General features: G+C 44.2%; 6 protein-coding genes and 4 long non-coding RNA genes across 24 annotated transcripts; 6 read left to right on the forward strand and 4 right to left on the reverse strand.

The window, feature by feature from the left end:
- Window positions 1–13,216: 13,216 nt before the first annotated feature.
- On the reverse strand, window positions 13,217–229,280 carry SCAPER (S-phase cyclin A associated protein in the ER). Its single transcript, XM_082238421.1, has 32 exons — window positions 229,129–229,280; window positions 223,998–224,073; window positions 220,330–220,447; window positions 219,160–219,230; window positions 214,663–214,857; window positions 198,203–198,303; window positions 192,670–192,786; window positions 191,678–191,838; window positions 185,544–185,806; window positions 184,381–184,611; window positions 183,127–183,297; window positions 181,133–181,208; window positions 180,122–180,239; window positions 178,588–178,699; window positions 175,880–176,020; window positions 170,509–170,664; window positions 170,119–170,261; window positions 167,081–167,162; window positions 165,544–165,696; window positions 164,507–164,614; window positions 145,997–146,133; window positions 138,791–138,856; window positions 130,193–130,304; window positions 104,009–104,124; window positions 89,023–89,146; window positions 77,429–77,658; window positions 71,338–71,493; window positions 54,651–54,888; window positions 50,948–51,097; window positions 18,795–18,986; window positions 15,307–15,358; window positions 13,217–14,075 (listed from the first exon to the last, which is right to left on the reverse strand). Exons 1-32 carry the CDS (start codon window positions 229,182–229,184, stop codon window positions 13,972–13,974), a joined length of 4,326 nt encoding a protein of 1,441 aa, XP_082094547.1. The 5' UTR covers window positions 229,185–229,280; the 3' UTR covers window positions 13,217–13,971.
- Window positions 229,281–233,888: 4,608 nt separating this feature from the next.
- On the forward strand, window positions 233,889–254,027 carry RCN2 (reticulocalbin 2). The gene is made up of 7 exons (XM_082238417.1): window positions 233,889–234,057; window positions 236,330–236,435; window positions 247,882–248,078; window positions 248,651–248,764; window positions 249,620–249,716; window positions 251,774–251,916; window positions 253,301–254,027. Exons 1-7 carry the CDS (start codon window positions 233,920–233,922, stop codon window positions 253,451–253,453), a joined length of 948 nt encoding a protein of 315 aa, XP_082094543.1. The 5' UTR covers window positions 233,889–233,919; the 3' UTR covers window positions 253,454–254,027.
- Window positions 254,028–263,025: 8,998 nt separating this feature from the next.
- On the forward strand, window positions 263,026–313,432 carry PSTPIP1 (proline-serine-threonine phosphatase interacting protein 1). Of its 2 annotated transcripts, none has more exons than XM_082238401.1 (15): window positions 263,026–263,272; window positions 277,518–277,618; window positions 280,957–281,031; window positions 287,892–287,926; window positions 289,395–289,501; window positions 296,804–296,866; window positions 298,219–298,317; window positions 299,715–299,760; window positions 299,975–300,054; window positions 300,381–300,479; window positions 301,085–301,181; window positions 306,045–306,132; window positions 307,375–307,445; window positions 309,190–309,290; window positions 311,800–313,432. In XM_082238401.1, exons 1-15 carry the CDS (start codon window positions 263,240–263,242, stop codon window positions 311,929–311,931), a joined length of 1,227 nt encoding a protein of 408 aa, XP_082094527.1. In that variant the 5' UTR covers window positions 263,026–263,239; the 3' UTR covers window positions 311,932–313,432. The 2 variants fall into 2 exon arrangements, with proteins under 2 accessions (XP_082094527.1, XP_082094528.1); XM_082238402.1 differs by lacking the exon at window positions 263,026–263,272 and adding an exon at window positions 272,663–272,777.
- Window positions 301,448–311,789, reverse strand: LOC309541016. Its single transcript, XR_014223615.1, has 3 exons — window positions 311,136–311,789; window positions 309,351–310,795; window positions 301,448–301,537 (listed from the first exon to the last, which is right to left on the reverse strand). It is a non-coding gene; the product is annotated as an uncharacterized lncRNA (long non-coding RNA).
- Window positions 313,433–316,174: 2,742 nt separating the features above from the next.
- On the reverse strand, window positions 316,175–345,816 carry TSPAN3 (tetraspanin 3). Of its 2 annotated transcripts, none has more exons than XM_082238418.1 (7): window positions 345,676–345,816; window positions 327,549–327,740; window positions 327,070–327,144; window positions 325,619–325,720; window positions 321,709–321,861; window positions 320,840–320,923; window positions 316,175–317,068 (listed from the first exon to the last, which is right to left on the reverse strand). In XM_082238418.1, exons 1-7 carry the CDS (start codon window positions 345,736–345,738, stop codon window positions 316,976–316,978), a joined length of 762 nt encoding a protein of 253 aa, XP_082094544.1. In that variant the 5' UTR covers window positions 345,739–345,816; the 3' UTR covers window positions 316,175–316,975. The 2 variants fall into 2 exon arrangements, with proteins under 2 accessions (XP_082094544.1, XP_082094545.1); XM_082238419.1 differs by lacking the exon at window positions 316,175–317,068 and adding an exon at window positions 317,099–317,568.
- Window positions 345,817–346,373: 557 nt separating this feature from the next.
- LOC309541012 lies at window positions 346,374–348,932 on the forward strand. Of its 2 annotated transcripts, none has more exons than XR_014223610.1 (2): window positions 346,374–346,738; window positions 347,972–348,932. It is a non-coding gene; the product is annotated as an uncharacterized lncRNA (long non-coding RNA). The 2 variants fall into 2 exon arrangements; XR_014223611.1 differs by having other exon boundaries at window positions 346,374–346,734.
- A 19,583-nt stretch (window positions 348,933–368,515) lies between these two features.
- On the reverse strand, window positions 368,516–445,643 carry PEAK1 (pseudopodium enriched atypical kinase 1; the record flags this gene model as incomplete). Of its 7 annotated transcripts, none has more annotated exons than XM_082238384.1 (6): window positions 368,516–375,243; window positions 381,039–381,128; window positions 382,005–382,753; window positions 383,519–383,715; window positions 399,218–402,439; window positions 445,339–445,446. In XM_082238384.1, the coding sequence occupies 5 exons, from the start codon at window positions 402,328–402,330 to the stop codon at window positions 374,113–374,115; spliced, it is 5,280 nt and encodes a 1,759-aa protein (XP_082094510.1). In that variant the 3' UTR covers window positions 368,516–374,112. The 7 variants fall into 7 exon arrangements, with proteins under 7 accessions (XP_082094510.1, XP_082094512.1, XP_082094511.1 ...); XM_082238386.1 differs by lacking the exon at window positions 445,339–445,446 and adding an exon at window positions 441,246–441,363; XM_082238385.1 differs by lacking the exon at window positions 445,339–445,446 and adding an exon at window positions 425,519–425,590.
- On the forward strand, window positions 445,528–522,198 carry HMG20A (high mobility group 20A). 6 transcript variants are annotated; one of them, XM_082238415.1, is made up of 11 exons: window positions 445,918–446,010; window positions 497,117–497,204; window positions 498,616–498,722; window positions 499,447–499,594; window positions 501,756–501,968; window positions 509,317–509,449; window positions 512,888–512,919; window positions 516,826–516,901; window positions 517,943–518,158; window positions 519,004–519,146; window positions 521,463–522,198. In XM_082238415.1, exons 3-10 carry the CDS (start codon window positions 498,634–498,636, stop codon window positions 519,138–519,140), a joined length of 1,044 nt encoding a protein of 347 aa, XP_082094541.1. In that variant the 5' UTR covers window positions 445,918–446,010; window positions 497,117–497,204; window positions 498,616–498,633; the 3' UTR covers window positions 519,141–519,146; window positions 521,463–522,198. The 6 variants fall into 6 exon arrangements, with proteins under 6 accessions (XP_082094537.1, XP_082094538.1, XP_082094540.1 ...); XM_082238411.1 differs by lacking the exons at window positions 445,918–446,010; window positions 497,117–497,204 and adding an exon at window positions 445,528–445,668; XM_082238412.1 differs by lacking the exons at window positions 445,918–446,010; window positions 497,117–497,204 and adding an exon at window positions 445,572–445,664.
- LOC309541015 lies at window positions 502,054–509,310 on the forward strand. Its single transcript, XR_014223614.1, has 3 exons — window positions 502,054–503,591; window positions 507,586–508,290; window positions 509,027–509,310. It is a non-coding gene; the product is annotated as an uncharacterized lncRNA (long non-coding RNA).
- Window positions 522,199–567,271: 45,073 nt separating the features above from the next.
- Window positions 567,272–572,597, forward strand: LOC309540577. Its single transcript, XR_014223358.1, has 2 exons — window positions 567,272–568,098; window positions 571,452–572,597. It is a non-coding gene; the product is annotated as an uncharacterized lncRNA (long non-coding RNA).
- The last annotated feature ends 4,119 nt before the right edge of the window (window positions 572,598–576,716 follow it).

Consider the following 576,716-nt stretch of genomic DNA (forward strand, 5'->3'; position numbering starts at 1 on the left):
ATATCCTGGCTGGCCCGTCACCAACTACATGCCTTCTTAAGCCACCCAGAAACAAAGGCAGCACATACTAGGCCACTAACTTTGAAAAACTGCTGTCAGAAGAGTGACACAGCAATATAAAAAACACAGCTCCAAGGCTTCAATACCACAAGCAAATACCAATGGGAACACAACATAGGGTACGAAATAAACTCAACCCAATGGTTGAAGCTGTGGACTAAACCACCCTTTAAAGCCCTCTCAGCCGACAGGTGGGAACTCACTTTGAAACTTATCTACAGATTGTACCTAACACCATGTAAGCTAGCAATGATGAACCCAGGAACCTCACCTAGGTGCTGGAGAGGCTGTACCGCCATGGGCACATACCTCCACAATATGGTGGGATTGCCCAAAAATTCAATCCTTTTGGATATCTGTCTTACAAGAAATCTGCAAAATAATAAAACAGGTAATAGAAAGAACTCCGGAATTGGTCCCACTAAATAACTTCCGAGACAATAACGCACACTCACATGACAAAAAACTTATAAGTCACTTACAGCAGCTAGGAGTGTCATAACTGGAGAGACCTTTTGGGAGCGTCCATGGACCACTGGTACCAAACTGTATGGGAAATTGCCATACTAGAAAAACTAGCCAACGAAACCACAGGGACAAGTGAAAGAGGATGCCTTCACCTCATGGGGCTTCCCTTTATCACATACAAAGCCCAACAAGACAATGACCAATCCCACCCGCCAGACAACATATGAATCAGTATGGCTAACTGAAGCCAGCAACGCCCCCCCCATCAAAACACACTGTAACTGATCAACTGCAACCAACCATTTCTTGGACCCTCTGACCTAGAATCATAGAATCATAGAATCATAGAATCATAGAGTTGGAAGAGACCACAAGGGCCATCGAGTCCAACCCCCTGCCAAGCAGGAAACACCATCAGAGCACTCCTGACATATGGTTGTCAAGCCTCTGCTTAAAGACCTCCAAAGTAGGAGACTCCACCACACTCCTTGGCAGCAAATTCCACTGTCGAACAGCTCTTACTGTCAGGAAGTTCTTCCTAATGTTTAGGTGGAATCTTCTTTCTTGTAGTTTGGATCCATTGCTCCGTGTCCGCTTCTCCGGAGCAGCAGAAAACAACCTTTCTCCCTCCTCTATGTGACATCCTTTTATATATTTGAACATGGCTATCATATCACCCCTTAACCTCCTCTTCTCCAGGCTAAACATGCCCAGCTCCCTTAGCCGTTCCTCATAAGGCATCGTTTCCAGGCCTTTGACCATTTTGGTTGCCCTCCTCTGGACACGTTCCAGTTTGTCAGTGTCCTTCTTGAATTGTGGTGCCCAGAACTGGACACAGTACTCCAGGTGTGGTCTGACCAGAGCAGAATACAGTGGCACTATTACTTCCCTTGATCTAGATGCTATACTCCTATTGATGCAGCCCAGAATTGCATTGGCTTTTTTAGCTGCCGCATCACACTGTTGGCTCATGTCAAGTTTGTGGTCAACCAAGACTCCTAGATCCTTTTCACATGTACTGCTCTCAAGCCAGGTGTCCCCCATCTTGTATTTGTGCCTCTCATTTTTTTTGCCCAAGTGCAATACTTTACATTTCTCTCTGTTAAAATTCATCTTGTTTGTTTTGGCCCAGTTCTCTAATCTGTCAAGGTCGTTTTGAAGTGTGATCCTGTCCTCTGGGGTGTTAGCCACCCCTCCCAGTTTGGTGTCATCTGCAAATTTGATCAGGATGCCCTTGAGTCCATCATCCAAGTCGTTGATAAAGATGTTGAATAATACCGGGCCCAAGACAGAACCCTGTGGCACCCCACTAGTCACTCTTCTCCAGGATGAAGAGGAACCATTGATGAGCACCCTTTGGGTTCGGTCAGTCAGCCAGTTACAAATCCACTGAGTGGTAGCATAGTCAAGACCGCATTTTACCAGCTTCTTTACAAGAATATCATGAGGCACCTTGTCAAATGCCTTGCTGAAATCAAGGTAGGCTACATCCACTGCGTTCCCTTCATCTACCAGGCTTGTAATTCTGTCAAAAAACGAGATCAGGTTAGTCTGACATGACTTATTTTTCAGAAATCCATGCTGACAATTGGTGATCACAGTATTCCTTTCTAGGTGCTCACAGACTGTTTGCTTAATGATCTGCTCCAGAATCTTCCCTGCTATTGATGTCAGACTGACTGGGCGGTAATTATTTGGGTCCTCTCTTTTCCCCTTTTTGAAAATAGGGACAACATTTGCCCTCCTCCAGTCTGCCGGGACTTCGCCTGTTCTCCAGGAATTCTCAAAGATGACTGCCAGTGGTTCTGAGATCACATCTGCCAGTTCTTTTAATACTCTTGGATGCAGTTCATCTGGCCCTGGAGACTTGAATACATCTAAACTAGCCAAATATTCTTGTACTATCTCCTTAGTTATTCTGGGCTGTGTTTCCTTTGCTGAATCATTTGCTCCAAATTCTTCAGGTCGGGCATTGTTTTCTTTATCGGAGAAGACTGAGGCAAAGAAGGCATTGAGTAGTTCAGCCCTTTCTTGCTCTGCCAACAAAAATATGACACCTATCCATGTGACGCTGTCAAAAAAGCGCCACTCGTATACCCTGTAAAGAATGAAAGTTTGCTGTCTTCCTTACCTCGCCCCCTTCCACCATTTTTTCTCTTTATTTTCTCCCCTCTCCCCACTTCTCATTCCCCCTCAACAAAAATGTCTCAAACTGACTGTAATTGACCTGTATGAAGAATTCTACGATTTGAAAACTGTGACACTGAATGTACTTTTGTTACTTATGGAAAATCTTTTAATAAACACACACACAAACACATACAACAATTTCAGAAGCTGCTTTGACCAAACTCCTTTTGTCTAATGGTAGGGCTGGCCGTGGAACTCCATGGACCTGTGTGGAAAGATTCTGACTTCAAGCTTTATTGTGCACAAAGATGGGAGCCCCCCTGAGCCCCAGGGGGAGGGACTGAGTAAACGTGCTGAAGATGGTTCTATAAACTACTAATCCTGAATCCACTTACTAAGGCGTTTACACCATTGGGCTCAGCTGTGCTTAATTCCAGATAAACACACCTATGAATGGGTTATTGCCCTGCCAGCATTTCCCAGCTTGGTGCTTCAATCTAGTAACTCCCCTCAGCCTGCCAGCATGCCTGTGATGGGGGTTATAGTCCCAAACTTCTGGAGGGCACGAGGCTGGCAAAGGGGGTACCCTCCTCTTCCAAGGGGCGCAGGGACCCCTCCCTGATGCTGCTCCCCCAAGTCAATAAAAATAAATAAAAATACATAGCAAACTGAGGTTCTGCCCCCCTAACAAAAGACCTGCCCCCCCCACCAAAAATCCTGGATACGCCTGTGTCCCCCTCATGTTTCCATCAAGCAATGAGACTTGAGGAAAATTGAGACTTGAGGAAAAATGAGACTTGAGGAAAAATTGCAATCCTGGTGTGGTTTCTTGGAAGGCTAATCACAGCTGTCTTACGGCTTTTTAGCAAACCTATCCTGATCAAAAGTATTTCTACAGTTTGTCTCAGGCTACATCTTGCAGGAAAATGCCACCAGCAGAGAATTCTTGCTGTTATCTGGGTGATCTCCTTTTAAACAAGCCAAATGGTGGAGGGAAACTTCTTTGCACAGCTCTGCCTTTTTTCAAAACCAAGCCCAACCTCATGGTGCTGTGCGCAATTAGATGGGCTTAATGAGCTATCTTTTCCTGGTACAGGATTAAGGAACACCTGTGAGCATCTCTGTCAAGGAGCTGAAAGGAATTGTCTAAATCCCACTTGTCAGTACTAACACAGGTGCCTCCAGTCCCTTCCTTTTTGGTCTATTCTTGCAGGAAACTGTATCATGGATTCTTGATTCTACCAGGACACTTAACTCCATTTTGTTGCTCATTGTGGCTTTCTGAAGTCATTTCCTGATAGTCAGAGCCCAAGCTGAAATTTATAGGCATTAAATCAGGCATCTTGGGATGGAAGGGCAACAATACAGTGGTACCTCGGGTTACAGACGCTTCAGGTTACAGACTCCGCTAACCCAGAAATAATGCTTCAGGTTAAGAACCTTGCTTCAGGATGAGAACAGAAATCGTTCTGCGGCGCAGCGGCAGCAGGAGGCCCCATTAGCTAAAGTGGTGCTTCAGGTTAAGAACAGTTTCAGGTTAAGAACAGACCTCCAGAACGAATTAAGTTCTTAACCCGAGGCACCACTGTATTAAAAGAGAATGAAAATAATAAAGCAAAGACTGAATACTACTTTCCTTTCCTTTGATGAGTTTTTAAAATTTCAGACCAGCACAGAGCTGGGAAACCTCTGGTCTATGAACCCAACTAGGTCTTGCGCAGGTCCCAGCTTGGCCCACAAAGTTTCCGTCAAACCACACCCACAGCCTTACAACTGACAAAAGTGACATCAGGTGTGGAGCAAGTAAGACCTGGCTGCAAAGGAAAAACCAGGAGCCTGAAAGTGCTCCTGGTTTCTTGGCAAGCAAAGCTTGCTGTCTGCTGAAGGGGGGAGACAGGATCACACTTCAAAACGACCTTGACAGATTAGAGAACTGGGCCAAAACAAACAAGATGAATTTTAACAGGGAGAAATGTAAAGTATTGCACTTGGGCAAAAAAAATGAGAGGCACAAATACAAGATGGGGGACACCTGGCTTGAGAGCAGTACATGTGAAAAGGATCTAGGAGTCTTGGTTGACCACAAACTTGACATGAGCCAACAGTGTGACGCGGCAGCTAAAAAGGCCAATGCAATTCTGGGCTGCATCAATAGGAGTATAGCATCTAGATCAAGGGAAGTAATAGTGCCACTGTATTATGCTCTCGTCAGACCTCACCTGGAGTACTGTGTCCAGTTCTGGGCACCACAGTTCAAGAAGGACACTGACAAACTGGAACGTGTCCAGAGGAGGGCAACCAAAATGGTCAAAGGCCTGGAAACGATGCCTTATGAGGAACGGCTAAGGGAGCTGGGCAGGTTTAGCCTGGAGAAGAGGAGGTTAAGGGGTGATATGATAGCCATGTTCAAATATATAAAAGGATGTCACATAGAGGAGGGAGAAAGGTTGTTTTCTGCTGCTCCGGAGAAGCGGACACGGAGCAATGGATCCAAACTACAAGAAAGAAGATTCCACCTAAACATTCGGAAGAACTTTCTGACAGTAAGAGCTGTTTGACAGTGGAATTTGCTGCCAAGGAGTGTGGTGGAGTCTCCTACTTTGGAGGTCTTTAAGCAGAGGCTTGACAACCATATGTCAGGAGTGCCCTGATGGTGTTTCCTGCTTGGTAGGGGGTTGGACTCGATGGCCCTTGTGGTCTCTTCCAACTCTATGATTCTATGATTCTTCTATGAGACAGCAAGCTCCGCTGTTATTGGCTGAGCACTGCGGAGTTTGCTGCAATAACTTGCTTGCAGCAAGTCTTGAGGGATGGCTCTCACTCCAAGTCCCAAAGAGTCATGCCCACAAATATTTTTCTAATGTTGATTCAACTGGCACTGTGATGTCAGGTGACTGACATGTGCGTGGGGGTAGGCTTGTCCAAAATGACCACAGGGCAAGGTAGTTTGTATTTCTAATTAAAAACCAAACATTGCATTTCAGAGGGTCCAAACTCATTTTTTGAAAGTTGACTGCATTTTACAATTTGAACCTACACAGTTAGATGTGCCACCAAATTCAATGGAGCTTCTCCCCAGGAAACTATAGCATAGGATCACTGCTTCTCTTTGATATCTCTGTGTGCCTGCAAATATGCAATGCATCGACGTGGCTGCATGGGGGTGGGGGTGGCTCTCTATGGTAGCTTCACTTCAGAATTTACCTCTGTGATACTGCTGCTTCCTGCAGTGCTATTTTGGAAAGATGCACTCTGGTTCTTGTCCCCTACATCTGTTCTGACACAGCTGTGATTTCCTGTGAGAACATTTGTGCCTTTAAAAAACAGTATGAGATGGACCCTTTCCCCAACCAGTCTGAAACATATGTGAATATGGAAGGAAGTGCTAGAGGGTTGCATAACTGAGATATTTTAATCCTTTTTTTTATAATTTTTATTAGAGTTTCAAAAAAAGAAAATATCATATACAAAAGAAAAAAGAAAAGAAAATAACAATAAAAATAAAACCATATGTACAACAAATCATTTTCCTTTTGGACTTCCATCAGCGTTGCTGACATCATTCATAGTTAACCTTTTAATACACATTCCATCTTTTTTGTTCCTATTGCCAGTTATTCCATCCTTCCTCATAATCTCTACTAAACAATATTTATTGATATTTTACAAAGCCTCTTTAAATCCCACTAGCGTTATTTTTGCCCCATAATTATTTTCCAAATAACACACAAATTTCTCCCAGTCCTTTATAAATTTCTGGTCCTTAGTATATCTGATTTTCCCTGTCAATTTATCCAATTCAGCATATTCTATCAGTTTTGTTCTCCACTCTTCCACCGTTGGAACTCCTTCCTGCTTCCACTTCTGGGCTAACACAATTCTGGCAGCTGTCACCGCGTACTGGAAAAGTCTACAGTCCTTTCTTTTGACATCCTTCCCTACAATACCTAATAGAAATGCTTCTGGTTTTTTCACGAAAGTATATTTTAGCATCTTTTTCATCTCGTTATATATCTCTTCCCAAAAGCTTTTAACTTTCTTACACTCCCACCACTGATGGAAGAAAGTCCCTTCTTTATATCTACATTTCCAGCACTTGTTGTCCACCTTATAGATCTTTGCCAATTTGGCAGGTGACAGGTACCATCTGTAGAGCATTTTCATCATGTTTTCCCTCAGTGAAATGCAAGCCGTAAATTTAATGTTCTCTTTCCACAACCTTTCCCAATCCTCTAGTTGAATGTTATAGCCTAGGTCCCTTGCCCATTGTACCATCACCGCTTTCACTTCCTCATCCTTCATATGCCACTCCAGTAGTATTTTATACATTTTTGACAGGATTTTATGTTCGTTATCTATTATCTCTTTTTGGTAAGTTGACACTTTTTCTACATAATTTCTTTCCTTCAACTCCTTTTTAAACATTTCGTTTATCTGAAAGTAATGCAGCCAATCGTGTGTTAACTCCTTAACTTGATCATAGGGTTTTAATTTCCACTTCCCTCCTTCCTTGGTAACCATTTCTCCATAGTTTCCCCATTTCCCTCTCATATTAACTTTTTTTACAGACATCATTTCTAACGGGGATAACCAGTGCGGGATTTTTGGTTCCAATATGTTTTTGTATCTGTTCCATACCTCTATTAGAGCGCCTCTAAAAATATGATTCGTAAATCCTTTATCTGCCTTCTTTTTGTCACTCCACAAATACATATGCCACCCGGCTTTGTTGTTGAACCCTTCAAGATCTAATAATTCCTTATTCTCCAACTTTACCCATTCTTTAATCCAGCACAGACATGCTGCCTCATAATAAAGTTTCATGTCTGGTAGGGCGAAGCCACCTCTTTCTTTTGTGTCTGTTAGTAATTTAAATTTAATCCTGGGCTTCTTCCCTTCCCATACATATCTTGAAATCGCCCTTTGCCACTCTTTAAATATTTTTGTGTCTTTAATTATGGGTATAGTTTGGAATAGGAATAGCAACTTAGGAAGAACCATCATTTTTACCATCGATATTCTTCCCCAGAATGATAATTTCATTCTGGTCCAACTCTCTAAATCTCTTTTTATGCCTTTCCATACTGGGATATAGTTAAGTTGATATAAATCTATGTTCCTATCGGAAAGCCATATTCCTAAGTATTTAATCTTTTTCACAACCTCAATTTCCGTTCTTTGTTGTAATAATTTGATCTTATCGCCATCCATATTTTTTACTATCATTTTAGTCTTTTTCTTATTCAGCCTAAATCCTGCCATTTTTCCGAATTGTTCCATCTCCTCTAATATCTCTTTTATACTTTCTATGGGTTCTTCCACCGTCAAAACCACGTCATCCGCGAAGGCCTTGATTTTGTATTCATTTACTCCTAATGTCACCCCTTTAATTTGGCTATTTTGTCTAATTGCATTTAGAAGGACTTCCAAAACTACAATGAATAGTAGAGGCGAAAGTGGGCAGCCCTGCCTTGTACCTTTACATATCTTTATTTCTTCTGTGATAGAGTTGTTTACTATCAATCTTGCTTTCTGGTCCGTATATATTGCTTCAATGCCATTAAAAAAGTCTTGACCCACCTCCATAAGCTCCAAGTTCTTCAACATAAATTCCCAAACCACATTATCGAAGGCTTTCTCCGCATCTACGAATATTAGGCTTGCTGGTTTATCGCATCTATCAGATAGATATTCAATAACGTTCACTATGCTTCTTATATTATTTCTTATTTGTCTGCCGGGTAGAAAGCCTTCTTGATCTTTATGTATGATCTTTACTAGTATCTTTTTTAATCTCTTAGCCAGAATTCCTGCGAAAATCTTATAGTCTATATTTAATAACGAGATGGGTCTATAGTTCTTGACTTGTGTGAGGTCCGAATCTTGTTTTGGTATTATTGTAATAAATGCGTCTTTCCATGTTCCAGGGATATCTTTTTCTTTTAAGATATTGTTCATTACTTTAATCAACGGAACCATTAATATGTCTTTCATTTCTTTGTAGTAGCTGCAAGTGAATCCGTCCGGTCCTGGTGCTTTCCCTCTTTTTAACTCTTTTATAACTTCTTCTACCTCTTCCTTGCATATTGGTGCATTCAGCTGTTCTTTTTGATCTACCGGGATCTTCCTTACCATTTTTTCTTTCAAGTATCTTTCTATTTTTCTTTTGTTATTTCTATCTTTATTTCTGTATAGTTGCTTATAAAAGTCCGTAAATGCTCTCCTAATTTCCTTCGGTTCTGATGTTTCTTCTCCATTCAACTCAATTTTATGAATTGTGTTTTGTTCTTTTTTTTTCTTAACCTGCCAGGCGAGCCATTTTCCTGATTTATTGGCGAACTCGAAGTTTAACTGTCTTAATCTTTTCACGTTCCATTCAACCTCTTTATTAACTAACATTGCAAATTGGGTTTGGAGAATCTTTATTTCCTGTTTTATCTTCACGTTGTTGGGTTTTTTAATCAACTTTTGTTCATTGTTCATAATCTGTCTCAGAATCTCTTTTGTCGCTCTTTCTTTGTTGTTCCTTTTCCATACATTCTGTTGGATGCAGAGGCCCCTCATCACTGCCTTACTCGCGTCCCACACCACACTCGTTTTTGTCCCTTTATCCATATTATTCATGAAGAATTCAGTTAGATTTCTTTGTACTTTTTCAACAAACTTTTGGTCGTTCCATAAATTGTCGTTTAGTCTCCACCTAAAAGATCGTTCTTCCAAACTTTTTAACTCCATTACTATTGGATTGTGATCGGAGATCACCCTCGCTTGTATTTCATTTCTTTGTATTCTTGGGGTTAACTTGTTCGAGACCCATATTTGATCTATTCTTGAGAAAGATTGGTTTGGTTCTGAGTGATGGGTAAACTGCTTCTCCAATGGGTGTCTGAGCCTCCACATATCTACCAGATTACAGTTCTTCGTCATCATAAAGAAAGTTTTGGGTAGTTTCCCTTCTTTATTCATCGTTTTTCTTAATCTATCCATTTCTATTGAAGTCACACCATTCATATCTCCCATTAGTATAATTTTTTGGTCCATATACTCAAATAACTTCTCTTCGAGCGATCTAAAAAATTCTGTCTTGTTCCCATTTGGTGCGTAGATCCCTACAATTATTAGTTTTTCCCTTTGCCAATTAATTTGGACCGCAATGATTCTCCCTTCTTCATCTTTAAATAATTGGTGTGATTCGATTTTGTTTTGAATATATAGAACAACGCCTCTTTTTTTCTCTTTATCCGAAGATATAAATTCGTTCCCTAATCTTTTATTGATCAGAATTTTCCTATGCTTTCTTGCCACGTGCGTTTCTTGCAAGCATATGATGTCCAACTTTTTCTTTTTCAAGATATGTTCAATTCCGTTTCGTTTCTTCTTATCGTTCATTCCATTGATGTTCCAGTTCCATAATTTTAGCGTCATTCTTTTAGCTGTTTGGATTTGAGTTTACTTTAAAGTTTTTCTGTCCTTTCTCCTTCTTCCTCTTCCTCCTCTTCTTCTAATTCTCTCCCGGTCAATTCTTCTTCTCCTTCTGATGTAGAGTCTTCCTTCCTTCTTGCTCCTCCTTCTGCTCCTTTTGCCTCTTCTTCTCCTTGTTGTAGTTCTTTATATCTTCTTGTAAATTTTCCTATTTCCTCCGGACTTACTAGTCTTCTTTTTACACCTTTATAGAAGAACGAAATTCCTTCAGGGAATTCCCATCTAAAGTCGATCTTGTTTTTCTTAAGTAATTGCACCAGCGGTTTGTAAGCTTCTCTTCGTTTCAACAGTCTTATTGGTATGTCTTTGAATAAAATTATGTAATTCCCGTCTATGTATAATCTTCTCTCTCTATTCCTTTGGAGTACCAAATTTCTCATTTCTCTATCTTTAAAGATTATTAAACAATCACCCGGGAATTTCTTTAACTTATTTGTTTTGATTTTCATTCTAAATGCATTTTGTATTCTCTTTGCAACTTCTTCCTCCGGTAAGTCCATCCACTGCGCAATTTCCTTTGTCAATCTTTCTTTTATATTTTCGTTTTGTATTTCCGGTATGTGTCTCAATCTTAAATTCACTTCTCTCTGTTTTAGTTCATTCATTGCAATAGAGTCTTTCATTTCTTCCTGTGTTTTAATTAAGTCTACAATCTCATTTTTCATCTTCTCTTCTTCCCGTTTCAACTCTTTCATTTCCTGCTTTGATTTCTTAAATCCTTCATCCACTCTCTTTGAAACCTCTCTGATCTGTCCCTTCAGTTCACTAACTGTCTCCTCAATCTTTTTATCCATCTTCCCGATTTTATTATCTACCTGTTCTAATTTCGTCTCTAAATTTTTCTCGCTTTGTTTTATTTCTGCAAACATCTTCAATATTTCTGTTCTAAATTCTGTTTCTTGCTTTGAGGGTCTCCTTTCTGTTGGAGTCCCCCCCTCGCCTCCTTTTTTTTGTGTATGTGACATTTTCTTAGGTATTGAGATATCAGGTATTCACACCACTTGCTTACTATACCGTTGCCACCCAATTCTAATTAATTATTAATGAAATACCAACCAGAAGCCAACAGTATAACAGATTCAGCCTAAAGAAGAAAAAGGAAAATCAATATAACAGATACAATTTCTGCTTCTTTGACTTATCACACCCGGAAGCTTTCCATTAAATATTTCTACCCCCCCCCCCCGGGGAAGGGGAGAAAGAGCAAAAAAGAAGTTAAAAAAAATTGTTAATTTATCGCCTCTGTCTGTATCTTTCTGTTTTCTTCTTGCCCCTAATTGTGCTAATCCATCCGTGGCATTGGTTGAACAGTACACTGATTTGTCAGACCAAAGTCTAATTTCTAAAGTCAGGTAAGATTCAGATGTAGTTCAATTATAATCCAGAGGAGGGCGTCGAAGTAGAAAAAGAAGTCAAACCAGATTCTAATTTATAGGCTCCAAAATCTAATCAATATACTTTATACTGAGCAGTTCATAAAGTGTGAGCTGTTAGGAGAAGGAGTTTCTCTGAAGCAGATTCTAATCAGCTGAGTTCACAAACTTTATACGGTTTCCATTAGAGGTTTCAGCATTGGAGTGTAGTAATTAGTTCAAGCCACAAGATGGAGCCAGAGAGCCAAGTTTAGAGGGAAAGTTTTAAATAGTTATTTCCCCTATTCTTCCAGCTTTACCCCTTAATTTTGATAGTCTTATTCAAAGGGGAGGAGTGAACCCTCAAAAGACGGCCAAAGGAAACATCTAAGTACTCTTATCTTCTCAGCCACACTGTCTTTTAAGTCTCTTAGTCTAGCGTCAGAGTCGGAGATTCTTCTTAGCCCCGGATTAATATAGCGCCGGAGCTTCCTCCTTGTGAAATAGTTAATTGCAGATGCAGCAACAGGTGGTCCCTCTATATTCAATTTACAGTAACTCAATGTTCACTGAGATTTCTGTTCTGTCCCAAAGTTTCGCTACTCCCCTTCTCAATCCTTTGGAAGGAAACTTAATGTCAAAGTTACAGGGGAGGCGGCAACTGTAACCACTAGCGGCAACTTACTTTCGCTTTCAGCTCTGCTGGTAACGCTGCGTCTTTCTTTTGTGATACCAGACAACCGCTGAGCTCGGATTCTTCTCTTTTGTTTCGGAGACTTCCTTGCTGTTTTAAAACCTCAGGTCTTACAAACTTATTGTTGGAATCCAAATTTCTTTGTGTTGAGAGCAGAGCGCTATTCCCTGCAGGCTCGGGGCTTCGCTATTTGGCCGCTGCAATGGCTGCCCGATTGCCCGCTGCGCGTTCCGTCACACTCTTCACCTAGGGCTACCTGGCGACCGAACGATCAGCTTTTGGCTCCGCCGGGAACTTGTACCTCCAGACACCCTCCGGAAGGTCAACGGGGGGTTTTCCGCCCTCAAACCCCCTTTTTTCGGCCAAAAATAGCTAGGGCTTTCTCTCCCGAAAAAACCCTCGCCTGCCTCGGGTCCGCGCTCTACCGGAAGTCTCTCGAGATATTTTAATCCTTGGAAATACTTATGGAAGGGAGGGGGCTATCAATTCATTCAACAAATGCAATGGAAGGGAAGATGGTGATTGTGGAAGTGGGAGAGAGGGTCAGAAATAAGGCCTCTCTGGTCACCTGCTCTTTTGTGTTTGCTGACGTGGTTGTTTCTTTTCCAACCCACCCTTCTTCACGGAGGCACACAATTCCCTCCCTGCTCCCATTTTATCCTCACAGCAACCCTGTGGGGGAGATGAGGCCAGGATGGGGTGACAGGTTCAAGGTCATCCAGTGAGCTTCACTGCTGAGCAGGCTATACAGTAGAAGTTAACATTTTTTCCAGGGGCCAGACATGTTGGAACAAAGGGGAAGAGCATCTGCTTTGCAGGCGGAAGGTTCCAGGTCCCACCCCTGACGTCTCCAGGCAGGGTTGGGAGTGACTCCTGTCTGAAAATCTGTAGAGCTGCTGCCGATAATATGGAGCTAGATGGAGCAGAGGTCAGACTCGGTATAAGGCAGCTCTCTATGGTCCCACGACAGTCAGATTTCTCATGCTGAGTTTCCTGCAAGGCAGAGAACGAAAACAACAACAACGACCTCAACAGTTGTGATATTGCTTTTAATAAGTTTAGTGAAAACTCTTGCCATATACAGACAATTCAGAGCAATTGCTGTGACTGTACACATTCTTCTGCAACGTTCCCACAAAATGTAAAGTAAACTGGACACAAAGCCCAGGAGTCTTAAATGGCTTTGCCAAGCATTTGGGTTAGATTTCCATAGCTTATTTATCTAAATTTAGGTTTTTGTGCTTTCTAAATAACTGAATATGCCAGAAATATTGTATAAAAAGTTATGCAAAACAGACAATGAAACAGAATAAATTATTTTATTACAAGTTATACAGAACGCAACCATGGATATATTCCACTAGGAAATTCTCCTGGCACAAAAGCCCACAGAAATGAAAGGGAGCAAGAGAGTGTTAGAACTCTCTAGCACAGCCCCCATTCAGTGCAATGGGACTTCTTGATCCATTGTGCCCATTGCCAATATTTAGACACAAAAATCAGCAGCTTTACAGACATGCTACACCAGAGTACAAGGTCCAAGGATCCTTGATGTGGCACATATTAGGGGGGGGATCTCTTTATTTTCAAAACAGCCATAAACAGGATTTTAAAGTATGTACAGTTCTTCTGACTGAAATAGTGCAAATTATATTTATATATATAACTACAGTATACGAATTTTTAGTATAAAAGGATCTTTAAAAAAACCTTCTTAAAGAGAACAACAAATTACTTAACGGGAAAAGGTAAGATGCTTTCAAAGTTTAAACACACGCACACCGCTTATTTTTTCTCTTTCTTCAAGAAGAACTGTCGTGCCTCTTCCCAAGTCTTGCGAGGGAACCGGTTAGAGAGCTCAAGGTAATCTTGAGAACTGAAGATCTTTTCTGTCAAGCAAGGAACAAAGAACGTCATCATAACTATTCTGTTGTAAAATGAAAAAACAGGAGGGTAAAAATGCTTGTGTATGTTTTGTTTCTGGATATTAAAATGGCTGGACATGACTCTTTTTCTGTCAGGAAATTAAATTTTCATCCCCATTATATGTTGGAGAAAAGGTCAACATTTCAGAAGAAGAAACTGAAGAGAAGAGAGGTGCACCTGGCCCCCTCCAATGCCCCTGCAGACCCCATGCAGGGGTGGGCAACATTCAAGGAAGTTCACAGTCCTGTAGTCAGTTGCCAGGTTTTATTAAGGAAACCGATTGCATTCTTTTGGCCTGCATGCATAGACCTTGCACACAGGAGAGACATAATCTCTAAAATTTTGAAAAACAGATGCATCATCCCTGTGGGTGGTACAAAAATCAATGGGAAGGAAGGAAGCTTCTAATAAACAAATTACGGATTGCATCCAGTGAAGTTGTCCCATTGAATCACAGAACTGTAGAGTTGGAAGGTACCAACCTTCTAGTCCAACCCCTTACAAAGCAAGAGTAAATTGGTGCAAGGACTTCTCCTTGTTGCTCCTTGTTGCAAGACTACAAGACCTAGCATCCATTACCTCAGCCATGCTGGCTGAGGCTGATGAGAGCTGGAGTCCATCGCCATCTGCAGGGCCACAGGTTTCCCCACAGCTGCTTTGAAAATGACAGCATAAGCACCATAGGCTGGCTCCGGGGTAGGTAGCCAACATTGTGCCCTCTAGATGTTGTGCCCTGCCCTAAGACCCAGACAACACAGCCAATGATCAGCGATGTTACGAGTTGGGAATCTGCAACATCTTGACTCTCGCTGGGCCATGCCTACTCCACAAGAAATTCTGTTAAGTCCATGAAAGATTATGCTAGTAACAAATCTGTTAGTCTTCAAAGCACCCCACAACTCTTTATCCCTTCTGCTGTGTGGGCCAATCATTTCCCACACAATGCCATCAACATTCAAATACCACCTGGTAACTCTCTGGCTGCACAGTGTTGCTATGTTTTATTTGGCTGACAATCCCTTTCTTTATGAAGAGTTCTCCCAGGTTCTTCCAGAAGGCAATGACTTCCCCTCAAGGACAGAGGCTACATGATCCATGAGGAGCAGGATGCAATCAACACTTTGGTCTGTTTGCCTCCTAAAAGCTACAAGGCACGATTGCTATGCAATTCCCAATGGGCCATATTATACTTACCCCTTTGTTGGGAAGACTGGTTATCTGTCTGGCTTGAACTTTGTGTGAAATCCTACAGAAACAAAACCCAACAATGTTCAGCACCACAGAGGGAAGATCAAACACCACCCCCTCACGCAATTTTACAAAAGAGTGATGTCCTCCCAGGGGCCAAGCAAATGCCCAAGGGAAGCCTGCAAGCAAGACCTGGGGGCAACAGCGCTCTCTCCCCCCACTGGTGATTCCCAGCAGCTGATGATCAGAGGAGTGAGGCCTCCAGCACTGAAGGCAGGACGCAAAGTCATCATGCTGGAGGACATCCAACTAAGTCCACTGATTTCAGTGGGTATGACAAACATTGTACACTGTACAAAAGTGATTTTCCTGGCTGGTGTACAATGCAGCGGGCCTGAATCACAAAGAGAAGTTCTACTGTAAGACTTCTCAGGCAATGCAATGCAGCTCTGTTGCTGAACACCATTTACCAAAACAACTGGAACTGTTTCCCTTGGGAGCTGGAGGTTTTTAAGCAGAGCTTGGATGGCCATCTGCCAGGGATGCTTCCATTAAGATTCCTGCACTGCAGGGGTTGGGCTAGAGGACCTTATCAGTCTATGTATTTGTGGAGTGACTGGAAAGGTCTCAGTGGCGCTGCAGGAAACAACAGCTTGGAAAGAGATAATCAACAACAAACTGCTTTAAAATGTTTGCAGTGGTAGTTGAGGTGGTTTTTTTGACTCAGGCATACGTTGCTGCTGTATACGCAGTCAGACCACTGGTCCACTTAGTGCAGGGTTGCCAACACTGACTGGCAGCCAGTCTCCAGAGTTTCTGATCAATTAATATCAGTAACAGCAGCAGCAGCAACTGATACCAGGTCACTTTCCTGCCTCATAGCCATTCTCCTCATATGGGGCGCTGCTGGTAATGCCACATGCCCCAGTGGTCGGGTCTGGCATGTGCGAGAGACCAGGTGCCTCGGTGTTGCAGCTCTAGTCATCTGGAATTAGTTACCAGCTTAAATTAGATGAGCTCCTACTGTCCTGATATTTAGGTGGATATTGAACACTTTTAAAAAGGCTTTACCTGTAGTGTGACCCAGTCCTATTAGGAAATATTAATTGTACAACTGTAGAAATACTAATATTGCTTTTAGTTTAATGTGTCTGTAATATTTTGTAATTTTTTTGTACACTACTTTGGTAGCTTTTGGTTGTGAATTCATTTATAAACCTGCAAACAAATAAACAGCAACAAAAATGATAAGAGAATTGCAAAGTGTCTTAGACAAAAAATGAGAGCAAATGGCAGTGCTTACTCTCCTGAGGGGTTTAAAGATAGAACTGTTGGCTTAAGGCTATTATGGACTGAAAAATGAATCATTTCTCTACATGGCACAAATCTTTAAATATATTATTGTGTTTTCACTGTTTGTGCACATGGATTTTTTAAAAAAATGGTTGATGTTCTTACTGTGAAATCTCTTTGAGAAATTTTATGGGAATAGATTCTTAAATGGAACCAGACCCAACAAATTAGCTCAGTGCAGGAACTCCTGACACAAAGAATGCTTCCTTGAGATTGGATGGTATAATTAAGGCACACTGTGCTTTTGCCCTATTTCAGTCCTGTTAAGGCATCTTTACTTCATGTTCTCAGGAGTCAACATGAGGACCATAATTCTGGGCTTTTGATGCTTGGATTATGTACCCTATGAAATGTAACTAAGAGAGAATGATTCCCTAGGCAGCAGGTGAAAGCTGAATTCAAATATTCTTGCTAAAGTAATACCATCTTCTATTTTAATATAAGTAGTTTTAGGAACAAAAAGGGAAAAAAAGCTGTTGTCCTAGACAATAAGAGGAAAGATGCCATACAGCAGCAAGGTTGTAAGGGTGATGTTTTACTAATAATAAGACATTTATACATTTTCTGTATTTTACTGCATGTTTACACAGCCCCAGATGCATGCAACCAGAACATCCCCCCCCCCCTCATTTCTTCCATATGGTAAACATTTATTTTCCAATCCTGGGGTCAGCTATCTCACATTCCCCCACAGAGGGAGGACTCTCCCTGCTGAAATAAATAGGATTATTTGCCTCAGGAAGGCGCACAGATTGTGTCTCCCCATGATAGCAAGTTGAAATTTAAGAACAAATGCATGCCTGTTTTTCATTCACAGTATCTGGGGTGGGGGAGTTTTTTTGCATTTTCTACAGCCTGTTTGTTTGTTTGTTTAATATTACTATATTAGAGTTTTGTTTCTGATAGCTAAACCATTCCCCCAAAGCTTGGGAGAAACAAACATATCTTCAGGCTGCTGAGCTGGATATGTTCATGCAGACCAGAAATCAAAATGCTGAAGTACCTAAATGAATTCTCAGTAAAATTAAGCTTGATCTTATTTTTGATATAATTTCCAAATCAAATAGTTGGCTGCCAGCTGCTTATCTGGGAAAGCAAACAACTCCTTATCCACATAAGGACCAGCACTCCTGGGGGGGGGGTCTTCTTGCAGCATCTGCTTCTGAACAGTACTATCAGAAGCATTAAAGAAAACCCAAACATTTTGGAAGCTGTTGCTGTTTTATGCACTAAAAAATTTTTCAGGAGCTAAAATGTTTCAGTTATGTATGCATATGTTACAACAATTTTCTATATTCCTAATATCTTGAGCAGTAAAACTATGAAGCTACCTAAAAGCTGACGATGCATTTAGCCTTCCGGCATTTACCCTGTTTGGATCAATTAACAACCAAGCTTAATTTTCTTCATTTGGCTGCAGTTGTCCAGGCACAACCCCTGAAGTTCAGCTTCCTTGCAAGCACCTCTGAGGTGGAGAGAAGGGGAAGGAGCAGAGGGCTGGGTGGGTGGCAGAGATATGCTATTAGCTATGAAGGAAAAAACACTCCACAGCTATGAATTCCAACAATTCTAAAACATGGCACATTCAGAAATCAGAAAAAATAGTAATTCCATAATATAAGTGTGTAGCACCTGATTTTTAAATAAAATTACAGGATGCAGAATGATATCACAAACATGCACAATTCAAGTAAGCAGAAATGGCTGCTTTCGAGTTTTAAAACTTTGCATATTTAGCATAGTTGGTATACACTTTTACCAACCCTATCAATAGTCAAAATCTGTGATAAAAAGCATTGTTTCTCTATGTATATATGTACTTCCATTTATCTTTACATTTGAGTCTGATTATATAAAAATGTACACTTACAGGATTGCAGGCTTTAAGGACTTGCCCATCCATTATTAAATATAAGTTTCTCAACATTTCACTAGTCCTGCTAATTTAAATAAGGATGGAACATAATATTAACATTACTCTGCATATGTCTGCTTCTTAAGGGGAAAAACTCTTGGACACATGTTAGATCTTTCATTTTGGAGAGAGAAGAAAAGAAACCCTGGTTTTATTGTAAGTTAATGCATATTTGTTTCACAGGCACAGAAATGGCTAAGCAGAGATACACAAACAAACCACGTACCTGGATGAATGTGGCGAGTAACACGCAACTCATCTCCTGCTCCAGGATCATCTTGTTCTGGGGGTTGTTGTAACAAGCAGCTATTAGCGTGGGAAAGAGCACTTTGATGAGGCGAGGGTCGCTGAAGTACTGGAAGGGCAGCTGACAGAGCTTTTGCAGGACAGTGGGATGGCGGCCCGACTGCACAATCACCTGGGAAATGGAGACAGCACAACATGAGAGGAACAGATCAGCTGGAAGGAGGAAGCTAGAGCAAAATAAGGCACAAGGGTGAGAGGAAAATGTTAACAGAGAGAAAACCAAGCTGAACATGTTGATTAAAAACAAAACAAAAACCTTTCAGCTCAAAATGTTGTCCTCACAGTTTCTTTTCATGTACAGTAACTGCACAGGAGAAACTAATTTTATTTTCCCCCTGATTATATTTTATTAAATTTTCATAAAGTTCACATATACCCCCTAATACATAATAATTTTTTGTTTTGTCAACTTCTCACCCCGTTTTCCATGGTTTTTTTTAATTTCTCCCTCTTGCTGCACCCTATCTTCTCTCCCTTATACCATAGTAACACAACCTTACACTTTTTCACTCAAGGTGTCATAAACGAGACAGAAGTATTGCAAAGAGGCGATGAATACCTGCAGGCAGGCAGAGCAAGCTGCTGGAGGGCAGGAGACAGGATTCAAAGATGGTCAGAAAATGGGAGCTGCTCCTATAAAATGCCTCTCCAGATGTGTGTTGGGGGGGGGGATGAGAGACGCCCGTGAGCGACACAGAACCAAAAAGGGAAGGAGACTGTACTGCAGTGTGACTCAGTATGCACAGAGTCAGAAAGATCCTTCCATTTGCTCTTTTATCTGAGTTTCTATCAGTGCCATAAACTTTAAAAGGGGAATTGTTTAGATAAATGGAACTGTTGTCATGTGAGTAGGGTTTATAACAGTACACATCTTGATCCACAGAGTGAAGCTGCTAATGGCATCTTCCAGAGAAACTCTTAAGTTACTAGCTTCTTCCATAATGTCTTAGCGAGAATCGTCAACATCAGAGCTAGACAAGGGAAACTTGGTAAGTTGACGATGATGACAATAATAATAATATAATAAAAATATTTTTATTATATATTATATAATAATATAAAAGAGCTGCTTGACCCAAATTTGGCTTTTCCGAATCTATTATAATTTTAGGACTGCTGTAAAACCCTATGGTTGCAACCATAAATTGTACTTTGAAAAACCAGCATTTTACAATTATGCACACTTGGACAGAACAGTACTCAGATTAAAAACAGAAGGGAAAAAAGAAGAGATGGAGACCAGAGGAACATAAATTACAGGGATTTACAAGTTTTCAAAGAACTTTTAACAATTCACTAAGAACACATTCTCAGTTTGTAATGCAGTTCAGGTCAAGAACAAGATCAACAAAGAGATGGTACCTGTCTAATACTCAGAGGAAGGGGATTCCGAGGGGCAGGCGGCACGGTGCCAAAGGTCCAGTTCCTACATTGTGTGAACGGACCTCGTCTGCAGAACACTGTCCGCCAGGGATCCTGGTCCCCAGCTGCATAGGGCTTTACACTCCAAACCCAGCCATCTTGAACTTAGCCCAGTAGCCACTTGGCAGCCAGTTCACTGGGGATCTGGAATCCTTTGTAGACCAGCATGATTTGAAATACCTCCACTTACTGTGAAGTATTAATGTTTGCCTTTTCCCTTCTAGAAGTTAAACCCATTGGTTTCAGTGGTGAGATTTAAAGCATGTGTGCAATCTCATGAGTTGGCTGAGTTATACCCAATGAGAAAAAGCAAAGTTCAATCACTTCCTCGTGGTAGGGGCAAATGCCTATGTTGCAACGGGTACTTTAAGGAGAGCCACAGGGTCCCAAGAAAGCTGAATTACTCTGACTGATTCCTCTTGCTTTTCAAGAATTGTGGATGCTTAATGAATTTGCATATTATTATTGAACAAGGACCTTGCTAGTTTCTGCTTCATTCCATTGTGAACATTTGTTAGCAATTAAAGCAGAAACTACTTAAAAGTTGAAAACGAATATTCAACTTTTTGCCTTTGTGGGGGTGGAGTGGGGACCTGTAAATATAAATACAAAGTGAGAACTGGTGTAACATGCGCAACCTGAATCCAGAAACTGACTCCGCAGTTAGTATCACAGTTTCAAACTTTGTTCTTACAAGCCCATGGGATCTAAGGGTATGCATGCCTACAAATTATCATTTCCTAAGAAAGGTTTGAGTAGTGTCCTGTGTCAGGGAGTGTCTTTAAAATTATAAATTAATGTTGCACCCATGTTCTAAAGCTCTCACTGGTGCATCTTGGATACTGATGTTACCAGAGGGATGGAATCATTCAGAGGCCTGCAGCAGAGTAAAGGGAGCAGCCAAACTGGAGATTCAGATATACTCTACAACATCAGTGTCAATGGGTCATGATGGATGTTTCTGCATAACTGCAAGTTATATTCTTTTCATGTCACTAGTTAAAGTACATTTATGCAGTCCTTTGGGAATGACAGGGTTAAAAGAAAAGCCTATATAACATCAATTTATCAATGACACACTTTGCAGTAGTTGCACCAGGGTTAGCAATCCCTCCTCTTCTTTGTTTTCTGGGATCACATACAACCCTCTTCTTAAACAATTATTGCACATGATCCATCCACACTCCACTAGATTACATGGTCCCATATGGCTTGCAGTTCCATTACCTAAAATTCTAAATCATAGAACTTAGAATCAACATCCTCCTCCCTTCATGTATTCTATGGTTTTCTTTGTTCCTCTGCCACAAATTTCTGTTCAAAGCACTGCATCTCCGTTTCCATTTTCCACCTCTGCCATTTCTCTTTGGCTGCTCCCTATCATAGGAATGCTCTCCCATGACATCCAGTGGGCTCCCGCAATGGTATTTAAGCCTTATCTTGCTTCCCAGACCTTTCCGGAATTATCTTTGCCCTTCATCCGTGTCCCTTCCCTTCCCCATTCCTATTGCTTCTTGTCCTTAGACTGGAAGCATGCAAGCAGGGATGGAAGAGAAATCCTTAGAATTAACCAGAGGCAGATGTGGGGCAGCACAAGAACTGTGGCTCCACTGGGCATGCAGTTGAGGAGGGTGCCTGCTTAAAGCGCTTGCCCGGTTTTGGGAAGGAGGCGTGACAGCGCTGACAGCCTCTTGACCGTCCTAAAGCTCTCTGGCCTCCTTTCCAGGCAAGTGCTTACCAGGGTTTGGAAAGGAGGTAGGAGGGCTCTAGGACCCTGCCAGAGTCTTGCACCTCCTTCCCTAAAACCAGGTTAATTCGGCAGAGCAAGGGGTGGGGGAAGGGTGTCAAAGTTTGGCCTCCCACAGGGTTGCATATTACACCAAGGTCCACCCCCGACGATGCAAATGCCTTTGACTGTGTCGACCACAACCAACTATGGCAAGTTCTTAAAGAAATGGGAGTGCCTGATCACCTCATCTGTCTCCTGAGAAATCTCTACGTGGGACAAGAAGCTACAGTTAGAACTGGATATGGAACAACTGATTGGTTCAAAATTGGGAAAGGAGTACGACAAGGCTGTATATTGTCTCCCTGCTTATTTAACTTATATGCAGAATTTATCATGCGAAAGGCTGGGCTGGATGAATCCCTAGCTGGAATTAAGATTGCTGGAAGAAATATCAACAACCTCAGATAGGCAGATGACACAACCTTGATGGCAGAAAGTGAGGAGGAATTAAAGAACCTTTTATTGAGGGTGAAAGAGGAGAGCGCAAAATATGGTCTGAAACTCAACATAAAAAAAACGAAGATCATGGCCACTGGTCCCATCACCTCCTGGCAAACAGAAGGGGAAGAAATGGAGGCAGTGAGAGATTTTACTTTCTTGGGCTCCATGATCACTGCAGATGGTGACAGCAGCCACAAAATTAAAAGACGCCTGCTTCTTGGGACAAAAGAAACCTAGACAGCATCTTAAAAAGCAGAGACATCACCTTGCCAACAAAGGTCCGTATAGTTAAAGCCATGGTATTCCCAGTAGTGATGTATGGAAGTGAGAGCTGGACCATAAAGAAGGCTGATCACTGAAGAATTGATGCTTTTGAATTATGGTGCTGGAGGAGACTCTTGAGAGTCCCATGGACTGCAAGAAGATCAAACCAATCCATTCTGAAGGAAATCAGCCCTGAGTGCTCACTGGAAGGACAGATCGTGAAGCTGAGGCTCCAAGACTTTGGCCACCTCATGAGAAGAGAAGACTCCCTGGAAAAGACCCTGAAGTTGGGAAAGATGGAGGGCCCAAGGAGAAGGGGACGACAGAGGAGGAGATGGTGGGACAGTGTTCTTGAAGCTACCAGCATGAGTCTGACCAAACTGCGGGAGGCAGTGGAAGACAGGAGTGCCTGGCGTGCTCTGGTTCAGGGGGTCACAAAGAGTCGACACAACTAAACGACTAAACAACAACAATAACAAGGTCCGCCCCTGAATAAACCAACTTAATTCACCAGTCCTAGACCTCTATGTGGGGCCAGAATGCAGCTTTCAATTGGATTACATATTTCTTTGAATTTTGCAATTCGATTTTGGTTCAAAATATGCTGACAAAAATGCATTTTACAGAAAAGCATACACAATGCATTGTCTAGAGAAAGAATGCATATAAAAATTCATAACATACAGTGGTGCCCCGCAAGACGAATGCCTCGTAAGACGAAAAACTTGCTAGACGAAAGGGTTTTGCGGTTTTTGAGCTGCTTCGCAAGACGAATTTCCCTATGGGCTTGCTTTGCAAGACGAAAACGTCTTGCGTTTTTTGCAAGTTTGTTTCCTTTTTCTTAACACCGTTAATACAGTTTCGACTTGACTTCGAGGAGCAACTCATAGAACGCAGTGTGGTAGCCTTTTTTGAGGTTTTTGGTGATTTTTGAAGCTTTTCCAAAACTTTTCCGACACCGTGCTTCGCAAGACGAAAAATTCGCTAGATGAAAAAACTTGCAGAACGAATTAATTTCGTCTTGCGAGGCACCACTGTATGTATAATTTAAATGCATTTTTTCCTTTTTTTAATGTGCCAAAATTGGGATGAAATGGACTCTTGGCTGAGTGCATTTGAAACTGACATGAGATATAAATAAGTTCATTTGCTCATCCTTATTCATAAACAAGGGCCCATCTACGATGTGTCTTTGGATAGCACTGAGCTGGTGTGCAGGTATTAAACTGATCAATAGAAAGCTGAACAAAGCTGCATAGTAAATTTTGAATAAATGTTTTAAATAAAAAACCATCAATACATAAATACATAGAGTTACATATTAGCCACAGTCACACACGCCTTGGTAATATCTAGTACACTTATGACAACACACTTTTGAAAAGCATTTGGAAACCCAGCCAGATGGGCGGGCTATTAATAATAATAATAATAATAATAATAATAATAATAATAATAATAATAATAATAAAATTTGAACATGTGCAAAACACTCCTCTTTCAGGCACTCCCACTCCATTGAAGTCTGAGCATTTTGTTCTGTTCTGCTGGACCTACGGCTTGCAGAACCTCTTATAAATGTCTTCCCTTCTTGGTTTTGCTACTGGCACATCATTATTACTTTGGGTTTATTATTATTCATAATGGTAAAAATAATTCTATTCTTGCAGCTATTGCTGTTTGGTGCAATTTGTTATAATCTCTGAGGCTTTCCTTTAATTTGTTTACTAATTTACAACTTACTGTGTTATGGATGTTTCATAGCCAATAATACAGAATGCACAAAACAAAACTATCCCTCCCTCAAAAAACCAAAAATAATTACTATTACGCCTCTGTGTGGCTCACTTTTATTTTGGTTCGGTAAAATTAAAACCCCCCACCAAATATGGCTTGTTAGCCACCCTGGTGGGACTGGGAAGCTGAGAATGCTTGATTCAATCTCTCTCTCTCTTTCCTCCATTTAGCCCTGAGTGTTTCATCTCAGTCCTGGAGATACCCGATAACCCGCCCTCGCTTCAGCCTTTAGTAGATAGCTATGCTACACCAACCAGCTGGTTCTATCAGAGTATCTTTTACTCGGCCCATTTGATAAAGACTAAAGTGAAGAAGGGGGGGACGCGGGTGGCGCTGTGGGCTAAAGCCTCAGCGCCTAGGGCTTGCCGATCGAAAGGTCGGCGGTTCGAATCCCCGCGGCGGGGTGCGCTCCCGCTGCTCGGTCCCAGCGCCTGCCAACCTAGCAGTTCGAAAGCACCCCCGGGGGCAAGTAGATAAATAGGTACCGCTTACCAGCGGGAAGGTAAACGGCGTTCCGTGTGCGGCTCTGGCTCGCCAGAGCAGCGTTGTCACGCTGGCCACGTGACCCGGAAGTGTCTCCGGACAGCGCTGGCCCCCGGCCAATAGATGTGAGATGGGCGCACAAACCCCAGAGTCTGTCAAGACTGGCCCGTTCGGGCAGGGGTACCTTTACCTTTACCTTTAAAGTGAAGAAGGGATAGGTAGCAGGAGAAGGTTCTCTCACTCACCAGATCTGAGCAGGTTGAAGTAGTGTGTGAGAATAATCTCTAGCTGTGCTCTTTCTAGAAAATCTACTTGCAAATTAAGGTCAGTGAAGTGACTATCTTCTTTGGGTGCAGTGATTAGTTACAGGGGAAAGGTCCTACTTGGTGGGAGCACTCTGATGGTGGAATACTCCTTCCAGGTCACCTGGATGTCGTTTTGGTACTAGGCAAAGGCCATTTTATTTTTCCAGGGTTTTTTTAGTCCTCTGTATTTTGTCTATATGGTGTTTTGAGTTCTATATGTTTTATGTTTTTATTCTAATGCATTTTACTGTAATTTTAAACATTTTGTAAGACGCCATGGGATAGTCTAAAGCACAAATAAACAAATCAAGCACCTGTTTATCCTATCTCTGCCTCCTTTCTCTTTTCCTGTTGCCTTTCCTGTATTGAAATTCTAATAATAATAATAATAATAATAATAATAATAATAATAATTTATTATTTATACCCCGCCCATCTGGCTGGATCCCCCCAGCCACTCTGGGCGGCTTCCAACAAAACACTAAAATACAATAAACTATTAAACATTAAAAGCTTCCCTAAACAGGGCTGCCTTTAGATGTCTTCTAAAAGTTTGGTATAAGCTGCTTGGGGCAGGAATCTGTCCTCTTGTACTTTGTGAAGTGCCTCACACATTAATGGCACATGTAAATCAACTATAAGGTAAGGTGCAATCCTATATACAATTTCTCAATTCACAGAATTATAGAATCAAAGAATTGTGGAGTTGGAAGGGACCCTGAGGATCATCCAGTCCACCCCCTGCAAGGCAGGAATATGCAGTTGTCCCATACAGGGATTGAACCTGCAACCTTGGCATTATCAGCACCACACTCTAACCAACTGACCTATCCAGGCTGACGTAGGTAAAGGTAAAAGGTGAAGGACCCCTGGACGGTGAAGTCCAGTTGAAGGCGACTATGGGATGTGGCGCTCATCTCACTTTTCAGGCCAAGGGAGCCGGCATTTGTCCACAGACAGCTTTCCGGGTCATGCAGCTAGCAGGACTAAACCACTTCTGGTGCAACGGGACACCGTGTCGGAAGCCGAAGAGTACAGAAACGCATTTACCTTCCTGCTGCAGCGCTACCTATTTATCTGCTTGCACTGGTGTGCTTTCAAACTGCTAGATTGGCAGCAGCTGGGACAGAGCAACAGGAGCTCACCACCACCATGGGAATTTGAACCGCTGACCTGATCGGCAAGCCCAAGTGGCTCAGTGGTTTAGACCACACCACCCGTGTCTCCACTGAACTTAAAGACATTTACTTCTGAGTAGGCATACTAAGGATTATGCTAATGAGCTGTACTTTATAAGAAGAAAGCCTGTTATTATGCTTAGGGATTGTAGCATGAATATTTTTAATGCCCCATCCTTCCAGAAAAAGTGGTGAAGACCACAAGATTATTTATCTTTATAACTCTTCTGCTAGCATTTTTGGGCACATGCATCAATGACATGAATGATGTGATGAAGGTGAAGAGCTGCAGACAAGGGCACACTTTTTTCAGTCACCTTTCTCTGAGGCTGGAGATTTTTAAGAGAGTCAAATGTGGCCTTATTTTCTTCAAATTTTGCAACACATTTTTCAGTTAAAAAAAAACTAATCAAAGTGCATAAAAATAGGGTATTTTAGGATAAAATGCAGTTCAAAAAGTGCACATTTAGATAAAAATATGGATTTAAATGCTACTTTGAGATAAATTTCCTCATTATGAATTTAGATACACATTTAAATGTGAACTTTCACACTGTTTTACCACACCCACACAAATGCTGAAATGGGATGGAATAGACTTATGAATGAACACATGCAGAACTGTTATGGACCGGAATCCATTCCGAGTATATCCGAGGTCTTCTGATTCCTCAAAAAGCACCTGCAGAGTTGCAATGTGTATATTAATTAAAATGTAATAATTAGACGTCTAAAGCGAGATGATCTATGAAAAAAAGTATTTCAACAGTTGGCAGCGGCAACAGTCTGGTGTCAGAAGAGGAAGCACAAAAACATTAATTTAATCTAATGTCAATACAGTATGAAATCACCAATAGCAATTCTATTGCCTCTGCTAGATCCAGCCAAAAAACCCCACCACACACACATTGGAAGATCTGTTGTGGTTGAGTCCAGCAATCTGTAATATGGACAGGGCTGAGAGTTAAGGTACAGGTAATTGTTGGAGCCGCACATCCTCAAACGCAGATGGCAGAGCATAGAGGTTGGTTCTGTCTGTGACTGTCATTTCTCTTTCAGTTCTTGGAATTTTATCCATGTCCAGCCATGATGGCACTGGGAGCTGTACAACAATGTAAGCTTGTATTTGTTGGGAGGAGGTTATCACTACAGATACAACGGGCTGAGTTCCGTTAGACTCAGGTTTGTATAAGATGTGGATTATAAATCTGATTCTCACTGCTGGGATGGAGATCTCTAGCAAAAAGAAATACAGACAGTGGACTAAAGATGAGAGTTGGACACTCTTTCTAACTAAACATACATACTTGGTAAGGTTCAAAGGGCATTTTGAGAATGAGAATTTGTTTTCTCTTCAGACAGATGACAGAAAAATGTTCCCACTGTTATTTCAGTGTTCTCATTATCTTCTGTAGTTATCAATTAAACAGCTACAGCAGAGTAATTCACAGAGGACATCACATGTTGTTAAAAGCATGAGTGAACTGGGTGGACTTTGCTGGATGCCTAAAAGTTATAAACGGTTGAATCTGCCGAAGGAAATAATTCTACTATGGGGTGATGGATGGGCAGCTTTGTATGGGAGAAAGTGGTCCTTCAGTAGATGCAACTGGTTCCGTCTGCTGTATGTTTTTCTAACTTTTATATTCAAAAAGGAAAGTCCCTGCTGGAGACACCGAATATTTCTATACCAGCATTTTCAGCTTATTTCATGTGCTATAGCTGTTGATTCTTGGGGGGATTGAACTAAATGCTGCCGAAACATATTCTTTGCACCGGAGTTGAATTCTATGTTGTGAGTAAAGTGCCAAAACACAATCTCTTCTACTCGACTGTGCTCTTCTGCAGCTATTTATTCCCTATCCAGATGCTAGTCTCTTAGGGATGCTCAAGCTAAAAAGCTAATGGATCTAAAAGGCCACTGGCTGCCACTCTCAAATCCTGCCATACAAATGGGAACACGACCATTAGGAACAGTTCAGCTGCTGAACTCTCAGTGAGGAGTTTGGGGATTCTGACTATTTCCTTTTCCACATACTGGCTAAATAAAGGAGTTAGAGGGAGAGAGAGAGAGAAAAATTGTAGCAATCACCAGCCACTGCAATTTGTGCAGAAAGCAAAGACACATAAACACAATTATGCGGATAAAACTGCCAAACTATTACTTTTTTAAAAAAATTAAAACTCATGATCATGGCCATTATTTTTATGGTGGTCACCAGAAATTACGTGGTCTTTGCTGTCACTAGCTTATTTTGACCCATAAGGGGAAAGTCACATCATAATCAGCTGAACACCCTGGATGAGATAGCAATAATGGGTGGATTAACTCAGCCTTGGCCCTCCAGATGTTTTGAGACTACAATTTCCATCATCCCTGACCACTGGTCCTGCTAGCTAGGGATCATGGGAGTTGTAGGCCAAAAACATGTGGAGGGCCGAGGTTGCGGAAGCCTGCCTTAGCCTGTGCCAAAAGCAAAGCGGCAGCGCTGGAACCAATGTTTTAGCGTGACCATCATGCCAACATATACCATTCTGAAGCACTAATGAAGAAAGATCTTCTATATTTTAAGATCCTGTAGACAAGATGCCATTGTATCAGGAGGAGTATTTCAAAGACAGTCATACCAGGGAGTGTAAGAGTTTCAAAGCAACAGGAACTGAACTTCAGCAGTATATGGTTTCTAATGGCACAAAACCCCATTTAACAATTAAAATGCTAGAGTCTACGGGAGACTATTTATAACGATAAAAGAAGTTGTTTTTTGAGTATGTCCCTTTCAAGTCAGATCTGCCTTATTTCTTTGCTACTCTATAAACAAATCCCAGACTGTAAGTGTTTAATCAGAAGGGCATGTCACTGCTTAGGTCAAGCTCCGTACCTTCCCATTTCTCGGGCTCCACCATTCGGAAAGCTCTGATTTTCCGGGCGGGGGGCAGGGGGAGTTCTTAGTTTTCATCTACTATTTATCTTGTGCCCCCACCCCAATGGTGAGTTTTACAGAACTGGCAATTGTACTATTTCAGGGGTTTAAAAGATTATTTAAAAAATTGAATGCTGGTTTAAATCCCCCCCCTCAGTATTTTGAAAAAGACAAGACTTCAAATTGAATGCCACTGAGAGAACATGCAGTTGAAAAGTCAAGCTTATCTTCATACTTAAATCCACCTTCCAAAATAAATTATATTACCATATTGGCCCAAATATAAGCCACACTTTCCCCCCAAAGTTAAGGTGCAGCTTATATTTGCGACCTCAGGGTATGCCGCCAGGAACACGGGGCAAACAGAACCAGGAGCGCGGCCAAGTGGTGCCTGCCCCGTGCGTAGTTCCCCGGGAAGCAGGAGAGTGAGGAAGGGGAAAGGACGCCGGCAACGCAGCACGGCTCCCCCCCCCCCAGTATGCTGCCAGGAGCAGCGAGGAAGGGAGCAGCTTGTTATATTCAGGTATTTTTTCTTTTCCCCTTCCAATTTTAAAGGTGTCTTATATTTGGGTGCGGCAGATATTCAGGCCAATATGGTAAGTCACAAAAAAGAAATAGCTGTCTATATATACACTGAAATACACATTATAAAGTCTTTTTGCTCATCTCTAAACCTGCAGGCTCTGTGCACTGAAAGCAGCACCCTAAGCACGTCTACAAGAAAAAACAAATATCAGTAATATTTTTTATAATAATTGACTAGCCCATAGCACCAGGAGGAAGAGGACGAATCCTTATTCCTGTCTCACTATTCGCATTAAATTTGCATACATTACCCCCAGTCACTGTTTGGCCCCTAGGAGGAAGGGTGGCATGTACATGGGCACCCAGACACCCCTCTTTAGGGCTAAATACAAGCACTAGGAAAGCAGCATGAGGGAAAAGGAACAAACCTCCCTTCCTTTGTGCTGCAATGCCAATCCAATTCAGCCCCACTCCATGACTGGTATTGTACTTTTTTCATTTAAAAATGAGGACTATCATAATAACAGATCTCCCCTGCCATAGGGAGTAATACTGATTTATTTACCACTTCCACATTTTTAAAATCCATTGTAAAACAAACAAACAAAGAAAGCCAGTATTGAAAGGACCAAATGAATTTCTGTAGAACTTGGCATTCCAAGTGAATGTGTTTGGGACTCCAGCTAAAGGTCACAATCCTGCATGCAACAGTATGTGCAGCCTGTTTTTGTGTACAAGTAGGTGTTCCTAAATTTCACTGACTTCAAACAGCCTTAACAGGGGTGGGATTGCAGCCTAAGCCTGCAAAACAAAGAAAACTGTGACACCTTTTAAACATTGTTTAAATAGCCAGCTTAATAAAATTAAAAGGATAAACAGCCCTGCATTTAAAACAGATAAACTAGTTCTAAGAGAAATGGTATATAGTTAAGTAACAGATGTAAGAAAATACACAGCCAAAGGGGGAAGGGAGGGAAGGAAAGAGAAAAAAGCTTGGAAATGGACACACACAAACAAAGAGAGAAATATTTCCCCCAGGTTCTCCGGTTATAAATATGGGCAAGTATCTGTGCCTTCACTGGCTGCTCTGCAGACGTCCAGCTCTTCTAGTTCTTGTGCGAATGTCATGGGAAAAAGCAGAAGGGCTACAGAGACTATTTGTTGTTGTTGTTTAGTCGTGCCCGACTCTTCGTGACCCCATGGACCAGAGCACGCCAGGCACTTCTGTCTTCCACTGCCTCCCACAATTTGGTCAAACTCATGTTAGTTGCTTTGAGAACACTGTCCCACCATCTCGTGCTCTGTCGTCCCCTTCTCCTTGTGCCCTCCATCTTTCCCAACATCAAGGTCTTTTCCAGGGAGTCTTCTCTTCTCATGAGGTGGCCAAAGTCTTGGAGCCTCAGCTTCACAATCTGTCCTTCCAGTGAGCACTCAGGGCTGATTTCCTTCAGAATGGAGAGGTTTGATCTTCTTGCAGTCCATGGGACTCTCAAGTCTCCTCCAGCACCAGAATTCAAAAGCATCAATTCTTCAGCGATCAGCCTTCTTTATGGTCCAGCTCTCACTTCCATACATCACTACTGGGAAAACCATGGCTTTAACTATACGGACCTTTGTTGGCAAGGTGATGTCTCTGCTTTTTAAGATGCTGTCTAGATTTGTCATTGCTTTTCTCCCAAGAAGCAGGCGTCTTTTAATTTCGTGGCTGCTGTCACCATCTGCAGTGATCATGGAGCCCAAGAAAGTAAAATCTCTCACTGCCTCCATTTCTTCCCCTTCTATTTGCCAGGAGGTGATGGGACCAGTGGCCATGATCTTCGTTTTTTGATGTTGAGTTTCAGACCATATTTTGCGCTCTCCTCTTTCACCCTCATTAAAAGGTTCTTTAATTCCTCCTCACTTTCTGCCACCAAGGTTGTGTCATCTGCCTATCTGAGGTTGTTGATATTTCTTCCAGCAATCTTAATTCCGGCTAGAGATTCATCCAGCCCAGCCTTTCACATGATGAATTCTGCATATAAGTTAAATAAGCAGGGAGACAATATACAGCCTTGACGTACTCCTTTCCCAATTTTGAACCAATCAGTTGTTCCATATCCAGTTCTAACTGTAGCTTCTTGTCCCACATAGAGATTTCTCAGGAGACAGATGAGGTGATCAGGCACTCCCATTTCTTTAAGAACTTGCCATAGTTTGCTGTGGTCGACACAGTCAAAGGCTTTTGCATCGTCAATGAAGCAGAAGTTCTTTCTGGAACTCTCTAGCTTTCTCCATAATCCAGCACATGTTTGCAATTTGGTCTCTGGTTCCTCTGCCCCTTCGAAATCCAGGTTGCACTTCTGGGAGTTGTCAGTCCACATACTGCTTAAGCCTGCCTTGCAGAATTTTAAGCATAACCTTGCTAGCATGTGAAATGAGTGCAATTGTGCGGTAGTTGGAGCATTCTTTGGCACTTCCCTTCTTTGGAATTGGGATATAGACTGATCTTCTCCAATCCTCTGGCCACTGCTGAGTTTTCCAAATTTGCTGGCATATTGAATGTAGCACCTTAACAGCATTGTCTTTTAAAATTTTAAATCCCTCAGCTGGAATATCATCACTTCCATTGGCCTTGATATTAGCAGTGCTTTCTAAGGCCCATTTGACTTCTCTCTCCAGGATGTCTAGCTCAAGGTCAGCAACCACACTACCTGGGGTGTACGAGCCATCCATATCTTTCTGGTATAATTCCTCTGTGTGTTCTTGCCACACAACAAGGCCTTACAAATAGCAGGGGAGAGAAGGCAAGCAAAATGTGATGGAGATAGTGAAAGATACAAGAAATTTAATGCAGATTTCCAAAAAATAGCAAGGAGAGACAAGAAGGCCTTCTTAAACGAGCAATGCAAAGAAATAGAGGAAAGCAATAGAATGGGAAAAAGCAGAGATCTGTTCAAGAAAATTGAAGATATGAAAGGAACATTTCGTACAAAGATTACCATAATAAAGGACAAAAGTGGTAAGGACCTAACAGAAGCAGAAGACAATACTAAATATCAATACTAAATATCAATACTAAAGCAGTCTTGATATTTGTGGATGCAGAGAAAGCCTTTGACAATATTTCTTGGAGTTTTATGAAGAAGAATTTACAGGGGATGGGGGTAGGACAAGGTTTTGAAAATGGTATAGGTGCAATTTATTCAGAACAAAAGGCAAAATTAATTGTGAATAATGTGATGACAGAAGAGTTTAAGACTGAAAAAGGGACACGACAAGGTTGCCCAATTTCTCCATTGCTTTTTATATCGGTCCTCGAGGTTTTGTTAAACATGATTAGAAAGGACCAAGAGGTTAAAGGTATACAAGTGGGAGCTAAACAGTACAAACTGAAAGCATTTGCTGATGATTTAGTATTGACTTTACAGGAGCCAGAACCTAGTACTAAAAGGGTATTGGAACTGATTCAAGAATTTGGACAGGTTGCAGGATTCAAGTTGAATAAGATGAAAACCAAGGTTTTAGAGAAAAATTTAACTATGAATGAGAGAGAGAAGTTCCAGGAGGAGACAGGACTAACATTGGTTAAAAAAGTGAAATACTTAGGGATTAACATGACTGCTAAAAATGTGAATTTATTTAAGGATAATTTTGAAAAATGTTGGACTGAAGTGAAAAAGGATTTAGAAGTATGGTCAAATTTTAAGTTATCACTGTTAGGCCGAATTGCTGTGATAAAAATGAATGTGCTGCCAAGGATGTTATTTTTGTTCCAAACATTGCAAATTTTGGATAAGATGGATTGTTTCAAGAAGTGGCAGAAAGATATTTCTAGATTTGCTTGGCAGGGCAAGAAACCTCGAATAAAATTTAAGATATTAACGGATGCCAAAGAAAGAGGCGGATTTGCCCTGCCAGACCTCAAACTTTATTATGCATCAGCTGCTTTTTGCTGGCTGAGAGAATGGCTGCTTCTTGAAAATACTGAAGTGTTGGATTTAGAAGGTTTTAACAATGTATTTGGTTGTCATGCATATTTGTGGTACGATAAGGTAAACGTACATAAATCGTTCAAAAATCATATTGTTAGAAAAGCATTGTTTAATGTTTGGATAAGATATAAGGATTTGTTAGAAAAGAAAACCCCAAGATGGTTGTCACCAATGGAAGTGAAGGCACAGAAAAAACTCAATATGGAGGCCAAATGGCCGAAATATTGGGAAATTCTGGTGCAAGATGGAGACAGAATAAAATTGCAGAGCTTTGAAAAATTGAAAAACAAAGTGCGAGATTGGCTCCATTATTATCAAATAATGGAGGCATACAAATTGGACAAAAAAGTTGGTTTCCAGGTGGAAAAATCAAAATTGGAAACAGAATTGTTAGATCCAAAAACCAAGAATTTGTCAAGAATGTATAACTTGCTGTTGAAATGGAACACGCAGGATGAAACGGTGAAATCAGCTATGATTAAATGGGCACAAGACGTTGGACATAACATAATGATGGCTGACTGGGAACGGTTATGGACCACAGGTATGAAATTTACGGCATGTAATGGCCTAAGAGAAAATTTAATGAAAATGATTTATAGGCGGTACATGACACCAGTCAAGCTTGAAAAAATCTACCATTTGCCCGATAATAAATGTTGGAAATGTAATGAGACTGAAGGTACATTCTTTACCTTTGGTGGACGTGCCCAAGGATTAAGACATTCTGGGAGATGATTTATAATGAAATGAAAAAGGTATTTAAATATACCTTCCTTAAGAAACCAGAAGCCTTTCTCCTGGGCATGGTCGGCCAATTGGTGTTAAAGAAGGATAGAACTTTCTTTATGTATGCAACAACAGCAGCAAGAATACTCATCGCGAAATATTGGAAGACACAAGATTTACCCACCAGGGAAGAATGGCAGATGAAGTTGATGAACTACATGGAATTGGTGGAAATGACTGGCAGAATCTGAGACCAGGGAGAAGAGTCGGTGGAAGAAGACTGGAAAAAGTTTAAAGACTATTTACAGAAATACTGTAAAATCAATGAATGTTAGAAAAATGTTGGAATGAAGTTATATGGCTTTAGTAGAAATGTTATAAGGAATTAAGTATAAATAGATTAAGAGTATTAAAGGGAAAAATAAGGTTAGAATGTGTTAAGATAATTACAGGATAGAAAACAGAGGAAGATGGAAAGGAATTGCTGAAACAATTAATAGAAGTGGAATACAAAAAGGGAGGCGTCAGGAGGTCGTGGAAATAAGTGAAAGAAAGATAAGATATTGAAATTGGACTGTGTTTTAAATGGTTTTTGTTTTGTTTTGTTAGTTGTATTTGTTAGTGTTTTGTAGTGTTTTTTGTATTGTATTGTATTGTTGGTTTTTTGTTGTGTTGTGTTTAATTTGTTGGAAAACTAATAAATATTATACATACACACACACACACACACACACACACACACACACACACACACATATATATATATGTATAAAAGGTCTGCCTTGGATTAGTATCGAGATCATTCTATCATTTTTGAGATTGCATCCCAGTACAGCTTTTGCCACTCTTTTACAGCTTTCGCCACTCTTTTCAGAGACAATTAGGATGAATTATTTTCTGGCATTAGCCTATCTGTAATTGCACCATGTAGTCACACAGCATATTCTTTCTGTGAGCTGCTTAAACATGAGTGAGCAGAGTTTTCAGTGCCCTAGTGATTTCACTAGTGAAATAGATTCGTTTTCTTTTTTGTTGGAATTGTCTGCATTTGGACCTTCAATATTTCAAAACTTCCATTCATCTTGGACTCCCTTCTCTTTGAGTATTTCTGACCACGGGATCTCACCTAGTAGCTCCTTAAGCTTTTTGAATTCAGACAGCAGGTGTAATAAAAATATACAATTTTTAAAAATACATGCCATGCAAACAAAGTGACTATTATTTAAAAGGAGAACAGAGTGTGGATAGGAAAATGAGTAATTCCAAGAACAGTTCTTTCACATGGTCACAAAAGGATCTGATGGAATGGACAATACAGGAGATAGGTTTGGGAGGGGAGGGTCAAAATGGCAACTGGCCCCAACCAGGTCAACAGAGAAGGCTTCAGTGTCTCATTTCTGCTTCTGATTCAGCCATGAAGAATGGCGGTGAATGGAGACAACCCTGGAAAGGGAGGAGCCAAATGGTTCTAACTAGGCTGTTGGAGAAGACCTCACTTAGCCTCTAACCACATAGGAATTAATGAGAGCTACAGTGAGGGGGGAAAGTATTTGATCCCCTGCTAAATTTGCCCGTTTGCCCTCTGACAAAGAAATGCCCAGTCCATAATTTTAATGGTAGGTTTATTGTAGCTGTGAGAGTCATAATAACAACAGGTAAACCCCCAGAAACCCAGAAGACAAAAGTCAGAGATTGATGTGCATTATAATGAGTGAAATAAGTATCTGATCCCTTTGCAAAAGATGACTTAGTATTTGGTGGCAAAACCCTTGTTGGCAGTTACAGAGGTCAGGTGTTTCTTGTAGGTGGCCACCAGGTTTGCACACATCTCAGGAGGTATTTTGTCCCACTCCTCTTTGCAGATCCTCTCCAAGTCAGTAAGATTTCGAGGCTGATGTGTAGCTACTCAAACCTTCAGCTCCCTCCACAGATTTTCGATGGGATTAAGGTATGAAGACTGGCTAGGCCGCTCCAGGACCTTAATGTGCTTCTTCTTGAGCCACTCCTTTAAGGGTGCCTTGGCTGTGTGTTTTGGGTCATTGTCATGCTGGAATACCCATCCTTGACCCATTTTCAATGCCCTGGCTGAGGGAAGGAGGTGCTCACCCAAGATTTGACGATACATGGTCCTGTCCATCATCCCTTCAATGTGGTGAAGGTGTCCTGTCCCCTTAGCAGAAAAACACCCCCAAAGCATAATATGTCCCCCTCCGTGTTTGACGGTAGGGATGGTGTTCTTTGGGTCGTAGGCAGTGATCCTCCTCTAAACACGGCGAGTTGAGTTGATGCCAAAGAGCTTGATTTTGGTCTCATCTGACCACAACACTTTCACCCAATTCTCCTCTGGGTCATTCAGATGTGCATTGGCAAACTGTAGACGGGCCTGTACGTGTGCTGTCTTGAGCAAGGGGACCTTGCGGGCTCTGCAAGATCTCAGTCCTTCACGGCGTAATGTGTTACCAACTGTTTTCATGGTAACTATGGTCCCAGCTGCCCTGAGATCATTGACATGTTCCCCCTGTGTTCTGGGCTGCTTCATCACCATTCTCCTGATCATTGCAACTCCACGAGATGAGATCTTGCATGGAGCCACAGACTGAGGGAGGCTGATAGTTATTTTGTGTTTATTCCATTTGCAAATTATTGCACCAGCTGTTGTTACCTTCTCACCAAGCTGCTTGGCAATAGTCTTGTAGCCCAGTCCAGCCTTGTGCAGGTCTACAATCTTGTCTCTGACGTCCTTGGACAGCTCTTTGGTTTTGGTCATGGTGGCTACTTTGGAATCTGCTGGATTGATTGCTTCTGTTGACAGGTGTCTTTTGTACAGGTACAGTAATGAGCTGGGATTATAGGTAAGACCTCTCCCTTACAGCAGGAGTTTCTAATCTTAGCTCATTACATACAGTGAAGATACCAGGTAGCCTGACATCTGGCTGGCTGACAGGGGATCAAATACTTATTTCACTCATTATAATGCACATCAATCTCTGACTTTTGTCTTCTGGGTTTCTGAGGGTTTTCCTGTTGTTATTCCGACTCTCACAGCTACAATAAACCTACCATTAAAATTATGGACTGGGCATTTCTTTGTCAGAGGGCAAACGGGAAAATTTAGCGTGGATCAAATACCTTTTCAAATCACTGTAGATAAATATACAAATTCAGTGAATGTGGACTGAAATCACTATCAGAAAAAAATCCCCAAATGGTGGATATGTCCATCCATTGTCTCTGAAAATTCATAATATAGCTTTCTGCAATGTTATTTTTCTAGAAAAAGAGGTGCTGGAACTCACAATGGACACCTCCCTTGTTCTCTTGAATGGCAATGGCGCCACCTGAGAGGGGCCGGAACTGAGGTCCAGTGAGTTCTGGCTGGAAAAAATCCCTGGCTTTCTGAGATCTGTTGGATTAGAATATCCTAAACACAGAGCAAGTCACGGTTTTTCTGCCTTGCTGAATCCACTATACTCAGAGAGAAAGCCGAAGATTTACAGCCTATAAAGCTGTCGCATGGGTCAGAACAGACGGCGGCTCTCATCATCATGTCAGAGCTGCCTTTTTTAAAAATTACTGTTTGATGTCAGGATTGCCTTGAAGGGAAAGGAATGACAGGCTTGGTTACAGGCCTAGCAAGTAAAGGCAGGATTATGGACTCCAAACTTTTGAAAATTCTGGTATCTCTATTGTAGTTTTTGTTACGTGAATGGTGCCACAGATCCCCTGGGTGGGCTGTGCAGATTCCCCGGGGTCCACAGACCACCGAATGGGATCCACTGCCTAAATTAAGCTATTTAGTTGTAAAAACTCTAGTGTTTAAGGCTTATCATCTTGCCTCACAAGAAATGACATATTCAATGGAATTACAGTGGTACCTCAGTTTAAGAACAGTCCGGTTTAAGAATGATTTTGTTTACAAACTCTGCAAAACCGGAAATAGCCTCTTGGTTTGAGAACTTTACCTCAGTCTAAGAACGGAATCCGAACAGTGGAAGGGCACTGGCGGCAGGAGGCCTCATTAGGGAAAGCGCACCTCGGTTTAAGAACAGTTTCAGTTTAAGAACAGACTTCCGGAATGGACTAAGTTCGTATACCGAGGTGCCACTGTATGCCTAAAAAAGATTGGTTTTTTTTACATTGCCTAACTGTCGCTATTGGCAATCGCCACTTTCTTCTGAAAGGCTACTAGTAGCCCAGAGTGATTATTATTTATATCCTGCAGAATAAGACTACAGGTAATGGAAGAAAATATGATCCAATGAAGGTATGAGTTTACATCACCACCTCCACCATTAAATATATAAAAAAATTGTCCAGTAGCACCTTAGAGACCAACTAAGTTTGCATGCACACGAAAGCTCATACCAGGAACAAACTTAGTTGGTCTCTAAGGTGCTACTGGACAATTAAAAAAAAAGTATATTTCTACTGCGTCAGACCAACACGGCTACCTACCTGAATCTATCTGCCATTGAAGTTATTTATGCACCAGCTGATTTTCACATAAAATTCAATTTTCAGTTACTTAGTACCTTGTAAATGTCTAAAACGTAACCAAAATGCATCCCGTTCTGTGAGCATCTTTTACAACAGTAGTGTAAACACGGGAGGTTGGATCCCAAGAAAGTAACTTTATGATCCCACCCAGTTTTGGGTATAAATGAGATATGAAGAGGTCTCTCTTAACGAAATGCTTCCATCAGATGTGCTGATGATGCCCAAAGTGTTCCATTGCAGTTCTGCACTGAACTGCTCATTAAATCTAACAGCAAATTATTCTGAAAATTTATTCACATTCCTTCCAAAAGATGATTGTTTTCCAATCAATATTTTAAATTTAGAGAAATGTAATTTATAATCTTTTCCCAAGCCACTAATTCTGAGTCAGTCTGTATCAAATACACAATTCAGAACAATAACATTTGTGCATTGCATTTCCAGAGTCTTGGAGCTGTAAGGCTGACAAAAAAGAGTAAAACACAAGGCGGATGTTTTATGTTGAAGGACTATGTTGTCAGATTTATGATTTGGGGCATTGTGGGACAAATGAACCGTGCCAACCACATTTGCATCCCGTCATGCAAGTTCATGTGTCCAAGTACTTCAATCTGCAAAGATTTACCCAATTACAAAATATTCCCAGTACAGTAATGTGGGGGAAACCAGCTCATCTGTCATTCATGTTAATTTAATTATCAGACCACATTCAATATAAAATGCAAATGAGTTCAACAGTTGATAGAACCTACTAATTGTGTTCATTAATTAGATCAGATAGCAAGGAGAAAACCAAAAGTGCCACAAGTTGCAAGAGGGTTGTTAATTAAAGACAACATTTTGAATTAGAAACTGTAATCCCACAGTAAGCCCCTGATTGGCTTACCCAAAGGCAGGAGCATTACTCTTATTACTCTGGTTTCACTTGTACACCCATCCATGGTATCGTGGGACCTGTTAAGCCAACAGAATTAATGTGGCTAATAAAGTGTGGGGATTGTGCCAGATTTGCAGGTGGCAGTGTGAAGAATGCAGAGGAAATCCTGGCCACCAAACAGCTGACTTGGGGGCAAACAGAGGCTGAACCTTCCCTTTCTCTCTGAAACAACTATGTGTGCATCAGTATGTGTGTGCGCGTACAAGCGTGCATAGTTCTGGGGCTCAGAATCTGCTATGAGCTGCCCTCCATAGTTGGAGCAGGGAGGGGGGATAGTACATATTTTGCATGCAGAAGGTCCCAGGGTAGTCTCTGGCATGCCCAGGCAGGGCTGAGAAAGGCCTCTGTCTGAAACTTTGGAGAGCTGTGGGCAATCAGGGTAGCTAACCCTGAGCCAGCTGGCCCAGTGGTCTGGCTCGCTATGAGGCAGCTTCCCATGTTCCATTTTGGAGGGGGAGGACTTGGTCTTCTGCAGTGGCGTAGCATGGGTTGTCAGCACCCAGGGCAAGGCAAGTAATTTGCGCCCCATAACCCGTGGATTTGCGCCCCCTAACCCCCAGATGTTGCGCCCGGTGCGGCCGGCCCGTCCTGCACCCCCCACGCTACGCCACTGGTCTTCTGACCCCTTTAAGGTGATGAGTAAGGAAGAAGGGAAGGAGGATGCTCAGAGTCCTTTTCAGAGCCTTGGCCAAAAAAGGGAGAAAGGACTGGCACTCTAAAAACAAAAGCGCTGCTAAAATCCCCCCTCCCAAATCTGCCTTCCCACTCTGAAATGTACTCAAGGCTACTGAGGAAACAATCAAATCCAGACCTCTATTAATAAATATATATGGAACTATACAATCTACCTGTAAACCGTGATCCTCTGATTAAGGGCTGTACATAAATAAATAAAATAATTAAAATACATAAAATAAAATAATTAAAATACCATTTCCAAAACATGACAGCATATGTCCATGCAGCTCTTATAACCAACCATAGATGGAGTCACCAAGGGATTGTTTTAAATCTGCACCTTGCTCTTATTGCCCCAATGCTGCTGAAACATCAGAGAAGAGAAGCTTCCCATCCAGACACTAGCAAGGCCCAGATCCGCTTAGCTTCTTAAATGGAGCTATGAAGCACCTAAGGATCTATTTTATTTTATTTACTATTACATTTATACCACAACTTTCCTTCGAGGTACTCAAGGTGGCGTCTGTGGTTCTCCCCCTCCTCATTCAAGCCCCCCATTGAGCCTGTGAGGTCAGTTACGCTGAGAGACTGCAAGTGGCCCAAGGTCATCCAGTGACCTTCGTGGCTAAGTGGGGATTTGAACTCTGTGCTCTCCCAGGTCTTTACATCACACTGGCTCATGGCCTCAGCCCCTCGCGCTGTACAGACTGCAAAGCCTTGCAGCAATACAGCCTCTAGCACTCTGAGACGAAACACCGCCTCAGACGCTGCCTCTTGGCTGCCCTCACAAAGGCCATCTGCCATGGTGGCACAGTGCCTACTCGCAAGGTGGTCAGACCTTTGCCTCGGGGCACAAGTGTCAGCAGTGATGGGCACAGAATGGACTTGTCTTGGGAATCTCTGTTGTCTGCTGTTCCTGGCACGCTCACACGGCCCAGCCCTTTCTAATGAGCCACATCTGTCGCTAAATTTCTGCCAAAAATAAAATAAAAAAGTTAACCTGTAAGAGGAATTTTGGCACTTCTGTATGCCAACCAGGCCACTTTTATTTTGCAATGGGAATTCAAAGAGTGCAGTCCTGCCTCTTGGGAATTCAGCATGAATGCATAACAAAAATACGGTCAGAAGGGCGTGTGGAAGGAGGGGCAGAGGCCTGTTTCTGGAGCCTGCTTCCCTGGAGTTAAATGATGCTCCATATTCCAAAATGCTGCTTTTAGCTCTGGAGTCAGCATTCCGAAGGACTGGTGCCAGAGAAGGCAAAGAGTCTCAACTTCTAGTGATTGTCATGCTAAAAGGATGGCGATGGGCTGGGTGATCTTGAGCTGGGTGAAAGAGAAGTTCCCAGGTACATTCCTCCACATTCCCAGGTATTATTTACTGATTGATTTATATACTGCCCTTCATCTGAAGGTCACAGGGTGGTTTACAACACAAAAGCGCAAAATGCATATAATAATAATGCCACCTCCCAATATACATTTAAAATGCCATTGATTAATTAACAGCCCAAGACTTGGTTGAAAAGGAATATTTTCACCTGGTGCCTAAAGATATGCAATGATGTGGTGCCCAGAGAGCCTCCCTGGGGAGATCACTCCACCAGTGGGGACCACTGCAGAAAAGGCCCCTTCTTGTGTTGCCACCTTCTAGACCTCTTGTGGAAGGGGCACGTGAAGGAGGGCCTCACATTATGATCACAGAATCTGGGTGGGTTCCTATGGGGAGAGGCGATCCTTGAAGCATTGCAGTCCTGGGCCATTTATTATTAATAATAATAATGATAATAATAATAATAATAATAATTTATTTATACCTCAACCATCTGGCTGGGTTTCCCCAGCTACTCTGGGCGGCTTCCAACTGAATATTAAAAACAGTACAGCATCAGACATTAAAAACTTCCCTAAAGAGGGCTGCCTTCAGTTGTCTTTTAAAAGTAAAATAGTTGTTTATTGCCTTGACATCTGCTGGGAGGGCGTTCCACAGGGAAGGCGCCACTACCGAGAAGGCCCTCTGCCTGGTTCCCTGTAACCTTACTTCTCGCAATGAGGGAACCGCCAGAAGACCCTCGGCACTGGATCTCACTGGCTGAACGATGGGGATGGAGATGCTCCTTCAGGTATACAGGATGGAGGCCATTTAGGGCTTTAAAGGTCAGCACCAACACTTTGAATTGTGCTCGGAAACGTAGTGGGAGCCAATGCAGATCTCTCAGAACTGGTGTTATGTGGTCCCGGCGGCCACTCCCAGTCACCAGTCTAGCTGCCGCATTCTGGATTAATTGCAGTTTCCAGGTCACCTTCAAAGGTAGCTCCACATAGAGCACATTGCAGCAGTCGAAGCAGGAGATAACTAGAGCATGCACCACTCTGGCAAGACAGTCCGCGGGCAGGTAGGGTCTTAGCCTGCGTACCAGGTGGAGCTGGTAGACGGCTGCCCTGGACACAGAATTAACCTGTGCCTCCATGGACAGCTGTGAGTCCAAAATGACTCCCAGGCTGCGCACCTGGTCCTTCAGGGGCACAGTTATCCCATTCAGGACCAGGGAATCCCCCACACCCACCCGCCCCCTGTCCCCCAAAAACAGTACTTCTGTCTTGTCAGGATTCAACCTCAATCTGTTAGCCGCCATCCATCCTCCAACCGCCTCCAGGCACTCACACAGGACCTTCACCGCCTTCACTGGTTCTGATTTAAAGGAGAGGTAGAGCTGGGTGTCATCTGCATACTGATGAACACCCAGCCCAAACCACCTGATGATCTCTCCCATCTGCTTCATATAGATATTAAAAAGCATGGGGGAGAGGACAGAACCCTGAGGCACCCCACAAGTGAGAGCCCAGGGTTCTGAACACTCATCCCCCAACACCACTTTTTGGACACGGCCCAGGAGGAAGGAGCGGAACCACCGTATAACAGTGCCCCCCAGCTCCCAGACCCTTAAGACGGTCCAGAAGGATGTTATGGTTGATGGTGTTAAAGGCCGCTGAGAGAACCAGCAGAACTAGGAAACAGCTCTCACCTTTGTCCCTAGCCCGCCGGAGATCATCAACCAGTGCGACCAAGGCAGTTTCAGTCCCATGGTGAGGCCTGAATCCCGATTGGAAGGGATCCAAATGGTCCGCATCCTCCAGGCGTGCTTGGAGTTGTTTGGCAACCACCCACTCAATCACCTTGCCCAAGAATGGTAAATTTGAGACTGTGCAATAGTTAGCCAAATTGGCTTGGTCTAAAGATGTTTTTTTAAGAAGCGGTTTAATGACTGCCTCTTTCAGCGGGTCTGGGAAGGCTCCCTCACAGAGGGAGGCATTCACCACCCCACGGAGCCCATCGCCCTGCCCTTCCCGGCTCGCTTTTATTAGCCAGGATGGGCAAGGATCAAGGAGACAGGTGGTCGGTTTCACTTGTCCAAGCAGCCTGTCCACCTCCTCGGAGGTAACAGATTGGAACTAGAGGAAACAGGACTAGATAGAACTCCAGCACTATCCTGCCCTGGCCCTGCTCCCACGGTGGAGTCTACCTCCTTCTGAATCTGAGCGACTTTATCTGCAAAAAACTTTGCAAAAGCATTGCAGGAGATCTTGAGGTCCTTACCAGGCCCCGGTGGTGCAGGTGGTTCCGATAGATTGATTGTGAACCACCTGAAAAAGTCTCCTGCTGCTCTTTTCTGCAGATGCAATAGAAGCGGCGAAGAAAGTCCTCTTCGCTGTCGCCATTGCCACTTGGTAGGCTCGACGTTGAGCTCTAGCTTTGGAGCCAGACAGTCAATAGCCCTGGTTAACTCCGCAGTCCAGCAGGCTACCAGGGAATCAGCTGAAAGGCCATCAACTTGGGATAAAGCATCCCCTACCACTCTCTGGAAGCCAATTGAATCCATTAAGTGGCGGGGCGGACCATCCGAATCGGTCCCACCTCCCTGCAAAGGGAAAGGGTCGCAGAGAAGTCCAGTTGCACCAGGAAGTGATCTGACCATGGCACTTCTTTTGTTTCGCTTTTAGTTAATGTCAGATCACCAACATCCGTAGAGGTAAACACCAAGTCTAAGGCATGTCCGCGGCTATGAGTTGGGCCAAGGCTTTATAAATTAAAAAACAGCACTTTGACTTGGGCCCAGAAACTAATTGGCAGCCAGTGCAGTCAGAGTGTAGGCAGGGCTGGTAGACCACTGCTTGAACCTATGTAGAGCTGCTGCCAGTCAGAGTAGTTGAGCTAGATGGGCCAATGGTCTTGACTCAGTCTATGGCAGTTTTCCATCTTCCCACACAAATTGCATGCACTGCTCCACGTTGGGCTAAAGGTATTGCAGCACCAAAGCAGTTCTCAGGAATCCTGTAGTAAGGTTCACAAGTGGAAAAATTCACTTGTTTCCATGTTTACAGGCAAACCATGCATTTAGTATAAAGCATTCAGGTGCTGAGGAACTAATGTAAATGAATGGGAGAGGAGAGGAGCACAGAAAAATATTGGCTAACAAAATGCCCAAATATTTCAACACCAAAACCAAAAACCATATTCTGCTCTGAGATAATAATAATAATAATTTGAAGAAGGAGCAGTTGAAGAAGGAGCAAAAAGGAGACACAATCTCAAGATGGAAGGGGAGGGAACAGCTGCAGTCGCCTGCGATTCCTGCGCAATGTTTGCCATCTTGCCAAAGGTTGCAGGCAGCTTTACCTGCAGCAATTGCATGTTGATTGCCCTTTTAAAAGACAAAGTCCAGCAACTGGAGGAACGTGTAGCTACGCTCCAAAGAATTAGAGAGCTGGAGCTCTTCTTGGAAGCAACAGAGCACACCGTCCCCACCAAGGAGGAGACAGGGGACTCCCCTGAGAAGGAGGCTAGTTCACCAACTCAGGAGCCAGATATATGGAGAAACGTGACTCAAAGAAGTAGGAGGCCCAGGGTTCACTCTGATTGTTTAGAAATACACAATCGCTTTGAGGTCCTTTCCCCTAGCATGGAAGACGAAGAGCAGACTCCATTTGAGGATCTCTCCCTCATTACAGTCGATCAGGTATATGAAGACGAGCAGCAAAGTCAGTCCTCAGGGAATGTGCAGGCGACCTTGGAACGGACAGCTCACGGAAGAACCCCGACCAAACCCAAGAGGAGGCGTGTAGTGGTGATAGGGGATTCCCTACTGAGGGGAACAGAAGCAGTGATCTGTGGGCCTGACAAGATGTCTCGGGAAGTGTGCTGTCTCCCTGGGGCTAAGATCCAAGATGTAACTGAACGACTGCAAGGAATCATAAAACCCACTGACAAATACCCCTTCCTCTTGGTTCATGTGGGAACCAATGACACTGCAAGCAATAGCCTCCAGAAGATCAAAAGAGACTACGAGGCTCTCGGCAGGAAATTGAAGCAACTAAATGCACAAATTGTCATCTCGTCTGTCCTCCCAGTTGAACGACGTGGCCCAGGGAGAGAGGGGAAAATAGTGGAAGTGAACAGCTGGCTTCGCAAATGGTGTAAACAGGAACGGTTTGGATTCTTAGATCACGGACTGCAGTTTCTTGAAGATGGACTTCTGGCAAGTGATGGGCTGCACCTCACAACGGTTGGGAGAAATGTTTTTGCCAAAAATCTCAGAAACCTCATCAGGAGGGCTTTAAACTGACTAATGTGGGGGAGGGAGACAGTGCTCCTGAAGGTAGGAGTCTATCAATTATTGAAGATGATCATCCAAATGTCATAGACCAAATGGAGCAAACAGCATGTGGACCTAGTGGTGGGAGGAAAAAATCCTTAAATAAGAGACACGGGGGAATGATTAATGGACTTCAATGTCTGTACACTAATGCGCAAAGCATGGGAAATAAACAAGATGAGCTTGAGCTCTTGGTACAGCAAACTAAATATGACATAATAGGCATCACTGAAACCTGGTGGGATAAGTCCCACGATTGGAATGTAAAAATGGGGGGATACAATCTATTTCAGAGAAACAGACCAGACAAGAAAGGAGGAGGAGTGGCGTTATATGTCAGGGATGTGTATACCTGTGAAGAGATCCAAGATTTAGAACCTCAAAGCCAAAGTGAGAGCATTTGGGTCAAAATTAAGGGAGAGAAGAATAACAGAGACCTCATTGTGGGAGTTTACTATAGATCCCCAAGCCAAACGGAGGACATAGATGATGGCTATTGATGACTTCATTGACCTTTGGTTGACCCAAGCCCTAGACTTAGTTGCTATGAGATGCCTTTCCCTTCCTGGAACAGATGGCCAAGCATGCAAAAGGAAGGGAGATAGTAGTAATGGGGGACTTCAATTACCCGGATATTTGTTGGACGTCAAACTCAGCCAAGAGCATAAGGTCAAACAGATTCCTCACTGGCCTTGCAGACAACTTCATTGTCCAGAAAGTGGGAGAAGCAACAAGAGGAACAGCCATTTTAGATCTGGTCCTAACCAATGTTGATGACCTGGTTAGTGGGGTAGATGTGGAAGGATCATTAGGCGCGAGTGATCATGCTCTTCTGAAGTTTACTATACAGCGGAAAGAAGCAGCCAAGCATACTAGGGCTCAATTTCTTGACTTTAAGAAAGCCGACTTCATAAAACTTAGGGAAGTGCTGGGTGAGATCCCATGGACAGCAATACTAAAAGGAAAGGGAGTTCATGATGGCTGGGAGTTTGTTAAGAGGGAGATAGTAAAAGCACAACGTCAGGCAATACCAATGAGACGGAAACATGGAAGGTGCCTAAAGACGCCAGGGTGGCTATCTAAAGAACTTTTAACTGAATTAAGATTAAAAAAGGATGTGTACAAAAAATGGAAAAGGGGGGAAACCACCAAAGAGGAATTCAAACAAATAGCCAGCACGTGTAGACACAAAGTCAGAAAAGCTAAAGCACAGAATGAACTCAGGCTTGCTAGAGAGGTTAAAAGCAACAAAAAAGGCTTTTATGGGTATGTTCGTAGCAAAAGGAAGAACAAAGAAACAGTGGGGTCACTCAGAGGAGAAGATGGTGAAATGCAAACAGGGGACACAGAAAGGGCTGAACTCCTCAATGCCTTCTTTGCCTCAGTCTTCTCCAATAAAGAAAACAATGCCCGACCTGAAGAATTTGGAGCAAATGATTCAGCAAAGGAAACACAGCCCAGAATAACTAAGGAGATAGTACAAGAATATTTGGCTAGTTTAGATGTATTCAAGTCTCCAGGGCCAGATGAACTGCATCCAAGAGTATTAAAAGAACTGGCAGATGTGATCTCAGAACCACTGGCAGTCATCCTTGAGAATTCCTGGAGAACAGGCGAAGTCCCGGCAGACTGGAGGAGGGCAAATGTTGTCCCTATTTTCAAAAAGGGGAAAAGAGAGGACCCAAATAATTACCGCCCAGTCAGTCTGACATCAATAGCAGGGAAGATTCTGGAGCAGATCATTAAGCAAACAGTCTGTGAGCACCTAGAAAGGAATGCTGTGATCACCAATAGTCAGCATGGATTTCTGAAAAATAAGTCATGTCAGACTAACCTGATCTCGTTTTTTGACAGAATTACAAGCCTGGTAGATGAAGGGAACGCAGTGGATGTAGCCTACCTTGATTTCAGCAAGGCATTTGACAAGGTGCCTCATGATATTCTTGTAAAGAAGCTGGTAAAATGCGGTCTTGACTATGCTACCACTCAGTGGATTTGTAACTGGCTGACTGACCGAACCCAAAGGGTGCTCATCAATGGTTCCTCTTCATCCTGGAGAAGAGTGACTAGTGGGGTGCCACAGGGTTCTGTCTTGGGCCCGGTCTTATTCAACATCTTTATCAACGACTTGGATGATGGACTCAAGGGCATCCTGATCAAATTTGCAGATGACACCAAACTGGGAGGGGTGGCTAACACCCCAGAGGACAGGATCACACTTCAAAACGACCTTGACAGATTAGAGAACTGGGCAAAAATAAACAAGATGAATTTTAACAGGGAGAAATGTAAAGTATTGCACTTGGGCAAAAAAAATGAGAGGCACAAATACAAGATGGGGGACACCTGGCTTGAGAGCAGTACATGTGAAAAGGATCTAGGAGTCTTGGTTGACCACAAATTTGACATGAGCCAACAGTGTGACGCGGCAGCTAAAAAAGCCAATGCAATTCTGGGCTGCATCAATAGGAGTATAGCATCTAGATCAAGGGAAGTAATAGTGCCACTGTATTCTGCTCTGGTCAGACCACACCTGGAGTACTGTGTCCAGTTCTGGGCACCACAATTCAAGAAGGACACTGACAAACTGGAACGTGTCCAAAGGAGGGCAACCAAAATGGTCAAAGGCCTGGAAACGATGCCTTATGAGGAACGGCTAAGGGAGCTGGGCATGTTTAGCCTGGAGAAGAGGAGGTTAAGGGGTGATATGATAGCCATGTTCAAATATATAAAAGGATGTCACATAGAGGAGGGAGAAAGGTTGTTTTCTGCTGCTCCAGAGAAGCGGACACGGAGCAATGGATCCAAACTACAAGAAAGAAGATTCCACCTAAACATTAGGAAGAACTTCCTGACAGTAAGGGCTGTTCGACAGTGGAATTTGCTGCCAAGGAGTGTGGTGGAGTCTCCTACTTTGGAGGTCTTTAAGCAGAGGCTTGACAACCATATGTCAGGAGTGCTCTGACGGTGTTTCCTGCTTGGCAGGGGGTTGGACTCGATGGCCCTTGTGGTCTCTTCCAACTCTATGATTCTATGAATAATAATAATAATAATAATAATAATAATAATAATAATAATAATTTATTATTTATACCCCACCCATCTGGCTGGGTTTCCCCAGCCACTCTGGGCGGCTTCCAAAAGAATATTAAAATACTATGATACATCAAACATTAAAAGCTTCCCTAAACAGGGCTGCCTTCAGATGTCTTCTAAAAGTCTGGTAGTTGTTGTTCTCTTTGACATCTGGTGGGAGGGCATTCCACAGGGAGGGAGCCACTACTAATAAAACACTAATAAACTTCTTTTTTAAAATGGGAACTATCTATTATATTCTTTGTCCCAGCAGCTCAAGTGAAGGTGCAACCAGAGATCTGCACAGCAGCTTGTAGAGTCTGATCCAATTAACAGGGCAGCACTACATGTGTCTACGAAGTCTGAAATCTCCTCTTACCCTTCATTTTAACATCAAGTGCCAACAATGTGGTTTCAACATCAAGTCAACTTTTCCTCACTTACCCTCCCTGTCTTGCTTACCTTTCTGCAGACTCATTGACACTTTGGTTTACATTACAGTATTTATTTATATACCATTATATACCATGTTTCAGTCCTCATAAAGATATTGCCCAATTTCAGGTCCCCTGACCACTCGAGAACCAAGAAGGCTTCCTCTTCTTTTAATGGTTTACAAAGTAGAACAGAATCTTTGGACTAATTCAAAAAATACATTAAATCTTGCAGTTTCCTTCCAATATTGCAAAAAGCATGAAATCCAGTATAGGCCACAGTTACAAGAAAGTGAAAGTGAATTCCTAGTCTGTCACACAAAGCGTTTAATTCAAGTGATATTTAGGTGCAGGTTTGGGGGCGACCTTCATAAGAAGAAGAAATCCCTCTAAGCGCCATTCTTTGATGTGAGAAAAATAACACGGCATCATTAGCAATGATATTGACAAAAAGTGGGATCAAATTTATGACTGAGAACCATCACTAAATTAAATTCCAAATGCCCCGTCCTACTGAATGCAATGTGCACCAATACCTGTATTGTTGGTACTAGTATCTTCTATCCTTTGGGAAACAGTTTAACAACTACCGTATTTTTTGCACCATAACACTCACTTTTTTCCTCCTAGAAAGTAAGGGGAAATGTCTGTGCGTGTTATGGTGGGAATGACTACGGGTGGCATGCCTACGGATTTTCCTTCTCTAAAAACTACGTGCGTGTTATGGTCGGGTGCGTGTTATAGAGCGAAAAATATGGTAAATTCTAACCAGGTTTACTTCTAATACATTCTGTTGATTTTTCTGGGGCTTACCAAGTAAGGGTGTTCTCACTAGCACCCTAAAGAAAAGGCGATGCTATGCTGTGGCTTCTCTAGGACAAGTCTTCTCTGTGCTCTTTTGCTCTAAGAAAGGCAAAAGGGCCTCCTCTGAGTGGGAACCTCAGTTGCTGTAATCTGCAAATGGATGGCCTTACCTGATTATCTGGGTGCTTTACAGTGAAGTAGCCAATGCACACAATGACTTCGTGCAAGAGGGCTTCACAGGTGTGCTGGGAACAGTGCCACAGCAAAGAGCTTATAATGTGTCGGAACGCAAGGGACAGTCCTTCAGCGCCCACGATAGACTGAAAAACAAAGAAAGAAAAATTACACCTTTTTGCAGATTCCCAATGAAACCAAAGAGAGGTGTTGCTACAAATCACATGACTTTGCAACCTGGCCATTGGCTTGCGCCTACTGACTTCAGGAAGAACCTTGCATCCCAAACCCTGCAGTGTAGGAGGTTGGACTAGATGACCCTTGGGGTTCCTTCCAACTCAAAATTCTATGAAAAAGCACATTTTGTTACCTCAGAATTTGTAATATGCTCAGGATGTAAAAATTTGATAAACCAGTCATACAGTGCTTTAGGATTTGTGTTTGTGTTTTGGTTAAACGAACCAAAGCGTATCCTCTCAATTCATATCTCACTCCCCCCCCCCCCACCGCATGATATTCCTAATATGCACTACTGTAAATAAAGAGTGAATTTTAATTTTAAAAGGGCAGAGATGACTTTACTGGCACTCTGTTAGCATTAAAAACCCAATTTAATCAGACCAATTTAACAATGTATCTTCCAAGAAAGCATAATTCTAATAAAAAAAATTCAGTAAAAAAGTAAAAGAAGAAATATTTTTTTATTTTACTAATGCTGTAAAATATATGCTTAATTACTAATTTGTGAGTGTGCTGAACAGCCACCCTCATATCACATATAAACATTATTACTATTTATTAAATAGCTATACTGCCCTTCATCCAAAGGTCAGAGTGGTTTACAATATAAAAACACAAAAATACATGAAACAATAACTCCCCAAATTCAGCTGAAATTGCAGCTTATACTGGCTTCTCCTGAACTGGCTAGGGGTTTGCTGAGTGTCAAATTTGGCTGCATGTTAAAAATATGGCTTAGTCAAGAGAATGGTCCAAGAAGGTAAGAGAAGAGATCATCACTCTTCACAAACAAGAAGCAGGATACCAAAGGATAGCGAAGGCACTGAATGCTCCAAGAGACACTGTTGGAAGCAAAAAGATAGTACTTTTAAATAATTGTTTGGTAAGGTATAATCAAAAGAATAAGATCCCTGTTAGCTTGGTGTGTGTGTGTGTGTGTGTGTGTGTGTGTGTGTGTGTGAAATGACGGTTGGCTGAGGGAGAAGAAAAGGGGCTCCCTGCTTATTCTGGAGAAGCCCACTTTATCTGCACAGCCCCCAGCCTCTATTTAATAAACATGTCAGCCAGAAAAAGCGACACAAGGTCAAAGGGGGAACGTGATGTATGAGGAAAGAACATCAAAGTCTACTAGCTTGAATGGAGCAACCTTATAGGCCTGTGGGAAAATATCTGCCATCTACAGTTCTTAGCTCCCTGTCTTGGAGTTTGAATAAAATAGATGTGTTTAACCTACATGGCAGAGTGGACACATGCCAGCCAAAATTCAGCAGAAAGCTGGGGTCTTTTCCACTGGCGGAGGAAGAGGAGTGTGGGGGGAGCGCCCCCCCTGGCAGCGTGCCATCGTGGCTGCCCACCCGCGCTGGGTGAGCATTGCCCCCACAGGCGGCCCCCCCTGCTCTCTGCCCCCCCAGTGCCAGAGCATGAAGCTCCGCCTCTGGTCTTCTCCCCTCCCTCCCCCAACAGCCATATTTGCTTCAAAAAGAAAGATACACCTTCCATCACCCAAATTAATATGCCATGATAAAACATTTCCTAGCACAATTTCATAAGAACTTAGGCTCTGCTGGATCAGACAACCATCTCACCTAAATCAATATTAAGCCAGATGTCCCCAACAAGCTCAAAAACTGGGCATGAAGGCAACAGCCCACAGCAACTGGGATTCAGAGAAACATTTCCTCAGAAATTGGCGGTCCCAATCAGGGCCATCTTTACCATTAGGCAAAATGAGGAACCCTGCACTGGGTATTATGAAAGAACAGCAAATGGCTAGGTATTTAATGTGGTATTACTGTTTTATTTTTTAGTAGCAAAACAGCTTGAGTGGCTCCGAGTGGGATGAGGCTTGACTCTGAAGTAAGGCCCATTGAGTTCAATAGCCATCAAAATGAGTTGGAGAAACAAGGTTGCATGTTGGACAATTTTATTAAGCCCTTCCCCTCAAATTACTGGGTCAGTTCACTAAATCTCTTCCAAATCCTAATACAAGACAGTTGGGAACCTTGCTTGCTTGACCACCATTGGGCCCTGAGAGGGCTACTGTACATGTACTTGCAAAAAGTGGCAGGTGTAGCTCTGAATTCGAGAGCCATGTCTGAGAGCATGGTTTCCATGACAAGGTTCCAGGCTGCAGGTATCCTTGTGCAGCAACTTGACCACTCACTGACTTTCTGGATTTGGCTTCAGGCAGAGGGATCTTTCTGGCTGTGCTCATCAACCCCTTAAACATCATGGCACTTGAGAGAATGGTAAGACATAAATGTTGACCACCTGGCAGCCAAAACAAGTTTGAGGGCCAACCCCCCTGTGACCCAGGACCAGGACACCATTAGTCACCAGTCTAAAGAGCACCTCACTTCAAAGTCAGAACCAAGCGAGCAGCTGCCTGCCTTCTGAGTAAGCAATGGGACTGTGAAAGATAGAAGTCGTCTTATGGTCTGTTTCTGCCCATCCTTCTGTAAGGGTAGGGTATTGCCGCTGGGTCCACGTCTAGCTAGAATGCAGCAGGAAAAGCTTTTCTGGCATTCATTTAACTGCTCCTTGCACTGGCGTCCCTGGGAGATTGCCTCAGAGTCATTTACTACAGTGTATTACGTGCTGACATCTTCTTGGGTTTAGTCCGTTTTCCCCAACACAGGTTCCCGTATGTTCTAGTGGTCCATGTTTAACCGTCGCTGATAACAACAGACCAGAGGGCACCAGAGTTTGTATATAAATGTTAAAAGTCATTTTTCAAGGAAACAATGTATTTCCTCTTTAACCAGTTTTAATAGCAGCTCAGAATCCTGCACTGCTTCTCCCTGACGCCTTCCAATTGTTTAGACTCTGAAGATAAATGGAAAACGTACCTATGAACTTGGGGATTATTTGTGCTTATCTGAATCTTCATGCTGCCCATAGTCCTGCACTTGGGCTCATCACCTTTTGAGAAAAAAGAGCTGCTTGCCCAAATTGCTTAGGCAGCACTCTCTTAAAAAAAGAGGGGGAACCACAGGACACATGACTCTGTCCTGCCCCCCCCCCCGCAACTTCCAGGAGCTTTTCAAGGATGCATATGTCTGGCAGCAAAGGGGAGGTGGGTGTCAGGAAGTCCTGCTTCCAGTTCTATGGATTTTGTATAAACACATATACGTAACAAGGGGAAGTCTAATAGTTCTCAAGCGTTTGGGTGGGGGGGTTCAGGCTGAATGCCAAGTGAGGGGTGGGCTGCATTATGTCAATGAGCAGTCTGGAGCCTTGGGCTCCTGTGCTCCCCCGCCATCCAACCCTAGTTTCCAATCCTGGATGGCAAGGCAAGTAGAAACCATAATTTGCCATCTTAGGTAGGACTGAAGGTACATAGTGTGCTTACTTAAGGTTCCTTGCTATTCATCCATGTAACGCCATGCCATGTCAGGGGTGGTGGTGTCTGAACCACCCCAGTGTGTGCGTACATTGAGGAGTGGTGGAGAATATTACCTGGAAAGCTGGTAGATCAAGAACTGCAAAACTGTTGAAGAAACGTAAACTCTTGAGAGCCACTTGAACAGTGTTCTCAGCGTAGCTCTCTTTTGGGCTAGTCGTGCTCAGGTCTGCAATTGTGCCGTGAAAAAGAATGCAGTATAACATGTGCAACACCCCAACCAGGTCTGTAGTCTCAAGAGCAGTTGTTAGCCCGGTGGGATCCTGATGAGCACCATCAAATATGCTCCAAGACCTGCTGAAGAAAGCAACAAAGGATCTTCTTGAAAACCAGCAACGTGAGCTAAGATTATTTATATCAAGCTTTTCTATAAAAAAATTGCAGTGCCTTCATAAGCTAGGCTTTAAGAACACAGAAATATATAAATAAAAATATGACATTTCATAGCGTTTGACAGGCAAAACCAAGGATATACTAACAAGCCCTCCCGTCATTTTTATTGCAAGAATGGCCTTGATAAGCCCCACCCCTTCCCATTATGCATTGCTAAAAGCTCAATCATTTGAATTACAACGTCCACTTGGTGGATGTTCTTTCTACTCAGGTGCTGATTTCTCTCTGCAAGCCTAAAGAATTAAAAGACAAAGTGGGAAGGAATGACAGTCCTCCCACCTCCTCTCTCAAATCTCTCTAGCGTTCCAGTCAAGAGATCATCCCTGCCTCACTTTCAAAGGTGAGAGAGGTGGAAAAGTGTTGAGGGGAATGAGGTCTTCATAGGTGCCATGTTGGGAATACCACCTGTTGGGGGTGAGATACCAAATTCAGTGCAGCCATCTTGGCAATCCATGGACCACACAGAAATCTTTGCTAGAAGAAGCTGTGTATTAGCATAGCTGATAGAGGTAGGAGGAAAGCGACAGCACTTGACATGCTTAAATCCCATGGATTCCAGTCCCACCTAGTCAAGTTGCATGGGATTAATTCCAATCTGTTGCCTCTGAGGATGTGGCTAGGCCGCTTGGAAGAGTGAAATCAACCACCTGTCTCCTTGATCCTTGCCCATCCTGGCTCATAAAAGTGAGCTGGGCAGGGCTGAACTCTGCAGGGAGATGAATGCTTCCCTCTGTGAGGGAGCCTTCCTAGTGGTTATTAAACCGCTTCTTAAAAAACCATCTTTGGACCCGGCCAATATGGCTAACTATTGCCCAGTCTCAAATTTTCCATTCTTGGGCAAGGTGATTGAGCAGGTGGTTGCTGAACAACTCCAGGCACGCCTGGAGGATGTGGACCATTTGGATCCCTTCCAATCGGGATTCAGGCCTCACCCTGGCACTGAAACTGCCTTGGTCACACTGGTCAAGGATCTCCAGTGGGCTAGGGACAAGGGTGAAATCTGGTTCCTAGTTCTGCTGGATCTCTCAGCGGCCTTTGATTCCATTGACCATGACACCCTTCTGGACTATCTAGAGAGACGGGGAGCTGGGTGCACTGTTATGCAGTGGTTCTTCTCCTTCCTCCTGGGCCGTGTCCAGAAATTGGTGTTTGGGGATGAGTGTCCAGACCCCTAGGCTCTCACTTGTGGGGTGCCTCAGGGCTCAGTCCTCTCCCCCACGCTTTTTAACATCTATCTATATGAAGCCGCTGGGAGAGATCATCAGGGGGTTTGGGCTGGGTGTTCATCAGTATGCAGAGGATACCCAGCTCTACTTCTCGCTTATATCAGAACCAGTGAAGGCAGTGAATGTCCTGTGTGAGTATCTGGAAGTGGTTGGAGGATGGATAATGGCTAAGAGATTGAGGTTGAATCCCAACAAGACAGAAGTACTCTTTCTGGGGGACGGGGGAAGCAGGTGTGCGGGACTCCCTGGTCCTGAATGGGGTAACTGTACCCCTGAAGAACCAGGTGCATGGCCCGGGAGTCATTTTGGACTCACAGCTGTCAATGGAGGCGCAAGTCAATTCTGTGTCCAGGGCAGCTGTCTCCCAGCTCCATTTGGTACATAGGTTGAGACCCTATCTGCCTGCAGACTGTCTCACCAGAGTGGTGCATACTCTGGTTATCTCCCGCTTGGACTACTGCAATGTGCTCTATGTGTGGCTACCTTTGAAGGTGACCCGGAAACTACAACTAATCCAGAATGCGGCAGCTAGACTGGTGACTGGGAGTGGCTGCCGAGACCATATAACACCAGTCCTGAAAGACCTTCATTGGCTCCCAGTACGTTTCTGAGCACAATTCAAAGTGTTGGTGCTTTGAAGCCCTGGCCAAGTATACCTGAAGGAGTGTCTCCACCCCCATTGTTCAGCCTGGATACTGAGGTCCTCCTCTGAGGGTCTTCTGGCGGTTCCCTAACTTCAAGAAGTGAAGTTACAGGGAACCAGGCAGAGGGCCTTCTCGGCAGTAGTACCCTCCCTGTGGAATGCCCTCCCATCAGATGTCAAGGAGATAAAGAACGACACTACTTTTAGAAGACGGCTGAAGGCAGTTCTGTGGGTAGATTTTAATGTCTGATGTTTTATTATGTTTTTATACATACTGGAAGCCACCCAGAGTAGCTGGGGAAACCCAGCTAGATGGGCAGGGTAATAATAATAATAACAACAACAACAACAACAACAACAATAAAGCCTCTCTCTGCATTGTGCCCAATACTAATAGTAGTTACTGTGCACTCCACTTATCTTCCTAATACAGATAGCTAATATCAGAAAGACCACTGAATATGTTCAAGATGCCTTTGGCCCCTTTTTATGAACCAGGGAGTATTTCTGACACAATGCTAAACTCGGATGGTGTGGCTTACATAAATAGGATGCTCCTCTGGGTCAGAGGAGCACATCCAAAAGGAAGCAAGAGTCCATGGGCATCATGGTTTTCCAGTTGCCTATTTTTCTTCTAAATAAGCTCACTTAATTCTTGCCTGTAGTCCTTAGCATTTGGTGAATATGCTGTCTGCCGGCAACGGAAGGCAGAACAACCAGTTGTCAAGAAAAACTGCATATATTTTATTTGTCACCCAGCAGCCAAAACAGACATTATCTTAATTACTGAAATAAAACACAAGACAAAGGCAGCTCATATTCCTTTGATCTTTTTGACCTGAACTTTGATTATTATTATTTTAAAAAAAACACAATGGGGACACATAGCTAACAATTCAACCTCTAGGTTAATGAGCTGCTAGCAAAGATTCCATGTGCTGACCTTTCATTACAAAATGCAGCACAGTAAGAACAAAAGAAGAATAACTGCTCACTCTTAAAGGGCAGGTGGATGTGCAGATATACTATTTGGAGATGTTTGGTACGCGTGTGATTAGTTGGGAGTTTTTATTCTGCACCACCAAGCTCTTGCAGTGAAATGCCTCTGAAATGTCCCTGTTTTATAGACATTGGCACACAGATCTTAGGAGGCTTCACGAGAAGCTTGCTAATGCCTCTGGAACAATTCCCACTAACTTCAGCGAACTTTGGAGTGGGCCCAAACAGTGCTACAGCCTTTAACACTTGTGTCTGTTACATAATTTAACATCTTCATCCAGGGCTCATAAGAAGCCAGTAACCTTTTACTTAAGAGGTTCTCACAGGTTTAAGAAAAGGACATTTTCCATGTCCATTCCTCCTAATATAAATATATACTTTTGCCTAATCTAGGCATTTTTATTTTTATTTTTATTCTTTTTATTCATTTTCTAATATCGAACATTAACAACAAACATCAACAATGACAAACACAAACATATAACAAAAAAGACAAACTAAACAAACATTACAATAATTATCAGTTGACTTCCCTCCATCTCAGTCTTGGGTTATGTTAATGCTAAATCCAATCTGCAGTTTTTTATTATACAGTATCATCGTGTCGCAAGAGTTATGTTACGCCTACTGTGATTTTTATGTCTCTAGAATTTGTTTCTATATATGTTATAAATTTAGACCATTTGTCAATAAACTTTCTACCTTTTTGCTGTCTGATGTTCTGCGTCATTCTTGCTAAATCCATATATTCAAATAATTTAATTTGCCAGTCTTTGATAGTCGGAATGTTTGGGGTTTTCCAATTTTGTGCTAATAAAATCCTGGCAGCTACAGTCGCATACTGAAACATTACGTAATCTTCTTTCTTAATCTCATCTCCTATCATTCCCAGGAGGAAGGCTTCAGGCTTTTTAACAAAGGTATATTTAAGTATTTTCTTTAGCTCGTTGTAGATGGAATCCCAATTTTTTTTAATTTCTTCACATTTCCACCACATGTGGTAGAAGGTACCCTCTTTGGATTTACATTTCCAACACCTTCTGTCCCCAGTCTTTTACATTTTTTGCAGTTTCACGGGGGTGATGTACCAACGGTACATCATCTTTTCCATATTTTCTCTGAGGGCAGTACAGGCAGTAAATTTCATTCCTTTAGACCACAGCTTCGTCCATTTTTCAAAATCCAAATTATATCCAATATCTGTGGCCCATTTTGACATTACTTCTTTAACCTCTACGTCTTTGGTATCCCAATCTAACAATTGATTGTACATTTTAGATAACAATTTAGTTGTACCTTCTATTATATCTACCTGAAATTTGGATTTTTTCTCGTTCATTCCGATTTTCCTATCCTCCTTCCATAGGGCATTAATCTGATGGTACTGCAGCCAACCTATCAATTTACTTTTCAACTCTTCATACGGTCTGATTTTCCATCTTTCTCCCTCTCTTTCAAGAAGATCTTCATATGTCAATCTTTCAGCTTCCATATTCGTTTTTTTAATAGTTAATATATCAATAGGCGATAGCCACCAGGGGGTATTTTTTTCCAATAGTTTTTTGTTCTTTTCCCACACTTCTAACACTGCACCTCTGATAATATGATTTGAGAAGCCTTTATGCACCTTCTCCTTATTCTGCCAAAGGTAAGCGTGCCACCCGAATCTTAAGTCAAAACCTTCCAAATCCAGCAGGTCTGTATTTTTTAAGGTGACCCATTCTCTAAGCCAACATAGGCACGCGGCTTCAAAGTACAGTCTTAGATTTGGGACCGAGAAACCTCCTCTGTCTTTTCTGTCTGTTAACAATTTAAATCTAATTCTCGGTCTTTTACCTTGCCATATGAATTTGGATAGAATCCTTTGCCAATTTTTAAATATTGCACTTCCTCTAATCACTGGGACATTTTGGAATAGAAATAGGAGTTTCGGTAGTATACACATCTTGATAGCAGCCATTCTGCCTGACCAGGAGAGTTTAATCCTGTTCCAAATATCTAATTCCTTTTGGATTTCCTTCCAAGTATTAGTATAATTATCGGCCATTAGGTTTATATTTTTCATCGTCAACCACACTCCTAAGTATTTTATTTTTTTTACCTCTTTAATTCCTGATTGTCGTTCCAGCTGCCTCTTTTGGTCTTCTCCCATATTCTTGACCATCATTTTAGTTTTGTTTTTGTTTAACTTGAAGCCCGCTACTTTTCCAAATTCCTCTAGAAGTACCAGAACTTTATCTATGCTCTGTATGGGGTCCTCCACTGATATTACCAGGTCATCTGCATAAGCTTTCAGTTTGAATTCTTTTACTCCAATTCTTATTCCTCTTATCTCCGATGTGTCCCTTATCTTATTTGCAATTACTTCTAGCACCATTATAAAGAGAAGCGGTGACAAGGGACAACCTTGTCTCGTGCTGTCAGGGGATGATTAGCTGCTTGTGCTTAAAATTGTGCCCCTTCAGAGTTTGTGCGGCCCCACAAACCTCTGTGTGTGACAGAGCTCCTCAGACATGTCTGCTCTAGTCACTAGTAGAGTCTGACAGTGGCTGCCTGCGGAAGCGCTTCCAGCAAAGAAGTTCCTTAACGGAAACGCGTCTCCTGGACTCACGACGTGGCAGCTTCCGGCGAAGCATGGGTCTCCCTGCAGTTGCTTCTGACACCTCCCCGCTATTTTCGCTGGATGTGTCTCTCACCCCTTTCTCTCCCCTGCTGTTTCCTGCCTGGGCTGCTGCGTCTCTCTCAGCATTACTGAGATCCTCCTCCAGAGACCCCTCGCTCCCCCTCCTTGTCCCTGCTTTAGCTGCTGACTCTCTCCCAGTCTCTGGGAGCCCTACCAACTCCCTTTCCTCTGATGTCAGTTCCCTGACATCCACCTCCCCTCCAGGGCCCCCTTCTCCCCCGCCCCTACTCTCTCCTCTGGGCGGTGAGGAGCTGAAACCCCGAAAAGAATCCTCTTCATCTTCAGACGTCTCGAACATTTCCCTCCATCGGTCTTCGTTCCGACTCGCTGAATCCTCCTCCTCCTCGGAATCAGGGAACCCCTCCAACTCTTCTTCTTCGTCGGTGGTGGCGAAGTATTCCCTCCGGAACCTCGCCACTGGCTGGGGTTTTTGAGGGAATCTCTGATGAAAAGTTTCAATCAAAACCTCGTCATCTACATCCTCTGCCCTGACCCAGGTGTTTTCCGACTCCGGCTCCCCTTCCCACATTACCAAATACTCTACTTGCTCTCCCTTCCACCTGGAATCGAGAATCTCCGCTACATGGTAGCTGTGTTCTTTTTCCTCCATAGCTGGTCCCCTATTGACCCTCCCCTCTCTGTCCCCTATATACGGTGACAGCAACGACCTGTGGAACACTGGGTGCAACTTCATGTGGTTCGGTAACCGGAGTCTGAAAGCCACTGGGTTGACCTGTTGCGTGACTTCAAATGGGCCCAGCCTTTTGGGTCTTAACTTCTTACAACCTCCTTTGAATGGTAACCCTTGGGTGGACAGCCACACCTGGTCCCCCACCCTAATGCTTTCCCCTTCCCTTCTGGTTTTGTCTGCCTGCCTCTTATATTCCTCCTTCGCCCTGTTTAAATTAAGTTGGAGCTGGCGATGGATCGCTTCCATTTCTTCAACGAACTGTTCTGCGGCTGGAACGCTCCAGTTCTCCCCTTCCCCCCCTGGGAAGGCTCGGGGATGACACCCGTGATTAGCCAAAAAAGGGCTCATCCCCGTGGACACGTTCTCTGCATTGTTGTAGGCAAATTCTGCCAACGCCAGCTTCTCCACCCAATCATTCTCTCTGTCATTCACATAACACCTCAAATATTGCTGGAGGACACCATTAGCTCTTTCCGCCTGCCCGTTGGTTTCTGGATGACGGGCAGTAGAGAAATTCACCTCTACATGCAATAAGCTCATGAGCTTCCTCCAGAACCTGGAAGTAAATTGTTTCCCTCGGTCAGAAACCACCCTCAAGGGGGCGCCATGCAGCCTAAACACATTTTCCACAAACAATTTAGCGGTTTCTTCCGCTGTGACCGCATGTGAGCAGGCTATAAAGTGGGCCATCTTGGTTAACAGGTCTACCACAACCATGATGGCTGTTTTCCCTTTGGACCTGGGCAGATCAGTCATGAAATCTATTGCCACTGCCTCCCATGGCCTTTCCGGCGTGGGTAGTGGTTCTAATAAACCTGCCGGTGCCCGCCTCTCCCCCTTGGCTCGTTAGCATTGGTCACACCCTCTCACATATTCCCGCACATCTTCCCTGACCTTGGGCCACCAGAATTCCCTGGTAACCAGCCACATGGTTTTGTGTTGCCCAAAATGCCCTGCTGTGGGGCTATCGTGCAGTTGCTTGAGTACCTTTTCCCTCAATTCCCCTTCAGGTATGTATAACGCTCCCTTGTAGTACAACGCCCCGTTTCTCTCCTCAAAACCCCCGGGTTTGTCTCCCTCCCTCCTGAGACCCCTGAGTTTGTCCTGGGCGTATTCATCCTGAACCGTTCCCTCTACCAGTTCCCTTTGCCCCACCAATGCCGCCCCACACACCCAGCGGTCCTCGGGAATGACATGGGTCTCTTCGGGTGCACCCTCTCCCTCCAAATATTCAGGTTTGCGTGAGAGAGCGTCCGCCCTAACGTTCTCCGGGCCTGGTACGTAACAAATCTCAAAGTTAAATTTGGAGAACTCCTGGGCCCATCTCAACTGCCGTTGGTTGAGCACTCGCGCAGTTCTCCAATACTCTAGATTCTTATGGTCCGTGCACACTTGCACCTTCTGTTGTGCACCAATTAGCAGGTGCCTCCATCTCCGGAAGGCCTCATGAATCGCAAGAAGTTCCCGGTCGTACACCGTGTAGTTCCTCTCAGATTTGTTCAGCTTTCGCGAAAAGAAGGCACACGGTCGCCACTCTGACCCCTCCTTCCCCGGCTGCAGAAGAAGCACCGCCCCTATGGCTCTGTCAGAAGCGTCTGTTTCGACCCTCAGCTTTTTTTGTAAATCCACATGTAGAAGTTGTTCATCAGAGGCGAAGGCCCTTTTCAGTTCCTCAAACGCTCGCTCCGCCTCCCCCGTCCAAACAAACTTCTTTTTACTGCTGAGACAGTCCGTGATGGGCGCCGTCAGGTGGGCGAAGTTTCGGATGAACTTACGATAAAAGTTTCCAAACCCTAGGAACCTCTGCACATCCTTCTTGGTCTTGGGTGTTTTCCATTCCAGCACCGCTTGAACCTTGCCGGGGTCCATGGCCAACCCCTTGTCTGACAAGCGGTACCCCAGGAATTCCACCTCCTTGGTATGAAACTGACACTTCTCCAGTTTCACCCACAGTCTGTTGGCTTGCAGCCTGCTCAACACTTCTCTGACGTCTCTCACATGTTGCTCCTCATTCTCCGAATACACCAACACGTCATCTAAGAAGGCCACGCAATTCTTGTAGAGCAAAGGCCCCAGTACGTGGTTCATGAAGGCTTGAAAACACGCGGAGCCTGTTTGTAATCCAAAAGGCATAACGAGGTATTCAAATGCCCCCAAAGGGGTGAACATGGTGGTCTTCCATTCATCCCCTTTCCTTATACGTATCAGGTTGTACGCCCCCCTTAGGTCCAGCTTTGTAAAAATCTTTCCTTTTCGCACCCTGGTCAAAATATCATCAATCCTGGGCATAGGAAAAGCCGCCGGCTCTGTCACTGCATTTAACCGCCGAAAGTCACATACCAGCCTCGGCTTGTCCGTGTTTTTTTTATCCACAAAAAACACTGGGCTACCCCCCGCTGCCTTGGACTCTCTGATGAAGCCTCTCTTCAGGTTCTTGTCAATGAACGCTCGCAACTCCTGCATTTCCCTGTCTGACATGGCATACAACTTGCCTACAGGAAGCTGTGCTCCAGGGAGTAAATTGATCTGGCAATCAAAGGGCCTATGCGGGGGTAGTTGGTCAGCTTCCTTCTCGCTGAACACGTCGCTGAGATCAGCATACTGTGGTGGCACCTTCCCCTTCCCCATTACTTCAGTCCCTGCCAGGGTGGCTTGGGCCCCTGCTGACCCCTTTTCCCCCCTGCAGTGTTCTAAGCAATGTGCTGAACCGAAGGAAACCACTCTTTGATGCCAGCCCACCAGCGGATCATGTAAGGCTAGCCAGCTCATTCCCAAAATAATGGGAGCGCCTCCCAAGGTGGCCACATTAAACGCTATCAGTTCTGTGTGCCTTGCCACCCTCATTATCATTGGGACGGTCTGCAAGCTAACTCCTCCTCCCAACAGTTCCCTGCCATCGATCGTGGTCACCTGCAGGGGGTTGCTTAAAGGGATAGTCTGTATCTGATGTTCAGCAGCAAACTCCTTGCTCATAAAATTGCAGGAGCTGCCTGAGTCCAACAGCGCCTTTATTTTTAGGGGGTGTCCATTTTGCAGCTCTAGCGACACTTCAATCACTAGAGCAGGTCGAGGAGCTTCTGGCACGGGCACTTTCACTGCTCTTTGGCCTGGCTGCAGTGCCCTGACGTTGGCAACCAGGCGTTGGCTTTTACCTGCTCCGTTTCTCCCTGCTCTCCCCCCTCAACTGCTCCCACCATCCCTTGCCATTCCTTCCTCTGGGGGCAGACTCTGGCAAAGTGGCCTGGCTGTTGGCAGAGATAGCATTTCCGGGCTCCCTTTCCCTCCTTCTTCGCCCCCTCACTGGGCTTTGAAACTGCGCGCGCGCGGGCTGTTCCGATTTCCATCGGCTCTGCCGGCGGGAAAGCTGGCTCAGGAATGTCTGGAATGCGTAACTCCTTCCAACGTTCCCCTCTCCCTTCCCGCCTCTCCAAGGCTCTTGCCTCCTGGCGCGCTCCAATGGTCAGCGCAGATTTGGTCAGCTGATCCATAGACACCGCCCTGGGGCTCCTGGACAGCTCGTCTTTCACAGCCGAAGAAAGACCTTCTTCAAATAGCATCTGAATGGGTGCTGCCGATAAATCCCACCCCAATCTGTGAATCAGCATGGTAAATTCAGTCCAGTACTCACGGACAGATCTGCTTCCCTGCTTGCAAGCCATTAGCTGTCTGCGCACCACCCCTTCCTCAATATCGCTGGAAAACATGATATCCATTGCACGAAAGAATTTCATAGTGTCCTTTAGGATATCATTGTGCGTTGCCATCAGGGGTCGAACCCAGTCCCGCGCCCCCTTCTCAAGATGCCCAATTACGAAAGCAACTCGCGATTCCTCATCAGGGAACTCATCAAACTGCACATTCAGGGCATATTGCATCTCGGTCCTAAAGGCATGGTAATCCTTGGGGTCCCCCCCAAACTTCTGCACCAATCCTGGTACCTTTCTGGGGAACTGAGTGGTTCTCCCCTTTTTGTCAGCATCCTGAGCCCTTCTCTCCTCGAGCCTCGCCGTCTGCAGCGCAAGTTGGACCTCCAGAGCTTGATACCTTTCTTCCAAGCTTGGACCAGCTCCAACCCCTGCCTCTCCGGTTCCGGCTGGGTTGCTCATGATGCTTTCTCCTGCACAGGCAGCGTACAAAGACTGTCAGACTGCTGTCAGGGGATGATTAGCTGCTTGTGCTTAAAATTGTGCCCCTTCAGAGTTTGTGCGGCCCCACAAACCTCTGTGTGTGACAGAGCTCCTCAGACATGTCTGCTCTAGTCACTAGTAGAGTCTGACAGTGGCTGCCTGCGGAAGCGCTTCCAGCAAAGAAGTTCCTTAACGGAAACGCGTCTCCTGGACTCACGACGTGGCAGCTTCCGGCGAAGCATGGGTCTCCCTGCAGTTGCTTCTGACACCTCCCCGCTATTTTCGCTGGATGTGTCTCTCACCCCTTTCTCTCCCCTGCTGTTTCCTGCCTGGGCTGCTGCGTCTCTCTCAGCATTACTGAGATCCTCCTCCAGAGACCCCTCGCTCCCCCTCCTTGTCCCTGCTTTAGCTGCTGACTCTCTCCCAGTCTCTGGGAGCCCTACCAACTCCCTTTCCTCTGATGTCAGTTCCCTGACACGTGCCCTTTGTAATTTCAAATGCATCAGATAAGTTGTTATTGATAATCAACTTTGCTCTCTGATTTGAGTAGATTGCCTTGATTCCTTCGATAAAAGCCCCTTCTATTCCTGCGGCCTCCATGCACTTTAAAAGAAATCTCCAAGATACATTGTCGAATGCTTTCTCTGCGTCGATGAAAATTAATGCTGCAGGAATTTCGTTCTTTTTATCCAAGTATTCGACAATGTTTATTATGTGCCTAACATTATTTTTTAGATGCCTATTAGGAAGGAATCCGGCTTGGTCCGAATGTATTGCATTTTCTAGATATCTCTTAAATCTGTTTGCCATAATTTCAGCAAAAATTTTATAATCATTATTGAGAAGTGATATCGGTCTGTAATTTTTAATATATAATTTATCTGAGTCCGCTTTAGGTATCAGTGTTATGTGGGCATCTTTCCAGGAGTCCGGTATCTTCCCTCCTTGTAGAACATTATTCATCACCTCACACAACACCGGGGCCAAGTATTCCTCGAGAGTTTTATAGTATTTGGCCGGCAATTCATCTGGGCCCGGCGCTTTCCCTACTTTCATTCTCTTTATTGCTTCTCGGACTTCATCTACTGTTATACACTTATTCAGCTGAGTTTTCTCATCTTCCGTTATAGGTGTTATTCTGCTATTTTCTAAATACTTTCCTATTTCTATTATATCTTCTTCTTCTTTCTGATATAGTTTTTCAAAAAAATTTAAAAAGTTTTTCTTTATTTCATTTGGGTCCTCTACAAACCTTTCTTCTACTTTTATCTTATTTATCACATTTTGCTTTTTCCTTTTTCGTAGTTGCCAGGCCAGAAATTTCCCTGTTTTATTTGCCGATTCGAAGAATTTTTGCCTCATTGATTTGATTCTCCATTCAACTTCTTGGTTAATTAGCATTGAGTATTGTGATTGTAACAATTTAGATGTTTGTGTGGTCTGTTCATCATCTGGATTTATTATTAATTTTTCCTCACAATCTCTTAGCTGGGTCAGGATTTCATCTTTCTTTTGTTCTCTTATTTTTTTCCTATAACTGTTTTGCTGGATTAAGAATCCTCTTAACACCGCCTTACTGGCGTCCCATACTATATCAATGTCCGTTTCTTTATTGAGATTAAAGTCGAGGAAGTCTTTCAGGTTTTTTTTAGCTTTCTCAATTACTTCCTCATTTCCGAATAGGTATTCGTTCATTCTCCATCTGTATCTACTCTGGACTCCACACTTAATTTCCACAAACATTGAGTTGTGGTCGGACAGGGTTCTGGGATGTATTTCACATTTTTCCACTCTTGTTACTAACTCCCTTGACACCCAGATCTGATCTATTCTACCCCAGCTCTGGTGCGGCTCCGAAAAGTATGTAAATTGTTTTATCAATGGGTTTCTATGTCTCCAAATGTCTGTCAAGTCTAGGTTTTCTTCAAGATTTTTGAATGTTTTTGGTAGTTTCCCTTGATTTGACTTTTTCTTTTTTGCACTTCTGTCTAGCTCTGGTATTGGAACTCCATTTAAGTCCCCTAGCAGGATCAATTTATGAGGCTCTAAGTCCAATAATACTTGTTCTAATTTTTTAAAGAAATCTGCCTTGTTCGTATTTGGGGCATAAACGTTTACTACATTTATTTTTTCTCCCTGGTGATTAATCTGTATCCCTACAATTCTGCCCTCCTCATCTTTACATATTAATTTAGGGTCCACTTTCCCTTTTGCATATGTCACCACTCCTCTTTTTTTATCTACATCTGAATTAATAAATTCAACCCCCAACCTCTTGTTTATCAAGAAATGTTTGTGTTTTTTGGCGACATGTGTTTCCTGGCAGCATATAACATCAACGTACTTTTTCATCAAAACCTTCAAAATTTTATTCCTTTTAGTTTTGTCATTTAAGCCGTTTACATTCCAAGATAAGACTTTAAGAGTCATGGTCATATAAGTTTATTTTCTGATTCGTACTGCATGTGTATACGGACTTATAGTCTGATTTTCCTATCCTTTGTAGTTTCCTCCTCGTATTCTTCCTCCTCTTCCCCTCCCACAGCCCCTTCCTCCTCTTCATCCTCCGCTTCTTCCTCCTCTCCTTTCCCCTTCTCTCCCCTTTCCATCCCCTTCTCTCTCTTTCCCTTCTTCTCTCTCTCCTCTAGAAATCTCTCTCCCTCTTCCAGCCTTTCTTCCATCCTCCCAAGTTCCTTCTCGTATCTTCTCAAAAAATTTTCAACTTCTTGTGTGTTTGTCAATCTAAATCTCTTATCCTTGTAACAGAAAGTGACCCCTTCTGGAAATTCCCACCTATAAGGTATGGCATTCCTTCTCAGGCTGTTTGCTATTTGTCTATATCCATCTCTTTTGTGTAAGAGCCTAATTGGAATTTCTTTATAAATAACAATAGGTCTTCCTTCAATTATTAATTTTTTTTTATAGCTCAGTCTTAAAATCCTGTTTTTCATCTCAATTGAATTGAAGACCACTAAGCAGTCGCCAATAGGTTTTTTTGATTTAGCTTGCTGCGTTTTTCCTCTAATTCTGAATGCCTTAACTATCGTACCTGCCACCTCCTCCTCTTTTACTTCTAACCATTTCGCGAGTTCTTTAATCATTTTTCCTCTCACATTTTCATTTGCTTCTTCACTGACTCCTCTAAATTTTAAGTTAAGCTGTTTCTGCCATGGCTAAATTGTCTGACAGTGTTCCTGCTTATTGTTCCATTCTCTCATTTCCTCCTTCATTTTCTCTGTCTCCTTCTTTTGTTCCTTCAGCTCCTTTTGAATTTTCCTATTTGTTTCTTCCATTGATTTTGACCTGACTGTCAGATCTTGAATTTTACTGGAGAGCTCTCCTACAGCCCCTTCTATTTTCTTATCTATCATCTCCTGCATCTCTCCTAATTTGTTTTCCATATGCACCTCATTCTGTTTAAATTCCTCTTTGATCTTTAACCATAAGATATCTAAGTCTTTGATCTCCTCCTGTCTGGAGGCTTTCCTTTCCCCAGGGGTTCCTACTACCTTTTTCCCGTTTTTCCCTGACATTTTACAATTATTTTCCTTGATTTCAGTTTTGTTTCCTGTTCTCTCCCTTAGAGGGCGCACAATCTCTCTCCCCTGCTCTTATTATCTCCTATACCTTCCAATCCAATGTAGACCCCCCCAGTATTTCCACCTCAGTAACTTTTTTATCTCCAGAGGTTAGATTAGGCCCAATCTCATCAATTCTCACAGGTAGATATCATATATCCATAGACTGTTCCGCCAAATTCTTCTTCGAGTCCACAGAGATCAGTTACCTTGTACCACCTTATAAAGGTTTAAAAGCAACCACGTGCCAATTGAGACACTAAAGAATACGTTAAGAGTCTTTTCCTAAGGAAACAGCAGAGCAAAAGAGCGACGATGGCAGAGAGAGAAAACCCAAACTGTAATCTCTAATAGGGCTTAATTTTAGAATTTTTGATTTTGTTTTTTACTTCTTAAGGGTAAGACCCTGTTTGCGTATTCCCACCACGTACAAAAGAGAGTAGAGACAAAGGAAAAGAAGAAGAAAAAAGAAAGGCAGGAGGAGATAATGTTCTTGTAATGAAGAAATGGTTTTCAAAAAAATTCTCCCGCAGCCAAGATGAATTCCCTGTTTTCAATCTTGAGCCATCCAAAAATCACTTGGTCGAAACTTCCAAATCTTGAAAAATAACTGTACCCCTTTCGCCAAGGATTTTATTCTTATCTTTCTGGAGGTCCGTTGCGCTTCTCAGGGGAAGCTGCAGGCATCGCAACACAGGGTCGGTGCTTTTCCCACTTGCGTTCGCAGTCTCGCCATCCTCGAGCTCTTCTGAGAGAAAATCCCGAAAAAACAGCGAAACCGCTCCTTCGCTGCCGGGAAGCCTATCCCTCAAGGGTCCCCCCCTTGAGATTTCTGGGGTGCGCTGTGCCTAGCGACCCCCCCCAAGCCCCCGTGTTGCAGGCAAACCCCTGACGAGGTTTCCAAGCTTCCTCGCTGTCCGCGGGTCAAACCGGAAGTCTAATCTAGGCATTTTAAAAAGCAATTTCCCTTGCTATTACACATTTTTGTCCGCACTGTCCCCTAGTGCATGCATCTTTTTGGTTGGAAAACTTCACTGCAAAATTATGAGATGCATGAATTTCAAAGAATAGTTGCATTTTGGTTTGTGTTATTGTGACCTGAGAGAGTGGGGATTGGAACCCTCGCCTTCTTGGTCCAAGTCCAAAACTCTACCCACTACACCATCCTCACTCTTTGGACAGAACATAGGCTACTACTCAGCCGCCCTGAGCCCGGCCTTGGCTGGGGAGGGTGGGGTATAAATAATAATAATATTATTTATTATTATTAGCATACCAAGCAACAAAAACCAAAGCATTAATATACCAATGAACAAATGGAGGCGCAGGCTTCATCAGAAGCATCAAAGGTTTATCAGCAAGTTACAGTTTAGGAGGAGGATCAGTTTTTTAAAAAAATAGTGCTGGATTCCAACTTGAATGAATAGACTCTTTTGAACTGTTCATTTTTAGTATCTGAAGTGTGCAGTAGATTAGGCCGATATTTTGCACCTTTGGTGGAATTCTAATTAGCTGCTAGAATATTGGCTAGAATTCTTGGGAATAACAGAAAAAATAGGCAGAATCTTAATTTGGACTCTTTTGTTGTAACGTTTTGAATGACAGAATTCAATCCTCTTTAAAACTGCTTGTTGGAAACCTTCTGAACACTGCAAAAGTTGTATTTGCTAGATATTAGAAAACTCTGGCAATGCCAACAGTTGAGAAATGGCAAACTGAGGTTCTTGAAATTGCCAAAGTGGATCAGCATGAAATGGGCTCTCCGTCAGCAGTGGCATTTGTGGTGAGGTGGACCTGCCCTCTCAACTGTGTGGGGGCCCCTTGACCCCATGCCTGCTCCCGTAAGAAGCATCACCCGTGTTTGTGGCTCCACTCCAGCCTCTGCTACTGATCTTAGCACTGCATCACAACATACTAGAATATACCTTTGTTTTTGATCAGACCTTCGTTTTTGTAAATAAGATGGGTGTGTATTACAAACCAATGAATAGATAAAAATCAACTCCATTTCATTTCATTTCGGGGGGGGGGGGCGCTTGGAAATTACATTTCCTGTCAGGCGCGCTTTGCAGGTGATGCAGCGCTAGCTTTCGCCATGCGTGGCTACTTCTATTAATATAATCTATGCAATCTAGTTCTTAAAAGGAGGGACAGAGGCTGGTGCTGTCCGTGATTCCCCCCCCCCCTGCATCATTCAAGGTGTGCCATGGTGCATTGCTTGAGAAAACCACTGCACTATGGGGATGGGAAAAGAAATGGACCCAAATTCAAATATTTCACCACGTTAAGTCTCCTAGATATAAATGGTGCTCCATCCAACACAAATGATTTGAGAATTATGCTGAAATGATTGAAAAATACCAGGGTAGGATAATGGCACACAAACAAACAGCAGCCACTTACCTGCCATTGACAGCAAAACACAGCTGGCACATCCCATGCAGTACTGCTGTAGCGTTCTGTAAGAAAGTGGCTATTTTGGGGTTTTCATCAATTGGGCCTTGGACGGAGAGGAAACAGCAACACAGCTTTTCAATTAATCCCATATTTACCGCATAGCTAGCAAAGGAAAGAGAAGGGGGTGGAAAGGCATTAAAGCAGGTCATGGTGCCCCAATTGTGATATTCCCAAGGTGTACGGCAATTTCCCCCCAGTGTGGAAGCACTATACAATGCAGTGCCTTCCCGGTGGCAGCACCATATCTATGGAACTCCCTCTTAGTATATATCTGATTGTCCTTCATGCAGTATTTATTCAGGCATTATCTTAAGACCAGCTTATTTTTGTTGTGAGTATAGTGAGAGAAGCCCTAGTTGTCTAATTTGTCTAAAACACATTTATTTTGACTTGAATACTACTGATTGTCATAGGTTACTGTAACTGGATTTTATTGTAACTTGTGGTTTTTATGCTGATTTTTAAATTAATGTTAATAGCTGTCCTGAGCTTTGTATGAGGGTGGGATAATAATAATAATTCTGTGTCGATCACATATATTTGGCCATTATCATGTTGTTTTATACTTGTAGACCCTAATGTATTACTTCAAGATTAATGGATGTCTTTGTTTTTATATATGAATAAATGATTCACAACGGCTTTTATATTTAAGCAATAGTTTAGAATGAGAAAAATCAACTAAAACACACAAGACACAATATGATCACAACACAGTCTTCCCCAAGTCTAGTTTCTATATCCTCTATCTTTTTAGCTGACAACAAATGATGAACTTATTTGTTGTTCAAAGAAATATCCTTTCCCCACAGATAAAAGCAGACATTTCAAATCAACCCTAAGGCATGGTCTCATCAGTTGGAACATAACCTTTACAAAAAACTGACTCCTGAACCTTTTCCTGCTATCTTTTTGCTGCTGTTGGGCAGTATTGTCCCTCTTCCTGACAATTCAAATTTGGGAGCATCCAGACTGTCACTATTTAAGGGCTGGCTTTAATTACATGCTGGCAAATTCAGGTTGCAGAAGTAAAGTTGATGGGGAGAACCTGTGCAACAAACCTGCTTCCTGAAAGACTGGAAAGTTTGTGATATGGAAAGTGACAGGAAGAGGCACTGGGAAGTGTAGGACAACCCACACTTAGCACAACATAGTCTAACTGCCACACAAATAAAAAACCTCCCTGCAAACAAATCAGAGTGAACGCTAAACAAACAGGTTGTCTGGAAGCAGCCACCACCTCCCTAAATTGTTCTGATCACTAGAAGACAGAACCAATGTGGGATCCGAGAGGTGGAGTCTTTTTGCAGGAAAGGACTGTGGAGAAATCAGGTAGATGCAAATGACCTTGCAATAAAGATGTAAGAGGAGCAAAAGTCAAGAGTAAACCGGGAGGAAGTGCCAGCTTAGAATCAATTTGGCCTTCAGAAACATGTGGAAACAGCTGGCAACATCAAAGGCCCCCAATGTGCTTTAGTGACCAAGTCACACTACTCAGAGATTATCTCAGGCTGGGGCAGCAGGATTTCAGAAAGGCAGATTTAGACAGTTCTCTGCATATGTTTCTTGTGACAAGTCTTGCTAGGTGTGGATGTATCATGGAATCTAATTTAATAAATCTGTAAAAGAGAACCACTTTCTAAAATGGAAATCTTCACGTTGTCAGTGACATATAAAAGCTGAATGCCTTTCAGTGCCCTAATCCTAAATGAGGAAAGTCACCCTCATAATTTTAATGGGGTAATTTAAAATTCAATATAACATTTTAGTGTTTTCTATTTAAGAGATGGTTAGAAACCTTGAGAAAGGGAAGAGTTAGAAATGTAACAAATAATGTGGAACAATGGGTAACACAGTACTTTAAAGTGTGGTTTTAAAATGCATTTAAAATTAATTAATTAATTAATTAATTAATTAATTAAGGAAGTAATAATACATGATCTAGCTGTGTATCATAAGGGCTACGATTCGACAAAATAGCCATGATCAAAACGATCACCCTCCCAAAACTAACCTACCTATTCCAAACCCTCCCAATCTGGATTCCCCCAACACAACTCCACAGATGGCAGAGAAAAATACACTCTTTTATCTTCTCACATAAAAAAACCAAGAATAAGCCCCAAATACCTGTACCTCCCCACCTCAGAAGGATGATGGGGAATCTCCAACACAGAAGCATATTACATTGTCAACCAAATACACCATATAATCCCATATATACTAGAAGATGAGACAAAACAATGGATACACCCAGAGAGGGACACAATTGAAAATACCTGCACCACAACATACCCACTCCTCCCAAACAAACTAAAGAAAATTCTCACAACACTTAACAGATACACACAGACCATGCTCAAAGCATGGAAAACAGAAATAGGCAAACTATTCCCAACCCCATCCCCACTAATCCCCCTGGCGTACCACCCATTATTCCACCATGCAGCACAAAACCTCCAGATAAAAACCTGGCAAACCAAAGGCTTATATCGCCTAATAGACTTCTATAAAAATAACAAAGCTTTGTCAACACAAGAAATACAAGACAAAGTAGAAGACACCCAAATGCCCTGGTTAACACATCACCAATTACATGCCCTCTTAAACAACCCAACAGTAAAATCAGCAGCAAATAGGCCCCTGACGACCTTTGAAAACCTCCTCCTAACAACAAAGGGAAACTGTAAAGGGATGGTATCCACAATATACAAAATACTACTCCAAAATCCCACAAACCCCCTAGACGCAATCAAAAAACAATGGGAGAATGACATAGGCTATGAGATTAACCCCACTCAATGGACCAGAATGTGGTCTAAACCCCCCTTTAAATCCATATCAACAAAAAGAAAAAAACTCACTCTGAAACTCACCTACAGGTGGTACCTAACACCAAGAAAACTAGCGCTAATATGCTCAGGAACCTCACCAAAATGCGGGAGAGGGTGCACCTCCACAGGCACATACCTCCACATGTGGTGGGAGTGCCCCAAAATCCAACTATTCTGGACAACAGCTATACGAGAAATATGTAAAATAACTAAGCAAGTATTAGACATCACCCCAGAACTGGCCCTACTAAACATCTTCTAAGACAACAATGCCCACTTACACCACAAAGAACTCATAACTCACCTACTTTCAGCAGCCAGAAACACCATAACCAGACACTGGAGAGACCTGTCAGGAGTAAGCATAGACCAATGGTACCAAATAGTATGGGAAACAGCCCTACTAGAAAGATTAACCAATAAACTGAAACTGACACGGGGACAAACAGAAGAAGACGCCTTTACCCTGGTATGGCTCCCCTTTATCACAAACACAGCCCCAAAAGACAATGACAATAATCCACCAACAGCATACAAACCAATATGGCTAACTTATCCAAAACACCCACCCACCCCACTCACACACGAAAACAAACATCACCACAGCCAATCACAAATGAACAACCACACCCTAGGCCAACCCCAATCTCTCTCACCACCAAAGGAACACAAGTGAACAACAGAGAACCGGCACGAGTAACTCTGACACCAAACCCTACATACATTAAGCAAAATAGAAACATCACCACCCGACCCCACCATCTCCCCCCCTTCCCCCCCAATGTCTCAACAAATGAAACTGATTTGTAAAAATGTTACACGGAAAAAATACGAGAAACATTACACATACTTCTGTAAAACAAGAAAATCTTCAATAACCCCTCCCCCCCAAAAACACAAAAAAACTAAGGGCTATGATTCCTGGTTTCTTTGCCTAATTGTTCATTTTATTTCTCTACTCAGTTCAGACCTTTCTCCAAGTCTTGTTTTGCATTAACTATTGTTTAGAATTGAAATCATGTTTTGAACTATGGTTTACAGCTGCTTGCTACTTTTGGCTTTTCACCTGCTTGGCACTTCCATCTCAAGAGGTACAGTGTATTCTGGCACCACAGTAAAGGCCATAACCATGGATTGTCACTTTAGACATCATGCTAAATCATGGTTAGCACAAACCATGGTTTGCAAACCCACTTCAAAGTACAATGTCTGAATCCTTGATTTACTGGCCAATACCATGAAAAATGGCTTATCATCAGACATCATACTGAACTACAGCTAATGGTTTTATAATAATTAAAGTGAGCTTCCAATTGCTTCTTGGCCAGCGGGGCTTGCTGCCAGGGCTGATCAACTAACTGACAGGGATCGTAAGCCCCGCTAGGATCAGCTGCACTAGGGAGCTGGCCACCAGGAACTCTCTAGTGCAGCTGAGAGGGCTTGCTATTAGGGCAACCTGTTGATCTGCACTGTCAGCGAACCCCTTTGAAGGCATGCTTCCATCGACAGTGCACCTTCACAGAGGTCTGCCATGAGTCTATTTTCTGGCACAGTTTGAATCCAAACCACACCTGCAAACAGACTTCAAAGGGACTCACTGTAATAACTGAACAGGTAACTTCATCATGTAAAGATTCGTGCAAAGGCAGGTGGGAGAAATAAGGTTTCAGGTTTAATATGATGTATGAATTATAATCTTCTCAAAGACTTCACAGATATTTTAATAGAGGATATGAAGGGGAAATTTCATAAGCAACAGCGACTACCGCTTAAGGAAATCTGCATTAGAAAAGGACTCCACATGCACCAAGGTAAAGAAGGAATATCCCTGCATCTATCTGGAAAAACAGCAAGAGGTGGCAAAAATGCCAATTTAAATGAAAATGGTACAGCACATAGGAAAGGATGTAGATAAAATACAGAAAGATAAAGAGCTGTGCATTCAAGTGCAGTTCCTGCCACCTAGAAATTAATGTATTGAGAAAGGAATTCCAAGTGCATCTAGTGCAAGAGGTCAGAGCAGAAGGAAGGCCAGGGTCAGTGCAAGGGGCAGAGTGGGGTTGAAGACATGGCAAAAGGTAATTTATTAAGAGAAGAGGGAGATCTCCTTGAAAAATTAAATGTATCCTTTACCGCATCTTCCAGAGAAGGTGGAAGACAGATGACAAAGACAAAAGAAAGACAAATATTTGGGTGGGGTTGGGAGCACTCCCCCAGAATCCTATTCAGAGAGGAAACAGACAAAAGATGATGTGCAGAGTGCTCCCCACATCACCCAACTCAGGCACCAGACAACTTATTTCCCTTCCCTTTTAGTCTCATGCCGAATATGTCATGTCTTTAGGGGCTGCCAACTGGACATATATGGAATTTTGAAAAAAAGGTTTGTGTAAAATTTGGATCCAGCAGAATTAAAATGGATCCTCGTGAATCGGCATAATTTCATATGGGTTCACAAAAAAATTACCATCAAATTAAAGCTTACAGGCTGCACAACAAAAATCAGCACAATAAAAATCACCACCACAAGAATACTGGCACGGATCCTCATGTTTCTGGAATGATCTCCTTTGAGATGTACCTAGCACCAACATTATGAACTTTAGTCAGTGGCCAAGTATGCACATCCTTAATCGTTATTGGCCCATAATGTTATACTGATTTTGTTTAGCATTATTGGCCCATAATGCTATACTGATTTTGTTTAACATGTATTTTGCTAACATGTATCTTGTTTATATTGTATTTTAAATGTTGGGTTTTAATAGATGATTTTGTTATGCATCTTTGGGATCTAAGGCCATATAGGGAAGGAAGGATATACATTTGATAAACAAATAGATGGCTTCAATATTTATTTACCGGTATTTACTATATCAGCCAATGTACTCAAGATGGTTCACCATTACATGATACGAAAGAGAGAAGAGGAAGGGAAGGAACAGGACAACAAACCTGCTCAGGCACCATGGCCACTGCAGGAGGGGAGGTGTCAAAGGACTCCTGCTTACAGCTCAGCCAAGAGAGGGGCCCTGCTGCCGTCACCTCTCCCCTGGATGCAGAATGGTGGGGAAGCTGTGGGTGGAGACTAATCTGGAAGAGGAGGAGCCAAATGACAGTTCACTCCAGCCAGGTTGATGGAGAGGACTTGATCTTTCATTTTCCCCTATGAGGAGGTTAAAGACATCCAGTTGTTTTCTCACCTAATGAGATCTTGAATCCTGCTGTTAAAGACTTCAGCTTGTGTGGCCTTGTTCTTTGGTTCCTGAATTAATTTTGGCACACAAATCTGTTTGTTCCCATGCGATGCACTGGAGATCAGGCACCCAAACACCACAGCTATGATTCTCAGAACTCCAGTGGTTACACCTTCAAACACTTGCTTGTTGGCAGTTCTTCCTAAGGTAGCATTATGGTCATCTGGAATGTAAACCTGCACACATATATCAAAACAAAATAAATTATTAAAAAACAAATCAACCCCGCTCCATTTTCCAAATTTTTTGTTTCAATTCTTTCAACAGTTCCTCACAGGACTTCATTCCCAGAGCCCTCACCACCCTGGTCGCCTGCCTCTGGATGCCCTCCAGCTGGTGAGGTGATGCCCTTCACCGAGTCACCCCAGAGTCTTTAAGGCGTGCATTAGTAATAATAAGGATGAAGATAAACAGAAGGAGATGTGTCTTAAGTGGCAGACTGTCAACACTGTCCAGAGCTGGGTATCATTCTAGGAAGAAAAAGGCTGGCTCCAGGGAATGAATACAAAAACAAATAAGGCTGCTTTCTAAACTCAGAAATTAATGATAACTCCAAATTGATTTCACTTTAAAAAAAGGTATTTACACTTTTATTGTACAATAGTGGAATCATAAAGTACAGTTGCCCCACAGTTGAGTGCTGTATCTCTCTCCATGGGAATATGGTAACACTTGGCAATGAAGAACATGCACATTTTTTTTATTATTCATCAGCTCTGTGCCTTAAGTTGGTACTTAAAATCCGTTGTAATAGTCTGTTCCTGGTAAGGAGCCAAGCTAGGAAGTGAGAAGTCTTCAGCTACTTATTCAAGTTCAGTTGAAGAAAGAATATTGTGTTGCATCAGTAATTTACATAGCCTGGAGTAATTCACGCCTGGTGATTTTGAGCCTCTACCTAAGTAGATGGATTGTATTTAAAACACGTGTGCCTATTTAATTAGCAAGTAAGATGCTACAATTTGGAAGTCATTAGCACAGCAAGCATTCTCTGTACAATGGTACCTTGGTTCTCAAACGCCTTGGTACTCAAATGCCCTGGTTCCCAAATGCTGAAAACCTGGAAGTAAGTGTTCCGGTTTGCAAATGTTTTTCGGAAGCTGAACATTCGATGCAGCTGTCGGCTATTGTTAACACCAATTGCCTACACCAATCAGAAGCTGTGTCTTGGTTTTAAAACATTTCGGAAGTCAAACCGACTTCCGGAATAGATTAAGTTTGGTGCTTTTGTTTTTGCTATTTATTTTGCGTTTTTGTTTTTGAGGCTTTTTTGGTTGATTTGTTTTTGTGACTGTGTGGAACCCAGTTCAGCTACTGATTGATTTATTGACTGTGGAAAAGGATAAAAGCCCCACATCCAAACACTGACTATCATCAGTGTAGATAAGAAAAAAAATTAATTTTAATTTTTATCATCTACAATACTGTTTTATTTATTTTATAGTACAGTACTTTGATTATTGCTTTCATTTTATGGATCAGTGGTCTTGTTAGATAGTAAAATTCATGTCAAATGGCTGTTTTAAGGGTTGTTTTTAAAAGTCTGGAACGGATGAATCCATTTTGCATGACTTTCTATGGGAAAGCACGCCTTGGTTTTGGAACACTTTAGTTTTGGAACAGACTTCCCAAACGGATTAAGTATGAGAACCAAGGTACCACTGTAGAACTTAAGGTATTCCATTCTTTCCCCTAAACATGTCTGGCTCAAACTACACACAACACTGGATGATCTGGAGCCTTTTGAAAATGCAGCCAGCCAGGCAGTGTTGTGTGTGCGTGAGGGTGGAAAGGGCTGCGAAGGACACAGCGGAGTACCTGCATTTACAGGTAGGAAACCAAAAAGTCACAGTGATCAGGGGACTTCCGGGTTAGCGCGATCGACTAATGGCGGATGCCCTCCGAGCTCCGGAGGGAATCCGCTCTACAGGAGTTGGGTCTAGCTGCTGCGGCAACGCGGGGACCCTTAAAAATCACAGGCGGTGAAGCCTGTGAACCTGGTGACTCGGCGGGCACCATTTGCACCCCCGACCCGCGAAGGAGCCTTCTTAAAGGCTTCGGAACAGGGGACGGGGTGAGTGGCGCGGTGCTGAGAGTCGACTGCTTCTCCTGCAGAGTGAAGCCGCATGCCATGGTCGGAGAGCGCTGACTTCTTCTTATGAGCAATTGGACTCTAAAGCAGCAACCCGTGAGTAGTACGGAAATTGGACTTGTAAAGAAAAAAATTTTTTTGAATTACGCACGATCGGGGAAGGCGCAAATAGGAAGTCCGTCTCCCCGTCTTATACATAATCTAAAGCAAGGACCAGCTAACTAAGGTCGAGAGGATTTTATCTTTTTTATTGGGTAAAGACATTAATTTCACGATTTGGCAGTTTAAGTAATCTTACTGGAGGATAAGAGCTAATTTTGGGAGCTGAAGTGCCACCCCCCCGGACCCGGGAGTGATCCGTGAGAGAGCCTGTTGAAGAGATATTGAAGAGCTTGAGAGCTGTCAAATTAGCTGTCAAGACGGGAAAAGAGAACTTTGTTTTATACTGTCTCTGCTGGTTATATTTGCTACAATTTGGCTATATTTTGTTGAAAATAAGGAAAAACTGATACAAACTAACTTGATTTTTGGATTCGAACTGGAAGGATACTAAGTAACCAAAATCCCTCTAGAGGGGTTTTTGGGACATTACAAGAATGGCTGAAGGAGGGAAAATTCAAGCTAAATTGGACAGTGTTTTTTCTCTTGGGAAAGTTACAAGGCCAAATTGATGTTTTGGCTACCAAAGTTGCAACTCTGGACTTAACAGTAAACAAATTCATTGAATTTGATAAGGACTTGATCCAGGAAGTTCATGCAGCTGGACAAGAGGAGAAATTTGAGAATCTTGAGAGTGCGGAGAAAGAGGCACATGTTGTTTCTGAGGAAAAGGAAGGAGGAGGTGTAATGATGCAGACGACAAAGGAGAGCCAGAGGCCTGACATGATGGATACAAAGGAAAATAAGAACTTGATGATGAAAATTTGGTCTGAGCTTGAGATTGAAGAATGGAGAGATCTCCTTATGTGGAGATCTGAAGACTCAAGGATTACAAATTTGATCAAGGTGAAAGTTGGAGCTTTGGGGACATTTGGACTTGAAAGGAATAAGAAACAAGATTTGGGCTCCACTTTTAAGTATGGAGGTCTGGCTGGAAGAAACATTGTCCCTATCGGGCCAGAGCATCTCCGAGATTTGGTGTTTAACACTAAGGACTATCAAAAAAACCGGCAGAGAGGAACTGAGAGAGAATTGAGAGCCTCGGACATGAGATCTCCAGGCTGATAGCAGATTAAGACTGATGGACTTTTGTTGGGGATTGAAACCGGGAAAGGGGACGGGATGTGGTTTGGGGATCCAAAGGGTGCATAATTATAATCCATTTTTTTTCTTTTTATGCGGTTTTGTCACTAGTATGAAATGTGGGGAATTCGTGGAAGGGAATTTGGGTCGACTTTAGAAAAAGGATTTAAGATTTAAGAATGAACATTGATGCATAAATTTTGATGTTGTGAAAATGGTTTTTTAAACTCAGCTAAATATAAAAAGGTTAAAAAATGGGGATAAGAACTTGTTGAATTAACAATTTGAACTGGAATATAAGAAGGGGAGGTGTGGGGAAGTCAGAGAAATATGTTATAGAAAAGAAGGGTTCTAAGCTGTACATGTTTTAAAATGGAAAATTCTTAATAAATATCTATTAAAAACAACAACAAAAAGTCACAGTGATTACAAAAAGCTGCCAATATGGAAAAGATAAATTATGCTGCTCTTCTAGCACATGAGCAGTCACTTCTGTGCCTTCATGACATCAGCAGCCATGAGGTCCTTTCACATCTATCTGCATGATTAAAACACCACAGATGTATGGCAGGCAGATATAACAGATCAGGGCCCTTTCAACCCAGGCATCCAAAATCTGAACTGGCTGGCCAAAAGAGGCCTGCCTGGTCCCACTGCTGTGTGCCTTTTGGCAGCAGCAAGGATGGCTTTATTTCAGCAGGTGTTTTTTTGGATAATGCTTTGAAATGAGATCTGAATGCTGCTGACTCTGACTTTTTTGTTTTTGTATTGTTGCTTTTGGACTATTAAAATATATATTTTGGCCTTTTAAAACATATATATATATATGTGTGTGTTTATTTGGTTTTGCCAAGTGCTTCTGTTATTTGTTATAGGAAGGTAGGGTACAAATACTGGGAATAATAAAGCAAAACACATGTTTTAAAATAAATTAATGAACAAACCTCTGTGTGGGTTGTACTCTCAAACTCGCGCTAGTAGGACTAGGACACGGGCTTTTAACAGAAGTGGATAATTTATGCACAGCGGTCCTTACTGATATCAGCAGATGCCTGCACAAGGTCAGTTATGGTGGCAAGTCCAGCAGGGGGCAAGGGCCACCAGAAACAGCAATCTTTCCTGCCCCCCCCCCTTACCAAGTGGGCTGCAGCCCTTAGGGAAAGAGCCCCCGCTTTGCAGGCAAGAGGTCCAGGTTCCATCCCCAGGTAGGACTGAGAGAAACTCCCTGCCTGAAACCCTGGGGAGCTGCTGCCAGTCAGAGCTAGACGGACTGGTGGTCTCACTAAGGAAGTTTCCTACCTTCCTGGTGCTGCTAATAGGAAAGTGGGCTGTCATCTTGTTTGTCTGTTACATTTTCAGGACCACAGACCTGCCCTTTTCTTTACTCCGCCTCCTCTGCCCCTACGCATGATGTGCAATAAACCTAACGCATCTCCTGTAAACAAAGCCGAAGCCCCGCAGGGGAAAGGAAAGATATACACTGGCTAACTGAACTGAGGGCTCTTCCCATTTGCTTTCAGCATGCTCTTCCTGACTGACCCACAGGACCAGGAGCTTTGCTCCATTCTAATGCACAGTCCTAAAGACACCCAAGAAGGTCCAGCAGGTAAATGCTAAAAAGGTGGGAGGCCTAATCCTCTGGTGGGCTTAGTGCTTCCAGTGTAAACTTCGCGGACCATTTTGAATCTGTCTTAGCATGTTCTACCCACAGCTGAGAATCACGGACAGCAGCCGCCATCCAGGCAGGATGACTCTGGGCAACAACTGTGCTCCTTGCACAAACAATTCTTCTCAGCAGTGGAAGGAACAGTTTTGCCTATACTATCTTATTGTGTTTGACATTTTTTCTTGCTGAATTTTGAAGTCGTAATACAGTATCTGCTTACAAATGATAATAATAATAATAATAATGAGAAACTGCAGCAGAATGAAGAGATAACCTGTCCTTTTGGCTTTTGTGTACCTGGCTGGTGGCAACTAGCCCCTGAGCATAACCAGTTTGCTTGAGCAGCGCTGAGGAGAAACAGTTTTGCAGTCCTTGAATGGAGCCCGCACTAAAGGCAGTCGCACAACTGCTATTGTAGGCTGGAAGGAGCAGCTCTGGGGAGGGCAGCTGTTTGCGCTTGGGGAACCAATCCTGCTTTAAAGGCTGGTATTCTTTAAAATGCTACTGGCTCCCACAGTTGTAAACAGGTAGTAGTATTAAAACACAGGAGCACACCAATACTCTTCGCCACTGTCCCACTGGATGCTGTTCTTTGAACGTCATCCTGCCCGGAAGTGGACTGTGCAAAACAATCTAAAGTGAAACCCAAGGGAATATAAAGTTGAGATACACATTCTTTTGGAATTAGCATGAGTCAACACTTTGTGAGGTAGCACTTTGCAAAACAAAAACAAAAAACAACCATTTTAATTTTTCTGTTGGAATTGTTGTCCCTGTTGCTGCTTTTTGATGAAGATGCAGCTTTACTGTTCATAGTTTCCCCTATGAAGCTGCAATCCTGCTGCAAAGCAGGGACAGGGCATTTGGTTCAGTCTGCATTTTTAATCAACCTGACCCAATTCACACCTCCTGAACTAATATGTGAATCAGAATTTAATTATCCTTATGATAATGTATTTCCTTCTTTATTTATTAATAAAATTTCTTTTAAAGAAAAAATATCTGAATCCTCTGATACAGTTCTTGGCCCAAAAAGCAAACTAAAATGTTCACAAACACCCTGACACAGTCATCAAAGTATCAAAATGGTACCCACTGACTCTTTTTTACATCTTAAAGCAATGGGGGGGGGGGAGAGAGAGAATGAGAGCGGTCCTAAGATGAAACATCTGACCTTACTTTTATTCTTAGCTTAAATCTAAGCATGTTATCACTGAATAGTTTAGAGAATAAGCATAAGCTCCCAGGGAAGCATACAGTTTAAAGAACAGAACAGTACAATAACGTTCTGTAGTCAGAATGAAAACACACAAAAACTGGAGTGTTCATTTATTAAACCATCAAACTCTCTGTGTGCTAGAATGCCTGGGGGCACAAAAATAACTTTTCACCTGACATTTAAAAGGCAGTAGAGTGGGAACCAGGTCTACAGAGGACATCTTAAATATGAGGTGCCATCACCGAGTAGGCTCTCTAATCGAAGATGACGGTGGGACTTGGAGGAAGAGACTCCAATTAGTTTGTAGTTAAATAAACAAAATTAAGGAAATTTTTCTTGGAGTGGGAGACTCAGGCCCAAGTCACAGTCCTCACTTACCTTCTAGCTTTTGCTGGGAAAACCTCTACAATTGACAAAATGCATGCCAGAAGAACTCCCCACCCCCTCCCGGCAACACGCAAACTCCCAACTGACTGCCTCCATAAATCCCTTCTCTATACTCTCCCAAGTTACAGCTTTCAGCTTCAAACAGCAAGTGAAGAAGCTACAACATCTAAAACTTAAAAAGATGAAACAAATACGGGACAAGTAGGCAACCTATACTGAAACAGTCAAATCATCTATCTATCAATCTCACCCACTATTAAGCCTTCCACGTACAATCTACTGCAGACCCACGGAAAGAGCAAAAATGTTGTTGGTTTTAATTTTTTACAAACATTCCTCAGGATGACCTTAAGGATCTCTTGGCTGACGCCACAGGATAATATTTTGTGACTGCCCTTCCTCTCCCAAGCAGATCCTGTCTTTCTGTGGGTGCCCTCGGGGGACACGCACCAAGGGGTGTTGTACACCTTGTGCTGCTATCTCTGATCATGGCATTCCTGGTGTGTCTGAACCCTGTTCTCAACATCAGCAGTGGTGCTGTGGTTTCTGCAGACTTTAAAACACCTCTGGGCTTGCCTGAACAGAAACGTTTTGAGAAAGAGGCACTTCTGGAAAGTATTTGCAGTAAATACTACTGACGTTCTCTCTCTTGTCCCTCACAAAACCGAACAATTAAGCTATGGAGCGACTGGCGCTGCTTCCTAAGGTGGGTGGTCTGCGAGGTCAGGGTGGAGGCCAATTGCAGGGCGGTGGAAGGGAAGATAAAGCTGACTGGTGTTACCTGGCTGGGGACTAAACAAAGCTTTTAGCTCCTGACAGCTCCAGTCCTTCAGCCTCCAGACAGACAACAAGAAGAAATAACCCAGAGGAGGACAAAAGCCTAGTAAGCCTCAATATTAAAGCAAGTCCCTCTGTTGCAGAGTCAAACATGCAAGTGCCATTACTTGGCTGATAAAAGCACCTTTCTTTAAGGGTGTACATTTTGCTCCATAATTTATTCAAATCTGAAACAAGCATCTCCGTTCAAGTAATTTAAGCTACAAAATGCAGTGGCAATAAGAGAATTCACCCTCCTTTAGCTGTAAGGCCACTCAAAAAAGGAAAAGCAAATAATAATAATTATCAGATGCTCCTTAGAGAGTTTACAAACAGAGAGATACTTAAAACAAGAAACAACTAGCAATCAATGCATTTTATTTACTATTGTTAATGTTTTATTCATATCTGATACTTTGAACTATAAAGGATTGCCAAGCTGACTCTCAAATTTGAAATTCAAATTATCCCAGACTGTGACTCTTTGTGGTATCATGACTACGAATGTCACGTTAGGACTGGTCCACTAACCGTGGGCTTGTCACTTTCAGGCTGACCTCCTTCGTAGGGTTGTTGTTAGGATAAAATGAAAGGAGGGGACAAAGGAGTGAAAACAGTGGATGCCGCCCTGAGCGTCTTTGAGGAATGGGGGGATACATTGGCACCCTGGGCTCCTTCGGGAGGAAGGGCGGATATAAAGTGAATCAAATCCATCAATAAATAATGGAATGCATTATTTCATAGTGAATAAAAAGAAGGAAAGTCCAATCTTGCAGGAACTGTTCTAAATAATTAAGATTCCTAGATTAATGCAATCCAAGGTAAAATGTATGCTAGTCATGCGTGGTTTTGTCCATAATTTGGATATAGTTCAGGAATAGGTACTGTACATAATAGGCAGTGGAAGCAAGAATCTGGTGCTTAGTAAATGTGGTGGGAACATTTAACCCACAGTGGCAGTGACACTTCTGAAAGGAAAGCAACTAACTGAATGAACAAAAAGCACCTAAGACCAGGTTCAAGGCAAGCTCAGATTGCTTGCTAACTTGCTCAGCTTGTTGTTTCCAAAGACATTTGGAAACACTCATTAGATCTATCTGAGAGCACTTGATTAATAAATTAATCCAACCTGCCCCACAGAGTCTATTTTTTAAAACACAAAAGAATTTGTACTGAAATACTTCACCACCACCTCTCCCCAACTTAAGACACTGCTAAAAATATTCAGTTTTTAGGTTTCATCATGCAATGCACACATGTCTTTCTAGGGAAAATGTCAAAAAGTAACCATAAATTTTATAGGATGCAACTGCTTGTTATAAATTAACAATTCAAGTTTACTGCTCAAACAGAACAAGTGAGCCTCTCTTACAATCTATTTGATTCTTTCGCTAGAGAAAAAAACACACCTTGACACCACACTCCCGCAATGTTAGTTTTCTATGCAATAATCCGTATTACAGAAATGTGGGACACTCAGTGGCTCAATTCATGCACACAATAGAACTTTCACTGATTTGTTTCACTAAACTTTCCCTTCAGCAATAAGTTCACAAAAACCCTACAGGCATTCATTCCAGTGGACGCTTTTGTCTTAGTGAATAAAGGTGCAATCCAATATACGGTACATTCACTGGGGCATAAGACCTACTGAACACAGAGGGGCTTGCTTCTGAGTAAATGTACTTGGGACTGCATTGTATGTCTCTGATATAGCAAATGTCAGCATTAAAGTGGTTAGACGAAAAGAGGACTGTTGAGTCAAGGAAAAGAACGAGCCAGCAGATAACTGGATGCTGCTCCAAGTGTCAGAAGTTGGAAATGGTCCACAGGATCTGCTGCTCTGATGTAAGCAAATCTGTGGAAGCTCCCTGGTCTAGGCCCATCTGGGGAAAAGGTTATGGCCACTGAGGCTGATTCTTGATGAAGGAACTGGCGGGAGTTCGTTTTTGAGTGGAAGAGTTTTGCCTCTTCATCTAAACAAAGGGTCTGAATGCCTATTCCAGGAAAGGACAGACTTCAGGCTTATGGGAACTATGTGCCTTTTACTGGGACCCCAGATTCACCAACCCAAGCCAGATGCAAAAGAGAAACAATTATAACAAATGAAATCTGAGCCCAGGAATAGGCCTTTGACATCAAACCATATTAACTGCTGGTGGACCTCTTTTATACTTTAATTGCTCAAACAAGTATCTTGTGCATTCAGCAGAGGACGTACAACCATACTGTGGCTTCCTACGTACAACAGAGAGCTAAGTGGAAGCAAGCTCAAATTGTATACCTCAGTTCTTTCAGGAAAGAGCTGGAAGAAGGCAAATGACCATGTGACGAATGAAAAACAGAATTTACAAGTTGCATTCAGGTTCCTTTTGTTGACAATGAAGGCTTCCTCTTAAGTGTTTGTCAACTGTCCTATGGCGTATTGGTTCTAACTGTGCAATGTAAATTATTCAAGGCACATACATAACTTTTCAATTAACAAACTGCTTGGCTCATGAAAACATATACACACCATTTATAAGTAGCAATCCTAGACTAAATATCTCATGATAAGGAGGTTACTATGAATTAAAAATGAGTTTCTAATAAAATATTTAATGACATCTGAAATTAAGTGAAAGTTAAAAGTTTCCCCATTAAAATGTATCTGTCTTTCTCTTCCACCCCCCCCTTGATTTACAAAACCTGTTAAGATGCAGAATGATGCATTTTCATGTATTAAAAACAGAATGCAGAATAGCCCATGTGAATTCCAAGACTTCAACTATGTGAGAGGGCAACAAACATAAGTCTACTCCCAACATGTACAAAGTGGACGTTAGCTTTCTTTCAGGCGAATGCGCCCCTGCCCCTCAACATTTGTCTCCTTACCGAGTGTCTCCTTTTGCCACTTATCCCCTAAGCTGGACCAAGTGGAAGCAGTTAGAGGGAGGTTATGCAGCAGCAAGCAGTGAATCATAGAATCATAGAGTTGGAAGAGACCACAAGGGCCATCGAGTCCAACCCCCTGCCAAGCAGGAAACACCATCAGAGCACTCCTGACATATGGTTGTCAAGCCTCTGCTTAAAGACCTCCAAAGTAGGAGACTCCACCACACTCCTTGGCAGCAAATTCCACTGTCGAACAGCTCTTACTGTCAGGAAGTTCTTCCTAATGTTTAGGTGGAATCTTCTTTCTTGTAGTTTGGATCCATTGCTTCGTGTCCGCTTTGCTGGAGCAGCACAAAACAACCTTTCTCCCTCCTCTATGTGACATCCTTTTATATATTTGAACATGGCTATCATATCACCCCTTAACCTCCTCTTCTCCAGGCTAAACATGCCCAGCTCCCTTAGCCGTTCCTCATAAGGCATCGTTTCCAGGCCTTGGACCATTTTGGTTGCCCTCCTCTGGACACGTTCCAGTTTGTCAGTGTCCTTCTTGAACTGTGGTGCCCAGAACTGGACACAGTACTCCAGGTGAGGTCTGACCAGAGCAATGAACGTGAGATGGCTTCAACCCCTGACCACAGTGGGGGCCCCTGTCAGTGGAATGCTCTCCCCAGGGAAACATGCCTAGTGCCATTCTTGTCAGCCTCTAGGCAACAGGCTAGGACTTTTATTGTATACCCAAGCTAATTTGTGTTGTCTCCTATGGTGGTGCTCATCTATTGTGGGGTGGGTAAGAATTATTCCTATTAATATGTTGTTGGGTGAGCATTTTACACATTTTGTATTGTTCATTGGTATAAACTGCTTTATATGCTGTATTTTACCTTGTCAAGTTGCTTTGAAAACTTTTACTGTATAAACCAACTGATAAATGTAATTAGTGTTATTATTAATAAGAATAAGTCCCTTCACGCAAATGTCCTTTTTTTCTAAAATGTTGCCTCTTACTTTACAGATGATGGGGCTGTGGTTTGAGCCCCTCCTTCCCTTTGCTGCCCTCCTCAAACTTGCAAGCTCCCGATTCTGCTCCTTTTTACGTGTCAGAGGAAGATACAAATGTCTGCACATCACATTGGTAAAATCAAGTAAACACAACATCCATAATGTAAGTGGTTCAGTTATATCAGATATTTCTAGTCACCACTATGGCACTAACACAGTTAATTCAAAGTTAAAGCATTACATACCATTAACTGGTGCATCAACAGGTCCATTAAAAATGTAATCTTGTTGCTGAACAAAACATAGGTGCAGTTTTCCACACAGTTACTGCAGGCCAGGTGATAAGCGTTTATTGTACTGCAGAGTGACCTAAGAGATAAAGTGAAATTTTAATCATCTTAAGGGAAAATTGCCAATCAAGGTGATATAAATCAATAGTTCTGTGGGACATCTTGAGCTTGACTTTTATGCCAACAGCAGACCAAAGCCAAAGAACAAAGCAAATTTTGAATATGGAACACAACAGGAGGAAAGAAAGAACCCATAAAATAAAAAAATTGAATTTCCAGATAAAAAGATCAAGTTAAATGTGGCCCTCAAAGGTCTAGCAAACTACTTAAAATACTTTGGTAAGATTCTTAGGTAAATATACAAAGGGAGAGAGATCCACGATTATTGGGCTGCTTCTCCACAGGTCCAGCCTGATGATGATGTGAATAATAAGAGCACTGTCACCACGGCCAGGAGTCGCTGCTCAGCAGCCGAAGGTGGTTGCTGTGGCTCATCTCTCCTGCAATGTGGCCCTGTGGAATGGCGGCAGACGGCAACTCTTCTGCAAGGGGAGGAGGCAAGCTGTACTTGCAGCTCTTGCTTTCTCACCTGTCCCTCAGATGCAGCCTATTTAAATGGGGTAATTGTTTGCAATGCACACAACATCCTAAAATTTGAGAGTGTAAACCTTTATTCTTTAAGACGATCACATGAAGCATTATCCCTATGTTCATAGAGCAATGTGGGCTCATTTTGGAACAGTGTGGTTCTTTCTATAAAAAGTTACCACTCAGAGGACAGTATTACCGTAGATTCCAGTGTATTAGGTGACTGGGCGCATTAGACGACCCCCCAAATTAGCAGCTGCAATTTGGGGATTTGTCTTATAAGCCCAGTCGCCTAATATGCTGGGCAGCTCTGTGCCGGGAGAAAGGCACCCGGTGCAGAGCTGAGCCTGCCGCTCGCTGCTGCTGCTTCCAAAGCAGCAACGGGGGGCGGGGGCGGGGGGGCTTCGCTCTGCGCCACCCATACCCAGCGTATAAGGCGACCCCCAACTTTTTAACCTCTTTTCCGGGGTTAAAAAGTCGCCATATGTGCCGGAATCTATGGTATTTGGGCAATATATACATTATGGGATGCGGGTGATGCTGTGGTCTATACCATAGAGCCTGGGGCTTGCCGATCAGAAGGTTGGTGGTTTGAATCCCCACAACGGGGTGAGCTCCTGTTGCTCGATCCCAGCTCCTGCCAACCTAGCAGTTCGGAAGCACGTCAAAGTGCGGGAAGGTAAACAGCGTTTCTGTGCGCTGCTCTGGTTTGCCAGAAGCAGCTTAGTCATGCTGGCCACATGACCTGGAAGCTGTACGCCGGCTCCCTCGGCCAGTAAAGTGAGATGAGCGCCGCAACCCCAGAGTTATCTACGACTGGACTTAGAGGTCAGGGGTCCCTTTACCTTTACCTATTATGCAAATAAATAAATAAATAAATAAATATACTGCCTGTCCATGGCAGTCTCAATAGCTGCCCTGTGGCCGAAATTTAAGCATAAAGCAAAAACTCTGAAAGCTAAGATTCATTAAAAGTGCAGCCTCTTTGTACAGGGCATAACAAGGTAAAGGGTGAAACGCACGTGGCTCCGTATGTATACAAAAGCCCTTAAAGTGATACATGTTTTACTAATCCTTAATAAAAGAGCATCTGCAAATGATCCTAGCAGACATTTCTAGCATTTTGCCATTGCCATGTAACCATCTTTTACAATAAATGTAGCATTAGGGAAGAGACGATCAATGGTCAATTTTGTTGAAAAATCATCAGCAACAAGGGTACATGAGCACCATCTTCCTGTCTAACTGACAGTGCTCAGCTGGGACCAGTTCATAAAGGCATCACCTGGGAAGTGGTGCAATGTGACAAAAGAGGAAACAGGGAAACAAAACAAAAGCCAACAAAAAAAAACAGAACCTTGCCAATGCACCTGAATGACTTTTGAGAATACAAAAGGTCATAACCAATCACCTTACAGACAACTGGGACTTATTCCATAGTTTAGGGAGCCATTTACACCTCTTAAGAGTGTGGAAAGAACACAAAGGCAGCTATTTTGTACTAAGCTGTGTACAGTTATAAATGACTACACTAGATGTCAGACAGCAGTCAAGCAGAACAAACTGCTATATGATTGTCAACCATTTAGGCCTTCTGAAAACTTTTCTTCTTTTTTGTGGCAACATATGCTTTCTGGCACTTTGGGAACAGCTGATGCAGTAATTTGCAAAGGTCGCAGCAGTTCCTTCAGTTAAAAGGCAAACGTGATGTACATGAAGGTAGAGGTTGGCAAATTGACTTTGGGGGGTATGTGCCCCTGGCTTTTGTGGCTCTGACCCCACCTGCCTCCTCCAAGTGGTTGACAAAGCTGGCCACAGTTTAAATTGAAGGTCTATGCTGATGATCTGGTTTTATCTTTAAAGGAACCACCAACAAGTGTCGGAAAAGCATTAGAGGAATTAGAGGAATTTGGTAAACTATCTGGATTTAAGTTAAATAAAACAAAGACTAAAATGATGGTTAAAAACCTGGATAAGAATGAGACAGAACAACTGGAACAAAAATTTGGAATTAATGCGGTGAAAAAAGTAAAATATTTAGGGATTTGGCTAACGATGAAAAATATTAATTTATTTAGTGATAATTTCCAGTGTGGAAAGGGATTAAAAAGGACCTGGGCATTTGGAACAGATTAAAGCTATCCTGGAGCGGAAGATTAGCTGCAATTAAAATGAATATCTTACCGAAGATGTTGTTTCTCTTTCAAATTATATCTGTGATCAAAGGGACATCCCAGTTTAAAGATTGGCAAAAAACTCTATCAAGATTCATTTGGCAAGGAAAGAGACCTAAAATTAAATTTCAACTATTGACTGATAAGAAGGAGAGAGGAGGGTTCTCTGTACCAAACTTGAGGTTATACTATGAAGCATCTTGTTTATGCTGGATAAAAGAATGGATAATTTAAAAAAATATTGATTTATTGGACCTTGAAGGATATAATAATAGATACGGATGGCATTCTTATCTATGGCATAACAAGGTGAAAATACACAAAGGTTTTACAAACCACATCTTCAGGGGCGCCTTATACGACGTATGGGACAAAAATAAAACTTGCTAGAGAGAACTACACCCTGCTGGTTATCCCCGACAGATGTGTTAATAACTAAAAAATTAAATATGGAGGGAAAGAGAATAACTTATGAAGATATATTAGTGAAAACAGAGTACGGGTGGAAAATTAAACCATATGAGGAAATAAAATATGGGCTTACAGGATGGTTACAATACCATCAGGTAAATGGTTTAGTAAAAGAGGATAAAAAATGGATTCAGTGAGAAAAAGTCAAAATATCAAATAGACATCTTGGAAAGCAGAACAAAACTCCTGTCTAAAATGTACGATTACCTGCTGGAATGGGATACTAAGGATGAGATGGTTAAAGAAGTTATGATAAAGTGGGCTGTTGATTTTGGCTATAATACTGAATACGATAAATGGACTAAACTATGGAACGAAGGGATGAAATTTACAGCATGCTCAACCTTAAGAGAGAATTTGGGGGAAATGATGTACTGGTGGTATATTACCCCGGTCAAATTGGCCAAAATGTATAAATTGAACAATAAAGCCTGTTGGAAATGTAAATTAAAAGATGGGGATCTCTACCACATGTGGTGTGATTGCGAAAAGATGAAAAAGTTTTGGGACCTAATATATAATGAATTGAAAAAACTTTTCAAGTACACATTAAAGCATTAAAAAAAAAAAAAAAGGAATTGAGGGAAGCATCACTGGGCATGTTTTTGCCCAGGTCTGCTCTCCTGTGTTTCTCCAAACCCAGAGGTTAAATGGTGTTATTAATCTGTTTTTGTACAGAGAGCTTTTGTTTTGAGTGTGTGATGTTAGTAAACAGAGAACAAACAAGGAATATATATATTGCAAAATTGCATTTTGGAACAACTGATGTAAGGTTGTGTTGTATACACACATTTCATTAATTTTTTTAATAAATTTTTTATTGGGTTTTCATAGTTTATATAGACATAACACAAACACACAAACACAAAGACAAACATGCATAATTTCAAAACCTTATTTTCTTAACCACTTTCCATGACTTCCCCGCACCTCCCCTTCTTGCATCCTGATTCCAATAGTTAACTCAGCAAGTTCTTATCTCCAACTTTTACCTTATTAATATTTTACTTAATTCTTCTTAAATAACCAGATTTTAGTTTTAAACCTCAATTAAACCACGATGCTCATCATTTAAATCCTTTTCTAAGGTCGACCCACATTCCCTTCCACAAATTTCCCAATTTTTAAACTAATTAAAGGAATGAAGAACATAATAACATAAAACAAGATATAATTATACACCCTTTGGATTCCAAGGCTCTCGCCCCCCCCCCTTCCCGGTTTCGATCCCCAAAGAATATCCATCAGTCTATCAGTTCTCAGCCTGGATTCCTCACGTCCGAGGCTCTCAAATCTCTCTCAGTCCCTCTCTGCCGGTTTTGTTGGTAGTCCTTTATGTTGGACAGCGAGTCTTGGAGAAGCTCTGTCCCAGTGGGATCTATGTTTCTTCCAACCAGACCTCCATATTCGAAATCGGAGCCCAAATCATATTTCTTGTTCCTTTTAAGTCCAAATGTCCCAAGTGTCCCAAGAGCTCCAATTTTTGTCTTAATCAAATTTGTAATCCGTAAGTCTTCCGATCTCCCCATAAGATCTCTCCAATCTCGATTCTCAAATTCAAACCACATTCTCATTATCCAGTTCTTGTTTTCTTTATAATGCATTCTTTCAGGCCTCTGGTTGTCCTTTTTCTCCTGCGGCATTTCAGCTCCTCCTTCCCACTCCTCCAATTCAACACGTGTCTCCTCCTGCTTAGCTGCAGAATTTTCTTGAGTCAAGTCCTTGGCACAATCCACAAATTTATTTACTTTAGAGTTCAAGGTCGTTAGGTCTGTAGCCAAAGCTTTACTCTGATCTTGCAACTTTCCCAGGAGAAAGAACGTCCTATCCAATTCAGCCTGTATTTTTCCATCTGCAGCCATTGTAATGTCTCAGAACCCCCTCTAGAGGGATTCTAGTTACTTTGTATTCTTTCTCCAACAGTCAGGTTTTAATTTTGTATCTTCTTTATTTTCAACAACAAAGTCAGGTAAATCAAAACTAACCAGCAGAAATAGCAAGAAACAAATTTTCCAAAATTTGACAGCTCGTTTGACAGCTGTCAAACTCTTTGTATCTCCTCAACAGGCTCTCTCGCGGATCGCTCCCGGATCCCAGGGGGTTGCACGTCAGCTCCTAAAAATCAATTCTCATCCTCCAGCACAAAACTTCAAATGCCAAATCGTGGAATTAATAACTTTTGTCTCACACAGAGAGAAGTGGTCTCTCGACCTTAGTTATCCAATTCTTGCTTTAAATTATCTGCAAGATGGGGGGGGGGCGGACTTCCTTTTAACGCTTCCCCCGATCGTACCGAATTCAAAGGAAAGGAGATTTTTAAGTCCAATTTCCGTACTACTCACGGGTTACTTTTTGCAGTCCGAATGTTAAAGGAAAAAAGTCAGCGCTCTCCGGCCATGGCTTCCTGCTTCACTCCGTAGAAGAAGCGGTTTACTCACAGCACCGCGCCACTCTCCGTCACCCGCTCCAAAGCCTTCAAAGAGGCTTCTTCGCGGGTCGGGGGGGCGCAAATGGTGCCCGCTGAGTCACCAAGTCCACAGGCATCCGCGCCTGTGGTTTCTAAGGGTCCCTGCGTCGCCGCGGCGGCAGGACCCGTCTTCCACGGAGCAGATTCCCTCCGGAGCTCGGAGGGAATCCGCCATTTGCCTTCCGCGCTAACCCGGAAGTCCTGTATACACACATTTCATGCTGTTTTCTCTGGAAAAACTCTTGGTGACGACAATTATTTTGGGTGGATCGGTAGCTGCTTATATAATGTTCTAGCACCAAAATAGGTTTTTACCTGAATAAAATTGTGGACATACTTTAAAAAAGAAGAAAAAAGAAGACAAAGCTGGGCAGGAAGAGGAGAGACCAAGGAGAGGACAGATCTTCTTATTATCACCCTCCAGTTTTATCTTTTCTCTCCTGTGAACAGGAATCCAAATCTTTCTGTCATCCTTCTGCCGTGCTATGTAGTGCCAGGAGGTCAGGTTGGGAGAAGATTGGCACCCCTGAACATGAGCACATTCTAGCAATTTTTCTTTAGGAAAGATAAGATAAAAGAGCAGACATACCCCTGTCAAACCGGAGTATCAGGAATCATTTGTGGACTTAAAAAGAAGAAGAAGAGGAGGAGGAAGAAGAAGAGGAAGAGGAAGAAGAACAAGAGGAACATTTAAAATCCATGGCCAAGTTTCTGTTTGTGCTATGGCTTCTTGTAGCCAAAAGGAAAGCAGTATCGGAATTGTTTTACTGTAACCATGTTGAGATTAGTAAACTTTTGCCTTGTTCATGGGTTTTAAAGATGTTGCAACCCATCCAGAGCCCTCAAGATAGGGATGGGTACATGGGCGAGGCCAGAATTTATGTTGGGGGCGGGGCAGAACCTTAGTTGGTTAAGTATTTTGTACTGATTTACTTGATTGGGGGGACAGCTGTCCCTCCTTGTCTACACCCATGGAAGGCTAGATAGTTAAAGCAAATCTTACATCTACAGTGACCACCAGACATTTGAGCAAATGCGAGGTATATACTTGCTTGTCAGTAGGGACTGTGATTGGATTATTTGTCAAGATTCCTATAGGAAAGGTTGTGTCCTTCCTTTTGCCCAGTTGCCTTTCTTCTGCCAGACCTGCCCAATTCCTGACAACTTCAGAGCAGGTCTCATTCTACGTGCCCCCACCTTCAGAGGTAAGCTGGTTGTCAACCAGAGATAATGTCTTGCAACTCAATCCGCTGATTTACCAGGCAGCTGTGCCATTTGGAAGAACAGCTGCCCTCAAAGTGCCCACGGAAGCCACCCGACCTTGGCCTCCCTTAACCCCCCCCTGCAAAATCTGGGGGCTCCAAGCAGTGCCAAACAGCTGGATCTAGCCACTCTTTTCATTTCCCATAATGGAGTCAACACTGTTCTGGAGCATTATGGGAAATAAAAAGGGTGTCTAGAGACTCAGCAAGTCCTTCATGGCCCACTGACAGGGAACACTGCCCAGACTGGGCCTGCGCAAACCTGGAGCCAGCTTTGACATTTGGATATTAGGTTAAACGAAAATTCCACAGATGTTTAAGGATATTTAATTATTCCCGCTTCTGTGTGGATTTTTGCCTACCATTTTTAAAGTAGCCAGCTTCCATTTTTTACAACATACTATTATGTTAGCATTTTATTTCTGCACAACCTTAGAAATCGCATGCTCAAAAGGCAGGAGAGAAATATTTCATAGAAATTAAATTTGTGAAACAAAAAACAAGGCATTGTTCCAATAGTAACTCGGCAGTGTGGTTATCCAACCGTTTATTTGAATCTGGGTGAGTCAGCTGCACATCAACATATCCTGTCTATAAAGGATAACTAAAATGGTTTGTTCTTAAAAATCATTCAAGGCCATCACTCAAGATTTGTCATTTATTAATAAAGAACCTCTTCTATTTTTTTGCTTAACACAAAAAATAAATTTAAAACACATACAGTTTGAAAAATAAATTTATTTGAAAATGTCTTTAATTGTTTATCTTGAATTAAAGTCCACACATTGGCTGTTTTACTGCAACATTTCTAAAGCCAACTCACACAAGCATCCATTCCCCAAGTGGTAAAACTTCAGGAACTTCAAAATCACTCTTATCATGTTGTGGGAGTTATGCTAGACTAACAACCCCCCATTTCATGGTTTCCCACAGAAATCCTTATGTGAAGGGTTGGGTGGGGGAACTGAAGCGCCAAAGAGGAAAAAAACAAAGTTCATTTGAACCAAGGCGGCAAAGGCAAATTCTGTCATTTATTCTATGCTACAACATGGAGGCAGAAAAACAGACAGCGATAATTACCGTATTTTTCGCTCTATTGGACGCAGTTTTTCCTCTCCGAAAATTGAGGGGAAATGTGTGTGTGTCCTATAGAGCGAATGCAGGCTTGTGCCATAGCCGCGCGCAACCCCTCCGGCAGGGAGAGGCTGCTCAGGGCTATGGCTTCTTTAGCCCTGCGCAGCGTCTCCCGGCAAGGAGAGGCTGCGCGGGGCTAAAGGGGAAGCCAAAACAGCGAGCGGGATCCATCCCGCTTGCTGCCTTGCCTGCTTCCATAGCTGCGCGCAACCTCTCCGGCAAGGAGAGGCTGCACGGGGCTATGGCTTCTTTAGCCCTGCGCAGCATCTCCCGGCAAGGAGAGGCTGCGCGGGGCTAAAGGGGAGGCCAAAACAGCGAGCGGGATCCATCCCACTCGCTGCCTTGCCTTCTTCCATAGCTGCGCACAACCCCTCTGGCAGGGAGAGGTTGTGTGCAGCCTGTACGCTGCTCTTTGGGGCTGGGGGGGGGGAAAATATTTTTTCCTTGATTTCCCCCCCCTAAAAACTGGGTGCGCCCTATGGTGCGAAAAATACGGTAGAATATATTCAGAAATGTTGTCGGCTCAGGTTCAGAGATACAATTTTTAAATTCAGAATGCAAAGTGTTGGCAGCAGAGCAGGTCCCAGGTGGTTTACAGGGTTAAATGGCAGATTAAAGTCAGCAAACTAATTTCTTAATTTTAATCTTATTAAGGAAACGACAGCTGTCTAGTGTTACCATTTCTGTACAAGGTCCCTGAGATGAGCATGAAATGGTTTATGAATTAAAACAAGACACCCCCACACCCCCACTTAAACACAAAGGTTTGCAAAATTCCACTTTCCATGTATGTTGTTCATAGAATCATAAAAATGTAGATTTGGAAGGGATCCCAACACCCTGCAATGCAGGAATCTCAACATGCAGGTCCCCATTTAATTTGAAACCATACCGGACCCGGCATAGGCTTGCAAATATGCTAGTAGTTTTACTGCTGCACCACTGGGATTATGATTTATTCAACTGATATACCACCCTTTATCAAAATGTCCCAGGGTGCAGTACAACATTAAAAACACATTACAGAACATCAATGATAAAAACACAGTAAAAAGCATACAGACAGACAGCCTAATAATAAAATAGTCATCATCATAATAGTCGCCCCCCCCCTTCACAGGCCATAGAATATTTAATAGCCATAGGCCTGGGTAAAAAAGAATGCAGACAACCCTGGGAAGGACAAATGAACAGTCTGACCTGGCTTGTGACAGTTTCCTACGTTCCTATGATATTTTAAAAGAAAGATTTATAATGAAATTATAACTTGATGTCTGGCAGAACAAGATGTTCTTCTCTACCTGCCAAGCCAGAGTAGCATTGCTGAAGCTTTGTTGTTTAGTCATTTAGTTGTGTCCAACTCTTCGTGACCCCATGAACCAGAGAACGCCAGGCTCTGAAGCTACATCAGTGCAAACTCCTCTACCTGCCACAGGTGGTGGCCCAGACACATGGATAAGCTACTGTTTTCCACATGCCTTGGATCAGCAACTTGTGTGAAGCCCAGCACCTTTATCATCTGCTTATTTTCTCAAGTCAAAGGAAAGGGGGGGGGGGAGAAAGTTAGAATTGGAAGCGTCATAGAATTTACTATGGTTTTTCAAATTTTAAGTCTGGCTATGGCCCAGTTTGCACATCATGGAAAACCATAGTTAATGGTTTGCTGTGAACATGGAGGTTTGCACTTTCCCTAGCATGAGCAACAAATCATGATCCTTGGCTTGGTGTTAGGCCAAACCCATGGATCATTGTTCGTTTTGCTCCAACTCCAACTACTAAGTCAAGAACAAGACTTGGAAACACATCATGATTTGGAGTGAATCAAGCAATTATCCTCCGTTTGGATATAATGCTAGGCAGTGATCATGGTTTGCCACTCCTGCTCATGCCAGGGGAGGAGGGAAGTGGATGCAACATGTGTTCATGGTAAACCATCAACTATGGCTTACTGTAACATGTGAATGCACCCAAAAGCTCCAAAATGCAAAATCGTGAAAATATTTTAGGGATTTGTAGCCGGCCTTCCTACAAAAATCTTATATTAGGTAATAAATGCAAGTATTCCATTTCTTAAAAGTGAATTTCCAAGCCATGCAGCTACAGAGGAAAGGTTTGAATCTTTAGTACTGTACCTTGAAAACAATAATAAAAAACAATAGAGTGCTTCTGTTTGCCCACACCTGCATGCATATGCACACTCATACACTCTCTCAAACCTCAGATTTAACTGCCTAACAAGAGATAGATAGATTATAGAAATCTGTATGATTTATATGAAGGTTGATTCTATTTCCCAACTTCCAATGAAAATGAAATATTTGGAGGTGATGAAGTGATTAAGCACTCTAGCAAGCTGAAATATTTCCATAGCTTAACTACTCTAATCTGTCATTTTATTAGCTAGAGACATAGGCCAGGATCCAAATAATTACTAGTTTGTGTGTCCAATTAGGATGTCCAATTAGGACGTCCAATTAGCATTGTTTCATACAGTCATAGCCACACATGGCAACCTCTTACTTGGGTTTTCAAAAGCAGTTGGGGATACAGCACATTGGCTTGCTGTTCAAAGGCGGAAAGAAGCCCTTTGGAGCATGTAAAGAAGCTGGCTCTCTGGGTGACAGCCATTTTTTCTACAGCAAACACTATCAATTATAAATCTGTGTATGAGTTAACTTAACTACCTGACTTTTGTGTTTTTAGCAGGAAGCACCACAAGTCTTTCTTGCAGCTGCTTCTCTCTCTCTCTCTCTCTCTCTCTCTCTCTCTCTGTGTGTGTGTGTGTGTGTGTGTGTGTGTGAGAGAGAGAGAGAGAGAGAGAGAGAGAGAGAGAAATATATGTTGCCTGGAACTATATGGCAGAAAGGTGGCCTATAAATGCAATAAGTAAATAAACTGCATCCACTTCTATTTGCTGTGTTGTTGAATTTTAGATTGTAAACTCCTTGGGGCAAGGACCTGTCTTTCTGCTTATATTAAATGGCTATAAGCCACCCTGAGTAGTGCATAGGCACTAGAAGCACAGGATAAAATGTCTATCTAAATATATTACTCCTAGCCAAATCACAATTCTGCACCAGATATCGCAACGTTTATCATACAGGTACACACAAACACGTGTCAAGCACACTCAGTAGCAAATCTGAGCAATTTATGAAGCAGCTATGTGAATCCTCTTCTTACATTCATTTGTAGGTTTTGATATGCAGCTCTTGTTGACTTTCTGCACATGCCTCTAATAAAACTGTTCATCTCTATGGCTCATAATATTAAATGTATCCTCTATTTTGTAAGATTGAATGTTTTATTAGAGGGCAGTAAGGGAACCAATCCTCATCTTTCATGCACAAATGCAACTTTTTCATAGCACTGTCTATCCTGCTGATCTAATAATACCAGCAAATCCAAAACAAAAGGCATACCGTTAAACCTTTGCTAAAATAAAGCTTTATCTTGTAGACATTGGATTAAGGTTCTGAGCTGCCCCATGCTGCCAGGATTTTGGGGAAAGAGATGAGGATAACAGTGCATATAATCTCCTCACATCCACCCCAAGGGAGACATAAACAGGTATGCTATTAAAATACCACTGGGGCCTTTTATTTTCTCTTTTTTAAAAGGATAATGTGTAACAACAGCAAAGAAACCTGACTGAAACCAAAAGAAACAACTAATATCAGGAAAGATTGTATGGGATACAGCCAAGGGGACAGACACTGCTGAGAAACACAGAGTTGTTTTGCTGACAACCTTCCCCAAAAGAGAGTTGGCCCTGAAGGCTATTTTTCTAGCACTGCAGAAGTGTTGCCCAGGCGGAAAGTTTGCTTCACTTTCCTCCCTACAGAGCAGATTTCGCTTGAGAAATCCACCTGCCTTCTTTCCTTCCTCTTGGCCCTCCAGCCACCACTGTCCGCAGGCCTGGCAGGGTTAGCAGTATAAAGACACCTTCAGATGTAAGAGCTGCTTAGAAGCAATAATTTCACAAGGAGCGGCACCAGGCTGAGGTGGGAGGAATACCTTTCAATGGGATAGATTTGGGAAGCGTCGGACCTCTGCCATACAATCCCACACTAGGCCAAGTTCCTCTGCCTGTTAACACCTCCCAGCCTCCCTGGTCCTAAGCCACGCCGGCAAGTTGTCCGGAGCTCTCGCTCTGTCTTGGTTCTTTCCTTTCTTCCGCTCCACCCCAGGGGCGCTGGGGGTTCACGTGTTACCACCAGCAGCATGAGAACCCCGCGGCGTCCCATGATGCTTACGGAACAATTTGTGGCAGGCTTCCATTACCTCCGAAGGGTTCCTCAGCACCCAAACGCTGCCCTCCTATAACCCGACACTTCTTTCTCCATGGCACGTCACAGTATCTCTAAACTGGTGTTTTTAAATCATTGCGTAAACTGCATAAGCATATCATCTCTATCATATTTTCTTGGAACGTCAATGTAATTTATGACTGAAAAGTTTCTCTGAAGGGCCTCATCTAAAGTTTTTATTCTAAGCTGTTTGCTTTGAAGGGGTTTATAAATCTGCCAGTTCTGTGTTAATACTTGGCAGACAAGAGCTTACCCTCAGTTATATAACAACGTGGACAAGATGTTTGGCATTTGCCTATTGCTCTTGGTAAGCATATTGGAAATGCCTCTGATGGTTTTTAGAAAGTTGTCTAATGGAAGCTCCTCTGTAGAACAGTCCATCTACAAAGCTACAGCAGAGAATGTGGAAGAGACTGGCCTGGTTCACCTGCAGTGCTAAGACAAACTATGGCTGAGAGAGCGAGAGCGTGCGCGCTTGTGGACACTATGCTGCTTCCCTCCTACTCCAGCCCCAGCTCCACGGCATTATCTGGAGCTCTGTCATGGTTTGGTTTAGTGTTACGTGTCAACTTGGGCTCATGTTTTGTCTCCCCAAAACAAACTGCAACCAGAAGATGAGCAACCAACCTCAGTTACAGCTTGCAAGACAAACGACAAGCCTGGGTTTTGTAAATAAGTCTAAGCCAAACCATGGCTTAGCTCCAGGCAGCACAGCTGGAGGAGGGAGCAGGGAGTGCAGCCACCACAATTTTTGCTCTGGGTACCCCCACACTAACATATGCTCATTGAGTCATAGTTTAGTTTCAGTTTGTGTGCAAGCTGAGCACTAGTCACAAAGGAGTTTTTCCATTCACGCTACCATTTGTCCCTCCTTAAGTATTAGGCTGTTTTCTCTTCCTGACACAAACACAACACACACCCAGAGCACTGCTCTGTTGCAATGGCAGGGAAAAGATAGGTAGGAAATTGCTGCCTGTACCTTTACAAACTATTTGAATTTTCAGGTACTTCTGAAATGACCTCTGGTGTCTCATGACTGCTGAAATCTAGAGGATCATCATATACAATAAACATGTCATAGTGACCCTAAAATCAGTAACTGCAATGACTGTGAGATATATAGCGTTCTGCACTTGTCTGGATACCATGTAGGCTTCTACTGGAATTACATAGGATCCTTCCTTTTGTGATTAGTTCTGTTGAAGCCCTGAAATTAGTATTTGCCAAGGTTTTTCTATGATTAACTGTATGCCTGTCCTGAACCTACAATTGGAATCACTGCCAAAGGTACCATAGAAATCCAGCAACTCTTACAAAAGGCTCTATTCACACAACTTGGAAAGCAGTTCAGCATTCATTAGGAACTTCCTTCTTTAAGTTCCACGTTTCTCTCATGTGCCCGCCCTCCCCTTTTTGCTGCTCATTTCCTACATACCCTCAGCCTACATGCCAGTTTCCCCCATCAGTAGAAATTGGAGGAAAACTTGCCTGCAAAGTTTGCATGTGTCCTCCCTCTTTTCTTCCTTCTTCAATGGAAGGGGCAGGAGGATGAGGTAGCACTAAAATGGGGTATGGCTGGGGAGTGCAGCGGGGTGAAATGAGACTTGAATATACACAACAATCTGGTAGACTGGAGGTAACCAAAAATAATTTGCAAAGGTATTCAAAACCTGTAGGGTTTCAAAACCATTGCCCAACACAAAATTATTTCAATGAGTCCTCTAGTTTCAAAGAGAATCATTTCAAAATTACAGATCACAAGTAGCACAAAGCTTTTGCAACAGATCCCACCAACATAAATAATCAAAGTCAAAAGCCTGGGCATGATGGCTTCTCAGTTCCAGGGGAGGGGGAACACATGATGCACTGGCAGAACACCGGTTTTTCAACCGGTGCTGAGGAAGTCACTTCAGCTGCCAAGTGGCTCCATGTGGGCACAAAATGGAACCTATGGCAAGCTGGCACCTACCATAGATTTGGGACAGCATCTTCCTATGCTCTTGACTGACAAGATAACTTTCTCTGTACAAATACGCAACAACTGCAAGTCCAAGCGTGTGAAAATATACTCAAAGCCATCTAAAATAATTTTAATATTTTAGTAATTTTAGAAGGGTTGCCTAGGTTATCATCTAGTCTCATCTAGTATTTTATCTATCAGCAGTTTCATTGTATTTCTGTGTTTTCATTGTAAGCTGCATTGAAAGAGTCTCAAAAGGTGACATATAAACATTTTAAATAAATACATAGCTTAAAAACTTGCTCTGGCGTCAGGCCCTGCCTTGCACAAAGGATTTCAAAAGCAGGACTCAGCCGTATAAAACCCTCTGCAAACCAACTATCATTTACAAATCAATAAACAGGAAGGCCAGATAGAACAAGAGCCAGAAAAATAGTTCTAGCCACCAATGATGCCATTAATTTACTGGCCGCGAAAAAAGGCAAAGGAACCCCCCTGCTTGGCAGGGGGTTGGACTCGATGGCCCCTGTGGTCTATTCCAACTCTATGATTCTATGAAAAAATATCTTACTCACTTCAGAGGGATTCGTGAAACTGCATTCACATTGGCCGAAGTTGTCACAACTTGAAGGACTTGTTCCAGGGCTGTAAATCCCCCTGCCACGTGAAATGCAACCTGATCTGCTGTATTCTGCGTTGAAAACATAAAAGGTAAGAGTAATTAGTCCATGTATTTTACTGATTTATCAGGCAATGTTTTGTCTGACTGCACAAGTTTACTATTCAGTGCTATATAGAACACCTGCACACATTCAAATGCAGCAAACCTTTGAGAAACTAGGCATGACATCCAGGAGGTAAGAAGAGCTAGCTGCTGGATCAGGCCAGAAGAGGCCTATCTAGACCAGCATCCTGTTCCCACTGGGACCACCCAGATGCCCCCGTGGAAAACCCACAAGCACAGGAGCAGCCCTCTCCCTCCTGGGGTTCCCAGAAGCCCTGCTGCCTCTCTCTGTGGAGGCAGAAGCACCGCCCTCCTTTCCAGGAGTGATCAACATCCCTCTCCTCCTCCTCCGTGAATCTGTCTGATCCTCTTTCTTGCTTGGTGGCCATCACTGCCTTCCGTGAGAGCGTGCTTCTTCAATGCCTGGTCATGATGCGTGTGTGCCTGATTAAAATGTTGGCTGCAAAGGGTTCAGCCAAGCACCAAGCTTTCCACTGAGCTAGTGGGGTTCTTTGACTTCCAGGTACTGGATCCTCCATGCCACTGAAGTCCTTTCAATTTCAAAAGAAGTTTGCCAAAAGACATAGGAGGCAGCTATTTGAGCCAGGTAAACCAATTCTTTTGGTGTGCAGAACCAGTCACACAGTTCTTTGGGTCTTAGCCAGATAACCGGGGGAAAGAAAAAGAAACACCTCTCGCTTTGACTATATTTTGGAGAAACCTTGGCAACCACTAGTGGGAACTACCTATAGTCAATTCTACTGTGAATGAGCAAACACTCGAACCAAGCCATGCAAAGCAAAAGGCCCTTATTACTGCCCCCCCCCACCCCACGCTGAGTCATGCTCCTCGCTTTAGGGATTGTTTGCTTTTGGCTATGCCAAGTCTGCGCACAGAATGTATGAACTTAGGTGACATTTGGGCAATTTGACCAGGACACAGAGAACTACACAGCTAGTTCCACATGCTCAAAGGGAGGAGGGACCACACAGGGGAGGTGCCTCAGTGCAGCGGAAGAGTACATGCTTTATGTGCGGAAGGTCACAAGTTCAATTCCTGACATCTCCAGCTAAAAAGAAAAGAGATCCATGTGGAAAAGACCTATGCATCCAACTATTGCCACAGCTGGAACATCCAGCAGCTGAATACCAACAGAAATTGGTATTCATGGAGACATAGGCTTGCAAGCAAGATGAGGAGAGCTGTTTAGCCAGGGGAAAAGACTAGAGCCCTGGAGCCTAAGACAGGATTACTGGCATAGAAGGAGAACTATCTGAAAGACTGACAAGGCAAGCAAGAGGAAGCTCGGCAGGAAAGCACGGTGCCAGCGCTAGCCTGACAGCAAGAGAGAGTTCTTAGAGTCGACCTTTCAACCCCAGCTTCCTTCTAAACCAGAAGAAGCCCTGATCCTGAAAGCACTTGGGATGGAGTCTCTGTCAGGAGCAGAGCTGGGGGGAGAAAGACTTCACCCTGCAATGAAAACACCTTTGAGTTCGCCACTGTCCAAGGTGTGACCACAGGCAGAAATGGCCATGTGTCACAAATCTAAACTTGGGGCGTATATCCAAATCTCTGGATTCAAGGGGGTCTCATTGTTTCTTCCTGCTCTGGAGGCTAGGACTTGAAACAATGGCTTCAAGTTACCAGAAAGGAGATTCCAACAAAACATCAGGAAGAACTTTCCGTCAGTAAGAGCTATTAGACGTGGGACTCTACTTCCTTGTACGTTTTTAAGCAGAGACTGGATGGGCATCTGTCATGGGTGCTTTAGCTGAGATTCCTTCATTTCAGGGGGTTGGACTAGATGACCCTTGGGGTCCCTTCCAACTACAATTATATTATTATTCTAATTGCCATTTTGTTCATCCCCTCTCAGATCTGGCCCCATCAATGTGCATCCCCATGATTAGTCTGACCAAAGGCCACGTGGCTCTTCCTCCCCCAGAACTGAGGCTGTAATATCTGAATTTGCTTATTTTCCTTTTCCCTACTTGTCCTCTTTCATATTTTTTTTAAATTTAATTACTACCTGTTATTTTAAACTGTGAAATGCTATGAGTGCTTTTGCAGATAGGAAATATATATATGGAAGGAAAGAAAATAGCATGCCCAAACAGACAAAGCTCTTTGTATTCATATATGTATACTGTATTTAAAACACCCTTTAAAAAACTATTTGGTTCAGATTTGATTAGACACAGAAGAAAGCCTGCACCTTGACCGCGTGGCTTCTTTATTTCTCTACCTGACACAACACATTAATGGATCTGAATTTGCTATGACTTTAGTGGCAGCTGATAGGATTACAGGCTCCCTTCCAATACTACAGCTCAGCTACATGCCAGCAAAAAATGACAGCCTAAACCTGAATTACACAGACTGGGAACCCATCCAATTATTAACTAAAGTAACTGTTATTACCTAACCTAATCAAAGGAGAAGCAGCTGTTAATCTTTGGTGGCCCATAGAGCAGTGGCGGTCAGGCTGGATGAACTGTCTTTGTACTTGACTCTCCCGCAGACAATAATTACGTCCTTTGTGATCAAGGCCCAGGTGGGGGTGGGGAGAAGCGCTTCCTTGGCTGTAGGCAAAGGCAGCAGATGGGGAATAGGCTCTGCGCATTCATTTACAAGGCAGAGGTGGGTGTCTGGGTCTGGAATCTGTAGGATTGGAAAAGCTGAAAATCAGCTGGCTAACTACTTCGTTATTTTAAAAATCCTTATGTTTCCTTTCAAAATGTCCCACAGACTCTTCTGCAGCCAAATTACAAACGTCAGGTGCCTTTACCAATCTGTTAAAGCTCATAAATGGTTTTAACTGCTTTATTATCATCACAACCACCACCACCACCAGGCTTTAAACTTTTATAATCATAGGATGTTGACCTATCTATTAAATATGTAGGCAGATTGAAATTAAGTACTTGCAAGCAAAAAAACAACACCTTTATTTTGTTTTAGAAGATGCACATGTATCTTCTAACAATCATCCTCTTAAATGAGGCATCTCCCTCATCTCCCTCATCTCTCCTACAGGACGGAAGACCTCTTCTAAGAGCCTACTTGCCGGGTTAGCCTTTGGACAAACGTACTGAAAATAGCCTAATAATAATAATAATAATAATAATAATAATAATATGTTAACAGATTAATTAGAATGCCTGTTTATTCATGTTGGGATTTTGCCTACGTGCTTTGATCCAGCTTTCTCACAGAAGCAATTAGTGAGTTGGCGGAAGGCCAGGAAGTCTGAGCAGAGGAGTTTTTCTGCCTGGTGATATGGGAACCTTGGATACAATTTTGCTCTTGGTCGAGGTCACCCATATAGGCATAATGACTCATGACTTCTCTGGTTGGTCTGTTGGTGTGTGTAGGAGAGGCTTGGAGTCAGCTGAAGTTGAGTTCAGTGTGAGAGAAAGTTAAGATCCATGTCTGTATCTTGCATATACAGTGGTACCTTGGGTTAAGTACTTAATTCGTTCCAGAGGTCCGTTCTTAACCTGAAACTGTTCTTAACCTGAAGCACCACTTTAGCTAATGGGGCCTCCTGCTGCTGCCGTGCCGCCGGAGCACGATTTCTGTTCTCATCCTGAAGCTAAGTTCTTAACCCGAGGTACTATTTCTTGGTTAGTGGAGTCTGTAACCTGAAGCGTCTGTCACCCGAGGTACCACTGTAGTAACTTGTGAGTCTACTGTAAATAATAAACCTCTAAGTAACCAAGTTACTAATGAGCAACATTTTGTTCCTGGTCATCCTGTCAGCTTCCAACAAGATACTTCCAGAAAGTCTGCGTATACTCTGCAATATTCAACAATTCAATCAAAAAGTTTTAAATTGTTACTCTAATTGATGAATACTGCAAATCTATTAAATGTCACAACCCTAATTTTTACTATATTGTTTTACCATCAGCCGCAGAGCAAGCTGATCGGGCGCCTGGGGTGGTGCGTGTGCCCACAGTTTAATTGTTTTAAAAGTTGCCCTTCTTGGTAAATGCCATTGGCCAACTACGACACTAAAGGTTATAGGGATGCATATTCCAAGCTGCACCTTAAGCCTGTTTCTACATCTGAGTCGGTTTGTGAGGACCTCGTTTTCACTGAAAAGGTAAAAAAGAAAAAAGGGGGGAAAAGTGTCTTGGCATAGGCCATGATATTAAAGGTCACACCATGAAAATAAATGCATAAAATGGCCCAAAATAACTTTTATTAACTACTTGGGTCTTATTAAGAGCCTAAAAGAAATGACTGAATAGTAAAGGTAAAGGGACCCCTGACGGATAAGTCCAGTCGTGGCCGACTCTGGGGTTGCGGCGCTCATCTCGCTTTACTGGCCAAGGGAGCTGGCATACAGCTTCCGGGTCATGTGGCCAGCAGGACTAAGCCGCTTCTGGAGAACCAGAGCAGCGCACGGAAACGCCCTTTACCTTCCTGCCGGAGCGGTACCTCTTTATCTACTTGCACTTTGATGTGTTTTCGAACTGCTAGGATTTGAAGAAGGTGGTTGCAGCACACAAATAATATTACTGAAGTGGAGGCCATTGCTCAGGAGGAAGGGGCTCAGATTCCTCAGGAACGCTGCCAGAAGCTGTTGTCTGGCTATGCCTCTCGTTTGCAGCAGGTCATAGCAGCATAAGGCTGCTCTACTAAGTACTAAAGATGCTTGCCATGAAGGGGTTGAATAATAGTGAGACACGAGAAGCCACTAGAAGTTGCAATTTCAGCTGAATTTGGGGGAACCACCTGAAGTATCAGTTGTGTTGAGCTATTTCAATTGCTTTTGATTTGCTCATTTCAAACAGTTGAAAGTCAGTAAATTTTGATAATAAACCTGATTTGCAATGGGGCATAGCTGTCAACTTTCCCCTTTTCTTGCGAGGAATCCTATTTGGAATAAGGGAATTTCCCTTTAAAAAAGGGAAACGTTGACTGCTATGCAATGGGGGCTGAATAATTTCGATTGCAACTCTATATATATTCCTATGGTGTGAAGGCTCTGGGATTATTCTTGGCAGGGGTCCGAGACTAGCAGCATCCCCATCCCCACAGGCACACCAGACAAATTATTCAGGTTCTGTGCCAAGAAAAAACTTAAATTCTCTGCAAAAAACAAATGACGTAAACTGGTGTATATTCAGAGATGCTTATTTTTTTAAAAAAATAGAGAAAGGTCAATTGGCAAACTTTTTTGCTGAAATTATTTGAATCTTGGCAGAATTTGCAATTCATTCCTACTGCCCACTCTCCAGAGTGTTATTTTTTATTCATTCAAAGCATTTATACCTTCCCCTTTAGCAAGAAAGGCTCTCAAAGTGGCTTAGAAGCAATGAAAGAAGCAACCCCCCCCAAAAAAAAATCAGGCTTACATTCTAAAAATACCTGACATGAAAGGGGAAAGGGAGGGGGAGGGGGAGGGGAGGGGAGGAAAGAGGGGAAGCAAACAAACCCAATTATCAATATTAATTACTGATTTCTTAACATGAATTACAGTGGTACCTCGGGTTACATACGCTTCAGGTTACAGACTCCGCTAACCCAGAAATAGTGCTTCAGGTTAAGAACTTTGCTTCAGGATGAGAACAGAAATCATGCTCCGGCGGCGCGACAGCAGAAGGAGGCCCCATTAGCTAAAGTGGTGCTTCAGGTTAAGAACAGTTTCAGGTTAAGAACGGACCTCCAGAACGAATTAAGTACTTAACCCGAGGTACCACTGTACTACAAATGACACAGGAGCCATTTCATCAGTGAAAGAGATGGGACACTAAGGCCTCTCCAGCTGTTCTCCCTAAAAACCTCTCTCTTCCAGCTGGTCATCACAAGAATGGAAAAAATAGTGCAATGAGAGGAATTTGAGCTTAGAAGCCTTTGAGGATGTTTGTCTCCTGTAAGGTAAAGGTAAAGGGACCCCTGACCGCTAAGTCCAGTCGTGGCTGACTCTGGGGTTGCGGCGCTCATCTCGCTTTCCTGGCCGAGGGAGCCGGCGTACAGCTTCCGGGTCATGTGACCAGCAGGACTAAGCCGCTTCTGGCGAACCAGAGCAGTGCACGGAAACGCCATTTACCTTCCCACCGGAGCGGTACCTATTTATCTACTTGCACTTTGACGTGCTTTCGAACTGCTAGGTTGGCAGGAGCAGGGACCGAGCAACAGGAGCTCACCCCGTCGCGGGGATTCGAACCGCCGACCTTCTGATTGGCAAGTCCTAGGCTCTGTGGTTTAACTCACAGCGCCACCCGCGTCCCTGTTTGTCTCCTGTACTGTTTGCCTATTTTTCAAATGCAAGCCTGCTTAATAACGTGGGCTTTACTTGTGAATAGATACGTAAGGGATTAATCTTCACTGAAGTAGCTGGAACTTGTTTTTTCAGTAGAAGTGTGCCTAGGAATAGATTAAAAAGTTTACTTTTTATTCATACGTTACACTGAATACTGAGCATACACTAGAAGACCCCCATTTTCAGCTGTTGTGATTTCAAGCCCAGTCAAAGACAGCACCGTATTCCTGCCAGCACTGCTCCCTCTAGTGGCCAGGTTGAGGCATCTGTACCCCCCCCTCTCTCTCTCTCTCTGTGTGTGTGTGTGTGTGTGTGTGTGTGTTTAAAGGAAAAAAACAAACAGCAGGACATTTATGCACCAATACAGTTTAACAACAAAGCTTCCTGGAGAAAAAGAGTTTCAACCTCCCCATAAATAAAAACCAAATTGGTGCTCAGATTAGGCAAGATCTATGATGCTACAAAATGCATGCTGGGTCAGTTTGCTGGGTCTTCTAATGTGGGGTGTGGGGGCTGTACAATGGAAGCTACTGGTTGACACAAGTAAGGCCACATTCCCGCCCCCCGAACATAGGCACTGAGTTGCACCCAACATTTTTTTTTGGGGGGGGTGATGTCATGCATGCAGTGTAAGTGACACCCCATGCATTGCGCGTTGCATGCGTGACATGTGCCTGTCAGGCTGACGCTGCAAAGTCTGGGGCGGCATCCCTTCAGGCCTCCTGGCCCCATCCTTTTGGACATGGGGGGTGCTGCCCCGTGGAGATGGTGCACCTGCCCTGAACTGTTGCAGAAGAGGAAGATTCTTCCTCCCAATAAACGTGGAAGGAGAGGAAATAAGAAGCGACAACACGAACCCACGAAATATTTGTGCAAAAAAACTCAGGAAAAAGTGATGTCCCCAAAGCAGTGTGAATGAATATTGGTGGCCCTCCAGATGCTAGGGATCATTAGGAAAGGAACTGAATATAAAACTGTCAATATCATCATGCCATTTTACAATTCTATGTTGCAACCACATTTGGACTACTGTGTAGTTTTGGTAGAGTTGGAAAAGGTTCAGAAAAGGACAACCAAAATGTTCAAGCAGATCAAGTGACTCCCTTATGAAGAAAGCTTTATACAGTTTAGAGAAGTGGCAAGTAGGAGGTGACATGATAGAAGTTTATAAAATTAATCATGTCATGGAGAGAGGGGGCAGAGACAGGCTTTTCCCCCTCTTTAGAACTTGGGAAATCCAATGAAGCTGAATGTTGGAAAGACAGATAAAAATACTTCTTCAAGAAGCATACAGTTGACCTATGGAACTCACCCCCACAGGAGACAGTGATGGCCACCAACTTGGGAGGTTTAAAAAGAGGACTGGACAAATTCACCTATCCATGATGACTTATCAAGGGCTACTAGCCATGATGGCTGTGCTCTGGCTCCACAGTCCAAGGCACAATGCTTCTGAATGCCAGTTGCTGGAGGCTACAGGGAGAGAGAGGCTTTTGTGTTTGAATCCTGCTTGCAGGTTTCCAGCAGGTCCCTGGCTGGTCCCTGGGAGAGCAGGATGCTGGGTGAGATGAGAAATGGGCCTCGTGTTCTTGCCTCAGAGGTCCCTCAAGTGGAGATGCTGCCGCTCCCAGAAGGCACCTCATCGCCCGCTGTCACTGCAAAGAGAAGGTGTAGTTCCACCCTTGTGCATCTTTTTGACCTCCATCCTGTACTCAGTTTTGAAACCGTTGCTAGCAGATGTTAATTTTTCATGTGTATATCGGGGTGGAAACTTCTGGACCCCCAACTGTTTGATGATAACTCCCATAATTCCTCCCCCCCCCCCGGGCATGCTTGCTTGGGCTCATAGGACTAGAGGTCCAAAAGCATCTGAAATGCCACTGGTTCCCCAGCCTTGATTTAAAGGACTTATGAACCTCCTACCATTCACTGCAGTGTACCAAAAATAAATAAATAAAAACAAATAAAAACAAAACACAATGTTTAAAAATCACAATCCATTAAAAAAATGCTAATTTCATCTGTAAAACCAACAGAAAGAATGCTACCCCTTTTCACACTTGGTATAAAAAAGAAAATACATCTCTAAAGAAATTGCAGGAACTCCTAACAGTTCCAGATACTATCAAAATCTACTGATATGGTGATTTTGCTTCAACTCTTAGATGTATATTTTTAAAAGAAACTTTCAGTGTATCCCCCTTCGCCTCAAAGCTTCAGATGGGACAGCCATGGCAGCAATGAGCCACTTGCTACGGTCCTGACAATGTGCAGATTCTAGAGTAAATAACCAAGCTGGACTCTGCACCGCTGAGGCCAACCATTCCCGACTGTCTCTCCACTGTGATAAACACTGTCTGCCCACAGTCCCTTGTATTTGAAAGTTACGACAAACATTGGACTGAAATGTAAATATCTGACATCATGACTGGTGAAGCAATGGACGGCAAATTTATCTAAAAAACAGAATGAAACCCCAAAATGTTGTTTGACGCCTTGTTTTCTTTAAAAAAGCCAACCTTAGTGGTCACTAAGGGAGCACTCGGAGGAGGTCAGGAGTGTTGTGCTTTGTTCTTAAAAAAATACACACAGCAAGTGAAGTTGCCTAATCATATAGACTAAAGACATTTTAAAGCTAAAGAAGCGAGGACTCCTACAGCAATGCTGAAGTCAAGATATGGTATTAAAAAGGCATCATGTTTCTCTGCCAAATGAGAAATGCCCTGGAAGTGGGAAAGGAAAACTTTCCACTTTTGATCCATGCTGCTTTCATATGGGTGCACCCGTAAATTGTAGCATCTTGTTTTTGCATCCATCTTCTTAAGAAAAGACATATTCACTGGAGAACTCCATATAAAATATTATTTCAATGTATTTTCTCTTAAAATATGCATTGAGTGAATGTGTTCTCCCTCAAATGTTGCACCTTTAAACATACTTTGATATTTATTTCTGTTTTTGGACTGAGAAAGGGGGTTGATATGTCTGGGAAAAGCGAAAGCCAGAGAATAAACAAGTTCCAATCTGCAAATCAGTCGAGGAGGCTCAGATCAGGTCAGTTTGCATTAAATTTTGCAAAGCTCAAATCCAACAAGCAGCCCCAGGTGGAAGAGGTAAGGACTCTAAACTATTTTTGCAGGGATTGAGAACTGTTGGACTCCAACTCCCATCATCCCTAACCCCCAGGCCATGTTGGCTGGGGCTGATGGGAGCTGAAGTCCAACAGGGTCAAGAGAGCCAAAGGTTCCTCATTCCTGGTCTACAGACAACAGTAGACACATACAAACCTGTCTTTTTATTAAGAGGATACTCAAAGCAGCTAACAAAACTAAAACCAAACAATCGAAAAAGCCATGTCATCAAAGCATAGCACATCAACACATTAAGCATAAGACAGCAGACAACTGAAAACTCTCAATCAGTAAGAGGGACAAGAAATAAAGAAATCAAGTAAGAGGGACACTGAAGGCCAAAATATTTCCTAAATATAAGACTTTGCTTGGCAGCAAAAGGACAAGAAAGAGGTGAGTGAGTCTCTTCAGGAAGAAAGCTCCACTGTTGGGTGCAGCCACTGAGAAGGCTCTCTCTCATGTGCCAGCCAAACAGGTACAACTGGGAGGAGGACTTCTTTGAAAGATCTCAAAACCTGGACAGCTCATACAGAGGAAGACAGCCCCAATATTTCCATGTTTTTTAAATCAAGGGGTGCAGCATGTCCCCAAAACAAGTTCTCTGCTTTTCAGGATTTGAATGCAGGCCTTACAGGCAGAAGTGCAGCATCTTGTCCATGTGGGAAGAGTGTTTCATTCATAAAGGCCATTTTTCACATTATGCAGAAACACAAACCAGGTTGTACTCCAGTCTCAGGCCCGTAGCCAGAAATGTTACAGTCGGGGAGATTAGGGGAGGGGAAATGTTGTGGCAGAGCCAGAACATAAATACGAGTGGTCTCATTTGTTTTAAGCTATTTTTAAGTCACTTTAATACTGCTTGTGCATTATCTCTTATAACTCCACAAGTAAAAGGGCCACAAGTTTGAAAGACTTTTAGTAAGTGCGAAGGAGCAACTGTGGTGAACTCTGTTCTCCCTTTGGGCAATGCTTCATCCAGGCCCAGCCATTAGCAATGTTAAATCAATGTAAGCAGTTCCCCCATGGTGACAGCTTGTGTTGTTTCCACCCCTCCTTCCTCCTGACGGCATGGTATTAGGGTCTCTTTCTTTCTTTCTTTTTATGTTCCCCTGGGAAATTCAATTAACAGTGTCAAGTCTCCTCCTCTCAGTCAATGAGTGACACTATCAAGATCTTTTTCACCACCCCTGACAAGCAAGATGTGTCCACTGATTTCTTGACTTGCAAGTTAACAAGAGAATTACTGCCCACTTCTATAAATGACTATATATGATCTGTGTCATAAACAGCGTGACAGCTGCCAAAATCAATCTTTCATGACCCTATTGATTAGGACACTCAGAAATAATGAGACTTCACTAGTGGCAGAATAATGCTTGGGTGGGGAAAGGAGGGAGGAATGTATCTGTGCCTTACAAATGCCGCCGTATTCACCTTTCCTTTGCCCTTTTCTCACTGTACAATCTACGAGCAACGGAACAAGATTGTAAAGGCAGCAGATGTTTCCCCTCTCTTTCATGATGAATGTGACTTTTTCAAAATCAGGAGAGTATAAGAATCATACAGTTGGAAGGGACCCCGAGTCATCTAGTTTAACCCCCTGAAATGAAGGAATGTCAACTAAAGCATTCATAATAGATGGCCATCCAACGTCTGCTTAAAAACCTCCAAGGAAGGACTGTCCCAGAGAGTTCATCCCACTGTCAAACAGCTCTTGCTGTCAGAAAGGTTTTCCTGATCTTCACTCAGAATCTCCTTTCTTGTAACTTGATGCCATTGGTCCAAGTCCTACCTTCTGGAGCAGAAGAAAACCACCTTGCTCCATCTTTCATGTGACAGCCTTTGAGATATTTGAAGATGGCTATCATATCTTGTCTCAGTCTCATTTTCCAGGCTAAACACACCCAGCTCCTTCAACCATTCCTCATAAGGCTTGGTTTCCAGATCCTTGATTATTTTGGTTGCCCTCCTTTGCACAAGTCCCAGTTTGTCAACATCCTTCTTAAATTGTGGTGTCCAGAACTGGACACAGTATTCTAGGTGTGGTCTGACCAAGGCAGAAGAGAGTGGTGTAAGTCAGTGTAGAAAACACTTGACTAGATGGATAAATGGTCTGACTCAGTATAAGTCAGCTTCTTCTCATATTTCTATGCTGACAGAAGGCCTCAGGAGGGCTTTATGCTAGGAACACATGGCAGTCCAATAACAGGTGATCAGCAGTTCAACCAATGCCTCTGCAGCTGCAGTTAGTAAAATGGCAGGCTGTGCAATGTACAGTACCTTAACGTTTATGCGCAAGCACTCGGTGATGTGTCTGCTCCCCACTCTGAATTTTAACCAGGCTCCTGGGGAGGGAGCTGAACCATGAAAAACAACAATCTTAACGGCTCACATTAAACTTTTTAACAAGGATCCTCTGGAAGGACAAGGTTAGAACAGTGATTTATCAGACGTAGGGATCAGAAAACACAGGCTATTCTGGCAAGCAGGGAAAGACAGAGCCAATGAGATCTCAAATTAACATGGGTTCAATCATGCTAACAATTATTGGCACCTCTTCAGTTTTTCAAGCACTTCCAATGCAACAGGGTTGCTTAAATTCTGCCCAAGAGCAGTGCTATTATGATTTTCCTACTCATATTGAAATTGTTGTTTAGTTGTTTAGTTGTGTCCGACTCTTCGTAACCCCATGGACCTCCCACAGTTTGGTTAAACTCATGTTGGTAGCTTCGAGAACACTGTCCAACCATCTCGTCCTTTGTCATCCCCTTCTCCTTGTGCCCTCCATGTTTCCCAATATCAGGGTCTTTTCCAGGGAGTCTTCTCTTCTCATGAGGTGGCCAAAGTATTAGAGCCTCAGCTTCAGGATCTGTCCTTCCAGTGAGCTCTCAGGGCAGATTTCCTTAAGAATGGAGAGGTTTGATCTTCTTGTAATCCATGGGACTCTCAAGAGTCTCCTCTAGCGCCATAATTCAAAAGCATCAATTCTTTGGTGATCAGCTTTCTTTATGGTCCAGCTCCCACTTCCATACATCACTACTGGGAAAACCATGGCTTTAACTATACGGACCTTTGTTGGCAAGGTGATGTCTCTGCTTTTTAAGATGCTGTCTAGGTTTGTCATTGCTTTTCTCCCAAGAAGCAGGCGTCTTTTAATTTTGTGGCTGCTGTCACCATCTGCAGTGATCATGGAGTCCAAGAAAGTAAAATCTCTCACTGTCTGCATTTCTTCCCCTTCTATTTGCCAGGAGGTGATAGGACCATATTGAAATACTCCCCCTCAATGAGGCCAAACTCAGATTCACAAAATGTTTAGGGGTATGTGTACCCCTACGGCCCCCCAGAAAAAAGTACTGCCCAGGAGTATGCAATAGCAACATGCACACTGGTACAATTCTTTTCACAAAAGTCAACTAAAATTCTTAGAAACTTAAAGCTCTTGGTAGCCTGCTGATTATGTAATGTTGAAGGAAGATGGATGTCATTTGGGGGGAACTGCATTTATATTACTGACAGTTTATTTCCTTTCTTGTTACACTAAAGTGGTCGGTTTTGGCAGTGTCACTAAATGCAAGAAAAATATCATTTTCACAAAATGTGAAGACCATCTTAACTTTATTCATAAGGAGAGGAAGTTCAGCCATCCATCACTAGTGTGTCCTTAAACTGTGTCGATTGTTAAGGGAGTTTGCAATACCAAGGAATACTAAAAGCGTCCTTTCTGTCTTTAGAAAACAGGCCAGAGTAGGCATTCTAACTTGCCAGATTATTCAATCCTGCTTATATCACATTTTGGTGAGCACTACTGCCCAAGCAGCAACTATGAACTAGCTATCCATCAGTATATTTTATTTTAAGAAGGCAATTTATTTTGGCTTTGATTTTTTAGCCATGGGACCAGCAACTATCAAGCAATTGATAAAGGTAAAGGTAAAGGACCCCTAGACGGTTCAATCCAGTCAAAGGTGACTATGAGGCTGTGGCGCTCATCTCGCTTTCAGGCTGAGGGATCCGGCATTTGTCCGCAGACAAATGGGTGACAGGTGGGCAGCAGGACTAAACCACTTCTGGCACAAAGGAACACCATGATGGAAACCAGAGCGCATGGAAACGCCGTTTACCTTCCCACCGCAGCAGTACCTATTTATCTACTTAAATAGCTGTTTTCCCTGTGTAAAGGTCAGAGGGGGCAGGGTTTCTGTTGAGGCAGGGGATTAGCTGTGGGAGGAGCTTATCAGAGTTTGCAGGGCATCAGTTGAAGAAGGAGCAAAAAGGGTTTTCTTGTGTGTGTGTGTTTCTTTGTGGCTCATTAGCTGTTTTCCCTGTGTAAAGGTCAGAGGGGGCAGGGTTTCTGTTGAGGCAGGGGATTAGCTGTGGGAGGAGCTTATCAGAGTTTGCAGGGCATCAGTTGAAGAAGGAGCAAAAAGGGTTTTCTTGTGTGTGTGTGTGTTTCTTTGTGGCTCATTAGCTGTTTTCCCTGTGTAAAGGTCAGAGGGGGCAGGGTTTCTGTTGAGGCAGGGGATTAGCTGTGGGAGGAGCTTATCAGAGTTTGCAGGGCATCAGTTGAAGAAGGAGCAAAAAGGGTTTTCTTGTGTCTGTGTGTTTCTTTGTGGCTCATTAGCTGTTTTCCCTGTGTAAAGGTCAGAGGGGGCAGGGTTTCTGTTGAGGCAGGGGATTAGCTGTGGGAGGAGCTTATCAGAGTTTGCAGGGCATCAGTTGAAGAAGGAGCAAAAAGGGTTTTCTTGTGTGTGTGTGTTTCTTTGTGGCTCATTAGCTGTTTTCCCTGTGTAAAGGTCAGAGGGGGCAGGGTTTCTGTTGAGGCAGGGGATTAGCTGTGGGAGGAGCTTATCAGAGTTTGCAGGGCATCAGTTGAAGAAGGAGCAAAAAGGGTTTTCTTGTGTGTGTGTGTGTGTTTCTTTGTGGCTCATTAGCTGTTTTCCCTGTGTAAAGGTCAGAGGGGGCAGGGTTTCTGTTGAGGCAGGGGATTAGCTGTGGGAGGAGCTTATCAGAGTTTGCAGGGCATCAGTTGAAGAAGGAGCAAAAAGGGTTTTCTTGTGTGTGTGTGTGTGTGTGTTTCTTTGTGGCTCATTAGCTGTTTTCCCTGTGTAAAGGTCAGAGGGGGCAGGGTTTCTGTTGAGGCAGGGGATTAGCTGTGGGAGGAGCTTATCAGAGTTTGCAGGGCATCAGTTGAAGAAGGAGCAAAAAGGGTTTTCTTGTGTGTGTGTGTGTTTCTTTGTGGCTGGTTAGCTGTTTTCCCTGTGTAAAGGTCAGAGGGGGCAGGGTTTCTGTTGAGGCAGGGGATTAGCTGTGGGAGGAGCTTATCAGAGTTTGCAGGGCATCAGTTGAAGAAGGAGCAAAAAGGGTTTTCTTGTGTGTGTGTGTGTGTGTTTCTTTGTGGCTCATTAGCTGTTTTCCCTGTGTAAAGGTCAGAGGGGGCAGGGTTTCTGTTGAGGCAGGGGATTAGCTGTGGGAGGAGCTTATCAGAGTTTGCAGGGCATCAGTTGAAGAAGGAGCAAAAAGGGTTTTCTTGTGTGTGTGTGTGTTTCTTTGTGGCTCATTAGCTGTTTTCCCTGTGTAAAGGTCAGAGGGGGCAGGGTTTCTGTTGAGGCAGGGGATTAGCTGTGGGAGGAGCTTATCAGAGTTTGCAGGGCATCAGTTGAAGAAGGAGCAAAAAGGGTTTTCTTGTGTGTGTGTGTGTGTGTGTGTTTCTTTGTGGCTCATTAGCTGTTTTCCCTGTGTAAAGGTCAGAGGGGGCAGGGTTTCTGTTGAGGCAGGGGATTAGCTGTGGGAGGAGCTTATCAGAGTTTGCAGGGCATCAGTTGAAGAAGGAGCAAAAAGGGTTTTCTTGTGTGTGTGTGTTTCTTTGTGGCTCATTAGCTGTTTTCCCTGTGTAAAGGTCAGAGGGGGCAGGGTTTCTGTTGCGGCAGGGGATTAGCTGTGGGAGGAGCTTATCAGAGTTTGCAGGGCATCAGTTGAAGAAGGAGCAAAAAGGGTTTTCTTGTGTGTGTGTGTGTTTCTTTGTGGCTCATTAGCTGTTTTCCCTGTGTAAAGGTCAGAGGGGGCAGGGTTTCTGTTGAGGCAGGGGATTAGCTGTGGGAGGAGCTTATCAGAGTTTGCAGGGCATCAGTTGAAGAAGGAGCAAAAAGGGTTTTCTTGTGTGTGTGTGTTTCTTTGTGGCTCATTAGCTGTTTTCCCTGTGTAAAGGTCAGAGGGGGCAGGGTTTCTGTTGAGGCAGGGGATTAGCTGTGGGAGGAGCTTATCAGAGTTTGCAGGGCATCAGTTGAAGAAGGAGCAAAAAGGGTTTTCTTGTGTGTGTGTGTGTGTTTCTTTGTGGCTCATTAGCTGTTTTCCCTGTGTAAAGGTCAGAGGGGGCAGGGTTTCTGTTGCGGCAGGGGATTAGCTGTGGGAGGAGCTTATCAGAGTTTGCAGGGCATCAGTTGAAGAAGGAGCAAAAAGGGTTTTCTTGTGTGTGTGTGTGTTTCTTTGTGGCTCATTAGCTGTTTTCCCTGTGTAAAGGTCAGAGGGGGCAGGGTTTCTGTTGAGGCAGGGGATTAGCTGTGGGAGGAGCTTATCAGAGTTTGCAGGGCATCAGTTGAAGAAGGAGCAAAAAGGGTTTTCTTGTGTCTGTGTGTTTCTTTGTGGCTCATTAGCTGTTTTCCCTGTGTAAAGGTCAGAGGGGGCAGGGTTTCTGTTGAGGCAGGGGATTAGCTGTGGGAGGAGCTTATCAGAGTTTGCAGGGCATCAGTTGAAGAAGGAGCAAAAAGGGTTTTCTTGTGTGTGTGTGTGTGTTTCTTTGTGGCTCATTAGCTGTTTTCCCTGTGTAAAGGTCAGAGGGGGCAGGGTTTCTGTTGAGGCAGGGGATTAGCTGTGGGAGGAGCTTATCAGAGTTTGCAGGGCATCAGTTGAAGAAGGAGCAAAAAGGGTTTTCTTGTGTGTGTGTGTGTGTTTCTTTGTGGCTCATTAGCTGTTTTCCCTGTGTAAAGGTCAGAGGGGGCAGGGTTTCTGTTGAGGCAGGGGATTAGCTGTGGGAGGAGCTTATCAGAGTTTGCAGGGTTAGATCCATCTTTTAGATTTAGGGGAGCTAGTCTCAAACGTTTGTGGGGGGAGATCTAGGTGTTTTTTTTGTGTGGGGGAAGTTATTTGTCCTGTCTTCAAGCTTTTTATGATGGAGGACCTCTGTAGCCAACCCCAACGACACGATCTCAAGATGGAAGGGGAGGGAACAGCTGCAGTCGCCTGCGATTCCTGCGCAATGTTTGCCATCTTGCCAAAGGTTGCAGGCAGCTTTACCTGCAGCAATTGCATGTTGATTGCCCTCTTAAAAGACAAAGTCCAGCAACTGGAGGAACGTGTAGCTACGCTCCAAAGAATTAGAGAGCTGGAGCTCTTCTTGGAAGCAACAGAGCACACCGTCTCCACCAAGGAGGAGACAGGGGACTCCCCTGAGAAGGAGTCTAGTTCACCAACACAGGAGCCAGATATATGGAGAAACGTGACTCAAAGAAGTAGGAGGCCCAGGGTTCACTCTGATTGCTTAGAAATACACAATCGCTTTGAGGTCCTCTCCCCTAGCATGGAAGACGAAGAGCAGACTCCATTTGAGGATCTCTCCCTCATTACAGTCGATCAGGTATATGAAGACGAGCAGCAAAGTCAGTCCTCAGGGAATGTGCAGGCAACCTTGGAACGGACAGCTCACGGAAGAACCCCGACCAAACCCAAGAGGAGGCGTGTAGTGGTGATAGGGGATTCCCTACTGAGGGGAACAGAAGCAGTGATCTGTGGGCCTGACAAGATGTCTCGGGAAGTGTGCTGTCTCCCCGGGGCTAAGATCCAAGATGTAACTGAACGACTGCAAGGAATCATAAAACCCACTGACAAATACCCCTTCCTCTTGGTTCATGTGGGAACCAATGACACTGCAAGCAATAGCCTCCAGAAGATCAAAAGAGACTACGAGGCTCTCGGCAGGAAATTGAAGCAACTAAATGCACAAATTGTCATCTCATCTGTCCTCCCAGTTGAACGACGTGGCCCAGGGAGAGAGGGAAAAATAGTGGAAGTGAACAGCTGGCTTCGCAAATGGTGTAAACAGGAACGGTTTGGATTCTTAGATCACGGACTGCAGTTTCTTGAAGATGGACTTCTGGCAAGTGATGGGCTGCACCTCACAACGGTTGAGAGAAATGTTTTTGCCAAAAATCTCAGAAACCTCATCAGGAGGGCTTTAAACTGACTAATGTGGGGGAGGGAGACAGTGCTCCTGAAGGTAGGAGTCTATCAATTAATGAAGATGATCATCCAAATGTCATAGACCAAATGGAGAAAACAGCACACGGACCTAGTGGTGGGAGGAAAAAATCCTTAAATAAGAGACACGGGGGAATGATTAATGGACTTCAATGTCTGTACACTAATGCGCAAAGCATGGGAAATAAACAAGATGAGCTTGAGCTCTTGGTACAGCAAACTAAATATGACATAATAGGCATCACTGAAACCTGGTGGGATAAGTCCCACGATTGGAATGTAATAATGGGGGGATACAATCTATTTCAGAGAAACAGACCAGACAAGAAAGGAGGAGGAGTGGCGTTATATGTCAGGGATGTGTATACCTGTGAAGAGATCCAAGATTTAGATCCTCAAAGCCAAAGTGAGAGCATTTGGGTCAAAATTAAGGGAGAGAAGAATAACAGAGACCTCATTGTGGGAGTTTACTATAGATCCCCAAGCCAAACGGAGGACATAGATGATGCCTTCCTGGAACAGATGGCCAAGCATGCAAAAGGAAGGGAGATAGTAGTAATGGGGGACTTCAATTACCCGGATATTTGTTGGACGTCAAACTCAGCCAAGAGCATAAGGTCAAACAGATTCCTCACTGGCCTTGCAGACAACTTCATTGTCCAGAAAGTGGGAGAAGCAACAAGAGGAACAGCCATTTTAGATCTGGTCCTAACCAATGTTGATGACCTGGTTAGTGGGGTAGAAGTGGAAGGATCATTAGGCGCGAGTGATCATGCTCTACTGAAGTTTACTATACAGCGGAAAGGAGCAGCCAAGCATACTAGGACTCAATTTCTTGACTTTAAGAAAGCCGACTTCATAAAACTTAGGGAAGTGCTGGGTGAGATCCCATGGACAACAATCCTAAAAGGAAAGGGAGTTCATGATGGCTGGGAGTTTGTTAAGAGGGAGATAGTAAAAGCACAACGTCAGGCAATACCAATGAGACGGAAACATGGAAGGTGCCTAAAGAAGCCAGGGTGGCTATCTAAAGAACTTTTAACTGAATTAAGATTAAAAAAGGATGTGTACAAAAAATGGAAAAGGGGGGAAACCACCAAAGAGGAATTCAAATAGCCAGCACGTGTAGACACAAAGTCAGAAAAGCTAAAGCACAGAATGAACTCAGGCTTGCTAGAGAGGTTAAAAGCAACAAAAAAGGCTTTTATGGGTATGTTCGTAGCAAAAGGAAGAACAAAGAAACTGTGGGGTCACTCAGAGGAGAAGATGGTGAAATGCAAACAGGGGACACAGAAAGGGCTGAACTCCTCAATGCCTTCTTTGCCTCAGTCTTCTCCGATAAAGAAAACAATGCCCGACCTGAAGAATTTGGAGCAAATGATTCAGCAAAGGAAACACAGCCCAGAATAACTAAGGAGATAGTACAAGAATATTTGGCTAGTTTAGATGTATTCAAGTCTCCAGGGCCAGATGAACTGCATCCAAGAGTATTAAAAGAACTGGCAGATGTGATCTCAGAACCACTGGCAGTCATCTTTGAGAATTCCTGGAGAACAGGCGAAGTCCCGGCAGACTGGAGGAGGGCAAATGTTGTCCCTATTTTCAAAAAGGGGAAAAGAGAGGACCCAAATAATTACCGCCCAGTCAGTCTGACATCAATAGCAGGGAAGATTCTGGAGCAGATCATTAAGCAAACAGTCTGTGAGCACCTAGAAAGGAATGCTGTGATCACCAATAGTCAGCATGGATTTCTGAAAAATAAGTCATGTCAGACTAACCTGATCTCGTTTTTTGACAGAATTACAAGCCTGGTAGATGAAGGGAACGCAGTGGATGTAGCCTACCTTGATTTCAGCAAGGCATTTGACAAGGTGCCCCATGATATTCTTGTAAAGAAGCTGGTAAAATGCGGTCTTGACTATGCTACCACTCAGTGGATTTGTAACTGGCTGACTGACCGAACCCAAAGGGTGCTCATCAATGGTTCCTCTTCATCCTGGAGAAGAGTGACCAGTGGGGTGCCACAGGGTTCTGTCTTGGGCCCGGTCTTATTCAACATCTTTATCAACGACTTGGATGATGGACTCAAGGGCATCCTGATCAAATTTGCAGATGACACCAAACTGGGAGGGGTGGCTAACACCCCAGAGGACAGGATCACACTTCAAAACGACCTTGACAGATTAGAGAACTGGGCAAAAATAAACAAGATGAATTTTAACAGGGAGAAATGTAAAGTATTGCACTTGGGCAAAAAAAATGAGAGGCACAAATACAAGATGGGTGACACCTGGCTTGAGAGCAGTACATGTGAAAAGGATCTAGGAGTCTTGGTTGACCACAAACTTGACATGAGCCAACAGTGTGACGCGGCAGCTAAAAAAGCCAATGCAATTCTGGGCTGCATCAATAGGAGTATAGCATCTAGATCAAGGGAAGTAATAGTGCCACTGTATTCTGCTCTGGTCAGACCACACCTGGAGTACTGTGTCCAGTTCTGGGCACCACAATTCAAGAAGGACACTGACAAACTGGAACGTGTCCAGAGGAGGGCAACCAAAATGGTCAAAGGCCTGGAAACGATGCCTTATGAGGAACGGCTAAGGGAGCTGGGCATGTTTAGCCTGGAGAAGAGGAGGTTAAGGGGTGATATGATAGCCATGTTCAAATATATAAAAGGATGTCACATAGAGGAGGGAGAAAGGTTGTTTTCTGCTGCTCCGGAGAAGCGGACACGGAGCAATGGATCCAAACTACAAGAAAGAAGATTCCACCTAAACATTAGGAAGAACTTCCTGACAGTAAGAGCTGTTTGACAGTGGAACAGTCTCCCTTGGGAGGTTGTGGACTCTCCTTCCTTGGAGGTTTTCCAGCGGAGATTGGATGGTCACCTGTCACGGGTGCTTTAGCCTGCATTGCAGGGGGTTGGACTAGATGGCCCTTGGGATCCCTTCCAACTCTACATTTCTATCATTCTATGAATTCATAAGTATCAATTAATTAATTGCCTAATGCAGGGCAGTCTCCAGGCGACTTACAATCAAATTAAAAGAATAAAAATTCCATCATGCTCCCAACTGAAGAGGAAAGTCTCAGCCTGATGCTGAGAAGAGGCTAGTGTTGGCACAGCAGAGCATGCCACAACCGAAGAGGCCCACTCCCTTGTTGCCATTTCTTCTTTGCACAGCCCAGGCACACGCCAGGCTGCATCCAATGTGCTCCCTATTATATTTACACTGAGCCTGCCGTGGCTTCAAGAACCAACAGCAGCCAGAAACATCTTGTCTCTCTGTTGTTTCTGCTCCTAGGGAGTAAAAGAAGCTGCCTCAGCCACCAGGTCACCCACTCTCAGGCTACCAGTGGAGAGAGGCTTGTTCCTGCCTGGGGTGTAGAGGAAGACAGCAGATGAGAGAAGACAGAGGGCATTGGGAGAGACTTTGGTGAGAGGAAGGGCTAATTCATGTTAACATTTAAATTACTTGTTCTGAGCCAACTTGGAGACCGGAATGCTAGAAAAGCAACTCAAATAACTAAAACACGACTTAAATAAGTAACCACAAAGATGTCACCAGATTAAATCAGAATGTTCACTTGTAGCAGCTGGTGCCAAGAACACATGAAACAGCTTGGAAATAAAAAGAGGTGCTTACCCATATTCTGAACCACCCACGTCTAGCTATGAGTGGAAGTGGAGAATCACTTGTAAATGGAAATTAAATTATAGTCAAAGAAATGATGGTGTAAGTAACCTGAATATTTGGATGCCATTCCTCATGTGTACTCACTCCGTTCGACAAGTGAGATCCTGCTCCAAGTGCTCCCACCAACCAAAGCCCAGCACAACTCTGCCGGGAGCAGGGCCTTCTCAATGCCCTCCCCAAGGGGCCTTGGGAGGCCAGGAGACCTGCCCAACCTCATCACAAACGTGCCACAAGCTATGGCCCTCCAGTTGTTGGATTCCCAACTCTCATCTGCCCCAACCAACACTGCCAACTGTCAGGAATGAGAAGACACCTGGCAGACAACAGCTTCCCTACACCTTCAGGTGCCCGGAGGGGGACTGGTGTTGTTTTGGGGGTGTTATTTGTTTTGCACTGCAGCATCACTATTTTCTATGCTTCTTTCTGCTGTCAAAGTGTGGGTTTATGTTTCATTTTTCACTTATTCTGTTATTGCTAATTTGTTAAATTGGGTATAATCTATAAATGTTTTGAGTATATTTATAGAGAAATGTCGGGTCTAATTTTTCAAAATAAGTAAGACAAATAAAGTTTCACAGTGCTATCTTGTGTATACACAAACCTATATAAACAGAACCACTTCTGTGCCACTCTTGTTTTTTCTTAAAAAATAAATAAATTACTGCCTGTACTACCTACAAAACAGTCTCTGTAGTAAAACGACTCGTGAAGAATTTGTGAGGAAAATTCAATAACGTTTGTTTAGGTTACTGCATTACGCCACAATTAGCAATGGTATGATTACAGACAGCATCAGAAATACAACCCGCACTGCTTACAAATCTGCCACCGAAGAGAGATACCTCCTTGCGATAAGGGGAAAATATTTGTTTGATTAAACTGCAGGCTTGTTTTTAAAAAACATTTTAAGTTCATGTGTACAATAGTTCCTGAGAAGAGTTAGACCTATTATGCTGTTAGCTGATGGATATCAATGCTAGCAACAAGAATCCTTGTTTTCCTGTTAAAATATATACACACCCTTGGCTCAAATGGACCAATTAAGAACAGATATTCGTAATACTGTACATATGTTCATTTTTTCCTTATCTGCCCTGAGGCCTAAAGAACAGTTTGCCATCTGTGCAAGATTTAAATAACTTATAGTGAAATGGTGTCCCATTATAGGGGCAGACCTACTGCAATAAACCTTTTGAGTTAAGGAAGTGTTACAAACTGTTCGCCTTTTTTTCCAAATATCCTCCCCAAGTTATTTATTTATTGATGACATTTGTGTGCCACCTTCATAACATGAAGTTTGTATGGCAGCTTTGAATAAATAAGTGAAAAAAATTAATGAAATTCAAATAAAAGCATTAAAAACAAGAATATAAAATCCCCAACTTGCTGCATTCCTAGAATTAAAACGAATTCTAAAACAGAGGCACATTCTATTTAAAAGGCCTGGGTGACTAGAAACATCTTCACCAGGTGCTGAAATGACCAGAAACACGGTGTCAGGTGTGCCTTTGGGGAACACTATTCCATAACTTGAAAAGGCCTGGGAATAGGGAGCAGGGCCTCCTAGGACATGAAGGTTTGAGGATGGGAGAAAGCAGTCTTTCAGGGAAGCCTGGTCTTATTCGAGGAAACTGTATCTTTTAACTGTTTATGTAATTAATGAATTTAAACCCTTCTCTTTGAGGCCCCTTACAAATGCATATCCTTTTCCTCTCAATCCCTCTTTCCCTTTTAGGTCATGTCTTTTAGCCTGAGAGAAGGCTTGCATGTCTGTGTCTCTCTCTCTGTGTGTGTTATTATCATCACCTCTCTGGCAGCCTTTATTTGGCAGCCTTCTGTAACCAGGAAGGACATGTCTAAGCTTGCTCTAAGCTCAGCCTGCATGCTCAAAACTCTATCTCTGTATTTTGTACCCAAGAGTATTCTACCTGTGTTCTCCTTGCTGCTGAATGTGATAGCGCATAAATCGGACCTTTGGATTTTGTAAGCAAACCCTTTTTAAAAAACCTACTTAAGAGTGGTCTGTTCATTGAGAGGGGGGAAGAAAAGGAGAAATGCTGCAAGCTAACTAACCGGGATATATACAAAGGTCTATCAGCCCATTACTCCCATGTTATATTGCTCCTTGACTCTGCTGGGGGCTCACTCCCGCTGGAGAGTGTGTTAAGCACCATGCTTTGAATCTAGACACCCAGCCAATTCTTTTAATTAAAAGTAAAGGACCCCTGGATGGTTAAGTCCAGTCAAAGGAGACTATGGGGTGTGGGTAATTACCCACACGTGGGTCATGTATCTTATTTCCCCCCATAAAAAGCCCTCTCTCCTGTCACTACCCACCTAATCTCAGATTGAAAGGGGGCTTTGGAAGGGTGGGTGGGTTCCAAAGATTATTGTAATGGTTGGGCAGGCTTATGGAAGAGGTAAGGTAAGAGGGAATTTGAACCTGGGTCCTCCCCAATTCAAGTCCAAACTCTAACCAGGGGTAGCCAAAGAGGTGCTCTGTATTCCTGACCATTCGCCGAAATGGTATTAATGAGTACAAATGGAACTTGTTAGCCTTCATTCCACAACAAATTAAAAACCCCATTCAGATCAGCTTTTCACATGTTGAGAAGTGAACACACATCTTTAGTCAAGAGTCAATATGGCGTAATGGTTAGAGCAGGTGTAACCAATGTAGTTCCATCTGGAGGTTGTTAAGACTACTGTCAGATACAGTCAGCATGATCAATGGTCAGGGATGATGGGAGTTGGAGTACAAACAACAGGTGGGCCACATGCTAGTCACTCCCTGCTGTAGTCTAACCCGGAAGTTACCAAGGCATGAATAACTGTGTAGTAGACCCCAGGGTACATTTTCTCACATGTACATCTCCTATGTTGAATGCACAAATTGCACTCTCCTAGGAGAATGGTTCAGTTGTGCTATGCTACATGAGTGCTGACATGTAGAATAGACATTGCACAGTACAGATCTCCCATTTTCAAGCAGATACTTCTACAGCCCATATTTATTTTTCTTCCATTGCTTGTGGTATTTGGATTTCAATGAACCCAAACTAAAGCAGGCTTTGCCAGAATCTGATATTGCACCGCATTACACTCGGCGACACGGGTCAGGGAATATTTTGCCTTCTCACTTCCACCAGCTTATAAACTTTGGCAGATATGAACTTACTTAGTAACGTCTGTGTGACATGCTGCCAGCTTTAAGCAGCAGTCTGGCTGTATTCTTAAAAACAGGATTGGTATTTTTTTGTGGGGGGATCCATGTCAACTCCATCCATTTAAATTCTGTTTACTTGTAGTAATGGCACACACATGTCTGAAAAGCTGCTGATAAGCCGCACAAAGCTTATGTTACTCTGTTGCTATTCAAAGCCTGAAGTTAAATTCATCTTTAACCAATAACCAGAGAAATGGTTTTACATGAGACTGAATCGAGATGCAGTGATTTTCCATTTTGTTTGGTTAAAGCATTAAGGATTTTCACAATGTTAGATGAAATAGGAGAAACACACACTTTGGGAACAGTAAATTAGTTGTAGGAAAAACACTGTAGGAAATGCCTTCTCCCGTTTGGCTCCTTCTCTGTGCTCCAGAACTAGGATCTGTAAGCAAGGCCTGGCTCTATATTCCATCATGCTGTATGGCAGCGAAAGGGAAGCTGTGGTCCTCCAGATGTTGCTGAACTCCAACTAGCATGGCCAATGGCCAGACATGATGGGAGTTTTAATCTAACACATCTGGAGGGCAACAGGTCCTCATCCTTGCTGTAAGGTATGAGGACAAGGAGAAGAGGGCCTGTTGAGCTGTGAGAACACAACTGACATGGTGGCTGCAAAAAAAGCTTACCTGCTCCCAGTGCTATTTTTCTAGAAGAAGATTAATGCCTCCCTTTTCTTATAGTGGCAACGGCACCCACCTGAGAGGTGCTGGAACTGAGTTCCAGCTGAAAAAAAGCCCCACCTGTTCCATATGCATACAAGAGAAGCAAACATAAGATGCCCAATTTGTTGTGAAATGTATTCTTCTTCTCGTTTCAGAACAATAAATATATATGCATATGCACTGTTCTCTGATGCTGTAGTAGATTTCTGAGATTTAATGTTGGAGATTTAGTGATATTTAATGAATGATTGGTTTCTATTTTTTCTATATTTATGATAAAAAATATTTGAAAAGAACGTTTAAAAACAATTAAATCAATTCAAAAGGATGCAGCAGCTCAGGATGGCATTTTCAACTAGTTTTTCTGTTTTCGATATATTGATAGTGCAACTTTCACCTACTAGCTGTAGAATATAACACATAATCATAAAAGCTCTCATTTACACCTCTTGGGGTTGCAACCAACTACATTTTATTCAGAGTAGACCCACTGAAATTAATGGGAGTAAGTTAGTAATGGCCATCCATTTCAGTGAGTTTTGTCCAAGTAAAACTAGTTGGATGTAACACCACTTTCAAAAGTCACATGAACAAAACATACTGGAACTTGAATAAACATGCATGGTCAGTCAATATCATAAATGCCACAGATTAATTAATCCACATACACACATATCTATACCAACACAAAAGTGTGCATGAAAGAGAGAGTGCGCGCCTGTGTGTCTAAGTAACCAAATGATGGGTCTGCAGAGGAATGGTGAGTTGAGCAACCAGAGTTACGATACCTCTTTTTCCAGGATACGCGAAATCTCTCCCAATATCCTGTCCAGAGCTGAGACTTTGTTGCTGTCTTGAATTTGAAGTTGCTTTAGTAGGTCTTTTACTAATCGCTGCAACCTTCCATGCAAATGGAGGGGGGGGAGGGAGAAAGATAAAGATCAGAATTGGGAAAACGGCATTCCTGTAATATATCACTGAGACTTGATTAATCTTAGCATGCTAAAGAGAGAAACATTGTGAGCCTAGGCACTCCTACTCACAAGTAAGCTCCACCAAGTTCAGTGGACCTCCCCCCCCCCCCGTAAGTGTGTAAGGAGCTGCCATCCAAATGTGTGTTTATATTGCAGTGGCATCCAATGCTGGAGAAATGCTCCAAGGCACAGGCATAGGCGCCGACTCCATGGGGCTTGAGGGGGCTTGAGCCCCCTCAAAAAAAATGTTAGTTTTCTTTTTATCAGCCATGTACAGGATTGGGGGCTCTCTCTCAACTAATGCGTGTTCTGGCTTGACAGATACATTTGAAAATAGTCCTCCTCCCCCCGAAAACAAACCACAGATATAGTCGTAATTGTGCTGCATTCCTTCTGTTTTTCCAGCTATAGTTAAGTGAAAGGGGAGCCTTACAATATTTCCATAATTCTTCAAAGCCCTATCTACCAAGACTTGCATTTCCGCATCCCTAAAGGATTTTTCTCTCTCATATTGCAGAATATAAAGTTACCTTCTCTTAGATAACTCTGATTGTTACAGAATTGCTTAACTTCTTGGAGAACTATGGATTGAGCAGTCTGTGGACTCAAGGAAAGTAGTCATATTCCTTTCTTTTTAAATGCTCATCTAGCCTCCCTATCAATATTGTAGGAACCGTCTGAGGATCTGTCAAATTTAAGACTATGCTGGATTGTGTAGGAAGTTCATTCTTAAATCACTCTCTATCAAAAAAAACTAGGAGGGGGATTTAACTGTGGTTTACTTTAGCTTTCCCCAACGTCATACACTCCCGACACTGCTGCATTTCAGCTCCTCTTATCCCTGGTGATTGGCCATGCTGGCCGGGGCTCAGGTTGCTCTGTCGTTCAACAGGTTTTGTACAAAAGACTGCTTCTATCCCAAGGCCTCTCGCCCCTGGTAAGTGGGGAGCTCTCCGGTTTTTTGTTTTTTTGAAATCTAGAGAAGCGTCGAGAACTAGCTTTTGGTGATCTGTTTTGTGGGAAAGTCAGAGGAAGCAAGGGGATCTATTTTAAATTTATTTCACAAAATTTATACACTGCTTGATTATAAAGGTAAAAAAGCTAAAGGACCCCTGACAGTTACCGTATTTTTCGCCCTATAGGGCGCACCTAGTTTTTTTTGGGGGGGGAATAAAGAAACAAATTTTTATTTTCCCCCCCAGGCGCAGGGCTGGGGCGGGGGAAGCCCAAACTTCCCTCGACCCCAGCCCCCAGAACAGGCTGCTATCCGCAAGCCTGGGGAGCCCGGTGGGAATTCAGGATGCAGGCTGCTATCCCGACCCCTCTCGCTCTCCAGCCTTCAGCGAAAGCCTGCATTCGCCCCATAGGATGCACACAAATTTCCCCTTCATTTTTGGAGGGGAAAAAGTGCGTCCTATAGGGTGAAAAATACGGTAAGTCCAGTCGCAAACGACTCTGGGGTTGCGGAGCTCATCTCGTTTTACTGGCCGAGTCCACAGTTGTTCGGGGTCATAGAATCATAGAATCATAGAGTTGGAAGAGACCACAAGGGCCATCGAGTCCAACCCCCTGCCAAGCAGGAAACACCATCAGAGCACTCCTGACATATGGTTGTCAAGCCTCTGCTTAAAGACCTCCAAAGTAGGAGACTCCACCACACTCCTTGGCAGCAAATTCCACTGTCAAACAGCTCTTACTGTCAGAAAGTTCTTCCGAATGTTTAGGTGGAATCTTCTTTCTTGTAGTTTGGATCCATTGCTCCGTGTCCGCTTCTCTGGAGCAGCAGAAAACAACCTTTCTCCCTCCTCTATGTGACATCCTTTTATATATTTGAACATGGCTATCATATCACCCCTTAACCTCCTCTTCTCCAGGCTAAACATGCCCAGCTCCCTTAGCCGTTCCTCATAAGGCATCGTTTCCAGGCCTTTGACCATTTTGGTTGCCCTCCTCTAGACACGTTCCAGTTTGTCAGTGTCCTTCTTGAATTGTGGTGCCCAGAACTGGACACAGTACTCCAGGTGTGGTCTGACCAGAGCAGAATACAGTGGCACTATTACTTCCCTTGATCTAGATGCTATACTCCTATTGATGCAGCCCAGAATTGCATTGGCTTTTTTAGCTGCCGCGTCACACTGTTGGCTCATGTCAAGTTTGTGGTCAACCAAGACTCCTAGATCCTTTTCACATGTACTGCTCTCAAGCCAGGTGTCACCCATCTTGTATTTGTGCCTCTCATTTTTTTTGCCCAAGTGCAATACTTTACATTTCTCCCTGTTAAAATTCATCTTGTTTGTTTTTGCCCAGTTCTCTAATCTGTCAAGGTCGTTTTGAAGTGTGATCCTGTCCTCTGGGGTGTTAGCCACCCCTCCCAGTTTGGTGTCATCTGCAAATTTGATCAGGATGCCCTTGAGTCCATCATCCAAGTCGTTGATAAAGATGTTGAATAAGACCGGGCCCAAGACAGAACCCTGTGGCACCCCACTGGTCACTCTTCTCCAGGATGAAGAGGAACCATTGATGAGCACCCTTTGGGTTCGGTCAGTCAGCCAGTTACAAATCCACTGAGTGGTAGCATAGTCAAGACCGCATTTTACCAGCTTCTTTACAAGAATATCATGGGGCACCTTGTCAAATGCCTTGCTGAAATCAAGGTAGGCTACATCCACTGTGTTCCCTTCATCTACCAGGCTTGTAATTCTGTCAAAAAACGAGATCAGGTTAGTCTGACATGACTTATTTTTCAGAAATCCATGCTGACTATTGGTGATCACAGCATTCCTTTCTAGGTGCTCACAGACTGTTTGCTTAATGATCTGTTCCAGAATCTTCCCTGCTATTGATGTCAGACTGACTGGGCGGTAATTATTTGGGTCCTCTCTTTTCCCCTTTTTGAAAATAGGGACAACATTTGCCCTCCTCCAGTCTGCCGGGACTTCGCCTGTTCTCCAGGAATTCTCAAAGATGACTGCCAGTGGTTCTGAGATCACATCTGCCAGTTCTTTTAATACTCTTGGATGCAGTTCATCTGGCCCTGGAGACTTGAATACATCTAAACTAGCCAAATATTCTTGTACTATCTCCTTAGTTATTCTGGGCTGTGTTTCCTTTGCTGAATCATTTGCTCCAAATTCTTCAGGTCGGGCATTGTTTTCTTTATCGGAGAAGACTGAGGCAAAGAAGGCATTGAGGAGTTCAGCCCTTTCTGTGTCCCCTGTTTGCATTTCACCATCTTCTCCTCTGAGTAACCCCACTGTTTCTTTGTTCTTCCTTTTGCTACGAACATACCCATAAAAGCCTTTTTTGTTGCTTTTAACCTCTCTAGCAAGCCTGAGTTCATTCTGTGCTTTAGCTTTTCTGACTTTGTGTCTACACGTGCTGGCTATTTGTTTGAATTCCTCTTTGGTGGTTTCCCCCCTTTTCCATTTTTTGTACACATCCTTTTTTAATCTTAATTCAGTTAAAAGTCCTTTTTTCAGTTAAAAGTTCTGGGGTCATGTGGCCAGCATGACTAAGCCGCTTCTGGCGAAACCAGAGCAGCGCACGGGAACTCCGTTTACCTTCCCACTGGATTGGTACCTATTTATCTACTTGCACTTTTGGTGTGCTTTTGAACTGCTAGCTGGGTAGGAGCTGGGACTCAGCAACGGGGATTCGAACCACCAACCTTCTGATCGGCAATGTTACGGGGATTCGAACTACCAACCTTCTGATCGGCAAGCCATAGGCTCAGTGGTTTACACCACAGCGACACCTGCGTCTCTGCTTGATTATAACAAAGCAGATTAACAGTGTATGGGTGGGGATAAAACCTCCACCCATCTTGTATCAGTGGTTTGTGGTGCTAGTTTTGTCCCACAAATGCTTGGCAAAAGTTCCCATGGTGGCCTAATTGGTAGGGTCCCTAGAGGTTCTTGAGTTTCTGCTCATGCAAGAGACTGTACATGCTCTTCTACCCCAGCTTGAACAATGAGCGGACCATGTTAGAAACAGGCTCACTTTCTTAAGCTATTCTTCAGCACAAGATGCCTGGGGAAAGGGATTCATAGCTGAACCCAAGGATAGTCCTACTCAGAGCAGACCCATTAACCTAATGAACCTAAGATAGTCAAGATCATTAACTTCCATGGCTCAACTCAGAGGAGGATTAGCACTGGATACGGCCCCCTGCCTCATTGCCTCTGCATATTCTAGTTGCCCTTTCTGACTCCCTAAACCCTTCCCCCTCTACTTATCCCAGTATTTGGATCGGAAGCCTTCAGGCAAAACTAGCTTTTTAATAGCCCACCATCCCATGCAGCCCTTCATTTATTTTAAGCACTATAATAGCAGCAGCAACAATCCACACAAGAGTATTTACATTTGGAATTGATTGAAACATTACCTTTATCAGCACCAAAATCATTTTGTACATTCTATACTGTGATTATAGATTCAAACTTTTTTAGCTTCTTACTTCTACTATGGATTTTGGCAAAATTCCCCCTCCCCATTCCAAAGTAACTTTCTGCATGTCTTTTTCTCATTCACAGGAAGTCAGAGAGTCTCTCAAAATAGAGAGTGGAAACCATCAATCCTTTTAATAGCCAATTAAGGTGGTCAGTGCCACCAAGACTTTAGGCAAGAAGGGCTGGCTTGGGGGGGGGGAGACTGTCTCCTCAGCCACCTCCTTCCACACACGCACCCATGCGCGCACCTCGTCTCTCCAATGACAATGGATAGATCACTGCCCGGGTTTTTTTTTATACTGGGTAGTAGATGGCAGCCTATTTGAAGTTGGACATGCCTGGCCTAGAGCATCAATGAAACATGGGGTGGGGAGCGGAATGCCCTGTGAAAGGCATCTTTCTTCTTTTAAACAACTCCACTAGGAAAAATGAGAGACAGTGATTTCAGTTTTTCTAATTGCACATATGCATTGTGAATCTCGGGGGTGGTTATTGGGGGAGGTTCTTGCTCCCCCCCCCCCTTTGTCTTATTGGCTGTAATTTCCCTTTTTATTATAGATTTCAATAAACATATTTTCAAAAAGAAGAATGGAGAACATGCCATGTAATGGTTTCCAGTTGTACCAAATCAATTCACAAACCTTTCACGGGAAAGGAAGGGGAAAAAATTATGCTCACAATTTCTCTGATTCCCATTTGTTACAAACAATCAACACAATAAAAAGATTAGCTATTGAGAGTCATGATATTAGCAAACAGCTACCTGAAATAGTAAAAACACCCGACAGACCCACTATTTTTGTTAGATGAAATGGATTAAAAGAAAATACCCAATTTCCTGAAATGATCTTACTAGGAAACTCAGATGTCTCACAGCTGGAACTGAGAAGGAAGCTTCTGAAAAATAACGGGCAAGAAAACAGCAAGCTCCAGCTGTCTCACACAAGACCAATTAAATCTTCTGATGGAACCAGTTTTATTAATCAAGAAGAGTTACCTTTTTATCTTTTTCTGTTTGTTTCTCAAACAATTAATTGATTCTATATTTACTGCTAGCTGCTAGGATGGTTAAGAAAACAGAAATATTTAAGGGTGGGTTAAATAAAGATTAAAAGTATAATCTAATCTGTATCCATTGCTATTGCTGAAAAATGAACTAAGAAATTAAGGTATAGCAGAGGGCAAAATAAAAATAAAAATACTAACATTATTTTATGTATTAACAACAACAACTTGTATACTGTCCTTCATCTGAAGATCCCACAGCAGTTCACAACAGAAAAATACAATAAAACAAAAACAACCCAATAACCACTCTCCTACAAACACATTAAAAAACCCACAAAATCAGCCAAATGCCTGGTTGAAGGGAAACATTTTTGCCTAGAGCCTAAAGATATGTAATGAAGGTGCCAGGCGAGCCTCCCTGGGGAGGGCATTCCGCAAATAGGGAGCCACTGCAGAAAAGTCCCACTATCGTGTTGCCCCCCTTTGGACCTCTGATAGAGGAGGCACATGAAGGAGGGCCTCAGGGGATAGATTGCAGGAATGTTCAAACATCTCCAATGAAACAGTAACTCTTTAGCCTCAAGGGAAAATATCCTAAGACCTTGAGGACTACATTCTGGCTCTGTCAAATAGATAGATAGATCGATAGATATGACGTTATTACCCTCCAATATCAATAATACATCCATTCAAAAGCAGACAGGATGCTGCAAGTATACTGTATACTTTTTGGAGGTTCTTGAAATAAGGGTGGAAGACACACAACACACAGGTGCAGAGGTGGTAGAAAACAGAACTCCACAGACACTGCAACAGTAGCACAAAATTCAGATTTTACTTCTTCCTCTTCCTCAACATTCTGTGCTTTCCCACTAATGTATTTAAAAAGACTGCCTAGGAGAAAGGCTTGTTCCTCCATTTGTATATACTGGCAAAACTCCAGAGAACTCAAGTCAAGCTAGAGAGATTTATACTAGGGTAGGTTTGCCAGTGGAAGGAAATTGTGAAATACTGTTAAAACTCTATTAAAAAGTTCTCTCTGTGCTTAGCTTTAAATTATAGTATAAACGACATTCAGGCCATTGATAAATAAAATCGTCCTATCCCCTCACTTCTTCCTTCAATACACCAAATTGGCTTCATGATAAAAAAGTGGGTACTTTAAGCTCTACCTGACCATAGGAAATACACAGTGGGTGGGGGGGGGCAGGAGTAGGTTTTCAAGCCTCTGTCTTGCAGTGGGTTGGACTAGATGGTCCCCAGGGTCCCTATATGAGCCCCATATACCACCACAAGTAGCATATGCTCCAGATACAAGCAAAGCCTCCTCAAATTCTCATTTTTCAATCTCGGGAACCAGAGGATTTTCACCCTTAAAACCACTAGTAGATCTGAAGTTTTGTGATGAAAACTAATCTGAAAAATAATACCACCCCCCATATTCATAGGATGGTCAATGGACACATTAGCTGTGTATGTGTACAGATAGATATTCCCCCACATCCACACTTCTCTGTGAAGCCTTTGGCACAACTTCCTAGAGGCAGGGAACCTCAGGCTCTGGGTCTAACAAGGCCTTCCAGGACTCTCTATCTGGCCCTTGGGACAATACCAGGGAGGCCTTTCTTCAGGGCTGCTCCGAGTCCTTCCTGACGGATCTCCCCTGGCTGCAACAATGCCTCTTGCTTGCCTGAATAGAGGGTAGAGGAGTGTGAGTGTGCAGGCATGTGTACACCTCTGATTTTTGCATCCAAAATGTTGCCTACTGAACAAATGCAAGAGTCGCATCCATTGTTCTGTTCCACTTTTTGCCCCTGGCTCCAGCCACGTGGAAGGTTGCCCAGAGGGGAATGAAGCCCTCAGGCGGACAAAACAAGGCAAGGATGGGGGACCTTTCAGTAAGGCCTAAGTCCATGTAACTGAAATGACCAGAGACTTGTCCCTTGCCTCCTCTTCTCATGCTACACCCACAGTCTGTTTTCTATCGCTCCTTCTTTGCAAAGCACCACATACTTGGATCCTCTGTATGGTACATTTAAGACTAACCACAAAATGGCTTTTTATCTGTGGGAATTAGCATTTCCCCCTTTTTAGACATGCATTTATGCAGCTTAGCTTTCAAACTATGCCCACAAAATATATGACCGGTAAATGCTTTAACAGGCCAACAAATGACTGTCTTTATGTGCATGGATCAAGTGAGATCAAAGATGCTGTGCATTGTCCTTTATACTATTCACCCAAGGGATAGATTTATTTATTCATTTCATTAATTTCTAGAAGGTCATTCAGAGGGTTTCAAAATTAGATGGCTGCCGACTTATGTGGGCCAGTTACCGTATATACTCGAGTATAAGCCAACCCGAGTATAAGCCAACCCGAATATTTTAGCACAAAAAAACTGGGAAAATTTATTGACTCGAGTATAAGCCGGTTCACCACACCACAAACCTGGTGGTGGTGGCGGCAGCGGCGGAGGAAGAACAAGCAGCCCAAAAGGACCAGCAGTGAGAAAGGGCTCCTTTTGGGCCGCTCATCCCTCTGCCGCCGCCGCCCGCCTCACTCAAGTATAAGCCGAGGGGGGCTTTCTCAGCATAAAAAATGTGCTGGAAAAGTCGGCTTATACTCGAGTATATACAGTAGTTATCTATAAGGTAGCTTTATATGCACTAGCGTAAAAGAGTTACAGACTTTTTTTTTTCAAAATCCAAAACTGTGCCGACTGCAAAATAGATTTTTTAATTTAAATGATTTTGGGAACTTTACAATTTTACAATGTGCAGTTCTGATAATTCAACTTACTCCTAATGGTTTGCTTTTTGTGATTTAATGGCTGACAAGAACGAAAAATGGCTGACCATATTACATGCACTGAACATCAACATCTTCATCTTCCAGTAACACAATTTTATCTAAGTGCTACATATCAAATTTAAAACAAGGTCTAAATGCTTACTTTGCTTTGTAAGGGGAGTCACAAGAGCCGTTTTTTGCTTCCATTATATTTTCATATTCCTTTGCCCTAAGGAGGAAAACATTTTAAAACATTAGTTATAACTCACACAAGGCACCTCGTAGACTTCCTTACAATTTTACTCCTCCCTTTCTTTCATAGCAATGACAGAATAGAAGTTCGGAAGACAGTTTGGAAACTTCAGCTGGTGCAGAATTCAGCGGCCAGGTTGCTCACCGGAGCAAGACAGTTTGAGCATATTGCACCGATCCTGCCCTGACTGCACTGGCTGCCAATTAGTTTCTGGGCCCAATTCAAAGTAGTGGTTTTGACCTATAAAGCCTTAAACAGCTCAGGACCGCAATACCTCAGGAACCGCCTCTTTCCATATGAACCTACCCAGACCCTGGGATCATCTTCTGAGGCTCTTCTTCGTGTACCTCCTCCTTGAGAGGCCAGGAGGGTGGCAACACAAGAACAGGGCCTTCTTTGCAGTGGCTCCCCATCTGTCGAATGCTCTCCCCAGGGAAGTTCGCCTGGTGCCTCCATTATACAGTGGTACCTCTGGTTATATACTTAATTCGTTCTGGAGGTCCGTTCTTAACCTGAAACTGTTCTTAACCTGAAGCACCACTTTAGCTAATGGGGCCTCCTGCTGCTGCTGTGCTGCTGAAGCATGATTTCTGTTCTCATCCTGAAGCAAAGTTCTTAACCCGAGGTACTATTTCTGGGTTAGCGGAGTCTGTAACCTGAAGCGTCTGTAAACCGAGGTACCACTGTACACCTTTAGGTGCCAGGCAAAAACGTTTGATTGACATCCTATGCCCTTTTAAAATGTGGATTTTGGGGGGAGGGGGTTGTTGTTTTTATTTTGATTACCGTAGATTCCGGCGTATTAGGTGACTGGGCACATTAGACGACCCCCCCAAATTAGCAGCTGCAATTTGGGGATTTGTCTTATAAGCCCAGTCGCCTAATATGCTGGGCAGCTCTGTGCCGGGAGAAAGCCACCTGGTGCAGAGCTGAGCCTGCCGCTCGCTGCTGCTGCTTCCAAAGCAGCAACGGGGGGCGGGGGGCTCCGCACCTGGCGGCTTTCTCCCGGCGCAGAACTGAGCCCGCCGCCAGCTGCTGCAGCTTTGGAGCCGCCGCAGCGGGGGCGGGGCGGGGGGGCTCAGCTCTGCGCCACCCATACCCAGCGTATGCGGTGACCCCCAACTTTTTAACCTCTTTTCCGGGGTTAAAAAGTCACCATATATGCCGGAATCTACGGCATATATTTTGTGATTTTATATTTCTGTTTTGTTCTATGAACCACCCTGAGACCTCCAGGTATAGGGTGGTATATAAATTCAATTAATAACTATTACTACTACTACTACTACTACTACTACTACTCCTCTAATAGAAATTAGCAGGCATCCTGGAAAACTAGACTAATTGTAAGACCATTTCCCCCATCAACAGTATTTCCTGATACTTGGAGAAGACACTGCTCCCGTTTTAGTAACTGTCTGATGAAACATTTGAAGCATCTATAATTATCATAAGCATTAACTACAAGAGAGGAAAACACACTTCTAGCATTAAAAAGCTATGTCTTCCAATTGATAACAGAATTATTAATTGGTTGACAGTGTTTTAATCACTTGGGTTTCATTAATGTTTTGTGGCAGAATAACAGGGTTAGCAATTGATGCAATTATAAGAGCCCCCACCCGTCCCCTGCCCACAGGAAAGCCCTGTATGAATGGCTGTTTCACTTAAGAGAAATGTAAGCAGGAGTCAGCAGTACAAACCTGTTCAGACAATTAAAAGTATTCAGGTTTATGTTGGCAAAATGCCAACATGCTGGAGACAGAGGCAAACGCTCCTTTTGACACAGCTTAACTCTGTTCAATCTGGCTTGGGACAAGATGTGATTCACCAGCCCAGCCAACGACTCAAACAAAGCCTTGGCAAAATTAAATTCAGAAGATACTTTGATGATTTAGGAATGTTTAAATTCTCAGCTCCTGCAAACAGAGCCCAGAGGTGAAACAAATAAGCTAAAAGGTAGTAGCATTTCATTGGGAAAAAGTACACCAAAAAAGCTAAAAAAGAAAAGCAGAAAAGCAAACAAACCAGCAATTGCATGTGTTATAGTCACGAAAGCAAGTTTTGTAGAACCCTTAGTTGCAAACATGACCCTATTTACTAGCAACCGTTTCCAATTCTGTGGAATTATTTCTGGTATGGGCTGCTACTCCCTGTGTTGCTGATCATTGTTCGCTTTTGAGTTTCTGCAGACTGACTGTATCAGGGTTCACATTTTTTTTTATCTATAGTGTTCACTATTGCTTTTAGTACTTTTGTCATTACCTACATATAAGAAAAGTGGGGCATACATTTTTGCAATAAATAAGCAATCAAAGGAATTATTGCAACACTTAACTGTGACTGAAATGAATTTGCATTTACTTAGTTTTCTCCGGGTTACATGATTATTTTGCTCTTCCTCCAAGGAGCTCAGGGAAGCTTATCTGTTTTCCCCATTTTTACCCTCACAAGAAGCATTCGATTGAAAGTGAGGCTGAGAGAGAGAGTGGACTTAAGGATGCCCAATCAGGCACGGATTTAAACCCAGCTCTCTTCCTCTCCAATACTAACCACTATATCAGAGTGGTTTTCTGCCCAGAATGGAAACTGGAGAAAGGATGCACCAATCCTGTAGCTCACTCACAATTACTTAACTTTGGTAAGCAAGTTATGTCTGTACTGCCTTATGTTCGGCTGATTTTGTGGCTTTTAAATGTGTTTGTGGGAAAGGGGTTATTGGCTTGTTTGTGTTTTATGCTTTTTGTATTTTTCTGTTGTGAACTACCCTAGGTTCTTCAGATGATGATGATATTAATATTAATAATAAGAATAATAAGAAGTAATCAATGTAAACAGAGCCCAAACTGCAACATTTTCAAATTAAATTACACATCCAATGCAGCAGTTGCATTACTAAACTTAGATATTACTTTCTATCAATACCATGGGACGACCATCCATCATGGATGCTTTAGCTGAGATTCCTGCATTGCAGGCGGTTGGCTACATGACCCTTGGGCTCCCTTTCATCTCTGCAATTCTATGATTCTAAATCCAACTAAGTCATACTCACAATGGAGGTAAGTTACTTATGCATTGTTTAGAATGTGTTGATGCTGAGCATCACTAATGTTAGATAGCCACCAGGGAGATCTTGACAAAACGTATCTGGTCTAAGGCTATGGCTTTAAAATACATAAATTCATAGTCATCAGTGCCCATTAAAGATATCCCCCTTTGATGTTGTGAAGGAGGAAAAAATCATGTAATTGCACTTATTATTTACTCTCTCTTTCTAGTCATCTCCCAAACCTGTGAGATTCTATCAGCAAATTGGGTGTACCAGACAGACAGGCATGGGTGGGTAAGTAGGGAGAGGCAGAACTATGAAAAGCTCTTAAGTCAAGGATGAAAAGCTTGACCTTTATCTAGCAGGAGAAAGGAAGGATTCAGGGAGAGACAAGACATGATTAGAGTGACAAGCAAGGAAGTTGATTTTCAAGTTTGCACAAAGTCAGTGAGAAGTAGCTTTTGTATGTTCTGCAAATATTTATCTTCACTAAATTCTTGCCCTGGGCTATCCTTTGCCCCTTAATTATCTTCCTTGATTAGTTCATAGTTTTCCTGTTGCTGGCTGGCAAGTGATTTTTTATTTCTTTGGCTAACTCAAGATGCTAAGCACCATTTTTCAGTCCAACAGCAGGATTAATTTCAAATTTGCTTTGCTATTTTTTCACATATGAGGTTTGCTTTGCTCAGAAGGGCACTATTTCCTGTTTTCCTTCAGTTCATGTTTTACCTCTAAAGGTGAGTACATTTTAGAATGTTGTTTCTAAATGCTGGTAAAAGCTGCTTAACTAGAAAGTGACATTATGAAGTTAGTTCAGATAAGCAATCTATTTCTTCATCAAACCAAAACCGCTATCAAAATCTTAGGAAAGTAGAAAGTTTTATATGCAGTCTGCAAGAGAAAACCACAGGCAAATCACATCAATTGACTTCATTAATGCCATGCCATTTGCCTACAATTTAGAATTTAGTTCGTCAGTCACCAATTTGCTGTGTGCATCTTGAAGCACTATTTTGATAGCGTCACATACACGTTAATATGGAATTATTTACTTTGCTATATATCAGCAGTAACAGCACCTGCTTAATGGCTTCAGGTTATAAATATTATTAATAAGACCAAGAAAACTTCTTAAGAGAATAGATATCTCATTGATCAAGGGCTGTCCCTTCATTCACCTCTGCCATTACGGGTAGTTGTATATTCTGGTTTTGATTTAAGATCTAACAACTGGGTCCACTTACTTGCTTGTCCTCAATTTTTAATATGTTATTATTTTTAAAATGTTACCATTTTCTTAATTTCTGAAGTGTGCTTAACATTACAAGTTCTTAAATTGGGCAGGTTTTGCTTTATGATGTGTCTTACAATAAAGGTTGCAGAACAGCTACAAATGCATACTTAAATGAATGATGTGGGCAGCTCACCTCCAAGCCTATGTTGTAGATGGATTAAGAGCAGGTCTTGCTCTTCAACCTTTTACTTGCCTCCAGCTAATTAATTTCTTTAAATTTGAAATCTAATCAAGTTCCATTTTAACAACCTCCAACTATTTATTCATCTAACAATTCCACTTACAACACAGCCCTATGCATGTTTACACAAAAGCAAGTCCCACTTGCTTCCAAGGAGCTTAAAAGGTAAAGGTACCCCTGCCCGTACGGGCCAGTCTTGACAGACTCTAGGGTTGTGCGCCCATCTCACATCTATAGGCCGGGGGCCAGCGCTGTCCGGAGACACTTCCGGGTCACGTGGCCCGCGTGACAAAGCTGCATCTGGCGAGCCAGCGCAGCACACAGAACGCCGTTTACTTTCCCGCTGGCAAGCGGTCCCTATTTATCTACTTGCACCCGGGGGTGCTTTCAAACTGCTAGGTTGGCAGGCGGGGATTCGAACCGCCGACCATACAATCGGCAAGTCCTAGGCGCTGAGGTTTTACCCACAGCGCCACCTGCGTCCACCTCCAAGGAGCTTACTTCCTAGTAAATTGTGTTTTGAATTAAGCACTTAAAACCAAGAAAAAGAATCTTCTCACATTTCACTGATTATAACCTTGTTAATTTACGAGCCATGAGCAATCTCCTCCTTAATATGCACAGTATTTACCATTGCTGCCAATGTGCCAAGTAGTAAGCTAAAGGTACAGCAAGAGATGTGTAATTAAAATTAAATGTACATACACTTAAACCTCTAATCCTAAGGATGCACACACATTGTTTGGAGTTAGTTTAAGCGTACTCTTTCAGTTTTACCAGATTCTCAAAGTAGGGTACAATTTAAATATTTTTGCAATAGAACTAAAATTGCAAGCAGAGACAAAATTAAATCAAGGGTCAGCATTGGAAACAACAACTATAGTTAAAAAGCCTATTTAAAAAGGAAAGGTCTTCAAAACCTGCTCAAAAGGGGACATTTTTTCCCCAATTGCCCCACAGTGCTAAGAAAGTGATTCCAAAGCTTAGAGGCCAACACCAAACAGGCTCATGTGGCAGCAGCCAGCAGCCTTGCAAATGGCAAGATTGCCAGCAGGTTCTTATCCCCATATTTTAGTGACTGGGAGGGGATTTTTGGAAAGCACACTTAAAAGAAATAAGTGTCATTAGGCTCAACAGGGCTTAATTCCAGTTCAGCTACAAATTATTCTATAGGCTACATTTGCTGCTCAAAAAACAAAAAATAATAACCTTACTGGTCACAGAAACTAAAAACAAGCCATGTTATTGTACAGCTGATGGTATAAAGAGAGAATATATTTTCAGTAATTCCCCCTCCCTCCTGCAGCATCCCCTGTCCTTGCCTCTCTGTTCTGGGGGCTTCAGTGGGAGGGGAAATTGCCAAATATTGCTTCCCTCCCCATTTTTACTGATGAAAGACTCGCCATTAGTGGAGTGACACCATTGGCTACAACCCCAAAGGCTATGGTCTAAACCACCTGTCCCTGCTCTATAGCAGCCTTTGGCAACCTTCAGATGTTTTGAACTATGGCTGTGCTACCTGGAGCTCATGGGACTTGTAATGCAGAACAACATCCGGAGGGCACCAGGTTGGCAAAGGCACTCAAGACTATTAACTGCAGAGTCCTACTGAATGTAACATGCAAAATTACGCCACTGTAAATATCACACTTTAACAGTGAATAGTTGCAAAGATGCTAACTTATCTAAAAGATTTGTGTGCTAAATGATAAGCCTATTCATTGACATTGGCCACGGAGTTGAAAAATGAAGAAAATCCTGACATCAGAGGAACAGCTATGTGAATGCAAAACAATTTTTATTACAATGTAATAAAACATACAACAAAGCTGCTGAACAGATTCACTGTCCTTTTGACAATTAAGAAGAGCTGTGCCAATATTTCATTGCTTATGATTGATTCCAACCAAGGGAAAGGAATCTTTTAAAGAGGAAGATATTTAACAAAATTAACAATATCAATTGTGTGTGTGTGTTGGAGCGGAGATGACCCTCTGATGGGGACACCGTTGCAGCGCCACGGCTCATGACAGAACGATGCCTCATTCTATCCTGAAACACAGATGTCACATTTTAGGCCAATGACAAAGGGCAGGTCTGACAACTCACTTTCCATTTTAAGATATTTCTAACTTTTCCTTGTTGTGGCAGGCAACAAAATGGATTAAACCCAGCCTGGGGATTTGACACTCCAGCCGACAGGCTTCTATTTGTTGATTACTATTGATTTTCTTTGATACTTCATTTTAAAAATCAATAGCCAGGAAGAAAAATAGTCATGGTTTACACATACTTAAACATACTATTGTATGCTGGAAGAGGCTACAGTTTTGGCAGGGCTCTAGCATCCAATTACGAGGAAAGCTCTTAACAGGTGAAAGAAAGGGCTCTAGATCGATATTCCGTTTTCTTCTTCAATCAGAGAAAGTGGCCATAAATTAGGCTCATCAGTGTTATTTTCAAGATGTTCCTGAAACAAATAACTTCAAAAGGTTTTTTAAAAAATATTTTATAGCATATTTTTTTTGAAGGACGAAAGAAAAAACAAGCTTTACATATGGCAAAGCTAGATGAATCTTCCCCCAATACCTTGAGTTCATCCGTGCCTTCAGTTTCTTAGCCTTCCTTTTTGATTTCTGTCTCTCTTCACCATCTTTTAAGGGCTCTGCTGGGATTGAACTTTCTACTACTATGTCCACAATGTACTTCTTCAATGACAAATGCTCCTGGAGGAAATAAGGAATCAGTGTTTAACAGAGAAAGTATTTGGGGGGGGGTATTTTAAAAAGCAATAAAATATTATTTCCACTGCATCAAAAAGAGACCATTTTAAAATGTTAAAAAACTACCAGTACGTGCTTAAAGAAAATATGCAAGATGATGATGAAAAATGATAGAAGAATCGCAGGCTCAAGGCCAGTTCAGAAATTCAGTTTAGCTCCCACGCCATGCTTGGCAGATGAAGGCATGAATTGTGTTCTCCAGTACCCACCATCGCTGCAGCTGAACCATGAGCCACCATGATCATGGCAAATGGACAAAAAGTGGGTTATGTAACATTTCCACATGAAAATCTAAACAGTAACAGTATTGCAAATACCTTTGTTAGGAATAACTAATCTATTACAAAGCAATGACCTAGCTCTCAAGTTAACGAACTCTTTCCTTGAAGTTTGAGGTCAGGAATCTGTTGAACAGATTCAAGTACAGTGGTACCTCGGGTTACATACGCTTCAGGTTACACACTCCGCTAACCCAGAAATAGTGCTTCAGGTTAAGAACTTTGCTTCAGGATAAGAACAGAAATCGGGCTCTGGCAGCGCGGCAGCAGCAGGATGCCCCATTAGCTAAAGTGGTGCTTCAGGGTAAGAACAGTTTCAGGTTAAGAACGGACCTCTGGAACAAATTAAGTACTTAACCTGAGGTACCACTGTACTCATGTTGAATAGATCAAAAGGTACTTCCTCCCAAACGTACATTTATTTATATTATTTTTAAAGGAAGATTTATAAACCACTTAAATCACATACATGGTGTACAACAGGAGCATGGAACTTTTTTCACCCTGAGGAAGAAGAAGAGTAGAAGAGTTTGGACTTGATATCCCGCTTTATCACTACCCGAAGGAGTCTCAAAGCGGCTGACATTCTCCTTTCCCTTCCTCCCCCACAACACACACTCTGTGAGGTGAGTGGGGCTGAGAGACTTCACAGAAGTGTGACTGGCCCAAGGTCACCCAGCAGCTGCATGTGGAGGAGCGGAGACGCGAACCCGGTTCCCCAGATTACGAGGCCACTGCTCTTAACCACTACACCACGCTGGCTCTCCACACTGAGGGCCAAATTCCCTTGTGAGCGTCCTACCAGGCATGGGATACCAGTGGTGAGTGTGGGCAGAAGCAAAAACCGTCAGAGCAACAGATGTGACGCTGGCTTTTGGCCAGGAGGCCACACTCAAGTCATGCAAATTCAGAGGTTTCCACCCACACCTCTCTCCTTCTGGGCAAGGAAGAGGCATCAGCACAGGCCAAGGACTTATTCTAGGCACACAAAGGCACTCAGAAAGAAGAAGAAGAAGAAGAAGAGTTTGGATTTGATATCCCGCCTTTCACTCCCCTTCAGGAGTCTCAAAGCGGCTAACATTCTCCTTTCCCTTCCTCCCCCACAACAAACACTCTGTGAGGTGAGTGGGGCTGAGAGACTTCACAGAAGTGTGACTGGCCCAAGGTCACCCAGCAGCTGCATGTGGAGGAGCGGAGACACGAACCCGGTTTCCCAGATTACATGACTGCCGCTCTTAACCACTACACCAAGGACCAGGACTGCAGGCAAGCAGGTGCCTCAAGTCAAAAACTGGTCTGGTTCAGCACCTGACTGGAGTCAGCAGCTTCTTGGGAATGGGTGGAACTCAACTGGCCCCTCATGTCACCTGGTCCGTGCTGCACTGTTAGCTGCAATACCACCCCTGGCCAGCTGCAGTGATGGTGCTCCAAGCCAGAAGCTCCCTTTTCCTGCCCCCAGCCAGCGGTGGTGGCTGGACTTTGCTGGTTTGATGCCCCTGGTGTCCTACTGACAGCTAGAAACAAAAATGCACATCAGCCCCTTGGGTTGTCAACCTGTAATTAAGCTCCCTGGCATTACTACCTATTTATTTTAGTTTCTTCTGAAAGCAGAAGGAAGGAAATGTTAATCCCCTTCTCTGAAACATGTACCTTCACATGTGGGTCACCATTAAATCTAAGGTGACATTACCTGCCCCCCCCCCCGTATGCTCAGCAATAACTGATAAACACTCTGCCTGTTAGGTGGAAATTATGAATGAGGTATGACCTCCTCTAACTCCTCACGTGTCTTTCCTGATCTAATATGAGACCCAACAGACATCTCTATCCGAACGATAAGAATACAGCACACACATTCATTCATCTTAACGGGCGCCTGAACAAAAAGGGGTTTCCCAGAGTTCTCGGCTTTCAGCTGCAGCAGCTCAGATTAATCTCAAACTTCATCTTTCTAAATCAGAAGCAGAATAATAACACGTTGCATCACATCCAACTGTCACTTCTTCAAGAAGCAGATCAAAGTGGGGGATTATCAGCAGGGGCAGATCTAATATCTAAAGTGGGAGGGGGGAGAAAAGGACATCCAACCAGAAGCTCAAAAAGTATCAAATATCAATGGCAGATTGTGAATCTTGGAGCTGCCATGCGGTGCTATGCTTCACTGGCTATCACGTCCAGCTAAATTCACGGAAATCTACCTTGTGAACACTTCACTTATTGGAAATTAGCAAAGTTCAACACAGAAAAAGATGGTGTCCGCGTATGCAAAGTAACTGGAGGTCCTACAGTGGTATGATATTCAAAAAATTGTGCTAATCTTCCTCAAGCTTTTACTTAAGGAGAAATATAGCTTGCAAGGAAGTCTCATGCACACTCTGTTCCAGATAAGATAAGAGTTGAGACCCAAACAGAATTAATCTTGTCCAGTTTTTTTCTTTTTGTAGATCAAATCAACAGGACATACCACCAACACCTTTGAAAGTCCCACTGGTTTCAAAATTAGTTTGCCATGCAGAACTGGGAGCAGGGAGGGGGCAGTTTGGTCTGAGAAGTCCCACAGGTCCCATGGACACACAGACCTGGCCCTGCTGTTCTTGCAATCCTGGGCATCTTTGTTTAATTGCTTATTTTATCACCAACCACACTTATGTATGTAGTTTTTGGAAGTAAAAGGAGATAAACCTGAATGTTTAAGTGACATGAGATACTGCCCTACCCATTCATATTATCATAGCCGTTGGCATACAGCTTGTCTGGTTCTGCAATACATGGGTCACCTGCTAGTAAAAAACGATGAATGCCCCAACCTCCCATTGAAATCAGGAAGCCGTCAGGCCTTTATCAATCCCACATGGGCACAAACCGAGCAAAGGGAAACACTGTGAAGTTAAACTTCTGCTTCAATTTCCCATCAAAGTCAAATGTGCTTAAAAGACTCATTCAATGGGGAAGTTATCCTTTCTAGATTGTGCCCTACAAATACCATATATAATGGTTTTAGCCCACATCTAAAGGAAAGCCATTAAATCTAGGTTGATTTTAACTACTGTATATTTCATAGCATTCTTCTTTCTTTGTCACTTGACAAAGAGAATCATCCATCTTTTGTTTAGTTTATAAATAGATTACAGCTCAGCATATTAAAAAAGCATGTCAAACAAAGAAATGATAATTTCCCTGAAAATGCGTGTCAGCTGTCTTATTAACAAACTTTCCCCCGCTAGCACAACAAGAGCAGGCTGGGGCCCGGGGAAAACTGGCCGCCAGAGGCCCCCTGGGGAAAAACAAATGCAGTACAGGGCCTCCTCTGCTGGGAAATATTATTATTGTTGTTGTCGTTGTTATTATATTTCATATTTTTAATATTATCATTATCATACTTTCTTCTTCTTTGAGGCCTGAACCACTGAAGGGATGCAGCCTTGGCCCTAGCCCAGGGACCTGATAACCAGGCCCTCTGAGCCCTGCAGTGAAATCAAAAACTGCCCATGAGTCAAAATTACTACCACTACATTCTTCATCCTTTAATTATATAAATAACCCCCCTTTTTTCATAAAACCATTAGTTTTTGTTTTTTAATTCATTGTTACACATTTACTATAATTACTCACTTATTTTTTACTATTCTTCATTTTTAAAATATATTTTTTTATCCCTTCTTAATTTTTAATATACAGTTGTACCTTGGATCCTGAACGCCTTGCAAGTCAAACGTTTTGGCTTCTGAACACCAAAGTGAGTGTTCCGCTTTGCGAAAGTTCGAACATCCGGCGTGGCTTCCAAGTGGCTGTAGGAGCTTCCTGCAGCCAATTGGAAGCCGCACCTTGATTTCTGAACATTTTGGAAGTCGAACGGACTTCTGGAATGGATTCCATTCGACTTCCGAGGTACCACTGTATATATATTTATATACCACTGTATATATCTTTTAAATTATTTTCCCCCTTTTTAATTTTTTTCATTTAAAAGTCTGCTCTTTCACTCTCACTACATCTTATTTCTACCTTTTATTTTTTAGATTCCAACACCTCAACATTTTAAATATTAATTTAAACTTTTTTAAGTCCCTACGTTTTCATCCCCCTCTCCTGCTTTTTTTAATCACACGTTATTACACTCTTCTTTTCCACTTCTTTCTCCCCCTCTCAATACAGAAACAAATAAAAAGATCACACACACACACACACACTTCCCCATGGATGGAGGCTCGCAACATTATACAGGAGGCAGCAACAAAAACCATCCCAAAGAAAAGGAAATGCAAGAAAGCAAAGTGGCTGTCCAACAAGGCCTTACAAATAGCGGGGGAGAGAAGGCAAGCAAAATGTGAGGGAGATAGTGAAAGATACAGGAAATTGAATTCCGATTTCCAAAAAATAGCAAGGAGAGACAAGAAGGCCTTCTTAAACGAGCAATGCAAAGAAATAGAGGAAAAGAACAGAATGGGAAGAACCAGAGATCTGCTCAAGAAAATTGGAGATATGAAAGGAACATTTCGTACAAAGATTACCATAATAAAGGACAAAAGTGGTAAGGACCTAACAGAAGCAGAAGACATCAAGAAGAGGTGGCAAGAATACACAGGGAATTATACCCCAGGTAGTGTGGTTGCTAACCTTGAGCCAGACATCCTGGAGAGTGAAGTCAAATGGGCCTTAGAAAGCACTGCAAATAACAAGGCCAGTGGAAGTGATGGTATTCCAGCTGAACTATTTAAAATTAAGGTGCTACACTCAATATGCCAGCAAGTTTGGAAAACTCAGCAGTGGCCAGAGGATTGGAGAAGATCAGTCTACATCCCAATTCCAAAGAAGGGCAATGCCAAAGAATGCTTCAACTACCGCACAACTGCACTCATTTCACACGCTAGAAAAGTTATGCTTAAAATTCTACAAGGAAGGCTTAAGCAGTATGTGGACTGAGAACTCCCAGAAGTGCAAGCTGGATTTCCAAGGGGCAGAGGAACCAGGGACCAAATTGCAAACATGCGCTGGATTATGGAGAAAGCTAGAGAGTTCCAGAAAGACATCTACTTCTGCTTCATTGACTATGCAAAAGCCTTTGACTGTGTCGACCACAGCAAACTATGGCAAGTTCTTAAAGAAATGGGAGTGCCTGATCACCTCATCTGACTCCTTAGAAATCTCTACGTGGGATAGGAAGCTACAGTTAGAACTGGATATGGAACAACTGATTGGTTCAAAATTGGGAAAGGAGTACGACAAGGCTGTATATTGTCTCCCTGCTTATTTCACTTATATTCAGAATTCATCATGCAAAAGGCTGGGCTGGATGAATCCCTAGCCGGAATTAAGATTGCTGGAAGAAATATCAACAACCTCAGATATGCAGATGACACAACCTTGATGGCAGAAAGTGAGGAGGAATTAAAGAACCTTTTATTGAGGGTGAAAGAGGAGAGCGCAAAATATGGTCTGAAACTCAACATCAAAAAAACGAAGATCATGGCCACTGGTCCCATCACCTCCTGGCAAACAGAAGGGGAAGAAATGGAGGCAGTGAGAGATTTTACTTTCTTGGGCTCCATGATCACTGCAGATGGTGACAGCAGCCACGAAATTAAAAGACGCCTGCTTCTTGGGAGAAAAGCAATGACAAACCTAGACAGCATCTTAAAAAGTAGAGACATCACTTTGCCAACAAAGGTCCATATAGTAAAAGCTATGGTTCTCCCAGTAGTGATGTATGGAAGTGAGAGCTGGACTATCAAGAAGGCTGATTGCTGAAGAATTGATGCTTTTGAATTCTGGTGCTGGAGGAGACTCTTGAGAGTCCCATGGACTGCAAGAAGATCAAACCTCTCCATTCTTAAGGAAATTAGCCCTGAGTGCTCACTGGAAGGACAGATCGTGAAGCTGAGGCTCCAAGACTTTGGCCACCTCATGAGAAGAGAAGACTCCCTGGAAAAAACCCTGCTGTTGGGAAAGATGGAGGGCACAAGAAGAAGGGGACAACAGAGGACAAGATGGTGGGACAGTGTTCTCGAAGCTACCAGCATGAGTTTGACCAAACTGCGGGAGGCAGCAGAAGACAGGAGTGCCTGGTGTGCTCTGGTCCAGAGGGGTCATGAAGAGTCGGACACGACTAAGCGACTAAACAACAACAACATACTTCCCCAACCATTTTCAATAGCGCTCTCTCTTCTTTCTTGTCTTTTATCTCATCCTCCTCCATTCTCCCCAACTCCACCCATCCCCCAACAACCCCCGCAACCACATGCACCCCTTGTTCCAATGACTATATACAAAAAATAAGCACACAAACAAAAATAGAGCTCACCCGCCCCCTCATCTCCACCCACCACATGAATGCAACAAACAAAATGTGCAGGTTAAAAAAAAGGCAAACAGAAAAAGGCAAATTCATACTAACTAAAACAACATCCCCACCCCAATAAAACCATCAACAAATAGGCTAAAATCCAACAAATATCTAACATAACGGTGGCACCAGAGCGTGCCAACACTCACATCCCTACCCTAATACTCCAACAAACCAAAAATGTTGTTAACAATACTGACAATATTGTTTATAAACTTTACACCCAACACAAGCGCCACAAAGGCACTTGACACCATCTCAATGACCCACCCCCATCACAAGCGCAAGAGGGGACGGCCTGTTCTCAAACAAGGCCATCCATGCCAGCTGAGACACAGGACCAACCGGCTGGGAGCCAAATGGTCCAAGCTACCCCAAACAAACATCTATATAACTATCTATAGGCTACTTTCTATAACCTACCCCCCCATCTTCAGTCCATCCGTAACTCTAACCTCCTTCTTCCCCCACCCACCACACTATATGTCAACACAACACAGTTCGAGAAGACAATATATGGTGAGAAACAGGACAACCCAGACGGGTTGCTCACCTGCCTCTCACTCTGGCCCAGACAAGAGTGGCAGACCCCCTGCTCCTTGGTGCTCTGCCTGGCAAGCCAGCCGGTGGTAGCGATGAGCAGCAGCTAGGGAGAATGGCAGGGAGGAGGGCCAGGGCAGGCAGGCCTCCTGCCTTCCAAACCTGGAGCCAGGCAAGAACATCCCAGAAAACAGTGACAGTTGCAGCAGATTCCGGTACCCCAAAGCTGGTCCTCTGAAGCTTTATATATCATCTTCTATCTAGTGAAATCATTACAGAAGAGTTCTCCTTGGGACACTGTAACAAAAAATTCCCACTTAAAAACCCCCAGTATCAGCTGACTGGGCCTTTTACTCCTAGTGTAATTCCAGCTTAGATCAGAGTTCATGTGTTCAGAATTGATTTAAAATCAAGACAAATTGTATCACCAAGCTTCTATTTAAATCAATTACTTTAATCAACCTCTCCATTAGTAGTTCATTTTTTAAAGAAAGCACATTCTCATTTGTTCAGTCAAACACTGATTTACAACCAAACAGAACTTCTGCATGACATGAAGTAGAATTTTGTACTATGAATGAGTGTAATCATTGTGCTGGATGCTTGCAGATTTTTATACTATTAAGATGGTTTAAGAAGATTAAACATAATATTGTTTATGGGCAATCCAGAGCAACACACGTTACCACTGCCCTCTGCTGGGTCCTAAGCCAGGATGCCCTCCATTTAGATCCAATGTATTTTTGACTCCCTTAAGGAACATGAAATCATAGAACTGTAGAGTTGGAAGGGATCCCAAGTGTCATCTAGTCCAACCCTCTGCAATGCACATGCAGGATGAAATGTGGCTCAAAGCACAGAAAAGGTAAAGAGATGCCATATTGCATCAGTTGAAACATGGTCAGAAAGGAAGGTTAAAGGGATCAGGTATCAGGTGACGGGAAATAGCCTTGCCTGAGACCCTGGAGAGCTGCTGCCAGTCATGGCAGACAATATAGGGCCCGGTGGACAAATAGTCTTGCCTAGTATGTGGCAGCTTGTTGTGTCCCATAAAACTCAAACATACTACAGGAGATTACATCAAAGGAAGAAAATGAAGTTCCAAGGAGCACAAGCTACAATAAGAAGATAATGGAGTTTAGGAGAAGGATTCTTAACCGTCACCATTTTTACGCCTCTTTTATAAACAAGTGATCCAAAACTAATCTAAAGAACAAAATCAGCAATCCTGTCCCCCTGCCCTGGATGAAAATCTACAAAACAGATGATGACAATCCTCAAATGGCATTGCTGTATGATTGCTAATGAAACAACTTTAAAAATTCGGCCAGCTCTTTGTCAGTGGATTTTCTCTTGATCAAGATAAATACCACATAATCTGCTGGCTCCTTTGGTAGCTCAGGGAACCCTATGGAAGCTCCCCATTGAGCTTTCTATCCAGCAAAGTGCCTTTGCTTCTCAGCAGGCAGCTATTATGCGTACAGGGCTTAAAACAAAAATGTGTCAAAGATCAACTGTATGTTACCTGAAGTGTCAAGTGCACAAGGTGAAAGGTGAAATTTCATTAGGTCAGAGGTGGTATAAATAAAAATCTTATATGCCAAAGAAGAAAGGTCATTTAATATGAAGACATTGGAGATGACAAGCAATAACTTTAAGTAGGAATAGTGTGTTCCTACCTTCATTGATTAAAAATAAAATGGGAAGCACTGACAACAAAGCATACCCACAAACACATTATTTACCCTGTGCTTTGAAATCTTAACCCAAGTCATCATCATTTCAATTGTATGCAACCTATCCTCAAAATCAATGTCTGCAAGAAGAGTTTCATAAGAGGAATAATAAAAAGCAACAGAGAACAAATGCAACAGCATTCCAAACAACAGCATTTCATTTCAACAGCATTTCAATACAACTATACGACGCACCCGACCATAGGATACACCTTGTTTTAGAGGGGGAGAACAAGGGGAAAAAAATCTCCCCCTCTCTGCTCAGCGCCCCTTCAGCGAAGCGGCAGGAGAAATGGAGCCCCTTCCATTTCTCCTCCCACTTCGCTGAAGGGGCGCTGCACAGCTCTCCCTCTCTGCTGAAGCCAGGAGAGTCTTGCTCTCCCGGCTTCAGCAAAAGGAACCCGAAGCCTTTGGAGCACAGTGCGAGGTCCCGCTGCGCTCCAAAGGCTTCAGGCGGCTATTCCTGAAGCCTGGAGAGCGAGAGGCGCCGGTGCGCACCAACCCCTCTCGCACTCCAGGCTTCAGCGAAAGCAACGCGTAGCCTCCGGAGCGTGGAGGGAGCGCTCCCTCTGCGCTTCGGAGGCTTCGCGTTGCTATCGCTGAAGTCAAGGAGCCTGCATTCACTCCATAGGACGCACACACATTCCCCCTTAATTTTTGGAGGGGAAAAGGTGCGTCCTATAGAGCGAAAAATATGGTACATCTCTTGGTGGTAACAAAAACAAGGGAGTTTGAAATCAAATCAATTTATTTTGGTCACTGACCAGAATGCAACCTATACAACAACAGAGAGCATACAAACATAAATAGATTAAAATTAAGCTCTATGAGCTAATACACAATAAATAACTCAGATATAAAACAACTAAGATACAGTGGTGCCTCACAAGACGAAAAGAATCTGTTCTGTGATTCTCTTCGTCTAGCAGTTTTTTCGTCTTGCGAAGCAAGCCCATTGACGGATTAGCAGATTAGCGCTATTAGCGGCTTATCTGCTGATCGGATCAGCTGATAAGCGACTTAGAAAAAGGGGGGGGGAGGGAAAAAAACCAGCAGGAACTCGCAAGACATTGTCATCTTGCGAAGCAAGCCCATAGGAAATTCGTTTTGCGAAGCACCTCCAAAACGGAAAACTCTTTCGTCTAGCGAGTTTTCCGTCTTGCGAGGCATTCGTCTTGCGGGGCACCACTGTATATAAGTTAAAACCCTAATCACTAATTTAAAACATATTAAGACATCAGCTGTTAAGATTCATTCAAAGCTTGTCTCCTTAATTTTACAGCAGCAGCACAGAATTTAGCAACTTTTAATGTAATCTCTGTTTCCTGTCTCCTATTAAGTATTTTAAGTAATAATCATCAGTTCTGCTTGGGGTTTGCTGCATGATTGGAGTGATAAACGCAGAGCATATAACTTTGTAGTAATGACAATGTAATAGGGTATGAGTAGCAGTTTCAACTTCCTTCAAACCACACAGGCATGTTTGCTTTGAATATGGTTTGCCTTCAAATCTGCCCTGCAGTAATTCTGATGAAAGGACATTAAATTTGGCCGGGGTAAAACCTGTTCTAAATTTGGGTCAGCTGCTTTGTGCTTCATTTCAGAAGTAAAAGTGATACACAAATATAATCCTTGGATGTGTAAATTCTAGGTAGAAATAGTCCCCATTCCCATAGACTCTCAAACCACATCTATCTATCTATCTATCTATCTAGTATTTCTGACCTGAAATTTTGAAATTTTGAATCTGCGAATAAATGTGGGAAATTGTTGGCTTGGCAATTAAAAGAGACAGAAGCAAAGTACTATCACAAACATTGTATCTGATGGAAAATCTATGGAAAATCCTGCAGATATAAGAAAATGTTTTCAGAAATACTTTAAACAGCTGTATAAAAAAGGTAAAGAAGATAAGGATAAAATTGAGCAATTTCTTGCGGCGAATGAAATGCAGAAAATTCTTGAGGATAAAAGGTTCCTACTAAATGGCATGATTACAAGACAGGAGGTTGAGATGGCAATAAATAAGATGCAGTTAGGCAAAGCCCTGGGACTGGATGGTCTTTCTGCAAAATATTATAAAATATTGAAAGATTGGCTAATTCAACCGTTGGCAGATGTGTGTAATAAGATTTTAAGAGGGGACAAAGCTCCCGAAACCTGGAAAGATGCATTTATCACTCTGATTCCAAAAATAGATCAAGATAGATCTGATGTAAAAAATTATAGACCAATCTCATTACTTAATGTGGACTATAAAATCTTCGCAAACATTTTGGCCAATAGATTAAAAAAGGTTCTATCAAATTATATACATATACATACATTATATTCATATGGGAGACATATGAAAGATAACATTAGAAATATAATTGATATAATAGAAAGGTTGGAAGCGAAAAGAAATTGTAAAGCAATGTTAATGTTTATTGATGCTGAAAAGGCCTTTGATAATGTTCCTTGGTTATTTATGATGAAAAACATAGAAAGAATTGAGGTTGGCCAGGAATTTTTAAATGGTATCAATGCGATCTATTTTGAACAAAAAGCAAAAATCATAGTTAATAATGTGGTCTCAGAGGAAATCAGAATTGAGAAAGGAACCAGGCAAGGGTGCCTGCTTTCCCCTCTGCTATTTATTTCTGTTCTGGAGGTTTTGCTAAACATGTTGAGGAAAGAGGAGGAGGTTAAAGGCACTGTAGTAGGATCCAAGCAATATAAATTAAAAGCCTTTGCTGATCACTTGGTTTTAACCTTACAAGATCCAGAAACCAGTACAGTAAAAGCACTGAAGCTGATTCAAGAGTTTGGGCAGGTAGCAGGATTTAAACTAAACAAGAGCAAAACCAAAGTTTTAGAAAAAAAAACCTTAGCTAATGAGGAAAGAAAAACCCTTTCTGAAAGGACAAGCCTTCTTTCTGTGAAAAAAGTTAAATATTTGGGTGTGAATTTATCGGTAAAGAATTTGAATCTCTATAAAGATAACTATGAAAAATTATGGAATGAAATCAAGAGAGATCTTGAGATATGGTCAATTCTAAAACTTTCAATGATGGGCCGAGTATTGGTGGTAATATGAATGTATTGGCGAAGATGTTGTTTTTATTTCAAGCTCTACCAATCATTGATAATGTTAAATGTTTTAAAGAATGGCAGAAGGCATTGTCTAAATTTATCTGGCAGGAGGAAAAACCTAGAATTAAATATAAATTACTTACAGATATAAAAGAAAGAGGGGTTTTTTCTCTACCAGACCTGAAGATATACTTTGAAGCTGCTGCCTTCTGCTGGATCAAGGATTGGATTCAATTAAGAGAATGATGATGTGTTAGATTTGGAGGGACTGGATAATCAATTTGGATGGCATGCATATCTATGGTATGACCAGATAAAAGCCCACAGTGGTTTTAAGAATCATGTAATTAGAAAGGTGTTATACAATATATAGACTAGATATAAAGATCTCTTAGTAAGAAAAACAACAAAATGGATTTTGCCAATGGAAGCACAGGCCCCAAAAAAGTTAAATATGGAAAACAAATGGTTGAGGTAATAAGATTTGTTGTTAGAGGATCAGGAAGGTTTTAAATTAAAACCATTTGAACAAATTAAAGATAAAGTGAATTGGTTGCAATATTATCAAATTAATGAATTATATAAGATGGATAAGAGAAATGGTTTTGCAACAGAAAAAACCAAATTGGAAACGGAGTTGTTAAATACTAATGATAAAGGACTTCCGGGTTAGCGCCATCGGCGAATGGTGGAGTTCCTCCGATCGGAGGAACTGGCTCCGTAGAAACTGGGTCTTCCCGCCGTGGCGAAGGTGGGGACCCGCTAGAAATCCCAGGCGGAGGAAGCCTGGGAACGTGGGGTTCGGCAGGGCACCAGGAGCGCCCCCCAAGCACCGGGAACCCCATTTTGGGGCTCCGGAGTGAAGTGGGGTGAGCGGTGCGGTGCTGCGAACAGATTGCTACTTTCACGGAGTGAAGCCGCACAGCCATTGCCGGAGAGCGCTGACTTTTTCCTGTGGACAATTGGATTTAAAACAAGTACCCTTGAGTAGAAACAGAAAATTGGATCAAGAAATATCTTAATTTGGCACCGAAGCGGGAAGGTTCAAAACAGGAAGTCCACCTTCTGCTTTTTGTACATAGACTGAAGCAAAAACCTTGTAAGCTAAAGTCTGGAAAGTCGTTAAAAAAGTTTAAATTTTCTTCATTTATAATTACTGAAACCCCCTTGGAAGCAGGAGAAAAGTGGGGGGGGGACTTTGTTTAACGCCTGCAGGAGAGGGAGTGAAGAAAGATAAGTTTCCACCGTCTCTAACCTGGGAACGGCATGTCAGAGACAGAAATTCTTGGAGAGGTTCATTGACTGTGAATGGAATACTTTGACAGATAGCTAAAGAAGAGAAATAAATTGATTCCAATGTTGCCTTCTGCATTCTAAAGAAACAAAATATCTGAAAAATGAAAGTAATCCTGTGGGATTCCGGCTCTCCTGGACGCCGTCCCTGATTTGCGCTGCTGGTTGCAATGATCTTTAAAAGAAACAATTTGGACGAGATTAATTGCACATGCTTCAAGGAAAAAAGGGAGTAAAGACTGCTGACAGAAGAGATCTCTGATAACAAGACAAGAATAAAATATGAGAAGATACGTCAAGATATGGTATGACAAATGGGGGAGGGGGGAGAAAACCTGCCTTCCTTTTTTCATGTGATTTAACAAGAATCCCCTCCCCTAATGAGTCAGAAATTAAGGACTTAAGCTGTAGATTTAAGGCTGTGTGGAGATGAACTTTCGATCCAAAGCAATGTTTCAAGATGAAGCTGGAAAGCTAAGAGTTTTGGAATGACGCAGTTAAAAATGCCGTCGCCATTTTGGGAGGCATTGTTGGAGCTCTTGGGTCTGGGAGGAGAAAGAGAGAAATAGAGTTGTTTATATATCGTGGATCAACTCCTCGGTGGGACTTAAGAGCGACAAATGCCAAAATTTACGATGGAAAGAGCGATGTTATCTACGAAGGAGGTATATGGAAACCATCTGGACTTAGTGGAGGAACGGGAAATCCACACAGGATTATTATACTTGTTATCGGCTTAAGGAGATCAACAGAAGAGATCGTAAAGGAAAAAGAGAAATTATATGAATAAGATGATGTGGAAACACCAAGATAAGACTGGATAGAATTATGAACTTTGTTGGACTGATTGGGACTGATTTGGACATTAACGCAGTAATAAGAAGATGACCTGAATTCCCCTTTGGATCTTGAAGTATGGGTTCCCCCAACAAAATTTAAAAATCTGGCTTTGTAATTTGGAATTTATACTATGTGATTTAATTTGATGTGATTGGCCAGTTAATAAAAATTATTTTAAAAAAACCACAAATAATACAAATGGAGAGACCCGAGGCCCTACAGGAGCATAAGCCGCTGTCTTTGAAGATTGAAGTTGGAGTCGGCCAAGGGGAGTCTGGAGCTGAGGAGGTTCTTAACTTTGGAGAGACCTTGAAATATGTTTTTAAATATTTTTTGTTTTTGTTTTTTTTAAATTTTTATTGCATTTTTCCAGATGAACAAACAAGACAAAAAGAAAAGAAAAAGAAGAAGAGAGAAAAGAAAAGAGAAAAAACAAACCCTTTCAACAACTTATTTCAACCTTCCAACGGACTTCCCCACATCTCCCGCACAAAGCATTCTTAACAATAAATTTATCAGCAAATTATAACCTTGTTTCATGTGTGTTGTTTTTTTTTTTTTAACTTTCCATTACAATTTAAGTTTAGGTTCCTTATTTTCCATTTACTCTATAAGCAAACATGCTATCCTTTTTAACCATTTAAACATTGGTTCTTTCATTAATATTATCTAATTTCGTATGTATTCCGCTCTCGTTGCTGGGGCTAACATTCGAAGTCATGCGAAATCCTATAGTTCATATAACTTATGAAACTTTTGCAAATAGTCCTTAAATTTTTTCCAGTCCTCCTCCATTGCTTCTTCTCCCAAGTCTCGGATCCTGGCAGTCATCTCAGCTAGCTCCATGTAGTTCATCAATTGCGTCTGCCATTCTTCCAGTGTGGGCAAATCTTGAGTCTTCCAATACTTAGCGATGAGGATTCTTGCTGCTGTGGTAGCATACATAAAAAAAGTTCTATCCTTCTTTAACACCTTCTGGCCGACAATGCCCAGAAGGAAGGCCTCCGGTTTCTTAGGGAAGGTGTACTTAAACACCTTTTTTAACTCGTTGTAGATCATTTCCCAGAAGGCCTTCACTCTTGGACAGGTCCACCAAAGGTGAAAGAATGTCCCCTCAGCCTCCTTACATTTCCAACATTTATTATCAGACAAATGGTATATCTTAGCAAGCTTGACTGGGGTCATGTACCACCTGTATACCATTTTCATAATGTTTTCTTTCAAGGCATTACATGCTGTAAACTTCATACCGGTGGTCCATAACTTTTCCCAATCCTCAGACATGATATTATAACCAATGTCTTGAGCCCATTTTATCATGGCTGATTTGACTGTCTCATCCTGAGTATTCCATTTAAGCAGCAAGTTATACATTCTCGATAATAGCTTGGTCTTTGGTTCTAACAACTCTGTCTCAAGTTTCGATTTTTCCACCTGGAATCCTATTTTTTTATCCAACTTAAAAACCTCATTGATTTGGGCATAATGAAACCAATCTTGCACCTTACCCTTTAATTTTTCAAAGCTCTGCAACCTCCAATTATCTCCAATGTTTTCTATTATTTCCCAATATTTCGGCCATCCGGCCTCCATATTAGGTTTTTTCCGAGCCTTGGCCTCTATTGGTGATAACCACCTCGGAGTTTTACTTTCCAGTAAGTCTTTATATTTTTTCCAGACCATAAATATTGCTTTTCTGACAATATGGTTTTTAAACATTCCATGTGTTTTTGCCTTGTCATACCACAAATACGCATGCCAACCTAACGAATTGTTAAAGCCTTCCAGATCTAGGACATCAGTGTTTTCTAACAGAATCCAATCTTTCATCCAGCAGAAGGCAGCAGCTTCATAGTATAACCTTAAGTCTGGCAGGGCAAACCCCCCTCTTTCCTTTGCATCAGTTAGTATTTTAAACTTTATTCGGGGCTTTTTGCCCTGCCAAACAAATTTCGAAATATCCTTCTGCCACTTTCCAAAGCATTCCACTCTGTCCACAATCTGCAAGGCTTGAAACAGAAACAACATTTTTGGCAAGACGTTCATTTTTTATAGCTGCAATTCGGCCTAACAAGGATAATTTCAATCTTGACCAGATTTCTAGGTCTTTTTTAACTTCTGACCAACATTTCTCATAGTTATCTTTAAATAAGTTCAAATTTTTAGAAGACAGATATGTTTTTAAATATTTTTTGGACTACATTGATGATTGTGGGGAGTGGGACTCTGGGGAATGGGCTGGTTGGATGAAGGGAGACGAAGATAATTTTGGGTTGGAATCCCCCAGAGACCTACTCCCCAACGAAAAAGGAAAGAAACTAAGAAAGAGACCAACAAAAGACAAGGAAAAGTGCAAGTATAAACAAGAAGAAGAAGATCTGTAGAAGGGACATGGAAGAGACTTAAGGGCCTCGGACATTAGATTACCAGGTTGATGGACTAGATGGAATGAACAGTAAGGACTGACACGACCCGAGACCAGGAAGAAGAGACGTTGGATGAAGATTGGAAGAAAATTTATAAAGAATTTTTTTTCCCTCTAGGGAATTAGCCTAAAATTAATGAACATTAGGGGAAATGTTGGAATGAAACTATATGACTCTAGTAGAAAAGATATCAGGAGTTATGTATAATCGAGTATTAAGCGTTAAGCTCTAAAGTATTTTTTGGTAAGATAAGGTTAAATAACTTAAGGTAATTTGAATAACAGAATATGGGGAAAGGATGGAAAGGATTTGTTGAGTTAATTAATAGGTTAAATGGTCAAGATAAATTATTTAGTAAAAATAGAGTAAGATGGAAAGAATTTGCTGAAATAATCAAACTAGAATACAAAAAGGGAGGTGTGAGGAGGTCAATGAAACAAGCAAATGGAAGTTAAAGATATGTAATATGGGATTTGTGTCTCCCCCCCCCTTTTTTTATCTTTTTGCTGTATTGTTGTATTGGTTTTTATGTCTTGTTTTTTCTTCTTCTATGTATTGCAGTGTTGTTTTTAAATTTTCTTTCTTTCTTTTCTGTAATTTTGAAACTATTAATAAATATTATTTTTAAAATAAATAAATAAATACTAATGATAAGAATATGTCTAAAATGTATAATTTGTTGTTGGAGTGGCATACAAAGGATGAACAAGTTAAATCGGTTATGACTGATTGGGCAAGAGATGTGGGACATAATATAATGATGGAGGATTGGGAGAGGCTATGGAGGAAAGGGGTTAAGTTCACTGCATGTACGATGTTAAAGTAAAATATTATGAAGATGATGTATAGATGGTACTTGACCCCTGTAAAACTAGCAAAGATTTATCACAATAGTGATAACCTTTGTTGGAAATGTAAAGAAAAAGAAGGTACTTTTTTCCATATGTGGTGGACTTGCCCCAAGGTGAAATCTTCTGGGAGAAGATTTATAATGAACTGAAAAAAAATGTTGAAATATACATTTATTAAGAAACCAGAGGCCTTTCTTCTTGGAATAACAGGTTTAGAATTGCCCAAGAAAGATGTTAAATTATTTTTGTATGCCACAACGGCCGCCCGAATATTACTTGCTAAAAATTGGAAAACATAAGAACTACCAACAGTGGAAGACTGGCAGATGAAGCTGATGGACTTTTCGGAGCTAGCTGACCTGACGGGAAGAATCCGCGACCAGAAAGAAGAGGAGTTTCAAGAGGACTGGAGGAAATTCAAGGACTATTTGAATAAATATTGTAATATAAAAAATTAGAAATTACTTGAAAGAAACAAATAGGCCTAGGATTAAATTAAGTTATAATCAAATAAATGGGATTTAGAATGTTAAGAAAAGTGAATAAGATAGACTATAATTGGAAACTGTTTTAGTTTAATAATGATATTTGAAAGCTATTACTTTTAATTACAAGGAAACTCAGAAGGGAGGGATTTGAGGAAGTCAACCAAGATGTTTAAAAGGTTGGATTTGTGAAGAATTAAGTTTGTTGTTATTGTTTATCTGTTTATTGTTCCCCCCCTTTCCCCCTTTCTTTCTTCCTTTTTCTTTTTCTGTTTTTGTGTATCATTTTGCTTTGTGGTTTGTGTTATCACTGTGGAAAATCTAATAAAAAAATTATTTTTTTAAAAAATTGTTTAACCACCTATTAATTTGGGGAAGATTAGAAAGATTTCTAGAGAAAATATGAACATGACCTTAAAGAGGCGGAAAGAAAAAGGACGAAGACCTACCACTTCTTCGTCTGAAAGCTCCCGTCCTTGGATGCTGCTGTTTTCTCTCACTGCTTGTTGATGCTTTTTACCTTTAATATGGCTAAAGAGATAGACCTCTGAGGAAATCTGAAAGGGGATTCAAAAAAAGAATCTGAGTAAAAGCACAGTGCAAAGAGGAGTCCTGCATTAAATTAGGCAGCCGTGTATGTGTCCTCCTTTTCTCCCACACAAGAGGGAGCTGCCCAACATGCCTTCCATTATAAACACATATAATATCTAAATATGAAAAATACTCCTTGCTTCAGAAGTACCATCTTACCCATAGGCAAAATTGATTACTCAATCATAAATAATGTTATTAATGAGTTGTTGTTTTTTTAAAAAATTGAGTTGCATTGCTAGCAGAAATATTACACAAAAAACAAAACAAAAAACAAAGCAACCTTAGAACAATTCTGTAACGTAGGCTACTATCATTGTATTATTATTATTATTATTGCCATCTTGCAGATGACCTGTCTGTGCGTGTGAACACCCACACTTGTGAGAGGAAGCAGGAGTGGGGAATCGAGTGGCTTGCCTAAGGACCAGCTGAGGTGAAATCGAAACAGGGGACCTTCCTGTCTCACAGTTTAAGCTACTCTTCTACAATAGTTTGAGATGTTGCATGGTAATTTATTTAATTCCATTTATTAATTTCTCCCCTCCAAAATATCTCAAAGTGATTTCCCAATAAAAACATCTGCAATAAAACCAATTTCATATAGCAATAAAAAATAGTGGGGTCAATTCAACTAAGGTATACTCCAGAGTAGGTGGACTGAAACTAATGTCTCTAACTTAGTCAACCTGCTCATTAATATCAATGGGTATATTCAGAGTAGGACTGCTATTGGATACAACCCAATTAAAAACACTTTCAGATGTAAAAACAATTTCAAATCCAATATATACACAGACTGGGATACCTATCTCCACTCAAAAGGTTTGTTGAAAAAGGAAGGAGCAGATCACGCGCCACAGTCTGCACAAACTCAAGAGAATTATAAGCTCACCAAGACATTGCACAGTGAGCACTGCTTCTTCCGCTCATACGGTGTAAGCTTAGGGGCGTAGTCCGTATTTGCATGTCTTCCGCTGCTCAGCTCTGCTGCTTTTTCTTTCCTCTGCTCTATTTGCTCCATGTGCCTCCGAATGCTCTCATCATGCTGAGCAAAATCAGAAGTAGTAAACAGTGACATCAAAATGGTCAAAAACACAGCTAAAGGGCTTGACATCAAATCAGTGTAAAACAATGGCACTACTGGAAATAGCAAGTTAATTTAGAAAATCCTAAACATAAACAAATAGCTTGGAGGAATGGAGATGCAATTTTTCTCAATGCCACACACCTTCCAATAAATTAACGGTAGAGTTTAGTTTTATTTTAGGTTAGTTTTGGCCTTATTTATTCCATCCGGCCTGTCTCTCCCCACTTTGCAATCCTTTTAAATGTTTCCTGTTAGTCCCACCTTCTAGAGCTCTGTTTGCTGTGATCTGCTTCCCATCCCCATCTTTTGTCTCCATACTGAATCACTGTTGCTCAATGCGACTTAAGTACAGAATCATTATGACGCTTACAACAATATTCGCAGGCGGACAAATTGGTGTTTGACTATCTTCCAGCAATGCCTATGACTTCCACACGTGGTGGCTGTACCCAAAAGCCTAGTGTGCCAACACTGGGAAGCAGGTTCTCATGACTTGCTGACCTGTGGACCAAAGACCTTCAAGATTTGACAATGAAGGAAGAACTAACTTTTTACAAGGAGAAGCCAGAGAAGTTTGACCAAAACCAGAAAACCAGAGAGGGAGCTAACATATTTGGAATGTTCTGCAGGCAGCTTTCTTCTGCCACACAACTGCTTTACTCGGTCCTGATATCACATTGTTAAACAAAAAATGCCAGAGATAACGACAAGAACTCCACAAATAGCAACTACCGTATTTTTCGCCCTATAGGACGCACTTTTTCCCCTCCAAAAATGAAGGGGAAATCTGGGTGCGTCCTATGGGGCGAATGCAGGCTTTCGCTGAAGCCTGGAGAGCGAGAGGCATCGGTGCGCACCGACCCCTCTCGCTCTCCAGGCTTCAGGAAGCTCTGCGCAACCCTCGGGAGACCTGCTGCGAGGGTTGCGCAGAGCTGCCTGCAGTCCCCGGCTCAGCACAGCTCTGCGCGGCCATCGGGAGCGGGGCGCTAAGTCCCGCCCGCTCGGGATGGCGGCGCAGAGCTGCCTGCCGTGCCGGGACTGCAGGCAGATGTGCGCCGCCATCCCGAGCGGGGCGCTAAGTCCCGCCCCGCTCGGGATGGCGGTGCAGAGCTGCCTGCAGTCCCGGGATCAGCGCACTTCTCCCCATCGCCAGCCCCACAAGCTCGGGGGACAGCGGGGAGGCAGAGCGTGCCTTCCCACTGTTCCCCAACCTGGTTCTTCCAGCCCCGCACCTGGGGGGGAAATAATTTTTTTTCCTTTATTTGCCCCTCAAAAAACTAGGTGCATCCTATGGGCCAGAGCGTCCTATGGGGCGCAAAATACGGTAATTTTCAGGCTCTACCTTCAGCTGGATCTTTTTCTGCAGTTCTTCCATAGCTTCCTGCTGAGCTGCTGTCAGAGCAGCTAGCCTCTCTTCTCGGTCTCTATGCAAATAAGAGGGTGCAGATAAAAACATTTTAAAAGATACAAAGAATTCACCCCATACCTTGTAATATATAGATATAGATCTCAAAGTGATTTACAATCAAGCAGTGTATAAAGCTTATGAAATAAATAAAAAAGAAAGAAAGAAAGAAAGCCACTTCCAAATGGAATAAAATGAACCGTGTCCAATGCAGGAGCAGGTGGGGATGAAAGTGGGGCAAAACACACAACTGGGTTAAAAGCTGGCTGCAGCTTTTATTGACACACTTCTAAATAGTTAGGCAAATAGAAAGCAGCACCCAAGTGCATCAGCAACAGGGCAGCAGGTGGCATTAGGCAAAGGCTGACACAGATCAACACCCTTGGCTTCCACCCTTATGCTTCAGGATTTGTTTGGGGGCCTAAAGGACCCAAGGCGCCAAAAGAAATGCCTCCCTTGAGGTTTAAAAGGATGCCTAACCTGCTTACCCTTTCTATGCAGAGTTCCTGGCCACTGTAAATAACACCAGCTGTGACAATGAATATTCCCGGCTGCAGATTACCAGGTCAACCCTCAAGAGCTCAGAAATGGATCCAATAGCTGAGAAAGACTGTTCCTTTTATTGTTTGAGAATTCAAAGACAAAAACCTACTGGACATCTGAAGCTGATGAAAAACACACACGGAAACTTCTGGTTTCAATAAAAAGTAATATATAAAAAACAACTTTAGAGAAAACAAGGCTGGCAACATTAACCCCTGCTGCGTGGAAATCCCTTGGGGACGGCTGCAGCGCCTTGAGACAGCCAGGTTGTGTATCCAACAGAAGTGACCAGAGGATGGATGACCGCTGGGAGGAGCACAGAGAGAAAAAATGCCCTAGTGCATCTGCAGGAGCACAACCGGATGCCTTCCTCTGCCCCAGCTGAAACAAAACATGTCTCTCCCATATTGGTCTCTACAGCTACAGCAGGCGCTGTAACTCTCCAATGGTTTGACTTCAGCCCCAAAGGCACACACCTCCAGCGTTTCCTGAGACAGACGTATGCCAACAACAACAATTATAGAGCACCTACATTGACCTCACAAACATTTATTAGTGTTGTTGCATGAATTGAATTGATGGGACTAGTATTCTTCAACTTCTTTGACATCTAAAATGTTCAGAAACCTTCCTGATAACCAATTCAATGTATGTTGTAGACAGGGGGAATCCAAGCTGGCAGGTTGACAGACAAGACTCCTTCCACAACAATGCCTTAATTTCCACTATGGATGTGTGAACTCTTCCCTGATATTTCTGCCCCACTGAACAGAGATGAAGATTGTTTAGGACATTTTCTTGCAAAAGCAGATGTGCAAATTTTGCAAGGGCCAGGTTTCCCAAATGATCTGTTCTTATCGCAGCGCATGAATGCATTGTGTCCTGTTTGAAGCCCTGTGTGGCTGGGCTGCGTTAATCACAATCTGGGCTGTGCTTATCACCATTCCTTGTCTAATTGATTTACTTAGGGCTGTCCCCATAGACAGCATCTTAAAAAGCAGAGACATCACCTTGCCAACAAAGGTCCGTATAGTTAAAGCTATGGTTTTCCCAGTAGTGATGTATGGAAGTGAGAGCTGGACCATAAAGAAGGCTGATCACCGAAGAATTGATGCTTTTGAATTCTGGTGCTGGAGGAGACTCTTGAGAGTCCCATGGACTGCAAGAAGATCAAACCTTAAGGAAATCTGTTCTTAAGGAAATCAGCCCTGAGTGCTCACTGGAAGGATAGATCCTGAAGCTGAGGCTCCAAGACTTTGGCCACCTCAGGAGAAGAGAAGACTCGCTGGAAAAGACCCTTATGTTGGGAAAGATGGAAGGCACAAGGAGAAGGGGACGACAGAGGACGAGATGGTGGGACAGTGTTCTCGAAGCTACCAGCATTCACAAAAGCCCCCTAAAGCAGGGGTGGGTGACCCTTGACCCTTGGAAGATTGTCCACTAAATAATTTCAAATGCCCTCTGCAAGCAACTGGTTAAGACCGCTGGCAAGAGCAACCTGTCCCTCCCACAACTGCCTGTCGGGAGAAGAGAGAAAGAAGGGGGATGCTCCACCCCTGAGACCTTCCCCAAGCATTAAGTACTGCAACCTTTGGTTGCAGGTCTAATATTTTAATCAGGAATGAATATTACATAGGCGGAACTTCATTAATGAAGAACAGACACATGAACTAGAACAAAACACCTGCCACTATTTCTTAGATAAATGGGCTCCATAATCTTCTCCTGACAGGTAAAGCATGTTTACAAGCTAGCAAAATAATGGCCATTATTTGTGTGTGAGAGTGATATATAAAACAACCACTTTCTGACTTCCACCTCTCTAGCCAGATTACTCACAGGGCAGTTTCAAATCAAAACTTAATGTTACACTGGATAGTTCAGGAAGAGGCTGTGAAAGAAAACTTCAGTTTCTATGTCAACTAGAACCTCCAAAATACCTTCTGGTACATTACGTTCTCCTCTAAAAAATGGGCCACATTCAGATTCTATAGTAGAGCATGTCCTGACTTTACAGTAGTAATGTTGCAAGTGAAACTCGATTCTAGGTCAGAATGTTAATAGCTAGCCTTGTCAAAGCTGAAGCATATCACTTATTTGGGCAATCTGATACTGATGGCAAAGAACTTCAGGTCAACCTGTGTGAGAGACAGCATCCACATAATGTCAGAAACATGGCTGCTCCACAAATGATGTTTTGCTTAGATGGAGAAAGGGGTAGTCATGGCCACTCTTGGATCTGGCCCCTTCTGCTGCTGGCTTTGCACCTCACCACTGACGGCGTGCTGCCCTGACACGGCCCTGAGGAGATGCAACCTCTTGACAGAAAAAAAGGTTGACCACCTTAACAAAAACCCAAGAGAATCTGTCTTTTACCAAGACCCATAAAAAGTGCTGAGGATAGCAGAGTTTAAGAGAATCAAGGTTGCTACCTGGCCCTTTCACGAGCTGCATCTTCCCGGGCTCTCTCCTTCTCCTGCCGCTGCTGCTCAATCCGAGCTTCCTGCTCTTTTCTTTTCGTTAGCAACTCTTCAACCCGGGCTTGGCGTTCTGCTTCCAAAGCCCTTTTACGTTCCTGGAGAGCAAGCATCTCAGGTTAAAAATCTCAGAACATGAGCACAAGAGCAAGCAGCTTTTAATAGGCCCATTTTCAAAAACTTCTGGATGAGCGCAGGGACAGATAGTTCAGCCCAGGGGGGCAGAAGCAGAAGTGTGGCCCCATTTTTATGAAAGTATCACACCAGTAAAACAAATGAAACTGCTAAAAGCAATTTTATACTGACTCTGTTATTACTGGTTGCATTTGTAAAGTTTAGCAATACCTGGACAGCTTCATCACGTGCTTGTTTCTCCTCCTGCCTTCGCTGACGCTCTTCCTGCAACTCGTTCAGCCTTTGCTCATACTCTTTTAGCTTGGACAAAACATCATGGCGCTTATTCTGGGCTTCTAATGTGTTTATAAATGCTATCTCATTTACCTGCAATTAAAGCAAAGTTTGAATATGAGTGATAAAGAAGTCTTTAAAAATTGGGTAAGAGCAGTATATAAAACATCATAAAGACTCTGGACAATTAACAGCAACCAGAAACCTAAAACCAACTCACTCGTTCCTGTTGAAGGTTGTGGCCCAGGGTGAGAGAGGAAAGTACTGGAAAGAAACCACTGGCTGAGCAGGTTGGCTTCTTAGAACCCGGTCTCAGCTTCCTTGAGGAAGGACTTATGGCAAGAGATGTCTTGCACCTCATAGCAGTTGGCAAAAATGTGTTTGCTAAGAGTCTCGCAAAACTGATCAGGACAGCTTTATACTAAATCCTGAGGGAGACGGAGACAGTATTACAGAGGACAAAGGAACAACTGCTACTGGGAATAATGGCCTCAACTGAGGCACAGGAAACTGATGTGGTGCTCCATAAGCCTGCTAACTGACTGGCAGTGACATCCAAGGGTTTCAGACAGGGGTCTTTCCTAACCTTGCCTGGAAATGACAGAGATTGGACTTGGGACCTTTTGCATGCAAAGCATGTGCTCTACCAGACCCTACAGAGCACTCTGCTCCTTAGCTGCCTAGGATCCTTTACTAATCATCAGCCTGCCCAAAAGAACTACTCTTCTCTCTTGGATCTGGCAGTCATCTTGTTTTATGATAGGCCCCCACAGTAGCCATTTTCTGACTGATGCCCACTGCACTTTCTCAAAACTCCAGATGTGCCCTTTGACCAAAAAGGTTAGACAGACAGCCCTGGTTTTGAGGATATCAGCACCTGAGAAATTCCACCAGGAATTTGATGATCTGCAGTTTACACAACCAGTTCACTTTCTGGACTTTGCAAGGGCCATATTAAAACCAACCAACCAGCCAAGAAAATGGTTAAGCACTACAATATGTGCTGCAAAAAAGGTCACAGTTTCCAAATCTGACTTTAACATTATTAGCAAAAGTTTGATGTTTTCAAATAAACACTTTCCATGTTGCTGACTAATTTATCTAACTCAGAATTTCAGAAGCCTCAACTGATGTGTCGGCAGCCATTTCAGATATTTTAAACTTTGGGAACAGGCCTGGTGCGTGAGCTGGGAAAGCCTCCAACTCTTGGAACAGTCAAAGAGAATAATGGGGTTAGGTGACTCTAATTTGGCAAGCAACAGCAAAAGATTAATTAAATTGCTTACAAGGAGTTCTGATCAGCTCTACAAATATAAGGAAAGCCATCATTTTCCTAATGCCAAGTTATCTGAGTCAGTTTTGAAGTGGGTTTAAGCTGTAAGATATTTATATACAGAAGTTCCTATGTGTGTTAGAATCATAGAGTTGGAATAGACCACAAGGGCCATCGAGTCCAACCCCCTGCCAAGCAGGAAACACCATCAGAGCACTTCTGACATGGTTGTCAAGCCTCTGGTTAAAGACCTCCAAAGTAGGAGACTCCACCACACTCCTTGGCAGCAAATTCCACTGTCGAACAGCTCTTACTGTCAGGAAGTTCTTCCGAATGTTTAGGTGGAATCTTCTTTCTTGTAGTTTGGATCCATTGCTCCGTGTCCGCTTCTCTGGAGCAGCAGAAAACAACCTTTCTCCCTTCTCTATGTGACATCCTTTTATATATTTGAACATGGCTATCATATCACCCCTTAACCTCCTCTTCTCCAGGCTAAACATGCCCAGCTCCCTTAGCCGTCTCTCATAAGGCATCGTTTCCAGGCCTTTGACCATTTTGGTTGCCCTCCTCTGGACACGTTCCAGTTTGTCAGTGTCCTTCTTGAACTGTGGTGCCCAGAACTGGACACAGTACTCCAGGTGAGGTCTGACCAGAGCAGAATACAATGGCACTATTACTTCCCTTGATCTAGATGCTATACTCCTATTGATGCAGCCCAGAATTGCATTGGCTTTTTTAGCTGCCGCGTCACACTGTTGGCTCATGTCAAGTTTGTGGTCAACCAAGACTCCTAGATCCTTTTCACATGTACTGCTCTCAAGCCAGGTGTCACCCATCTTGTATTTGTGCCTCTCATTTTTTTTGCCCAAGTGCAATACTTTACATTTCTCCCTGTTAAAGTTCATCTTGTCTGTTTTGGCCCAGTTCTCTAATCTGTCAAGGTCATTTTGAAGTGTGATCCTGTCCTCTGGGGTGTTAGCCACCCCTCCCAGTTTGGTGTCATCTGCAAATTTGATCAGGATGCCCTTGAGTCCATCATCCAAGTCATTGATAAAGATGTTGAATAAGACCGGGCCCAAGACAGAACCCTGTGGCACCCCACTAGTCACTCTTCTCCAGGATGAAGAGGAAAGGCTAGGGTGTGTTGTCCTTTTTCTGCTATGTGCCCTTTCCTGATAAGTTTCCAATAAGCAAACTTCCTCCTTGTGTTCACCCTGACGTCAGAGAGATACAGCCCCATATAGTGTGCCCTGACACATGAGTTGTGCTCCTCTTGCATGAAGTTTAAATGCTACTGCTGGTGAGCTGTGCTTGCTTGTTAAGCAGCACAATATCCTCTGCTCTGTTGTGGCAACATGGGCACGGTGGTCGTCCTCATAAAGCAAGCTTATTTTAACTGGGTGAGATGCCCCCCCCCCAGTAGGGCTCCCTCCTCCTTGCCACTGTCTCCACTGCTAATTAGAAATTCCTAAACCAAACCTGGATCACTGCACAAAAGTAGGTGCCTCCACCTAAATTCTGCCCAAAGTAGACCCATCAAAATTAATGGGCCTAAATAAGCCATGTCCTTTAATTTCAAGAGGCCTGCTCTGAATACAAGTTGCTAAAAACCAGAGGAGGGGAGAGGGCTGCTCTTGTGCTGGGGTCCTGCTTCCTGGTTTCCCAGAGACCAGATTCTGCGGGGGCAGGATGCTGCAGCGAGGCTCCTCACGGGGTCCCTGCCATGGGAGCAGATTCACCCAGCGCTTTACAAGTTGCACTGGCTCTCGGTGGAGTATCGGGTCAGGTTTAAGGCGCTGGTTTTGACCTTTAAGGCCCTTCGTGGCTTAGGGCCCTCGTACTTACGGGACCGCCTCTCCTGGTCTGCCCCGCAGAGGACCTTAAGGTCCATGAATAATCATAGTTTAGAGGTCCTGGGCCCTAAGGAAATTAGATTATCCTCCACCAGGCCAGGGCCTTCTCATTGATGGCTCCGACCTGGTGGAATGCTCTGTCCCATGAGACCAGGGCCCTGCAGGATTTAACCTCCTTCCGCAGGGCCTGTAAGGCAGAACTATTCCGCCTGGCTTTCAATTTGAACCTGGCCCGATCTTTTGTTCCACTTCCTTCCCTCCCCCTCCCCTTTTTGTGAAGATTGCACGCTCTGGGATCCCACAGCTGCTTCTCCCCTGGTCTCCTCGCTGGCCCAAGTGGGACTAATTTAGCCAGCTAGCCCTGGTGATTATCTAATGTTTATTGGATGGATTTCCCCCCTAAATTGGTTTTTGATTTTATGGTTATACCGCTTTATACCGTATTTTATGCTTTTTTTTTGGAGCATCAATTAAGTGTTTTAAATTTGTTGTTAGCCGCCCTCAGCCTGGTTTCCTGAACCGGGAAGGGCAGGGTATAAATTTAAAAAAATTATTATTATTGTTATAAAATTACTGCAATGAAAACGTTACAGCACCATTGCATCTCTTTTACTGTGTGTGCACGCATATGAGAGACCTTTGTCTACAGGGATACTAAATGAAGAAACAAAAGACAGGTTTTCTGCTTTGTTTACTGAGAGGACCACATTTACAGAATGGATTTTGCAGCTCAGTGAGCAGCCATCAATGGGAATTTAAGAGACAAAAGAGGTGGCAGCAGAAGTCCTTGCTTTCTTCCTCTACTTCCTCTCAACTAGTAATTCTGACCCAATTAATCTTGATCTTCAAGAGCAAAGGGACAACAGATATTGCGCAGCTTAGCATATGCAACACTTTTCACACATCTGTTTAGTTGAGAATTACATTACATTATTTAGTTAATTTGATTAAAGAAGTCACACGGGCTTAATGAAGCAAGGATGAAGGTAAATGCAGTTAGAATTCCATTCTCAACTAAGAGATGGAAACAGCTGTTACGCTAACAGAAGAAGCCAAAGGTCTCACAACGGCACCCGACCTGGCAGTAAGTATCTTCACACAACAGATGAAATGTGTACAAACAGTTTTTCAAATTTTTCTTCTCTTCTCTTCTTTCTTTATGCCTCCATTGCCTCCTAATTTTTATTCAATGCCCCCCCTGCATTGCACCCAAGGCTACTACTGCCCCCCTGGATTGTTGCAGCACCCCCAGGGGGCGGTATTGCCCACTTTGGGAAACATTGGTTTATACAATTACAATGCTTCATAACTGTCCATCTGCCATGACACAGCATCAATTTGCAGTTACTAGCCAAGCAAACCAAGTAACCGTTGGGCTGTATCCAAACATTCTGCTGCTCCAACAGAACTACTCCTTCCATCAGAGGAAGGGAACCTTTGGTATTTAATTGTCCTTGAACTTTCTATGGAAATGCTCAAGATGATTAACAACAAAAATATGCAATAAAACAAGTGGTCAAGTAAGCAACAGACCAATGGATGAGCATCAGCCCACAAGAAACTGAGACAAGGGAGGGGAGGAAGAGTCCTGTTTTATCCCTGTTTTATCTCCATGCTAATTACAATGCCTAAGGCAGGGCTGGGGAATCTGTGACTCTTCTGAGGCTGTTGAACCACACCGCCCAGCCGTCCCAGCCAGCATGGTGGCTGGGATGCTCCAAAAAAAAGCATAAAATACGGCATAAAATTCTGTTGAACCACACCGCCCAGCCGTCCCAGCCAGCATGGCAATTGGTCTGGGTTAAGAGGAGTCGGCATGCAAGAACGTCAGCGGTGTCTCAGATTCCCCAGCCCTGGTTTAAGGGCTCCCACATGGACAGCGGATGTTCTGGAACTGAGAGACAGAAACAGGTTTAAAGAAAACTAAGTCCTCCTCAGAATAGACCCACTGAAATGAATGGACCTAAGTTAGCTATGCCATTAATTTCAATGGGTTTGTCTGAGTGGGACATTGTTGGATACACCATTCAAAAGCTCTGATATCATCTCTTCCACCAGGCCATTCACAATCTTAGGAGAAATATAAATATTGAGCAGAATCCAGAATGAAGTTCTCTCCTGTGCAAGAGCCACTGAAATGAACAGGAGCTCCCCAAAAGCTTCCCAAATTCATGAGGCTCACCTTGGCTTCTTCCTCTTGTGCTTTTTTCACTATTGCTTGCAACTGCACTTCACGCTTAAATTCAGCATGGAGTAATTTTTCCTCCATCATCCTCCGCCTCTGATCTAGCAATTCTTCCTTCCACTTTCGCACATCTTTTTCCTACATAAAGTTGGCAAATAGTAAGTAAAGCAACAGATCCCTTGATATCTTTCATTCTGCAACTTTTGACTACATTAACAACATACACACAATGACTCAGTTCACACATCACAGTAAATCATCGTTAATGGTTTTATTAGAGGTTTTAAAGCAGAGGTGGGTGGCCATCTGTCAGGCATTGCAGGGGAGGGGGCTGGACTAGAGGACCTTTGGGTTCTATGGTTCTATACTGTGAATGGGTCATTCTGGGCTGTTTGTTTCCTATATCCCTGGCTTAGCAGTACATTCAAACTGAGGATTGAAACCATGATTAGTAAGCCAAAAAGAAGCTTAGGCTACAGAATATAATTTACTGAGAAGGAAGAAACCCAGAATCTCAGGTTTGGACATAATGCTAAGTCAGGATCATGGCTTATTTCCTCCCTACATGAGTCAGCAGCAATGAAGTAGACAAGATTTGATTAAGCACAGTAAATCATGATTTATGGTTTACTATAGGTCTATATTGTGTTAAATTCTCAGGATATTTTTATTCCACTTTTCTGCCAACAATTCAATAAATATAACCATTTAAGTGCCATTAGAAATACTGCTTAGAGTAATCTTGGAGCAATGTCAGCCTAACTCAAAACTGAATAGTGAAGATATTGTGAAGTCTTTCAATCAAGGTTAGCATTTATGGCACCAACCATGAGGAATATGGAGTTAAGGAAAGATGTCATAAATCTCATATTTCATGAGTTGGCAATCATTCCAAGTTTAATGCATGTCAACATTTTAAAAGGTCTAACATAATGCAATACACAGCATGACAAAAGCTCTCACTTCACTTAACGTAAGAGAAGCAAATGAACCTTGAAACCTCAGGTAATATTTACCAGCATCAATCCCATGCTAGGGGAAATATTTGCATAAGACAGACAAAGATCAGGAAAATATAATTTTACAGGATGCCATTGCTTAAGTATCTGAGTAATTTATAGTCTAAATGCTTTAAGGAGGGTTGGAAGAACAGAAACAGACATTGAAGATGGAGTTGTTTCTAAAGAATAAAAATGCCTCACTAACAGGTCCATTAAAATACTCCTCTAAATCATATTACAGGGGGTAGAAAACTAGCCTCAGGTTTGTCTATTACCTCCTCTCTTTCTGTTGTGTGCTCCAATTCTCCCCTTCCTAGTTTGCACAAAACATAGTTTGCCTAATTTGGACATGAGGGCAACTCATGGCTAGCACAAACCAGGAAGTTAGGGGGAGAATCAGAGCTCCCAAGAGGGGAAGGAAGCCCGCGGGTTTGGGGTCTACAAAGCAGAGTCTTCTGTACAGTGGTACCTTGGTTCTCAAACGCTGAAAATCTGGAAGTAAGTGTTCCGGTTTTCGAATGTTTTTCGGAAGCGGAAGGAACATCCAATGTGGCTGTCAGCTACCGTTTCCGGGGCACCAGCACCAATCAGAACCTGCACTTTGGTTTTTGAACATTTCAGAAGTCAAATGGACTTCCAGAACGGATTAAGTTTGGTGCTTTTGTTTTTGCTATTTATTTTGCATTTTTGTTTTTGAGGCTTTTTCGGTTAATTTGTTCTTGTGACTGTGTGGAACCCAGTTCAGCTACTGATTGATTGTGTGACTGCAGAAATGGATATAACACCCCCCCCCCATTCAAACAATGACTATCATCAGAGCAGGTAAGATTTTTTTTTAATTTTTATCCTCTACTATACTGTCTTATTTATTTTATGGTACATAGTTTATTGCTTTCATTTTATGGATCAGTAATCTCGTTAGATAGTAAAATTCATGTTAAATTGCTGTTTTAGGAGTTGTCTTCAAAAGTCTGGAACGGATTAATCCATTTTGCATTACTTTCCATGGGAAAGTGTGCCTTGGTTTTGGAATGCTTTGGTTTTGGACTTCTGGAATGGATTAAGTCTGAGAACCAAGGCACCACTGTCCTACTGAAATATTCAGTATGCTTCTGAATACCAATTACTGGGAATCACAAGGAGGGAGGGGCTGTTACCCTCCGGTTCTGCCTAGCTTCTCACAGACATCTGGATGCCGCTGTGAGAACAGAATGCTGGACTATTTAAGGCATTGGTCTGATTCAGCAAGGCAAGAGCCCTAGGAGGACAAACGGGATTCCGCCCACTGTATTCAGAACACCTTCAAGCTGAAAGGACTGGAACAATACACTGAACTCCTATTCAGAGACACACCCACCTTAGTACATTGCACATGAACAGACCATAATCACATCCACATAGAAGGGAAGTCCATGATTCCCATCCTCATCACACACTGTTCCCTGAGGGTCCCCTGCAACTCAGGAAAATCTTTTCAGGGAATATATGGGGTTAAAGTGAGAAAGGGCTTCTGAAATCCCCAGCTGCCGTGTCAACCACTACACATGGACCTTTGAAATCCAACCAGCATATTTTTGGAGAATGCTCTTCTGAATGTGCATTGACCAGTTGTTCCCAAAGGCATGAGTGTGGCCCAAAGATCTAACAAACGGTATGATTATGAGTCACAATGGAGCATGAAAAGCTAAACTACATCAAACTTACCCGTTCCATTAATTTCTGAAGCTTTAGCGTTTTCTCCTCACGCAGTTTCTCTCTCAGCTGTTGAGCTTTCATCTGCTTTTCTTCATGTTTCTTTTTAGATTCTGCTATTGTCCTTTTGAAATAAATATTTGAAAAGGCTAATGGGACAATGAATCAAAACAAAGGTATGTGGGGAAACCTGAAACTTTTGTTACCGGGCAACAATTGAAGAAATCCATCAATTTAGCAAGGATTATCATTGAAACAAACCTCAAAACTTTCTATACACCATGGAAGCACATGGAAGGGCTTTCTTTGACCCTCGAAAATATATTGGGGGGACGGACAGAAAAGCCTTGCTGCATGTGTCCCATGCAGGCCCTTTGGGATCACAACTGAAGTGATTTACCACATGGTCAAGCAACAGCAGGGCTGATGTTCAGGGTGGGAATGTGCAGTGGCAAAAAACCCTCTGGAAATTACCGTATTTTTCCGTGTATAAGACTAGGTTTTTTTCCTTAAAAATAATGTCAAAATTTAGGAGGCGTCTTATAAACGGGGCCATCTCCCCCCCATTTTCTTAAACATGAGTACCCCAAAATAGGGTGGCGTTTTATACATAGGGGCGTCTTAAGGATGGAAAAATACGGTAATCAAGATTCAACTCTCAAATATGTTAAGCTCTAAGGTACCATTGGACCTTAAGTTCCTGGCAGGCTCGGGTCCATGGGGTCCATGGGGTCACGAAGAGTCGGACACGACTAACCGACTAAACAACAACAACAACCATTGGACCTAGTATTCTTTCTGTTCAACTATACATATGATTTAGATGGGCTTTTTTCCCCAGCCAGAACTCACTGAAACTCAGTTCTGGCCTCTCTCAGATGGGCACCATTGCCATTCTAAGAGAACAAGGGAGGTGTTTGTGTTCAGTTCCGGCACCTCTTTTTCTAGGAAAATAGCACCATGGTTTAGTGAGAATGGACCGTAAGGAACGGCTATCACATACGGGGTCTGAAGCAATTAGTGAAGAGATAACATGGGAGTTTGCCTCAATGGCCAAGTTAGCTCATTATGTTGGGAGTTAAAAAGAAATGATAAAGACAAGATAAATTTGGTGGGCTTCTCTGGTGGTGGCAGAAGCACTCTGAGCAGCTCCTCTGCCTGAGACCCAGAAGAAACACTGCCAGTCAGAATAGGGAAGGCTGGGTTAGATGGACAAATAAATAGTATGACTTCGTAAAAGGCAGCTTCCTATGCTCTAATAATTAATATATACAGTGGTACCTCAGGTTAAGAACTTAATTAGTTCTGGAGGTCTGTTCTTAACCTAAAGCACCACTTTAGCTAATGGGGCCTCCCGCTGCTGCCACGCCGTGATTTCTGTTCTCATCCTGAAGCAAAGTTCTTAACCCAAGGTACTATTTCTGGGTTAGCTGAGTCTGTAACCTGAAGCGTCTGTAACCTGAGGTACCACTGTACCGGTAATTCAACTATGGAATTTGATCCTGTTGAGCTTATTTTATACCAAAAGTTTAAAAACATTAAAGACCTCTTGCGAGATGGTGAGGAGAGTTTCTCATGCATGTGTATTCCGTGGCCGGGTGGACGAGCTGGTTCTTCTTCTACAATGTCGCCCCAAGTGTTATTTTGACGCCATGATTCACGAGCTGCACAAAAGCAGGATCCCTTTTTAAAGTAAAAGCTAGCATATGGGAAGCAAAATATCCTCAATATTGACTCTGGTACATGATCCTACTCCCAATTGGCCATGCCACTCTCAACGAGCACATTCGGAAATTGTTGACTGTTGTAGCATTTGTGCCGTAACATTGGTGACTTTGGTTTTGTTCACACATCACAGTAAATCGCAGTTAATGGTGTACCATGAATCAAATGACCTTGGATGCGCTGCTCCCCTCTGATGCACAGGAGAAACAAATCATGATCCCTGGCTTATGTCTGAACCAAGGTTTGAGGTTTGTATCACTCAAACAAACCATGTTCTGTAAGCTAAAAACAAATCTTGGCTACAGACTGTAGTTTGTCTGGAGTGAAAAAAACCAAAACCCTTGATTTGGACATAATGCTAAGCCAGGGCTTGTGGTTTGTTTCTCTTGGATGCTAGTGGGAAGCTGCGAGTGATATGTTTGTGGCAAACCATGGTTTAATGTGATGTTCAAACTTGGCCTTTGTTATCAAAAATACAATCGAGTTTTAAAAACAAATCAAAGGAATAGTGCATGTACAGAGTTTGTTCCATTCTAGAATGTAATCAGAATGGAAATGACCAAAGAGAGAATTCTGGAACAATAATATAGTGAAAATGGTCCCTTTTATTATTCTGTAGGGTTGTTTTATTTAAATTAAACAATTGCATTAATATCAAAACCACTTGCCTGATAATATTTGAACGGTACACCAAACTTTGGTGATGGTTATCACTCTCACAAATTTATTGTGATTAAAAAGCAAGGGGAATAAAGGGGCGGGTGACAGAATGAAAGCCTTAAGACATGCACTCTGATATTGTTAATTCACATTTCTGGACAAGGAAGTTTACCTTCATAGTCTGCCAGGACATCATTCCAGTCCATGGAAATTCCACAGAAAGATGTGCTTCCACTGCCCATGCCAGCCTAAAATTCCATAGTGCAAAACAGAAAACAGAAACCAAACTTTCTATTTGGAAAAGAAACCTTTCTTACACTCACCATTCCATGCAAACTATATATAAATGCAAAAATAAATCAAATGTTCAAGAACATCTTTCTTCCAGTCTCCTTTAAAATAGCAGACCAACACAAAAGGCAGCTGTTGCCGCTATTATGGCCCACTTCAGACATAATAGGAAACCAATGTTTTTCCTGTGAGAAAAAACAGATTGGGCCTTACACATTCTTCCTGCCCTCCTTTCACACCTGTAAGGTATAGCTTTCCATTTTAACCTAACCTCAGTTCTTTTAGGACCAAACTTGGAAACTGAAGGTTTTTAAAACTATGGTTTGAGAACAAGGCAGGATCTGAAAGTATGATTTGATCCTGGCTTGTTCTCATTAACCATAGCTTAAAGCAAGAGTGGCTAACTCGTGGCCCTCCAGATGTTGCCGGATGCCAACTCTCATCAACCCCAGCAGGCACAGCGCATGTCAGGGATGATGGGAGCAGAAGTTCAGCACCTCCAGAAGTCTAGAGATTATTTATCATTCACTGCATTTTTGAACACCTTTTCTATTATATGTTGTATTTTATTTTTGTTTTTAAGTTGTAATCATTCATCTTGTTTTTATTATTGCTTGTAAGCCACTCTGAGCCCGGCCTTGGCTGGGGAGGGCGGGGTATAAATAAAATATTATTATTATTATTATTATTATTATTATTATTATTATTATTATGGCACCTAAGGCATTTACAATTTAAAATATAAACACACACAGATGATACAACATCTTCTCAGGCCAACAGCAGTAGCTGACGGCATTAGCTTTTTGGATTGGGCATCCTGGCTTCAGAAGACAACTGCAGTACAGTACTCAGGCAGGTCTCTATGGGAAGTGGCGTTCCTGAGTCATATAGGGCTTTTAAGGTCAAGAAAGGCTCTTTCTTTAAAACATGTATTTTTACAATGTCCTATACTTACTAAGTTTTGGGGTAAAGCAATGGATTATATAAAATGTCACTGTATGGAAAAAGCTAAAAATTTCAGAGGATTATATTCTGACAACTGGACAATGGAAATGGATTCTCCGTGCCCTTACCATGGCCAAAAGACTGATATTGTTGCATTTACACTGGAAAGATAAATACAGTGGTGCCCCGCAAGACGAAATTAATTCGTTCCGCAATTTTTGCCGTCTAACGAATTTTTCTTCTTGCGAAGCACGGTTTAAACGGCCTAACAAAGTCGCAAGACGTTTTCGTCTTGCGAAGCAAGCGCATAGGGGAATTCGTCTTGCGAGGCAAATCGCGAATGAAAAAACCTTTCGTCTAGCGAGTTTTTTGTCTTGCGAGGCATTCGTCTTGCGGGGCACCACTGTATAGGGATCCATTTATTCAATGGAGTGAAGATCTGTTTACACTTGCCACCTATGAGCGGATGGCTTATAAACTTGACTTTGCATGGACAAGTATAATGAAAATTGGATCTCAGTGATAAAAACTGTGATAAAAACCTCAGTGATAAAAACTCAGTAGCTTAAAAATTGAAATTGTTAATTGTTAACAATTGCTATAGTGATATTATGTATATTTCTTTTTTCTTTTTTCTTTTTTCCTTTTCTTGACTTCAAAAAACAAGTACCTTATATGCAAATGTGATAACAACAACAACAACAACAACAACGATGATGAGGAACAGAGCCTTCAACTGAGCCTGGAAACTAATTCCAGTCATGCTAGAACCTGTGTTGCTTTTTTTTGCCTCCCTGCCACATCAGACAGTTACTTTGCTACAGTGAAAACTATACAAATATGTAAAACTATTGTCAAATTCTAGCCTGTTTTGGGAATATTAACCTGATCCACTATAAATTATTTCAACACATGCAGAAAACTCACGGAAAAGTCACTGTCATTGTCTGTTTCAATGTTTATGTAATTGTTCTCCTCGGCTTCAATTTCTCTGGTTAACTGTTCTTCTTCCGCAATGGCACTTGCAATAGCCTCTTCGTTGGCCTTTTCCAGGCGATCTGCTAACTCCTCTTTTTTAGCAAGAACTTCAGCCATGGACTAAAGATGCAAAACCAAAATCAGAGTTCAGCTGGAAGCCTGAAAATACTTTACTGCTATGTAAATGGTTCTCCCATTCCAAGTGTCAACCTGATGGTATTTGACCCCCATCATTCATATATCCAACTATCTGACTTTCCATTCCTCCATTTCCCTCAGAGGTGGTACAGTGGTACCTTGGGTTACATACGCTTCAGGTTACAGACTCCGCTAACCCAGAAATAGTACCTCGGGTTAAGAACTTTACTTCAGGGTGAGAACAGAAATCGCATGGCAGCGGGAGGCCCCATTAGCTAAAGTGGTACCTCAAGTTAAGAACAGTTTCAGGTTAAGAACGGACCTCCGGAACGAATTAAGTACGTAACCCGAGGTACCACTGTATATAACTGGAGTAGGTAGGTACCACTGTATATAACTGGAGTAGGTAAGGTAAAGGACCCCTGAATGGTTAAGTTCAGTCAAATTTGACTATGGGCTGGGGCGCTCACCTCTGCTTTCAGGCCGAGGGAGCCAGCGTTTGTCCACAGCAGCTGTTCCAGGTCATGTGGCCAGCAGGACTAAACCGCTTCTGGCGCACATAATACCATGCCGAGCGCCAGAGCGCAGGGAAACACCATTTACCTTCCCACCTATTTATCTACTCGCGCTGGTATGCTTTCGAACTGCTAGGAGTAAGTAACTCGAGTAAGTAACTGCTTTCCTACATTTATACGTAGGCAGCATTTGTATTTGGCACCCCTTCTGGTCCTTAAAAACAAAGAGATAAGATTCACCACTGGACCTGCTAAAAACCAGCCAAACAGCTCTTCCTCTAGTTTCACTCCCAGGCCCTATCAGAAGTGCCACAAACGTTGCCGTTAGGAGCTTGCAGATGCACTGATGGCTCTGCTACCATCTTGGAGACGCTAGGGGATTGAACCTGTGACCTCCCAGGCATCTCCTTTATCACTGCATTATATCCCCTCATACTTGACTAATACAGCTGTGTTAAAGAAGGGGAAGGTGGTAACTATTTACTACATGCCATTAAGTTTGGGGACTTGTTTTTAGAACAGATCCTCTTGCCCATCTGCAAGCGCTCACATTTGAAATATCTGCAGGGTCCATTTCTCTTTCAATCTTATTTTTTTCTGTTTGACTCCCTCCATCGCTCCTGGAATCAGTAGAGATTATTTCTTCCACCTGAAGACTTTTTGAAGCATGTTCAGCCTCTAAGAGAACCACAGGCACTTCAGAAGATGGAAGTAGAGAACTACCTGGCAAACTGTTGCTCTTCTCAGAGATCTTGATGTCCTCAAGGACACGGGCTGTGAACTAATATGCAAGATAGACAGAAATCGATACTGAGCTTCCAAACACAACTGCACCCATACATTTGACCAAGAGCAAATTCTGCTTAAGGGATTTTGTCATTTCTACTCTGCGTAAGAGTTCACTGCTTAGCATAGCTTGAAATACTTTACACACTTGTAATAATTAAAATAAAGGTTTTTTGTTTTTTTACAAATACAGTCATACCTCATGTTGCGAACGCTGCGGGTTACGTCTTTTCAGGTTGCGTCCTGCGGCGACCCAGAAGTACCGGAAAGGGTTACTTCTGGTTTCGCCGCTCACGCATGCACAGACGCGCAAAACGTCACACGCATGCGCAGAAGGGGCGAATCATGACCCGCACGTGCACAGACATGGGTTGCGTTCCGTTCAGGTTGTGAATGGGGCTCCAGAACAGATCCTGTTCGCAACCAGAGGTACCACTGTGCTGAATTTTCTAAAAGCTGTTGGGGATGGTGATCTTTCAAGGAACATTATGTCAGGGAAGAGTTAGAGTTAGAAGTTTCCAGTTTCCTAGAGGGAGAAAGTTTTCCCCAAGGGGGGAGGAGAGCAGTGAATCTAATAGAAGAGAGCAAGAGGAACAAGAGGGAGGGACCGGCTGTTCCCAGGAAAGGCAAGGGTTCAGTTCAGAAGCAGAACTCAGAAGGTATCTGAAATAAGTGACTCTGAGGAATAATAGTTAAAGATAAGAACCGTTTATAAGATTGTTTCTTAATGCGCAATAAAAAGTTATAAAAGAACAAGAAGCGTTTGGTGGTGATCTGAAGAGGACAACGACCAGTCCTAGCACATTAGTTTATTAATCTCCAGCATTAATTTTCTTTTTATAGCAAGTACCTAATGCTTAATAATTTTACTTGCAACAGTTAGCTCCCAACATTCTTTTGAAAACAGTTCCCCTGAACTGCATGTACCTGAGTCCTTTCAGCAAGGGGGTGCTCAGACAGACAGCAAGAATCTATGGGGGCAGGCTCTACAGTTTTAGATGGACTCTCTTCATTTAGCAAGGCCTTCTGCTTATTCTCTGGTGGTTGAAGAGCAACATTTTCTTTGTCGCTGTCATCCTTGAAGCGTGATAACTCTGCACATGAAGCTGGTTTTGTGGCCAAAGCAGAAGACTTGGATCTCACAGGTCTTCCACGATGGACTGTTTCCCATCCTTCAGCGTCCCTCTGCTCTACATGGCACCATTAAAAAGCAAAGCAAGAAATCAAAAGCAAGATTGAGTACAAATATCTGAGCACACAGAAATCAGGAGTGAGGGACGAGCAGGTTAGTCTGTGTCATGGAATCACAGAATTTTAGGGACCCCCAAGGTCATCTAGCCCAACCCCTGCAATGCAGGAATCTTAACTAAAGCATCCAGGACAGATGGCCATCCAAACTCTGCTTAAAAACCACCAAGGAAGGAGAGTCCACAATCTCCTGAGTCTTTATGCCTAAATCAATTCTGTTCCACTTCCTCATAATTCCAAAAAAATTAAAATAAAAACTGCAGAAAAGCCGATATTTCGATTTTTCTAAAACACATATACTTATAATATATCTTATCTTATAATATGCATTTTGGTATTTTTGAGCTGAAAACTGCATTGCAAAATCCAAAGAATAGCTATGGCTAATTAAATAGTCCTGTGGCCTTTTACTGTTACTGTCATGGTTTGTTACTGTGCTGTGCTTTCTTGTGTTTTTATATTATAAACCACCCTGTAATCCTCAGATGAAGGGAAGTATAGAATATTTATAGTATATAAATAAAACAAAAATATGTTCCAATCTGTGCATTAGTCCGGGGGGTGGGGGGTGGCATTGATTAGGTCCACTCATATTGAAATTCACAAAGAACTAATTCCTCAAATATTCCTGTCAGGAGGACGTTTTCTGGCAAAGGGATGTGCATATCAAATACCTTAACTAGTTGACTTTCCTGCTCTGATTCTGCAAATGGAGCCACAGAGCACTTACATTTGCACAGGCACTATGAATTTTAAAAAGCAACGGAGAGAGGCCTGTGGCATCTTAAAGACTAAGAGAACTTTTACAGGCTAAGTTTGCATGGATCAGAGCCAACTGTGTCCGATATGTAAGAAGGGCCTCAGAGGAGGCCCTGAGCTCAGTCCCCAGCACCAGGCAGCAGAGACGCTGGAGATCTGCTTCCAGAGTGGTGCATTCCAGCTGCTGCTGAACGAAAACTCCCATCACACCTGACCCTTGGCCATTCTGGCTGGAGCTGATAGGAGTCCAGCAGCACGTGGGGGGCACCACGTTGGCCACCCTGAGGTAGACAGGCTTGGGCTGGATTTGGCCCATGGTCTAACTTAATAGGAGGCAACGTGTGATTCTGAGCACTGCACATTAAAGGGGGGAAATGATTTAGCAATTCTAAATGCACCAACAGAAACTGGCTTAAATTAAATTTAAAAGAAAACAATACTGGAGTGTAAAGTAACATGGGTTTTACTCTACTCAGATTACAAACAAATCTTTATCTCCAGGGGAATTTTACTCTTTAGGACGAGCATGGTTTGTGTGACCTGGGGTGGAGGGGACTTTAAAGACTATAAAGCACTATTTGAAAAGAAATGCTGTTTAAAAACTGGAACTCATCCATTAGGCAAGGATACTGCCAACACAAACATTATAAAAGTTATAAAATATAAAAACAATAGTTATAAAATATAAAAGTTATAAAATATAAAAACAATAAAAGAAAAATGGTCACAGGAGGCAAATTCGAATCAAAATTTAGTACCTAAAGAAAGCAAGATGTTAATTATGAATATTTGTTAATGCTACTTTTATATCTAAAAGGTTTTAAAGAAGCATTTCAATAAGAAATGAGAAGGATCTATAAAGAATAGCTATTCAGGCAGAATAACAAATCACCCACAGGAAACTGATAAAAAGATTGTCATCCCGATTTGCAACCAAAGGCTATTATAACATATAGAGTTTGAGTTATATAATCATTACTGTACGCTAAGTTTTCTCAAGGCTCCTCATGACCACAAAAAGATGCAATGTCAAGTCAAAAAGCACTGAGAAGAAATATTATCTGTAGCAAGCTGCTCAAACATGGGGGCAGATGGGAAGGGGCAAAGTGGAAAAGATTCGCCTTAAGGAAGAATTAAGAGACGCAGCCTTTAGTGACAACCCCAAGCCCTGACTTCCCACCCTCTTTTTAACCAAATCATGTCCAGGGTAGCCTTCTAAAAACAGAGGCTACGGGAAAGATGGAACCAGGGCCCCTCTGGACTCCATCCTGATGAAGATGGAGCTGTGTCATGGTCCAGGCTCCGCTTCAGAGAGAGGGACGGAACACCAAGAAGACAGAGAGGGGTAGGCTGTTGAACCACCACGAGGCACAGTCCGTAAAGCGGCAGAGATAGAGGAGACACAAGGGACAGTGAGGCAGAAGGTCTACTTCCCTCCTCCAATTCCACCCCAGAGGGCCTCCCTCCACTGCCAAGCCAAGCACAGTTGTCACTGGAGCAAACAATCACACCCCCTCAAGGAAGGCATCAAAGATCCATCTTGATCCAGGGCTACGTACACTTACATGATTGTACTTCAAGTAAAGCCAATGGCCCATCTAGTCTGGCATCCTCTTATCACAGTGGCTAAACAGATGGATGAGAGAAACCAGCATGCCTGGAACATAGCTATCATTTCGAGTTTACAATGCAGTTCTCAGATTAAAAAAACAACCCAGTGCCCTCCAGGCATTGTTGGATTGCAACACCCATCATCTGCAGTTAGCATGGTCAATGGTCAGGGCTGATGGGAACTGCAGTTTACAACATTTGGAGGGCAGCATAAATAGGAAATGTGCCTTTTAAAAATGGTGCTTTACATTACATGACTTAACAGGGTGTGCAGTTGGTGCCCTTAATACCAGGCACACACTTTGAGGTTGGATGGGAGTGTCCATACTAAGACCACAAACTGAAACTAGAAAGGAGAAGGTTTTCGTTTTAGTTAAGTGTGGGGCACTTTATGGGCAAGCCCACACTGAGTATCACAATCTGGATTGTGTTACATGCCCAGTTTTGTCAATGAATAATTCATTGGGGTATTCTGACAATTCTCTAGTCACATCTGAGCTTCCCACTCTCGGCTTCTTCTTGTATTACACTGAAGTGACAAACCATCTGTTATTGTAAGCCCCCACCACCCCACCTCCCAAAGCCACTTAGGCGTTATGCCTCCAACATCACTGCATCTGGGAGAACTGTCCTGCAACCCTATTAACCAGACTAGTGAGAAAAGGGCCCCTTTGCCCTGGTAAGCTGTCGGTTCCTGATATTAAAACATCTCTTTCCAAGAGATCTGTCACACTGAATGTTGTCCTCTACCATTAGTTAGCTCACACTCATTGAAATATTTTGCTAGAACAAAGACAGCCAGCATGGTGCTCACCAGATATTGCGGACTCACTCTCCTCCACAGCCCTGACTACTGAGGACAGGTGGAGTTTAACACCTGGAGGACACAAAATTGGCCGCCCTGATCTAAAGGACCTGTTTCAGGGCTACAAAGAATCACAACCTTACCAGCAGCCAGCAAATGTCACTGGTAATTGCCAAAGGGAAACAGACTCATTTCCTGCACTTCAGTCCACTCTAATAGGAGTTGGAGGTAGAACAAACAGCTCTCAACCAACCTGACCACCTAGGGCAAGCGCTCTCTCACCACCTTGGTAGAGTTCTTTGAGTGTCAACAAGCATCAGACAGAGGTTTCCTTGGACTTTCAAAAGTCTTTCTACAAAGATTCGCAAGTAAGCTTAGGAGTCAAGGAATAGAGAGGAATAAGAGGACAAGTCCTATTATGGATCGGGAACAGGTCCACACAAGGACAGGACCCCTAATTCAATAAGGGTTAAATACACAGGTTCTCAAAATGAGTTGGTTCCAAACAGTCTATATCTCAGTGAATTCTATATTGCTCCTAAATCCTAAACTGCTGCCTTCTGTTCATGTGAGGGTTTTCTGAGGTCCAGTGTGACTCCTGCGCCCTGCTTCCTGATTAATGAAGTCCCTCCTCAGAGAGGAGTGTGAGCTAAGGAACGAGCTGCCTGGATGCATGTGCAAACACTACCCCATGGCTTCTGATCCCAGCTAATAGGTTGTGATGTTCAAATCTCAAAACCCATGTTCTACTTTGTTGTTATTATTTATTGTTTGTAAGCTGCTTTGTGATTCATTTGAATGAAAAGCGGCATACAAATATAATGAATAAATCACTCAATCAATATTTGGTTCACTGTTGTTAAAATTTAAGTAGTACTTTTAAGATTACTTAAATGAATGACTTTTTTAAATGAATGGTGCTAGGTTTTTATTTTTTATCCAATAGCACCCAGAGAACCACGTTTTCCACCCTGTATGTAGAGTGTTCATATTAATATCAACAGAATTACTACTGAGTAGATATTGAATTATTAGATCACTAATAGAACACAAATAAGGAATTAACCTGTTATGGAACTCCAGGCTCTCAGTACAAAATCCAGAGAAACTTTTAAAGCAAGAGAAACTACAGCTAGATAGGATTCCACCTGTACTCAAACAACATGTTATCCATTATCTCTTTTAAACTTGTGTCTCTACAGGCACATGGTCTACCTATCGGCTTTTTCTTGAAAATATTAGCCAAACGCTGCTCTTGTGGGGTCACTTGTCTAAACTTGTGAAACTCAACACTTTTTGGGTTGTTTTTTTAATAGTGGTCCCTGATGCCCATGATGATGTATAAAGAGTCTATGAGAATTTTAAAACAAAGGGGGAACAAATCCAGTACTTTTTAATTACGTAAGAAAAAAAACCTTAATACTCTTCTAATTCTTTACATTTAGGTTAGTAGTCAGCAATGAAAAGAGCAAGGAAGCTTGTGGCACCTTAAAAACGAACAGATTTATTGTGGCACAAAATTGCACGCACCAGCGTTCAGGCCACAATAAATCTGTGAGTCTTTTAAGACGCTTACAGCAAAAACAAACTAGCAAGCCTACCCCTCTGAAATAGTCAGATGGATTACTAAGATATATCTTTTTAACTTGTCCAAACAAAAGAAATGCTTAGTTTTTAATGGATAAACATAAACAGTAACTCTTGGCACAAACACTGAGAAATGCAGCTCCAACTGTTGCTTCTTACAGGGCCAGCCTTGTATTTTCTTGTACCTGTCCCTGATAAATCACTATTTCCATTTTTGTATTTGGACAGTGTCTAGTTTATGTATGATCTTTGTCTACACTGCCCAATTAACCCAAAACAAAATTGATAAATACAAACTAAACTAATAATAAAAATCATCAATACTAAACCAGTCTTCACCAATCTATGATTTCATGTTGGGGCTAATGAGAGCTGAAGTGCAAAACACCTGGAAGGCATCAGGGTGGGGGAAGGCTGGACTTAAATAACACACAAACTGCCTAAAGCCATTATGGAGCAGCATAAAATCAATATGAAAATAGCACTTAACAGCACTTGTTAGCATGAGTTTCTAAAGCTGTCATTTCTCCAAGTTTGTCAGCTTCCATAGTATCTCTAGAATAGGGGTTCCCAAAATGTGGTGCAAGGACTGTCTGTGGCATGCTCAAATTAAATATTCATAGTTTTTTAATTGTAATTTTAATGCTTCTTTAATGTATTACTATTTGAATTCTATGAAATATATATATTTTCTCATTTATATATATTACAACAATTATTCAACCACAATTTTAACATTTCCAACTTCAAAATGCTAATACAATGAAAGAAATAAAAGCAGCAATAAAAATACAATTAAGAATCATAGAGAATCTAGCACAGTGCATTGCAATTGCTATGTCTGGCAGGAAAATCATTAAATGGTCCACCAGGACTATCTGCAACTATCAAGTGGTTCATGAGAAAGTTTGGAGACCACTGCTCTAGAAGTTAAATACCTAAGAAGTCACATCTTGCTATGGATGCACCTCTGCCTCAAGTGCACATGCATATAAATGTATGCACATGACCATAAGGTACATTACTAATCAGGTCACTTATAGACACTTGCCATTTCTCCGTGAAGTTTTCTGCACTGGTGTTGGTATGCATTTTTGTGCTGTTGCCATCTCTGAACTGGTAACCGTTGCTATATGGTTTGCTTTCACTTTGTCTGCCCAACTTACACCCACTGGAGCCAGACGATTAGAAGTCACTGTTGCAGATGGTGTCCTAAGCAAAGAAAAAAGTCACACATCCAGCATTTTCATTAAGGACAGATTGATACCTTCCATGTATTCTTCGTCTCTCACTTTTTCAGTTCCTCATGGTTTCTATTGGCTCAACTTAATCATTAATTATCCAAAGCACAAAAATCAACCGTGATTGCACTACTCAACACCACTAATTTAAAACCTGAACATATAAAGATGCAGTCACATGACTATTTTACCCAAATAGGTTGATTTTATCAAAGTGGGATCCACATAGAACCATATAGAATACGTTTGTGGGAAATGGTCTAGAAACATGGCAAAACAAAATGTTGAGCTTTGACAAAAGTATGTATGCTAACTTTCACTCGTGTTGCCTCTTTCCATGAACTACTTTTCCATCTAGTTCTCCACAGCAAAATGACAGCAAAGAGAGGCAAACTTCCTCTATTTCTTACACTGGAGCAAATTTCACATTTGGAACTTGCATCCCCAAAGGCTCTAGCATGAGTTTAGGTGTGCATGAAGACTGTGATATTTATTTTTAATTTTAATCATTTCCTCTCATAGCAAACACAAATGGTGAATGCTGAGAGAATGCTCAGAGGAACTGTAAGGTTTGCGGAGCAACAACAACAACAATCATTCCCTAATGGAGGGGGCGGGAGAGACACAAACAGCCCAACAATGATTGGAACATAGTAGTTAAGCAGGAAGAGAAAAATAGAAAACTGATGCAAGTTAAGTTTAGTAATAAAAGCTACAGTGAGAAATCTATGCCAATGAACAGATCTTTTCAAAACATCTCTGTTTTCACTCTTGAAATAGGAAAGTGTTTCAGTTTCCATACCCAAAGTTCAGACTTCTTCGAGCGTTTGATGTTACACTTATTCTGTCAGTTGACGGGCTTGGAATCACATGGCGTCCTGGAGACATCTTCTTTACTTCCCATGCCAGTGAAGTAGGCCTGCAAGTTCAACGTGGAATACTAAGTAAAAACTAGGCACTGCTTTTCCTACTTGTTTGCAGTTAAAGCCACAATGTTGGATGCTGTAAAAGTGCAGACTGCATCTCGTGGTCTCCATGGAAGTGCTCTCAGGCACCCTCCTTGGTGCATGAGTTTATCCCTGATAATTGCCACATGTGGAGAGTTCAGGGGTGGGCTAGATGAGCCTCGTGGTCCCTTTCTATTCTATGACTCGGTCTGTCTAATCCACACTCTTGCTTAGAGCAGTGAAAGCCAGGTGCTTGTGGATGAGTGTGGTGAGTGTGGGGGAAGGCCGCTCCCTCCACCGGGCCCAGGGGGCGGGGCCCACACTCACCACCGCCACAGCTTTAAGAGGCTCCAGCCAGGCCTCAGGACACTGGTGCTGCTGCTACTGCTGCAGCAAATGTCGGAAATGTTTTTACATATTTTAAAATGTTTTTAAAGTGTTTTTTACTTTGTTGCACCACTGTGAACGATGGTTTTTATTTACATATTTTTATTTTATTTTATTTTTGTTTGGGGTTGGATAAATGTTGAGTGGAGTGGGGATTAGTTTTATTTTAGTATAATTGTTTTTGGCTTTGTTCTGCTTTTACTATTTTGTTAGGCCATTGCAAAGTTTGCATTTTGCTTTTTAAGGAGAAGGTTCAGGGCTGCCTGGGAGTGGGCCTCAGCCAATAGAATGGCTGGGGCAGGTTCCACAGGGGCAGAAGCACCAGGACACCCAATCTCAGTGGTCACGGGCAGGAGAAGGAGCTATACTAATACCAGACCATGTCATTACCGAGGAGGCAGGCTTAGTCGTTGTCTGAGGACTATCCCTGCCTCCGGGTCTGGTCCTGACCGGAAGGATACTGGAATCAGCAGGGGAAACCCACATGACCTGAAAGTGTTGCTGTGCAATGCCAGGTCAATGATTCATAAGACCACTGCCATCCACGACCTGATTGTGGATGGAGGATTTGACCTGGCATGTGTGACAGAGACTTGGTTGGATGAGGCAGATGGGCCTGTCCTTGCCGCTGCATGTCCACCAGGTTTCTCTTACGCACAGCAACTCAGGTCATGTGGGCGGGGAGGGGGGGGTTGCAGTGATTTTTAGGAAGTCATTAGTTTGCACCAGGCGTCCTATTGGGAAGACCCAGTTCTCTGAGTGCATGTTCTGGAAGTTGGGCAATAGGGGCAGTACAGGATTCCTTTTGGTGTACCGACCTCCCCGCTGCACTAGGGATTCCCTGCCCGAGCTGCTTCAGGTCATGGCAGATGTTCTCCTGGAGACACCTAGCTTGGTTGTCCTAGGGGATTTTAACATCCATGCCAACACAACCTTACAAGGGGCTGCTTGGGACTTCATGGGAAACATGGCCTCCATGGGGCTGTCCCTTGGCCCAACACATGCCTTAGACCTGGTGTTCACCTCTATGGATGTTGGTGATCTGACACTAAATAAAAGCGAAACCAAAGAAGTGCCATGGTCAGATCACTTCCTGGTGCAACTGGACTTCTCCGCGACCCTTCCCCTCTGCAGGGAGGGGGGACCGATTTGGATGGTCTGCCCCCGTCACTTAATGGATCCAAATGGTTTCCAGAGAGTGGTAGGGGATGTTTTATCCCATATTGATGGCCTTTCAGCTGATTCCCTGGTGGCACGCTGGAATACGGAGTTAACCAGGGCTATTGACTGTCTGGCTCCGAAGTGCCCTCTCCGATTGCATGGAGCCCGGACAGCCCTGTGGTTTCCCCCGGAGCTGAGGGGGATGAAACAATCGCTGAGACGGCTAGAGCGCTGGTGGCGGAAAACTCACTCTGAATCAGACACGGGTTAGAGTTCAAAGTCGAGCCTACCAAGTGGCAATGGCAACAGCGAAGAGGACTTTCTTCGCCGCTTCTATTGCATCTGCAGAAAACAGCAGCAGGAGACTCTTTCAGGTGGTTCGTAATCTATCGGAACCACCTTCGTCATTGGGGCCGGGTAGGGACCCCAAGATCTCCTGCAATGCTTTTGCAAAGTTTTTTGCAGATAAAGTTGCTCAGATTCGGAAGGAGGTATACTCTACCGTGGGAGCAGGGCCGGGGCGGGAGAGTGCTAGAGTATTGTCTAGTCTAGTCATGTTATATGGGATCAATTTCAATCTGTTACCTCCAAGGATGTGGACAAGCTGCTTGGACGAGTGAAACCAACCACCTGCCTTCTTGATCCTTGTCCATCCTGGCTAATAAAAGCAAGCCGGGAAGGGCAGGGCGATGGGCTTCGTGGGGTGGTGAATGCTTCCCTCCATGAGGGAGCCTTCCCAGACCCGCTGAAAGAGGCAGTAATTAAACCGCTTCTTAAAAAAAATCTTTAGACCTGGCCATTATGGCCAACTATCGCCCAGTCTCAAATCTTCCATTCTTGGGCAAGGTGATTGAGTGGGTGGTTGCTGAACAACTCCAAGCACGCCTGGAGGATGTGGACCATTTGGATCCCTTCCAGGGCTCACCATGGGACTGAAACTGCCTGGGTCATGCAGGTCGATGATCTCCGGCGGACTAGGGACAAAGCTATCTGAGAGCTGTTTCCTGGTTCTGCTGGATCTCTCAGTGGCCTTTGACACCATCAACCATAACATCCTTCTGGACCGTCTAGAGGGGCTGGGAGCACTGTTATACAGTGGTTCCGCTCCTTTCTCCTGAGTCGTGTTCAGAAAGTGGTGTTGGGGGATGAGTGTTCAGACCCCTGGGCTCTCACTTGTGGGGTGCCTCAGGGTTCCGTCCTCTCCCCCATGCTTTTTAATATCTATATGAAGCCTCTGGGAGAGATCATCAGGGGGCTTGGGCTGGGTGTTCATCAGTATGCAGATGACACCCAGCTCTACCTCTCCTTTAAATCAGAACCAGTGAAGGCGGTGAAGGTCCTGTGTGAGTGCCTGGAGGCGGTTGGAGGATAGATGACGGCTAACAGATTGAGGTTGAATCCTGACAAGACAGAAGTACTGTTTTGGGGGGACAGGGGGCGGGCGGGTGTGGGGGACTCCCTGGTCCTGAATGGGATAACTGTGCCCGTGAAGGACCAGGTGCGCAGCCTGGGAGTCATTTTGGACTCACAGCTGTCCATGGAGGCACAGATTAATTCTTTGTCCAGGGCGGCTGCCTACCAGCTCCACCTGGTACGCAGGCTGAGACCCTCCCTGCCCACGGACTGTCTTGCGAGAGTGGTGCATGCTCTGGTTATCTCTCGCTTGGACTACTGCAATGCGCTCTACGTGGGGCTACCTTTGAAGGTGACCCGGAAACTACAACTAATCCAGAATGCGGCAGCTAGACTGGTGACTGGGAGCGGCCACTGAGACCATATAACACCGGTCTTGAAAGACCTACATTGGCTCCCAGTATGTTTCCGAGCACAATTCAAAGTGTTGGTGCTGACCTTTAAAGCCCTAAACGGCCTCGGTCCTGTAAAGGAGCGTCTCCACCCCCATCGTTCAGCCCGGACACTGAAATCCAGCGCCAAGGGCCTTCTGGCGGTTCCCTCATTGCGAGAAGTGAGGTTACAGGGAACCAGACAGAGGGCCTTCTCGGTAGTAGCGCCCGCCCTGTGGAACGCCCTCCCTTCAGATGTGAAGGAAATAAGCAGCTATCTTCTCTTTAAAAGACATCTGAAGGCAGCCCTTTTTAGGGAAGTTTTTAATATTTAATGCTGTATTGTTTTTAACACTTGATTGGAAGCCACCCAGAGTGGCTGGGAAAACTCAGCCAGATGGGCAGGGTATAAATAATAAATTATTATTATTATTATTATTATTATTATTATTATTATTATTATTATTATTATTATCATCACCATCATCATCAGAGGATGAAGGCAATGAAGATGCCTGTTGTTTGCCCCTCCAGCAGCTGGAATTCAGAGGTTTAAGATTATGAAATCTGGATGTTTCATTCAGCTAATGTTGCCAGAGGCAATTGACAGAACTATTCTCCATGAACTAATTGAATCCCCTTGGTTGAGCCAGGAGACAAATGGTTAATTAAAAGTTTAGAAGCATATAAATCAAACACACACAAGGCATAGCATCAATTTGAATGAATGAATGAATGAATGAGAAAAACTCCTTTAAAACTGAACCCTGCTGGAATGGAATAGCTATACATAGGGGAAATGTTTCTTTTAGGTGATGTTCTCAAATTCAAACATTCATATGGCTGATGCTTCTTTCTGTTGAATATTAATTTTGATCTAGAATCTACATGATACAGAAGATGAAGTTGCATGAGCAAGATCCTCAGATAAATTTGGGAAGGGGCCAGGTGGAGATCAGAGGACTCCATTATAGAGAACCATCATAACATTAGCGTTAAAAATGGCCAGAGAGAAATGGTTTACACAGTCCTGGCTTACAAACCACAATACATCTGCATACAGCTCCTTTACTCCACACTTCACATAAACAAGAAAATAAACCAGGAACCCACAGTTAGCCATAACTGTGCATAGCGTTTGGTTCAGATATAGCAGCCAAACCACGGCCTGGGTTTCAGGGTCATGCCTTGAAGCGCTATGCGCCATCTTCCCCACTTGCACGGAGTTGCACGTCCCTCACTTCTGGTTCAACGTAACAATAGGTTTGCAGTAATCTCAGATCAGACAAATTTAGTGAGAACAAACTGCAGCTTGCCTCCAGATCTAGTTCAAATATGACTTCCCATTCTAGTTTAGATGCAAACTATGGTTTACAATAATAATTGTTTACCTGATTTCAAACTACAGCTATTACAAATGAGGAAGGGAATTGAAGCACACACAGAGAAAGGAGTGCACAAGACTGAAGGCCAAACTCTGGTTAGGCCACAACATGCTAACATTTGGGGCACTATCTGAAACAAAGTGCCTGCCATATAGAGAACAAGCATAATAAAAACTACTACTACTACTACTACTACTACTACTGCTACTACTACTACTACTATTATTATACCCCACCCATCTGGCTGGGTTTCCCAAGCACTCTGGGAGGCTCCCAGCAAAATATAATAAAACATAATAAAACGTCAAACATTAAAAACTTGCCTCTTCAGAGGTCTTCTAAATGTTGTTGTTTTTTATATCTCCTTGACAGCTGATGGGAGGGCATTCCATTAGGAGGGTGCTACTGCCAAGAAGGCCCTCTGCCTGGTTCCCTGTAACTTCACTTCCCATAGTGAGGGAACCGCCAGAAGACCCTCGGAGGAGGACCTCCGTGTCCAGGCTAAATGATGGGGGTGAAGATCCTTCAGGAGTACAGGGCCAGGGCTGTTTAGGGCTTTAAAGGTCAGCACCAACACTTTGAATTGTGCTCGGAAACATACTGGGAGCCAGTAAAGATCCTTTAGGACCAGTGTTATGTGGAAAGTTATATGGAAATATTTTTCCAATTACCTGCTCTGGGCATCAGCCTTCTCCAGCTTTTCTTGAAGCTGTATCCAATCAATCAAAGCCTTGAAATCTCGTACATAGTTGTCTAACATCATTAACACCTCCTACAACATAAATTTATCAAAGGAACATATCATATACAAACCAAGAACAGAAATGATATAGAACAAACAAGGATCAACCCAGCAGAAAATAATTATGAGAAAAAAACTGTTTTTAAAACAGTACTTATTCCATATAATATTTCACCAGCTACGGTATATCTAGACTGGCAGAACACACCTGATTTCCATTGTTTTGCAGCCTTTGGAGACAAGGCATTTATTGAAGTTAAGAGAACAATGACAGTATTTTGGAGTTGGTGAAGCTTATCAAGTAATTCCCAGGAAGATGCAACAATAAGGAATAGTAGAAGGTGCAACAGCAGCAGGGCTGGTTGGCGTGGTGGTGGTGTAGAGGTCACCAGTGGCCCCCTATGCAGGCATGGGCTTTAGCAAATGCTCATCAATGCTGATTCCGACTCCAGCTCTCACTTCAATACTTAAAGGCCAAGTTCACATATTATGAGCCTAGGAAGCTGCCTTATACTGGTCCATCTAGCAGAGTACAGTTACCATGGACTGAGCACTTCTCCAAGGTGTCAAACTGGGTTTCTCCCAGCCCTACTGGGAGCTGCTGGGGATTGGACCTGGGACCTTAGGCATTCATGTGCTCCACTACTGAGCTTGAGTCCTTCCCAAAGATTAATGGGTTTAGCCACCCTTGACTTTGAAACCAGTTACAATGGTACAGAAAATAAGAAAAATGGTACAGTGTCCAATGACACCATCATTATGTCCAGCTTAAGCAATCCATTCAGTAGTTCATACTAAGAGACCTAATTTGCCCAAGTCAACAGAGCAGAAAAAGAGGAATGATTTTTTAAAAACTGAATTCCCTTAACAGCAGACTCCAAGCAAGCCAGACCGCTATACCACTATATCAAAAATACAACCAAAAATGTCCAACTGAAAGCCCCATTTTCGCTTCAAGAAGGTCTGCTATGGGCAATAAAGTTCAATTTAAAGGCTGCAATTTACTGTACACTATTAAGAGGGAGAAGGAGAAAAAGTTCTGCCAGAATTATGCTAATTCTCATATTCTGAAGAGTGCCATTTTGTATCTGTAGTAAAGTTAGTCAGTATCTGTGTGTGTTCTTCTTCCTATGGAAAAAAAGGGGGCTCCCAAAGAGGAGAGGGAGTACAACAGCCCTGGAGCTGCCATATTAATTTCCTCTTCCATGGAGAGCAATGAGAGGCAAAATTCGAAAGAAACAAAAATCTGAAAAACCAAACTATAGGCCAATGGAAGAAGAAACAAAGGTGTGGAAAAATGCTTCCCCCACCCTTTCTACTTTGCTGGCATGAGCCCAGTTGACTTGGGATTTGGTGATTTCACCACCTTAGGGTTACCATGTGCTCTGCTCTACACAGGAAAGTCCTCTATTTGAAGGGACTCTCTATTTGAGGAATGTCAAAAAATCATGACGAAAGGAGGGTTGGTGGCCCTCGAAGTTGCCCACCAACACTTAGCAGCACCTGGTCAGCAGAGTTTGCAGGCATCTCCACCATGGTGAGATGTACTATATTTCTATTTAAATTATAGCTATTATTTCCAAATTTGTGTCTATGCATATGTTACTATATGCGGTTTTAATGCAAATTAACGTAATCATCTATCCTCTGCTTTGCTGAGGCAAGTCTTTCTTGGTAACATGCAACTGGCCACCCTCTCTTTAGCTGATTAATTATGAAGAGAGGTGCTGAGAGTTTAGGTCACACTTCATTATTCTGAAGAAGCTGTATCCATTCTGCCAAGATGGTGTAATAGGGAATAAAAAGAGAGACTATTAAAGATGGCCTTCCCTGCCAAAAACTGAGTGGCAGTTTTTGTTTATTAAATTGTAAAACACCTCCAGCCTCTCTTCCATGTCTAAAAAAAGTACATAGAATTAAATTTATGGGATCCATTGCCACAACATCACAATCCGATTTCCAACTCCCTTTTTATTTGAAGGTGCTGAATCCTGGACAGTAGCGTTAAGGAGATCAGCTTCACGTTCATTTAAAAGGCAACCAGATAAATTCATGGAGGATCTATCAAATGGCTGCTATCCATTACGTTAAAATTGACATGTGGGGTGTTTATGTGAACTCGCATTTAATTTTAGAAGGAAGTATGATTGTATTTTCAGTGTAAGTTGACAGTCTGTGTTGTGCTGTTGCCTCTCCTTAATGAAGAAAAAAACTTGGTTTTGTGTGTGTTTTCCTTCTTAAATTTGAAACATAACAAGAAGTGGCAAAATGGATTCCTGGTGTTTGCAGGCACTATGCCACTGAATATCAGCTGCTGGGCAGTGTCAATCTGCCTGGGAGGGCTATTACCACCGTGCCCTTGCTGGAGGGCCTCTGACTGGCCACTGCGCAAAGCAGGAGGGTGGACCCAGAACAGCTCTTTTAAAGTAGGTATTAATATTAAATAAAAGTACATTTGCATCAATTATTTGTTTAAAAAAGAGATGATTAATACACTAAAACTTTAAATCAGCTGGAAGAAGTAGCTCTAATAAGAACTTTTTCTTTTTCTTTTTCTTTTCCTTTTTAAAGGGAAAGGTGGACACAATAGATAGTTGTTTGCAGTGCCAAGTCAGCAGGTAGTAAGACATGTTCCACAAAATGAAATATTAGAGCTGGCATCCAGTCGCAACCCTGCCAATGGCAGATCAAGCCTTCTTCTCTTTCAGGTGGCCATAGATGGGAGCGCAGGCCACAAGAAGCAACTTGCTCAGAGAACATGGCTAAGAAATGAACTCTCAACCTGAAGATTTGCCCGTTCCTAAACAGCCAGTTAACTTGAAAACATGACATTTTGTTTCAAGAGATGCCTGCCATACAGAAATTACAGTTAATGGCTTAAAGGAGCCTATTTCAAGAAATGCGTAGCTCTGCTGTTATCCAAAATTATCAGAGCAAGCACCATGCAGCTGTAACCTGAATCCTGTTTTACGAACAAGGGAATACAAACAAGACAAGCAGCTGGAGCGGCCCCATATCCACTGAGGCACATCTTTCTCCCTGAAGCTATGAAGGCCATTTTGTCCATCAGGAGGCAGCCGAACAAAAGTGGCTCTGAAAGCGTTGTTACAGGCAGGCACCCAGATAACTACATATAGATGTACAGCTAAAATTACCAATTAGTTTACCAATTGGCTGCAACGGATTCGATTGGTTTGTAATTAATTCTAGTTACTGGCACACACAGCAGGATGGTTGGCGCCATCCCTTTTGTCCTACTGACACACAATCCTTGCGCACAGGGCCCTGGGGTCTTGGCCATCAATACAGCTCTCCAGTTCACCCACAGTCATGAGTGCAGCAGATATACCCTACAGTGCTGAAGCAGTGGAAATATGTGCCACTTGAAAAGGTGCTGACAAAAAATGAAAGTCTGTTTCTGTGCTATAGTCATGATCATTTAAAAATCCCATTATTTTTCAAGGGCAAGTGCATCCCTACAGCAATTTTTAGGGGAAGAAAACGTGATTTACAGGAGCTGAGATGGGATTGTATTTATAAAGCTGGCTATTAACAGTACAACTCCATGCATGTATGCTCAGAAGTCAGCCCCACAGAGCTCAATGGGGCTCACTCCCAAGTAAACAGCTAAACCATGGTTTCATGTTACAAGGACAAGCCTGGGTGAACGTTGGGCTTTTGAGATCCCCTTTCCCTTCTCCTCATCCGACAGGAACACAGGGAAACTTGGAAGCTTCTACTTTCACTTTTGATTAACCATCGCTGATTAATCACAGCTTAGTGTAATGCTCAACCTAAAGTGTGCTTAATCTTAGCTAAGAAAACAAGTCAGCTTCATAAACCACAGTTTGACCGGATGAAAATGTCTGTAAGCTGCGGTTAGTTTACAAAGGAAGAAAAGGTTTAGGACCTTTCCTTGTGGCCATGCCAGATGAGAGAGGGAAGCACACAAGCCCAAGGCCTACACAGACATGTTCTTGCAACATTAAACCATGTTTTAGTGGTACATGCAAATACAGCCAGAGGGTTGAATCCAACTTGTGCAATGGAACTTCCACCTCCTCTCCTGCAGTCCTCCCCAATGTATGCTTAGAATCTGCTACAGAGGGTTGGGCGACCAGACCAGGGTAAGGAAAGTTCTGCTGCATGAGTAAAACTCCACATTATAAGGTTGCCATATGCCCTCTTTTTCCAGGACACATCCTCCTTTTCATGGACAGAGTCATCATACTGATCCATGGTTAAAAGTGGAAGTCACCAAATGTGTCCTCTTTTTTGCTCTTCAAATTATGGCAACCCTAGTTCTGCACTTAGGCAGAAAGAACAAATACACAAATATAAGAAGGGGGACACCTGCCTATTAGCAATCCATGTGAAAAGGATCTAGGGGTCTGAGTGGACCACAAGCTTAATATGCGTCAACAGTGTGATGCAGCAGGGGGGGAAAGCTAATGCTATTCTAGGCTGCATCAACAGAAGTACCGTCATACAGTGGTGCCTCGCAAGACGAAAAGAATCCGTTCCGCGATTCTCGTCGTCTAGCGGTTTTTTCGTCTTGCGAAGCAAGCCCATTGATTAGCGCTACAGCGGTCTAGCGGCTTTCCCTGATCAGCTGTTAAGCGGGTTTTTCAGCGGAACAGCTGATAGGCGGCTTAGGAAAAGGGGGGAGCGAAAAAAACCCGCGGGGACGCGCAAGATTTTTTCGTCTTGCGAAGCAACCCCATAGGGAAATTCGTTTTGCGAAGCGCCTGCAAAACGGAAAACCCTTTCGTCTAGCGGGTTTTCCGTCTTGCGAGGCGTTCGTCTTGCGGGGCACCACTGTACCTCTCTTTATGTTTGCTTCATGATGTTTTTTCAAGTTGCATCCCGCGGCAACCCGGAAGTACCGGAAAGGGTTACTTCCGGGTTTCGCCGCTTGCGCATAAGTGCTAAATCGCGCATGTGCACTAGACCAAATCACACCGCACCCCTGCGCAGATATGGCACTTCAGGTTGCGGGCTTTTCATGTTGCGAACGGGCCTCCGGAATGGATCCCATTCGCAACCAGAGGTACCACTGAATAGTGTCCAGATCAAGGGAAAATATAGTACCACTCTATTCTGCCTTGGTCAGACCACACCTGGAATACTGTGTCCAATTCTGGGCACCACAAATTAGACAGATGTTGACAAGCTGGAACGTGTGCAGAGAAAGGTGACCAATATGATCAAGGGTCGGGAAACCAAGCCTTCTGAGGATTGGTTGATGGAGCTGGGTATGTTTAGCCATACCCAGATATGATAGCCATCTTCAAATATCTCAAGGTCGGTCACATGGAAGAGGGAGCAAGATGGTTTTCTCTTGCTCTAGGGGATAGAACTCGAACTTGGCTTCAAGTTACAAGAAAGTAGATTCAGACTAAGCACCAGGAAGAACTTTCTGACAGTATGAGCTGTTCAACAGTGGAATGGTCTTCCTTGGGAGGTGGTGGACTCTCCTTCCTTGGAGGTGGATGGCCACCTGTCCTGGATGCTTGAGCTAGGATTCCTGCATTGTAAGGGGTTGGACTAGAAGTCCCTTGGGGTCCATTCCAACTCTACAAGTCTATGATATGTTAGCCATCTTCAATATCTAATGCGCTGTCACATGGAAGATGGAGCAATCTGGCTTTGTCCTGCTCCAGAGGGAAGGTCCTGTTGAAGTCATAAGAAAGGAGATTCTGACTAAACATCAGGAAGAGCTTTCTGGGTGAAAGAGCTGTTTAACAGTAGAAGGGACTCCCTCACTCGGAAGGTGGTGGACTCTCCTTCCTTGGGAGTTTTTAAGCAGAGATTGGATGGCCATCTATCACAGATGCTTTAGTTGAGCTTTCTGTATTGCAGGGGGTTGGACTAGATTACTTTGTAGATCCCTTACAATTCTATGATTATGTGAGGCTGATTCTTAAGCTTCAAAGTTTCATATAGTATTTTCAAAACAGTTCTACAGATTAAAAGGTAAAGGTAATGGAAACGGTAAAGGACCCCTGGACAGTTAAGTCCAGTCAAAGGCGATTATGGGGTTGCGGTGCTCATCTCACTTCAGGCCGAGGGAGCTGGCATTTGTCCACAGACAGCTTTTCTGGGTCATGTGGCCAGCAGGACTAAACCGCTTCTGGCACAACGGAACATTGTGACGGAAACCAGAGCGCAGAGAGACGCCGTTTACCTTCCCAACGCAGCAGTACCTATTAATCTACTTGCACTGGCATGCTTTTGAACTGCTAGGTTGGCAAGAGCTGGGACAGAGCAACGGGAGCTCACCCCGTTGCGGGGATTCGAACTGCCGACCTTTTGATCAGCAAGTCCAAGAGGCTCAGTGGTTTAGACCACAGCCCGACCCGCTATCCACTTGAGTAGAATACCTCCATTTGCTACTTTCTCTTGTATGGCTTCTGCGTAGTTTATAAAATATGTATGATTGCTCTGTAAAACTGCTAGAGACTTAAGCCACATTTAAGGGGGGGGGGACACCAAAAATGTCAACTGCTAAAAAGAGCATTGATGTGGAATGCCACCAATGTAAAGTAACTTGGAAAAAGCCCTGAACAAATCTCATGTATTTTGTCTCCCTATCCCACTCATCTGCCTCAGACACCTCAACAAATGCAGGAGTAGAAACAAGACTGTAACAAGGCTGCAACTCTGTACACAACAATTCCTGTTTAGGTCTATGGAGGTTGGATAGCGAGAGAAAGCCCAGATCCCCTGAGAACTTAGTAATTTGATTCTTGTCTCTATACTGAAATATTCATTCATTCAGTTCTGTGTGGGCTAGCACTGAAAAAGCAATGCTGGTGTCTAGGAATAACTCACCAAAGGCTCCTGAATAAGTTTAGAAGTCATGAAATAAGAGGAGAGGTCCTCATATGCATCAGTAACTAGCTAAAAAACAGGATGCAGAGAGTAGGAATAAAGGGGCAGTTTCCCCACTGATAGAAAGTGGATTTCTTCCACAGATTAGTATTAGGACTTGTGCTTTTAAATTTGTCCATTAATCATCTAGAGTTAGAGGTGAACAGTGTGCTAGCCAAATTTGATTATGCTACCAAATTGTTCAAGGTGGTTAAAACAAAAAGGGATTGAAGGCACTCCAAAATACTCTATTCAAAATTGGTTAACAGACAGTAAAAGCAAATGCAATTCAATGTTAGCAAATGTACACTGCTGCACATTGAGGCAATTTAAAAAAATAGAACAGATGCTAAATGGAATCTGAAACACAGTTGACTGAAATGTTGACTTAAGATTGCAGTAGCTGTGAAAAAGGTGAATGCCATACTAGGAATAATTAGGAAAGGGACTGAGCCCCAAACTGACAATACCATAATGACACTATAATCTATGGTAAAGACACACTTGGAATACAGTAGTACCTCGGGTTAAGTACTTAATTCGTTCTGGAGGTCTGTTCTTAACCTGAAACTGTTCTTAACCTGAGGTACCACTTTAGCTAATGAGGCCTCCCGCTGCTGCCACACTGCAATTTCTGTTCTCATCCTGAAACAGTTCTTAACACGAGGTACTATTTCTGGGTTAGCGGAGTCTGTAACCTGAGGTACCACTGTACTGGTTACGGTATTCAGAAAAGAGACTGTGGAGCTGTATCTTGTTGAGAAAAGTGCATAGAACATGAAGCCTATTGCCGATGTCCTACCGCCCCTGCTGGAAGCCAGGAGCCTCTGAATATGAGTTGCTGGGATTCACATGTGGGGAGAATGCTGCTGCAATTGAGTCCTGCATGGAGGCTCCCCTTATGCATCTGGTTGGCCACAGTGAGAAGAGGAAGCTGGACTAGGTGGGACTTTGGCCTAATCCAGAAGCGCTCTTCTTGTGATCATTGCCAGCCCTGTACATGTGCAACTCTAGCAGAATTACATTCTTAACGGCTTAGATTTAGAACTGCTGACAGTTCATACAACACTGCCTTACATATCAGATTAGTAGCCCATCTGTCTTAGTCTTGTCCTTTCCAGAGTGGAGCCCCTTTTCCTGTCAGGGGCTGCAATTCCTTGGGTGTAATCTGTCAGGGGCTGCGGACCAAGGAGGGATAATACCGGCTTCCCCATCCTTGCCACTCTCATGACATTTGGGTCAAGGGTCACATGAAGCCTTAAGGCCACAGGTTGCTCACCTGTGGTCTACTCTGGCAGCAGTGTTCCAGAGTCTTGGAGTAAGACTCATCCTCTCCCATCATCTAGCTATTAAGCTTGGATTTGGAACAGTCTGAAGGCAAGCAAAGTGCTCTCTCACCAAAATATGGCCCCCCCTCTTGAGGTAAAGAAGGCACTATTTCAACCCACATCCTTCATTAATATCTATAATCAGACACTTAGAATTATCCTAATAAAAAAATTCCTTCCAGTAGCACCTTAGAGACCAACTAAGTTTGTTCTTGGTATGAGCTTTCATGTGCATGCACACTTCTTCAGATGCACTGAAACAGAAGTTACCAGACCCTTATATATAGTGAGAGGGTGGGAAGGGGTATTATTCAGAAGGGTGGTGGGAATGGTTGACCCCCACCCTCTCGCTATATATAAGGGTCTGGTGACTTCTGTTTCAGTGCATCTGAAGAAGTGTGCATGCACACGAAAGCTCATACCAATAACTAACTTAGTTGGTCTCTAAGGTGCTACTGGAAGGAATTTCTTTATTTTGTTTCGACTACGGCAGACCAACACGGCTACCTACTTGTAATTAGAATTATCCGGTTAGGATAATCACTGCACAGAAATAAAGCTCCTTTAAATGAAAATGGATCAAACTCCTCAAAACCTTGATAAATCCAGAATGCAACTTTGAACATACTTGGAAATTCCATGGATTTCAGTGACATATCTCCACCATATATATTTGCTTTTCCCTGGAAAATTTGCAGACTTCATTTCATTAGTCGCCAAAACACACAACTGCTGGAGACAGCCTGCTTTAACTATGTGTTCCTGTATTCCAAACCATGAAAAAATGGCATGTGCATATTGCAGCTTAAGAAGAGCTACTATGATTACAACCCTAAACACAAGAAAGCAAGTCCCACTGAACACAACACTTACTTCCAAGTAAATGTGCATAGGTTTGAGCTGTAAAATACAACTGTCCTTAAGAAGAAGAAGAAGAAGAAGAAGAAGAAGAGGAGGAGGAGGAGGAGTAGTAGTTTGGATTTGATATCCCGCTTTATCACTCCCCTTCAGGAGTCTCAAAGCGGCTAACATTCTCCTTTCCCTTCCTCCCCCCCAACAAACACTCTGTGAGGTGAGTGGGGCTGAGAGACTTCAAAGAAGTGCGACTGGCCCAAGGTCACCCAGCAGCTGCATGTGGAGGAGCCGAGACAAGGACCCGGTTCCCCAGATTACGAGACTACCGCTCTTAACCACTACACCACACTGGCTCTCCAAAGGCAAACTCCAAAGCTTGGAGAGATTACCAACAGCTGATTTTCTCACAAGCCTGTTTGCATCTCCACCACAACCCTTCCGTCTACAGTTTCAACCGCAAACAGTCACCAGAGCCCTGTCTCATTCAAATACAATAAACATTATCCTCAACAACACTGTAAATCAATAATCTGGCCCACTCCCTCATTGCACTGCACACAGACATTCCAATTCCTATTATGTAAAGACTGAAATGTAATGATTGCTCTTTCTTCATTTAAAATGAATGCAGGGGGTTTTCTTTTAGGAAGGCAACAAATTGCTTTAGGAATATAATAAATATTACTTGTTGTGTTTGAATAAATATCATTTCAAATTCCAAAAATGCAAACAAACCTGACCAGATATTCCACAGATGAACATACAATTGTCCTTTCTGATATTACTTTAAGAAAAATGATAAAATCCTTCAGTTGCAGTAGAAAAATTAAAAACAATTAACAGTTTAAAGAGATTTTGTATCATTATTTTCATTCAGTAACAATTTATAGTACACTGAGAAGCCTCAAACGGACTTCAAGTAAATTTATGCGCTTGGCTCTCCATCTTTCCTTACAGGGATGAAAACCTAAATGCTGACATACTATTTGGAAAGTGAAAAATATTATTGCAAGTACTATTTGCAAGGGGAAATTGGGCCCCTTTCACACACTTACCGTATTTTTCGCCCTATAGGACGCACCGGCCCATAGGACGCACCTAGATTTGGGGGGGGGAAATAAAGGGGGAAAATTATTCCCCCCCCCAGGCGCAGGGCTGGGGAAGCTCGGGCTTTGGCAGCTTTGGCATCACTCAGGGAGCTTGCGGGGCTGGAGGAGGGGAAAGCCCTCCGCCAGCCTTCTCCCGCTGTCCCCCGAGTTTGCGGGGCTGGAGACGGGGAGGAGCAGGCTTCTCCCCCCCGCCAGCCTTCTAGCCAAGTCGGGGGACAGCGGGAAAGGCGCGCCGCGTCTCTCCCGCTGTCCCCCGAGTTTGCGGGGCTGGCGACGGGGAGGAGCAGGCTTCTCCCCCCGCCAGCCATCTAGCCAAGTCGGGGGACAGCGGGAAAGGCGCGCCGCGTCTCTCCCGCTGTCCCCCGAGTTTGCGGGGCTGGCGACGGGGAGGAGCAGGCTTCTCCCCCCACCAGCCTTCTAGCCAAGTCGGGGGACAGTGGGAAAGGCGTGCCGCGCCTCTCCCGCTGTCCCCCGAGTTTGCGGGGCTGGCGACGGGGAGGAGCAGGCTTCTCCCCCCGCCAGCCATCTAGCCAAGTCGGGGGAAAGTGGGAAAGGCGCGCTGCGCCTCTCCCGCTGTCCCCCGAGTTTGCGGGGCTGGCGACGGGGCTCTCCTGAAGCCTGGAGAGCAAGAGGGGTCGGTGCGCACCAACCCCTCTCGCTCTCCAGGCTTCAGCGAAAGCCTGCATTCGCCCCATAGGACGCACACACATTTCCCCTTCATTTTTGGAGGTGAAAAAGTGCGTCCTATAGGGCGAAAAATATGGTATATGACAGCACATGTGCACTTCACATTGGATCGTAAACATAGTCAAGATTTTTGTTAGGGGTGGCAGAACCTCAGTTGCTATGTATTTTAATTGATTTTTATTGATTTGGGGGGAGACAGCTGCCCCTCCCTGCCCCCCTTGGCTACGCCCATGTATTGGATGCATTTACACATAACAACAATCCAAGGCTGTTGGGGCACCCATCTTGATCGCTTCTGCTTCACTCCTCCTGTGGAATGAGGAGGAACAACAAACCCAGTAAGCCACCATTGAGCTTGGCATGCCTGTGACATCTGAACCCAGGATCCTAGTTTGTTCCTCTCCTAATGAGTCAGGATTTTTAGTATGCCTTAAAACATGGTTTGTTGTTGGATTATGAATCCTGACTTACTTTGAAATGTGAACATGGCTGTTGTGGGTACAGTGGTACCTCGGGTTACATATGCTTCAGGTTACATACGCTTCAGGTTACAGACTCCTCTAACCCAGAAATAGTACCTTGGGTTAAGAACTTTGCTTCAGGATGAGAACAGAAATCGTGCTCCGGCAGCAGCTGGAGGCCCCATTAGCTAAAGTGGTGCTTCAGGTTAAAAACAGTTTCAGGTTAAGAACGGACCTCCAGAACGAATTAAGTACTTAACTCGAGGTACCACTGTATACGATTCAGAGAGCAGCAGATAGGTCTGGTTCCCCAAACTGTTAACACAGGTGTCTATAAATATGAATTGCCACATGCACATATGATGTTTTCACAGGTACACAAACATGTTTTGCATATACCTGTTTAAAAAGTAATATGTGAAGCAGTCCACACATTTTTCCTTTCTTCTTTTCTATCTCTACATGTTTGTTGCCTCCAAATATTTGACACATCAGCCCTCCTTCCTGACGCCCTTTTGGAACAAAAACAGTTAAGACTTTTCAAAACGAAGGGGGAGGGAAACAAAAGAGAACAAAGTGTCTACTTCTCCCAAAGCAGCGCAATTCAGACCTTTGGAAACACCAAATTCTGGACCCCTTGATGGAGAGCAGGTGAGATTGAGATGGCTCCATTCCCTCTTCCATCAGCCATGGCCAATGCTGAAATGAGCACAAATCCCCTATGCATGCTTACTTGGGAGTAAGCAGAACTGAGTGGAACTTACTAATGAGCAAACATCTGGAGAATTGGGTGCACATCACACACTGCTATTTCTGTTCTGTTCCTTCAAACCTTAAATAAAGCCCCAAACAACAGAATAATGTATGAGGAGGAAATATTTAACCTTATTTGTAGGCCTGTGCGATGTACCAATACATAATTCAAAACCGGCTTGAAGCAGCCCACATTGCGATAACTGTTTCAGTATATTTGATCTGGCAATACATTGCAAACAGCCTTCAAAACTCCAGGAGGTGGTATAATTGCGAGCAATTTGAGAAGTCCTGTCCCTGTGTATTGGTGATTGCTGGCTGCTGCCTTCCAAACACCGTTTTGCCTCCCCCAAAGTGAGATTGGCTGGCTGCTTCTTTCCCTGTCTTTCCTCTCTGACTGCTTCCTTGCGGCTCTGCCTTCCCCTTCCAGCTGCTTCCCTGTGGCTCAGCCAGCTGCCCTGCCCCTCCTGGCACCTAAAGAACCACCTGCCAGGCTCTGGATGGGGGGGGGGTTCCCCTTCAGTGTCTCACTCCTCCACGATCCATCCTCACCCCAGCCAGGAATCGAGGCTCCTGCTTCTTCCTTCTCCCTCTCTTTGTCTAGGGAGGAGTGGAAGGCGTTCGCCCTCCAAACGCAAGAGCTTGCCTCAGTTGCCCCTCGCTTGCCTGCCTCTCTGTGGCTGCTTCTTCAGCCACCCGCACGCCCAGTCTCCATGCCCACCGTACATAGCTCCATCCTTATTTCAGACATCGTGATATACCAGCATATCACAATGTTTAGCTGGTGATACACTGCAATGTTGGAAACCAACCATCACCCAGTCCTACTTACTTGCAGATATCAGAAAAAGATGGAACTTGCACATACGGAAGCTCAAGCCTGCCACTGTAGCCTCAGTCAATGTCACATCAAAAACTGAGATTACTGCATGGTATAAATGAGAGACGGTTGGTGCTAAAGACAGGGGAAGCAGAATTACTTCCATCCAGAAGAAGCCAACATCACAGTGCAGTGTCACCGTAACCACCATTATTTTCACTTTCTTTTGCAGTGGAATATTCCCCACCCCAACTAAAAGGTAAAGGATCCCTGGATGGTTCAGTCAAAGGTGACTATGGGGTGCGGCTCTCAACTCGCTTCAGGCTGAGGAAGCCAGCATTTGTCCACAGACAGCTTTTCCGGGTCATGTGGCCAGCAGGACTAAATCGCTTTTGGCACAACGGGACACTGTGACAGAAACCAAAGCACACGGAAACGCCATTTACCTTCCCGCCACAGCACTACCTATTCATCTACTTGCACTGGTACGCTTTCAAACTGCTAAGTTGCCAGAAGCTGGGACAGAGCTCACTGAGTCATGCAGATTCAAACTGTGATCTTCTGATTGGCAAGGCCAAGAACGCAACCACAGCACCACCCACCCCCACCCCAACTAACACATAGCTATACACACCCCACACAATAAAGCAAATAGAGATCATCACTCCTGCTAATATTGACGTCAGTGGCCCTGTGCCAACAGAACTAGAGGCAAAATTATTATTTTCACACCTTTTTTACCACAGCAACCCAAAGTGACTTACAATATTTTAAGGAAAAGAATAAATACATATATACATTAAACAAGGTCAGCTAAGAAACAGGAGGGAAGTTAGCATCTTCAGACATACACAAACACCTCCCCCCCATTTGTAGGTCCCATTTGTACTTTCTAAAACATAAATGCCATAACTGAAGTGGCCATAGATTGTCACCAATGCATAAGACTGAACTAAAGCTCCAGTGGCACAATAATATAACTTTTTTTTTTGAAAGGCAGGAATTCTATGCAGTTTTCTAATGTTTAGGGTTTGTATACAAATTATTCATTGGATAATTACACTGGTATCACTTAACAACCTTAACTCTTCTGTAAAATGAATGTTTGGGGGATTTTTGTTTTAGTTTTAATGCGGTTTTGGATATATAATATTTCCTTCCCAACTTAGCATGAATGGTATGACCAGAATTCTGAATGCAGTTTTGGATCTATGGAGATGTCATACAAATAAACTACTGTTCTTTCAGCCACAAATGTTTAGAAAATCATAATCTGATTACACTGCAGGGAGTATCAGGTCTCTTTAAAGTGGGGGGAGGGTCTTTGGGGAAATTTCCTGAGCAAGAGGACAGTTCAGTTTAGTTCAGTGTTTTGTTTTTGTGTGTGGTGGGGGGAGTTAAATTGTGTTAAACCAACAGACAGCTTGGAAACCTCAGGCCACTGTTTGGTTTCAGAATTTGCTTTCTTCCAGCTCTATTTGTACACTAACCCTAGAGTCAATTTGGTCATCTTTCATTTCAACAGAAAACTAAATATTCATGACCAGATGAAAGTTCTCTTTACATGTCATGGACTAGCAATAATAATAGTTTCCAGAATGTGGTGAATATTTTCACTCAAAGTTCATAGGAAAGTAATTTGGATACCTTCAACAGTTTCATAATGTTAAACTTCTCTCTTTTGCTCACCATGTATTTCTTGGGGGGGTATGTATGTATATATTCAAATTGTTTTACTTATTATAAAACTCCAAGGAGTAAATTTGATGTTATAAAGAAGGAAGCCAGCTTCCTTTCAGTTGAGCTGGCGAAAAATACACTGGGTGATGTGTCTGTTTTCCATCTAAAATTATATGGGGGAAGCCAACTTATGACTACGACCCACCCAGACACTGTTTATACTGAGCCATCAATCTTCCATAATTACCACCAGCAAGTGAATGAGAGGAGCGATAGCTATCTCTGGAGAAAGGGAACAATGTGTAATTAAGATATTAAACAGGAAACGAAGAATGTGAATTCAGGCTGAATCTCAATAGTGCCACCTACAGGATTGATTACTGAAATATTGGGGGACTTGCAGGTAAATCAACCACAATATATTCATATACAGTCTACTGTGTGTTAATCTCACTGCAATGGGGGAATCATATAAATATTAAATGTTGTTTAATGAATAATTTATTTCAGAGTTATTCTTTAATTAGAGCCCTTTAAGATTTCTTATTTTAGAGCTTCCTCTGTTCTGAGAGCTTCTGGTTTTATTGGATTTCAGTGGTTTACACTGCCATAATATTCTTGTTTTTAAAGCAGTTTTGACCATATAGGGTATATATAAAATTAAATTATGATTAATCTTCTGCAAACAAACAAGATTAGAGAGTTTTAAACAGCCAATTTTAAAAATGACAATTGCTCAAAGGGTTAGTTAAGTTAGCCTGTTACACTCAATACAAAGAGCGAACCGGAATCCAAAGGCAACTTAAAGAATAAGGAAACTATCCTAAGCTCTCAGGAAGGGTGGTTAAAGGTTCGTGTGAATCCTGCAGATTTGTTATTTCATTTCAGTTTTAGAGCAAGTTACAAAAATAACTTATACTATAGATAAACAATAAAACCAAAAACCTGTAATAACAAATAAAACAATATGAACTTTTATGAAAAGCAAAAACACGAACATTTTGAAAAGTTTTTCAGAGCCAAGGATCCCTTCTGTCTCATCCTCCCTTCTTGCCCAAGCAGACCGATTTACGATACGTCACTCTGACCCCGCCCCCACTAGCAAGTCCACCTTACACACAAACACACCATCCACCCAATTGCTCCAACACCTCCCTTTCAACCACTATCATCCACTCCATTGAAAACTTACTGCAAAAGACAGCAGGAGACCATGAAAGCAACCACCAACAGAACCATATGAAAATACATTGCAGCTGATTAGGCTCCCTCTCAGTGTACTGAGAAGAAGATCTGCAGCCACAGGCTTTCCCCAATGTGGCTGTGGAAATCAGTGCTGGTGCCACTGACCCACTGGTGCTGCCCTGAATGCAGTGGGTCCAGGGAGGCTATGGATCTACAGGATCATCCCCACCACAAACAGGCCCTGGAGTCAATGATTTAATTTTCCTCTCAATGCTGTCAAGGGGAAATACATTATTTTTTTGGGGGGGGGAGGAAGACAAAAATAGAAAAAGCCACTCCAATCACACCCTCAACTCTGGCCATAGCTCACCAGCAAGGCCCTGGATGGGGCAGTGGTTTCACCACAGATCCCAACCCCAATGGAAATGAATGTTCTCTAGCACATAAGCGTTCAGAACCTAAAGTCTGGAGTGGCAGATGACGAAATGGGTTCTAGTCTATGAAAGCTTAGACCACAGTATATCTGCCTACTCATAAAGAACAGAGCAACAAGATTCAGGAGTCCTGCAGTACTTTGAGGATTATAAGTAACAACCAAGCGTCATCCATGCATGTACTGCACTACCAGAAGAGCTTACCTTGCATTCTACTACACTCTGATCTGATTCACAGGTGACATAGATTTCATCAACTGCACGTCTTAAGTTGTCAAAAAGGAAGGCCCAGTATCGTGCTCGCAGATCCACTTTCCGAGGCTGTCTTGTTTTAGTTGGGCTTTTATCAAAGTTTTTTTCTCCAGCTGCTGATATTATTTTGCAGTCTGATGTGGTACTCTGCAAAGAAGGGGCACAACTTGAAATGCAAAATCCAGCAAGTATGGCCAACGGTTGGCGATTCACAGGACATGCATTTTGCTTCAGCCCAAACACTTTTAAAACAAAGCACTGAAAGTATTCAAATATAATCAGTGCTTTTTTTCTTTTAAAAATGTTTAGGGGTACTCTCATTTTGACTCAAGAAAATCACCATTTTACTGTTCAGAATGGGAACAAAAAATATAGTAAATGGACAAAAGTACAAAGATTTACAAAATGTTTAGGGGCATGCGTCCCCCTGCATCCCCCCAGGAAAAAAAGCACTGAATATAATGTTTCCAAGACTCCACAGATAAGCTTCCTGCTGGATTCCAGCTCCCATCCCCCCAACCACTGGCCCTAAGTCTGTGGTGGGAGGGCCTGGAATCCAACAACATAGGGTTTGAAGGGTGGGGAGGAAGCCCTCTGCTCATGCACTCCCTTGATCGCATAACATTTTGGCTTGATCAACTAGGAGCAAATTACCCCCTTCTCTCCCCCTACCTCTCTTCGCCCCCTTATACTGTATACAGCATCCAAGTCTCATATCAAATATAAATGATCGGTAAAAAGAACTCTGTGATCTGAAAGCAGAGGTGATGTTTCTACTTTTATAGCCCAAGAAAATCTTCAATAAAAACAATTAAAAAACAACAACACTAGGAGTAAATTGTGGTTTACAATCCTAGTTTGGAGGGCTCACTCAGATCATAGTTTGCTGATTTGAGCAAAGCAGCAAAGTACAGTTTGATGAAAGCAGGAAGTTATCCACTGAGGCACATTCATGGGACAGAAAGAGGGAGCATTTCAAGCAGTGAAGGAACTTTTTAGTTCTTCTCATAGACATTGTGATAATGGCAAATGTTAAATTAACATTCACAAGTAGAATCTACAAAGCACTTACACACATATTATTCAACAGAATTACAGTAATACTCTTTAATGTCTCTAGCTAGAGAATTCAACATATACCTACGAAGCATGTTCAGTTCTCTTGTCGTATTATGTGCCCTCTCCTATACATGTGCAAGCAGCTTCCCATCCATTCCCACAAAAAAGCCCTCTGTGCACATACAAGGCAGAACTGCCAAGCATTTTGCTGTAGTGTCTACAAGCACAGCCTAGGAATCCAGGGCAGCACAGGAGACACTCTCCTCCATTCTTTGGCTAACATTACTTCTTCCATGTTTGCTGGCCACCAAAGCTGCTCATAAAATAGGGATGGAGAAGCTCTCTTCCTCCAGGTGCTGCTAGACAAGAACTTTCACCATCCCTGGCCATTGGCCGTGCAAGCTGTGGCCCATGGGAACTGAGGAACCACAGGTTTCTCATCCCTGTCCTGCAGAGTAGGTGTACAGCATTGGTGATCAACCAGCGCACCGGGGCACCCTGGGGAGACTTGAGGAATGTCCAGAGAAGCCCTGGGGGGCTGTCCTTTCATTCACTTTCAGCCAATATCTTCCTGTATCATCTCTCTTTCTCTCCAAGAGCCAGTGTGGTGTAGTGGTTAAGAGCAGTAGTCTCATAATCTGGGGAACCGGGTTCGCATCTCCGCTCCTCCACAGCTGCTGGATGACCTTGGGCTAGTTACACTTCTCTGAAGTCTCTCAGCCCCACTGTTTGTTGTGGGGGAGGAAGGGAAAGGAGAATGTTAGCCGCTTTGAGACTCCTTCGGGTAGTGATAAAGCGGGATATCAAATCCAAACTCTTCTCCTCCTCCGAGGAACATTCAGGGGAGCTGGCAGGGACAAAATGGGTTGGGGCAGAGCGGGGGAATCCCCACTTACGCACATCCTGTAACAAAACCCCAGGATGAGCTGGAACCCACAGGGGAGTCACAGGAATAAAGCGGTTGGTCAAGGGAGCGGTGGACTCAAAAAGGTTGAAAACCACTGATGTATAGTGTCTGGGCTGCAACCCTAAACACACTTACTAAGGGAGTAATCCTATTGAGCACAGTGGTACTTGCTTTTGGGCATGAATGCATTAGGACTGCTCTGTGAAATACCTTTAAATGAACTGTATAAGAGTTGTTGCTTTTAATATAAAACCTATGGAAATTAATCTTGCCTTTGCCAGTCAGCTCTGGTGTCAAAGTGACCGAACAGCCCCAAGAGAGAAAGTATTAAGTTTCCATTAGTGATATCTGACTATCATTTTACATCTATGCTTCTCCATTTTGTGTTTCATAAAGCCTCATTATTGAAGTGGAACAGTTGGGTATTTGTGTTAGTGTTGCCCTTTTTAATCTCCAGGCGGTTTGAAATATCAGTGTAATTTTCTGTCTCCCCCAGAGAGTGAGACAGACATTCATCACGTCTGGATGTTAGTTTCACCCTCCACTTGCTCTGACCAGAAGAATTTTCTATTTGCTGAGCATCTAAAATCTATTTCTTGTTAGCTCTTCAGCAATATTTTAGCATATCTGGTACAAAAAAAAGAATTGAAATGAGATGTGGCTATACTTAGGGATTTTCTCTTTCTTTTTTTTTCTTTTTTAAAAGAAATCTGTGGGAAACCAGACCTGCAAAATAAACCCTTAAAGCTCAGGCTACAGATTGTCAGCAAAATAAATGCAATATGTATGTTCTTGATATTTTTATAATATGGAAAAGAAAATTAAAACTTCATTTAGTAGTTATCAGCTAAAGTGCCTGCCCTAAAATAAAAGTTGGAGACAAACAATTTAGGTTCATTAATTTCAATGTGTCTGCTCTGAGTAGGAGTTAGACAAACACTACCCTTTGTTTTTATCATTTTAACCATCAATACCACCTTTTTCTTAAAATGAAAAATGGGGTCGTGACCACGTATAACTGCCCCACTTGGTTAGCTACATTACACTCACCATAGATGACACATACAAGGGATCTGACCAACACATGTGGCGACTGAGACGCACAGACAGGAGACATGTCCCAACTCACACAGAGCTCCAGGAAGTTATCAATGACTTGCAAACTTGCAGACAATATCTTCGGTTTCTTTCATGTGTTCATATCAAGCAGGCCTCTACCTGCTAGTAAGTGGGACTGCAGACTAAGATTAAATGAAGAATTGGGGGCTGGGAGGTTAAGGAAAAGTTTATTTTAAATCCCACAGTATGAGTCATGACTTATCTGGGCTGCTGTTTCCACCTTCTGTGATGCAAAGCTTCTCATCGCCCAAGTCTATCACTTAGGAACTGCTGAAAAACTAGCCTCAAGGAGACACACAAGTCAACAAGGAGGTATCGCCTCCAAACCCCAGCGATCTTAGGCGATGATGAGAGAAGAGCTGTTACTGGAGGCAGCACTGAGCCTGAGGCCTGCTTCCTGGTTGGCATCCCAGGAGCCTGTTAACATGTGCAGCACACACTTGTCTCTGCAAGCCTTGAACAGTTGCTCAGCTGGCAAGAACCCACCACATAGGATTAAGGGAAGCATAAAAGGGAGGTAAGGACCACAGAGAACACTTAGAAGGGCAGGGGATAAAAACTATTTTTAGAAAATTAAGGGGTTGGGTTTCAAGATGATCGCTGACACATGCCTCTTTTCCCCACCCAAGGAGAACACCCGTAATTTCACAAAGCATGGTAGAATCAAGAGAACACTAAGCACTCAGTGATCATTATTTCACAGAAAGGACTATTTCTCACAAATGACAGATGAGACAACAATCCTGCATATTGCTTCAGACAGTGAAGGGAGGTCACATGATTAAATATTCTTCAATACCTCAGGTCACACGAATTTATTATTTATTTACTTCATTTATCTCAAGGTGGCATATATGGTTCTCTCTCTCCTCCTTTAATCTCTGTGAGGTGGGTTAGACTGAGAGGCAGTGACTAGCCTAGGGTCACCTAGTAAGGCCAAGTGGGAATTTGAACCCTGGTCTTCCAGGTCCTAGTCTGACACTCTAACCACTACGCCACGTTGCTTAATATACTTTCTTGTTCCATACCTGTTACCTGCAGCTTTCTGGTAAAATGGAATAATAATAACAACAAAAATTATTTAAACCCCGCCCTGGTTTGTCTTATGGCTCATGTGAAGAGGCTGCATGCACATCCATAAAGCTTCTTCATACCTCAGCTTAACTGGCATATGATCATCCAAACACAATGCCCGCAAACCAAACACTGAAATAAAACTGCTATGTGGAAGGATGGGAATGGCTTAAGATATATTTTATCTCCAGTACAGTTGAACAAAACATTCCAAATGAAGCATATAAGTTTTGTTTCAGAACACATTACTTTTCTAGTGAAAGAAACCCAATAAGAAAACTTGCATGTACCTGTTTAGTAGTTTTATGAGTTCCCTGAGTTATTCTTTTGGATTTCCCTCCTACTTGCCATTTTGGTTTTCCTGTGAAAAGAAAACAGCATTTGAAACAAGCAATAATTCCGTAATGCTTACACTGGATATGGTAAACCTGTGGTCCTCCAGATGTTGCTCGACTTTTTAAACCCCATCAGCTCCAACCAAAATGGACAGTGGTTAGTTAGGGTGCTGGAAATCAACATCCAACTTCACTGGCATTTATATGACCTTTTCATAAATCTAACAACTCTTGAGTTCCTTCATGCCTAGCAGATGGGTTGCATTTTTATCGGATTTTGGCAAAAATTAAAGGAGAAGAGGTGTGTGTGGGGGGAGCTTAAAGGTATGCATAGCTCACAGCCCCAAGCTCTCTCCAATTTTAGTAAAATCATACTCTGTAAAAAAGGCAACTATGTAAGACATGTTGGATGTCAAGGAGAACATTCCACTCCATAATTAGAGCACTAATTTGGGGCTATACAGTTTTGCTGGTGCTCAACCTTTTCTTGCTTTTATAGTTCTAGCTGCATGCCTGGGGGGGGGGGGGAGACTGACAGGCATAATAAGAATACAGTACAAGCCCTGCTGGAGCAGACCAAAGGCCCATCTAGTTCAGTAGTTTCCAACTGGTGGTCCGCAGACCCAAGAGGATCTGCATAACCCACCCAGGCAGTCCATGGCACCATTCACACAACCAAAACTACCATAGAGATATAAACATTTTCAAACATAGGGGGTCCATGGCTTGGCTTTTGTGAAACACGGGGGCTGCAGTGTTTAGCTAATTGGGAACCACTGGTCTAGTCCATTATCACTCTCCAGGTACATCAGAAGCAAGACGTGAAGGTGGCAACCGTCTTCTCCTGCTGTTGCCCGCCATGCCCAGCAACTGGTGTCCAGAGGCTTACAACCTCTGAACATGGAAACAGTATACAGCTATTGACAGACTTTTCCTCCATGACTTTATCTAATCCCCCTTTAAGCCATCTAAAACAGTGACTGGCGAATCATGTGATGGCGAATTCCATTAAGTTAAAGTACACCACATTTGAACTTTCCTTTGCCTGTCCTGAACAGAATGCCATTCTGTTTCACTGGCATAATTACTTGCTGAACATAAATATGATCCATGGTTAATGCCTACCATCATCCTCTTTGCTTTCCAAGGGCACACTCCATGCAATCAGGTTCCTTGCTGTGCGACCCTCTTCAGCCACAATTTTTCTAACCTTGTCATGACTATTTGAACGCTGGAAGGAAGCCTGAAAAGAGAGGGAAATTGTTTCACTGACAGCACAATAATCCTATCCATACTACACCTTATTCAATGAGGATTACTCTAAAGGGTATTGGATTGCAGTCATTGGATTAGGTTGGTTCCAATTCAATGCTAAACCATGGTTTGAGCTAACCTTCCTTTACCCAAGTGGTGCTTTAGGGAAGGCATATACAATATTTTTTTCTTATACAGCTGGAATATGAGTACCTAGATGCTATCCTAAAGTGCAGCCTCCATGGACTGAGCAATGTCCCAAGGCATGGTTTGTCAGTTAAGACACTTTATCAAAAACCACAATATGCCCAAACTGGGGTTTGCAAATTAGCTTTAAAGCATTATTTTATATCCTGATTTATCAGCCATTGGCAAATCACAGTTTACTGTTACTTCTGAACCATCTCTTAAGTCTTCGGTCACTAATATATTTTTTCTGATCAATAAAAAAACCACACACAAAAGTTTTATATAACTGTTATTTTATACACCAGCCACAAAGATCTACAATGGGTGGCTAACCTGTGGCCCTACAGATGTTACTAGACTCCAATTCTAATCAGTTCCAGCCAGCATAGCCAATGGTCAGAGAAGCTATGAGAGCTATAGTCTAAAATATTAATTAACAAGTTAATAATTAAGCTCAAGCAAATACATTCAGATATGTGTAATGAAGCAGTTGCACATATAAAACCCCTCAGCAAGAGACTTTTCCAAGCAATAATGGATGGGGTGAAATGCAGAATACGAAGAGGACATACTGCACTATGTTGATAATTTTTATATTTTATTTCACCTCCAATCATTTTCTAGTGTCTTGATTTCAAAGCCACAGTGTGCCATCTAGTGTCATGCAGAAGAACTCAAATAGGCATCTCTGAGCGGCTTCTTTCCCAATGTTTTGCTTTCCCAATTTTTTGCAAACGGTGGAACTGTCACTATTCACAATTCTGCACATTTTAGATATGCTTCTCAAGTTCCTTAATATGAACTGAACCATCTCCATCCAATATTTCTCCCCCAGAAGGGCAGCATTGTAATAATTTGACAGTACTCTAAACACCAGACATCTTTGCTGCCCAGAGAAAGAACATTACATAAATGCATTTGGTTGTGAAAGCAAAATAGGAACAAATAGGTTAGTGTAGTGCGACTGCTGGCTCCCAACAAACCACAATTTGTAAACAGGGAGCCAGTATTAAAAATATGTGAACCCTCTCCTCTGTTAAGATAACTATGTTTCCAGTGCTAACTACGGTGTCATGCTATGAGTGCAACCTGACAAAACCATGGTTAACATAAGCCAATTCTCTTATAACCATGTTTCACAAACCCACTTCAAACAACTGGTGTCAAACTTTGGTTTGCAAGGAAACCATAGTTTGCCTTGGCACATATGAGACCACAGTTAAATACCAGTCTGGAAAGGACAGGAATGAAACTGCACATATCAAGACCATCTCCTTAACTGAAAACTATGGTTTGTCAGGACCCAACATTAATTCTGCACCAGGTGAAATGATTCTGCAAAAGAATCAAAATCCTTAATGCAAGCTCAAGGTGGGAGCTGGAAAGGCATTCACATGCTACTCAAACCAAGCTGGAACACTGCAGTTTGCTATATTGAAATTATACCTTATAAATCACATTCTTTTTAAAAAAGGTATAAGAAGGGACATTCTAGACTTTACATAATACAGTGCTGTGCAATATTAACCATTAATATCAGGGGTTTTTTTGCAACACCTAAAAACAAGACACTGTGTGATATGTAACAAACTTGACAATGTAGAAACTGCTCCTAGGCTTACCATCTAGGCAAACAGAGAAATAAAGGAGGAGGTAAGGAAAGACAACTGAAGAAGCAAGTAGAATTGAGCTGGAAATTCTCAGGTGAGAATTTTCAGCTTGAAATTTCTGGGGAGGAAGAGAGTGGATTTGTTTATCTTCTTGGAAGGATAGAACTCGGGGAAAATTTGACAAGACGGGGTTTTTAAAAAACTGCTTGGCTGAGGCAAGGGCAGCTGCCCACTTCCAAGCCAAGCAGTCTAAAGGAGCAGAGGAGGAACAAGCTGTCTTGGTGCCTCGACACTGCAGCTCGTTTCTCCCTCTTTGCTGGTATGAGGACTGAGTGGGATGGTGGCTTCACTCGGCAGTATGTTGTGGGTGAAACCGCAGCCGCTCCTGAGTCCCCCTGCCTCCAGCGCTGGGCTGCAGCTGGTTTCTCCCTTGGTGTGCTGGGAGCTGGTGACAGAGGGACTCCGGAGAGGTGGCAGTTTCACTCGCGACATACCGCCGAGTGAAGCCGCCATCGCGGTCTGCCCCTCATACTGGTCCTGGGTGATATATCAATACATTGTCCAGGTCTACTGGCTACTGTGTTGGTAGTCGTTATGGGTCATAGAATCAACTTACCATATTTTTCGCTCTATAAGACACACTTTTTCCCTCCTAAAAAGTAAGGGGAAATGTGTGTGCATCTTAAGGAGCGAATGCAGGCTGCACAGCTATCCCAGAAGCCAGAACAGCAAGAGAGATCGCTGCGCAGCGCTCCCTCTCACTGTTCTAGCTTCTGGCTTAGCCGCACAAAGCCTCTTCAGGGAGGGGAGCCTTCATCTTTAAATAAATAAATAAAGGAAATTTCTTAGGCAAACATTGGTTCTCTTTTCATAAATAGCAATTTTCAAAATCTCTATGGTAATATATACGTGCTTTTGTCATAAGAAAAAAACTTTCCTCACCAGAGACATGGCTACAGCACTTTCAAACAGAACATCTCATGAATAAAAACAATTTATTATGTTTAAAAGTTACTAGACCACTAACTGCATTTGAAGGCTTATGTGAAGAGGTTAATTCAGTGAGGAGGGCACTGTTTTTGCAGCTAACAACAACCAAAAATGTAATAAAACCATCATGAACAGTTTAAAGCTAGAAACGTTCGCAATATATGTGTGTGTAGAGCAGCTAAACATTGCCCAGCCCTAAAAGAAAGGACATAATATGCATCACTGGTGGGGAAAATTTGATGAAGAAGTTTTAGGATTTGGTGCAAGCTAGCCTAAAAGATATAAAATTAAAGTTATGACCTTTTAACAACACAACTAGGTTATAGCAATGCTTCTATAAGAAATGAATTCCGAATTTGTTTAACAGTTGCCTGATTCCTAATAGTGCAAAATGAGACTGGGTTAGAAAGAAAGAAAAAGGATTAGTAGTGCTCAGTTAACACAGCAAAGAAGGATTCAGCAGCAGGGGAAGAAATCAAATTATAGAATCACAGAATGCTATAGTTTGAAGGCACCTCAAGGGGCATCTAGTCCAACCCACTTCAATGTAGGAAACACAACTAAAGAATTCCTGGTAGAAGGCCATCCAACCTCTGCTTAAAAACCTTCAGTGAAGAACAGTCCACCACCTTCCAGTTTCATGGAAGACTGGTAACTATTACCCACATATGTGGAAACTAAAACTGTGAACTAGGACAAGCCAAACAAGTTAAGATCCTAAAATATGGCCATAGTAGACATACAACTTACCATCATGTTATAACTGTCTTCTACATCAACCGGTTCATTTATCACATTTTTTGCTGACCCCATGAAGTCATCATAGCTGTTTAATATAAAAGAGAAACATTTAATATTCAAGTCACAAGAATCAGGAATTCCTAAAGTTGCAAAGTCAACTAACATTTACACCCAGGCACCAAATTCAATTATACTGCTAGTGGACCACAGTTCGCTGGCCTAGCAGATAATTCCTTAGACTAGTCACACTGACCGCCATGCTAGCAAGACTATGGTATTAAACTAACAATGATGGGGCACTACGCTGCTGTTACAGAGACAAACATGAATGAACAATGCATTTTATTCATTAACAACCAGAGTTATCATCACTAGAAAACTACAACTTGGGGAAGCATAGATATAAGAAGATTGCAAACAAATAAGCATCATGTTTCAATTCTTACATTTAAAATATCCATGACAATGTCCCACATTCATAACACTGCCCTAAGCCACCTTTGGGTAAAGGTAAAAGGACCCCTGACCATTAGGTCCAGTCGTGGCTGACTCTGGGGTTGCGGCGCTCATCTCGCTTTATTGGCCGAGGGAAGGGTACAGCTTCCAGGTCATGTGGCCAGCATGATTAAGCCGTTTCTGGCGAACCAGAGCAGCGCACGGAAACGTTGTTTACCTTCCCGCCGGAGCGATGCCTATTTATCTACTTGCACTTTGGCGTGCTTTCAAACTGCTAGGTTGGCAGGAGCAGGGACCGAGCAACGGGAGCTCAGCCCGTCGTGGGGATTCGAACCGCCAACCTTCTGATTGGCAAGTCCTAGGCTCTGTGGTTTAACCCACAGCGCCACCCGCGTCCCTTATAAGCCACCTTTAAACCAGGATTAATACTGTCATGTCTTGAGAACAAACCACTCTATTCTTCTCACATTTTAGTTGCTTCTATAACTGAACAGGATTTAAAAATATTTCTCCTTGCATGGTATGATTTTATCGGAAGAAACTCCTAATATGCAAATAGACAACCAAGGATAAATCAAGAGGTGGTAGCTATCTGTATAAAAGGTAAGAGGAGGACCTTCAATTCTACTAATGGGAAAAGATCATCAATTGTGCTGGTGCTGAGTACAACATACCTAGCAATACCCTTAAACAAACTAGTCACCTCAACTCTTTATTATAATCATTATTTTGCTTTACATCTTATTGCTTTTATTTCCCGCACCCTCATGACATTAGGCCTAAGTCATCCCTTCTGGAATAAGTGGGATTTACCAAACTTTTCCAACTCTTTTCTCTTAGGGACTGTTGTTGATTCCAGAATGGATACAACAATGAGATCTATTGTTTAATTTAATTTATGCTAATTTACATTTCTGAAAACTTAATGTATAAAACAAAACAACATGGGTCAACATGGGTCAAGGATGCTGCTAAAACGTCAGGTTTTCAAAACTGCAACTGCAATAAGCACATTTTTGTGTACAAAAATCCTACACCGAATGTAAATTGCTGTTTTGCTGCTGACTACCATTATTTCCTTGGCACACTCCAAAACAGTAAGATTGCTTTATCTTGGACTTTTCTTGGTGCAAAAACACACAACGAAATGGAAAGCAAAACACTAAATCCTAGTTCCATAGAAGCAACAAAACTCCTCATTTTGCTCAAGAGATATATATTTGAATCATTCAACTTGGTGCAACAGACGGAACCATACAAGCAAACACAAATTTGGCCCTCATTTTCTTTTCATTTTTCCTCCAATGAACCGAAGAGGACACATAGCTGCTCAATTCACAACGTGCATCAGACGAAACAGGCTTTTGCCTATGAAAGCACATGCCATGGAGCAGCTCAAACATGAGGCAGGAGAAGCCCACTGGGGAGGGGGCAGCCAAGAATGAGAGCATGTCCAGAATTTGACACATTGATTGCAGCCTTCACAGCTTTATCCCATTATCCCTCCTCTGGTGGAAAGGAGCTAAGGTGGCACTATTACTTGAAAGCACCACACTAGAAAACCCGCATCATCTTTCAGACTCTTTTCGGCCAACAGTCTTCAATACTAGCATCACAGTGCCAATCTACAATAAAACAGCAACTCAAAAAGGATATTGTTGAGCTGGAAAGCACTGAGAAAGGGGCAGCCAAAATAACCAAGGAGCCAGAACAACTCCCCTATGTGGAAAGGTTACTACTGGGGCTTTTTAGCTGAGAGAAAAGATCAGTTAGTCCTTTTTCACACAGCGCATAGTTAAACTATGGCATCACTACCACAGGATAAAGTGTTGGCCACAAACTTTGATGGCTTTAAGATGGGGTTAGACAGATTTCTGGAGGATAAAGCTATCAATGACTACTACCCAGGATGGCTGTGTACTACCTCCAGTATTGGAAGTGGCCTGCCTCTGGGTATCAGTTGTTGGGAATCACAAGTCAGGAGAGTGGTCTTCCACTCAGGTCTGTCTTATAACCTTTCACAACCTTTATATATAGCTTTATTGTAATAAAATGTCTAAGCAGTTTACAAAAATCCACTTGATGCTGAACTAGATGGGCCTCTGGTGTGATCCAGCAGGGTCTCCTAACATTCTTAAGATGCTGCCAGACTCTCAGATTAGCCAGGGCCTTTGAAAAGGAAGCTGTAGAAGCGCCTCCCAGGATAGAGAGTGGCACTGCAGGTGCATCATGTGGAAGGCAAGGCATGGGAGCAAGGAGACAGTGCCTGTGACCACTGCTGAAAACATGCAAGGAGCAAGGGGAGGGGCTGACGGGGCGGGTGGCGGAAGAGGCTGACCAAGATGTATGAGGGAGGGTGCCGTGCAACAAAACATCTAATGCCTCCCTAGTCATGCCATGATGAACTAATACAAACTTTTAAGTGCCACAGCACTGTCTATAGGAGGAAGAGGAAAAGTGCTGTTCATACCATGAAAGGCAAAGTTATGTCCATTATGGGACTTTTAGTCCGGATAAAGTGTGCAGCCACTTTTGGAGAAAGAAAGAAAATATATACATATCAAGTTATGGAATGAAAACATTTAGTGTGTTCCCAACCCACCCCCTCAGGTAGGCATTGCTTATGTGCGAAGAATCAGTAGTGCCTCAATAACAATAACAAAGGTATTAGCATTTTTTTTAAAAAAAGAAAGGGGAGCGTGCAGAACAGTATTCTTCAGCAACTCAGTTACAGTGGTGCCCCGCAAGACGGAAAACTTGCTAGACGAAAGAGTTTTCCGTTTTGGAGGTGCTTCACAAAACGAATTTCCTATGGGCTTGCTTCGCAAGACGACAATGTCTTGCGAGTTCCTGCTGGTTTTTTTCCCTCCCCCCCCTTTTTTCTAAGCCACTAAGCCGCTTATCAGCTGATCCGATCAGCAGATAAGCCGCTAAAAGCCACTAATAGCGCTAATCCGTTAATGGGCTTGCTTTGCAAGACAAAAAAACCGCTAGACGAAGAGAATCACAGAACAGATTCTTTTCGTCTTGCGAGGCACCACTGTATCCTGGCTTCAACCACCACCTTCAGCACCTTTCCTAGAGCAGCAACTGAGTCTGAAAGTACCAGAGGCCGCTGGAAGAATCAGTCCAAAAATCACACAACCATTTCAAGCACTTTAATGATCACTCTGGAATCTCCTTCTGCTTCAGTTAATGCACATTTATCACGATTCACAAATTACACTTCCCCCATTTTAGCTGGAGAGGTTGTGGTGACATGTAATGCAAGGAAACGGTTCCATACTTGTCTATCTAGGATAATGAACATACTGTTCTGCAGCTGGTAAGAAATGCAATCCCATGATGACATGTTTGGTGATGGTGTAACAGGGCATAAGCTCCTTTTCTGTGTTACCTACTCTCTTTTTTAAAAATAATAATAATATTTATTACTTTTCCAACAATTTAAACACTACAAAAAAAAAAGAACAATACAATACTGTGTTACCTACTCTCCCTCCAGTTGCTTCATCATTCCCTTTTTCAATAAAATTGGCAGGCAGGACTGCGGGGGGGGGGGGGGGAGAGGAGATGTACCTTTTATCAGTACAGGTTTCCCTTCTGGAGGAAATTTACAAAACCCTTACCAATTTCACCAATGCCTTAAGTGCGTTTCTTTTGAAAACACTGTTTATTAAGGGGACAACTACATGGACCAGAAATGGAAGCATGTATACACTTTTTTTGACTAAAAAGAATGACATGGCTTTCACTCAGCTGTGACCATTTAATGAAAAATCACAGAATGTGGGAAGGTGAGTGAAACGCTTGTTCATATAAACTCTGGAACATAGAAAAGCAGGAGGAACTGGGTAAAGGAGGCATGTCATGGCTATCAACGGGAAGCAAAGTTCTATTGTTCCTGGGTCATTTTTGCTTCCACAGACTTACAAGGCTGCCCCTCTGAAATATGCCCCTATTGCTTATGACACCCCCGGCATTCATCCAAGAAGCCCTCTGCGCCTTAAAAGCACGACGTGCCTGTCATGTCTTAACCGTCCACAACTGGATGAACCAGGGGTCCGCAACCTTTTTCAGCTGTGGCCGGTCCACCGTCCCTCAGACCATGTGGTGAGATGGACTGTATTTGGGGGGGGGGGGGAGAGAACAAATTCCGATGTCCCACAAATAAGCCAGAGATGAATTTTAAATAAAAGCACACATTCTACTCATGTAAAAACACTCTGATTCCCGGACCGTCCGCGGGTCGGACTGAGAGGGCGACGGGGCTGCATCGGGCCCCCGGGCCTTAGGTTGCCTCCCCCTGGGATAGACCGTGTCCGCAATGCTCTTCGGTTAGTGTTTAAGGCGCCCGAGGGCGACCCTCCTCCCGGCCTCGACACCTGCGCTTGAGCCTCTGTTGCTCGTGCCACACGCAGAGGCGAAGGGGCTCCCCGGCCTCTCCGAGAGGCGGCCCTGAGGGCAGCGGGGTTTGGCTGCCCCCACTATTCCTTCTTGGGAAGGCAAGGCAGGAGTCCTCCTCCTCCTCCAGCCTCTGGGCCCCAGCCGCCGGGCTGAGGCGGCGGGCGAGGCCCAGAGGCGCAGCCCTCCCGGGGCGGCCCGGCAGAGGGACCGGCGCGCCGCCATCTTGCTTCCCGCCCTCCGACTCCGCCCGCCCCTGCGGCGCCGCGGGGCCACTTACACGCGCCTCCTCGCCGCGCCGTTCCGCCTGCGTGCGTCCCGCCGCTGTGACGTCATCTCGTCCCGCCGGTTGCCGGTGCGGCGACGAAAGGCGCTCGCGGGGCAAGCGCCTGCCCCTCCCCCCGGCTGAAGGGGAGCCGACTGGGCGTGCGCGGCGAGCTCTGCGCGTGCTCCGTGGGGCTGCCGAAGCCGCCTCGGACTTTGCTTTCCCGCTCTCCTTTTCCCACTTCTGCCGCCACGGAGCGTGCGCGGCTGGTTTTCCGGGCATGCGCGGCAGCGTCGCCCGAAGGCGCGCGCCCGCCACTTCGCTGCACGAGGGAGAAGGAGGCGCGGGCTCGGCTTCCCGCCTGAAAAGGAAGGCCCGAGAAGCAGGCGGGAAAGCCGGGGCCGAGCTCTCCTCCCCCCGCCCTCCGGGCCAAGGGCTGGCGGGCTCGGCGCTGCCCGGAGGAGCGCCAGGATGAGGCCCCGGCCCGGCCGGCCTCGGGCCCTCGCTCTCCGCAGCGGAATGCTTCGGTGCCCCCCCGGGATCCCTCCCTCGCGGGACCGCCCTTGGACTGCGCAGGCAGAGCCGCCAGGGCCAGGGGCCGGGCAGGCCAGGCCTCCTTCGAAGCCGTCTGGGTTGGCGGCCGACCCAGCCTCTTGCGGGAGCGACTTCCCACAGCCCGCGCTGCGTGAATCGGGGGTCTCTGCCCATTAACAGAGGGCTCTCGAGAGCCAGTGTGGGGTGGTGGGTAAGAGCGGTAGACTCGTAATCTGGGGAACCGGGTTCGCGTCTCCGCTCCTCCACATGCAGCCTCTGGGTGACCTTGGGCCAGTCACACTTCTCTGAAGTCTCTCAGCCCCACTCACCTCACAGAGTGTTTGTTGTGGGGGAGGAAGGGAAAGGAGAATGTCAGCCGCTTTGAGACTCCTTAGGGTAGTGATAAAGCGGGATATCAAATCCAAACTTCCCTGGAAGGAAGGAAAGGCGTGGAAGGCCAGGAGGAGGCGCCGCTGTCTCTCGAGCTGCTTGCCCCTCGTGCTCAGGAGCAACAGCCATTTGACTTTGGGACCCGTGGCAGCAGCAATGGTGGCATGAAGTGGAAAGGGGAGGGTTCAGTGGGTTACCATGGGGAAAACGGGGTGGGGGAGTGCTGCAAGCAGGGGGGCAGTCTCTACTATCCCCATGTTTGTAATGTGATCAGGGGGCTCAGAAGGAAAGGAAATGCAAGGACAGTGGCAATTATAGCTAGAAGAATGTGTGCAGAATAAATACAGTGTCTCTTGCAAAAACAGTAATAGGTGACAAAACAATCAACTTGGCATCTTAAAAAAAGGCATTTCCTCTTCACTCACACAGGAGGGAATGCTTCGTCCAAACGGCACCTCCAGTTTTATTAAGCAATCAAAATTTCTTTAATTAGCTGACAGCTCTAAAGAGTAGGTTTTCTGTTTATCACAAATAAGGCAACCCTTTTTATTGCTAGGATCATCAGTGCTTTAGGGTACGCATTCCCCTAAACATTTTGTGAATCTTTGTACTTTTTTCTCGAGTCAAAATGACAGTACCCCTAAACATTTTTAAAGAAAAAAGCACTGGCTAAGATCACTTTTCAAACTTTAGGTTTCCATGTAATTGGGAGGAATGCAAATTCGGTTTTGTCATTTGCTGACATTTTCCTCCAACACGTAAATCTGCCTCATTGTTCTCACCCATCTGACTCCTGCCAGTACTTCATGCATTCCCACTCATGTTAGTGTCAAAAGAACCAGGAAAAGCATGAGCTCTAGAAAATTCAATACAGTGTTAAGAGAACAACAAACGAGCATTGTAGCCTTGTAAGATATTGGACTATTTTAGAATTTATGAATGCTAACGTTAAAAATTCACAAAACAGATCTTGGCTTACCTGCTAAGGATGGCTGTAAAGAGGAAAGTTGCTTTTGTTGCTAAGGAGATCTTGTTGAGCTTTGAGTAAACAAAGACAGCTTGAAAAGGCATTCAGTGTGAAAACACTGTTGCTTGCATCTTCTGACATTTCTTGGCTTAAAAGTGGTTTTGTGCTACCTGATTTTGCTATCCACCTTTCAAGTACAAATTCTAATGCAGATGGTACATAAAAGTATTTATTGTCATCCTTAGAAGGGCTGCAGCTCAGTAGAAGAACATCTATTTTGCATGCAGAAGGTTCCAGGTTGTTAATTGTTGCTAATTAAATTTGAAGATTCATGTTCAACTTCTAGCATCTGTTGCCGCTCACTGTAGGCAGTACTGAGCTAGATGGGCGATGGTCTAACCCAGGACGGGGGGGTGGGATTTTAAAGGGGTGGGCATCCAGGAAAAAAGGTCAGCAATCCCGCCCACCATTGGACTCGCCTTGGGAGAGCACTTGGAGGTGCAGGGATAACGTTCAGCAGCCTTGGGAGACTGGATACATTGGTGGGGGGAGCATTTGGAGGTGCAGGGAGAGTGCGTTTTGATTCTGCACTGGTACCTCAGTTTTCAAACATTCCGTTCCGGAAGACTGTTCAAGTTCCGAAACGGTAAAAAACTCAAAATGGAAATCGTGTTTCCTGTTCGACTTCTGAGGCGCATTCAAACACCGAAGCATTTACTTCTGGGTTTTCAGCGTTCAAGTTCCGAAACGTTTGTCAATGGAGACGTTTGAAAACCAAGGTACCACTGTACATGGGTTTAGCTTCACATGCTATCCCTGGAACATAACCCTGGTGTAAGTTGAGAGTCAGCTCTAACAATTACTTCATCACTAAAATACTTTGAGTCAAGTCATTGTTTATAACTATAGATGACAATATTGAAATCAGAAAAGTAAGTAACTCCTGTGCTGTCTGCACTGCTGACTCGAGACCAAAGCTGAAGTGGCAGGGGTTTTTTTTTAATCCTCACAACAACTCTGTGAGGTGTGTTCAGTTGAGAGGTCTTAGAGCATGTTTCATAAAGATTTGAACCTGGGATCACATCCCCACCATGCTCTGTAAAGGCACATACCACTCTGACATGACTAGTTTGCAGACCAGAAATATCTTCTAGGCTTTGTATTAGGAAGCCAATTGCTCCCATGATGTAGAAGAGGCATTGAGATCCAGAACTGCTTTAGCCTTCAAAGTGTAGGCAATGTTTTCCCTAAAAACAGTCTTATCTCAGACCATTTTTTTTCTTCATTCAAAACCATCACCCTCCAACTGATCCATCTAAGGCTATACTGAGCTGCAAAGTCTGCGGAAGGAAGCATGAAGTGCTCCAAAATCTCCTGGTAGACGGCTGTGTTGACCCTAGACTTAATAAAGCACAGTGGACCAACACCAGCTGATGACATGGCTCCCCAAATCTCTCTTCTGATGAGAGCAGCTTTTGCATCTCATTTGGAAACCAAGGACCCAGAGTCTGGGGGAAGAATGGGGAGGCACACAATGCCAGACGCTTGAAGTCCAGTGTGAAGTTTCCACAGTCTGTGTTGATTTGGGGAGCCATGTCATCAGCTGGTGTTGGTCCACTGTGCCTCACTATGCTTTTCCTCCCTCTCTGAGTAGCTTCTAGTATTTTTCGCTCTATAAGACGCACCAGACCATAAGACGCACCTAGTTTTTGGAGGAGGAAAACAAGAAAAAAAAAATATTCTGAATCCCAGAAGCCATAACAGCAAGATGGATCACTGCGCAGCGATCCCTCTCGCTGTTCTGGCTTCTGTGATAGCCGCATGCAGCCTCTTCAGGGCAGCGGGATGAAGGCTCCCCCTGCCCTGAAGAGGCTTCGCGCAGTGAAGAGGGATCTTGGGGGCTTTTCCTTGGGGAGGGAGAAGGGCAGCCCGTCAGTCCCTTCTCCGTCTTCAAGGAAAAGCCCCTAAGAGCCACACAATACAGTATTTTGAAATGTTTGTTTGTGAAATATTAAGTCGCCTCTTAAGATGTCATAACTAAATTCTGTTTCATGCTTCTTAATATCAAGGAGCAGGTTTTGTGGATACAATTGGACACCATTTTCAATCAAGAGGGCAGAGTGAAATTTTCAGAACTGCACTGCTTTTAACCAATTTTTGCATGAAGGTTCCCAAAATGAAGGAGCAGGTCTTTGTCTATATCAGAGGTTGGCAACGTAAGGCCTATGGGCTGGAAGCGGCCCATGAGGGTTGCTTAACTGGCGCATGAGCCAGCCCCGAATTGAGCTGCCTGCTCGGCAAGTCCCCATGCGCTGTGCTAAACCAGTGCTGCACAGTGTGGGGACTCTCTTCTGTGGCTCTGGATATCGCATCTGCACATGCCCAGATGCCGGAAATCACTTCTGCGCAGGTGCAATTTCTGGTGTCTGGGCATGCACAGAAGCGATTTCTGGCACTGTGGACATGTGCCTATGTGATTTCTGGCGTTGTGCTGCGCTGGCCCGGTGCATGGAGGATCTCGGTGGGAGTGATCCGGCCGATGCCCGGTAAGCCTTGCTGCCCGCTGGTCTGTACATTGGGATGCAGCTGGATGCCAGATGGTGTGGGGAACCTTTCAAAATAGATTTTTAAAAACTTGGATTTTGTAGTTTGATTTTTAGCGTTCCTGTGCAATGCAGGTAATTTGTCCCCCTATTTTAATTAGGAATTAGTTCCAAAGCAGGGTATAATACCGGCAAAACCCCCGAAAACCCTATGTACGGAAAGAGAACGTGGCGTGTGCGCTGTTTCACCGTTCCTCACGAGACGCTTTGCGACGGCTTCGCGCCTTCGTTCCCGGGAGCCGCTTCCGGCCCCGCCAGGCGGCTGCGCAGCGGAAGAGCGAGCCAGCGAGAGAGAGAGAGAGAGAGGCCGCGATGCGGGCGGCGCCTGGCCCTCCGCTGGCCCCGCTGCTGCTGGGCCTGGTCCTGGGCGTGGCGGCCGAGAGGCAGCACTACGGCGGCGACGGCGAGCACCGCCCGGACTACGACCGCGAGGCGCTGCTGGGAGGCCAGGTGGGTCGCCCGGAGGGAGGGAAGGCCAGGCCGCCGCCGCCCCTTCGGCCACCTCGAAGCCGGCGGAAGGCGCGCTCCCAGGTCGCAGCGGGGCCGAGGAGCCCGAGTCCCTGGGCGCCCGCCGCGGGGAGCCGGTCCTGCCGCAGGGCCGCGCGGTCTCGGCTGGGGAGCCGGGAGGGCGGCTTAGGGGCGCCTCGAGCTGCCCTGGGCCTCCATTTTTATGGCAAGGCGCCTCCCCTCCGCGCCCGAAGAAAAACACCCCGAGCTGCGGCACGAAGGCTGCTAAGGGCCTGGGGGGCCGAGGGCCTCGCTTTCGCCGGGTGCCCGGGCACCCAGTCCCTGGGAGCTCGGGGGGGGGGTCGCTTCTAGGGAGGGGGACGTGACCCCACATGCAAAGATGATGCACCAGTCCCCCCCCCCCCCAGTCAGAATAAGGCACTCACAAAAGGCAGAAAAATGAGGACAGTGACCCCCCTCCTTTTGGGATAGGTAACACAAAGAACTGGGACATCGTTGTATATGCTGGGGGAAAAGAAGCAACCCAGGTATTGGTTGGGGCTTCAAGTTGCTTTTGGACCTCAGCAACAGGGTGCACTGTGTTTTCTGTGTGAAGAAATGGATGTTTAGAACTGCTTAAATGAGTGCTAGTTATAGACCAGTCTCTCTAGATTAATTAATAATAAGTCAATAATGTGAATCATGATAATACTATATAGCGTGTCTAAAACATTCAAAGTGCTCTTCTGGATATGTTTGCATCAGCCTTATAAGGAGGGTGAACAGTGGGCTCTTGCACAGTTCCCATTCATGACAATGGAGCTTGTTCCAGAAAACGTTCCCTTGGGTTGTGTACTTTGGAGTCAGATTTGCCTGCCTGAGGTTGCTCCTGCATCTTGCCTCTGCATAAAGATCACGGCACAAATAAACTTAAGTTGCCACCAAATCTCCTATAAGCCAGAAGTGAGGCACCTATCACTATCACTCCAGATGTTGCTAGATTACATCTCTGATCATCTCTGCCCATTATCCATGCTGGTGGGAGCTGATGGGAATGGGAGTCCTGCAATATCTGGAGGTTCACAGATTCCCCCCCCCCCTTTGTGGAACAACTCCTTCCCCCTGGGACACACAAACTCCTCATTCAAGTTTACAAATGCATATCACTTACATCAGTTGCCATTCAAAATCAGGATGGCAGGGCAACTGAAATATTGCTTTCCCCACACTGCACTGTTTCAGTGTATGGTTTTATGCAAAGAAGGATTTCTGATATGTGATGTGCAGGACCAAGGCATTGGCAATTGCCTATTAATTTGGAATATCCTTGATGCTCTCTTTCCATACATGCTGTTTTGATGATGCTCTTGTTCCAAGCCTTAGTGTCTGCTAGATCCTGAAGCACGAAAGAGATTGGTAGTGGCAGGGTGGCAGTTGCCATTGCTGGAGAGCACTAGGTGGCAAAGATTTTTGGACTGCCCCTTATCTGGCACTTCAAAATAGGACCTTCAGATGATGATAAAAGAGGGCATGTTTGTGTAACTGGTAAGATTTCAGATGATGAAACAGTTATTTAAACTATTTCTAGCCAGTTTGTTGCCTACTTGCTAGAATCTCTCATCTCCTCCCTGTGCAATTATTAGGCTGGATTCTGAGTCTAACAGCAGCTGTAGTTTTAGATGAACCAGCTGGAATAAAGTGATATATACCACAGCTTTACTCATGTTTACTGAGAACAGACTCCCACGAGAGGTGGTGGACTCTCCTTCCTTGGAGGTTTTTAAGCAGAGGTTGAATAGCTAGCTGTCATAGAAGCTTCAGCTGAGATTCCTGCATTGCAGGGGCTGGACTAGATGACCCTTGGGCCCCTTCCAACTCCAAAGTCTCACTGAGAGCACGTGAGTAGCCAAGCCCCCCCCTCAAGTAAAACAATAGAAATACTTAACTGACCAATCACGGTGGTTCTGCCCCCCCCCCCAACAAAAGTCCTGTCCTTCCTAACAAAAATCATGGCTACGCCCATGGCTGAGAGTCATTCTTACTCCCAAGCCCAGGGTTGCAGCCTTAGCAGTCAGGCAACTTTCACCAGTTTTGGGAAGGGGCCCAACTGCCACGCAGTTCCTTTTAGTGAGCAGCAGCTGGGTATTTGATGGTAGGAGTGGAGGATCCAAAGATGTTTTGTCTGCTGAAAATACCTTCTTTGACAGCATGCCAAAAGTGATAAACCCACCCAGATTCTGTGCTCATTTTTAATGATTTCTTGTTCCCTCCAAAGGAAGAAGTGGAAGAGTTTGCCAGACTGAGTCCAGATGAGCAGCAGAAAAGACTGAAGGGTATTATAAAAAAAATTGATGTGGACGCTGATGGCTTTCTCACAGAAGGTATGATGTTATGAAAAGAGTATTTACCAATAATTCATGAAAAAATATAGACATTGTACTATATATAAAGATCTCTACGTCAGCTTGCAGCAGATATGAATCCTAACCAAACCACATAATTCAGCTGTTGGGTAGCCCAAGGGTGGGCTTCTTTGTGGGCCTGCAGTCTGACCACAACTGCAGGTGGACCACTTCACTCTGGCCAGTTAGACTATTTCCTGAACTTCAACAACTGCTCAGCAAACGGCTGAAGGATGAGAAGCGAGAGGACAAGCTGCGGATGACCCGTCCAATACAGGTGCTTCTGTATGAATGCACTACATAAGTTTGAGTTGGCCCAAATAATGTATATGGGGTGGAGGTTTCAAGATGGCCACCGACCAGAATGAGTCTTAACGCATTCACACTAACTGCAACTTACCAGATGAGACAATCCAGTTGAGAAACCGTTGAGAAAACAGCTGGTATACGAGAACTTCTGGGCTGAGAGAAACGCTGGGTGAGTCAGTGTTTTACCGATAAGGTGAGGAAGAAAAGAAACGAAAGAATTAACTCCCCTCCATTTCATTGGATGTAACTCTTTGTGGGACTCTGCGCAAGATTAAGACTTAAGCCTTTGCTCCATTGTGTCCCTGAGTGGTTGACCAATATATGGTCTGCACAAGGAAGGCATGTAAACTCTTGGGAATTACGCCAAACTTTACAAGTAGCTTTCCTGAACCTCAGAGAAGACAAAGTAAAATCACCAAGTTTTTCCTTCAGGAGAGTAAAGAAGAGTCGAGCAAGCTGATACAAGATGAAGTATCCCCTATACTTCCTGCCTTGGGCTGGTCAATACATCTTAAAGGGGACATGCAGGAACCTAGGAACATAAGTCCCTCAATAAATTGGCCCTAGACTTGGCCTTGGCAGAGGACATAAACAAGGCCAATTTGAGAAATAAATTGGGGTTAACCTATACAGAGGCATTCTTATGAACTAAGCAAAAGCCCACCCAACAACAAGCCATTTCTAAAGGCACACAAGCAGAGGAGAGAGACACTGACCTCCAGGATCAGCTTCATATGGTTTGCTTAGAATTAACCCTCATCAAAAACTTTCTTACAGTAAGCAATGGGCTGCTTACAACATTGGTGGAAAAGTTTACAACTTAAGAGAGAGCTTTAGAGCCAAAAGATACGGAAAGGACATCTAGACAAACCCAGCCAGTAATCACTGCATTGGCAAAGGAAAATACTGAAGAAATCACCAAAAGACTGTATAACAAAAAAATCTAAAGCACTGAAGAAAAGTAAAAATATTGAGGACTTCCGGGTTGGCGCCATCGCCGAATGGCGGACTCCCTCCGAGCTCCGGAGGGAGTCTGCTCGGCAGGGGCTGGGTCCTACCGCGCCGGCGACGCGGGGACCCTTAAAAACCATGGGCACGGAGCCCGTGGACATGGGGACTCGGCTGGTACCATTAGCGCCCTCCCGACTCGTGAAGGAGCCTTTTTAAAGGCTACGGATCGGGTGCCGGGGAGCGGCGTGGTACTGTGAGTCTATCGCTTCCCCTGCCGAGCGCAGCCGCATGCCATTCGTCGGAGAGCGCTGGCTTCTTCCATTGGAAATTCGGACATTTAACAACAACCCGTGAGTAATTGGGTAACCGGGCACAAAAGGAGAAAAAAAAAGAATTTTTTCTTCGGATTCGGCACGAGCGGGGGGGATCTAAAAAGGAAGTCAGTCCCCTCCCTGATTGTAAACACGCTAAAACAAGGACTGGGAAACCAAGATCGTTTCAGAAGTTTATTGCTGACAAAAATGATCAATTCCACGATGGGATACTATAAGAATTGTGCTGGAGGAGAAAAGTCGAGGGCAAGAGGGAAAAGGCAAACCCCCCCCCCCGGGAACCGGGGCGATTCGGAGAACCTGGTGGGAGAGACGGAGAATTTGACAGCTGTCAAAGTAGCTGTCAATCTTGAGAACATAAAGAGGACTTTGTTACAAGTATTTTGCTGGTTAATTTTGTTACAATTGGACATAAATATGGATACAAAATGTCGGGGGGGGGAGAAACAACAACTTGACTTTTGGATTAGAGGACACAAAGTTACTGCAACCCCCCTAGAGGGGTTTCGTGACATTACAAGTGGTGTATGTGGAAAACTACTCTGGGATGTGCACAGGTCTTATCTCCTGGGAAAGCAACAAAACTGAAATATTATTTTGTCTACAGAGGTGTTTATAAAACAATAGAATTTTTCTATTGAAGCAAGGAAGGAACTGGACGTAAGTTTTTGTTCCTGAATAACAAACCTCTGTAGAGATACTAGATTTCGGAATAAGAATGGTTTTGCAGCTGAACAAGACAGAAACCTGAGAAAGTAAGAAACAAAAGAGCAAAGGACCAACTACGTCACGGAAAGAACAATGGGAGGAGCAACAAGGACCAAGGAAAACTAAAGGCCTCTATCAGACTGGATTTTTGAAGTTAAACATCATTAAAACAGCAAATTTAAAGAAAACCGGCAAGATGGATTGAGAAAAATTTGGCTGTGGACTTGAGACCTCCAGGCCGACAACATATAGACTGATGGACATGGGGAATCTAAACCGGGGAAGGGAGGGGGAATTCTAGAATCCAAAGGCTATGTAACCAACTTTTTGAATTTTCTTCTATCTTTTATCTTTTATCTTTCTATATAACTTTGGTATTTTGATTTAACATGTTTTGGAAAAAAAAGGGGGAATTCGTGGAAGGAAATGGGGTAGATCTTGGGGGGAAAATCTTTTTTCTATTTCTATTTTGTTAAGTGATGCTAAGATTGTAATTTAAATTGGCTAATAGGTACAACATATTAGGTTTAAATTGGGAATGAGAGCTTGTGGAACCAACTTAGGGAAAGGGGAATACAGTCGGGAGGGGAAGGAGGGAGTCCCAGAAAGAAGGTTACGAAAACAAGGGTTTAAAGTTGGCCTCTTTATTTCTTTCTTTTCTTTATCTTTTCTATCTTTTCTATCCTTTCTATTCTGTTATTATTGGAAATTTTAATAAATATGATTATAAAAAAAGAAAAGTAAAAATATTAAAGACTTAAAGAAGAAGAATAAAACTCAATGTGCATGTAAAAATCAATTACAGAAGCGTTACATGTCGATACCAACAGATTCCACTTTGGATACAAATAAGCCTGCATCAAAAGCCCAGAGGAAAAAAGGGGAAAGGAAGAAGATAGTAGCAAATGCTGCTAAATCACAGCAAATGTTAGAGAAGGAAAATCCGACAGAGGAGAATAAAGCAGATGCCTCAGTTGAGGTTGCTGCTTTGACTCCAGGAGGGAAAGCACCTGGGAACGAGGGAAACAGAGAGGATACTGTCCACAAAACTGAACTTGACCCAACAACTGATTATCCAGAAGCCCAACGTGACTTTTCACCAGGAAAAAGGGTGGAATTTGGTGATGATCCCACAAAAACCAGTTATGGCAAATGATCCAAAACTGAAAGGCCTCCTTACCCAGGCAGAACATATAACACATCTGCTGCTTATTCTAGATAAGACCTTACCAGGAGCAAAGAGGCCTGATGATACTGTCTTCATAGAATATCTATACTATGACAGTGTTAGGGCATGAGCAGTGGTTACTTTCAAGGACCCAGATCTAGCCAACTTTATTTATAAAATCAGGGAGTTTTTAAAAAAATAATAGATAGGCTAGAAATTATAAGATTTTTCTAAAACGGGGCAGCAGTGGCATCCTTTCTTGGTGATATGGCTGTCGAGTGCAAAGATAGAGATTCTCCGAAACCAAACAGTGATGAAAACCTTATAGATCTGAATTGGACCCAAGAATCCTTGCTCCTCTATTATAAACAAGAGACATCAAAACTAGAATGGAAGACTCCACCTACACATAAGCCACAATACTCTGTGATCAAGTGGATAGAAAATTTTACTTCAGAAGAGAAAGCCTTAATGTGTCAATATTGGACCTTGCCAACTGTGGCCCAAATAGAAATCTTGGAAAGGCTAGACTTATTGAGAAGCAACACAGAAGAAGAAACGGGCTTAAAATTAAAGGAATTTAAGTTGCAAGTGATAAAGGAGATAAAAATTGGGAAAGGGAGAACAAGTCCTGGGAAAGTCAAGCCCAGAGATGTGATGGACGATGGTACAGTGAACGGACAGAACTCCCCAAAATGACCCCACATTACAACGGGTTACGGCAGAGATAAATCTGTTATCAAATAATAATGTACAAAGTAAAAAGGAGGAAAAGGAAAACTTATTTCCTCCTGCGACCAAAACAATTCATAAGATGTCAAATCCTGGGCTCTGGACAGAAATGAGATACCTAGGAGGAAATTGGATCAACACAAAAGGAAATTACTCCATTGGCCAATTTAGAAAGGAAAGGCCCAGTGATTACAGATGTGAGTATAATATGTCCAATGACCAAAACGATTGAATATCCAGATTGTCAGGGAACTGCCATCGGAGGGACAGGTGGTGGAAGGGCTCACAGAGGTTGGGAGGGAGTCAGCAGCGAAAGCAGGGACCAGCAGGGGGAGAGATGGGTCTCTGGAGGAAGGTCTCATGAATGCGGAGAGAGACGCAGCAGCTAAAGCAGGAACTAGCAGGGAAGAGGGAGGGATCAGGGACACGTCCAGCGAGAACAGCGGGGAGGTGTCAGAAGCTCCCATAGGGAGACCCATTCTTCGCCGGAAGCTGCCACGTCGTGAGTCCAGAAGACGCGTTTCTGTTAAGGAGCTTCTTTGCTGGAAGCGCTTCCGCAAACAACCACTGTCGGAATCTACGAGTGACTAGGGCAGACATGTTTGAGGAGCTCTGTCACACACAGAGGTTTGTGGAGTGGCACAAACTCTGAGGGAGCATGATTTTACGCACAAGCAGCTAATCATCCCATCACAGCATTCCGACAGTCTCTGTACGCTGCCTGTGCAGGAGAAGGCATCATGAGCGACCCAGCCGGAACCGAAGGAGCAGGGGTTGGAGCTGGTCCAAGCTTGGAAGAAAGATACCGAGCGTTGGAAATCCAACTTGCGCTGCAGACGGCGAGGCTTGAGGAGAGAAGGGCTCAGGATGCAGACAAGAAGGGGAGAGCTACCCAGTTCACCAGAAAGGTACCAGGATTGGTGCAGAAGTTTGGGGGGGACCCCAAGGACTACCATGCCTTTAGGACAGAGATGCAATATGCCCTTAATGTGCAGTTTGATGAGTTCCCTGATGAGGAATCGCGAGTTGCTTTCGTGATTGGGCATCTTGAGAGGGGGGCGAGGGACTGGGTTAGACCCCTGATGGCAACGCACAATGACATCCTAAAGGACACTATGAAGTTCTTTCGTGCAATGGATATCATGTTTTCCAGCGATATTGAGGAGGGAGTGGTGCGCAGACAGCTAATGGCTTGCAAGCAGGGAAGCCGATCTGTCCGTGAGTACTGGACTGAGTTTACCATGCTGGTTCACAGATTGGGGTGGGACTTATCGGCGGCACCCATTCAGATGCTATTTGAAGAAGGTCTTTCTTCGGCTGTGAAAGACGAACTGTCCCGGAGCCCCAGGGCGGTGTCTATGGATCAGCTAACCAAATCTGCGCTGACCATAGGAGCGCGCCAGGAGGCAAGAGCTTTGGAGAGGCGGGAAGGTAAAGGGGAACGTTGGAAGGAGTTCCGCATTCCAGACATTCCTGAGCCAGCTTTCCCGCCGGCAGAGCCGATGGAAATCGGAACAGCGCGCGCAGTTTCAAAGCCCAGCAAAGGGGGTAGGAAGGAGGGAAAAGGCGCCCGGAAATGCTATCTCTGCCAACAGCCAGGTCACTTTGCCAGAGTCTGCCCCCAGAGGAAGGAATGGCAAGGAATGGTGGGAGCTGTTGAGGGAGGAGTGGAAGAGATATCGGAGCAAGTAAAAGCCAACGCCTGGCTGGCACCGTCGGGGCACAGCAGCCAGGCCAAAGAGCAGTGAAAGTGCCCACGCCAGAACCTCCCCAACCTGCCCTAGTGATAGAGGTGTCACTAGAGTTGCAAAACGGATACCCTCTGAAGATTAAGGCGCTGTTGGACTCAGGCAGCTCCTGCAATTTCATGAGCAAGGAGTTTGCAGCTGAACACCAGATACAGACGATCCCTTTAAGCAACCCCCTACAGGTGACCACGATCGATGGCAGGGAGCTGTTGGGAGGGGAAGTCAGCTTGCAGACCGTCCCAATGACAATGAGGGTGGCAAGGCACACGGAACTGATAGCGTTTAATGTGGCCACCTTGGGAGGGGCTCCCATTATTTTGGGGATGAGCTGGCTGGCGTTACATGATCCACTGGTGGGCTGGCATCAGAGAGTGGTTTCCTTTGGTTCTGCACATTGCTTAGAACACTGCAGGGAGGGAAGGGGTTCAGCAGGAGCCCAAGCTACCCTAGCAGGGACGGAAGTAACGGAGAAGGTGAAGGTACCACGACAATACGCAGATCTCAGCGATGTGTTCAGCGAAAGGGAAGCTGACCAACTACCCCCGCATAGACCCTTTGATTGTCAAATCAATTTACTGCCTGGGGCGCAGCTCCCCGCAGGCAAGTTGTATGCCATGTCAGACAGAGAAATGCAGGAGTTACGAGAATTCATTGACAAGAACCTGAAGAGGGGTTTCATCAGAGAGTCAAGGGCAGTGGGAGGTAGTCCCGTGTTTTTTGTGGATAAAAAAAACACGGACAAGCCGAGACTTGTGTGTGATTTCAGGGCCTTAAACGCAGTGTCAGAACCATTGGCCTTTCCCATGCCTAGAATAGATGACATTTTGAACAGGGTGCGGAAGGGAAAGATTTTTACCAAGCTGGACCTAAGGGGGGCGTACAATCTGATACGTATAAGGAAAGGGGATGAATGGAAAACCACCATGTTCACCCCTTTGGGGGCATTTGAATATCTCGTCATGCCATTTGGATTACAAGCAGGCTCAGCGTGCTTTCAATCGCTGATGAACCACGTACTAGGGCCTTTGCTTTACAAGAATTGTGTGGCCTTCCTGGATGACGTGTTGGTGTATTCTGAGAATGAGGAGCAGCATGTGAGAGACGTCAGGGAAGTGTTGCGCAGGCTGCTAGACAACCGGCTGTGGGTGAAAGTGGAGAAGTGTCAGTTTCATACCAAGGAGGTGGAGTTCCTGGGGTACCGCCTGTCAGACAAGGGATTAGCTATGGATCCCGGCAAGGTCCAGGCAGTGCTGGAATGGAAAACTCCCAAAACAAAGAAGGATGTGCAGAGGTTCCTAGGGTTTGGGAACTTTTACCGTAAGTTCATCCGAAACTTTGCCCACCTGACGGCGCCCATAACGGACTGTCTCAGCAGTAAGAAGAAATTTGTTTGGACTGAGGAGGCGGAGCGAGCTTTTGAGGAGCTAAAAGAGGCCTTCGCCTCTGAAGAACAACTTCTGCATGTGGATTTACAAAAAAAGATGAGAGTCGAAACAGACGCATCAGATAGAGCCATTGGGGCGGTGCTTCTCCTGCAGCCAGGGGGGGAGGAGTCAGAGTGGAGACCGTGTGCGTTTTTTTCGCGAAAACTGAACAAATCCGAGAGGAACTACACGGTGTACGATCGAGAACTTCTTGCTATCCATGAGGCTTTTCGGAGATGGAGGCACCTGCTAATTGGCGCACAACATAAGGTGCAAGTGTGCACTGACCACAAGAACCTAGAGTATTGGAGAACGGCACGAGTGCTCAACCAACGGCAGTTGAGATGGGCCCAGGAGTTCTCCAGATTTAACTTTGAGATTTGTTATGTGCCAGGCCCAGAGAACGTTAGGGCGGACGCTCTCTCACGTAAACCTGAATATTTGGAGGGGGAGGGAGCACCCGAAGAGAGACATGTCATTCCAGAGGACCGCTGGGTGTGTGGGGCGGCATTGGTGGGGCAAAGAGAACTGGTAGAGGGAACGGAGAACGATGAATACGCACAGGACAAACTCAGGGGACTCAGGAGGGAGGGAGATAAACACGGAGGTTTTGAGGAGAGAAACGGGGCGTTGTACTACAAGGGAGCGTTATATATACCGGAAGGAGAGTTGAGGGGGAAGGTACTCAAGCAGCTGCACGATAGCCCCACCGCAGGGCATTTTGGACAACACAAAACCATGTGGCTGGTTACCAGGGAATTTTGGTGGCCCAAGGTCAGGGAAGATGTGCGGGAGTATGTGAGAGGGTGTAACCAATGCCAGCGAGCCAAGGGGGAGAGGCGGGCACCGGCAGGGTTATTAGAACCACTACCCACACCTGAAAGACCATGGGAAACAGTGGCCATAGATTTTATCACTGATCTGCCAAGGTCCAGAGGGAAAACAGCCATCATGGTTGTGGTAGACCTGTTAACCAAAATGGCCCACTTTATAGCCTGCTCACATGCGGTCACGGCAGAAGAAACCGCTAAATTGTTTGTAGAAAATGTGTTTAGGTTGCATGGCTCCCCCTTGAGGGTGGTTTCAGACCGAGGGAAACAATTTACTTCCAGGTTCTGGAGGAAGCTCATGAGCTTACTGCATGTAGAGGTTAATTTCTCAACTGCCCGGCATCCTGAAACCAACGGGCAGGCGGAAAGAGCCAATGGCGTCCTCCAGCAATATTTGAGGTGTTATGTGAATGATAGAGAGAATGATTGGGTGGAGAAGTTGGCGTTGGCAGAATTTGCCTACAACAATGCAGAGAACGTGTCCACGGGGATGAGCCCCTTTTTGGCTAATTACGGGTGCCATCCCCGAGCCTTCCCAGGGGGGGAAGGGGAGAGCTGGAGCGTTCCAGCTGCAGAACAGTTCGTAGAAGAAATGGAAGCAATCCATCGCCAGCTCCAACTTAACTTAAACAGGGCCAAGGAGGAATATAAGAGGCAGGCAGACAAAAACAGAAGAGAAGGTGAAACCATTAGGGTGGGGGACCAGGTGTGGCTGTCAACCCAAGGGTTACCATTCAAAGGGGGTTGTAAGAAGTTAAGACCCAAAAGACTGGGCCCATTTGAAGTCACGCAGCAGGTCAACCCAGTGGCTTTCAGACTCCGGTTACCGAACCACATGAAGCTGCACCCAGTTTTCCACAGGTCGTTGCTGTCACCGTATAAAGGGGACAGAGAAGGGAGGGTCACTAGGGGACCAGCAATGGAGGAGAGGGAACACAGCTACCATGTAGCGGAGATTCTCGATTCCAGGTGGAAGGGAGATCAAGTAGAGTATTTGGTAATGTGGGAAGGGGAACCGGAGTCGGAAAACACCTGGGTCATGGCAGAGGATGTCGACGACGAGGTTTTAATAGAAACTTTTCATCAGAGGTTCCCACGTAAACCTCAGCCAGTGGCGAGGTTCCGGAGGGAATACTTTGCCACCACCGACGAAGAAGAAGAGTTGGAGGGGTTCCCTGATTCCGAGGAGGAGGAGGATTCAGCGAGCCGGAACGAAGACCGATGGAGGGAAATGTTCGAGACGTCTGAAGATGAAGAGGATTCTTTTCGGGGTTTTACCTCCTCACCGCCCAGAGGAGAGGGAATGGGCGGGGGTGAAGGGGGCCCTGGAGGGGAGGTGGATGTCAGGGAACTGCCATCGGAGGAACAGGTGGAGGAAGGGCTCACAGAGGTTGGGAGGGAGTCAGCAGCGAAAGCAGGGACCAGCAGGGGGAGAGATGGGTCTCTGGAGGAAGGTCTCATGAATGCGGAGAGAGACGCAGCAGCTAAAGCAGGAACTAGCAGGGAAGAGTGAGGGATCAGGGACACGTCCAGCGAGAACAGCGGGGAGGTGTCAGAAGCTCCCATAGGGAGACCCATTCTTCGCCGGAAGCTGCCACGTCATGAGTCCAGAAGACGCGTTTCCGTTAAGGAGCTTCTTTGCTGGAAGCGCTTCCGCAAACAACCACTGTCGGAATCTACGAGTGACTAGGGCAGACATGTTTGAGGAGCTCTGTCACACACAGAGGTTTGTGGAGTGGCACAAACTCTGAGGGAGCACGATTTTACGCACAAGCAGCTAATCATCCCATCACACAGATGCTACCTTGAGTAAAGAAACAACGAAAAATAATGATATTGAGCTGCAACAAAAATGGGCAAACCTGGGATTGACAAGGATTAAATCGTCACAAAACTAAAGCTAAATTAAATTGCCTGAAAGATTGTGAGAATTACATCCTTTCTGCTGCTAAACAGCTAAGAAATGAAGACTTTTACCTGCCACAGACTACTATTTCCAACTGACTTGTGATTCTAGCAGAAAGGGACAAAGTTGACCCTCCAGAAACTACTAACGGGGACAGGGTGAGTTCTATAAAATGGGCCCAAAAGGATGCTGCTCCCTGGGTGGGTCAACCTAGGCCTGGGTATAAACATGCCATTGGAAAATGAGACCCTGGAAGAAAATCTCGCCCTGGCCACCAGGGGTATTGTGTATATAGTTTTCACTCAGGTCCATGTCAGTTAATATAGGTGGGAAACCCCGGAGTGTTTTTGTTACAATGTTGACAGCCACCTTCCTATAAAAGCAGGCCGGCTGAGCTGTTCAGTTCAGTTCAGTTCCAGCTTACTATAAAGAACCCCTTGGAGAAATCTCTGTGCCATCTGCTATGTCCACCCACTACTTAATACTACTACTCAATGGATTTTATTCATTCTCAACTGGGGCAGAACCAGGGGTAAAGCCTGGAAATAGTCTTGCAACATTTAATCAGCAAATTCTGTGTCTGCGTTATCTTTTTTCAGTCCAGGGCTCATCTGCACTATATATTTGGAGCACTGTTATCACTTCAAACCTAGTTTGTTAAGGGCATTGAGAGTTGTTAGGGTGCCCCTATTGCCCTCACAAAACTACATCTGGGATGAGGCATTGATTGTAGAGCCACACTGGGAATTGTAGCTTAGGGAGGGGAATGGGCTCCCCAACAACTGTCGGCACCCTTGACAAACCGCAGCTCCCAGGATTCTTAGGGGGAAGCCATCGCGGTTGATTCCCTGCCTACTGAGAGCAAGCAGGTGCCTTCCCTGTACTCTTTTGGCACCTGCTACAACCATTCTTGTTTAGAACAAGCCTACCAAGATGCTTAGAAAGTTGAGGCAATTTGAATCTGTTTGTATGTTTTAAAGTATGGTTGTGATTTTTTCCTGATTTCACTGTTTTACCTTTTTTAAAACTGCTTTGAGGGTTTTCCCCTACAATCAAGCAGTGTATAAATTTTATTTCGCCCAATAGTTTTTATTAGTTTTCCAGATTTTTGGTGTATAAATGTTATGAAATTGAAATGAAACATGCTATAATAGTATTTTAAATGTTTAGTGCAGGTGGGTCACCATTTGTTGTGGAGGTAGCATGAGGGTTGCATCTGTGCTTAAAGCAGCCTAGAAAATGCTGGCTTCCTCTTAATATTTATGGTGGGGAGGGGGGAATCCCTTCACCTCCTTATGTTATGGGAAATCTCCACAGGTGAGCTGAGTTCATGGATCCAGCAATCTTTTAAGCATTACGTTGTAGAAGACGCGAAGCAACAGTTTGGTGAATATGACAAAGATGGAGATGGATATGTATCCTGGGAAGAATACAATATTCAGATGTATGATCGTGTGATAGACTTTGATGATGATACGACTTTGGAAGATGCCGAAGAAGAATCTTTCCGGCAGGTGAGACACCATGTGTTCTCCTGCAGCTCCAGCCTGGAACATCTGTTGCCTCCCTTGGTCAAGGCCAGCCCTGTGGATGAGAATGCCACAAGTTCAGAGTGTGAGAGATCCTCTCTTAAGTTTTCTAGCCATTGCACTAATTCCCCCTTCCTTGCCAGTCGGCTTGACACAAGGAAAGAATAATAATTATAACTTGCCTGTAAACAGTTTTTTGTAAAGTTACTCATCTGTGTGAAGCTTTTTAAAAAATTAAGCACTATGTATACAAATATGACACATTGTACTTCATAGGTTTCCTTGACAGATGTGGCATTTGCTTACATAATTTTGTAGTTTCTGTATTTTCTCATTTTACATCACTAATCACACTCTGACTAGAGCCTTTATCAACCCTCTTTTTGCTAGATATAAGTTATGATGAACTTCTAACTCCTCTCAGTGTATATAAGATTGATCTTGTAACATGTATTTAAAATAAAAGGAAAAGCAGGTTAGGTTTATGTAGCTTGAAACTAATGAATACAATATGACTTCCGTTCATGTAACTGTTATTCCCCAAACTGTTTTCTAAGCTCCATTTAAAGGACAAGAAGAGGTTTGAAAAGGCTAATAGGGATGGAAGTTCTGGCCTGAATCTGGATGAATTCATTGCATTTGAACATCCTGAGGAAGCAGAATACATGAAGGCAAGTTTTGAGAGAAAGTGTCTACCACGGGGAATGCTGTTTGTTCATTCTTCAGATCCTGAGGGACACTATAGGGATGCACAACATACAGATTTTTCTAAGTAAAACAAGCTTCTCCATAGCATTGAAAATCCATCACTGTACTTTTACATATGCAGGAAAGGTGGTGGCGATGATGTTTCTTCAGACTGCAATCCAGTGCTCAGCCGCTGGGGGGCGGGATTTCCACTGAAGCCCGTGAGACCTCTCTCTCCCCAGGCTGGGGCCCTGCAATGCTGTGTAACAGCTGAGGGCAAGCAGTCCTGCATATGCCACATTGAAATGAAGGGGAGAAATCAAGGAACCCTCATTTCAGTATTTGTTTCTGATGCTGTCAAGTTAGAAACCCTTATAGCTGCTTCATGTAAAAAAAGTGTGTGTTCTTGAATGGCCCTTCCTTTCCCCTCACCTCAACAAATTTTAGCATGGGAGAATATTCAGTATCTTCTGCACCATTTGTGCACCTTTTTTGTTCTATCTACTGTGCTCTCACACTTGCTTAGGACAATGGTTGGACTTCACTAACAAAATTATTTACCTGAGTACACAAGTTCAAACTGTTGTCTTAGTGCAACTTGCTCTCTTATTTGGATGATGATGAAATAAGTTCTAAGGAAAATGCAAATAGCAGAATGAGCATTCACTGTGTTGGTGAGAATTTGCCCAGCTACACAGTGCGTTCATTCTTGTCTCTTGTATTTTTACTTGGAATTTAGTGCACCTCATCCAAATTAAGAATCCTGTGAATTTCTGCAGGCGCTTTAAACACTGTTGGTTAACTGACCAAAGTTACCCAACCTTTTCTCTCCCCACTAGGAGTTTGTAATTCAGGAGGCTTTGGATGAACATGATAAGGATGGCGATGGATTTGTGAGCCTTGACGAGTTCCTTGGTGACTACAGAAGAGATCCAAGTGAGTGGGTGGGGAATGATGTTAGAAGTGTCATAAATTCTTTGCATTGCATTTGCAAAGTACATCTGTCAAGGTCCTTACTTTTACACAGGTGTTCTCCATAAACTTTCCACTCATCTTCTCTTTGGCAACTGGTTGTTTTCTGAATAGCAGTGACCTTGTGTGCCTTGTAAATGTGGGAAGGAGAAAAGAGATTTAGCTTCTGCAGTTCTATGACTATTGCTGTTCAGTTTGTAAGCATTTAAATAGGAATCTGCCCATCTCCTTTTCTATGGCAGTAATGCTCTTTGGCCCTAAATCTTTGGAGTAATGTGGGGAGTTAATATAAGCTGTCTGGTTTTTGATACAGCAATATCATTTTTTTCAGAACTGAACTGAACTCACAATAATATAATTGGGGGGAGGGTTGCCATCAGAAGGTGTTCATTCACATTTAATGAAAAACACCCTTGTTGATTCAGTGGGTGATAACCAGCATTGCACAAGCTCAACTCCCTTCCTCTGCCATGCAGCCCCTCCATCTCCTATGAAGGTCCCCCAATTCTCTACCACATTTTTTTTGGCGGGGTGTGTGATGCATAGGATGTTCTGAGAAAGTAGAAGTCCTGCTGCACAAGCGGAAATCAGAATCTGTTCTATATTGCCCATACTTGGTAGTTTTGCTTGTCTGCTGTGATTCTGGTTGCTATAAATATTTATGTAACCTGTTCTCAGTTTCCAGTAGGTATGCTGTCATCGGCATAGTTGTTTTTTAATTATTTGCAGATTTAACAAACTAGAGGAGGAAGAGAAAAAAATAATTAAACCAATAAAATAAGGAGTGTGTACAAGCAATCCCCGTTTATGCAGGGGTTACGTTCTGAGGCACCACGTGCGTCGGTGAAATCCTGTATGATTGAAACCCATTGAAAAAGCCTGCAAACAACCCATTCTGCCCCCGCCCTCATCCTGCCCATTTTGTGACATTTCAGTGACTTTATGATGTTTCCGGGTCACTTGTGGGTTCGGCGCAATGCACAGTTGCACACACATCAAACGTGTGTAAATGGGGGGGAGGGGCTTCCTCTATCTAATCCAGGGGTAGGCAACCTAATCACCTACTGAATCTGGCCCGCAGTCAGTCTTGGAATCAGCGTGTTTTTACATGAGTAGAATGTGTCCTTTAATTTAAAATGCACCTCTGGGTTATTTGTGGGGCATAGGAATTCGTTAATTCCCCCCCCCCAAAAAAAAAAGTCCAGCCCACCACATGGTCTGAGGGACGGTGGACCGGCCCAGGGCTGAAAAAGGTTGCTGACCCCTGATCTAATCTGTCTATACACCAATAGTAACCAAACAGTCCCTCATCCATTCACATTATGAATACAATAACATACATCTTAAGTTAACTTAAATGTTTCATAAAAGCCTTCCAAATGTCCAGAAAAGGATCCACAAGGTAATGACAAAATTCATTCAGTCAGACCAGAAAGTGTGTACACTGGACAGCCTCACGCCATTTGTCTCAACCCGCCTTTCCCAGTGTTAAGCCTCCAATATCTCTCTGTAGTAGACGGCACCTTCCTATGCCAGAGGTGCTGAGTTGAAATAATAATTATCTGTATTATTCAGATAGGTTAAGAGCATAAGCAAAATATCCTATGGGATAGTATATATTTTGCTGATAAATTTTTAGAGACTTTTTATCAATGAGGTTTATGATTTATTGTTACGTTGCTTTGGTTGTAAATCACTTTGGTCCTCACTGGAATGAAATGTAATATATTAATTGTTTATTTTTTTAAAATAAAAATAATTCAGATATTTTTATTTAATTAAATTTCCCCACAATGCTCTTTTTTTTCTTTTTTCTTTTTTGCATTATACCAAATGGTAGCCTTTTTGGCACATCCAACATTTGGAACATAGTTTTCATTTTGTTAATAATTGCTGTGACAACATTTTTGAAGTTTCTTCTGATACTGTTTCAGAAAGCATGGTTGCTTTTCCAGTTCCTTTATTTTAACTGATGGTATACAAAGGAAAGAGATTTAATCCATGTGAAAAATTGTGTTTAGCTGCCAGTGAAGACCCAGAATGGATACTTGTGGAGAAGGATCGATTTACAAATGATTACGACAAGGATAAGGATGGGAAACTCAACCCTAAAGAGTTATTAAGCTGGGTAGTACCTAATAATGAAGGTATTGCTCAGGAAGAGGTAAGAGCTTTGAAGAACTTTATGAACTTGATAGCCAGACTTCAATCACACAGTCGCAGATGTTCTGAGTCCTCCCTGGAATCCATTAGACTTTAACACACCTAATTGTGGCTCAGCATTGTAACAGCCTACTCTAGCAGTAGTGCGGAAGGCCTCCCCCATTTGGCCTGCAAGGCCATTTTGGCCCGCCTGTGCCCATCTAGTGTGGAGCAGTATACCTAAAGGAGTGTCTCTATCCTCATCATTCGGTGTGGACACTGAGGTCCAGCGCTGAGGGCCTTCTAGCAGTCCTCTCAGTGGGAGAAGTGAAGTTACAGGGAACCAGGCAGAGGGCCTTCTCGGTAGTGGCACCTGCCCTTCCTACCAGACTTTTAGAAGACATCTGAAGGCAGCCCTGTTTAGGGAAGTTTTTAATGTTTGCTGTTTTATCGTGTTTTTAATACAGTCAAACCTCAGATTCCGAACACCTCCGTTTTGGAACGTTTTGGCTCCTGAACACCAAAAACACGGAAGTAAATGCTCCAGTTTTCGAATGTTTTTTGGAAGCTGAACATCCGACGTGGCTTCCACTTGAGTGCAGGAAGCTCCTGCAGCCAATTGGAAGCTGTGCCTCAGTTGTCAAACATTTTGGAAGCTGAACAGGCTTCCAGAACGGATTATGTTCAACAACCAAGGTTTGACTGTATTCTGTTGGGAGCCGCCCAGAGTGGCTGGCAAAACCCAGCCAGGTGGGTGGGGTATAAATAATAAAATTATTATTATTATTAAGCAGGTAAAGATGCAATTTTCTGCTGAAAGTGGGTTTATCTGATCCTTGGCTTAGGCAGAACCCTGTGCCTTTGTGACTGCCACTGCACAGGCAACCTTCAGATTACAGCCCCCGTGCCTGCAAAACCTTGTGTCGTAGCCTGAGTGATAGCAAACCACGTGGGCAACAGAAAACGCCTCACCTGACATCAGGTGATTGATAGGTAGGCAGCCGTATCTACCTGTTAAGATGGCCTGAAGAGGTTGGTGGAACCTAAGCATCCGGGTCTCCAGCAAAAAATAACTCCCCAACTTAGCACTATAGATTTCTTTACTCCCTGCTGCAATATCTGAGCAGCATAGAGAGATTTTTGGAGGATGAGACTTTAATCTGGCAATCCAGCCCCTACCCCTGGCAACACACCAGTGTAATATGGACAGCCAAAAGAGAATGCAGAAACTACTTGGATTTCTCCTTTCCATCACATGTTTTTATCATATCTACACAGCAGATGATACATTATTTCTATGAAACTCTTTACAGGTACCGTACAGTCTTTTCAAATAAGAAAGACAGACAGGCAGACAAGAGATGAATTTGTGAGCTACTTTAATGCTTGTTAATTTTATTCTCTAGGCTGTCCACCTCATTGAAGAAATGGACTTGGATGGTAACGGAAGGCTGGCAGAGGCAGAGATTCTTGAGAATCCAGATCTGTTTCTCAACAGTGAAGCCACAGATTATGGCAGGCAGCTGCATGATGAAAGCTTTTACCATGAAGAACTCTAGTTTCCAAGAGACTCTATTCTTTCTTCCAGAGTTGGATTTTTTTTTTATGTGTTCAGCTTTGAAGACAGCAACACAGTAATATACTGGTGTCTGCAGCAGTTTCTGCATCCCTGGGTTTCTTTGTACATTGCCTTTGATGTTTTAGCCTCCATAATTTTGGTACTACAAACCTATTGTACTTTTAAAGGGAGCAGACGCCTTCTCCAGCATTTCATGTTTTAGTCCTGCTTTCTGAAACATACTTGAAAAAATGCAAAGATGTGACTATGTGATAGGATAGAGAATACCACTAGTTTGTGTTAGATTTTGGGAAAGAGGAAAAACTATTACAATGTTTGTTTCATCTTTGTAAGAATCTTTCTGTATGAATATCCAGAAGGACTAAAGCCTTACATATTTGTAAGGTTTCTGTGTATATTAACTTCTGTAGATGGTGTTTATAATCTGAGAATCTTATTTTTGCAGCTAGATGGCAATTATTTTTACTGTAATGATAATCGCTTTAGAAAGTGTATTGTGTTTAAGTAAGAAACAAACTTTAAACACTAAAGATTAAAAACTCAAAATGTCCTCATTTTTTCTTGTCATTCTTGCTATGACTCCCTTAACTAGGGCTAAATGAATACATTAGACCCACTATTCTCCCAAAAGCACACAACGTGGTTTACATGAAATAATGCAGGGATACAGATACAAGCTTTAAAAGCCAACATCGGTTTGAAACAGCAAATCAAAATTCTTTAAAGCCCTGTTAACTACATGCCTCTGAAAGCCTTGTTTTCTCCAGCCGCATAAAAGAAAGTGGCAGAGGGACCAGGTGAATCTCTTAGGAGCCTGTTCCATGTCCACAGTATCACACTTCACTGTTGCTATGTATTCCTTGTCATTTGTTAGGATCCTAAATGCTTAACTTGAAAGTATATTTGTATCAAGCCAGGATGGCATTTCCCAGTGATTTATGCTAGATGTATGTGCATTTTAGAAAACTCTGCCTGCTAAATACCAGGCAGGTGCAACACCTATTTAAGATCTTCCCTTTTCCATAAAGCCTTTTAAGTGGCAATTTTTATCCCAGTTTGTATGTATGTGTACTGGATTTGAAATTGTTTTTATTGTTAAAATCGCTTTGGATTGCTCTGTGGGAAACAATAAATGAAATAAATAAGTTCAAAAAGAAAACATGAATCAACATGGAAGTGCTGTGGAAGTCTGGTGGGCACCAGTCACAAAATGGCTGCCGTGGGGGACATGGCATAACACAACAACATCAGGCATGCCCTGGGAAGGAAGCTCTGTCCTTCCGGCCCTGATTGTGGAGATACTGATTCTGCGGCTGCACAGGAAAGAGTGTGCTCTTATGCACCCAAAGACCACAGACACGCATGTCTTTCTCACCCGTACATTTATCTCTGCCCAAGAGGACAGACCAGGCAGGCGGGTGTGTTTTCTCTCTCGCCCAACCACCCGCACCCTCTCACCCACTAGAAGTCTGCACTAATTTCTTACCAAAAAATTAGACAAGTGGCATCCTCAATTTGCCTTGTATCTCAGGTTATAAAAACTTTAGAAACTTTTCCAGTGGAATCTGGAGATTATGGTTGTCACTGAGGGCATCAGATAAGGTCTTGGTGGTCTCCGACTGGAGGGGAAGGGAAAATACAGTACAGATCCAAGTACTTAGAGAGCTGTTGAAAGAAATATATAACAACCCTCAAAGCCCTAATGGCGCAGTCAAGCACCCTGACACGGAAGTAAGGTCCGTTAAGTAACTGGAATGACTGCGGAGTAACCCTGCATAGGTTTGTGTTGTAAAAGAGCTTTGCTTCTGCAGTGAGAATTAGAGCAGAGCACTTCAGTCTTTGGCCAGGGGAAGGGAGTGGAAGAGAGGAGGGCTCAAAAACCAGCGCTAGAATATGGGGCAGGGGGCAGGCTGTTCAGGGTTATGATGGGAAGGAGACCGTAGTAGAGAAGGCTGCATCAGCTTGTTTTTTCTTGTCTCAACTGTTGGAAACTTCAGAAAACACCAAAGACAAATTTAGCATTTTAGAGTAAATGTGAAAACACTTGTAGTAAATAGATTTGTGGTATAAAACCTCACAAACAGCTTACTAAACCTTTCACCCTCCTCTACATAGAGGACACATGCTGATGAGTTACCTCCGGTATATGGGTCATATGCAACTACTTTCTACTCAGAGGGTGTCCATTGCAATTACCTAAGTTGCGCATTCATCTCAGTGTGTCTACTGTGAGCATGGCTACCAAGTGTGAGGAACATTTGGCCCTCCAGATGTGGCTCAACTACAACTCCCATCCTCCCTGGCTATTTGCCATGCTTGCTTGGGTTGATTGGAGTTGTAGTTCAGCGACATCTGGAGGAGCAATGATTACTGGCTGCTACTTTATATGACTGGCTTTATTTTGGCTGGCTCAGTTTAGTGTGGCAAAGGGTCTTCTGCAGAGGAAATCCAACCGTAGAAGTCTGGTTCTCCAGAGTCCAAGCAGGCCCAGCACAATTCTGGTGAGACCAGAATTAGACCTGCAACTTCCCTTTATACTGGTACAGCGGTGCTGGGCGCAGGGGGCTTTCGCCCCCTCAATGGTTTGAGGCAGAGGGCCCAGCACCCCCCAATATTCAGGGAGCCGACATCCCCAGCCACCACCAGGTGGCCTCCGTGTACCCCTGCCCCCGCCTGGGACCCCAGGAGCCGGGAGGGGGCTGGGACGAGTGGAGCTGTGGCTGGGTGTGAAGAAGATGCTTCAGCAGCTCACTTGCATCCCGGAGCCAGGCTCTGGTGGGAGCCTGTTGTGGGGTGCCTAGTCATACCCCCTCCAGAAGATGCACCCGGGGGCCCCCATGCTACACCACTGGTCCTGGCGGCCAGTCCCAGTCCCCAGTCTAGCTGCTGCAGGCTCTTCCTTCCTTATTGCCTTCACTTAGCTGCCATCCTGCACTGACTTAAAAAGCCCAGCGAACAGCAAAGCAGGTGTGGTCTCTTTGGGGAGCCAGCAGCTGTGAATGTGGCCTGCTTCTAGGCTAGAGTGAGAGAGAAGGGCAGCAGCAAGAGGGTCCTCAGCGGGGAGTTCTGGTGCTCAGCCTGGGCTCTCCGCAGGTGCCCAGCCACATCTGCGGTGGAAGACTCACGGAAAGGAGGAGAAGGGAGTGAATGGGGACAGGGTGGCAGCAGAGGCAGCAGCTGCTGCTGTTTTATGTGGATTAGCAAATTCTGCTTGCTCCATTTTGTTACAGCTGTAAGATGGGAAGAAACAGCCCGGTTCCTTATTTCAGGAGCTGCCAGTAGATAAGGCTTGCAGGCACTGCTGAATAGACTCATTGATTTCATTGGAGTGACACTGGAGGAAGTGGGTTTGCATGACTGGCTGCTAGAGGAATAAGCTCTCCTCTCTTAACAGCCTCCACCCCTCCATTTGCAGGTGAAGCGACAGGCCTTTCAGGCTGGTCTGGAATAGAAAAATATTTGCTATGCCCTAGACCAGCCTTTGCCACTGTCCTCCAGATATTCTGGGCTAGGACTCCCATCAGCCGTAGCCATCACAGGAACAGCAGTCCAGAACATCTCTGGAAGGTGCAAGGTTGGCAGAGGTTAGAATCATAGAATCATAGAATCATAGAATCATAGAGTTGGAAGAGACCACAAGGGCCATCGAGTCCAACCCCCTGCCAAGCAGGAAACACCATCAGAGCACTCCTGACATATGGTTGTCAAGCCTCTGCTTAAAGACCTCCAAAAAAGGAGACTCCACCACACTCCTTGGCAGCAAATTCCACTGTCGAACAGCTCTTACTGTCAGGAAGTTCTTCCTAATGTTTAGGTGGAATCTTCTTTCTTGTAGTTTGGATCCATTGCTCCGTGTCCGCTTCTCCGGAGCAGCAGAAAACAACCTTTCTCCCTCCTCTATGTGACATCCTTTTATGTATTTGAACATGGCTATCATATCACCCCTTAACCTCCTCTTCTCCGGGCTAAACATGCCCAGCTCCCTTAGCCGTTCCTCATAAGGCATCGTTTCCAGGCCTTTGACCATTTTGGTTGCCCTCCTCTGGACACGTTCCAGTTTGTCAGTGTCCTTCTTGAATTGTGGTGCCCAGAACTGGACACAGTACTCCAGGTGTGGTCTGACCAGAGCAGAATACAGTGGCACTATTACTTCCCTTGATCTAGATGCTATACTCCTATTGATGCAGCCCAGAATTGCATTGGCTTTTTTAGCTGCCGCGTCACACTGTTGGCTCATGTCAAGTTTGTGGTCAACCAAGACTCCTAGATCCTTTTCACATGTACTGCTCTCAAGCCAGGTGTCACCCATCTTGTATTTGTGCCTCTCATTTTTTTTGCCCAAGTGCAATACTTTACATTTCTCCCTGTTAAAATTCATCTTGTTTATTTTTGCCCAGTTCTCTAATCTGTCAAGGTCGTTTTGAAGTGTGATCCTGTCCTCTGGGGTGTTAGCCACCCCTCCCAGTTTGGTGTCATCTGCAAATTTGATCAGGATGCCCTTGAATCCATCATCCAAGTCGTTGATAAAGATGTTGAATAAGACCGGGCCCAAGACAGAACCCTGTGGCACCCCACTAGTCACTCTTCTCCAGGATGAAGAGGAACCATTGATGAGCACCCTTTGGGTTCGGTCAGTCAGCCAGTTACAAATCCACTGAGTGGTAGCATAGTCAAGACCGCATTTTACCAGCTTCTTTACAAGAATATCATGAGGCACCTTGTCAAATGCCTTGCTGAAATCAAGGTAGGCTACATCCACTGCGTTCCCTTCATCTACCAGGCTTGTAATTCTGTCAAAAAACGAGATCAGGTTAGTCTGACATGACTTATTTTTCAGAAATCCATGCTGACTATTGGTGATCACAGCATTCCTTTCTAGGTGCTCACAGACTGTTTGCTTAATGATCTGCTCCAGAATCTTCCCTGCTATTGATGTCAGACTGACTGGGCGGTAATTATTTGGGTCCTCTCTTTTCCCCTTTTTGAAAATAGGGACAACATTTGCCCTCCTCCAGTCTGCCGGGACTTCGCCTGTTCTCCAGGAATTCTCAAAGATGACTGCCAGTGGTTCTGAGATCACATCTGCCAGTTCTTTTAATACTCTTGGATGCAGTTCATCTGGCCCTGGAGACTTGAATACATCTAAACTAGCCAAATATTCTTGTACTATCTCCTTAGTTATTCTGGGCTGTGTTTCCTTTGCTGAATCATTTGCTCCAAATTCTTCAGATCGGGCATTGTTTTCTTTATCGGAGAAGACTGAGGCAAAGAAGGCATTGAGTAGTTCAGCCCTTTCTGTGTCCCCCGTTTGCATTTCACCATCTTCTCCTCTGAGTGACCCCATTGTTTCTTTGTTCTTCCTTTTGCTACGAACATACCCATAAAAGCCTTTTTTGTTGCTTTTAACCTCTCTAGCAAGCCTGAGTTCATTCTGTGCTTTAGCTTTTCTGACTTTGTGTCTACACGTGCTGGCTATTTGTTTGAATTCCTCTTTGGTGGTTTCCCCCCTTTTCCATTTTTTGTACACATCCTTTTTTAATCTTAATTCAGTTAAAAGTTCTTTAGATAGCCACCCTGGCTTCTTTAGGCACCTTCCATGTTTCCGTCTCATTGGTATTGCCTGACGTTGTGCTTTTAGTATCTCCCTCTTAACAAACTCCCAGCCATCATGAACTCCCTTTCCTTTTAGTATTGTTGTCCATGGGATCTCACCCAGCACTTCCCTAAGTTTTATGAAGTCGGCTTTCTTAAAGTCAAGAAATTGAGTCCTAGTATGCTTGGCTGCTCCTTTCCGCTGTATAGTAAACTTCAGAAGAGCATGATCACTCGCGCCTAATGATCCTTCCACTTCTACCCCACTAACCAGGTCATCAACATTGGTTAGGACCAGATCTAAAATGGCTGTTCCTCTTGTTGCTTCTCCCACTTTCTGGACAATGAAGTTGTCTGCAAGGCCAGTGAGGAATCTGTTTGACCTTATGCTCTTGGCTGAGTTTGACGTCCAACAAATATCCGGGTAATTGAAGTCCCCCATTACTACTATCTCCCTTCCTTTTGCATGCTTGGCCATCTGTTCCAGGAAGGCATCATCTATGTCCTCCGTTTGGCTTGGGGATCTATAGTAAACTCCCACAATGAGGTCTCTGTTATTCTTCTCTCCCTTAATTTTGACCCAAATGCTCTCACTTTGGCTTTGAGGATCTAAATCTTGGATCTCTTCACAGGTATACACATCCCTGACATATAACGCCACTCCTCCTCCTTTCTTGTCTGGTCTGTTTCTCTGAAATAGATTGTATCCCCCCATTATTACATTCCAATCGTGGGACTTATCCCACCAGGTTTCAGTGATGCCTATTATGTCATATTTAGTTTGCTGTACCAAGAGCTCAAGCTCATCTTCCCATGCTTTGCGCATTAGTGTACAGACATTGAAGTCCATTAATCATTCCCCCGTGTCTCTTATTTAAGGATTTTTTCCTCCCACCACTAGGTCCCCACCCCAGGCCAAAGCAGCCCCGACCCCCCCTGGCTTTTCCTACTTAGGGAATGGGATGGACAATAGGACAGAGTGAGATTAGAAGAATATACAGTGGTACCTTGGGTTACAGACGCTTCAGGTTACAGACTCCGCTAACCCAGAAATAGTACCTCGGGTTAAGAACTTTGCTTCAGGATGAGAACAGAAATCGTGCTCCGGTGGCAGCGGGAAGCCCCATTAGCTAAAGTGGTGCTTCAGGTTAAGAACGGACCTCCGGAACGAATTAAGTACTTAACCCGAGGTACCACTGTATATTCACAGATGAGACTGGCTTCTTGAAGCCAGCATCTCTCTCTCCAAGGCACAACTTTTCCTGCTGCTTCTCCCACTGCAACTGGCACAAGCAATTTGGAGAATGGGATGTGCTGTGGAAAAGGAGGGGGGTCAGACTTCAAGCTTGTGGAATCGACTTTGTTTTCACTCGAAATCACAAGGCCCACAAACTGGAGTCAGGGTGCAAAGTAGTGGTGTGGAGGCAATTCCTTATGTTCCCCCATGACTGATACTCAGTTCATGCCAGGGTAGTCAATGCAGTGCACTCCAGATACTGTTAGATTAGAACAGGCATAGGCAAACTCGGCCCTCCAGATGTTTTGGGACTACAACTCCCATCATCCCTAGCTAACAGGACCAGTGGTCAGGGATGATGGGAGTTGTAGTCCCAAAACTTCTGGAGGGCCAAGTTTGCCTATGCCCGGATTAGAATTCTACCCCCGCCCCCCGACCATTGGGTTTTGCTGACTGAGGCTGATAGAAATTGTGGTCCAGCCACCTCTGGAGGGCACCCCTGAGTCAATCCAGCCTCCACTAGTGAAACTGAGCACTTGGATTTAGAGCAATTTATATGCATATAATGGGACGCGGGTGGCGCTGTGGGTTAAAGCCTCAGCGCCTAGGGCTTGCCGACCGAAAGGTCGGCAGTTCGAATCCCCGCAGCGGGGTGCGCTCCCACTGCTCGGTCCCAGCGCCTGCCAACCTAGCAGTTCGAAAGCACCCCCGGGTGCAAGTAGATAAATAGGTACCGCTTACCAGTGGGAAGGTAAACGGCGTTCCGTGTGCTGCGCTGGCTCGCCAGATGCAGCTTTGTCACGCTGGCCACGTGACCCGGAAGTGTCTCCGGACAGCGCTGGCCCCCGGCCTCTTGAGTGAGATGGGCGCACAAACCCCAGAGTCTGTCAAGACTGGCCCGTTCGGGCAGGGGTACCTTTACCTTTACCTTTATATGCATATAATGTGCTTACAAATGGGAAGGTGGTCTTGTTGAAGTTCATGAGAGGCAAGGAATAATGCAACTGATGAGGCAGGTTTATGTTCTGCTTGGATTCTTCCCCCCAGTCTTGGGCTGGCTCTAAGTGCCACGTAGTGCACAGAGATTTCTGGCATCTCTGATATTGCTTTGGGCTCAGCAGTCACTGTGGTGCGCATCCTCACCCCTGCTCAGTGAGGGATTCTGGGGTGCAACTTGCAGAGCATGTGATGCCCCCACTTCTAGTCCCTCTGAAGCACAGGTGTTGGATCCAGCTGGTCTTCTCTCCAGCATAACCCTGGCACCGCAAAATGAGTTTTCAGCTCAAAACCGTAACACGGAGCAGGGCCAAAACTAGGCTGAAGCATGCGGAGCATCCCTTATTGCCTGCTTGCATTTTCGCCAAAATTTGAGCTCCTTTCTGTTCTCCTCAATTGGATAAGGCTTCCATTTTCTAAAGGAAGCCTCCTTGCATCTGATAGCATTTTTACTCTGCTCATTAACCATGCAGGCATCCTCATGGTCTGAGCAGTACCTTTCTTGATCTACGGTATACATTAAAATAAATATTTAAATAATATATTCTTGTTGTTTGTCATGGTATTACAGCTGTTGTTAATTTTTTACATTGCAAAGTGCAGGCTTGGCTTAGGGGCATGTTTCATGTTGTTTGTCCCAGAGGCAAAGATCTCTAGTTCTGGCCCTGATTCTCTGATGGAAGCCACTATAGCTATTTTGACACATGCAGGCACTTCTGGCTTTTCAGAGCATCTGATTTTGTTCCTGCTTAAGCTGTTCTGGTTTCTAGTGCATTTCTGAGCCCAGTTCAAAGCACTGGTTGTTATATTGAAAGCGCATCATTAACTACTTCAAGAGCTGCTTCTTAATGGGCATGTATTTTGTACATTGAATTACATTTCCCTTTTAAGATACTTTGGAAGTTTCTTTGTTCTACTGAGCAGCTAACTCTCTTCTGCTCTTTGTTTCCAGCTTAGGAAAAGTGAAAATGTTTGCCATTTCGTTTGAAGAAAGTGCTCGCCAGCTAAATAGCCAGGCAAAAAGCAACCTCTGCTACGTTTTATCTGCAAATGGCATAACAGAGGAAATAGTGGTTCCCGGGTCCATCTGCAAACAGCGACTGAAATGTCACATTTTAAAACTTCTCGCCCAGTGATATTGATGGGAGAAGACTCTCTATTAGTATTCCAGGGACGTTCCTTGTGTGCTACCACTTCATTCATATTCACAGTTGCAATGAATGAACACAGCACATCCGAAAGCTTCATATTGATCCAAATAGGCTAAGCTGAAGCAAGTGCCATATACCCATTTCCTTAATTTTTATGAGAAACTGGAAAATACTTCTGTTATTGCAGCAATTGCTGAGCCTGCAATGTCACAGGTCTGCTTCCTGTGGGTATGATTTGAGCCCAGCACAAAAGATTACCAGAAACACATGCAAGCTACCTTGCATCAAGAAATGCAGCCTCCGTGGTCAACAGAATGGGCCTGCTCTCAGTTTTCTTCTCCGAGTTTGTAGCTTTGTCCCTTGATCAGACAACACTTTGGCTTTCTGGGGTGTAGCTAATCTTGTCACTAACCCTCCCCCCCCCCCAAAAAAAAAACCTGCCTCATTTGCACACAGATGATAGGGTGTGTTTTTTTGCTTCCTCATTTCAATACTCACCATTTGCCAGAACTGAAGTGAGGTTGATAGCAGAGCAAAGGGGTGGGGCAAGAGGAGGGAAAGAGGAAGGGGAGACCTGTGAGGTTTGGGGTGTGTTTTCTCCTTCGGAGTAGCAAGTCGTTTCACACTCAGCTTCCTTAAACCGCCCAGAGCTGTTTTGCAAGCTGCAAAAGAGAGCGTTCCTCTTTCAGCTTCTGTGTGCTTGGCAGTCAGAGCCAACTGGGTTCCTCTCCGTCAACCTTCTGGTGCTGTGGGGAAGCGTGCCCAAAGGGGACCTCTCCAGCAGCTCCTCATGACACACCTGCAGTTCAAAGACGCCTTCTGGGTAAGTGCCAACATCTTGATTTTCACCTTCACTGGCTGGCTGTGTGGTCTGAATTAACCTGGTGCCGCACTGTCACGGTTTTGCCTGCAAGTTTGGTTCAGTGCATTAGGAATGTTTTCGGGGCACGTTTGCAAACTGGTTACCACAGGAAACTGCGGAAGGGGCCTCTTTAGGACACCTGAATCCTCACAGTCAAAAGGTAAGGGACTTCTAGGGTCCACTTGTACTATAGTTAAAAGAATCACTTATTTCAAACTTTTAATTGCTAAAAAAGAGAGAAGGAAATGAACTCCTAAATTTTTAATTTTTTAAAAATTTTGAACGACTAACTTCTTTCTTGGGGATGCTGGCAGAACATGAGTCTATTTCTCATTGCTGTTGACAGCTCATGTTTTTATCTTATGTGGTGCTTTTTGTGTTAGATATACAACTTGGCTAGTGCCGCTTTTATTTGGGGGGTGGAGGGGATGCTCATGGCACCACACAGAGAGTGTCTTATGCAAAACCTGAATGTTATTATGCAAAGGTTGCCCCACCCTGGTGCTCAGGTGTCACCCTTGAATATCTTGACCTTTCCCAGTTGGTGGGGGTTGTTTCTAAAAATAAGGGCATGAAGAGCCCTCCTCCGTCAGACCAAAGGTCCATCGGATGCAGCCCCCTGTGATGTCGTGGTCCAGCCAGATGCCTTAGGAAACCAGCAAATGCGTCATGGAGGAAACAGCCCTCTGCTCCTCTTGCTCGCCAGTACTGACATTCAGTGATATACTGCCTCTGAATCTGGAGGGTAAATCCAGCCCATGGTTCCTCAAGCTTGTATCCCCAGATGTTGGACTACAGCTCCTATTATCCATAACCATTTGGCTAAGCTGGCTGGGGATGATGGGAGCTGTAGTCTGAGGAGCACTGATCTATCCAACATGATGAATGGCCTCTTGTTTCTGGATGTAGGGGGCTTCAGGCTATGTTTCTACTCCACTTTGCCTATGGATTGGCCATCACACTCTGCTATTACAGGAGAAGACTTTTGGTTTGTGGGTGTCCCAGAAGCAGGGACATTTTTCAGAATTTGCCTTCCAGGCTATCGTGTCCAGTTAGGAGCTACAGGTCATGGTGTGTGGACGTACCCTGGCAACTTCCTCACCACAGGGCTGCCCCAATACATGTTGTTTTGTCAGAACAGCAAATGGCAAGGCCCTTGCTGCCCTGAGAGCACATAGCGTCCCAAGTGTGGTTATGTCGGGAAATCTCACAAGAACTTCTTTCTGCAGCCATGCCTTAAACCTCTTCTCAAACTTTTATTCTCTATGGGCCTAACTATACGTGCTTCTCATAGCATCTCTTGCAGCCACATCTTAATTTTCTGTTTTATTTAGCTACAGAGGCAGCAGTGGGGAAGGCGTGGCTTTTATCAGGACGGCAGTATAGAGGGAAGGGGGCTTTACCCCCGTCTCTGCTGAGCAGGTGCAAGATTCCAGGGGTCTTGGCACATAACCAGGGTTTGTGTTCCTATGGATTAAGGCACAGTGGAGACGGTAGTGTCTTTTAGAAAAATGGTTTATTTACACATATTTACACCTGAGTTTAGGTGCAGGGGGTGCAGAGCATTACACCCCAAGAGTGTCTCTTGTTGCTCCCCTCATAGATACTGCCTGCTTGGGCCCAGAGCAATAAGCAGCCAGGCTCCCTGGTCTCTGCATGCAGCCTTTCCCAGCCAGCCCTGCATGGAATTCTCCTCCTGTTCCTCTAAACCCCTTTTATTCCTACGGTGACATCATGCCTCCCAGCAACCTCCCCCCTCCCAGCTTATATCATTGGACACTGAAATTCTAACCTTGACCTTCATCTCTGATCATCTTCCTCTCATGGGTCTCACAAAACCACAAAAGTTAATTGTTTGCGGACCTCTGGGGAGGAAAGATGGTGGACTGGTCATCGACTGCTTACACTCCTGTCGGCAGAGATAAAATGTATTGATTAAGAAACCAAGGTATACCAAAACTCCCTTTTGAGATAAGGGAGTTCAGGGATAAACCTCACATGTCTTCAGAAGGAGACATTCATCATGCCAGAGACAGAAGTTTTCAGAGGTGGAGGAACATCTCAAGGAAGGAACATTCACCAATCCCATGCACCACACAATGGCCCTTAAATTAGGGCGTGAGGTCAGCAAACCTCATTCTTTTAACTATTTCTGAGACTAGAAGTGGGATGTGGGTGGCGCTGTGGTCTAAACCACTGAGCTTCTTGGGCTTGCCAATCAGAAGGTTGGTGGTTCGAATCCCCTTGACAGGGTGAGCTCCCGTTGCTCAACCTAGCTCCTGCCAACCTAGCAGTTCGAAAACACGTCAAAGTGCAAGTAGATAAATAGGTACCGCTCCGGTGGGAAGGTAAACGGCATTCCTGTGTGATGCTCTGGTTCGCTAGAAGCGGCTTAGTTATGCTGGCCACATGACCCGGAAGCTGTACGCCGGCTCCCTCGGCTTATAGACCGAGATGAGTGCTGAAACCCCAGTCGTTCGTGACTGGACCTAACAGTCAGGGGTCCCTTTACCTTTAAGACTAGAAGTAAATACTAATTGGATTTTCTATCTGTCAGTTAATTAGCACCAGAGAACAGGTGGGCTGCTGGGGGCTGATTAACAGGCTAGAAAATAAACCAAAAGGTTTAAATTAATTACTGGCGACTTTGAAAGAATACAACTATTCTTTGAGAGAATAGTTGCCCGAGACCATCGGGCACGGCATTGACATCGAACAGGGCATTTACTGAGCCTGCCCTGCCTTCCTCTGCCCATCCCCCGATGTTGCCAGGTTGTTCAGGTTGGCAGATTCAGAGATCATTTGAGCAGACTTGAGCTGGCACGTGATGCTACAAGAACTTTGTGATGCTACAAGAACTTTGTCTGCTACAAGAACCTTTTTGCCCCCTTCCTTTGCCATTTGTTTTAGTCCTTTGTTTCATGATATTTAAGTTTTTGCTTGCTTACTGTAAGATGCTTGATTGTTGTTCTCCTGTTATTTAGGTTTTTTCTTCCTTTATGTACGTTATATGGTAGTTCTGTTTAGCTGTGGAATGTTTTGGGGGTTATTTTTTAATTTTATTAATTGGTTTGTCTAATATTATAATACTGTAGTAGGCTGATAAAGAACATAATAGTTTCATATAATCAGAGAGGTAGCTGATGTTAGCTGGCTTGTTCTACTCGACTAATTAGAGTTATCGAGTTGTTGATACTATAAGCAGAACAACTAGGCTGGGAAAGAATAACACTAATTGTCATCAATGGAGGATAGTATGAGGCTTGGGATTGCTACCATTGAGGGGCGAGGGAGGTATGGCGGTGGGGGCAGATGTTATAGGCGAAGGGGACCGAGATACGGATATGCTCGTACCCCTTCCAATCTGCGCCCCACCCCGAGGGACGAGGGTAGGGTGAGCAAGGATTACTCACCTCCATCACTGGTGCTGTGCAATGCCAGGTCTATAGGCAACAAAACCGCCACCCTGCGAGATTTCTTTACCTCACAGGGGGTCGACCTGGCTTGTGTGACGGAGACCTGGGTGTGCGAAGGGGTAACAGTTACCTTACGAGAGATGGCGCCCCTGGGTTTCTCCGTCCTCCACCGGTTGCGGACTGTGGGCCGGGGGGGGAGGGGTGGCATTATTAATCCGGGAAGATTGTTCTTTCAGGGCTCTACCATCCCCATCGATCCCCAGCATTGAATGTGTTGGCCTAGTGTGGGGCTCTGAGGTGAGCTTGGCTGTCTGGCTGGTGTACCGGCCACTTAGCGCACCAGCAGCCACCCTGTCAGGCCTGCTGCAGGCGGTGGCCGGCTGGGCCTTGGAGTTCCCTAACCTATTGGTATTGGGGGACTTCAACATCCATGCTGATGCCACTCCCTCCTTCACAGGCTCTGGACCTGGTGTCTTCCATGGCGACACTAGGGCTCTCCCAGTTTGTTTTGGGCCCCACACATCAAGCAGGCCACATGCTGGATTTGATCTTTGGTGTAGGTATAGATGTGATCATGTCTCCTTCGATGAAGGTGCCATGGTCTGATCACTACGCTCTGAAAGCCAGGATTGACTTTCCACCCCCACCCTGCTTAGGTGGCGAGCCGATTTGGGCTCGCCCGCAGAGGCTGATGGACCCTGATAGATTCCGTCAAGCCTTGCGGGACCTTTCTCCCCCTGGCGACTCATTGACCGAGCTTGTTGAGGGCTGGAATATCCAGCTCCTGGCAGCCATCGATGAGATCGCACCTAAGCACCCTCTGTGACCCCACAGAAACTGGGCTGCCTGGTTTACTGAGGAGCTCCGGAAAATGAAGCGGGACCTCAGACGGCTAGAGCGAGTATGGCGGGGTGCCCGTGACGGAGCCTCAAGAACATCTTATAGGGTTTTTATGAAAACCTACGAGATGGCAGTGAAGGCCGCTAAGAAGTCTTACTTCTTGGCCTCCATTGCATCCGCTAGCTCTTGCCCGGTGCAATTATTTAGTATAATTAGGTATATAACGTCCCTGGAGGGACAGCCAAATTTAAATACCAATTTGACACACAGCTGTGAGGCATTTGCGAGCTTTTTTGCAGAAAAGGTCCTGTTGCTCCGCCATGACCTCCCTGCCAATTTGGATACAATAATGGAACTGGAGGCCCCTCAACTGTCCTCGGATCCAGTATTGGACCACTTTGACCGGATATCCCCAGCCGATGTGGACAGACTCCTCCGAGCTGGAAAGCCCACCTCCTGTCCTCTTGACCCGTGCCCGTCCTGGCTGATTAGAGCGTGTCCAGACGAGGTGCGGGGCCCCATGGGGGATATCATCAATTTGTCCCTTGGCACCAGGACATTCCCAGGGGAACTGAAGGAGGCAGTGGTGCACCCGCTCTTAAAGAAAACATCATTAGATCCTTTAGATCTATCCAATTACCGCCTGGTCTCGAATCTTCCATTCCTGGGTAAATTGATTGAGAGAGCGGTTGCTGAACAGCTTGGTGGGTTTATGGATGAAACATCGGCCCTGGATCCATTCCAATCCGGCTTCCGCACTGGTCATGGGACTGAGACGGCTCTGGTCGCCCTAACAGATGATCTCCGCAGGCAGCTGGATCGAGGCGGGTCGGGGCTGCTGATTCTTCTAGACCTGTCAGCAGCCTTCGACATGGTCGATCACAAACTCCTGGACCACCGCCTTGCAGACGTGGAGATCCAGGGCACAGTCCTTCAATGGCTGCGCTCGTTTCTCTCTGGTTGGGGACAGAGGGTAGCGCTTCGGGGGGAACTGTCATCGCGCCACTCCCTGGTGTGTGGAGTGCCTCAGGAGCTGTTGGCGCCTTACCTTTCTCGCCCTGATCTGGCCACAGTAATCCACGTGACGGTCACCTCCAGACTGGATTATTGTAACTCGCTCTACGTGGGGCTGACCTTGAGACTGACCCAGAAACTCCAGCGGGTGCAGAATTCTGCAGTGAGACTCCTTACCGGGTCCTCGCTGCGAGATCACATTCACCCAGTGCTATACCAGCTGCACTGTCTCCCAGTGGAGTACAGGATCAGGTTCAAGGTGCTGGCTTTAACCTTTAAAGCCCTATACGACCTAGGACCCTCGTACCTACGGGACCGCCTCTCCTGGTATGTCCCACAGAGGAACTTACGATCTTCAAACAAAAACATCTTGGAGGTCCCAGGCCACAGAGAGGTTAGGCTGGCCTCAACCAGAGCCAGGGCTTTTTCGGCTGTGGCTCCGATCTGGTGGAACGCTCTGCCACAAGAGACAAGGGCCTTGTGGGACTTGACATTTTTCCGCAGGGCCTGCAAGACAGAGCTGTTCCACCAGGCCTTTGGTCAGGGCACAGCCTGACTCCCTCCTTTGGCAATCTTCACAGAACTCTAGCACAATGGTTGTCATCAATTTGATTTGAATTAATTTTATAATGAAATGATTTTAGAATGTTGTATTATTTTATTGTTGTTAGCCGCCCTGAGCCCGGCTTCAGCTGGGGAGGGCGCGATATAAATAAAAAATTAATTATTATTATTATTAACTGATAAGATAGCTCTGAATCTGCTTTAAATTTTCAATTTATACAGCCTATAAATCTTTGTCTTGTATGTGCTGTGTTGGCTGCAAAAATGAAACAGAAAATGACACAGAAAATGAAACAGAGTTCTTAAGAGGAAGGAATGTGCAAGCAGAGACAAGTTCCTGGAAGTGGAGCTTCTCCCAAGGGGGAGCTTTGCAGAACCCAATGTGGCAGAGCCAACACCAGATGCTTCTCCAATCGTTGATATCCTACAAATCCTCCTGGATGAACAGCTGGCAGAGTTAAGATCCGAGGTGCGCAGAACTTTAAGAGAAGTTAGATCTGATCTCCGTCAGACTGCAGAATGCACAGGAGCTGTGGGGAAAGATGTGGATTGACTTCTGCCTGAGCATGGGACAGCAGCAGGAGTTGGAGTGGATGGGAGGATGGAAACAGGAGAAAGGAAGGGGTTTAAGAGGCAATCGGAGAGGCAGAGATGAAGCTGAGAGAGAAAGGGCCGAGGGCAGAAACGGAAGCAAACACGGAAGAAAAAGCCTCTAAGCTCTCAGTGATTGGTTTGGAAAAAGAATGGAAGAAGGATTTTTCCTTTTTTCTTTAAATCAGGATAAAGCAGGACCAACAGGAAATGGGACTGGAATATAAGGAACTGACTAGGGTTTAATGAAGACACAACAAGCAAATAAGTACAGACTATTACACTATTAAGATTTGTTAGAGCCCCTGGGGAGAAATTCATCATATTGGACCACAGAAGGACTATTTTGGTCACATAATAATAACTGAAGAGCTACTTTTGGACTTTTTGAGTGGAAAACGACAAATTTGAGATGCCTGCGGAGACTGAGAAAACAACACCTAGCAGACTGAGAAAAAGCTGGATATTAAAGCAGCTAGATGGTATCCTGGCATACTTTGAATATTTTGCATAATTGTCATATACATAATCAGCAGCAGAGAGAATCAGAAGATCCTCTTTTCTTTTCTTTCTCTTATTATTTTGTTTTTCTGTTTTCTTTAATTCTTGTTTTATTTCTATCTATATCTATGCTTCGTTTTTTGAAGTTTCCTATCTTGGATTGATGAAGATGCTTCCAGGAAGGTGATGGATGATAGAGAGGATCTCCCAGGGTGGGAGACTGGGGGAAGAGGGGAAAGCTCCAGGGTGAGAGCTGGGATGGCTCACTCTTCTGTGTGTGGAATAAGGGTTAAGATATAATTGTAATAGTGGACCTGGTTTTTATTTTATTTTATTTATTTTTAGTTTTCTTCTTCTCTTCTTTTTTATTTTATTCTTTTGCTTATTCTTGCTTCTGTCCTATTTATCTTCTTTAGATTAGTTTGGCTTTTATTGTATTGTATGTTGAAAACTCTTAATAGAATTGATTTTAAAAAACCAACTAGGCACCTTCCTTTGTATTACAGGATGGCTCTTCTCCCCACATGATTCAGACTGCATTTCTGCACTGCTCAGCTGTCTCACACCTGGGTGAAGACGTCAAGCATTCAATCCCTTACATTTACTAACTCTAGAACTTATGGGGGGGGGGGAATCTGGCACCCAGGAATTATGGGGGAATCTGCCCCCCCCATTCATAACAGGGACTTTAACCATCATAACTGCAATGAAAATCTGTACTGGCACACCTTTCTTGTGATGCAAATTTGGCTTTGAAAAAAGCTTCTACTAAAAGCAACAGAAATTCCCCCCCACCAACAAAACCTAACTGCTTTACTGTGGTCTTTCTAAAATGCAGGTGCCTGTAATTAAATAAATAAAAACATGATTGCAATGTGCAAGAGACACCGTGGACATTCTGTGCACTGTTTCTTACGGTTAGTTGTTTCTGTACCTGCCCAGCCTCACGTCAGGTGACTTACGTAGCAAGTGCAAGCATTCGGTAAGAAGGAAATGCCTTTTTTTTTTTTAAAAAAAAAAAAAGGCTGCTAAACAGGAAATCTAACTTTCCACCTTTATGACGATCTACTTTCCGTGCTGTATTCTTTGAACTAGGAAAGTACTCTTTCCGTTTCCGCTGTGGTGGTCTGACTTCTCTGACATCCCGCTGGCAGGGGAAGGGCCATGGTTCAGGGGTAGAGCACTTATTTTGTATACAGAAGGTCCCAGATTCATTCCCTGGCATCTCCAGGTAGCTCTGGGAGAGACCCCGAAACCCTCGATGACCCCTGTCAGTCAGTGGAGACCATGCTGTGTTAGGCGAACTGGCAGGTCTGTCTTGGTGTAGGTGCCTTTCTGTCTTCCTCTCTTATGTGGGCCTGTGCTGCTCCCTAGTCCTTCCAATACCTGCGCTGGCTACGGCTCCTGGAGATCAGCCGGTGCAGGTCAGGCACATGGCGGGTATCCTGTGGAACTCGCTCCCACAGGAGGCAGGGATGGCCACCAACATGGAGAAGAGGGCTATTGAGGGCTACTCGGACAGCAATGCTTCTGCCTGCCTCTTGCTGGAAGCCGCAGGAGGGGAGGGGCTCCCGTGCTTAAGTCCTGCTTGGGGGTTTCCACGGGGGTCATCCGGCTGACCACAGTGAGAACAGGATGCTGAACTAGATGGGTCCCCCTTCTGGGCCTGATCCAGAAGGCTCTTCTCATGTTCTTATGAGTTAAGGCAGGAATAGGTAAACTCGGCCCGCCAGATGTTTTGAGACTACAGTTCCCATCATCCCTGACCACCGGTCCTGTTAGCTAGGGGTGATGGGAGTTGTAGTCCCAAAACATCTGGAGGGCCAAGTTTGCCTATGCCTGGGTTAAGGTAAAGGACCGCTGGATGGTTAAGTCCAGTCAAAGGCAACTATGGGGTGTGGCGCTCATCTCGCTTCAGACTGAGGAAGCCAGTGTTTGCCCACAGACAGCTTTCTGGGTCATGTGACCAGCAGGACTAAACTGCTTCTGGCACAATGAGACACTGTGATGAGTGGCAGAGCACACGAAAATGCCATTTACCTTCCTGCCGCAGTGGTACCTATTCATCTACTTGCACTGGTGTGCTTTCAAACTGCTAGGTTGGCAGGAGCTGGGACAGAGCAACAGGAGCTCACCACCATCATGGGAATTTGAACTGCCAACCTTCTGATCAACAAGCCCAAGTGGCTCAGTGGTTTAGACCACAACACCACCCGCTTCCTATATGTTCTTATGACCCTGTGCTAATTAGCCCATTATCTGACTTGTTGCAATACAGTTTTTCATCTTCCTGTATTCTAAAATCCAGTGTAATTTCCCTGGTGGGAAAACCTGACAGTGGCTGAGCCCTGTCTCGAATCTGATGATTCAAAGGCAGCCTCAGAAGGGGACGGGCAACGTGGCTGTGACCATTTGGCACACCAGCGCCAGCAGCGCCAGCAGCTGCTCTCTCCAGCAGCCTGTTCCAGAAGGCTCAGAGCCCTCCAGACTGTCCGTCTCCAGCCGTGTGGCAGAACACTCGAGAGATGGCAAACACAACTGTAGGTTTGCTTATTCAGTTATTTGGGGGGCGGGTTTGAAAAAAGATGCTCTGAAAGGCATTTTACACCATGGTGCAATCCATTTTCTTTTTAAATGTTGGCTGGGAAATATCCACTGTGCTACTCTACCGGTGTGTTGTCATTGTATCTATAGCACAAAAATCTGGAAACGGCAGCACAAATCCTACATAGGTTTATTCAGAAGCAGGTCCTATGAATTCCCTGGCGCATCCTCTCAGGGAAATGAGCTTAGTACAGGATGGTGGCACAGCCTTACCTTTGGTGGCCCCCTCTCTAGGGATCTTTTCCACAAGGAGGCCTGGAAGGTGTGTCTCTCCCCCCCCCATCCTTTTGGAGACAAGTTAGGATGTATTCCATTTTTTAAAGAAAGCCTTAAAGGAATTGTTGTATATGCCTTAGGCAGCTGTTCCCTTCCCCACCCACACCAGTTGCTGCTGGTCCACTTGATATGCTTAGAATATATATATATATATAGAGAGAGAGAGAGAGAGAGTTTCTAATTTTTTTTGTTTGTTTTGTTTTGTTTTTTGCTTTTCTTACAGCCAGCTGCCTTATGTGTCAATTTTGTGACTGTGACATCCTATCTCTTTAGGCTAATTGGGTCATTGCATGACCTGACTTTTCTCCTGTGCTTCAGCGAAGTTGGAAATCTTTGTCTCTACTTTTAAGAAGGGTAGACTAGGCTAGGGAGACCCAGGTTCAAATCTCCACTCATCCACAAGTCATAGCGCCAAACAAGAAACAACATTAAAAGCCATAGGGCATATAATGGGCATTTTTAAAAAATGTATTTTTATTAAAGATTTTCTTGGTTTACAAAAGTATGTGCATTTTTTCCCAAGTAACATTTTTACAGATCAGTTTCATTTGTTGAGACATTAGTGTTACATTAGGAAGAAAAGGGGCAAAGAGGTGGAGGGGGGGAAGATGGGTGGGGGTGGGGTCAGGTGGCGATCTTTCTATTTTACTTAATGTATGTGTGGGATTTTGTGTCAAACATCGCTTGTGCAGGTTCTCTGCTATTCACTTGTGTTCCTTTGGTGGTGAGAGAGGTTGGGGTTGGCCTAGGGTGTGGTTTTCCATCTGTGATTGGCTGTGGTGAGCTTTGTCTTCATGTGTGAGTGGGGTGGGTGGGTGTTTTGGATCAGGTTAGTCAGATTGATTTGTATGCTGTTGATGGATTCTTGTTGTTGTCTTGTTGAGCTGTGTATGTGATAAAGGGGAGCCATACCGGGGTGAAGGCATCTTCTTCTATTTGTCCCTGTGTCAGTTTCAGTTTATTTGTTAATTGTTTTAGTAAGGCTATTTCTCATATGGCTGTTGTCCTGAATAGTTGGATTTTGGGACACTCCCACCACATGCAGAGGTATGTGCCTGTGGAGGTGCACCCTCTCCAGCATTTGGTGAGGTTCCTAGGCGTATTAGCGCTAATTTTCTTGTTGTTAGGTACCACCTGTAGGTGAGTTTCAGAGTGAGTTCTTCCATTTTCGTTGATATGGATTTAAAGGGGGGTTTAGACCATATTCTGGTCCACTGAGTGGGGTTAATCATATGGGGTTAAGCCTATGTCATCCTCCCATTGTTTTTTGATTGCATCTAGGGGGTTCATGGGATTTTGGAGTAGTATTTTGTATATTTTGTATATGGCGGATACCATCCCTTTGCCATGTCCCTTTGTTGTTAGGAAGAGGTTTTCAAAGGTTGTCAGGGGCCTAGTTGCTGCTGATTTTACTGCTGGATTATTTAAGAGGGCATGTAATTGGTGATGTGTTAACCAGGGCATTTAGGAGTCTTCTAGTTTGTCCTGTATTTCTTCTGTTGACAAAGGTTTCTTATTTTTATAGAAGTCTATTAGGCGATAAAAGTCTTTGGTTTGCCAGGTTTTTATTTGGAGGGTTTGTGCTGCGTGGTGCAATAATGGGTGGTGCGCCAGGAGAATTAGTGGGATTGGGGATAGTTTGTCTATTTCTGCTTTCCATGCTTTGAGCGTGGTCTGTGTGTACCTGCTAAGTGTTGTGGGAATTTTCCTTAGTTTGTTTGGGAGGAGTGGGTATGCTGTGGCGCAGGTGTTTCCAGTTGTGTCCCTCTCTAGCTGTATCCATTGTTTTGTCTCTTTCATGGGCATTTTTTAAAAAAGGAAATAGGCAGCATGGGAGGCCCACACAGGATTAGGAGTAAGGTGGGCAAAGAGGAAGAGTTTGACCTCTCTCCCTACAGTAATCCCAATAAATCCCTTCCTTGCTGCTTTTTGCAAATGGAGGAAATCTCCCGCTGGGGGCAGTGGAAAGGGTTGAACTCCTTCTCCTTTTCAACCATCCATCCCATCCCATCCCAACCCACGTGTGTTTGTATCCTGCAGCAGCTGTTTCTGTATTTTAGACCTGTAAGGTCATGTAAGATTGTCTGGGGAAATTTCCACCCCTGGAAGTGATTATTTGCTTTTGGGTCACCCCAGGAACAGGCGCCTTTGTCCCAAACCTCTTCACCTGCCAGTGGTGGTTCATGGCGGATGGTGGCTGTGGAAGCTCAGACCTGGGTCTGCCCCAAGAGACGGTCAAGATGGTCTCTGGCCTCTTCAGCAGCCTCAGCTTTTGCTGCTAGAGTCAGTCAGGGCCCTCCCAGGCCAGGTGGAAAAGGCTGCCAAGCAGGGAGCAGTTCTGCCAGGACTCACACCCAAGAGCATCCGTATTCTCTTGCCTTCGTGACACTGCTTCCCCCAGGGAGGTGGATGAAACCTACTGGGACCCACAGACTGCTATACTTGATGAAGCGTAGAACATCAGTTGTGAATTTGCATCATGATACTGATTCATTTTATTTAATTCCTCTGTTTCAAGCCAAAAGAATCCCCTTGGCTGCTTGCATAAAACAATACAGTACAACCACATTTGTAAAGATGCTTCCATGCTCTCTTGGCACATGGCATAGCTCTGGGGTACAGCATGATCACATCTTCAGCCCACCCCTTAGAACCACCTCTGCTCAAGCACCCCCAGCCTCCTGGACCTTTGCTGCCCCCCCAACGGAGGCAGAACACATAATAATAATAATAATAATAATAATAATAATAAATTTTATTTATATCCCGCCCTCCCCAGCCAAAGCCGGGCTCAGGGCGGCTAACAACAATCAAATAATCAAACAGTAAAATAGTTACACAATCTAAAAATATTTTATTATAAAATTAATTAAATCAAATTGAAGGCAACCAATTAAGCAAAATTCTGTGCAGGTTGCCAGAGGAGGGAGTCAGGCTGCGCCCTGACCAAAGGCCTGGCAGAACAACTCTGTCTTGCAGGCCCTGCGGAAAGATGTCAGGTCCCGCAGGGCCCTAGTCTCTTGTGACAGAGCATTCCACCAGGTTGGAGCCGCAGCCGAGAAGGCCCTGGCTCTAGTTGAGGCCAGCCTAACCTCTCTGAGGCCTGGGACCTTGAGGATGTTATTATTTGCAGACCGTAGGTTTCTCTGTGGGGCATACCAGGAGAGGCGCTCCCGTAGGTACGAGGGTCCTAGGCCATATAGGGCTTTAAAGGTTAAAACCAGCACCTTAAACCTGATCCTGTACTCCACCGGGAGCCAGTGCAGCTGGTATAGTACCGGGTGAATGTGATCTCGCAGCGAAGACCCCATAAGGAGTCTCGCTGCAGCATTCTGCACCCGCTGGAGTTTCTGGGTCAGTCTCAAGGGCAGCCCCACGTAGAGCGAGTTACAATAATCCAGTCTGGAGGTGACCGTCGCATGGATCACAGTGGCCAGATCAGGGCGAGAGAGGTAAGGAGCCAACTGCTTAGTTTGGTGGAGATGAAAAAAAATGTGGCCTTTGTTATAGCTGTAATCTGAGCCTCCATGGAGAGGGAGGTATCGAAGATTACACCCAAACTCTTAACGGACGGTGCTGGCACTAATTGCACCCCCGCAAGAGATGGGAGTTGCCCCCTCGATCCCATATCGTCCCGCACCAGCCAGAGGACCTCTGTCTTCGAAGGATTTAACTTCAACCGGCTCCCACGTAACCATCCAGCCACAGCTTCCAGACATCTGTTCAGTGTGTCTGGGGCCAAGTCAGGATGGCCATCCATCAACAGATAGAGTTGGGTGTCATCAGCATACTGATGGCAGCCCAGCCCAAAACTCCGGACAAGATGGGCGAGGGGGCGCATAAAAGCTCTCTGCCTTCCTTGCATTCTATCTATGTATTTTTTTATTTCATGAAATTTATATACTGATTGTAGAAAAAACCCTCAAAATGGCTTACGAAAAAGATGAATAAATAAAATGATCAGTAAAAAAATTACAACCATAGTTTAAAACTACAATAAGTTAAAACCACAGTAAAATAGACCAAAACAAATTAAATTCATCTGAAACTTTTAAACTTGCATTTAACTTGTGGCATTTCAACCAGCTGGCCTTCAACCGTTTATGGCTGGAACTGTGCAAGCTAAACATGCATGAGGTGTGATTTTTCTTTGCTCTGTCCTCCTTTCCCCCAGGGCGGTGGGTCTTTTCACTGTCCAGAGCACCAAGGGAGCAACCAAGGGCAGCGCCTGGTGAGCTGCTGAGCGATAGCAACTTGCATTGGAAATGACTGTGCAGCGCTAAGATCCCCCACCTCTAAGTCTGGAAAAGGAGACATAATTCCTAAAGACTGACTAATCTAGTTGTTTATGTGGTGAGAATGGTTTTAGCTAATTGGAATTCATAATTCCCATTTCCTAGTGTAAAGAGTTCACTGTCCATGCTGGGTACGATGCACTTCTACAACGACTGCTGGATGGGAGGAAGATGTGCAAGGATGTGGAGGACCTCATCAAACAAAGGTAACTGAAAAGGGTGATTAAGAAGGAGCACTGGCTGCCCTGCCCTGTGGGGGCCCTGGGTGCACCCTGGACCAAGGTGGAGCAGGCTTGCTTTCTGTGGCTCCAGAGGAGGCGACCCAAACCAATAGATTCAAATTGTCAGGAAGGAGATTCCAGCTAAACATTAGGAAGAACTTGCCGGTGGTAACCTTCATTCAGTGGTGGGACGGACACCCTCAGAAAGTGGTGGACTCTCCTCCACTGCATTGTAGGGGGTGGACTAGACGACCCTTGGGATTTCTTCCAGCTCTGTGGTGGGTAGTAGTGGGACACTCTGTCCCTCCTGCAGCAGCACACTTGGTTTCTGGGCTGGCAGCAGAGAGACCTCTTTCTTCCTGGCCAGCTCAGAAGCAGAGCAAGTTGCTGGAGGAAGGACAGACTAAGAAGTTCCTCCTCCACCTGCTGTTCCTTGCTGAATAGGGAGGAAGGGGGAGAGAGAGAGAGAGAGAGAGAGAGAGAGAGAGAGAGAGAGAGAATTGCAAGCAAGCAAAGACACTGAGCTGGAGAGATCTAGTGTGGAGCAGAGATTAAAAGTGCCAGACTAGGACCTGCGAGGCCAGAGTTCAAATCCCCACTCAGCCAGTGAGAAAACATGCAACAGTAATGGCTAATGATCCAGCTCCCAGTTAAGATTTGGGATGAATTCAAGGTGCTAGTCCTGCTGGTACAAATCTATGAGTGCACTACCATCTCTGGCCGAGGGCCACAGTGGAACGTCCCTCACAGGGAAGGGAAGAAGGGAAAGAAAATGGGGAGGCAGGGAGCCACATACGTCGCCTTGCACTCCTCTGAGTGGGGATGAAATTTGATATCTGTGCTTGCTGAAACAATGCCATCCTTCAAAATGTGCACTTCTTTGAATTTCATAGCACATTTCTTGGCTGAAGTAGTAAGTCCAGGGTCTAAGTGATATTAAAGAGGAACGTGCAAACGTGCATTGTATTAGGTGAGAGCTGCTTGCCAAAATGTGGATATTAGGCAAAACTGCAGAGAAATATAAGTATGCATTAGGAAAAATTCACGCTAAGATGCTGATGAATTATGAAAATTGTGAATTTTTCCTAATGCATATTTATATACTTGGAAGAGAAGAGAATAATGGGAGCCTGGTGGATCAGGCCAGTGGCACATATGGATCCTCATCCTGTTCTCACAGCCGCTGAGCAGATGCGCCAAAGTGAAACCCACAACCAGGACTGGAGCCCAAGAGCCCCGTCTCCCCTCCCGCGGTTTCCAGCATGGCTGCCTCTGACTGTGGAGCCAGAGCAGAGCCCTCCTGGCTAGCAGCCCTTGACCGCCTTCTCCTCCATGAACTTGTCCAATCCTCTCTAAAGTCATCCCAGCTGGTGGCCCTCCCTGTCTCCTGGGGGAGGGAGGGAGTTTCACGGTGCAACTATGTGCTGCCTGAAGAAGTCTTTCAGCTGCCCAACATTCAGCTTCAGGAAAGCAGTGTGGTCTCCCCACCCAGTGCTTCCTTCTCCCCCCCCACCTTTGTAGGATCACAGCCCCTGAGAGTAAAATGGGCTCTTCCTGCTAATGAATCATTATACACTCACAAGTGACACAGACCCCTGTCATCTCTCCAGAGCTATTTTAAAACATGTGAGCAAAGTTTTCTTTCTCCTGGTGGAAACAGTGGCTTTGCATAGGCGCCAGAGTGGTTAACCTGCTGCGGGTGGAGGCAGAGTGAGAAGCGCAGGTGGGTTTCAGTGGCTCTGGGCCCCTGGAACTAATTTGGGGGGGGGCTCACTTGGCTGGTTTAAGGGATGCCTTCCCCCATCATCCTTCTGGTTCCTCCCGACTGGAGCTGTTGGGAGCTGTCATCTAAAATATATGGGAGGCATTAGGGGGTTTTTGGGTGACCTCCAGGACATGAAGCTGGTCAAATGAGGCGATGCTGTGGGACGGTGAAGCGGTGAGACCAGCCTCCTTAACCTGGTGACCTCCATGTTTTGGACCACAGTTCCCATCAGTCCTAGCCAGAATGGCCAATGGCCAGGGGTGATGGGAATTGTAGTCCACTGTACAACATCTGGATGGTGCCGGGTTGGAGAAGGTGAGGGGGGGTGGGTCATTTTCAGTTTCTCTCAATTTCTCGTTTTCTCAGTTAAATTTGATTCAGATTCTACATTATGTGGCCATAGAGCTGAAAAAGCATAACAAACAATCATACAAGTGAAAAAAGCAAACGACTGTTTAGCTGGCTTGCTCCTCCCCAAGCAGTTACAATTGTGCAGACACTCTTCTCTGACTGCCATGGCATGCAAAAGTGATTGTTTGGGTTTCCAAGTTCAAAGTCCGGAGGTAAAAAAGAGAGCTGTCACCAGGCAAAGGGGAACATGGCAATTTTGTGATGTGGACACGTGACCTTGCTTTGCAGTCTGCCTTCAGTGCTGTTTGGGTTTTGTAATTCCTGCTAGCCCTGGGCACAAGAAAAGAATGAAAGAAAGAAATTTATTACGGTCCCAGACCAGATTCACAAGAAAAGAATGCCACCATGAATTTGCGTAGACATGTGGGACTTGGCAGTGCATTGGATTAGGAAATGTTGCCATGCACCCAGCTGTGGGTTGGCCTCTCTGTCCTGCCATCGCATCCACGAGGAAAGGCTATTTCTTTGAGCATATGAACTGAATTCCTTTGATTTGAGGAAGATTGCTGTTTCTTAGGCTTTCTCTGCAAACTGGGAATATTAGTGACTTGCTTCTTCAGGGTTGCTGTGAAGATGACCAAGAGAACACAATGTTGCTTGAGCTATTAGAATTGTTTCCATGGCCTTGGAACTTTTATTATTTTGCACCTCCCTTGTGACAGATTTTGTTCCTCCAATAGTTCTAACAAGAAATTGCAATTGTCAGAGAAAAGCAACTCAATCACCATCTAGCACTATCAGTGACTGTGATGTGTCACTTTGCCGTGCAACTGTTGCACAGTGCTCACATCACAAGGCTCATGTCCGCTGCATGTCTTTAATTCTGCAAAGGGGAAGCCTTTTGCAGCTGTGCAGCACAACTGCCCATGTGGCCTTTTTGGAAAATTCCACCTACTCCTCCCTCCCAGCAGCAGTTCTTAATTATTGCAAGAATCCCATTCAGTTTTGTCTTCATTTATGGGGCGTGCACCTGCCCCTTTCCAATACTGGCTTGCACCAGCTCCCTTTTCTTACTTTGATAGGCTTGTTTTTAATGTACCCAAATAGTGACCAGTACAAGGCCTGTCAGGGCAAGAGACCCCAAAATATATGGGCGTTGGTACTCTTTGAACTTCAAATAATGAAGTTTTTTCTTCTCCTTTTGCAGGGCACAAGCAGAAGAGCGGTACGGGAAGGAGCTGGTTCAAATTGCCCGGAAGGCAGGAGGCCAAACAGAAATCAAGTAAGTCCTTTTTGAATGTAACATGATAGCAGTGACTGCAAAGTACCTCTGATTTGAATTAATAGTGGTTACACAATCAGTGGTTACACAAACAAGGTGCAAAATTTTGATGATTATGTGACTTTTTCACACCAATGTACAGTATTGTCATAGATTTGGGAGGGGGATCGCCTACCTAAACCCTAGAAATTAATAAATGATAGGATCTGGATCATTGGGATGTAAAGGGAGAAATAACAGCTGCAGAGGAATTCCTGGGCCAGCCTCTGTCAAACAGCCTGGCCAAGCAAGGGCCATTAAGGAACAATAGAGGGCCATGGAGGGCCACTGATAATGCAAAAGAACTGTCCTCCCTTCTTGCCCTGAGGTGTGAACAGAGACTGGGAGCTTAGAAGGTTGCCAGGGTAACTGGGTGTGAGATGACAGGAAAAGAGTTTTTAGTAGGGTGTTCAGGGAAGAAGAATGGGAGAAGAAAGACTGGGCTCCATCTTTGGGTAGGCTGGCTGCAGGCAGGCTGGCTGGGAGAGATGCTGGGAGAGGACTGCACTGCTAAGGGGAAAAGCCCCTCTTGAGATGACCCTGCTGTGAGATCTGCACTTCCTCCATGCAGACTGAAGGTGTAAATAGGTGAATAAACCCTATTTCTTAAAGGCTCCAAGGGCTTATGGGGGGAAGCTGTATGTATTGCAGTGGACACCACACTTATGTGCATGGGTCCCCGCAACGCTACCCCTGCATAAGTGGCGAGTCGCTTGTACGTTATTATTAGTTAAATGACATATCAAATGTTAAATGACATACATGTCAAGCTTACATATCTAGGTAGGCTTGACTAAACAAGAACATTTTGCCAAAAACATCCTCAATCCATCCTCAGTTGAGGCATGGTCCCAGTTCAAGGACACATGCCAGCTGGGTAAAAGCCTAGGGATTGGGGCCAGTAGAGGAGCGGGTGGTCTGGGGAGCGGGCATGCCCAGCGGAGAGTCCTGAGGGCTACACAGGAAGACCAGGAGGTTCTCCACCGAAGATCCTTTGCTTGTCTTCTGCCCCATTGAAGCAACGGTGCTTCGGCTCAAACTCACACGGTCAATACAGTGGTACCTTGGTTTATGAACTTAATCCATTCCGGAAGTCTGTTCTTAAACCAAGGCATGCTTTCCCATAGCAGTGGGGGACTCAATTTACAAATGGAACACAATCAACAGGAAGCGAAACATGTTCTTATTCCAAGGCAAAGTTCACAAACCAAAACACCTCCTTCCGGGTTTGCAGCGTTCTTAATCCAAGTTGTTCATAAACTAAGCTGTTCTTAAACCAAGGTACCACTGTAACTTGTAATTATGCTTTGTCACAACATGTGTTCATGAATTCTCATGTGCAAAATCAGAAAAGGTAGCCAAGCCTTTTGGAGTGTCACAACTGTGATGAAGTCCTTAAGAAATAGATTCAGAATGCAAAACCCAGTACATGTTAGAAGTTCTGACTCATGTTAGCAGGAAAAATAGCTATGCTTTGTAGAGACTTCCTGTGTTAGGCTTTATATAGAATCATAGTTGCAGATGGAGGAGCAAAAATGTACTCGTGAGCCAGCTAGTGCATTTCCTGTTTGTTGCAAAGAAATCCTGGGGAGAAATCGATTCAATTTGCACTCAAACGTGAAGTTACCAAATACGATTTCTGTTCTCATCCTGAAGCAAAGTTCTTAACCTGAGGTAATATTTCTGGGTTAGCGGAGTCTGTAACCTGAAGCGTCTGTACCTGAGGTACCACTGTATGTACTTTCCAGAATAAGAGAAGAGCTGAAGCCCAGCAATCCCTTGGAATTAGCAGACCTCTGAAGTCTGCAGTGCAGTTCTCTAGCCAAGGAGTGTGAATGAGAATAATTTTACTGGTACCCGCCCGTCTGACTGGGTTGCCCCAGCCTTTCTGGATGACTTCCAACAAGTATAACAGTGTTATAAATGCATATACTAGGGTGAAGTGTGTATAAAATGCACATTATAGAGAAAATAATATACCAAAATGCATTGTGTTAGGCAAAATTGCATACAAAAAAGTGTATATTAAGAAAAAATTGCGCTAAAATGTTGATGAATTTTCAGGATGACTCTTTTTTTACTGCAAACTGGTCTGGAGAACTGAACTTAAATACAGAAAAAAAGAAAGTGAAATTGACAGATTTGACCATCCCTGGTTGCACATCTGATCCCTGCAATGTCTGGCTTAAGCATTATGCACTTATCCACAGGAAGCCATAACTAAGTGTGCCTGTCCTATTCCCTGTGTTGAGCTTGTGTAATATTCCTGCAGATGAGCATAGAAGGTGGGGTGCTCTCACAACACAAGCTGATTTGAATGCAATGCTCAGCCAAATCATAGAAGCAAGAACTGCAGTGTTGGGAGGGGCATAAAGGGCCATCTGCTCCCATGCAATGCAGGAATCACAGCTAATTTGGCTTCATGTGAACATGCAGAGTGCACAGGTTTCTGGAGATGAGCTTCTGGCTTTTCCTGCTCCAGATTCTTCCTTTCCAGATATTGGTAGAATCTTGTGCTTTTAGCATTTGGCACCTTTTTTCCTTTTGCCCTGCAGCAACAGAAAATAGAGCCAAATTCAAAATGCACTTACAGTTGGAAAGGAAGAACCGAGAGTTGCAGGCGCATCTTGAAGCAGAGCCACACCTCCAAAGGAAGAAGGAAGACTCACTCGACAGCATATGACATCAGGCGATTGACAAGGGGGCATTCTGAAAGGCCTTCAGTTAGCTTTATTGCCATTTTTTTTCTGGAGACAAGGCAAAACATTATATACCAGGACTTAATCTTGTTTTTGCTTGTGGCTGGTTGTATAGAAATTGTGCAGCACAGGAGATATTATACACTGAGTTTCAGGGCTGGTGGAACAGTGTTGGGGCTTTGGCTATACAGAAAAGGTGACTTAGCATATTAGACTGGATAGGGAAGATCTAGGAAATCTTTTACTGTTAGCTTGGTACCCTTCCATGTCATATTTAACTCAACAGGAGGGCCAGGTTCTTCTTCCAGACTCTCACTGTGATCTGCCATAATTCCTAACCCATTTTGGCCTTCAGCTTGATTCTCCAGTGGTTCCCCTTTTATTCTCCCGCTCACTTAGTAGGGAACTCATGGCCCCCTCTCTCTGGCGTCTGCTGCCTGAATCGGCAGGCAAAGCCAGCCCCAGTTTCAGAAAAGCCAGAGTCAGTTCCTGTTAAGAGGATGGGTCTTTAGAGAGAAGTTGATTATATTTCCCTAGGCAACTGGGAAACAAACAGTCCCCAAAGAGTGAGTGACGCTGTTCAACATCTTCAATGTTCACTTCCTGTCTTTCAAATGGGGAGGTTTCGGTATCTATCTTCCCTGCAATTGCACTCTGCAAAAGTATGAAGATTCAGTCTTGCAAGGAGAATGCAGAAAGGGCAAGGGTAACAGGGCTCACAGATGGGCTCTAAGACTTGTGCAATCAGTTTGCGGCCTGGGACATCAAGTCTCCTGTAGCTTCTGCTCTGACTCCAAAACAGATGCCCAGAACGTACAGATCTTTATCATGTTTTTAAAAAGCACCTTCCCCTCCTCTTCACACTTCATGGTTTTGGTAGCTATAGTTCCTTTAACATCTTAGCATAATCTCACATCTATTTTGTTTGCACACATCTACTGCATTAGCACACTCCTGTTTGTGCTGCATCACATGTAGCAAAAGGAGATGCTTGCAAAACCATTACAGATGGAAGAAATTAGGAATGTCATTCATAAAACAAGTACTGAGAAAGTGCTGGGGACCAGATTTCTTTTCTGCAGAATGGTATGAAATCCATCCAGATCTTTTGACCTCTAAGCTTCTCTGTGTTTATCAAAAGGGCTTTGGATTAGGCACTTTGTCTCTTTCAATGTATGGTGCTTATAGTCCTACTAAATCGAAGCCTGGCCAAGAGCACACCAACTGTGTAAATTATAGATATTGAAATACAGTGGTACCTCAGGTTACAAACACTTCGGGTTACAAAGTCCGCTAACCCAGAAGTAGTACCTTGGGTTACAAACTTTGCCCCAGGATGAGAACAGAAATTGTGCGGCAGCAGGAGGCCACATTAGCTAAAGCGCTCCTCAGGTTAAGAATGGTTTTGGGTTAAGAATGGACCACTGTACTAACCGTGATTTTAGCTAGTAGAGCTCAGGCAGTAACGCACAGGGATCAAGTGGGTTTTATATAGCATAGTCAGGCACTGATCACCTAACACTGGTAACTGATCTGGTGGCCTTAAACAATAACAGAATGGATCCAGCTGCACCTCTTTCCTTAGATGCTGAAAAAGCATTTGACAAAGTATATTAGGAGGTTATGTTTATTACTTTGGAAAAAGGTGGATTTCCTCAAGAATTTATGAAGTTGTCTTGAACTGGATGGATGCGGGGAGGAACAAGCTGGGGAACCCCCCAGGGAGGAAGGCTCAGAGCCTGGGGGGTGAGATGGCAATGAGAGGAAGAAGACTGGGGGGAGGAGGTGTCGGAAGCTGAAAATGTCACAGGGCTTAATGAGCAGGGGGAGTCTGGGGCAGAAAGAAGTCCAGACCGAGGCAGAAGCTGAAGCAGGAGAGGAGGGAGGCCACAAAGCAGAGATGAGTCTGGCTGGGGGAAAGGCATGTGACAAACTCCCCAGAACCAGGATGTCGATTTATTATTATTATTTATTAGTAGACTTGGAACATCCATATCGGAATTAATCAAAATATTTAATCATGTTGATAGAATTTCAGGGTATACAATTAATTTGTCAAAATTTAAATTAATGCCAATGGGCATTAATACACTAATTGGCCATTTTGTTGGTGACGAGATGTTGTAACATATCTAGGCATTTTAGTTCCCATAGATATTTCTCAAATGATTAAAATGATTTTGGACCAGATGTTTAAGGAGATTACTAGTGATTTGGAAATATGTGCACTACTTAAATTTAATAGTTGGGATAAGGTTAATACACTGCACTACAGTTCCCAGCGACCCCTCCTTGGGGCCTCTCCCCTCAGAAGTGGTGGGAGACTTTCCTACCTTCCTCTTCCTCTCATCCCCTCTGCCTCCTGGCCACCTTTGCTCAGCAGACAAAGAGCTGCTGGCGCTGCCATTGGTCCAACTTGAAGGCTGTGGCACAGCCAGAGGGGTGGCTGGGCAACCGAGGAGGCGCTAGGCAGGTGGCGGCGGCGGCAGCCCTCAGCTCCACCCGGAAGTGGTCCAAGGCCCCTTGGTTGGAGAAGCTCTGTCCAGAGGACTTAAGGAGTCTTAAGCAGAAGGTGGAATGATGCCACAAGAGGGCGGCCAAGAAACATCGTCATGGACTCTATTATGGGCTACCTGTTTTCCTTTGAAGGAAGCCAGAGAAGGGAGGGAAAATTAAGATATAGGAGTTCAATGACCAGTAATTGGCTCAGATTTCTTTTCAGGCACTAAAAAAGGCAGATCCATTATCACAGTTGCTTTTGTAACATTCCAGCACACTGATACGGATCAGAAAATTGCTATGCGCACACACAAATCCCAGTAAAAATGATAAGAAATGGAGCTGTTTGGAGATAACAGTAAGTAAGGTTGGATTGATAAGAAAGGCACATAAAGCTCAAAGGAATCTTTAGCTCACTGCTCCACTAAGCATTTAATTGCTTTCGCCAACTCTCTCTTTCCCCCTCTCTATAAATGCTAGTGATTTATACTGAATATAGTTAGCTTTTAGGTTAGGACAGTTAGCAGATAGGTAGAAAATTTGTTCCTGGGGTTATAAGATATTCTGAAATCGATTTCACACATCTTTTCTCTGTGAGTTGGTCTATAGTATCTGTCTGACTTGTGGTTGCTGCGTGTGTAGACATTAAGAGGCTTAATCAGGTTGTGGAATCATGGAATTATAGAGTTGGAAGGGACTCCAAGGGTCATCTAGTCCAAGCCCTGCAATGCTGGAATCTCAGCTAAAGGTCTCACAAAAGATATGCCTCTCAATGGCTAAAGGTAAAGGTAGAGGTAAAGGGACCCCTGACGGATAAGTCCAGTCATGGCCGCCTCTGGGGTTGCAGCGCTCATCTTGCTTTACTGGCCGAGGGAGCCGGTGTACAGCTTCTGGGTCATGTGGTCAGCAGGACTGGCGAACCAGAGCAGCGCACGGAAATGCCATTTGCCTTCCTACCAGAGCGGTACCTATTGATCTACTTGCACTTTGAGGTGCTTTTGAACTGCTAGGTTGACAGGAGCAGGGACCGAGCAACGGGAGCTCACCCCGTCGCGGGGATTCGAACCGCTGACTTTCCAATTGGCAATCCTTAGGCTCAGTGGTTTAGACCACAGTGCCACCCGCGTCATGGCTACTAGCCATGAAAAGGATGTTCTACCTCCACTGCTAGAGACAACCGGCCTCTGACTACCCCATGGAGGCTGGCCAAAGTCACTCTCCCTCCATCTGCCCGGCCTTGCAGAACTTGGCAGGGAGGAGGAGAGGACAAAACTAGAGTTAGCTGGCTCTGCTTGCCATAGGCTCTAGCGCCACCTTCTGTTGGGACCCAGCTTGCTGCCTACCAGTCCCAGAGGGCACCAGCCACCATTGTGAGCTCCAGTTGCAGGGAATCGCAAGCGGGGAGAAAGTGAGTCTGTTGCGCTCAGGTTCTTTGTTGTGTTCCAGAGGCTGCTGGGCTGGATGGGCCTCTGGACTGATCCTGCAGCCAGGATCCTCCTGTGTTCCTCAGCTGTGATTGTTGTGTTGGCAGTCTGGATGATGAAGCGAGTGGCTGTGGACTCTTCTGTTTTGATATTTCTATCTGTAAGAAAAATAACTGCCCTTTTATCTCTTCCTTCTCAGCACTCTGAAAGCTTCATTTGAAATCCTAAAGCAACGTAAGTATAGTAGGAAGCACCTCTCGCTGCCCTTTCCCACTTGGAGAGTAATTTGCGGAAGGGCAGAACACCCAAGGTCACTCAGGGAAGAGGCCAGCCAGGCTGCAAATTAACAGAGCAGGTTTTACACATCTCCCACCAGTAAGAAGTTTACTTTCACTGCACATGGGTGTTTTTATCCCTTTAAGTGCAGCATTAGAGTGTGTTAACTGTTTTTATTGCAGCTCATATGCTAATGGATTGTTATGCGTTTGTGGGGGGTCAGTCTGGATGGGGCCCGGGGGCCCTCCCAAACCTGGGATCCTGTGTCTGAGAAAGCAGCAGCTTGCCAAACCAGTTCCTTTGTTAAGGTAATGACTTGGGCTGGTTAAAGTCCACAATTTAGCATACCCTAAGAAGTCGCGCTGTGTCTTTCCCCCAGGCCCCTACCTTGGCTGGTAGGTAGAAGAACAATGGACATACCGGTAATTGTGGGTGAGGACACAGAGAGGCATGTCTGTGCTGGACTTTGGGGCTCCCCTGGAACCCTAATGAGGAAGTAAGATTTTTCAGGGTGTTAACGCTGCAAGTCCCTCCATCCTACGCCCAGGTGGTATATGTGTTTAAACAAAACCATATAGCCTAAAGACACTGCAGTGTCCCTTGACCCTCTTTCTAAGGAATCTGAAGCCTGAAAAAGAGCTTGGAATCCCAAAATAAATGCGGAAAATTATTGGCTTGGCAACTGAAAAAGAGACAGAAGGAGAGTACAATAATTAATATTATGGAATCCCTAGAGTCTCTCACCACTCGGAGTGTAACAACACACACTACAATTCTCTCAGCAGTGAGAAGCTCCGGGGGCAAAGCACTTTCCTAGGCTTGGTTTCTCCTGAAGGAAACTTGTGGGATGGTCACTGGTGTGCTTAGTTACAAATACTTGTGCTTCAAGCCGACCTGTTTACTGAACAGCCATCTTGATTCATTTGCGGGGTGATAGGAGGACGATGGCAACTTTTTAATGAGCATTCACCCTGATTTGTCTGTGGGGAGGTTAGAAAGCGCTGCTGAAGGAAATATTATTTCACCCTTTCCTGTATTTCCTCATCACTTTTGTTACTGCAAAAAACCGAATCTGTTTTGGGGAAGTGGGTTTGTTGCGCAAGACCTCTCAATCCGCACAAATTGCCCAACCTGAATTTTCCAAGATGTGATAGTGGCAGGTTGAAAGTGCCCCATCAGGCACTGGTTTTGAAGTGTGTTTGTGCAGCTTGCTTATTTTACTTTACTCACTGGGAATAAAGGATGCTGTCAGTTTGTACGCAAAGACCAGCAATGCTGAGCAGACACACCAACAGTGAACATCCTCATGCTGGCTAAGGATGCTTTCACAGTGACTGTGAAGGAAAGGTCACCTGCAAAGGTGGGATCGCTCAGCTCCTGTGTAGAAGATTCATCCGGACAAACTCTGCATTCTGATTTTCTGCAGAAATTGAAAGTATTGGGAACTCTCACATCCAGCTGGCCATAATGATGAAGGAGGAACTGAAGGGCCTGGAAGAATTCAGAGAAAGGCAGAAGGAGCAGAGGAAAAAGGTGAGGCATAAAATAATGGTCACCCCAGGAGGAGTGAACAGTTGGGTCCCCAACTAGATAGCAAAGGCACAGAGCAGCAGCAAAGACATTTATGTATTATATTATTGATTATGAAGATGTTTATATCACCATCGTTAATAATGAAAATAATAATAATAATAATAATAATAAATTTTATTTATATCCCGCCCTCCCCAGCCGAAGCCGGGCTCAGGGCGGCTAACAACAATAAAACAGTACAAAGGTACAACATAAACAACATTCTAAAATCATTCATTATAAAAATTAATTAATTCAAGCCACTAGCAACCATTGGGCCAGAGCTCTGCGAAGATTGCCGAGGGAGGGAGTCAGGCTGTGCCCTGGCCAAAGGCCTGGTGGAACAGCTCTGTCTTGCAGGCCCTGCGGAAGGATGTCAAGTCCCGCAGGGCCCTGGTCTCTTGTGACAGAGTGTTCCACCAGATCGGAGCCACAGCCGAAAAAGCCCTGGCTCTAGTTGAGGCCAGCCTAACTTCTCTGTGGCCTGGGACCTTCAAGATGTTTTTATTTGAAGACCGTAGGTTTCTCTGTGGGGCATACCAGGAGAGGCGGTCCCGTAGGTACGAGGGTCCTAGGCCATATAGGGCTTTAAAGGTTAAAACCAGCACCTTAAACCTGATCCTGTACTCCACCGGGAGCCAGTGCAGCTGGTATAGCACCGGGTGAATGTGATCTCGCAGCGAAGACCTCGTAAGGAGTCTCGCTGCAGCATTCTGCACCCGCTGGAGTTTCTGGGTCAGTCTCAAGGGCAGCCCCACGTAGAGCGAGTTACAATAATCCAGTCTGGAGGTGACCGTCGCGTGGATCACAGTGGCTAGGTCAGGGCGAGAGAGGTAAGGAGCCAACTGCTTAGCTTGGCGGAGATGGAAAAATGCCGCCTTTGTTATAGCTGCAATCTGCGCCTCCATGGAAAGGGAGGTGTCGAAGATTACACCCAAACTCTTAACGGACGGTGCTGGCACTAATTGCGCCCCCGCAAGAGATGGGAGTTGCCCCCCCAATCCCATATCGCCCCGTCCCAGCCACAGGACCTCTGTCTTCGAAGGATTTAGCTTCAACCGGCTCCCACGTAACCATCCAGCCACAGCTTCCAAACATCTGGTCAGTGTGTCTGGGGCCGAGTCAGGATGGCCATCCATCAACAGATAGAGTTGGGTGTCATCGGCATACTGATGACAACCCAGCCCAAAACTCCGAACAAGCTGGGCGAGGGGGCGCATAAAGATGTTGAAAAGCATCGGGGAGAGTATCGCGCCCTGAGGTACTCCACACACCAAGGAGTGGCGCGATGACAATTCCCCCCCAAGCGCCACCCTCTGTCCCCGACCAGAGAGAAACGAGCGCAGCCATTGAAGGACTGTGCCCTGGATCCCCACGTCGGTAAGGCGGTGGTCCAAAAGTTCGTGATCGACCATGTCGAAAGCTGCTGATAGATCTAGAAGAATCAGCAGCCCTGACCCGCCTCGATCCAGCTGTCTACGAAGGTCATCTGTTAGGGCGACCAGAGCCGTCTCGGTCCCATGACCAGCGCGGAAGCCAGACTGGAATGGATCCAGAGCCAATGTTTCATCCAGAAACCCACCAAGCTGTTCAGCAACCGCTCTCTCAATCACCTTACCCAGGAACGGAAGATTCGAAACCGGGCGGTAATTGGATAGATCTAAAGGATCTAATGATGTTTTCTTTAAGAGCGGGCGCACCACTGCCTCCTTCAGTTCCCCTGGGAATGTCCCCGTGCCAAGGGACAAATTGATGATATTCCCCAGGGGGGCCCGCACCTCGTCTGGACACGCTCTAATCAGCCAAGACGGGCACGGGTCGAGAGGACAAGTGGTGGGCTTTCCAGCTCGGAGGAGTCTGTCCACATCGGCTGGGGATATCTGGTCGAAGTGGTCCAATACTGGACCCGAGGACAGTCGAGGGGCCTCCAGTTCCTTTATTGTATCCAAATTGGCAGGGAGGTCATGGCGGAGCGACAAGACCTTCTCCGCAAAAAAGCTCGCAAATGCCTCACAGCCGTGTGTCAATTTGTTATTTAAATTTGGCTGTCCCTCAAGGGACGTTAAAGACCTAATAATACTAAATAATTGCGCTGGGCGAGAGCTAGCGGATGCAATGGAGGCCGAGAAGTATGACTTCTTAGCAGCCTTCACCGCCATCTCGTAGGTTTTCATAAAAGCCCTATAAGATGTTCTTGAGGCTCCGTCACGGGCACCCCGCCATACTCGCTCTAGCCGTCTGAGGTCCCGCTTCATTTTCCGAAGCTCCTCGGTAAACCAGGGAGCCCGGTTTCTGCGGGGTCGCAGAGGGCGCTTAGGTGCGATCTCATCGATGGCTGCCAGGAGCTGGGCATTCCAGCCCTCAACAAGCTCAGTCAATGAGTCGCCAGGGGGAGCAAGGTCCCGCAAGGCTTGGCGGAATCTCTCGGGGTCCATCAGCCTCTGCGGGCGAGCCCAAATTGGCTCGCCACCTAAGCAGGGTGGGGGTGGAAAGTCAATCCTGGCTTTCAGAGCGTAGTGATCAGACCATGGCACCTTCGTCGGAGGAGACATGATCACATCTATACCGACGCCAAAGATCAAATCCAGCGTGTGGCCTGCTTGATGTGTGGGGCCCGAAACAAACTGGGAGAGCCCTAGTGTCGCCATGGAAGACACCAGGTCCAGAGCCTGTGAGGAGGGAGTGGCATCGGCATGGATGTTGAAGTCCCCCAATACCAATAGGTTAGGGAACTCCAAGGCCCAGCCGGCCACCGCCTCCAGCAGGCCTGACAGGGTGGCTGCTGGTGCGCTAGGTGGCCGGTACACCAGCCAGACAGCCAAGCTCTCCTCGGAGCCCCACACTAGGCCAACACATTCGATGCCGGGGATCGATGGCGATGGTAGAGCCCTGAAAGGACAATCTTCCCGGATTAATAATGCCACCCCTCCCCCCCGGCCCACAGTCCGCGACTGGTGGAGGACAGAGAAACCCGGGGGCGCCATCTCTCGTAAGGTAACTGTTGCCCCTTCGCGCACCCAGGTCTCCGTCACACAAGCCAGGTCGACCCCCTGCAAGATAAAGAAATCTCGCAGGGTGGCGGTTTTATTGCCTATAGACCTGGCATTGCACAGCACCAGTGACGGAGGTGAGTAATCCTTGCTCACCCTACCCTCGTCCCTCGGGATGGGGCGCAGATTGGAAAGGGTACGAGCGTATCCATATCTCGATCCCCTTCGCCTGTAACATCTGCCCCCACCGCCATACCTCCCTCGCCCCTCCACGGTAGCAATCCCAGGCCTCATAGTGGCCTCCATTGATGGCAATTAATATTATTCTTTCGCAGCCTAGAACAATAAAACCTTAAAACAGTAAAAACAAAAAACAAAAACAACCCAGAAAACAATACAACAATACAAACAAAAACTGCAAAAATTACAAATTCATCAAAATCTAACAAATTCCCCAGCCCACCCAAACATCCATCCCACCCCATATATAGAATCGAAAAGGAAAGGAAATATTAAAAACAAAAACAAAACAAAACATGTTAAAAAGGGCTCTGCACTCCTCCGGGTCCTCCTGGGCAGTAGCAGCATCAATGGCAACAACCATCCTTGTGAGGCCCCACCCTGGGCCAGATAGTAAGTGGCAGGAGCAGTCCTTGTGAGGCCTGTCAGGCCCTCCCTAGGCCAGGTGGTAAGTGGCAAGAAGGAGCAGGGCCCTCAGGCACTCACGCAGGAGAGTCTTCCTGGGCAGCAGAGCAGTCCTTGTGAGGCCCCAGGCCCCGCCCCAAGCCAGATGGTAAGTGGCAAGGAGCAGGGCCCTCAGGCACTCACCACAGGGGAGTCTTCCTGGGCAGCCGAGCAGTCCTTGTGAGGCCCCAGGCCCCGCCCCAAGCCAGATGGTAAGTGGCAAGAGCAGGGCCCTCAGGCACTCACCACAGGGGAGTCTTCCTGGGCAGCAGAGCAGTCCTTCTGAGGCCCCAGGCCCCGCCCCAAGCCGGATGGTAAGTGGCAAGAGCAGGGCCCTCAGGCACTCACGCAGGAGAGTCTTCCTGGGCAGCAGAGCAGTCCTTGTGAGGCCCCAGGCCCCGCCCCAAGCCAGATGGTAAGTGGCAAGAGCAGGGCCCTCAGGCACTCACCACAGGGGAGTCTTCCTGGGCAGCAGAGCAGTCCTTGTGAGGCCCCAGGCCCCGCCCCAAGCCGGATGGTAAGTGGCAAGAGCAGGGCCCTCAGGCACTCACCACAGGGGAGTCTTCCTGGGCAGCAGAGCAGTCCTTGTGAGGCCCCAGGCCCCGCCCCAAGCCGGATGGTAAGTGGCAAGAGCAGGGCCCTCAGGCACTCACGCAGGAGAGTCTTCCTGGGCAGCAGAGCAGTCCTTGTGAGGCCCCAGGCCCCGCCCCAAGCCAGATGGTAAGTGGCAAGAGCAGGGCCCTCAGGCACTCACCACAGGGGAGTCTTCCTGGGCAGCCGAGCAGTCCTTGTGAGGCCCCAGGCCCCGCCCCAAGCCAGATGGTAAGTGGCAAGAGCAGGGCCCTCAGGCACTCACCACAGGGGAGTCTTCCTGGGCAGCAGAGCAGTCCTTGTGAGGCCCCAGGCCCCGCCCCAAGCCGGATGGTAAGTGGCAAGAGCAGGGCCCTCAGGCACTCACGCAGGAGAGTCTTCCTGGGCAGCAGAGCAGTCCTTGTGAGGCCCCAGGCCCCGCCCCAAGCCGGATGGTAAGTGGCAAGAGCAGGGCCCTCAGGCACTCACGCCAAAATGAATATTAATTACTGTATAAATAATATGAATGGTGATAATAATGACCATAACCCAATTAAAGAAGGTTAGTTGATTAACTATATGCATTTCAGTTGATTAAGTGTGCATCAAGTGGGAAAAGCACAATAGTTCTAAAGAGAGAGATTCTGGACAATTTTTCTTTGTTTTCAGAGGATGCATCCAGGCAGAATCCATCCAGAATCATTAGTCTCAGAGAGCAGAAACTGGAATCAACTGTGGAGCAAGAGAGTTAGCCGCAGTCTGTTTGAGGCACAGCTGGGGAGGGTGGCCTTATTTATCTCCAAGCAAAAGAGACAGGGACACTTTTCCTGCCCAGCCAGCCTGGCCAGTGGCCTGGGGTGCAAGGAGGTTTGAAAGGCCAGGTTCCCTATTCCTGCCTGGGATTCATTCTGAGAACTCAGGATGATAGTGGCAGTGAAGAGAGGAAGGTGCTGGAGGCCTGAGTCACCTTACAGAATCTCGAGTCTGCTTCGGAAATAGGAAAGGATCTCTTTCCCCTCTGGCTGCCCTGTTTTCCACTGTCATCTCAATTAACTTTAAAATATATTCAAAATAAAAAAATTCCTTCCAGTAGCACCTTAAAGACCAACTAAGTTAGTTCTTGGTATGAGCTTTCGTGTGCATGCACACTTCTTCAGATACACACGAAAGCTCATACCAAGAACTAACTTAGTTGGTCTTTAAGGTGCTACTGGAAGGAATTTTTTTATTTTGACTATGGCAGACCAACACGGCTACCTACCTGTATTTAAAATATATGTGAGACTTAAGGGACAGATGCATAATTGAAAGGAGCAAATGCACTAGAAATCTCATTGGTTCCTCTTGCTCATCTATTTTATACACATCTGTGTATTATTTAAAAGGCCAAATCAGCCCAGGCAATGTAGAAATATACTTTTTAAACAAAACAAGAACCCCGCAGGGCCTGATGCACCTAAAATTGTTGCAGCTCAATCCCAGTGAAATCAGTTTGTCTCTTGTGCTTTCAGTCAGGCTGAGAGCCAAACTTCACATGGCAGGCACTGCTGTGATTCTTGGAAGGGCAGATCCACCCCATACATTTGAAGACATTCAGCGTTTACATTTAAAGCATGTGACTTCACCCAAAGAATCCTGGGAACTGTAGTTTAAGGATGCTGGGAATTGTAGCTCTTTCTTCCAAATGAAAAAGCTGAAGGAGGCTGTAATCAGAAGTAGAGAAAACAACTTGGTCTTCCCCCTTCCTGTTTCCCTTTGGTTGCTCACATTCCTCTCTAAGCTGCTTTTCTCATTCAGAAGGAAGAGATCCGGAGTCCTCCCCATCTCGTTTATTCCTGCAGGTGGAAAAACAGTGATTTGGGACTGGGCGGGGAAATTTTGGGGGAACTACAGGGAGGGAAATGGTTAAACAATCCCCTCCCCCAACACTCTGTGCCTTCCAATTCCAGATTTCCTTGGCTATTTTTTATTTTAAAAGAAAACTTTAGGGAGAAGAAAGAAAGAAAGAAAGAAAGAAAGAAAGAAAGAAAGAAAGAAAGAAAGAAAGAAAGAAACTGTCCATCGTGTGCTCTTTGACCTTCCATGAAGCCTAACTTGCATCCAATATTGAGGGTCTTCTTTTCAAAGACGTGCTGTCCTTTCTCCAGTTTGTGAATTCTGAATCAGATCCCTCCAGGCTGCAGATCAGAGTACGAAGGGACTTAACTGCGCCCAGTAACTTAGGGACAGCAGCCCTGTAAATGGTTCTCTGATGTTTGAGAGACATTAATATATTGGATGTGATGGACAGACAGGCTGTATCCTAACTCTCCGCTTTTCCTGAATGGAGGTGATAAGTGCCGCTGGGTTTAACTGTGGAGAAGGGCTTTCTGAGGATGTTGCCCTATTGGCTCTACTGACAAATAGACAGCCAGAGCATAAGGAGAGGCGCTGTGTCAGTCAGATCCCCAAAGGGAGACAAGACACCTTCAAGGCTTCCTCCGAAATGTTTGCTTTTTATGCTTTGGCTTTTGACTTGTTTGGTGGTGGGTCGGGCGCTGCCTGCTTTTTTGGCCTGTGTTCTGTTTTGAGGTGTGCACAGGTGTTTTGTCTGTTTGAGGTGGTGTTCCACGGTTCACCAGTCGTCTGGAATTGTGTGAATGCAGCAAGATTGCATCTGATGTGTGTTTAATTTGCACTAATTCAGCTCTGCACGGTTGAAGGCAGGCTTGTTGAAATCACGCAAATTTAATCCAAGCAAGGCAGAGAGCTTAAAATTGGGTTGCCCAGTTTCCAAAAGGGAAAATCCAAAGTTTTTTTATGGGAGGGGGCAGACAAAGTTGTTAAGCTATTTTTAAGGAAATTTGTCAAAATATAGACCTCCAACATGGGTTGCATACGTCTGGATTTTCCAGGACATTTCAGCAATTTTTGCCCCGAATCCCAGTTCTATCCAGGAAATTCCAGATGTAGGGCAGCCCCAGCTTAAAAGCTCTTTTGCTGGGGGACAAGAGTTGTAAATCTTCTGTGTTTCCTGCAGTATGAAAGTACAATGGAACGAGTGCACAAGAACAAGCTGTCAATGTACAAGAAGACCATGGAGGTAAGAAATGAGCTTAAAGAGCACACGTATTTCACCACAGCCTAAATAATTGCTTTAATCAGGCTGAGGATGGGGCCCCTTACCATGAAGCTCACCTAGGCATGAGTGACTGAAGTCCCTTCTTGCCGGTGGGTCTCCTCTGAGGGAGAAGTTGCCCTCCAGACATGGGATTGTGGGATTCCCAGAGGCACTTGGTTGGCCACCATGGGAAAGAGGCCCTTGGCAGTGGCAGACTTTAAAATTCCAGTGGTGCCCTGAGTGAGCCCAAAATTTGGCAACCCCTTCCTTCCATTCTGCCCAATGCACCGCATTATAGCTGCGGTGCCCTGTTGATGCCCAGTGCAGAGACACCGGTCACCCTGTCCAGAATCCACCTTTGACCTTGGTATGATCCATTGAGGTGCGTAGATTTTTAGGATGCTACTCAGAGTAGACCCATTGAAGTTAATAGACAGGACTAACTTAGGTTCTTCTCTGCGTAGCACTTGGGCCACATTCACCCTATGCATTCAAAGCACTATTATACCCCTTTAAAGAGGTCTAGCTTCTTGCAAAGAATTCTGGGAGCTGTAGTTTGTTCAGTGTGCTGAGCATTCTTCGGAGATCCCTATTCCCCTTCCAGGAGTTCCCTGTGAAGAGGGATCGACTGTTAGACTGGACTGCGAATGAGGGCACTAGGGGTCTCCCTACAACTCTTAGCTCTCTTAACAAACTACACTTCCCATAATCCTTTCGGGGGAAGCCAGGGGCACAGGAAGGGGTGTGTGGTGAGGGCAGACACCCCGGGTGTTTTCGCTGGGGTGTGTGTGTGACATTTGGCAGTCACGGGCAGGCGGTGCACCGAATGTCTGCCATTGACGACTTGCTCCGCCACCGGCCGGAGGGCGCACCCCAGTGGCTACCCCGCGCCTGGGAGGGAACCCCCCTCAGGAGTGCACCCGCCCTGGGCAGCGCGGGCATATGCTCCGCCGCTGGGGAAGCCATGACTCTAAAGTATCACAGTGAATCCTACAATCATAGAGTTGGAAGGGATCCCAAGGGTCATCTAGTCCAACCCCCACAATGCACGCTTTTAATGCAATGCATTTTAATGTCCCTAGGAATTAATGAGCCCAAGTTCGTCAGTGAGTCCATTCCGAGTAGGACTAGCCTAGGACACTATCCTAAGAAGAGCCTTCAGCTTCTGGGGATTCCCTGCTGTCCTGCCACCAGCTCCCTCCCTCCCTCCCTCTCCTCCAATCTCATTTACTTATTTTTTTATTCATTTTATTTATTAAATTTATACTGCCCTATACCCATTGATCTCAAGGTGGTTCACAACACATCGACGGTATTTATATCTTTGCCTGCAGTCAAAGAAGTCTTATGAGCAGAAGTGCAAAGACACCGATGAGGCTGAACAGACCTTGGAGAGGATAAGTGCCGTGGGCAACCCAAAGCAAACAGAAAAGGTATCCTAGAATCTCAGTGGTCTTTCAAGGGAGCAGCTGGGCGTTGGGCCTCCAGCAAACGCCTGCTTTTCACTGTGGTGGTCTCCCTGGTTCCTGGGTTGTCCCATTTGACTCAGCTGATGAAAAACTAGGGTGTCATTTCTCTTAGCTAGAGGTGGAGGAGAAATTTGGGTTGGCCTGTATTTTAATGCAAACTGAAACACAGCTATCCTTCAAAATTCACAGTTCCCAAGGATTGCTTTGTTAGAAGCTTGTGTGCGTGGTCAACAGGAAAATGACCCATTTGTATTTATCTGGTACCCTTTTATTGAATTCGCTAACACAAAAAGAATAATAAGTCTGTTCCTGTTCAGTGCAGATTGGGTTGGCTATTTTAGTCAGTTGGCTTGCATGCTAAAGATGGTATATTTATTCCTTGTGTGGGCTGGCTTTTGATAGTGTTGTATATTGTGCTAATGGGAAGAATTTTGGTAACTACTGAGGGTGGCTGGGTGGGGTTTGGAGGTGATTTGAGCTGTAACTCTGATATATGTATTCTGTATATGTTGTATATTGTTATAGATTTGGGGGGAACCCTCCAAACCCTAGAAATTAATAAATGGCAGGATTTGGATTATTTGGGATGTGAAGGGAGAAATGCCAGCTGCAGAGGAATTCCTGGGCCGGCCTTGGCCAAATGGGCAGCGATGTCCAGCAACCTCGATGGAGGAGTCAGTGGCTGGGAGCCGGGGGGGGGGGGGGCTCTGCTCTGGCTCCACAGTTGGAGGGCAGCAAGGCTTCTGAATACTAGTTTCTGGAAACCGCAGGTGGAGAGCGGATTGCTCTTGTGCTGGAGTCCTGCTTGTGGGTTTTCCATCTGGGTAGAATCATAGAATCATAGAGTTGGAAGAGACCACAAGGGCCATCGAGTCCAACCCCCTGCCAAGCAGGAAACACCGTCAGAGCACTCCTGACATATGGTTGTCAAGCCTCTGCTTAAAGACCTCCAAAGTAGGAGACTCCACCACACTCCTTGGCAGCAAATTCCACTGTCGAACAGGTCTTACCGTCAGGAAGTTCTTCCTAATGTTTAGGTGGAATCTTCTTTCTTGTAGTTTGGATCCATTGCTCCGTGTCCGCTTCTCTGGAGCAGCAGAAAACAACCTTTCTCCCTCCTCTATGTGACATCCTTTTATATATTTGAACACGGCTATCATATCACCCCTTAACCTCCTCTTCTCCAGGCTAAACATGCCCAGCTACCTTAGCCGGGTATTTGGTTGGACATTGTGAGAACAGTGCTAGAGAGGCCATTTTGGCTCTTCTTGTGTTGGCAAGGGTATCCAGTATTTACAATAATTAGCATCCCTTCTCTTTCTTCTGCAGAGCCATGACAGTCTTCTCTTTTTATATTTCAGAGTCAGACCAAAGCAAGGCAGTGCAAAGAGGCAGCAAATGAAGCAGGTACTGTCCAGAAAACCCACAGTAGGTCACATGTGCCCCACACTGCTGGGGCAGGCACAGGTCCTGGCAACCCAGCCATCCAGGAGGGTCTTCCTGTTCTTTTAAGTCTTGGGTATTTTGTCCTGGAGGATTCCTAATCATGGGATGGGGCTACACAAAGAGAGACTTGTACCTCATTGGTGAACACCTCTCATTTGTTTTTCTGCTGCTGCAGAAAGAGTGTACAAGCAGAACATAGAATTGCTGGATCAGGCCCGGACTGCCTGGGAGCAGGAGCATATCAGCACTTGCGAGGTAAGAGGTTTCCATTTGGAAAGCACTTTGTACCCACGGCTCAAGATGAGCCGCAGCTTTCCTAGCCCACTGACGCCTGTGCATTCTCCATGTTGACATGTGGGACTTCTGCATGCCATGTTGAAATGGGGTCAGGTCCGGGTTTTGCGAAGCCCTTCCGTGAGTCTGCACCACCTTGCTGCAGCAGGTCCCAGGGGCCCCTAGCCGTGGCTCCCCTCCTGAGTGTGGCCCCTTGCCAAATGCCCAAGCTGCCACCTTTGGACGGCGGCCCTGACGCAGAACACCATGGAGCCAACGGAACCCCCCTTTCTCCTTCATGGATCCAGGCCTTCCAGCTCCAGGAATGCGACCGAATCACCATTCTCCGGAATTCCCTGTGGGTCCATTGCAACCAGCTCTCCATGCAGTGCGTGAAGGATGATGAGGTAACTACACACTACACAGGCCAGCGGTGGTGTAGTGGTTAGAATGTCAGCCTAGGACCTGGGAGGCCAGGGTTGGACTCCTGCCCCCCTCTCCCCTGGAAGCTCTCCCCTTGGGCCCGCTCTCAGCTTGACCTCCCTTGCAGGGTTGTTGCTGTGAGGATCCAGTGGTGGGGGAGGAGGGCTATCTACCCCCACCTTGAGCTCCTTGGAGGGAAGAAGGTGGGACAGAAAGGAAATAAATAAAGCTGAGGCTAAAGTGGAAGGGAATCCCAGAAACTCAGAAGAGATCCAAGGGATTCCTAGTAACCATTAAACAACAAAATGGCCCAGAGCATTGAGGAAGAGCGCAACACTTTCAACCGCAACTTAACTCCTAAAAAATGTTTTTGTTCTATTTATTTATGAAGCATCTGAAGGTGCTCAGTAGCCTCATCAGAATTAAGGCTGCAACAGGCTCTGCCCGCAGTCTTAGAATCTTAGCCTCAGAAAAACCCATTTTCAAGGAAGGAACTAAGATGACTGGTGTCAAAAGAAGCAAAAGTTTTTGGTTCATAAAATGTGCTGATCAGGAGCCAAGCCACGTCTTCCCTTTCTCACTCTCCCAGCTGTATGAAGAGGTCCGCGTGAGCCTGGAGAACTGCAACATAGACTCAGATATGAATCACTTCGTTCAGAATAAGATGACTGGGATGGAGCCACCAGGTAACCCAGCTGAGGGAACTTTTTTATTTAGTGTTTTTGGTTGTCTGATTGTCACCTCTGAACTCCAGAAAGGAGGGGTGGGAATAAGGGCGACTGGAAGGTCCTTCCCAGGCAGCTAGCCCAGCCCCCGGCTGCTGCAGGAGACTTGTAGGCATTGCTTGTAGGCGGTGACCATCCAGCCTCTGCTTATGAGCAGCGTTCAACATTCACCAGGCGCACGTTGCACCCGGCTTTCATCCCCTTGCGACCAAATGAAGATGCCCGGGGGCTAGAATGGCTCCTGTCGCCTCCCCCATCTGGAGGGGCCTCCCTGGGGTCCTCGGATCTAGACTGCTTTCACACACCAGTACCACAACCTGTAAAATTATATCCATTATATTTTATCCACACAATCAGAATGAATTTCAGAAACCAAAAAGTTGTATTCTGGGGGTGGGGTGGGGGTGGCAACTAGGCATTCTGTTTTGGCAACTGTAACCTTGGTTTAAGGAGCCATTTGACACCGAGCTTATAGATCTGAATTTCTAACACTGCTTATGAGCTTCTAAGAAAGGAGAGTCCACCATCTTTCCTAAGCAGCCTGCTCCACTCTTGAATGGCCCACACTGCCAAGAAGTTCACATACTTAACTGAGATCCCTTTTTGTGGAATTTGAATGTGTTTTGTTTGGATTCCACATTCTGCTGCAGCAGGAATGGGGAACTTCCTATCTGGCCCTTGGGGCTTTTCCGAGCCCCCCCCCGACCCCCCTCGTGCCCTCTTCAAAGGGGAATGTCCGGAAGATCCTTTGCTTCCCATTCCACTGCCAAGCCATCACCAGTAGCATTCCCCTGCCAGACCATTAGAAACGTGCTATTTTTAACATATTGTGAAAGGTTCATAGAATCATAGAATCATAGAATCATAGAGTTGGAAGAGACCACAAGGGCCATCGAGTCCAACCCCCTGCCAAGCAGGAAACACCATCAGAGCACTCCTGACATATGGTTGTCAAGCCTCTGCTTAAAGACCTCCAAAGTAGGAGACTCCACCACACTCCTTGGCAGCAAATTCCACTGTCGAACAGCTCTTACTGTCAGGAAGTTCTTCCGAATGTTTAGGTGGAATCTTCTTTCTTGTAGTTTGGATCCATTGCTCCGTGTCCGCTTCTCTGGAGCAGCAGAAAACAACCTTTCTCCCTCCTCTATGTGACATCCTTTTATATATTTGAACATGGCTATCATATCACCCCTTAACCTCCTCTTCTCCAGGCTAAACATGCCCAGCTCCCTTAGCCGTTCCTCATAAGGCATCGTTTCCAGGCCTTTGACCATTTTGGTTGCCCTCCTCTGGACACGTTCCAGCTTGTCAGTGTCCTTCTTGAACTGTGGTGCCCAGAACTGGACACAGTACTCCAGGTGAGGTCTGACCAGAGCAGAATACAGTGGCACTATTACTTCCCTTGATCTAGATGCTATACTCCTATTGATGCAGCCCAGAATTGCATTGGCTTTTTTAGCTGCCGCGTCACACTGTTGGCTCATGTCAAGTTTGTGGTCCACCAAGACTCCTAGATCCTTTTCACATGTACTGCTCTCAAGCCAGGTGTCCCCCATCTTGTATTTGTGCCTCTCATTTTTTTTGCCCAAGTGCAATACTTTACATTTCTCCCTGTTAAAATTCATCTTGTTTGTTTTGGCCCAGTTCTCTAATCTGTCAAGGTCGTTTTGAAGTGTGATCCTGTCCTCTGGGGTGTTAGCCACCCCTCCCAGTTTGGTGTCATCTGCAAATTTGATCAGGATGCCCTTGAGTCCATCATCCAAGTCGTTGATAAAGATGTTGAATAAGACCGGGCCCAAGACAGAACCCTGTGGCACCCCACTAGTCACTCTTCTCCAGGATGAAGAGGAACCATTGATGAGCACGCTTTGGGTTCGGTCAGTCAGCCAGTTACAAATCCACTGAGTGGTAGCATAGTCAAGACCGCATTTTACCAGCTTCTTTACAAGAATATCATGGGGCACCTTGTCAAATGCCTTGCTGAAATCAAGGTAGGCTACATCCACTGCATTCCCTTCATCTACCAGGCTTGTAATTCTGTCAAAAAACGAGATCAGGTTAGTCTGACATGACTTATTTTTCAGAAATCCATGCTGACTATTGGTGATCACAGCATTCCTTTCTAGGTGCTCACAGACTGTTTGCTTAATGATCTGCTCCAGAATCTTCCCTGCTATTGATGTCAGACTGACTGGGCGGTAATTATTTGGGTCCTCTCTTTTCCCCTTTTTGAAAATAGGGACAACATTTGCCCTCCTCCAGTCTGCCGGGACTTCGCCTGTTCTCCAGGAATTCTCAAAGATGACTGCCAGTGGTTCTGAGATCACATCTGCCAGTTCTTTCAATACTCTTGGATGCAGTTCATCTGGCCCTGGAGACTTGAATACATCTAATCTAGCCAAATATTCTTGTACTATCTCCTTAGTTATTCTGGGCTGTGTTTCCTTTGCTGAATCATTTGCTTCAAATTCTTCAGGTCGGGCATTGTCTTCTTTATCGGAGAAGACTGAGGCAAAGAAGGCATTGAGGAGTTCAGCCCTTTCTGTGTCCCCTGTTTGCATTTCACCATCTTCTCCTCTGAGTGACCCCACTGTTTCTTTGTTCTTCCTTTTGCTACGAACATACCCATAAAAGCCTTTTTTGTTGCTTTTAACCTCTCTAGCAAGCCTGAGTTCATTCTGTGCTTTAGCTTTTCTGACTTTGTGTCTACACGTGCTGGCTATTTGTTTGAATTCCTCTTTGGTGGTTTCCCCCCTTTTCCATTTTTTGTACACATCCTTTTTTAATCTTAATTCAGTTAAAAGTTCTTTAGATAGCCACCCTGGTTTCTTTAGGCACCTTCCATGTTTCCGTCTCATTGGTATTGCCTGACGTTGTGCTTTTACTATCTCCGTCTTAACAAACTCCCAGCCATCATGAACTCCCTTTCCTTTTAGTATTGCTGTCCATGGGATCTCACCCAGCACTTCCCTAAGTTTTATGAAGTCGGCTTTCTTAAAGTCAAGAAATTGAGTCCTAGTATGCTTGGCTACTACTTTCCGCTGTATAGTAAACTTCAGAAGAGCATGATCACTCGCGCCTAATGATCCTTCCACATCTACCCCACTAACCAGGTCATCAACATTGGTTAGGACCAGGTCTAAAATGGCTGTTCCTCTTGTTGCTTCTCCCACTTTCTGGACAATGAAGTTGTCTGCAAGGCCAGTGAGGAATCTGTTTGACCTTATGCTCTTGGCTGAGTTTGACGTCCAACAAATATCCGGGTAATTGAAGTCCCCCATTACTACTATCTCCCTTCCTTTTGCATGCTTGGCCATCTGTTCCAGGAAGGCATCATCTATGTCCTCCGTTTGGCTTGGGGCTCTATAGTAAACTCCCACAATGAGGTCTCTGTTATTCTTCTCTCCCTGAATTTTGACCCAAATGCTCTCACTTTGGCTTTGAGGTTCTAAATCTTGGATCTCTTCACAGGTATACACACCCCTGACATATAACGCCACTCCTCCTCCTTTCTTGTCTGGTCTGTTTCTCTGAAATAGATTGTATCCCTCCATTATTACATTCCAATCGTGGGACTTATCCCACCAGGTTTCAGTGATGCCTATTATGTCATATTTAGTTTGCTGTACCAAGAGCTCAAGCTCATCTTGTTTATTTCCCATGCTTTGCGCATTAGTGTACAGACATTGAAGTCCATTAATCATTCCCCCGTGTCTCTTATTTAAGGATTTTTTCCTCCCTCCACTAGGTCCGCGTGCTGTTTGCTCCATTTGGTCTATGACATTTGGATGATCATCTTCATTAATTGATAGACTCCTACCTTCAGGAGCACTGTCTCCCTCCCCCACATTAGTCAGTTTAAAGCCCTCCTGATGAGGTTTCTGAGATTTTTGGCAAAAACATTTCTCCCAACCGTTGTGAGGTGCAGCCCATCACTTGCCAGAAGTCCATCTTCAAGAAACTGCAGTCCGTGATCTAAGAATCCAAACCGTTCCTGTTTACACCATTTGCGAAGCCAGCTGTTCACTTCCACTATTTTCCCCTCTCTCCCTGGGCCACGTCGTTCAACTGGGAGGACAGACGAGATGACAATTTGTGCATTTAGTTGCTTCAATTTCCTGCCGAGAGCCTCGTAGTCTCTTTTGATCTTCTGGAGGCTATTGCTTGCCGTGTCATTGGTTCCCACATGAACCAACAGGAAGGGGTATTCGTCAGTGGGTTTTATGATTCCTTGCAGTCGTTCAGTTACATCTTGGATCTTAGCCCCGGGGAGACAGCACACTTCCCGAGACATCTTGTCAGGCCCACAGATCACTGCTTCTGTTCCCCTCAGTAGGGAATCCCCTATCACCACTACACGCCTCCTCTTGGGTTTGGTCGGGGTTCTTCCGTGAGCTGTCCGTTCCAAGGTTGCCTGCACATTCCCTGAGGACTGACTTTGCTGCTCGTCTTCATATACCTGATCGACTGTAATGAGGGAGAGATCCTCAAATGGAGTCTGCTCTTCGTCTTCCATGCTAGGGGAGAGGACCTCAAAGCGATTGTGTATTTCTAAACAATCAGAGTGAACCCTGGGCCTCCTACTTCTTTGAGTCACGTTTCTCCATATATCTGGCTCCTGTGTTGGTGAACTAGCCTCCTTCTCAGGGGAGTCCCCTGTCTCCTCCCTGGTGGAGACGGTGTGCTCTGTTGCTTCCAAGAAGAGCTCTTGGTTTTAAATGTGAGCTTCAGAGGAGACAATGACCATGCGGTAGTGGGGGGGGGGAATGGTACAGCGATGCTGAGCTGGTTTTTCCCATGCCTTCCACCCCTTCTCCAACGCAGCTGCCATTGGCTACGAAAACTACTACGACCGAGTCCTGACGCCTAAAACCTGCAGCAGCCCCGTCCCGACATGTGGGATGATGAAGAGGTAACGCCGGCCCATTGGGCAACTTGAATATGGGGGACTCTCCCAAGAGACTTTGGGGAAGCTTTCTCTGCACAGGTGTAGAGCCATGTGGTGGTTTTTTTTGGGGGGGGTTGTCTTGGGGAATATGCAGTCACCAGGCTCCCCTCTGTGAGTTAGGACATCTCTGCTATCTTTAAAAAATAAAACAAAATTGAATAACAAAATAATCGACACATAGAGCTTTTGTTAAAGTCAAAAGAAAAAGAAAAAGTCAGGAGGGAATAAAACAGATATGATTATTATATTATTAAAATTGGGTATGAAAACAGCAATTTAAGAGACAGAGAAGCTGCCAAATAAAATCATATTTCTTTTGCAAATCACCTTGAGGTCCTTCTGCAATCAAAGATTTTATTAAATAAATAAGAAAGGGAAGGAGTTGGGACGGAGTTTGCCCCCCACGCGACTGCGTTGCCATATATGTAATAAATAACCTCAAAATAACCAGAGGATCAGCGTCCCGCCTGGCTGCAGGGAAAGTTGCAGCTCAGTTCCTCTGAAATACCAATGAACACAACTCTCTTGAAGCAGTGATCTCGGGTGTTGCATGAACTGTCTCTCCAGGCCTGAGCGATGACACTGTGCCATCTTGATGGCTGGCCATGGGGTTTCCTTCCGTCTCTGGGCCCAATCCACCCAGCAGGAAAGGGCAAGGAGTCTGACTTTTGCCACTGCTTGCACACTTGGGGAGGTCAGGTGTCCAGGCAGCAAGGGTGAGGCGGGGGCAAGAGTTAGCCTGTGGGATTCATTGCCCCTTGAAGCACTGCATTCTGGCTTCGAGAAGCGTTGATGTCTTTCATGGAGGATGAGGCTGCCCACTGATACTAACCAGGACGGCAACATGGAGCCACCATGTTCAGGGGCAGTCTACCCCTGCACAGCAGTTGCAGCAGGAGAGGCCTGTTGCCCTTTTGTCCTGCTTCTCAGAGGCATCTGGTGAAGCAGGCAGGCCCTGGGTCTGATCTAGCGGGGCTCCTCTCACGTTCCTAAGAGGGGGGCATGGCCAGGAGGCTATGGAAGTCCTCTGTGGGGGCCCTGATGGGGTCTGGGCGCTGGCAGGGCCCACTGAGGGTGACCCTCAACGCTGGCCATGAGCGCAGGAGCCATGATAAATAAGAAAGGAGGGGGCTGGCGGGGGGTGGGGTGGGGTGGCGGCAATGCCTCCTGCTCTGAAGCTCATCCTGGGTTCTTATGGCTCCACAGATTCTCTGGATTGCTCCACGGAAACAATCGAAACACCAACGACAGTATTGTTCCCACAGCTCCACCAGCTGGTATGTTTGTTCAACTGATGTTCTTTTTAGGAAGGAGCCCACATTTTAAAAGGGCCATTGGCACCTTTTCAGGATTAAACACAAATCCACCCCCTTCACTCTTTTGGGCATTGCTGTGTTAATCTGTTTAAAGGGACTCAAAGCTTGCAACAGATGGGTGTTTTTTCCCATTCCCCCAAGAGCACTTGATGGAGAAAGGGGGGGCCCAGCAGGGGAAGGGAGGGGCTGCTGTTTGCTTCCCATCAGGCTCTGCTTGCCTCTGTGTAAGATGGGGGGGGGCAGGGGAGAGGGAGAGGAACAGTGGTGCCAGGCAATCTGTTTTTGCCCGAGCAATCAAGGGCATCAGCAAAAGCACCACTCAGAGCTCTGCGCAGGCCCCCATCATCAGCTGGAGGCTGGGGCTTGGGCGCTTTGTGCACAGAGCTATGCAGTCCCTGGAAACCAGCTGATTACTGCCCCTGGCAAGACCTGGCGCCCCTTTGCAGCTGTGCCTGCAAAGGCCCTTGGGTCCCCCTGGTGGGACGGTGGGCGTGGCTTGGCCAAAACATGCTTGCGGGCCACATGGGGAGGCCTGGCGCACAGAGTGCAGCTATTGCAGCAGTGCTGTCAGGACTCTGTCTTGCAAAGGAAGTGAAACCTCAGGTCATACCAGCCCTGGAGGAAGCAGGAGCAGGCAGAAGGAGCCTGGAGAAAGAAAGATGACCTGAGTTTGGGTTTGGCACAGAAGAGGCATTGTGCAAAGCTGCCTGCCTGCCTCCTCCTGCTGCTGCTCAGTGCAGTGTGGTGATGATGATGATGATAAACTGTGTAGTTAGTTAGTTCATAAGATTCATACACCACTTGAATGTAAAAGAAACCCCTCAAAGATAAAAAAATTACAACATACCAAAGTTAACATGCATATTAAGATTACCTCAACTTTCTAAGCATGTTTGGGCTTGTCTAAGCAAGAATATTTTTATCAGGTGCCAAAATGAATGAGTCCAGTGAAGGCGCCTGCTTGGTTTCAATGGGCAGGGACTGCCAAAGTTGAGGTGCTGCCACACTTAGGGCCTTCCCTTCCCCGTTGCTGCTGCTCCGGCCTCCTTGAAGCCCTCCATGCTCTGGGACCAAAGAGCACTTCCCCCAATATCAGCTGTTGCAAATCTTGATATTGATGGAATGCCCTCCCTGTGGATGTGCGTCTCTCTCACCCATGTCTGGAGGAATTTTAAAACACTTCTGTTCACACAGACTTTCGATGGCTGAAATACAGTTATTGGCGACTGTGAAAAAAGTAGCTGTGAGATGCAACTGCTTTTGTTTTACAATTTTTGTATAGTGTTTGTTGCCTTTTGGGAGGATAGAAATCAAATAAATGATCTCTAATAGTTATCCACCCCAGAGAATTAATCTGATTTGGTGTTGCTAGTTTGTTCTGTATAATTTTATGATATTTTAATGATCTTATTGTACACTGCCATGGTAGTCTTTTAATGAGCTGGTGGTTAATAAATACTCATAATAAACAATAAAATCCCTTTAAAAAAATGATCCAATTCTTTGAGGTTTCAAAACAGCACCGGTACTTGAAAACAATTGCTGAGGCCAAAATATTTCCTTTGTGCTATGAATGCATCATGGAATTCATGTGGTTACTAAGGCTAAATCTAGATAGCCTGGTCCAATTCCACCTTGGAATGCCTCAGTACATTCCTGGGAGCTGCTTCGCCTCTCCAAGCAGTTAACCCCTTTGTTCCCACAGCTGAGAAAGCAGATGGCGTTTATGCAGCAATTCACGTGGCCCAAGAAGAAGAGTTTTCTACATCTGAGGACTACAGAGTCCTCTATGATTACACAGCCCAGGTAAGCATCAAATCCCCCCAGGTGCATAGAGCAGAGCAGGGGTCAGCAAACTTACTGCACCTCGGGACGGTGTCTCCAGCGCTGATCGCGCTGTCGGCTGGAGGGCGGGGGAGCACGTGCCCATACATGTGGGCACACGCTATTTCCGGCGCACTTCCGGGTTGGAGGAGCACCAAAAATAGCTTGTGCGCATGTGCACGGGCCTCCTCCGACCTGGATGTGCACCAGAAATCGCTTGTGCACATGCGCAAGCATTATTTCCGGTGCTCCTCCATCCCAGAAGTGGATCAGATAAATGAGTCCCTGGGGCCTTATCCAGCCCATGGGCCTTAGTTTGGGGACCCCGGCATAGAATCTGCTTAAACAAAATCAGTATCAATCTGAACACAAACTCCAGGAGGTAAATGTGGTTTTATTTTTATTGGCTGATTGATTGAATGAATTGCCTTTAAGTGGAGGCCATGCACAGCTGACGTGCTCCCTCGCAGGCCCCTTTTGTGATCCCAAAAACAAGGATAAAAATCCTTAAACACAAAGCCACAAAGCAGTTCCAGTTAAACTATCCCAAGAAATGGGAGCTGCAGAGAGAGCTCTTCCCCTGATCTCTCTGCATGTAGTAGTTGTAGTAGTAGTAATTTTATTATTTATACCCTGCTTATCTGGCTGGGTATCCCCAGCCGCTCTGGGCAGCTTACAGCACATAAAAATTTGTAAAACATTAGACATTAACAATTTCCTGATACAGGGTTGCCTTTATATGCCTTCTAAAAGTCAGATAGCTGTTTATCTCCTTTAGAGGGCGTTCCACAGGGCGGGTGCCACTACCAAGAAGGCCCTCTGCCTGGTTTCCTGTAACCTCACTTCTCGGAGTGAGGGAACCGCCAGAAGGCCCTCGGAGCTGGACCTCAGCGTCCGGGCAGAACGATGGGGGGGGGGGACGCTCCTTCAGGTATACTGAACCAAGGGCGTTTAGGGTCAGAGCCAACACTTTGAATTGCGCTCGGAAAACGTACTGGGAGCCAGTGTAGGCCTTGAAGAAAAATCAGTGACAGGAGACACCAGCTGAAGCCCAGGAGCACAGCAGAACTACCTCGAGATCCCTTACTCCACACTCCAAGGCAAAGAGTCCACGGGTAGGATTTCCTAAGGCCCCACTGCTATCAGAGCTGGTTCCTGGGCAAAGTGACAAGCCCCTGGCCTCACAGGGTGGCCGGGAGCAGGGCTGTTGGGTCCTGCTGCTGCTGCTGCTGTTCTCCACAATGCTACAGATGGTCTTCATGTTGGGAAGTTGAATGGCAGCTCCATCAGCTGCTAGAGCTCCAGGTAAGGAAACGCTTTGTGGGCGCCAAAGTCACAAGTCAGCAATGAGCTCCGTCTGGGCGCCTGGTACCCAGAGTAGCTTTGGCTGCTGTGTATGTTCAGAATTTGATTTGGGTCATGGTAACCAGGTTTAGCATACATTAACGAAAAAGAAGGCCATCACCTGATTAAAGAAACGTGTTGATCTATGAACTAAGCCAGGGGTCTGCAACCTTTAAGACAAAAAGAGCCACTTGGACCCGTTTCCGAAGGAAAAAAAACCTGGGAGCCGCAAAACCATTGCGACATTTAAAACAAATATATCTCCGGAGCCGCGATCTGACAGGGGGTGGGAAGGTGACGTCGGGACGGTGTGTGACTAACGCACGCACCGCCCCCATGCGACGTCACAGCCAGTACAGCGCCCGCCACAGTGGGGAGTCTCGGGGCGCACAATGCGCCTCCTCCCCTCTCTAGTATCCGCCCCGGAGCCGCGGCAAAGGTGTAAAAGAGCCACATGCGGCTCCGGAGCCGCAGGTTGCAGACCCCTGAACTAAGCTATAATTAATTGGTCAGTCAGTCACTTAATTTTGCTTAAGGTTGTGCTTGTTACTAAAATGAACATTCTGAAAATGGGGGAAGAGGCTGGAGGGGCTCCTTGGCCCTTTATGGTATGCAGGGCCGGGGGGGGGCACTTCAAGGCCACAGGCTGATTGTGGCCCTCCAGGTCTCTTTACCTGGCCCTCCAAACTCTTCCCAGGCAACACTCCACTTCCCAGCCACTAGCTCTGCTTCAAACCTGGAATGTTTTTGCCTGGCATGAATGTGTCCTTGATATCCGATAACCTCCCTTGCTTGTCTGGAGTGTGTGTGTGTGTGTGTGTGTGCAGAAGCCTGTCTAATGTGCAAAGGAAAACTTTAGTCTTGGTACTCTACCCACTTTTGCCTCTGGCTGAGCAAGGTTCCCCACCCATCAGAGCACCTGTAGCAGCACCTGGGTGGGACTGGGCAGCTCCACTCCCAACTATAGGTGTGGGAAAAGCATGGACCAACAGCAGCAAAATGCTGTCTCCACCTGAAGAACTAGGGAGTCAGGCAGAAGGGATCTGGCCTAGCCTTCTACCTGGGATGGTGATGGAGAAGCATGGGACCTTCCAGCTGCTGCTGAAGCAAACCTTTCTTCAGTCCTCCATTTGTTCTCTTTTTCTAGAATGAGGATGAACTGGATATCCAAGCAGGTGATGTCATCTCCATCATCGAAGTAGGCGATGATGGCTGGTGGACTGCAGAACAGAACGGAAAGCAAGGATTTGTGCCTGGGTCTTATCTGGAAAAACTTTGATGAGAGGAGCAACCTGGAGTGTTTTGATTTTCCCTTCTCCAACCCGCCCCTCCAGATATGCCTTTTAATAATCTTTGTGAATGTCATTAAATGAAGAGCTATGGCTCTGCACTTAAATTTAACAGAGATTGCTGCCTAGTGTCCCATGCTGCTAAAAACAAAACAGCACAACTACAAGATACACCCCTATCTATTTTAGCAGGCTTTGGTAACTTGCAGTCTTCCTGCTGTTGCTGAACTGAAACTCTTTGTCATCCCTGACCACTGGTTGGGTCTGATGGGAGTTGGGAGCGGCGCAGGTTAGCAACCCCAGGTTTATGATTTCTAGGATGATGGCCTCATAAGGGATCCACAGAGGACCTCTCTAAAAGACCCTTTTGTTGCAACGCAGCCCAACTGGGCAGCAACGCAGCCATTTCAAGTGCCACTCTGGAGGGATCTCTTGGTGCTGGTGTCGTTCCTCTTCTCTCCAGCGGACGGAACCCAAAGCACATAGATCAAACCAGCCCTTTCCTGGCTCTGCACTTGGCCCCTGGAAATGAAGGTGGGGGAGCTGTCATTGGAGCTGCACTCAGCAATCATTCCAATTCTCAGCTGCCTGGGATCAAAAGCTCCTTTGGAGGGGGATGAAATGCACTTGCAGTTGTTCCACTGGGGTGCCAACACTGGTTTCTGCCGCAGCTTGAGTTTAGGGTACCAGCAGCTGAGAATTTGAATACAGTGGTACCTCAGTTTTTGAATGTAATCCATTCTGGAAGACCGTTCAAGTTCTGAAACGTTTGAAAACCGAACTCAACAGCTGACAGCTAGGCCTCAGGATCTTGCACTCAGTGGAAGCCGTGTGGCATGTTGAATTTCCGAAGCATCTACTTCCGGGTTTATGGCATTCGAAAACCAAAATGTTAGTCAACGGAGATGTTTGAAAGCCGAGGTACCACTGTACAAGTGGCAAGCAGCAAGTGGAAGGCCTGAGAAATACTCCCATGACCTGTTCCGGGGACCCCTCTTGCAATGACACGCCAGACCATTTCTTTCATTAGAAAGAAACCCACCCTGTAAATTCTTTCAACTTGCAGATTCCTGCAGGCGTCCTAAGGTACTGACGTACTCATCTCCCAATGGAGCCAACTATGTATGAGCACCCAGAAGTCTCATGCCCTCCACAAATTTGCTCACGGGTTGGATAGACTGAGCAAGGGCCTTTTTGAGCCCCTTCTGAGCCATCCACACCAAACTATGCCAGTATTTACTTGCCGCCAGTTGCACCGCATGCAGGAGCTACACGAGGAGAGAGCACAGAAACAAGTCACCTGGGAACTCAATCCAGCTTTGCTCTGGAGGCACAGTTTGCTTGCTTTGGGAGGGAGGCAGGGGAGCATCTCCTGTGCTTTGGGGTTGACTCTAAAGGTATAGAAAGGAAGCAGGTGCCTTTAATAAATGAAAAGGGAAGGAGACAAAAATGGTCTTGTAACCTGACAGGGTTGTGTGAGACGGCAAGTGATGTAAAGTCATTGAATTTTCTGTGTTTCACTGATGAAAGTTATGTTACAAGTAAAACATTAACGATGTTATATTTTTAAAAATGTAGTCTAAAGTATTTAATTGCAGACATATCATTTAACAGCATATCCAAAAGTTTTAAAATAATAAAAAATAGATTGCAATGAGCAGAATGGTGTAATTTTCTGTTAAGCTCTCTTAGCTTGTCATTTTACAGACTGAGAGTTTGGACAAGACTTTTTGCTGTTCCAAGACCACCTAATACTACTATAGATGCCTAATTTCCCATTGCTAAATTACCACACCACTACATCCAATTCATGCAAACCATGTATCATGTGTCTTTCAGCTACATTTATCTCTTGTCCATCCAAAGATAGCTGCACAATGCCAAGTGGAGCAACAGGGGCTTCCTTCTCCCTAACACCGTCTTCAGATTAACGTGTGGAGCAGCGCCTTAAGAGTGGCAGGCCCCACAGCTCAAACCATAACCCTCTGGCCAGAGAAAACACACTTTTGTGGGCACCTTTAAGCCTAGACAAGTTTATCATGGCATATTCTGTGAACCGCCCTGAGACCCCTGGGTATAGGGCGGTATATAAATTCAATTAATAATAATAATCTTATGAAGTGGCTAATCTTCAAGATGTCACAAGGCTGTTGCTTTTGCTGCAACAGACTAACATAGCTCCCTCTCTAGTCCCACTAGTCCCAGGGCTAGACAAGTGGTCATATATGGAATGATGTTCTTCCCCCACATTCCTTGTCCAGATCACTTTATAACTGCTGGCATTGCACAATAGTGGAAGATCACACCTGAAGCACTTTTTGTAGGTATGTTTTGCAGGAAATTCCAATGACTACATTTCTCCCTCTTCCCGCAGAATTCCATTAGCAGGCATTATAGAGAACCTTATTAAAATGTTAAGAGTCAATCTTTCTCCTATTTTCTGTCTCTTTTCACTTGCAGTTATGGATAAATCTTTTAAGATACATGCACTTCAACTGCTGCTCTTTCAATAGAAAAGGACATGAAAATAGGCTTATTTCCTTTGAAATAACATGGGTGTTTATTAGCTGATGAGCTTGGGAAATAAGGCCTGTCACTGGTGCAGCTTAATCCCTACTTCAGTCAAAACAAAAGCCTCTGGTGAAGGTTTCTTTGCAGCTGGACCCAGAGGAAAGCTGGTTCATTTGGCTCCCTTGGCAGGATTTGTAATTTGATTTGACGGATGGTGTGCAGGGGAGGTGCTGTATGACAAAAGGCTTGTGCTCAGGGTGACTTTAACCAGTGGCATTCAGGAAGGGGGATTTGGCTGCAGGGAGCAGACAGAGGCCAGTGAAGGAGCTGCTTGGGAAAGTGGTGATCTTTCACCCTTCTCCCAGTCAGAAGTGGGATCAGACAATGGGGCTGGGAGATGTGAGAAAAGTGTTGCCTCTGAATGGAAAATGGCAGGTGCCTCAGATCTCGGCACTGCAAGTGACACTAAATGGCCACTGTAGGCTTAGGATATTCAATACTAAGCTGAGCAAGGAGGCGGGGGGTGGGGGGTGGAGGGGGCAAAATGTGGGACTCAAGAAAGGGACTGCCTTTGATCTATACTTGCTCAGAGCTGGCTTCTCCTTGAAACTCATTGCTGTTAGGAGTTCCACATTCCAGATGCTGGGGTGTATTTCTTAATCTATTAATTTGAATGTGTAAACCCACCAATTGCTACAGGCTCAGGGAGGACAGATTAACCCCAAGTATTTAAAAAAATAATAATAAGCAATTAAGTCATTATCAAAAATCCCTTCACATCTTCCAATCTGATAATGTGTGCCAGCAATACCCTGCTGCCGTTTATATATAATCAGTTGCAGGGGAATAAACGGACACAAATCAGACATTAAAAATGTTAACACTTAAAGTAGTGGGAGCATTTCAGTCTTGTTGGACATTCAGTAACAGAATTGGAAGTTGCTACGCTTTCGCTGGAAAGTATCAAAAGTGGGACTCCAGAAAGAAGCTGCAGAATTAGAATTCTTATGAAGGCACCATCCTTATCCGTTCTGGGGCTAAACGGAGTCTGGTAGGGACCAGAACAGTTCTCGTTTTGCCTATTCATTTCAGAGCGGGAAGTGGCTGCCATCTTCTGCCCTTTTCAGTTGACTGTGTTTACTTGCCTGTAGCTCCTGGGCCTCACTTTGCAATAGCAACCCCCATGCTCTACACCTGTCTGAAAAGAGAGAGGCACTTGCCAATCGGAGGCAACACTTCAGGCTGAAGGAGGCTCTGGCCTACGAAAACTACCATAATATTTGGACTGAAAAAATGTGGAAAGGTGAAGGATTGATAGACCACACAGCAAATAGTTTGCTGCAGCCAGATAGTGTTGTGTTGAACATCCCAAAAAGCACCACCAGTCTGTTACAAATGCTTAATTACGGTTACACACCAGAGATGAGGAGTTTCTTTCTGTCTATCCACAGCTGCGTTCCCTCGGGGGAACCTGTCCAGGGGCCACACGCTGGTGGAGGATGTGGCTGAGGGGAGCGGGGGGTGGGGGGGTGGACCAGAGCACAAAGCAGAGCAGCCACCCCTCTTCCCCAGAGGCTGCAGGGCGAGGGAGGTTTGAGCTGGCAAGATCCTGGGGGCTTTGGATATTATCCCCACAGGTACAAGTTGCCCCATCTTTTACATAAACCAAAAGCATAAATATCTTAAGAGTGAGGCATTGATAAAAAAAATGGTTAAGCATGATTTAGTTTGGAGAGGGATGTACAGACAATTTATTTAATCAGGTTTCCTATTTACATTTCACTTTCACATACTATTTTGCTACTCTATGATAACAATTCACTCAACACATCAACAGCCTTTTCATAGAAAAAAATGAAATATTCATTATAGAACAGTAGTGCATACATTATACTCCTGAAAAGCCAGCCTGTACTTTAACACACTAAAAGTTTGGAAGATTTGTTCATTTGAATTTAAGGTCAAGAGATGCACTCGTGTGATTCTAAAATTTTGGTTAGTAGTCATGTTGTCGTGTTCTGGACTTGACGTAATGCTCAACAAACACTGGTGACAGGCAAGCAGCAAAAAGGGGGGGGGGGTCGGAAAGAAGGTGTTGCAAAATTAAGGTACCAGACTTCCCTCGTATTGACTTTGGCCAATTGCTCAGTGAAGACCGGAAGGACTCCACATACAAGAATCAAATCAGTACAACTTCTAGCAGTAACTTACCAAGTTTACCTTTGGCTTTTGTGCCAAGCTGCTCTCTTCCCCTAGTTAATGGCCTCAAAATAGTGTTTACTTGGTTACTATGATGTCTAGATATGTGGAAAGCTGGCTAAGGTAGTCGGGGGGGTCACAGTAATATGGAGGTACCAAAAGCCAAGCCTTTGCCCATCACCAGTGAATGTGCCTGTCGTCCCAGTTTATGAAAAATGGACTTTCACCCAGTCAAAGCCAGCAAAGGAACTGCTGCAGTTGACTCAGGCAAGCCACCTTCCGAAGTGGAGAAAATGGAGTTCAAGCTTAGGTTTGCAGCTTCTTCTATGCGTAGGTTCCTCCTGTGATGAGCAACTCGTAAGCAGGGTCCCGACTCCTCCTGCAGAGCACAATGCAGGCACACAGCATACCCAGCAGCTGCAGAGAAGAGGAGAAGGAAACTGAGAACACAGGAGCATTATTTGTACCAGGTACTGGCTTTCTGAAAGCTGCCTAGACACCACACAGATGCAATTCAAGCCATTCTGTTTCAGGGGGGTATTGCCAGACCTCTCCCTTCAAGCTACTTTCCATTGTGAAATCCCTCATCTGTTCTGTGTTTCATTCAGAATCAGAAGTGCTTGCTATTTGCAACTCCCTTTAGCACCAGAGGTTTTAGGAATCAACCCACCATGGGGGCTGCCATGAGTTGAAGAAGAGGGGGTGTGCCACCTGGCACATGAGGGAACCTGCACGCATATCTGGTTCTGGTACTCAGCAGGAACAGTTCAAATCTGTGGCTGTGACATATGCAGAACTCGGCACAGGCACACTAGGCATGTTTATCAATCACACAAGTGCCCTGACTCACAACAGGAGAAATGATATTCAGTGAGGCCTCATGGGGAAAACCGCTGTCATTGGTTGCCATGTGTTTTCTGTAGGGAAAGTTCAAGTATAATAATAATAATAAATAATAATAATAATACCTTTATTGTCAATGTACAACCTGTGTACAATGAAATTAACCGAGCCTCCCCCCCATACACTCAATCTCCTTGCTCTCTGTGTGCTTGTCGTACAACACACCAACCCCGAAAGTCAGTTGTAGCATATTATTTTCCATTCAGCAGCCTAACAGGCCACGGATAGAAACTTTTTTTTAGCCTGTTGGTACGACTGATTATTCCTGCCAACCTAGCAGTTCGAAAACACGTCAAAGTGCAAGTAGATAAATAGGTACCGCTCCGGCAGGAAGGTAAACGGTGTTTCCGTGCGCTGCTCTGGTTCGCCAGAAGCGGCTTAGTCATGCTGGCCACATGACCCGGAAGCTGTACGCCGGCTCCCTCGGCCAGTAAAGCGAGAGGAGCGCCGCAACCCCAGAGTCATCTGTGACTGGACTTAATGGTCAGGGGTCCCTTTACCTTTACAACTGATTATACTTCTATATCTCCTGCCCGAGGGCAGAAGATTAAAGAGGTGCTGGCCGGGGTGTGAATCATCACTGAGAATTTTTCTCGCTCTCCTAAGGCAACGATCCCTTGCAATATTGTCTAGCGGGCTCAGGGGACAGCCCATGCTATCATGTACTGTTCACCACCCTCTATAAAGACTTTCTGTCTGTGGTTATCAAGCCAATGTACCACACTGTGATACAATATGAGAGGACACTTTCCATTGTGGACCAGTAGGAGGAGGTCATCAATTGTAGTTTAACATTGTTCTTTCGCAAGAACCTGAGGAAATGGAGTCTCTGTTGGGCCTTCCTAACCACCTGAGTTATATTGTTTTTCCAAGTGAGGTCTTCACTAAGGTAAACTCCCAGGAATTTAAAGGAAGAGACTCTCTCCACACAACCCTCCAATATACAACGCGGCTAGTTCCCCTCTCTTCCTCCGAAAGTCCAACACCATCTCCTTTGTCTTGATAATATTTAGGGGCAAGTTATTCTCTAGGTACCATGTAGATACTTTTTGAACCTCCCTCCTGTACACTGATTCATCTCCACCTATAATTAGACCAATTATGGTAGTATCATCTGCACACTTAATAATTGCAGTGGATGGATCAGATGAAATACAGTCATATGTATACAACGATTACAGGTAGGGACTCAGCACACATCCCTGTGGGGTGCCAGTGCTGAGCTTCAGGGAAGTAGATGTAACAGGCCCAATCCTCACTGTTTTGTGTCCGATCCCTCAGAAAGTCTTTAATCCAGTCACAGATGGTAGAAGAAAGGTCTAGTTCCATCAGGCTTTTGTTAAGAATGAATGGTATTAAAAGCCGAGCTATAATCAATAAACAACATTGTAACATAATTCCCCGGTCTCTCCAGATGACTCGCCGCAAGGTGAAAGGCTGTAGCTATGGCATCATCTGTTGACCTGTTTCTCCTATTGGTGAACTGATGTTTATCAAAATCCAGTGGAAAACATGTCCTAAGGTGTTGAAGGACCAATCTCTCGAAGCATTTCATCACTACAGGTGTCAATGCAATAGGTCTGTAGTCATTTAGGCAGTTAGTTGCTGTTTTCTTTGGGACTGGGACAATGGTGGCTGCTTTCAAACATGATAGAACACAAGCCGTTTGCAGAGAGATGTTAAAAATCCTTGTCAGGACCCCTGCTAGTGGATCGGCACAGTTTTTTACCACTATCCCCAGCACCCCATCTGGACCAGCAGCTTTACTGGGATTCACCACCCTCATTGCAGCTTTCACTTGATGGTCATATGGAATAAGTGGCTGAGAGTTTGTAGGCTGGCAGGCAGGAGCTATGATACCTGATCTTTTTACCTCATAGCGGGCAAAGATGTTCAGCTCCTCTGCCAACAAATCATCAGCCTTAACAGTGTTCCTCGTATTGCCTTTGTAGTTGGTTAGATGCTGCAGTCCCTGCCACACTTGTTTCCTGGTGTTATCAGCTAGGGCAATTCTCCACCCTGAGCTTATATTGTTGTTTTGCCGCCTTAATGCCTTTCCTGAGCTTTGTTCTTGCCCCTCTGTATATATCTATGTTCCCTGCCTTGAAGGCAGTATCCCGAGCTTTCAGGAGTGACCTTACTTCAGCAGTCATCCAGGGTTTGCAGTTCCCATAGACTCTGATGCACCTCTCTGTTGTTACATTATCGGTGCACACTTTAAGAAAGTACAGCATCAGTGTATCTGTGCAGATCTTGATGTTCAAACACACTCAAGTATTTAGTAGTATTTGGCACCCTGACTACAGCTTTTATAAAATTTCACTGGAGATCAGTTTCCTCTCAAAGATAACATGCTAAAATGGTACATCTAAAATTATCGCAAAGAGGGTAAAGGTTCAAACTTCTGATTTGTGTTGATGCCTTTTCAGCATGAACCACCACCAGGTAAATTGGACTCAAGGAAAGTGCTTATCTGCTTGTCTGCTTGATAAGCCAGATTCAAAATTCTCCCTCTGGGTCATCTGAACATGTGGGCGGAGCTGCTCACTTGTCAATTACCTGATGTCAGGTAACTCTTCCTTTGCAGCCCAGCTTGAACTGAAGCAGAGGCTGCCAAGAAAAATCTTTGAAAGAATATCTCTTGCAAAGGAAAAAGGAAGACTCGGCAATGTACTTGGTGTGGTCCCGATTCTCCCTGTTCCCACACCTGGTGTCAAATGGATGTGGTTTAATGAAAACCAGGCCATATGGTGGGAGGAGAATCAACTGCAAACACCCTTTCCCTGCCTAGCTTCTTGGAACAGCTTGTGATGGACAAGGACATAGGTGAGAGAATAATCCTTCTGGCATCTTACTCCCCGCCCCCAGCAGGGATGGGACTGTGCCAACAGGCAAAGCCTCTTTGCTTGCCGGCATACTTCAATCTGTTCCGGAACTGGATGTTTAACCAGCCAGTTTTAGGAAGGGCACATTACATAGTCCCATGTGTAATATCACTTTTGTCAATACTTCAGGACTAGTTGTTCTGTGCAGATGTTTGTGTGCTTAGTTCAACACACTGTTTAACCAGTCTTTGAAGAAACAGTGTGTTGGGAATTCCAGAAATGCCCCTATTGAGATGAGGCCATTTAAGAACCATCATGTATGGAGACAGAATGATATTCGAGGGTTTTTTTGCCTGGTAAACCTGGTCAGAACAATACAGAGAAAATGGGAAAGCTTTGTAAAAATCTCTGTAGGAGATGGAGAACACAAACATCAAAAGTTATATATTTTAAGTCTTACCTGAATGGCAGCAAATGCCAGAGCTGCCCAAATAACATACATCATGATCTCTTGTAGTTTCTTTACAACCAAAGCCTCACATCCCTTAAGGAAAAAGAACAAGCCAGTGCTGCTGTTAGCGGTAGTATTTCTGTTCTAAAATGCTTATGCTACATTCTGAGACACCCCTCTCCTCAATCCAAACTCTTTGCCATCTGTTAGATTTATGAAGCTTAGGAAACTGCAGATTGTGTGTACTGCTCTCTCTGCCCTCCAGTGTCCTCTGTACTCTTGCCAGGCAAAAGGGAACCCTTGGCTGTTCTAAGCATTGACCAGAAAGGCAAGAAACAAACAGCTGTCCTCAAGCCCTTGCTTACAGCTGCTGCCTTAGAAGAGGGCTGAGAGGCACTGCCTGCAACAGCAAGCCTTGGCACCTGCGCTTCTCCACGGGACCCTCTTCAGGATGGCGCTGCTGGTGTCATCCTTTTCTACACTGTGATAACCTGGGTTTTATAGCATTTTGTTTTAGTGTATGAGGACTCGCATACAAATCACTTGGGTGAAAACACAGTGCAAAACCCTTACAGAAGTGTTATCACATACCTGAATTTTCCAAGAGAAAAGAAAAAGATGCATATGGGAGGGGGGGGTTCATAGGTTCTAATGGAACCATAGGTCCCAATTAAGGTATTTGCTAGCCAATATGTAATAGCCAGCAGGCTATGGCAGACAAATACGAGACTTAGACTAGGGTACCACTTAGGCTCAGAGCCACTGGGTGGCCTTGCTGGCATCACGTCCCCAGCCTTGCGCACCCCCAGCCTAGCCTACCCCACAGAGTGGCTCCTTTTCCTTGCAAATTTTGCAGCTTAAGCAAAAGAGCTATTCACCTCGGCATAAAGGTCTGTGGGGTGAGTCAAACTTCCTGTGCAATTGCTGCTGGTGGCTTTACAGCAGCTGAGAGGGACACTGTTGTTTTTCGTTTCTTTGAACCAGTTTGTGGTCTCCCAGTCACTGTAGTTGTGGATCCCACAGCAGCGCAGCTACAAAGAAGGAGAGAAAGGGTGAAAAATTCCCTCAGTGAATCAAATTGTGCTCACTAAAAAGGGATGCATATTTAGCAAAGCATAAAGGTCTGTGGGGCAAGGCAGCATGTCCCAGGATTCCTCTGCTTACTTCATAAAGAAAGACTCCTATCTCAAAAGATGAGCAGCAATTGGGTATCTTCCAACTAACATACTTCAGCACATAAAGCATGTGTGAACAATACACCTGCACCCTTCTACGTGAGCAACATCATGCACAGAGTGCCTCCAGCTGCTTCCAGGCCAGAGACTTAGGCCAGTTCCCACTGAGGCGGTACGCCTGGGCTTCCCCAGATCAGGCTACAGGCAGGAGCTTGTGATGACTGTAGTGTAATGTCTGTACACTAATGCGCAAAGCATGGGAAATAAACAAGATGAGCTTGAGCTCTTGGTACAGCAAACTAAATATGACATAATAGGCATCACTGAAACCTGGTGGGATAAATCCCACGATTATCTCAGAAACCTCATCAGGAGGGCTTTAAACTGACTAATGTGGGGGAGGGAGACAGTGCTCCTGAAGGTAGGAGTCTATCAATTAATGAAGATGATCATCCAAATGTCATAGACCAAATGGAGCAAACAGCACGCGGACCTAGTGGTGGGAGGAAAAAATCCTTAAATAAGAGACACGGGGGAATGATTAATGGACTTCAATGTCTGTACACTAATGCGCAAAGCATGGGAAATAAACAAGATGAGCTTGAGCTCTTGGTACAGCAAACTAAATATGACATAATAGGCATCACTGAAACCTGGTGGGATAAGTCCCACGATTGGAATGTAATAATGGGGGGATACAATCTATTTCAGAGAAACAGACCAGACAAAAAAGGAGGAGGAGTGGCGTTATATGTCAGGGATGTGTATACCTGTGAAGAGATCCAAGATTTAGAACTTCGAAGCCAAAGTGAGAGCATTTGGGTCAAAATTAAGGGAGAGAAGAATAACAGAGACCTCATTGTGGGAGTTTACTATAGATCCCCAAGCCAAACGGAGGACATAGATGATGCCTTCCTGGAACAGATGGCCAAGCATGCAAAAGGAAGGGAGATAGTAGTAATGGGGGACTTCAATTACCCGGATATTTGTTGGACGTCAAACTCAGCCAAGAGCATAAGGTCCAACAGATTCCTCACTGGCCTTGCAGACAACTTCATTGTCCAGAAAGTGGGAGAAGCAACAAGAGGAACAGCCATTTTAGATCTGGTCCTAACCAATGTTGATGACCTGGTTAGTGGGGTAGAGGTGGAAGGATCATTAGGCGCGAGTGATCATGCTCTTCTGAAGTTTACTATACAGCGGAAAGGAGCAGCCAAACATACTAGGACTCAATTTCTTGACTTTAAGAAAGCCGACTTCATAAAACTTAGGGAAGTGCTGGGTGAGATCCCATGGACAGCAATACTAAAAGGAAAGGGAGTTCATGATGGCTGGGAGTTTGTTAAGAGGGAGATAGTAAAAGCACAACGTCAGGCAATACCAATGAGACGGAAACATGGAAGGTGCCTAAAGAAGCCAGGGTGGCTATCTAAAGAACTTTTAACTGAATTAAGATTAAAAAAGGATGTGTACAAAAAATGGAAAAGGGGGGAAACCACCAAAGAGGAATTCAAACAAATAGCCAGCACGTGTAGACACAAAGTCAGAAAAGCTAAAGCACAGAATGAACTCAGGCTTGCTAGAGAGGTTAAAAGCAACAAAAAAGGCTTTTATGGGTATGTTCGTAGCAAAAGGAAGAACAAAGAAACAGTGGGGTCACTCAGAGGAGAAGATGGTGAAATGCAAACAGGGGACACAGAAAGGGCTGAACTCCTCAATGCCTTCTTTGCCTCAGTCTTCTCCGATAAAGAAAACAATGCCCGACCTGAAGAATTTGGAGCAAATGATTCAGCAAAGGAAACACAGCCCAGAATAACTAAGGAGATAGTGCAAGAATATTTGGCTAGTTTAGATGTATTCAAGTCTCCAGGGCCAGATGAACTGCATCCAAGAGTATTAAAAGAACTGGCAGATGTGATCTCAGAACCACTGGCAGTCATCTTTGAGAATTCCTGGAGAACAGGCGAAGTCCCGGCAGACTGGAGGAGGGCAAATGTTGTCCCTATTTTCAAAAAGGGGAAAAGAGAGGACCCAAATAATTACCGCCCAGTCAGTCTGACATCAATAGCAGGAAAGATTCTGGAGCAGATCATTAAGCAAACAGTCTGTGAGCACCTGGAAAGGAATGCTGTGATCACCAATAGTCAGCATGGATTTCTGAAAAATAAGTCATGTCAGAGTAACCTGATCTCGTTTTTTGACAGAATTACAAGCCTGGTAGATGAAGGGAACGTAGTGGATGTAGCCTACCTTGATTTCAGCAAGGCATTTGACAAGGTGCCCCATGATATTCTTGTAAAGAAGCTGGTAAAATGCGGTCTTGACTATGCTACCACTCAGTGGATTTGTAACTGGCTGACTGACCGAACCCAAAGGGTGCTCATCAATGGTTCCTCTTCATCCTGGAGAAGAGTGACTAGTGGGGTGCCACAGGGTTCTGTCTTGGGCCCGGTCTTATTCAACATCTTTATCAACGACTTGGATGATGGACTCAAGAGCATCCTGATCAAATTTGCAGATGACACCAAACTGGGAGGGATGGCTAACACCCCAGAGGACAGGATCACACTTCAAAACGACCTTGACAGATTAGAGAACTGGGCAAAAACAAACAAGATGAATTTTAACAGGGAGAAATGTAAAGTATTGCACTTGGGCAAAAAAAATGAGAGGCACAAATACAAGATGGGTGACACCTGGCTTGAGAGCAGTACATGTGAAAAGGATCTAGGAGTCTTGGTTGACCACAAACTTGACATGAGCCAACAGTGTGACGCGGCAGCTAAAAAAGCCAATGCAATTCTGGGCTGCATCAATAGGAGTATAGCATCTAGATCAAGGGAAGTAATAGTGCCACTGTATTCTGCTCTGGTCAGACCACACCTGGAGTACTGTGTCCAGTTCTGGGCACCACAATTCAAGAAGGACACTGACAAACTGGAACGTGTCCAGAGGAGGGCAACCAAAATGGTCAAAGGCCTGGAAACGATGCCTTATGAGGAACGGCTAAGGGAGCTGGGCATGTTTAGCCTGGAGAAGAGGAGGTTAAGGGGTGATATGATAGCCATGTTCAAATATATAAAAGGATGTCACATAGAGGAGGGAGAAAGGTTGTTTTCTGCTGCTCCAGAGAAGCGGACACGGAGCAATGGATCCAAACTACAAGAAAGAAGATTCCACCTAAACATTAGGAAGAACTTCCTGACAGTAAGAGCTGTTTGACAGTGGAATTTGCTGCCAAGGAGTGTGGTGGAGTCTCCTGCTTTGGAGGTCTTTAAGCAGAGGCTTGACAACCATATGTCAGGAGTGCTCTGATGGTGTTTCCTGCTTGGCAGGGGGTTGGACTCGATGGCCCTTGTGGTCTCTTCCAACTCTATGATTCTATGAAATGCTGCTCCACACTCAAAATTTCCTTCTGCACAGAAAGCAAAATGCCTGCAAGAACTAAAACAGAAGACCCCTTCTGACAGCATCCTCCCTAGCATTGTTGGCAAGGGAAAAGAGGAATGCTATCTTATAGAAAGCAACAAGCCAGGAGCTGTAAATGTGGACTTCTTCCCTTTTCAGGAAGCAGTGCAGTGCTGGCCTTGACAGTGTTTACATTGGCTCTCACCTGCCTCTGCACATAATCAATGGCACGGCTCGCAGCATCCGGGTTAGTTCCATTATACGTGTCATACACCTTCTTAATACTGTGATCGACTTCAGCCTCCACCTATTAAAACAAACAAGTGCAAGTTCTTTTCTAAAGTTATCCCATTTAGAGGCCTGCTGAGCCCCCATTCCCTCTATGAGTCTATGGATCAGTGTGTACAGTTCTAGTTCCCTGATGCATCGCTTAGGGGGCCCTCACCTTCTGAAGCAAGGCAGGTGGCGACTTTGGGCTTTTCTCACTCACAAGACGGCTATTGCCATAGGAAGAGCAAGACTGCTGTACCTTGAATGCAACACCCAAGCTGGAAGCAACTGCATTTGCTTGTATTGCTCTGACTCATCATTTGGAAATGGTGGCCTCTACCAGCCTTGCCCAACCTGGGTCTGATCAGATGCTTTGAACTACAACTCTGACCATCCTGCTCCATTGAGCCATGCTGGCAGGGGGCTGAATGGAATTCAAAACAGCTGGAGGGCAAAGGCTTCAAGCTGATTGGCTGGCTGGTTCTCACTACTTGGTCAAAGCCTGATCTAAGTGGGGCCCCCAAATGGGGCAACGATGGGTTGAAGACTAATGGATGGGGTGAAGGCAAACAGCAGCCTTCTAGTGCGGAAGCTGGTATGTCTGCAACCCTCGTGCATTTTCTGGTCTCCTTCGCTTCTACCCTCCCTCAATCAAGGGAAAAGCTTTGGGAAATTTTTAAAACTGAAACCTACTTATTAACTGAGGTGGTCCCTTTCAACTGAACAATTCCATGATTTTATGATTTACTTAAAAACATTTATAAACACTTAATATTGAAAAAATACCTAAGTGGTGTAGAATAACAAAGAATACCAGTAAACAAAAACACAACTGAAAGCTCACAAAACAACAGTACACAAACATATTAAACAGTAAGCATCTGACCATAAAAAACTGGAGAGACCAGTAAGAGTTTGAGGCCCCGCAACAAGAAACAAATGATGTACGATGTTAAAAAACACATTTTAATACTGTACATTTGTTAAAAATTCATCCAGCTCTTTGAAATTAGTGAAATTTCTGTGGGTCTAGTTCAGTGTTAACCCTGGGGTTTTTGTTTTTAGAAATTTCTACAAAGGCAGAATAGAATGCCATAAGAACAGCAGCTGGGCATACAGTAGTAACTTCCTGGATAGCTCAGCAGGTTAGAGCGTGGTACTGATAACGCCAAGATTGAAGGATTCTGTTGCTTACTACCTTATTTTTCTCTAGCTTTTTATCTCTTTGAAATTTTAAAATACTTTTCTTAGCATGTGCCCACTTTATTTTTACATCTATAATTCCATTCCAATAGCCTCCAGCAATTTTACTTATCAGAAATACAATGCTACAGAATCCTAAGCACAGTTAACCACAATACTTAGCACTTAAGAAGAGACAACTACCTTTGCTCTGTAGATATAGCCCAGAACAACCACCACAACTTCAGTGATAAAAACCAACAGAAGGATGACCACAAACTGCAAGAAAAAACATGTTATGTTGGCAACTTAGTTTTGTGAAGATGTAACTATGCTATTTATAGCTTACACCCAGATAATCTAATAAAGTCCTTCGGTAATGGTGAATGCACTCAATACCCATTGTGTTAAAGAGTCTCAACTCTACCGGTAATTTGAGGAAGCAAACACCATTTCAAAAACATCAAAATGGTCAAGTTCAGCACACCGCTTCTTTAGACAAGGTACACTGAGCTTAGGAAGCGGACTCAGCATTCCAAATGGTGCATTTCAAGAAGCAATTATTTTATGATAAAGACAGGTAGCATTTACAGCAACTATTAGGCTCCAAAACACACTGGCAGTTCTGAGGAAACGCTTGCCAGTGTGTCAAACAGAAAACCCTTTCCAAACATCAGACTTACTGTAGCGAGTCCACAGCGGCTTTCCCGGATCGTGGCACAACAGCCAATCAAACCAATGATAAAGAGAAGTGTCCCCACTGCTATGATAACCACTGCAGGGATGAGTGTATAAACATCTTCAAAGAAGTGATCGTAGTCATCGTATGTGATGAAGACATAGGCTCCCACGTAGCACAAGATGCCAGCTGCTGCCTGGAAAACAAAGGGAGCTAAGATCATAATTCCTTTTAGCCTCACACTTGGGTTGTGTGTATTTGTGCAAACACACACAGGTTTTCAGGCTTCTGCTCAACAAATATACAAATATTTTATGGGGTGATTTCTTTACAGGTTATGCTGTAGCTCAGTAATACCAAACTAAATGCAGCATTAGGTAAATCTATGGTTGCAATCATAACCACTTAGTACAAGCTACTGGTTAAACATGAACCGCAGCAAACTTCAGCATGAGATGCTATTAATTGCCTCACACACAAAGCTTCTACTAAGGATTGAGGTGCTAAGCATTACATCCCTGACAATTAACGACCTACTTTCTAGCAGATGGGAAATGCACCAACTCCTTCCCCTCTCGAGGAACTGATATTCCTCAATCCCAGAAACCAGAAATGCTACGTTATATATTATTCATTGCAACTGCACTGAAGGTCATTGCCAACTCAAGCTGCTGATTGTGCTAAAATTATTTCCACTTCCAACTGTTGGAACGTTCAGGGTGGCAGGAGAGGATATATTGTTTATTAACATCCTTGCTAACTTGCGCTAGCAAGTTCCTTTACACAGCAGCAAACTTGTTGCAAACTTGTTTGAGTTTCTTGACAATACGCAATTTGATCTGGCCTGTCCAGATTGAAATGTGTTCTAATATTTTCCTGGTAAAACCCCTTGAATCCCTCCTAAAAGAATAAAGACACCAGTGTCTTATTCATAATTAACAAAAAGAAAGTTTACTCACGATCAGGCAAAGCACAGTGTGATCCCTGAAGGCAGGCTTTAGGCTTAAAAGTTACAAACTTATACTAACAGGTTTATCCCATAAGGGTTGACCTAGTGACTGCAGTTAGCAGTCTGGCAGTTCACAGGACGAAAGGAAGATGGAAAAGAGAGGTGGCTGCATGACTTGGCCTTTTCTTGGGTCTGGAAAGGTCACACCCACCTACTAGTTGCATGAAAGGAAGGATGCTCCAGCCCAGGAGGAACAGGAAGTTTCGTCTGGCTGGACCAAACATTCCCTTGCATGTCCACTCTAGCAAAACAAGGAATGTTGTATTTGACTGCTCCCAGTGGATTACATCCCACACCAACACCAGCAGCATTAATGCTGGTGAATGTTTTTCTAACCTCCATACACATAAAGAGGTGCTCTCACATAGCCTCAGGTAGAGTGGGTTAAGTTCCACAAATCAATTGCACAGGATCACACCATAGGTCCCAAGTCTGATCCTACATGGGATATTCATCAAGCAGTTAACATTCTTCAGGACATGTGCTAGAAAAACTCCATTATATCTGCTGCTTTCAATTTACAGCACTAGAGCTGTCACCTGCAACGTCTGGCTTCAGTGTAAGCAACTTTGCCGGATGTCTCCAAATCTATGTTCTTGAGGACAACTAGGATTGTCTACCTGAAAGGAATGTTAGAAACTGGGAGAGAACAGCTATTTGCCACACGGCTCCTGGAACCTAGGCTACGGCCACACAAAAAACATGTGGCTAATTGCCTTTTCTTCACAGTTCAGCAACACTTTATATTTGTTTTTTTGAAATGCATGAACTAATTCACAATTCACATCAGTGACACACTTTTAATATCACATGTTTAAAAGCAATTCTTAATTGGACACCACAAACGTAAATGGGGCTCAGACCCTGTAAAAATGGCCAAAACCGTAAGTCATTTGAATAATTAATATTTACAAATACCAACATATGTGTGTGTGTGTAGATAAATATTTAGATATCTAATATGTGCCCTTTTACCCTAGCTTTAATAATATCTCTCTCTCTCTTACACACACAGCTTTAGCCATTGAGGTCCCCATCCATGCACACTTTACTTGGGAGGAAACCCCACTGAACTGTAGGGATTTACTTTCAAGTAGAAGGCAGCCTCCAGATCAGGATTGGAAACAACCCTTTTCTTTTTCCAAATGGTACCCAAATTGCTTCTTTTGTTTCTTATAAATTGTATTTATTGTATTACAGTTTGAATTCCATAAAATTATACAGTGTACCTCGGGTTACATACGCTTCAGGTTACAGACTCCGCTAACCCAGAAATATTACTTCGGATTAAGAACTTTGTTTCAGGATGAGAACAGAAATCGTGCAGCAGCGGCGGCGCAGTAGCAGCAGGAAGCCCCATTAGCTAAAGTGGTGCTTCAGGTTAAGAACAGTTTCAGGTTAAGAACAGACCTCCAGAATGAATTAAGTACTTAACCTGAGGTACCACTGTACTCCTCTCCCCCTCCCTTCTTTTTTGTCTTGGGCTCCCTGGTCCATCAGCATCTGTGCCTGGTTTTGTGAAGATTTTTGGAGTGCTTTTATTGGCTGCCTTTTCATTTTCAACTGATTGGGACTTTAGACTTTTGGGTGTGTGATTCATTCCCTCTGCCTCAGGGAAAGAAAGGGTGGAAGTATGAGGCAGACGCCCACCTGTTTCAGAGCCTCCCTTAAGATGAGAGAGAAATGCAAAACCATACAGGCAGGAAGGCAGGCAGGCAGGGCTACTATAGAGAGAGAGAGAGAGAGAGACACACACGCTGCTCTTTTTCTCTTCCTTACACACAAAAACACACACACCAAGCAAGCAGACACACACACAATTGCTGCTCAGGGGCCCGATTTCTCCTCCTCCTCCTCTCCCTCCCCCCCCTCCTTTCAGGGTGTCCCTACAGAATCTGCTGCTGCAGCAGACCAGCCCATTCCTCCTCTGGCAGGTTCAAGGAAGGAGTTTCACAAGAGGGAGCAGGACTGGCCTCCGTTTCAGTGGATGTGAGTGAGGGGATACGGAGCCAAAGGGACAGCCCCACGTGGAAGCCCCCTCAGGGCCGGAGCTGCGAGCTGCTCTTCCCTACCATCTCCTCTTGCCTGGGCTAAGTTAATAATAATAATAATAATAATAATAATAATAATAATAATAATAATAAAGCACTGCAGCTCCTCTCTGCTTCCACCAGGCAGCCACCCCATCCGGCCAGCCACGCGGCTCCTCAGCTTGAAGTTTCACCCCGGCCCCCTTCATGACGCCCAAGCAGTCCTTCTGAAGGAAGCAGGGTGGGGTTCAGGCAGCACTGCAGCCAGAAAAGAATGAAGTTTCTCCGCTTCTCACAGACTGGTTGGAGAAGTCAGGCGCAAATCAAGCGGCCAGAAATCTTGGCTGAGTCTCATTAGAACGGTTCCCAGGCACCCTGGTTAATTTCAAACACTGCCTGAAAGCGGGAATTGTGGAGACGGGCCTGTCCTGGATTATAAACCACCATATCACCATTAACTACCAATGCAAAGATCCACTGTGGGCAGTGTTAGAAATCACCCTGGTGCCAGGCGTGTTTTGTGACTGGCACAGGGCCAACTGCAACCATGTGGAGATCTCTGGATGCCAGGCTACAGAAAACAGGAGGATCTGAAATATTTCCCTTGTAGTTTGAATTTATTTTATTCTGGATTGTTTTATTTTATATTTTAATGTGTTGCAAACCGCTTTGAGATATGTTCTTTAAAATATAAAGTGGAATAATAATAATAATAATAATAATAATTCCACTGCAAAAAGGGTGCCTAGACATTCTGTGGTGGCAACCGTAATCTAGGGCTAAAGTTCTAAGCAAAAGTGCAAGATGGAGACAGGCTGGCCCCAAATATGGAGAATGGATGTTCCCCACTGGTGCCCATTTGCAAGGGACACACATCTGTCTTTACATCTGTCCCATGAACTTAGTTCCCTCCACCATCTTGGCTTTCCTGCAAGCTACCCTGTAGTTCCCTAATGCTGGCTTCTCCAGGCCCCTGAAAACTCAGCTGTTGCTGATGCTGTTTGCTTCCAAGTGTCTAGTTCTCTGCATTGCTACTACAGATTACTGCAGTGTTGCTCCAGAAAAGAAGTACAAGGGCTATAGGAACCTCCCAACACTTGCATCCTGCCATCAGAAGGAAGCTTAACATCCAGCTGCCCAAGTCTCCCCAAAATGTAAACTAGGCAGGCAAAAGGTTCATTTAAATCTCAGTCTAATTTATTAAAACAGATAGGGAGACCATTGTGTTGACTGATAAAGAACCAAATGAAACCACAAGCCTGAAATCTTATTTTGCTATTGTTTTTATGTGGCACAAGCACTATAATCTTATTGCAAGATACTATCCTTGCATAATGTGAATCTGAATTAACGCTGCTCAGCATGTGCTACTATTACACCTCAGTTGTACCGAATGGTACTTAATTTCAAAAGGCATTGACTAGATGACCCTTGTGGTCCCTTCCAATAAGTGACAGAAACTGAGATATGAAAGCTAGGAGCTAAGCGGCACCTTAACCCGAGGTTATGGGCACAACAGAATGTCTAGGTACATTTTTTAAATAACAAGAATACAAAGCTGAAAACAAATGAACTGCAGCTAAAATATTATGTTCATTTTTCACATGTCCTTCCCCTGCCCCCCCCATATATTCTTAAGAGGGTCTCTTCTCTAGTCTTCAGAGAGTAGCTGGAAGTGGGGAGGCAGAAAAATGTCCTCCTTTCCTTCCACTCTGCAGTTTTAATTTGAAATCATAGGCGCAGTACTGCACCCAGAGCTCAGAAACTGCCCGCGCCAATGAAATTCCATGTCACAAAACACGACTAGAACAAGGGAGTTTTGAACACTGCTTCCAACTCTACGATTTGGTGATTCTATCTCAGACAGTATGCTTCTGATTTGCCACAGGCAGATTTGTACAATTTCACACAAAACATTTTTACCATCGTAATCACACATCCACAGACCGCTTAAAAACAGGAGACTGAGAACCAAATTCACAAATAGAAAGGAACATTTCTCACTTGGACAGCACAGACTTTGTATGCAAAGATTTCCATGTTCAATCACCTCCATTTCCCACTTAGAAATCTCAGGTCATGGGTGATGGGAAGGACCTCTGCCTGAGACCCTGGAAAGGTGAAGCCATGTGGAACAAATAACAGCTGGCCTGGTATAAGGATCTTATTATACGCTTGCCTAAACTAAAAGCCCCCCCCCTTTACTCTCCCAGATGAAAGAACTTTGTGTTGGCCTAGTGTGGGGCACTAAGGAGAGCTTGGCTGTCTGGCTGGTGTACCGGCCACCTAGTGCACCAGCAGCCACCCTGTCAGGCCTGTTGGATGTGGTGGCAGGCTGGGCCTTGGAGTTCCCTAACCTATTGGTTTTGGGGGACTTCAACGTCCATGTTGATGCCACCCCCTCCTCACGGGCTCTGGACCTGGTGTCTTCCATGGTGACATTAGGGCTCTCCCAGTTTGTTTCGGGTGCCACACACAAAGCAGGCCACACACTGGATTTGATTTTTGGTGCAGGTATAGATGTGATCATGTCCTCACTTGTGGAAGTGCCATGGTCTGATCACTACACTCTGAAAGCCAGGATTGACTTCCTGCCCCCACCCCGCTTGGGTGGCAAGCCTATTTGGGCTCGCCCGTGAAGGCTGATGGATTTCATCAGGCTTTGCGGGACCCTGCTCCCCCTGACGGCTCACTAAATGAGCTTGTCGAGAACTGGAATAACCGGCTCTCGGCAGCCATCAATGCGATCACACCTAAGCGCTCTCTGCGACCCCGCTCAAACTGGGCCCCCTGGTTTACCGAGGAGCTCCAGAAAATGAAGCGGGACCTCAGATGGCTGGAGCGAGTTTGGCGGTGTACTCGCGATAGAGCCTCAAGAACATCTTATAGATGTCAGTGAAAGCTGCAAAGAAATTTTACTTCTCAGCTTCCATTGCATCCGCTAGCTCTCGCCCCGCTCAACTATTTAGAATAGTTAGGTCTTTAACAACCCTAGAGGAACAGCCAAATTTAAATACAAATTTGAGCCATAGCTGTGAGGCATTTGCAAGCTTTTTTGCAGAGAAAGTCTTGCTGCTCCGCCATGACCTCCCTGCCAATTTGGATACAACAATAGAACTGGAGGCTCCTCAACTGTCCTCAGGTCCAGTACTGGACCACTTTGATTGGATACGCCCTGCCGATGTAGACAGATTGCTCCGAACTGGAAGGCCCACCACTTGCCCCTTGACCTGTGCCCGTCCTGGCTGATTAGAGCGTGTCCAGATGAGGTGCAGGCTCCCCTGGGTGAGATCATCAATCAGTCCCTTGGCACGGGGACTTTCCCAGGGGAGTTGAAGGAAGCAGTGGTGCGTCCGTTCTTAAAGAAAACATCTCTAGATCCTTTAGATCTATCCAATTACCACCCAGTTTCGAATCTTCCATACCCGGGTAAGGTAATTGAGAGACTGGTTGCTGAACAGCTTGGTAGGTTTCTGGATGAAACATCGGCTCTGCACCCATTTCAGTCCAGCTTTCGCCATGGTTACGGGACTGAGACGGGGCTGGTTGCCCTAACAGATGATCTTCGTAGACAGCTAGATCGAGGCAGGTTGGGACTGCTGATTCTTTTAGATTTGTCAGCAGCCTTTGGCATGGTCGATCACAAACTTTTAGACCACAGCTTTGCCGATGTGGGGATTCAGGGCACAGTCCGACAATGGCTGCGCTCCTTTATCTTAGTTTGGGGACATAGGGTGGACCTAGGGAGGGAGTTGTCGCCGCGGTACTCCTTGGTGTGTGGAGTCCTACAGGGCGCAACCCTTTCTCTGATGCTTTTCAACATCTTTATGTGTCCCCTTGCCCAGATTGTCCGGAGCTTTGGGCTGGGTTGTCATCAATATGATGACACCCAGCTTTATCTGTTAATGGACGGCTGCCCTGACTTGGCCCCGGACACACTGACAAGATGCTTGGAAAGCTGTGGCTGGATGGCTGTGTGGGAGCTGGTTGAAGTTAAATCCTTCGAAGACAGAAGTCTTCTGGCTGGGTCAGGACAACATGGGGTTGGGGGGCCAACTCCCACCTCTTGCAGGGGCTCAATTAATGCCAGTGCCTTCTGTCAAGAGCTTGGGTGTAACCTTTGACGCCTCCCTTTCCATGGAGGCGCAGGTTGCAGCCACAGAAAAGGTGGCATTTTTCCATCTCCGCTGTATTAAGCAGTTGGTCTCTTACCTTTCTCGCCCTGATCTGGCCACAGTGATCCATGTGACTGTCACCTCCAGGCTTGATTATTGTAACTCGCTCTACATGGGGCTGCCCTTGAAGCTGACCCAGAAACTCCAGCAGGTGCAGAATGCCGCAGTGAGGCTCCTTACGGGGTCCTTGCCGCAGGACCACATTCATCCAGTGCTTTACCAGCTGCACTGGCTCTTGGTGGAGTACAGGGTCAGGTTTAAGGTGCTGGTTTTGACCTATAAAGGCCTAAGCAGCCTAGGACCCTCGTACCTACGGGACCGCCTCTCCTGGTATGCGCCGCGGAGGACCTTAAGGTCCACAAATGACAACACTTTGGAGGTCCCAAGTCGCAAGGTGGTTAGATTGGTCTCAACTGGGGCCAGGGCCTTTTCAGTACTCGCCCTGACTTGGTGGGACGCTCTGTCACAAGAGACTAGGGCCCTGCGGGACTTGATATCTTTCCGCAGGGCCTGCAAGACAGAGCTGTTCCGTCTGGCCTTTGGTTTGGACTCAGTCTGACCCTTTTGTTTTCCCTCCCCTTACGGTTTTGATCCATGGGCTACTTTTAAAATGAGGCTGCATTTTAAATTGCATATAAACCTGTATTTTAAATTGTTTTGTTGTTGTAACCCCCCCATTATGTTTTTATTGCAATTTTACTGGTGTTAGCTGCCCTGAGCCCAGCTCTGGCCGGGTATATGTTGTTGTTGTTGTTGTTGTTGTTGTTGTTCGGGTATATGTTGTTGTTGTTGTTGTTGTTGTTGTTAAATAGCAGGCTCTTGGAAGGGAGCTGAATTAATTTATCTGCTACCACCAACTGTCTGGAGAGCCACCCATAGATGCTAATGGGCAGGAGACTCTGCACAGGGAACGGCATGCCAAGGTACGCTGGGCCAAGACCATGTAGGGGTTTGCAGGCAGCAGCCTGCATCTCAAACTGAGCCTGGAAAGTGACTGGCAGCCTAAAATATACCAGCGCAAACACTTTTGCGATCTTGGCAACAATCCAAATCTTAAAATAGGTAGAGAAGATTATGGCACAGCAGCATCTACGTAGGCCATATTGGACCATGTACCAGATTACAATTCATTATCCATTAATTAAAAGACGCCAGCTTCTTGGGAGAAAAGTGATGACAAACCTAGACAACACCTTAAAAAGCAGAGACATCACCTTGCCGACAAAGGTCCGTATAGTTAAAGCCATGGTTTTCCCAGTAGTGATGTATGGAAGTGAGAGCTGGACCATCAAGAAGGCTGATCGCCGAAGAATTGGTGCTTTTGAATTATGGTGCTGGAGGAGACTCTGGAGAGTCCCATCTTGAGAGAGCAAGATGAACAAACCTCTCCATTCTGAAGGAAATCAGCCCTGAGTGCTCACTGGAAGGACAGATCCTGAAGCTGAGGCTCTAAAACTTTGGCCACCTCATGAGAAGAGAAGACTCCCTGGAAAAGACCCTGATGTTGGGAAAGATGGAGGGCACAAGGAGAAGGGGACGACAGAGAATGAGATGGTTGGATGGTGTTCTTGAAGCTACCAGCATGAGTTTGATCAAACTGCGGGAGGCAGTGGAGGACAGAAGTGCCTGGTGTGCTCTGGTCCATGGGGTCACGAAGAGTCAGACACGACTAAATGACAACAACATATCTGAGTTTCTAACACTGCCAGGCCCCATGATGCCAATCAGAGGGTTGAGTTTGCACAAGAGAAGATCAAGCATTTTGAAGACTTCGGAAAACCCACTGAACACTGCACGGCACACACAGGGCAAGACACTGCCTGTCCCACCAACAGTCTGACTTAACGTAAGGCAGCTTCCTATGTGTGGTGCAGCTGTTTGTGTTGAGCTACGACTAGGAAGATCCCAGTTGACATTTCCAGGTAGACATGAAGCTCATGGGGGATTGGGGCCACTCATAACCACAGTTTACTCACAGGATTGTGACAAAAGAAGGCATGGGAGTGGAGACTAGGAAAGAGAGAGCGAGAACCATAGAGCTATCCTGGGATCCTTGGAGAAAGGGCAATCATGTCGCCCTCTGATATAGAGTCAAAATATAAGGTGATATCCAATATTGGTCACCCTCAGAACAGTTCCACTGATTTTGTCAAGTCTACTCCAGGACAAACACATGGAATATCACCCAAAGACTAGTTTGAAGCCCAACTGGAATGGATCAAGATAATCCACCCCAGCCTGGAACACCAAGAGCAGAGTGGCAAAAGGCAATCTTAAGAACAAAGAGAGTCCGATGAATCTGACCCAAAGGGAGCATCGGCTCCCCCTTCGTTTTTCATAGCAACCAGCACTTCTGGGACACTCAGAAAATGAAGGAACCAGCTCTCCCCTCCTGTCTAATATTCAGAGGTTCCATTTGGCCATCATAGTTAATAGTTACTGATGTATCCATGCTTCTTTAATGTGCTCCTAAAACCCCCCTACATAAACCAGCCTATTCTGTGGCACATTCTATGGCAGCATATGCCACAGGTTATTAAGCAATGCATAAAGAGCCTATAACTGCCTGTGGTTCTCCAAAGTCTAGCAAGTGATTTAAGAAGAAGCCTAGCTTACAGTCGCAACAACACAATGTCTAGGAACTCTTTTAAAAAAATAAAACAAGATCACAGAGCTGAAAATGAATTGTGAATATTGCCAACACAATAAAAATTTTAAAGTGTAATGTGGTGTTTTTCCCCTTTTTTGCTGCTGTTTTGATTCCCTTGGGTTATTTCAGGTGTGGCCTTTTGAAAAATGGAAGCAAACAACCATTCCAATATCATACTGAACTTCAATGAAAGTTTAGCAAAAGTAGCTACTCCTGTCCCAACATCAGGAGCAGAAATAAGCAAAAAGCGACTAGGCTTATCAAATATCGTACACCAGTCTTTTAAAAAAATAAATACTGTAAAATCCATTCAAATCTGTTTTAGAATAGTTGACACAATCTCTTATAATACTGTTTGGCTGTGCTCTATTTCCTAATATAAACTTCAAATAACTTTTAAGTTTCCTTGGCAGCTGCTCTCATGCCCCCAAGCAAGAACAGCAGCAACAGCAGCCACACGCCCAAGGCATTTATTTATTTAATTCAGACATGCATATCTAGCTTTTTTAATCCAACGGGTTCACAAGTTAGTTTACAACTGAACTGAACCAAAAACATCCAGCAAAACTACCAAATAAACAAGTACCAATAAAACCAAGACCACAAAACAGCAGCAGCAAAGCACCTTGTTGTTGATAAAAAACCAAGGTAAAGAAAGTCATTTTAACCCAGTGCTAACATGTGAAAAGGAAGGGCGCCAGACAAGCCTTTCTGAGGAGGAAATTCTAAAGATGGGAACCAACCCATAATACAACTGAAAGGAAAGGTCGCTCCTTATGGGAAGAGTATTTATTGGATTCATGGACTATATAACTCCCAACCATGAAACAGGCAGCTAATTGACTGGTGTTCCAACCATACATTGAGCTACCTGCCAAAGCCCCACCATAGCTATTTTAGATTGGGTCCATACATGGCTATCGAAGTTGTTTAACAAATGCCACAGTCATAATGCCAGTCAAGTATGCGTTTGACTCAAGTTAATGCAACTGTGCAATGTTTGTAGAAATCATTTCGAACGAATTTATTTTTTTAAATGAGTATGGCAAAATCAGTGTCACACCACGTTGTTCTGCTCTGTCCCACACCAGCTGAAAGAAACACGTAATCACACTGGCCAGAAATCAGGGAAACTCCCAAATGAGGCATCCAAACATGCAGAATTAAAGGGCTTTTATTTAAAGAAAAAAAGCAATACCTGTTCCAAGTAGAGCAGATGTTAGAAACAAAGTCGTCACACACATTTGGGGAGTCTTTCATGTTATCTCCTAAGAAGTCAAACGGCAATCTGAAGTCAATTAAAATACCACAATATATTATTTCCAATCCAACAGGGAAGACTCATGTCTCTGAAATACAATGGTACCTCTGGTTCCAAACTGAATTCGTTCCGGAGGTCCGCTCTTAACCTGAAACCCGTTCTTAACCTGAGGTACCACTTTAGCTAATGGCACCTCCCGCTGCCGCACGATTTCTGTTCTCATCCCAGGGCAAAGTTCTTAACCTGAGGTACTACTTCTGGGTTAGCGGAGTCTGTAACCCGAAGTGTTTGTAACCCGAGGTACCACTGTACCACCATTCCTTTTGATAGGCTATGGCTTGAGCAAAGGTATCTCCTTTCTCCCATTCACAGAAACCTCAATGTCCCTGAACTACCAGGAGAGAACTTGATCTCTGCACTCATCGCCCAGAAACACTCATCCATCCATCAAACCTGATCATAGTTATTAATGGTTCTTCAAGGGTAACACTGTTAAGTGCGTTTGCATGAGGAAATCCCAAGCGAGTGTTTAGCTGCACCTTCATTAAACATGCAGGGATTCAGTTGCCAGTACAAGTACTTGTGTCCATGGAGATTCCCTTAAGTATCTGAAAGAGAGGCCTGCTTCTAGATTGACTGCGCAGAAGGAAAAGAAAGGGCTCACCAGGAGATCACGGAACCATTTGTAAGACAGCTGCAAAGCTTGCAGAGCACACAGGGTCTATCCCAGCACAGCATTTGTGCTCTTCAGAAAAAATGCATGCACAGCATCACCGAAACACAGTTGTGTTAGAGAGAACACAAGGATATTGTCATGCTTTTTAATTTTAAACTTACAAATCAAGTAGGTAATGAAGGTGGCTGCAGTCTACGAATGTTTGCTTCATTTATGCCACTGTAGCACAAGTCTGACATCTTGTTGTTTTATTGTGATGAATCTCTAATAATTGGGTCCCTTTAGCTGCATTTACACAAGGAAACACTTGAGTGGACATAGCCTCCACGAAGGGGGAGGATGGGGCTAACATTAATCTTTCAATGTTTTAAGATATTAATTCTCAAATTGTGGATATCAAAAGGAAGGTCTGCAAAATGCATTAACATTTACATAGTTATTTTGCCATGGTAATTGTGGCATCTCAGGTATGCCCAACCTTTAATGTATCAAGATTTTGAAGACTCAGCTGTACAGGCAGTCCTGCAAAAAACGGTATCTTGTGAAAGGAGTGTTCATAAGCATGTTGCTGGAGAGGCGCTATTCAAAAATAATTAGGTTGCAATCCCAATTCCATATGCCTGAAAGTAAGCCCTTTTGATTGCAGTAGGATCTATTTCTGTGTATAAATGGTTAGGATTGTGCTGTTAGGCCTGTTCTTCCAAGAATTTTGATATAATAGACTATTAATTTTGATATAATAGTACTGTGGCTGCAGTACTTGCTGTAAATGAAACAACGTATTTGGCACAGAGAGGGGGAGGAGAGAGATTGAAATTGTGTGTTTGTGTGTGTGTTTGTCTACACTCATACACCCCAGTATTTACAAATACTTATGGATGGCCACTATTGCTGAGGCTGAACCCCATTTATTTTTGTGGTGTCCAATTAACAATTGCTATTAAATTACTATTACAAATGTGATATTACAAATGTGTCACTGATGTGAACTGTGTATAGTGGTACCTCGGGTTAAGTGCTTAATTCCTTCTGGAGGTCTGTTCTTAACCTGAAACTGTTCTTAACCTGAAGCACCACTTTAGCTAATGGGACCTCCTGCTGCCGCCGCGCTGCCAGAGAACAATTTCTGTTCTCATCCTGAAGCAAAGTTCTTAACCTGAGGTACTATTTCTGGGTTAGCGGAGTCTGTAACCTGAAGCGTATGTAACCTGAAGCTATGCAACCCGAGGTACCACTGTATTAGTTCACGTGTATTTTTTAAAAAAAGATTACTGTAATTGGTAAAATGTGTGACTGAATTGTAAAATATATTAACGTCAACAATATACAAAAAGCATTTTTTGCTTTGTAATCTTAAAGGGGGAAAAGGTGACTAGACATTTCAATGTTGCGTCTGTAACGTAGATTTAAGGGGCATCTGGTCAATAGAGCTGCTGACCACTGATGGTTCGTGGAAAGCAGTTTGGGAATGCCTGTTGTAGGCACTGCAACCACTGACGCAGCCTGGGCTTCAAATTACGTCCACACATGTACATTGAATACATTTCTCACCATATAAAGGTTGTCAATACTAAGAGACAAGCCCCGTTCTCATCTCTTGACAGAAATCCAGTTCAAAACTATAGCAGTTGTTGTTTTGTAAAAAGCATCCCAAAACAGAAATGCCCTGCTGGAACATTGTCCAGCATGCCATTTCTACTAGTAAGTCAACCAGATGCCATAGGAAGGATATAAAGGCAAAAGCCCTCTTCTGCTATTATGTCCCAAGAACTGGTATTCAGAGTCATATAGTCTCTGACCCAAGATTACCGGAATCAGATGGAACAGTTATCATTTGCAAATGCATTTTGCCCTTTAAAGAACTGCTTTCTCCACAGAGGAGCTGCAAAAAAAAATGTAGCTGGTCAAGGGAGCCAGTAACCAGACACTGGAGAGACCTGTCAGGAGTAAGCATGGACCAATGGTACGAGATAGTATGGGAAACAGCCCTACTAGAAAAATTAACCAATAAACTGAAACTGACATGGGGACAAACAGAAGAAGACACCTTCACCCCGGTATGGCTCCCCTTTATCACATACACAGCCCAACAGGACAATGACAATAATTCACCAACAGCATACAAACCAATATGGCTAACCTGATCCAAAACACCCACCCACCCCACTCACACACGAAAACAAACATCACCACAGCCAATCACAAACAAATAATCACGCCTAGGCCAACCCCAACCTCTCTCACCACCAAAGGAACACAAGTGAACAACACAAGCACGCTGACACCAAACTCCACATACATTAAGCATAATAGAAACACCGCTACCCGACCCCCACCCCATCCATCTCCCCTCCCTCCACCCCTTTCTTTTTCTTCTTCTTTTTTTTTCTTCTCCCCCTAATGTCTCAACAAATGAAACAGATTTGTAAAAATGTTACATGGAAAAAAAATACACGAGGCATTACGCTTACACTGTAAAGCAAGAAAACCCTTAATAAAATATTTTTTTAAAAAGGGGGGGGCCAGGAACTCAAAAAGGTTGAAAACCTCTGGCTTAGTATTGAAAAAACTCCCAATGAGTGGCAAGAGGAAATGGGGGGGGGGGAGAGAGAGGGAAGAATGGGAAAGAAAGGTAAGCAGGACAACAATGGCCTCATTCTCTTCTGTTCACTTTGTAACCTGAGCTGGCTCTTCAGCACTACCAGCTTCCTTGATCTGTGTAAGAACAATGCAGCCCACAGCAAGCTTCTTCCAAGATGAAGTTACATCCAGTTCAAGGCTGCCATGAAAGAAAAGGTGCCCAGCAAGATCCCAAGAGAAACAGCATGCTCCAGGTCAACAGAAACTGATGCACGTCTAAGCAACTGTGAGCCACTTGTTCTGCCTTAGGAGCTCACTGCTCTCAAGTGGTGTTCACATTACACTTGTTCAGTTTTGAAGAGGAGAGAACATTAGCTGTAGTTCTCAAGTTTCAATCTTAGTAATAATTCATAGGCTCAGGTACTAATCAATCTTATTTGGTGCACCTATGCAGCACTACACTGAACCCAGACAGGAGCCAAGCTAAACTAGTATACACGCAACAGCTATTAAGGAATGTGCTGCAATTGTTCTGTACAACGCAACACCTTTGAGAGCTGTATGGTAGAAAAGCCGCCAAGAAAACATTTTTTTAAAATCTGCAGAGAACTTCCAACTGTCTGTTCTGTAATGCTCTGGTGTGTTTTTACATTTCTTAAATCAAATTTGTTAAATAGCAATATCTTAATAGCTACACATATTAAACCATGGTGAGATAGATATAAAACATCTAAGGATGCACTGGTTGACCAAGGGTTAGGGGAGTAAACGTGTCCCTATTCTGTACTAAATGTGCCCCTGTGAAAATTTAATAAGAACATACAAAGCAGGGTATCTCTTTGTCAGAGAGGCCAACCACAAACTGGGCATGAAGGCGATTGCCCTTTCTTACTTTTGCCCACCCCTCCTCTTGCAAACTGCACACCTGCCTCTAAACAAGAGGGTTCCATTTGCCTCCAGTACAGAAAGTGCTCTCTTCCTCCACTCATTTGCCAAATTGCCTTCTAAAGCCATCCCATCATGCTGTGGTAATAAATTCCATATGAATTGTGGGAAGTGTTTTCTATTGTCTTTACTAACCCAACCCTACTGCCTATTAATTTGACAAGCTCCAATTCTTGTATATAAAAGAGGCACCATCTCCAGTTAAAATAGCAGATGAATTTCCTAATTTCCCCTAGCCTGTGATGAAAAAAACCTAGCATGTTTCCACTGTCATTTTTCAGACTACAGTAGTTTCTCCTAGTTGCAGAGAAAAATGGATTTGAATACCAGAAACCCTCCTGAAATATACAGTGACTTTTTTGTCAATATCGGAGCTGCTACTCCAAGGCAGCCTCCGAGGCCCACCTATGCCTCCGCCTCCCCAGAGTCTTAGAATTACCTATCGACAACAGCTTTAACTCAAATGTTTTTACACAACAACAGGTAGTTTGAAATGCAACATTTCCCACTAGCTCTAAATTGATACAGGCCAAGTTATTTGTATCCTTCGCTTACAGATTTTCTGAAGTTCCCAGAGAACTGAACAATGCACCTAGCTCAGCAGCAATATTGCCTTCAGAGCAACACTAACTTGGAAACAATGGACGAGCCATCCCTTCTCATCACCGTATAATAGTGTCCACTGTATCCCATACATCTTTCAAAACCCTGCCTTCTAGAGAAGCACATTGCTCGGCACTTTAAGCACACAAGGGTCTGATTGAAATCTTTTAAAAGGCACTGTTTTTAAAAAGTCTTGCATTTGCCTCAGTGTTCGAAACCAACCAGGCACCTTTGGCGACTCAGGAAAGCCCCCTTGGAACCAAGCAGAGATTTCCTGCTGCAAGGTTTCTGCGGCTGAGCATCTGGCATTCCCTCCCCAGAAAGCCTTTTTACATGCTGAAGAGACTCTATTGTGAACACAATTGGCTAAGTGTGTGTGACACATACATATATATACACACCACCCTAGTATTTACAAATACTTATGGTGGACCACTATTGCTGAGGCTGAGCCCCATTTATGTTTGCGGCGTCCAATTAAGAATTGCTCTTAAAAATGTGATATTAACAATGTGTCACTGATATGAATTGTGTTCAGGTGTTTCAAAAACATTGAAAGTGCTCCCACATCGGGGGGGGGGGGGATGGCAACTAGCCATTCTATTTTTGCTCCTGTAACCCAGGTTCCAGGAGGCAAATAGCTTTTCTGTTCCAGTTTCTAACACTGGTTTGCTTACTTTTCTAGTCTTTAAATTATAGCTTGGTTTATTTTGACTTTTTTACTTGTATTTCTTTAATTCTACTTTTCCCTTGTATACAAAATCACCTCTATGATCTAAAAACAGCTGTAGCACAAATGTTTCCGTCTGCAACTATATTTCTGCTGCTGCAAACTACTGTACCCTAATCTTATCTGGGACATTTGATGAAGAAGGATCATTGCCCAGTGGCAGGGCACCCAATTTTCATGCAGAGCGTCCCAGGTTCAATCCCTGGCATCTCCAGGTAAGGCCAGGAGAGTGTGTGTGTGTATTCGTACAAATAGCACAATATTTTTTTCCTTTGAACTGGAAAATTTTCTGATGTCCTAGACTAGTGTGTGATCTAATGTAGCATGATTATTTTACTTTTATTTGGTAAACAAAACTAAAAACTTTGAAACTGCCTAATGTTGTATTTTTTTATTGGCATCTGTTCATACTGCCATACCAAAACAAGTAGAAGAAAATCAGGAAAAACTTCCTGAGAGCTGCCAAAGAAACATGCCACATAACACTGAAAGGATTAGAAGTGGGTAACAACTGAACTATAGAAGTACTATTTATAGCAATGTTATTTTTGCTTATTAATATAGTATTACCGCATTCCAGAGCCTTTTTTTTCAAACAGCTGGCATAATGAATCTGACATTACAGTAATTTGAACTCCATCCCACTGGTGCGTGAAGGTTATACTGTACATGCCATCACGTTCTTCAATTGTATTCCCTTAAATTAGGTTATGCTGATCTCATGTCTTCCTTCCCATCTCTCCATCTTCTAGAGGTATTTTTTTCTAAACTGGTGTTCTACTAACCTGCACACATCACCTTAATATTGACAACAGCCCCTCGCCCCCAAAAAAGTCTGAGCTCAGCTGGATATAAATTTAAATGAGGGGGAATAAAAATTTGGCACAAACCATTTATGTAAGCAGAACAGGGGGCCAGTCTTGAAAATTGTGCCCGCTTTGTGCCCGCCCTAATCCTCAACGCCACCCCTAAATGCCACCCCCGTACATTGTCCTCGTTGGGGGCAGACCCCGTTCCCACACCCTCCGGCAGCCGCCCAGCACAGCGCCGGGTTGCATCTTCCCAGCTAGGGCGAAGGAGGAAGCGGGGAAGCAAACGGGGCGGGACCTCAGCAGGGTCCACACACGCCTCTTCCTCCGGCCCCCGCCTGACCAGGCCCGCCTGCCGAGGCGGCCTTGGATGTTCCCCTAACCCAGCCCCTCTTCCAAGGAGCGAAAAGGGCGGGAAGAGAAGCGGAGGCCCAGCGCATCCCTCCCAGCCCCGGAGGCAGGACGCGGCCTTCCCAACCGGAGAGCCCCGAGGCGGGATGAGGCGCCTCCGTCTCCCGCGACCGGAGCCCGGGCGAGAAAGAGCCGCGTCCCCCGGGGATCCCTCGCCATTCAGGCCTGGGCAGGTCTGCCCCGCGTGTGCAGCGTCCACACGTGCAGTTTATATCCGTGTCGGAACAGGGCGGGGAGCGGGAGGGGCCTCACCCAGAAGATGAGGTTGAGGAAGACGAGGACGGTCTTGGAGGACGTGATCCCGCACTGCCCCATGGCCGCCGCCGGCGCCTTCGCCTTCGCCTCCGCCTCCTCCGCCGCCGCCGCCTCCTCTCCCTCCTCGGCTCTCGCGACTGGGCTCCCTCCGCCGGCGTGCGCCACGTGGCTCCGCCCCTTTGTGACGCCATGGCGGCGGCGAGGAGGGCGAGGCTCGCCGAGGCTTAAGATGGCGCCGCCCGCGTCACGTGATGCCGGAGGGCCTCTAAGATGGCCGCCGGCCTGCTTCGGCGGGGGGGGGGCAGAGGATCCCACGCGTGACGCACTTGAAGCCGAGGCGGGGGCCGCAGGGCGTCTGCGCACGCGCGTCCCGGCAGGAGGGGCCTCCCCTCGGAGGGAGCCGCCCGAGGAAGGCCTTGGCTGGCCTGACCCTGCCTCGCCCCGGCCTCCCCGAGGGGTCGCCCTGCAGCCCCTTCTCGGGGGTGGCGCCCGCCCGCCCTGGGGAGCGTCCAGGAGAGAAACAGCTAGCCCAGGTTTAGCAGGCGCCTGGAGGCCCCTCTCGAGGGAAGGGTTTAAGGGCGGGTGTCTTAGTGGGTTTCTAATATTCTGTTGGGAGCCGGGAAACCCAGCCAGAGGGGCGGGGCATGAATACATATTATTAATATTATTATTACTCTGACGGGCAACGTCCAGCTATTGATTGACAGGTCAAGCTCAATTACATGGGACCTGGGGAAGTTTCCATGGGGAAGTGTTTTGCTTTCGGGTGTCTTTTTAGGTCCTGTTTCCTGCAGAGGCCTTTATGGAATGCCTCCAAAGTCATACCAAACTCCTTCTCTCATTCTCTTCCTTATGTGGCACACACTGTCTAGTCCCAGGAGGGAGGTCTGCTTCGGGTTGGGGAAGCCCCGAGGTGTACAGAATAACAGAAAAGCTTTAGGCAAGATGCTGAGGTCCCAGGAGCTGCAGGGGAGAAAATGGTACTTCTGTGCAATGGAGTATCCTGGACTGGCTGGCTGCCCTATACAGGAGTGGTCCATACTGCAACATTTTGATGTAGGTAGGCACCACTTGTATTTCCTGAACACACGTCTACCAATTTGTGCCTAAAGCAAGGGTGAAATCGTAATGTCTGCAACTAATGCATGTAGTTTGTGATGAGCCTTTTTGCTCATTGTCTAGCACGGGTCAGCAAACTTTTTCAGCAGGTGGCCGGTCCACTGTCCATCAGACCTTGTGGAGGTCTGGACTATATTTTTTTTTGGGGGGAGGGGATATGAATGAATTCCTATGCCCCACAAATAACCCAGAGATGCATTTTAAATAAAAGCACACATTCTACTCATAAAAACACACTAATTCCCGGACCATCCGTGGGCTGGATTTAGAAGGCGATTGGGCTGGATCCGGCCCCCGGGCCTTAGTTTGCCTACCCATGGTCTAGCATCTCTGAGCCCCAAGAGTATCCCCAACCCGCTTTTGGATTAACTGACCTGGTGGGGTTTACCATCTTAGAACTTCTTATCCCATCATCTCACTAGCCCATTAATCTAAACTAGCCCCAAATGAACAGGGCTAGAAATACCTGAAAATTTCCCCATCTCAATCAAGTTTGCTGTTTCTGGTTAGCTTTGTCCCAGATTATCTTGGGCAGACTAAATATAGGCACAGTCAGGAACTGATTTGGTCTTTCTGCTGCTCTGCCTCATTTTTCTTGGCTTAGAAGGGTTCAAACTCGTACTGTGGTTCACCACAAAAACAAGGGGAACAGCAGGATGATAAATAGTGCTTGTGAAGTTCATTTTAAAAAGGAAGTTGTTCAAGTTTCTCTGGCCCATAAAGGAACTAACTCCAGTTTTTCTTTTTACAAAACTAGCTAGTTCAGCTGGGGTTCATCCTTAGCCACCCCACCCCCCGGGTTCAGAATGTTATAAGCTGTTGCGCCAAAGTACAGGATCCAAGTGTTATTCAGGGCCACGCAAGTAATGCAGTGTAAGATGTCTGACAGAGAGTGACAATTTCCCCATAATTGTAATTTGTGCTAGCCCCACAGCTGTTAAAGGTGTAAGGCATCACATCCTTTCTTGTACCTGTTTTCACTGCAAGCTGCTTCTGTTGGAAGAGAGTCAGTCTCTTCAGCAAGGAAGATAAAAGAAATGCCTCAGATTCCCTCCGATTGCTTAGCAATAGTGATTAAATGACTGAGCAGCCTCAGCAACAGCGGTGTCTCTGTATCTGCTTAATAAGACTTGGAATGCTGTCTTCATATTTTGCTTTCTAATTTTCTTCATAGGTGTCCAACTGACATTAAAAAAGAAAGAAGATGAAACACGAAAGTGCAGGAATGAACGTGAAGATGAAATCATTCAAAGTTCTACCCCAAAATGAACTTAATTCACCTTCAGTTTACCTGGCAACTCTGGGGACTACTCTCAGAAGTAGTTCGAGTTTTGAACTGGTTCAGTTAGGTGCCACAATGGAACAGGCTCTCTGATTCTTGGGGATCGCAATGTGTCCATTCTGTTATATGCTGATGACCTAGTTTTGTTTTCTGTGAACAAAATTGGACTTTGCAGGTCCCAATAATATCAGTAGCCTGCTCCTGAGTAACTAGGAGCAGAGTTTTCAGGGAGGAGGTCCCTGTTTTGTGGAGCAGCAGTATTCCTGTTGAGATACAGTGGTCAGGCACTCTTTGTACTTACTAGAAACTGGACCATGGTGCCAGCCAAGAACAAGCATCCATTATCACAGCCTCTTATTCTATTTCATCCCCTCAAATCAAGGACAACAATTCAGGGCTTCACTACCTTGAGATGCTGGCTTTTCTGCAATTACGTTGAGCCCTTGTTGAACTTAGGTTTCAACAGATGCCCTCAGCATAAGTTGGTTGGAATAGCACACATGGAATGGCATTTTTGGATGTCATCAGGTTGCAGATGCACTGCTTGTAGATTTGCCCTTTACATATGGTGTCCAGAGAAATTTTCAAATTTTCTATTGGTTCTCAAATTGATCCTCCCTGGAAGTGATAGTTGAATTCTTAGCCAATAAATACACATCTGGTAGCCATATTTGCTCTGGCACACCCAAGAAGCTTCATTCCAGTTATGTTAATGCTTTGTAGTTTTCAATTTTTATGCTGTAAATGATGTGTGATTTTAGAGGAATGTTTTGCTTTTTATCCTCTTTGTTCATTGTGAAGGCCTTTGGTGATATACAATAAATTGAAATGAATGATATTGTTACCTGTGAAATATTGCTCTACACAGCTTTCTGCGAAATATATAATGTGTTTTTGGATGCTTTCAGAAATGCTTCCTTGTTGGGAAATAATCGTTTGACTATTTTAGGATGCAATGGTTTGTAAACAGATAAAGAACGATGCTAGGAAAGTTACACAACAGAGGCTTGTGTGGCTGTTTCTTGCCTGCGGATTTGAAGCCTGATTCATTGAATAGCTGCCCCGTGACCTACTTTTCTAAGAGAGCCTGCAAATACGGAGCCGAGGAATTGCGACTCTGGTGCCTGCCAGGAACATTATTGACAGGATCAAAATGGAATTTTGGACTGGTGAGTCAGGGCTTCAGTAGGAAGAATGGGAGCCAACTGCTAGGGGCTGAGGTCCCTTCCCCCCCCCCAATAAAATATTGGAGGGGGCCAGCATCCCACCCCCACGTTGATGGGCATTGCCATTAAAATGGTGTGGGTGGGTGCTGTCATGTGATCAATTATGTGGGCTGGAGCTTACCTGCCCCCCCCCCATTTTAGTCAAGGTGGAACCCCTGGTTGGAAGGGGTTACAGCCTAGGTTTGCTACTATTTGTGTAACTGGAGAAGTACAGTGGTGCCTCGCAAGACGAAATTAATTCGTTCCGTGAGTTTTTTCGTCTAGCAAATTTTTCGTCTTGCGAAGCACGGTTTCCCATAGGAATGCATTGAAATTCAATTAATGCGTTCCTATGGTCAAAAAAAGTCCAAACAAAGCCAAATTTGGTACAACAATAGTTTATTAACTGCTCTTTAAAGTCACACATACTTTAAAGAGCATTTCAAAAATTGAAGGAACAATAAATTAAGTTTCTAAACATGATAGAAAAACATTTAAAAATCAACAAAGTGTACTGTACATACATTTTCTAAGACTCTGGGGGACCACTCGAAGAAGGTTCCTCTTCCACTCTTTGCTTCTTGCTGAAGAACCTGTCCACGGTCTGCTGCTTCATCCGCCTTTTCAGCAGCTCCCTGAAAGGCGACATGACCCTCGTATCAAAAGTGTTCGCAAGGTCACGTGTCAGGTACTTGTCAGGGTGGTGCCGCTGTGCAAAAGCCTGCACATCTTTCCACTTCTGGCAAATGTCCTTCAGTTCTTCAGCCGCAGGAACATCAGAACTGGCAGCCTCTCCATGCCTGACCACGCTGTGGATTCCAGATCTTGCCTTGAACCGGTCAAACCAGCCTCTGCTTGCCTTGAAGACTTCTGGCTCGCCTGAGGTTCCTGGCTGTTCCCGGATGAGGTCAGCGTGCAAGGCCTTGGCCTTCTCACAAATGACGGCCTCAGTCACTGTGTCCCCTGCACGCTGCTTCTCTTCTATCCAGATGAGCAGCAACTTCTCGACCTCCTCCAGAACAGCTGGGCGGTTCTTCACGATCCTGGTGACTCCTTTGGCTGTATCAGTCGCAAGGATCTTCTCCCTCATCTTCAGGATGGTCCTGATGGTCGATGGGTTCCTGCCGTACTCCCTGGTGAGGTCCGTCACACGCATTCCACCGTTGTGCTTCCAGATGATCTCCTTCTTCCTCTCGCCGGCCTCCGCAGCAGCAGCAGTCTTCTTGGGTCCCATGGCAGCACAGCTCTTACCTTCGTAAACTCAGAAAAAGAAAAAAAAAATCAGCAATTCAAACCCAGAACCAAGTCCTTGAATCCAAAACCCCCCAAAAAAGTTTTAGAAGTTTAACTTACGAAATGGCTGCAAATAATCAAAGTCTTCAAAATCCTCAAATGGCTGCAAAAGAAGTTTTGGAAAAGCTTTAAAAATCACCAAAGTCTTCAAAAACCTCAACTGTTCCCCCAGCCACCCACTCAGCACACAGAAATTGCAAATCCCTCCCCAACTGTTCCCCCAGCCCCTCCCCAACTGTTGCAAACCCCTCCCCAACTGTTCCCCCAGCCACCCAGCACACAGAAATTCAAACCCAGATTTTTTTTCCAAAAAAACCCAACATGGCCCAATGGTCACAGAAAACCATAAAAATGCAGAAAAAAAAACCCACACAAGCTCCCAGATTCTTGCAAACCTCTCCCCAACACAAAGTCCTTGAATTCTAAGCACCCCAACCCAAAATCCAACCCCCCCAAAAAAAGTTTTAAAAGTTTAACTTACCAAACAGCTGCAAAAGAAGTTTTGGAAAAGCTTCAAAAATTCAGCAAACTCTTTAAAAAGCTCAAAAAGGCCACCACACCGCGTGCAATGTGTTGCTCCTCGAAGTCAAGTCGCAACTGCACCTCTTCAAGCAATGCACCCTGGGTATTAACGGTTTTACGAAAAAGGAAACAAACTTGCAAGACGCTTTCGTCTTGCGAAGCAAGCCCATAGGGAAATTCGTCTTGCGAAGCAACTCGAAAACGAAAAACTCTTTCGTCTTGCAAGTTTTTCGTCTTGCGAGGCATTCGTCTTGCGGGGCACCACTGTACATTTCTTTTGAGAGTTCCTCATCTTGTTTTATATTGTGTCTGGTTAGTGAGCCAGGATTTGGGGATAGCCCATTCACTTACAGCCCTGGGATGTTAGACTCTCATGAGCCTGGCCTGTGGTCAGGGATGGCATGTGAGAATGCATTTCCTTAAGTGTGTGTCTGATGCTAAATGAATCTTTGCTCCAGTGAAGAACAAACTATGCTTTTCTCCCCTAAAAAAAGCTATTGGTTTGGTCATGCACTGTCTTAATCAATTGTTTGAAACTCCTTTGATTAATTGACATTTTAAAAATCAGATGGCAGTCCTAGTAATAAGTAAAGCTTGAGTAGCTCATTTGGGAACAAACGTGAAGTAAATAGCAGTAATTTCTTAAATTTCTCTCTCTGATTTCCTGCATCACCAGTAATTTTTGACCAGATGTAATTTACATTCCTTTCCAGCTTTCTGATTTTATTTATTTAAAGTATTTTTACCCTGCTCTTCAGCCAAAAAAAGAGGCTCCCAGAGCAGCTTACAAAGATCAGTAAAAAGGTAGGCCCTGTCTCAGGCTTACAATCCAGAAGAAACCCCAGAAAAGAAATCCGGGAGGGGATAAAAGCAAACTCAAGCATCCGTTGTAAATGGTCTTTCTGTCACACTACAACACTGCACAAGCTCTGCAGCGCTTTGCTTCCTTGGAAATAAAAAATGTGTAGCAGCCGTCTTTGTATCCAAAGTGCCCATTTAATTGGGCAACTTTGCAACAGGACTTGCAAGCCCAGACTCACATTCCAAATTCCTAAATTCAGGATTCAGGCATTACTTTCAAGTAAACGGTATTCCACAAATTTGATTCTAGCTGCAGGCTATGAGAAAGCAAGGCCATCTTGCACATGTTGTGATGCGCAGATCCAGACACAACAGGACAAAAAGGAGCACCGTACTCCTGGAATCTGTTTCTGAATCATTTTCAGTGAGAGGCACTGATTAAATACTTCTTGACACCTGGTGACCCAGGTGATCCCCTGGTGAACTGGAGGTCTGTTCTTAACCTGAAACTTCTTAACCTGAAGCACCACTTTAGCTAATGGGGCCTCCCGCTGCTGCCACACCGCAATTTCTGTTCTCATCCTGAAGCAAAGTTCTTAACCCGAGGTACTATTTCTGGGTTAGCGGAGTCTGTAACCTGAAGCGTCTGTAACCCAAGGTACCACTGTACTACCAGAAAAATGAACTCTCCCCCTTCTTATCTCTGTACATTTATTTTGCACCACCCTGTCCCCAGGATGCACATAAAATAAGTACATCCTTGTGTTGCCCCAAAGCACCACACGTCACATGCTCCCCAGGGAAAGCTCCTCCCCCCCCCCGGTGTTTGCCTGGTTCTAATGGAGACATGTTCCCCAATCTTCCTTCATCCTTCATGCTAGCATGTTAAAACAAGGAAAACATGTATTTCCCTATGAAACAGTGTATAAAATTGTTTATAAATGTATATAATTCTTGCTTTTGAAACTTGTTGGTTGTTATAAGAATTTTAAGGTCATACACATAAAAAATATGTTAATAACTGTATATATAAACCACATGTCTGAAACCCCACAGAATAGATCCTGAACAAATTGACCTCAAAAATTTCTCTGCAAGGTCAAAGTGGAAACCTCCCCATTGTCTCTTTCCTCACAAATCCTCTCTTAAGGGCACATTCAAGATATAAAGAGGGTGTGAGCCTGTGACCTGTGACCTAGATTCAGGAATTAAGTAGTTATAATAACCAAAGAGCAGCCAAAACCCAGATAATGCAATCAGGTAACTTGCCAGACAGGAGATGAACAACGCATTCAGATTTCTGTTGTAGACCGCATTTTCTGTGATGTATGTATGATGTTTCTGGGGGTGGTCTTGGACTTCAGGGCGGGCAATTTAAAATGTCTATATAAGGGCTTGCATGTATGGGTCGGGGTCCTCCTCGTCTCTCCTGCATGTGAAGGGGGCACCCTGTTGCAACGGTTAATCAAGATGAGGCTTACTAGCTGCTTTGCTTCTCAATATTCTCTGGTTGGTCTCTGTTATTTTCTCCTACCGATAGAGAACCTACAAAAGGACTCTATATGGGCTCTTGGGTACCCCTTAAGGGAACAGGAGCAGTTTGTTATCTTTTATCATTGGTCGTGTGTGCCTCTTTGTGCTGTACATCCCCCCCCACAATCCCCCTTTCCTGAGATCATGGAGGCTGCTTCCTGACAGAGTTTCCCCAGGTGTGTCGCCTGAAAGGATCTCCAGGTTCTTCCAGATGTTCTGATTCCCGTATCAATGAATCCCTAGGAGAACCTATTCCCAGCTCTGCCTAACCTCTGTCTGGAACTATGTAAATTTTACTAATCCTGAGGAATGTGACACCTTGACCTGCGCCTGAGCCACTATACTCCCACTTATGTGTGATGTATTTCTGATGCTCTACCCTTGTGCCACTGACGCTTGCAAAGGGGATGTCCACGCCAAAATGCTAACCTTTAAAAGTTGTGACAAACTTTGTTCTTGGTACCTGCCTCCTATCATATTTTTTTCAGTGAATCCGGGTACACTTTGAAGCTGAGTAGCAACGGGGAGTCAGTAGTGGGGATGGTGAGGCAAAAGAGCCTGCCCTCTCAGACATCAGTGGTGCCATAGCTCAACAGTACAGCACATATTTTCATGCAGAAAGTCCCAAGTTCAATCTTGGATCCTCTACTTAAATTAAAAATATCTCAGATAGTCCAAGCTGTGCGGTGTTTTTTTTTTTTTTTGGTAAATATTTTTTATTAATTTTCAATTATTAAACTCCAATAACAGCCACATTTTATCAATATCAAATTACCATTCCCATCCAAATATAGATCAACTATACAGCCAATTATAATTTTTGAGTGACTTCCTGTGTGCTGGGTTTTGGGATGCAAAGTTCTTATTTTCCCCTGCTTCCAAAATCTTAGTTAATCCAGTTGCATTAAGTCCTGATCTTAGCTACAGAGTTCTTAACTTCCATTCGTGTTGAGATATTTAATAAAAAGATTTCCCCCCCGCAAGGAGAGTTCTGTATCCTGTAAATTCTCTGTGTGAGATGTTTATTTTCCCATTTGCTTCTTCATTGTTCTAATCATGTCCTGCAGCAGCAACTCTTCTTCCGCTTTTCCAATCTTTCTCTTATTCTGCTGAAATTCTAGCTGCGACATTACGCCATCTTTGTTGTTTGTGTCTGAGTAAGGGAGTAATCTGGTTTCCCACTGTAGCTCTGGGCGAAATTCCAGTTCTCCTTCCAATTCTTAGATCTCTTAACAATCTGGCGTTGCGCCAGGTCTTCTAAGGCCATAATCCGAATTGTCGTCCAGTGGAAGTTAGATGCTTTAAATCATTTCAGTGTTCTCACACAGTTCTATTTTCATATTAATCCATAAATATAATTCCGTTCTCTTTTTCTCTTCTTGCTTTTTATCAATTTGTTATCGTTTAGGGCAGTGTTTTTCAACCTTTTTTGGGCAAAGGCACACTTGTTTCATGAAAAAAATCACGAGGCACACCACCATTAGAAAATGTTAAAAAGTTTAACTCTGTGCCTATATTGACTATATATAAAGTAATTCTCTTGAATAGGAATCAAATGAACACAAAGAAAGTATTTTATAATTACTTTATTATGAAATAGTAAGTAAACAGAAATATGAAAAATTATAAAATACTTTATTCAGTGAGCAACCTGGGCCTGTTTGGCTGAACACAAAGCTGATATTCTGGCTGGAATCGAACATTGCGGACCGTTCTCTGCTCAGTGGGGATTGATCCGCTGTGTGCGGAGAGGGAGATGTCAAAGCCCCGCTGCTCTCTATGGGGAATCGGATGAGAGCGGACCGCCTGTCCGCTCTCATCCGATCCCATCCGATCTGATCCCCACCCAGGACAGATGGAAAATAGGGTGGACACAGTCCGGCGCCCGCCTAGTGGGCGAAAATTTGACTTTTTTTAAAAAAAAAATCTTTCGAATTTTTCAATTTTCCCCACGGCACACCAGGCAACATCTCGCGGCACACTAGTGTGCCGCGGAACAGTGGTTGAAAAACACTGGTTTAGGGGGAGGTTTGTCAAATCATTTATGTAGCAAATATAGTATATGTAAAAAAGGGTAAAAACTCCCCTCCTCCCTCACGTACCATATTTTTCAACGAAGGAAATCTTTCCAGTTCAAAACGTTGCAACCCAGTAATGGGATTCACTTGGCAGTTTATAATCTTGTCCCCTTCATTCTGCACCTGTCTGTAAATTAGAGCCAATTTCATCCTAATAAACAGAAGCACCTCTGCTCTTCACGGCTGCGTGGGGGGGGGGGGTTACTGATATGCAAAGCGCTTTTACACTTAGCTTCTACTGCCTCTCGGGTTCCATACCAGAGCGAGAGCCACTTATCAAGACGATCTACGGTGAAGCTCACTCCCCCCGGGCCCTGGGGGAGCTTGCAAGGACAATTACTCCCAAATCATCCTTGTTTTCTTCTGCAAATGATCTCCGCTAGCATGGGAGCTACATCCATTAAGGAAGTAAGCACCAGAAGTGCCCAAGCTGTGTTTTTAGCAGTGTTCCCCAGTGTGGGGCTAGAAGGAAAAGTCAGAAAATGAATAGAAACACGTTGCTCTGGGGAAGCTTTTGGGTCCCATTTTGTGGGTGGCAACTTGCAGCGATCTTTGTTATTTGCAACAGCCTGGTTGGGTCTGCCCTCTGGCACCAGGCCCACCTTTGTGGCAGCCATCCTCAGGAACACCCAGCACAATCCAAATTCAGTCCCGTAGAGCTACTGTGAGCACGTGTCTCTGGAAGTTCACATGCACACACACTTAACACTGCCTCAAACAGCTGACTGGGGAGAATTAGCTGCAAGTTGATCTGCTGGCACACCAGGAGGGGAAACAACAGAAACCTTGAGGATCACAAACTATTATATCTGGGGCTGAATGTGGTGTTGTTGTTTTAAACTCTGGAAAAATCCACTGCCACACCTCTAATAATGGATTGATGCAAGAAAATTTGGCTCAGTATGATAATGGCCAAGATGGTTAAACGATTAATCTGACTCCCCCAAGAGGGAGGGGTGGCCACCAACCTGGATGGCTTTAAAAGAGAATTACACAAATTTATGGTGGCGGAAGAGGCTATCAGTGGCTACTAGCCATGAGGACTGACGCGGGTGGCGCTGTGGTCTAAACCACTAAGCCTCTTGGGCTTGCTGATCAGAAGGTCGGCGGTTCGAATCCCCACAATGGAGTGAGCTCCCATTGCTTTGTTCCACCTCCTGCGAACCCAGCAGTTCGAAAGCACACCAGCATGAGTAAATAAATAGGTACCACTGCGGTGGGAAAGTAAACAGCGTTTCCATGCGCTCTGGCTTCCATCACGGTGTTCTGTTGCACCAGAAGCGGTTTAGTCCTGCTGACCACATGACCTGGAAAGCTGTCTGTGGACAAACGCCAGCTCCCTCAGCCTGAAAAGCGAGATGAGCACTGCAACCCCATTGTTGCCTTTGACCGTCCTGGGGTTCTTTACCTTTACCTTGCCTCCACAGTTGGAGCAGCAATGCTTTGGGATACCAGTTGCAGGAGGGAAGAGCGTTGCTTTTGTACTCAGATCCAGGCTCTGGATCCAAAATGGACAAAAGAGCACAGCGGCTTCTTTTATGATACATTGGGAAATAGTTGTTGGGTGCTGGAACAATAACCTTTTCACAGGGGACACTGCCCAGACATTATGCCCAAACAGGAAATATCTCGCAGTGTTGGGGCGTTGTGGTCATATGTGCCAGCAGCCCTGACTCCTCTAAACTTGATGTTTCCACTCCCAGCAAGGAGACTGAAAGGGGGTTATTTCATTATTTTGTATTTATTAATTTTGCATACCACCCTTCATCCAAAGATCTCAGGGCAGGGCAGTTCATAGCATATCTACTTTGTGCTTGTTTGAAGGTCTCTGTGCAATTGGTGACCCTGACAAAGCAACACTACAGACCTGTGATTCTAAGGCAATTGGTGCTGCCAAGATGCCAGGAACTGATGAGGCTTACACCAGGCGCCATGTTCCAGTTGCGCCTTCCAGTTGAGGAGCAACGGAGCTCTGGCGTGACCCTGTCTCTTTTGCTTGGCCCAGTCTTCTGGCTTGCTCTTTGATCCTGCCTCCCAGTTTGTCTGTGGTCCTGATTTGCTTCTCAGTCCTCTTTTGGCAGCTTTGCTCCACGACTGCTGGCTTCCCAGTTCACATCAGACCACTGCCCCAAATCTCACCCAGACACAATGCAACAACAGTCTCCCTCCTGGGATGAATAGCAGCTTGGAGGATGGGGAGGCGGGAAGAGGGGGGGTTCTGGCAGGACTGCGATGGAGGGGAGAGTTTGGCTCTCTCTCTGCATGCCACAGCCCTGGTTCTGCCCCCTCTCAGCTCCTATTGTGAAAGGAAAATGCTCAAGTGAAATGCACGGATGCCGTCAATGCCCATATCTGTCTTGGCCCTAAGGTGCAGACAGGAAAGAAATAAAATGCAGAGGGGGTGGGGGGTGGGCTCGGCTTCTCTCTGCCCTTGCCTAGGATCAGGTTGAAAAAAATGACCTACAGAGTTTCCCTCTCCCTATTGCCACTCTGATTTGCCCAATAATGGATTTTGCTTTTGCTCTCCCAAAGTCATCTGAGCAGAGGAGGATTTGTGTTCTAGGACGATACAATTTCCCCTCGCCTGCTTTGTTCTTGCAGCATCCATCAGATCAGAAATAAATGAATGAAGACTGTTCCCCCTGCTGGGAGAATTCTCTCTTGCTGGAGAGGGGATGAGGCATCACGTTAGAGCAGCAAAGGAGAAAATCAGGTCACACTGTGCTGCAGTGCCAAGATTTCCCTCTTGCTTTGCTTACTGCTTTTTAAGGGCACTTGACTGAATTTGAAATGTCCCAAAGGGAATAATCCACACTCTGCACTTTGCTGAATTATTCTTCAAGCACAAAGCAATATTTTTAAATGCAATTTTTATGCATGTTGGGAAGCAGCCAGATAGCTATAAGGAAAGAAGGGAGGGTGCGAGGAACCAATCTGCCTTGTTATGTAATTAACATCTATCACAAAGAGGAAACACACAAAACAGCCAAACAGGCCAGCCTGCCAAGCGCTCAAAGAACCCAAGTCCCTTAAATTTGGGCCTGCAAATTAATGAGGGCTTTTGCTTTTAAAGGAGCAGGTTCTATCCTACAGGGTTAAAACAAAACGAATGAAACCAAATCAGAATTTCCAAGTGAATGAGAAAGGGCTCTTCTCCAGCCATGCTAGCTAAATATCACTTCCCTGTCCAAAGGCAGTGTATCTCTGAATGCCAGTTGCGAGAGGGGGCAATATTGATTGATTGATTGATTGATTGTATTTATAAACTGCCCTGTACCCAGAGGTCTCAGTAATGGTTCCGGAAACAGGATGGTGGAGCTCAGCTGATCTGACGTGGCTAATGGCCAGGGAAAAATGGGAAGTGTAGTCCAGCCATGTCTAACTCCAAAATTTGGGACCCTCTGCAAACCTGTGTCAAAGTTTTGCAGTTTTTTTGCAGCAGTTTTGCAGCAAACCCCCCCCCATGTTTTGCAGTGCCCCACAAACTGAGTAATTGATACATCAACTAAGGGTTCGTTGTTGTTGTTGTTTAGTCGTTTAGTCGTGTCCGACTCTTCGTGACCCCATGGACCAGAGCACGCCAGGCACTTCTGTCCTCCACTGCCTCCCGCAGTTTGATCAAACTCATGCTGGTAGCTTCAAGAACACCATCCAACCATCTCATTCTCTGTCGTCCCCTTCTCCTTGTGCCCTCCATCTTTCCCAACATCAGGGTCTTTTCCAGGGAGTCTTCTCTTCTCATGAGGTGGCCAAAGTATTGGAGCCTCAGCTTCACGATCTGTCCTTCCAGTGAGCGCTCAGGGCTGATTTCCTTCAGAATGGAGAGGTTTGATCTTCTTGCAGTCCATGGGACTCTCAAGAGTCTCCTCCAGCACCATAATTCAAAAGCATCAATTCTTTGGTGATCAGCCTTCTTTATGGTCCAGCTCTCACTTCCATACATCACTACTGGGAAAACCATGGCTTTTACTATATGGACCTTTGTTGGCAAGGTGATGTCTCTGCTTTTTAAGATGTTGTCTAGGTTTGCCATCGCCTTTCTCCCAAGGAGCAGGCGTCTTTTAATTTCGTGACTGCTGTCACCATCTGCACTGATCATGGAACCCAAGAAAGTAAAATCTCTCACTGCCTCCATTTCTTCCCCTTCTATTTGCCAGAAGGTGATGGGCCCAGTGGCCATGATCTTCGTTTTTTTGATGTTGAGCTTCAGACCATATTTTGCGCTCTCCTCTTTCACCCTCATTAAAAGGTTCTTTAATTCCTCTTCACTTTCTGCCATCAAGGTTGTGTCATCTGCATATCTGAGGTTGTTGATATTTCTTCCGGCAATCTTAATTCCGGCTTGGGATTCATCCAGCCCAGCCTTTCGCATGATGAATTCTGCATATAAGTTAAATAAGCAGGGAGACAATATACAGCCTTGCCGTACTCCTTTCCCAATTTGGAACCAATCAGTTGTTCCATATCCAGTTCTAACTGTAGCTTCTTGTCCCACGTAGAGATTTCTCAGGAGACAGATGAGGTGATCAGGCACTCCCATTTCTTTAAGAACTTGCCATAGTTTGCTGTGGTCGACACAGTCAAAGGTTTTTGCATAGTCAATGAAGCAGAAGTAGATGTCTTTCTGGAACTCTCTAGCTTTCTCCATTATCCAGCGCATGTTTGCAATTTGGTCTCTGGTTCCTCTGCCTTTTCTAAATCCAGCTTGCACTTCTGGGAGTTCTCGGTCCACATACTGCTTGAGCCTTCCTTGTAGAATTTTAAGCATAACCGTGCTAGTGTGTGAAATGAGTGCAATTGTGCGGTAGTTGGAGCATTCTTTGGCACTGCCTTTCTTTGGGATTGGGATGTAGACTGATCTTCTCCAATCCTCTGGCCACTGCTGAGTTTTCCAAACTTGCTGGCATATTGACAGCATCATCTTTTAAAATTTTAAACAGTTCAGCTGGAATACCATCACTTCCACTGGCCTTGTTATTTGCAGTGCTTTCTAAGGCCCATTTGACTTCACTCTCCAGGATGTCTGGCTCAAGGTCAGCAACCACACTACCTGGGGTGTATGAGACATCCATATCTTTCTGGTATAATTCCTCTGTGTATTCTTGCCACCTCTTCTTGATGTCTTCTGCTTCAGTTAGGTCTTTACCACTTTTGTCCTTTGTTATGGTAATCTTTGTACGAAATGTTCCTTTCATATTTCCGATTTTCTTGAACAGATCTCTGGTTCTTCCCATTCTGTTGCTTTCCTCTATTTCTTTGCATTGCTCGTTTAAGAAGGCCTTCTTGTCTCTCCTTGCTATTCTTTGGAAATCTGCATTCAATTTCTTGTATCTTTCATTATCTCCCTCGCATTTTGCTTGCCTTCTCTCCTCCGCTATTTGTAAGGCCTCGTTGGACAGCCACTTTGCTTTCTTGCATTTCTTTTTCACTGGGATGGTTTTAGTTGCTGCCTCCTGTATAATGTTGTGAGCCTCCACCCATAGTTCTTCAGGCACTCTGTCCAGCAAATCTAAATCCTTAAACCTGTTCCTCACTTCCACTGTGTATTCATAAGGGATTTGGTTTAGATTGTATCTTACCTGTCCAGTGGTTTTTCCTACTTTCTTCAGTTTAAGCTTGAATTTTGCTATAAGAAGCTGATGATCGGAGCCACAGTCAGCTCCAGGTCTTGTTTTTGCTGACTGTATAGAGCTTCTCCATCTTTGGCTGCAGAGAATATAATCAATCTGATTTCGATGTTGCCCATCTGGGGATGTCCATGTGTAGAGTCGTCTCTTGTGTTGTTGGAAAAGAGTGTTTGTGATGACCAGCTTGTTCTCTTGGCAGAACTCTATTAGCCTTTGCCCTGCTTCGTTTTGATCTCCAAGGCCAAACTTGCCAGTTGTTTATCTCTTGATTCCCTACTTTAGCATTCCAATCCCCTATAATGAGCAGAACATCCTTCTTTGGTGTCACTTCTATAAGGTCTTGTAAGTCTTCATAGAATTGGTCAATTTCAGTTTCTTCAGCACCAGTAGTTGGTGCATAAACTTGGATTACTGTGATGTTAAAAGGTCTGCCTTGGATTCGTATCGAGATCATTCTATCATTTTTGAGACTGCATCCCAGTACAGCTTTCGCCACTCTTTTGTTGACTATGAGGGCCACTCCATTTCTTTTACGAGTTTCTTGCCCACAGTAGTAGATATGATAGTCATCCGAACTGAATTCGCCCATTCCCGTCCATTTTAGCTCACTGATGCCCAGGATGTCAATATTTATTCTCGCCATCTCATTTTTGACCACATCCAACTTACCCAGGTTCATGGTTCTTACATTCCAGGTTCCTATGCAATATTTTTCTTTACAGCATTGGACTTTCCTTTCACTTCCATGCATATCCGCAACTGAGCGTCCTTTCGGCTTTGGCCCAGCCGCTTCATCAGCTCTGAATCTACTTGTACTTGTCCTCCGCTCTTCCTCAGTAGCATGTTGGACGCCTTCCGACCTGAGGGGCTCATCTTCCAGCGTCATAACTTTTATATGCCTGTTGTCTTTGTCCATGGAGTTTTCTTGGCAGGGATACTGGAGTGGCTTGCCGGTTCCTGCTCCAGGTGGATCACGTTTGGTCAAAACTCTCCACTATGACCTGTCCATCTTGGGTGGCCCTGCTCGGCATAGTTCATAGCTTCTCTGAGTTCTTCAAGCCCCTTCGCCACGGCAAGGGTTCGTACTTAACATTAACTACAAACCCAAACACTTAGTATCCCCTCTAAACCGATGCCAAATTGTTGCAGTCATCTTGCAGCATTTGGCAGTGAAAACCCCACATTTTGAAGCACCCTACCAACTGAGCAATTCTACTCAAACCTGAGGTGATAGCTATCACCCCCAAAATCCAACGTTGTCTGCTTCACTCCAAACCAGTGCCAAAGTGCGGCAGCAGATTAGCAGCATTTTGCAGGGCCCCACCAACTGGGCAACTGCTGCCCAAGCTGGGGTCATAGTTATCACCCCCAAACCCAAAGTTTTGCAGTGAAAATACTAACGTAGGTTTGAGTAGCAATTGCTCAGTTGCTGGGACATTGCAAAATGTGGGTTTTTTATTTTTATTTTTGCTGCAAAACACTGCTAAATTGTTGCCACACTTTGGCACTGGAGTGAAGCAAACAAGGTTGGGTTCATAGTTAATTTAACTTCCATGGAGCATAATGTGGGCTGCAGCTGGACTTGCTGGACCCTGAGTCTGGTCTTTCAGCTGCTCTTTGGGCGGGTTTTACAAAGGAGAGCCTGGCATGTTGCAACATGCAGCCTTCTGTGCTCCATGCTCTTATCATCATTACAAGACCCCTGCTCAGTCGTCTTTTATCACAATGGCACGTGATTTGGCACTTGTTTTGTCTATCCTTTAGGGACTTTCCATTTCACATGCAGAAGAATGATTTTATTTTATTATTTTCAAGAAGCTTCTGATTTCCTTTTAAGTTCCCAGTAACAGTGCCAGCCTATGTCTGGGATATGGGTTGCTTTGTTAAAGATACTGCGTCTGATTTAATTAATTCATGCAACAATTTGATCTCCAATTTATTTCAGTCCAAGCCTCAGGAATCAAATGATTCATAGTGAAAAGGAATCATATAGTGGCCAGACTTAATTTTCTGACTTCTTTGAGCAGGTATTATTGGATAATCTGATTACAGGCAACAGGAAGTTGACATTTAATTAAGGGGCATAGCCTTATTCAAAGGATATGGGGAGGGGGAACACTCTGAGCTTAGCAAAGGTGCAAAGCATCCCAGGAAGAGCCTGGGGCTTGTGGTGCCATCAGGACAGGACTTTGGGGCAGAGACTCCAGTGCAACCTGGTCTGCTTGTCACATTTCAAAATGTCTAATGATGGGGTCTTCATCCCCTCTGGGGCCTGGAGGCAGATTTGGGAACCTAAGAAACCGCCTTGGGTACTACAAAACAAGCATTTCAAAGAAGAAAATGCACACCCTCCAAAGCAACAGGCAAACCAGCTATTCCCTCATACAAAAAAGCAGGCAATGCCCCCACCGCACACCCTCAATTATTATTATGTTAAATCAACTGGGAGGGGCAGAAGGCCTTGGCTGGTGCCAAAAGTGCTGTCTGAGGGCACCCTCCCCACAGACACTGTCTTGGGAACCCCAGATGGAAATATTGACAGCTGATGGTTGGGGCAGGCTTATTTATTTATTTAGTTGGATTCACCTCCCACTTTTGTCTCCAGAGAGCTCAAGGTGGCACCCATGGTTCTCTCCCTCCTCATTTAACCCCAACAACCCTGCGAGGGAGGTGAGGCTGAGGGGCAGTGGCTAGCCCAAGCTCACCCAAAGAGCTTCAAGGCTGAGTGGGGATTTGAACCCTGGTCTGACACTCTAACCACTACACCCCACTGGCTCTGCCAGGGACATGCTGGTGAAACAGAACCCCGCAGGGAGCAGGATTGGCTCCTCACTCGTCTGCTGGAGGGGCTGGCAGCTGGACCCTGGGACTTCTGCAAGAGACACAGATGCTCTGCTGACCTCCTGCCTGACTTGAAGGGTGCTAGCTGAGAAGAACAGAGGAACTACACTTTGCCATTACAAAAAATGGAAGGGGCTCTGCACCTGCCCTGGACTCCATAATACCTGCCTCTGATCCATCCAAATGATGACCAGCACTGAAACCTGCCGTGTTGCTGGTCTGCCCCTCTCAGGACGACTTCAAGTCTGAGATGATTCCAACTCTACCATTCTGTGATTCTATGAAGGGTGGAAGAAAAAAATAGCAGGCAAAATCCCTCTACTGCTTGAGGAAAAGAACAAGCTGAAAGCCTTGGTGATTAGAGATTCTCTTACCACGAAGCAGTGCATTCATTTTGTTAGAACTAACAAGGTCAGGCTCCCTCCTTCCATTGTTATTTATCCTCATGCAAAGATCCTGTCTTTTCTTAAAGTGTCCTCTAGATGGCAAGCTAATGATGCATTTGGAATGGAAGGTGATGATGTATTTATTTTTTGGGGGGGAAATACCCACAATGGGTACAATGCAAAACAGTTGGAGCAAGCAATCAGCTTAAGCCTGTCTATGTTTGTGTTGGATTGGGGCCACGAGGACCTTCATCCTCTATGATGTGGAGAAAATGGACAGCATGTTCTCTCCCCCTCTCTCTTAAGGCTTGAATTTGGGGCCACACATTCAAGTATCTGGTCAGCTGCAAGAGAGGATGCTGGACTCAACGGGCCACTTGCCTGGTCAAGCTGGGCTCTTCTTGAGCTCCTTTCCAGAAAGGCAGGATAGAACTGCCATAACCGAAGCGGGAAATGTATATCTCCATTGCTGTGGACCACATTTCCTAAACAAAGCCTCTCTGTGTGGTGGCAGTATACCACTCCAAGCTGCTTCATGAGGCCAGCAGCAGGGAAGGGGGCTGTCTTCTTGCTTTGCCTGTGGCTGGCTCCCTACCCGAAAGAGGCTGCTGGACTACATGGACCTTTGGTCTCATCCAGCAAGGCTGCTCTTCGGGCCAGATGCACACAGATGCACGGAACACTGTCAGCTCCTAGAGAAATAGCACACCAGACCACGTCACAGATCAAATAAGTGTTGGTAGTCCACTTTTGGTCCTGTCATTAGTCAAAAAACATATGTTGCCTTCATTGAGAACTGACACGCCTCTTGCTCCATGAATGGGGTTTTCCTCCCCTTGTGTGTGTAACTGAGTAAGCATCACTTCTCAAGACCCAGACCACCATGGATCAAAAGTGGGCACAACCTATTTATGTCAGGAGGAAAAGAGATGTTGTTCTGTCTTGGGAACAGGAGATCCTGCACCCTTTCTTTTGATCTGCTTGGCTAGTTTCTCATTCAGCCCCTCTCATCACTTTTCAGTGCTGTTTTATAGTTTAGAGGCACCAGCAACATCATCCGGAAGCAAAGGACTCAAATTTGGTGCGTTAGAATTTGGATGAGGACATGCTTCTTCCACAACTCGTGCTCTAAAGCAAAATAGCATTTGGGCTTCTGCCAGCTAAGTTATTAGGTGGCTATTGCAACATCTTGTGGTACTGAGTTCCACATGCATGTGTACATGTAGAATGCGTGCTCCGTAACCCTGGGAGACTCTCAGAGCAACTGACAAAAAATATTCTCATAAGAAGGCGGGCGGGGCGCGCTTCTCTTGCACTTGATCCAAAAGCTGCAGTGAGTACAGAATGCTGTCGCACACCTGCATAGAACACCTGTGCCCAGAGTACCAGTTGCTGGAAACCACAGGAGGAGGAGCGTGCTCTTGAGCTCAAACCCTGCTTACAGGCTTCCCAATTACGTTTGTGATGTATGCACAGGCTCCAGGGAAAGCATGTCTAATGTTGGGAGGGGTGTGTGCCCTTTTTCAGTACAGGAGCAGAAAATACCTGAACAGAGCTAAACTGGTTTCTCCCTCTATGAAACTGGTGCCTCTCCTGTGAGTAACAAAGCTCGAGAGTTTGCCTGTTATTTCTCCTGCATGGAATGCTCTGAGCATCACTGCCAGGCTGCATGATCCCGCGCAGCAGCCCCCTGCATGGTGCCTGATAGTTTATTTTCTTAGCGTCATAGATTGATATAATTGTAGATTTGAAAGGGACTCCAAGGGTCATCTAGTCCATCCCCGCAATGCAGGAATCTCAACTAAAACATTCATTTCCCCCACGATGACAAGGAACCATTAATGAGTACTCTTCGATCAGTCAACCAGCTACAAAGCCGCTTAACAGCTACCTTGTTCAACCCCAATTTCATCAAGTTACCTCATTTCCTGTTTTATCTATGTTAACTTCCTTGAGTCCTAGAATGGGAAAATGGTGGGATATTAATAAATTTATAAGTAATAATAATAATAATAATAATAATAATAATAATAATAATGCTTTTGTATGGTAGAAGTCATGAAGTGAGACTCGCACTATCCCCCTGGACAGCAACCAAGGAATGCTGGACTCCTTCCCTACCCAAAGTGCCTCCACTAGCAAGTATTTCTCTTGGCTGCAGAAGGGGAAAGGGGGGGCTGCCTCTCCCCCCCCACGCTCTCCTGGGACCAAGGACAAGTTGGCTCCTCTCCTCCCAGTGTCAATGAAAGTCCGTGAAGTGTTGCACAAGAAATTTTCCCTTCTGCCCATTACTTTCCCCTTGTTTTGTGTCTTTCAGACTGCATGCTATCACTTAAAGTGTTTTCATAGTTAACAAGGGTGCATTAAACGTCTCTGCTTTCCATTCATGGAGTCCTTTCTACAGGTCAGTTCCATCTGGTGTGAGATCTTCCGCAGGGGAGGCACCACAGATGTTGGCATCCGGAATGCTATCCGTTTCTGCCAGGTATCCTCAAGAAAGATCCATCCTTCCTTCCTTCCCCTAAGCGGCACCTGTTTGCATCTGTCACAAAAGAGCCACACTCAGGCCGCTTTATTGTCAGCAACACTCCCAGCAGGGGAAGAAGTGAAGGCAAGGGCACACTTGGACTCTCAGTGTAATAAAACTAGTTTATTTACACAGTAACATGTATGCCACAGAGTATACAGCAAAGTACCACAGCAAACCAGAGTGTTATTGCCCTCTGATCACAAAGGTAGCCTAGGAGTTATATCTATAAAAATGTGTAAATATAGATATGAAGCAACGGATACAGCGATTCTGTGAACTCCAAACACAGATTACCCAGGAGAATGGAGACTTTCAACAGAGAAGATTATTTCCCACCTGGAGGCATTTGCAAAGAAATACCACTGCCTTTGTGTAGAACTTTTTATTTTTTAAAAATTAGCTTTTTAATAAAAACATAGGGATTGTTCTTTAATATTTTACATGCTGTGCATAATTCAATTTAAAAGAAAATATCCCTCAGGGCAAAAGCTATAAAACTTTCTAAGCCTGAGCAAGTTCAGGTTAACTACTTGTATCCTGAAAATGGTATTTTGAAGGGGAAAAAAGAATTTTTAAAATTCAAGCACATTGTGTGCATATAAGCTATGTATATAATATATAGACAGGGCACAGAAAAACAAAAGGGCAAAGTGGGTTGTTCTTGTAGTTAGTAAAATTCATTTATAAAAATATGGATAGATGCATTTCTTCCTTGTTAAAAAATATTTCAATCTTTTCTGAGTTAAAGGGATAATCAAGGAGTTGGAAGCAAGGTATTGGTGGGAGTAAAGGGAAGCGCTTCCATACAAGTGAGTGGGGAATTTTGCGAACTCCCATCTGTTTCCCCCTCCCTTCTAGGCTCAATTGTCTGCTTGGCAGCCAAGAGCTTTCCCACAAGAAATAGGAAGGTGTAGCAACTTCTGTAGAGGTTTTCTCGGGAGCTGAGTGCTTTCAATTGATCTCCCAAGTATAAAGACTGCAGTTAAGGGGAGCCAGACCCACTGAAACCAAGAGTTTGGTGCCGTTAACTCAGTGCAGGGCTGGCACTGTGCACCTAGGCCCTTTCTATGTTGTTGGCTGTCATTTCCAAATTACGCATTCCTCTCATCAGAATTCAAGAAACAGCTGGAAAGGGCTACTTTAGCAGTTGCAGCAATTTTACAGAGTGAATATTCATAGAATCATAGAGTTGGAAGAGACCACAAGGGCCATCGAGTCCAACCCCCTGCCAAGCAGGAAACACCATCAGAGCACTCCTGACATATGGTTGTCAAGCCTCTGCTTAAAGACCTCCAAAGTAGGAGACTCCACCACACTCCTTGGCAGCAAATTCCACTGTCGAACAGCTCTTACTGTTCTTCAATATGCCCTTTGTAAAATTGATTTGGATTGGATGAATAGCTTTAAAAATGCTTGTCATGATGATGGACCTAGGGCTGCACGTCTAAGCTTGTAAATGGCAACAAAACCCCACAGTGCAATTCTGCAGGGTCCTTCCTAGAGAGAGGCAGGGAGACTTTGCCTCCACTGCAGTATTGTCACCAACTGAGTATTCCCTGGGGTTTGTGAAGGGTGCTGCCTGTTTAAGTCCTAATACTATGAAGCAGCAAGAGTCAGTAAAACTTCAGGAGCTGTATTTATTTGTGAACAAAAGATGAGCAGTTCAGTGCAGCACCAAAGACTTGCTACACAGCTAAGACTAAGGTTCCAAGTACTTCCAAGCTATGGAGGGATCCCACACCAAACCAGCGCAGGGAGGGGTTTCTGTTACAAACCAAGCATGGAGGTCACACACAAGTGCAACTTTTTCCTTCCTGCCCCGATTAAATGACAACCCTTCATTTATATGGAAGAAGGCGAAAGGCGTACTTGGGGACTGTGGCCTGGGTCACACCTCACTGTAAGCCAGAGAAGGACTTGCAAACATGTGGCTCCTAGAGCGACGCTTGCACCCACTTGTTTCCCCCCTGGGGTCTTGAGTTCAATGAAAGTTTGGCTTAGTGCATTTTCCAAACTTGGAATCATGTGTTATCATCCTTCGCCACAAACTGTCACCAGACGGCAAACCTTGGCTACAGAGTGTAGTTTTAAGGCGAGACCTTAACCATAATCCTGGGCTTGGACAGCATACTAAACCAAACCTAGTTGGTAATGTAAGAGGGGCCAGACTGGATCAAAGCTACATCAGAAGGCTGCCCGGTGTTCCTTAATCCACCTTATATGTTACCTCAGTTCTCTCTCCATGAAGAATCTCATTTATGGGGTACTTCCGATTCCTACTTTGGTGGTTTGGGATTCAATTAATGTACAAAACAGGAGAATACATATTCACAAAACAGGAACATTGAGCCCTTATCAGTGGAATGTGGGTACCTCCCATTAGAGGTACATTGATCTCCCTCTCTGATGGCTTTCTGACACCTGCTAAAGACACCTGTTTTGTCTGGCTTTTGAGGACCAAATAGGTGGTTAGTCAGTTCCTGTTCACTTCACTTCTGCATTGAATAGACTTTGTAATTCAATTATTAACTAAATTTCTATACTGCCCTTCACCCAAGGATTACAGGTAAGAAACAAAACAATACCAGCTCCAGTTTAATTAAATAATAATTAATAATTTTATTGTTCGGTTTATGTTTAATTTACTGAAAATTTTGGTTGAAGGGTAGTATAAAATACAAGAACATAAAATGGTAACAACAAGTGAAAAGTTTGAGGATGCTTTGATGGGTTCTAGATGTTCCCTAATAAAAACCTGTCCCAAAGGCAGAATTCCTCTTAACTTTATTGGATAGTTGACCAGATCCTATTCGAATAGTTGTAAAACAGAGTTCAAAAGGGAACAATGTATCACGGTGCTTCCTGGCTTGAATTTGCAGAAAGGAGAGAGGGAGTAAGTTGTAAACTTAGGTATTGTCCCATTTAGCTCCTGTTATACCAGTTCCCTTAGCAACATTTCTGTTTCTTTTCTAGCCAACTTCAACATGCAGGATGGTCCTGTAAGAAGTCTGCCACTTTCCCCTTTCTCGTTTTCCGTGTGCTCCGAGTTCCACACTAACGGACAGGTTGGGTATAGTCTTCCTTGATATTACTAACTAATATTAGATTTTGTAACAAGAGTTGCAGGTGGTTTATGTGTACAATTTTGTTGCTGGAGTCTGAAAAAGATTGTCAGAGCAATAGGTTTTCCAATTCTACATTGTCTAAGCAGCTATTTCAAAAGGTTCTTTTTTAAATACCCTATACAAGTTGCAGATTTGAATAATATGTTTGACTTTTAGTTTGGTTTTTCAATAGTATCAAACGAGTCTGAATCCAAGCCACCAGATAGAGTTCCCTTCTGGTTGAATTGCCAACTAAGCTTTCTTAGACTCCACCCCCTTCAAAATATGGGGAATATTGTTTTTTTTAAGCTGGTAGGTAGCAGTGGGTGATTCCCACTGCAAAATTCTCTCCCTGTTAGCTTTAATTCTGTGACAAGGCACTGTTGTTAGTGTAATTAATCAATGACTCAGGTTGCCATCCTAGAAGAGATTAATGACACCAAAAGCTCTGAGAAGTACACATTCAAATTCTTTTAACCCACAATTAATTTCCCAGAACTTTTTTGTGGTTAGGTTTATTGTGCTAAAATAAGCCTAAGTGTCAGCTTTCTAAATGTATATATATTTACAATAAGTAAATATATACATTTATGGTCAATATGGCTATTTTGAGAATCACAATCCTATGAATTGTGGTGAGCTCAACTCAAAAGGCTCTAAAATGCAAACCCTACAAATATGTGCCTGTGTATTTAAGGTTTCATTCTTGATGCTTGCAGAAGCGAATTGTGAGGGCAACAAGGGCTTTTGTTTAAATGCTGTGCTGTAACAATATTTTATTCTAGTGTCTTGGTTTGAATTCTGCTTGGTTTGGGCCCAACTCTTAAATGGCAAACCCTCAACAAATCAATGAGACTTCGATAGGATGCTTGCAAAGGTAGCTCCAGGCACTACCAAGAATGGAAGTGCTTGCCTGGTTGTACCTCTCTCTCCCTCATGCACCCTCTCTTACACAGAATTCCTATTACCATCCTTCATTACCAAATTTACTCAGTGCTACAAAATAAGGAGACGGCAGTGAGTGTATACCCCATGCTCACCTAGAGTACACAATGCTAATACTGGCTGAAATCTGCTATCAAAATGCAAAATGAAATCACAAAGCTACTAAAAGACAAGATACAAAATTTTGGGATCTGCTGCATAAAACACACAAGGTCATGTAACATTCAATAGTCTACTCTGCACATCCACATGAAACTGACACAAAGCACATATCTCTCTGCACAAAAGTAGAGCAGTGGTCTAAAGGAATGTGCCCCGCTGCAATGGTCAGTAGTCCATGTTCCACTAGGATGAGCATGCTGGTTAAGTGAGAACTTATGTGCACACAGATATCAGCTAGAAGCCTATATAAAACTTGGGAAGGAGGTGTTCTCTACCTTTCCAGTGCATAGCTGTGAGCAATGTGGACTCATACAGGCAAGCATTGTGTCAAGCAATCACACAATTACCTGTGTGATATAGGGCTGCATGGGATATTTGTGCAAGACTCTCCAAAGAATCTGGCCAGAAGTCTGTACCAAATGCCCCATTCAGGGGGCTTCATGGAGCAAAATCACCTCTTACATTCTGGGCTGCATTACATTACATTTGGCTCTTTGGCCTTCCAGGTGTCCTTTTGACTGTGCCTCCATGATCTGTGCTCATGATGAAATTGTGGTGGTTATGCAAAACCCCACTTTCAATACTGTTTGCAAACATTTTGTGGCCAGCACTGCTTCATTTCCAATCAGTGCATAGCCTGCAACCTCTTGCTGAAATCCTGTAACCTTTTACACCATGGATGTTCATGTTTATTTTTTGTCTGGCTTTTGTTGTGCTATAGTACAAGAGTGCCCTTCCAGGTGGCAATCATGCAATAACAGGGAATCATTGCAGAACAGCCATTAAAGTGGAATGAGGTGTGGACAGTGCAGAATAATTCTACCACTAATGCACTATTATTGTGTCAGTGACATGCTGCAGAATACACTCGCCATTCCCCTCACACCACCCAGTCTGGAGGGGCCTTTTGTGTGCCAGGACAGCTGCCTGCCTACAAATTTTGCACTTTTATTTTAAAGCAATACAGGACACATTCACACACTTTTTAGCTTTGTCTGGTCTTTTTCTGATAATCAATAAGTACTGAAGCAAGAAGATTCAAAGCATTTAAAGAGGCCACCACATATTTTATGCTGGGGTCAGATTTTCATGAACTACAGGGTTGGCATCAGTGAGAAATCCACACCCTGCTCCAAGACCACAGAGCTGACTTTGCTGACATAATTTCTGCAGGTCTGCTTTTCAGTTTCTGGTCCAAACATGCAAGAACTGTTCAAAGTGGCTATTTGTCTCTAAGGCTGAAGTAAACAGGTTAGTCACAGTTTAACAATAAAGAAAGGAAACATCAATCTGGAGAAGGATGACACATAAGTTTGTGCATCTATGTGCCATGAAAAGGAAAGGGGGCAGATCTAACATATGGTTAAGTCTGTTAAGCAACGTAAACACTAACACAGCTTTCTCATATAATACATCAAAAAATTGCACATATATCCATAGGAGGAGGAGCAGCAGCAGCAGCATGGGCTCAACACAAGAGCTGTCCACATTTCAAAAACCACCCCCAACTGTGGGAATTAAATACTGGGCTGCAGTTCCATCAGGTCAGAGCTACTCAAACAAGTCCAACCAATACTGAGCAGAGAGATCAGGCGCAGCAGGACTGTACTGTAATGGATCCACAGGAAAAGGCTAGTGTGTCAGGGAAAGAGCGCAAACATTTCTACAGGCCACTGGACTTAGTAGGCAGCAATTCCCTCTGAGCCAATGATGCTTAAACAGCTAAAATGTCCAAAAACTAGATACTGACAGCAATTGGATAGCTGGATTCTACATAAACTAAAACTGCTAAACGTAACTGTTTTGTGATAGCTGCACAACATCTTTTGCCCCCAAGAGAACCACACCTGTAGAAAACTCATCTCTATTTACATAGCTTATTTGTTATATAAAGATGAGCTCTGAGCAACTTTAATACCCTGCTTCCTTGTTGCTTTGCAAAGAAGACATGGAAGCCTGGCATTTTTACCCTTGGTTTTGGGGTAAAACACCAGCCAGATAGCAGAAGGGGAATAGCTGCTCCTATTTGCTTCAAACCATCCCTTTGCTCTTGGCATTGCTCTGTTAACATTATAATTAACAGACCATCAATGATCTCTAGCAGAACTACTGTGTCAAATGTGCTGGCAAAAAAGAGAAAAACACATCTGCTGCTGCTATTGGAAATATTCTAGATTGATACATCAGAATTCAGGGTTAAGAAGACAAAGGCACGAGAAAGCAACACACAAGAAGGGTAAACTTGCACCTGGAACTCTATGGGGTGAGGGGAAGCAGTGCAGACAAGAAATCTGAATGGGAAAATGACCTGTAAGGAGAAGGGATGAGCCCATCTTTCCTGCCACACTTCCACTCAAAATCACTAGGTTGTGTTTTTATTTTTTTAAAACACACCACAAATATGGGGCTTTCCATGTAATGTGTCCTTTGACCCCAGCAAGAATAAAAGAAACAAGGAAACTTGTTCAGTCTGCAGCTGACTGTAAGTCACTCAGTGGCCGCCTGTTGTGGTCCAGGGTTGTCTCATGGGGAAGGAACAATCAAATAAAAGACTGCACCTGCAGGAAGTATGACTGATATGGCCAAGTCACCCCTGAGATGGGGCCAGAATGACAAAGGCATGGAGCAGAGGCCATGTCTTTGGGAAGAGTGGTGTGCATTCTGGTGGCTCATTCACAGCTGACTCAATTCTGTTTGCAGTTATTACTGGATGCTGCCATTTGCAGCACTCACTCCACACTCTTACACCTCCAAACAGCAATGTAATAAATAGTGGTTTCCTTAATAAATTTACACACCTCCTTGTCCAAACAAACCACCAGCTAAACTAGGCTTCAGACCTCTCCCTGGCACCTACGACAGGAAACAGAGCTTCCTGGCAAGATCAGTTTGCTCACTATTGGTGACCTTGAGTTCTAGGTTATAATTTTAAAACTTGCACACATAGATGAGGCTGGGGATGAAGAGAGGATTGTGGTGCATCCAAGTGAAAGCAGCGGCTACAAACTAATGTTGCTGCATGATTTTCACTATGCGGCTGAGGGAGTCTGTAGTGGCAAAAGCCAGATACTGGCAACAAAGCCAGTCTTCGAGGCTGACTTTGCATTCCCTGTCCAAAGACTTCTCAGCAAACTTGATCATCATCAGCGTCCGTTTGATGTCCAGCCAGTTTTGGAGCACAGTATCTCTTTGTGCTGGTCTGGAAGAGGCATTGAGAGTCTGAAACAAATCATCCCGGGGCCCCCACAGCAAACACTGAAGGACTCCCTTGGCCTCAGATATAAGGATTCTCTCCGATGGATTAGGGTTTAGCAGGCAGTTAGCAAGCTGCTGAAGCCCCAGGGAATAAAGGGAACGACAAGGGATACTGGGCAGGTCAGCACAAGTATACTCTTTTTCCTTCAGCTCTGGATTTTCATCAAAGGGATTGCGCAGGTGTAACATTTCATAGATGAGGATGCCGGTTTGGAACTCATCACATTTCTTATACTGTGTTGCTGTGATGATCTCTGGGGCAAGGCGGGACTGGTCTCTTAGGACTTCAGGGTCCACCAGATGGCTCTTTTGTTTTGCTTGAGAGAAATTGCTCACTATAAGCCTGGCAGGGCAAGCAGCACTGGGAGAGGGCTCCACACTCTCATTGTTCAGAAGGCTCCCCCCTGCCCTGCAGTCCACCAGCAAAAGGTTCTCCAAACGCAGATCACAATGAGTGATGTGATACGGTTTCAGGTGTTCTAGACCAGAACACAACTGTAAGAGGAGGAGGCATACCTGCCTTTCATACAAGTCTGGGCTGCTGGCATGGCAGCCTGAGGACTCCAGCACAAAATCTGCCACGGTTAGGTAGGGAACTTCTCGAGTGATGACTACAACTCTGCTGCGCTGCTTGCTTGTGGCTCCTGGCAGATTTGAGCTGTCTTTCTGTGAAACGTCCATGGTGTTCTTCTGCTTGTCATCTTCCTGCTCTTCCTCATCCTCTTCTGGTGAATGGAGATCTTCCCATGGAAGCAGACGAACAGGCACATCAGCTAGGAAATGGCCACAGTCCTGCTGGATGTTGAAGTGGATGGCCAAGCTCTGGCGGATGGCCAGGCTGTGGTAATACTGTTGAGATTCTTTAGCTTTGCTCTTGCAGATCTGAAGGGATGAAAGAAAAATAGATCACTTATCACCCTTGACTACACCCTCCCATTCCAGATACAGAGCAAGGGGAAGAGCATGCCTGGAATACCTCACATTCTGATCGCAGAAAACTCATTTTGTAATCTGGAATGTTACTATTCCCCCTTACAATGCAATTTTATGAGTTTTATATTTGCTTGTTGTCATTCACAGGGACTCTAGGACTGGCCTGACCACTCAAAATGAAGGGTTTTAAAATTGTTTTTAGAAAGTTTTGCATTATATTGCTGAAATGTGTTTATGTAGTTCAACCCCTTTTCTGTAGTGTGATGTGCCCAGCCTAAAAATGACTGAAAACAATTTAGTCAGCACAAAGTCATCATGCAAAGATGAAAAATTATAATTAGGTCAGTGGAACAACTGATGTATTATTAGTATACAAGTGTTTGAAAACCAAAATTGGATGCCAAAAGCAAAGCCTTTTCTCTCAAATGCTGCTTATGGTTTGAGCTGATTTTCAGATGGAAATATAAGCAGACTGTAAACAGATCTAGTCTATTAGTGACTATTCTTCAGAGTAAGAAATGTGGTGACAGCAGAACTACTATATTATTTGCATATGTGGGACTTCCCTTGGAAGTTAGTGCAGAATGCTGCAGCACGATTGCTGGGGGGACTGAGGCCTTGTCTGCATATCACACCTGTGCTCAGAGATTAGCTCCACACAGGTAACTTCTGAACCGTGAAGAAGTCCCTGTTAGAATCCCATCAATGTTTTTAACCTTTCCCCTGTTCCCCATAAAAACATACAAAGAAATCAAATTATCTATAACAAGATGGAAGACAGACTGAATCTGAATCCAAATTCCCATTTCAAGTCTGGTTCTGCTTTCAATCTAAGAAGCAAGGTTTAAGAAATAGTGTGCTTTCAGCACAAAATCAAATAGATGGGGTGCAGCCGAGGACATGCATTATTACAGACTCCACCCATGCTTTGCTCCGGCTCTGCCTGCAGCCAACACTCCCCTCTCTGCCCCACAACAGATCATCCCCAAGGGAAAGTGGGCCCCTGGCATCGCATGTGGGGCTACCCCAAGCTGATCCTCAGAAGTTCCCCAAAACATGCAGCTGCCTGTCCAAGCTGTCTAGGACTGCTGCTTTTGTGGTTCCTGACTCCTATCAGGTGCAACCTGCGTCTGTAAAAGCAAAGAGTTGGCCTGAAAAACCCACCCTAGCTCTGTTTCAGCTCTAAAGACCAAACCTCTTGTTATGTACTGAAGTTCTCACCCTGGGCCAGCAGGGGGATACTGTAGATAGTTTGTATGCAAATGAAGGATCGAAAGTGACGTTCAGTGATTGGATAGTTTGTATGCAAATGAAGGATCAAAAGTGACGTTCAGTGATTGGATAGTTTTAGAAAGTTGCTACAGTTACGTTGTTCTGGAGCTCTATATAAGCAGGCTGACTGAGGCCTTCAGTTCAGTTCTGTTCCAGCTTACAAATAAAGAGCTGCTTTGGAAGAATCGCTGTGTCGTCTGATATGTTCACCCACAACTTAACACTTCTCAACCAGAGAAAGAGGAGCTTTGCACTGAAGAGGCAAAAATGGAATGCTCCATTAAAATAAAAAAGATTCTAGTCCTCATGGTTCTGAACAGAGGGCTGATTACATTAGGAAGCTATCTTATGCCGACCAGTATAAGATAAAAACATGCAAATAAAATAAAGCACATAAAACTTGAAGAGGAAAGGGATAAAAGCTAATAGTAAAAGTGATTATAACTCACATCAACCTAAAACAAAAGACAAGCAGTTAAAAGTGACCATAAGGGAGGGAATGTGAAGCAGCACAGGTCTTGCATCATGGGCCTCCAGTTTAGGCCTGGTTTGTGCCACAAACCATCCTTTGATGGATGTCCATCATGGCAGCGCAAAATCTCGCAACTGAGTATGTGACATCTGGGTTTGGGATGTCTTCTGTTGGGTCTTTCTAGCTCAGTATTATCTACACTGACTGGAAGAGGCTCTCTGGGTTTCAGGAAGGGGGGAATTCCCAGCCCTACATGGAGATGGAACCTGGAACCTTCCGCATGCCAAGCTGGTGTTCCACCACTGAGCTATGACCCTTGTCAAAATAGTTGTGTTCCATTATTGGAAGGAGAGAAAACACCCAATACTACAGAAGCAGTAAAGGATGTCTGTTTATCTGATATTTTGATCATTTTAATGGATTATATCCAGTGTTACTCAAACGCACAGTAGACCATTGAAATGAACAGGGTGGTAGGCAAGTAAGTTCCACTCAAAGTAAGCCATGCATCCATTCATTTCAATGGGTCTGCCCCAAGCATGGCTCAACTTGGATGCAAATTCATGGTTCAGCTCTGAGTAACAACTTAGTTGGATTCAGCCCATTATATTTACTGTTTTTATTGCTTTTAAAAATTGAACATGCACACTGCTTAGAAATTTATTATCATTATTATTAAGCAGTATGTCAATTTTGTTGAATAAAAATTAGTAAATATTAGCTCCTGCTCCAAAGCAAACACACAATTGAGCTCAAAGGACACAAAAAGTCAAATATTTGCAGGTTCAGATCAGTGAGATTTTGATACTGCAACCTGCTTTTTATTTTAATGGGACGGACACCCACGAGAGGTGGTGGACTCTCCTTCCTTGGAGGTTTTTAAGCAGAGTTTGGCTGGCCATCTGTCATGGATGCTTTAGCTGAGATTCCTGCATTGGAAGGGGTTGGACTAGATGACCCCCAGGGTCCCTTCCAACTCCAAGATTCTATGATTCTACGATATGCAGTTTGGCTCCTTCTTGAGCCAAGGCAAACTATCCTGGGGTAAAATCTCTCATTCAGAAGTTAACTGTCTATATAATCCTTCAAAGCGCAGGTGCAGAAGTGGTAAAATTGGTTGCCTATATTCTCTCTGTATCTGAAAATAGGGCACCATTAATTGAAACAGCTACTGTTTAGTTATTCTTACATCCATAGGGAATTTCTGTCATCATAATTGATAAACTGAGGTGGAGAACGGGTTGTCAGAGGATGGACTGTCTGGGTAATAAAGGAAACATCTTACAGCACCCCTATCTTTTGTATTCCAACTCCCCCTCATCATTATAGGATGCAGATTATAATGATGGGGTGAGCACAGGTCTGTGTTATGTATAACACAGCAGTGTAGGTTTTTTATAACAACAAATTTTATTATGCAAGTCAGAAGCTTTATGAGAAAAGGATGCTGACTTTGAGAGTACAGTGGTACCTCTGGTTATGAACTTAATTCATTCTGGAGGTCCGTTCTTATCCTGAAGCTGTTCTTAACATGAGGCGCCATTAGTGAAAGTGCGTCTCCCGCTGCATGCGTGCCTCTGGCGCGTAATTTCTGCTTGCATCCCAAAGCAAAGTTCGCATCCGGGAGCAACTGCTTCCAGGTTAGCACAGCTTGTAACCTGACACTTGCACAACCAGAAGTGTTTGTATCCAGAGGTACCACTGTAGTACAGTGGAACCTCGGGTTGCAAACATGATCCGTGCAGGGGGCACATTTGCAACCCGCAGCGTTGCAACCCACAGCGCCGTGTCTGCACATACGCAGGTCGCGATTTGGCACTTCTGCACATGCACAAAGCGTGATTTAACGCTTCTGCACATGTGCAAGCACCGAAACCTGGAAGTAACCCATTCCGATGCTTCCGGGTTTAGCACGGTGCACAACCCGAAAACGCGTAACCTGAAGCGTCTGTAACATGAGGTACCACTGTATTTTAAAGTTTCACATTGTCTTACAAAGTATTACAGTAATTCCTGTGCTTTTGTTGCTGAAAGGAGCTAGGATGTGAGCAATTATAATTAATCTATACCACCCTACAACTTGACCTACTTAGCAAAAAGAGGGTAAGATGCTGTGGAGCTTTATTTCTGCCATACCTGAGAAAAGCTTTGTTATTGTACTTAATCAGAATAAATGGCACACTCACGAACAAGTCTGGGTGTATTTTGACAGGACATCAATGTGTAATATTTAGGCATGGTTTTAAAACTAATCCATGGTTCATTTTATTTCTAGAAAATAATCATGGTAAGTTAAATAAAAATCACACTATCAGTTTCTCAAGGAAATCAATTAAACTTGTTCTTATCAAGATGAAATGAGAACCATGCCTCCAATTAGTTGAGCTGGGCTCCATGCCATAGAAATAACTCAATACGGCTGCACCTGCTGAATATGCGGCCTACAGGGCATAATTTCTTTATCTTAATGGGATCCTTTGTACATGTTTTGCCACTTGTGAATATTTTTAAATCTAGTAGGCAGCCCTGTGTTATGGGTGCACAGCAAGATTGGGTAATTTTTGACCTCAATAAATTGGACAATTTAAATATCTGTTTTCAATACAAGTACATTGAATGTGATTTTATATTACAGTTGTGTGTAATAGAATCTACAGAATAAAATTAACACTTGAGCTAAACTAAAGGCCTGTGTAAAACAGATTTTATTCCCTTTATAAAGTTTATGACAAACCCAATTAACATCTTGTAAAACAGCACTTGGCATGGAACCAAGTATCATGGAACATTTATATGGTGTAGTCCTTTCTGTATGACTGGCAACCGCTGAACCTTACAGGGTGGTGGTTGGCTTGAACAGAGACTTGGGGCTCAACTACACGTCTGCTTGTCCCATGCTTTTAGGCGTGCGTCCGAGAAGTTCATCTTTGGTCCCAGGAAAACCTGCTGTATACTGCTGAATTAGAACAAAGGTAAATCGGGTTTTTTGTGGATTGGTGCTTGTTCTGAATCAACAGTAATCTACAGATTTTCCTGGGGAAAGCGGTGATACAAAAGAAAAACCTCTTGAGTCCATGCCTAGAAATCACGGGACAAATGGAAGTGTGGATGAGCCCACAGATAAGAAACTATTGGGTCATATGACCTTGCATCTCCCTTGGCACCAATGGTCATCTTAGGCTGCTGCCCAGTTCAGAGCATTTTGGTGCACTAGGCTTTGGTATACTGATATCTTACCCCCACCACACCCCTGGTACACCGGCAAACATTTGGTAGATGACTTCAAGAGATCTAGCTCACACTGTAATCTGGAGACAAACTCCACAGCTAATGCCTTGTTTCTAAACTTCTGTTTCTGGCAAAGGCTGTTGAGCAGGAGTACAATTTCTCAATTTGGTTTGGTTTTGAATTCCTGTCAGTCTAGATTTTAGCTTGGGCATAGTACTGAAACCATGGTTGCAGCTTTGTTTGACAGTTATCTTTCAAAGAGCAAAGGGTGCCTTTGAAAAGCACTGTCAAAATCACCTCCATTGGTGAGATCTGCATAATTATTTTGGACAATACTCTTCAACATGTCAGATCCAATTCCCAGCTTCAACATCTGTAATTCTGCAAAGCTTTCTCTTTCTCTCATCCCCTCCCCTTCCTGCTGGTCGCCACATCCTGCAGACCCTCTGCAACCAAAACTGCTAATGTGAAAGTACTCAGCAGCAGTCATGTTGGGTACTCTCTCCCACAGTGCACTGTTCCAGAATGTGTATCTGATTAGAGCCTTGCACATGTTTTGTACTGAAAACCGTCCCCACCTGGCTGCTTTTCATTCCTGAAAGTGCTGTTTACTGCAAACAGTAGTATCAGGGGAAACAAAAACCAAGCAGGCAGTGATTTTCAGCAGAAAACCTGTGCAGGATCCCAACTGAGAGCACATTTCAGACAGGGACCCTGCAACTAACTTTTCTTCAAATTAAAAGTGACCAGGAGAAGCACAATTGTTAAATACCTGACTAATATCAAATGCAATTTGGTCCTTAGGTGGTGAAATCATAGTTCTGTAAGTCCTTGCCATAAAAAGTCTGCATCCAATTGCAATCTGTAATGTATTTTTAAAAATATTATATTTTTCTGTAAAATTATGTATTGTATTATCCTAATTTCTACATTGTAAACCACTTTAACTTTAATAAAATAATGTACACTTTTGAAAATAAATAGAAACAAAATAATTTAAGTTGCTCCTCTGTATAAATAATGGAAAAGTGTAGCTCCTTATGTACAGTAACTCATTATAACAGCAGTATGCTAAATAGGCAAGAATAGGTTTTTTGTTTTAAAAATCAGAAGGGTAAAAAAACAAACAAAGGGAGGCCAAAAAATTCACTTTAAAGAAAGAAGGAATTTGGGGCACTAACATCCTCAGGTTTTGTTTACTCAATGCATTTCTGAAGGGTCATTGGAGGGCATTTTCCCAGGACCATCCTGGAAACATATGGAATGGAATGTATGAGAAAGGGCTTAAAGAATGATTCTAAAAATTGCTGCTCTAGCAAATAAAAGTTTATAACAGGATATACAAGCATGTAAACCCAAATATGGCCCTAAGCTAATAATAAAATCCTGTTATTCTGCTGCAATTATTTATTTATTACTTATTTATTGGATTTATATACAAGACTCCATCCAGAGATCTCAGGGTGGTTCACAAGATAAAAATACAATTATTTAGGATCAGGATGAAATTACTGTTTTGAGGTTGTAGGTATTGTTGTTTATTGTTTTAACTGTATTGCATTTTTATATGCTGCCATAAATGTAATATTTCACTAATTAAAAATTCACTAGCTCTCACAAAAGAACATGCTTCTTTGTAACCACTAAGCACAAAGTCAATAGTAATGAAGCGCAATGGACACTAAGTACAGTTCTGGAATATGATTAGTGGAGCGACTCTTTTTAATTATCTTCTTACCTTGACTGCATAGTTGTTGAGTGGATCTTTTGCATAAGAAGCTGGGTAGTAGACAGCATCACCAGCCTCACAGCATGGCTTGTCACTGGTTAATCTGAAGTCTGACCAGCTGTCTAGCCCAAATCGAAGCTGATCTTTCTGCCCAGACATGAAAAGGTCTTCACATTTGGCAGACAGTTTCTTCAGGGAATCAGTGTGAAGGCTTCTGATTCTGCTCACCACCTCCCCTCGGTTTTCGATTCCTCTATAAAGTGCTTGTCTCTGTGGTTTCTGGACAGTCTTGCCATGTTTGCTGTGGGTAGCAGGTCTACCTGACAGAAACTCCATACTACTGGAACACCTGTCTTTCACACCGATAGCAGTTAGATTGGAAAAACCATTGGCTGCTGATGAGATTGCCAGTCCCTTTTCTGGAGGCCTGTCCAAGGAATCTCCGGACTCATGGTCCATTGCCTTGAATTCGGAGCTGACAGAAGAGCAGGCACTGTTTGCGTCCCAGTTGGTGTCAATGTCATAAGTTGGATTGGCCATCACACACAGGCCACTTTCAAGGGCCTGATTCTGGTGTTCATTTGGAAGTGGTTCTGTGTGAGCTCTTATAATGGTTTTCTTTGGCAATGGAGGTGGTGTGGGATGTAAGGTAGCTGTCATGTCTGGGTCAGATATTCCCCCAAAAGCAATGTCATCGTCCAAAGCCCCCTTTGGTTGCCGCGGTTGTTTTGGAGGTATCATAGCTGCTCTGGATTGCCCTATGTGACAATAGAAAACAGTCATTGTATTTTTTTTTTACTTAGAAAGATACATATGCACAAGACATTTTCATTGAGAGAATGAAGAAGAGCATGAGTATCTCAGTTTAAGGCTGGACAGGAAGTAATTCTTTAGTGGGAAGACTGAAACTTCAGAACCTAAACCAGTATCACTATAACAGAGAATATACAGAGAGACTGCAATTATTTGTTAGGTGTTAGTCATTGCCTTGAAGACCTAAATAAAAATCTGTATTTATAAAAACATAGTTGGAATACAGTATATAGAAGGCAAATGTTATCTTCAGTTAGAACTATGTTCAGTTGAACATTTGAAGCCCCGTAGCATTGTAGCATTTACTTCCTTAAACCTTTCACATCTCCTTCTAAATATACTCATTTAGCACTTATCAAACATGTTCTTAAAGTCATCTACATTTTTTATGGTATAACTATTGCTGAGGTCATTGCACATGGGGTGCTGGAGTTTTCATTAAAATGGATTTCAAATAAAATTTAACTCAAAGAGTACATAGAACATTTAAAAATTAAATCTTTACTTCAAAAGTTTGGGAGGCACAAAAAGTTAAGCAACAATATTTATTTTTATGAGTTCTGAACACATATAAAGGTCTGTTTGTTCCCATAAGAACATTAAACCAATGCATATTCTCATAACCAGTTTTTCAAGTGAATGTGAAAAACTCAGACAACACATAAAGAAATAAGAAACAATATATTTCCGTGCTGATGCAAGGTGCTTACCTAAGTTACTGTATGTAGCGCTGCAGGCACTCACATCAGAAGAATCTGACATTTCCTCCCTTTCCTCTTGTCCTTGTGGTATTTCGGGAGGGGACAGTGGAACAAGGGACGCATTACTGCCACTTTCCTGCTTTTCAATTGCAGATCTTGGAATCCGAGGGGAACCATTTTCCAGAGTTTGTTCATCAGGCACTTGACTAAAACAAAAGCAAAAGTTCCAAATGGACACCAGCAATGTAAATTCTTTAGAGGACTGCAGTCTCAGTTTTACTGAACTGATTCATGGTGCCGCAAAAAGCTGTTGTTTTGATTTTTTCAGAGTTTCTAGCTTAAAAGCTCCTGAATATTCAAAGATGTATCCATGTTCACTACCACATTAATGGTAGATAGTATTTAAAAGTATACAGTGGTACCTCGGGATGCGAATGGGATCCGTTCCGGAGCCCCGTTCGCATCCTGAAGCGAACACAAGCCACGCCTGCGCGTGTCGCCACTTCCGCGGATGATGTCATTTTGACCATCTGCACATGCACGCGTGGCAAAACCCGGAAGTAACACGCTCCATTACTTCTGGATTGCCGCAGAGCGCAACCTGAAAATACTTAACTTGAAGCACATTTATCCCGAGGTATGACTGTATATTGCTACCATTAACCAGTTTAAAATAAAAAAAAAGGTTAGGCCCAGTATTTAACACTGGAGAGGTAAGCATTCAAAACTCCATAAAATGCATCCTATCACTCAAGGAGAAAAGATAAAGCAGTTTCAGATCTCAGTCAAGAAAACTGAATACACTGGCTCATTGTCACTTAGCATATCTGTAGTATTCAGCACAATGTATTAAACTAAACTAATCATGCAAAACAATAACATCATTTATTCCAATCAGAGAAAGGCTGCAATCTTATTTAAAAATCTATATATACCAATGGTTCTAAATTATTGTCCAAAACAGTGCAAAACAGGACATGGAAGTATACAGGGTTTATGCTGTATCTATGTGAAGGAAGGCAAGGTTTTATCATTAGAGAGTTGTCAATGTCAACATAAAATTGCAGCCTAAAAGTGGTTGATCAAAGTACAAAATGCAGCTCACAAGCAATCAACAAATTAGGGCAACCAATGTTTACATATTACTGAAACCACCTGTACATGCTGGCATAAATCATCCACAAAAGTTAGCAAACCTAGACAGAAAAGTCTTCCCCAAAAACTTGTCATGTTACTGAGCCTTTCATTACTGATGTCTGTTTTATTAACATGTGAAAACCAGTGTAAACCACAATATATTAAGTGTAAAACAGTGCATACAGCAAAGGGTTAGTCTATGTAATTTTCCACATATTAGGACACATTCAAAAATCAAATCTGAGAAGTTGTAAATTCACTTTGGGAACAGAGGCATGGAGGAGACAGTGTTTATCAAACCTTATAACACCCCCCTTTTACTCACCAATAGATAGAGCTAGTCTTTCAAAACAGCCTTCCTCTGATAGCTGTGCTATTTTGAAACAAGGATTCCTGTTACAGGATAGCGTCTCTAAAAACATTTTATTGATTGGTGAAGTACAGAACAGGCTCCTTTCTAGCCCCCCAGATATGTGAATTTTTCTACATATACTTTTGAGAAACACGCTGCCAAAGTAAATCAACAACTAGTAAGGAAGAAAATTAAAAAAGAAAGAAGAGGAACTCACCCACTATATTCACTCACACAGTTCCCCATTAAAGGCAATTCTCTCAGAGCCTTCTTGAGCCTTTGAATCATGTCTCGAAACTCTGGTGAAGCATTTATTCCACTGGGGTTGGGTGAGCTACAAGTTGTGAAAAGCTGTGAGCAACCAGGACTGAACTCTGCCTAGGAATGATCTCACCTAGTGCACCTTGATGTTTACCTCCAGGGGATGGTCTGGGGAATGTGCCAGAACACCTCAGGAAAACCAGCAGAAGCCAAGCCAAAGCCGTGCCCTCTTAACCCTCTCCTGACTACAGCACACAGCTGACATTGTTTCAGAATGGTTTCTTTGGCCAAGTCACTTAACAGGCTGACAAAGTCCAAAGAGCAGTTGCTATCTCCTTGGCAAAAAGAATACATATGAATCTGCTTTAAAAACACGGTCACAGAAACAGGGACACACATCGATTTTAGAACTGCAATCATGCGGCAACAGTCTTGATGGAAGGAGGAAACGTCCTCCATTCCCTGGTCAAAGTTGTAAAAAAAGGGAGGGGTTCTGGGAGAGCCTCTGTGGGTAACGCACAGAATGTGAGATTTTCAGTTCACCACTCAGCTATATACACTATACCATGGGTAGGCAAACTAAGGCCCAGGGGCCGGATGCGGCCCAATCGCTTTCTAAATCCAGCCTGCGGACGGCCTGGGAATCAGCGTGTCTTTACATGAGTAGAATGTGTGCTTTTATTTAAAATGCATCTCTGGGTTATTTGTGGGGCATAGGAATTCATTTATTTATTTTTTCAAAATATAGTCCGGCCCCCCACAAGGTCTGAGGGACAGTGGACCGGCCCCCTGCTGAAAAGGTTTGCTGACCCCTGGACTATACCCTTCATATCTCAAACTAACGTACCTAGTCCAACCCCCTGGCATGCCTGTTATGAGCATGTGTGTGTCTGAGGGAGAGAGAAATTATGGTTCAAGCCCCCCCCATTGGGCAAAAAATTTCTGCATTGCAGGGGGTTGGACTAAATGATCCTAGTGGTCCTTTCCAACTCCAATTCTATGCATATTACCTTGAGCTCCTAAGATAAAAGTTAGCATAAAGATGCAGCAAACAAACAAACAATAGTTATTTAATTTAATAACTCTATACTACAAATCCTGATCGAATCTGGACTGGCCTCCCTGCAAGGGCAAATACGAGCATCCCAACACCCACTGAAGTAAAGGAATATCAATCCCAAAATAGGAACACAGGAAGCTGCTTTAGCTTAGGGGGGTGGGGCTAGCCAGGTTTCTTTGCCCCAGGTAAAGCCTCCAGAGGGGTGCCAGCCTGTGTGTGTGTGTGTATGTGTGAATATATATATACTTTGTGTGTGTGTGTGTGTGTATCCACCTAGAGATGCCAGAAATTGAACCTAAGCTCTTTGCATGCAAAGCTGGGAAGTGGGAAGCAGAAGGGACCGAAGAAGGAATGAAGAGCCTCCTTTTTCTTTCTTTCAAAAACAAAAAAACCCCACAAGTCTTTATTATTTTCCAGCAACTCAGGACCAAGAGTCCAGAACAACAAAGTTTAAGGCCCTCTCATTTATATTCTCTTTCAAACTATAAGAAATGTCAATCTGACATGCAAACTTCTCTCACTAGAAGTAGCAAAGACCTGTATCTACTAAACCTAAACTCAACATAAGACAATGACAATTTCTGATTCAGGCACAAGAATCAAGCGAAGAGGCTAGAGTTCCAAACCGAGGAATGAAGTTTTACAGGTGATATTAATTTTACTGAAAGCTTTAATCTCTTAGCAATTACGGTAAATGAGAGAAGTATGACAACATTTTGACTTAGAATCATAGAACTGTAGAGTTGGAAGGGACTACAAAAGTAATCTAGTCCAACCCCCTGCAGTGCAAGAATCTTTTGCCCAACACTGAGCTTGAACCTACAACCCTGAGATTAACAGTCTCATTATCTACTGACTGAGCTATCCCTTCTGGTAGCATCACATTTATCTTCCCTCACCCCCCTGCTTCTTCATCAAGTTTCTTGCAGGTGACAAATAGGTCTGTGGATAGACTCCTCCAATGAAGTCTAACCTTAAAAAAATCTGATCCAGCCAAAATATACAAGAAACTGGATAAAACCTGAGAAACAGCCCAACCTCAAAGTTCCACTCCCTCCACAAATATGCAGCACGATGCATACCCCCTTTATATATAAACAAACATTATATATAATGCATATCCCCTTTATAAACCCACCATTGCAATGATGGGCAATATCTTCAATTTATTGCTGGCCAAAGTGTCTCATGGCCATATGAAAAAATACCGAATGCTATGAATTGCTCAAAGTCCATCTTGACAAAGGCATATTCTTAGCCCGACATTGATGTAAATTTTAAAATTACTATCATAAACCCTAAGCCTTGGATCAAGCGGTAAGAGCAAGCGTTTTACAGTGAATAAGGTATTGGTTGTGGACTCAGTACTTGGATTCAAACTTTTGCTCATCATGAGCTTATTGAACAGTTTGGGAAAATAACTCTCTGTTAATGTACCGTATTTTTCGTCCTATAGGGCGCACCGGCCCATAGGACACACCTCTTTTTTTGGGGGGGGGAATGAATAAAAAAAATTATTTCCCCCCACCCAGCCACGGCTGCAGCCCCAAGCCTTGCGGACACCCGGCGGAAGCACGGGGAGCCCTCCGGAGGGCTCCCCGTGCTTCGGGCTGCAGGATGCTGTCCCAAGCTTTGCGCGCCCGGTGGGACCTCCCGCCGGGCGTGCAAGGCTTGCGGACACCCGCCTGAAGCACGGGGAGCCCTCCGGAGGGCGCCCCGTGCTTCGGGCTGCTGCCCACAAGCCTTGTGAGCCTGCGGGACCTCCCGCCGGGCTCGCAAGGCTTGCAGATAGCTTCCTGAAGCCTGGAGAGCTAGAGGCATCGGTGCGCACTGACCCCTCTCACTCTCCAGGCTTCAGCGAAAGCCTGCATTCGCCCCATAGGACGCACACACATTTCCACTTCATTTTTGGAGGGGAAAAAGTGCGTCCTATGGGGCGAAAAATACGGTAACTATCTCACAGGGTTCCTGTTAGGACAAAAAGGAATAACATCATGCACCCCTCCATTATCTCTATAGAAAAAAGGAGAGATACATTTATATTATAATATTGTTCTTGATGTTTGTTGGCTATTCCTCCTGAAACCACGTATGCAAGAGAAGCACTGATTGACTGAGAGGAGGGGGAGGTAGTTAGTTCTGTTAGTGGAATAGATGACCTTTGATCTCAGACAGACCTCAAATGCTCAGTCTTCCTAGAAACAGTAGTAAAGAAAAGGTTCTTGGCACAGAACTAAGATTATTGTGTCATCAGCAACCGACAGACTTCTCTCTGCATTTGCATGTTTGAAAGTGACAAGGCTTCAATGAAGACTTCAGAATGCGCAATGGCAAAACTTCTGCCTGCCAGAGTCCTAAATACATAAAGTAGCTGCAGGGATGACAGCAGAAAAAAGCAGGTGCCAAGGAAGAGGTGGGGCGAGGACCTTTGCTTTATTGCATTTGTTGCCAAACCTGCTACCCCAACTGAAGTGCTAGCTGGAGGGAAGGGCACTTGCTCGGCACCCTGCACATGTTTGCTACCCTTGCTCCTTCTTAGGCAGTTTTCCAGTCATCTGTGCTCTCTCCCTCCCCACATCCGAAAGATCATGAGATCTATTGAGAGTTTGGGCAGGCATCTCCATTGCCAAATCCTGCAGGAGCAATCCGCCCAATACCAGGGCAGTGCATGTCACATCATACGGCCCCAAAGATTGTATGCGATGGGCCCAATCACTGAACCAGTGAACCAGTGACCTTTTTTCTTCCTACATTCCACCTCAAACCAGCTGATGGTGGCTTGATAAACCACAACCAATGTCCTATCCTGATCCAGAGTGATTTTCCCCAAATCTGCTACAATGTACAAAGGTTTTGTGACAATTGTCACAGGTTTCTAAGCAGACTAAGCAAAAGGATTTCCAGAAGGTAGAAAGTTTTAAAAGGTCTTTTACAGTCTCAGTTCTGCATCACTCCAGCCACCCCTGGTCCCAAGTCAAGGACTCTCTTACTATCTGACTGCTAAATTGTAATATTCTAGTTCTTGTGCTAATTAAGCCATATGGGTTACATAGGCACAGATTTTGCTTAAAACAGGATGGCAAATCCTAAATCACAGTCTAAAACAGAACATGAACACCATCTAAATCTGCATTTTGTTTCTACAAAATGTAAACATGATTAAAAGGGCACTTTGGGGTCTGTGTGTGGATTCTGAGTTCATGGACAAAGGGAGGATTCAAGAGAGATGCAGGGAATTTCTCTTGCAATTGTTAAGAGGAGGGTAGTTACAAAAACCCTTGAGAAGGAAATAATACATGGAAACTGTCTACTCCGCTCTTTAAAAATCCCATCGCAGCAGAAATTAGCATCTTTCCAAACCTTCAATTAACAGTCGAATAGTCTCCAACTACAGATGGTGACAGCAGTCATGAAATTAAAAGACGCCTGCTTCTGGGGAGAAAAGCAATGACAAACCTAGCAATGACAAACCTAGACAGCATCTTAAAAAGCAGACATCACCTTGCCAACAAAGGTCCATATAGTAAAAGCTATGGTTTTCCCAGTAGTGATGTATGGAAGTGAGAGCTGGACCATAAAGAAGGCTGATCGCTGAAGAATTGATGCTTTTGAATTCTGGTGCTGGAGGAGACTCTTGAGAGCCCCATGGACTACAAGAAGATCAAACCTCTCCATTCTTAAGGAAATCAGCCCTGAGAACTCACTGGAAGGACAGATCCTGAAGCTGAGGCTCCAATACCTTGGCCACCTCGTGAGAAGAGCAGACTCCCTGGAAAAGACCCTGATGTTGGGAAAGATGGAGGGCACAAGGAGAAGGGGACGACAGAGGACGAGATGGTGGGACAGTGTTCTCAAAGCTACCAGCATGAGTTTGACCAAACTGCGGAAGGCAGTGGAAGACAGAAGTGCCTGGCGTGCTCTGGTCCATGGGGTCATGAAGAGTCGGACACGACTAAACACCAACAGTCTCCAACAGCTTTTGTTGACATCATGTCAGTTGGGGCGCCTTTTCACTTTGGCCCAATTGTCTGAAATCAAAGGAGATCCACAGCAAACATGGTTGTTGACTGAGGCATTCTCAAGAATGGAGTCCCAATAAAATCCAGCATCCTGCCTCCCCTTTCCTGGCAAAGTCTTCCGTCTACTTAGTACTCCGTCTAAGACCAAAGCAGGCATTTAAAGATGTCTGTGGGTTCACGTCACACCCTCCAACTTCACCAGAGGTTTTAAGGGGAATGCTAGCCCCCAACTGTCCCTCCATATCTCCATTTAAGCCCCCCAGGGCTCCAGAGAGCCCAGGGGGATGACTTTCTGTGCTTGCTACCTAATGAATTGTCAGTTATTTCTAAAACAGTAACTTATGCACACAATCTTGCTCTAACCAACCTGTCTGAGATCCAGGTTTTATAAATGACTGAAGATTTACCTATGAAGCTGGAGGAACAATCAGAAAGGGATAGGAGGCAAAGATTTTGGTCTATGAGGCCTACCGGAGAATCAGGAAGAGGGGGACATGGTTCAATTCATTATTGACTGGCTGTTCTCCCTGAATTTTAACATACTACTGTATAACATACCACTGGGGGAGGCAGAAGCAGAACTATGCTAATTTGCTTTGAACACTATAGGCTCAATTTTCAGACTACAGAATGTTAGAAACCTAAAATATGGTGAAGCTACCACTGAAATATTCCAGGATATCCGCCTGGCCACAGCTCTCCACCCTTACACATCAGCACTAAAAGAAGTGGGCACAGTATATCGACGGGGCTTCCTTTTAAAGTTGATAGTTCAACACAAAGGCAAAACACGGCTTGTGGGTGATAACCAGCAGCCTGACAACATGCTGAAAGAGCTCCAGTCCCAAGGAGCAGATGGCACCCCCCCCCAGCACCTCTCCTCAGCTCAAGTCTGCAATAGCACCGTCTCAGGCTGGACAATCAAGAAATGCAGAAAGAAGGAAGGCAACTCCAAGGACAAAGTAAGAAATTTGTTTTGTTTTATTTCCTTCTGTGTGAAAAGGATCTGGACTCTGCTCTAACAAGTGCAACAGTAAATGGTAAGAGCCCTTGTCCCAGGCTGGGAAGAGAAGATGTGAAGATTAGCAAGAAGCCCCTGCCTGTTCCGCTAATTGATCCTCGGTACCAAGGGAGGGATCGCCACCACTCCTATGTTCCTGATGGCATCCAGGAAAGCCACCTGAAGATTTGTGTACATAGCTTTCAGTTTATGTCGTTTGATTTTCAAGTTAGAAGTGATGTATATGATATTTACCTCTTGTTTTGATGTATTCCTTTTTTATGTGGTAGACCAGTATTGTTTGTTATTGGTTCTGTTTTGTTTACTCATGGATGTAATGCTATGAAAACTCAATAAAAACTGACATGATTGCCTCAAAGCTAATCCAAGTACAGTCGTACCTTGGTTTTGGAACAGCTTAGTTCTGCGCAAACCCGGAAATGACTGTTCTGGTTTGCGAACTATTTTTGGAAGCCGAACATCCGATGGGGCTTCTGATTGGCTGCAGCTGCTTCCTGCAGCCAATCAAAGCTGTGCTTTGGTTTCCGAACGTTTTGGAAATCAAACAGACTTCCCGAATGGTTTCTGTTTGACTTCCAAGGTACGACTGTAAGACAGAATTGTGAAGGCTGCAAATGTTAAAGATTTGCAGTTTACATTTCACATAATTTTTTCCCCTTCCCCTAAAGTAGCAATGAATGAAAAAAAATAATCTGACAACTCAAAGTATAACAAATATAGCATACACAGGTAACAAAACTATATGGCAAGAATATACACCCCATAAATATAAGTGCAGTATCATGAGGTTATTCAGTTCTGATTCTATTTGCACAGATAATAATTTCTAGAAATAATTTACTTCAAACACTAAGCGTGCAATACTATATACATTTACTCTACTGGGTTCATCCAACTTAGGATGGAAAATGCTCAAGCATATCTCAGTGTTTGTACTGATATTTTAAGGTTAAAAATCAGTTTTAAGGTTAAAAACCAGTTTCTGTGATGTCTTATTTCAGTAAAACATGGTAATTTAAATTACCATTTCCAGCGGGGTAGTTATGTTAGTCTGTTGCAGCAAAATATAACAAAGAGTATTGTGACATTATAATGACTAACAAATTTACTATGCCACAAGCTTTTAGGGACCAGAGCCTGTTGGGAGTGTTGTGGCTATTAAGGAGTTAACACTGTGTGAAGTGGAAATGCTGACTCAGGCGGTATGAGTCAGCATCATGAGTGGTGGGGCATTGCCTAACTGATCTATAGCCAGTTAGGATAAATACAGTGGTATCTTGGTTCCCAAACTTAATCCGTTCCGGAAGTCTGTTCTAGAATCATAGAATCATAGAGTTGGAAGAGACCACAAGGGCCATCGAGTCCAACCCCCTGCCAAGCAGGAAACACCGTCAGAGCACTCCTGACATATGGTTGTCAAGCCTCTGCTTAAAGACCTCCAAAGAAGGAGACTCCACCACGCTCCTTGGCAGCAAATTCCACTGTCGAACAGCTCTTACTGTCAGGAAGTTCTTCCTAACGTAACGCAAAATGGATTTCCAGACTTTAAAAAAAACACACCCCTAAAACAGCAATTTAACATGAATTTCACTATTTAACAAGACCATTTCTGGGTTAGGGTTAATTTTAGGATTGGGTTGGTGTTAGGGTAAGGATTAGAATTAGGGTTAGGGTCAGTGTTGTTTTATGTTTTCTTGTGATTTTGATTCACTTGTGGTTGGTTTGCTTTTTTCAGTTTGTGGTGTTGCTGCTCTTTCATGAGTTGCAACTTTGTTGGCTTTGTGGTTTTCTGGATAGTTTCAGTTTTAATTTTGAATGCCAGCTGCGGAGCACAAAGCCTCCACTTCCCAGCGGAGAGATCCCTGCCCCCACTCCTGCTTGCACGGGAGTAGGAGCTGGATGGGGCCAGCGGCGGAGGAAGCCACCCGGGTGCCTGGGGTGGTGCGCCCAGGGGTGTGGCGCACTGCGGGGCCTCTGGAGTCTACCTGCCTCCTCCCACTCAACCGCCCTACAGCTGGGGGGGGGAGGCAGTGGGTGGACCATTTGGGCAGCGCAGAGCCTGTGTGCGCTCAAGCCACCGTGTCTCTCCAAGGAGAGACCCCCTGCAGGCCCCGCGGTGAGTGCCGCCTGGCATTTTGTCACCCCCCCCCTCAGTGGTGACACCCAGGGCAGCCTGCACCTACCGCATCCCCTTCCTCTGCCCCTGAATGGGGCAGCTCAGCTGAGGAGCGCCTCCGCTTCCCAGCTGAGAGATCTCCACCCCTGCTCCTGCTTGCATGGGAGTAGGAGTTGGATTGGGGCTGCTCAGCTGGCGAGGCGCAGGCTCCATCACTTTTCCATCACTGGCTGCGTTCACCTCAATAGAGAAGTTTAAAGGAGCATCATGTGGCAATGTGGAGACAGCCTGACAGCTGCCTCAGCAGACGTTTAGGGGCTCTCAGATGCAGCTGCTAGGCTACCTCCACCTGCGCCACCCCAGCAACTATTCCGCCTGGCTGCTTTCAGGTGGTGGATGGGCTCTGATGCTGAGGTGGGGGCTCCTTTAAACTTCTCCTTTGAGGGGAGAAGTTTAAAGGAGCCCTCAGCCGAGAACCCCTCATTGGAAAGTGTGACGGAGCCTGCACCTCCCCATCTGAGCAGTCCGATCCAGCTTCTACTGGATCTCTCAGCTGGGAAATGGAGGCTTTGTGCTCCCCAGCTGAGCTACCCCATCCAGCTCCTACTCCCATGCAAGCAGGAGTGGGGGCACTCAAAACGGAAGTGTGGCACTAAAAAAGAAAGTGTAACACTCAAAACGGAACAGTTTGGATTCCGAAAAAAGTTCGCAAACCGGAACACCTACTTCCGGGTTTGCAGCATTCAATTTCCAAGTTGTTCATGAACTCAGCTGTTCGAAAACCGAGGTACCACTGTAGGTATGGCTGACTCCCCCTGCTGGCTTCTCCCGTGTATGTGATCCCTCCTGTGTATGATGATTCCTGGATGTAAGAAGATTGCTTTATGATGATGCAAGACTGCAAACTGAAGAAAGTCTACTTGAAATACAGCTTGACTCCCGAGTGCTTCATGGGGTACTTTCCGTCAGTCTGAATAGTAATAATAATTTAACAATAATTTTAGGCCACTCTGGGTGGCTTCCAGTACATATAAAAACATAATAAAACTACCAGGGACAGGGCTGCCCTCAGATGTCTTTGCAACAGAGCCCACTTCATCAGATGCAAAGCCTCTTTATACATTTGATGAAGTGAACACTAATCATGAAAGCTTATAACATAATAAATTGGTCTGCAAGGTGCCAAAACCCATGGTTCCCGCCCCTCCCCAGCAAGTTAGGCCACGGTTCTGCTCCCTGTGCACAGACAAGAAAGAGGCTCTATATACTGATGCATAGACCCCTGCCATTTAATCCTTCATCATCATCATCTTGCTGAGAAAATTAGCTGACACACTCCTCGCAGGGCATCAGTTGAAGAAGGAGCAAAAAGGGTTTTCTTGTGTCTGTGTGTTTCCTTGTGGCTGATTAGCTGTTTTCCCTGTGTAAAGGTCAGAGGGGGCAGGGTTTCTGTTGAGGCAGGGGATTAGCTGTGGGAGGAGCTTATCAGAGTTTGCAGGGCATCAGTTGAAGAAGGAGCAAAAAGGGTTTTCTTGTGTCTGTGTGTTTCCTTGTGGCTGATTAGCTGTTTTCCCTGTGTAAAGGTCAGAGGGGGCAGGGTTTCTGTTGAGGCAGGGGATTAGCTGTGGGAGGAGCTTATCAGAGTTTGCAGGGCATCAGTTGAAGAAGGAGCAAAAAGGGTTTTCTTGTGTCTGTGTGTTTCCTTGTGGCTGATTAGCTGTTTTCCCTGTGTAAAGGTCAGAGGGGGCAGGGTTTCTGTTGAGGCAGGGGATTAGCTGTGGGAGGAGCTTATCAGAGTTTGCAGGGCATCAGTTGAAGAAGGAGCAAAAAGGGTTTTCTTGTGTCTGTGTGTTTCCTTGTGGCTGATTAGCTGTTTTCCCTGTGTAAAGGTCAGAGGGGGCAGGGTTTCTGTTGAGGCAGGGGATTAGCTGTGGGAGGAGCTTATCAGAGTTTGCAGGACAGCGGCGCGCGCCTAGCGGCGTGCGCAGTTAGATCCATCTTTTAGATTTAGGGGAGCTAGTCTCAAATGTTTGTTGGGGAGATCTAGGTGTTTTTTTGTGTGGGGGAAGTTATTTGTCCTGTCTTCAAGCTTTTTATGATGGAGGACCTCTGTAGCCAACCCCAACGACACGATCTCAAGATGGAAGGGGAGGGAACAGCTGCAGTCGCCTGCGATTCCTGCGCAATGTTTGCCATCTTGCCAAAGGTTGCAGGCAGCTTTACTTGCAGCAATTGCATGTTGATTGCCCTCTTAAAAGACAAAGTCCAGCAATTGGAGGAACGTGTAGCTAAGCTCCAAAGAATTAGAGAGCTGGAGCTCTTCTTGGAAGCAACAGAGCACACCGTCTCCACCAAGGAGGAGACAGGGGACTCCCCTGAGAAGGAGTCTAGTTCACCAACACAGGAGCCAGATATATGGAGAAACGTGACTCAAAGAAGTAGGAGGCCCAGGGTTCACTCTGATTGCTTAGAAATACACAATCGCTTTGAGGTCCTCTCCCCTAGCATGGAAGACGAAGAGCAGACTCCATTTGAGGATCTCTCCCTCATTACAGTCGATCAGGTATATGAAGACGAGCAGCAAAGTCAGTCCTCAGGGAATGTGCAGGCGACCTTGGAACGGACAGCTCACGGAAGAACCCCGACCAAACCCAAGAGGAGGCGTGTAGTGGTGATAGGAGATTCCCTACTGAGGGGAACAGAAGCAGTGATCTGTGGGCCTGACAAGATGTCTCGGGAAGTGTGCTGTCTCCCCGGGGCTAAGATCCAAGATGTAACTGAACGACTGCAAGGAATCATAAAACCCACTGACAAATACCCCTTCCTCTTGGTTCATGTGGGAACCAATGACACTGCAAGCAATAGCCTCCAGAAGATCAAAAGAGACTACGAGGCTCTCGGCAGGAAATTGAAGCAACTAAATGCACAAATTGTCATCTCATCTGTCCTCCCAGTTGAACGACGTGGCCCAGGGAGAGAGGGGAAAATAGTGGAAGTGAACAGCTGGCTCCGCAAATGGTGTAAACAGGAACGGTTTGGATTCTTAGATCACGGACTGCAGTTTCTTGAAGATGGATTTCTGGCAAGTGATGGGCTGCACCTCACAACGGTTGGGAGAAATGTTTTTGCCAAAAATCTCAGAAACCTCATCAGGAGGGCTTTAAACTGACTAATGTGGGGGAGGGAGACAGTGCTCCTGAAGGTAGGAGTCTATCAATTAATGAAGATGATCATCCAAATGTCATAGACCAAATGGAGCAAACAGCACGCGGACCTAGTGGTGGGAGGAAAAAATCCTTAAATAAGAGACACGGGGGAATGATTAATGGACTTCAATGTCTGTACACTAATGCACAAAGCATGGGAAATAAACAAGATGAGCTTGAGCTCTTGGTACAGCAAACTAAATATGACATAATAGGCATCACTGAAACCTGGTGGGATAAGTCCCACGATTGGAATGTAATAATGGGGGGATACAATCTATTTCAGAGAAACAGACCAGACAAGAAAGGAGGAGGAGTGGCGTTATATGTCAGGGATGTGTATACCTGTGAAGAGATCCAAGATTTAGATCCTCAAAGCCAAAGTGAGAGCATTTGGGTCAAAATTAAGGGAGAGAAGAATAACAGAGACCTCACTGTGGGAGTTTACTATAGATCCCCAAGCCAAATGGAGGACATAGATGATGCCTTCCTGGAACAGATGGCCAAGCATGCAAAAGGAAGGGAGATAGTAGTAATGGGGGACTTCAATTACCCGGACATTTGTTGGACGTCAAACTCAGCCAAGAGCATAAGGTCAAACAGATTCCTCACTGGCCTTGCAGACAACTTCATTGTCCAGAAAGTGGGAGAAGCAACAAGAGGAACAGCCATTTTAGATCTGGTCCTAGCCAATGTTGATGACCTGGTTAGTGGGGTAGAAGTGGAAGGATCATTAGGCGTGAGTGATCATGCTCTTCTGAAGTTTACTATACAGCAGAAAGGAGCAGCCAAGCATACTAGGACTCAATTTCTTGACTTTAAGAAAGCCGACTTCATAAAACTTAGGGAAGTGCTGGGTGAGATCCCATGGACAACAATACTAAAAGGAAAGGGAGTTCATGATGGCTGGGAGTTTGTTAAGAGGGAGATACTAAAAGCACAACGTCAGGCAATACCAATGAGACGGAAACATGGAAGGTGCCTAAAGAAGCCAGGGTGGCTATCTAAAGAACTTTTAACTGAATTAAGATTAAAAAAGGATGTGTACAAAAAATGGAAAAGGGGGGAAACCACCAAAGAGGAATTCAAACAAATAGCCAGCATGTGTAGACACAAAGTCAGAAAAGCTAAAGCACAGAATGAACTCAGGCTTGCTAGAGAGGTTAAAAGCAACAAAAAAGGCTTTTATGGGTATGTTCGTAGCAAAAGGAAGAACAAAGAAACAATGGGGTCACTCAGAGGAGAAGATGGTGAAATGCAAACAGGGGACACAGAAAGGGCTGAACTACTCAATGCCTTCTTTGCCTCAGTCTTCTCCGATAAAGAAAACAATGCCCGACCTGAAGAATTTGGAGCAAATGATTCAGCAAAGGAAACACAGCCCAGAATAACTAAGGAGATAGTACAAGAATATTTGGCTAGTTTAGATGTATTCAAGTCTCCAGGGCCAGATGAACTGCATCCAAGAGTATTAAAAGAACTGGCAGATGTGATCTCAGAACCACTGGCAGTCATCTTTGAAAATTCCTGGAGAACAGGCGAAGTCCCGGCAGACTGGAGGAGGGCAAATGTTGTCCCTATTTTCAAAAAGGGGAAAAGAGAGGACCCAAATAATTACCGCCCAGTCAGTCTGACATCAATAGCAGGGAAGATTCTGGAGCAGATCATTAAGCAAACAGTCTGTGAGCACCTAGAAAGGAATGCTGTGATCACCAATAGTCAGCATGGATTTCTGAAAAATAAGTCATGTCAGACTAACCTGATCTCGTTTTTTGACAGAATTACAAGCCTGGTAGATGAAGGGAACACAGTGGATGTAGCCTACCTTGATTTCAGCAAGGCATTTGACAAGGTGCCCCATGATATTCTTGTAAAGAAGCTGGTAAAATGCGGTCTTGACTATGCTACCACTCAGTGGATTTGTAACTGGCTGACTGACCGAACCCAAAGGGTGCTCATCAATGGTTCCTCTTCATCCTGGAGAAGAGTGACTAGTGGGGTGCCACAGGGTTCTGTCTTGGGCCCGGTCTTATTCAACATCTTTATCAACGACTTGGATGATGGACTCAAGGGCATCCTGATCAAATTTGCAGATGACACCAAACTGGGAGGGGTGGCTAACACCATATGTCAGGAGTGCTCTGATGGTGTTTCCTGCTTGGCAGGGGGTTGGACTCGATGGCCCTTGTGGTCTCTTCCAACTCTATGATTCTATGATTCTAGAACAGACTTCCGGAACGGATTAAGTTTGGGAACCAAGATACCACTGTATTTATCCTAACTGGCTATAGATCAGTTAGGCAATGCCCCACCACTCATGATGCTGACTCATACCGCCTGAGTCAGCATTTCCACTTCACACAGTGTTAATAAATAGATTCCCAAAAACTTTGTGGCATTATCATTAATGGAAATGGCTGTCTAATGAATTGTAAACATGATGTGTACATTTATTTAGCAGCCTTTAAATTTCTCACTTTTGGAAATATATAGCAAGGTGCATAAACTGTCAAGTGAAACCTTTATCTATTTTTACCTGAGAATTTCCTTTGGAATATTAGGTGGTGAAGAATGGCTCTTTTCTTCCAATACCTCTGAAGACTTCTCCCTCTTGTCTCTTTCGGATACCACAACTTCAACTGCTGGCTCTACTTCAGTCTTGTTTCGATCAAATTTTGCCTCCATCTTTGCTTGTTCACATTTAAACATAAACACAATTGAGGGTTTCTCACTTGAATCTGATTTGGACTCACTGAACCAATTATGCCGTTGAACAGGAGGAGGTGGAAGCATATGAATGACAGTTCCATCAAGACCCACCAGTTTCCCCTTTTCTCTTTCTCTCTCTTCCTCATCATCAGTCTTTCTGCGACGAAAGAAGCTCTTAAATGATATCCAACGCTTGGGCTTTGCATCAACAGCTCGTCTACCTTCGGAATGCAATACTGATTCAGCCTCTGTTGATCTTATGGGGCTTGTGGGTTTGGTCCAATTGCTGAAATGTCTTTGCAACACTTTGCTGGCATGATATGGTGAAGACGTGGAACGAGGAGGAGGAAATGGGGGAGTCTGTTCAGTTTTGGGATTTGTGGTATTCTGGGAGGCAGCCACTGGCTTTGAGGAATAGGCAACTAGTGACTTGGACAGGGTTTCCTTAGGCACCATTTCTGTGGAATTTCCTGCTTCACTCTCAGGACTCGACTGTGTGGTAAAGAGAGATTTGGGCCGCACTGGGACACTTTCACCTGTGTCTGCATCAGGAGGCAGAGAATACAATTCTTCCGCACTGCAAGACTTGGGTCCAGTCTGAGGTACTTCTGGGGGAGACTGTGGAGGCTGGATAGAAGCCACAATTTGTGATAGTACTGTACAGGCATTTTCCCTACTTCCACTACATATCTCCTGTGTCTCTTCTGTTTTGGCCACAGGATCATGAAGAGTACTTGGTATTTTTGTTGGGGAGCTGTGATCAGAGCTTTTGGATGAAGTCAGACCTTTGCCAAGACAGCTGTTGAACTCCTGAACCTTCTGAGCCACAGAGCCCAGTCTTCTCTCAGAGCTATTAGTTAACCCTTTAGCCTGGGAGAGTTCAGTAGATTTGCTAGTTATGTTTTTCAGAGCGGCATTTTCTGTTTCTATTTCTTCATATGTGTGGCTGATGACACTTGTGGTTTTATCTTTTACAGAGAGCTCTCCACTAGTCCCTAGAAAACTTTTATAGATTGCTAAATTGTCATATGCATTGGGATTGATTACAATAGGAACTTTGATTGCATTCTTACAACTTCTAGCATACGTTGGCTCATCATGAATAATGATTGGGAAGGGTGGCATGCCAGCATTATTGTAACTATTGAATTTTATTTCAGACAGGTTAGGAGATTTAACAGGGATTGTTTTTGTAGAAATATTGGTTGATGTAGGTGAAGCAGGAGCAGATTTGTGAATGTTCTTCCTCAAAGGTACAGAAGGTCCTGGTGTGTTGGGAATTAATTCCACTTTAGGAATCTTTTGCCGTGGGCTTGTACTGGAAGTCCAAACTTCCTGGTATCTGACTGCACTAGATTTTTTAAGATTGGTGTTCACTTGCCCAGATGATACAGAATGAGGCGCAACCTTTGTACTTAGAGTATCGTGTGAATTTGGATTAGATAGGGTACTTTTTGAATCACAGCTTCTCGTTCGATTCTCTGTACATTCATGGGTCATGGCTGCTGATACATCCACAACGGTGTATGGCTTGCACATGGGTTGCTCCATGTTTACTACCCTGTAAGGTTTTGCTTGTTCTTCAACGGGGAGTAAGCTTGCAGCTGGTGCTTGACTTGGCATACCTGAAGGACTACAGCATTCTGGCTTATCACTTTGAACAGCAATCTTGCCATCCTTTTCTTCCAACCTAAGGGCAAGCACAGCCTTATGAGTCTCCAAAGTTTTGGTAGCAATTTGAGGGTTTTTAGTTACAACTGTCAATTGCTGATCATCACAAAAGCTTTTATATTCTTCCTCAATTAATTTGATATCTTTAGGAGTGCTAGGAGATAATCCACCATTGCAGAGCTTTTGAGAAGAACTGCTTGCTGTCCCAGAGCGAGACTCTTCAGTCAAAGAAGAGTCAGGAGACATGGAATCAGATGACACCATGCTTTGCATGCTTGCTTGCCCATAAAGAATCACAGTGTCATCTCCATAACCATTCAAAATTTCATCATAGCTATCATCATAGTCCACAGCACAAATCCTCTGGAGAGACTTGTTCCTTAAAGGCACTGTGTTCCATTTTTTGTCAACACAAAATCGGACAGGTGATAGCGTATTAGCCCTAAAGTTAGCAAAGCGTGGCTGTCCCCTCATGCGAATTTCCATTGCCAGCAGCTCTTCATCACTTTCATCCCAGCTCTCATGGTCTTCATGCATATTGCCAAAAAGCAGATCATCCTCACTCTCATCCTCACTGGAGAATTCTGGGTAACAGAAACGACCACCTTCATTACTTATTACATCAGTGCTTCCACTCAGAACAACATGCTTATTTTGCGAATCCTTCATGGCACCCAACATGCAACTTGGAGGGACCTTTCTTTCTAATGACTTTTTATAGCAATTGTTTATTCTTCCCAAGAATGCTTCCCTTGAATTAATTTCATTTCCTGTTAGAGAAGACGACGTGTCCAAGCCTGCAATTTCCTTCAACATTTCTGTCAGTCCATTATTGTTGCTTGGAGCTTTACCTACACCATCACTATTCCCATAAGGCCTATGAACATGACCATAACCTTCAATTTCTTCTTCATTATTATTATTGTTATGTGGTGTTTTTTTCAAGACAGTCCTATTTTGGTTCCAGCCTGCAATTGGCTTGTTCTCGCAAAGATCTTGTGGGCTGACCTCGCCACATATACCCTGTCCATCTACTGTCATCATGGTGGGTTTCACAGCTATAGTGGGTTTTTTTGCCACAGGAGGTCGAAAATTTCCTGTATTTTTAGTACGTTGGTTGTTGCTGTGACTTGCATTGATTTTCAGATTGGTAGAGACGAGAGGTTTTTCAGAAGCTGGAGGCAGTTGGTGCAAGTTTTTTGGCTTGAAGCAGTTTTTACATTCACCAGGTTTCCAGACATGTTCAGTGAATGCATTGCAAGCAGACATTTTCCCAGGGCTAAGCACCTGACTCTCAGAAGTTGTTCAATGCATGGTAAGATCATTTATTTGTTATCTTGCTTGTTCATCTTGTCTGTGTAATCAAATCCTGGTCATCCTAAAAAAGAAGAAAAAATGGTCATAAATGATCAATGAGAAGTTAGTTCCTACTCAAGAGGTTATGTCTCCTAACCTGTAGAAGAAGGAACTTCAGAAGTTCTATTTACCCTTCCATGTTTCACCCAAACTTACTTCAGAGGGTTATTGTGAGATGAAACAGGTATACAGAGAACCCAGAGAAAGGGCAGGATAAAAAAATGTGTTTTAATATAGGAACAAACCATCACTTTATCAGCCTTCCCTAACCTGACATGACCATGGAATACATAATCCCAGCAAGAAGTACGATTTGATAAACTAACACTAGTTAGTTAGTTAGCCTATAGTGCAGATGGTGCTTTAAAGTAGTCACTACTTTAAAGTAGTTACTGTACCACTTTAAACAGTTATGGCTTCCCACAAAGAATCCTGGGAGCTGTAGTTTGTTAAGGCTTCTGAGAGTTGTTAGGAAACATCTACTCCCCTCTAGGAGCTATAATTTTCAGAGTTGCTTAAGTCAGTCCCTCCTTCCTAGAACTCTGAGATTTGTAGCTAAGTGACATTGTGTGTTGTGTTGTGTGCTTGCTTCAAATGCAACCACATGGAGGCTGTTCCATGTGTCAACTATCTGTATGAGGGACACCCATGTAGTACCAGTGATTTTCAACCAAATCATTGTCTCCTCTCACTTTGCTTCTGATCACATGATTAAAAATGCTGAAACTACATAAGAAGCTGTTTATACAAATATATATTGGATGGAGCAGTCTACAAGCAAATTGTCTTTTAAGCAGCTGCTCACAAAGCAAGCTGCCTTAGAGAATAGTCAATCTGAAAATTAACTGCAATTTGTTTTTGTAATGACTAACCTCCAAGGAAAAAACCAAACATCAACTTATTTACGTCTAGAATTGTGTGGAAAAACAGAAATCTGTTTGATTGATTTGAATGAATATCACTTGAGCAGAGAAACTTTATTTATTTAGTGAAAAAACTATTCTGATGTTGATTTAGTGGCTGTCTCCTTGTGTGTGGATGTTACGGAATGCACACAAATTTACTGTAAATTGACAACTACATTACTAAATTGGATTTCACAAAATACAATACTGTTCAGAATATAATGGCAGTTGGCCTTTATCACACTGTGGCATGCAGCAAGTACAGGTAATGAAATCAGGTACTTATCTGTCACTCTTATAGTAAGTGATACTGTTAATTTTTATACTCAATAGGTAACCACTCCTACCAAACACCAGATGGAGCTGCAGTATAACACAAGATGAATGTGGTGGTTCCCTCACTGCAAGAAGTGAAGCTACAGAGAACCAGGCAGAGGGCCTTCCTGGCAGTGGCACCCTCCCTGTGGAACGCCCTCCCATCAGATGTCAGGGAGATAAAGAACTACACAACTTTTAGAAGATATCTGAAGGCAGCCCTGTATCAGGAAGCCCTTTAATGTGTAATGTGCTGGAAGCCACCCAGAGTGGCTGGGGCAACCCAGCCAGATGGGCAGAGTAGTAGTAATAATAATAATAATATTAAATAATAGTAATAGTAGTAGTAGTAGTGGTAATAATAATAATAATAATATTAAATAATAGTAGTAGTGGTGGTAATAATAATAATAATAATAATAATAATAATATCACATGCAAGCCTTGGTTCACTATTTCATAAACAATCTTATAAGACAGTAGAACATGCATACTACTTTTATCTGTTGCATACAAGATAATATTGCACACAATTACTGTATAAAACAATATGAATATAAGGTAGACAAGTATGTTCTATATATTCTTGCTTCAAAAGTTTAAATTTAAGAAATTGCTTCCCAAAATATTGAAGATAATTAGGAAGATAGTTGAGAGAAATATTACTTTGGCTATCACCTGCTTTCAAGTAGCCATTGAAAAGCTTTTATCTGTTTAAAGCGGTGTCAGGAGACTAAAAGGTCTTAGAAAATACACTAGCATAACCACCAAAGAATTTGAGTTCACAAGGTTTTTAAAGGACTGGTTGGCTTATATGTATGTGTTCTTTGCCTTGATAAAGCAGCCTTTGCTTCAACATCTTAGAACCACTGTTTTCTACTAATCAGACTGTGGCAAAATGATGCCTTCCATTGGACTACAAATTTTAAGACAGGTGCAAAAACTTAAGTCTTTTATGATCACCACGTTAAAATAGACAAAATATGTGTATTATGAGCAATGGGGTGTGGAGAGAGTATAGGATTATTTTATTATTAGGCTTTCTGTCAGTATGCCTTTTACCATGTTTTTACTATGTTTTTATCATTGATGTTCTGTAATGTGTTTTTAATGTTGTACACTGCCCTGGGATCTTTTGATAAAGGGTGGTATATAAATTGAATAAATCATAATAAATATTAATTAGTTTATTTTTGGGCTGCTGTTTTGTTAATGTTACAATTGTTTTATAGATTATAGATGCTGCATTGATTTGTTAATCATAAGACTTTTGCTTTAATTGTGATGTTTAACTTATTTTATAGTTGTTGCTTTGTTAACAGTGTTTTTATACATTGTAATTGTTTCACTGATAATTTGTTAATTACTCTATATGATTTATGTTGTATTGGTGATGTTCTATTATGTTCTGTCATGTTACTGTTATTTATTATTTGTAAATTGCTTTGGGATTCATTTGAATGAAAAGCGGCTTAGAAATATAATAAATCGGATCAAACTGCTTTCTCATGTCTAGGTGCCAAACAGTACTAAATGAATTGAGACAGACAGGAGAGAGGACTTAAAATCAGAGTCAGTTTGTGGGATGAATACTTTTCATGAACACCCTTTGTTATTCATTAGGTGCCCTAATTTCATGGTGCTGATAGAATATTTCAAAGTGCTTTAGTTTTATAGCATTAAAAAAGCCTATTGGTATTATAGACAACGGAAGACACTAATGAATTAAATAACCTGAAGGCTGGCAGAGACAGCAAAAGAAATCCCTTGACAGTCCCCTTTGATGACAAACTTCCCTGTTGCTCAAAAGGGTAAAACCAGTTACAAGCAAGCAAGCAAGTACACAGCAAAATAAGAAATAACCTATTTGCAAACAATATCAACATGAATGTGGTCAAATTGTAATAATGCACTGCACAAAGTATAAGGATAGGTGTGTAGAGAACAAAAATTTAAAATTCTTTCGTTGGGTTATTGGACCTTTCAGTGCATTAATTTGTGAAAGTTTTTTGTGTAGATTTTATTAACTCTAATGTAGGAAAATGTAGTCTTCCGAGACAAGAGTGACCTATGGTTTTGAATACCAAAAAAAAAAGTAAGATTGAGGAAAAAGTGAATACTGATATTTTAACTTCTTCCTGTGATACTAAAGACATCAAGGCAAAAGCTAGGGGGGAAATAGCTACATTATATCCAGGACACACACACACACACACACACGGAGAGAGGGGGGGGGGAGAGAGAGAGAGAGAGAGAGAGAGAGAGAGAGAGAGAGAGGGGAAGCCTGAAATCTCCACTTGCTTACAAGCACAGATAGGTAGCCGTGTTGGTCTGCCATAGTCAAAATAAAAAAATTCCTTCCAGTAGCACCTTAGCTGGTCTTTAAGGTGTTACTGGAAGGAATTTTTTTATTTTGCTTACAAGCAATTTCTTATGTTCACTTCTCTTGGTATTAACAATTTGTCTAATGAAAGAGATACATGCAGCCTCTTTTTTCTTTTATGTATTTCAGGCACTATTTCTTTGCTCTGGCAGGTCCTCTTCAGATGTGTGCTGCCTGAATCACAATGAAGACCTCCTACACTAATACTTTATACCAACATAATCCAGTTAAAAGGAACTTAATTGGTGTGCACTATTCCCTGCAATTTCAGCATTCTAAAAATGAATAGTCTCCATAAGTACCAGATGGTGACATGCACTAATTAATCAGGCCAGCTCAATGAATGAGCCTATTAAAATGAATGTACCTATTAGGCATGTGTTTTCAATGCTCTCTGCTGCAAAAGCCTCCCTTTAAATGAATGCCTGATTCATTTAGTGAGCAATATAGACAAGTGTGTGCTACAGTCATCTGAGTGTGCAATGGCGCCAGCCTATCAACTGCCTTTATATCATTAGATGCTTCGTGTCAAAGCATGGTTTATGTTGTTTTTCTTCTACTGGGAATGTGGAACACTTATCGTTTCACCTGTTTGGGAGGAGTTTGCCCACTATCAGCATGCTCCAGAATGTGCTGCAGGCACCACAGCTCAACCCTGACAGCTCTTCATAGAGCTAAGCTAATAATTATTTCACAGCAATAGGAGGCAATTGTGAGAGTTTTGCCTTTCATCAGCACTTCTAAGAAAAAGAGAAACCAAACTATGTTTCACCATACTGCATTCAGGCCACTACAAAATAATCAATTAAGATTTGCCCATAGAAAAAGCAAATATTGTAAGAATGTATAAATCACAAAAGGGTGCATAAATGTAAACGTCCTTGACAAATCTTCTCAATACCTAATTTATACTACATGCATTTCATTCTATGATCCACTTGCCTTCTATCAACAAACACTTTGGGTGTTACCTACAGAAGCTTTGTGAAAATTGTTTTCCATGCTTGCAGATGTTGTTGAAACCAAAGGGTACTTGTGTTTCCAAAAATGACCACATTCAGGAGCTCTCCAGATTGACTGAGAACAATGTGCCTTGATATGCTCAGGTGTTTTAATAAAGAATAAATGATTGCATGGGCCACAAATCACTCCAGAAAATCACTGACATGAATATAAATATAGAATATGCGAGGGTGAAGGGAATATAACTCATGTTGATGCCTCTGAAATAAGCTACTACATTTATTCCTATGCAGTGTTCCAAGTGGGGAAAATGTCTAAATGCATCTCATAGGAGCCTTCTCTTTATAAAATTCATTGAATAATTTCTACATTCCTATGGCTAGAGCAGGCAGTACTTTGGGTGATATCCAACTTAACTGGTCTACTCTGAGTATGACTAATGTTAGGTATCACCCTTTGTATTTAAATGCTATTTACACACATCAGTAAGTGTCATACTAAGTTGTTATATATTGTTAACTAAACTAACATACAGTACATAAACTATTACAATTTCTTCCATTGCTTCTGTTATAAAACTGAGCTATAAATAGTTATAACTATTGCAGAGAGCAAGAAGAACCAGTGAATTACTTCTTTTTAGATTATTAATAAAGGCTAACATTAAGTGAATGGGACACGAGTGGCGCTGTGGTCTATACCATAGAGCCTAGGGCTTGCTGATCAGAAGGCTGGCGGTTCGAATCCCCACGACGGGGTGAGCTCCCATTGCTCGATCCCAGCTCCTGCCAACCTAGCAGTTCGAAAGCACGTCAAAGTGCAAATAGATAAATAGGTACCGCTCCAGTGGGAAGGTAAACGGTGTTTCTGTGCGCTGCTCTGGTTCGCCGGAAGCGGCTTAGTCATGCTGGCCACATGACCCGGAAGCTGTATGCCGGCTCCCTCGGTCAATAAAGCGAGATGAGCGCCACAACCCCAGAGCCGTCCGCGACTGGACCTAACAGTCAGGGATCCCTTTACTTTTACGTAACATCAAGTAAAGTGGTAGGAATAGGAAAATGAAAATGGTAGAAATAAATCTCTCTTTAAAAGACAACAATGGAAAGCTAGCTAATTCAGGTAATGCAATGGAGATGAGGGACACAGTCCAGTGGTAGAGAAATGCTTTGCATATATAATGTTCAGGATTCAATCCCTGGCATCTCCAGGTGCCAAGAAAATAGCTCTGCCTGAGACCATGAATAAGCACAGCCAGTTGGGATAGACAAGACTGGGGGAGATGGGCCAATGATCTTACAGCACAAGGCAGCTTCATGTTTCAAGAGGACCTCTTCTTACAGACGGGGGAAATCCATTACAGAATGGAAGCAGAGAGAGATGAAAGGAGGATTGTTGCTTATCATAGAGGTGTAAAGGCCCAGTGGGGGAAATTGAAAATATTCAGAGGGAAGTTTGTTCTTTCCCCCTTCAAAACCTTTGTCTTTTTCCAGGAAAAGAATATGTATTATGAAATGTGAAAGAGCAGAGAAGCTTGTTTCAGTCTACACAAACCTTCAATTTTTAGAAGTCCATGATAAATATTATGACAAATACGAAAAAGTTAAATAGTTCAGAAAAGAAGAATGATTAAATTTCATGTAACATTCATTGTCTCTCCCCTGCCACACTTTTTCTCTGAATATTTCATGTCTGCTTGATACTGAAAGACTGAAAATTAAAGTTTTCAATATTCATAACACCATATTTTTTGCTCCATAAGACGCACCTGACCATAAGACGCACCTAGTTTTTAGAGGAGGAAAACAAGAAAAAAATATTCTGAATCAAATGTTGTACTAAACTATTTAATAACCTACTGGTGTATCATAATAATATTTCAACCATGTAAAGTGAACAGCAGTCAACAGTGGCATTAAGAACCATCACTGTCATTAACAAATGAAGAAACTTTTAGAAGACATCTGAAGGCAGCCCTGTTTAGGGAAGCTTTTAATGTTTAATAGGTTATTGTATTTTATTGTTCTGTTGGAAGCTGCCCAGAGTGGCTGGGGAAACCCAACCAGATGGGCTGGGTATAAATAATAATAATAAAAATAATAAAAATAATTTATCCCCTAGTAAGGGGGGCAGGCAATGGAAATATATGAACTTCCCATGTTGAGTCCCTTAGATCATAGAATCATAGAATCATAGAATCATAGAGTTGGAAGAGACCACAAGGGCCATCGAGTCCAACCCCCTGCCAAGCAGGAAACACCATCAGAGCACTCCTGACATATGGTTGTCAAGCCTCTGCTTAAAGACCTCCAAAGTAGGAGACTCCACCACACTCCTTGGCAGCAAATTCCACTGTCGAACAGCTCTTACTGTCAGGAAGTTCTTCCTAATGTTTAGGTGGAATCTTCTTTCTTGTAGTTTGGATCCATTGCTCCGTGTCCGCTTCTCTGGAGCAGCAGAAAACAACCTTTCTCCCTCCTCTATGTGACATCCTTTTATATATTTGAACATGGCTATCATATCACCCCTTAACCTCCTCTTCTCCAGACTAAACATGCCCAGCTCCCTTAGCCGTTCCTCATAAGGCATTGTTTCCAGGCCTTTGACCATTTTGGTTGCCCTCCTCTGGACACGTTCCAGTTTGTCAGTGTCCTTCTTGAATTGTGGTGCCCAGAACTGGACACAGTACTCCAGGTGTGGTCTGACCAGAGCAGAATACAGTGGCACTATTACCTCCCTTGATCTAGATGCTATACTCCTATTGATGCAGCCCAGAATTGCATTGGCTTTTTTAGCTGCCGCGTCACACTGTTGGCTCATGTCAAGTTTGTGGTCAACCAAGACTCCTAGATCCTTTTCACATGTACTGCTCTCAAGCCAGGTGTCACCCATCTTGTATTTGTGCCTCTCATTTTTTTTGCCCAAGTGCAATACTTTACATTTCTCCCTGTTAAAATTCATCTTGTTTCTTTTTGCCCAGTTCTCTAATCTGTCAAGGTCGTTTTGAAGTGTGATCCTGTCCTCTGGGGTGTTAGCCACCCCTCCCAGTTTGTTGTCATCTGCAAATTTGATCAGGATGCCCTTGAGTCCATCATCCAAGTCGTTGATAAAGATGTTGAATAAGACCGGGCCCAAGACAGAACCCTGTGGCACCCCACTAGTCACTCTTCTCCAGGATGAAGAGGAACCATTGATGAGCACCCTTTGGGTTCGGTCAGTCAGCCAGTTACAAATCCACTGAGTGGTAGCATAGTCAAGACCACATTTTACCAGCTTCTTTACAAGAATATCATGAGGCACTTTGTCAAATGCCTTGCTGAAATCAAGGTAGGCTACATCCACTGCGTTCCCTTCATCTACCAGGCTTGTAATTCTGTCAAAAAACGAGATCAGGTTAGTCTGACATGACTTATTTTTCAGAAATCCATGCTGACTATTGGTGATCACAGCATTCCTTTCTAGGTGCTCACAGACTGTTTGCTTAATGATCTGCTCCAGGATCTTCCCTGCTATTGATGTCAGACTGACTGGGCGGTAATTATTTGGGTCCTCTCTTTTCCCCTTTTTGAAAATAGGGACAACATTTGCCCTCCTCCAGTCTGCCGGGACTTCGCCTGTTCTCCAGGAATTCTCAAAGATGACTGCCAGTGGTTCTGAGATCACATCTGCCAGTTCTTTTAATACTCTTGGATGCAGTTCATCTGGCCCTGGAGACTTGAATACATCTAAACTAGCCAAATATTCTTGTACTATCTCCTTAGTTATTCTGGGCTGTGTTTCCTTTGCTGAAACATTTGCTCCAAATTCTTCAGGTCGGGCATTGTTTTCTTTATTGGAGAAGACTGAGGCAAAGAAGGCATTGAGGAGTTCAGCCCTTTCTGTGTCCCCTGTTTGCATTTCACCATCTTCTCCTCTGAGTGACCCCACTGTTTCTTTGTTCTTCCTTTTGCTATGAACATACCCATAAAAGCCTTTTTTGTTGCTTTTAACCTCTCTAGCAAGCCTGAGTTCATTCTGTGCTTTAGCTTTTCTGACTTTGTGTCTACACGTGCTGGCTATTTGTTTGAATTCCTCTTTGGTGGTTTCCCCCCTTTTCCATTTTTTGTACACATCCTTTTTTAATCTTAATTCAGTTAAAAGTTCTTTAGATAGCCACCCTGGCTTCTTTAGGCACCTTCCATGTTTCCGTCTCATTGGTATTGCCTGACGTTGTGCTTTTACTATCTCCCTCTTAACAAACTCCCAGCCATCATGAACTCCCTTTCCTTTTAGTATTGCTGTCCATGGGATCTCACCCAGCACTTCCCTAAGTTTTATGAAGTCGGCTTTCTTAAAGTCAAGAAATTGAGCCCTAGTATGCTTGGCTGCTTCTTTCCGCTGTATAGTAAACTTCAGAAGAGCATGATCACTCGCGCCTAATGATCCTTCCACATCTACCCCACTAACCAGGTCATCAACATTGGTTAGGACCAGATCTAAAATGGCTGTTCCTCTTGTTGCTTCTCCCACTTTCTGGACAATGAAGTTGTCTGCAAGGCCAGTGAGGAATCTGTTTGACCTTATGCTCTTGGCTGAGTTTGACGTCCAACAAATATCCAGGTAATTGAAGTCCCCCATTACTACTATCTCCCTTCCTTTTGCATGCTTGGCCATCTGTTCCAGGAAGGCATCATCTATGTCCTCCGTTTGGCTTGGGGATCTATAGTAAACTCCCACAATGAGGTCTCTGTTATTCTTCTCTCCCTTAATTTTGACCCAAATGCTCTCACTTTGGCTTCGAAGTTCTAAATCTTGGATCTCTTCACAGGTATACACATCCCTGACATATAACGCCACTCCTCCTCCTTTTTTGTCTGGTCTGTTTCTCTGAAATAGATTGTATCCCCCCATTATTACATTCCAATCGTGGGACTTATCCCACCAGGTTTCAGTGATGCCTATTATGTCATATTTAGTTTGCTGTACCAAGAGCTCAAGCTCATCTTGTTTATTTCCCATGCTTTGCGCATTAGTGTACAGACATTGAAGTCCATTAATCATTCCCCCGTGTCTCTTATTTAAGGATTTTTTCCTCCCACCACTAGGTCCGCGTGCTGTTTGCTCCATTTGGTCTATGACATTTGGATGATCATCTTCATTAATTGATAGACTCCTACCTTCAGGAGCACTGTCTCCCTCCCCCACATTAGTCAGTTTAAAGCCCTCCTGATGAGGTTTCTGAGATTTTTGGCAAAAACATTTCTCCCAACCGTTGTGAGGTGTAGCCCATCACTTGCCAGAAGTCCATCTTCAAGAAACTGCAGTCCGTGATCTAAGAATCCAAACCGTTCCTGTTTACACCATTTGTGAAGCCAGCTGTTCACTTCCACTATTTTCCCCTCTCTCCCTGGGCCACGTCGTTCAACTGGGAGGACAGACGAGATGACAATTTGTGCATTTAGTTGCTTCAATTTCCTGCCGAGAGCCTCGTAGTCTCTTTTGATCTTCTGGAGGCTATTGCTTGCAGTGTCATTGGTTCCCACATGAACCAAGAGTAAGGGGTATTCGTCAGTGGGTTTTATGATTCCTTGCAGTCGTTCAGTTACATCTTGGATCTTAGCCCCAGGGACTGTATGGTTGGATCAAAGGACTGTATGGTTGGCCCTACACAATTATTTTAATAAAGCCAAAAGAAGTGGGACTTTCTTCCTTTTTGTTCCTTGCCGAGAGCTCTGGGGGCTTTCATATTTGGGAGGGATGAGGGAGAAATCCGATTCAATTCCATTTAAAGTCAAACCTACCTAATTGACACCTTCATACACAACACAAGGACCAAACCACAGCCACACTTCAAATTTCCCATTTCTGCAAAGGAAGGCACTACTGTCCCAGCAAGACTAGTGGCGGAGGGAAGGTCTTGTGTGGTGGCACATCGCTTGTGGGGATGTGGGACGTCGCCCACACGAGCATCGTCCCAAGGGGGTGGTGCGCATGCGCCCATCAAAATGGGGTGGCCAAGCACGGGGGAGGAGGGATTACATGGCTCCCGCTGTGCTTGCTTTACACCCATGTAAGCGGCTCTTGTCCCGCTTTGCTGCTTTAAAGTGAGCCATGGAGGAGGGAAGGAAGGGGAGCCATGGCTCCTGTCCATCCCTCCTCCGTGCATTTGCTTCATAAGATGCACAGACATCTCCCCTTACTTTTTAGGAGGGAAAAAAGTGTATCTTATGGAGCGGAAAATATGGTAATTTTCTTTTTTTACTATACAGTGGTACCTCTGGTTACGAACTTAATTTGTTCTGGAGGTCCGTTCTTAAGCTGAAACCGTTCTTATCCTGAGGTGCGCTTTTGCTAACGGGGCCTCCAGCGTGCGATTTCCGTTTGCATCCTGGGGCAAAGTTTGCAACCAGGAGCAGCTACTTCCGGGTTAGCGGAGCTTGTAACCTGAAGCGTTTGTAACCAGATGCATTTGTAACCAGAGGTGCCAGTGTAATGCTGATGGTTTTCTCTGTTTTTATTGCCCACTCCTCATAAACTGGCAAAGCCACATAAGTGCTAGGTTCCTTCTTCAGTTCAGAAGCTTGTAGCTCCATTTGCAATTATTCTTAAAAAAAGGAAAAGAAAGAAATTCAATTCACAATTATTGTCTGAATAAACTGTACTTTAGAATGTATGAACCCCCTGCTGGATCGGGCCATTGACCCTTCTAGTCCAGCCTTCTATTCTCACAGTGGCCAACCAGATTGCCTGTGGGAAACCCTCAAACAGGACCTGAGTGCAAAGGCCTTTCCCCCCTCCTGTGGTTTCCAGCGACTGGTCTTTAGGAGGAGACTGACCATGGAGGCGGAGCAAAGCCATCATGGCTGGTAGCCATGGATAACCTCTATGTGGATTAGGTATACACAAGGACTAAAATGAGTTGCTAGGCAGTAAAGACACCCAGTTACACGTGTCTACATAGAAATGAGACCAGGCACTTCAAAGAGTGAAGAGTAAAAAGGCACTTCAATACAGCATGGCATATTCCCGTGCCCAGATATACAATTTCCTTACATAGCTTCCACGGAAATCCCTTGGAACATTTTTAAACATACTCCAGGGCACACATATTCAGCTCCTTCAAGTGCCAGCTAAGTAACTGCATGACTGACTGGGAAGATGACAAGTTTGAAAGCTAGTCACTGCTTGTTCACTGTTTGTCAGAATACTAGTGTTCCCAAAAAGGGAGCAATGATAATAGTAGTGAACACCCAATTGATTCTAGATGATAAAATCATTGATACTGAACATTAGCAGAATGTGATATATATACAAAGCCTCTTCTAAACAAAAAAGCTTGCACAATTATTCCTCACCTACTTGCAAAAAGTATCCCTGATGAGACTATCACCTGATACTGGTGGTATAATGGATGTAGCATTAGGTTTGGACGTAGGGGAACCCAAATTCAAACCCGCTTTTTGTTAAATGTACAGTGGGGCTCTTTTATAAGAGACGTTTAAGAAAGCTGCTTCTCCAAAGCAGCCTTCCCCAAGCTGTTCTACAACTCCCAGCATCACTGGCTTAGCTGGCTGAGGGTGATAGGACTTTTACAAAACATCTGCAGGGTATCAAGTCTGGGAAGGCTGCCTCCCATTGTTTATAAACAGGAAAGAAATAAAGGTATTGTCATGACCCCAAAGGCCAGCAGTGACCTGGACCCAGGCCCAGAGGCTAAGGGATCAGTGGTGCCAAGGAAGGTGGAACAGGCCCAAGAACCACAACTGAAAGAAAAATGCCCAAGACTAAGATGGCAGTAACATCTGGACTGAGACACCTCAATCCAGGTCTAGCAAAAGGCTAGCATACTTACTTCCAAAAGCCTCTCACACCACAGAGCTGGTGCAGTAGTATAGGCAGAGTGCTCCCAGGATGAGCTCTTGGAGAGAAGGAGTGCTGGGAATCCGAGCCAAATGCCTGCCCCACAAGGTCTTCTACCTTTCCAAGGAGGGCGAGGCAGGATATCAAGGCATTAAAGGCTACAGTCTGGTCTCAAGAATAGTTGGAGCAACTTGCTTACTAGGAGTGCTTGGTGATATGATGACCAGCTTACCTTGCCCTATGGTGCTCTATGAACTTCTTCTCAGAAGCAGAATGGTATATATGTACATTAGAGGAAATTAGAAACAATTACTCCTCTTCATAATAAATTCAGCTCTAGATGTTTTGCTAGTTGGCCAACTTTGCAAGACTCAAAAACCACAGAGAGGGAATGTGTCTCACTCTTAGTTATAACTTAGTTAAAACTCTTAGAAAAAACAATTGGTATTTTACTGAAAATTGCTAAACCGAAGATGGGAAGAGAGAAACTGGACTGAGTTTATTCCCTGTTCAGTAAAGCAATAACGTCCGTAATATTAGTCCTGATTTGTAGTCATAACAACATTATCAGAGAAGAGGCTGTTCCAGCAGAGTAATATATAGTATTTGTATTACAATTCACTTGTTTATTTTTGGCTTTGATGGAAAAGATTATTTTTGTTATGAATAATCACAGAATGATTTACTTTTAGATGATTCTAACTTGCTCCACTTAGTTATGGCAGCTCTGAATGATTAGAAAATCTTATTCACATGCCAGTCACACATATGTACTTGATAGTTTTGGCTGGGAGAGGGAGAAGAAAATGGAAAAGGTACTTTAATTTAAAATGCTGATTTACTATTAGAATTTCACAACAAATGGCCCGTATGAGTGCATCTATAATAACTTGTGCAGGCAAAAATTCAAAGATTCTCAAACATGCTAGCTTCTAATTACTACGACCCATTGAGTATCAAGTAAGAAATATTCAGCTATTCCTACATATAGTTTTATGTTAGCATGCTTAGGAAAAATACCACTTCATGCTTATGGATGAATTCATTTCATGTTGTTTTTAATGGCGGGATAAGTAAATGCCGGTTAGCCAGAGTATTTCCCAACACTTTATAATCTCAGGGCTACTTCAAACACTAACAACTTTACTTCACAGAAATTCACATCAAGTACTACTTCTCAGGGTTGCTTCAAATACCATTCTGAGTACTACTTCAAATGCACTTCTATGAAGGCGGAGCAACAGAGGCATGGGACCGAGGGAGTGAACTCTTGGGCGAATGGAGCAAAACTGAAGCCCCAGCGGTGTCCAGGGAAGGCAGCCCCTGGGCCAGGACCCTCCTGCTGTCCCAATCTTTTCCTTTCTCTCAGCCCCTACCTGTCCTGCTACACGCAGCATGTCCCCTCCGGCTGCTGTAGCCAGAAGTTGAATGGGGAGGAATTTCTCCTCCCACACCCTCAGCACCGTCAGTGGCAATTCTAATCTAAAATCTTAGGTGCAGTATGCTGCACCCAGAATTCATAAACTGCTCATGCTAATGAAATTCCCTTTTGCAAAACGTGCCCAGTTCTATGTGAGTTTTGAACATTCTTTTCTTGTCTGGGTTATTTGTGGGGCATAGGAATTCTTTCATATATATTTTTTTCCAAAATATAGTCTGGCCCCCCACAAGGTCTGAGGGACAGTCGACTAGCCCTCTTTTGCTGACCCCTGGTGTAGCAACCTCCTGAAGCATCCCTGCCTTTAGCACAAGCCCTGAGGATTCTATTATCAAATACAATCAAATTTGGCAATTGGTGGCTGTCCTAGAAGTTATTTTTCTTTTCTTTTTGCACAGGCGCGCATAGTTTACAGAGGTGCCTGTTCTGTCAGTCCACAATCTAAATCAATCTTACAATATACCGTAATAGGTCATTCCTGAAGTTTCCCTGGGGTTCAAGAGCTTTTTGTTGCATGGCACAGTAAACTATTACAGCAGAGAGCTGCTGCCAATGTAGAAACTCTCTTTGGATCCTGGTGATGTCTTAATGCTTGCAAACAGACTCCTATTACATTCATTCAATAATTCCATTCAGTTCAAAGCTTATGGTTATGCAAATTTAAGACTGAATATTAATGCAGGAATACTTTCACTACAGTGAAAAGAGCAGTTCAGTCATTTTGAATTTTTCTCACTATCATGAAAATTACTTTTAGCAACATATGGACTAAACTCATGGTTTTATAGTAATATTATTATTATTTATAGATCAAAACTAACCCCGCTGCCCCTGCCTCACAGACACACACAATGGAAGAAAGGGGCGGAAGCGAAGAAACAAGAAAACAGCAGAGAGAAATATTTTTTACTATTTTTTATCTTTATATAGAAAACAGACCAGAAAAGAAGTGGGAACAACACAAAATGGTGATTGGGAGGCAGAGATGATGGAGAACGGGGAAGAGCACAAAATGGCAATCAGAACCAGAAGGAGAGAGAAGGAGAGAAAGAGAGCAACAGAACAGCCAATGAACAGCAACTGACACTCAAGAGTGATTGGAATGAGAAAAAAAGGCAAAACTAAAATCGTGAAAAAGAGATGAATGAATTGCCTGAGAGAAAGCAGCAAGAATGGGAGTGTAAGTAAATGGGTGTGTGAGAGTCTTTGATGGAGGCAGAACAGACTCAGGTGCTACAGTGAAACATGGGGGTTCCTGCCTCCCATGACACACTCTGTACTGGCCTCTACTGCTTGACAGGCCCTAAAGCCCAAACCAGCAGGTTCAGATCTCATGGTTTTATACACTGAATAAGATTTTTATTGAAGTTTTTCATAATACACTAAGATAACAGCTACAAAAAATATAAATAAATAGCATACACAGTTCTCTCTTAAGTAGCTCCTCCCAGTATTCACCTGGGATCTTTCCTTTCTCCTCCCAGCCTCTTACCCTGGGATACCAACACTTCCCTGTTCTCCCATCCACCCCACCTACCACCCCACGAGCATGCATTCCCTGGACCCTAATAAAGACCCCAGACATAGGACTCCAAAGAAAAAGGAAAAATAGGAAAACAAAGAAGAGAGACAAAAAAGAGGGGGGAAATGAAAGGAACAATAAGAAGAAAAGAAAGAGAAAGGGAGAGAGAGAAAAATAAAGGACAAAACACAAAAGGGGGAAAACATTATTATTCTTATAGATCAAAGCTAACAAGTTATATAAATAGTAAATACCATGTGGTTATTTATTTATTGCATTTATACCCCACCTTGTTCCCCATGCTTCTCCTCCTCCCCATTTCATCCTCACAAGAACCCTGTGAGGGAGGTTAGGCCAAGAGAGAGAATGACTGACCCAAGGTCACCCAGTGAGCTTCATGGCTGAGTGATGACTTGAACCCGTGTTCCAGGTCCTAGTTTGACACTCTAACTGCTATACCACACTGGGTCTTGTAGAACACAATATCCCAATATGCAACAAAACCCCCTCAAATACTGGACTAAAACAGGACAATGTAAATATTAATAGTATCCATTAAATTTGCCCATACCTGGCCATAACTAAGTACAGTGGTACCTCGGGTTACAGACGCTTCAGGTTACATACATTTCAGGTTACAGACTCCGCTAACCCAGAAATAGTACCTCGGGTTAAGAACTTTGCTTCAGGATGAGAACAGAAATCACGCAGTGGCGGTGCAGCAGCAGCAGGAGGCCCCATTAGCTAAAGTGGTACTTCAGGTTAAGAACAGTTTCAGGTTAAGAACGGACCTCCGGAACGAATTAAGTACGTAAACGTAACCAGAGGTACCAATGTAGAAGCAAAATTTTACACTGTTAGAAAATGCACACAACTAAATTGTTTTATTATTGAAATTCTAAGGCTCTTGTACTTTCCCCCACTATTACATAAACACCACCAGCATTCAGTGTCCAATTATTACCATTTAGCTTCTGAAATAATAAACTAATTATTATGGGAAGATGTTAAAATTTCATTAAACGTTGTCTGACACTAGGTAGCACTGAGTTGACTTGATGAAATTGGAAATAACCAGCAAATAAAGCCTTACAACCCAGTCTAAGAATAAAGATTAAAGAATAAAGAATAAAGATTACACAAATTCCCTGTATTGCTCACTCATTAGTGCTCTTAGGCATCAGTAGTTTTAAGTGCCTATAAAATAACCATCTAATTCAATCTTATTTTATCATAGTTTTTTGTGTTTTTCTTCTGAGCAACTTTATGTAGCTAACACCGATAACATAAGAGTTTTGACAAGGTATGTTAAGCTACTTCTTCCTTTCCCAAAAGAAGGATCCATAGACACTGAAATGCCGGCCAGCTTCAGTTCTATTGACATCCTCCACTATGGTTTCATTGTCATACTGATGGATATACAGTATTGCCAACCGTTGATTCCCCAAGGCAGCTCTTCCAGGTGAGTCACACATATCAAAGTATGTATGGAAACAGAGTATCATAAATTAAACTTAGGACAAATCCAATCAAACACAGCAGAGCAACAGGCTCTGGAGGACACATGCGGTGATGAGTCGGAGTGTGGCGCATGTGCGCATGCATGCATACAATCCCTCTCATGTGCACACACAGATTCACTCACAGGGAGGCAAAAGGATTAAACCCACCCTTCATATCTTTCTTCCCATCCCTCCCTTCTTCGTCTTTCCATCTGGACAGATTCTCTTGGCCAGCTTGCAAGGTGCATGAACAGAAGAAGGTTTGGCTGAGAGACAGTGACTAGTACAAGGTCACACAGTGAATTTTGTCATTGATTTTAACCCTGATCTCTTAGTCCTAGCCTGGACAAAAAGATGTAGAGGCAAATAAGCTGGGGGAAGAGGAATAATATTTTCCCATAGGTCTGGAAATTTATGAGGGCTGTGTGGCACCTTTTTAAACTAACCAATTCATACTGGAATCTTGTACATACTTACCAGGGAACAATCCTTATGCAATTCAGTGGGACTTGGGTGATATCTGGTTTCCAACATCACAATACTGTATATCACCAGCTAAACATTGCAATATACTGATGTATCACAATGTCTGAAATAAGGATGGAGCTATGTAGAGGCATTGGCTGCCTTCAGTTTTCCTTGCATTGTGATTTTGCATAGCGCGCACACACACACACACACACACCATGATTCACGATATATTGCCAGCCCAAAAATTTATGAAACCAATATAACAATATGGCTTTCAAACCAGTTTTGGACGATTTATCGATATATCACCCAGCCCTATTTCTGAGTACAGTTGTGGCATGAATCCACATTAGCAATTGTGACAGCCTTTCTAACCCAAGGTAAGAATATTTGGTGTTAAGCATTGATAAAACTGAAATGTTTAAGTATTCAGTATTTATTTGCAAAGGAGGACAGGAAGAAGGCAGGTGCTACACAACATTTATCCTAGAAGAGAAGCAACTGTGACAGCACAAAGCCCATTTGAATCAGAGTAAGACACTTTTCAGCATAGCTTGGTGCTGTTAGTAAAACTACAGTGCTTATGAGACATTTGAATCTCCAATCCTATTAGCTTTGGTCTTCTTTTAGCTATTAGCTATTGACTTTGGTCTCCTCTCTTACACAACTCTGGTCACTTTTCCTTATGACTGGAATTCCCCCTCCCTTTTCATTTCTATTTTTACCTACCATATTGTTTCACTCCTACAACCCAATTGCCACCAATGTGTCATAAGAAATATGTTGTATATAATAATCAATGTAACATTTCATAATTGGGAAAAAGGAGTCAATATAACTTCTGATTTATGGTATTGTCAGTAAACAGCATGCATTGCAGGCTAGAATTTTTGCTTTGCATGTGTGTCTGGCTAGTTTCTATAGCAACTGCACACATCATTTTTCTCCTTAAAACAATTTTTACTGCTTCCATTTATACTTAGTTTTATTGATCATTATAGGGCTGAGAATGAGGGTTGTGCCTTTGTCAGTCCTGAATACAATATCAGTGGTTTTCTTCATTAGCCTCACTAGAAATAGTGCTGTTGCTGTTTTCAGAAGAACTAACTAGAATTACATTATAATGAATGTCAAACTGTATATAAGACACTGGAGGGAAGACAATAAGATCATAGAATTGTAGAGTTGGAAGAGGCACAAAGGAACATCTAGTCCAACCTCCTGCAATGCCGGAATGTGCAGCTGGCCCATACCTTTGGCCCATATGGGGATCAAATCCACAAACATGCCAGTAACTGAACCCCTGAGGCAGGTCTTCCAGATGAACCTTGGAATTTTCAACACACTCTTCTGTCAGGATTTCTGCTGCAGATTTAATTGGACAGTCCATCAAAATTCAGGACAAATACTTTTCTTCATCCCCCCATTTAAAAGGTATTAAAACAAGATTTTTAACTGAGATGCCCAGAAAGCTTTCTGTCCGTGGTTTTATATTTTAAGCTATCATATGATGAAATTGCCAATCAACAGGGATTTCACAACAGTTTTAACTGGCCAAGCTGCACAAAAAAATTATGTGGTGCCACTCTAGTTTGTACCATTTAGAACCATTTAGAACCATTTGTACCATTTGTACCATTTAGAACAGGAACTGCATATCTGAAAGCCAAGAATGGTAAGATAACTCCTTTAGGTTCCCAGCTTTTATTGTTGCTGATGAAAGCAGAAAAGCATTTGAGTCAAATGGCTCAGAAACTGTTAAGAGAAGTGATCTTTCTGTTTTGTTTTCGTCTACAATATGTTTCTATGTTTAATATTTATTCTGAACAAGATGTTTTCTGAACAAGTAACATTCCCCCCCCCTTGATAAAGTTGTTTTTTGTAACAGAGAGAGTATGCTCAAAAAGTTGCACTTAATTTCTGAGTAAGCCTTTACAGCTAGATATCAACAACTCAACAAAATATTTACTCTTATAACAGTGTAGCATGCAAACTTGATTTTGTAAAAATCTTTTAATAGTTATCTGTTGACATTTAGATTATCCCCAATAGGTTTTAAAAGTACCAAGGAAAATGTATCAGGGGAGAAGCATTTCCACATTATTCACTCAAAAGATACACAATTTCCATCTCAGCACATTACCTTCTGTCTTTATAAAGGACATTGGCAGTGCACTAGAGAAGTAGATTAGATAAAGGAACAAGCAGCCTTGACGCCTCAGAAAAAAAATCCTAGGATAATGTCAGGGAACTGCCATCGGAGCTAGAGGCGGAGGGAAGGCTTCAGAGGGATGGAGGAGAGCGTCCCAGTAGGGAGAGAGGCAGCCCATCTGCTGGGGAAGGAAATCAGTGTAACACCAGTGGAGAAGGGGGGCAGATGGGGGGATTGGAGAGGAGGCTCCAAGACTCCTCGCCGGAGACCAGCGGAGAGAGTACGGGTCCTCCGCTGCCCACACCCTCCCTGCGCAGAAGACTTCCGCGCAGGGAGAGTATGAGGAGACTTGGCGTCAAACAACTTTTATGCTGGAAAAGGTTCAAGAAACGCCCACTGACGGATTCTGCCAGCGACTGAGACAGTCACGATGCTGGAGGCTGTTCAGTCAGAAAGGGTTTAACCAGGTAACCTCACCAGCAGTGGCGGCAACTTACGCACGAGCAACCCCTAAATCCATTACGGATAACAAAGATTACATCTTTTTAATATCCATGCTAGATGTCCTCTGAATACAGAAACGAATAAAGGGGACTCATTAGCACACACTTTTCTCACAGTCAAAATTGGAACAGATTATTATTATTATTATTATTATTATTATTATTTAAATCTGGAAACAAAATTATCCAATTTAACACAATGGCATAGTTCTCATATAGCACTAAGGCTAACCTTAACACAATGAGCAGATGTGCAGGTTCTTGGAGAGAAAATCAGGACTACAGTGCTTTATGCCTGGTCCTGCTGCTGTGCCAAGCTGTGGCTTGGCTTAGCATTATGCCCAAACCTGGGTTCATGGGTTGCCTCATTTCAGGCAAACCACAAACCTGTGTTTGGATGCAGTTCTAAGCTAAACAATGAGAACTGCCGCTGCAATCCCATATGTTGGCTAATTCACACTAAGCAATGGCTGTGCTGGGTCAGTGTTTCCTATTCCTCACACTTCTTTTAATTCTGATTTGACAGGAGGTGTAAACCATGGTTTGCCATTCAGATGTAATAAATAATGATCTGCACTAAAGAATAAGCAGCTAAATAAATTGAGTGCAAGGGGCTGAGGAAAGAACTACAATCCTATGTATTGGGGGACTAGGAATGTTGCATCTGAATTAACTGTATCTTCCCAATGGAGGTTGTCTGAGCTTCAATATGTTCCTGAAATGCAAACTAAACCTTGCTAAAATCCATCAATATAGGAGTAAAATAATGTAATCAAACATTGTTAAGCAGGTCAGGACATACTTTGCTTAAAAGGGATTATAAACACACACATATATATAATGTTGTAATGTTCATTTAGATTTCACCCAGTGAGTCAAGTGGAAAAATTGTGTTCACCAGCAGAAAACCAACTGAAAAACATGTATCCAAAGGACACACACACTTTCCCATTCCACAGCCTTCAGTTGTTGAAGAAGGAAAATATAATCTAAATAGTAGCCTTTTTATTTCCTGTCCAAATTATACAATGCATCAATGCAGCTGAGATAGTTCTGTTCAGAGAGCACTACTCAACCCTTCCCAAACCCTAGAGGAATTCCTCCCACACAGAAACATCTAGCACTTCATAAGCCAGAATAATCAACTACAGTGGTACCCCGCAAGACGAATGCCTCGCAAGATGGAAAACCCGCAAGACGAAAGGGTTTTCTGTTTTGGAGGCGCTTCGCAAGACGAATTTCCCTATGGGCTTGCTTCGCAAGACGAAAGCCCATAGGGAAATCTCCGGGGACCTGTTTTAAATTGCTGGCGGTCGGGAGCAAAGACTTTCGCCCACAGCCGGCCTTCAGAAGAGGTCCTGGACCTCTTCTGAAGGCCGGCGGGGGGCAAAAGTCTTTGCTCCCCCCCCTGCCTTCCCGGGACAGCGGAGACTTCTCCGCTGCCCCGGGCGATCTTAAAATGCTGGGGGTCGGCAGCGAACGCTTCGCTCCCGACCCCCAGCATTTTAAAATCTTTGGGCGAGTGTCTGCAAGCCTCGCACGCCCGGCAGGAGGTCCCGCCGGGTGCGCGAGGCTTGGGGCGGCAGCCTGTCACCCGAAGCACGGGGAGCCCTTCAGAGAGCTCCCCTTGCTTTGGGCGAATGCCTGCAAGCCTCGCGCGCCCGGCAGGAGGTCCCGCCGGGTGCGCGAGGCTTGGGGCGGCAGCCTGTCACCCGAAGCACGGGGAGCCCTTCGGAGAGCTCCCTTTGCTTTGGGCGAGTGTCTGCAAGCCTCGCGCGCCCGGCAGGAGGTCCCGCCGGGTGCGCGAGGCTTGGGGCGGCAGCTTGTCACCCGAAGCACGGGGAGCCCTTCGGAGAGCTTCCCTTGCTTTGGGCGAGTGTCTGCAAGCCTCGCGCACCCGGCAGGAGGTCCCGCCGGGTGAGCGAGGCTTGGGGCGGCAGCCTGTCACCCGAAGCACGGCCGCCCGGAGCTTGCGGGGCGGGAGGTGGGAAGAAGGGCTTTTTTTCCCACCGCCAGCCTTCAGAACAGCCTTCTGAAGGCTGGCAGTGTAAAGAAAAGCCCTTGTCCCCCCTCCCCAGCCTTCAGAAGAGGTCGGGGGACAGACTGTCCCCGGACCTGGTCTGAAGGTGGTTTCCCTAGGAACGCATTAATTGATTTTCAATGCATTCCTATGGGAAACCGTGCATCGCAAGACGAAAAACTCGCAAGAAGAAAAAACTTGCGGAACGAATTAATTTCGTCTTGCGAGGCACCACTGTACTTTTTTTTAAATCTTAATCCAGGGCTACTGTTAAATGGATAGAAAGGGTAGGGTTTTAGGGAGCCCAAAGCCAGTACCGGGCTCACTCTCAGCTTTTCTTTTCTTTGAAGTAAGTTCCTATGTGCTCTAGAAGCAAAGTTTTCTAAGCCAACTTGTAATTTTTGTGAAATGAGCCAGCCTGGCTTCAAGTCCCTGCCTTGCAGGGTTTTACACAATGAATGAAGACAATGCATTATTGGCAAATGACATTTCAGTTACCACCCAGTACCCAGACTTGTGTGAAGTGAACTCATAGCTTTCAGCAGCAGCATTGTGTCTGCTTGCTACCCACTGTCCTCTCTCTACGCGCATCTAGCACTAGGTCAAGAAGATCAAAAAAGCACACACACCAAAGTTACAACAGGATTTTGATAAACCATTATCATCATCATCATCATCATCATCATCATTTGTTTCCTGCTTGGCAGGGGGTTGGACTCGATGGCCCTTGTGGTCTCTTCCAACTCTATGATTCTATGATCATCATCATCATCATCAATTGAATTTGTTAGTCACTTTGCCCAGGGTCAGTTCATATGGCTGCTAATTTCAGAACTGTCTTCAGAGGCAGCCCCACATCTAATGCATTGCAGTGATCTAATCTAGAGGTTACCAGAGGACAGCAAACATTAGGCTATCCCTGTCCAGCTAAGAGCACAGCTGGGCCATCAGCTGAAGGTGATAGAAGGCACTCCAGGCCACCGAGTCCACCTGAGCCTCAAGCAACAGTAATGGATCCAGGAGCTATGTTCAGAAGGAGGGCAACCTCCCATCCATCTGATCTAGGGAACCACCCACTAGCAGCACCTTACTCTTATCTGGACAGAACTTCAGTTTGTTGGCTTTCATCCAGTCCATTACTGAGGCAAGACAACAGTCCAGCACACCCACGGTCACACCTGCAGAAAGGAAAAGTTGTCATCAGCATATTGCTGACAACCTATTCTGAATCAGAGCTCTCTCAAGTGTAATGGAGCCCCCACCTCCTGCAAGCCAGAGGCAAGATGGGGGCTCCATTACACTTCTCCGTTGCGGTGCAGGAAGCCGCACACCCCTAAACTGAGATGTTAAAAGGAGCCTTCCATCACAATATATAGAAATTCTTTATATCCTAATTTAAGGAATTTGCCACACCGTCATTCCTACCACGTCAAAGAGCCAATCTGTTCCATATGGTATTCCCCATCCATGCATTTCCTCATGGTTGTGATTTTCTTATGGGGATATTATATTTTCTTATGGGGATATTATATTATGGAGATATTATATTATATTTTCCAGGAAATATTTTTATCTCCCTCTAGCAAATGTGTTCACTTGTGATTTTTCTGTACAACATGCTTGCACAAGTGTCAACAAGCCCCACTGGCTATTATTTATGATAAGCATTGTAACACTTCCACACCCCTTCAATCATTGACTATGATTATTATTATTTTTTAAAGAGCTGTATCATTTGAAGACATTCATTCATGAAGAAAGGACACATATTTACTGAAAAATGCACATTAATCATGTACCTATAGTAATGAAGGTACTCACAGTTGGCTTTTTGGGTGGGGGAATGGGTGTAAAATAATCTAGTACATTGACCCCATACGTTTAGATAATGAGGTCTTCCATGTGACTGCATGGGCTCTTGGGAGTGAATCCCATGGTGCAGGTAGGCACCCAAGTGGAAGTGGGCCCCAGTTATTGACAAGTGGAAGATCATGAACGTAAGAGTGTGCATTATGCTTTGTAAATATCCTTACTGACTCACTGAGGAAGCTGTAGCAGATACTATTTCAGAAATGACTTCCCAGAATGGTCTAAGATCATGATGGCGATTAGCAACAAACTGGGATCTAAATGTCCAAATAATGAAGTAATTTTAAAATACAATTTGCACATTATTTTATATCACAAGTATAAACAATTACAAACCAAAATAAGTTGAAATTACTCAACTCAACATAAGAAACCCAAACACGTAAATTCAAACAACCGGAAGAAACAATAAATAAGTATGTATACATAAACAAAAAATAACACGACCATATAAGAATACAGTGGTATCTCGGGTTACAGACGCTTCAGGTTACAGACTCAGCTAACCCAGAAATAGTACCTTGGCTTAAGAACCTTGCTTCAGGATGAGAACAGAAATTGTGCGGTGGCAGTGCAGCAGGAGACCCCATTAGCTAAAGTGGTACCTCAGGTTAAGAACAGTTTCAGGTTAAGAACGGACCTCCAGAACAAATTAAGTTCTTAACCCGAGGTACCACTGTACTTGTCATAGTCCTTATAGAGCACCATGTATATGTGTTTGTAAAATGAAACTGGCACCCAAGGCAAGCCATACGCTGCCTTTCAAACTGAAACACGTATCTAACAGTGATTCGGCTAATGAACCAACAGGAAGTACAGTACAGCACTTTCCCCAAATCAGTACTGATTAAGATCATGATGACATCTGAGTTCCACAGGGACTTACAGGGGGTAACTTCCAAGTTTTATTCTACAGTTTTCTGTTTTTGAATGCATGAACAGCAACGTTATTTAAATCAATATTGAAATCAATCTAATAGGGAAATAAAAAGTTGAGAAATGACTTAAAATTTCTTAACCTTAGCTTCTGTACCAAAAACATTTCATTTTTGTGTTATTCACTGTTATAGATGAAGAGGAAAAGAATATTGGAACAAAACAACAACCTAGAACATTTTCAGAGAGTCTAAGCGTTCTGGTCCTGCTGTTGAGTCAAATGAGATAACACAAAGCCTAGCCAGGAGCCCAGCTCCACCCACCCGCTGCAGTGTTTGTCAGTGAACTGACTGAACTGCCTTAGGAACTTAATGATTTTCCTACTGACTTTTAAAAAAAAGTTTAATAGAATCCTGACAACTGCCTAATGCTTCCCCGCTTCAAGTAGTGAGGTGGCTTACACAGTACGTTACACCACAGCAAAGCACGGCAGCCTTGTCAGCAACATTTTCTGGAAAGCCTCAAGGCTCCTCCAAGTAGACTGTCTGCATATCAACCTCCTTCTAGACATGTCTTTTGTCTACAAATGGAGAGGGCAGCTGGATTTCACAGGAGACTGGATCCATTCCTAGTGCCTCATGCTACTAACCTGTACAGTGGTGCCCCGCAAGACGAACGCCTCGGAAAACTCACTAGACGAAGGAGTTTTTCATTTTCTTAGCCGCTTCGCAAGACGCATTTCCCTATGGGCTTGCTTCGCAAAACGAAGCTTGCCCTGCAAGCTCCGGGGATAGCGGGGAAGCGCAGCGCGTCTTCCCCGCTGTCCCCAGACCTCTTTTGAAGCAAGGGGCGGCGGGGAGAAGCGATTCTCCCCGCTGCCCCTTCCCTTGCTTTAAAACAGGTCCGGGGACAGAGGGGAAGGCGTGTGCGCCTTCCCCTCTGTCCCCGGAGATTGCGGGGCAGGCAACGGGGAGAAGCAATCTTCTCCCCGCCGCCCCTTGCTTTAAACAGGTCCGGGGACAGAGGGGAAGGCGCACGGCGCTTCCCCTCTGTCCCCGGACGGTCTCCATAGGAACGCATTGATTGATTTTCAATGCATTCCTATGGGAAACCGTGCTTCGCAAGACGAAAAACTCGCAAGAAGAAAAAACTTGCGGAACAAATTAATTTCGTCTTGCGAGGCACCACTGTACATAGAGGATGATGATTTTCATCAACAGGCAAGTAACACCTCATCGCTAACTAATATCAGCACTTATGATTAAGCAAAAGGGAAAACTTGCAACATTTTGAAATGGTATGAATTTAAAAATCCTCTTTTTGCTGTTTCTGCTATTTGGGGGTGGGGACATTCACCTCAGAATATCTCTGTGCTTGATCAATGATGAGCTATTCAAAAATAGTAACCAATGGGTTAATGCATATATTTTGCATGAGAAAAATGGCACTGCGGTCAGAGAGAATTGATATACTGTACACCAGGGGTAGGCAACCTTTTTATACCTTCTGCCCACTAAGGCATCTTTCTTGATGGTAAAATTTCCTTACCGCCCACCAGTGCTCAATGGAAGGAGGATTCAGCTTGTGTCGTAGAACCCCCTGCCGCCCACCTAGAACCCTGAAAAGCCCACTAGTGGGTGGTAGGGACCAGGTTGACTACACCTGTGTGTACACAGAAAATATGAATGCTAAACAATATTTTAATCCTCTTTATGTTGCTGTATCTAGATTTCAGTAAAGCTTAAGTCTCTCATGATATTATTAGGAGAAAGCTGGTGAAATCTAGGCTGAACGAGGTTAACTGTTAGGTGGCTTTGTAGCTGGTTGACTGACCAAAGAGTACTCATGAATGATTCTTCGTCATCCTGGAAAAAAGTGACAAGTGGGGTGCCGCAGGGTTCTGTCCTGGGTTCGTTGTTGTTGAATGTCCTTATATACAACTTGGATGAAGGAATTGAGGGGATGCTCATCTAATATGCAGGTGACACCAATCTGGGAGGGGTAGCTAATGCTGCAGAAGACAGAATCAGGATTCAAAATGACCTTAACAGATTGGGGAACTGGACCCAAACGAACAAAATTAATTTCAGATAGGACAAATGTAAGGTACTGTACTTAGGCAGGAAGAACCAGATACACAAATATAAGAGGGGGGGCACCTGTCTTGCCAGCAGTACATGTGAAAAGGATCTATGGGTCTTAGTGGACCACAAGCTTAATATGAGTCAACAATATGATGCAATAGCAAAAAAAAGCTAACACTATTCTAGGTTGCAACTACAGATGTATACTGTGCAGATCATGGGAAGTAATAATAGTACCACTCTATTCTGTCACACCTGGAATACTGTGTCCAGTTTTGGGCATCACCATTTAAGAAGGATGTTGACAAGCTGGAATGTATGCAAAGGAGGGAAACCAAGATGATCAAGGGTCTGGAAAACAAGCCTTATGAGGCATGGTTGAAGTAGTTGGGTATGTTTAGCCTGGAAAAGAGAAAACTGAGAGGAGATCTCATAGTCATCTTCAAATATCTGAAGGGCTGTCACATGGAAAATGGAGCAAGGTGGTTTTCTTCTGCGCTGGAGGGTAGGACACAAACCAATGGCTTCAAGTTACAAAAATGAGGATTCCAACTAAACATTAGGAAAGTCTTTCTGACAGTAAGAGCTGTTCAACAGTGGAACAGACTCCTTCGGGAGATTGTGGACTCTCCTTCTTTGGAGGATTTTAAGCAGAGGTTGGATGGCCATATGTCATGAATGCTTTAGTTGAGATTCCTGCATTGCAGGGAGTTGGACTAGATGACCCCTGAGGTCCCTTCCAACACTCTATTATTCCATAAATTACACCTTATGCTTTAGTTAATTAAAACATAACAAAAATCAAAATGAATCAAACAAGGTTATATGTATGATCAATTTATACTTTACATAACCTTATATAAATTTTCGTAAATATTTGTATATTTTTGATTCCTTATCAGATGTGTTATATACCCAATGTCCTAATCATCCAGTCAATGATCACTGGACCATTAACATTTTTTCCATTTGTGATCAGTATTCGAAACTCCCATTGTTCTCCACACATTTTGCAACAGGGAATTTCATTAGTGCGAGCAGTTTCTGAGCTCTGGGTACTACACCTAAGATTTCAGATTAAAACTGCAGACTGGAACGATAGGAGGACCATTTCCTGCCTCCCCACTTCCAGCTATTCTCTGAAGACTGGAGAAGAGACCTTCTTAGAATATTAGGGGGGTGGGTGGGCAGGGGAAGGACTAGACCAGGCATAGGCAACCTAAGGCCAGGGGGGTGGATGTGGCCCAATCACCTTCTCATCCGGGCCTGCGGATGGTCCGGGAATCAGTGTGTTTTTACATGAGTAGAATGGGTGCTTTTATTTAAAATGAATCTCTGGGTTATTTGTGGGGCATAGGAATTCGTTCATCCCCCCCCCCAATACAGTCCAGCCCACCACATGGTCTAAGGGACGGTGGACTGGCCCACGGCTGAAAAAGGTTGCCGACCCCTGGACTAGACCATGTGAAAAATGAACAATATTTTAGCTGCAGTTCATTTTCAGCTTTGTATTCTCGTTATTAAAAAAGCGTGCCTAGACAGTCTGTTGTTACACCCATAACCTAGCTCCTAGCTTTCATATCTCAATTTCTAACACTGTTTGTGATCAACTTCTTTCCTAGCAGAAGATAGCTACAATTACCAGTATATAATGTTTAATAGGAGCAGTATCATTTATATAATCTAATAATAAAATTGTCAGGATTATGGAATCATTATTTGTCTTATTATAAACAATTATTTCCAAAAAATCATTTGGAGAATGACATCTCCAGCTGCTGGTCAGGTTCCTAATATACTTCCATAACAGTTGAGGCATTGGATCCCAATTATATAAAACCATGGCATGATTTTCATGCAAATTAGTGAATGCAGGATTTTGAAACTCATTTTCAAAGACATTTCCACATTTGCTTTATATTATTATGACTCAATTTGTCTTTCATTTTTTTGAATTTTGTTGGTGTCCCCCCCCCGTTCAATTGTGTTTATAGTAGTAAGCAACCAGTAGTTCATTGAAGTGCAGTAACAGGGGATTAAATCTGCCACAGAAATTTCTATATAAGTGCTCAGTCTTTAGAAACAGAATCCAAAATACAAAATACAACATGCTTAAAGTAGTAAGAAACAACTCACCAATTTACATTTAGTTTTAGATCTATACCCAATGAGTGACTGGAACGATAGACAGACAGACAGACAGACAGACAGGAAGATATCCATCTATACAGACACCTGCAACTTTCTGAAAATTCTCTGATCCCTTGCAAACCAGAATCTTAAGACTGGAGATGACTGTGAACATATAAGGGGATTAAGTTAAGCTATTTATACTATTCTGCAACAACGGCATTGAACATGGCTTAAGCAGCCTCTGGGCCAACTGCCAAGTATGTGGAGTAAAAGTTGCCTCAAATGCCAGGGCTTCTGGATGAATTAAAGAAGTAAACTATGTTTACCATAACATATTTACCATAACGGAAGGTGTGCTTGGACATTAAATTTGATATGTTGCTCTAAGAAATGCATTTAGAACGCTTTTAAAGAACGTATTTTCTATTATATCTGTGGAATTATAAAGCACTTCTAAATTAACCCTACAATTCACATTGATGAAATGAAATAAAACGTTAACAAATGAAAGCATTGGTTGTCAGCTAGGAGCACAATAAATAATTTTAAAAGCCGATTATGAAAAAGAAAATATTCACAAGAATAAAGTCATATCTGAACTGTCTTGTGCTTCCTGACTTGGAATATTTGAATAATAAAACCATGCTTAAAACTTTTTTTAACACAACAAAATGTAATGGCAAAGCACAACAGTGAGCACAAAGCATTATTTTATGAGTCAAGGAAACTGGAATGAACTCCATGTTTTGTAGAAGCTTTAGTATCCAAGTAGAGTTCTAACTCTTATTTTACTAATTGCTTAAGACTAAACCTGATATGGCACAGTTGTCATTCATGTATTCTCTCCATAAACATATAAAGTTTCTGGTGGTTAATAAAATAAACAATAGGGAGAGAGACACTGAACTTTCCCTCCTTCTACACGTCATCTCTTTGCTCCCACCACTTAGGGAATAAAGAATTCATGTTTGAGCAAATGACTGATGGGAAAAATCCTCCTTCTTCTTGCACATGCTATTTTTTTCTGTTCAAGTAAGATCTGCCACTTTATTTGTGAATGAAATAGAAACGCAAAAAGAAATGTGTGCCAACCATTGTCACATCTACTTTGACCACAAGTGTCTCCCATAGGCTGGACCTGCAACACAGCTATGGAATATTCTAGTAGGCCAAATCTATATTTCTATTAGTCCCATAATTATAATAAAAACATACACTGTTTATCCTCAAAATAAAAAAATTCCTTCCAGTAGCACCTTAAAGACCAACTAAGTTAGTTCTTGGTATGAGCTTTCGTGTGCATGCACACTTCTTCACGAAAGATCATACCAAGAACTAACTTAGTTGGTCTTTAAGGTGCTACTGGAAGGAATTTTTTTTTATTTTGACTATGGCAGACCAACACGGCTACCTATCTGTAACTGTTTATCCTGTACACCTTCCAGCATCTATGAAGCATCTTACATTAGTGATGTACTCGGGCCTCAAGCAGAACTCAGAAAGGACTTCTGAAAAATAGCCTATTGCTCCGCCTCAGAGGAATGAGCGTCTACTCACAGACCAGCACTGAATATAGGCAAGAGATTTCCTTCACTTATCTTCCTGTTTGCACACAAAGTAAGGCTAGCTACAACACCTTTAAGGACGCAAACAATTTTTCACAGTTGTATAAGAAAGCCTGAGTAATTCAGGGACTTGGAAAGTTTGTTCCTGGAATCATGTTACCAAGTAAGTGTGCTTAACTATTTTTGCATTCCCAACTATTCTGGATAAATTTTTAAGTAGTGGAAGGGGGGCTCTCAAGTGCAGTGGTAAAATGCTTTGGCGAGGTGCTTGTAAAGCTCTGAAAGGAAAATGCAGCAGAGGGGAGTGGCTCTCTTGCATTTGTCTTGTGTAGAATACTGGTTGAAAAACAGCAACACAAGATGCTCACTCATACACCCTTCTGGAATCCTGAAGGCTGCTGCATAAGATGTCAATAATTCAAATAACTGAGGAAGGAAGTGCTTATTGTACACTGAGCACAAATTACTTTTTCAACACATACCCACACTTCCAGAAAGCAATGGCACACACAATTAGCAACAATATGCATATGAGACAGGACAGAACAGTTGCCTGATCATGAGATGGTCAATAGTGGAAGAACAACAGCATGACTGTGGAATGGTGCAGCGGATATAGATGACCAGAATATTATAATAAAAGGAATTTTGCATGTATTAGTTTCCACAAAAAATAATGTTTTGGTATTCATTCTCCCATATGTGTCCCTGGGAAGCCAAGTACAAAAATTACAGTGAATTGTTTGCCATCAAAACTAAGATGGGAAAAAATAATATTGAGGTGCACCTATTAAAAACCATGAAACATTTAAATAATTTAAATTGTGTGGGATTAGCTCTCTAATCTATATGCCACATCTAACCTTACTATCTGCAATGACACAGAAATCATGTTCTGCTCAAGCTTTCATAACCATTTAATCTCACGTCAGAGTGCAGAACTCAAATCACCAAATCCTACAAACCATGAACAAATTAATAGTTTTTTCCTTTCAGTGGATCAGATTCTTATATAAGTGTCATTTCCTCAGCTGAAATCTTCAAGACAAATCCTTAATCTTAAATTATACTATATAAAGCTTTGCAGATCACATTCTATTTGGGTGATTTATATTTGCATCCTTTAATGGGGGCTCACCACTGCCTTTGCTATACAATTCAATGGTGAAGTAGTGAGAGGCAGACGGACGCCAACAACACACAAATGTTTAGTACACAAAAGAACCCATTTTTGCAAAATGAGGGCTTTGCTTGGTTAGCACCCATCTGTCTTGAGAGACTGTGGAGTGTCCAGGAGAGAAATCAAAATGCTGCAATAGCAGCACCAGGGCTCAAGCCTGGCCAGTGTCCCTGGAGGTCCTGGGCTGCCCAGACGACAAGACTCCCCTCTCAGCCTCACTGACGGGCTCCAAAAGGAAGCACCAGCTGGGCTGCAGGAGTTGCAGGAAGGAAGCATACATGGTGCTATCCAACTGCCTTAGGAACTCCACTCTGGATTTGTTCAGGGTTTACTCTTTAGCATTTTCTTCTCCCAAAGGTATTCCATAAGGCAGTAGAGGTTTAAATGAGATAGAAATTACACAGGCATAACCATATTAATCTGTTGCATCAAAAACAGAGTCTAGTGGCACCTGAAATACTAACAAATTTATTATGGCATAAGCTTTTGTGTACCACAGTCCACTTCATTTGAAATGAATGATAGAAGAAAGCGAATGATGCCTCAGCAGAAGTATTCTAAAACAATACACAGTGGAACGGGTCGCTGGTAGAAGCGCTGTTGTGCACAGGCGCATTCGGAGGCAGCCTGCTTCTGCGCATGTGCAGACCGTGGCAGCCGCTTCTGTGTGTATCGTGGCAAACCTGGTGTTTACTTCCAGGTTTGCCGTGGACGTGACTGGAACGAGCCTAAGTAGAACGGGACGTAAGTAGAGGTTCTACCGTATTGCCACTCCTTCAATGGTAGTTTATTAACCTTAATATTAGAAGCATGACTGAAGTTTTATTTACTTAATATTTCTAATGCTCTCAACAAAACAGCTTCCAGGCAGTGTCAATAAGATTTAATAATTGATTTCACAGTTCGTTGGTCCTGACACTGTGCGCAATCACTGATCTGAACATATAAATAGATACTTAAGGCCTCTTTTATAGGTTGGAGAGACAGAGCACTATGCAATATTGATTGATTTTGAAAAAGAAAAAAAGGGGGGGGGGAAGGATGATCAAATGTTTTTAGATAAAGCCTTCAGGTAACAACATCACCAATGACCCAATGTAAGCTAATTAGGTCAACAATGGGCAAAACAATATCAAGTTAGTCAGTCTATTTATTTCTTTAAAATATTATGCAATCTTTTATCACATCTCATAAACTGTCCAATACTCTCTCATTCCGCACAAATTTAAATTACTGCCGTATCTCGCATGCTAAAAAACCCCCCAAGGTACCAAATTTGGGTACCTCAGTACAAGAGTTTACATGCTTGTAGACAAGCAGAAGCCAGTATTTCAGGTATTGCAAATGTAGGTTCTTTACTTCCAAGAACACAGCATGCATACATGCATCAGTGATATCCCAGGCCAGTCAAAGACCAAATTATTCTCTAAAGGCAATAAAGGACAGAGTGTAGGACTATCAACATAAAGGGATACGTTCACAGGCAATGCTAAGCCATGACAACACAGTTTTATACTGTTAACATGAAAATAGGAAAACAGCCTTGTATTTACAGTGGCACCTCTGGTTACGAACTTAATTCATTACGGAGGTCCGTTCTTAACCTGAAACCATTCTTAACCTGAGGTACCAACTTTAGCTAATGGGGTCTCCCGCTGCTGCCACCACACGATTTCTGTTCTCATCCTGGGGCAAAGTTCTTAACCCAAGGTACTACTTCTGGGTTAGCGGATTCTGTAACCCGAGGTGTTCGTAACCTGAGGTAGCCACTGTATACACAAACTCAGAGTGGAAACCACTGGAGGGGGGAGTGCTTGAATCCTGCTTGTGGGGTTCCCACTGAGGATGCTTCACTAGATGGGTGATTGGCCTGATCCTGCAGGCTCTTACTATGTTGTGCAGCGTAGAATAATAGAATTGTAGAGTTGCAAGCGACCCTAAGGGTCCTCTAGTCCAGGGGTCAGCAAACTTTTTTAGGAGAGGACCGGTTCACCGCCCCTCAGATCTTGTGGTGGGCCGGACTATCACCAGCTAAACATCACAATAATTTTTTAAAAAACTCTTTATTGCAGTCCAAAGATGCATAGAACAATTTCAGAACAAAATACAGTTAATACAGAGAGAGAAACCGAGGTGGTCATTTTGTTTTGTCTCAAGCTTGATGATCTTTGTTTCTTTTGACTTCCGAAAGAAACTTTGCCACAGCCAGTGTAATAACACTAGACCTATCATCCAAAAGATATTTAATATGGGAGGCTTCAGATTTTCCCAGCAGATTTGCCAGTAGGGCTTTGATCAGTTGAACAATATACTGATATATCACAATGGCTGGAATAAGGATGCGCAAAGCATGGGAAATAAACAAGATGAGCTTGAGCTCTTAGTGTTGTTGTTTAGTCGTTTAGTCGTGTCCGACTCTTCGTGACCCCATGGACCAGAGAACGCCAGGCACTTCTGTCCTCCACTGCCTCCCGCAGTTTGATCAAACTCATGCTAGTAGCTTCAAGAACACCATCCAACCATCTCATTCTCTGTCATCCCCTTCTCCTTGTGCCCTCCATCTTTCCCAACATCAGGGTCTTTTCCAGGGAGTCTTCTCTTCTCATGAGGTGGCCAAAGTATTGGAGCCTCAGCTTCACGATCTGTCCTTCCAGTGAGCGCTCAGGGCTGATTTCCTTCAGAATGGAGAGGTTTGATCTTCTTGCAGTCCATGGGACTCTCAAGAGTCTCCTCCAGCACCATAATTCAAAAGCATCAATTCTTCGGCGATCAGCCTTCTTTATGGTCCAGCTCTCACTTCCATACATTGAGCTCTTAGTACAGCAAACTAAATATGACATAATAGGCATCACTGGAACCTGGTGGGATAAGTCCCACGATTGGAATGTAATCATGGAGGGATACTGTAATGGGTATGGGGTTGCTCGTGAGTAAGTTGCCGCCTCTCCTGGTTATGTTGCCTTGTTAAACCTTTCTGTCTGGACAGCCCTTCAATTCGTGGTTGCCTCAGTCGCTAGCAGAATCCGTCAGTGGGCGTTTCTTAAATCTTTTCCAACATAAAAGTTGTTTGACACCAAGTCTCCTCCTACTCTCTCTGCGCGGAAGTCTTCTGCGCAGGGTGGGTAGTGGAGGACCCGTGCTCTCCCTGCTGGTGTCCGGTGAAGAGTCCTGGAGCCCTCTCGCCGATTCCCCCATCAGCCCCTCTATATCCCTGGTGTTGCGCTGATTTGCTTCCCCATCTGCGGAGCAGCCTCTCTCCCTGCTGGGCCCTTCTCCAGCATCATTTGAGAGCCTTCCCTCCGCCTCTAGCTCTGATGTCAGTTCCCTGACAGATACAATCTATTTCAGAGAAACAGACCAGACAAGAAAGGAGGAGGAGTGGCGTTATATGTCAGGGATGTGTATACCTGTGAAGAGATCCAAGATTTAGAACCTCAAAGCCAAAATGAGAGCATTTGGGTCAAAATTAAGGGAGAGAAGAATAACAGAGACCTCATTGAGGGAGTTTACTATAGATCCCCAAGCCAAATGGAGGACATAGATGATGCCTTCCTGGAACAGATGGCCAAGCATGCAAAAGGAAGGGAGATAGTAGCAATGGGGGACTTCAATTACCCAGATATTTGTTGGATGTCAAACTCAGCCAAGAGCATAAGGTCAAACAGATTCCTCACTGGCCTTGCAGACAACTTCATTGTCCAGAAAGTGGGAGAAGCAAAAAGAGGAACAGCCATTTTAGATCTGGTCCTAACCAGTGTTGATGACCTGGTTAGTGGGGTAGAAGTGGAAGGATCATTAGGCGCGAGTGATCGTGCTCTTCTGAAGTTTACTATACAGCGGAAAGAAGCAGCCAAGCATACTAAGACTCAATTTCTTGACTTTAAGAAAGCCGACGTCATAAAACTTAGGGAAGTGCTAGGTGAGATCCCATGGACAGTAATACTAAAAGGAAAGGGAGTTCATGATGGCTGGGAGTTTGTTAAGAGGGAGATAGTAAAAGCATAACCTCAGGCAATACCAATGAGACGGAAACATGGAAGGTGCCTAAAGAAGCCAGGGTGGCTATCTAAAGAACTTTTAACTGAGTTAAGATTAAAAAAGGATGTGTACAAAAAATGGAAAAGGGGGGAACCACCAAAGAGGAATTCAAACAAATAGCCAGCACATGTAGACACAAAGTCAGAAAAGCTAAAGCACAGAATGAACTCAGGCTTGCTAGAGAGGTTAAAAGCAACAAAAAAGGCTTTTACGGGTATGTCCGTAGCAAAAGGAAGAACAAAGAAACAGTGGGGTCACTCAGAGGAGCAGATGGTGAAATGCAAACAGGGGACACAGAAAGGGCTGAACTCCTCAATGCCTTCTTTGCCTCAGTCTTCTCCAATAAAGAAAACAATGCCCGACCTGAAGAATTTGGAGCAAATGTTTCAGCAAAGGAAACACAGCCCAGAATAACTAAGGAGATAGTACAAGAATATTTGGCTAGTTTAGATGTATTCAAGTCTCCAGGGCCAGATGAACTGCATCCAAGAGTATTAAAAGAACTGGCAGATGTGATCTCAGAACCACTGGCAGTCATCTTTGAGAATTCCTGGAGAACAGGCGAAGTCCCGGCAGACTGGAGGAGGGCAAATGTTGTCCCTATTTTCAAAAAGGGGAAAAGAGAGGACCCAAATAATTATCGCCCAGTCAGTCTGACATCAATACCAGTGAAGATTCTGGAGCAGATCATTAAGCAAACAGTCTGTGAGCACCTAGAAAGGAATGCTGTGATCACCAATAGTCAGCATGGATTTCTGGAAAATAGGTCATTTCAGACTAACCTGATCTCGTTTTTTGACAGAATTACAAGCCTGGTAGATGAAGGGAACACAGTGGATGTAGCCTACCTTGATTTCAGCAAGGCATTTGACAGTGTGACGCAGCAGCTAAAAAAGCCAATGCAATTCTGGGCTGCATCAATAGGAGTATAGCATCTAGATCAAGGGAAGTAATAGTGCCACTGTATTCTGCTCTGGTCAGACCTCACCTGGAGTACTGTGTCCAGTTCTGGGCACCACAGTTCAAGAAGGACACTGACAAACTGGAACGTGTTCAGAGGAGGGCAACCAAAATGGTCAAAGGTCTGGAAACAATGCCTTATGAGGAACGGCTAAGGGAGCTGGGCATGTTTAGCCTGGAGAAGAGGAGGTTAAGGGGTGATATGATAGCCATATTCAAATATATAAAAGGATGTCACATAGAGGAGGGAGAAAGGTTGTTTTCTGCTGCTCCCAGAGAAGCGGACACGGAGCAATGGATCCAAACTACAAGAAAGAAGATTCCACCTAAACATTAGGAAGAACTTCCTGACAGTAAGAGCTGTTCGACAGTGGAATTTGCTGCCAAGGAGTGTGGTGGAATCTCCTTCTTTGGAGGTCTTTAAGCAGAGGCTTGACAACCATATGTCAGGAGTGCTCTGATGGTGTTTCCTGCTTGGCAGGGGGTTGGACTCGATGGCCCTTGTGGTCTATTCCAACTCTATGATTCTATGGTAAGGATGGAGCTATGTAGGGGCATTGGCTGGCTTCGCAGTTTCTCCCATGTTGTGCTTTTTGCATAGTGCGCACACCCAACCATGATTTGCAATATATTGCCAGGTAAAAAAATATGAAACTAATATCACAAAATGGACTTCAAAGTAGTTTTGGACTATATATCGTCCAGTCCTAATGTAATGTTCTGAAGAAGTTGAAAGCTTGCCACTATTTGGAGACATTTTGATCAGTCATAGAAAAATAGAATTGTAGAGTTGGAAGGCTTTACCAAATTTTATCTTGTCCAGCTCCCTTCAATGCAAGTCTAACCAAGGTATTCCCCAACTGCAGTTTTGGACATTGTTTTAAGATACTGACATTGTAAAAATTGATATTAGCTTTCGTTAATAATAATGCTATTACCCTACCACATGAAAAAGTTGCATTTAATCACATCACATAGAACTTTATCATGTACACTGTTTCTAATTTGAATGCCTAAAAATACAACTGTTATGTAACTTTGAGAAGTGCAGGCTGCTGCATATCTGTCAATACTTATTTCTAATCATTACAGTAGAACAATAAATCATTCATCCATGACTCAGCCATTCGATTTTATGCTGCCTCTGCTCCCCTACCATCAGCTCCACTGTCTTATTTTTTAATAGTCCCCCCCCCTTTGTGCTAGCAATTTAATCTAAATAAAAAGGCAAATTGCAACATACAAGTGACATAAAGGTGAAATTATAATACCCCAATTCAACTATCCCATAGTGGGAAGAATATAACTTCATAACATGAATTTTATGTAGTTCTTGCAGTACTCAACATATTTTTGTTGAATGCCTTAGTATGTATCTATGTATCATATACTTTACACGTAGACATTATATCTGTTAAGATGCCCACTGCAGAATTTAACGCAGAGAAAGATAGCATTGAAATTAGTTTTCTGATTTTCAATGTAACACATTGTTCCCTTATTTTAAAATGAAGCTACATTGCATTTTCCTTTTTTTCATTTATTGTAATATTAACATCTCAATGCTTTATCATAGCTGTACATTTCTATACTGGCTAAAGTATCTGAGAAAGAGATGTGATGGTAGTTATTCAGCAACAGACCTACACTGTTTCAATGTACAACCAGCACATAAAATACAGGATATTCTGACCATAGATCTTTTTCTGTTTATCTGCAGAAACACACTTCATTACTGTGTTTCCCTAGTTAGTCTAATTAGCATCAATTCTCGTCATACCTGTTATTCTGCATTGACATTTGTATCATTTTAATCAATGAAAGCCAGCAAAACCCATCTTATAAAACACAAAGAAAAATGCAGCACTACCATATTGCAAAATTAAGAGGGAATAAATACATAAATCTTGCTGTTTCACAATTACACCACCAACTGCATTTTGCAATATATTATTTGATTCACTGCCATGCAAATACCAACACTAATAAGAAAGACAACTAAGCATCCATGTCTTTGATGAAAACAGCACCAGAGAGATGATCAAATTATGTCTGGTGTTATATAAAACAGAACAAACCCAACCACACTGACATGGATGCAGTACAAACTTACCTTAACTAAAGATCATTTAAGGGTGGAGAGTCTGCATCTAATTGTTTGGCATTTTCACCTTAAACCACTTAAGCTGTTGCAGAACATTTTGCATGGCAACTGTAACCAACAGTATCTAAGGGTAAGAACAGGTACTTTAAATGCTAGAGAACAACATTCCATATGGTGGTGCACCTTAAGTCCTCATAGTAGGAAAAAACACTCAAAGCTTAAAAGATACACAGACGCAGTATTTATAAAATTCTGGCCATCACACCATAAAAACAGGCACAAATAGTATTTATTATTTGTAAAGCTACACATGTAGATGAAGTACAGATAATGTAATGCTTTATGTTCCCTGCAATCTGTTCTGATGGTTTTGAAGGTAGGATTTTACTTGCATTTTACATTAAAGGCTTGCTGATAGGAAAGCTCACTTCAAGGAGGGAGTCAATCTAGCTACTTTAGGAAGGGAGTTCCAGTGTTTGCGAGCAGCCACCAAGAATGCACTCCCCACATCTAAAACAAGCGTGCCTGTGAAAATGGCAGGACTGAGAGGTGGTTCCCCAAAGATCTCAGAGCCTGGGCGAATTCATAGGGAAGCACAGAGTCCTTCAGATACCCTGGGCCTAAGCTGTATAGGTCATAATCAGCAGTTTGAATTGTGCCTGGAAACAGACCAGTGGAGCTGCTGTAGCAAGAGACCTCTACTCCATAGAATCAGCCCTGGTCAACAGTGGCTGCAGCTCTGTAAGCCAGCTGAAGTCTCTGAACTTTTCACATAGAGTACACTAAGCCGTCCAAATACCAGGTAACTAAGGTATGGGTCACTGTGGCAGGATCAGATGATGTTTCCCATCTCTGTATATAAAGATTCCATTTCCCTACCGTATCTAAGAGTGGCAGATAATACCTCGCAAAACACATACAGTCATATCCTTTAAAAATATTTTCTTAGCATGTAGGATATTGCTGAATATGTATTAAGCAAAAATAAAATGACTTTCTTCCCATTAGTGCCTTAATATTGCATAGACACTACTGTGTCACTGATACGATGTATGACTTTTTAAAGTACACTGTGATTTACCATCTATAAGAATATGTACTAACCTTTTAATTAGCAGCAACTTACTTCATCCTAAATGCCAAATCATTCTTTGTTATGAAAGGTTTTCCACCCACATTTTTGTTAGAATCTGGTTTTAAGGAAGTCTGTCATTTCTTTGCTAATTTCACTGGATTAGGTTACTGGAGTGTTGACCTGCATAATCAGCACTAAGGTAACAGTGTTTTGCACAAATTGACATTGGTGAGCATTTCCCTCCATGTTTGTTATAACTGATACAACACCTAATAAAGAAACCACAGCTAGCTGTTCCTCTATCATATTCTACACAACTATGTTTGCCATTTCATTGGTAGACCAGGGGTCAGCAAACTTTTTCAGCAGGTGGCCGGTCCACTGTCCCTCAGACCTTGTGGGGGGAGGGGCGGACTATTTTTTTGGGGAAAATGAACAAATTCCTATGCCCCACAAATAACCCAGAGATGCATTTTAAATAAAATGACACATTCTACACATGTAAAAACACACTGATTTCTGGACCATCCGCAGGCCGGATTTAGAAGGTGATTGGGCCAGATCCGTCCCCTGGGCCTTAGTTTGCCTACCCATGATTTTCATTTTGCAATCATGAAAGCTTTTAAGTTATCATTATTACCTCCTCCTATCGCTCTTAGTTTCAGACAACAACACATCAGCCAGCTATAAAGAAAATACAATGATACCTCGGGTTACAGACGCTTCAGGTTACAGACTCCGCTAACCCAGAAATAGTACCTCGGGTTAAGAACGTTGCTTCAGGATGAGAATAAAAATTGTGTGGCGGCAGCAGAGCGGCAGGCCCCATTAGCTAAAGTGGTACCTCAGGTTAAGAACAGTATCTGGTTAAGAACGGACCTCCAGAACAAATTAAGTTCTTAACCCAAAGTACCACTGTAAAAAAGAGAGAAGCTACATGAGATGTTCACAACAGAGTAAAAACAAAGGATATATGTGAGGTTTAACTTTTACATCATTATTTCAAATTACTTGTATGATACTAAGAGTGGACACTGCAACTATAAAAGCAATGTGTTACAAAAGATGGAGGGGACTGCAATAAATCCTCTAGATTGGGGTGGATTCAGTATGTTGGGCGACTTTTGACTAGGGATGGCTGATACAGTGGTGCCTCGCAAGACGAAAAGAATCCGTTCTGTGATTCTCTTCGTCTAGCGGTTTTTTTGTCTTGCGAAGCAAGCCCATTGACGGATTAGCGCTATTAGCGGCTTTTAGCGGCTTATCTGCTGATCGGATCAGCTGATAAGCGGCTTAGCGGCTTAGAAAAAGGGGGGGGGGAAGGAAAAAAACCCAGCAGGAACTCGCAAGACATTGTCGTTTTGCGAAGCAAGCCCATAGGAAATTCGTTTTACATAGCACCTCCAAAACGGAAAACTCTTTCGTCTAGCGAGTTTTCCGTCTTCCAAAGCATTCGTCTTGCGGGGCACCACTGTATCTGCTTTCCAGCATTGTTAATATATAGCCAGCTAAACCGTGTGATATCCTGATAAAGGAGGAAAGAAGGTGGGAAGAAGGCAGTTGTTGGCCATGCAGATGATCAGCATAAGTGTGCGCAGCTTCTGCGGCTTCCAGGCGAGGCTGGGTAGGGAGCGCTGCCCCAGGCAGAGTGCATCAGCCGGGGCACCACATGGCATGGCACCGTGCACAGAAACGTAGAGCCCCAGGGCTCCAATGGCCTCCCTGTTGCCGCCAGCTGCGGCTAGCCCCAAAGATAGCCTCTCACCACGCAAGCGATAGCTACCGGAAGCCACCCTCTGGAGCACTACGCAAGGCATGGGAGGCAGTTTCAATCTGCCCAGCAATTGCACAGGGAGGGAGGGAAGGTGGCAGCCTGCTGGCACTTGTGTGGCCAGAGAAAGAAATGAAGGTGCTGGCTGACAGGCAAAGTTAGCCCCACTCTTGTCTCCGGCTCCCCAGGCTGGCATCTGGGCTGCGGAGGGAGGGAGCGGGCAAACATCAAGCAGCCTAACTGGGCTCTCCGGATTGAGCTGAGTTACTTTATGGGTGAGCTGAAGTACTTGATTTTAAAGAGCAGAGATATAGCAGGCATAATGGTAATCTGGTGGAAGAATATTGACAAGCTGGACTGTGTATAGAGGAGGGTGACCAAGATTATCAGGGTATAACTGTCCCAATCAAACAAGACACATTTCAGTACCAGATATACAAGTGAAGCTGTGAGCAAGTTTACTATTGAGCTATGAACTCCCTACTCTGAAATCAACCTAACCAACAAAACTTACTTTCTAGTTGCAATGTCCTTAAGACTTAAAGGACACTTCAAATATGAGCAGGCTTCAAAACAAAATCTATTATCATGTGACTGATTAATATTATGCACCTAATATTTCAGAAATGTGTTTTATCTGCCAGGGCCCTGATCCGCTTACAGATCTGCAGATCTTCCTGCCCCTTAAATTACATGGCATCAGCCCACTAAGGCAGCGGCGGCGGCGGCAGCAGCAGCAGCAGCAGGACGGAAGCCGCCAGGCCACGGATCCCAGAGGGGGCATGAAGGAAGGAGCCGGCCCGTGCGTGCCTGGGGGCGAGGCGCCCTGTCGCCCTCCTGCCCAGGACGAGCCTTTCCCTGCGCGAGAGAGGCAAGAGGCTCACGGAACCCCGGCGAGGAGACCCGCCTCACGGGCTGCGCTTCCCGGGCGGGCAAGGCAGGCGGCCAGGCGCCCGAGCCCCACGGAGCTGCTGGCGGGACAGGCCAGGAAAAGTTTCCCTTCTCGAGGCAAAGGGGGCGAGACGGGCCGGCCCGAAACTTCTCGCCGAGAAACTTCTCCGCCGCTTCGGGGGCGTCCAAGGCCCCCCCCGCCAGGAAACGGAGGCGACCCCGCCCCGCGGGGAGGGAGGGAGGGCGGGCGCCAAGCGGCCTCCGGCGCCCCCCACCCGGCCCCCTCCCGCCCCGCTTCGCGTCCCGCCTGAGGCGGAGAACTCTCGGGCACGCGCCGCCGGATAGAAACAGCGAAGGGAAGTTACCTGGGCGTCGGTCGGTCGGTCTGGCTCCCTTCTCCCCTCCGGGCGCCCCGCTCCCTCACGCGCCGCCCACGACTCCTCGCCTCGCAACTCAAACTGCCGGCCTCCCTCGCAGGCCCCGCCCCTCGCTCGCGCGTCCCCGCGGCAGCAACCGCCTCCCCGCGCGCGCGCACGGGCGGAGGGGAAAGGGGCGTGGCTCCCCGCCTAGTTTTCTCCGTCCCGTTAGCAACGCCGACGCTCCGCTTTCCCTGGAAGGCGACAAAAAGAGGATCCCGCTCGCCCAAGGGGGAGACTACGATCCCCAGCATGCATTGCTGCTAACCCGCCCTGTGGGTAGGTTTTTGTCGGCGTTGGTGTGCGGCTCGCGTATGTGTAATTCTTCCGCTTTCAAAAAATAGTTCCGCTACTGCCTTTATTACAAGAAAGCAGCTAAGGCTTTTTCGGAGGCTTGTTTCTCGAAGGAGGTTATAAAGGGGCGGGGAGAGCTCTCCGTTGTCACAGGACAATGAATGGGGGGAGGGAGAGAGCGCCCTCGCGGAAGGATACGCGGAAGGGGCGGGGCTACGCGTCCTGCGTGTGAGGAGAGGGCGGAGAGAAGGATGGCGGAGGCCGAGTGGGGGTGACGGGGCAGCAGTCTCTCAAGGGGAGCCCCCCCCGCCCGCCCCTCAGCGACAGGTCAGTGGGGGGGGGCGAGGGCTGTCGGGTTGCAGCAGCAGCCGGCGGCGGCGGCGCGGGAGGGGTGAGGCCGCGAGGGGGCCCCTGTCCGGGGCGAGTGGGCCTCGGGGGCGCCTCCCGCCAGGCTCCCCTCGAGAGGGTCCTCCTCCGCCCCGTGACCCCCTCCCTCCGCTTCCGCCCCCTGCCGCCTTCCGGCCCTCTCCAAGGGGGCCTCGGGCGGAGAAGAGGGCGGCCGGGCCCCGGCTCTGTCGGGGGGCCTCTGGGGGAGCAGGAGGCCTGGCGCCTCATGGGCCTCGGCTTGCTCCAATGAGAAGCCGTCAAGATTGTCTTCATGGCTCTGTGAAATGCGCCTCGGGGTCCTTGTGCAGCTTCCCCCTCGCCTCAGCTCCGTCCCGCCTTCCCCCCACTTAGGCGGCGGGGGGGGGCTATGCTGCCTCCAGAGGCAATTGGGACTCCTGAGCGTATCCAATGACATGGTAAGGTGCCAAATTGAAAAGGGGAAATTGGGAGTGTGTTCTTGGCTCTTGCTTTGAATCCACAGCTTGAATTTTGCTACAGTTTTACCTGTTCTGCATATGACAGTGGGTGATGGACAGGTGGGTGTGACTTCAACCAAACAAACAGAATGGGGAGGCTTGGTGGAAGAGGTTTCCTGTTGCTGATTTATTGTAAAATAATACATTTTTAGTGGCACTATCTATGTAAGGTTTGTGGTTTCAAAGCTAGAAATATCAAAAGGCCCTTCCCTTTTTAATAATTCATTTTACTTTGTTGTTGGTGTAGTTACACACTAAGACTTCAGCCTTCCTAAATTTAGTTTTTCTCTGGTTGTGTGCAAATAATAGCTTTTCAGAGACCAAACTGCATTGTGGAAAGCCCTTACCCATAATGCACATCATGGATGGTTTGGTCTGCCTGCAGAATAGATGCCACAAGTGCCACAGAAAGCAGGAGTTTGTGGAACGGATGAACCAGTCGGGGAAGGCCTCATGGTCCTGGCTTTGCTGTAGCCAAGCCTCCATTCCTTCTAGCATTGTCCTGTGCTTTGCTGCTGCCTGCTTTGTGGCTCAGAAGATTAGAGACAATATAAACTATATACAGTTGTACCTTGCTTCTCGAATGTAATCCATTCTGGAAGTCCATTCAACTTCTGAAACGTTCAAAAACCAAGGCACAGTTTCCGATTGGCTGCAGAAGCTTCCTGCACTCAAGCAGAAGCCGTTGGATGTTCGGCTTCCGAAAAAAGGTTCGAAAACTTACGGTACTTCCGGGTTTTCAGCGTTTGGGAGCCAAAACGTATGAGTACCAAGGTGTTCGAGAACCAAGGCACAAGTGTATTATGGAAAGTTTTCCCCCTGTTTGTTGTGTAATTGGGCAACTCTTAAGATATCGTACCAAAATTCTGCATGGTAACTTCTGAGCACAAGAAGCAGGGTTTTTTGTTGTTGTTTTTTCGATACAGTTGGACACCATTTTGAATTAAGATGGTGGACTGAGCCAGTCAAAAGAATTCCCGAGCAATGCTGGGTATAAGACTTTTAGTTTAAAGCAAACTATGGTTTATGAATATATGAATAGCAAGCTGGTGCATACTACTCAGTAGTGTTGGATTTGCCTCTGCTGGGCTTTGCGATATGCGTGGACCAGCTCTTGTAGTTTGTTTCTCTCCAAACAAACTGCAAGCACTGGTTTGCATGTGACGCAAAGCTGCCGGTTTGTTTCCTCTCTGATGTGGTAAAGGGAGGAGGGAATTGAACACTATTGAGCAGAATGTATCATAGCATATTAAACCATTGTTTATTTTAAACTGCATTTTAACATTTGAGTGCAAACCAGGTCAGTGTGTAGCAATGTGCTCTGATGTAGTACCGACTTATATTATGGACTTGAAGTGTAATATGCTAATCAGAAGGTCTGCCTTTTTAAAGTTCTCAAAGTTCTTAACCTAGCTCATGGTTGTCATCTGAACTAGCCAGATGTTTAACTAATGATCAATCACAGTCAATCAATCATTTGAAAAATGCTTATTTTTAAAAAATAAATTTCATTTTTCAATTTAACAGTAATCATAATAAATTACATACATACTTATTTTGACTTCCCTTCTCCCCTTCCTTGGTTTCTTATAAAAAACATTTTAAAAACTGTATATCCCCCTTAACTTCTTTTGTTTATTACTCTCTATATTTCTTCCAAAATCACCTTTAAACTGCTTGATTTTAAATTAATCCTGCTAATGTATTTAGTTGTTTACAATATTTTTTATGATCTATGTACCCATTCTTCGTTAAACAATATTTCAACTTGACTTCTTATGAAAAATAAGACTTTAGAGCCACCTTGCCCCAAAATGGCAACTAGACATCTGCTTTGGTGACTGTAACCTTGGGTTAAGGTGCCATTTGGCACCCAGCTTATATATATGAGTTTCTAACACTGGGCAACAGCCCTCTTTCTTACTCTCCAGCAACTGCTATTCAGAGCCAATATTTATATATTTATTTATTATTAAATTACTACATTTCTATACCACCCTTCATCCAAGGATCGGTTTACAATATAAAAACATAAAAATACATAACATAGCTGCATACCCCCTCCCATACACAGTATAAAAGGCCATAGATTGTTTAATTAACCAAAGGCAGAGGAGAAGAGTGTTGTTTTTGCTTGACACCTAAAGATATGTAACAAATGTCCCAGGCAAGCCTCCTTGGTGAGAGCATTCCACAAATGGGGAGCCACCACAGAAAAGATCCGTTCTCATGTTGCCACCCTCCAGACCTCTTGTGGAGAAGGCACACACAGAAAGGCCTCAGATGATGATTGCAGGGTCTTGATTGGTTCATATGGAAAGAGACAGTCCTTGAGGTGTTGTAGGCTGGAGCTAATTAGAGCTTTATAGGTCAAAACTGACACTTTGAACAGGACCCAAACACTAAATGGCAGCCAGTGCAACTGGGCCAGGATTGGTTTTGATGGTCCAGGGAACCATCCACTAACAGTGCCTCAGTATGGATTGAGCTTCAGTTTGTTGGCTCTCACCCAGTCCATTACCAAGGCAAGACAATGGTCCAGCCAGTGTTAGAAACAGATATGAAAGCTAGGAGCTAAACAGCACCTTAAAATTAGGTTATGGGTACAACAACAGAATGTCTAGGCACACTTTTTATAATAAGAATACAAAGCTGAAAATGAATGAACTGCAGCTAAAATATTATGTTCATTTTTCACATGGTCTAGTCCTTTCTGTGCCCACCCCCCTAATATTCTTAAGAGGGTCTCTTCTTCAGTCTTCAGAGAATAGCTGGAAATAGGGAGGCAGAAAAAGGTTCTTCTTTTCTTCCACTCTGCAGTTTTAATCTGAAATCTTTGGCGTAGTACTGCGCCCAGAGCTCAGAAACTGCTTGCGCTAACAAAATTCCCTGTCACAAAATGTGCCTAGAACAAGGGGAATTTCAAACCCTGGTTCCAGCACATCCACTACCTCAACTCCATATGTGAAGGAGAAGTAGAGCTGTGTGTCATCAGCATATAGCTGGCAACATACCCCATAACTGCAGAAGACCTCACTCAGCATGTAGATGTTAAACAGCCTAGGGCATACCGTATTTTTCGCCCTATAGGGCGCACCGGCCCATAGGACACACCTAGTTTTCAGGGGGGGGGGGAATCAAGGAAAAAATATGAACCCCCCCCCCCCGCAGCTCTGGGAGCAGCGGACAGGCTGCACGCAGCCTGTGCGCTACTTCAAGACCTTCTTCCTGCTTTTGCGGGAGGTGGCGGAATTCCCCCACCTCCCGCAAAAGCCCACAGGAGCCACGCGCGACTCCTGCGTGCTTTTCGACCAGGAGGGAGAAGGGACTGAAACGGCCAGTCAGGGCGGAAATGACTGGCAGAATCCGAGACCAGGGAGAAGAGTTGGTGGAAGAAGATTGGAAAAAATTCAAAGTATATTTACAGAAATATTGTAAAATTAATGAATGTTAGAAGGATGCTGGAATGAAGTTACATGGTTTTAGCAGAAATGTTATAAAGAACTAAGTAAAAATAGATTGTTAATGGGCCAAAGTGTAAAATCTAAGGTAAGATTGTGTTAAGATAAATTATAGAACAAAAATTGAGAAAGATGGAAAGGATTTGCTGAAATAGCTAATTGAACAAGAATACAAAAAAGGGAGGTGTGAGGAGGTCGATGATACAAGTAAATGAAAGGTAGAGATATAGAGATATTGGATGTGTTTTTTGAATGTTTTTGCTTTTCTTGTTGTTTTCTTGTATTTTCCCCCCTCTTTATTTTTGATGTATTGTGAACTTTTTACTGTTTTTCTCTTCTTTTTTCTGTAACTGTTAAAATTTTAATAAATATCTTTAAATAAAAATAAAAATGAAACGGCCAGTCACTCCCTTCTCCCTCCTCGGGGAAAAGCCCCCAAGAGTGGCGCATTCTTTAAAGGCTCGCGGCTCCTACGGGCTTTTCTACGAGGTGGGGGAATTCCCCCACCTCGTAGAAAAGCCAGCAGAAGCCACGCAGCCCCTTTAAAGAGCGCACGGCTTTTGCCTGCTTTTGCGGGAGGTGGGGGAATTCCACCATCTCCCGCAAAAGCCCACAGGAGGGAGAAGGGACGGACTCGGCCAGTCCGTCCCTTCTCCCTCCTTGGGGAAAAGCCCCCAAGAGCCGTGCGCTCTTTAAAGGCTGCGCGGCTACTGCAGGCTTTTCTACGAGGTGGGGGAATTCCCCCACCTCCCGCAGAAGCCGTGCACTCTTTAAAGGGGCTGCGCGGCTTCTGCTGGCATTTCTAGGAGGTGGGGGAATTCCCCCACCGCCCACAGAAGCCGTGCGCTCTTTAAAGGGGCTACGCGGCTTCTGCTGGCTTTTCGACTCAGCTTGTGGGGCTGGCGATGAGAGGAAGCGCTGCTTTCCCCCACCGCCAGCCTCAAAGCCGGGTTGGAGAGTAGCGGGAAGGCGCCGCGCGCTTTCCCGCTGCCCCCCGATCCTCTGTGGCTGGCGATGGGGGGAAGCACTGCTTTCCCCCACCACCAGCCTCAAAGCCGGGTCGGAGAGTAGGGGAACGTGTCGCGCGCTTTCCCGCTGCCCCCCAATCCTCTGGGGCTGGCGATGGGGAGAAACGCTGCTTTCCCCCACCGCCAGCCTCAAAGTGCAGACTCTTCTGGCTTCAGCGAAAGCAACGCGAAGCCTCCGGAGCGCAGGCTTCCTAGGCTTCTCGTTGCTATCGCTGAAGCCGAGGAGCCTGCATTCGCCCCATAGACGCACACACATTTCCCCTTCATTTTTGGAGGGGAAAAAGTGTGTCCTATAGGGCAAAAAATACGGTAAATGGGAACCTTAGGAAGCCCTTTTTGAAGGCTCCTCGAGGCCAAAGAGCAACCTCCAAGCATCAGCCGTTGGAAACCATTGACATAGGACCGCAACCTTCCCAAAGTGCCACACATCCCTGACTTGGACAGCCACTCCTGACATGGTTGATGATATTGAAAGCTGCTAAAAGGTTGCAGAGAATTAACAGGGACACATTTCCCCTGTCTCTCTCCCAACAGATTGCCCCTACAGGGCAATCAAAGCAGCTTCTGTGCCAGAAGCAGGCCCAAACCTGTATTGAAATGGATCTAGAGAGACAGTTTTCTCCAAGAGCACCTGGATCTGGTCTGCAAATTTGTCTAATCTTTTTAAAAACTCTGAATTAAGGACCATATTGTGATAGTTTTGGTTTGGTATGAAAAAAAAGGAACCATAGGATAGGCTCTTTGAATGGACCATTGTAAAATGTTCATTTCTTTTCGCTTAATCTGCCATGGTATATTCTGAGCCAGTAAATACTGTGTCACATTGTACATTAAGAAATCCTGTTATACTGAAATGGATAATAGCTGGCCTATCCTTCTTTGGAGGTCTTTAAGCAGAGGCTTGACAACCATATGTCAGGAGTGCTCTGATGGTGTTTCCTGCTTGGCAGGGGGTTGGACTCGATGGCCCTTGTGGTCTCTTCCAACTCTATGATTCTATGATTCTATCAAGATCATCGTTTTTGACACAGATTGGCAGCACTTTTCCAGGGTTTTAGGTGAGTCTTTCAGTAGTACCTGGGGTTGATGGGGACTGAACTTGGGGATTGAACTTGTGACCTTCTGCAATGTTTCCCCTATTTATGTTGTGTTACACTCCTAAACCTGGAACAGTAGAACTGTACAGGGCTGTTCAAAATCTGAGAGTACAGAGCTGGGGTCAGAAAAAGGAAAAAGACCTGTGTTTTAGTATGATGAGCTTTCATCAAGTGTAGCTAAATGCTGCCAGAGCAAAGTTGGATGCTGATGATTATTTTTGTACAAGTACTGGAATTTTATTTTTGCAGATTTCTTCAGTTTAGACAGCTTAATTCCCTCGGTTTACTTTCAGATCCTTAGGTCCCCAATGGTATGTCAGTTTTTTTGTCTCACAAAGCTGTTTATCCATGATTTGCTTTTTTTAGCTGGATATCAGTAAATGCAGCTGGACAATTTTTTTCCTACATTACTAGGCTGGCAGATTTGAGTTTCCTTGTTGAACAATATTGCAGTGAAAAGTGGTGTGGATGGCAACAGCATCAACAAGAAGCAACCCCTTCCCATTCCTTCTCACTGCAATAAAACGAGGTTTAACAGTTTGGACTAATTCCTTTAAAGGCTGGAGTGGTGTTCTTAAAATGCATGAATGTTTGTGAGAAAACTTCAGGTCAATCTAACATAAAGTGAGGATTAATGTAGGCTTGTGAGAATTCTATGAACATGTTTTAACAGACTGAAAAGAATTCACTTTTGAATCACGCCTTAGTACCATGTTCTGAGAATGAAAGGATGATGATATGTTAAGTGATCTTGGGGAATTTTCAAGGGTCAATTGGATATTCTAATCTGAACTAGAATAGTGAGCACAGAAGCAAAGGGTGTATTAAATATGTGATCTTGTAAATAACCCTTTGAAAAGTTCTTGGCTGAGCTAGCCTCTTGGGTCTCCTAACTGGGCCTTGTAGTATAAAGAATGGAATTTAAAGTGTCATCCACTGTGATTCTAATATTTTCTTCTGAGCAACTGCCACTGTTCCATCTTCCTCACCCTTTTGCCCCATAATTTGCTTCAGCTCACTTCCAAGTATTGCAGTCACCCGCATGATGTTTGGGAGGGTGCTACTATCTCTAGGTCTTCCCAGAGAGCCATAACTGGCAAAGGCTAACTTCAAGAGTTCTGCTTCCTGCCCACTTCACTCCCTTGAGCATGCATTAAATGCTCCATGTAGTAGAATCTTAGAAGTTTGAATGCTTAGCAGTGTAAATGTGTGTAAATGTGTGCTGTTCAAAGTTTATATATTCAAGTAAACATAACACAGAACATATTATAAACACTGATCCCAATCCAATGTTTTCTCAGCTATGCTACTGTGGAATATTTCCTCCTCCCCCTGCTGAAGTGAAAAACAAACAAACTTAGAAGGAACCAGCTCCTCAGCTATCTCTTTGAAATACATTAACAACTTGGGGGGTAGTTTGATCTGTGCATGCATTTTCCCCAGGCACAGATTGAAAATACTTGCATTGAATGTGATGTGTGATTGAAATTCCATGAGCATACATTGCTGGCCTGTGCATAATGCATGGTGCATTCTCCGTACTCCCCTCCCCAGCTGAAGCTAAGGCATGCGTAAGGACAATTTGTGCTTATTGTAGCCGAGTCACACGAGTGATTTGCTACAAACATCCCACATAACATAACAACCACCACCTTTATTTTCCTTCTCCTCTCTCCCAAATGATTTGTGCCACCTCAAACTGTCAACCCTTATCCTTTATGGATATGGTTTTGGAACTAAAACTAATGTTGGTGACTGAAGAAGACAGTACAACTAGAATTGAGAATCCACTATGATTAACAGCCTGCTAACACAGAACTCTTAAAGATCTCCATTGCTGCCATGTAATATCTGAGTAGAGAGGTAATTCCTAGGCTACTTGAGCATTTGTTTTTATCAGTTTTCTGAAGACTGATGCCCTGACCTACAATAAAGGTGGCTATTGCAGGTAAAGATTTGCAGACAAAGGGCCCTGTGCTTCATTCTCACTGTCCCTTTCATGTTGGTGCCTGGTAGTGCTGATTAGAGGAACGTGCTGTTGGCAGATGGGCTCTTCTGCAGGAGAGCTGTGATCTCTTCCTGAATGGGTGCAAAGCTAATGCTGGCAGAGGGCCATGTGATGGAGCATTCTGTGGTGGAGAGGAACTGCTGGATCCTAAATTGCCCCAGTTTGTGGAGAAAGGTCCAGTCTGGGCTTGGAGCTGGTGTGGCATGATCCCTACAAAGTTGCCGCTCACCTTCTGCCCTGACGGATAGGAGCTGGCAGGGCTTCTTATGTGCTGCTGGCTTTGCCACTTCTGTTGTCCCCAGCCACTCATTAGGATTGATCTGCCCACCTACAATGTCCCATTGAACTCAGGTGGACATAGCATAGGAATGCTCTGTAAAACTGACAACTGGTAACGTTCTACAGTCACTTTGTGCTTTAGTTTGTATGGATTTATTAAAATGTTCTGATTTTAGGAGGAATTGGTGGCTATAATCTGGGCAAAGAAAATGGAAGTTGAACCATTACACCACACTGACACTCACTGGCGAGAATCTTTTTCTTTCAGTTTGCAAAGTCACAGCTTCTGTGACAGGTGAACCTGACAGTTGAAGATGTAGCCTGAAAGAGCAGCTGTAAGGGTAGTAGGCACCCTATACAGTAGTGGCAAAAGTGTTTTCAGTGATGAAACAATGCAAACATGGTAGTCTGAATCAAACCTAACAGTTCCTCTTTCTTATTTTGTCTAGTTTAGCAGGTCATCTGCAAGTACTAGTACTGTTTTAGAATCATAGAATAGAATCATAGAATCATAGAGTTGGAAGAGACCACAAGGGCCATCGAGTCCAACCCCCTGCCAAGCAGGAAACACCATCAGAGCACTCCTGACATATGGTTGTCAAGCCTCTGCTTAAAGACCTCCAAAGTAGGAGACTCCACCACACTCCTTGGCAGCAAATTCCACTGTCGAACAGCTCTTACTGTCAGGAAGTTCTTCCTAATGTTTAGGTGGAATCTTCTTTCTTGTAGTTTGGATCCATTGCTCCGTGTCCGCTTCTCTGGAGCAGCAGAAAACAACCTTTCTCCCTCCTCTATGTGACATCCTTTTATATATTTGAACATGGCTATCATATCACCCCTTAACCTCCTCTTCTCCAGGCTAAACATGCCCAGCTCCCTTAGCCGTTCCTCATAAGGCATCGTTTCCAGGCCTTTGACCATTTTGGTTGCCCTCTTCTGGACACGTTCCAGTTTGTCAGTGTCCTTCTTGAATTGTGGTGCCCAGAACTGGACACAGTACTCCAGGTGTGGTCTGACCAGAGCAGAATACAGTGGCACTATTACTTCCCTTGATCTAGATGCTATACTCCTATTGATGCAGCCCAGAATTGCATTGGCTTTTTTAGCTGCCGCGTCACACTGTTGGCTCATGTCAAGTTTGTGGTCAACCAAGACTCCTAGATCCTTTTCACATGTACTGCTCTCAAGCCAGGTGTCCCCCATCTTGTATTTGTGCCTCTCATTTTTTTTGCCCAAGTGCAATACTTTACATTTCTCCCTGTTAAAATTCATCTTGTTTGTTTTTGCCCAGTTCTCTAATCTGTCAAGGTCGTTTTGAAGTGTGATCCTGTCCTCTGGGGTGTTAGCCACCCCTCCCAGTTTGGTGTCATCTGCAAATTTGATCAGGATGCCCTTGAGTGCATCATCCAAGTCGTTGATAAAGATGTTGAATAAGACCGGGCCCAAGACAGAACCCTGTGGCACCCCACTAGTCACTCTTCTCCAGGATGAAGAGGAACCATTGATGAGCACCCTTTGGGTTCGGTCAGTCAGCCAGTTACAAATCCACTGAGTGGTAGCATAGTCAAGACCACATTTTACCAGCTTCTTTACAAGAATATCATGGGGCACCTTGTCAAATGCCTTGCTGAAATCAAGGTAGGCTACATCCACTGCGTTCCCTTCATCTACCAGGCTTGTAATTCTGTCAAAAAACGAGATCAGGTTAGTCTGACATGACTTATTTTTCAGAAATCCATGCTGACTATTGGTGATCACAGCATTCCTTTCTAGGTGCTCACAGACTGTTTGCTTAATGATCTGCTCCAGAATCTTCCCTGGTATTGATGTCAGACTGACTGGGCGGTAATTATTTGGGTCCTCTCTTTTCCCCTTTTTGAAAATAGGGACAACATTTGCCCTCCTCCAGTCTGCCGGGACTTCGCCTGTTCTCCAGGAATTCTCAAAGATGACTGCCAGTGGTTCTGAGATCACATCTGCCAGTTCTTTTAATACTCTTGGATGCAGTTCATCTGGCCCTGGAGACTTGAATACATCTAATCTAGCCAAATATTCTTGTACTATCTCCTTAGTTATTCTGGGCTGTGTTTCCTTTGCTGAATCATTTGCTCCAAATTCTTCAGGTCGGGCATTGTTTTCTTTATTGGAGAAGACTGAGGCAAAGAAGGCATTGAGTAGTTCAGCCCTTTCTGTGTCCCCTGTTTGCATTTCACCATCTTCTCCTCTGAGTGACCCCACTGTTTCTTTGTTCTTCCTTTTGCTACGAACATACCCATAAAAGCCTTTTTTGTTGCTTTTAACCTTTCTAGCAAGCCTGAGTTCATTCTGTGCTTTAGCTTTTCTGACTTTGTGTCTACACGTGCTGGCTATTTGTTTGAATTCCTCTTTGGTGGTTTCCCCCTTTTTCCATTTTTTGTACACATCCTTTTTTAATCTTAATTCAGTTAAAAGTTCTTTAGATAGCCACCCTGGCTTCTTTAGGCACCTTCCATGTTTCCGTCTCATTGGTATTGCCTGACGTTGTGCTTTTAGTATCTCCCTCTTAACAAACTCCCAGCCATCATGAACTCCCTTTCCTTTTAGTATTGCTGTCCATGGGATCTCACCCAGCACTTCCCTAAGTTTTATGAAGTCGGCTTTCTTAAAGTCAAGAAATTGAGTCCTAGTATGCTTGGCTGCTACTTTCCGCTGTATAGTAAACTTCAGAAGAGCATGATCACTCGCGCCTAATGATCCTTCCACATCTACCCCACTAACCAGGTCATCAACATTGGTTAGGACCAGGTCTAAAATGGCTGTTCCTCTTGTTGCTTCTCCCACTTTCTGGACAATGAAGTTGTCTGCAAGGCCAGTGAGGAATCTGTTTGACCTTATGCTCTTGGCTGAGTTTGACGTCCAACAAATATCCGGGTAATTGAAGTCCCCCATTACTACTATCTCCCTTCCTTTTGCATGCTTGGCCATCTGTTCCAGGAAGGCATCATCTATGTCCTCCGTTTGGCTTGGGGATCTATAGTAAACTCCCACAATGAGGTCTTTGTTATTCTTCTCTCCCTTAATTTTGACCCAAATGCTCTCACTTTGGCTTTGAGGTTCTAAATCTTGGATCTCTTCACAGGTATACACACCCCTGACATATAACGCCACTCCTCCTCCTTTTTTGTCTGGTCTGTTTCTCTGAAATAGATTGTATCCCCCCATTATTACATTCCAATCGTGGGACTTATCCCACCAGGTTTCAGTGATGCCTATTATGTCATATTTAGTTTGCTGTACCAAGAGCTCAAGCTCATCTTGTTTATTCCCATGCTTTGCGCATTAGTGTACAGACATTGAAGTCCATTAATCATTCCCCCGTGTCTCTTATTTAAGGATTTTTTCCTCCCTCCACTAGGTCCGCGTGCTGTTTGCTCCACTTGGTCTGTGACATTTGGATGATCATCTTCATTAATTGATAGACTCCTACCTTCAGGAGCACTGTCTCCCTCCCCCACATTAGTCAGTTTAAAGCCCTCCTGATGAGGTTTCTGAGATTTTTGGCAAAAACATTTCTCCCAACCGTTGTGAGGTGCAGCCCATCACTTGCCAGAAGTCCATCTTCAAGAAACTGCAGTCCGTGATCTAAGAATCCAAACCGTTCCTGTTTACACCATTTGCGAAGCCAGCTGTTCACTTCCACTATTTTGCCCTCTCTCCCTGGGCCACGTCGTTCAACTGGGAGGACAGACGAGATGACAATTTGTGCATTTAGTTGCTTCAATTTCCTGCCGAGAGCCTCGTAGTCTCTTTTGATCTTCTGGAGGCTATTGCTTGCAGTGTCATTGGTTCCCACATGAACCAAGAGGAAGGGGTATTCGTCAGTGGGTTTTATGATTCCTTGCAGTCGTTCAGTTACATCTTGGATCTTAGCCCCGGGGAGACAGCACACTTCCCGAGACATCTTGTCAGGCCCACAGATCACTGCTTCTGTTCCCCTCAGTAGGGAATCCCCTATCACCACTACACGCCTCCTCTTGGGTTTGGTCGCGGTTCTTCCGTGAGCTGTCCGTTCCAAGGTCGCCTGCACAATCCCTGAGGACTGACTTTGCTGCTCGTCTTCATATACCTGATCGACTGTTATGAGGGAGAGATCCTCAAATGGAGTCTGCTCTTCGTCTTCCATGCTAGGGGAGAGGACCTCAAAGCGATTGTGTATTTCTAAACAATCAGAGTGAACCCTGGGCCTCCTACTTCTTTGAGTCACGTTTCTCCATATATCTGGCTCCTGTGTTGGTGAACTAGCCTCCTTCTCAGGGGAGTCCCCTGTCTCCTCCCTGGTGGAGACGGTGTGCTCTGTTGCTTCCAAGAAGAGCTCCAGCTCTCTAATTCTTTGGAGCGTAGCTACACGTTCCTCCAGTTGCTGGACTTTGTCTTTTAAAAGGGTAATCAACATGCAATTGCTGCAGGTAAAGCTGCCTGCAACCTTTGGCAAGATGGCAAACATTGCGCAGGAATCGCAGGTGACTGCAGCTGTTCCCTCCCCTTCCATCTTGAGATCGTGTCGTTGGGGTTGGCTACAGAGGTCCTCCATCATAAAAAGCTTCAGGACAGGACAAATAACTCCCCCCCCCACACAAAAAAAACCTAGGTCTCCCCCAACAAACGTTTGAGACTAGCTCCCCTAAATCTAAAAGATGGGTATAACTGTGTGCGCCGCTGCCCTACAAACTCTGATAAGCTCCTCCCACAGCTAATCCCCTGCCTCAACAGAAACCCTGCCCCCTCTGACCTTTGCACAGGGAGAACAGCTAATCAGCCACAAGGAAACACACACACACAAGAAAACCCCTTTTGCTCCTTCTTTAACTGCTGCCCTACAAACTCTGATAAGCTCCTCCCACAGCTAATCCCCTGCCTCAACAGAAACCCTGCCCCCTCTGACCTTTGCACAGGGAGAACAGCTAATCAGCCTTTGCACAGGGAGAACCAGCTAATCAGCCACAAGGAAACACACACACACAAGAAAACCCTTTGTCAATGCCTAGATCGCCATGGATGAATGGGCTTGCAGAGCGAGCAAATCAGACTTTGCTTCAAGGCCTAAAAACTTTGTTGCATGATGCCAACCTCCCTGAGTTTTGGGGGAGGCTCTGTCGACTTTTGTTTACACTTATAATCGCAGATTGTCATCACCTATTGGTTGTACTCCCTATGAGAAGATGTTTGATAAGAAACCTTACATCAAGCACATGAGAATCTTTGGTTCTCACATGTGGGTACACACCCCACAAAGCAACAAGCTGACCTTTACACAGGGAAAACAGCTAACCAGCCACAAAGAAACACACACACACAAGAAAACCCTTTTTGCTCCTTCTTCAACTGCTGCCCTTCAGACTCTGATAAGCTCCTCCCACAGCTAATCCCCTGCCTCAACAGAAACCCTGCCCCCTCTGACCTTTACACAGGGAAAACAGCTAACCAGCCACAAAGAAACGCACACACACAAGAAAACCCTTTTTGCTCCTTCTTCAACTGCTGCCCTTCAGACTCTGATAAGCTCCTCCCACAGCTAATCCCCTGCCTCAACAGAAACCCTGCCCCCTCTGACCTTTACACAGGGAAAACAGCTAACCAGCCACAAAGAAACACACACACACAAGAAAACCCTTTTTGCTCCTTCTTCAACTGCTGCCCTTCAGACTCTGATAAGCTCCTCCCACAGCTAATCCCCTGCCTCAACAGAAACCCTGCCCCCTCTGACCTTTACACAGGGAAAACAGCTAACCAGCCACAAAGAAACACACACACACACACACAAGAAAACCCTTTTTGCTCCTTCTTCAACTGCTGCCCTTCAGACTCTGATAAGCTCCTCCCACAGCTAATCCCCTGCCTCAACAGAAACCCTGCCCCCTCTGACCTTTACACAGGGAAAACAGCTAACCAGCCACAAAGAAACACACACACACAAGAAAACCCTTTTTGCTCCTTCTTCAACTGCTGCCCTTCAGACTCTGATAAGCTCCTCCCACAGCTAATCCCCTGCCTCAACAGAAACCCTGCCCCCTCTGACCTTTACACAGGGAAAACAGCTAACCAGCCACAAAGAAACACACACACACAAGAAAACCCTTTTTGCTCCTTCTTCAACTGCTGCCCTTCAGACTCTGATAAGCTCCTCCCACAGCTAATCCCCTGCCTCAACAGAAACCCTGCCCCCTCTGACCTTTACACAGGGAAAACAGCTAACCAGCCACAAAGAAACACACACACACAAGAAAACCCTTTTTGCTCCTTCTTCAACTGCTGCCCTTCAGACTCTGATAAGCTCCTCCCACAGCTAATCCCCTGCCTCAACAGAAACCCTGCCCCCTCTGACCTTTACACAGGGAAAACAGCTAACCAGCCACAAAGAAACACACACACACAAGAAAACCCTTTTTGCTCCTTCTTCAACTGCTGCCCTTCAGACTCTGATAAGCTCCTCCCACAGCTAATCCCCTGCCTCAACAGAAACCCTGCCCCCTCTGACCTTTACACAGGGAAAACAGCTAACCAGCCACAAAGAAACACACACACACAAGAAAACCCTTTTTGCTCCTTCTTCAACTGCTGCCCTTCAGACTCTGATAAGCTCCTCCCACAGCTAATCCCCTGCCTCAACAGAAACCCTGCCCCCTCTGACCTTTACACAGGGAAAACAGCTAACCAGCCACAAAGAAACACACACACACAAGAAAACCCTTTTTGCTCCTTCTTCAACTGCTGCCCTTCAGACTCTGATAAGCTCCTCCCACAGCTAATCCCCTGCCTCAACAGAAACCCTGCCCCCTCTGACCTTTACACAGGGAAAACAGCTAACCAGCCACAAAGAAACACACACACACACAAGAAAACCCTTTTTGCTCCTTCTTCAACTGCTGCCCTTCAGACTCTGATAAGCTCCTCCCACAGCTAATCCCCTGCCTCAACAGAAACCCTGCCCCCTCTGACCTTTACACAGGGAAAACAGCTAACCAGCCACAAAGAAACACACACACACAAGAAAACCCTTTTTGCTCCTTCTTCAACTGCTGCCCTTCAGACTCTGATAAGCTCCTCCCACAGCTAATCCCCTGCCTCAACAGAAACCCTGCCCCCTCTGACCTTTACACAGGGAAAACAGCTAACCAGCCACAAAGAAACACACACACACAAGAAAACCCTTTTTGCTCCTTCTTCAACTGCTGCCCTTCAGACTCTGATAAGCTCCTCCCACAGCTAATCCCCTGCCTCAACAGAAACCCTGCCCCCTCTGACCTTTACACAGGGAAAACAGCTAACCAGCCACAAAGAAACACACACACACAAGAAAACCCTTTTTGCTCCTTCTTCAACTGCTGCCCTTCAGACTCTGATAAGCTCCTCCCACAGCTAATCCCCTGCCTCAACAGAAACCCTGCCCCCTCTGACCTTTACACAGGGAAAACAGCTAACCAGCCACAAAGAAACACACACACACAAGAAAACCCTTTTTGCTCCTTCTTCAACTGCTGCCCTTCAGACTTTTTTTAAAGGCTATTGTTTTTGAGGATAAATACACTGTTAAGTTGTTGATATGTGTTTGACAGATTAGATACTGATCCTCTGGGAGGAAGAAATACCTTGCTTTCCAGACAAAGCCTTGATATATGTTGTTATATATGCAAATATCTTACAAGTTGAAAACAGTGTGTGCTGTTCTTGAAGGCTAATGCCATTGATATAGAAGAATAGCATCATAATTGCTGTCTAGTTTTGTTGGTTTTAACCATTCAACAATAGCAACTATCTGAAGGGATGAGAAATCTCCCCACTTTCCTTCCTTCCAAATGAAGGCTAGGAACATTGTCTGGAGCAGATGATTCTGAATTGTGTGCTTGTTCTTCTGCATGGTCTTTCATGTTTTCAGGTAATGAGGTTAATAATAACAACAACAACAACAATAATAACAACAACAATATTTTATTTATACTCCGCTCATCTGGCTGGATTTCCCCAGCTACTCTGGGAGGCTTCCAACAAAATATTAAAAATACAATAAAACATCAGACATTAAAAACATCTCTAAACAGGGCTGCCTTCAGATGTCTTTTAAAAGTCAGATAGTTGTTTATTTCCTTGACGTCTGATGGGAGGGCATTCTACAGGGCAGACGCCACTACTGAGAAGGCCCTCTGCCTGGCTCCCTGTAACCTCATTTCTCGCAGTGAGGGAACCGCCAGAAGGCCCTCAGAGCGGGACCTCAGTGTCCGGACTGAACGATGGGAGTGGAGATGCTTCTTCAGGTATACAATTTATAGAATTGTAGAGTTGGAAAGGACCACGAGGGCCATCTAGTCCATCTCCCTGTAATGCAGGAATTTTTTTGCCCAATTTGGGGCCCTAACCCATGACCCTGAAGTTCAGCATCTCATTTTCTACCAACTGAGATATCGCAGTGAAAGTTTTAATGCTGTGTTTTCATTTAGTGGAGTGTCAGTGATAGAATCGTAGAATTTTAGAGTTGGAAGGCACCACACGGGTCATCGAGTCCAACCCCCTGCAGTTTAAGACTCTTTTGCTCAACATGGGGCTCAAACCCATGACCCTGACATTAAGAGTCAACTGAGCTAGTCCAGTGAGAGCTGTATAATTTTCAAGTAAAGCAACATTTGCTTGCAAGAAGGAAGGTGTTGTTACTGTACTCTATACTTGTGCAGTGGAACCTCGGGTTACAAACGCTTCAGGTTACATACGCTTCAGGTTACAGACTCTGCTAACCGAGAAATATCACCTCGGGTTAAGAACTTTGCTTCAGGATGAGAACAGAAATCGTGCTCCAACGGCGCGGTGGCATCGGGAGGTGCCATTAGCTAAAGTGGTGCTTCAGGTTAAGAGCAGTTTCAGGTTAAGAACGGACCTCCGGAACAAATTAAGTACTTAACCCAAGGTACCACTGTATTCTGTACTGTTTATTACAAAACAGATAATTGAACTTATATTTATTTCATCTGCCACTTAAGAGTTTTTAAGGAATGTGAATTTTCTTTTCTTTTTCTGGTGAGTGGGTGGGGAGAATTCTCAAAGTTTATGTAATTCTCGTAGCCACTTGTAGAGGTTCTAAAATTCTGTTCTGAGAACTTATTCCAGCAAAGCAGTTATCAAGGGAGCTATGCTATTATAAGGATATGTTTATTAGAAAGGTTTCAAAGCATACAGAAAATAACACGATTGTGGGAAAACCTTTCACTTGTTCCCTGAGCTTAGATGCACTGCTGTGAGCTGGAAGAGCATTGTGGGTATTGATATGCAAATAAAGAATGGATTTGAAGCCTTCTAATAGAGAGAGTGGGTGGATGATGGAAACTTCAAATGCCAAGAAAATCATTTAGTACATATTCCATACTGTAGCACATTATCTTTTAAAGTTCAGTGTTATTGATTGAGTAGACACTTTCTAGAGGCCCACCTCTTTTTAGATCCCCAAGTAACTGTAGTAATGTGAAGATCACAGTATATAATGTAACTCGTTTTGTTTACATAGAGTGGCCGTAGGTTTTTTGAAGGTGACATATACCACCCTCCATATACCACAAATTGCAAAAAGAACCAAATAAATTCTCTACACAAAGTTGCTCACCAATTTATAAAGATACAGGTTTTGGTGAACTGCCCCCTCTAATTGAGTAAAAGAGGTTTAGTTTTTACATTTGGTAGAATGAAACTGCAATCACAACTCTTCTAGACTGCTTTTCCACTTCTGTGTTTTAAATAATTTTTCTTTTGTGCACAGCATTTACCGTATTTCATCTTCAGCTAGATCCTCCACCTGAGTAAGATTGTCTTCCATAAACACGCTTTTAACAAAGAGTCCGTAAGTGACTGGAGGCGGGAGTTGATCACGGTGTGGATTTGCCAAGTGTGCCTTCCTCTTAGCACGTTTCTTCCTTGCGTCCTGAGTTCGAGTGTCTTCAAAGTCCATGACACCTTTGGTAAAGGTTGTTCTCCAATTGGAGTGCTCGCAGGCAAGTGTTTCCCAATTGTTGGTGTTTATACTACATTTTTAAAGATTTGCCTTGAGACAGTCTTTAAACCTCTTTTGTTGACCACCAGCATTATGCTTTCCATTTTTAAGTTTGGAATAGAGTAGTTGCTTTGGAAGACGATCATCAGGCATCCACACATGACCAGTCCAATGAAGTTGATGTTGAAGAATCATTGCTTCAACACTGGTGATCTTTGCTTCTTCCAGTATACTGGTATTAGTTCGCCTGTCTTCTCAAGTGAGGTGTAAATTTTTTTGGAGACGTTGCTGATGGAATCTTTTGAGGAGTTGGAGATGGCGTTTATAAGTGGTTCATGTTTCACAAGCGTATAGTAAGGTTGGTAGTACAATAGCTTTGTAAATAAGCATTTTGGTTTCCTTGCGAATGTCCTGGTCCTCAAACACTCTGCACTTCAATCGGGAGAAAGCTGCACTCGCAGAGCTCAGGCAGTACTGCATTTCAGCATCAGTGATGACCTTTGTGGAAAGATAACTGCCCAGGTAGGAGAAGTGATCAACATTTTCCAACGTTACACCATTGGGTTGGATTTGTGGCGCTGCAGAGGGGTTATTTTGTACTTGTTGGTACAGTACTTTGGTTTTTTGGATGTTGAGCAATAGGCCAAGCTTTTTGTAAGCTTCTGCAAAGATATTTAATATGATGTATAGAGAGAGGAGTGTCCAGTCTTGTGAGACACAACTACAGTCTGAAGCCAGATGATCACCACATTTGTTGTTTGTGAAATGTGTTCCTTTGTTACAGAAAGTTGAGAGATGTTTTCTCTTTTAAATTCATTGTAAAATTCTGATTTTTTTTTAAGATGAAACATTACATTTCGGGATAAACTTTCAGCCTTATTTTAGAGTGGTTGCTAACTTCAGTGCCAGATGCAAAGGTTAGCAAATGTCCCAACTTTTCCTATTGTTTCTATTCTACCCCCCACCCCCCACCCCGAAAATTCTGGGTCCATGCACTGTGATTCTTCAATGGGTTGATCATACAGAAAAGTAGTAAAATATTGTTGCTTCACTAGGACAGTGGATTTTTAAAAATACAGTGTTTTACAAACATGAGAGGAAAAAATGCCAGCAATGTGTTGGTCTGACCCAGCCTTCCCCAACCTGGATCTCTCCAGATATTTTGAATTACAAGTCCCAGCAGCCACAGCCAGCTTGGCTGTTCTGGCTGAGGCTGATGGGAGTTGTAGTCTAAAATATCTGAAGAGTTCTCAGTTGGGGGAGGCTGGGATAATCTTATTAGTCTGCAAATAACTATTTAAGGCTAACATGCTGCAGACTAGGCTTCTGCCATCACCTTTACAAGCAATACCATTTCCCCCCCTCTCTCTCCTCTTCCCCTTTAACATCAATTCTGATAAGAGTTCTGTTGGTTGATTTTCGACTTTTAGCTGCTCCATGAAAGCAGCATTAAAATTTCTCTGAAATCTGAACAGATTTATGTGCTGAAATATTTCCTTAGTTTCCGGTGAGTCAGATGTGTTGATGAATGACCACGCAGCTGGGGAGAAAGCACTTCTTTGCCTCCAAGTGGAACATTGGTGATCAAGGGGAGGTGGGTGGCAGAGCAGCCTTAGCTATTATTGAGTGGCATTTTGGTGAGTCATGGACTTGAAACAATAACTCTGGCTTTCCTGTTTCACCCAAATTCCACGTTGTCAGTGGTGCTTATGCTCCCAGCAAAAATGTTGACTCCATATGAGCTGAGGAAAGGTCATGCATGGGTTTGGAGGAATGCCCTTTCTCACGGCTCTCATTCAGACAAAATGATACATGGATCCTGATACTGAGGGCATGGGACAGTGTGAGGCTTGTAGCCTGATAGACAATTCATGGGAAGTCTTTATTTCTAATAAGCAAATAGAGACATAACATTCTCTTACTTCTGGCAGCCAGGGGTGGAGGTAGAGAAGATGCAATAATTCTACAGATACAGAGAAAGCTATTCATTCTAATGAATAATTTGGTTTATAATGTTGTGGAAAACAAGTCATTTGGGAGTAGCATTTAAAGTGGTCACTTCAAGTGTTTAAATGTGGGTTGTCTGTATCAAAAAAACCCCTTCCAAATAACCACATTTATATCTTGTCTTCAGTGGAAAGCCCATCTAGAGCTGGTGTACAAACCAGAATCCCAGAGCTGGCTATCCATAGGATCTCCATCTTGTCAGTAGTCTGTTGTCATTTATTAGCTCTTGTTCTGTCACCAGTTTAGGACATGCCCAGCCTCTCCAGATCAATATGTTAAAGAGAAATAGAGCTAGTTATCATTGGCATACTTGTGACATCTTGCCCCAAATCTTCTAAGGACTACTCCTATTAGCTTCATATAGAAATCAGTCGCCACCCCAATCTCCACAGCTTGTCCAAGGTTCCAGGGGTTCCAGGGTTTGTGTTTCCTTGGGAAATGTGGCACAGTGGAGACTGCAGTATCTTTAGGATATATGGTTTATTTACACATTTACTCAGGTTGTGTATGAGCCTGCTTTGGAGGCGTTCCTAACATTACACTCCAAGCAGGTCTCTTGCTTCTTCCATGGGCACAGCAGCCTTGGATTCAAAACAGAAATCAGCCATGTTCTCTGTCTCCTTTTATAGTCTGTCACTGTTTTTGCTAGCGCTGCACTGCCAGCTGCAATTCTAAAAACTAACTGGTCTTACTACAGTGAGGGGGGAAAGTATTTGATCCCCTGCTAAATTTGCCTGGGAAAAACCCCCAGAAACCCAGAAGACAAAAGTCAGAGATTGATGTGCATTATAATGAGTGAAATAAGTATCTGATCCCTTTGCAAAAGATGACTTAGTATTTGGTGGCAAAACCCTTGTTGGCAGTTACAGAGGTCAGGTGTTTCTTGTAGGTGGCCACCAGGTTTGCACACATCTCAGGAGGTATTTTGTCCCACTCCTCTTTGCAGATCCTCTCCAAGTCAGTAAGATTTCGAGGCTGATGTGTAGCTACTCAAACCTTCAGCTCCCTCCACAGATTTTCGATGGGATTAAGGTATGAAGACTGGCTAGGCCGCTCCAGGACCTTAATGTGCTTCTTCTTGAGCCACTCCTTTAAGGGTGCCTTGGCTGTGTGTTTTGGGTCATTGTCATGCTGGAATACCCATCCTTGACCCATTTTCAATGCCCTGGCTGAGGGAAGGAGGTGCTCACCCAAGATTTGACGATACATGGTCCTGTCCATCATCCCTTCAATGTGGTGAAGGTGTCCTGTCCCCTTAGCAGAAAAACACCCCCAAAGCATAATATGTCCCCCTCCGTGTTTGACGGTAGGGATGGTGTTCTTTGGGTCGTAGGCAGTGATCCTCCTCTAAACACGGCGAGTTGAGTTGATGCCAAAGAGCTTGATTTTGGTCTCATCTGACCACAACACTTTCACCCAATTCTGACATATGGTTGTCAAGCCTCTGCTTAAAGACCTCCAAAGTAGGAGACTCCACCACACTCCTTGGCAGCAAATTCCACTGTCGAACAGCTCTTACTGTCAGGAAGTTCTTCCTAATGTTTAGGTGGAATCTTCTTTCTTGTAGTTTGGATCCATTGCTCCGTGTCCGCTTCTCCGGAGCAGCAGAAAACAACCTTTCTCCCTCCTCTATGTGACATCCTTTTATATATTTGAACATGGCTATCATATCACCCCTTAACCTCCTCTTCTCCAGGCTAAACATGCCCAGCTCCCTTAGCCGTTCCTCATAAGGCATCGTTTCCAGGCCTTTGACCATTTTGGTTGCCCTCCTCTGGACACGTTCTCCTCTGGGTCATTCAGATGTGCATTGGCAAACTGTAGACGGGCCTGTACGTGTGCTGTCTTGAGCAAGGGGACCTTGCGGGCTCTGCAAGATCTCAGTCCTTCACGGCGTAATGTGTTACCAACTGTTTTCATGGTAACTATGGTCCCAGCTGCCCTGAGATCATTGACATGTTCCCCCTGTGTTCTGGGCTGCTTCATCACCATTCTCATGATCATTTCAACTCCACGAGATGAGATCTTGCATGGGGCCCCAGACTGAGGGAGGTAGACAGTTATTTTGTGTTTCTTCCATTTGCGAATTATTGTACCAACTGTTGTCACCTTCTCACCAAGCTGCTTGGCAATAGTCTTGTAGCCTAGTCCAGCCTTGTCTACAAGGTCTACATCCTTGGACAGCTCAGTGAGGTAATTAAAGGTAAAGGGACCCCTGACGGATAAGTCCAGTCGTGGCCGACTCTGGGGTTGCGGCGCTCATCTTGCTTTATTGGCCGAGGGAGCCGGCGTACAGCTTCCGGGTCATGTGGCCAGCATGACTAAGCCGCTTCTGGCGAAACCAGAGCAGCGCACGGAAACACCGTTTACCTTCCCGCCAGAGCGGTACCTATTTATCTACTTGCACTTAGACGTGCTTTCAAACTGCTGTAATTACCTCTGTGCTCAGGGCAGGGCTTCATCCATTTGTTGGCTGGCACATTCTCTGCCTCTTAATATTCTGCTTTGATGGCTCACCTACAAGGCTTTGTTCCCACGGTCAGTGAGCTATCACCAGGCTGGCGTGGCTCTAATTTTTAACATAAGCTGTTTGGCACAGTTTAATTCAGGGGTCGGTAAACTACAGGCCGCAGGTTGGATCTGGCCCGCGGACGGTCCGTGGATCGGCCGGTTCTGTTGGTTAATTTTGTTCTGTTATTTCCCCCCCCCCGGCGCTGCAGTTTTTTCCGGCGTCACCCCCCCCCGTGGTGCCTCCTCCTGGCTTTCCCCCACCCTGTGTAGTGGAGGAAGGGGGCTGGGCTGAGCACCATTTTGGGCAGCGCTTCTCCGAAGCCAGCCAGCCCTTTTGGGCTGCTCGTCCCACCGCCCCCAGCCTCTACCACTTGCAAGGGCAGGCGTTTCGCAGCCTCGTTTTCTTGGAGAGTTTGACTAGGCGCTTTGCGGGAGCTTTGTGCGCATCAACTTGTGCTTTTGTTCTCTCGCTCTCCTCCCTCACTGCTTGCCTGCCTTCTCCTGCTATCTTTGGAGGTGTCTTTCAGGGGATGAGCTGGTGGGTTCTCAGTACTTGGGAGGCAGCGGCAAACCGGAGTTTGAAATGGACCTTTTTGCCTGGTGGCGCATTTCCTCCTCAGCGTTCGTGGTCCAGGAGAGAGGGTGGCGGCCTGCTGTTGTTTTTGGAGAGCATTGTGTGTGTTTAAATTCCTGCTCAGGAAGAGGCTGTAAAATGAGCCACCAGGAAAACTTCCTCTCCTTTCCCTGCTCTTGCTTTCGGTCCTGCCTAAAGTGATACAAGGTCCCCGAGAGCTCTGGATTTGGCTGACTAGGGAAGGCACCGAGGCTAAGGGGAGTTCAGTGCAACCCTCAATCTCAGCCCTCTCTTCAAATATCCTGGGCATCTCCCCCAACTTTTTAAACTGCAGCAGATCTGGCGCTTTTCAGCTATCCCGGATGATATATTTTGGAGACCTTTGGGGTTTGGCTTTCCCCCCCTTTTTGTCCACTTTTGCCCCTCCACTGCCGGCACCGCCAGCAGCACCATAGGTAGGCAGGGGGAGGGGAGGGGCTGGGGCCCCCTTCAAAAAAAGTTTGCTGATCCCTGGTTTAATTCCCCAAACCTTGGTTAATTTTAACTTTTGTTGGACCCAAGAATTCAGGGTGTCTCACACCCCACAAACTCATAACTATATTAAATAACATTGGGGACAAAATCATGATCCGTGGCACTGCACAGATCAGCTGTCAGGGGCTGAGGCACAACCATCCAATACTACTCTTTGGAACCGGTAGAAGCAAAACCATTATAAAAGGTGCTCCCAACCCCTCCCTCCTAGAGGCTGTACTTCATAAATCACTGGGGGGAAATCCGGAAGATTTGTACTCCCCTTTTCCTCATCTAAACAAGTCCTCCATCAGGGAGACCAAAAATCAGTTCTCTTCCAAAACTGGGCCTGAGCCCAAACAGGAATGGGTCCAGATTATCATTTTCACCAAGGAACACCTGCAGCTGAACCACTACCATCCTCTTGAGCACCTTGTCCCCCACAAAGGTGTCTCAGTGACATGGTGGTAGTCAGTATAAATCGTTGTCTGGGGTGGTGTTTTTTTAGTGTTCACACCACCTCCTCCACCAAGGAAACAAGGAACAGTGCATGAAGTAATGGCACATTCACCACACTCTGGATCCACTTGATCAGCACTCTGTGACTGGCATGAATATGCCAGGATGGGCACAGGTTGGGAGAGTCTTGTCCAATCTCAAGCCTCAGTACTGAAACTGACCCCACAGAGTTGGACAGGATAGTATAGCAGACTTATAAATGGTGTCACTCAAGTCCACATGATTTTTGTTTTCAAATTGTCTTACAAAAATTTTCACAGAGGGCCTCTGATGGCTTCCAGACTGGGTTAACTGGGGTAGATGATTGAGGAGAATAAAAATAAAGGCTCCAAATACAATTTATTGAGAATAGGGTGAAGCAGTGGATTCCTGAATAATTACTGTGTTCATATGTGTCATTAACTATTATATAGCCTTGGGCTCGCACATTCCTCACTCCCCTTAATGTGTGATTGCAGTGGATGTGTCTAGGAACTGGGTGAACAGTTTTCCTGCCATTAACAAAAAGAGAGAGTGTTGGGTAGGGTAATAAAGATGGGAGTAGCAATATGTGGTGGTTGGCTGAAATAGAATTCTACAGATGTTTGGCAACAGTTTCTGGAGTTTGAATATTAATAGTATTGTCAGGGCTTGATATAAACTCTGGATATCTCTGAGCTTTACATTCCTTTCCCTGGAGATTAAGCAAATCTGAAGCATGCTGTCATTCAACTCCTCTGAAATTTCCAGAGAGTTCTTGGGCAACTCTAACTTGCCGTGACAGCTATTGTTACTACAGTGGTACCTCGGGATACATACACTTCAGGTTACATACGCTTCAGGTTACAGACTCCGCTAACCCAGAAATAGTGCTTCAGGTTAAGAACTTTGCTTCAGGATGAGAACAGAAATTGTGCTCCAGCGGCGTGGCAGCAGCAGGAGGCCTCATTACCTAAAGTGGTGCTTGAGGTTAAGAACAGTTTCAGGTTAAGTACGCACCTCCGGAACAAATTAAGTACTTAACCTGAGGTACCACTGTACATGCTTCTTGCTGCTTTTCTAATGAGGACTTTGTTGGACTTTGTTTGGAGGTACACCAAAAAGTTTTTAAACATCACACCCTAAGTTTATGATTCTAGATTCAGGTAGGTAGCTGTGTTGGTCTGACGCAGTCAAAATAAATAAATAAAATTGTCTAGTAGCACTTAGTTGGTCTCTAAGGTGCTACTGGACATTTTTTTAAGTTTATGATGTTCTTCAGAAGTTACAATTGCTTGGAAGCAAGGTTTTCTTGCCTTTTTGCACAAACCCAAATATTTCTAATAATGTTTGAGCAACACACTTATTCTAGAACAATCGTATTATTTGTAGCCCTTGTAGGTTGAACATTTATTTTCTGTTGTTTCATTCTGAGTTGGTAATATTTGTTAAGTGCTTGTGCGGGTTCAGATAGAGTCTGGGGTCCCCAAAGGACTGCCTGCTCCATCATGAACTTCTCTATCAACTGAAATCTGCTTTGGAGACCCTCCTGTATGTCCCCATTGCTGGCTTTGTTGTTCTGTTTTCTGCTGAGCTGTTCAGGTGCCAGGCTGAGCATTGAAAAGCAGATACAGCTGAAGGAAGAAGTAGGAAAAAGCATTGCTCTTCAACTTCCTCCTTCAGGTCTGCATAATTTTTTAGGGGGTGGAGGGCAGAATTTAACCACCTTTCATAGTGAAGAGGGCGAGGGTGGGTTTTTTTAAGAAGCTTCATGGGTGTCAGGAGAAGTCCTCAAAGGCACCACTGCACCCATGTGGCAACCCCAGTCTCATACTAAGCTGATAAATATTGGAAAGCCAATAAATATTAAATTCAGCAAAGGCTCCTAAGGCCAAAGTGCACATTCACAGAAGAGGCTGCTTTTTGCTTCTCTGCAGGATTTATCTTCCTGGTCTCGCTGCCTTCTAGTCACCCTTTCCTGGCGGACAGGTAATTGTGCTACCTTTGTGCACTGGTTGTGACTGGATGATTCAATCTTTCCTGCTGTGCTTTTGCTCCAAAATTACTGAGAGCCAGTGTGGTGTGAGAGCCAGTGTGGTGTAGGGGTTAAGAGCGGTAGACTCGTAAACTGGTGAACCGGGTTCGCGTCTCCGCTCCTCCACATGCATCTGCTGGGTGACCTGGGCTAGTCACACTCCTCTGAAGTCTCTCAGCCCCACTGTTTGTTGTGGCGGAGGAAGGGAAAGGAGAATGTTAGCTGCTTTGAGACTCCTTCGGGTAGTGATAAAGCGGGATATCAAATCCAAATTCTTCTTCTTCTTCTCTTCCTCAGTGTTTTCCTGTTGTTCACCTGCATGAGTGCCTAATATCAATCAAGGGGCATTCCATTTGCATGCAGAGGATGGACATTTCTGAGACGAAGTAATTATTATTCTCTTTCACAGTAAACGTTTTCAGGAAGTAAAAAAGGTACTGCTAAGTTAGAAGAAAAATGTGCCTCAGTTGTTCAGAGAAAGCTGACTTGCAACCTTAGGGCATTTTTTATGTGACCCAGAAGCTTAGCATTTTGAGAGACCCTACTGTCATTGTGTAAAAATTTAGCTGTCATAGTTACTGGGGCAGAAAAAAATACTAGAGGCTTGTAAATTGTGCTAAGTAAACAGAAATGCAGGTCATTATGTTGTTCAGTTCTCATGATCTATTGAAGTTCATAGGTCAGGATTTTTCAGTTAGTGACAAATTATCTGCATTTTTAGCAGGGGTGGGGATATTAAGGCCTGGGAGCCAAATGCAGTCCTTCAGGCCTTTCAAACCAGCCTTTGGGGCTTCCTCAGCTCTTGCGGGCTGGAATGTGTCTTGAACTGTAATCAAGGCCTTTGACACTTGGAAGGCATATTTTTAGGACCCACACTATTCTTGTGATTGTAATTTGTTTTAAATTGATATGACTTGCTCTGGAACCTTGCTCTGGAGTGAAGGGCAGGCAGAAGATCAAGATGATGATGATGATGATGATGTGTGCGTGTGTGTGTATGTACACCCCCCGTGTTTTTCACTTCATGAGACGCACTTTTTTCTTCCTAAAAAGTAAAGGGAAATGTCTGTGCGTCCTATGGAGCAAATGCATGGTCCCTGGAGCCGAATTGCCCAGGGGCGAAAAGCAGATCATGCTTTCTTCTTCTTCTTCTTCTTCTTCTTCTTCTTCTTCTTCTTCTTCTTCTTTTCGAAAGAGGGAAGTGGGTGTTGAAACAAAGCCGCTGATCAGCAAGTGATCGGGGACAGAGATGAGGCTGCTGGTAAAAGGAGGCTGCCGGGGGGGGGGGTTAAAGACAGTGAAATTGCAAGGAGAGGAGACAGGAATAGGAAAGCAATGAGGAGAAAAATTAGAAGAAAAGGAGGAGCAAAAAACTGCTCCAGCTCGGGGAGGGACGCGATAAAGGAGGCTACCTGGGAGGGCGAAGGTAAAAGCCCATGGATCCTCAGTATTTTTGCATTGAGTCATCCCAAATTCACCATCACATCACATAGCATGTCCATGGCTACAGCCTGCACCAAAAAAACCATGCATCTACTCTTTCTTGGGGCGGCAGTGGCGCAAAAACATGGTTAAAAAGCCCAGATCCATATGGATCCTCAGGATTTTTGCATTGGGTCACCCCAAATTCACCATCAGATCACATAGCATGTCCATGACTATAGCTTGCACCCAAAAAAATCATGCATCCACTGTTTTGTGGGGCTGCAGTGGTACAAAAACGTGGTTACAAAGCACGGATCCAAATGGATTCTCAGGATTTTTGCATTGGGCTACCCCAAACTCACCGTCAAATCACATGTCTGTGGCCACAGCATGAACCACAAGAGTCATACATCCACTGTTTCGTTCAGAATATTTTTTTTCTAAAAACTAGGTGCGTCTTATGGAGTGAAAAATACAGTGTGTGTGTGTATCTACACACACATTCTGCGCTGCTTTTGAGAGTGGTGCGCTGAGCTCTTGGGTGCCTAGGCTTGTGGACCACCTTGGGCTCTGGTGTGCCACCCCCAAAGGTAAGTGCCCCCAGCGGTGCCCCTCCCCTCTTAAGCACGCCACGATTCATACGTAATGCAAAAAGTCAAAATGTTTCTGCCATGAAGTACATGGGGGTTTGGGGTTTGTTTGTTAAACATCTCAGGTGTATTGGAGGTAGAAAAACAGCACTCTCTCTGGAATCTACCGTAGTCATAATGAGTAGTGTGCTATGAGCTAAAACAGGTCTGGGAGTGAGACTGAGATGGATTCTGAACAAAGATATGAGAGAGAGAGAGAGAGAAGCTAATGTGCTTTCTTTTAAAAAAATATTCATATATATCTGCAAACTACCTTATTCAGTAGCACTAGCCTACAAAACTCAAATGGCTAGGCAAGATTTGCACCATTAGCTATGGAGTTGTGCACTGTGTGAAGGGGTTGAATTAACTTTGCTGTTATTAAACTTTAATGTTTTGTTGCTGTTCTTTCCTTCAGTGTGGTTGTTGACAAGGGAGTCATTTCCAATTTTATATTGTCTGAGGCTATTGGCCACTTTAGTGAAGAAAACTCAGTAATACCATAAATGGGATTAATTAGTGCAAGATAGTGATTTTCATCTGCTCAATTGTATTTAGCTTGATTGGATTCTTTCCCCCCATTTTCCTTGTAATTTGTATATTTATCTAAGGGGTTGTGAACCTGTGTATGGTGAACGTGCTGCTTTAGTGTACAATTCTGTTCAAATTGTGTCCCCCTTCCCTCACCTCTCTCAAGCTGTGAACCACCTTCTCTTCTTAGTTCTCAGAAAGCCTACACTTTCAAGCCATTCATAAAAATAAGCATAATGCCTTTCTATAGAGGGAAGCATATTTTTGTACCTGTTCCCAGTTCAGAGCTCTTTGGTATGCCAGAAAGGGGGGGGAAAGAGCTGAGGTTTCAGGAAGAGAACACGCGTATAGGAAAGAAATTCTTCCTGCCTACCCAAAGGGTTTTTGAGCTCAGCCAAATAGTCTGTACTTCCATGTATGTCTTTTTAGTCTGTCTGCTAGCACTGATTGTTCCATTCTCCAAGTGACTCACTGTGAATACTCACTTTTGGGGGAGGTAGTAGAGGGAGGAAGCAGAAGAGTGGCTTATTACACAGATTATTCCGCAGATATATTTGGCCTGATTTTAAACATATGGGCTGCAATCATGTCTGTTGCTGTATCTCTTCTTTTTCTAACCCCCCCCCTGCAGTCTTAGGCAAAAAACAATTTGGCTAATGCTGCTGTGACATTCAGTTTTGGCACTAGTGCAAAGCTTGCATCCTCCCACCCTTTTAATGAACATGCTCTGCCTAGAAATTCTGTCGCATGTACCAGCGTGTGCAGTTGCTTGGAAACGGGATTCTAAAGCCAGGCTCTGGTGCTTCGCAAGGTACTTTATTTTTTAATAAGGAGGAAAAAAGTGTGTGACAACCCTTCAAGTTGGCACAGGTTGCAATCGGAAGTGTAGACTGTTCTGTTTTCCAGCCATGACTGATGCTCTTTTTTCCTGGGCCAGCCACGTGATAGTCTGGGCCAGCTTGACCTGGAAGGCTCATCATTTCCCCCCCCCCCAAAGTATCAATGCACAAAAAGACATTGGTGTTTCTAGACTAAAGTTATTGTAATACATTTTTGCATGCAAATTTTATTTCAGTAGTGAGCCATAGAAAGAACACTGTCAGAGCTGCCACCCAGTCCCAGCTCACATAGGACCAAGTCCGCCAGCGTTCACTTTATAAGAGTCTTTATTAAGTTACAGGTTTCATTTCCGAACTGCAGCGTGCAGCTCTACACCTTCTGCCCTAGGTCGGCGAAGACCCGTCTGAGTCCCCGCCTCTTGCACACCAGCTTAATACCCTAGCCTTGCTCCACCTCCTTCGCCTCTCCCTACGTCTCTGGGTCCTTCTGCCCCCCTGGGCCTCCTCCCTTCTACTCTCCTCTGACGCTGACCCCCCTGATCCTTCTGCCTCCTTGCGGCGGGCTTTGGGACCTGGCTCACTCTCCGGGCTGCTTACTGCTCCGGCTTCCGCTGCATTTGAACTTGGCGCGCGCGCCCAACTCTCTACTTTCCTCTTAACCGTTGCCTCGCTCTCTGAGGAGGGCGTGACCACCCCTGACTCGTGCCCTCCCTCCTGCTGACAGCCTCCGGAACCCGATGCCTGGCTACCTTCCTCCCTGCTGCTCTCAGTCTTGAGCGTGGGTCCCGACTTCCAGCTGCTGCCGCCCTCAGTTATGAGCGTGGGTCCCGACTTCCAGCTGCTACTCTCTGAATCTCCTCTGTTCCCTTCCTCCTGGGGTGTCCCCCCGGATCCCCCCCTTGCTCTGCTCACTGGGGCTCCCTTTTGGGAGTCCTCTGACTCACTGCTTAGGCTTGGAGATCTCGGGTCGTCATCATCACTCATTTTCCCTTCGGATTCCTCCCCCTCGCTCTCTGCTTCCTCCCTTCTCTGCGTCTCTGCTCCTGAACCCCTGACATCCATCCCCCCCTCGAAGCCCCCCCTTCCCCCCTCCCCGCTTTCAGGTGTGGGTGCTGGGTGCTCCATCATCACGGGAGGGAATGCCGGATACAGTTCGCTCCCCGTGGTTGGCCGCCAACTGAAGACCTCCGAGTCTTCCTCCTCGCGGTCGCCGACGTTGACCTGTTCCGCTTCCATCTCTGTACCGCCGTGCTCGAACCCAAGGTCCTCCCCGAACACGTCCATGTCAGTCTCTGCGTCGGTCGCTCGACCTGGCATCTCCAGCCACTTCCTGCGCCATTGCTCCTCCGGTCGATCGTCCCACCAATACGAGGTGTCTGACGCCGCACCCGCCGGCGATCCTTCTGGGGAACGGGTGCTCAGTGCGGGTTCCCCGTCCGAGTCGAATCCATGGAACGTGCTGGAAGAAAGTGTGGGCGTGAACAGCCAGTCGTCGAAGAAGCTCGCTGGCATGGGTCTGTGTGGGAAAAGGGCATGAAACTCGTCCTTGAGCAGGGGTTCCTCCAAAGCGTAGTCTGGCACCCAGCTATTGGCGCTGGCCCGGGTGCCCTCTCTGGCTAGGAGGTATTCGACTCCCCCTTCCCCCCATCTGGAGTCCAAAATCTCCGTGACCTCGTTGATGGGGTCTTGCTGCGTCACCCCTCGCGTCTCCGTCCGCTCCCGGAACGGACTCGGTGCCGTCCCTGGCTCCTGGAATCTGTGAGGTGCCTTGTAGGGAGTGAGCACCGACCTGTGGAACACCGGATGCATTCTGGAACCCTCCGGCAGCACCAGTCGGAAGGCTACCGGGTTGATCTGTGCTTCGACTTGGTACGGACCAATTTGCTTGTGCCCCAACTTCTTCTTGGCTAGTGACCTGGTCGGCACTGCGTGGGCTGCCAACCAGACCCAGTCTCCCACTTGGATCTCTTCGCCAACCCGCCTGTGCTTGTCAGCTTGCACCTTGTAGGCGTGCTTAGCTAGCTCCAGCTGCCGTCTGAGTTGATCGTGTACCGCCTGCAACTCTGACGCGAACGCGTCCGCCGTCTGTGGTTCTCCGTCCCCCACTCTCTCCCGTCCCGGGAAGGTTCTGGGATTCCTCCCATTGTTGGCGAAGAACGGCGTCACCCCTGTGGACACGTGCTTCGTGTTGTTGTAAGCGAACTCGGCGAGCGGCAGGTAATCCACCCAGGTCGCAGGTTGTTGATTGGCATAGCATCTCAGGTACTGCTGCATGATGGCATTGACCCTCTCTGCTTGCCCGTTGGTCTGCGGGTGTCTTGCTGATGCCAGATCGACCTTGACATTTAGAAAACTCATCAGCTTCTGCCAGAAATTCGAGACGAACTGGCGCCCGCGGTCGGACAGGATAGACCGCGGCAGACCATGCACTTTGAACACGTGATCTATGAACAGTTTGGCGGTTTGTTCCGCCGTGGCCACCTTCGCACACGGAATGAAATGTGCCATCTTGGTGAACAAGTCCACCACCACTAGTACAGCTGTCTTGCCTCTCGAGCTGGGTAGATCCGTAACAAAGTCCAGGGCCACTCTCTCCCACGGTTCAAACGGCGTTTGCAGCGGTTCCAGCAGTCCCGCCGGTGGTTTGTGCACCGGTTTGGCCCTCTGGCAGGTGTCGCACCTCGCAACGTAGTCCGCGACTTCCCCTCTCAGTCTGGGCCACCAAAAGTCCCTTGCGACTAATTCCACCGTTTTTTCCGTGCCAAAGTGCCCGGCCGTGGGTGCGTCGTGCAGCTGCTGCAGTACCCTGGCGCGAAGTTCGTCTCCCGGCACGTAGATGGCCCCTTTACGTAAGAGCAAGCCGTCTCGTATCTGGAACTCGTCGCCCTTCGCCGTGCCCTTGTGCACCTCTGCCATCTTCGCCCGCGCGAAGGAGTCGTCCTGCAACGCCCGCCGCACCGCATCCAGGTCTACTGTGGCTGAAGCGCACGCCCACGCTGTTGGCGCGAAGATGTGCATGGCTGCCGCTGGCGTCGCCTCTTCGAGGTATTGCGGTTTGCGGGACAGTGCATCCGCCATGACGTTGGTGTCGCCTGGGACGTACTCTATTCGGAAATTGAAGTCAGCAAAGAACTCCGCCCAACGTATCTGCCTCTGGTTCAGGAACTGAGCCGTGCGCCAGTGCTCCAGATTCTTGTGATCCGTGCAGACCTGCACCGTGTGCTTGGCGCCGATCAGGAAGTGCCTCCACGCCTTGAAAGCTGCATGAATGGCCAGCAACTCCCTGTCCCAGATGGTGTAGTTCTGCTCCGACTTGCTGAGCTTTCTGGAGTAGAACGCTCCCGGCCTCCAGACCCCCTGTGGGTCCCTTTGCAGCAGGACAGCTCCCACTGCTCTATCGGACGCGTCTGTCTCTACCCGCATCGGTTTGCTGGGGTCGATATGCAGCAGTTGCTCTTCCGACGCGAAGAGACGCTTGAGTGCCTGAAAGGACTGCTCCGCCTGCTCCGTCCAGATGAATTTCTTTTTCTTGGAGCTTAGCGTGTCCGTAATGGCCGCCGTCTGCATCGCGAACCCCTTGATAAACTTGCGATAGAAGTTGGCGAAGCCGACAAACCGCTGGACCTCCTTCCGATTGCGCGGGCTCTTCCAATCCAACACCGCACGAACCTTGGCGCTGTCCATGGCTAGCCCCTTGTCCGACAACTTGTAACCCAAGAAATCCACCTCCGTCGTGTCGAACTGGCACTTCTCCAGTTTGGCGTACAGTCTATGCTGCTGCAGCCTCTTCAGCACCTCCCGAACATCTTGGTCATGGGCTTGCTGCGAGTCGGAGAATATCAGGATGTCATCCAGAAAGCAGACGCACTTCTTGTAAAGGAGTCCCGCCAACACATGATGCATGAAAGCTTGGAAACAGTGAGAACCGTTTTGCAATCCAAACGGCATCACTCTGTATTCGTAGGTGCCCAGAGGCGTGAACATGGCTGTCTTCCACTCATCGCCCTCCCTCATGCGGATGAGATTGTACGCACCTCGCAGGTCCAACTTGGTGAACACGCGTCCCTTGCGCACCGTCGCTAGCAGGTCGTCAATCCTGGGCATGGGGAAATCAGAAGGCTTGGTCATCTTGTTTAAGAGGCGAAAATCCACCACCAGTCTTTTCTGGGGCGTGTCCTTCTTCTTCACGAAGAAAACAGGACTGCCCCCTACTGCCCTGGACTCCCGGATGAAACCGCGCTGCAAATTGTGATCTATGAACTGTTTGAGTTCCTGTAATTCGTCCTCAGACATGGAATACAGCTTCCCTTTCGGCAGCGTCGCCCCTGGTAGGAGGTCAATCTTGCAGTCATATTGCCTGTGCGGTGGTAGCTTGTCAGCCTCTTTCTCGCAGAAGACCTCCAGAAAGTCTGCGTATTTGTGGGGGACTGCTTGCAACGTTCCCAACTGCAGTTGTGATTCCTCCTCCTCTCCCTCCTGTCTGGGCAGGATGCAGTGTTCTGCGCAATAAGAGGAGCCGAAGATCAGCTGTCTCTGGTACCAAGCCAGTGTCGGACTGTGCCTGTCCAGCCAACTCATGCCCAACACAATGGGCGTGTCCGACAGTTGGGTGACATTAAAACTGATGACTTCCCTGTGGTTGCCAAGGCGCATCACCATCGGTGGCGTTTGCTTCACCACCTGCCCCCCTAGCAACTCTCTGCCATCCACTGTGACGACTTGCAGGGGCAGAGTGGCAGGCAGTAGCTGTATAGCGTGCTGCTCCACAAAATCCTGCGCTATAAAGTCTGCGTTGCTTCCAGAATCCACAGAAAGCGGTACTTCGATAGTGACGCCATCGGGTAGCTGGAGAGATGCTGTGAGCTGCACTACTGGTTTGGGTGGGAGGGGGTCCGTGGGTTGCAAGATCGCTGGGGACTGCTTCACTGATGCGTCTGGCTGGGCCCCAGTGCCTCTGTCTCCAGCCAGACATCGTCGTTTCCCTGCTGTGGTTCTCCTTGCTGCGTTGCTGCAGTCACCATTGCTGAGGCTGCAGTGTGCTTGTGGAGCCTCCGGGGACACTCTTTCGCCAAATGGCCTGGATCCTCGCAGATGTAACACTTCCTGTTCCCTCTAGGAGGCTTCGCTTTTACTGCTGTTGGTGCTAGGGCTCTGGCTGCTGACTGAGCCCTTGCACCTCCAACCTCCATCGGTTCCCCTCCCCCTCCTGGCGGAGGTGTGGATTGCGCACGCGCTGCTTCTCTTGGAACGAAAGAGAAACTTCTCGCTGCTTCGCGCCCTCCACGTCCTTCATCTCTGCACCAGGGACGTTCTTCCAGCCTCACCCCCACAGTCAGCGCCCTTTGGACCACCTCCTGCGTGCTTCGGGGCCTCTCCCCCCTTGCAATTTCATCCTTGACCGCTGAGCTTAGACCCTCCCAGAACAGGTCTCTGACAGGGGGCGAATCCCGGTCCCACTCTAAGGCACTGACCAGCGCAAAAAAGCGGGCGTGGTACTGCCGGACTCTTGCCCTCCCTTGTTTCAGTCCATGAATCTCCCGTCGGGCAAGATCCACATCAATAGTAGACAAAAAACACGCATCCATCGCTTTGATAAAGGCATCTGCATTCTGAAGCGCCGGATCTTTATCCCTCCACAAATTGCGTAGCCACGCTTTAGCATCCCCATGCAAATGGGATAGTATGAACCCCACTTTCTCTTCCTCATCTCTAAAGTCTTTTGCCAGCAGTTGCAGTGCGCACATTACGTCTGCTCGAAAATTGGGGTACTGTTGTAAATTCCCATCGAAGTGAGCCACAAGCCCTCCTGCTCTCCGTGCCAACCCAACCCCCTCCGGTCTGGGTCCTGGCTGCCCGTGTTTAACCCATGCTTCAAACCTGGCGTGGAGATCTCTGTAGGCGGCTGCCGCATCCTCCTCCCTCTCCTTGGATGCCAGTACCTCCGCGTTCAATTGGGTAACTGCCTGTTGCAGCGCTGCAACTTTCTCTGCTTCCGTCATCTCTGCTAACCGTCGTGAGCTTGCTCCCAAACACCGATCCCCTCCTCCAGCTGCCTCTCTCTCCGCTGCGAGATATCAGGTGTCCGAAGCTTTTATGAGACGGGTCTTACTGTCAGAGCTGCCACCCAGTCCCAGCTCACATAGGACCAAGTCCGCCAGCGTTCACTTTATAAGAGTCTTTATTAAGTTACAGGTTTCATTTCCGAACTGCAGCGTGCAGCTCTACACCTTCTGCCCTAGGTCGGCGAAGACCCGTCTGAGTCCCCGCCTCTTGCACACCAGCTTAATACCCTAGCCTTGCTCCACCTCCTTCGCCTCTCCCTACGTCTCTGGGTCCTTCTGCCCCCCTGGGCCTCCTCCCTTCTACTCTCCTCTGACGCTGACCCCCCTGATCCTTCTGCCTCCTTGCGGCGGGCTTTGGGACCTGGCTCACTCTCCGGGCTGCTTACTGCTCCGGCTTCCGCTGCATTTGAACTTGGCGCGCGCGCCCAACTCTCTACTTTCCTCTTAACCGTTGCCTCGCTCTCTGAGGAGGGCGTGACCACCCCTGACTCGTGCCCTCCCTCCTGCTGACAGCCTCCGGAACCCGATGCCTGGCTACCTTCCTCCCTGCTGCTCTCAGTCTTGAGCGTGGGTCCCGACTTCCAGCTGCTGCCGCCCTCAGTTATGAGCGTGGGTCCCGACTTCCAGCTGCTACTCTCTGAATCTCCTCTGTTCCCTTCCTCCTGGGGTGTCCCCCCGGATCCCCCCCTTGCTCTGCTCACTGGGGCTCCCTTTTGGGAGTCCTCTGACTCACTGCTTAGGCTTGGAGATCTCGGGTCGTCATCATCACTCATTTTCCCTTCGGATTCCTCCCCCTCGCTCTCTGCTTCCTCCCTTCTCTGCGTCTCTGCTCCTGAACCCCTGACAAACACGAACTGCTCAGTAGCCCCCTTCTGCAAGAGGATGCAGGTTTAAAGCCACATCCGTGCTCAGCCCCCTGGCCTCCCCCCCATCCCTCTGCAGAAGGCTGGACCAGTTGAACAGAAGCAGGAAGGTGTTGAGGTCTGTCACCTTAATTGCCATATTTGGGCGGAGACTGGAGCACAGCAGTGAGTGGCCATTGAAAAAGGCAGTTGAAAAGCCTCTGCAGAGAAGAGCTGCTTCTCTGTGTTGGCATCTTTGCCCTGAGTCCATATGTAGCTGCTCCTGCCCCCTATTCCTAAAGAGAACATGAAACTGTCAAACTCCCATGTCATACAAGATAGGCTATTAAGGGTATTTTTATGATAGATTGAATTGTTGTAAGACGCTCTGGAAGCCAATCCTGGCTGAAAAGTAAGGTTTAACCCACCCTTTCCCAACTTAGTTCCCTTCAGATGTTGGTTGACTTCAACTCTCATCCGTTTCTGCCAGCATGGCAATAGTCAGGGATGATGAAAGCAGTAGTCCAAAACATATGGGGGGTGCCAGGTTGGAGAAGCCTGCTATAAATAAACGACAGGTGTTGTTTTTTTTAAAAAAAGTAGGAGCCACAGTATATCTCAGACTTAAAATATAGTAAACTCTATTTACTGTTAGTACAATAGAGACCTTTAGGGGTTTTCTTAGCTTGAAATACGAGGATTATAAATAAAAGTCACTCCAAGCTAAAATCAAATAACCAACTGCAAACTGATTGCCTATCTCATGATCAATCTTTTATTAGCTCTCTGTTTCTCTAATGATAGAAAGGGTTTGCTGTAGAAACTTTCTGAATCCAAATGAGAGATACAGTCATACCTCAGGTTGCGAACGCTGCGGGTTGCACGTTTTAGGATTGTGGACTGCGCCGAATCTGTAAGTACTGGAATGGGTTACTTCTGTGTTTCAGCGCATGCGCAGAAGCGCAAAATGACGTCACACGTGTGCACAGACGCAGCACTGTGGGTTGCGAATGCTGCGGGTTGCAAACGGGCCTCCCGCACGGATCACGTTCGCATCCCGAGGTATGACTGTATTTAAGTTCCTTGGTGTACCATAAAAATAACTTAGGACATATTTTGTTTATCTCCTAAATAATTGTTTTGAAATGTTTTTCAATTGTAAAATTCATTTTTATAATTTTCTGCAAGAAGAGATTCTTAGAAAGGGAACGGAAGGTGAAGGAAGCCAGAACAATTGTCTCAACTCCTCCTGATTGTTCCTTTTTGTTACATGTCTCTCATCTTAAATATCAATCTGGGCACCAGCTCTCTCTGGTATATATGTAGCTGGCATAAAATCTGGTGATACTCTTGCTTTTCCTTAGCAGCAGAGTCAGGCAGTCATGACTGCAGGGCTTTTAAAGGGCTGTTCTTATAGCATACTAATGAAAATATAAAGTCAGTGCCTGGCTATACTTTTGGGGGCCCACAGAGCAAGATCAGGCAGCTTGTTCAGCATGGAAAGGTGTAATGAGAATATTGTGGCCCAGAAGATGCATACAGGCAGCTCCTCCACTTTCATGTGATCTACTTGCGCACAACCGTGCACACATGCAGTGCTGGTAACCTGGAAGTGGAGGAAGAGAGCTGGAAAGTCCTTGTGGCTCATGAGGAGACCCTCCCCAGAGCTCAAAGACTTTCCAGGGTGCTCCCCACTTCTGCACATTTCACTTATACGCCCCCCCCCACAGGGGTCCGGAATATAACCCACATCAGTGCGGAGTTGCCTATATAATTCTCATGAGCATATTTGGTATCATACTGTTGCTGGTTGAATTCTGCAATATAGTCTTAATCTTGAAATAGTTGGACTTAAAAAGAAGGAAATATTCTTTAAAAAATATTGATATGCTGCATCTGGACATGATGCCTAACAGTAGTTTTGTGTGCTGTAAATAAGCCACAGCAGACGTTGCTCTTCCCTCTCCCTTCTCCTCCCACATGGCCAGGAGGTTACTTCAGAAGTTTCCACTTTTGTTTAACTATGGTTTGTTGCTTCATCCAAACTGACAAAAAGGCTACGATTAATTATGGTTTGCATAATAGTTTCAGGTTGACTTTGTTTTAAATACCGGTAAGTCATCAGTTTCATGAAACAGCAAACCATGGTTTAGCAAAAAGCAGAAGTAAAAGCATGTGAACTCCTGTCCACACAAGAGAGGAGAAAGTAGCTCATGAACCTGATGCTTGCCACAGTTCATTGTAATTCATGCAATTTACACTGAACTGGGGTTTGGCATGACGCTCAAATGCAGCTGTAGACATCTTTAAGCAATGTGAAAAAAATTAATGGATTTCTGTGTTTGATCATTTTCAAGTCACAAGGAGTAGAAACATTTTGAATTATGGATGTATGATGAGTATGCAAGTGGGATGCCCCCCCCAATAATTTTTATTAAAGATTTCCTAGTTTACAAAAGCATGTGCATTGTCTTTTTTCAAGTTTTCCACAGATCAGTTTCATTTGTTGTGATACATTCTACAGATCAGTTTCATTTGTTGCATGCAGTATTAGGCTGGGAAGGAAAGAGGGGGATGGGTGGGTGGGGTTAGTTAAACTGAAAACATAATCAAATCACAATTGAAAATGTAGATGCCCACTGATGACAATATATTAATAATACCAAATACTAAATCCTACCGCTTTATTCCTGAGTGAGTATTATGAAGGGGGATGGGGAAAAACATCTCTGTTTGGTGAGAGTAGTGCTGACGGTTTGTGAAAATGGGCCACCGGAAATGCTTTGGAGACCTTGTTTTGAATTGTGAAAAACACTTAAGGCATAGAGCCCAGCCAAATCATTTGGGCATATATTGCACTGGCAGGCAAATTCAGGCTCTTTGAACAAATATCAAAATGGGCTGTAGTGGTTTTGATCAGTGAAATGAAGAAAGGAAGAACACTTGCTTTAGATATTTTTCTGGCCTTAATTAAAATTGTACAGTGCTTCTGTAACATCTTTGAAGGTGATGCATGTATGTCAGATGGTAAGTGGCTGCAGAAATCCTTCTAAAGATTTAAAGCCAAAAGCCCCAAGGAAGAGCAGAATTAAATATAGGAACCTACAAGGATATCACATCTCTGCCTGCAAACAGAAATCTCTCCAGTGATGTGAGGTAGAGCTGCTTGTGTAGAGCTACCTTGTGTATCTTTGCAAAGCAAAAAAGATTTTCCTGCCAGACCCTGTTTTTGTGTTAATCCCAGTACATAAAGTCAGTCCTAACTGTGTGGCTTGTCAGCATGATCAGGATCTGTGCGTTTGAAGCCTGGTCCATCCTGTATGTATTGGCTGATTTTTGCTGCAAGTGTGAGGTGACTGTACTATGGCTGTCCTGTGTGCCCAGTTTAACATGGCACCACACTTTGTTGGGAACCAAGGGGGCCATTGTGCTGCCTCCCTTCCCCTGTAGGTGGAGTGTCCATAGATTGCGTATTTAAAATGCTGCCTGCGTAGAATGTTAAGATGCCTTGTAATCTTCCATGTACAGAGAGACTTGGAAAGAAGACTTGCTAAATCGTGTGCTCGTGGGCGGATAAAGGGATGCTCTGTTTGCACAAGATGTTACACTGGCTTTGGGAAGGCAGGCATGTTGACTTATGTTGCTGGCAGCTATGGAAGCTGACAGCTAGGCTGTCCTAGCTAGCATATAGCCAAACTGGTTGATAACAATGTCTCCAGATTTTTATGAAATGTGTATATCTGAGCTCTGTACCTAGGTACCATTTTGCCACTGAAAGTAGAGGCACAACTATCATTTTGATCTCCAGCTGCTGAACTGTTTCCATAAATGGCCATAAATGGTTGCTAGCTAGATGTGCTCCCTAGGAGAGATGCTTTTTGCATGTTTAACCTTAGTACTGTTGTGGATACCAGGAGAAGTAATGAAAACATTTCTCCCCCAATTTTATTTCTCTTTTAAGCAGAACCAGCTTCCATTTCCCACCAGGCACAGAGCCAGAAAGCTTGTTGTCTTTGAGTTTAATGGTATAAGGAGCATGCCATTATGACAATGCAAAATAGCCCAAATCTAAAAATAAATAGTTGGGCATTTTAAAGTAGTGATTTAATACAGCCTTGTATTGAAACTCATCCAATAACCCTAAGTGACCAGGTATTCCATGTAGAGAAGTGAGTGAGCTGGCAAAGGAGGAAGAATTGCTCAATTCCGTCTCTGTCTACTTGGTTTCATTGCTGGCCCATCCCTCAGCTGCCCTTCCCCTACTAGCCTTCTAAGAGGCAAGCATCTTTCATTTCTATGGTGGTCACAGATGTGTGTTAGGAAATCCCTCTTCTGCAGCAAACAGGTAAACACTTCTGGGCTTACTTAAAATCTTGATTTAATACATAAATTTCATACAAAAAAATTGCAAAGTGCCCATTAATTTGTTCTCATGCCAGCGGTTTGTGGGCCAAGCGCTCACACAGCCTCTTTAAAGAATAAATTACCGTATTTTTCGCTCTATAAGACGCACCCGACCATAGGACGCACCTTGTTTTAGAGGGGGAGAACAAGAAAAAAAAATCTCCCCCTCTCTGCTCAGCGCCCCTTCAGCGAAGCGGCAGGAGAAACGGAGCCCCTTCCATTTCTCCTCCCACTTCGCTGAAGGGGCGCTGCACAGCTCTCCCTCTCTGCTGAAGCCAGGAGAGTCTTGCTCTCCCGGCTTCAGCAAAAGGAACCCGAAGCCTTTGGAGCACAGTGCGAGGTCCCGCTGCGCTCCAAAGGCTTCAGGCGGCTATTCCTGAAGCCTGGAGAGCGAGAGGCGCCGGTGCGCACCAATCCCTCTCGCACTCCAGGCTTCAGCGAAAGCAACGCGTAGCCTCCGGAGCGCTTCGGAGGCTTCGCGTTGCTATTGCTGAAGCCAAGGAGCCTGCATTCGCTCCATAGGACGCACACACATTTCCCCTTGATTTTTGGAGGGGAAAAAGTGTGTCCTATAGAGCGAAAAGTACGGTATCTACATATTTTTCTTATTTTCAAAGGGTGTGCTGAGCTATACCCCATTTCAAGCTTTTTTTCTTTTTTGGTAAATCAAGCATGAGTTTTTTTTTTTTTTTTTACTTTAAAAAACCTTTATTATATTCCAACAGTTAAAAAACATATATACATCTTCCATAAAAAACAAAAACAAAAAGCGAAAATAAGAATATACAAACCAAATTTAAGTTCCTTGCTGCTTAAATACGCAAACCTTATACAAATCCATTACATTATTTGACTTCCCACCACCACGTTGAGAGCCATAACTCAACAGTATATTCAGCAGTGTCTTCATCCAATCGTTATTGCTACCTCGCGGTTTTTATATCATACCGACTGAGACTTTAACATTTCCTAAAATCGATTCCATGTATGAGAGAAATTTATTCCAATCATTAATAAATTTATTGTTTCTTTGTTGCCTGATCTTCTGAGTCATCATTGCTATGTCCATGTATTCAATTAATTTATTCTGCCAATCACTAATCGTTGGAATGTTAGGTGTTTTCCAACTCTGAGCTAACAGTATCCTTGCGGATACTGTTGCATATTGGAAGAGGGTTTGGTCGTCTTTTTTAATTTCTTCTCCCACCATTCCTAAAAGGAATGCCTCGGCCTTTTTAGGGAATGTGTATTTTAGGACCTTTTTTAACTCATCGTAAACCAGCCCCCAAAACCTTTTTACTTCTTCACAGGACCACCACATATGAAAGAAGTCTCCCTCTTTCTTCCTACACTTCCAGCACGTCTTTTCCCCGGTTTTATACATTTTGGCTAATTTTACTGGGGTGATGTACCACCTGTACATCATCTTCCCCATATTTTCTCGGATTCTGACGCAAGCTGAAAATTTCATGTCTTTAGTCCAGAGTTTTGTCCATCTTTCATATTCTATGGGGTGTCCTAAATCTATGGCCCATTTAATCATAACGTCTTTGATTTCCTCATCCATTGTATCCCACTCTAATAGCTGGTCGTACATTTTAGATAGGAGTTTAGACTTTCCTTCTATTATTTCTAGTTGGAATTTAGATTTGTTCTTGCTCATTCCGGCTTTTTTATGTTCCCTCCAAACAGCATTGATTTGGTGGTATTGTATCCATCCCGTTAATTTGTCTTTTAATTCTTCGTAGGGTCTAATTTCCCATCCTTTATCCGATCTTCTTAGGAGGTCAGCATATGTCCACCTTTTACCTTCCATATTTAGTTTCTTAGTTACTAAAATATCAACGGGTGACAGCCACCATGGGGTATCTTTTTCTACTAGTCTTTTACACCTATTCCACGCCTCCAGCAGCGCTCCTCTTATAATATGGTTAGAAAATCCTTTGTGTGTTTTCCCCTTCTCCTGCCACAGGTACGCATGCCACCCATGTCTAACATCAAAACCCTCCAAATCCAATAGGTCGGTATTGTCCAAAACTATCCATTCCTTGATCCAGCAAAGGCACGAAGCCTCGTAATATAGTTGCAGGTTAGGGACCGCAAACCCTCCTCTGTCCCTCCTGTCGGTGAGCAACTTATACTTAATTCTGGCCCTTTTACCCTGCCAGATAAATCTGGAAAGGGTCCTCTGCCAGTCTTTGAACATTGTTGTGCCCCTGACTACTGGGATATTTTGGAATAGGAATATCATTTTTGGAAGGATACTCATTTTAATGGCAGCCATTCTCCCCTCCCAAGAGAGTTTTAATCTGCTCCAGCTTTCCAAGTCTCTTTTACACTCTCTCCAAGTTCTATTGTAGTTATCTTCCACCAGATTTATATTTTTTGGGGTGATCCAGATACCCAGGTATTTAACCTTTTTTGATACCATTATCCCGGATTCCAACTCGATTTTATTTTTTACTTGTTCATCTACGTTTTTTACCAACATCTTCGTTTTAGTTCTGTTCAATCTAAAACCAGATAGTCTACCAAACGCTTCCATTAACTCAATCACTGTGTTAATCCCTTTTGCGGGGTCTTCTAATGAAACTACTAAGTCGTCGGCATAAGCCTTAACTTTGTACTCTTTTGTGCCTATTCTAATCCCTCTTATTTCCGATGTTTCTCTTATCTTGTTTAGTATAACTTCCAAAACCAAGATAAATAGCAGGGGTGATAAAGGGCACCCCTGTCTTGTACCTTTGGTAATCTTAAATGAGTTAGTCAGGTTACTATTAATAATTAGTTTCGCTCTCTGGTCTGAGTAAATCGATTTTATACCTCTTAGGAATGGCCCTCTTATTCCTACCTTCTCCATACACTTTATGATGAAGTGCCAGGATACATTATCGAAGGCCTTCTCGGCATCTATAAAGACTAAGGCTGCGGGGATATCGATTCTGATATCCAAGTATTCAATTATATTAATTATATGCCTTACATTATCTTTAATCTGCCTGCCGGGCAGAAATCCGGCTTGATCTCTGTGGATCGCTCTATTCAAGTATTTTTTTAATCTGCTCGCCATTATTCCTGCAAAGATCTTATAGTCAACATTAAGCAGTGATATTGGTCTATAGTTCTTTATATCGAGCGTATCCGAGTCTGTTTTCGGAATTACCGTAATATATGCCTCTCTCCATGAATCAGGTATTTCCCCCCCCCGTAGAATATTGTTCATTACATTACACAGGACCGGGGCCAGATGTTCCTCTAGAATTTTATAATATTTTTGAGACAGGCCATCCGGGCCTGGAGCCTTCCCCGGTTTCATTTTCTTAATTGTAATCCTGACCTCTTCCACCGTTATTGGTTCGTTTAAAAGTGCCTTTTCTTCTTCTAATAGTTGTTCGCCTCTAGTACTTTCCAAATACCTTCCTATCTCATTTAGATCTTCATCTTCCTTCTTTTTATACAGGGTTTCGTAATACTGGAGGAACTTTTCCTTTATCTCATTAGGGTCATCTATTGTTTGAGTTTCCAATTTAATTTTATTGATCACTCTCTGTTTTTTCCTTTTCCTCAATTGCCACGCTAGTAATTTACCTGTTTTATTTGCCGATTCGAAATATTTCTGTTTCATCATTTTTATTCCCCATTCTATTTCTTGATTTATCAGTGTTGAGTATTGGGTTTGTAATAATTTGCCAAGTTGTTTAGCCTTCTCATCTCCAGGGTTTTTTGTTAATTTTCTCTCTACTTCTTTTAGTTGTTTAACTATTTCGTCCTTTTTGGCCTCTCTCAAGTTCTTTCTATATTTATTCTGTTGGATCAAGAAGCCTCTAAGTACTGCTTTACTTGCATCCCAGACCACATCAATTTTTGTTCCTTTGTTCAGATTTTGATCAAAATATTCTTTCACGGTGTTCTTAGCCTTATCGATGACGTCATCCTGTTCCAATAAATAATCGTTCATTCTCCATCTATAAGGTCCTAATAACTTACATTTTATTTCCAGAAATATAGGATTGTGGTCCGAGAGTGTTCTGGGGTCTATTTCGCATTTCACCGATCTTGTAGAGAGCTCTCTAGAAACCCAGATCTGCTCTATTCTACCCCAGCTTTGATGGACTCCTGAGAAATGTGTAAACTGTTTTTCTGTAGGGTTTTTGAGCCTCCAGATGTCAATTAGATCTAGATTTTCTTGGAGGTCATCAAAGGTTTTGGGGAGTTTCCCCTGGTTCCTTTTCCTCTTTTTTTCACTTCTATCTATCTCAGGTTCCGGGACTCCATTCATATCACCAAGTAAAATTAACTTATGATTTTCCAATTCTAGTAGTACTTGTTCCAATTTTCTAAAGAATTCAGTTTGATTTGTGTTAGGAGCATAGACTGATACTACATTGATTCTTTCCCCTTGGTAAGTAATTTGGACTCCCAGAATCCTCCCTTCTTCGTCTTTACAGATTAATTTGGGTTCCAATTTCTCTTTCACGTAAATTACCAAGCCTCTCTTTTTGTTCACCTCCGAGTTTATAAATTCCACTCCTAATTTTTTGTTAACCAATATGTGCTTGTGTTTTTTAGCTATGTGTGTCTCCTGGCAGCAAACCACATCGCATTTTTTATTTCTCAAGACTTTCTCTATTTTATTTCTTTTTAATTTTTCATTTAAACCGTTAACATTCCATGTTAGAAAAGTTAAAGACATTGCTAAAATTAAATATCGAGTCTATTACGATCTTTCAATTCCTAACTTCCTCCTCTTCTTCTGTATTCTCCTCTTCCACCTCACCTTCCTCCTCTTCCCTCCCCTCATCTACCTCTCCCTCCCCCCTTCTCAACCTTGTCCTTTCCTCCTCTTCGGCTTTCCCGTCTCCTACTTCCTTTCTATCTATTGCTCTGTCCTCCTTTTTGCCCAGCTCCCTTTCGTATCTCCTCAGAAACTTTTCTATCTCTAAAGGATTAGTCAATTTAAATCTTTTGTCCTTAAAAAAAAAAGCAATTCCTTCGGGGAATTCCCATCTGAATGAAATATTATTCCTTCTGAGGACACCTGTTATGTATCTATATCCCTCCCTTTTACGTAACAGTCTAACTGGGATCTCTTTAAGTACAATTATTGGTCTGCCACCTATTATTAATTTTTTGCGATAACTCGTTTTAAGTATCAAATTCCTCATTCCTATCAAGCATGAGTTTAATTGGTTCTGACTAGACTTGCCACATTTTGGAAATGAGCAGGCAAATTTCCAGTTCTGTACTTTCTAGGCGCTGTATATATGTATGTGCTTCTGCATGGAAGTATATTTCCCATCTTCATACCAGGGCTGCTGCCACTCCATAGTTGGCCAGATTTTGTTCCAGGGGAAAGGAAGGAGAGAACTGGAGAATGTGTTGAGTGGCTGCTAAGCAACGATAATAGGATGCAGAGTGTGAAGTATCAGTATAAAATCGCATCCCATGTTGAACTGTAACCTCTGGTGATTTTGTGTGCGTAGGTTTGCCATCTTCTTTTTACAGCCGTAGCTGGGAATACCATTGTAGCCACAACAGAATATGTCTGGCAGGGCTTTATTGTATTTAAAGATTTTTTTTTTTGGGGGGGGGGAGATGTTAAGTTACACAGAGCAATTTGAGGGTGGCCGCTACTAATGATTTACAGATGATTATTATTATTATTTTCATTTTAAAATTTTTATTTAGTGGCAGCTTTTTGCATATCTCTCTTCCTTTCATCATCCTGTTATATGGCTTTGCTGTTCTCCACTCAGCTTAATCCATTAGTAATATAGAAGTCTTACTTTAAAAATCTTCCAGTTTTAATATTTCCAGGCTCATGAATTTATATGGCATCTTCAGGTTTTTAAAAATAGGTATGGTGCACATATTTTTTCTGCAAAGCATTTTCTTTCTAGCTGTGGAATAGTAGACATTTATTGCATGGTTTGGGATTTTGTCAGGGCTTGAATTGAGGCCTAAGGCTAGGATTGGTGGCTGCCATCTGTCTCAATCTGCAAAAAGGATCAGAACCAGGTAATCAAACGTTACTGAAACTCTTATGAACAAAAATAGGTCAGTAGCCAAGGACTAGGAATATTACTAGGAATTCCTAGTGTTACTAGGAATGTAGAGATCACATCCAGGAATCCAAGCAACATTTTGTGGCACTTTGGAAATGGCAGGAAATAATAATAATTAATAATAATAATACTGCCCTATACTTGTAGGACAAAGTAGAATGTAGAAAGTAGTAAAGCATACTAAAAATACAGTGGTGCCCCGCAAGACGAAATTAATTCGTTCCGCAAGTTTTGTCGTCTAGCGAATTTTTCGTCTTGCGAATCACGAAATCCCATAGGAATGCATTGAAAATCAATTAATGCGTTCCTATGGTCAAAAAAAGTCCAAACAAAGCCAAATTTGGTACAACAACAGTTTATTAACTGCTCTTTAAAGTCACACATACTGTAAAGAGCAGTCCAAAAATTGAAGGGAAAATAAATTAACTTTATAAACAAAACATGTCTTTGTTTTTAGACAAAGGAAACAAAGGCTCGAGACGTTTTCGTCTTGCGAAGCAAGCCCATAGGTGAAATTCGTCTTGCGAGGCAAATCGAAAACGAAAAAACCTTTCGTCTAGCGAGTTTTTTGTCTTGCGAGGCATTCGTCTTGCGAGGTACCACTGTAATTAAAACACTTAACAATACTAATGTGTACAAACCAATAACATTTCCCAACAAAAGCCCGTAAACGATACCCAGGCCCACAAATAAAGATACAAAATCCAAATTAACTTACAACATTTTAAAACAAACCCCCACCAAATAAAACACCCATCCAAGTTAAAAACTCAGTCCTGTTAAAACCATAATTGTAGCCCAAGGGGGTTGGCCCACGCCTTGTTTCACCGCTTCAGTGGTGGCACTGCTGGGGCACCCTGGCTCCAGGGCAGGCAGGCTTGATAGAGCTGCCCCAGCACACCTAGCTGGCGTGCTTCCAGTGCTTCCTGCTTGCCCAGGGTCCTGGTCCCTGCCCTCCTTGTTCAGCTGCAGGCAGGTCCTGGTCTGGAAGCCCCACAAGTGGCCGCAGGTCCAGCAGGTGGGGGGAGATGGAATTCCCAAAATGGACAACCTTGCTTGTACTCTATCCCAAAGTAAAGAAGATAGAGATGCTTCCTAAAAACAACAAACAAGCAAACAATGCCCCTGAACCCATTTTCCTGTAATTTGGCCAATTTAATCCAGTATGGAGGTAATAGCCTTTAAATTTCATCCATTTCTGTCAAAAGGAAAACAAAATTCCCAGTAGTGAATTGTGGGTGGCGGAAGGAAGGAATTGGACTTAGACAGACCCTGAACATGAATTGGAGAGCCTACAACAGCACCTGGGACTAAGGCTGGTGTTTCCCAAACCATGACATTGTGGCCTGATTCAAATCTTGTTGTCTATACTTTTGACTGAGTATCTGAAGGAATACCTGAATCATAGAATTGCAGAGTTGGAAGGAACCCCAAGGGCAATCTAGTCCAGCCTCTTGCAGTGCAGGAATTCTTTGCCAAACATGGGGCTTGAACCCATGACCCTGAGATTAAGAGTCTCATGCTTTACTGACTTGAGTTCCCACATCAACCTGCAGTGATGTCAGCAAATTTATAGCTCCCTTCTAGGTGCCTCTGCCATCTGACATAAGAGAGAGAGATTTGATGGTGCTCCATTTATGGAACTTACCCCAGAGAGGCCTACTTTTTATCCTTTCCCTGCCAATCAGCTCTATTTTTGTTCTTCCAGCCCTTTTAAAGTTCTGAGCTTTAATTTGTATTTACTGTTTCTTTGTTGTGAACTGTCTTGGAAACAGTGTGCACACATACACTGATGCTGATTTGCTAAATTGTGGTTATGACACTGAGTCCAGAGCTTTGGCTCATATGCTCCTTTCCATAAGTTGCTTGGTTTTTTAGCTTCATGTCACAGCAATATCTATTGAAAAGCCAAGAGTCGAATGCTGCATTTTATCAGCTAGTGCTGACTCTGCAGCAGACTCCCTATGAATTCTTTAAATACTTTGAATTATGATATTGTCCATTTGGGGTGGCACATGCTAATATTGATTTAAAAGTTGGGGATCACCAAGTAACCTTTTATTTTAAATCCCCATTTATTAACACTGCGGTTTCTATAAATGTTCAAGTTTCTATTTGCACCTGTGGCTTCCTGCTGTACCAGAGGTTGGAAGGGCAAAGGTGCTACTTCCTTTTGGAATCCAGCTCAATATTTTTCTCATCCTGACAAAAGTATACAGGAAGGAAGGGAGGATCTGGCTGGGACTAACCCATTAACAAGACTTTCCAACCAGAAGAATATGCATAAATGCCCTACCAAAGCATAAATGCATAAATATATCCTACCTATGTTTGAGTTTCTGTGAGCCATCTTACAGTTTTGGAACTCTGAAGTCTACCTGGCAGTGATGGAAAAAAGGGATTATTGTCAGCACAGCTATGGGATTTGGAGGTCCCAAGGCTAGCAGATCAGCCCCTGACACAGCATCCTGCGCACGTTTTTATCCATTTCAGTTCCAGTGGGAACTTGCTTCCTCCTCTCCTTTCTTGCCTGTTGGGATAGTTTAATAACCTCTGCATGCTCACAAATATTTGACCTCTACTTCTGAGACTTGACTCTCAGTGCCCAGCCATATGGACTGAATAAAACAAAGCTTTAAAGCAAGAAAGAAGTTTGTGTTCTTCTAGCTTCCTGTGTTTATATGGTCTGTTTTGGGTGGTGTTAAAGCTGATGTCCAGCTGCTTCCTCTACAAGACAGAAATCCAGGTTGGAACTTTGACACTGACTGAGCCCCAGATGTAAAACAAAAGAGGTGTGCCATTGTGGAACACAAGGGGCAGAATACCAAGACATTGTGCCATGTTCAGCTAAACTGTATTTGTGTGAGATAAATAAATATCTTCCTATTGTGAAGGATAGCATTTTAAAGATGCGTTTTGACTTCATTGAAGCCTCTTCTACAAAAGTCTACTTTATGGTTCCTTTGCATAGGAGAGTATAAAGCTTTGCTTCTCAAAACAATGAAGATCTTCCCCCATAGATGGGCAAATTGGATTGGACGAAAACAAGCCCAAACTCTCCATGTTACACAAATCCAAGTTTCAATTTTTAGTGTAATGATCCATGTTTCAACCAAAATATTAATAAATTGTGTAAGTTGAGGAATTGCATTTAAGAGCTTAGGTTCTTCTCTTGTATTTGACAATGTCTGCAATGAATACAGGCTTTGCTCCTATGTCTAATGGCAGTGTGGTGCACAGTTGGGATGGGAAACCTGTGGCCCTCCAACTGCTATCAGCCCCAGCCAGCATGGCCAGTGGTCAGGGATAATGGGAGTTGTAGTCCAATAGATTCCTTATCCTTGAAAAGCCCCTGGTAGTGTCCACCATTTTTGCTCTCAAACTATGAATCACATCTACAGATAGCTTTATAAGTGTTTGTGTTGCCTCCCTTAGGAAACAAGTTGCTTCCTTCCATCCATTGCAAATTATGTCCTTGGTTAGTAGAACTGACACCCCTTACATCACTCTTCTCTAAAATGCAAATGGCTAGTATAGCATCTCTCCCTGGAGGCAGCAAGATTGATGTGGATCATCTGTTCCACCTAGACCTTCCATTGATCTGCTCGTCTGGGCATTAATGGAAGGCTTATTTCAAAGAATACCTTGGTTGTGCATCCAAAGAGATGCATTCATCATAAACTATAGCCTAAGCTGTCTGTCTCTTACATACATATATGTGTAATAATATAGCAAAATTTGAACAGTTTGAAAGCAACAAAGTGCATTTTCTTGCAGCATAGAAATAAATCTTCAAAGCCAGCATGGAGGGCAGATACATCAGAATGTGCTTGCAAGGCACCCCCTTCATCCCTCTCAGGCTTGGGTAGGTGTCATTGCCCTTTAGATTGTGCCTGAAATGAACAGAGCAGAAGGCTATCTGTAAATGTCATTGTGGCACTCATATTCTGCCTAACACTTCTTCACAGACTGCAATTGCTGTAGATACATTTTTCTTTAAAAGAATTGCTATAAAATAGGTGTGAATTGTTTTATTAGCCATTTCCTCTTTTCTTTTTTTGCTGTCATTTTATATCCTCAAAATGTTTCCAAGTAGCCAGAAGGTCCAACTCTGAGTGTGGCTTGAGTGCCAGCAGAGATGGCAGTGGCTCTAAGCTGATGCAGAATTTAGAGGGGGAGGTTTATCTGACTGTAAAGTAGAAACAGGATTCAGATTTGTATTTACAAGCTTGTTGCTCTATTGAGTTTGGTGGATGAGGGATAAAATAAATGACTTTTGAATTGGAAATGTATTTCATTTCTAGCAGGGGCAGGGCACTTGTTCAGTTGCAGGGTCATTAGGTAAAGGTAAAGGACCCCTGGACAGTTAAGTCCAGTCAAAGGTGACTGCGGGTTGTGGTGCACATCTCGCTTTCAGGCCGAGGAAGTCGGCATTTGTCCACAGACAGCTTTCCATGTCATGTGGCCAGCAGGACTAAACCGCTACTGGTGCAACAGAATACCATGATGAAAACCAGAGTGCATGAGCTTTTGAACTCATCCCATCTTGGGGATTCAAATGGCAGATCTTCCGATTGGCAAGCCCAAGAGGCTCAGTGGTTTCGACCACAGCATGGCAATTATGCTGCACAGTCACACACTGATCTAGTTTCCTGTGCTTTCTAACATCTGTACAAAGTTCTTAGGAGCTCTCAACTGGAGGCTCAGGGTGAGGTTCCATCACTACAAAGATGACACTGCAGCTCTGTTTCTCCTTGCCACCTGCATCAGGGGATGCTGTGCAGGTGTTGGATCGGGATCTTGAGGTAGTGAGAGTCGAGTGACTGCCAGTAAACTGAAACTGAATCTTGAGAAGATGAAAGTTTTGAGGCTTGGTGGTTCCCAAATCTGGGAAATAGGAAGGTGACTTGCTGAAGATAGGGTCACACTCTCCTTAAAGGACCATGCGCATAGAATTCTCCCATGCTCTGTCACTTGAGGTCCAAGTGGCCTCAGTAAAACAGAGGGCCTCTTTCCAGTTATGGATGAACCATCAGCTACTGCCATTCCTGGATGGGGATAACTTGGCCTCAGTTATCCATGATCTAGTAATATCCCACTTGGGAGATTGGATTGAATTGGGGTTCTGCAGCTTAACAATTGTCCTTAGAAGCAAATGTTGCTCAAGTTGCTAGACAGTACTTGGGAAGAAACATTTAAGATTACACTGCAAGTCTGCTTGCCAGATGACAAACTGGTATATTAAGGTAATAGTAATGTGAAATATTCTTCTACAGTTTTCTGTTGCAACAGTAATGGAGAACCCAATGACCACTTCATCTCCCTCGTCACATTTTCCAGAAGATGATGGCTCAAAGGAGAGTAATGACGTTGTTTCATCAGGGTAAGCAACTGCTCCTCTAGTTTTGGCTCATGCATACATAGTCCACTATAGGACCTACAATGGTGATTTGCTGAATATTTTTCCTTTGCTTTGGTTTAAAACACCCACCTCTAAACTCTGTCTTCAGTGACTTATTGATACTTGTTTAGAAAAACACTTAGCATTTCCCTTTGTATGTTGGAGAGGTGGTTTTCATGTGGTGCTTATTCATACCTGAAATAAACTGCACCCAAAGGGGTGGTGTTGATCAGCTGAGGTAGATTTCCTTAGTATTGTTGATGAGATAAACCTCCATAGTTTTTAAGACAATAGAGTATATGAGCCATGGCCACTGGCCGCTTCCTAAGGGGATGCTTTGGCTTTGACAGTGCCCTTTTTGGTAGTTTTTTGGTAGAAGCCCTCTTATAAACACTCCAAGGAATGGGATAGAGCTAGTGGTTAAAGCTCAGTCTTTCATCCCAAGCTCCAGCATGATGACTGTTTAGTCTTCCTTGGGCTTTTGAACATCATTCTGTTGGAATACTTGATAACTGGGATAGACTGTAAGAGAAATTGTTCTGGCAGGTGCAACATGCCGTGTTCTGACTGTCATTCTTTGGCACGTGTTTCTTTCCAACTACTTTTGATATTTGCAATATCACACATTATCCCAGGGAGTAAAATAGGAAATAACTTTTCCTAACAATTGTGGGACTATATTGCATAATTACCTATTTTTCCCCAGGCTAAATCATTCAGAAGGATCGTGCACTGGCAGTGCCTCCCAGTCCGCCAACAATCCAGATTTTGCAGAGGACTTGCTACACAGTCAACTGTTGCGAAATGAGTCATCTAATAAAGCTGAAAATAGCGAGCCAAGGCCTGAGGAGGAGGTAAGCAGAAATTAGAATAAGTCGTCTTCTTCCACCTAAATTCTCTATCCATTCATATCTTCAAAAAATAAAACAAGAGAGTTGATTATTTGGAATTTGATTAGCATTCCTCTCTGTAAATGGATAACACCTGCAGTGAAACAGGTTATGCTGTCATTCCTCATCCTTCCTTGAATGAGTGGCTGACAGTATAGAACTACAGCAATCCTAGGAAGCTGGCATAAGTTACACCAGCTAAAGTAAAGCTCAGGAAACCAGGGGGGCGGGGGGGGGAGAGCAAACACAGCTGAGGTGGTCCTAGCCTGGTGGGGTGGAAATAAGCCACTGAAATACAGAGAGCCCCGTCAACAAGGCGATGGGAGCTGCACCCACCTGTTGACATGCAGGGGATAGTTCCCAGGTGCCCTCATCAGGTATGTACAAACTGTGAGGTCACACAGAGATAACCCATGAGAAGCTGCTCAAATATCAGCTGGTAATTCCCAACATCATTTTTTTCTGAACTTGCTAAATTCTTTGCTACAGCATTTGCTTTGTGGCAAGGAGTTGCCACAACTTTCCTCAAACTAAGTGCAGTCACTGACTCTGGGGATATTGTGGCATCCTCCCCATTTTAGGCATAATTTGTGGATCCAGAGGCTTTAGGTGCAGAAGGCACTTTTCTTTTAGTCCCTCCTCCCCTACTTCCCTCAAAGCATTTTTACTCCTCTCCTGTAATGTCTTGCCCCATTCTCTTTTTACAGCCAACATGTACTTTACCCCACCCCCCTGCCAACCCCCACTCCAGTTTCTTTCATCCTTCCTTCCTGGTCCTTTTACATTTTCTTCTTCTCTTATTATAAGAGATTTCTTTTTATTCTCTGTTTGTTTCTTTAATAATAATAATAATAATAATAATAATAATAATAATAATAAATATTAAACTTTTATCTCAGTTTCTAATTACCTTCCCCTCAGAGGCGGGAGACATTCCCCCCACCCCCACTTCTGTATCCTGGCCTCCTCGACTCAAGGAGTTCCTGGTGCAGACGCTTGCCCATCCAAAAGGCTTTGGCACGGCTAGTGGGTGGGGCACAGGGGCCCACCTGAAAGTGGCCCAAGACCCATGGGCACATCCCAGCCTACTGTTTGAGAAATATTGCTGTGGATTCCCAAACAGTTTTAAATTTATTAAAATTGCAGATGATTTTCTGGCAGCTTTGTCTATCTTTAAAACCTTAGTACATTTTGTACGTACTTTAAGTGTGGCTCATCCCCAAATCTTCTGTTTTAACTCTTCCTAACTTTTCATCGGGCCTTTCAAACCATATCAGTCTTGGTTTATTTATTTTGACATTTTTTAGTCTTTAAGGTGCCACAAGTTTTTTTTGTTTTGGCTGCAGGAGACCAACATGGCTACCATGCAGGAAATTTTTGAAAACATTTTTTTGGGTTGCGTGTTTAAATCCACAATAAAATTATCTACAATTCTTAAGAATTTCTGATTTTGGCTTTACCAGTGAAAGCCGATTCTGCCCAAATTTAACCCTTACACTCTTATCTGATCCTCACCATGCCCCCTTCTCCATTACTTAACCACTTTGCTTGCTGAACACAGCTTATTTTCTGATGTGTCTGATCATGCCTCCTGGGCAGAACCATAATTTGACTGTTGGAAAAGAGTACAGTGGTACCTCGGGTTAAGTACTTAATTCATTCTGGAGGTCCATTCTTAACCTGAAACTGTTCTTAACCTGAAGCACCACTTTAGCTAATGGGGCCTCCTGCTGCCGCTGCGCGATTTCTGTTCTCATCCTGAAGCAAAGTTCTTAACCTGAGGTACTATTTCTGGATTAGCAGAGTCTGTAACCTGAAGTGCATGTAACCTGAAGTGTATGTAACCCTAGGTACCACTGTACCAGGGATGTTTACTGAAGCTGTGTGTGGATGATAAAAGCATTTGAGATGCTAATGTAGGTTTAAACCTGGAGCAGGGATCCATGGCCCTCCAGATGCTGCTGGACTCCCAAATTCTAACACCCCTGACCACTGGCTCTGCTGCCTGGGGCCTGTGGGTGATGGGAGTCTGACAACATCTCAGAGGCCACCTGCTGTTGTTCTTCCCTCCAGCTTTAAAGGAACTGATGTCTCACACTGAACTTTCCTCTCCCTGTCTTTGTAGCAAAGAACTAAGAGAGGAGGCTGGTCCAAAGGGCGAAAGAGGAAGAAACCCTTAAGGGATAGCAATGCTCCTAAATCTCCCCTAACAGGTTATGTGCGGTTCATGAATGAGCGGAGGGAGCAACTTCGAGCGAAGAGGCCAGAGGTTCCATTCCCAGAAATCACCAGGATGCTGGGCAATGAGTGGAGCAAACTCCCTCCTGAAGAGAAACGGGTACTATTACATTACTTTCCTTTATTCTGGAATTTGGTGCTTTATTTCAGAGATTTCCCAGGTGATAACAGAAAGTCTATTCAGATAGGTAGGGCCTAAATTTTCTCTGCAATGTAACATAGCCCTGTGAGTCTTCAGGAGAGAATCACTAAGTATGTCAGGACAAGAGTTTGCCTTTGCCCGTAATGGGAATGGGGAAATGGCAAGCCGGATTGCGAAGAGGTAGAATTGCTTCATGCTGTACATTCATCAGCACAGCTGGTGTCTTGGAAAAGACAGGATGCATATTGAAAATGGGGGTGCTGTTGACAATTTATCCTTCCACTTAGAAGGGCTGCTTGTGATGCAGAGAAAGCTAAACTCACTAGGGTTTTGGGTAGGAAGATTTGCTTCATTAGTCTATTTTTAATCAAAAGATCCATCCCAGAATGGGGATTGTGAAGAGGGGGCTGGTGGTTTGCTTGCTTGCTTATTTCCTTTGTATCCCATGGGCCCGGAGTGGCTTACAGCAGTTTTTCTAACAGTGCAATCCTACACATGCTGCCTACTCAGAAGCAAATACCACTGAAGAGCAATGGGGTTCTTTCCTGGGTAAGTGGGTGTAGGATTGAAGCATTAGTGATAATAGTTTTGTGCCCAAGGGACTTGCAATCTGCAGAAATGGAATGGTTTGGGGAATAGGAGGCCGGATAAAGAATGCCATTGTAAGCATATACCACATCATTAATAACCTGTCCACAAAAACATCCAAAAAATGGTGCTTCTTGCATGTGTTCCAAGAGGTGCTGCAGTGTGAGCTGAGTGTGGAGCCAGCTCTGTCCCAGGTAAAGCAGTGATAGGGTGTCTACCCAGGAGGTAGCTGGATCTTCATTCCCACCGTGCCTCACCCTGTTCTCCCCCTTGGTGTTTGCCCGTCTTGGCCACAGCCTGTAAATGCTTAGAATTGACATCAGCTGTGGCCACACATTTTCTCTGCATCAAGCAAGAGAACCTAGGGAACCAGCAGCGGAAAGTGGGGCACCCCAGGCCTGGTTGGGGAGAAGCTGGGATATAGTCTGTCATCAGAGACCTTGCGACCTGGACCCTTGAGAATTGCTCCTGTGCCCAGTTGTGGAGGACTTGCAGCAAGGTGGGGAGGGAGATTTTGGCTGCAGTTCCGAGCACGCTTATGTTAGGAGCAAGCCCTATTGAAAAGAGTGGAATTTGTTTTTAAGCAAATATGCCTAGGATTTCTCTTTTGGAAGAGGGTAAGTCTGAAGGAGTAAAGAGGAAGAATAGCAAAGAGCTGACTGAGATAAACCCCTGCTAACATAGTTAATATAAGAGCAGCCGTGCTGGAGCAGACCAAAGCCACAGTTCTGCTTCAGTGGCCACCCACATGCCCATGGAAAGCTCACAAGCGTGGCATTTATGTCATAGGATCACAAATTGAAGAGTTAAAAGGGACCCTGAGGTTCATTTAGTCCAACCCCCAGCTATGCAGAAATTTATTTTGTTTCATAAAATTTATACACCACCCAATTATTAAAAAGAATCTTAGAGTGGTTTACATGACTGGAAGAGCCACCTGTCGTCATTCCCCAGCAACCAGTATTCTTAGGCATAGAATCATAGAATCATAGAGTTGGAAGAGACCACAAGGGCCATCGAGTCCAACCCCCTGCCAAGCAGGAAACACCATCAGATCACTCCTGACATATGGTTGTCAAGCCTCTGCTTAAAGACCTCCAAAGTAGGAGACTCCACCACACTCCTTGGCAGCAAATTCCACTGTCAAACAGCTCTTACTGTCAGGAAGTTCTTCCTAATGTTTAGGTGGAATCTTCTTTCTTGTAGTTTGGATCCATTGCTCCGTGTCCGCTTCTCTGGAGCAGCAGAAAAAAACTTTTCTCCCTCCTCTATATGACATCCTTTTATATATTTGAACATGGCTATCATATCACCCCTTAACCTCCTCTTCTCCAGGCTAAACATGCCCAGCTCCCTTAGCCGTTCCTCATAAGGCATCGTTTCCAGGCCTTTGACCATTTTGGTTGCCCTCCTCTGGACACGTTCCAGTTTGTCAGTGTCCTTCTTGAACTGTGGTGCCCAGAACTGGACACAGTACTCCAGGTGTGGTCTGACCAGAGCAGAATACAGTGGCACTATTACTTCCCTTGATCTAGATGCTATAGTCCTATTGATGCAGCCCAGAATTGCATTGGCTTTTTTAGCTGCCACGTCACACTGTTGGCTCATGTCAAGTTTGTGGTCAACCAAGACTCCTAGATCCTTTTCACATGTACTGCTCTCAAGCCAGGTGTCCCCCATCTTGTATTTGTGCCTTTCATTTTTTTTGCCCAAGTGCAATACTTTACATTTCTCCCTGTTAAAGTTCATCTTGTTTGTTTTGGCCCGGTTCTCTAATCTGTCAAGGTCATTTTGAAGTGTGATCCTGTCCTCTGGGGTGTTAGCCACCCCACCCCACCTGCAAATTTGATCAGGATGCCCTTGAGTCCATCATCCAAGTCGTTGATAAAGATGTTGAATAAGACCGGGCCCAAGACAGAACCCTGTGGCACCCCACTAGTCACTCTTCTCCAGGATGAAGAGGAACCATTGATGAGCACCCTTTGGGTTCGGTCAGTCAGCCAGTTACAAATCCACTGAGTGGTAGCAGAGTCAAGACCGCATTTTACCAGCTTCTTTACAAGAATATCATGGGGCACCTTGTCAAATGCCTTGCTGAAATCAAGGTAGGCTACATCCACTGCGTTCCCTTCATCTACCAGGCTTGTAATTCTGTCAAAAAACGAGATCAGGTTAGTCTGACATGACTTATTTTTCAGAAATCCATGCTGACTATTGGTGATCACAGCATTCCTTTCTAGGTGCTCACAGACTGTTTGCTTAATGATCTGCTCCAGAATCTTCCCTGGTATTGATGTCAGACTGACTGGGCGATAATTATTTGGGTCCTCTCTTTTCCCCTTTTTGAAAATAGGGACAACATTTGCCCTCCTCCAGTCTGCCGGGACTTCGCCTGTTCTCCAGGAATTCTCAAAGATGACTGCCAGTGGTTCTGAGATCACATCTGCCAGTTCTTTTAATACTCTTGGATGCAGTTCATCTGGCCCTGGAGACTTGAATACATCTAAACTAGCCAAGTATTCTTGTACTATCTCCTTAGTTATTCTGGGCTGTGTTTCCTCTGCTGAATCATTTGCTCCAAATTCTTCAGGTCGGGCATTGTTTTCTTTATCGGAGAAGACTGAGGCAAAGAAGGCATTGAGGAGTTCAGCCCTTTCTTTGTCCCCTGTTTGCATTTCACCATCTTCTCCTCTGAGTGACCCCACTGTTTCTTTGTTCTTCCTTTTGCTATGAACATACCCATAAAAGCCTTTTTTGTCGCTTTTAACCTCTCTAGCAAGCCTGAGTTCATTCTGTGCTTTAGCTTTTCTGACTTTGTGTCTACACGTGCTGGCTATTTGTTTGAATTCCTCTTTGGCGGTTTCCCCCCTTTTCCATTTTTTGTACACATCCTTTTTTAATCAGCAAGCCTGAGTTCATTCTGTGCTTTAGTTTTTCTGACTTTTGAGTCCTAGTATGCTTGGCTGCTCCTTTCCACTGTATAGTAAACTTCAGAAGAGCACGATCACTCGCGCCTAATGATCCTTCCACTTCTACCCCACTAATCAGGTTATCAACATTGATTAGGACCAGATCTAAAATGGCTGTTCCTCTTGTTACTTCTCCCACTTTCTGGACAATGAAGTTGTCTGCAAGGCCAGTGAGGAATCTGTTTGACCTTATGCTCTTGGCTGAGTTTGACATCCAACAAATATCCGGGTAATTGAAGTCTCCCATTACTACTATCTCCCTTCCTTTTGCATGCTTGGCCATCTGTTCCAGGAAGGCATCATCTATGTCCTCCGTTTGGCTTGGGGATCTATAGTAAACTCCCACAATGAGGTCTCTGTTATTCTTCTCTCCCTTAATTTTGACCCAAATGCTCTCACTTTGGCTTTGAGGTTCTAAATCTTGGATCTCCCTGACATATAACGCCTTGGACATCCCTGACATATAACTCCACTCCTCCTCCTTTCTTGTCTGGTCTGTTTCTCTGAAATAGATTGTATCACTCCATGATTACATTCCAATCGTGGGACTTATCCCACCAGGTTTCAGTGATGCCTATTATGTCATATTTAGTTTGCTGTACCAAGAGCTCAAGCTCATCTTGTTTATTTCCCATGCTTTGCGCATTAGTGTACAGACATTGAAGTCCATTAATCATCCCCCCGTGTCTCTTATTTAAGGACTTTTTCCTCCCACCACTAGGTCTGCGTGCTGTTTGCTCCATTTGGTCTATGACATTTGGATGATCATCTTCATCAATTGATAGACTCCTACCTTCAGGAGCACTGTCTCCCTCCCCCACATTGGTCAGTTTAAAGCCCTCCTGATGAGGTTTCTGAGATTTTTGACAAAAACATTTCTCCCAACCGTTGTGAGGTGCAGCCCATCACTTGCCAGAAGTCCATCTTCAAGAAACTGCAGTCCGTGATCTAAGAATCCAAACCGTTCCTGTTTACACCATTTGTGAAGCCAGCTGTTCACTTCCACTATTTTCCCCTCTCTCCCTGGGCCACATCGTTCAACTGGGAGGACAGATGAGATGACAATTTGTGCATTTAATTGCTTCAATTTCCTGCCGAGAGCCTCGTAGTCTCTTTTGATCTTCTGGAGGCTATTGCTTGCAGTGTCATTGGTTCCCACATGAACCAAGAGGAAGGGGTATTTGTCAGTGGGTTTTATGATTCCTTGCAGTCGTTCAGTTACATCTTGGATCTTAGCCCCGGGGAGACAGCACACCTCCCGAGACATCTTGTCAGGCCCACAGATCACTGCTTCTGTTCCCCTCAGTAGGGAATCCCCTATCACCACTACACGCCTCCTCTTAGGTTGGGTCGGGGTTCTTCCGTGAGCTGTCCGTTCCAAGGTCGCCTGCACATTCCCTGAGGACTGACTTTGCTGCTCGTCTTCATATACCTGATTGACTGTAATGAGGGAGAGATCCTCAAATGGAGTCTGTTCTTCGTCTTCCATGCTAGGGGAGAGGACTTCAAAGCGATTGTGTATTTCTAAACAATCAGAGCGAACCCTGGGCCTCCTACTTCTTTGAGTCACGTTTCTCCATATATCTGGCTCCTGTGTTGGTGAACTAGCCTCTTTCTGAGGGGAGTCCCCTGTCTCTTCCTTGGTGGAGACGGTGTTCTCTGTTGCTTCCAAGAAGAGCTCCAGCTCTCTAATTCTTTGGAGCGTAGCTACACATTCCTCCAGTTGCTGGACTTTGTCTTCTAAGAGGGCAATCAACATACAATTGCTGCAGGTAAAGCTGCCTGCAACCTTTGGCAAGATGGCAAACATTGCGCAGGAACCGCAGGCGACTGCAGCTGTTCCCTCACCCTCCATCTTGAAAAGGTGTCGTTGGGGGTGGCTACAGTGGTCCTCCATCTTAAAAAGTGTGAAGACAGGACAAATACCCCCCCAAAAAAAAAACCAGGTCTCCCCCAACAAACATTTGAGACTAGCTCCCCTAAATCTAAAAGATGCATCCTGCCTCTTGATTTTGAAGATAGTGATAGCCATGGTAATTAGCCACTGATTGCTTATTCAAAATGGGGGTATCCTGTAGGCTTACATAAAAGCATTGCGATATTGGCGTATGTGTATGAGGGTTACCCCAGGGCCTCCAGCACCAGAATCTCTTGTATTGCATCTTGTATACAGATATGTGCAGTCAATCTGGCCCTCCACAATTACTTGCCTCTCTAGAATAAGTAAAACTGCCCATACTCTTCTTATTCACCACCAGTTTCTAGATAAGGCTATAAAGTAGAATAAGAGGAGAGGCCTGGAGCAAATTTAAAAACGAATGGAAAAGGAGGGAAGAGAAGCCTTTATGGAAAAGGGCACAATCGTCTCCATGCTAGCTTGCGTCTACTGTTTAAGTTCTTTACACATTGACAGCTCCCTTTGAAGTCTTCTGCAACCAAGCTCCGTTCATTAAGCAAATGTGACAGAATGCTCCAGGCAACATTTGATATGATTTCTTTAGAACTATATTCAAGCTCATCACTGTTATGAAAGCTAAAACTCTGGATTTGATTCATCCCATACGGATACAAGGGTGATGTGTGCATGTGAAGTTAAACTTGAGATGCAATCTCTTTGTCTTTTCCATTTATAGCCCACCCCATTGCAAGGGTTCAAGGCAGGGACCCATTACAATATAGGTGGACTCACATTGGTTTGTCTTGGCTTAACTCTGGCAAGTACCGTATTTTTCGCTCTATAACACGCACCCGACTATAACACGCACGTAGTTTTTAGAGGAGGAAAACAAGAAAAAAAATATTCTAAACGAAACAGTAGATATATGATTTTTGTGGTTCAAGCTGTGGCCACAGACATGTGATCTGACAGTGAGTTTGGAGTAGCCCAGTGCAAAAATCCTGAGGATCCATGTGGATCCATGCTTTGTAACCACGTTTTTGCACCACTGCGGCCCCAGGCAACAGTGGGTGCGTGATTTTTTTGGTGCAAGATGTAGCCATGGACATGCTATGTGATTTGATGGTGAATTTGGGGTGACCCAGTGCAAAAATCCTGAGGATCCATGTGGATCCGTGCTTTGTAACCACGTTTTAAGTGGGGAGGGAAGGAAAAGCACTCAAGGGACAAGGAGCACGCGCGGGGTGGGTGGAGAAGGATGCTGCTAATAATGAAGAAGAGGGGTTTAAGGGGAGAAGGCTCCTCTCCTCTCCCACTTTGCTCCTTTAAAGAAGCAGGCTCTCTGTCCCTCTCTCCTCCCCACTCAGCGGCTCTTCTCCCACTTTGCTGTTTCAAAGCGAGCCACGGAGGAGGGAAGGAAGGGGAACCATGGATCCTCTGCTCACGACTGCAGCAGATCCTCACCACCACCTGCAGGCATTCCCTCCATAACACGCACAGACATTTCCCCTTACTTTCTAGGAGGAAAAAAGTGAGTGTTATGGTGCAAAAAATACAGTAAGTGCCACTTCAGATTGGATGGTTTTATGTATTCAGAAAAGCATAAAGTGGACATATCCAGAGGATGGATGTTACACAGATGAGGAGTAGCCACAGAGATGCCTTTCTGTGTATCCTTGAATTTGGCATACAGAAGAAGGAAGCCTCAGCTGACCTTAACCTTTGGCATTCAGTTTCTCCATTTACACTTGTCCGTTCTGCTTATTCAAAGACTGCAACAGAAGTTGACCTGCCTGGTTGACTTGCTTGGTGCACTGAAGCAGGAGACGAATGATCTGTTCTCTTATTGCAGCGCTACCTTGATGAAGCAGATAGGGATAAGGAACGTTACATGCGGGAGCTGGAGCAGTACCAGAAGACTGAGGCGTACAAAGTTTTCAGCAGGAAAGCACAGGACAGGCAGAAAGGCAAATCACATCGACAAGGTACTGAACTATGGCATAGGAGTCCTTAAAAGTAACTCCTAGAACTGTTGACTAGTCTGTCTATTTTGTTCTCATTTAACAGGTATTGAATAATGGTTTGCAGCAGGTCACGGCCACTCCATTTAACTTGTTCTCCCTTCCTTGCTTTGAGCACAGGATGTACCTGCAATGTGGATGAATGTATTACTGTATTGGTCCAAATATAAGCTGCACTTTTTTTCCAAATTCTGACCATGAAAAATTAAAGTGCGGCTTGTGTTCGCGACCTTGCAATATCACTGCTGAAACAGCTGCCCCAGAGGGGGGTCGGGGGGGTGACAAGGGCGCCCATCCTGACCATGGCTCCCAAGCCTCCCCTGAACTGCTGGGACAAAGGTGGGGAGGCCTCCAGCAAAGCGGGTGCGGCTCCCTCTCCCCAGAGAGCAGCCTGGGAGCGTGGGGCAACAGTGCGACGCCCACCCGCCGCTCCCAAGTTTGCCCCCAAGCACAGGTCAGTTGCAGACCATGGGACTTGCCCTGAAGCCAACACAAGTATTTTAAGCACAACATTTTTTCGTGTTTTGAAGGCACAGATATCTCTGTTGTTCACTGACCATAGGTTGTGAAGCAGTGATGGGTGACCCCCACCTCCTCAAACAGGGTTGGATCAGAAATAAGCCATGCTACTCCCCATCCCGTCTGTAAAAGTGAAAAATAACTTGGCTTGTTTTTGAGCCAATCTGAATTTGGACTGGAGGCCAGCAGCAGCCCTAAACTCCAAGCTTCCCTCCCTTATCTCCCCATAAGCCTCCTTGCTTGCCCCCTGTTCCTCCAAATACTCCCCTTCCTCCCTTCCCTCCCTCCCTCCCACCCACCCACCCGCTAAACCCCTTTTTCCTGCCCCACATGCCTGGCTGCTGCTGACACTCTTAATTTTTTTGGGGGGGGGGGACAGGAACAGGGAAGCACCACCTCCTTCTGGTGCCACATCCAAGAAGCCCACAGGGAAACTATTGAAATACCCCTTGGGAGAAACTGCATTTCCCAGGATTGACTTAGGGACACATTTGCAGTGGTACCTTGGGTTAAGAACTTAATTCATTCTGGAGGTCCGTTCTTAACCTGAAACTGTTCTTAACCTGAAGCACCACTTTAGGTAATGGTGCCTCCCGATACCACCGCGCCGCCGCCGCCTGATTTCTGTTCTCATCCTGAAGCAAAGTTCTTAACTTGAGGTACTATTTCTGGGTTAGCGGAGTCTGTTACCTGAAGCGTCTGTAAACCGAGGTACCACTGTATTTGGGTATTCTCTCTCTCCCCCCCCAAAAATTTTTTAAAGGTGCCGCTTATATTTGGGTACGGCTTATATTCGGGCCAATATGGTACTTACAGTGGTGCCTCGCAAGACAAAATTAATTCGTTCTGCGAGTTTTTTCGTCTTGCGAATTTTTCGTCTTGCGAAGCACGGTCAAGTCGCAACTGCACCTCTTCAAGCGGTTTTAAGAAAAAGGAAACAAACTTGCAAGACGTTTTCGTCTTGCAAAGCAAGCCCATAGGGAAATTCGTCTTGCGAAGGAACTCAAAAAACGAAAAACTATTTCGTCTTGCGAGTTTTTCGTCTTCCGAGGCATTCGTCTTGCGAGGTACCACTGTATCTATAACGAAGAGTCTTGTGCAACAGATTAACATGGACACCACTTTGGAAATTATTTTATATGTCATTTGTACCCTCTTTCTCCCCGCCATCTCCCAAACCAACTTCTCACGCCCTGTATGTCTTGCTAGCAGCAGGTATGCAGGGGGAGACTGGAATTCCTTAAACATTGCACAGGTACTCCAACTCCCTTTTAAAAGCAAGGGAGGAAAGAGTTTCCCTGACCTGTAGCAGGTAGAATAAATATAAACAGATGAACTCCTATAGCAGGGGTAGGCAACCTAAGGCCTGGGGGCCGGATGCGACCCAATCGCCTTCTTACTCCGGCCCGTGGACAGTCCGGGAATCGGCGTGTTTTTACATGAGTAGAATGGGTGCTTTTACTTAAAATGCATCTCTGGCTTATTTGTGGGGCATAGGAATTCATTCATTTTTAATTTTTTTTCAAAATATAGTCCGGCCCACCACATGGTCTGAGGGATGGTGGACTGGCCCACGGCTGAAAAAGATTGCTGACCCCTGTCCTATAGACTAATTTTACTCTGAAGGTGATAGACAGCTCCAAATCCACAAAAACTCAGGTGCAGCCACTCTGCTCCTCTTAAAGATAGTCACTTAAAGACTGGTTGCTTCTGGAATCTTTTGTTGGCCCTGACATTGGGTGTCCTAGTTCCCATGATATAGAGGCACAAATGTATGTTTGAATGCATTGCCTCCTCAGGGGCCTGGACAATATATAGACCTGTTGTTTTATTATTAGTATTAGCAATACAGTGGTGCCTCGCAAGACGAAATTAATTTGTTCCGCGAGTTTTTTCGTCTAGCGAATTTTTCGTCTTGCGAAGCACGGTGTTGGGAAAGTTTTGGAAAACCTTCAAAAATCACCAAAGTCTTAAAAAACCTCAAAAAAGGCTACCACACCGCGTTCTATGAGTTGCTCCTCGAAGTCAAGTCGCAACTGTATTAACGGTGTTAAGAAAAAGGAAACAAACTTGCAAGACGTTTTCGTCTTGCGAAGCAAGCCCATAGGGAAATTCGTCTTGCGAAGCAGCTCAAAAAACGCGAAACCCTTTCATCTAGTGAGTTTTTCGTCTTGCAAGGCACCACTGTAGTATTAGTGTTAGTATTACTATTACTACTACTACTGTTTATTACCTGCTCTCTTCACCCCAAGGTCCCAGGGTGGGCTCCACAATATTTAAACACAATTTTTAAAACAGTTTAAAACAAAACTTTGTCTCTGCCTATCACAGCAATGGTCATTTTTAAAAAAGTAACAAATAACATAAGGGACGCGGGTGGCGCTGTGGGCTAAAGCCTCAACGCCTAGGGCTTGCCGATCGAAAGGTCGGCGGTTCGAATCCCCGCGGCGGGGTGCGCTCCCGCTGTTCGGTCCCAGCGCCTGCCCACCTAGCAGTTCGAAAGCACCCCCGGGTGCAAGTAGATAAATAGGTACCGCTTACCAGCGGGAAGGTAAGCGGCGTTCCGTGTGCGGCTCTGGCTCGCCAGAGCAGCGATGTCACGCTGGCCACGTGACCCGGAAGTGTCCCCGGACAGCGCTGGCCCCCGGCCAATAAATGTGAGATGGGCGCACAAACCCCAGAGTCTGTCAAGACTGGCCCGTTCGGGCAGGGGTACCTTTACCTTTACCTTTACCTTTAACAAATAACATGGAATAACCATTCTCATAGGGATATATAGTGTAACTAGGAAAGGAATTACGGGATGTGTCTCAAAGTTACTCAAGAAATTGTTTCCCTCTTTCAAAATTCATTTTGCTTCTCTTTTTGTTTTGTTTTTTCCAGAAGGAGCACGACAGGCTGCCCATGACCACGAGGTAAATTTGCTCATACAGGCAAGCCTGACTTTTAAATAATACAGTAGTTTAAGTTTGGCCAGGGGTGGGGTGGGGGAGAAGTGGGGGGTGACGTGGTGCTGATCAAGGAACAAAGGGAAATAAAGCCATGATCTCAGCATCCGTGATTTCTTTGTTTCCTTGGGAGCTCCATTTAGTACTTTTTCTGGAGTGCTGTTCTTATACAGTACTCTTACCAACAAGCTAGGTAGACTGTTTTCTATCCCAAGGTGCTCCTGTATGCAGTCTCCCAAAGCCAACTTGCTCCATTTCATTGGCCTATGTAAGTAAAGCTCTCAAACAATTTCAGCAGCCTGAGTTCACTTCTAGCGGAGATGTTAATAAGGTGTAGCTTTTTCATGCATACATAAAATAAAATAAAAAATCCTGTTCCTGTTGATCTTAATGGTATTGTCCCAGGCAAGCACTTGGATTGTTTAGGGCAGGCTGACAATTTTCAGTCACCTATTTTGTAATGGGTAGGTAGGTGGCTTGAAAGAGCATAGATGTTGATTTAAAAATTGTTATCTGACTGGGAGTAATACAAAATCGGAAATGATAATGAAAATTTCAAGATAGGCTTTGCTGACATTTTCTGTGTTTGTTACTCCTCCCTGCCCACTCCACCCCACCTCCCAATTATTTCTCTGCTAGTGTCATCAGGTGTGGGATAATTTGTGGAACCTGAACACTGGGGCCTATTCTAGCAGTTCAGAGAATTATTTTCCAGACTGACACTTGGTACAAACGTCCCTCTGTCTCATTTTAAGGATAATGAAAGAAGCATTGGTTTTGTGTTTCTCTTCTAATTTATGATAAATGACACTAAGCCTGAACAAATTAGTCCTTTGCAATGAAGTGGTAATCAAATCCGTATGATTTTAATCCCAGGAGTGAGCCTTAGAGTGGTTTAAGTACATAGGAGCCCCCAAGAGGATCCTTTACATGCTGGGGTAATGCACTTGATAGGGGAAGAGTGCTGATGGTTTTCATTACCACTCTTCCGTTAAGCAGAATTTTTCTGCCTTTTAGAGACTGAGCAATTTTGCTTAATTGCTTAAATGCTTGGGGGTAGGGAGATTGTACTTAGAGAATCTCTACCCTGGGGACAGCAATTATAATGCCCAGAGTGTCTTCTTCCATCAGCTTCCAGTCTGAAGGAGGAGTTATTTGTGATTCTTTCCCAAGGTTTAGTGCCAGATTTCCTTGGGAGTTCCTCAGGACTGACTTTCATCATATTTCTCCTTTAGGCTAATACTCATTTTGCATCCTCCTTCTTAATGTCATTTCTGCAGCATGTTGAGAGGCTGATGCTATTTTATTATGGTGTTTTGTTTTTTACTATCAGTCTGTTTGAATTATTTATATGGAGATCATTATATACAGTGATGTGTTGTTGACACATTGATATATTTGGTTGCTTTTGTCATGATATACTATGAATTGCTTTGAGCGTAATATATCCAGAAAAGCAGTATACAAAGACTGCAGTCAGGTGTCACAATAAACAGTGGGAATGAGGATAGGTGAGTCTAGGGCTCACAACCACCACCCACTTCCCTCTTCTATTGCAGCATGACTTTTGATGACAGTTTCAGATAACCATAGCTTAGTATTACATTGAAACCATAAACTATGGTTTATCCTGACAGTAGCTTATTATCTCAGTTTGAAATGGAGTTGTTTCAAACTATAGATAAGGTTAGTTGCGGTTTGTTGGATTTGGCTGACACAGCAAGTTGTGGTTAAGCAGGGAGGCAGGGAGACTTGTGGTTCCCAGTATATTGTTGGACTTGCAGCTGCCATCAATCCCAGCCATCATGGCCAATGGTCAGCGTTGGTGGGAGTTATAGTCCTGCCACATCTGAAGGGCTACAGTTTGCTGTGATGAATCTAGTGCAGTCGAAATGACTGTGACTTAGTGGCCCCTCCCAAAGGGTTGTCCTTTCCCCTGCTCCAGTATTGAATCCAAGTGGGGAAAAGAGGCTGTCAAATTGTGGTTTGGACCTTCCCGATTTGAGAGGAGATGCTGTCCCCTGCGCACTCAATGAGGGTTTCCCAAAGTATCCTCTTGAATGCTGATGAGCATATGTAACTGCCTTGTGCAGTTGTTATGTACAGTTAACACACAAGGATTTTTTGATTATTATTTTTTAAGAGCTTCTTGCTGCTAGAAATGTCTGGATTTGGCAGATGGTGGGAGTGATACCGGAAACATTTTTGACATCCTGTTGCTTCCTCCTGATTTCCTTTTCTCCTTCTCCCCCTCATATGTCTGCCTGTGTCTGCATTCCCAACTGCCTTTATACTACATAAGGAGTGCCAGCTTTCTTTATTAGAAGATACAGCAGCTGTCTTGCAGTTTGCTCAGGCAAACACACAAAGAGTTTTCTGAAGTTCCATCGAGCTGTTGTCTATCTTGGCTGTCTGCCAAATGGCTCTCCGTTAACTCTGCCAAGCCCCCTTTTATGAGGCATACACTGATGTGAAGTACTGAGCTTTAACTGCCAGAATTCCCTTGTAGGCTCTTAACCACTTAGCTTTCTTGCTTGGCCCCAAATCATGTTTGACACATCATTTAAAGCCTAAGGTGTTCAAAAACAAAAGGCCACAATGTTGGTGAAAACAGGAGAGCGGCATTTTCTACTTGGCATATGTGGGCAAGGTCACGATCTCGTTAACCACATCCCCCAGCCTCTGCAAAAAGCAGAGCTAATAGCGGCTTCAATAGACAGTTTGGTTTGGGAAGAAATGTGGCAGGTGTAAAATGTAAACTCTGCTCCAATCAAATGGGAAGCCCTAGGCCTTGGTGCTGTAGATTTAGCTGGGAGGAAAGCGCATTAAGAGATTTGATCACTGTTCTGCTACATTATGGTTGCTTTGGCTTCTAGGCTCCCATTTTTTTGGTTGCTTGCCAGTGATGAGCTGACACAGAGGATGTTACCATGAGTAAATACAAGAAGAAGGGCCTCTGATGCAGAGGATTGCCTCACTCCCCTTCCTGGCTTGCATTCTTCTCACATGCGCACATACCCAGATTGCTTCTAGACCCAGCTGGGACAATAAAGCCACCTTAATAGCTCTTGCCAGCATATAACTCTAAGCAACACTTTGGAGCCAACATTTTGCTTTGCTCTTCACCTGCCAGAGATGTGATGTAGGAGCAAATGCCCTCCCCTTGTGGCACCGTTGAACTGAGCCTATGGGTTACAGTGGCATAAGGAAATCTGGATGATTCTCATCCTTAAGTAACTTTCATCACGTGAACATGGGAAATGTGAAGTAGGAAGTGGGTCAAGAGTGAGTGCTGTGCCATCCTGAGTTCTGTATCATTTGCATGCCCCCATTAATATCCATAACTGAAAATGGTCTCTTTAGTGCTTCCTTTGGTGGAGATGAGTGTTTCACAAATGTGCAGCACAATCCTTAGCATGTTCACTTTGAAGCATCCCCATTTTGTGAAATGGGACTTATTCCTGGGTAACACAGCTTCAACTTTTCAGCTGAGTGTTAACCTCTGAGGCCCTTAATAGACAAAATGAAGAAACCACTGCAAAAATGCCTGTTGCCTTCACTTAATGTCAGCTGCTAAAAAGCCATTCCTTGTTCCTCTAGGGAAGCTTTAAGGTTTTTGAAGCTCCATGCAATAGCCAATTTCACTAGGAAATTCACTTGAATCCGTGTTTTTTTCTGTTCCTTAAGACTGCACCCTGAGGCATTGTCTCTTATTAGAGATCTTAGTATCTCATCCTACCTTGAGAATGTCCTAAAACTTGTTCAGGGAGAGGTGCTTATTGAAATCCTCACTTGCTCTTACCTTCAGCATATCTGTCTGTTGTTATGCTGAGAAATCATCAAGATGTGTGTACCATTCTTCTCTGCATGCAGAAGGAAGCTGATACAAAGGAGAGGTCCGTTTTTGATATTCCAATCTTCACGGAGGAGTTCCTGAACCACAGTAAAGGTGAGCAGAATACAAGACATGTGTCCCCATTCCACCCACCCAATAACTGGCAGAGTTGAGCAAAGGGTATTTTACACGTTGCTCTGTGCAGTGTTTTGTTTTGTGACAACATTATGCGCATCTACTCAAGTAAGTCCCCTTGAGTTTATTTCTCCCATGTGCATATAGAATTTCAGCCTTAGTCACTTTGAGGCGGGGCTGTTGTGGGACAAAGAGGAGGGATAGAAGTATTTTAATTAAAGAAGCAAATTTGAAGTCTAAAATTGGTTAGCTACCATTCAGCTTCAAGACTGAAAAAAATATAACTTCTTTTATACTAATGCTCTCTTGGGCTCAAGGTGTAGAGTTTGTTCTGATTTTTTGTATATCCCAGTCCTGTTCAAAAAGAGATCACCCCTTTGTTGTTCCCGTATTAGACTTATTGGTTCTTTTACCAGATCAGCCAGTCTTCGGAGCCCCTTTCACCCCCATCTCCTCCTCCATGAAAGCAGCTGTGAACTCCTGGTGCTAAGCAAAATCTGCAGCGAGAGAGTTTCCCCTTGGATTTTGCAGCCACGCCTGGCTTGGAATGTCATGCCATTCGATGCAGTGGCAGCAGACACTTGTACTAGCAAGATCTGGAGATATTCCCTGGGCAGCCTATCCTTTTAGTTATATCAAGGTGAAAATAATTTTCAGAGAATGGGAAGAATTTTATTAATCAAGCAGATGCTAGGGGCTTTTCTTCTGAAATTCAGTGGCAAAGAGGATTTGAGTTGTTTGTGCTCTTTGTCAAATGAGGTCTCTAAAGTACCCTGGCATATGCCTGTTGGAACAGTGGCTGTGGCTGACTTACTTTGCCATCAAATACGTTCCAGGTCTTGATTTTCTCCCCCTTTCCCTTGCCCCCTTCAGTTTAATCCTTATATACCTGCTTGTTGTTTATTTTGCTTCCCTTATTGGATATTACCAAATATTCTCCATAGCCAACTGTTGGACAGAAGGGCTTGCTTATGATCTCCCCTCCCCTTGTCATCTGTTTCTCCGGTGGGGGGTTGACAGCACGGGAAGCCGAGCTGCGCCAGCTGCGCAAGTCCAACATGGAGTTTGAGGAGAGGAATGCTGCCCTGCAGAAGCACGTGGAGAGCATGCGCACAGCGGTGGAGAAGCTGGAGGTGGATGTGGTGCAGGAGCGCAGCCGCAACACAGTCCTGCAGCAGCACCTGGAGACCTTGCGGCAGGCCCTCAGCAGCAGCTTTGCTGGAGTTCCTCTGCCAGGTGAAAACCCTTTCCAGAGCCTGCTCACCTCCGAAGCCTCATTTCGGGGTGGGGAGTTTGTAGCCCTTGGTTTGCTTCAGGGATTGCATGCTATATGTCCGGCTAGGGTGCTTTCGGATGTTCTAAATGTGGAGAGCTGCCCCTGCTCTCGTGTGTATGGTGTGAGCATGTGTGTGAGAGAGAAAGATTGAATTTTGAATTAGTAGTGCCATTCTGTTGCCCATGAGTACTTCAGAAGAGAGGCCTTCACTCTATGCCAGCTGAATGGAGGTGCCTGCTGGACCTTGAAGGCCTGTCAACAGTCATAGGAATGCAGCACAGCAGGGGCAGTTGCCTTCATTCAGGCTGGGGGCTGCATATAAAAGGGGATTTGCCAAAGCACTAAAAGTGAGACGTGACCTTTTTCCTTTTTTATTTTTAAGGACAAATTTGGGGAGGCCTCAGAGACCCACAAAAACCTTTTGGCACCCCAAATATCACATCAAGGGAGCCATGGGAGCAGTCGGTGATCATTTTAAAACTTTTTTTTTTTAATGAAAACATCTGAGAAGTGACAGGTGGGAGGCACAGAAATCTCTTGTGAAGTCCTGATTTGACTTGTTGGCCACGGGTTAGTCCCTCCTGTGATACAGTGTGGTGAAGCAGTCCCTTTTGTCTTACTGTTGGCCAAATGCTGTATCCATGCAAGCAAACCACCTTCATCCCACATGCCTTGCACTGATGGAGCATTTGAGAATTCAAGTCCCGCCTGCAATTTGGCATAAGAGTGAAGCGTCAGTTCCTGCTGTAGCTACTGCAGTTAACACACTGTTTTCTTTTTCCCTTCTCTCATCTACACCTTGCAGGAAGTGGAGAGATCCCCACAATGGACACCATTGATTCATACATGAATCGGCTGCACAACATCATCCTGTCAAACCCGCAGGATAATGAGAATCTTATAGCCACCGTCCGAGAAGTTGTAAACCGCCTTGAACGCTAGTGCCTGGGGTGAGCCACTGCCTTGCCAGGACTCTTTGCTCTTCCTAAGACTGAAGTGAAATGCCACTGGCTTCTGAAATGGCTGGCTTCCAAGTTAGATTTCAGGTCCCATAGACTTTGATGTCAGCATTCTGTATTTGGTGAAATCAAAGTCCAATAGTATTTAGTTGTCCAGCACAAATGCCACATTCACCACAATCACTGTTTCTGATAATCTGATATCTTACATTTTTCACAGTTACACTTCCATATACAAGGGCATATTTAATAGGGTTGCTAAAGAGACAAATCAAGTCTCCCCACCATGGTATATTTCCTGTTAGCAGTGTTTATCAGCTCTTGTATGCAGCTGTACTTTAAGAAAAGAAGCAGAAGCACTAGCTTGACCTTTTTGTTTTAAACCTGCAAGGCTAAGTTCCTGAGCCATTATTCTGAATTGCCAGCATGAAACCAAATGGCATTTTGATTCAGTGGATTCTGAGCGGAGGTCCATCTGTGCCATGGGAAGCCAGAGGTCCTCAACCTTTCTGGTCCTGACCTTTTGTGATAATTGCGTAGTGCAGTTAATTGCGTGATTCCCATTTCAGCTTAGCTTAAGTAAAAAGGCCATTGCCCTTCCCTCAAGCAGCCAGATGGAACAGACGAGCATTCCATGTCATGTCTTCTCCCTGCAGGGTTTAGAAGCAGCACTTTTGCCGCTGTTTTATGAAAGGGAACAGCTTGCGGACACAAGTCTGGGATTTTTCTGCGGCTCATCAGCCTTCTTGTTTTAACATGGCATTTTCTGTTAGGATGCCTGTAAGCTGGAAAGGAGAGGCTTGGGGAATTGACAGGTGGGAGGCTGTTTGTCTGCGACAGAATGTGGCAGTCAGTGAAGAGGTCTCCCTTTAGGCAGATATTGGAAGGGCACCTCAGGCCCAGAGCCAGATGCTTCCCGTTCAGCACACCTTGCAGCAGAGCCTGGCTCGACGCTTCAGATGTTAAGACAGTTAGCTGTATTGCAGTTGTCTCTGCTGTTGTGAGTGACCCCAGGAGAGTTATCAACATTATTTGTGGCATCAAAATGGAAATGTGTTCTGCTTCTGGAAAAAATTCAAATTTGAATCACTTGAAGCAACAGCCACAAAAAACAACCACCAAGCCTCTCCTCTTTCTCACTGTTCTGGTTAAGAAGGCATGTTCTCGTGTTCTCACTCCCTAAAAACAACATAGATAAGGCAATTAAAGTGTTAATTTTAGACTGAGTTAGTTATACAAATATGAACACTTAACTTCTGTTGATGTTCCAAGCACGGTTTGTAATTAGACATTCACTTGGCAAAATATTCATCAAACACGAGGAGGCTGTGAAGGCAAAGGATAGGAACTGTCAGGGTGGGGCCACCACTGAAAAGCAGTAAGTCCACGTAGCTTTTAATGCTCTTGCTGTGTGTCAGGTTGCATTAACTAGAAAAACTTTTTCCCTGTCAAATGTAGTTTTGGCACAGCTTTTAACCTGCGGGTAAGAAAAACGCAGAAATGCTGGGAACAAAATCAGTTATCACCTAATGATTCCTGGTGTATGAGATCAGAGACCATTGCCAAACCTTTACATCTCTGGCAAAAGATGCTCCACCCTTTTTTGTTAGGCTAACTGAAAACACACTAACTTTTAGATGGGAAAGGCTGTTAAGGAGCTTATAGATCGCTTGAAAGTAATGGTGTCCTTGTTTCGCATCTCAGTGGGACCTGGTCACTTGGACACTATTTCACTCCTGCTTTCCCTTACAGCACTCACCTCAAACTGTCACCCTAATGTTTTGATTCATATTATAAACACCAGAAATCGTTTTAAGTTTAACAGAACTGATCTTAATGTCACTTCAAAATGTGTATATTCTACAGAGGTACAAAAAAAAAATTCACTACTGGGGCCAGAAACATTGTGACTTTGAATAAACCTCTTCCATACAGTTTTCGTATCCAGCTTGTCTTGAGTTGATGATGGCAGGGCAAATGGGCCTGGCAACCATGCTGGGCATTCCAATTGAAATCCTTTTCTCTTGGGCATAGCCCAAATTCCTGATCAAGTTGTCTTTAGGGAAGCTGGGGGGAAAGACTGAGTATGACAGTGGCTAATTGCAGCAATGTGGCTCATGCCCATTAGGAACTTCCACTGTGTTTCATGAAAGTCCTCCCTTTTAATCTCAGGTGTTTGGGATTATCACTGAAAATACAATCCAGGACTGAATCCACCATTTCCAGAGACAAGTCCTAGTGTGAGCCTGACATATACAAACTTTTTCTAAATCTTGTCATCGTCATCCCCTTTGTTTTATTTGCAGTTTCTTAGGCCCTGGATGTTTTTCTTAAAGGGATGAAACAAATGTGAGGAATGAGGGACATGCTGGGAATAAACCGAAGACACTCTGGTTCTTGCTTACTGGATGAGCATCTTCTGTGAGGACCCAGGAGCAGCCCAAGAGAAGATGACATCCCCTCTATCCAACTTCCAGAGCAAGCTTGCACTGCTGTGTGCCATTTCCTGTTATTTATCACCCGGCTGTGGGCACACTCTGGACTAGAAGATGCCATGATGATGCTTCCTTCTCTGTCAGGTCAAAGTTGTCTGTCTTTGGTAATAAAAAGCTCTGGAATTTCTGTTGCCCAGGCTCTGACAGAGTCAGTCTCTCCCCCCAGCGCAGTCCCACCCCGTTTCCCTGCACCTTTGTTGCATGTACTCTCTGCTCTGCTGGCCATCAAAGCCTCTCTTCCATTTGGTGAAAATGTCTGCAGACGTCTGTTAATTGCTAAAAAAAACCCCTCTGTGATAATCCAGTAAAAAAAGAAAAGAAAAAGGACCATCAGCTTTCTTTTTTCTCCCGGCATTGTAAGTTCAAAACCTTCATGTTGGACTGAAACCTTCTTTGTAGTTTGTTACCTAGTTTGATGTTACATGGTAGTCTTGTGATTCAAATATCTCTTCTGAGCAACAGGAAATGGGCCTGAAGGAGAAATCACATGCCCTTCCCCTTCTGGTAATGTGTGGCCATCCCAAAGAAATAAACAATGTAAACAGGTCTCTTGCTATGGATTTTTACAGAGCTCTAACAAAAACGAAAGTAAATAAAATGGGGATCTGGAGGCATGGATAACCTCCGACCCACAGACTAAATTAGTCTTAGTAGGGCTCATAATTTGCCCTGCAGAGGCATTTTCTCTGCCATACACCTGACATCCTACACTGTCGAGAGTGGGGCAGTTAAAGACATGACTGCAAAGGAGCATTGGGGAGCCCTGAAGTGCACTTCTGAGTGTTCTTTGGCAGGGGTGATAGCGAGCTCCACTGGGATCTGCTGCACTCTGGAGTTCCTGTTCAGTAATCCATCTGATCCCTGCCAAAAGCAGGGCTTGAAGCTGGTGCCACTCAGCTGATCAGCGCTGACTGCAAGCCCTACTTTGGGGCAGGGATCTTCCTTTGTAGCAAACCCCTAGTTGCCCCTTTGAAGAGCTGCATTGCATGCTTCAGCCAGTGGGAGAGGCCAGAGTGAATTATGTGGGTCACCCTAACCTAGAATCTCACTGTGTTCCATTGAGTCTGCACACATTTATGTCTCTACAAATGTGAAATGCTGCAGAGTCAATCAAGCAAGAACATGAGTATGTTTGGCCCAGATTCTAACACCTTGTGTGAAACCAGTGTAGACCACCCATGAAATAAGTTTCACCTGAGTTTGCTGTCCTATTACCTTGTTTACAGATAATCCTGTGAGCTGCTGAATTTCTGGATAGATCACATTTGGAGGAACGAGCTTAAGGACATTGGTGTGTTGCTAGCCAGGGATTCATTACAAAGACATGTATTGTGGATGCAAAGTCCTACAGTACTTTCAGCCAATAGATGAGGAAAAAACAGTGATTGCAGGGCTGACAAATGAATCCTTCCTCAAATGTGACCCCCCCCCAATTTAATGCCTTCTATTGGTTTCTGCAAACACTGGTATAACATCACAAAAGTGTACTGTTGGCATATGTTTAACTCTGATAAAATACTGCCTTTTGAATGTTTATCTGAGCTTCGTGTAAACCTGGTACCTCCTGACATCAATCTGACCTTGTGGCTTCAGCAGAAGGGCTGCTGCAATGCTATTGATAGCAACTGTACAGTCTGAGTTGGTACCCCTTGTTCACACAGCAGCTGTATTTTCATGCACCGACGGTGTGCAAAGAGTGCAGGAACAGTGGCAGCCCCTCCCAGAGAGTCCCTAGCAACTGTGCAGCTACACACAGATTGCAACACAATGCAGGACAATTCTCCTGGCAGCAATGTGTGGAAAACTCCCATTGACAGGAAGCAACAACAGCAGCAGGGTTAGCAACACTTGACCCTTTCCTTCCTCTCTCCTCTAGAGATAATAGCAAGGAAGGAAGGCCTTGGTCTGAGGGAGCTGGCAGGCAGAATAAAAGTCCTGTTTCTAAGAGGTGTGTCCAAGTTTTCCATTGGGTAATAAAACCTTTCAAATTGTACTTTGAGCACAATTGGCATCTGTGAACATTTGAATAGAGATAACTTTTGTGATGGGAATGTCCTGGCAGAAGTGGACCAGTAAAACAGGATCATACTAAAAGAGCAAAGGTCAAAACAAGCAATTGCTGCCCAGATGCAACAGTACAGTGGGAAGGTTTGCTGCAGTGGAAAATTGCAGAGGAACGTTTGAGGGATACTGCTGCTGACACTTTCCACCCTATGGTTTAGTAGAGGGGGATAACAACAACAATAATAAATTTATTATTTATACCCTGCCCATCCGGCTGGGTTTCCCCAGCCACTCTGGGCAGCTTCCAACAAAAGATTAAAATACAATAATTCATCAAATATTATAAACTTCCCTGAACAGGGCTGCCTTCAGATGTCTTCTAAAAGTCTGGTGGTTGTTCTTCTCTTTGACATCTGGTGGGAGGGCGTTCCATAGGGCGGGTGCCACTACCGAGAAGGCCCTCTGCCTGCTTCCCTGTAACCTCACTTCTCATGGTAAGGGAACCGCCAAAAGGCCCTCGGAGTTGGACCTCAGTTTCTGGGATGAACGATGGGGGTGGAGATGCTCCTTCAGGTCTACTGGGCCAAGGCCATTTAGAGCTTTAAAGGTCAGCACCAACACTTTGAAAAATGCTTGGAAACGTACTGGGAGCCAATGTAGGTCTTTCAAGACTGGCGTTATATGGTCTTGACGGCCACTCCCAGTCATCAGTCTAGCTGCCACATTCTGGATTAGTTGCAGTTTTCAGGTCACCTTCAAAGGTAGCCCCACATAGAGCTCATTGCAGTAGTCCAAGCAGGAGATAACCAGAGCATGCACCTCTCTGGCGAGACATACTGCGGGCAGTCAGGGTCTCAGCTGGCGTACCAGATGGAGCTGGGGGACAGCTGCCCTGACCTGCGCATCCATGGACAGCTGTGAGTCCAAAATGACTCCCAGGCTGCACACCTAGTCCTTCAGGTTACCCCATTCAGGACCAGGGAGTCCTCCACACCTGCCCACCCCCTGTCCCCCCCAAACAGTACTTCTGTCTTGTCAGGACTCAACCTCAATCTGTTAGCTGCCACCCATCCTCCAACCGCCTCCAGACACTCACACAGGACCTTCACTGGTTCTGATTTAAAAGAGAGGTAGAGCTGGGTATCATCCGCATACTGATGAACACCCAGCCCAAACCCAATCACAGTATATGACCAGCACGATGTCTTGCAAAGTCACAACTAGGAACTGGTGGATTGTTATTTCAAGTCTGTGTCACTTTTACATATATTCACTCATTAGTCTGTTCCATTCCATTAATCTGCAGGATTAGGTTTTTTTTAATTGATTCAATTTTTCTGATCCACCAATTAGTCAGATTAGGTCAAATCATTAGAATTCATAAGGATCAAATCTCAACTGCCTAGGGACAGTGCCACATCTTGTTATTGGCTCTGGTGCAGGGGGGCGTTTTGGGATCCTGATCAGCAAAGATTAAAGTCCCTTTACTCAGAGAATAGCTAATCTATGAAATTTTAAAAGGTGATTAGACAAGCTTGTGGAGGAGAGGTCTATCCATATCTACTAATCATTAAGGCTATGCGCTGGATCCAGGATCAGGCCTGCCAGTCGCTGAGCACCAAGAGCAGCAGAGGGCTGCTGCTGTCAGGTCCTGCTGGCAAGCTGCTTCTGAGGCAAAGGAGGCTGGACTAGATTGTTGGGATACTGCCAGGGAGACAAAGTCCATCATGACTCCACGTCGCCTCCTGACATCCATCGATCTCCTGTAAACACGCAGTATCAGCAATTAGCGACACGAGCTCCAGAAATAGCTTGCCACATTCCAGAGCTGATGCATGTTCTATCAGCAGATAAGATGCACAGTGAAAGATGCACTAAGGAGAGCATTGTTTAAGTTTATTCAGCGTTGGTCAGAACAAAGAAAAAACATGACTGCCTGCTTCAGTGCCCAGGCACACAGAGAGAGAGACAACAGCTCTATCAAAACAGAAAACATCCTGTGAACAGGAAATACGCAGACTCTGACTCACAAAGCCTGCTCCCTTTTAAGGTGGAACGGAAATATCCTAACATCCTCCCTCTTTCCGTGTAACCTGTAGTACCTGTGGTTCAACCCAATTACAACCTCTGTACATAAACCTTAAGTTGTTCTCTGTTAACAACCTTAGACAACAGATCAGCAGGAATTTCATTTCCTGGCATGTAGGACACCTGAATGAGTCCTTTCTGAATACACTCTCTTGCACGATGTAGCTTAATCTGCAAGTACTTGGTTCTTTGCTTGCAACTCTCTGAGTTCAGCAAAGCCAAACAGGATCTATTGTCTTGATACACTTGTATAGGACATTTCACAGAAACACTGATGTCCTTAAACAGTTGCATCAACCATTCACAATCCATGAGTGAAAATGACAGTGCATTGAGTTCTGCTTCACAGGAACTTAGGCTTACTGTCGTCTGCTTTCTGCACAGCCAGTCAAACAGACAGTGGTTGTACATGTAGCATACTCCAGAAGTGCTTGTACCATCCGTGGTGTCACTTCCAAAACTTGTATCTGCAAAGATTTCAAGACCTCCAGTCTTCTGACTGGTGAACCTCAGCCTGTAGTGCAAAGTCCCTTTCAAATAGCGGGCTATGCGCTTCAGAGCTTTCCAATCCTGAACAGTAGGATTGTTCGCATGTCTGCTAAGCAGGTTAGTGCTTACAGCTATGCCAGGTCTTGAACATCTAGCAGTGAAATTCAACTTGCCTAGAATGCATCTGTACAGCGTAGTGTCAGAAAACGCTTCAGCAATACTATCTACCTGGTAACCTGTCACCATCGGTGTGTCAGCTGGGTTTGCATCAACCAAATTCTTTTTTTTATAAGATATTTTATTAAAGTTTTTAAAATATAACAGGAAAAGTGAAAAATAAAAATAAAAAACATACAAAGTAAAAACAGTTTAAAACACATTAATTTTCATAACATATCTTCCTTACGCTTATTTCCCCAGACCTCCTCGTACCTCCCTTTTTTGTATTCCAGTTCAATTTGTTAGTTCAGCAAATCCTTACCACCAAGCTTTTACCCATTTGTAAACCTTTTTTCCCCCATATCTCTTAAAGCATTACAGCAGGAAACCACTTATTTTCTATCCAACATCCTTCTAACATTCATTAATTTTACAATATTTCTGTAAATAGTCTTTGAATTTCTTTCAGTCGTCTTTCACCGACTCTTCTCCCTGGTCTCGGATTCTGCCAGTCATTTCCGCCAATTCCATGTAATCAATCACCTTCATCTGCCATTCTTCCAGCGTGGGTAAATCTTGTGTCTTCCAATATTTTGCAATGAGTATTCTTGCTGCTGTTGTAGCATACATAAAAAAGTTCTATCTTTCTTTGGCACCAATTGGCCGACTATGCCCAGGAGAAAGGCCTCTGGTTTCTTCAGAAAGGTATATTTAAATACCTTTTTCAATTCATTATATATCATTTCCCAGAAAGCCTTAATCCTAGGGCACGTCCACCAAAGGTGAAAGAATGTACCTTCAGTTTCCTTACATTTCCAACATTTATTATCGGGCAAATGATAGATTTTTGCAAGCTTGACTGGGGTCATGTACCACCTGTATATCATTTTCATAATATTCTCTCTTAAGGCATTACATGCCGTAAACTTCATACCTGTGGTCCATAACTGTTCCCAGTCAGCAAACATAATATTATGTCCAACATGCTGTGCCCATTTAATCATAACAGATTTCACCGTTTCATCCTGAGTATTCCATTTCAACAGCAAGTTATACATTCTTGACAAATTCTTAGTTTTGGGTTCTAACAGTTCTGTTTCTAATTTTGATTTTTCCACCTGGAAGCCAATTTTCTTATCCAAATTATATACCTCCATTATCTGATAATAATGAAGCCAATCTCTCACTTTGTTTTTTAATTTTTCAAAACTCTGCAATTTCAATTTGTCTCCTTGTTCCAAAATTTCACAGTAAGTCGGCCATTTGGCCTCCATATTGAGCCTTTTCAAAGCTTTTGCTTCCATTGGTGACAGCCACCTTGGGGTTTTGTTTTCCAACAAGTCTTTATATCTTTATACCTCTGGCAACCAATCTGGCTTTGTGTCTGACAACCTTGCCATTCTGGTCTGTCTTGGCCTTGAAGACCCATTTGCTGCCAACCAGTCTCATCCCTGGGACTACCGGTACCAGTTCCCAAGTTTGGTTCCTATTCAAGGAATCAACTTCAGCCTTCATGGCATTAAGCCAAGGCTCAGCATCTTTTGAGGCTAACTCCTGAACCTCTTTGAAGCTTGAAGGTTCCCACACCTTCTCTGAGCTACTAAGAACAGAGTTGCCGTCTTAGCAAACTCATCAGCAAATCTCTTTGGAGGTTTGCCCTTTGTGGCTCTCAGATCTGCGTACTAAACGCAAGTCTTCTGGACTCATCTCCTCTTTCTTAGGAGAAAAGTGACCAATGGTGAACAGTGGTTCTTCCAGTTCATTGTCAGACGCATCAGATGGTCTGACTGAGGCCTTTGCGCTCTTGTAGTCTGCTGTGTCATCACTGTCACTGACATCAGCAGCAGCGCCGCCCACTGAGCTGGAATCCGACCTCTGATCATCATCATCATCATCCTCAGCTTCCTCAGCATCATCTGCTTTTTTCACATCACCTTCATCTTCCTCTGGGTAACTCTGGAAAATACCCACATTCCCCCCCCACACACACTTAGGATTGTACTCAACACTCTTTGTGAACTTAATGGACTTAGAGTCAGTCATCCATACCCTTTATGCACCTTTTTCGTACCCCATGAACAAACCATGTGCCTCACGCTTCCCAAGCTTGTTGCTTTGTGGGGTGTGTACCCACATGTGAGAACCAAAGATTCTCATGTGCTTGATGTAAGGTTTCTTATCAAACATCTTCTCATAGGGAGTACAACCAATAGGTGATGACAATCTGCGATTATAAGTGTAAACAAAAGTCGACAGAGCCTCCCCCAAAACTCAGGGAGGTTGGCATCATGCAACAAAGTTTTTAGGCCTTGAAGCAAAGTCTGATTTGCTCGCTCTGCAAGCCCATTCATCCATGGCGATCTAGGCATTGACAAAGGGTTTTCTTGTGTGTGTGTGTTTCCTTGTGGCTGATTAGCTGTTCTCCCTGTGCAAAGGTGATTAGCTGATTAGCTGGTTCTCCCTGTGCAAAGGCTGATTAGCTGTTCTCCCTGTGCAAAGGTCAGAGGGGGCAGGGTTTCTGTTGAGGCAGGGGATTAGCTGTGGGAGGAGCTTATCAGAGTTTGTAGGGCAGCAGTTAAAGAAGGAGCAAAAGGGGTTTTCTTGTGTGTGTGTGTTTCCTTGTGGCTGATTAGCTGTTCTCCCTGTGCAAAGGTCAGAGGGGGCAGGGTTTCTGTTGAGGCAGGGGATTAGCTGTGGGAGGAGCTTATCAGAGTTTGTAGGGCAGCGGCGCACACAGTTATACCCATCTTTTAGATTTAGGGGAGCTAGTCTCAAACGTTTGTTGGGGGAGACCTAGGTTTTTTTGTGTGGGGGAAGTTATTTGTCCTGTCTTCAAGCTTTTTATGATGGAGGACCTCTGTAGCCACCCCCAATGACACAATCTCAAGATGGAAGGGGAGGGAACAGCTGCAGTCGCCTGCGATTCCTGCGCAATGTTTGCCATCTTGCCAAAGGTTGCAGGCAGCTTTACCTGCAGCAATTGCATGTTGATTGCCTTTTAAAAGACAATGTCCAGCAACTGGAGGAACGTGTAGCTACGCTCCAAAGAATTAGAGAGCTGGAGCTCTTCTTGGAAGCAACAGAGCACACCGTCCCCACCAAGGAGGAGACAGGGGACTCCCCTGAGAAGGAGGCTAGTTCACCAACTCAGGAGCCAGATATATGGAGAAACGTGACTCAAAGAAGTAGGAGGCCCAGGGTTCACTCTGATTGTTTAGAAATACACAATCGCTTTGAGGTCCTTTCCCCTAGCATGGAAGACGAAGAGCAGACTCCATTTGAGGATCTCTCCCTCATTACAGTCGATCAGGTATATGAAGACGAGCAGCAAAGTCAGTCCTCAGGGAATGTGCAGGCGACCTTGGAACGGACAGCTCACGGAAGAACCCCGACCAAACCCAAGAGGAGGCGTGTAGTGGTGATAGGGGATTCCCTACTGAGGGGAACAGAAGCAGTGATCTGTGGGCCTGACAAGATGTCTCGGGAGGTGTGCTGTCTCCCCGGGGCTAAGATCCAAGATGTAACTGAACGACTGCAAGGAATCATAAAACCCACTGACAAATACCCCTTCCTCTTGGTTCATGTGGGAACCAATGACACTGCAAGCAATAGCCTCCAGAAGATCAAAAGAGACTACGAGGCTCTCGGCAGGAAATTGAAGCAACTAAATGCACAAATTGTCATCTCGTCTGTCCTCCCAGTTGAACGACGTGGCCCAGGGAGAGAGGGGAAAATAGTGGAAGTGAACAGCTGGCTTTGCAAATGGTGTAAACAGGAACGGTTTGGATTCTTAGATCACGGACTGCAGTTTCTTGAAGATGGACTTCTGGCAAGTGATGGGCTGCACCTCACAACGGTTGGGAGAAATGTTTTTGCCAAAAATCTCAGAAACCTCATCAGGAGGGCTTTAAACTGACTAATGTGGGGGAGGGAGACAGTGCTCCTGAAGGTAGGAGTCTATCAATTAATGAAGATGATCATCCAAATGTCATAGACCAAATGGAGCAAACAGCACGCGGACCTAGTGGTGGGAGGAAAAAATCCTTAAATAAGAGACACGGGGGAATGATTAATGGACTTCAATGTCTGTACACTAATGCGCAAAGCATGGGAAATCATAGAATCATAGAATCATAGAATCATAGAGTTGGAAGAGACCACAAGGGCCATCGAGTCCAACCCCCTGCCAAGCAGGAAACACCACCAGAGCACTCCTGACATATGGTTGTCAAGCCTCTGCTTAAAGACCTCCAAAGAAGGAGACTCCACCACACTCCTTGGCAGCAAATTCCACTGTCGAACAAGATGAGCTTGAGCTCTTGGTACAGCAAACTAAATATGACAATAGGCATCACTGAAACCTGGTGGGATAAGTCCCACGATTGGAATGTAATAATGGGGGGATACAATCTATTTCAGAGAAACAGACCAGACAAAAAAGGAGGAGGAGTGGCGTTATATGTCAGGGATGTGTATACCTGTGAAGAGATCCAAGATTTAGAACCTCAAATCCAAAGTGAGAGCATTTGGGTCAAAATTAAGGGAGAGAAGAATAACAGAGACCTCATTGTGGGAGTTTACTATAGATCCCCAAGCCAAACGGAGGACATAGATGATGCCTTCCTGGAACAGATGGCCAAGCATGCAAAAGGAAGGGAGATAGTAGTAATGGGGGACTTCAATTACCCGGATATTTGTTGGACGTCAAACTCAGCCAAGAGCATAAGGTCAAACAGATTCCTCACTGGCCTTGCAGACAACTTCATTGTCCAGAAAGTGGGAGAAGCAACAAGAGGAACAGCCATTTTAGATCTGGTCCTAACCAATGTTGATGACCTGGTTAGTGGGGTAGATGTGGAAGGATCATTAGGCGCGAGTGATCATGCTCTTCTGAAGTTTACTATACAGCGGAAAGAAGCAGCCAAGCATACTAGGACTCAATTTCTTGACTTTAAGAAAGCCGACTTCATAAAACTTAGGGAAGTGCTGGGTGAGATCCCATGGACAGCAATACTAAAAGGAAAGGGAGTTCATGATGGCTGGGAGTTTGTTAAGAGGGAGATAGTAAAAGCACAACGTCAGGCAATACCAATGAGACGGAAACATGGAAGGTGCCTAAAGAAGCCAGGGTGGCTATCTAAAGAACTTTTAACTGAGTTGAGATTAAAAAAGGATGTGTACAAAAAATGGAAAAGGGGGGAAACCACCAAAGAGGAATTCAAACAAATAGCCAGCACATGTAGACACAAAGTCAGAAAAGCTAAAGCACAGAATGAACTCAGGCTTGCTAGAGAGGTTAAAAGCAACAAAAAAGGCTTTTATGGGTATGTTCGTAGCAAAAGGAAGAACAAAGAAACAGTGGGGTCACTCAGAGGAGCAGATGGTGAAATGCAAACAGGGGACACAGAAAGGGCTGAACTCCTCAATGCCTTCTTTGCCTCAGTCTTCTCCAATAAAGAAAACAATGCCCGACCTGAAGAATTTGGAGCAAATGATTCAGCAAAGGAAACACAGCCCAGAATAACTAAGGAGATAGTACAAGAATATTTGGCTAGTTTAGATGTATTCAAGTCTCCAGGGCCAGATGAACTGCATCCAAGAGTATTAAAAGAACTGGCAGATGTGATCTCAGAACCACTGGCAGTCATCTTTGAGAATTCCTGGAGAACAGGCGAAGTCCCGGCAGACTGGAGGAGGGCAAATGTTGTCCCTATTTTCAAAAAGGGGAAAAGAGAGGACCCAAATAATTACCGCCCAGTCAGTCTGACATCAATAGCAGGGAAGATTCTGGAGCAGATCATTAAGCAAACAGTCTGTGAGCACCTAGAAAGGAATGCTGTGATCACCAATAGTCAGCATGGATTTCTGAAAAATAAGTCATGTCAGACTAACCTGATCTCGTTTTTTGACAGAATTACAAGCCTGGTAGATGAAGGGAACGCAGTGGATGTAGCCTACCTTGATTTCAGCAAGGCATTTGACAAGGTGCCTCATGATATTCTTGTAAAGAAGCTGGTAAAATGCGGTCTTGACTATGCTACCACTCAGTGGATTTGTAACTGGCTGACTGACCGAACCCAAAGGGTGCTCATCAATGGTTCCTCTTCATCCTGGAGAAGAGTGACTAGTGGGGTGCCACAGGGTTCTGTCTTGGGCCCGGTCTTATTCAACATCTTTATCAACGACTTGGATGATGGACTCAAGGGCATCCTGATCAAATTTGCAGATGACACCAAACTGGGAGGGGTGGCTAACACCCCAGAGGACAGGATCACACTTCAAAACGACCTTGACAGATTAGAGAACTGGGCCAAAACAAACAAGATGAATTTTAACAGGGAGAAATGTAAAGTATTGCACTTGGGCAAAAAAATGAGAGGCACAAATACAAGATGGGTGACACCTGGCTTGAGAGCAGTACATGTGAAAAGGATCTAGGAGTCTTGGTTGACCACAAACTTGACATGAGCCAACAGTGTGACGCGGCAGCTAAAAAAGCCAATGCAATTCTGGGCTGCATCAATAGGAGTATAGCATCTAGATCAAGGGAAGTAATAGTGCCACTGTATTCTGCTCTGGTCAGACCACACCTGGAGTACTGTGTCCAGTTCTGGGCACCACAGTTCAAGAAGGACACTGACAAACTGGAACGTGTCCAGAGGAGGGCAACCAAAATGGTCAAAGGCCTGGAAACGATGCCTTATGAGGAACGGCTAAGGGAGCTGGGCATGTTTAGCCTGGAGAAGAGGAGGTTAAGGGGTGATATGATAGCCATGTTCAAATATATAAAAGGATGTCACATAGAGGAGGGAGAAAGGTTGTTTTCTGCTGCTCCAGAGAAGCGGACACGGAGCAATGGATCCAAACTACAAGAAAGAAGATTCCACCTAAACATTAGGAAGAACTTCCTGACAGTAAGAGCTGTTTGACAGTGGAATTTGCTGCCAAGGAGTGTGGTGGAGTCTCCTACTTTGGAGGTCTTTAAGCAGAGGCTTGACAACCATATGTCAGGAGTGCTCTGATGGTGTTTCCTGCTTGGCAGGGGGTTGGACTCGATGGCCCTTGTGGTCTCTTCCAACTCTATGATTCTATGATTCTATGAAATCATGCTGGATTCCCTTCTCAGTCAGGAAAGCTTCAAACTGCTGAGAAGTGAACTCCCCGCCCCGATCAGTAAAGAAACAGCCAAAACGTTTACTGTGCACAGAATGCCTTGAACCTAGGAAATACATTCTTAGCAGTCATATTAACCCCTAAATATTTCACTTTCTTAACCAGTGTCAGACCTGTCTCCCTCTGAAACTTCTCTCTCTCAATCACATTCAGGTTTTTCTCCAGAATCTTAGTTTTCATCTAATTCAGCTTAAAACCTGCTACCTGGCCAAATTCTTGAATCAATTCTAATACTCTTTTTGTACTTGATTCTGGCTCCTGTAAAGTCAATACTAGGTCATCTGCAAATGCTTTCAGTTTGTACTGTTTAGCTCCCACGTGTATACCTTTAACCAATTGGTCCCTTCTAATCATATTTAACAGAACCTCCAGGACCGAAATAAAAAGCAATGGAGAGATTGGGCAGCCCTGTCGTGTTCCTTTCTCAATCTTGAATTCTTTCGTCACTACGTTATTCACAATTAATTTAGCCTTTTGTTCTGAATAAATTGCACCTATGCCATTTCCAAAGCTTTTACCAACCCCCATCCCCGATAAATTCTTCTTCATAAAACTCCAGGAAATATTGTCAAAGGCTTTCTCCGCGTCCACAAAAATCAGAACTGCTTTAGTGTTAATCTTCACCTGTAGCTTTTCTAGAATACTAATTATATTCCTCGTATTATCAGACAAATGCCTGCCCGGGAGAAAGCCCGCTTGGTCTTTATGAATTTCTTCTGCTAGCACCTTTTTTAATCTTTTAGCCAAAATGTCTGCAAAAATTTTATAATCCACATTAAGCAGTGATATGGGACGGTAGTTTTTAAGTTGCGTCTTTTCAGACTCTAGTTTTGGTATAAGTGTCATGTATGCTTCTTTCCACGACTCAGGTGCCCTTTTCCCTTCCAATATTTCATTACAGACTTCCTTTAATGGTTGTATTAACCATTCTTTCAAAGATCTGTAGTATCTAGAAGTCCGTCCATCCGGTCCTGGAGATTTACCTAGTTGCATATTCTGGGTGGTTATTTTATAATCAAGCATTAATTAATTTTCTTGGGAAATTTTTTGTAGTCCATTTATTTCCAGGAATATATCAATGTCCATTTCATTCTGCTTTTCTTGTGTATATAATTGTTTGAAATACCTCTGGAACCACCTTCTAATTTCAGCTGCATTCTGTATATTCTTTCCTTCCACTTCCAGATTCGACATGGTATTTAATTTTTGTCTTTTTTTCAATTGCCAAGCCAGCAGTTTCCCACACTTATTTGCCGATTCAAATGTCTTTTGTCTCATCTATTTAATCTTCCATTCTATTTCCTGATTCATCATTTTCATATATTGTACTTGGTAAAGCTTTATTTCTTTTAGAATTTCCTGGGACTTTGGTTTCGCCCTCAGTTTCTTCTCTCCTTTTATTTTTTATAAAATTTTATCTTTTTTCTCATTTTGCATTCTCTTCTTGATTGCATTCTGTTGTATCAAAAAACCTCTCATTATGGCTTTACTTGCGTCCCAGATTACTCTTTTTTCCACTGTAGTATTCATATTTATCTCAAAATAATCTTTCAAAGTTTTTTGGGCCTTTTTAATAAATTCATCATTCCTAAACAAAGAGTCATTCTTCCTCCATCTGAAGGAACCAGTTGGCATTAATTTCATTTCCATCTTCACAGCATAATGATCAGAGCTGGTCTTTGGACAAATTTCAACCTTGATGATCTTTGGAGCCAGTCCTCTAGTTACCCAGATTTGGTCAATCCTTGTCCATGTCATTTTTGCCTCCGAGAAGAAAGTTCCCTCTCTTCCCAGAGGATTCTTCATTCTCCAAATGTCAATTAAATCTAAATTTTCAGTCATATCAAAAAATGTTTTTGGTAGTCTTCCATCCTTGGTGATTGTTTGTCTTTGTGCCTTATCCATATTCGTAGATACAACACCATTCATGTCTCCCATTAAAATCATATTGTAATCCAAATAGTCCATCAAGATTTCATGTAGCTTTTTGAAGAATTCCGATTTCCCTTCATTTGGTGCATAGATAAGGTAAAGGTAAAGGTACCCCTGCCCGAACGGGCCAGTCTTGACAGACTCTGGGGTTTGTGCGCCCATCTCACATCTAGAGGCCGGGGGCCAGCGCTGTCCGGAGACACTTCCGGGTCACGTGGCCAGCGTGACAAAGCTGCATCTGGCGAGCCAGAGCAGCACACGGAACGCCGTTTACCTTCCCGCTGGTAAGCGGTACCTATTTATCTACTTGCCCCCGGAGGTGCTTTCGAACTGCTAGGTGGGCAGGCGCTGGGACCGAGCAGCGGGAGCGCACCCCGCCGCGGGGATTCGAACCGCCGACCTTTCGATCGGCAAGCCCTAGGCGCTGAGGCTTTAGCCCACAGCGCCACCCGCGTCCCTTGGTGCATAGATACCTATCACCAAAAAATTATCTCCTTGAAATTGAATTTCAATTGCTACAAGTCTTCCTTGTTCATCTTTAAAGATAAATTTAGGTGATAGGTTCTCCTTTGCGTAGAGAACCACTCCTCTTTTTTTAACTTTATCCGATGAAATAAATTCTTGGCCTAATTTTTTGTTGCTTAATAATTTCCTGTGTAACCTTGTCACATGCGTTTCTTGTAAACAAATCAAGTCCAGTTGCTCTTTTTTCAATAAATGAAACACTCGTCGCCTTTGCTCTGAAATGTTAAGGCCATGCACATTCCAGCTCAGGGCCTGCAGCGCCATCCTGAGACTACTTTGGTACTCCCCCAACTGCCCCCAGATCTTGCTCCTCTTCTGTTGGTGGTAATAGTGTTGGGTCCTTATCAGGGGGGTCCAATCCAAAAGACAGTGATGAGATGTCCAAGGTATCCAAAGTATCTTTTTTTGTTGATGCTCTCTTCCGTACTCTTTGCTCCAATCCTCTATCTGGTGACCCTCTTTCCGGTGTTGTTGGCTCTTTTCCGATTCCCTTCTGTAGGTCTTCTTCGTGGTTGTGCAGGAACTTTGTTTTATCCTCTACTGATCTTATCTTTATTTTTCTTCCTTTAAAGCTAAAGGATAGGCCTTGAGGAAATTCCCACCGAAAAATGATTCTGTTCCTTCTCAGCAGTTCAACCAAATCTCTGAAATTAAATCTCAAATCTAAAAGATATTTAGGAATATCTTTAAATATCTCCACTCTAAATTGCTGTATTGTCAAGGCCTCCTCATAATGCCAACTCAAGATTTTATCCCTCTCTTCCTTCGATCGGAGTGTAATCAAACAGTCTCTTATTCTGTTCTTCTCCTTCTTCCCTCCTCTTCCAAGTTTAAAGGCTCTCACAATTTTAAACTCCTCTTTTTGTAAGTCCCGATTCCAAAAGGCTGCAAATTCCTCTGTAAGAAAGTCTGTCAAGGAGTCTTTTTCTAGTTCAGGTACTCCCCGAATTCTCAAATTTGTCTGTTTCTCCTTGAGCTCAAAAATAGAAAGCATCTGCTTCTGGTCTTGTACTTGTTTCCACACATCTGGGACCTCTATTTCCAATTGTGCTACCTTCGCTTCGACAGTAACAATCTTTTCCTTGGCTTCCTCTGTCTAGTTGAATTAGATTCCTTAACTAATGTCTCTATAGCTTCTGTGTTAGAATTAACCTTTTGTTCCAAGCTTTTTCTACTTTGTGTATTTTGGTCCAATTTTTGTGAATTTTGGTCCAATTTTTTATTCATTTGTTCCAAAGAGTTGTTAATTTTACTTAAAACAAAAGCCCAATCTTCTTCCGAGGGCATTCCTCCTTTTGGTTTAGTATACATTGACACAGCTGCAGAGGGAGCAGGAGGGCCAGATGTAGAAGCTCTCCGAAAGATCCTACCAGATCTCGTTGTCCTTTCTTGTAATGAGTCTATTTTTTCCTTCCCATCTGGTCAGGTACAGTCCCAGGGTTTTATCTTTAAAACTGGAAAATTCCACTCCTTATAACAGTTTCAAAATCCTCCTCTAGAGGGAAGTAGTTGTTGTTTATCTTTTATTAATCCAAAGTATCCTTTTCTTTTTGTTTTTCTCTTTAAAAGTTACTCTAACAAGTTATGCCGATATAGTTAGTATCAAACCTTAACTTTAGTTCAGAAACGTAGTTGAAACTTTTAAGCCAAGAGAAAATAATTGAAACAATGTTTCACTCACTGACAGTTAAATAGTCTGTACCCAGTCAATGCGGAGCTCCACGATACAGCAATTTTATTTTATTTTTAAAAGATATTTATTAAAGTTTCAGCATATTACAAAAATAAGAGAAAAAAGTAAAAGAAAAGAAAAAAAAACCCAAAATAAAAATACAAAGTAAAAACAGTTAAAAACAAATCAGTCTTTCCATATCTTATCTTTCATTTGCTTGTTTCCCTGACCTCCCTTTTTTGTATTCCAGTTCAATTATTTAATTCAGCAAATCCTTTCCCTCTTTGATTTTATCTTAATCTTTTATCTTAATATATTATAACTTTAGATTATCACCTGTTAACAATCCATTTTTACATATTCCTTTATAATATTGCTGCTAAAAACCACTTAACTTCAATCCAACATCATTCTGACATTCATTAATTTTGCAGTATTTCTGTAGATAATCTTTAAATTTCTTCCAATCTTCTTCCACCGACTCTTCTCCTTGGTCTCGGATTCTGCCAGTCATTTCACCTTCATCTGCCATTCTTCCAGAGTGGGTAAAGCTTGTGTCTTCCAATATTTTGCAATAAGTATCCTTGCTGCTGTTGTAGCATACATAAAGAAAGTTCTATCCTTTTCTAACACCAATTGGCCAACCATTCCCAGGAGAAAGGCCTCTGGTTTCTTCAGAAAGGTATATTTAAATTCATTTTTCATTTCATTATAAATCATCTCCCAGAAAGCCTTAATCCTTGGGCACGTCCACCAAAGGTGAAAGAATGTACCTTCAGTTTCTTTACATTTCCAACATTTATTATCGGGCAAATGATAGATTTTTGCAAGCTTGACTGGTGTCATGTACCACCTGTAGATCATTTTCATAATATTCTCTCTTAAGGCATTACATGCCGTAAACTTCATACCTGTGGTCCATAACTGTTCCCAGTCAGCCATCATTATGTTATGTCCAACATCTTGTGCCCATTTAATCATAGCAGATTTCACCATTTCATCTTGAGTATTCCATTTCAACACCAAGTTATACATCTTTGACAAAATCTTGGTTTTGGGGTCTCTGTTTCCAGTTTTGATTTTTCCACCTGGAAGCCAATTTTCTTGTCCAAATTATATGCCCCCATTATCTGATAATAATGAAGCCAATCTTGCACTTTATTTTTTAGTTTTTCAAAACTGCAATTTCAATTTATCTCCCTCTTGTTCCAAAATTTCCCAATATTTCGGCCATTTGGCCTCCATATTGAGCTTTTTCTGAGCCTTCGCTTCCATCGATGACAACCACCTTGGGGTTTTATTTTCAAGTAGGTCCTTATATCTTATCCAGACATTAAACAATGCTTTCCTGACAATATGATTTTTAAATGCTTTATGTGCTTTGACCTTATCATACCACAAATATGCATGCCATCCAAATACATTATTAAAACCTTCTAAATCCAAAATGTCTGTGTTTTCAAGAAGCAGCCATTCTTTCAGCCAGCAAAAAGCTGCTGATTCATAATAAAGTTTAATGTCTGGCAGGGCAAATCCACCTTTTTCCTTTACATCCGTTAGTATTTTAAATTTTATTCTAGGCTTCTTGCCCTGCCAGACAAATCTAGAAATATCTCTCTGCCACCTCTTGAAACAATCCATTTTATCCAAAATTTGCAATATTTAAAACAGAAACAACATTCTAGGCAATACATTCATTTTTATCGCAGCAATACGGCCTAGCAGTGAAAGCTTCAAATTTGACCAAATTTCTAAATCTTTTTTCACTTCAGTCCAGCATTTTCATAATTGTATTAAAATAGATTCCCATTTTTTGCTGTCATGTTAATCCCCAGGTATTTCACTTTCGTAACCACTGTTAAGCCTGTCTCGTTCTGAAACCTCTCTCTCTCAATCACTGTTAAATACAGCAATTTTAATGGCTGCCGTTCCCAGGTTCCGAGTGGTGAAAATTTGGCTGTTACCCTCTTTTTCTGCAGGCAAATAATGTCCAAAAATCCCCCCCCTTTCCCCCTGCAACCAAGGGGGGGGGTTCGCTATTTTTATACTGAAGATTTAGATGTCAAAAGCAGTCTTTCAGGCTTTAGTTTAAACCTCCTTGCTTCCCACTATTTACAAAAAGAGGAAGGCAGACTTCCTGTTTTACGCCTCCCCCGTTCGTAGCCGAATTCAACTTATTAAAAGTCCAATTTCTTCACTTTACTCACAGGTAGTTACTTTAGATCCAAATGTCCACAGGAAAAAAGTCAGCGCTCCCCGGCAATGGCTGTGTGGCTTCACTCTGTGAAAGTAGCAATCAGTTCGCAGCACCGCGCCGCTCACCCCACTTTGCTCCGGAGCCCTTAAAAGGGATTCCCCGCGAGTAGGGGGGCGCTCCAGGTGCCCTGCCGAACCCCCACGTTCCCAGGCTTCCTCCACCTGAGATTTCTAGCGGGTCCCCGCCTTCACCGTGGTGGGCGACCCAGTTTTCACGGAGCTAGTTCCTCTGCTTAGAGGAGCTCCACCATTAGCCGCTGGCGCTGACCCCTTTGCACTTCTCTGAATCTTACAAGAGTAATTACGTTCTGACTTGTGTGATTTCAGGACGAGGGAGGCAGTAGCTCTGAGGCAGCCTCTCTGCCCCAGAGGCAGGGGTCTGGTTTACAGTTCAGCCAGAGTTGCTAGCCTTGCTTCCATCATGCTGGCATTGTCATAGCGAGGAAAAGCAAACCACAAGGGGCCAAAATATCTCTGCAAGTTCTCTCCCTCCCTCTCTACTCGGCAGCTGCTGTAGTGGTTTTCTCCTTAAAAATCATTTAGGAATCAATGCTTATGCAAGGTCACAGCCCCTTCCTCTTCTGCAGGCAGTTTCCCTTCTGTAACTTATGTGGGATTGGGGTGGGGGGATACCTTTGAGTTTAGCTGCATCCTCTCTAGACCCTGGAACGAACGCATCCAAGCTCAGTGGGAGCCTCAGTAAAGGCTTATCTCTCCCCCCACTCCAGATCTACTCTCTCTTAGCAAAAGGTAGGCAATCCATCCTTCCCTTCTTCTTTGTTGTCAGGGAACTGCCATCGGAAGGTAGGGAGGTGGAAGGGCTCACACAGGTTGGGAGAGACTCAGCAGCTGAAGAGGGAACCAGCAGGGGGAGAGGAGGTGAGCTGAGGGGAAGTGAGCGGGAGGGATGGCTCCGAGACACTTCCAGCGAAAACAGTGGGGAGGTTTCAGGACCTCCTGTAGGGACACCCACTCCTCGCCGGAAACTGTCACGCAGAGAGTCCAGAAGACATGTTTCCGTTAAGGAGCTTTTATGTTGGAAACGATTCCGAAAGCAGCCACTGTCGGAATCTGCCAGCGACTGATGGAGCCATGTTTAAGGGGCTCCGTTACAGACAGAGGTTTGCAAACTTGACCAAACTCTGAGGGACTTGGATTTTACACACAAGCAGCTCATCATCCCATCACAGCATTCCGACAGTCCCTGAAAGCAGCTTGTGCAGGAGAAGGCATCATGAGCAACCCAGCCGGAACCGGAGAAGCAGGAGCTGGAGCGGGTCCAAGCCTGGAAGAAAGGTACCGGGTGTTGGAGGTCCAGCTAGCGCTGCAGACGGCAAGGCTTGAGGAGAGGAGGGCTCAAGATGCAGAGAAGGGGAAAACCACCCCGCTCGCCAGAAAGGTGCCAGGATTGGTGCAGAAGTTTGGGGGGGAGCCCAAGGACTATCATGCTTTTCGGACAGAGATGCAATATGCCCTCAATCTGCAGTTTGATGACTTCCCCGATGAGGAATCGCGGGTGGCATTTGTGATTGGGCATCTCGAAAAGGGGGTGAAAGACTGGGTGAGGCCCCTGATGGCAACGAATAATGACATCCTGAAGGACACGAGGAAGTTTTTTCGTGCCATGGACCTGATGTTTTCCAGTGATATTGAGCAGGGAGTGGTACGCAGACAGTTAATGGCGTGTAAACAGGGGAGCCGATCTGTTCGTGAGTACTGGACTGAGTTTACCATGTTGATCCATAAATTGGGGTGGGATTTATCGGCGGAACCCATTCAAATGCTCTTTGAAGAAGGGCTTTCTTCGGCGGTAAAGGATGAATTTCCTGGGCGCCCAGGGCGGAGTCTATGGACCAGCTGACCAAATCAGCGCTGACCATAGAAGCGCGCCAGTAGGCGAGAGCCTTGGAGAGGCGGGAAGGGAAGGGGGAACGTTGGAGGGAGCTTCGCATTCCAGAGATTCCAGAGCCACCGTTCCCGCCGGGAGAGCCGATGGAAATTGGAACAGCGCGCGTGCGCGCAGTTTCAAAGCCCAGTGAAGAGCGGAAGAAGGAGGGGAAGGGCGCCAAGAAATGTTATCTTTGCCAACAGCCAGGTCACTTTGCCAGAGTCTGCCCCCAAAGAAAGGAATGGCAAGGAATGGCGGGAGCTGTTGGGGAGAGGGAGGAAAAGGTACCGGAGCAAGTAAAAGCCAACGCCTGGCTGCCACCGTCGGGGCACAGCAGGCAGGCCAAAGAGCAGTGAAAGTGCCCACACCGGAACCTCCTAAACCCGCCCTAGTGATAGAGGTGTTACTAGAGCTGCCAAACGGACACCCACTAAAGATAAAGGCGCTATTGGACTCAGGCAGCTCCTGCAATTTCATGAGTAAGGAGTTTGCTGCTGAGCACCAGATACAGACTATCCCTTTAAGTAACCCTTTGCAGGTGACCACGATCGATGGAAGGGAGCTGCTGGGAGGAGAAGTCAGCCAGCAGACCGTCCCAATGATAATGAGGGTAGCAAGACACACAGAGCTAATAGCGTTTAATGTGGCTACCTTGGGAGGAGCTCCCATTATTTTGGGGATGAGCTGGCTAGCGTTACATGATCCGCTAGTGGGCTGGCATCAGAGAGTGGTCTCCTTTGGGTCAGCACATTGTCTAGAACACTGCAAAGAGGGGGAGGCTCAAGGAGGGGCCAGAGCCACTCTAGCAGGGACGGAAGTAACGGAGAAGGGGAAGGTGTCCGAATGTGCTGGTCCCGGGGGGAGGGGGGGAGGTACTAATACCGTATCCGAAGTTCAGTCCAGAGTCACTAGCAGGGTAGACAATCACTAGATGAGACGCGAGGTCCGAAACAGGGAGCCGGGCGGGGGAGCAGGAACGCTGGTAGGGCAGCAGCAGGAAGCCAGGCGGGTAACAGGAACACTGGTAGAGCAGAAGTAGGGAGCCAGGCGGGGAACAGGAACACTGGTGGGTCAGCAGCGGGCAGCCGGGCGAGGAACAGGAACACTGGAGAGTCAGGAGCAGGAAGCCGGGTGAGGAACAGGCACACCGGGAGTGCAGATCTAGGTCTGGGTAAAGCAGGTACTCCACAACGACGTTGCTCCCACAACCTGGGACCCGGGCTGCCTGACCTTTATCCTCTTCTAAGGCCGGGGGCGGTCCCGGCCTCCAGGAGCCCCGCCTCTCCTGGCCTTAAGGCGAGCACTCCTCCTGGGAGAGACCAGTTCCCTTCGCCTCTCTGCCCTAAGCCTCTGCAGTTCAGGAGAGGCCGAAGGTTTACTGGGCCCCGGGGGAGGCTCACCTGTAGCCACTGAGTCTTCCAGCACCTCTGGGGCCAGAATGGTCTCACCTGGTGCCTGCCCCTGAGGATCTGGCACAGGTGCAGGCTCCTCAGCATCTAGGCCTTGCCCCAGTTCAGCCGGCCCTGGAGGCGGGGACTCCTGTGCCGGCTGGGATTCCTCCGGTTCACTCTCAGACTCGGAATCCCAGGCCATCACACCCAACAATACGCCGACCTGAGCAACGTCTTCAGTGAAAGGGAAGCAGACAAACTACCCCCACATCGACCCTTTGACTGTCAAATCAATTTACTCCCTGGGGCACAGCTCCCTGTAGGCAAGCTGTACGCCATGTCAGACAGAGAGATGCAGGAGCTAAGGGAGTTCATTGACAAGAACCTGAAGAGAGGGTTCTTCAGAGAGTCCAGGGCGGTGGGGGGCAGCCCAGTGTTTTTTGTGGATAAATAAAACACGGACAAACCTAGACTTGTCGTGGACTTCCGGGCCTTAAGTGCAGTGTCAGAACCAGTGACTTTCCCTATGCCCAGAATTGATGACATTTTGACAAGGGTCAGGAAGGGAAAGATTTTTACTAAACTGGACCTGAGGGGGGCGTACAACCTGATACGAATAAGAAAGGGGGATGAATGGAAAACCACCATGTTCACCCCTTTGGGGGCATTTGAATATTTAGTTATGCCCTTCGGCCTACAAGCAGGCTCCGCGTGCTTTCAATCGTTTATGAATCACGTCCTGGGGCCTTTGCTTTACAAGAATTGTGTGGCCTTCTTAGATGACGTGTTAGTATATTCAGAGAATGAGGAGCAGCATGTGAAAGACGTCCGGGAAGCGTTGGGCAGACTGCAAGCCAATCAGCTGTGGGTGAAACTGGAGAAATGTCAGTTTCATACCAAGGAGGTGGAATTCCTGGGGTACCGCTTGTCGGACAAGGGATTGGCCATGGATCCTGGCAAGGTCCAAGCGGTACTGGAATGGAAAACACCGAAAACAAAGAAGGATGTGCAGAGATTTCTTGGATTTGGAAACTTCTATCGGAAGTTCATCAGAAATTTTGCCCACTTGACGGCTCCCATTACAGACTGTCTCAGCAGTAAGAGGAAATTCGTTTGGACGGCGGAGGCGGAGCGAGCTTTTGAGGAACTGAAAAGGGCGTTCGCTTCGGAAGAACAGCTCCTGCATGTGGATTTACAAAAACCGATGTGAGTGGAAACTGACGCATCAGACCGGGCCGTGGGGGCGGTGCTTCTGCAGCCTGGGAAGGAGAAGTCGAAGTGGAGACCGTGTGCCTTTTTCTCGCGAAAGCTGAACAAATCTGAGAGGAACTACACGGTGTATGACCGAGAACTACTAGCCATTCATGAAGCGTTCAGGAGATGGAGGCATTTATTAATTGGGGCACAACATAAGGTGCAAGTGTGCACGGACCACAAGAACTTAGAGTATTGGAGAACGGCACGAGTGCTCAACCAACAGCAAGTGAGATGGGCCCAGGAGTTCTCCAAATTCCACTTTGAAATTTGTTATGTGCCAGGTCCAGAAAATGTTAGGGCGGACGCTCTCTCACGCAAACCTGAATATTTGGAAGGGGAGGGGGCACCCGAAGAGAGACATGTCATCCCAGAGGACCGCTGGGTGTGTGGAGCGGCATTGGTGGGGCAAAGAGAACTGGTAGAGGAAACAGAGAATGATGAATACGCCCAGAATAAGCTCAGAGGTCTTAGGGGTGAGGGGGAGGAACCAGGGGGTTTCGAGGAAAGAAATGGAGCTTTGTATTACAAAGGGGCACTGTATATACCCGAAGGAGAGTTAAGGGGGAGGGTACTCAAGCAGTTGCACGACAGCCCCTCGGCGGGGCATTTTGGACAACACAAAACCATGTGGTTGGTCACCAGGGAATTTTGGTGGCCTAAGGTGAGGGAAGATGTACGGGAGTATGTAAGAGGGTGTGAGCAATGCCAGCGAGCCAAGGGGGAGAGGAGGGTGCCGGCGGGGCTATTAGAACCCTTACCAACACCAGAACGACCTTGGGAGGCAGTGTCGATAGATTTTATGACTGATCTGCCGAAGTCCAAGGGAAAACAGCCATCATGGTCGTGGTAGACCTACTAACAAAGATGTGCCACTTTGTAGCCTGCTCGCATGCAGTCACGGCGGAAGAGACAGCGAAGTTATTTGTAGAACACATTTTTAGGTTGCACGGGGTGCCATTGAGGGTGGTCTCAGACAGAGGAAAACAATTTACTTCCAGGTTCTGGAGGAAGCTCATGAGCTTACTGCAGGTGGAGGTCAATTTTTCGACTGCCCGGCACCCTGAAACCAACAGGCAGGCGGAAAGAGCAAACGGTGTCCTCCAGCAATACCTGAGGTGTTATGTCAATGACAGAGAGAATGACTGGGTAGAGAAGTTGGCGCCGGCGGAATTTGCCTACAACAATGCAGAGAATGTGTCCACAGGGATGAGCCCCTTCTTGGCTAACTATGGGTGTCATCCCAGGGCATTCCCAGGGGGAGGAGGGGAGAGATGGAGCGTCCCGGCAGCCGAGCATTTTGTAGAAGAAATGGAAGCAATCCATCGTCAGCTACGACTCAACTTAGAAAGGGCGAAGGAAGAATACAAGAGGCAGGCAGACAAGAACCGAAGGGAAGGTGAAACCCTAAGGGTGGGAGATCGGGTGTGGCTGTCAACCTAAGGGTTGCCGTTCAAAGGGGATTGTAAGAAATTAAGACCCAGGAGATTGGGTCCCTTTGAGGTCATTCAACAAGTCAACCCAGTGGCTTTCAGGCTCCGGTTACCCAACCACATGAAACTGCACCCAGTATTTCACAGGTCGTTACTGTCACCGTATGAGGGGGGACGAGAAGGGATGTCCACACGGGGACCGGTCATAGAAGAAAGGGAATGCAGCAGCCATGTGGCAGAAATCCTTGACGCCAGGTGGAAGGGGGATCAGGTGGAGTATTTGGTAGCGTGGGAAGGAGAACCGGAGTCAGAAAACACTTGGGTAATGGCAGAAGATATCAATGACGAGGTATTGATAGAAACGTTCCATCAAAGGTTCCCAAGGAAACCTCAGCCTGTGGAGAGGTTCCGGAGGGAATACTTTGGGACCACCGATGAGGAGGAGGAGTTGGAAGGATTCCCGGACTCGGAAGGGGAAGGGGAGATGGACTCTGAGGAGGAGGAGTACTTCGAGACCAGGAACCGCAACAGGTGGAGAGAAATGTTCGAGACGTCGGAAGATGAAGGAAGTTCTTTCCGGGGTTTTGCCTCCTCACTGCCCATAGAGGAGGGGGCAGGAGGGGGTGAAGGGGGCCCTGGAGGGGAGGTGGATGTCAGGGAACTGCCATCGGAAGGAAGGGAGGTGAAAGGGCTCACACAGGTTGGGAGAGACTCAGCAGCTGAAGAGGGAACCAGCAGGGGGAGAGGAGGTGAGCTGAGGGGAAGTGAGCGGGAGGGATGGCTCCGAGACACTTCCAGCGAAAACAGTGGGGAGGTTTCAGGACCTCCTGTAGGGACACCCACTCCTCGCCGGAAACTGTCACGCAGAGAGTCCAGAAGACGTGTTTCCGTTAAGGAGCTTTTATGTTGGAAACGATTCCGAAAGCAGCCACTGTCGGAATCTGCCAGCGACTGATGGAGCCATGTTTAAGGGGCTCCGTTACAGACAGAGGTTTGCAAACTTGACCAAACTCTGAGGGACTTGGATTTTACGCACAAGCAGCTCATCATCCCATCACATTTGTGGACATTTTTATCCCCTTATAAATGCCTTTGGATTTCTGGACTGGGTGCCTTTGTGATTTGCAAAAGACCTACCACTTGGAAGCGTCCATTTCACAAGGGAGCTTCCTCTGTTGGGATTTCCCTCACTGGAATCCCCCAGCCAAGGTGGTTACTAACAACAAGAAACATGGTAGCTGCATTGCAGAGGGGTGGACCAGATGAACCTTGGGAGACCCTTCCTACCCCTAAAGTTCTCTGATTCATCCTCTAGACCCCGGAACGAATGCATCCAAGCTGATGAATGTTGTATTATTTTATTGTTGTTAGCCGCCCTGAGCCCGGCTTCGGCTGGGGAGGGCGGGATATAAATAAAATTTATTATTATTATTATTCTATGCAGTATAGCAATAAAAGTTGCCATTTAGTAAAAGGAGCAAGCCTAACCATAGAAGCTTTGCTAGCTGTGCCACTGTGGCAAAGGGGCTGCCCCAGGCCCCTCCCTGCCCCATCTTCTGTGACTGAGGACTGTGCAGCTGGTCTCAGATTTTAATGCGAGTGCGTAGGTGTCAATGGTCAGCCCTGCCCAGACCTTATAGCTGAAGTCTCCTCAGATGGGGAGCAGGTCTTCACAGTGCCAGTAACCCTGAGGGTGTTGGACCCAGACTTTCCTGCCTCAAGACCCGAGCTCCTGGCACGTGGTGCTGCATGGGGCGGTGAGCTGAATCACTCATTCTTAGATGTGCGTGAACATGGGTCTTTGCGAGGACTAGGGCAGAGTGAGGGAGAGTGATACGCTCCTAAATGCCTGGAAGCGCTTACATCTGTGCTAACAGAGGCAGAGTTAGGGGAGCATAGCTGGGTCCCTTGTATTGGGTGCTGAGCTTTAGGGGCGCTGCAACTCTGCTTTGGAATGCAGCACGAGAAGCATTGCACTGGGTGCCACTGGAATTTGAGACACTCAGGTCCACCTCGGGGGTTAATGCAATCGTCCATGTGCTTTGGGGGTTAATATCTCAGGCAGCAAGAGTTTGAAAATGCCACAGAAAAATCTGTGTAATCTCTCTCTGTTTCTCCCCACCCCCAAATCTAGCTCTGCCAGGATTTTCTCTCCTCTCTTTTTAAAGTGGAAAGCCAGAAGTTTGTACTTAATATGAGCCATAATCTTTCCAAGGCAAACAAAAACGGGAGTATTTGAAATGAAAGGTCTTTCAATGTTCCAAACAGGCATTCCATCTGTTGGAGGGAGTTGGGTTCACTCAGAATGGAGCTCACTTAAGAGGGTGGCCTTTAGGGTCATTTCAGTGTTTATTCACTGTGTGAGGCCTACGATTCATCGTGTGAGGGCTAAGGGAGCCAGTGATGGCGTTGTGGAAGGAAAACTACTGTTCAAACGCCACTGAGATCTTTCTTACCACTTCAAATACAAAGCGTGTCATGGTGGTTGTTCAGATACGGTCCTGGCCTGAAGTATTGTGCATCATTTTATTGTTTTATTTTGTTATATATTAAATTTGTCTACTGCCCTTCATCCACAGATCTCACAATCACACACACACATACTTCAGTTGTGATTTGGCTGCTACCCCGTCACATGGTTAGTTTGGATCTTAAATTAGGGCTGTGTGCATGCAAGGGGCCTCTCATTTTGTGACACAACATCAGTTGCTTGCCTTGAAAGTCCCTACTCCCCACCCTGCTTCAGTCATTGGGATAACCACCCAATGTGGATGCCCCAGTGGGCCAAGACTGCTGCGGGAGAAACAAAAGAGCAGCCTTGCGGACTGCTTGCTTCCACAGTGTTCTGCATGGTTATGTTACTTGGAAACAGACGGCACTGGAGACGGGCGGGTTGCGTGTGCAGCTGCTGAGACTGTTGGGTAGGGAGGGAGGCAGGGAGACTGACAGTAGGTGGCACCAGAGCAATGGCAGGCAGAGGCAACCAAGCTCACATCCAAACCTTACGTTTTCAAGCAGCATTGTCCCTATTTAACCACCATGGCTTCCCCCCAAACATCCTGGGAACGGTATTTTGCATTATTTCTGTGACCTTGCTAATGAAAGAGACCGTCATCTGCTCCTGCAGGGCTCTGCTTATCTTGTGCTGTGTTTTATTTTGGCTGATCTCTTTCTCTCGCTCTTTGCCCCCACCACCAAATAAAGGGTGTCTTGGCAAGCAGCAGAAAACATTTTGAGCTGGAGGCAGCCCACAAAGTTCCTTTTTCTTTGTTTGCTGATGGACGAAGAGTTTCCAGAGGAAGCTTTGTTTACTCCATGTGTGTATATATCTGGGCTGAGTCCTGTACATTCCACACATTCCAAGAATGCTTTTTTTAGGAGGGGGGGGGGAGAAATGTTGCAAATGCAAAGGCGAGGTCTGTGCTGTGTGCCCTATGATCCAAAGGATTTCACAACAATGTGGCAAATGCATATTTCCAGATGTCTGGAATTGAGAGAGCTGGTCCCAGCAGGGAGAGACAGTGCCCTCTGATGGCAACACTTGGTTTTGCAGCTGCGTGAAACGGAGATGGAAGACACATTTTTTTCCTTTTCCTTTTCCTTTTTGCAGTACCGGTGAGAGCAAGTAATTGCAATCCATCAGACGTCAGAGCTTCTCTGTTCTCCCGGACGCAAACCAATCCACAGCTTTTGCCTTTCCTTCCTTCTTAGATGGCAACTCTATTCAAAGACCACCTGGAGCTTTCAGAGCCAATCAAGATGCTGGGAAGACATTTTGCTACAACAGTCCAAAAGTGGCACATTGAGCAAAAGTGTCTTTGTGAGAGCTGGCATCTTGCCAGCAATGGAAACTCAGCTGTGAAAATACTTCCTGTCAATGAGGAGTCAGTGCCCCCCCCTCATTTGCACATAATCAAAGGGGGGGTTCTCCCTGCATGCAAAGACAGGATCTGGTAGATTGGCCAAACGTGACCAAGAGGGGGTCAAACAGTAAAGAAGGCAGTTTGTGCAAATGCTGTAGAGGAAAGTGAGGAGCAGTTGAGGCTCATCAACTTGGGAAGGGAGCCCATCTAGGAGAAGAAAAGGCTCAGGAGCAAGCCATCCACAAAAAGTGGTCCCTAAAGCAATTGGATGGCACCTTGTCTGCCTCCTTCCTGCAACTCCTGCAGCCCAGCTGGTGCTTCCTTTTGGACCCCGTCAGTGAGGCTGAGAGGGGAGTCTTGTCGTCTGGGCAGCCCAGGACCTCCAGACACGCTGCCCAGGCTTGAGCCCCAGACAGGTCACTTCTGTGCTGCTAACACAGAGGTTTGACTTCACCCCCAGCGACACACTCTTGGGACAGACAGGTGCCAACAACAATATTCAGCTGTCTTGACATTTATAACTTGACATTTATTATGTCAGCACCCTCCTGACCAGTTGTTAAGGGGTGAGTCAGGACTAGGGATGGGTAAATATCTCAGTTTTGGTTTCTCTCCATTTCTCATTTCCCAACAGTCTTGAGTTCAGATCTCCACATTTCCAGATCAGTTTGCAATTCCTTCCTTCCTTCCTTCCTTCCTTCCTTCCTTCCTTCCTTCCTTCCTTCCTCACGAAGATTCATCAGCATTTCTATGTGAAACTTCCCTAATATGCACATTTTTGTAAGATTTATTCTGGAGTACTATTTTATGGGGGGGGGCAGGCTTGCCCAGCAGGGTGTGGCCCAGAAAGTCATGGGGGAGGTGGAACTGTCTCTCTCACAGAATAGTGATAATCTCATGGGCTCTCGCAATAAGAAGGTGGGGCTGAGGCATTTAAAAGGCCTCGCCCAGGGATTGGGGGCCATTTTGCTGTTGAGCTCCACACCCCCCCCCCGTTTACCGTTGAACGGGCCAGAAATATTATTTTTCTCTCAACCTCAATTGGTCCTCAGTTGGAGGTTTTTTGACCTCCCTCAGTGAAATACGTGTTGTTATTATTCTTGGTGGAAATGGCACTAGGCACTAGGCAGCTTCCCTAAGGGGCCTTAGGGGAGGATTGGATAAGAGACACCCTAAGCTCAGGGTGAAGCCTTGGCCTGGATGGAATCTTTCATCCTGGTAACCCAGTGAGATCCTAGATGCTTGGTTTTCACTGCATCTGGGTTCAACACTGGGCAACTGCCATGGAGGGGCTTTGGGGTGCTTCCTGTTAGGAGAGCTTGCAGCTTGGGTGAGTTAGATTGAAACAATCACTTAGAGTTTCTGGAGTTCAAAGGCTTTATTCATGCAGGAGCAGATTTATCTTGGCAGGAACTATTTACAGGATGAGTAGAAAGAAAAGAAAGAAAATAGCACACCTATTGTCTTAACACTTTGGGAGAGAGAAAAACAAAAATGGCTCAGCTTTTAGGGGTGGAGTTATCTTTGACAAAGAAACTACCAAAAAATGCTAGCTAAATTGCTAGAAAAAGAGTGCCTTCTCATGGTTTAAAGTAGCATGTGCATTAGCTAGAAGTTTAGGAGAAAGGAAATGTATTTGCTTTTCAACATTCTCCAACCCTGATGGCGTGCCATTTCACTCGCAATGGCTGAGTGGAGTGAGAAACTGATCCTTGCCCTATTGCCATGCAAACTCTGCTTCTTGCTGCAGTCAATAAAATTTTAGCCTGATTTCACCCGTGTCCTCTTTCAGTTAATTCACTGTTTCCCAGGAGCACAGTGTACATCTCTGCCTGGACCACTGATTTTTCTGAAGACACCCATTTTTGCAAAGCAATTTCCCATAATATAATATGTTATTTTCACTAATACATCCATTTACGCACACACTTTACCCCAGTATATGTCCCTTTGAGGTTGCTCAGAAGGGAATGTGTCCCTGGGCATGACAAAGGTCCCCACTCCTTGCTGTAGTTGCAAGACGCTTGTGTTGAGCTGGGAGTTGGACTGGATAACCACCTCAAAGGCCCCTTCCAGTTCTACAATGAAATAAGAAAAGGTTAAAGTGAGGGCCATCTTGCATGCTGGCTTCAGAGGTGGGTTGCAGATCTGAAATGAATGAAGAAGCTCTTTCAGATCCTCAGATCTTTGCTGTCTTTTACAAATCCAGAAACAATATGTAATTAATGACCTTTTTAAAAAACACTATTTTGACATTTTCATTTCAATGTAAAGGAAATCAATGTAAAGGAAATCATCGAGTCCAACCCCCTGCCAAGCAGGAAACACCATCAGAGCACTCCTGACATATGGTTGTCAAGCCTCTGCTTAAAGACCTCCAAAGTAGGAGACTCCACCACACTCCTTGGCAGCAAATTCCACTGTCGAACAGCTCTTACTGTCAGGAAGTTCTTCCTAAGGTTTAGGTGGAATCTTCTTTCTTGTAGTTTGGATCCATTGCTCCGTGTCCGCTTCTCTGGAGCAGCAGAAAACAACCTTTCTCCCTCCTTAATATGACATCCTTTTATATATTTGAACATGGCTATCATATCACCCCTTAACCTCCTCTTCTCCAGGCTAAACATGCCCAGCTCCCTGAGCCGTTCCTCATAAGGCATCGTTTCCAGGCCTTTGACCATTTTGTTGCCCTCCTCTGGACACGTTCCAGTTTGTCAGTGTCCTTCTTGAACTGTGGTGCCCAGAACTGGACACAGTACTCCAGGTGTGGTCTGACCAGAGCCGAATACAGTGGCACTATTACTTCCATGGATCTAGATGCTATACTCCTATTGATGCAGCCCAGAATTGCATTGGCTTTTTTAGCTGCCGCATCACACTGTTGGCTCATGTCAAGTTTGTGGTCAACCAAGACTCCTAGATCCTTTTCACATGTACTGCTCTCAAGCCAGGTGTATTTGTGCCTCTCATTTTTTTTTGCCCAAGTGCAATACTTTACATTTCTCCCTGTTAAAATTCATCTTGTTTGTTTTGGCCCAGTTCTCTAATCTGTCAAGGTCGTTTTGAAGTGTGATCCTGTCCTCTGGGGTGTTAGCCACCCCTCCCAGTTTGGTGTCATCTGCAAATTTGATCAGGATGCTCTTGATCAACTATAGAACTCCCGCTAAACCTCTGGAGGGTATCCCGAGGTCTAGGTGCCCAGCAGCGCCGAGGTGCCGTTCGTCTGGTCGTCAGGTAGCCTTTGAATAAAGGCGAAGAGAACGACGATACGAGCGGCGGCTTTGGGCGGCCATTACAGCGGCGAATCAGCAAAGCCCCGAGCCTGCAGGCTAAGCGTCCCGCTCTCGACACAAAGAAACTCAGACACTGAAAAGAAGTGTTGGAAACAGTGTGAATTGGGAGGTTAAGGAAGTATCTGAGTTAAAAGGAAAACATCCGAGGTCAGCGTAAGTTTGTCTTCAATGGAATAAGACGCAGCGCGGTTTGCAGAGCCGAAGGAGAAAGTAAGTTGCTGCTAGCGGCTACAGTGTTTGTCCCTCTCATAGACTTTCATAGAAGTCAATCCTTCTCCCGGAGTAGAGGAGAAAGGGAAACAATTGAGAGAGGGCAGAGCAGTGCGATGTTGGAGGAGACTCAGTCGATATAGCAACGAAGACAATGTTGTATAGAGAGGATAAGGGAGAGTACTGTTGAAAGGACTACTGTTGAGACTTTTGGGAATCGTTATGCCAAGCAGCTCTTAAAAAGTAGTGAAGAAAGGGGAGGGAAGAAAAAAAAAAAAGCATTTTGGGCATTGTGAGTTGCTGTTTTATTTTTTGTTCTCAGATTTTTCTTATTTGTTATTTCCCCCTTTGGACTCGATTTTAGAGCTATAGAGTCAGGAGTTGGGGGAAAACAGTGCGAAAACAGTGTGAAAATCAGGCAAACAGGAAAGCCCAATTACCCAATTATTCAATCATCTAAGCATCTAAGCACCTAAGAACCTTGTTCTCAAGTTTAAAGGGACTGATTCCCCCTGGTGGACTACACTAAATATTGCATTTCAATTTGGGAGATTGACTGTTTCGGGACTAAGAATCTTATAAGTTAAGCTGCTATCAAAAGACTGGTTGGAATAGCCCAAACAGGGGCAAGAAGAATACAAATTAGGATACTACTGCGACGGAAGATCAACCATCCTCCTCTAAGCCTTAGCAAGGAGGACAATATATAAACATATCGACTAAAAGAGCGTTCAGAGAAGAGGGGTCTGATGGTCCCCTCTCTATCTTTGGTAATTTATCACCTGTCTCTATGTGTGGTTAATATTATATGTTGTTAATATATAAAGGGGTTTAGAGTATTTTAGGAGATTAATACCTCTTAGGGGTTAACTGAACAACTGGATAGCCCAATTATAAGAACAGGAGGATACATACCGGGAAGACAGGTGATTTAGTGACATACTTAGCAATATAAAAGAACCCACGAGGTTTAAAGACAATGTCACACGCTCAAAAGAAAGGGGCAGAAGGAGGAACCCCAACTGATAGAAGAGCTTCAAAACAAGAAACTGAATTTAGAACAGAAATATTGAGGATATTTGCAGAAATAAAGCAAAGCGAAAAGAACTTAGAGACAAAATTGGAACAGGTGGACAATAAAATTGGAAAAATGGATAAAAAGATTGAGGAGACAGTAAGTGAGTTAAAAGGACAGATTAAAGAGGTATCAAAAAGAGTGGATGAGGGATTAAAGAAGACAAAGCAGGAAATGAAAGAAATGAAGCGAGAAGAAGAAAGAATGAGGAATGAGATAGCAGACCTAAACAGAATACAGGAAGAAATAAAAGACTCCATTGCAATGAATGAATTAAAACAGAGAGAGATTAATTTAAGACTGAGGCAAATCCCGGAAATACAAAATGAAAATATAAAGGAAAGACTAGTAAAAGAAATAGCACAGTGGATGGAGGTAGAGGAGGAAGATGTGGCAAGGACAATCATAAATGCATATAGAATGAAAATAAAATCAAGTAAAGCCAGGAAATTCCCAGGGGACTGTTTAGTCACATTTAAAGATAGAGAGATGAGGAACCTGATTTTGCAAAGAAATAGGGAAAAGAGACTATATATTGACGGACATTACATAATCATATTTAAAGATATTCCAATAAGGCTGTTAAAACGAAGAGAACCCTATAAACCATTAGTGCAATTGCTCAAAAAGAACAGGATTGACTTCCGATGGGAATTTCCGGAAGGTGTCTCCTTTTTTTATAAAAGGGTTAAAAGAAGATTAACCAGCCCCGAGGAAATAGGAAAGTTTATAAGAAGATATAAAGAGCTTCAGTCGGGAGAGGAGGAGTTGAAAGGTGCAGAAGGTGGACTTAACACGAGGGAAGAACTAGAGTTAGGGGAAGAGGAAGATCAAAACAGAGGAGAATTAGAAGAAGACGAAGAGGAGGAAGAAGGAGAGGAGATAGAAAGGATATAGAGTAACACCTAAATTAGAGCAACACTTAAATTAACATGTCTTTAAAATTATGGAATTGGAATATTAATGGAATGAACGACAAGAAAAAACGGAATGGAATCGAACGCATTTTAAAAAAGAAAAATTTAGATATTATATGCCTCCAAGAAACACACGTGGCCAGCAAACATAAAAAAATCCTTATTAATAAGAGGCTAGGGAATGAATTTATCTCTTCGGATAAAAAGAAAAAAAGAGGAGTAATACTCTATATCAAAAATAACATCGAAGCACACCAATTGTTTAAGGACGAGGAAGGGAGAATAATAGCAGTTCGCATTAAATGGCAAGGCGAAACGTTGATAATAGTGGGGATCTACGCGCCAAATGGAAATAAAATGGAATTTTTCAGACTACTGGAAGAGAGATTATTTGAATACTTAGATCAAAAAATTATAATAATGGGGGATATGAACGGGGTGGTCTCAACGGAAATAGATAGACTAAGAAAAACAAAGACAGAAATTACCTAAGACATTTTTTGAAATGGTCAAGAACTGCAACTTAGTAGATATATGGAGATTGAGACACCCCTTGGAGAAACAATATACATTTCACTCTGAACCAAATCAATCGATGTCAAGATTAGACCAAATATGGGTATCAAATGAACTGACAATAAGAATTACAAAAATTGAAATCCAGGCTAAAGTTATTTCTGACCACAACCCCATAACAATGGAGATGAGGGGAGTTGAAAAACGAACCTTTAGATGGAGACTAAATGATAATCTATGGGACGACCAAAAATTTGTGGAAAAAATACGGACGAGACTATTTGAATATTTTACAGATAATTTAGACAAAGGGGTAAAAACAAATGTGGTATGGGATGCCAGTAAGGCTGTAATGAGGGGCCTGTTTATTCAACAAAACGTGTGGAAAAGAAACAACAAAGAAAGAAGATCTAAGGAGATTTTGAGACAGATTATGGATTATGAACAAAAACTGACTAAAAAACCAAACAATGAAAGGATATTGCAGGAAATAAAGTCCCTCCAAACACAATTTGCAATGTTAATAAATAAGGAGGTGGAGTGGAATATTTAAAGACTAAGACAGAAAAATTTTGAATTTGCCAATAAGTCAGGGAAATGGCTGGCATGGCAAGTCAAAAAGAGAAAGGAACAAAAAACAATTAACAAAATACAATTAAATGGAGAAGAGGTAATAGATCCAAAAAGAATTAGAAAAGGATTTGTGGATTTTTACGAGCAACTATATAGAAACAAGGACAAAAACAACAATAGGAAAATAGAAAGATATCTAAAAGAAAAAATGGTGAGGAAAATCTCGACAGAGCAAAAAGAAAGGTTAAATGCCCCAATTCTCAGAGAAGAGGTGGAAGAAGTGATAAAGGAATTGAAAAGAGGGAAAGCCCCTGGCCCGGATGGGTTCACTTCAAGTTATTACAAAGAAATGAAAGATATATTGATGACTCCGTTAGTTAACGTGATGAATAACATCTTAAAAGAAAGAGAGATCCCAAGTACTTGGAAGGAAGCATTTATCACAATAATTCCAAAACAAGACGCAGATCTAACTCAAGTAAAAAATTACAGACCCATTTCTTTATTAAATACAGACTATAAGATCTTCGCTGGAATCTTAGCAAAAAGATTAAAAAAGATATTAATAAAGACCATCCACAAAGACCAAGCGGGCTTTCTACCGGGAAGGCAAATAAAAAACAATACAAGAAGTATAATTAACATAATAGAATATTTATCGGATAGATATGACAAACCAGCTAGTTTAATTTTTGTAGACGCGGAGAAAGCCTTCGATAACGTAGCCTGGGATTTTATGTTGAGAAATTTGGAATTTATGGATGTGGGTCAAAAGTTTTGGAACGGGATAAAGGCAATATATACAGAACAGAAGGCGAAGTTGATAATAAATAATGTCATCACTGAAGATATAAAAATTTCCAAAGGAACAAGGCAGGGCTGCCCGCTTTCGCCACTCCTCTTCATAATTGTTTTGGAGGTCCTACTAAATGTGATAAGGCAAAACAAACAAATTAAGGGAATAACATTAGGCTCAAATGAATACAAGGTTAAAGCCTACGCTGATGACGTGGTCTTAACGGTAGAAGAACCTATAGACAGCATAAAGGGAATTATGGAAGAGATGGAGGAATTCGGGAAGCTAGCAGGATTTAAATTGAATAAGAGCAAGACTAAAATGATTGTTAAAAATCTGGACCAAGATAAGATACAACTATTACAACAACAAACAGAAATCGAAGTCGTAAATAAGGTAAAATATTTAGGTCTTTGGCTCACTAATAAAAATATTGATCTATACCAAAATAACTACATCCCGGTGTGGAATGAAATTAAAAAAAATTTGGAGATCTGGGCCAGGATGAAACTATCTTTCTGGGGAAGAATATCTATGGTGAAAATGATGATACTCCCTAAAATGCTATTCCTATTCCAAACGATACCCATAATAAAAGGCACTAAAAACTTTAAAGAATGGCAAAAGGCGATCTCCAGATATGTCTGGGAAGGAAAGAAGCCCAGAATTAAGTTTAAGTTTTTAACAGACACAACGGAAAGAGGGGGCTTTGCCTTACCAGACATGAGATTGTATTACGAGGCTGCATGCCTTTGCTGGATAAAAGAGTGGATAAAGCTGGAAGACACAGAGTTACTGGATCTAGAAGGGTATAAGAACAGATTTGGGTGGCATGCATACCTGTGGAGGGATAAAATAAGAGTACATAAGGGATTTTGCAACCATATCTTTAAAGGACCCTTGATAGAGGTCTGGAATAGGTATAGGAATATATTAGAACCAAAAACCCCACACTGGTTGTCCCCATTAGAGCTGATAAGTGTAAAAAAAGTTAATATGGAGAAAAAATGGGGCAGGTATGGAGATATGGTAATGAAGGAAGGAGCGAAGTGGAAAATAAAACCATATGATCAGGTTAAAATATTTACATATGACTGGCTGAGCTACTTCCAGATAAATGAAATATTTAAAAAAGAGGTGAAGGAAAGGGGTTATGAAGAAAAGGTATCGATATTTCAGAGAGAGATAATAAATAATGATTGTAAAAATCTGTCAAAAATGTATAATATACTGTTAGAATGGAACACGAGAGAGGAGAAAGTTAAAAAGGTGATGAGTCAATGGGCAAAGGACTTCGGCTACGATATTCAACTAGAGAATTGGGAAAAATTGTGGAGAGTGAATATAAAGTTTACTGCTTGTGTGTTACTGAGAGAAAATATGATGAAGATGCTATTCAGATGGTATATGACACCTGTAAAATTAGCTAAGATGTATAAAACAGATAACAAATGCTGGAAATGCAGACAAAAAGAAGGAACGTTCTATCATCTATGGTGGGAATGTTCGAAAGTTAAAGGCTTCTGGGATGAAATTTATAATGAAATTAAAAAAATACTAAGCTATACCTTCGTAAAGAAACCTGAAGCTTTTCTATTAGGCCTGGTGGGAAAAGATATTAAAAGAAAGGATTGTAAAATCTTCCAGTATGCGGTAACGGCAGCCAGAATTGTGGTAGCGCAGAAGTGGAAGCAGGAAGAAAGCCCAACGATAGCAGAGTGGAGACTAAAACTGATTGAATATGCTGAGCTGGATAAATTAACAGGGAAAATTAGATATATTAAGGATCAAAAGTTTATTAATGACTGGGGGAAATTTGTGGGTTATCTGGAGAACAAATGTCTTGTAAATACAACGCTAGTGGGATTTAAAGAGGCACTGTAAAGCATTAAGAGGTACTGCTCATTGGAAACAATGTATGAAGGGAGGTATAAATGGCAGTATGAACGATCGGAATGTGCTATAAAGAAACAAATACGAATGAATGTCAACGACGCTGAAGGAAGTCTAAAATGTATGAGATGTACGCAATACGAATATAATGTATATATATGGAATATTAATAAAATTTTAAAATGCAAAAAAAAAAAAAAGGATGCCCTTGAGTCCATCATCCAAGTCGTTGATAAAGATGTTGAATAAGACCGGGCCCAAGACAGAACCCTGTGGCACCCCACTAGTCACTCTTCTCCAGGATGAAGAGGAACCATTGATGAGCACCCTTTGGGTTCGGTCAGTCAGCCAGTTACAAATGCTGAACTAGGATGGGGAAGTCGCAGATTCAAATCCCCTGAAGCACTCAAGGGGACTGTTGGGCCAAGGAATGCATTCATGTCTATATAAGTAAAGGTTTGGCCCACATTTATGCTCAGACACTGGCCTGTTTTGCACATCATGCTAAGCCTAATTCTAATAACAACTATAACCATTTATTACTTGCACCCTGCCCATCTGCCTGGGTTGCCTCAGCCACTTGGGCGGCTAACCCTGGCTTAGCGGGAACCCATGAGTCTGCGGGCTCCTGAGTTGCAGTTGCTTTGATCCTTGATCATGTTGCTGCTGTGCTGGGTAAAAGGATGTTTAGACTTAGCGTATTGTTTGGAGAGGAGAACTTAGCTCTCACAGACAAACCATCAGATGAAAACCATGCAAGAAACCTTGATTATGGCTTGAGCTGAATCATGAGTTCAGACAACATGCTATAAGCCAAGGCTATAAGCCATGGCTTTGCTTGGCTCAGCATTGAACGGCAGCAGAATGGGAAGAAAGGAGCAAAGCAACCACAATTCCCCCCCCCAGAGTTTGCATGCTTGCATGTTCACACTAAACCATGGTTTGGCATGATGCATGAACCAGGCCATTATCTAGTTTGGCCCCAGAGGGAGCAATGGATTAACTTGAGGGCAATTTTGTTTTTATTTGGTGCATCATTTCTATGGATTAACAAGGACATTTTATTCTATTGAGCCATTTTAAAATAATAAAATGCTTCATCCATTGCATTAATTTTAATGCAGTTGGTTTTGACAAACTTTTCTGTCATCGTGTTTTGTTGGTTTCTCCTTTGGATATCTTTTTTAAAAAGCTATTATTAGCAAACAAACAGAGATTAAAATTTAGCCACTACAGACTGAGATGCATGGAATCAAGACAAAACACTGGGGGGAGGGGAAAATGTAACTCAAATTATTATCCCTTCTATGAAATGAAAAAAAAGGAAAGGGGGGGGGGGCAAACAAAGGCCCCCAACTTCCCTGTAGCAATGTTTCCTCCTCTCTCTGGGACCAATTTCTATGTGAGGCAAAAAGTACCGAGGAGGTTAGCAAACCTACACTGTCAGCCAAGATCTTTATCTGTGCAGGAAATAGGGAAATAAGTTTACTGATAAGAGGGAAAGACAATAAATAACTTAGAAATTCTTTGCCAGTTCCCTTGAGGGCCTGTGGCAGCTGCCCAAGGTGTGCGTGCACACGGCAGAAATAGATCTGCTGCTTAAGCATATTTCAAACGAGACCCTTCCCTTCCCTCTCCTTAGACATAAACTTCAACAACCCCCCCTCCCCAAAAACTGTGTGGGATGGGAGACTTCAGAGATGCCCGATCTCAGTGATCATGGGCAGGAGGAGGAGGAGGAGACCAGACCATGTCATTACCGAGGCGGCAGGTTTAGTCATTGTGTGAAGACTATCTCAGCCTCCAGGTCTGGTCTTGACCGGAAGGATACTGGAATCAGCAAGGGAGACCCACATGACCTTAAGGTACTGCTGTGCAACGCCAGGTCAATGATTCACAAGACCACTGCCATCCACGACTTATTCATGGATGGGGGACTTGAACAGGCATGTGTGACAGAGACTTGGTTGGATGAAGCAGATGGGCCTGTCCTTGCCGCTGTTTGTCCACCAGGCTTCTCTTACACACAGCAACCCAGGCCTTGTGGGCAGGGGGTTGCAGTCATTTTTAGGAAGTCATTAGCATGCACCAGGCGTCCTGTTGGGAAGACCCAGTTTTATGAGTGCATGTTCTGGAAGTTGGGCAATAGGGGCAGTACAGGATTCCTTTTGGTGTACCAACCTCCCCGCTGCACCAAGGATTCCCTGCCCGAGCTGCTTCAGGTCTTGGCGGATGTTCTCCTGGAGACACCTAGTTTGGTTGTCCTAGGGGATTTTAACATCCGTGCCAACACAACCTTACAAGGGGCTGCTCGGGACTTCGTGGAAAGCATGGCCTCCATGGGGCTGTCCCTGAATAAGGTTGGCCCAACTCATAGTCATGGACTTGCCATAGACCTGGTGTTTATCTCTATGGATGTGGGTGATCTGACACTAAGTAAAAGTGAAACAAAAGAAGTGCCATGGTCGGATCACTTCCTGGTACAACTGGACTTCTTCACAACCCTTCCCCTCTGCAGGGAGGTAGGACCAATTTGGATGGTCTGCCCCCGTCACTTAATGGATCCAAATGGTTTCCAGAGAGAGGTAGGGGATGTTTTATCCCATATTGATGGCCTTTCAGCTGATTTCCTGGTGGCCCGCTGGAATACGGAGTTAACCAGGGCTATCGACTGTCTGGCTCCAAAGCACCCTCTCCAATTGCATGGAGTCCAGACAGCCCTGTGGAGCTAAGGGCAATGAAACAATCTTTGAGATGGGAAGTAGAAGGGGCCATCCAGAACATGCAATTAGGTAAATCCCCAGGACCGGATGGACTGACTTCAAGATACTACAGATCTTTGAAAGATTGGTTAATACAACCTTTAAAGGAAGTTTGCAATGAAATACTGGAAGGGAAAAGGGCACCAGAGTTGTGGAAGGAAGCCAACATCACACTTAGACCGAAAATAGAGACTGAAAAGACACAGCTTAAGAACGACCACCCCATATCACTGCTTAATGTGGATTATAAAATTTTTGCAGATATTTTGGCTAAATGATTAAAAAAGGTTTTAGCAGAAGAAATTCATAAAGATCAAGCGGGCTTTCTCCCAGGCAGACACTTGTCTGACAATACGAGGAACATAATTAATATTTTAGAAAAATTACAAGTGAAGATTAATACTAAAGCAGTTCTGATATTTGTGGACATGGAGAAAGCCTTTGACAATATTTCTTGGAGTTTTATGAAGAAGAATTTACAGGGTATGGGGGTTGGTCAAGGTTTCAAAAATGGTATAGGTGCAATTTATTCAGAACAAAAGGCAAAATTAATTGTGAACAATGTAATGACAGAAGAACTTAAGATTGAGAAAGGAACACAACAAGGTTGCACAATCTCCCCATTGTTTTTTATATTGGTCCTGGAGGTTTTGTTAAACATGATTAGAAGGGACCAATTGGTTAAAGGTATACAAGTGGGAGCTAAACAGTACAAATTGAAAGCATTTGCTGATGATTTGGTATTGACTCTATAGGAGCCAGAATCTAGTACTAAAAGAGTATTGGAATTGATTCAAGATTTTGGTCGAGTAGCAGGTTTCAAATTGAATAAGATGAAAACTAAGGTTTTAGAGAAAAATCTAACTGGGATGGAGAGAGATAAGTTTAAGAAGGAGACAGGATTAACATTGGTTAAGAAAGTGAAATATTTGGGGGTTAATATGACTGCTAAAAATGTGAATTTATTTAAGGATAATTATGAAAAATGTTGGACTGAAGTAAAAAAGGACTTAGAAATATGGTCAAACTTGAAGTTATCATTGTTAGGCCGAATTGCTGTGATAAAAATGAATGTATTGCCAAGGTTGTTGTTTTTGTTCCAAACATTGCAAATTTTGGACAAAATGGACTGTTTCAAGAAGTGGTAGAGAGATATCTCTAGATTTGTCTGGCAGGGCAAGAAGCCTCGGATAAAATTTAAGATATTAACAGATGCTAAAGAAAGAGGTGCCCTGCCAGATTTTAAACTTTATTATGAATCAGCCGCATTTTGTTGGCTGAGAGAATGGATGCTTCTTGAAAACATGGATGTGTTGGATTTGGAAGGTTTCAACAATGTATTTGGTTGGCATGCATACTTGTGGTATGATAAGGTTAAAGCACACAAAGCGTTCAAAAACCATATTGTCAGAAAAGCACTGTTTAATGTCTGGATAAGATATAAGGGCGAGGGACGCGGGTGGCGCTGTGGGCTAAAGCCTCAGCGCCTAGGGCTTGCCGATCGAAAGGTCGGCGGTTCGAATCCCCGCGGCGGGGTGCGCTCCCGCTGCTCGGTCCCAGCGCCTGCCCACCTAGCAGTTCGAAAGCACCCCCGGGGGCAAGTAGATAAATAGGTACCGCTTACCAGCGGGAAGGTAAACGGCGTTCCGTGTGCGGCTCTGGCTCGCCAGAGCAGCGTTGTCACGCTGGCCACGTGACCCGGAAGTGTCTGCGGACAGCGCTGGCCCCCGGCCAATAGATGTGAGATGGGCGCACAAACCCCAGAGTCTGTCAAGACTGGCCCGTTCGGGCAGGGGTACCTTTACCTTTACCTTTAAGATATAAGGACTTGTTAGAAAATAAAACCCCAAGATGGTTGTCACCAATGGAAGCAAAGGCTCAGAAATAACTCAATATGGAGGCCAAATGGCCGAAGTATTGGGAAATTTTGGAACAAGAGGGAGACAGATTGAAATTGCAGAGCTTTGAAAAAATAAAAAACAGAGTGCGAGATTGACTCCATTATTATCAAATAATGGAGGCATATAATTTGGACAAAAAAATTAGGCTTCCAGGTGGAAAAATCAAAATTGGAAACAGAATTGTTAGACCCTAAAGTTAAGAATTTGTCAAGAATGTATAACTTGCTGTTGAAATGGAATACTCAAGATGAAACGGTGAAATCTGCTATGATTAAATGGGCACAAGATGTTGGACACAGTATTATGATGGCTGACTGGGAACAGTTATGGACCACTGGTATGAAGTTTACGGCATGTAATGCCTTAAAAGAGAATTTAATGAAAATGATCTACAGGTGGTACATAACACCAGTCAAGCTTGCAAAAATCTATCATTTGCCCGATAATAAATGTTGGAAATGTAAAGAGACAGAAGGTACATTCTTTCACCTTTGGTGGACATGCCCAAAGATTAAGGCATTCTGGGAGATGATTTATAATGAAATGAAAAAGGTATTTAAATATACCTTCCTGAAGAAACCAGAGGCCTTTCTCCTGGGCATGGTCGGCCAATTGGTGCCAAGGAAAGATAGAACTTTTTTTATGTATGCCACAACAGCAGCAAGAATACTTATCACAAAGTATTGGAAGACACAAGATCTACCCACCAGGGAAGAATGGCAGATGAAGCTGATGGACTACATGGAATTGGCAGAAATGACTGGCAGAATCCGAGACCAGGGAGAAGAGTCGGTGGAAGAAGATTGGAAAAAAATTAAAGTATATTTACAGAAATATTGCAAAATTAATGAATGTTAGAAGGATGCTGGAATGAAGCTATATGGCTTTAGCAGAAATGTAATAAAGAATTAAGTAAAAACTGATTGATAATGGGCCAAAATGGAAAAAATTAAGGTTAGACCGTTAAGATAAATTATAGAACAAAAATTGAGAAAGATGGAAAGAATTTGCTGAAATAGCTAATTGAACTAGAATACAAAAAAGGGAGGTGTGAGGAGGTCGATGAAACAAGTAAATGAAAGATAAAGATATGGAATATTGGATGTGTGTTTTAATGTTTTTGTTTCTTTTTGTTGTCTTGTTGTATTGTTCTTCTATGTTTTTCTTTTTATGTATTGTAAGGTATGTTCTGTTAAATTTTCTATTTCCCCCCCTTTTTTCTGTAATCTTTAAACTTCTAATAAATATCATTTTTAAAAAAAGAAAAAGAAACCATCTTTGAGATGGCTAGAGCGCTGGCGGTGGAAAACTCATTCTGATTCGGACCAGACACAGGTTAGAGCTCAGCGTTGAGCCTACCAAGTGGCAATAGCGACGGCGAAGAGGACCTTCTTCACTGCCTCTATTGCATCTGCAGAAAACAGCAGCAGGAGACTCTTTTGGATGGTTCATAATTTAACAGAACCACCTGTGCCATTGGGGCCTGATAAGGCCCCCAAGATCTCCTGCAATGATTTCGCAAAGTTTTTTTGCTGATAAAGTTGCTCAGATTCGGAAAGAGGTAGAGTCCACCATGGAAGCAAGGCCGGGGTGGGAGAGTGCTAGAGTCCTGGCTAGTCAGGTTGCATGGGATCAATTCTGATCTGTTACCTCTGAGGATATAGACAGGTTGCTTGGATGAGTGAAACTAACCACCTCTCGCCTTGATCGTTGCCCATCCTGGCTCATAAAAGGGTGATGGGCTCTGTGGAGTGGTGAATGTTTCCCTCTGCAAGGGAGCCTTCCTAGACCCACTGAAAGAGGTGGTTATTAAACCACTTCTTTAAAAAAAAATATCTTTGGACCCAGCCAATATGGTCAACTATCTCCCAGTCTCAAATCTTCCATTCCTGGGCAAGGTGATTGAGTGAGTGGTTGCTGAATAACTCCAGGCACGCCTGGAGGATGCGGGCCCATTGGATCCCTTCCAATCGGGATTCAGGCCTCACCATGGGACTGAAACTGCCTTGGTCGCACTGGTTGATGATCTCCGGCGGGCTAGGGACAAAGGTGAGAGCTGTTTCCTAGTTCTGCTGGATCTCTCAGCAGCCTTTGATACCATTAACCATGACATCCTTCTGGGCCGTCTAGAGGAGCTGGGAGCTGGGGACACTGTTACACAGTGGTTCCGCTCCTTCCTCCTGGCCATGTCCAGAAAGTGGTGTTGGGGGATGAGTGTTCAGACCCCAGAGTTCTCACTTGTGGGGTGCCTCAAGGTTCTGTCCTCTCCCCCATGCTTTTTAACATCTATATGAAGCTGCGGGTGAAAGATCATCAGGGGGTTTGGGCTGGTTGTTCATCAATATGTGGATGATACCCAGCTGTACCTCTCTTTTAAATCATAGTTACAGATGGGTAGTCGTGTTGGTCTGCCATAGTCAAAATAAAAAAATTCCTTCCTGTAGCACCTTAAAGACCAACTAAGTTAGTTCTTGGTATAAGCTTTCGTGTGCATGCACACTTCTTCAGATACACAGGCCTGTGTATCTGAAGAAGTGTGCATGCACACGAAAGCTTATACCAAGAACTAACTTAGTTGGTCTTTAAGGTGCTACAGGAAGGATTTTTTAATTTTTAAATCATAACTAGTGAAGGTGGTGAAGGTCCTGTGTGAGCGTCTGGAGGCAGTTGGAGGATGGATGGTGGCTAACAGATTGAGGTTGAATCCTGACAAGACAGAAGTACTGTTTTTTTTTGGGGGGGGGATCCAGCGCCGAGGGCCTTCTGGCAGTTCCCTCACTGTGCCATGGTGTTTTAGAATGTGGCTTTATTGGCATTGCATCTGGGCAGGTGAGAGTATTTAATAAATGCTTGTGTTAATATCCTGTGTGTTTATCAAGCAGATCCCAGTAAATAGGTGGGGGCGGCCTTTCACTTGGTGCATCCCTGATTGAGCAGGCCTAGCCGAGGGAGAGGGTGAGGCTGCCCTTCAATTGCTGCTCAGCACTCTGCAGGGAGAAGGAGCCTCTTCCTTTCCCAAATGCTCCGGCTGCCGTTTTGCAGAAATACTGGGCAAAGCTCTGGTGGTGGCTTTTTGATCACAGAGGAACATGTGCTATGCGCACCATCCTTTTTTAGATGCTGCTGAGGGACCATTATTCAGGGCCAGGGCCAGCTGATGGAGGAGGAAGAGTAGCATCCCTCCCACTGGTCCACTCTATCCTGCCTGCTTTCAGCAGAAGCCGTAAGGAAGGCTCTTTGCCCAGGCAAGTGTGCCTGCCTCACACTTGTCAGGGCAGAAACAGCACAACCCATGAGCCAAGGGGCCAGCCAGTGTCCAGGGGCAAGGACGGAAGGGGAAGTCAGGAGGACCAACGGTAATGCATAAACGGTAATGCAGGGTCAAGCAACAAGCCAAAATCAGGACTGAAGAGTAACTTTAGGCTAGACCAACAAGGAGAAAAGAGCAAAGAGTAGACCAGAAGTCCTTTGGGGTTTTCCCTGTAATCTGGTTAAAGAATAAGAGGACTGTTCTCTAGGTGCCTAGATCCACACTGGGGGCAAGTCTTCTTCTTCTTCTTCTTCTTCTTCTTCTTCTTCTTCTTCTTCTTCTTCTTCTTCTTCTTCTTCTTCTTCTTCTTCTTCCCCACCCATCTGGCTGGACTTCCCCAGCCACTCTGGGCGGCTTCCAGCAAAATATTAAAATACAGTAATGCATCAAACATTAAAAGCTTCCCTAAACAGGGCTGCCTTCAAATGTCTTCTAAAAGTCTGGTAGTTGTTGTTCTCTTTGACATCTGGTGGGAGGGCGTTCCACAGGGTGGGTGCCACTACTGAGAAGGCCCTTTGCCTGGTTCCCTGTAACTTGGCTTCTTGCAGTGAGGGAACCGCCAGAAGACCCTTGACGCTGAACCTCAGTGTCCAGGTAGAACAATGGGGGTAGAGACGCTCCTTCAAGTATACTGGGGCGAGGCTGTTTAGGGCTTTAAAGGTCAGCACCAACACTTTGAATTGTGCTCATAAACGTACTCTTTGGTAAGAGAGCCCTAACAGAGATTTAAAATCATAAAACATGCAGCAAATTAAAGCATGGAAATAGCCTGTTACACCTTTAAAATATGCCCTTCTAAGTCTTTTCCAAAGTTTCCCACTTCCTTTAGCATAGAAAGAGACCACGTGTTTAGCAAGTTAAAAACAGTTTACTTGCAAACTCTTCCAAGGTCAGATTCATGTGCTTTTCCATACAGCAGCAAGAAAAGACAGACAGTGCAACTTAGTTTCAAAAATGGTAAGAGTTTCTAAATTATTTGTATAGAAATACAAAGATGGCTTGCTGAAGACACGTGGTTTTGGAACATCCAGCTATGACATCCTTACTAGGGTAGAAGTACATATGGAGGAAGTAAGGTGGAAAGTGGGAGAACAAAGAGTTTGGTAGCTCTTCCTTGCAAGGTGTGGGATGGTGACTTAGCTAAGACTGGCAGGACAGCTTACACTGTGGTCTTAACCCCTCCATGCATTAATTTGAGTTAAGCATGTTGGCTATATACAAAGTCAGGGATGAAGAATAAGCCAAGAGGAAGGACCAAAGAACAACCAATGATACAGGAGAGATCTCAAGAAGCCTTTGTTGCACCAGCAAAGCTCAGCTGGACCAGGAAGTCCTCTTATGTACTATTTCCTGCCCAGGAGCATCCAATGGTCAGCCCAGGTCCTGAAGGTAGTTGGCTAAGAAGGCTGCCACCTGCAGTTCAGTGATTCACAATACCAGGGGCTGCACGTGAATGAATCCACCATCTCCAACAGTGAACTAGGTGGATGGGAAGTAAGCAAATAAACGTCTACACCAGGCTCTTCTGACCAGAAGAGTGCTCAGAGCAGTTTTAGAATGAGAAACACAAAGAGAAAATAGATGTCAAGAAGAGAGAGCAAAAGCTCACATTAAAAATACTATCAAGGGTAGAAATCCAAAAGCAGCATGAAAAATGGGAGGGGAAATGGAGTGGAGTATCATGGGAGAGGGCATGGTTGGTTGTCTGGCCCCCTGAGCAAGAGGGCGTCACGTGGAAAGGTTTCAATGCAGCTCCCACCTGCAAGATCTCACTGAAAAGCAACTCCCAAGCAGATGTGTGCAAATGGCACCTTCGTTTGCTTTGAGTCATTCTTACTAGAGATGGATGCATTGCCCACAGAGAGAAATCCCCTTCCCACACAGACCCTTATTTTGAGTCAGTCAATCTTACTTTATAGCCATCAAATTGACCAAGTTGCTTCAATACTGGAGAAAGTCGTAACATAAATTTTGTTTGTAAGATACATGATGCACATCCCCGATAGAACTGAGCTGCAGGATAAAGTAGATCTTGTTCCCTAATCCACTTGGACAATAGGAACAGAGACACAGAGTGAGAAAAGGCAGAGCAGAGTTTTGATTGTGTTGTGTCCCAGGCACGACCTTGACAATCCTGACTGCCTTATCACAATCCTGTTCCATGTTCATCCAGGATGTTTCCATTCTACAGTAATGTGGTTTTCAAAATAATTTTTGTGGAATGGACACTTTTAGATGAACTCATTGAATTGAAGTTACATTGCAGTGTGGGCTATGCTGCATTTACTCATGTAGAACCAGTGAATCCGTTCCAGGTATATATGTTGAAAATACATTTAATATTATTATTTTTTTAGGTGGGGGGGTGATATTCTTAAAAAAAAAAAAAGGTATGGGTTGTATCCAAGTAAACTCTACTCAGAGTGGACCCATTGAAATTAATGGACCTCTGGTAGTTGTGTCTTTTTAATTTCAGTGAGTCTGCTCTGAGTATGATTAACAATGCATACAACCCTATATTCTACTCCTACATTGCTGGAAGTAAACACTACAAAACTAATGCTGCAATGCGCCCTTGATGAAATTTCCATGCGTAATTAAGATACATGTACAACAGTGAAAGCTGAACCCTGTCCCCAAGTTACAGTGATTTCTCAGTGGCCAAAATACAGATGTGCAACCATAGAATCAAGTTTCAGCATTGATAATATCCCACTTCATTTGCTGCAAGGCTATGCTGTGGATGGAGGAAATGATCCCGGTTGGCCTATCAATACAAGCAAGTCCAAAGCAACTAGAAACCTCTCTGGCCTTGCTGTTTTTCTCCCATCTCTGAAATGAAGTGGCTTTTCTTGCTTATCTCTGTCTGGAAATATTGCCTTAAAAACAAAAGTGGAAACCCATACCAATATTTTTGAGGTGCACCCTGGAGCATAGAATTCTAAATATAAAGTGGTCTTGTGAAGTTCCAGCTAATGAATATTCACTTGTTGAATTTGCATTTTGTTTTTCATCTCCACCAGCTATTAGAACACTGCTTGTTGCAGGCTTGGAACACCCTTCCCAGCTGTCTGATCAAACTTTAAAATGGATGGATGGATAGATTTGGAGCAAAGCAGCCCCTCATTGCTTCCTGATGCGGACGCCCATCTTTTGGGAATTTTTCCAGGAGGCAGCTTCAAAGACAGCCCAGCAATGGCAGCAATCATAGAATCATAGAGTTGGAAGAGACCACAAGGGCCATCGAGTCCAACCCCCTGCCAAGCAGGAAACACCATCAGAGCACTCCTGACATATGGTTGTCAAGCCTCTGCTTAAAGACCTCCAAAGTAGGAGACTCCACCACACTCCTTGGCAGCAAATTCCACTGTCAAACAGCTCTTACTGTCAGGAAGTTCTTCCTAATGTTTAGGTGGAATCTTCTTTCTTGCAGTTTGGATCCATTGCTCCATGTCCGCTTCTCTGGAGCAGCAGAAAACAACCTTTCTCCCTCCTCTATGTGACATCCTTTTATATATTTGAACATGGCTATCATATCACCCCTTAACCTCCTCTTCTCCAGGCTAAACATGCCCAGCTCCCTTAGCCGTTCCTCATAAGGCATCATTTCCAGGCCTTTGACCATTTTGGTTGCCCTCCTCTGGACACGTTCCAGTTTGTCAGTGTCCTTCTTGAACTGTGGTGCCCAGAACTGGACACAGTACTCCAGGTGAGGTCTGACCAGAGCAGAATACAGTGGCAAACAGAATCCCACAGCCGGCAAGCAAAATGGGAAACATTTCAGAGTTTCTTTCCACCTCATAATTCTTCGAAGACATTTCTCCAGAGCTGAATCCCACCTTGGGACTCACCTTTTAATTTGCAGACTTTAATCCAGGTCAAGAGCTAATGTAGTTAGAGCAGCCTATCCCTGACCGGTTGGTTCCCAGATGTCCTTGGACTTAACTGTGGTTAAGGCAGCTTGCCTGGGAATTCTTAGTAAGGCTCATTGGCAGAACTTCCCCCTTGCATGTAGAAGGCAGTGGTAGAGACAGGCAATGTGAATACTATTAAATTTACTAGTCACGTCGTTTTCCCCCACAGGCAACTCAAAGCAACTTAGAAAAAGAAAATACATATATTTTAAAAGCAGGAGAAAAATACATTAAAACATCTCACCCACACTAAAAGGCCCTGGATCAGTAGAAGCCAAAGGCCTGGTTAAAAATGAATGTTTTTGCCTGGCGCACGAAAATATTGTATATTAGAAGATAGCATGATTATGATAAACTACAAAATACCTGATATTCTGTTGCTAACTGGGAAAAGATTACTCAAACTGAATGAAACATGATTCCATCAATGGCAGGAGGAGCTTTTCACAGAGCCTTTGATGTCAAGTTGATTCTGGGTGGTAGGCTCTCTTCTCTCTAATATCTTGTCTTGTCAGTTTCTTTTGCAGTTCCCTGACCCAACATCACGTGGCAGTTAATGGAAGAGAGTTGACGCACTTAATGCAGAAAGGTTTTGAGACAGTGGAGTCTAATTAAAGCGAGACTTTCCTTCGACTAAATCAAAACCCTCAGCAGGGGGAGTAAATTTCCTTTGCCTGTGAGGAAAACAGACTGATTTGTTGATCCCCTTCAGATGGAGAAGGAAGATGGAATGATACCTCTGGGCTTGTTATAGCCAGCCAAACAGAGGAACTCCTAAAAGCTATGGATTGTATTCACTTGGAGAAGGAACACTGAAATTGATAGTCCTAACTTACGGGTAAGGTTTACACTGACTACAACTCTGTATTTGTTCTCTTGTGTTATTGTACAACAAAGAGAATATATTTATCAAACCCAAATCTGCTTGGGCTGCTGTGCATCTCACAGTGATCCACCATCATTCTGCAGAGGGTGATTTCATTTACAGAACTTCTGCACCCCCCCCCCCCACAGCAGCTGGCTACCCTGTGAAAAAGAACTTTTTTACAACCTTACCTAAGGGCTGCATTTCCTCAAAGCAAGTGGTAGGACCATCCCTGTGGTCCATGCCAGAACTTTCTACACACAGAGAGACTCGGATCCCAAGCAATGTCACTGCCCAAGGACGCAGTCCGGCTGGCCACGGGAGGAGGGTGTGCCTTGCATGTGGCCTCATCAGAGTCCCAAGGGTCTGGAGGACCCAAGCCTACTTTCATGCCAGCAAGAGCTGTGTGGAGAGGGAAGGGACAGAGAGCTTTGGGTGCCTGCCCTGCTGACCAGGCAGGATCAGAACCTCCTCAGACCTTCTGAGTCAGCGAAAGGGCTTCACGAGGAAATGGCGCTTGCCTTGTCACACAGCCGGCCATTACAAGCTTGACAAATTTGCATGCCAAGCCAGCAACATCCCTAATGTAGGGAGGGACTTGCTCCGGCGTCTACAGGCACATGTGGGCTCATTTGCAACAGCAGCGGGCCAGTTAATCATAGTTTATGAAGCAACCTTGAGCTGGCTGGATCTCTGCCGACGCTCTTATCTGTCATGCTCCCTTCTGACTCATAGTGCTTTTCTACATTAGTGAGTGAAATGAAGCTCCTGCAGCAATAAACAGAAAGATCACATACCTGCTTTGAAGTTGCCGTTTTAAATACCCTCCCAGGGCTGTGCTAATGCCGGGAGGGGAGCGGAAGCCTTCGCCTCCCCACCTCCAGACTTGCATTTCCAATCAGGCAATGAAAATGAAAAAGGCTCCTTTAGCTGCCTCCCACAGCGAGAGCCATGACAACGCTTTTCAAGCCAATGCACCCGGTGATGAATGACGCTTGGTTAGAACTCACTTCCCGAGTCAGCATCTCGTCATTCACAAAGCACAATTTATTAACCTATAAACACGGTGTAAGCACGGCAAGAGTTATTTTAATTTGTAATTTTCAAGACTCCTTGGAGGAGGCTGGCTGGCTGGATTTTCTCCACTCAGTTACCCTGTGCAAAGATCTTCTCTGTCCACTAGGGGAGGGGGGGTGTTCAATTTTTAAAATAACTTTCTAAAATTATAGTTTAAAGTTGGGTTTTTGGGGCAGTGTTTTAAGGTAATCTTTCAAAATAGTAGTTTTTAAAAAGGAAGTACAAATACCTGGATATATTTGTATCTTCTGAACAAACCGCATTTACTATACATTTTGGAAAGTGGTTTGTCTGCTCTCTATATGTTCGGACACGTCTTGAGATATCATTGCCAAATTCTGCATGAAGGTTCCTGAGAAGTGGGTCAAGGTCATCATCAAAGTTTGGACACCAGGCGCCATTTCCTGACAGTAAGAGCTGTTTGACAGTGGAATTTGCTGCCAAGGAGTGTGGTGGAGTCTCCTTCTCTGGAGGTCTTTAAGCAGAGGCTTGACAACCATATGTCAGGAGTGCTCTGATGGTGTTTCCTGCTTGGCAGGGGGTTGGACTCGATGGCCCTTGTGGTCTATTCCAACTCTATGATTCTATGATTCATTTTGATTCAACATGGCAAACGAAAATGTGACTTCACCATTTTTGGCATAGGTTTGGTTACCTCTCAAAACTTCATGGCCAAACTGGGCACAAGGGTTTCCAAGCTGGGGGTGGCAGTCTTCATTGATGTTCAGATACCAGGCACCATTTTAAATCAAGATTGCAGACCAAAATGTGACTTGCGTGTGAAATCATCTGATTTTTGGCATCACAGGTCAAAACTCACAAATTATATGATCCATGTAAAAATCACAATATTTCTTGGTTTCTTAAATTTCTCAGATAGTGCTGAGTAAAGGTAAAGGTAAAGGTAAAGGTACCCCTGCCCGTACGGGCCAGTCGTGACCGACTCTGGGGTTGCGCTGAGTACTCCCTGCTAATTTAATTATGCTCTCAAATAAGAGTTGGACCACTGCCTTTTGTTTTTTGAAGTTGGACGTTTATTTTTAAAAAATGAATCTCATTTCTTTTCTTATATTATGGAGTTTGGTGGATCAGAGAAATGCTGTGGACATAGTGTATCTTGATTTCAGGTAAGGCTTTTGACAAAGTCCCCCCCCCCCCATAGTATTCTTGCAGGGAAGCTGGTAAAATGTGGGTTGAATGAGGTAACTGTTAGGTGGATTTGTAGCTGGTGGACTGACCGAACCCAAAGAGGACTCATGAATGGTTCCTCGTCATCCTGGAAAAAAGTGACAAGTGGGGTGTCGAAAGGTTGTGACCTGGGCCTGTTGTTGTTCAACGTCTTTTCAACTTGGATGAAAGAATTGAGGGAATGCTTATCCAATTTGCAGATGACAGCAAACTGGGGGGTGGTAGCTAATGCTGCAGAAGACAGAATCAGAATTTGAAATGACCTTAACAGATTGGAGAACTGGGTGCAAGCTAACAAAATGAATTTCAATACGGACAAATGTCAGGTTCTGCTGTGTCCTATGGGTACAAGAGGGGGCCAATGCCACTGAAGATTGTGGGGAATGCCATGCCTACTACAAGGCAGTTTCCTATGCAGTTTCTTTGGTTTTTACTTGGTGAAACCATCTCAAAGCTCGCTTTATCCACGGGCCTGTTTGCTCTCCTCTTTGACCCGCATGACTGTGAGTCCACATTATAGGAATCAGAAGGAGATACCCCCCTCTGACTTTGCTGGAAGGAAAAAAAATATGTGTGAGAGCCTTTAAGAAGTGAAGAGGGAACATTTGTAGGCCCTGCACAGATGTGAACAGAAGGCCTAAACTGTACATTAGGCCTAAATTGTGCATTACCTGCAAGTGTGTGTAACAGTCGCCTGATGGCCCAATTAACTCAGGAGAAGCTGCATCTCCTGGGGTTGATGGGAGCAGACAAGGGTAAGAGGCAGCACCTAACCTGCACCACATTGCCTCCAAAGCAGCTTTGCAGAGGGTTGGCTTTTTAAAATAAAATGTGCACAAATCCACTTTTCACACACTGGAAGCACTACAGGTGTGCAAGTGGCTCGGAGGCAGGCAGGGTCAGGGCTCAGGGCACTTCCTGCGCCCATTGTGAAATGTAGAGGTGGATTGAAGTGACTTGCTAGATTGTTGTCTGCACAGCATTGTGGTACAGAGGAATGAGCAGAGGTTGAGAGGGTCATGCAAATTTGTGCCCTGCTGTCCTATGCTCATGTCACTGATTTTGTTCCTTTCCAGCACTTCATAGTTGCATTATTGATTGGCTATAACTGTAAAACATCATTCTGTAATCACATTGGATATTATATCTGTTATTAATTCTGAAACTCTGCTGTATAATTCTGCAGTGTTTGATTGCATCTGTAAGCCATTATATTAAAATGATTCCTCCCTCCTCATCCAAATTTATACATTTTCAGTTGATATACTAGGGTAGATTCTGCTAATAATGTGCACAGGTTCTATATGTATTTAAATTTGGACAGCTAATGATTAAGTTAGGGAAATTATATCTAAAGGTTGTAGTACAAAATACAGTAGGAGCGTCCATCTCTGGACCCCTCCAGAGGCTGGTGTTTGATTGCAGGTGTCTTCTGCAAGATGCTCTTGACACAATAAGAGTGCACTTGGGGTGGATTTATTCTGCTTTAGTTAGTTCTGTGGTGATAGTCCTCTGTTATGGGCTATAATGGAGGACTGTATGTCAAGTTTCAGTGCTGTGCTGCCTCTCACATGGAGATTCCTCTCCAAACTATTACAACTAATCGAAGTACGAACTGCCTTGCTGGGTCTGGCCAAGTGTTCCCTTTTACCAGAAGCCACAAGCAGTGCAGGAAAACAACAGCTCTCCCATCCTTCCTCATGCTCAATGCAGCTGAAGACCTGGGTCCTCTCTAAGGAAGGACCACCTAGCATTGGAAAGGCTGTTGGGTCCGCGTCTGGTTTAAACTCCAAGTCTGGTTAAACCCTAAGATGGGGGAGCAGGAGGGGCCTGGAAATATAAATTAGGAAATGCAACTTTTATGCAAATTACTACCCCCACCCCCAGCAACACATTTTCTCTGTTTGGGTGGCATGTGGCCATCCTGCTCTCCCTGTGCAAAGCTGCTCTCCCTGTGCAAAGGTCAGAGGGGGCAGGGTTTCTGTTGAGGCAGGTGATTAGCTGTGGGCAGAGCTTATCAGAGCTTGCAGGGCAGCGGTGCACGCAGTTTGATCCATCTTTTAGATTTAGGGGAGCTAGTCTCAAACGTTTGTTGGGGGAGAGCTAGGGTTTTTTTTGGGGGGGTATTTCTCCTGTCTTCACGCTTTTTATGATGGAGGACCACTGTAGCCACCCACAAAGACACGTTCTCAAGATGGAGGGGGAGGGAATAGCTGCAGTCGCCTGCGGTTCCTGCGCAATGTTTGCCATCTTGCCAAAGGTTGCAGGCAGCTTTACCTGCAGCAATTGTATGTTGATTGCCCTCTTAGAAGACAAAGTCCAGCAACTGGAGGAATGTGTAGCTACGCTCCAAAGAATTAGAGAGCTGGAGCTCTTCTTGGAAGCAACAGAGAACACTGTCTCCACCAAGGAGGAGACAGGGGACACCCCTGAGAAGGAGGCTAGTTCACCAACACAGGTGCCAGATATATGGAGAAACGTGACTCAAAGAAGTAGGAGGCCCAGGGTTCGCTCTGATTGTTTAGAAATACACAATCACTTTGAAGTCCTCTCCCCTAGAATGGAAGACGAAGAACAGACTCCATTTGAGGATCTCCCCCTCATTACAGTCAATCAGGTATATGAAGACGAGCAGCAAAGTCAGTCCTCA

The sequence above is a fragment of the Podarcis vaucheri genome (genome assembly GCF_965113315.1).
Source record: "Podarcis vaucheri genome assembly, chromosome: 9".
Lineage (NCBI taxonomy): Eukaryota > Metazoa > Chordata > Lepidosauria > Squamata > Lacertidae > Podarcis > Podarcis vaucheri.

Excerpts from the sequence above, each read along its gene's own strand:
- SCAPER (XM_082238421.1), bottom strand. The coding sequence starts at position 229,184 with ATGACGTCACAGCGGCGGGACGCACGCAGGCGGAACGGCGCGGCGAGG. Across the intron at positions 181,209-183,126 it reads ACAATGACAGTGACTTTTCC|GCTGGCATGGGCAGTGGAAG; the intron begins GTGAGTTTTCTG and ends ATGGAATTTTAG. Across the intron at positions 104,125-130,192 it reads CGCGTATCCTGGAAAAAGAG|AATACAGCAGATCAGGTTGC; the intron begins GTATCGTAACTC and ends TTTTCAACGCAG.
- RCN2 (XM_082238417.1), top strand. The coding sequence starts at position 233,920 with ATGCGGGCGGCGCCTGGCCCTCCGCTGGCCCCGCTGCTGCTGGGCCTG. Across the intron at positions 236,436-247,881 it reads TGATGGCTTTCTCACAGAAG|GTGAGCTGAGTTCATGGATC; the intron begins GTATGATGTTAT and ends AAATCTCCACAG. Across the intron at positions 251,917-253,300 it reads AAGGTATTGCTCAGGAAGAG|GCTGTCCACCTCATTGAAGA; the intron begins GTAAGAGCTTTG and ends TTTATTCTCTAG.
- PSTPIP1 (XM_082238401.1), top strand. The coding sequence starts at position 263,240 with ATGACACACCTGCAGTTCAAAGACGCCTTCTGG. Across the intron at positions 289,502-296,803 it reads AGAAGGAGCAGAGGAAAAAG|TATGAAAGTACAATGGAACG; the intron begins GTGAGGCATAAA and ends TGTTTCCTGCAG. Across the intron at positions 298,318-299,714 it reads ACCCAAAGCAAACAGAAAAG|AGTCAGACCAAAGCAAGGCA; the intron begins GTATCCTAGAAT and ends TTTATATTTCAG.
- TSPAN3 (XM_082238418.1), bottom strand. The coding sequence starts at position 345,738 with ATGGGGCAGTGCGGGATCACGTCCTCCAAGACCGTCCTCGTCTTCCTC. Across the intron at positions 325,721-327,069 it reads GCTATATCTACAGAGCAAAG|GTGGAGGCTGAAGTCGATCA; the intron begins GTAGTTGTCTCT and ends TTGTTTTAATAG. Across the intron at positions 321,862-325,618 it reads TTGATTATGTGCAGAGGCAG|CTGCGCTGCTGTGGGATCCA; the intron begins GTGAGAGCCAAT and ends CCTTCTTTGTAG.
- HMG20A (XM_082238410.1), top strand. The coding sequence starts at position 464,382 with ATGACACCTTTGGTAAAGGTTGTTCTCCAATTGGAGTGCTCGCAG. Across the intron at positions 501,969-509,316 it reads TCCCTCCTGAAGAGAAACGG|CGCTACCTTGATGAAGCAGA; the intron begins GTACTATTACAT and ends CTCTTATTGCAG. Across the intron at positions 512,920-516,825 it reads AGGCTGCCCATGACCACGAG|AAGGAAGCTGATACAAAGGA; the intron begins GTAAATTTGCTC and ends CTCTGCATGCAG.